This window comes from Myodes glareolus, chromosome 21, assembly GCF_982192425.1.
Source record: "Myodes glareolus chromosome 21, mMyoGla1.1, whole genome shotgun sequence".
NCBI lineage: Eukaryota > Metazoa > Chordata > Mammalia > Rodentia > Cricetidae > Myodes > Myodes glareolus.
In genome coordinates, this window is record NC_142046.1 from 15,175,971 (window position 1) to 15,736,737 (window position 560,767).

At 48.0% G+C, this 560,767-nt stretch overlaps 22 protein-coding genes, 3 long non-coding RNA genes, 1 other non-coding gene and 3 pseudogenes across 75 annotated transcripts in view; 14 read left to right on the plus strand and 15 right to left on the minus strand.

The window, feature by feature from the left end:
• Window positions 1–2,088: 2,088 nt before the first annotated feature.
• On the minus strand, window positions 2,089–31,865 carry Ptpa (protein phosphatase 2 phosphatase activator). 3 transcript variants are annotated; one of them, XM_048431990.3, is made up of 10 exons: window positions 31,589–31,862; window positions 27,078–27,175; window positions 24,898–24,984; window positions 19,247–19,372; window positions 15,861–15,978; window positions 13,751–13,850; window positions 12,627–12,751; window positions 11,021–11,121; window positions 7,044–7,151; window positions 2,089–3,445 (listed from the first exon to the last, which is right to left on the minus strand). In XM_048431990.3, the coding sequence occupies exons 1-10, from the start codon at window positions 31,617–31,619 to the stop codon at window positions 3,368–3,370; spliced, it is 972 nt and encodes a 323-aa protein (XP_048287947.1). In that variant the 5' UTR covers window positions 31,620–31,862; the 3' UTR covers window positions 2,089–3,367. The 3 variants fall into 3 exon arrangements, with proteins under 3 accessions (XP_048287947.1, XP_048287945.1, XP_085537532.1); XM_048431988.3 differs by lacking the exon at window positions 2,089–3,445 and adding an exon at window positions 3,463–3,885 and having other exon boundaries at window positions 31,589–31,865; XM_085681406.2 differs by lacking the exon at window positions 2,089–3,445 and adding an exon at window positions 5,184–5,954 and having other exon boundaries at window positions 31,589–31,865.
• Window positions 31,866–32,340: 475 nt separating this feature from the next.
• On the plus strand, window positions 32,341–47,066 carry Crat (carnitine O-acetyltransferase). 4 transcript variants are annotated; one of them, XM_087899784.1, is made up of 15 exons: window positions 32,341–32,576; window positions 34,063–34,200; window positions 34,840–35,103; window positions 38,605–38,723; window positions 39,854–39,907; window positions 40,394–40,559; window positions 40,705–40,879; window positions 41,398–41,576; window positions 42,006–42,106; window positions 43,351–43,470; window positions 43,563–43,685; window positions 43,782–43,917; window positions 44,288–44,350; window positions 45,448–45,585; window positions 46,292–47,066. In XM_087899784.1, exons 2-15 carry the CDS (start codon window positions 34,174–34,176, stop codon window positions 46,505–46,507), a joined length of 1,881 nt encoding a protein of 626 aa, XP_087755910.1. In that variant the 5' UTR covers window positions 32,341–32,576; window positions 34,063–34,173; the 3' UTR covers window positions 46,508–47,066. The 4 variants fall into 4 exon arrangements, with proteins under 4 accessions (XP_087755910.1, XP_087755909.1, XP_087755912.1 ...); XM_087899783.1 differs by lacking the exon at window positions 34,063–34,200 and having other exon boundaries at window positions 32,342–32,576; XM_087899786.1 differs by lacking the exon at window positions 34,063–34,200 and having other exon boundaries at window positions 32,342–32,576; window positions 34,900–35,103.
• Window positions 47,067–48,383: 1,317 nt separating this feature from the next.
• On the minus strand, window positions 48,384–56,236 carry Dolpp1 (dolichyldiphosphatase 1). The gene is made up of 8 exons (XM_048431992.3): window positions 56,033–56,236; window positions 52,863–52,963; window positions 52,580–52,664; window positions 52,384–52,483; window positions 52,190–52,288; window positions 51,651–51,779; window positions 51,208–51,297; window positions 48,384–49,778 (listed from the first exon to the last, which is right to left on the minus strand). Exons 1-8 carry the CDS (start codon window positions 56,106–56,108, stop codon window positions 49,742–49,744), a joined length of 717 nt encoding a protein of 238 aa, XP_048287949.1. The 5' UTR covers window positions 56,109–56,236; the 3' UTR covers window positions 48,384–49,741.
• Window positions 56,237–64,729: 8,493 nt separating this feature from the next.
• On the minus strand, window positions 64,730–90,688 carry Miga2 (mitoguardin 2). Of its 2 annotated transcripts, none has more exons than XM_048431981.3 (16): window positions 90,552–90,688; window positions 86,716–86,951; window positions 85,412–85,622; window positions 82,251–82,363; window positions 81,470–81,587; window positions 81,134–81,270; window positions 76,531–76,648; window positions 75,361–75,461; window positions 74,673–74,788; window positions 72,766–72,838; window positions 72,569–72,655; window positions 69,052–69,150; window positions 68,702–68,836; window positions 67,181–67,234; window positions 66,528–66,644; window positions 64,730–66,306 (listed from the first exon to the last, which is right to left on the minus strand). In XM_048431981.3, the coding sequence occupies exons 2-16, from the start codon at window positions 86,809–86,811 to the stop codon at window positions 66,103–66,105; spliced, it is 1,779 nt and encodes a 592-aa protein (XP_048287938.1). In that variant the 5' UTR covers window positions 86,812–86,951; window positions 90,552–90,688; the 3' UTR covers window positions 64,730–66,102. The 2 variants fall into 2 exon arrangements, with proteins under 2 accessions (XP_048287938.1, XP_048287937.3); XM_048431980.3 differs by having other exon boundaries at window positions 66,137–66,356.
• A 6,397-nt stretch (window positions 90,689–97,085) lies between these two features.
• On the plus strand, window positions 97,086–111,691 carry Sh3glb2 (SH3 domain containing GRB2 like, endophilin B2). Of its 10 annotated transcripts, XM_085681409.2 has the most exons (13): window positions 97,086–97,243; window positions 100,696–100,837; window positions 101,397–101,525; window positions 105,702–105,835; window positions 105,944–106,036; window positions 107,783–107,845; window positions 108,754–108,903; window positions 109,255–109,278; window positions 109,812–109,901; window positions 110,081–110,181; window positions 110,497–110,511; window positions 110,622–110,862; window positions 111,148–111,691. In XM_085681409.2, the coding sequence occupies exons 1-13, from the start codon at window positions 97,181–97,183 to the stop codon at window positions 111,253–111,255; spliced, it is 1,353 nt and encodes a 450-aa protein (XP_085537535.2). In that variant the 5' UTR covers window positions 97,086–97,180; the 3' UTR covers window positions 111,256–111,691. The 10 variants fall into 10 exon arrangements, with proteins under 10 accessions (XP_085537535.2, XP_085537536.2, XP_085537537.2 ...); XM_085681410.2 differs by lacking the exon at window positions 110,497–110,511; XM_085681411.2 differs by lacking the exon at window positions 110,497–110,511 and having other exon boundaries at window positions 110,081–110,227; window positions 111,148–111,286.
• Window positions 111,692–112,332: 641 nt separating this feature from the next.
• Nup188 (nucleoporin 188) lies at window positions 112,333–169,993 on the minus strand. Of its 2 annotated transcripts, none has more exons than XM_048431963.3 (44): window positions 169,925–169,993; window positions 158,118–158,172; window positions 156,327–156,400; window positions 154,422–154,506; window positions 154,215–154,295; window positions 153,325–153,369; window positions 151,375–151,467; window positions 151,125–151,244; window positions 144,769–144,980; window positions 143,279–143,393; window positions 142,354–142,554; window positions 140,079–140,168; window positions 138,366–138,431; window positions 136,562–136,681; window positions 135,805–135,931; window positions 132,764–132,916; window positions 132,436–132,562; window positions 132,149–132,236; window positions 131,975–132,051; window positions 131,021–131,135; window positions 130,103–130,223; window positions 129,930–129,996; window positions 128,697–128,825; window positions 127,590–127,729; window positions 126,124–126,230; window positions 124,068–124,274; window positions 123,815–123,984; window positions 122,571–122,640; window positions 122,147–122,214; window positions 121,477–121,672; window positions 119,583–119,660; window positions 119,229–119,314; window positions 118,934–119,079; window positions 118,526–118,707; window positions 116,135–116,335; window positions 115,906–115,998; window positions 115,053–115,211; window positions 114,708–114,845; window positions 114,197–114,271; window positions 113,833–114,078; window positions 113,571–113,702; window positions 113,258–113,331; window positions 113,027–113,156; window positions 112,333–112,924 (listed from the first exon to the last, which is right to left on the minus strand). In XM_048431963.3, exons 1-44 carry the CDS (start codon window positions 169,954–169,956, stop codon window positions 112,748–112,750), a joined length of 5,268 nt encoding a protein of 1,755 aa, XP_048287920.3. In that variant the 5' UTR covers window positions 169,957–169,993; the 3' UTR covers window positions 112,333–112,747. The 2 variants fall into 2 exon arrangements, with proteins under 2 accessions (XP_048287920.3, XP_085537534.2); XM_085681408.2 differs by having other exon boundaries at window positions 116,135–116,338.
• A 45-nt stretch (window positions 169,994–170,038) lies between these two features.
• Window positions 170,039–172,135, plus strand: Dolk (dolichol kinase). Its single transcript, XM_048431965.3, has one exon. The coding sequence runs from the start codon at window positions 170,360–170,362 to the stop codon at window positions 171,968–171,970; it is 1,611 nt and encodes a 536-aa protein (XP_048287922.2). The 5' UTR covers window positions 170,039–170,359; the 3' UTR covers window positions 171,971–172,135.
• A 3,497-nt stretch (window positions 172,136–175,632) lies between these two features.
• Phyhd1 (phytanoyl-CoA dioxygenase domain containing 1) lies at window positions 175,633–194,823 on the minus strand. Of its 4 annotated transcripts, XM_048431960.3 has the most exons (11): window positions 194,665–194,823; window positions 191,601–191,759; window positions 182,988–183,063; window positions 182,795–182,842; window positions 181,552–181,607; window positions 181,014–181,076; window positions 180,446–180,467; window positions 177,195–177,323; window positions 177,010–177,114; window positions 176,100–176,229; window positions 175,633–175,999 (listed from the first exon to the last, which is right to left on the minus strand). In XM_048431960.3, exons 1-11 carry the CDS (start codon window positions 194,695–194,697, stop codon window positions 175,954–175,956), a joined length of 867 nt encoding a protein of 288 aa, XP_048287917.1. In that variant the 5' UTR covers window positions 194,698–194,823; the 3' UTR covers window positions 175,633–175,953. The 4 variants fall into 4 exon arrangements, with proteins under 4 accessions (XP_048287917.1, XP_048287918.1, XP_085537538.1 ...); XM_048431961.3 differs by lacking the exon at window positions 177,195–177,323; XM_085681412.2 differs by lacking the exon at window positions 176,100–176,229.
• Window positions 194,824–197,839: 3,016 nt separating this feature from the next.
• Lrrc8a (leucine rich repeat containing 8 VRAC subunit A) lies at window positions 197,840–225,306 on the minus strand. 2 transcript variants are annotated; one of them, XM_085681414.2, is made up of 5 exons: window positions 224,561–224,697; window positions 222,828–222,919; window positions 222,184–222,292; window positions 204,880–207,044; window positions 197,840–199,749 (listed from the first exon to the last, which is right to left on the minus strand). In XM_085681414.2, exons 4-5 carry the CDS (start codon window positions 207,034–207,036, stop codon window positions 199,474–199,476), a joined length of 2,433 nt encoding a protein of 810 aa, XP_085537540.1. In that variant the 5' UTR covers window positions 207,037–207,044; window positions 222,184–222,292; window positions 222,828–222,919; window positions 224,561–224,697; the 3' UTR covers window positions 197,840–199,473. The 2 variants fall into 2 exon arrangements, with proteins under 2 accessions (XP_085537540.1, XP_048287908.1); XM_048431951.3 differs by lacking the exons at window positions 222,828–222,919; window positions 224,561–224,697 and adding an exon at window positions 225,171–225,306.
• On the minus strand, window positions 218,606–222,167 carry LOC125398897 (small nuclear ribonucleoprotein E pseudogene; annotated as a pseudogene).
• On the plus strand, window positions 224,798–237,685 carry LOC125398898 (uncharacterized). Its single transcript, XR_007231548.3, has 3 exons — window positions 224,798–224,920; window positions 225,201–225,529; window positions 236,264–237,685. It is a non-coding gene; the product is annotated as an uncharacterized LOC125398898 (long non-coding RNA).
• A 2,314-nt stretch (window positions 237,686–239,999) lies between these two features.
• Kyat1 (kynurenine aminotransferase 1) lies at window positions 240,000–267,973 on the plus strand. 2 transcript variants are annotated; one of them, XM_048431958.3, is made up of 14 exons: window positions 240,000–240,225; window positions 252,693–252,905; window positions 256,127–256,185; window positions 258,888–259,035; window positions 264,748–264,897; window positions 264,980–265,066; window positions 265,356–265,484; window positions 265,834–265,954; window positions 266,255–266,331; window positions 266,421–266,510; window positions 266,594–266,780; window positions 266,866–266,945; window positions 267,386–267,472; window positions 267,554–267,973. In XM_048431958.3, the coding sequence occupies exons 2-14, from the start codon at window positions 252,804–252,806 to the stop codon at window positions 267,617–267,619; spliced, it is 1,383 nt and encodes a 460-aa protein (XP_048287915.3). In that variant the 5' UTR covers window positions 240,000–240,225; window positions 252,693–252,803; the 3' UTR covers window positions 267,620–267,973. The 2 variants fall into 2 exon arrangements, with proteins under 2 accessions (XP_048287915.3, XP_048287916.3); XM_048431959.3 differs by lacking the exon at window positions 252,693–252,905 and having other exon boundaries at window positions 240,007–240,225.
• A 4,682-nt stretch (window positions 267,974–272,655) lies between these two features.
• Spout1 (SPOUT domain containing methyltransferase 1) lies at window positions 272,656–280,303 on the plus strand. 2 transcript variants are annotated; one of them, XM_087899787.1, is made up of 12 exons: window positions 272,656–272,758; window positions 273,182–273,227; window positions 273,397–273,522; window positions 275,654–275,813; window positions 276,444–276,533; window positions 276,621–276,670; window positions 276,800–276,930; window positions 277,865–277,937; window positions 278,035–278,133; window positions 278,566–278,668; window positions 278,771–278,918; window positions 279,624–280,303. In XM_087899787.1, the coding sequence occupies exons 1-12, from the start codon at window positions 272,723–272,725 to the stop codon at window positions 279,690–279,692; spliced, it is 1,131 nt and encodes a 376-aa protein (XP_087755913.1). In that variant the 5' UTR covers window positions 272,656–272,722; the 3' UTR covers window positions 279,693–280,303. The 2 variants fall into 2 exon arrangements, with proteins under 2 accessions (XP_087755913.1, XP_087755914.1); XM_087899788.1 differs by having other exon boundaries at window positions 272,756–272,864.
• On the minus strand, window positions 279,763–282,277 carry Endog (endonuclease G). The gene is made up of 3 exons (XM_085681415.1): window positions 281,690–282,277; window positions 280,936–281,045; window positions 279,763–280,092 (listed from the first exon to the last, which is right to left on the minus strand). Exons 1-3 carry the CDS (start codon window positions 282,179–282,181, stop codon window positions 279,810–279,812), a joined length of 885 nt encoding a protein of 294 aa, XP_085537541.1. The 5' UTR covers window positions 282,182–282,277; the 3' UTR covers window positions 279,763–279,809.
• Window positions 282,278–288,592: 6,315 nt separating this feature from the next.
• On the minus strand, window positions 288,593–305,860 carry Tbc1d13 (TBC1 domain family member 13). Its single transcript, XM_087899789.1, has 12 exons — window positions 305,704–305,860; window positions 304,764–304,837; window positions 302,953–302,993; window positions 302,352–302,413; window positions 302,163–302,262; window positions 300,601–300,683; window positions 298,546–298,705; window positions 294,683–294,893; window positions 294,048–294,211; window positions 292,021–292,181; window positions 291,765–291,822; window positions 288,593–291,031 (listed from the first exon to the last, which is right to left on the minus strand). The coding sequence occupies exons 1-12, from the start codon at window positions 305,724–305,726 to the stop codon at window positions 290,966–290,968; spliced, it is 1,203 nt and encodes a 400-aa protein (XP_087755915.1). The 5' UTR covers window positions 305,727–305,860; the 3' UTR covers window positions 288,593–290,965.
• Window positions 295,782–296,410, plus strand: LOC125398892 (reactive oxygen species modulator 1 pseudogene; annotated as a pseudogene).
• Window positions 305,861–305,922: 62 nt separating the features above from the next.
• Zer1 (zyg-11 related cell cycle regulator) lies at window positions 305,923–344,349 on the plus strand. Of its 5 annotated transcripts, none has more exons than XM_048431942.3 (16): window positions 305,923–306,128; window positions 329,178–329,426; window positions 331,219–331,369; window positions 331,477–331,913; window positions 332,172–332,348; window positions 333,944–334,058; window positions 334,188–334,334; window positions 334,635–334,808; window positions 335,775–335,990; window positions 337,708–337,749; window positions 337,860–337,979; window positions 338,508–338,623; window positions 339,275–339,478; window positions 340,389–340,486; window positions 341,184–341,286; window positions 342,799–344,349. In XM_048431942.3, the coding sequence occupies exons 2-16, from the start codon at window positions 329,269–329,271 to the stop codon at window positions 342,854–342,856; spliced, it is 2,316 nt and encodes a 771-aa protein (XP_048287899.2). In that variant the 5' UTR covers window positions 305,923–306,128; window positions 329,178–329,268; the 3' UTR covers window positions 342,857–344,349. The 5 variants fall into 5 exon arrangements, with proteins under 5 accessions (XP_048287899.2, XP_048287904.2, XP_048287902.2 ...); XM_048431947.3 differs by having other exon boundaries at window positions 339,275–339,463; XM_048431945.3 differs by having other exon boundaries at window positions 329,245–329,426.
• A 3,881-nt stretch (window positions 344,350–348,230) lies between these two features.
• Window positions 348,231–350,775, plus strand: Zdhhc12 (zDHHC palmitoyltransferase 12). The gene is made up of 5 exons (XM_048431941.3): window positions 348,231–348,391; window positions 349,181–349,311; window positions 349,672–349,749; window positions 349,905–350,071; window positions 350,178–350,775. Exons 1-5 carry the CDS (start codon window positions 348,292–348,294, stop codon window positions 350,497–350,499), a joined length of 798 nt encoding a protein of 265 aa, XP_048287898.3. The 5' UTR covers window positions 348,231–348,291; the 3' UTR covers window positions 350,500–350,775.
• Window positions 350,715–364,938, minus strand: Pkn3 (protein kinase N3). Of its 4 annotated transcripts, none has more exons than XM_048431939.3 (22): window positions 364,490–364,925; window positions 362,480–362,708; window positions 362,121–362,266; window positions 361,551–361,662; window positions 361,354–361,481; window positions 360,988–361,171; window positions 359,239–359,385; window positions 359,052–359,161; window positions 358,800–358,943; window positions 357,431–357,506; window positions 357,182–357,344; window positions 356,946–357,045; window positions 356,767–356,834; window positions 355,916–355,979; window positions 355,479–355,570; window positions 354,657–354,833; window positions 353,321–353,383; window positions 353,147–353,223; window positions 351,670–351,812; window positions 351,479–351,586; window positions 351,269–351,349; window positions 350,715–351,167 (listed from the first exon to the last, which is right to left on the minus strand). In XM_048431939.3, the coding sequence occupies exons 1-22, from the start codon at window positions 364,514–364,516 to the stop codon at window positions 350,955–350,957; spliced, it is 2,652 nt and encodes an 883-aa protein (XP_048287896.3). In that variant the 5' UTR covers window positions 364,517–364,925; the 3' UTR covers window positions 350,715–350,954. The 4 variants fall into 4 exon arrangements, with proteins under 4 accessions (XP_048287896.3, XP_085537543.2, XP_048287897.3 ...); XM_085681417.2 differs by lacking the exon at window positions 364,490–364,925 and adding an exon at window positions 364,307–364,469; XM_048431940.3 differs by lacking the exon at window positions 364,490–364,925 and adding an exon at window positions 363,482–364,102.
• A 6,626-nt stretch (window positions 364,939–371,564) lies between these two features.
• Window positions 371,565–382,332, minus strand: Set (SET nuclear proto-oncogene). 2 transcript variants are annotated; one of them, XM_087899792.1, is made up of 9 exons: window positions 382,318–382,332; window positions 381,762–381,989; window positions 375,681–375,738; window positions 374,941–375,083; window positions 374,644–374,747; window positions 374,437–374,550; window positions 373,914–374,084; window positions 373,677–373,823; window positions 371,565–373,258 (listed from the first exon to the last, which is right to left on the minus strand). In XM_087899792.1, exons 2-9 carry the CDS (start codon window positions 381,868–381,870, stop codon window positions 373,235–373,237), a joined length of 870 nt encoding a protein of 289 aa, XP_087755918.1. In that variant the 5' UTR covers window positions 381,871–381,989; window positions 382,318–382,332; the 3' UTR covers window positions 371,565–373,234. The 2 variants fall into 2 exon arrangements, with proteins under 2 accessions (XP_087755918.1, XP_087755917.1); XM_087899791.1 differs by lacking the exons at window positions 381,762–381,989; window positions 382,318–382,332 and adding an exon at window positions 377,048–377,425.
• A 13,574-nt stretch (window positions 382,333–395,906) lies between these two features.
• Dync2i2 (dynein 2 intermediate chain 2) lies at window positions 395,907–413,321 on the plus strand. 2 transcript variants are annotated; one of them, XM_085681429.2, is made up of 10 exons: window positions 395,907–396,068; window positions 397,411–397,477; window positions 406,489–406,737; window positions 410,559–410,668; window positions 411,227–411,384; window positions 411,660–411,769; window positions 411,953–412,120; window positions 412,223–412,455; window positions 412,680–412,837; window positions 412,997–413,321. In XM_085681429.2, exons 3-10 carry the CDS (start codon window positions 406,654–406,656, stop codon window positions 413,233–413,235), a joined length of 1,260 nt encoding a protein of 419 aa, XP_085537555.2. In that variant the 5' UTR covers window positions 395,907–396,068; window positions 397,411–397,477; window positions 406,489–406,653; the 3' UTR covers window positions 413,236–413,321. The 2 variants fall into 2 exon arrangements, with proteins under 2 accessions (XP_085537555.2, XP_048287894.3); XM_048431937.3 differs by lacking the exon at window positions 397,411–397,477.
• Window positions 408,781–409,075, minus strand: LOC148118667 (signal recognition particle RNA). The gene has a single exon (XR_015735898.1).
• Sptan1 (spectrin alpha, non-erythrocytic 1) lies at window positions 413,306–483,434 on the minus strand. 8 transcript variants are annotated; one of them, XM_048431935.3, is made up of 58 exons: window positions 483,298–483,434; window positions 468,507–468,746; window positions 466,064–466,189; window positions 462,786–462,926; window positions 462,312–462,458; window positions 459,963–460,096; window positions 459,719–459,863; window positions 459,333–459,487; window positions 458,186–458,321; window positions 457,166–457,267; window positions 456,239–456,376; window positions 455,489–455,599; window positions 454,712–454,789; window positions 454,217–454,372; window positions 453,793–453,997; window positions 453,122–453,303; window positions 452,539–452,782; window positions 452,248–452,370; window positions 451,904–452,121; window positions 450,453–450,545; window positions 449,702–449,836; window positions 448,254–448,402; window positions 447,169–447,228; window positions 445,897–446,095; window positions 444,366–444,470; window positions 443,599–443,622; window positions 442,674–442,709; window positions 440,646–440,693; window positions 439,440–439,531; window positions 439,046–439,190; window positions 438,779–438,960; window positions 435,180–435,279; window positions 434,882–435,079; window positions 434,654–434,800; window positions 431,988–432,091; window positions 431,704–431,866; window positions 431,339–431,353; window positions 429,704–429,835; window positions 429,343–429,480; window positions 427,680–427,784; window positions 425,033–425,241; window positions 424,316–424,436; window positions 423,802–423,923; window positions 423,269–423,401; window positions 422,170–422,268; window positions 420,323–420,482; window positions 419,671–419,747; window positions 418,904–419,113; window positions 418,298–418,594; window positions 417,969–418,081; window positions 417,343–417,360; window positions 416,282–416,344; window positions 415,236–415,290; window positions 414,587–414,783; window positions 414,406–414,459; window positions 414,179–414,325; window positions 413,959–414,106; window positions 413,306–413,786 (listed from the first exon to the last, which is right to left on the minus strand). In XM_048431935.3, the coding sequence occupies exons 2-58, from the start codon at window positions 468,741–468,743 to the stop codon at window positions 413,661–413,663; spliced, it is 7,497 nt and encodes a 2,498-aa protein (XP_048287892.1). In that variant the 5' UTR covers window positions 468,744–468,746; window positions 483,298–483,434; the 3' UTR covers window positions 413,306–413,660. The 8 variants fall into 8 exon arrangements, with proteins under 8 accessions (XP_048287892.1, XP_085537547.1, XP_085537546.1 ...); XM_085681421.2 differs by lacking the exons at window positions 447,169–447,228; window positions 483,298–483,434; XM_085681420.2 differs by lacking the exons at window positions 431,339–431,353; window positions 483,298–483,434.
• On the plus strand, window positions 448,816–449,944 carry LOC125398886 (uncharacterized). Its single transcript, XR_007231547.3, has 2 exons — window positions 448,816–448,973; window positions 449,637–449,944. It is a non-coding gene; the product is annotated as an uncharacterized LOC125398886 (long non-coding RNA).
• Window positions 483,354–499,762, plus strand: LOC146890493 (uncharacterized). 4 transcript variants are annotated; one of them, XM_087899794.1, is made up of 3 exons: window positions 483,354–483,572; window positions 486,277–486,372; window positions 499,367–499,762. In XM_087899794.1, exons 1-3 carry the CDS (start codon window positions 483,354–483,356, stop codon window positions 499,511–499,513), a joined length of 462 nt encoding a protein of 153 aa, XP_087755920.1. In that variant the 3' UTR covers window positions 499,514–499,762. The 4 variants fall into 4 exon arrangements, 2 of the variants coding, with proteins under 2 accessions (XP_087755920.1, XP_087755921.1); XM_087899795.1 differs by having other exon boundaries at window positions 486,277–486,353; XR_014998918.2 differs by lacking the exon at window positions 483,354–483,572 and adding an exon at window positions 484,833–484,887.
• Gle1 (GLE1 RNA export mediator) lies at window positions 491,452–521,799 on the minus strand. Its single transcript, XM_048431930.3, has 16 exons — window positions 521,590–521,799; window positions 519,509–519,736; window positions 514,123–514,233; window positions 512,458–512,606; window positions 512,215–512,275; window positions 511,434–511,688; window positions 509,295–509,526; window positions 508,169–508,281; window positions 507,524–507,593; window positions 501,324–501,466; window positions 501,029–501,219; window positions 499,975–500,104; window positions 499,586–499,690; window positions 496,591–496,673; window positions 493,396–493,459; window positions 491,452–492,503 (listed from the first exon to the last, which is right to left on the minus strand). The coding sequence occupies exons 1-16, from the start codon at window positions 521,686–521,688 to the stop codon at window positions 492,435–492,437; spliced, it is 2,103 nt and encodes a 700-aa protein (XP_048287887.2). The 5' UTR covers window positions 521,689–521,799; the 3' UTR covers window positions 491,452–492,434.
• A 72-nt stretch (window positions 521,800–521,871) lies between these two features.
• On the plus strand, window positions 521,872–531,734 carry LOC125398883 (uncharacterized). The gene is made up of 3 exons (XR_007231546.3): window positions 521,872–522,137; window positions 525,727–527,174; window positions 530,550–531,734. It is a non-coding gene; the product is annotated as an uncharacterized LOC125398883 (long non-coding RNA).
• Window positions 525,893–560,767, minus strand: part of Odf2 (outer dense fiber of sperm tails 2) — a 39,869-nt gene continuing 4,994 nt past the window's right edge. For 8 of the 9 annotated variants that reach the window (XM_048431922.3, XM_048431921.2, XM_048431920.2 and 5 more), the window contains 17 exons: window positions 555,798–555,968; window positions 554,711–554,871; window positions 553,769–553,898; window positions 553,126–553,257; window positions 545,523–545,594; window positions 543,839–543,910; window positions 543,635–543,751; window positions 543,153–543,338; window positions 542,730–542,839; window positions 540,672–540,807; window positions 537,903–538,013; window positions 537,681–537,785; window positions 536,526–536,684; window positions 535,030–535,130; window positions 532,728–532,890; window positions 532,227–532,352; window positions 525,893–527,138 (listed from right to left, as the gene is read on the minus strand). In XM_048431922.3, the coding sequence (XP_048287879.1) occupies window positions 526,947–527,138; window positions 532,227–532,352; window positions 532,728–532,890; window positions 535,030–535,130; window positions 536,526–536,684; window positions 537,681–537,785; window positions 537,903–538,013; window positions 540,672–540,807; window positions 542,730–542,839; window positions 543,153–543,338; window positions 543,635–543,751; window positions 543,839–543,910; window positions 545,523–545,594; window positions 553,126–553,257; window positions 553,769–553,898; window positions 554,711–554,871; window positions 555,798–555,968 (2,244 nt within the window). In that variant the 3' untranslated portion in view covers window positions 525,893–526,946. Of the gene's footprint in view, window positions 527,139–532,226; window positions 532,353–532,727; window positions 532,891–535,029; window positions 535,131–536,367; window positions 536,685–537,680; window positions 537,786–537,902; window positions 538,014–540,671; window positions 540,808–542,729; window positions 542,840–543,152; window positions 543,339–543,634; window positions 543,752–543,838; window positions 543,911–545,522; window positions 545,595–553,125; window positions 553,258–553,768; window positions 553,899–554,710; window positions 554,872–555,797; window positions 555,969–560,767 lie in introns of those variants that run through there. The other variant, XM_048431929.2, reaches the window with a different exon arrangement.
• LOC125399075 (U6 spliceosomal RNA) lies at window positions 526,134–526,199 on the plus strand (annotated as a pseudogene).

Below are 560,767 nucleotides of genomic sequence, written 5' to 3' on the forward strand. Positions count from 1 at the left end.
GGCACTGGATCCTCTGGAACTTAAGCTATAGGAAGTTGAGAGCCACCATGTGGGTGCCAAGGACTGAATATGGGTCCTCTGCAAGATCAGCATGATCTTAAACACTGAGCCATCTCTCTGGCCCCTTACTTTTATTTGAAAAGATTTATTCTATGTGTATGAGTACTTTGCCTGCATGTATGTTTGTGTGCCATGTGTATGTAATGCACATAAGAGGCCAAAGAGGGCATCAGAGCCCCTGGAATTGGAGTTACAGATGGTTGTGAGCCCCAAGTGGGTGCTGGGAGCCAAACCTGGAGCTTCTGGTCCTTAACCTGAGCCTTCTCCAGGCCTAGCCCTTATATTTATTTATTTTTTTAATGTACATTAACATTTTGCCTGCATGTATGTTTGTATGACAGTGTTGAATCCCCTGGACCTGCAGTTACAGACAGTTGTGAGCAGCCATGTGGGTACTGGGAATTGAACCTGGCTCCTCTAGAAGAGCAGTCAGTGTTCTCAACCATGGATCCACCTCTCCAGCTCCCAGCCCTTATTTTTAATTACATGTATATGTGTGCATCCGTGTGGCTATGTGCCCAAGTACAGGTGCCCACAGATTGAGAGAAGATTGCTCCAGCCCAAGACATGTTTTTTAAATGTGACTGCACAGCTTTCCAGTAGATAACATATGTCACAATGTGGCCGTTTGCATGAAAATGGCTCCCATAGGCCCATAGGCAGTGGCACTATTAGGAGGTGTAGCCTTGTTGAAGCAATATGGCCTTCTTGCAGAAAGTGTGTCACTGTGGATGGACTCTGAGATTTCAGAAGCTAGTCAGGCCCAGTGTCTCTTCTCTTCCTGTTGTCTGCCAATCCAGCTGTAGAACTCTCGGCTCCTTCTCCAGCACCATGTCTGCCTGACACCATCATGCTTCCGGCCACAATGATAATAAACTAAACCCCTGAACTGTTAGCCAGCCCCAATAAATGTTTTCCTTTCTAAGAGCTGTCGTGGTCATGGTGCCTTCTCACAATAGAAACCCCAACCCAATGCACAGCTGGACATGCTTGTGTGTAACAAAAAGCATCATCATCCCCTATTAATTTCTTAATTACAATCTACTAACTAATGCTGTTCTTTTCTGGTATGCTGTGGTCACAAATACACAGCCATTGCCTGGGAAACAAATAAGCTATTAGACCAGTGGTTCTTAACCTGTGGGTCGCAACACCTTTGGGGCTGAATGACCCTTTCACAGGGGTCACTTAAGACCATCAGAAAACACAGGTATTATAATTCATAACAGTAGCAAAATTAGTTGTAATTTTATGGATAGGGTCACCACAACATGAACTCTATTAAAGGCCGACATCATTAGGAAGGCTGAGCACCACTGCTCTAGACCACAATGCATTATTATACCTGTTTTTTGGACCAAGAAACTGAAGTTCCGAGAGGCGAAGTCAAGCATCATGGATTTCCTCCATTGTAAACAGTTGGCCTTCAGTTTGAACTCCAGTGTGCTGGGCTCCACAACAAGGCTTTGGGCAACCAAGGGTGTCCAGAGGAAGAGCAAAGGCACTGGGCTGAGGCTCCTCTTCCTGCCTCTGTGCAAAGCCTCCAGGGCCAGCAGAAAGGCTTATTCTCAGGACAGGCAATTTCAGGAGAGCATGGTGGCTAAGGAGTCCACTGTACAGCCATACTCAGCCTTAGCACCAATGGATCAGAAGGGTGAGCTCAGGAGAAAGAGGGCTAACTAAGAACTACGGGTAGGGCTGACAGGAGTCCAGAGCAGCTGCAGGAGGCGCGCACGCTGCTACAATGACAGCACAGCATGTGTTATGTGCCAGGTCGCATCTCGGGCTCACCAGAGCCACGTGTGACTGCACCCATCTTCTAGATGAAGGGGTTGGGGCTTAGAGCAGCTCAGAAACCTACCTACAACCTGTCATTGGGAGCGAGCAGAGGGATAGCTGGGATTTGAACCCTCCTGTCTGCTTGAATCTCTGTCACACATTCCATTCTCAGAAAGTCAGCCGATGGGGAGGAGACCTGCTAGGGAAAAGTCACTCAGACATGTCAGGAAAAGATGTCTCACACGGGGGACAGGTGTAAAACAGAGGCTTTAATCCAAACAGCAAGGGAGGCGCAGGACTAGGGGAGAGAGCCAGGAAGGCGGTGGCCTGGCCCTGGAAGGGAGGCTGGCCCTGGAACTTTCCTGGGACACTGCCTGTGACACTGATGACTTGAGTCCCAGCTCTGTTCAGATCACCACTAAACCCTGGCCAAGCCCCTGGGTTGCGCTCCTCAGTATCCACTCCCCAAGGGGTCTATGGACACAGACACAGGATGGGCAGTGCAGAACAGGGTGAGTATGGCAGGGAAGCCTACAGGTACCAGTTCAGTCACAGCGCTTCTGCAGTCCATTTCCAGGGCACTGCTCGCCTCTTCTCATAAGGGGAAAGGGAGAAAGAGAGGGCTGCTGCCTCCCCTGCCATCTCACGCCAGCCACAGACCTACCCAAGCAAGCAGAGCAGCAAGCAAGGGCCTCAGGTGAAGCTCAAGATCACTCAAAGCAGGAAGGAGGTAGCAGAACTGGTCAGGTCTAAGAGTGACTAGAGGAGGCCAGATTCTCACAAACACAGCAGCCCTAGTCTCCCTGAGTCTCTACCATTCTCTCCCTGACAGAGACAGTTCTGGAAAGAGGCCTCACCCAATCAACAGGCTTTCCCAGGAGCCTGGAGCAGCTTCCACAACTAAGCTACCCCCAGGAAGGGGGACGTTACTAATAGTCATGACACCTGGCAAATCCAAGGGCCAGGGAACAAAAGCCAGAATGAGGATGGGCACAGGTAAACTCAGGGCCTAGAAGGTTACCTTGAGAAAGCCATCCTCATCATTCATAGCCCCTCTACCCACCATCTCCCCCACCCCAAGCCTCCCCACAGTTGCTGACAGCCTCACCCTTCAGCCCCACAGCAGATACCCAACGGAACACAGCTCAGGAAGCTGACCAGCCAGCCCCTGAAGGCGCAGTGTCCCCTCTCTCAATGAGGAGTCTCATCATGGGAAGGGAAAGCAATGGGAAGAGCAGGGTGCCCTTGTCTCCACACTGGACTGGGCAGAGAGAAAGGAAGCAGGAAGGACAGGGGTGGGCAGGGGCCCTGGGACCAGGTCCCAGCCCCTCTCTTCTTGCTTGCCCACCAGATAAACAGTCAAAGACTGGCCACACTTTGGTCAATTCCTCCAACTCAGGCCCTGTTCAGCACCCATCTCAGTAAACAGCCTCTCATCAAACAGAATGAACAGAAGGTGGGTGGGAGGGGTGCCGGGTCAGAGGGCACAGGAGAACTGGCCAGGGTGGCTCTGGTGACTCAGCCTCTCCTAGCCTGATGTGACAGGATGGATGGGCAGCAGGCTCCCGAACTTGAAGTGTTGGATCACAGGGAACTTCTCCAGGCACTGAGAAAGGAGGGGGAGACCAGGAGGTGAGGCCTGGCTGGTCTCTTGCATCCCCAGGGACCCAGACAAACTAAAGCCACTTCTATGGGGTATCCACTAACGCTCAAGAAGCCACCCCGTCAGAGCAGCCCTGGCCTATACACAGAAGGATGACACTTCTTCATCCTGTCCTTATTCTTCCCCTCCAAAGATACACACAGTAGAAGTCAAGACAGGCATCTGAGAAACATTACTTGACCCAGAGGGGAAGCTGGCCATAAGAAATAGAAAAGAGCCTCCCACAAACCCCATTCCAGTCCTGGGCCTTAGAGGTGTGGGGTCATCTGAGCACAGCTGAGGAGATTAGAGTCTTTTCTGTAGTCTTTGGGCGTCTGGCTTGAAAAGACATCTTCACTCTTAGAATGAGATCTGATACCTCTGCTCCACCTTGGCAGCAGCCCCTGTGGAGGTCAGGGCAAAGGCACTGATGGTAGGCAAAGGGATGGGGACTGCCTGAGCCCAGTTCAGACTCGTGGTAAGAAGTGAAGACCCACAGGTAGCCTGACCCCAGGCTCATACCTCTATATCCCTAGTCTGCCACAGGCTGTCACAGTTAGCCCCAGCTATATTTACCAGACTGGCAGATCTACACTTTGGCCTCAGAAACAACCCACAGTGCACTAGGGACCTCTAGGTTGTTGGAGAATAAGACTTAAAGACTCAAAGGAGGTAAGGGCCTCTGTCTGGGGTCAAAGGAGTAACCTGCCTGATTGGCTCACCTTCCCTTACCCCAGAAAGCAGCCTCAGAACTGAAAGGAGTGCATATAGGACAAGTAGGACAGAAACTGAACTCCAATATGGAGTCAGGCCTGAGCCAAGACAGTGGGGAGAAGGGAAGTGCAGCCTGTCCCTGGGGGAGGAGCAACATGTCCAGGCCTGAGGCAAGGCAGCTGCCATGGTGCTTAAGTCATCAGGAAGTGGTGGGAGTTTAGAAGTCACCCTCCCCTTCGGGGCCTGGAATTCCAGAAAGGGTCAAAGGTCAACCTGCCTCAAGCTCTCAAAGAAGAGAAGCCAGAAAGGCAAGTGGGGGAAGGGCAGAAATAGTCCCATTCTGTCCAGAGGACTGCAGAACCTGAGCTACAAAGAAGCTGCAAGGCTAGAGGAAGTACAAGAACCCAGAGCAGGAGAAGCATCTAAAGAAGGCCTTTCTTCCAGCAATACTGGCCAACTACTGTGCCTGGGCTGCTGAAGTCTACCACCTCCTGACCCCAGGAGTCCAGGCTGGGTGGTCTATGATTCAAGATGAGATAGGACTCCAGGTACAGTGGCAGCCTTCAGGACAGAAAGACCACCACCACACAAGGCCCAGAAAGCCCAATATCTCTCTTAAAAGAAAAAAAAAAAGAAAATAACCACTTCAGGCAACCAACTGTCTAATGCCAGGTCTGAGAAGACCTCTGTTGGCAGCTCAGGGCGCCACAGCCTTGTACTTCAAGTCTAGTGAGCCTCTGAAAAGTAGGTCCTTTCCTGGGCCTTCTGGGCAGGGGCTTACAGCCCCCATTCTCAGGGACCAGAGATAAAAGCACCAATAAGAACTGGTGGTGCACACCTTTAACCTAGCACTGGGGAGGCAGAGGCAGGAGAATCTCAGTGAGTTCTAGGACAATCAGAACTGTTACACAGAGAAACCCTGTCTCAGAAAACCAAAACACACACACACACACACACACACACACACAAAGAACTGGGTACTCTGGGGCAGTGGTGGCGTACACCTTTAATCCCAGAACTGGGAGGCAGAAGTAGGAGAATCTGAGTTTGAGGACAGCCTGGTCTAAAGAGCGTGCCCCAGGACATCCAGGGCTACACAGAGAAACCCTGTCTTGATCCCTGCTTCCCCCTCCCCCCAAAAAAACAAATGACCAAAAAGAAGTGGGTCCTACAAAGCCTTGAGGTCCTCATTGCTGTCAGCAAGCTGTGAATTGCACTACAAATCCAGTCTTGGCATAGGGGCCTGAGCCAGGGCAGGAGCCAGCTCCCACTTGCCACATACACCAGGTGAAACGTCCAGTCTTCAGTCCCACTGACCTTTCTTTAACAACTACAGACACCTAGCAGTCCCTTAGGACTTGAAGCTCGGGTCAAGGTCACCAAGGCCTGTGGTCCTGCCATTTTTCTATCTGCTCCTCCCTCAGCTTGCAGATCTGCCTGGTTGCTGGCCCTCCCCTTGGGAGCTGAATATACATAGGTCTGAAGACACACAAAGCCAGCATTTGGGATTCTAAGCTAGGAGGCAGCTGGAGTTCTGTCTTTGATATGAGAGAAGCTATACACACCCACCATGCTGACATTTCCCCAGCAGTGGAGTGGCCAGGGCGGTCTTTTCTGTATTTCCTACTGGGAATCAGAGAAGTAAGGTTGTGGAGACAGGACAAAAGGTAGTGCCCAGTGCTGGAGCTGGCATGCTGAGCGGGAAGAAGTCTGGGCATCCAGGAATGATCTCCCAGATGAGAGGCACGTTGGCTGAAGCCTAAACACAGAATGTGACATCTAAAGAAAGAGGGCCAAGAAGGGAGGAAGAGAAGAAAGCTGCCCAGGCCAAGACTTGGTCAGACCATGTTCTAACCAGGTTCTAACACTCTGTTGTTGTTGTTTGTTTTTTAGAGACAGGGTTTCTCTGTAGCTTTCAGGAGCCTGTCCTGGAACTAGCTCTTGTAGACCAGGCTGGCCTCAAACTCACAGAGATCTGCCTGCCTCTGCCTCTGCCTCCCCAGTGCTGGGATTAAAGGTGTGCACTACCACTGCCCAACTCAGACCATGTTCTATTAACCCCTTCGGGACCAATTCAAGGGTGTCAGGCCAGTGGGAAACATTTACACTACCAAATCTGGCTAGCCTCTAGACCCTTTCCCATTGTCCTGTCTCTGATGGATGGGGTGAGCTCTGAGTTCAATTAGCTGAATTTATAGAAGAGAAGGGATGATGTCAAGAATCAGAGATGGGCAGCTGCAGGACAATACCCGAGGCTGTTAGAGAGTGGGAGGGGGAGAAGGGGTTGCACAAGACAAGTATTTCCAATGATTAGAATGCTTGAGCTATAGGAGGAGCCAGTAGAGACAGGTAGAAGGTGTCCTCTCTGCCTTTCTGTGAAGGAGAGTGTGGGAGGCACTAGGAAGGGCAGGTACCTTTCAGCAGGGAAAGTGTCCCAGCAGCAGATTTGTTGAGTGGAGAGTAGGGGTTAACACCTATATCCTTCCCACTAAAGAATGCCAATGACTACCCAATCCTACCTCTTCCTAGTCACCTCCTACAGGACAGTTTGCTTTGGGTGGCTCTAGGATCACACCCATCCTAAGTCACTTTGGGAGAGATACTCAGGTTACCAGAGCTTTGAGGGGCTTCAGGCCATATGACAGGTAGAAAGAGAGTCCAACTTCCCTAGCAGCAAGGGTCATTTCAATCCCTACGCTATGCAAGGCTGAGGCAGGTCTCTGCTCAGTGCCTTGTGACCGGTCATCAGGTTCTGAGGTCCCCAAGTTTCAGAGAGAACTAGCAGTCCTGAACTCACCCAGGACTAAGGGACAGCAGGGGGCAGGCATGCTGGCCAGACCCCACTCACCTCCGCTTTATACATGCGGATGAGGCCCTGGTTCACTTTGGACCATGAGGGGACAGCACTGATGTTCCACAGCTGGTTGGAGTGTTCTGCAAAGGGGCCGGTCTTCATCTGGAAAAGAAAGTCCAGGACTAGAGAAGCAGAAAGCAGAGGCCGCCTGGGGGTCTGCCCCTGCTCTCCTGCAGCAAGGTCACACATGAGATGGGGGGGAGGGAGACAGGTATACTGATAAGGGAAGGGGGCTTGGCCTGTAACTGTTAAAAAAAAATGGAACCTCTCTCGCCCACATCCTCCACTTACCTTTCTTTCCCTCAGACTGTAAAACTGAGGCTCCATTCCCAATACCTATCAAGTTTAGCAACCCTAGGAAGACAAAATCTCCACCCTGGGAGAGTAAGATGTGCGGCCAGGCTCCCTTCCCCACACTGTACAATGCCTGATCTGTACCTGCCAGGCGGATCTCAGAGGGTGGGAAAGGGGCTGTGGGAGGGCCCTGTTAAGAGGCTCTACATAGCAGACAGGGAGGAGGCTAGAGCTCCATAGCAGGGCAGACAGAAGCAGAACGACAAGGTCAGCAGGAACATGGAGTCCATCACTGTGGTCCTTCTTGTTCAAGAACCTGACCTCAGGAAGGCAGAGAAGCACTGCAGCCAATCCAGAGCAGTTCCTGTGACATCAGATCCGCAGCACCAGGAAAGGGAAGCCTGGGTCCTGAGTGGAGTCTGCCACTGAGAGTGCAAGTCCAGTACACTTGTGTTTATTAACCATCTAGCCCAGCACACCCTCCTCACTGCCTTCCCCCCATTTATAGGCAGCATTTATGTTGCGAACAGGGCTCAGCATCCAGCCCCAGGCAACAGAGAAAGACTCTAAAAAGTGAAGAGACTAAGTTTGGCAAGAAGCAGAGACCTGGACTTATAGTGAGTGGAAGGTTCCAGAAGAGGCTCAACATGGAAAGGGGGTGAGGTATAGGGTAGTCCAAGCAGAAAGGATAAACCCAAACATTCTTTGTAATGGGACATTACCGGCTACTTTAATGCCGGTCCACTCCCACAGGTCTCTACCTCAGTAAGGGCAACTTCTAGATTTAAATTAGAAACACTGCCATTTTCCCCATTTCTCCCTCCCCTGGCAAAAGTCCCCAGTGAGAGCCTGTCTCAATGGCCCTTCCCCAGTGGTGAGGTCACCAGCCAGCCCTGCTCTCTGCCAGGCATTTGTGGAGTCTCCTTGACCAGGAACAAGAAGCACCAATGTTTACAGGACCCTGAGCTTCCTGAGATTTACCCCAACTCTCCAGCAAAGACTCCCACTTCGGTCTCTCCAGTCCTCCACCCTCATCTTGCACACCTGCAAGTCAGAGACATCAGACTGGGGGAGCTGTGGACCAGGGAGCCAAGGGCCAAGTCTCACAGCAGGTGCTCAAGGGCCTGCTCGGCCAGGGTTCTGGGGCAAGACAGACAGAGGGATACTGAGACCTGCCTGGGGGACCAGCCTCGCTCACCAGCAAGGGACATTCAGAAAAGGATATCTACCAGGCTGCAAGAGTTGTGAGGCCTAGCACATCTCTAGAGAGGCACCCCACCCCCAGACATTCAGTGAGTGCCTCAGGTCTCACAAGTCCTTCAGAAGGAGGCTCTGCAACTCAGAGAAAGAAAAAAACGGACGAGGGGAAAAAAGGAGTCGGGGGTGAGAAAAAAAAAATTAGCTCATTCTAGCCACAAAGGGAGAAGAGAAAGAGCGAGAACAAGCAAGCAACTGCAGTCCCGCAGTGACCCCCGGGGAATCGTGTGAGTCAGAGCAGCCATATTGAGCAGGAAATTACTCACAGACGCTGCGTTCCTGCCTCTCCACTCCCCAGAGAATCGGCCTTTTGTAAATGGTTCCTCTGTCAGTAACTGAGGGGGATGGGCGGGGTGGGGGAGGCTCAGCACAGCGCCTTCCTGTCAGCTCCTTCCCTTCCAGCTGAAATCTGATCCCTCCCTTCCCAAAACTCCAAATTTAGAAGCCAGATTGAAACTGAAATTCTTTTCCTGCCTGCCCTGGACTCTTAAAGGCGCCAGGGCTTCATTTCCTGAAGCAGTATGAGCCCTGCAAGGTGGGCTTCCTCCGCTGCCATGCCCAGAGCTATCAAAGCAGTCCTGCTACAAGACCCAGCAAAGAGAAATGGTTTACTTCCCAACTTCCTTATGTTTATTTGACCAGTAGAGATTTCAGATCTCCAGAGGCAACAGAGCCCTGGACACCTAGACTTCCAGGATGCTGTAGTCCAGGGTCTGGTGGTCCCAACTAAGCCACTCACTCCCTCACTGATCATGCTGTGCACTCCTCTCAAGTGCATGGGGCAGGTGGGGGAATATCTGTGAAGAGCAGGGTGCTGCAACAGCAATCGGACAACCTAGCAAAGGCAAAAGGGCCCTCGACTACCACGGTGCCTAGCAACCAACCAGAGCCTGACCCAAGAGCCTCGAACCAAGAGAAAACCAAGCCTTGCAGAGAAGGTGCACAACAGCCAAAGAGCTTCCCCTCCCGCTTTCTACCTCTGTTCCTGAAGCCACCCAAGTTCAATGCACTTTTAGCGCCACCTCGTGGTTACTTTGGGCTACCTTCTACAGCGTCCTCTGTCCCAAACTTTGGGAAAGCTTTTAAGGTTTTATACCAGCAGAAACAAACAAACACACTAAGTCTTAGCATGGGATCGATTCCCAGTCCCCAAAGCCCATCCTGGCTAGTCTCCTTGTTAGAATTATTGACAAGGACGCAAGGGGCTTGGCAGGCCGCCAAGGGAAGCAGAACAGTTTAGGCTTTTGGACACACGCAGCAAGCTCTGCAGAATGTGTGGTTTTTCCCCATCTAGTTCTTCTACCTCATCCTAGAGCTCCTCAGCCCTACACTCCACTCTTAAGGAGTCCTGCAAAGCTGGTTTTCAAGGCAGTGAGCTAGGCTGCCCCCAAGTCCTCCTGACCTTGAGCCTGCCACTCTGCTGAAGGCAGCACATCTCCAAGAACCAAGTAATGGCCATTCAGCCATCACTCCTGGCTCCATTTGCTGACTTGGGAAAAATGTGTCATTCCCCTCTGGCCCCTGGAGCTTGGCAGAAGTCTGAGGCGAATGCTGACCAGAAGAAACTTGAAGAGTCGAGACTGCTAATCAGGCTCTTCCCTACTCAGAAGCTAGGACCAGGAAGCCAAGAGTAGCATCCATGGGCAGGAGTTGTGTGTACTTCCACAGAGCAGACAACAGGTGGCCACAGGAAGAGAAGGAAGACAGGACTTTGTAAATTTAGGATGAGAGTTTACAGGTATAGGTGGAAGAATGAACAGTTCCAACAACTCCAAGAAGCAAGGCCCTGACACTGTGGGTCCCTTGATGAGCCAGAAAGCTGGCATGGACCCAAGGCCGTGAACGTTCAAAGTCCCGGTGCCACCTTGGGGAATGTTCCAGCACCACACCATAGGGAATTCTGCCTTAGTGAGATAAGGGCTTCCTTCCAGTCACGGAATCTGCCAGGTGGTATGGGGCCCAGGGACTGCCACCACAGGCTGCCTGCTGTCACCCCCAGCACACTGCTGAAGCACAGACAAACACAGCTAACTACTCCCATCACTCCAGCTCCTCTAGGGATTCCAGCGTGAGTCCACAGCACATGGTTCTACAGACTCGTTGGTGGACTGATGGACGATGCCTGCCATCTTTTCAGGCCTGCTGCAGGTCACCAAGTCTAGCTAATACCTACAACTTTAATCCATTAGCTCAAGAGCCCTGTGGGAACTGAGTGTGCTATTTATTTTGTAATCCTCAGCAGTCAGTAGGTTGAGGCAGGAAGATTGTTGTGAATTTTAAAACCAGCTTTGGCAGCAGAGTGCAGCTCTAACTCAAACCAAACAATGAAAGAGTCCTCCCGGATCTGGGAGAAGGCTGGCAGCTGGGCAAGCAGGCCCTGGTAACCGAAGCAGGCTAATAGAGGCTGCTGTGGCTCTCACCTCAGTGATGAACAGGATGCACTGGAGGAACATGTAGTCCTTGTGGTTCTCACTCACCGCCTTCTCATCCACAAAATGTCTGGGCTCCAGGTGGGGGTGGTCTGGGGAGAGCAGAGGCCTCTGATTGAGCCTGAGCACTAGGTGCCCACCACAGATCTCCAGCCACTGTGATGGTGTGCTGGGGCAGAGCTGTGCTGGAGTGCTTGTCTAGTACATAAAGATCTTAATGTGAGCCCAGTGGTGGCACGGGGCTTTTAATCCCCGTACTCTGGAGGCAGAGGCAGGTGGATCTCTGTGAATTCAAGGCCATCCCGGTCCACAAGAACTAGTTCAAGGACAGGTCCAAAGCTACAGAGAAACCCTGTCTCAAAAAACAAACAAAAGATCTTAATGGTCTTAATGGGACTCAGAAATCCCTGACACCTAGTGAGGTGCCCACTGCACACAGCCAGGCACCATGCACGTACCTGTGGTGACACTGGTGCACACAAACCTACTGTGCTACCAATCAGCAGAGGTGATAGACACAGTTGAGTTGAGTGCTGTGTACCCACTTAACCAACAACAATTCTGTTCCTAGTTTGTCAGTACCGGCCTCTGCTTTTTAAGCATCATTAGCGTGCACATCTCCCTTAAAAGTTACCTCAGCTGGATATGGTATTGTATACCTTTAGTCCCAGCACTCAGAGACAGGTGAGTTCTTGGTTAGTCAGAAAAAAAAAAAAGTGTCCACAGTGGAGTTAACAGTACACACTCACTGTGTCAAGAAGACACCATGGTGTAAGAAGCACACACTACAGTACTCATGCTATACCAGGTGATGCAGGAATGTGTCCTAGCAATCAAACTCAACTCAGCACATGGCAGCGAGACCCTAGATGGATGACTCCAGCCTTCTAGGCCCTGCATCTATATAACAAGACTAGAATAGCATGCCCCTCTACCCTGCCAGGTGCTGAGGCCACACTACGTATGGAGCCTGTCCTTAAATCTTCCAGGCATCCCTGAGAAGACCATGATAGAGGTATCTAAAATGGCAAGTTCTCAGGTATTAGGCATTTGTGAGTATTGGTTAGTGGCAACTCATTCTCCATAAAACTAAAGATGATCACTAAGTCCACCCAATGGTGAATCCCAAGATGCTGACATGCCTGGATAATCATTTCAAAGTGAGGAGCATGGCAGAGCAGACCTGGGAAGCACACAGGAAACAGCATTTGGAAGCAACTTCCCATATGCCCACTGCATAGAGTTCCATAACAACAGTGGATGAGATGGATGATTGCTAAATCAAAAGAGGCCCTAATTTTCAACTTAAACCCCACAGCTGTTGCAGGGGATGCATGCATTCACAACAGTCCATTATGCACCAGGCACATGCCCTGCTTCAGTCCATGTCACTATCCATTACTTTGGTGGCACTCCACCTTCATATCCTCCAGTTAATCACACTGGTTAAGAGCACTAAGTCAACAGCAATCAGCCTCCATCAATAGCAGGTCTAATGTCCTGCTCTACAAGCTGTCATTGTGTGTCCTGGGCAGAAGGAAGGAAAAAGGAAGGAGTTGGGGGTTCAAGGTAGAAAGACATGACCATCCACTAGTACCTATGAGCTGTGAGCTGCCCCAGATGAAGGGCAGGAACTGGAAGTCATCCAGACCCCACACACCCTGGCTGCCTGCAGGTTCCATTCTGTACGTCTTCTGCAACTTCCGCATAACCTCAAGGTACCTGTGCCAGGGTGGGGGGAACAGGGAGAAAAAGAGAGACAGGTAAGACATGGTACACTTCAGCACAGGAAGGGTAGGGACAATGGTGAGGCTTTTTCTTTCCCCTCATACATCTTCTGTCAGGGAAAGACAAAAGACCCACAAACCAGGCTTAGTGTCATCAACCCTGGAAACTTGCAAGACCATAAGCAGAAGTCCTTTTCTATAACCTCAGGCACCACTGGAAAGTAAGTGAAATCCAAGAAGTCAGACATCAGAAGCTGTGTTTCTGGGTAACTTGCACAGCTATACTTCACCTCAACACCCGCACATCAGCCCCGGGACCGTGCAGCTCAGAGCAGGTCTCCACACTGTTGGGGAATATTTGTTTAACTATGAAAAGATGTACTGCATTGTTTGTGCTGTGCAGTATTTGTTTAACAATGTAAAGAAGTGTTGCTGTTTTACTTTGCCTGTCTAAGGTACCTGGTTGGTCTAATAAAAAGCTGAATGGCCAACAGTGAGGAAGGAGATAAAGATGGGACTTTGGGGCAGGGAGAGTTAAGTGGGAGGAGAAATTTAGGTTCAAGAAGAAAGAAAAGAAGATGCCAGAGGCCAGCAAGACATGGAAGAAGCAGAAAGTAGGACATACAGAATGAAAGACAAAAAGCCCCAAAGTAAAACACAGACGACTAGAAATAGGTTAAATTAAGTTAAAAGAGCTAGTGGGAAAAGTCTAGGTTAAGGACGAGCACTCATAGTAAGCTAAACCTCTGCGTCTGTATTTGGGAGCTGGCTGGTGGCCTAGAGAAAATTCCAACTACACTGCACACTTGTGCTGCCCAGAAGAATCTGCCTCCTACCTTTGCTGGACTGTGACCTCAGCAGAGACCTGTCTGATTCCTCTTCTATGAGAGGGAGGCAGCTGCTACATCACAGGGAGCTGCCTCAGAACTGTGCTTCCGCATGGTGAGCACCAGGTATGGGGAACACTATCTCTTCCTGCAAAGTCGACTCTCACCTATCAAACACCTTGAAGACAATAGCCACTTGGTCGTCCACCCGGAGCACCCCGATCTTGCAGAGACAACAGAGGAAAGCAGCAAAGGCAGCCTCATGCCCTGGGGAAGAAACACAGCTCAAGCTGACATCTTGCAGTGGAAGTCCCCATCATCCAGCTCAGTTGAGGAGGAAGGCCTATACTGAGGTGGAGGCCGCCTCCCTGTCCCGAAGCCCTGGGCCTTTTAACAGCCACAAGCACTGGCACGTGTCCTGATGGGCCTCAGTGTCAATCCTGCACAGGCACTTGCATCTTACTTTATAGGTTTGACACCTTAGCAACCCACGCTTATTGAGCACCTACTATATGGACAGTCACTGTCCATGCTGGGTGACAGTGACAAAGGAGTCCTTGCCTCAAAGAGATCATGGTCTGTCAGAAACCACAGACATTAAATATACAGTTACTATTGTGAGTCTAGCTATGCAGGAATCAGGTGGGTACCTGAGGCACATCCCAGGGGAACCCTGATTTCAGAGTTCAAGGTTTTCCCCTAAGGAAATGTTTGAAATAAAAGAGGAATGGGTAATAAATAGCCGGGGAAAAAGCACCATAGGAAACAGGCAGGAGCAACAGCACATGCAAAGGCCCAAGGCAAGTAAGCAGTGTGTCTTCAGCAGAGGACAGGGAAAGCCTCTCACCAGAATAGCCATGGTAAGAAGCTTGGGCGGGGTCCCACAAGCACCTGGGAACATGTGGACAGATTACAAGGCTAAGGTACCCTCTTTTCTCTCCCTGTCACACCCACCAGCAACTGTCAGTTCTGTAAAAGGCACTGACTAGGGCTGGAGAGATGGCTCAGAGGTTAAGAGCACTGACTATTCTTCCAGAGGTCCTGAGTTCAATTCCCAGCAACCACATGGTGGCTCACAACCATCTGTAATGAGATCTGGTGCCCTCTTCTGGTCTGTAGACACACAAGCAGAAAGAACACTGTATACATAATAAATAAATAAATCTTTAAAAAAAAAAAAGGCACTGGCACTCGTTAGATCTTGGCCCCATTCCTTATGTGGTAAGAATCTGGAAAGAGGGGAAGCCAGCTGTTTCAGGCTATTTCTATAGAGTCTGCCAGAATCTAGGAGCACATATGCTCAGTTACTTTCACCAAAAATTTCCAAATGAACCCACTGCCCTAGAAATCTTTTCCTTGCCAAGCACTGGTGGCACATGCCTTTAGTCCCAGTACTTGGGAGGCGGAGTCAGGTGGATCTTTGAATTTGAGCCTAGCCTGGTCTATAGAGTGAGGTGCAGGACAGCCAAGGCTATACAGAGAAACCCTGTAACAGGGGAATTTTTTCCCCCTAGTTGGGTTTGTTTGGGGCGGGGGGAGGTTGAGACAGGGATTATCTGTGTAGCCCTGGCTGTCCTGGAACTCACTGTGTAGACCAAGCTGGCCTCGAACTCACAGAGATCCACCTGCCTCCGCCTCCTCCTATGTGGGTCTTAACTAAAACTGTCCACATCCAGGGTCTCGGAACTGTTCCCAGCAACAGGGTGAATCAAGGATGAAGTTCTCCTGGGTTCTGGCTCCAGAGAAATGTTCTCCAGGGCCTGCTCTGGAATCAGGCTCCCTCTGGTACTCCCTTCCCAACCAAGTGGGAGGCAATATAGCTCTCACATGCTGGCTTTAGGGGAAAGAACAAAGGGAGCCTTTACCACAGCAGGGGTCATCCCTGACCTAGAGAACACTTCTCTAAGGTACCCACAACAGTCTGGCTGAAATGGATAACAGAACCAAAAAACAGCAGCACAAAGAAAAGGGCTAAGAGATAAGAGATGGCAGGGAGAGTGGACAGGCAGCTACCTTGAGTAAGTGCTCAATAAACTGCTACCAGAATGAAGAAGAGCTTAATCAGAAGCCAGCTCCACAAAGAAATACCAAAACCAAGTCTCAGCAGGAGCCATGCCTGTGGCAGCAGCGCCATCTGGTGGAATAAAATTGAGCACAGCGCCCGCCCACCCCCACCTCCTGGACAGACAAGGACACATGGACACAAAGAAAGCAGCCCAGGCAACATACAGAAAGCAGCAAGGCCCCCAGTCACTCAAAGCCCTCAGCAGCAGATACCTGTGCCATAGTCAATGCGTGTGGAGTTCCCCACAGCCTCCTTCAAGTAAACTGCCACTTCAGGTACAGCAGCCGCCAGGTGGGTGGGGACCACTGAGGCCACCAAGTTCTCTGCTTCCTGATAATATAAGAGACATACAGTGGTGGCAGTAGATTAGGCAGTATCTGAGGAGCAGGCACCCAGAGGCAGCATCTGCCTGCGGTCCAGGCTGCTAGCCTGGCCTGCTTCCCAGTTCTGACCAGCCAGAGAAATGAGGAGGGGACATAACAGGGAGACACCTGGAGTGACACTGGGAGCAAGACAAAAGATCAAGTCTCCCATGTGGTAGTTCACCGAAGGCCCACAGAGATTATGGACATCAAGTCTTTGTGCCCCTAGTTGTTGGTTCCATTCCCAGCACAGTAAAACTGCCATGACAGACACATGAAATGTTCCTAACAGTATTGTTTATGGTAGCCAAAACATAAAAATGCCACTAGCAGTCAGGCGGTGGTGGTGCACACCTTTAATCCCAGCACTCAGGAGGTAAAGGTAAGTGGATCACTGAGTTTGTGGCCAGCCTGGTCTACAGAGCCAGTTTCAGGACAGCCAGGGCTACACAGAAAAACCCTGTCTCAGAAAACAAACAAAAGAAAACAAAAAATCAACTAGAATGTACCCAAATATCAGAATGAATAAACCTGTGCACACTTCTGCAGACTACTGCACAACAAAGAAAAAGATAAGCCACAAGTGACAACATGAGAGATCTGACCTACGAATAACATCGTCAAGGGAAGGAGGCTACAAAAACATGAAATTGAAGAACATGCAAATAAAATCCATGTATGGTATAGCAGTCCAGAGAGTCGGTGAACATCAACTCTCTCCAGTCTGAGGGACCCTCCTGAAAAGCTGAAATGTTCTACAGCTTGACTGGGTGGTGGGCGCATTACAAAGATTTGCTGGGCAGTGGTGGCATACACTTCTAATTCCAGCACTTGGGAGGCAGAGGCAGGCAGATCTCTGTGAATTCAAGAACAGCTTGGTCTACAAATCGAGTTCCAGGACAGCCACAGCTACACAGTGAAACCCTGTCTCGAAAAACACTAACAACAGAAAAAGCAAAGATTCACCAGGCTGTAAACCTATTTCTTCTAAGTTAGAACTTTGCACAGATCTTTTGAGAAACCAAGACCACCAGAGTCCAGAGGTGGCACAGTAGCCTCAGTTCACCCCATTCTCCACTGTCTTCAAAAGCACAGGGTGGCACAGTACGGAGTGCTTTATGACCTTCCTGGACTCTTATTAGTGTTTCTTCTGCATACATGAGCAGAGAAAAATTCATTTCTAACCCCTCCCAACTCAGCAGATACAAGGTCTGCACATCAGCACACTAGACTCGAGTTCTACTTGTTTGCTTCTCTGAGTTTGTAGCCCAGACTAGCTGAGAACACAACTCCTTAAACTGGGGGTAGGCGTAGCTAAATGTGAGGGTGGCAACAGTATAAACAATAATCAGAAATTAATTAAAAATCAGCAGCATTTGTGAGTCCAGGGTGTTTTTGGCAACGCTCTCCTCTGCTCCAACACATGTCACTGCAGCCTTGGTTCGGAGCATACAACATGCACCTGTGCACTGTGAGTGCGGTCATGTATGGTATCATACCACACAATACCAAGGAGCCCTGACTGACACACCCAGGCTCAGATGTTAGGAACTGCAGGTCTTTTGCTCCACAGTGTTCTCTAATAGAAATATAATGGCTTACCAGGCGATGGTGGTGCACACCTTTAATACCAGCACTTGAGAGGCAGAGGCAGGCGAATCTCTATGAGTTCCAGGCCAGCCTGGTCTACAAGAGCTAGTTCCAGGACAAGCTCCAAGGCTACAGCGAAACCCTGTCTCAAAAAGCAAAAATAAACAAAAAAAGTGAATGACTTCTGGCTTTGGATTCAAACAATTTCTGATTATTTCAATTTGCTTCTCTGTTACTGCCAATATACACCATGAACAAAGTAACAGAATAAAAACTGGTACCAGGAGTGAGCTGTTGCATCAGTAGATCTGACCATGTTTTGTTGGAAAGTTGTGGTTTGGCACACTCAGCTGGAAAAAACATCAAGTCCTCAGAGCTTAATGGGCTGTTCTGTGGGAGCTTGGAAGAGTATTGAGAAAAATACAGACAATGGAGGCCTGGCTTGTCAAGTTTCACAAAGAAGCAGATTCTACAGAGGCTGCTCATGTGATGGTTTCTGGTCAGCTGGTGCTGAGAAATCGGCTGTGATTAATACGAGATCAGCATCATTAAGGAGAAGTCTTCTGGGAAATATTTCACCAGATAACCTGTGTAGACAAGCTGCTCTGGGCAAGGCTACATCTCCAGCTGGAAGCTAAACTGGGCAACATGTAAGAGTCTTTTGATTTTGAAGGCATGAAGAGTCATGGAGGAGAGAAGCTGGGGCTTGACATCAAGTGGCAAGGTCAGAGTCCCTGAAGAGAGGCTGGGGTGTGGAGGACATTAGTGATGGTGTAGCCTCCATTGCAATGGAAACTACAGGACACTGATAGCACAAGGATCATGGAAAGAGTAGAATAGAGCTGAGCCTACAAGACAAGCTATGTGTGCTGCAGATGACAGAGCAGGAGACAAAGGCTGGCCCAAGCCCTTTGGAGCCTAGAAGATCATGTGTGAATTCTAGATGTGAGAAGCTGAAATTTTATTTTAATACCATTGAATTTTGGTTCTACTTTGATTTGATCATAACTATACTTTGATCATCCCTTATTTTCTATTTTATAAGAGCCTAGTTAAGACTCAGATTTTAAAGAGAACTGGGACCTTTTAGGTGTAAAGAGTTTTTTAAAGACTGGAGCTTTTTAAAAGTCATATCACTTGTTTTGGTTTTTAAGATAGGGTCTCATTATGTAGTCCTGGCTGGCTTGAAATTTGTTATAGAGATCAGGCTGGCCTCAAACTCATAGGAATCCACTGGTTTCTGCTACCCAAAAACTGGGATCCAAGGTATGAGCTCATGCCCGGCTTTTCCTTATCCTTTTTGGGGGGAATTTTTTCTGCCTGCCTCTGTCTCCCACGAGCAGGGATTAAAGGCGTGCGCCACCACCGCCCGGCTTCCTTATTCCTTTTCACAGCTGTATAGTACTTCACAGTACTATAGTTAACATGTCATGTCCAATCTGATGCTAACAAAATGATTTAATAAGCAGCCTTATACAGGGGATAGGATAGCCACACCTGCAGTTCCCAAAAGACTGGCTGGGACAGAGAATGATTTTGTAATTTAGGTAAATAAAACTGCCATTCTGACAAATTACCTTGCCCCATCTGGAGCCATAATAGTCCTTCCACTGGCCCGGCCCACCCTGTGCTCTGACAAGTCTCACCTGATCAAGTTTGGCATACCACGTCCTGTAGGCCTTGTTTCCAAACCGGGAGGGCTGGTCCACCGGTGGGGTTTCATCAATCCACCTATCCAGCGTATCAAGAAGAGCCACCAGCTTCTCAATGGCCTGTGAAGGTGAGATAGAGGAACCACACCAGTGACTGGCAGCCCTGCTAGAGCCACAGAAGGAAATCTCAATTGCTGTAGGAGGTGGCCCCTAGGCTGGCCTAGCTGTTACTCTCATTCTTAACTGTCCTGAATATGAAGGAGGGTCAGGGAGTGAACTTCCCTTCAGAGAGGAAATTACACTGGCTGACAGACCAGTGTCATGGGTAGCTCCAACTGTTTCTTCAGCCGGGCTACCCAGGAGAGGCTGCTAGATAGGTACAAACCCCAGTCCCCACCTTTGTTAAAGCAGATGTGACTGAAGTCTTTCACTGAACAGCACGGATGTATGACAGAAGAGAAGAGATATGCAGTGTGGTACGTGTCATCTCTGTGCTGGTTAGACAAAGCTAGCACCATTTGGGAAGAGGGAACCTTAGCTGGGAAAATGTCCCACTAGACTGGCCTATTGGGACAGCTTGTGGTATTTTCTTGACTGATGACTGATAAATGAGGGCCCAGCTTACTGTGGGCAGTGCTAATCCTGGACAGGTGGCCTGGGTTCTGTAAGAAACAGGCTGAAGCCAGGCAGTGGTGGTGCAATCCTTTAATCCTAGCATTCGGGACGAGACAGAGGCAGTCGGATCTCTGAGTTCGAGGCCAGCCTGGCTGAGCAAGCCATGAAGAACAAACCAGTAAGCGGTACTCCTTTAGGCCTCCGCTCAAGCTCCTCCTGACTCCCCTCAGCGCTACACTGTGACGTGAGAGTTGCAAGCGGAAATAAAACCTTTCCTCTCCAAAGCTGCTTTTGGTTATAGTGTCTTTTTTTTTTTAAGGATTTTTCCAAGATAGGGTTTCTTTGTGTAACAACCCTAGCTGTCTCTGTAGACCAGGCTAGTCTCAAACTCACAGAGATCTGCCTGCCTCGGCCTCCTGAGTACTGTGATTAAAGGTGTGCACCACCACACCATGCTGGTTATGGTGCTTTATCACAGTCATAGAAAAACTAAGACAATTTTCATTGTCATCATGATCCATTCAGAACCCCTGTAGAAGCATCCTGTGTGTGTCCCTAGGGCATTTTCTAAATGCTTTAAATGAAGAGGAAGACCCACCCTGAATGGTGGGATCCCAGACTGAATAATAAGGATAAAAGGAGAAATCCAGCTGAGCCTTCATCTCTATTTCCTGACTGTGGATGCCATGCGAACAGTCACCCCACATCCCTTCAGCTGGTTCTACCTTCCCTGCCATGATGAACTGTACCTCAACTGCAAGCCAGAATAACCCTCTCCCTTAAGCTGCTTCTTGTCAGGTACTGATCACAGCAATAATAATACAGCCAGTAACTCTGACCTCCCAAAACCAACACCACCAGCATCTGAACATCCTGGTTTGTTTTCTCTAGTGCTCCTCTGCTCAGCACTTCAAGAACTAACTCCACAGGCAGATAGCCTGCCTCCAACACTACTAAAACAGCACTGAGCTACTTAGAGACCCGAGCTTGTCTTTTTCTTCCAAACGTGAGGGAAAGAGCCTGCCACAAAGCAATGGGATATACATAATGCCTGCAGACCCTGAGACTGGACAATGGACAAATGCCTTAGCTTGCTCCTTTCCCCCGAACCTCATTTTACACCAGTGTATACACAGAATGCTGTGACCCCCTTAATGGTCCTCATTGTTAAATGTCTAGGCTTTCTTCATGTTTCACTACCAGACACAATACTGGTTCACAATTCTGAAGTGCTGTCTTAGTGTCAATCTGGGATTACCTGTACAAAGCTTTGAGAGCTGGCAGCCTAAGAACCCATCTCTCCATGACCGCCCCCCAGCACCAGGAAGCAGAGTCACAGGCGTGGGAGGCACCAGTATATCAAATGCTGTTTACAGAGGAATCAGGTCAGGCGTCCATCCACATGTTCCTTCAGGCACAGGTGTGGCTTGGAGAAACAAGTCAGGATTAAGGGCTGTAAGACTGTATGGCAACTCAAGGCCAGGAAGCCTTGGGAAGAGGGTCCCTGCCAGAAGGTAGATTCTGTCTGTGACGATGGGAATGCTCAGCATAAACGAAATCTCCAGGAGATCCTGGAACTGGGTAGGGCCGAGTACCTGCTGAGGACTAGGGTTCCAGTGACCCCAGTTGCAAAGGACTCTAGCTGCACAGCATTACACTGGCCCAGAAGGCTGCTGAAGAGGTGGGAAGCCACCTCCTCACCTATTCTTGGGGCATGGAGGAAGAAATTGCCTGTCGGCTTAGGCGGTGGCTAGAGTGGCATAACTGTAGGTGCAAGTGCTGCCAGAGTCAGGCTCTGGGAGGAAGCAGGTCACCAGGAACTCATGCTGAGTATAAGCCAAAGCTCATTTCACAGGGCAACTGGGTCTTGCAGGAGGTTGGGACATCTTAGCCCCAGGAAGCACCAGGCTCCCTGGAGATCTCTGCTTGCAGCCCTGACAAGGCACTAAAGGGGATAAAGAACGTGGCTCCAAAGGTCAGCAGGAGCCTGGACCCAGAAGCTAGCTCAGCTGGGCTGGTAAATAATTAACACACTCATAGCTCCTCCTTCTGCATCCATTGTCTGGCCTGCTGGAGAGAGAAGTAATCCTGGGCTGGAACCACCCCACCCCACCCCACCCCAAGGCACAAAGAATAACTTGTGCCCCTCTCATCCCTATAGCAGTGTCTCTTGAACTAAGATTATACTTGCCAACTTCTCATTCTGCCCTGGTGGTAGAGGCATTCTGAGTTCAAAGTCACCTTGGTCTACAAAGTGAGCTCCAGGACACTCAGGGCTACAGAGAAGCCTGTCTCCCTGTCTCAAAACTCCCTGCCCCCCCCCCCCCCCCGCCGCCAAGAAGAAACCCACAAAGGCAAAAGAAACAACAAAATAAGGTGTGGTATCAAATGTCTTTCTTTCCAGAACTCAGGAAGCAAAGGTATGAGGATCTCTGTGAGTTCAAGTTCAGTCTGGTCTACACAGTAAGATCCAGGCCAGGTAAGGCTATATAGAGTGACCCTGTCTCAAAAACAAACAAAAGCTTTCCAGACCCATCACCCTTTCTTTAAAAAAAACAAACAAACAAAAAAAAACAAGCAAACAGCAAACAAAACAAAATAGAAACCCTCTCCAGTACTAGCATAGGTATAATCTAAAGAACAACTTGTCATCACGGGTCTAAACAAACTCTCTACCTTGCTGTGGTTTGTCTTGTGCTTCGGGTTGTATGGAAATCACTAGCCTAGGTCCCTCCACTCTTGCTTGAGAGCTATCTGTGCTGTACTTAAGAGGACACAGGAGCTCTGGCTGCTGTGCTGAGTGCGACAAGGAAAGCATTATACACAGCCATGGCTACATGCTATGACTGGCACCTTCTGCTGCCCCTGCCAACACAGGAGACTTCTGAGGACCAAATTGGCTGTACACCACTGAGGTAGGCATAGGAATGGATCCAGCTTAGGCAGTGCCCCAGCTAAAACAAGAACATCTGGTGGAAAGTTAGAGTTGAGGGAGTTGGAGAGACAGACGGCTCAGAGGTTAAGAACACTGCCTGCTATTCCAGAGATCCTGAATTCAATTCCCAGCAACCACATGGTGGCTCACAACCATCTGTAATGAGATCTGGCCTGCAGGCATACATGCAGACAGAATACTGTATACATAGTGAATAAAGAAAATCTTTAAAAAAAAAAAAAAAGAAGAGAAAAGAAAAGCAAAGAAAGTTAGAGCTGAGAGAGCCTAAGTGAGCCTGCTGACACGGAGCTAAGAACAGCAGAGGCTTTCAGCACACGATAACCTCTGCACATGGGATTCTAGTGGCTCCCCACCTCATGTCCTACATCCTGAGGGCCCAGCCACTCTACAGAGGGCAAGAAAGGACAAGAAGGAAGGATTATAGGTGATGAAAACATAATCCTGGTACTTGGAAGGCAGAGGCAGGAAGAACACAAGTTTGAAGGCAGCCTAGATTATCCAGTAAATTGGAGATAAAGATGAATTGGAGATAGAGATACGATTTAGTGTAGAGCTCTTGCCTAGCGTATGCAGAGTGTTAGGTTCTATCCCCAGCACTAAAAAAATCTGGGGTGGAGGGGAGCAAAGCCACTCAGCTGGGAGGTGGTGTGCGGCAAACTCTGAAAGACAATAAGATACTGCCAAAAGAGCAGTCCTTCAGTCAAGGCAACGACTGATCAGTGAGGCCTGCTCCCATAGACACTCTGGAGCAATTGAGGACCCAAGGGGATTGGTAGCTCAGTCCTGGCTGGGGTAATTATGAATTCTCCTTTAATTAGCTCCCCTTGATGTTTCCAGCATACTGGGCACTGCTGAGCTCATCCTCCCTGTCAGTCTATACCCAAAGTCACAGCCCCAAAAGAGACAATCCAAGGAGTCACTTATGGGCTAGCTCTCAAGGGCCAGCTGTCTCTCAGTGCAGTCCTAGCTCCTATCTAGTACAAAGAGCAAGACTATAACACCCAGCAGTTGACCTGGTATGAGGGCTAAAACGGGGCAATGTTAGGCTAGGACAGATGAAGAAACTAGGCCAGGACAAGGCCAGACCTTACTCAATAGGCCCCAGCAGTAACTAGAGGGCAGAAAGCCAAAGTGCTAAGAGGCTACTCAGCCACTGGTGTCTGAGATAAGAGGCTCAGGGTGGCCCTGGGCCAACTGGGACATGAACCTAAGAGGCCACTGGAAACCTGGGACCCAGTTCTGGAAGACGGCATTGCAACAGCATGTAGCAAGGAAGACTACACCCTCCAGTGGTAGAGGTGGCTGGTCATCTGTTCCCAGTCCATGCCTTTCCTAAAATCAAGTCTGTCTCTAAAACAACCAGAGTACCTGTTAAACAGGGGGATCCCCAAAGCAAGAGCCTGCCCGTGCTCTCTGCTCAGCATTTCTGCTAGGAATGAAGGTGAGGAAATGGCCCACAGATCTCCTTGTCAAATGCTCAGAACAACAGTGCCCAGGGATACAGCTGCAAAGTCAGGACTGTTAGAACAAACGAGGGGATGTCTCAGCAGTTATACCAACAGACAGGAGGTGTGCCTGTGCACTATCACCAGGGCTGTCCTGGGAAGGTATGGTGCTGCAGTTTGAACTCAGGGCCTAATGCATGCCAAGTATGTGTTGGATCTACTACAGAACTAGAACTAACCCTATTTTGGTCTCCATTGATGCCATGCATGCTTCCGCTAGAGATCTCTCCAGAGAACTCATCTACTACCTTAATTTTTTTTTTCCAGCTCTAGGTATGGAACCCAGGGCTGTGCGTATGCTAGGCAAGCACTTGGCCACATTTCCAGCCCCTTCTGTCATCTTTAATTTCAAGCTTAATAAAAAAATACCAATTAGAAAAAATACAGACTTTAAAATTGTATATTTACCTTGATTTTAGTTATAAATGTGATTTTATTCATAGATTTAAAACATTAGGAGTATGGGCCACAAATCTTCTGGCACTGTGCTAGGCAAATCATAGTCTGCATCTGCCTGCCATGGATATCACCCTGTGTGGGCTGGAGCAGGACTCCTTGCCTGTGCCTACCTCAGAGACTTTGTAGTCAAAAGTCAGTTTCTTCCCTTTCACACCTTCATTGAGAGTGAGGATAAAGCCGATGTAGTCAGCATAAGCCTGCCAAATGAGAAGAGGAGGGAAGGAAGATGGTGTCAGAAGACGGTAGCTCCACCCCAGTTACCCCAGCTGCCCCAGCTCCCACTCCCAACTCAGTACCAGAAGTAAACAGATAGCACCAAATACACAGGCTGCTCCATCAATAAAGCCAGCCATTCAGTGATCACAACCACAGCCAATTCCTAGCCAAGGTCTACCAAGTGCTCACAATTGCTGTAGGTAGTTTCTTTAGACAGTCCCACAGGAAGACACTGTTGTCACCACCTTACTAACAAAGAAACAAAGACTTTAACAAGTAATTCGCCCGGGCTGGGCTCAGAGGTTAAGAACACTGACTGCTCTTCCAAAGGTCCTGAGTTCAATTCCCAGCAACCACATGGTGGCTCACAAGCATCTGTAATAAGATCTGATGCCCTCTTCTGGCCTGCAGGTGTATGTGCAGGCAGAATACTGTATACATAATAAATAATAAATAAAACATTAAAAAATAGAGTTTAAAAAAAAAAAAAAGTAATTCGCCCATGGTTTTCCAGGACCAAGATTTCATTAGACACAGAGCTAGGACCCTGCCAGCCTAACTCTACAGCTGAGTCTGTACCAGCAGACATTTAAGGAATGTCCCAACACTCCCTTCCCCAGATCATCTCCCCAGGTCAGGGTGGCAGCTACAATGCAGAATCTCTGCCGCCAGCTGTTTCCTGCCCATAATCATGACAGCTGGCATACTAGCCCCACCATCAGCTGGACTTTCTTCCTACTTTGTTGCAGGTTAGGCTAGCACAGGGAGAAAAAACAAGAGATGCAGGCCCCTGGGAAAGTGGCTTCTGAGAGCAAGTGTCTCCATTCCATCTTGTTTCTTCTTTACTTCTTACTTTCTTCCCCTGGGACACCCATGATAAAACATTAGAACAAACATTTGGCATCTAGATTGGGTGAGTCTATACTAGAGCCCCCCATAAGCCTGCAAAATGGCCTCCAGCAGACCAGGGGGATCATACACAGAAACTTTTCCCACACAGGACAAGACCAATCCCTTGTTCTAACCAGAACCGGTGTTTGCCACGGACTGCAAAAGGTGGTGTCACAGACGTTCAGATAGCTAGTTCCAGATAAGAACAGTCTCTCAACTGGGAGGGTATGGACAGCATCTGGTGACATTAAGCAGGTAGAGTCAGGTCAGAGCCTGCCATTCAAGGACTGCCCCCACAAGACTCAACAGTGACAGAGCAACTAGGATGATGATGGGCTCCATTCATGGCCTCTGAGCAGCCGAAGGGACTACGGTGCTTATCCTGGTGAAAACTCAGAAAAGAACGTGATATCCATCTGCAACTGTCAGAGGGCAGGCTTGTGAAAGAAGGGAAGGACAGGTTCCTGTGACCCTTCCTACCCAATGGAGCAAGGCATACGGCTGCTCAGTGTAAATCTGGCAGACTTGGCATGGACAATCTGTCACACAAGCAAGGGCCCGTGTACCTGTCGTCTATGTAAATGACACTCTCCATGGCAGCTACAGACCTGGCATTAGTGCTGGCTGGAGCTGGGCCCAAGGCCCTCTCTAAGAATTCCAAGTGGTCTTTCTTTCCTCAGCTCTGGACTGGAAGACTAGCAGGCACAATTAGCTTTCTTCTGCCCACCACCTGGGCTATGCAGCAGAGAAGGCCAGCCTCCTGCCAGGGAACTGGATCTCAATTCCCAGCTATTTTTAGGGTAGTCATGTTCCTGGCTGAGGTATCCACAAGCTAGTCTCTTTTCCTCCTTAGAATTGGCTCCTATGTGTAGGTTCTTGTAAACAAGAATTCAAAGATTCAGCTCATTCAGTATAACATTAAAGAAGCGATGAATGATTTAACCAGAGTGGGATGCTCCAGACTTACCAGGGCCCCAGCCAGGCCTTCCTGACAAAGCAATTCTGTGCACTGAGTGGGAGGGAGGGAGACAGCTACCTTCTCATCTCCCTCCTTAGTACTGACAGCTCGGGTGCCGAGAACAGGAAAGTCGAGGGTTATACCCTGGGCTGTCTGGAAAGCTACCGATTAAAGAGCCTCAGATTCTCCCCCAGCTCCAACCTCAAGTGCAGGCGTCATTCGTACCTGAGACCGCTTCCATTTGCCCATATCTGGAACGGTGTGGATCTCCTTTTTTGGAATGATAAAATTCTGAGTAGTTGGAGGGGTCTCCTCTGAAGAATCTGGACAAAGAAAATGGAAGGGCAAACAGGTCAATAGTTCATCCTCCCTCCAACCCTCCTCTCTTTTTGGAGGCAAGGTCTCTCTGTATAGTCCAGGCTAGCCTAGACCTCACTCTATAGATCAGCCTGGCCATAAACTCAGAGAGCTCTGTCTTGTATTTCAGTCCATGGATCAAGGAGTAGAACAGCACACCCAGACCTCCCCCTCTTTTTTCTTTCTTTTTTATTTTGTTGGGTTTTGCTTTGGTTTTTTGTTTTAGATACAGGGTTTCTCTGTGTAGCCCCGGCTGTCCTGGAACTCGACTTGTAGACCAGGTTAGCCTTAAGCTCACAGGGATCTGCCAGCCTCTGCCTTCCAAGAGTAAAGACATGTGTCACCACCATCAATGGGCCTTCTCCTTTTACTGTTTTGTTTTTCCTTCTTCCTCCAAACCATTCTTCCAAACTAACTAATGTGAAGTTGTTGGGTTTTTTTGTTCTGTTTTGTTTTTAATTTTTTCAAGACAGGGTTTCTCTGTGAATCCCTGGCTATCCTGGAACTCACTCTGTAGACCAGGCTGGCCTCAAACTCAGAGATCTGCCTGTCTCTGCCTCCTGACTGCTGTGTATAAAGGCGTGAGCCACCACTGCACACTTCTCTCTCATTTTTAAAACAAGATACCAGCCTTTGAGGCCAAGTCAAACCCACCAGCTTCCAGTCTTTCATTTTACAAGGAGTGAAAACAGAGCAAGCCAGTCCTGGGGAGGCATTCAGGGGGATCCATGGAACCCACTGGCCAGAGCCTAGCTTAATCCATAGTTCCTGGTTCAGTGAGATAATCTGTCTCAAGAAAACATGAGGACAACAACCCAAAAACAATCTCTAACTGGACAAGACACTTAAAACAATAAAATCAAGCCAGGCGGTGGTGTACGCACTTGTAATCACTGCACTTGCCTGTAGTCTCAAGATATGGGAGGCTGAAGCAGGAGGATAACCATATACAGTAAATTCTCGGGCAGCCTGGGTCTGAAAAAGGAAGGAAGGAAGGAAGGAAGGAAGGAAGGAAGGAAGGAAGGAAGGAAGAAAAAATAAAATCAAGTTGACTTTGACAGAATCTTGTTTGGATTTTTTTGCTTTTGGCTTTTTTTTTTTTTTCTTTTTTTTTTTTTTTTGAGACAGGGTTTTTCTGTAGTTTTGGAGCCTGTCCTGGAACTAGCTTTTGTAGACCAGGCTGGCCTCGAACTCACAGAGATCCACCTGCCTCTGCCTCTCCTGTGCTGGGATTAATGGCATGTGCCATCATTGTGTGGTCCCAAAATAAGTTCATAAACTAATATGAAGACATTCGTAGGCTTTGTATTTCCTGCTTAGTGAAGGCATTTATATAATGCTGAAATAGTTTTGCTTGGAGTTTAAAGAGGAGTGTACCTCTTTAAGCACAAGAAATTGAATTCCAACACACCTGCCACGGGTTTCAGAGCACGAGCTCAAGCCTGAGTCTGCAACTGGGGACATGGTGGGTCAGCCGCATTTAAAAATGCAGCTCTCAGGAAGGTGAACAAGGCTCCACAGAACATAAACCTGCCCTGCTGCCTTCCTCTAAAACCTGCAGGCAGTAAAAGTAGCTGTGGCAAGGACAGAGCCTTCCAAGAGACATAGTGAGGAAACTAAAAGTACCAGAGGACTTGTAAGCCTAAGGGGAAAGTTAGAAAGTGAGATAAGAGCAAGATAAACTTTCCAGACTCAGGACTCAAAAGTAAAGTAGAAGGTGAAGGAAGGGAAAAGGTCACACACAGGAAGTCCACAAGCTCCCTCAGCCTCCTATTCCTCCCACCCCACACATATACTGTTCCCAGAGCCCCACCCCAGCCCTTTCTAATAGTAAATTGCTACTCCAAGTAAGATGCTAAATAAAAAGCTTTAAAGCCAATCTGCTGAGGAGCCAACCACAGTTTATGGGGACACATTTTATGAGGAATGTCTTCCCCATTGCAAATAAACAGCCTGCATATGATCTTTGGGACCCAGGCCTCTTGTAAGAGACCTATCTATTCCCTGCAACAAACTGCCCTCCAGACACTATTTCACAGAGGAGAGGCCTACAGGCCTGGCTACAATCCCAAGAGCAGAAGCCACGTTATATGAAGCAGAACAATAAGTCCCTGAAGAAACACAGTCAACAGAATACACATTTCCAAATCAAAACCAAACAAAAGCAAAAGCAAACAAAAACTAATAGAGACAAGAGTACAAGAGAGAGCATACCCACAGCTTCTCCAGCCACAGGCTGCCTCTGACACAGGATTCAGAGCCAATGGACAGTTTAAGATCAAAACATGAAGAGTTTTACGGTGTTCCTTAAAAACCCCAAAGTAGCCCAGGTGCAGTAATACATCACTGCAGTTCCAGCATTCAGTGGATAGAGGCAGGAAGATCCCCAATTCTAGCCAGCCTTGGCCACATAGTAAAACCTTGCCTCAAAAGCCTAAGAGCTGAGCACTGTGGCCCACACCTCTAACCCCAACTCTCAGGAGAGGGAGAAAAGAGATCGGGTACTCAAAGTCATTCTTGGCTGTAGGATGATTTCCGGGGCAGCCAGGGCCAGTGGCCTTGTATCAAAAGCACATGCTGGGTGAGCTCTGTTCCAGTCTGGTCTACACTGTGAGTTCTAGTCCTGGAAAAGTTCTGTGTGGCATGTGCAGAGAACACAATCTTCCTAGAGAAATTTGGAGATACACAGTGATACCCTGTATCAAAACAAACAAAAATACCCACAATGCCCCCCAAGAGTGTGCCTGAACTATCACTTCCCATTTGGATGTGATATGTTTACCTCCACTGTGTACCCGCCACACCCCACGCTGGTCACATCTGATGCCCACATATTCCATGAGGAAAGTTGGATAACCTCATTTAAAATTACATTTCTAGAGTATGCGTGCGCACGTGTGTGTGCATGCACATGTGTGGATGTCAGAGGAGAACAAGCAAGAGTTAGTTCTATCCTTCTACCTTGTGGGTTCCAGGAATCAAACTCAGGTCACCAGGCTTGGCAGCAAACACCTTTACTTGCTGAGCAAGAATATCCTTATTTTCAGTCTACTAAAGGACACAGAGGTTGTGACTTGCCATATTAGTCTGTGTAACTCCAAACTTTCCACAACTTTACAGAATTTCTCACCAGTTAATAATCTAAAAACTCCTGTTTGGGCCGCGGGCGCTACTCTCGTTACCTGCCATAAAGCTGCCCTTCATAGGTGCTCAAATCTATTTCATTTCTAAAACATAAGTTAAAACTGATAAAATTGATTTTAAAAAATAACTCCTCTGGGCATGATGGCACACACCTTTAATCCCAGCACTCAGAGGCAGAAGCAACAGATCCCTGTAAATTTGAGGCCAATCTGGTCTACAGTCAAGGCTACACATATATAGTGAGACCCTGCTTTCAAATACATAAATATTATTTCAGACTTCAAAAAGGGGCTGCTTCCAGAGACTGTGTCTTTCCAGAAGTCACAGATCTCCCCAAGGTTTTTGTTTTGTTTGTTTCAGTGCACAGGTTCTGGTCCCCACAGCGCTTCCCTGTCTTGAGGGACCCTCATTCCAACATGAGTCTGCCTGCCTATAGCTCCCAGCTCCTGCTGTCATCCCCTCAACTCATTAGGACACATCCACAGAGGTTTGAGCATAATTTAAAATAAACGCCTGCTTTTGAGTTCCACTATGCTCATCGCTTTCTCTCTACTGAGACTTTCTTTGGGACCACAAAATATGAAGCGTGGCCGAAGGATCATGAAACGCTTTCAAAACATGAGCTGTGTTTGGCCAAACTATTCATTCTCTGTAAGAATTTTCCGGGCCTTCTTAACTGCACAGAGTCTGCATACTGCTTTCTTCTCCAGGAAGCGCCGGCCTGTGCCTCTGCCCTAGTTCCTTGCGATAAACTACAATGAGGCACAACGTAAATAAAAGTCATAGACGGTGATGCCACCCACCCGCTCATCTTGCACAAACAGCCTTTTTAAATTAGTGGTTTAGACACCAAGGGTAGTTTCTCTCGACTCCGCAGACACTGAAACCCCGGGGAGGGAGGGAGGGAGGGTGATGCAGGGTAGGCAGGGCATGGAGGAAACTGGCGTGCGAGCGAGGCCGAGGCCCACTCGAGCAAAGTCTCATAAAGAGGGCAGCCTCCTAGACCTCCCTCACTCCCGACCCCAGGCATCTTTCACCCCAGCACGCTCTGCCCTGCCCAGCCCTCGGACAGCCCCGGGCTCTCCAAGTCCGGTCGCCCTCCCCGCCACCCGCCTCGGCCCGGGAGGCCGGCAGCTTCGCCTCTAACGCCTCTGCATCTCCTCCCGCTCCTGAGAACCCCCCCCCCAGCCACACCCCTCTCCTATCCGCAGGCCGGGGCCCTCCAACCGCCCTACCTGGCGGCGGCTGCCGCTCGCCCTCAGCCATCTTCTCCGTTAGGAGCCGGCGCGGATGCTCGCAGTTCCCGCTCAGCGTTCACCCCGCACCTTTCCCCGGCTCCACTAAGCTTCCAGAAGGGAAATGAGCGCCGGCCGGCTACGACCGGAAGCCGAGAATTAGAGTCACTCTCGTGGAGGCGGCAGCCATGCCAGTGCGGGGCATTCAGGGAGCATGCCCAGCAACTGCCGTCTCGCGGCGGCCGCGCCGACAGACAGCAGCGGCCATTTTGGTGCGGGGCGCCGGGAGCATGCGCACTAACGGCTGCCGTCCGCGAGCCAACTGCAGGTGCTGCCGCCATATTTGTGCGGGGCGTCCGGCTTCGGGGGAGGGGGGAATATGTGGCAGCCATATTTTTGAGGGGCAAGGCCACCTGTCATCCTTGTGAATGGCACTGAGCCTAGCCCCAAAGAACCTGAGACAGTCCCCTGTCAACACAGTTATGTTTTCCTGCAACTCGAGGAGTGACGTTCAAGGACACCAATCGGACTTGCTGGACGCCCTCAACCGCCTCAACCGCCTCGACAGCCTAGGTGGCGTTCGGAGGCTGACAGCGCGAGCTGGACTCTGGCCACCGTTGGGACCCGAGACGGCGGCCCGGGGCCTGGCTGCTAACGGCTGACTCGGAGACCCCGGCGCCGCAGACCCCGCCCCCGCGATCACGTCCAGACTTGGCCCCGCCCCCGGCTCGCGGATAGCGGCCCGGGACCGCGACCCGCTTAGGCTCCGCCCCGTGAGTCCTGCTCCACCGGCCGCCCGCCCGGCCCGGTGGGCGCGGGGCCGCCTCTCCTGGCTGGCAGCGGTGACTCGGTGACCTTGAACCTAGAACCCGAGAGGGGAACCCACTGACCCCATAGAGGCGCAGACTTTGCCCAGCGCGAAGGGCGGAGCGGACCTTGTGTCCGCACACAGGCTGGGACGATGTTGGCCTTTGCTGCCAGGACCGTGGTGAGCATGCCCGGGAAGGTTCGGGACCGGGGAAGGCGGGCGGGCCGTGGGCTGTAGGGAAATGACAGTCCAGAATCCCCACACCGGCTGATAGGGTGCGGTCTGCAAGGTGGGCAGAGTAGAGCGACCAGGTGAGGGGCGGGATCGAACCCGAGACCTCTGGTGCTCATTGTCAACGACCCAAGAAAAGCCTAAGTTCCAATCTTTTGCATCTTCACACCCCATCCCGCTCCTCCTTCATGCTTTCGGGTATTCTGATTCAGACACCCTTCGGGACCTCCTGGCTAGGACTCAGCCTCAGGCCCGGTTGCTTTTGCCCCCACCAGAGCCACTTTTCCAAGCCTACCCAGTTGGTCATTCTCCTTGAGTTCATCGGGTGCTCACCCTCCCCCACTGTATGTGACTAAGAGAACTACGGTGGAGACTTGTACTGAAAGTCCCCGGAAAGGCAAGGAGGTGGCAGGCAGCCCTTTGCCATTCTTCCCCAATGCTACTATCCTGATGTGAGCTCCTTACTGAAAGTCCCCAGAACAGGCAAGGAGGTGGCAGGCATCCCTTCGCCATCCTTCCCCAATGCTGTTATCCTGATGTGAGCTCCTTTTCTCTCCGATTCAAGCTTTCTGTATGGCTGCAAGCTGTGTCTCCATCTCAGACACTGAATTGGCAGCTAAAGGTACCCATAACAGTTCAGACCAAGGCTCTTCTAGGGGTCCTAGTAGCACCTGAGAACCGCCTCGCCCTTTTCAAAAGCTGTACACCATCCCAACAGACTGCTTTTACATCATCCTCTGGGACCACCATACTGGTACAATCACTTTAATGCTAGCGAAACTGTAGCAAGAAGATGACAATCACATCCCACGACTCTGCTAATCAATTTAGCCCAATATCCAGACGAGAGTCCTTTGGTTTATTATTCATACCAAAAGTACTCCAGCCCCCAACACGCCCACACCCACTCTTGTGATTGCAACCTGAATGATCTAGAGCTCAGAAAAAACAAACAAACAAACAAACAAAAAACAGATTTTGGTAGGGGGTGGCCACCAAAAGCCCCTGAGCCTAGAAGGGAAACAGGTTTGTAGCAATCACTGTCCACTAGTGGCCCTTTCCTGCCATCTTCTGTCTTGCATAGTCCCAAACAGGACTGATTTCAGGGCCACGGGTTAGCAGCCAGGCTGTTTCCACCCTCCAGCCAAGTTTTCCCCACATCAAAAAGATCTATGGAGATTTTGACAGGTGAATTTTTAATACCTTTTGGCTTGCCTCCCTGGCACTGGGCCCATCCAAAGAAGAAAGGAGAAAGTCCAGGTTTCCTCCTACTCCAGTGCCTACTTCCAGCCCACTCACCAGCTAGAGAGACGTGAAGGAGCAGCTGCTGCGACCCTGTAGCCACCACGGCTGCAGCCTTAGATGCCACCACATCCCTGGCTGCTGCCTCGCTGCTCCTCAGCCCTGAAGTGTGGATCTTGTCTTCTCTTTCCAGCCCGGGCAGGTGGCTGCCTCTTGCTAATTTCTGCTCGTCCAGTTGGTAGTGCAGTTAGGCTTAGAGATCCAGCCAAGGCAGACAGACAGGGCTCACATCCTCAGTCCTGCCATGGAGGACGAGCAGCAGAGAGAGAAGGTATGGAATGGAGCTTCTGCCGCTTGCCTGCCACTGTGCCAGCAGCCTGGGACCTTCCTACCTCGCTTCCTGCCACCTCCGGAGGCTCCTGGACTCTCCCTTCTCTCTCTGCTACCTCTCACCCTCCATGCCAGGCTACTCAGCTCTCTCACTGCCTCACCACCCCATACCCCTGATCATCACCCCACAGTGAAGAGAAAGCCCAGAGCCTAAAGCTTCACCCAGAAGCGCTGTCACTGTCTGATTCTCCTGTTTCCGATTCCTTCCTATTTCTCAAACTGGAAAGGGGGGGGGCGGAGTTGGGGACCTCTGCTTAGAGAGCCAGTGGCCGCCTCTCTGCTGACTAACTTATCTGCCCAGGGTAGAAAGGATAATGGGTCTTGTGCATCCTGATAGGTGTGAGGCCCCCTTACCTCTGCCACCCCAACAATGTCATTCATCCCTGCCCCTGCCCTTTGCTAGCCTCCCTGCACCCCTAGGCTCCTGAGAGGTGGGACTCCTATACCTGGAGGGCTGGGCATCCAGAGAAGACACCACCCATTAAACTGTCTTTGCCCCAGGGATGGCATATAAGCGCCTAGTTTCGGGAGAGCTGCGCTTCACTCTGAGAGAATGAATAAGCTGTTCTGCTTCCCTCAGGTGAAGCCCCTGGGCCTCCTCAAGCCCTCCTCCCTGATGAAGGTTTCTGGTCGCTTCAAGGCCCACCAGGATGCACTGCCAAGACTGCCCGTGCCCCCACTGCAGCAGTCCCTGGACCATTACCTCAAGGCACTGCAGCCCATCGTGAGTGAGGAAGAGTGGGCCCACACCAAGCAACTGGTGGACGAATTTCAGACCTCAGGGGGTGTAGGGGAACGCCTGCAGAAGGGACTGGAGCGCAGGGCCAAGAAAATGGAGAACTGGGTAAGTGAGACGGCAGCATCCTGATGGTCTCCCGGGGCCCCGGGTCCTCCAGAGCACCCCTCAGCTTGTTTGTTGCTGGCTGCATGCCCACAGTCTCCCCATACCAGTTGTTCTGGCATTTTTATTTGTTCGTTTGGCAGAGTAATTACCATCAACAAGTGCAGGATGGGCAAGAAGGACCTGGCTGCAGCCTCTCATGGGGGAGGGGGAAAAGGGTAGAAACAGGATTGTAAATCAGTAAATCAGTAGGTGAAGTCATGGGTTTGGTTTTTTTTTGGGGGGGGGTTGGTTTTTGTTTTATTTGTTTGTATTTTTTTAAATAACTTACTTTTTTAATTTTATATACATTGGTGTTTTGCCTGCAAGTATGTCTGTATATGGGAATCAGATCCTTTTGGAACAAGAGTTACAGACAGCTATAAGCTGTCATGTGGGTGCTGGGACTTGAACCCGGGTCCTCTAGAAGTGCAGCCAGTGCTCTTAACTGCTGAGCCATCTCTCCAACCCCCTGTTTGTGGTGTTCAAGACAGGGTTTCTCTGTGTAGCTTTGGAACCTGTCCTAGAACTTGCTCTGTAGACCAGAATGGCCTGAAACTCACAGAGATCTGCCTGCCTTTGCCTCCCGAGTGCTGGGATTAAAGGCGTGCACCACCACCACCTGGCACATGGAGTTTTTTAAAGGTCATGCTGGCTGGGGTTGCGGCACTTGCCTGGCATGTATGAGACCCTGAGTTTCAGTCCCAGGACTGAAGAGAGAAGAGCTAGAGATACGGAGAGCAGTGTCTGTTGGGGGAGGACAAGGGGAGAGGGTGTTGGATTTGAGGGCATAGGTAGCAACAGTATGGCCTGCTTTGGGTCAGAGCCTGGGCCAGAGTGTTCAGAGCAGGATAGACAGTCAAGGGAAGGAATGTAGACTTGTGGGACAACCTGAGGCAGGGAATTTGTGTCACCCTGAGGTTGCTGTACAAGCTCCTGGTTCTGTATATAGTCAGTCAGATTAGTTCAATTTTCAAAACACAGCTACACTGGTATATGGTACATATTTTTATAATCACATTATACACAAAGGTTTTTTTATATATATATAAAAAAAAAAACGGGGGGCTGGAGAGATGGCTCAGTGGTTAAGAGCACTGCCTGCTCTTCCAAAGGTCCTTAGTTCAATTCCCGGCAACCACATGATGGCTCACAACCATCTGTAATGAGGTCTGGTGCCCTCTTCTGGCTTGCAGACATACACACAGACAGAATATTGTATACATAATAGATAATAAAAATAAATAAATAAATATTTAAAAAAAAAACAAAACGGTAGCTCCAGCTGCCAGGAAGAAAGCAAGAGCAGGAGCCAGAGGCAATGATGAAGCCAACGTCTTTCCCTCGAGGAAGATGTTGATGGCCTGGGCCTGGCACACGGAGGTAGGGCGTCATGAGGCCCAGGGCTCAACAGCATTTGCTGATGCAGTGGGACTTCTGGGTGGGAAGTTCCCTTTTAAAGCAACTGGGGGAAGAAGGTCCCAATATGAAGCCCAAGGAAGAAGCTGGCTAAAGGGGAGGGACAGCCTGAGCTGGGTGAAAAAGTCACCCTCAGTCTCCCTGGGGCATTGGTTCCATGGCCCTGCAGATACCAAGATCTACAGATGTTCAAGTCCCTTAGGTCATTCAGTGTTTTTGTGTCACTAAATAACTGCCCCCGTGGACCCTAAGTCATCTGATGTATATCTAACACGCCATAAATGCTGACAAGTATGTTGCATAGTTTAAAGGATAACTGTCAAAAAATAAAGGCCTATGTGTTCAGCAGAGATGCAGTTTTTTTTGTTTTTTCAAGTTCTTCACCTAGGCTGGATGGATCTGTAGATACAGAATATATGGAGGGAGAACCCCAGATCTGGGCTGACTGGGGTAGGAATTGGGAAGTACCTTGGATGGGTGGGCCTCGGCGGAGTCTGGAGCCCCGGGTAGGAAGCAGGTGAAAGTTGGCAGGGGCAAGCACTTGCTGAACCTGAACAAGCCAGGGTCTTGGACTATAGAAGTCAGGATGCTGGCCCCAAAAGGATCTTAGAGATTTGGGGTCTAGTGACTTTCTGAGTTTGTTGAGCCAGGGAATCTTTACAACCGAAGACTCTGACTAGAGCTAGGCTGCCCACTCTCCACTCACAGCGCCCTTGAAACATTGCTGCTTCTGCCAAAGGACACCTTCTCCCCAAGTTCTAAACTGTAGCTAGGGCCCTGAAACCCCTGTGGTGTGAAGGCCCCTGGCCAAGAGGTAGCCTTTGTCTGCCTCCTTCCTACAGATGAAGAAACTGTGACCTAGAGAGGTAGATCATAGGCAGGTCCTCATAGCTGCTCCCAGGAAGACCCTGAGATACACAGTGGCGTTACCCAGCCTGTGACAAGTCACCTTCCCTTCCCTCTTGTCAAGGGCCCAGGACGAGTGGCCTGATGCCACAGACTTCATAAAGATAGGCTTTGTACTGTGTAGACAGATCCTGCTGCTATTTAGGATGGCGTGGAGCACACTGAGAGGCCTGGGTCTCAAGAGGTTTAGGAACCTGCAAGAGATAGGTGTAGCATGGTGGTACATGCCTAGCACATGGGAGACAGGCCCAGATCAGCCTAATCTGCACAGCCCTAGGCCAGTCAGGGTACATGGTGTGATCCCTGTCTCGAAAAAATTAAAAAATGAAGGGAGGGTAGGTGGAAGTTGCTGGAGACAAAGGACAAACACCTACTCTAACTTACTGTGAGTTGTATCAGCACGGAAGGCTAAAAGGCACTGCTGATGCCATGCCTGAGGTCATCCCCTGAGAGACCCTGTCTATGGGGCAGAAAAGGACACATGAGTAACTTACCCTCTCCGTGAGTTCCCACTTAGAATTACCCTGACAACTACCAGTGTCCAGCTCCTAGTCTAAGGCCACTGTGAAGGACCAGTTCCTGTGGGTGACCCTGACACTGGGTGCTGGTTCCTCAGACAATTACCAACTAGAGATGGTTGAAAACCCACTTCCTGGGCATCATCATCATTATTACTATTGTATGTCATTCCTTCTGTTTTAGTCTGCATATCTAGGGATGCATTTTTATTTACAAGTGTATTATAGTCATTGGTGGGAAATTTGTAAGATAAAGGGAGGGTATAGTTCAGTGACCAAACGTGCTTGCCAGCATGTACGTGAGGTCCTGGGTTCAAGACTCACCAGCACACATACACACAGAAAGAAACAAGAGAAAAGCTTCTCACTCATTTATTCCCTTGCCAGGTTTGCTTCCAGTCTTTTTCTCCCAGGTCACTCTGTTTGCCAGTGCTGTTTGCTCAGGCTCAGGGGAAGATGATGGGTAGGAGCAGGGAAGGGCACTATGAACTTCAGCATTTGCTAGGAGACTGTCCTGCAGAGAGGCCAAAGGACAGCAGGGCCAGCTAGGTCCCTAGACCTGGGGAAGAAAGGGAACCAGGTACCTGTGCTCTACTCCTGATCAGCCCTGGTCCTTTTCCAGCTGTCTGAGTGGTGGCTCAAGACAGCCTACCTCCAGTACCGCCAGCCCGTGGTCATCTGCTCCAGCCCAGGAGTGATGCTGCCCAAGCAGGACTTCGTGGATCTGCAGGGGCAGCTCCGGTGAGTGTCTGAGACTGGCACAAGGCTGGCCAGTGCCCATGGTCAGGGCCCTGTGGGCTTCTAGAACCCTCAAGTCCACTCCCTAGGAAACTGGAAAAGCCTTGGCCCTGTGCTTTTACCCTGCCCACAGTCTCGTCTTACAGATGGGGAACTGAAGCTCAGAACAATGAGGGGACCCTCTCCCATGGGCACAACTCAGTTAAGAGACCAAACTTCTAGTGCCAAGGCTTTGGAGCCATTCACCCTCCAACCTTGCCCTGAGTCCCTCCCACTCTGCTCAGCTGACCACACGGCGACCTTTATACACAGTCCCCTTTCCACATTCAGCCACGTCACCTGCCCTGGCCCTTGTTCCAGTTCTCCCAAAGATAAAAATACTAGCAGCAGGGATCTCCAGGAGCCTGCCACTCATTACTGCCACCAGCTTCTCTTAAAGAGACCAGGGCAAGAATAGAGAAAAGCCAGGAAGGAGAGGAAGAAAGAAGTGTGGCTCAGTGGTTGGGTGATTGCATGCATCAGATCTTAGGTTCCATCCCTAGCAATGCACACGCACAAATGATAAAAGACCAGTGCCTCCTGGTTCTGGACGGATTCAGCCCGGGAACTCAACCAGCCCATACTGGAACCACAGATGACCTCAGGCATTGGGGAACAGTTGGTGTGAACTAGGAGAGCCCTCTTCCTAAACCCAGATAATCCAAGGAGGAAGAGGTTGGCAGCAGTGACCTGGGAATACAGACTCAGAAAGAGAAAAGAGCTTAGCAGCAAGAATACTTGGACCCTGGAGGGACCCTTCTCTATCTCACTACGGTAGCAAATCTCCACATAATGAATACTTGAGACCATGGTTCAGGTCCTTGGTGGATGTCAGTCACCACTGGCCTCTTACCTAGCCATAGTGTGTGCCGCTGTTGATCAGCACCCAGCAGATACAGCGCTACCACCTGAGATGATGAGAAGAAGCTCAGAAGGGCCTCCCACTGCTGTGGGTCCACCTTGAACTCGTCAGGCCTCCGTACACTGAGGGGGTGGAGGAGTGATTCCATAGGTCCGCCCTTGGCTCATCCTCCTCCTACTCAGGTTTTCCACTGGATGACCACACAGTTTCACATCTCCACTTCATCCCCTAGGTTCGCTGCCAAACTCATCGAGGGTGTGCTGGATTTCAAGTCCATGATTGACAAGTGAGCAGCCCCACCCCAACCCTGACTACCTTGCCCACACCTGCCTAATACCATAGTTGCCCCTGACTCGCTCTGGCTCTGGACTTCAGTGTGTCAACCCGGGCACTGAGCCGGCCCATGTCATTTTCATTTCCTATTGCCCAGCCTTGGAAAGAGTTGAAGACAGTGGTCAGTGTGAGAACATTTAAGTCTTCTGCTCTAGCTCCTGGGACTTCTGGTGACCTTGTCATCCCAGCCAAACTGATCACAGATGCCTGTGGCAAACTGAAGCTCATAAAGGGAGGGGGGAGTTTGTGAGTGACTCATAAACAGGGTCCCAATCCTTAGAAAGTATAGGCCTCAAAACACCCTTATGCCCTACTGGCTCCTCCTCATGCTAAAGAGAAGGCCCCTCACCCAGTTCCAAGTAGTACTAGCAGGTGTCTGTCTGCCCCAGCCTCTTCCCCATCCCCTTGGCCAGCGACCCCTTCCTGTGTCCTCCCACAGCGAGACCCTGCCAGCTGAGTTCCTGGGAGGAAAGCCGCTGTGCATGAACCAGTACTATCAGATCCTGTCCTCCTGCCGTGTGCCGGGCCCCAAGCAGGACTCTGTGGTGAATTTCTTAAAGACAAAGAAGCCACCCATGCACATAACTGTGGTGCACAACTACCAGGTGGGCACCACTGCCCTTCTGAGGGGCCACAGTCCCTCCCAGCCCAAGTCCAGCTCCTCTGCTGCAGCCAAGGCCAGGAGAGGCTGGTGGGTGTTCTCAACCTGAGATCACCCAGGCCCCTTCTCTTCCACGTCTGACTTCACAGTTCTTCGAGCTGGACGTGTACCACAGTGACGGGACGCCCCTCACCTCGGATCAGATCTTTGTGCAGCTGGAGAAAATTTGGAACTCGTCACTGCAAACCAACAAAGAGCCTGTTGGCATCCTCACCTCTAACCACCGCAACACCTGGGCCAAGGCCTACAACACCCTCATCAAAGGTGCCTCCAGGGCAGGGGCTTTCTTATGTGCCAAATAGATCCAACATGAGGCTGGGGCAGCCACTGTTTCATTGACCCTCTCAATTTGGAGCTGATGTTACTGGCCCATTTTATAAATGAGAAAACCAAGGTTCAGGTTGGTGAGGCCAGTTTCTTCCTGTGAAGTAGCAAGTTGGATTTAGACAAGTGTTGTGACTAAGGTGTCCTTCTCCATACTCCCTCTACTCCCAGAACTACCCTCATCAAATCCCATACTGGTCATGGGCATAGATTGCGGGTATTAGATCCCTGACTTCCACACCAGCTCTCCATGTGACCCTAGGCTTCTGAGTCTGTAGTATGCCAGGAGCTGGGCCCTGCCCTTTGGGGTATATGGGGATACTGGTAGGACCTTGTTGAGGGCAAAGCTCTGAGCATACATCCCAAACTCCAAACATGCCCTAGTTGCCCCAAAGGTGGGGAACTACTCAGGAGACAGCAGGCTCTGAGGCTCCCTACACTTACCCCAACTCCTACAGACAAAGTAAACCGGGAGTCGGTGAACTCCATTCAGAAGAGCATCTTCACTGTATGCCTGGACAAGCCAGTGCCCAGAGTCTCAGACGATGTCTACCGCAACCATGTAGCAGGCCAGATGCTGCATGGTGGTGGCAGCAAGCTCAACAGTGGCAACCGCTGGTTCGACAAGACACTGCAGGCAAGTGAGGACCTGGCGGGGCCACAACCCTAAAGCTTGGTTCACTGAGGCTCTCGACTTTCTGTCCCCTCCTTAGGCCCAGCGTCCCTAGCCTCCTGCTTGTAAAGGAGGCTGAGGACGCTGCTGTAATTACCGGGCAACCAGCCTGTTATTAGCTGGCCTGCACGCCACCGACACCCCCAGCGTAACCCTTCAGCATGTCAGAGACAGTCTGGGGTCAGTCAGAGTGGTGCACTCTGGGGATGCCTTCCTCATAGTGCAGGTGCAGCAGCGCTGCTGGGGTGGTGTGCTTCTGCTTTCAAGCATGCTGAGCAGTCAACACAGGGACAGGAGATGGCTTCCGGGGACCCTTCCTGTGAGACCCACCCAGAGAGCCGCCCTCCAGAGGGTCTGACAGGGTTGATAGCATGGGCCCTTTCTCATCCACAGTTCATTGTGGCAGAAGATGGATCCTGTGGGATGGTTTATGAGCATGCAGCTGCAGAAGGGCCCCCCATTGTCGCTCTTGTGGACCATGTCATTGAGTACACGTGAGTATGCTTCAGCGTCACTCCCCAGTTCCTGATGGCAGGAGGTGTGCAGACCTAGCCTGTGGAGATATCTCACTCTCATTTTCACCGAAGAGTCAGTCAGTCTCTCTCTCTCTCTTTTAGAAAATTTTGTTTTGTTTGTTTTTCGAGACAGGGTTTCTCTGTAGCTTTGGGGCTTGTCCTGGAACTTGCTCTGTAGGCCGGGCTAGCCTCAAACTCTCAGAGATTTGCCTGCCTCTGGAGTGCTGGGATTAAAGGTGTGCACCACTACCACCTAGTTTAGATGACTTTTTAAAAAAAAAAAATTTATGTATTCTATATATATGGGTACTTTGTCTGCATGTATGCCTGCACACAAGAAAAGGCATTGGATCTCACTATAGATGGTTGTGAGACACCAAGTAACTGCTGTGAATTTAACTCAGGACCTCTGGAAGAGCAGAGCAAGCCAGGACGTGGTGGTGCAAGCCCTTAGCTGCAGGTGGGTCTCTGAGTTCAAGGCCATCCTGGTCTACACAGAGTGAGTTCCCAGACGGACAGGACAGCCAGGGCTACACAGAGAAACCTCGTCTCACAAAACAACAAAGTAAAGAGGAGAGCAGCCAGCAGTCTTAATCGCTGCTGCAGAGGCTGTAGTTTCCAGTCACACCTGGCTTTGAATTTACCTCTGGCTCTGTATATCCCAGCTTTGTGGCCTTAGACAGGGTTCTTGTTTTCCCCAGACCCTCTTCATTTGGTCTCTGTTTTGTTTTGAAATAGAGTCTCAGCCAGACAATGGTGATGCACATGCCTTTAATTCCGGCACTCGGGAGGCAGAGGCAGGTGAATCTCTGTGAGTTTGAGGACAGCCTGGTATACAGAGTGAATTCCAGGACAGCCAGGACTTTACACAGAGAAAACCTGTCTCAAAAAACAAAAAACAACAAACAAAAAAACAGAAGAAGAAAGAAACCAGGTCTCACTATAGCCTGGTTGCCCTCTAACTCGTTAAGTAACCAGGCTAACCTCAAACTCACAGAGATCCACCCACCTCTGTCCCCGAAGCCTACACTACATATGCCAGCACACCTGGCTTCCATCTGGCATCTTGAAAGCTGGGGTGAAATCAGTCTTCACAAGAGCTGACCCATGACTTCTGAACCTCCTACCCCAGCTGCAGGAACTCGTCTTCCCCTCCTCAGTCCTAGGGACACTCGGGCTTCCGTGACACCAACGTGAGCCTGAAGCCCCCCTGTCCCATGCAGAAAAAAGCCTGAGCTTGTGCGGTCTCCTATGGTGCCCCTGCCCATGCCCAAGAAGCTGCGGTTCAACATAACCCCTGAGATCAAGAACGACATTGAGAAAGCCAAACAGAACATCAGCATGTGAGTGCATGGCTGTGTCCTGTCGGGGAGGGCCAGCCACAAGGCTGCCAGCTGCCTGCTTCTCACCCATGCCTCCTGCACCTCCACCCCAGCATGATCCAGGACCTGGACATCACGATACTGGTATTCCATCACTTTGGAAAGGACTTCCCCAAGTCAGAGAAGCTAAGCCCTGATGCCTTCATCCAGATAGCCCTGCAGCTGGCATACTACAGGTGCACCTGATCACCTGCCCCACGGAGGAGGAGGGGAGGGGAGTTGGAGGCAGCCGCTGTGGAGAGGGGCCATACTAAGATCCACCTCCCATCCAGGATCTATGGACAGGCATGTGCCACATATGAAAGTGCCTCTCTGCGTATGTTCCACCTGGGCCGCACTGACACCATCCGCTCAGCCTCCACAGACTCACTGGCCTTTGTCAAAAGCATGGATGACACCAATGTGCCGGTGAGTGGTCTGGGGCAGGATGGGTAGGCCATGCTGGGTCATCCTTCCTTTCCTGTTCACCTTTTCTGTGCAAATGGATTGCACCCCGATGGTATTCTAGCCCCACGGTGGGCAAAGGGAACTTAACGGAAGATGGAGCCATGAATTTAGTTCTGAGCTTCCTGGCACCCAAGGCGAAACCATCTCTCCATCTGTTCATAAGAGAAGCCGGCCAGCCCTCTGTCCACTCACATCAGCAGCGAGTGCTGGGCTCTGGAGAACGAGGCCACGGTGGTTCAGTACTTGCTGTGGTGTTGGGTGCAAAGCGAGCTGCTAACAAGGGGGAGGAGGGGCAGCACTTCAGCTTCCTCTTTTCCCACCCCACCCCCAGGAGCAGCAGAAGGTGGAGCTGCTTCGGAAGGCCGTGCAGGCCCATCGAGCCTACACTGACCGAGTGAGTGAGCCCTGCTGTCCTTCCTTACTGTCTATTACCACTCTGCTTGTCTGTCTGTTCCTGGGAAGAATTGCCTCTTCTTGGAGCTCTGGAGCCCCTGGGAATCTCACTATTTTGAATTAATATCTCCAGGCTGGAAAGGTGGCTTGGTGGTTAAGAGCACTGACTGCTCTTCCAGAGGACCTGGGTTCAATTCCCAGCACCCACATGGCAGCTCACAACTGTCAGTAACTCTGGGATCCAATACCGTCACACAGACATACATGCAGATAAAACACCAATGCACACAAAATAAAAATAAATTTAAAAAGTAATTAATATTACCATTTGAAGGTTGGTGATACCAGGGTCAACCTAGCCACTGCCCTGATCCCAGTTCCATGATGGCATTGAGCACATCGTGTTGTGCACGCTCCCCAATGGCCCAGCAGATGGCATCTCTCCTGCTCTCCAGCAGCTGAGGATGCAGCCAGCCAGGTGGTGGTCTGAGCATTAGTAGGTACAGTGTGTCCATGCTACAAGCAAGGCACACATAGACACTGCCTGTCATAGAAGGGCACAATGCCCCATGTTACCCAACATGCAGACACTGCCCTGTTAAACCCACGTGCAGACCCCACCTGACCTTGTTCCATGGCACACACGGACACTGCTCATCTTACACGCAGACACCGTCTAGCTTTCACTGAACCGCTCATTACCAGAGCTCATGTTTGGTTTGGTTTTTGATTTTCAAGACAGGGTTTCTCTGTGTAGCCCTGGCTGACCTGGAACTCGCTCTGTAGACCAGACTGATCTCAAACTCAGAGATCCACCTGCCTCTGTCTCCCAAGTGGTGGGATTAAAGACGTGCACGACCACCACTTGGTAAAAGCTTATGTTTTAAGCCCTGCACTGTTCTGCCTCCCTGGCCAGTTGTCTATTCCTCTATGGCCCTAGTTTCCCCATCTGGGAGGTGAGGGCTCTTCTACCTGGACACCTTGACCTCATGTTTCTGAGAGACCAGTGGCTAGAAGGGGCCGCACTGCCACAGACTCCCGAGGAGAGCAGGGATGTGACCCTGCAGCACCTGCCTCTTACAGTTCCCCCTCCCACAGGCAATCCGAGGGGAGGCCTTTGACCGGCACCTGCTGGGTCTGAAGCTGCAAGCCATTGAGGACCTCGTGAGCATGCCCGACATCTTCATGGATACCTCCTATGCCATTGCTATGCACTTCAACCTTTCTACCAGCCAGGTAGGCCACCGCCTTAGGTGCCCCCAGGATGGGGTGAGTAGAACCCACTGGCAGGGGCTGAAGTGATGGCTAAGAGCACTGGCTGTTCTTCCAGATGACCCAGATTCAGTTCCCAGCACCCTCATCAGGTTATTTACAACCACCTCTAACTTCAGTTCCGGGTTAGCTGATGTCTTCTGGCCTCTGTGGGCACACACATACATATGGCACACATACCTACACTCAGGCATACACATATATAAAATACGAATAACCTTTACAACCCACTGGCAGCTGGACCTTAGGAGTAATGTGGCCCACACAGGTCACCGTAGGCTCATTGCCAAAGCAGCTGAGTTCCCAAGCAGGAGCTCAGGGTGGGGGCACTGCTGTGACAAGGATGGGAAAGCTTAGGCCTCTAAGAGAATCGGTTCCATTTGTAAATGACTCCCTGATCAATACCAACTAACACGTGCTGGGTGCTGGGACACAGTTGGGGACGAGCCATAGTCCCAGGAAACTCCCCAGATCTGTGGAGCACAGGCGGGGAGGCAGTGCTGGGACCAGAGGAGCACCGCTGCTCTCTCTAGGAACATGAAGGAAAGCTCACCCCATGGAGAAAAGGAAGAGCCCGAGGGGAGTGGATACAAAGGCAAACTGGTACAACCAAGGGGTAGGAGGGCTCCCGCAGGCCTGGCTATGAAAATCTTGAACCTGCTATCCCCAGGTGCCTGCCAAGACAGACTGCGTCATGTTCTTCGGCCCTGTGGTCCCAGATGGATATGGCATCTGCTATAACCCCATGGAGGCCCATATAAACTTTTCCGTGTCGGCCTACAACAGTTGTGCTGAGACTAATGCTGCCCGCATGGCTCACTACTTGGAGAAAGCTCTGCTGGACATGCGTAGCCTACTACAGAACCACCCCAGGGCCAAGCTCTGAGCCCAGGCCAAGGCCTGCCAGTACCACAACCACGCCTTCTTTGGGATGGACACCTGCCATGGCTCAGTTCCTTGGTTCCTGTGCCCTCCAATTTGACTGAGCCAGGGAAAATTTCTAACAGGGCCCCAAGATCCAAGCCAAGTGCCTTCCAGGTCCTGTTCTCAGCATCTGCCATAGTCCAAGTGCCAGGGTTGAGTTCAGCTCACCACCATGAGCCCCAGGGAAGGGAACCAGGCTAGCCCTTCTCTTCTCAGAGCTGGGGCTGTAAGGAGCCCCTTTCCTCAGCCCTGGCCAGTCACTACCATCTCCACAGCCAAGTTGAAATCTGTCACCTATAAACACCCAAGGACCAGGACTCAGAGAACTATCCAGTGCTGAGGGCTCTCAGCCCCTGAGGCCTTGTCTCCATCACCCACCCCGAGGTGCCATCTCCCAGTTGCTGCGCTCTTTCTGGTGACTGTGCCCCAGCCTTCTTGTTTCCATTCAGCTTGTCCAGAACTACATTCATGGTTGCATATGTGAATATTCCAGGTGATCAATAAAGAGAAGCGCTGGTGAAGACGAGCTTCAGCTGGGGGGCAAGTAGAGGACAAAGACCTGGCCTTGCCACCCTAGCTATCTCTGGTCCTGAGAGCTGCTGTCCAGATAGCCAGTCGGCCAGTATGCTCCCAGGGAAACCAAGAGAAGTCCTCAGCTGGGCTCAACTTTGGTGCTGAGCCAGGGATGGTGCCAGACCCTAGAGGGTCTTTTTCTATAGCACCCTCCTAATGTCCTGGCTTCCCAAGTCCATGGCTAGTGGGGTGCTACAGACCTGAAAGCCAGTGCAGCTGCCCTGCTCTGAACTCATCAGGAGGGGTAGTGAGGCAGGGCCCCTGGCATTAGAGGCAAATGCTTATTGGAGGAAGCCTAGGGAATCAGCCACCAGATCAGAGCCATGTATTGTCCCCAACCCTGATATCCTGCCCAAGACCCTGGGTACACATGTGCTTGGAATGCAGGGCTGGGAAGCTGTCACATCTGTGAAGAAAGTGCTTCGTGGCCTGACTGACCTATGTGTCACCTGACCTGTGGCCTGTACCAGTTTTCCCATGAAACCTGTTCGGAGGAGTTAATGTCACTGTGCTACTAAATGGCACAACTAAAGGTCTCAACTCAGCCCAGTCTCACACCACACCCATGAGCTGTCCTAGGGCAGCAGGTGTGCAGAAAGGAGCTGTCAGGGTGTGGCCCCAGAGAAGAGCTAAAGCCCAGGCAGGGCTCACTGTAACTTAAAGACCGTGACAACAATTTCAAGTCCAAGATACATTCTTTCTCCTGGGGTTACTATTGTCACAAGTCCTAATTGTTAAGATTCTACCCTCCCCCACCATGTGAGGACCGTGGTGACCTCCCATACACCCTCACCCAGAGAGAGTGGCTGTGCACCTTGGCATAACCTGCCAGGAAAGGAAACCACCTGCTTCAGGCCAGCCTGTGTTCACTCGGTCCTGCAAGGCCTCTGGCCACCTGTACACACTGAAGCAGACAGCACAAGCGATGCTGACCATGGAACCGCTGTGAAGGGCAGATACTCCCCAGTCCTCAAGACTATTCTGTGGAGGAACACCTGGCCAGGGCTAGCCTATACTAGGCAGGGAGGGCGTCTGACGGGAGCACAGACATGATCATTCTGGGTGACAGACTGGTGGCATAGGCACCAGAGGCTGGCAAGCCCCTGTGGCAGATACTGAGGCCATTCAAACCCTCACTTTCGGGGCTAGAGTATCTTGGAAATGCTTATGACTTCAGGGTCTTACCACATCCCTGTCCCAGAGGGCCACCCGTGCCCCAGCTGTCCCAGCACCCCCACATGAGCTCAGTTAATGTATACGCAGTCTCCAGAGTTTCAGATTTTATTTTAAAACAATAGTAAACAATTTCATTTATTTTCTTAAACCACCTCACACTTGGCTTGTCTCAGGCAAAAAGTAAAAAATAAAAATCCTAGGGGAAGGAGAGGGAACGTGACTGACCTACCTCCCTAGAAACCAGCCCTGGCCCTGGCATCTCGAGGGGCTTGGACACAGCCTTTAACAAACACGAAAGGAAAGCACCAAAAACTTGTGCTTCAGCAGCAGGTTAGGAACCTCCACAAAGAAAAGGGGGGGGGGGTATCAAACAGTCCCCAGGGGCTGCTTCAGTTCTGGAAGCATCTCCACAACCATGGCAGGGCAACTCAGAGAGAGGCCCGAAGAGGGACCCCTTGCAGCTGGGCAGCGTGGCAGATCAGAAAGCCCACACCCAGGCAGCCTCCAGGGTCAACCCACACAGGTTTCTAGCCTCCAGGGCAGGCCAGAAGGACAGGGAGAAATCCAGAGCACACAGGGCAGCTGATGGGGGAGGGTGTCAGCACAGCCACACTGCCAGAATCCTAGCTCCTGGTTCCTGTTTTGTTCAAGTGGGAATGAAGACAGATGCTACTGGATGGCCAGACAAAAGGAGCTGTAAACGCTCGGGTGTGCTACCCATATGTGCAGGCTCTTTTGTCAGGAAGGGATAGAGGACCAGAGAAAGCCCTTGTGATGTTGGGTTGATATAGGGAAGAACACAATGACAGCAGCCGACAGACGGGTGCTCACTCTGGGCCCTGCCCCCAGACAAGGAAACACTGACAAGGTTCTGGAATGGCAATGGTGGCAGGGAGAGCAGGGGATGCCTCACTCATGGGCCCCAGGCCCCAGGGCCCCACTCAGGTCCAACAGGAGGCAGGCTGTCCAACCTGTGGCTCAGGACACGGCCTGGGAGCTGACCTGGGTCCCTTTGTACACAGGGCAGCCACCGCAGAGCAGCCTCTTCAGCCCAGACTCCATAATCCCAAAAAATAAATAGTGTGCACTCCGCCACCTGGAGTTCCTGGTCTCAAGACCAGAGGACCGAGCCCCCGTGCTCTATCCACCCCAGGGCCCATGCCAAGAGCACTTTCCACCCAGTCAGGAGCGGACAGCAGCAGAGCCAGGATCTCTGGCCATGTGACCCACAGAGAGCAGGCCCTCCCAGGGTCCTCACTGAGGGCCTGACTCAGCCCTTTGGTCCACCATGTCCATTAAAATTAAAGTAAGAAAGAAAAAGGCTCCACTTGGTGACTTGGGTCTGTAGAGGTCTCTGCTTCACCCCTCCGTCCATCATCATGTCCATCCGTCATGCAAGGCATGGTACAGGCCAGATTCGGAGGCTTGACCCAGCCACACCCACCAGTCACTGCAATTTTGTTCCCAGCTTGCGTTGTCTGTTCCTGCAAAATGGGGCTGGCTTAGATGTGGAGATGCCTGGTATTGAGTGGCAAGCCCCACAGTTATTCTCTCTTCCTGCTCAGTCTGAATGAGACAGCCAATGCCCAACCATACCCACCCTGGCCAGGGCCAGGCCAATCAGAGCTCCTGCCATAGGCTGGAACCTGAAGAGGGCCAGCACTAGGCTGGGCTGTATCATGATGACCCAGGTTTGGAATTCAGGAAGTGAGTTAGGGGATGACAAGATAGGGCTGGGTCAAGACAAGAAAGGTCAGTGATACTTGTCTGGGTCTGTCTATTTGTGGGGAGTTCTGCTGCTACCCCCAAAGCAGCTACAAAAAGGTGGTATACTCCTCTACGTGGGTATGCAAGCAGAGGAAGGTATACTCGAGGGGGCTGCCTGGGAGGAAGCATCTACTTGGAGGGACACAGGAAGAATCACCGCTGTGCTCTAGAGGGGCTAGCTGAGGCTCAGAAGTAACAGTGCTCATGTAAGGTACCTGCACAACTAGGAAGTTAACTGTGGCCCACAGGGCCCTGGTGTGATGTGGCCCCAGCCCTTCCATCCTCATGGATCCCTGCTGCCTTGACCACCAGGAGGGTGAGAACATGGCTGTCTCACTGTGCTCAGCCCCTGCACACATCCTGACACGGAGCAGGTGCCAGGGAGAGCAGGGGATGAAGGCGGGTGGCAGCTGCCTGAGCAGGGCCGGGCAGGGCTGGCTACTCTGGAGCCAGGTGGGGAGCTGAGCCTGAGGCATCTGGGGCCTTTCTGTCACTAATGGGATTGCCCTGCCCTAGCCCTCAAATCCCCTTTCCTCATGGATCCCAGGCTTTGCCCTCAAGCTCATTAGGATAATGCGGACCTTGATGTCCTAACACTTCTCCTAGCTGCCAGACACCCACACTGCCCGCACTGCCCAGTGGCATCCTTTGGAGCCTGACCTGCCTCAGCTCTGCTCAGAGTTTAGGGAGTGGCTGGCCTCCCCCACCCTTGAAGAACTCCACCCCAGATTGGGGAAGAGTTAAGTAGAAGAGTATGAGTCAGGAGACACCAAAGTCCAGCTTTGCCCTAACTTGTACTCAGTTTCAAGATGGCCCAGTGTACTGTACCTCAGCCTACCCAGTTAACAGAAAGCTAAAGAGTTCTAGGATGGCCATACTCGTGTGCCCTGAAAACCCCGAGGCCCAGCTCTCTGTATCTGTGCTGTGGAAGGTGAACGCTCACACTGGGCCAGCATAACCAGCTCTCCCACCCACTCACAGACAGAGCCCAGGCAAGTGGCTCCCTTCTTTCTGGGCCTTACTTTTTCCATTTGAAAAAAATGGAACATAGGAGAGTTCTGGGTCAGAATGGAAGCAAGTATCTAGCTTTGGAGGAACCTTCCAAATGGAGGACAGTGTGGAGGGACTGCTGTCCCCTGAACTCACCTGGCTTCTGCCCTGGTTACTGTGTACTCAAACCAGAGCACATTGGGAATGAGGCTCGTGTCCCGGATGAGTAAAAACTCGGAGATGGGCCTGGAGAGACAGATACCCAAAAGCCAGGGCCATGGTGAGGGCATGAGCCTACCACCAAGCCAGATATCCCAACAGTTCCTGGAGCCCTCCAGCCTCCTCCACTGCTCCATGAGACTCTTGCTGCCTCCGGAGTCTCTAAGTGCAGAAGCAAGGACAGATGATGGCACTCTGGCTGCTGAGCCTGAGAGGCCCAGAAGCCCCTGGGGGAGGCGACAGCAGGAGAGTGGGTGCTACAGCCTCATGCCACCAGAGGTCCAGGCCCTGGGCCATCCAGGACACCAGGCTCTCCAAAGATAGTCACACCTGCAGGAGGGGCAGGACAAAGTGCTGGGAAGGGATGGGAAATTGGTTACCAGGCTGCTATCCTGGGGAACAGTGGGGTGAGAACTTCTTGGGTGAAGATGAACCAAGCGATGGCCATGAGGCTTCCAGCAATACCCCCATAGAGTACCTGGCTCCAGGTGTGGTACAGCAGGTAGACCCTATGACAAGGCCAGAAGGGAAATTCATGAGAATCAACCAGGGATGGGTTTGCACAATACCCCTGCCCAAGGGCCAGTTCCTCAGCCCCTGGGTGTGCAGATGTGAAGACTCAAATGGAAGAGGTACTTCCAAAAGGCAGCAGGGATGCAGGAGCAGCCCATGCATCTCCAGACCTGCCTCCTTCCTGGCCAGTTCTTAAACTGGAGTCTGTCTGCAAGGGTGCACCCCTCCTACCCCCGAGGAAGCTGGGGACAAATGGCTAATACAAGAAGCTGCTGTTGCAATCGTGGGCTTAGACAGGGCAGCTAGAGCCTCTGGGTCTGGGGGCCACAGAGACTGTTCAAAAGAGACCAAGATCCTAGCAGGACCCCAGTGGGCAGACTGCAGGATGGGGTTCCTCCCTTCATACCTGCTATAGGAGACAAGAAAGGCTGCAGTGAGGAGCCCCAGGGAGAGCAGGTGCCTCCACAGCAAGTCCAAGAACCTGGCATTATTTGTCTGATGCATTCTAGAAAAAGAGGTACATCAGACAGCCTCAGCCCACAGCCTGAACAAGTCCCTAGCAGCCCCTGGGCAGGGGTGGGGGTGGGGCAAGAAGCTCACCTTAAATACAGGAACAGGAAGGAATAGACAGAGAAGAACCACATAAACTGGGAGTGGCTGGAGGGCATCCCGTACTTAGTGCCCACTGCCGTGTGTGGGCCTAGGGAAGAAGAAAAGAACAGGGCATCATGGGAGGACATGGGCTTTCTCATAATGTCCAACGTGAAGCCCTGGGTCCTCGAGTTCCCAGCCCTACCTCCACAGGGCCGAGGCTCCTGGATGACGTGTTTGATCAGCCAGTTGACGCCTTCATTGAGTCCCAGGCCCCCGAGGAATGAAATCTGCTGGGAAAAATGGGCACTCAGTTGGGCCTCTGCATACCTTCTGGCTGCTATCCAATCCCCATGATCATGGCCTCTGAATGGACAGCCCAAACCATGAGTAAACAATCTGGACCCAACTAGAAGACCCTATAGCCTTTGCAGACCAAAAGAGGGTTCTGGGCAAAAAGACCGAAAGAGGGTGGGGCCGGAACTCACCGTGTGTAGCTCCCGCTTGAATATGATGAGGGTCAAAAACCCAACAATAACAAAGACAGGACTGAGGCTCAGGTAGGCAAGGATTTGGCCAAAGAGATCACCTGTAGGGACAGAGGAATAGGATGAGACAGGGCATGGGTATCAGAAGAGGGGTCAGTTCTCTGAAAGTCAGCAGGGCCTAAACAAAAGAGGAGGTCCCAGAGTGCAGGGCCACAGCCATGGACACTTGGTTGATGGAAGGGGTGCATTACTAACCAGGAAAGCACACACGTCATGAAGGTGCCTCTTTGCCCCCATTTTACAGAAGGAGCTAAGTCTCAGCATGGCTATCTCAGCATGGCTATGTGCCTTGCTCAAGCAGCATGAACCCCAGTCTCTGGCCTGGTCTAGAGACCGGACATATCGCTCTGTCAGAGGGGGAGTCTGAACCCCAAGGTCTGACAGGCTGCACATGTCTGGGCTGCAGGTGGGGCTGGGTCTTCTGGAGAAGTCTGTGCTCTTCCAGACACCAGATACAGAGAGAGCCACTCAGGAGATTCCAGTGGGGCCAGCTCAAAGTGGCCACCCACAAAGTCAGCAGATTCTCAGAGCCTCTCCGCAGTAAGACACTGGTTTTTCCACTCCCGCTAAAGACTGGATGGACCAGGTGAGGACCACTGGCCTCTCTGAGAGACAAAGGCTGATGCTAAGATTACAGTCATGGTCCCTTGCTCACGGGCAAGGCTCCAAAGGCCACTCACCATGGAGACAAAGTGGCTGACTAAGGAACCATCGTTTATTTCCTGTAGCAGCCCAAGCCGCCCTAGACCACCACAGTCTCTCCTGTGTGTGTGGCGAGGGGGGGGGCATCTTTCCCACAGCCGTGAAGAACGATGTAACAATGCCTAGCATCGTCTGTGGCACACAAGGCACTCCCACAGTGGGGCTCACAGAGGCTGGGGGAACCCAGTACGGGAAATGATCCATAGCAGCAGCCTGGCCTTATACAAGCAGGCAAGTTCCCACAGAGGGCAGAGAGAAGATTCCAGGCCTTAAGAGATAGATGCACATATTCCTTACCTGACTTAGAGTTGGCCAGTGACCCAGGTTCAAAGGCTCATGTTGCCATGGTCCCACGAGGGAATACTGAGTGAGTGCCCACCCTTTTCTGAGCCCATGTCTCCCCAGGCCTGAGGTTCTGACACTCAAAACTCAAATGATTAATGGCTGGGCCATGAGAACAGGGCATGGTTAGGGCCCCTGAACCTCTGACCATATTCCTCAGGTTGCCTTACAGCAAGCAAGACCTTCGGGCTCCCCTGTACCCACTGCTAGGGACCCTGGCCACCCCTCCCCTGTCCTCGGGAAGCGTTTTCTTAGGCCCTGCCTACCGGGCTCTGCACAGTCCTGGCCCACTTCCCCCACCACCAGCCTCTGCTCCAGTTGCGGGGCCAGAACTCCAGGTCCCCGAGCACACTGCGCTGTCCTACTTCTGCACCCATGCACACGTGGGTTCCTCCACCTGGGCAGTGGAACTCAACAAACCAAGTGAAGACCCAGCACAGCCACAAATCCCACAAAGCCCTCAGCCTGAGGCAGGCCTGCGACTGGGCCAAGGCTCATGAGCCACTAGTTAGGATCAGTAACTGTGGGGTGGGTGCCTCTCTGCACGCTTACAATTCAGGTCTCATGAGGGTAGTGACCACATCTCTGCACCCCACTATCCTCTGAGTGGAGCAATGTATGACACCCCACGGGGATCAGACACCACGTTAAACAGGTAAAGGGTATGTAGAGCAGGGGTTCCTGAGGGTGTCCAAGGACTGGACTTCACCAGATGTGCCAGGCTCAACCAGGGGCATCACACACAGCCTGCACATCCACGGTGTTCTCAGTGGCAGCTGCCTTCTCACCTGTAAGGTCATGAGCCCTCCAAGAAGTTACTCTGAAGCCAGGGAGGGAAAGTTAGGAAGGTGTGGAGGCCTCAGTCAAGTGTCTCCCCTTCTCCAGGCCTGGTTTCCCTCCTCTGGAGCAGAGACTTTAAACAGAGCAAGAGTGAAAGGCCTTCGCCATTCCAAACCCAGAGCCGGCTCAGGGCCTAGCCCTTGGGAGATGCGAGGATGCAGAATGAATGAATGAGTGGATGAATGGATGGTGAACAGGCCCGACCCTGGGTGAAACTGCCACACCTTATATGTAGCCAGCACACCCAGAGCCAAAGTTCTCCCTGCCTGTGGCCCTGGGCTCTTCCTTCCCCCACAGTCGGAGGTCGGCAAGGGGCCCCCAGCTGCTCAGCAACCAACATCTATCCAGGGAAGGTGCTACCAAGCTAGATAGCAACTACAGGCACATTTACTGAGTGCTCGCCACCATGAACAGGCTAGGCCCTGTGTCCGGCACCTCTCAGGTCTGTGCTCATTTGAGTCACACGGCATTACAGAAAGGAGACACTGTTCTTGGAGCCACTTAGAAGATGAGATGACCGGAGTGGTGGTGCCTCCGCCCCCCGAGGGAAATGTCTCAGCCAAGGCCTAAGCTCCAACCACTCTCTACGGAGCCGGAACTTCAGAACCGTGGCTAATGGACCTTCCCACCAGAGAGGCGGGCACTCCCAGAGGCGTGTCGGATGGAAGCTCAGACAAGTCAAGCTCCCGGGGGCTCTGTGACCCCTGGGTGGCTAGCCTCTACCCCGCTGCTCAGGGCGTGGCGCCAAAAACCCTCCCAAACCTGGCCTAGTTTTGTAGGCTCCCTGAACCAGCGAGCTTTCTCCAGCAAGCAGCCCTCAGCACAGTGAAGGAAACTGGCAACTCCCTGCACGCCCGAGCAGGAGTGCGGCCTCTCTGGCTCAGGAGAGGGCGGGGCACAAGGAACAAGGTCCAGGACCAGATCCTTGCCCGCCCCACTCAGACCTCTGGCCCAGGACAGTCCACTAGCACCCCGGGACCCCGGAGAGCGACTTGGCCGCGCAGCCGCAGAGTGCACAAGCCAGGCGCTCACAATTTCGCCCAGCTCATCGCCGCTTCACTGCGCCTGCGCGGCGCGCGAGCCGGCCGAACCCCTCCATGGCTCGCTGTTTGACAGTTCTCATCGCGGTCTTCCTGCGCCCCTACGCCGGCCCACGCGGTCCAGAGCGCCCCGGGCTGAGGCGCCGGCTCCCGGAGATCGTCCTCGAGCCCGGGGCCGCTTCTTACCTGCAGGGTATTCGACGTGGGTGAGGGTCACCGGCAGCCATGAAGCGGGGAGCGAGCACTGTCCGTCCGCTGCCATCTTACCCGGAGACCGGGCTTGGCCGAGCGACCAATGGGGAGCAAGGGGGGCGGTGGTCCTGACCTATCACGCCGGGGAGGCGCCACGCACCCAATCCGAGGCCGATTGCAGGTAGTGGCGCAGCCATTCAGGGTGCAGGCCGTGAGGCTGGACCGCGCGGCGAATCAGAGAGCGGGGACCCTCGCAGCTTTGCCAGTGTCCAATCCCGGGCGAGCGCAGGCAGTTATTTAGCCAATCAGGAGAATGGAGGGGGTCCATCGCAGGACAGAGTGCAGAACAGCCAATCAAAAGGTAAGCCTGGATCGGAGTGTACACAGGGTTAGCCAATCAGGCGCTATCTCGGGGGGCGTGTTGTACTTTGGTGGGAGCTTTGGTTCTGAAGGCACCTGCTCCCAGGGTAAAGGCTTCGCGCAACCCTGATCTCGGTGGAAAGGGAGTCTCAGCACCACCGGGTCTGAATCGACCCATTTTGAAAACAAAATTGAGTGTGTCATTGTGAAGCCCAGGCTTATCTTAGCATTGTTTTGCCTCACCATTTCAGTCCATAAAGGTAAACTGAGGCCAAAGACCTAGAGCGAAATTTTTCTGCCTTTTACTGACATGCAGGAGGCACAGGTCTGCAAAGGAGCCTTTTTTTTTTTAAAAGATTGATTTATTTATTATGTGTACAACATTCCTTCCATGTGTGCCTGCAGGCCAGAAGTGGGTACCAGGTCTCATTACAGATGACTGTGAGCCACCATGTGGTTGCTGGGAATTGAACTCAGGACCTCTGGAAGAGCAGTCAGTGCTCTTAACCATTGAGCCATCTCTCCAGCCCAAGGAGCCTTTTTGTTAACTCCTGGGACGGAGCACATACTAAGCGTCTTAGATGGAATGCATCTGGTTCCATCAATTACGCTATGTAGTAAGTAAGGCCACTTGGAAATATTTTTAGTAAGTCCAGATGTTCCATGTACCCTTCTCTGTTTTCCCAAAACATTCTTGAGGAAGCAGCCACACCTCCCACCCACAGTCTAGGCCAGTTATTCTGTCTCCAGGCCTTTACCTATGCCGTTCCTCTGCTTGAGATGGGCACACACACTCCTGCCCCATTTCCTGGCTCAGTCTGGCTTGTCAGTTCATACTTACAGGTTCCCAAGGTTAAGAGAAGCCAGCGATCTCTGTGAATTCGAGACCACTGTGGGCTGCCTCCAAAAACAAACAAACAAAAAAAACAGAGGGGGTCTCCAGTGCTCTCCTACACTTGAACCCACTTTGCCTGCCTCATCTCTGGCTGCACTACACGGTAATTATTTCCTTGTCTGTCTCTGCTAGAAGACAATGGTTCCCTGACCTCACTGAGCACTGCAGCACGTACAATAAAAAGGTAGGTTCCTGGACCTGTCTGGGGCCTTGGCCTCCATGGTCTATGTTCTTGGGTTTCTGATACAAGTGGTTGTAACTCCACCTGAAAAAAAAAAAGGCAACTTACATCCAAAACCTGGCCCAATCCACAGACTTATTCTGTATTTGATAAATGATATAATACGAGTACCTGATAGGTGACCTAGAAAAAAATAGTCAATAAATAAGGTGGTACTTGGGAGGTGGAGTGGGAATCAAGCAAAGCGGTCATTAGCTAGAGTGGTGTAGTTTGGCAGACTGCAGAAGCCAGGCCCGAGGTTAGTCTGAGAAGGCTGGGGGCTTGCTGGGGACTCAGAATCCAGCCTGAGATCAAGAAGACCCCTGCCCCCAGCTGTTTCAGCTTCCCCTCCACCTTCACAGCCCAGCCTGAACTTGTGTGGATCAGCTGGCCTCACCTCTTTGTCACCTGCCCTTAGCCCTCTCAGGCGCTGCCATTTTTAGCCTCCGAGAGAAAGAGGTGTGAAGAATGGCCATGGGCATCCTAGAATAGTTCTCTGAGATGGAGCAGCTGTGGGTGTCAGGCTGCCTAGCCCCTCCTCCACAGGCCCACAGAGGCAAAGTCCCTGACACACAGGGAGAGTGGTCCTGAGGAAGTGACGAGCGAGGAACTGAAGAAGTGTGGGAGTTATGGGGTGAGTTTCTGGCGGAAGAGAGCACATATTACTGTCTTGTGGCCCAGCCTGGCTGTGCAGAGGAACCAGGATGCTGGGGGAGGTAAGCTGGGCCACTGAGGCACTGAGGGCTGGCATGGTGCTGAAGATAGGGAACTTTAGGTAGGTTGCTTTGCTTTTTTTTTCTTCCTTCCTTCCTTCCTTCCTTCCTTCCTTCCTTCCTTCCTTCCTTCCTTCCTTCCTTCCTTCCTTTTTAAAGGCAGGGTCTTACTACATAATCTTGACTGACCTGGAACTCGAACTCATTATGTAGATAATATGTAGGCTGATCTTGAACTCGGAGACCTGTCTGCCTCTGCCTCCCAAGTGTTGAAGCTAAAGGTGTGTGCCACCACACCCAGCTTGCTTTTGCTAATTTTTTTAAAGGATTTATTTATATATTATGTATACAGTGTATTCCTGCACACCAGAAGAGGGCACCAGATCCCACTAGAGATATTTGTGAGCCACCATGTGGTTATTGGGAACTCGGGACCTCTAGAAGACCCCTCTGAGCCATCTCTCCAGACCCCACTTTTGCTATTTTTTTTATTAAAGTATTTAACTGGTTGGCATGTCCTAAAACTATAGCGCCTGAGAGGCAGAGGAAGGAGGATGGAATTCCAGCCCATGCTTTATAGAAAGGTCCAAGTAGACTAGATCTACAGAGTGAGACTTTGTCTCAAAAAAGAAAGGTTGGTTCAGATGGAGCATCCTATAATCCCAGGAGGCAGGAGGAATGGAAGTTCAAGGTCTTTCTCAGGCCACATAGTGAGGTTTTTGGGATACAGGAGAATCTGCCTCAAAAATAGAAGGAAAAAAACACAAACTGAAAACCAACTTGTGTGTGAATGTGACCTTGATGCTAGTCCTGGAGGTATACACTCATAACCCCTTCACTTGGGGAGCTAAGGCAGGAGGAGCTGGAGTGCAAAATCAGCCATATATATGAGCACATATGTCATTCTTACAGAAAGTTCCAGAAATCAGATGGATATAGGTCATTGTGTTTCAGAAGCAAAACATAATTGTGTAAGAATCTCCCAGATAGCTTGGCAGTGGTGGTACACACCTTTAATCCTAGCACTTGCAGGGCAGAGATTGGTGGATCTCTGGGATCTCTGTGAGTTCGAGTCTAGTCTGGTCTGCAAAGCAAATTCTGGGACAGCCAAGGCTACATAGAGAAACCATGTCTCACCTCTCCCCACTGAGAAGGGTGGCCTGTGCAGTCACCCTGGGTAACATTTAATGCTACATATGTGGCATGCTTGGGTTTGCACCTGCTGTAAGTAAAACCGTGCTTTGCACGTTCAGCTTCTCCCACTGGGCACTGCCTGGGAGTTGTTCATGCTATCAGTTGGCCTTGCTGTGTGCTGCCTCCGGTGTGAACTACTAGTTTACTTCCCATTTGACTCCTGGAAGACGTGTGGGACCAGGGCAGCCATCTCAAGCGTGGGCTGAGCTAAAGTTTCCATATGGGTCTAGAGAGGTCAGTAAACCCACTGGTACCTTTGCTGAGCCTGAATGTGTTGCTGAAGGAAGTGTGCCCAGGAGACACTGCAGGGTCCCCTGACATGGCATAGGAGATAATGTTAGACCCGCTATAAATGAGGGGCTCTGTCTCCCACTTCTCCCTCTGAGAGAAGAGTTAGACCAATGGCATCTGAAATCCTTCTGATCAATCCATAAGATGTTTCTCCTGGACTGGAGAGATGGCTCAGAGGATAAGAGCACTGGCTGCTCTTCCAGAGGTCCTGAGTTCAGTTCCCAACAACCACATGGTGACTTGCAGCCATCTATAATGAGATCTCTAGTGCCCTCTTCTGGTGTGCAGACATACATGCACTCAGAACACTGTATACATGATAAGTAAATTTAGAAAGAAAAAAAAAAGATGCTCCTTCTTAGTCCCTGTGCCAGTCACAGCAGCCCTGAGAGACAGCGCTTGTTTTGCTCATTCTTATTTTATAAAATATGTATGGTGTGTGTCTATATACTGTGTGCATGCAATGCCTGTGGAGACCAGAAGAGGGCATTAGATTTTTCCCTGGAACTGTAGTTACAGATCCTTGTGAATTGCCAGTGGATACTGAGAATCAAACCCAGGTCCTCTGGGAAAGCAGCTCTCAACTACTGAACCATCCCTCCAGTTGTTTCTGTTTGTTTGTTGATCAGGTCTCATGTAGTCCGGGCTGGTCTTGAACTCCCTTGAACTCACCAGGGTGGCTTTGAAGTACTGCGCCTCCTCCACAGTGCTGGGATTATAGGCATGCTCTACTATGCTTGGCTTGCAAGGCAGATCTTCACGTGTCCAGTTTAGGGATGGAAGCAGAAAAATTCAGTGCATCCTCCAGCTGTCTGCCACAGGCACGGAGCCACTATGGTGTTGTTTTTATACAAAATCTCAAACCTTCAATTTTACCAATAAGGACTTGGGAGCTAGTGGCTAGGGTAAAAACCTGCTGGCTCAGAGAGACAGAGAAAGCACCCAGCTGACCTTCTTCCTCCATGGACATCCCAGAAAAAGGGCCTCTCTCCTATACCATCTGAAGCAAAATTCTTCAAACTGAATGTCTCTAGCCGTCCTCCTGACTTCCTCTACTCCCTCTACTTTTTTCCTGTCAAGATTGCTTGCTCCACCTCTAGACCTGTGGTTGACTTTATTCAATCCTGTTTACAATATTCAAACACAGAGCTCTTGGATTAAAGGTGTGTCCTAGGGCTGAGCCACAACACAACTAGAACCAGATTTTCCCAGTAAACAACACAATTTGGGGGTTCATAGTGTGATCAAACATCCAGCAACAGCAGAGTGGGGACTGGTGCCCAGGGCTACCTGATAGGTTCAAGACCACCCTGCCTTTTAAGAACCAAAATGCTGCCTGCCTGCCCCAAGAGTGAGTAACCCTCTGGAGGCAGTAGCAGGGGCGGGGTGGGGGGTTGGGGGGGTGTGACACTGAAATTAGAATGAACAAAGCCACTGTGGAGAAAGCACAGAAAGCCGCCTTCCCTGGCCTTGACTCCTGAGAGCTGGCTGCCCTCAGGGTTGGAGGTCATTTATTTTTAGGAAATTCTTGAGCCCCCAACAGTGACAGAACACAAGCCACTCCCCAGGATACAGAAAGACCTCAGTCAGTTTGGGTCTTCAAGGACCTCAAGGAACTGAATTCCATGGAGGCTGTGGAGCCCCAAGATTGAAGTTAAAGACACCAGCTGGGTGTGGTTGGTGCACAGGGTGCAAGGGGATGGAGTTCAAAGTCTGTTTGCAGCACAGAGCAAGACCCTGCCTCAGAAAACCAAACCAGGGCCTGGAGAGATGTTCCATGGTTAAGGGCGTGTACTGGTCTTCAGAGCGTGTACTGACATCAAACAGGTCACAACAGTCTATAACTCCAGCTCTAGGGGCATCTGCCTCCTCTTGCTTCTGGGGGCACCTGAACTCTCGTGTGTGAGTCAGCACATGTGTGCGTACGTGCACGCGCATACACACACACACTTTGCTGGATAGTTTTATGCCAACTTGACACAAACTAAAGTCATCTGAGAGGGAGGATTTCAACTAAGACAATGCCTCCAGGATGGATGGTGGTGGCACACACCTTTAATCCCAGCACTTGGGAGGCAGAGACAGGTGGATCTCTGTGAGTCTGAAGCTAGCCTGGTCTACAGAACAAGTTCCAAGACTGCCAGACCAGTTACAAAGAGAAACTGTCTCAGAAAACAAAACTAAACAACCCCCCGCTAAGGTCTCCATAAGATAGGGTGTAGGCAAGCCTGTTGGACATCTTTTTAATTAATGATCAATGTGGGAGGGCCCAGCTCATTGTGACTGATGCCATCCCTAGGCTGGTGAACTTGGGCTCTATAAGAAAGCAGGTTGAGCAAGTCATGAGGAGCAAGCCAGTAAGCAGCACCCTCCATGGCCTCTGCATCAGCTCCTGCCCTGACTTCCTTCACTGATGGACTATGATGTGGAAGTGTTAGCCAAATAAACCTTTTCCTCCCCAAGTTGCTTTGGTCATGGTGCTTCACCACAGCATTAGAATTGTGCACACGCACTTTAAAATAAATCTAGCAAACAACAAACCAGGGAAGTGGGCATAGCTCTACTGGCATAGTACCTGCTTAGCATACATGAGGTCTGGATCCCCCGTACACAATTAATTACCCTCAAGAACATTATTCTACCAGAAAAACCAACTGAAATTCCAATTCACAGGAACGGTCCAGAAAAAGCAAGGGGTGAAGAGCAGCCTGGAGCGCACAGGGCAGTGACAGGAATGTTCTGAACGTGCATCACAGGGGTGGGTAACCCCTAATGAAACCCTCAAGGAAATGCACTTATGGGGGACAAAGTACACCTCAGCAAGACTGCTTAAACCATTTGCCTTGTTTAAAGCCCCCTCATCTGCCAGCATTGGAGTGACAAGTCACAGCTTACCCTCTAGAGTGCCTGAACGGAGTGCAAGCATGGACCCCTCCATTTATTTGTTTGAGATGATTTCTCAGGCATCCCAGCTGGCCTTAAACTTGCTATGGTGCTGAGGACAATCTTGTCCTTATGGCCCTCCTGTGTCCACCTCCACAGCCGGCCCCACAGGTGTGTGCCACCATACCCAGCTTAGGTGGCTCTACCGAGACCGAACCAAGGCTTCCTGCATGCTCGATTCCACCGGCTGAGCCACATCCCCTGCCCTGTTCTGCTTCTCCCTTTTGAGAGAAGGTCTCATGTAGAGCCAGACTAGCTTAGAATTCTGTAACCCAGGGGTGGTGGCCTTGGACTCCCAATGGTCCTCATCTCTACCTGAGTGCTAGGATTCTAAGTGTGTGCACACTTCACCTGCCCCTTTTTGAGACAGGGTCTCTTGAAGCTCAGGCTGGCCTTGAACTCTGTAGCCAGAGATGGTTTTGTCCTTCTGATCTCCACAACTAGTCTCTCTCCTTTCCCCAGGATTGCAAACTGTGCGACCAGACCCACATCATTTTTAAATAAGGCTAGAGTCAAGCCATGCCAGGGCGCCAGTGCAGGCACAACAGAATTGCTGGGCTTTAGGGATAACTGTGACCCTAACACTCTTACTGCAACACTGCCGTAAAGACCTGCTGGCTGAAGTGCTTATGAAAGAAGTTCATGCCTGAAGCTTGCTCTATAAACCCCGGAGAGGAAACAGAAAGCAAATGTGGAGGAATGTTAATGCCAACTAAAGGTCTTGATTTACTTTGTTGGTTCTGAACAATACACTGGTGCAGTGCTGGGGATTGAATTCAGGGTTCTGTGAATGCTGGCCGGGTGCTCTTGAAAAGATCCATTAAGCTGAATTCAGTGACACAAGATGCAAAGCTAAGCAGATCTCCTTTAGTTCAAGATCAACCTGGTCTACATAGCAAGGACTAAAACATTCAGGGTTACATAGATCCTGTCTCAAAAAAAAAAAAAAAAAGAAAAAAGAAAAGAAAATATTCTGGCTACACAGAGAGACCCTTTCTAAAAAAAAAAAGTTCTCTGTGTATATATGTGTACATGTTGTACAGATGTGAGACCAAAGGTCAATATTGAATGCCTTCCTTTATTATCAGTCTCGACCTGTTCTAAGGCAAGATTGTTCACTGAACCCAGATTTGTGATTCAGCTAAACTGGCTAGTCTTCAAGGCCCTAAGGATCCTCCCGTCTCTACCCGTTACAATTAGGCTGCCACAGTGCCTGCCTTTCCCGGGGTGCTGGGGACTGAACGCCCACAGCTAGCACTTTTCCCACCTGAGCCATCTAGTTCATGCCCAGTACCCAGCCCTTACAGGGCCTCACTCTGTAGCCCTGGCGGGCCTGAACTCACTGTGTAGACCAGGATGGCCTCAAACCCATAGAGATCCTCCTGCATCTGCCTGAGTGCATTAGGATTAAAAGCATGAGCAATCATCATCTATTGGCGGGTTTTTGTCAACTTGACACAAGCTGGAGTCATCAGAGAGGAGGGAGCTCAACTGAGAAAATGCCTCCATAAGACGGGGCGGGGCTGTAGGTGAGCCGTTAGGGCATTTTCTTAGTGATTGATGGGCTTGAAGGGCCCAGCCCATTGTTGGTGGGGCCATCCCCGGGCTGGTAGTTCTTGGTTCCATACAAAGGCAGGCTGAGCAAGCCTGTGAGGAGCATCTAGAGTATCCACCGATGGCCCCTGCACCAGCTCCTGCCTCCAGGTTCCCGTCCTCACTGCTTTTGATGAACTGTTAAAGGAACTGAGTGAAATAAACCCTGTCCTCCCCAAGCTGCTTTTGGTCAGGTGCTTCCTCACGGCTGTCGTCACCTCAGACAGATGCCCATGAAGACACATGAGGACCTCATGGGCTGTGATCACCTGGGCCACCCTCTCAACCCCTGGCTGGGTGCAATGCAGAGGTGCAGGCCACCTACCTCACACTTGGACCTTGCTATCTCAGGGACTGAGACCTTGTCATGCTGTCACGTGGCTGCAAGAGTGTGCACAGCCCACATTACAACCACTGCACCAAAGGGCAGCTCTCCAGTCACCACTCCAGCCCGGCCCTCCACCCAGCAAGACGCAGGAGAGGCCATTTCCGTCATTTATCTGACGCACAGTCATTGCACAGTTGACAGATCGAGTGCTAGAGGGCAGTGCAGGACACATGAACAAGGACAAGATGAAAATGCCACTGCTGTGAGGGTCAGGGGCAAATAAGGGTGGGCCTGGGCCAGGGCTCACTCACAGCTCAGTAAGTGCAAATGAATGGAATGTCAGACTGAGTGCGGAGGGAGGGAGGGCTGCTCCTGAGCACGGCCCGGTCACCCTCCCACCCTCTCCTCACTGTGTCCTCCTGACCCTTCCAGAGGGACTGGGTCCCAGGAGCCTGTGCTCAACTCCAGACCAGAGCAGGAGTCTTATCTCCTGTAGGTCTCACAACCTGAAAGGAGCAGAACATTCAAATAAAGTGTTAAGGCAATAAATAAAAACTTCCCAGCTCAGGATAAAGGAGAGGAATCCCAAGACCCCTGCAGCTGCCATGACAATGCTTGCAGAGCTGTCTGCAGGGCCCTGGGTGGCAGCAGCCGAAGTGGGCACTATGCTGCTGGGTAGCCCCAAAGTATGTGTGCATGGAGTTAAAGGCAAAATGCTGAGTCCGCTTCTTGTTGGGGGGGGGCCTGACCCTGCTGTGCACCCTCCGCCACCCTCTGCCCTCCCTGCCAAGGTTCCTAGGCCCTCACTTCTATAGCACTGGATGGTAACACAAATGACAAGCCTTTGTGAGCTCTGCTTAGAGCTCAGCTGGACCTAGCACTGCCCAGGGAGTTCCAGGCTCACAGGGGAGTTGGAAGCGCCCAGTCCCACCTCCTCCATCTTTGGTGGTGGCAGAGGTGGGATAAAAAGTGAGTCTTTGGCAGGGCATGGGAATGTGGGAGAACAGGGTCCTGGGTTGGTGCCTGGGTTTCTGAAGGGAGCACAGGTGGGGTGAGCTCACCTCTGGATGGCCCAGATGGGGCTTTCCATACCGACCAGAAGCCTTGGTGCTGGCTCCTACTCCAGGACCCTGTGACTGCCAGCATATAGCCCTCATGTCATATCCCTCACTGACACCTCCTTGCCCTCTGTCTGCAGCCCAGAGGGGACTGGGGCTCTGTGGTCCACACCTCTACATCTTCCTCTCACGTCTTCCCGTCACATCTTGTCTCTGGCCTGCCCCTGCTGCCCAGGCAACCCCGAGGGCATCTGGATAGGCTCCTAGTGGTTCCTCTCCATGGAAATTTGCCCTCCAGGTGTTGGGAGTCCCAGATGAGGAGGTATAGCAGGCTCAGGGACAATGTCCCTTGGCCACCCTGACCCTCGGATGCCAACCCGAAGGAAGGGAAGGGCAGCCTTTTCTCTCCCATCACCCTTGTGAATGAGGCTCAAGCAGCCAGCTCTCCCCCCAGGCTGTGTCCCCATTACTACAGCTCTTCCAGGGGCCCATTCTCTCGAGGCACTGGCCCATTCAGCCCAGGGCTACTAGCCACTGGCGCCCCCAGGTAGCCCAACAGGATCTCGCTGCGTCGCCGGGACAACTGTAGGATGTCGTCTGCTAGGGCTGGCACCGATGTGTAGCGCACGTTGTCCAGGTCAAACATATCCCTCAGGTACTGCACAATCTGGTGCTGCGGTAGGAGACTGGTGTTGGGCCTGGTCCTGTGACATTTTCTACATCCTACAAAGTCCTTTTTCAGTGATGAAGCCCCAGCCCACTCTCCCAGTCTCAGACCCTGCCTTCCTGGGGCTCCTACATCCTCATCTCGAACAGCCCAGGACCCCACCCCTCTTCTGGCACCGAGAGCGTGCCTGTATCAGAAGCAGGGAAGCAGGGGTTGTTGTAATGTACCTTGAAGAAAGCACAGACTTCCGCGAGCTGGGGCTTGGGTCCGAGGAAGCCAAATGCCAGCACAGGACTGACATGCTCCGATACGGAGTAGAAATGGGAGATGAAGCCATCGGGCACCTGTGGTGAGTGGCAGGGTTGGGGATCGAGGATCATCTAAAGGCCCACTTATGTCCTGGCCTTGGGTAAGTGGGGCGGCTTGTACAGCCCTGGTTTTCAGATCTACAGAAAGGGCTAGCAGACATTTCTGAGAGCTGCCCCATGCAGGCCTTAATGGGCAAAGTCTACCGAAAGAAAACACTAGCCATGACGGTGCTGACTGGGTAGTAGAACCTAACCAGCTACTCCATCCAGGGTGCAGATGCCATCTGCCTGCTCCCTGGCTCCTGTGGTCACTGGCCACTCGTGTGCACCGCTCCCCCCCCCCCCCCCCGCCATGTCCTCCTCTGCTCAGTCCTGGAATATGATGCTGCTCCCAAGGGAAGAGACAAGGTGGAGCTACGTGCCCTCTGGGGCACCAGGCCACGCGGGGTACAGTGGCAGGATGGGTGGTTGGTGAGGAGTGGGGGCCTCTGCTGCACCCATCCCTTCTGGTCGGGGAGTCCTGGTCGCTTAGGACTCAGTAGAGCTCCCAAGGGGCCTCACCAATCACTCACCATCAGGAGCCTCCTCTTGGCTTTCAGGACAGACCAGCACGCAGTGGCCAGGGCCTGGAACAGGTAAGAGTTAGAGCACTTTAACCCACAGCCCTGGCCTAGGACGAGCCCTTCCCACAACTCACCCATACTCAACCATGCCCAGACCTTGCTCTTGCTTTACCCTAAAATTTGACAACAGATGACTTATCACTTTATATGTGCGTGTACCCAAAATTTGACAACATGCCTAGTTTTTTACTTTATGTGTGTGTGTGTGTGTATGTACTCTAAATTTCATTTTGTGTGTGTGTACCTGTGAGTTTGTGCACTGTGTGTGTCCAGGAGCTTACAGAGTCCCCAGGCCAAGGGACGTTGGATCCTCCAGAACTAGAGTTACAGGTGGCTGTGAGTTATCATGTAAGCATCACGAAACCTGGATCCTTTACAAGAGCAGAAAACACTCCTACCCACAGAGCTATCTCTTTAGCCCCATATACCTAATTTTTTTTTTTTTTTTAGACAGGATTTCTTTGTAGCTTTGGAGCCTGTCCTGGAACTAGCTCTTATAGACCAGGCTGACCTCGAACTCATAAAGATCCTCCTGGCCTCTGCCTCCTTCCCGAGTGCTGGGATTAAAGGCATGCACCACCACTGCCCGACCCATACACCTATTTTTGAATCTAGGCTCCAACACTTATTGCTTCAGAATTCCAGTTAGGTACTAAGGCTTCCCTGGTTGTTTCCTCCTCTGTGAAATGCTCATGATACACACCCTGCCCATCTCACCTGGTGGCTATGGGGAGCCACCATGGACATCTGTGAATGGCCTGCTTGGATCAGTCATGGGCAGCAGCATCACTGGTAGCCTTGGGTTTTTTCTTTGGTTTTGTTTTTTCTTTTCTTAAAAACCTTGTTTATATTTTATTATATTTTATGTATGAGTGTTCTGTCTGCATGTATGCCTACATGACTGAAGAGGGCACCAGATCCCATTACAGATGGTTGCGAACCACCACATGGTTGCTGGGAATTGAACTCAGGACTTCTGGAAGAACAGTCAGTGCTCTTAACCTCTGAGTCATCTCTCCTGAGACTTGAAAAATCTTTGATTTTTCACTACAGAGCCTGGCTGTCCTGAAACTAGCTCTATAGACCAGGTTTGCCTCGAACTCAGAGATATGCCTGCATCTACCTCCCAAGTGCTAGGATTAAAGGTGTACACCACCACTGCCCAGTTAGTTTGATTTTTGGTTATTTGTTTGTTTGAGGGGTAGAGGTGCATTAAAATGAATGTAATTAGTGTCAGCCCAGGGTAAGGATCTGCACCACATGAGGAACAATGCAGAGGGAAATGTACACTCTGCAGGAACCAGGGCATCAGGAAACTCTGGAATGCCTGGAGAGAGCCCCGAGTTTGTCACCCCAGACCTCAGTGAACAGGGTCTGGCCCCGAAGTCAAAGGATAATGAACTCCAGGGACAAGAGACTAGTGCCCGAGTTATGTGCCATGAACACATACGGAAAGGGACAGTGGCCCACCGTTTCCTTGAAACTGTCGGACAGCCAGCGGTTCCGCAGGACAGCGAGCACCGAAGATGGGGGGTTCTCCAAGTCCTCGAAGGCATCCATGAGGATGAAGTCCAGCACGATGTCGAAGAAGCTCATGCATGCCACCTGCAAGAGGGGATGCTGGATCTAGAGCTGCTGTACAGACAGCTGTGGCTGTGGGGGGCTGTGCACCACACGTGAGGAAATAGCTGGAACCCACGCTGTGTGTGCAGTGATGAGCCACCTCAGCTGCTTAGCATACATGTAGAGCTGGGCACAAGCTCGCACCAAAAGGATCTCAGTTCTGTAGGACCCAAGAAGCTCGACACGAGTCAACTCACCCCTCGGCCCTCCAGCTCCAGCCGGGTGGTGGCCCAGGTCTCAGGCCGCAGGGCGTAGCTCAGCATCTCCTCATAGCTCTCCAGGAAGCCTTTGGGACTCTGTGAGAAGTACAGCCGGTTCTGGTTGGGGGAGAGGCCCTGAGACCCAGCAGGGTAAGATTCACAGGCAGGCTGTGCTGTGGATAAGAATGTGCCAGCAGAGCTGGGCCTTACTCCAAGGAGGAGGCGTCTTTTGCCTGAACCTTCCGACAACCAGGGTGTGTCTGGGGCAGAATCCACACCAGAGCACCCAGCCATGTCTGTTTGGCTCATTACTAAACACCCGTGGCCTTCTGGGAGCCAGGCACAGCTCCATTACATGACCTGTCCGTGGAGGGCCCAGGAGAAGGTGTGGTTTTCAGGGGTGGAGAGGGAGGCCTGCCCATACACCTGGGGACCATCAGCCAGCCCTGGCACAGAAGCACTCCCTAAGCAGTGGAGCCGACTCTTGCAGGGTCAGGGCATGTGGCTCAGTAGTACAGGCTTGCCTAGCATGGAGGGTGGCTGACACAGGACACATACACTTATAAATGGAAAAAGTCCACTTAGAGAAAGATCCAAGTCTTGGCCAAAGGCGGCAAGGTTACAAAATGGCCCTGATGCTACAACTCCAGAGCCTGGGGAGCCCAGACAGGGCGATTTGAGTGCTCCTGTGACGGGGCGCAGGGGCGCAGGGGCAGCAGGGGCAGCAGGGGCAGCAGGGGCAGCAGGGGCCTGCTCAGAATGGCCTGGCCCTCGGCCACTTGTTTTCTGTTCCCTCTCCTACTCCTGGGAGGCCAAGGAGAGCCAACTAAGGGCATAGGCTGGACCCGGCATACGTGCCTGCAGAGCTTGGCTCTACACTTCACTTGCTCAGTGGCCTGGGACACCTCCTCTCCCTCTCTCCAGCCTCAGTTTCCTTATCTGTTACTCGAAGACGATGGCAGAGCTGACGGCTGCTGGAGAGACAGATGAAAGAGCAGCCTGGAGCTCACTTTGGGGCAGACTGCAGGCACTGGGGACAGTCGCCTGGCTAAGGCAAATGCAGCACCCGTCAGGGCCTCCAATGTCAGGGGTTCAACTGCACACACACCCGTGCCAGGCTTACAATCCTAGCCCTGGGGGCTTCACTGCATGGTGGGAAGGACAAGGGGCATCCTATGTAGGATGCAGGGTGAGAAGGCCAGAGTTGAGAACCCTCAGGGTTCATTTTCTTTGCCGTTAAATATTATACAAATTTCCCATACTCTCTTCTATATGGACTTCGTAACTCTCTAAACAAAAAATAATCAAGGAAGATGTGCTATGCACAGAGGAAGGTCCAAAGCAGGCAGAGGGCCTGGACTGCTCCCGAGGTCCAGTGCCCAAAGCTGCACAGGCCCAAGTATGCCCAGCATAGCACATGTCAGCCTCAGGTCATGACTAAGTGGAGGGAGACAAGTATGGTCGCAGGGTCTAGATCAGGAGAGCAAGAAGGACTAAGAGGACAGCCTATATAACAGCTTCGCTCCAGCAGAGCCCCAGGAAGCTGAGGCAGGAGCATTGGCATGAGTAAGAGAGAGCCAGCGTGATGCTGCAGTGGCAAAGGCACCTACCACATGCTGACAACTGGAGTTCAGTCCTGAACCCATATAGAAGAAGAGAGCCCATTCCTACAAGCTGTCCGCCATCCTCCACATGCAACAGCTGTAGTGTACAGACCCTCAGACTCATGCACACAAAACAAAAGTTTAAAAGAAGCTGGGCATAGTTGTGCATGTTTGTGATCCTACCACTTGGAGGCAGATGCAAGAGGGTCAGTTCAAGGTCATCCTCAGCCACATAGCGAGCCTGTTACAGAAGACCCTCTCTCAAGAGACTTGCTCCAATCCGTCAACAAAAGCACAAGTGGGAGATAAATATGGAGAGCCGTGCAATCTCTTCCATAAGCAAAGAGCCACGGAGCAGTGGATAGAGTGGCAAAGGTTAAGGTTACAGAAGCCCAGTACCGGCCAAGACTGAGGACACAAACTCTTCTGTTGCCAACAGGGACTTAAGGGAACCAGTGAGAGCCTCTGAGCGTCCTGCCAGGGCCTGAGAGAGACCTCACAGGTCCCTATGGAGTCTGTGTGGAGATGAAGGCAGCCATCAACACCGGAACAACAGCAGATGCCACCAAGAAGCCTGCCCACAAGCTGGAGGGCTTTGCAGGCAGTAATTCCCACACCAGCAAGTTAGAGTGGAAGGGGAAGAGTTACCCTGTGAGGTCACTAAGTAAAAACTGCAAGCTGCTGGCGGGGAGCAGCTGAGGAGGTGGGCAATGGCACCCATGGTAAGAACATCCATGGAGCAGATCTGGGACTTCAGCAAGGGTCGCCTTGGACAGATGCGGGGACCTTCTGCAGTATGTATTTCTTTGGTTGGTTTTTTATTTTTATTATTGTTTAATTTTTTGTTTTGTTTTTCAAGGCAGGGTTTCTTTGTAGCTTTGGAGTCTGTCCTGGAACTCACTCTGTAGACCAGGCTGGCCTCAAACTCACAAAGTTCTGCCTGCCTCTGCTTCCCGAGTGCTGGGATTAAAGGTGTGCGCCACCCCCACCCCTGTCTTGCGGTTTACATTTTATAACTGGTCAGTTTTAAAAGCTGTACTGTTCGGGCTGGAGCGATGGCTCAGTGGTTAAGAGCACTGATTGCTCTTCCAGAGGTCCTGAGTTCAATTCCCAGCAACCACATGGTGGCTCACAACCATCTGTAATGAGATCTGGCGCCCTCCTCTGGCGTGCGGGCATACACAGAGGTAGAATGTTGTATACATAATAAATAAATAAATCTAAAAAATAAAAATAAAAAAATAAAAGCTGTACTGTTCGAATTACAAGTAAGAAAGAGTTCAAATCTCTAGCCTTCCAAGTTGGAGCAGGGCGGGTTTCTGGGTTGGGAGGGACCAGCAACCCTTTCCCAGCACCCCATGGCCATATGACGATGCCAGGACTCCTCTACTTGGTTTTAACATGTTTGTATGCATGTGCGGGCCAGACAGGAGCGCAGTGTCATTCCTCAGACAGGGTCTCACTGGGGCAGGGGCTCAATGAGACTGACTGGCAGGAGCTCACAGCACTAGGATTACAACACACTCTACCACACGTGGCATTTAGCAGACGGGCTCTGAATTCAGGTCCTCATGCTTGCCCAGCCATCATTAACAACTGAGCCATTGGCTCAGCCCCAAGAACTGTTGCCTTAATTATTACTGTGTTCACGTGAGTGAGACACCCATACCACAGGCTGCACGAGGAGGTCAGAGGTCAGCTCCCTTTTCATCATGGGTTTTGGGTATCTTCCTCAGGTCACCAGTCATATGAGTGCAGTTTTACCAACTGAGCCATCTCATAGGTCCCAGTTTGTTGTTTTTAAAGAGCCAATCAACAGTCAGCAAAACAAAGCAAACACCAGCCAGAAACAAGGTCTCGGAGGGAGAGGTCGTGGGCAAGAAAATCTGAAACAGTCCCACCCCGGCTACCTTCTCAGCTCTGGTCATCAGGCCTGTCACCATCTGCCGGCCGACCTCCCCGAAGAAGACCTGGTTGTCCCTTTCTTCCAGAAGCCCCTGAAGAAAGAAGGGGGTGAGATGTTGGCCTCCCAGAGCCCATGGAGAGGGCAGAGAGACCGTGTGGAGCAGGCCCAGCACCCTCCCCAGTGAGCCGGCACCACACCCACCTCAAAGGCCTGCCGTACACAATGCAACTTGGCCAGGAAGTCCTGGTCACTGTAGCAGCCCAGCAGCTCCGTCCTGAGGAGAGGGACAGATGGTGTCACGCCACCTGGTCCTGCCTAGCAAAGGTCCAATGGAGGTAGGGTGTACTTTGGGTGAGGAGGAGAGGGCAAGGGTCCAACCTGGCCCGCCTCAGCCTGGCAGTGTGACCTCTGGCTAGTGTCAGCCTCCTCTACGTTCAGTCTCGCCCCAGTCAAAGGCAGAGGCTGACTGGATGTTCTCTGGGGCCTCACTGGCCCCGCTGGCCCTGGGCACAGGTAGTGGTTACGGCAGTGCCTAGACTGACCTTAGCCTCCTTTAGACCACAATCAGCCATCACCACTCCCTGGAAAAGCACCAAAGGCCAACTGGTTCCAAAAGCATCTCTCTCCAAGTCACTAGAGCTTTCTGCTATTTTCAGTTAGTGGGCTTTTAAACCATATGACAAGCCATGATGGGAAAACAAAGTGCGAGTCTACATAACAGCAGGTTCACTTCAGAGGGCAAAGAGAGCCACCCTCCCTGAAGATTACGATTTCTATGTAGCTAATGCCGATGGGAGAGAGAGACATTCTCTTGAGTAGTGCACCCACTGACAAGGTGTCCATGCTCCTGAAACAACCCTCACCCATGCTCCGTGCTGCTGGAGGCAGCCCTAAGGAAACGCACCAGCTCACTTGCTTCTGTTCATGCTCTCTCTCTTACACACACACACACACACACACACACACACACACACTCTGTTCGTGCTCTCTCTCTTACATACACACACTCGCTCTGTTCATGCTCTCTCTCTTACACACACACTCGCGCACACAATGACATGAAAACAGAAGGTGAAGATAGTTGAACAGAAGGATTAGTGGAAAGGGGAGGGGGACAGGGCGTGAATATGATCAAAACACATTATGTTCATGTATTAAAATGTCACAATGGAACTATTATATATAATTAATATATGCTAATAACATTTTCTTATTGGGTGGTGGTTGCACACACTTTTAATCCCAGCACTCAGGGAGGCAGAGGCAGGTGTCTCTGAGTCTGAGGCCAGCCTGGGCTACAGAGCGAGTTTCAGGACAGCCAGAGCTACACAGAGAAACCCTGTCTTGAAAAAAAACAAAACAAACTGGGTATCTCCCAGCACTCAGGAGGTAGTAGCAGGAGGATCAGGAGTTCAAGGCCATTCTCAGCTACACGGTAGTTTCAGTTCAAGGCCAGCTTGGGATGTACAAGATTGTCAAGTGCCCTACCAAAGAGAGGGTTAAGAGACCCAGTGTAAGCACAGGGCAGGAGGCCAGGAGACCAGAGGACTTCTGTCAAGGTCACAAACTACTCGTTTTATTTTCAAAGTTTTCAAGAGAGGGTGTTAGGCCGCCCGACCTTGAGCTGCAGTGTCACCTGCGACTTTGTCTGGGACTTGGCGGGCTCCATAGGCCTAGCTCTTTCTAAAAGTATGGCTGTCTTTCTCAGCCTCTGACTGTCTCAGGCACACAGCTCAGGTCCTGTGTGAGCCAAAGGTGAGCATTCTACCATGGAGATACTACCTTGGCTCTTGGTTTGTGGGTGGTTTTTTGTTTTGTTTTTCAAGACAGGATTCTCTGTATAACAGCCCTGGCTGTCCTGGAACTCACTCTGTAGATCAGGTTGGCCTCAAACTCAGATTCGCCTGCTTCCACCTCCCAAGAGAGGGGATTAAAGGTACATGCCAGCACACCTGGCCTGCTGGGTTTGTTCTGGACCTCTGCTGCTGGGATGGCCCAGGCATGTGCAGTGTGAGGCACTCGCTCAGCTGAGTCCTTGCCAGGCACCATGGGCCTCAGTGCCTCTTCCCCAGGGCTGGAGCCCACCCACAGCCCCTGCTTACTCTCACCTGAGTGTCCGACAGGGTACTTTGCCCTCCTTCACCAGCTGCAGAGCTTCCTCATAGGCAGCAGCAGGTCTGGAGAGAGGGAGCGGGTAATCTCCGACGTGCAGGGACTCAAAGAGCTGGAGAGGGGCCAAGGAGGCCAGTGAGCAGCACCCCACAGACGCCAGAGCTCTGGGCCACACCAATAGTGACCTCCCAAGGGGGCTGTCTATGGCCATCATGGAGATGCCAAAGATACACTAGCCGCGGGAGACAGGAGGCCTAGTTCGTGTCCAGCCCTAGATCTTAGCACTCCTGCATCTAGGCTTTCTGCCCAAAGGAACTGTCTACTGGACACACACTCCCATCTTCCTGTCCCAAGCACAGACACCATGTCCCCTGTCCCAGTCAAGAAGTAGACTAATGCCAACCAAAGGACTGAATGGATTAGAGACGCTAAAGCTGGGTGTGGTTTAGAGTACTGGGGCCAGGGGGCACCCCTGCTCTGACCATGCTGATCTATATAGAGACGCTAGAGCTGGGTGTGGTGTAGAGTCCTGGGGTCAGGAGGACACCCCTGCTCTGACCTGGCACTTCAGAGTCTCTAGGAAGCAGAGTCTGGTTCCCACTCAAGAAAATAACCTTACTTCCACACAACCTAGTGCTGGCCAGAAGGCCTGGCCCAACCCAACTCGGGTCCCCAGGAAATCACCTCAGTGGCTGAGAAAAAGGAGTCTTCCGAGGTCAGGCTGTCCTCATCATCGGCCCGCAGACGCAGTGAGCCCTCAGTCAGGGGCAGCATGAGGGTCCTCTCTGCAAGGGAGTAGGACTGGGCTGAGACCCACAGCTGCTGCAGGAATCCTGGCCCGCCCACAGCACTGACCCCCAGACCCAGACCTGTCTGGGGCAGATGGTGGCAGAGGTCACAAAGCTGCCCCGGGCTGTGTAATAACAACGGGGGTCATCTCAACACCCATTCTGTTGCTCTCTGTCCCTGCCTAGTGAGCATTTCCTATTTTTGGTTTTGGTTTTTCAAGACAGGGTTTTCCTGCATATCCCTGGCTATCCTAGAACTAACTCTGTAGTAGGCTGGTCTGAAACTCAGAGATCCTCCTGTCTCTGCCTTCCTGTGGAATTAGTAAACTGTGCACCACCACCACCCAATCTATTGTTTCCCTTTCTAAAAGGGGGTAACTGCCTTAAGGGCATCCCAGGGCAATTACCCAGCATTCCCTTGTCTGCTTGCTCTAGAGTAGAGTCTGGACCCCTTAGGAACGGAGTGACAAATAGAGGTTGCGGACTTGATGGTGGTCACCTTGAAGGCCCTATCAACTTTGGTTATATAGGAAGATCCATGGGAATAGGACTTTTCCAGTAGGCAAAGTCACACTGAGGTCAATACCAAGAAGCCAGGGAGGATGTGGCCTGCAGAACTGGCCAGCCCTTTCTGGACCCCAGTTGTTCCCACAGGGCTCTCTGGGCAAGGCCAGACACATAACAGGCAAGGGGATATCGGATGATGGGCTGAGCAAGTTGGTTCCCTCCCTGTGGTTCACACCCTTCACCTCCCCAAATGACAGAGCTCAGCCTGCTTGGGCTAACTACCACGAGAATGCAAAGGCCTGAAGACCTGCCCAGAGATGTCGACACACAGCCCAAGGGCACTCCCAAGAGGCCAGGGCACCAGCTATGGACTCCATGAGCCTCATCTTGCTTTACTGTCTATCTACCATCTTTAAGGGATACTTCATTTGTTCAATGAGGTCCAGGGAACTGTGATTTGTTTGCGGCACTGGGGAACCAAGTTCTGGTTCTTTTGCTTGGTCCCCAACCTCTGTTCCTGGCACCTCAGGCCTGCAGCAGCCTGCATGGTCCTGCTCACCGAGATCCAGCAGCATGCTGTCAGAGGGGAAAGTGGAACCAAATTCTTCCTGCAGGTGATAGGCCCGGTGCAACAGGGACTCCAGCTTCTCAGCAAACTCCCTCCGTTGCGACTCTGGCTATGACACAAACAATGACCTTTAACCTACAACTGCCAAGCTCCCCGTTCAGACAGGGCCCCAAGGAAATGAGCTGGCTCTGGGTCCAGAACAACTCCAGAATCGTGCCGCCTGCCACTCCAGGAGGCACCAGCCATCACGGTGTAAACATACACACTCGATCCAGAAAGACGGGCAAAGGATCTCAGCAGGAATGGCATCGTGGTGTACACCTGTAATCCTGGAACCCTAGTTTGAGACCAATGTGGGACATTAGTAAGTTCCAGGAAGCCAGGATTACACAGCAAGATCCTGTCTCAAAAAAGAAAAAAAAAAAGCTTATCAACCAGGGTTGAGAGATGGTTCAGTGGTTCAGTTAGATAGCATACTGGGCTTGCAGGCGACCCAAGTCTGCTCCCCAACATCTGGTTTTCCATGGTGCTGGGGACCAAGCTCAAGGCTTCCTACATGCTAGGTAAGCGCTCTCTCAGCTGAGCCATATCCTCAGCCCCTCTAGCTTTCTTGTTGGTTGGCTGGTGGAACATATTTCCTAGAACACAGTGTCTCTAGGTGACCCAAGACTGTCGCTGGACTGAAGCCCCCTTCCCTCTGCCACCACACTCAGAGTTCAGATCCTATGTACCTGGGCAAGTCCTTCAAGGTGGTTTCCTCCAGTACCTTCCCTACAGAAGGGACTGAAAAGGGGCTGGTTTGTGAAGAGGGTTCTGAGGACTCGGGGACAGGTGCACGGAGCAGTAGTTGTTCTTGGGGTGTCACTAAGCAAGGGACATGTGAACGTTATGGCCTGCAGGTGACAAGCTGAGCAGCAAAGGCCTGGCTGTCCAGGGAGGATGCAGGCGGCAGGAGAATGGAGGAGAAAGGAGGCGCAAGCAGGGCCTCGGCCTAAGGCGGAGGGTGGGAGCTGGTGTGGAGACAGAATCTGTGAGCTCTGTAGTGGGGTGCTGCTCCCTCTCACCCTGGGGCTTCTGGGCTTGGGTTCCAGGGTGAGGCAAGAGTTAGCCTAACTACTCTCTCCATGGAGGTGGAGGCAACCAGAGTAGAGCCTGTTGCTACAGTAACCAGAGCCTAGGGAGGAGACAGCTGAGGGCCAATCAGGCCTGAGCAAGAACCAGAAGAGCTGCAAAGGCAGCAGTCAGTGAGGGCTTAGCCTCAAAGCATCTCTCCAGAGCAGGGATACTACAGAGAGAAAATTGAAGGGGGTTAAGTGGCCCAGGGTGTTTACTAAAATACGGCAAGAGAGAGACCTGAACCAGACCTACAGGATTCAGGGCCACAGGCCACAGTCTGCTGGATTCCCAGCAAGTCCAGCACAGCCTGCCTGGCAGCTCCTGAAGATGTGTCAGCTCTCTGGTGATAACTGTGGGTGGGTTAAAGCTGCACACACGACACAGAAGCTCAACCAACTTAAGAAAAGCAGACACCGTGAACTGAAGAATTAAAAAAAGAAAAGCTTCTGTATTGAGACAGGGTCTCATGTAGCCCAGGCTGAGCTCAAACTCACTATATAACCTTAAACTTCTGATCCTCCTGCCTCCACTTCCAAAGTGCTGGAATTGCTGGCCTATTCCTGGCCTATGTGGTGCTGGGGGTGGAACCCAGGGCTTGTGTAGCAAGTCTTTCTCTGTCCCACCAGCCAGTTCCCAAATAATAACATGAAGACTTCTTATTAATTATGAAAGCTTAGCCTATAGCTTAGGCTTATTCCTAATTAGCCCTTATAACTTAACCCATTTATATTAGTCTGTGCTATCATGTGGCATTACCTCTTCCATCTTGCACCTCCTCTTTCCTCTCCGTGTCTCCTGGCATCTCTTGTGCACCTTGACTTCTCTTCCTTTCTCTTCCTGGAAATCCCACCTATACCTCCTGCCTAGCTACTGGCTATTCAGCTTTTTGTTACATCAATCACAGCAAATACATTTTCACACAGTGTACAAATATCCCTCAACGGGTTTGGTGCATGGTAAACAAGCACTCTAACAGCTAAGCCTTACCTCTAGCCCAAAAATTGAAAATTGTCTTGTGTGTTTCAATGGATCCCATCAACAATGTGAAAACTCTATGGGCAAGGTGACACCCAGCACTTAAAAGGCACAGGCAGGTCAATCTCTGTAAGTTCGAGGCCAGAGTGAATTTGGTCTACAGAGTAAGCTCCAGGACAGAAGTCAGGGATATGTGGAGAGACATGTCTCAAAGAAAACAAAGCAAACAGGTGTTCTCCCAGGACAGAAGCTCCTGTAAGTCACAGATCTGAAAACAGACCTGAGCCTAGAACATACAAGGGATGCTCAACAGCACCATCAAAAGATTAGAAACAACGGGTGTGCTTGTAGAATATACAAGGGACGCGCACACTCAACGGCAACATCATAAGATTGAAAACAACCAGTGTGTCGTAATCCCACACACAGGGACCAGAACAGACATTGCTCCAAAGGAACACACAGATGGGGGCAGCAGCATGGCTCAGTAGACAGAGGTGCTTGCCCGCGAGTCTGAGCTCACGCCCCAGGACCCACGTGACATAGGTGGAGAATCATCTTCTACAAGTTGTCTGCTGACCTCCACATGTGCACCATGGCTCCCCACAAAACAACCACAAAAGGAATAAAAGTTTTAGCACATATGCACAGATGGCAAACAGCACGGGAAAAGCCAGGCAGCATCAGCAAAGCAATGCCAGTCACGGACAGAGCGCACAGGGCTGCGGAGGAGGCGAGAAAATGTGGGGGTGAGTGCTGATGTATGTAGGGATTTATGAGAAGACTGAGACTGATAGCCACAACCCCAAAACACAGGAACACTGTCCAACACAGCTGTTAAATATGCCGGCACAGGAGCTGGGGGTGGCACACACCTTTAATCCTAGCACTCACCTAGTAGGCAGGGGCAGGCAGATCTCTGTGAGCTCAAGGCCAGCCTGGTCTACAAACCAAGTTCCAGGCCAGCTAGAAACCCAGTCTCAAAAAACAAAACAAACAAACAAAAATGTTAACACGGGTGGAATGACAGCTTAGGAGCTAAGACCTCTGACTGCTCTTGTAGAGGACCCAGGCTCTATTTGTCCCTGTAGATACTTCATTTGTATTTTAATAAATAAAGCCTGCCTGAAGATCAGAGAGTGAAACAGTCGCACTGGTCAGCCTTACAGACCAGGCAATGGTGACACACACCTTTTATGCCAGTAGCCACACTAGTTTGCCACAGAAATTGGGTGGTAGTGGTGCACACCCTTAATCCCAGCCCTAAAATGGGAGAAGACAGCTCTCAGACAGAGTCTCATTCTGAGATTCCTGAGAACAGGATCACCATTTTCAGACTGAAGTAGAAGAAAGAGCCAGTGGCCAGCTGCTTTGCTTTTCTGGTCTTCAGGTTCAACCCTATTATCTGTCACTGGGTTTTTATTAATCGTGCTGCAAGTCCACCTGACCTTGCTCAGGCAGAGAACAGGAGCCTGGGGCTCTGGGGCTGTGGAAAGAATAAAACAGTAATAGCCCACACAGTATTGACACCCACACAAGACAAGGCCAAGCACATATGCTCAAAATCATCAAACACAGGGCTGGGGTGTAGCCCTTCTGCAGTTGGCCCATGCAAGATTCTCAGTTTAATTCCAAATTTTTTGAGTTTTATCTTTTTAAACAAACAGGAGAGAAGGGCACTGACAATGCAGGCTGGCACCTGCACTGGACTCTGACCTCCACATATGCACCTGGGCGTGCACATTCACATATGCAAACATGAATGAAGGAATGAATGAATGGAAGGATGCTGGAAGTAGTGCCGCACGTCTTTAATCCCAGGACTGGGGAGGCAGAGGCAGGTGAAATCTCCGTGCATTCAAGGCCAGCCTGGTCTACAGTGTGAGTTCCAGGACAGCCAGAGCAACATAGAAAGACCGTATCTCAAAAATACCAGAAAAAAAAGGGGGGTGGAGGCTGGAGAGATGCTTCAGCAGCTAACAGCACTTGCTGCTCTTCTAGAGGACCTGGGTTTGGTTCCCAGCAACATTTGGGTGGCTCACAACCGTAACTCCAGTTCCAGGGAATCCAACACCCTCTTCTGGACTCCAGGCACCAACATGGTACAAAGATATACATGCAGGGAAACATGTATTAAAAAAAAAAATAAATAAAGTCTTAACAAATAAATAAATGAATGAATGGTGTTCCCAAAAGCCATAAACAAAACCCAAAGGCCCCAGAATCCAGTCAACTATTAACAGAGACCCGTTTCCTATCGCCTTGCACCAGCATATCCACCCTCTCCCAAACAGCTGAGAAGCATCTCATCATCAACGTGTGACTTGTCCACCGAGCTACCACCAGGCCGACAGAGCACTTAGCATGTTATTCTAGGTGGAGCTTTCATGGATTGGAGACTCAACAAAGGGTAAAGGCCTGGGGGAGAGGTCACACCGGAGTCAGGAGTCAGTCTGTCCACCCCGCCAACTTCCCCGCACAGTGGCTGTGGAAGACCACCTACCTCTGACGGTGCCTCTGACGAGGTGTCTGGGTTCTGGAAGCTGTCCCCTGGTGTGGGGGTGCTGCCTCCATCCCCTCTCTGCCCCACACTCAGGGCCTGCTCCCACTTCTGCAGGGCCTCCTCAAAGAGCTCCATGCCTGAGAACAGGTGAGAGGAGAGAGGGTCAGCTTCCGATCTCAGCCTACAGGGGCGCATCATGGCAGGGAGGCCAAGGCCAATGTGGGGGTAGGGGAGCAGTAACCGAAGAAGTGACTTGCTTTGTTCAGATTCTTAGGCCATTCCCCCTGCCACACTGTTACCCTACCCGAGACCCTGGGCTCTCCCCTCAAGTCAAACCTTGTACATAGAGGCTCTCAGCACTGCCATCAGTGGTGGGCACAGACTCCTCCATCCCTCTGGTTTCCCATGAACCTGAGCACACAGCTGTGGGGCTGGATGAATTGACCACTACCATCTGGGGACCAAGTATACAGATAAGAAGTGAGTCCACCCACTGGCTGACCACAGGCTATATGCCCTTCTAGATATCTCACGTGGGCTCGGCCAGCACCCACATCCTCAGAACAGTTTGACAGTGCCCACAGAAACTGCCAGTGTAAAGAAACACAGGCTGATACCAACAGCCATGTATGAAACCAGCCTGGGCCCCAGTCCCGGCTATACCAGTCAGACAAGGAGGATGGACAGCTGCCACCTTGTTTCAGAGCCTCCCAACCACAAGAGTGGCCTCTACCTTACCACAGAAGACTTGAGGGCAAGGGCAGAGCCAGAGCCGGAGCTGGGCTTAGAGCTAAAGCCGGGTTCTTGCTGAATGGACTCACTCCAGCTCAACAGCGCTCATCTTTGTATCCTTATCTCTAGACCCTCAGTGCCCGGCCCCACCCTGGACAGCTCCCAGGCACTTGCTCAGTGTCTGCGGCCCAAGCCTCACACTTATCTTAAATTGGTGCCTCCAACCACCATCCCCAGGCTCTGAAGGCCAACTTCACGAACGAGGATGTGAAGGAATGAAAGGGGCCTCTCTCTCGCATCTAACAGTTCAGAAGCTTGCTCAGGGCGGAATCCAGAAGTGTCCTGGTGGTACCTATCCCACACAGATCCCGCCCTGGCTCCTCACCGAGGCCAGGCTGTGAGAGGAGCCTGAGTGTTTGCTGGGCTCGATGGAGGAGATGCCGCTGAGAGTGTCGTTGCTCTTGCTGCTGGGGCTCTGAACCCTCCGGCTGGAGTAGCCTGTGGGGAGAAGGGTGGACCCTGCACACATCCTCCACCTGGACCATCCACCCCATCCTTATCTTTCTAATGGCCTGACCTCCTAAGCCAAAACACCAGCAGATCCCCCTGAGAGTGTACTGTTGTAGGGAGAGGCAGAGGAATGGGGCCCTTCCTATGACCTGCTGATTTAACACAGGCCCAGGCCCACTGGGGGGCTCCAAATGCTGGGACAAGCTGAGAGCAAGGCGGGTCACTTCCCTACCTCTTGCTCGGTTTGCCTGTGTGCTTGATTGAGTGACTGATAAAGAATTCTCTTTTCCAGGTGGCTCAGCAGGTAAGGACACTTGCTGCCAGGCCGAACAACCTGGTTCAATCCTCGATGGAAGGAAGACCCAACTCCTGAAAGTTGTCCTCTGATCTGCACGCACGCACACGCACACACACACACACACACACCCCGGCACACACACACACACACACACACACACACACACACACACACACCCTACCCCGCAAGAATAGACAACATAAAAACATGAAAGGACCGGGCTATAACTCAGCTATAGGAGCGGGTACTTGGCATGCAGGAAGCCCTGAGTTTGACCTCCAGCACTACGTAAACTGGGCATGGTGGGCACAGGCACTGTGATCCCCTGACTCGGGAGGTACAAGTGAGAGAATAAGAGCCTGGGAGACGGCTCAATGGGTAAAACATTTGCCACACAAGCATGAGGAACTGAGTTCAAATCCCCAGACCCCGTGTAAAGTCAGATGCAGTGGCCCATGTCTGTTATCCTAGCATTCCTAGGGAGAGGTGGGAGACAAAGACCAGAGACTCCCAGAAGCTTATGGGCAGCTAGACTGTGTATTTGGCTATGGAAAACAAAGGACTACATCTCAGACAAGGTGTAAGGTGAAGGCAACGCCCAGGACTGACTTCTGGGTGCCACACTGGCCTTGAGATGAGAGCTCACACTCACCCACAAACACACTTGCACACACACACAAACAGAGAGAGAGAGAGAAAGACCACATGCTCACACAAATTAAACAAAGAGGCAGAGTAAAAAAATCAAGCTCAAGGTTATTCTTAGCTACACAGTAAGTTTGAAGCCAGCCAAGGTTACATGAACCTGTCTCAAGGGGGCAGGGGCTGGAGAGATGGCTCAGTGGTTAAAAACACTGCCTGCTCTTCCAGAGGACCTGAGTTCAGTTCCCTGCACCCTCGTGGTGGTTTTTAAGTGGCTGTAACCCCAGTTCCAAAGGACTCCGTGAGCACCAGGCATATACCCATCTCTGACTGTCACACTTGCCTTGGAATGAGAGAACCCACATTAACCCATAAACACACTTGCACACACACACAGAACACATGTACACATAAATTTAAAAAACACATAGGTACCTGGAGACAAAACACTCACACACAAAAAAGTAATAGATTAAAGAAAGACAGAAAAAGAAAAAGAATTCTCTTTCCAAAACGGGAGACGAGACAACTTTTTTGTTTTGGTTTGGTTTTTGTTTTTCGAAACAGGGTTTCTCTGTGTAACAGTCCTGGCTGTCTTGGAACTTACTTTGTAGACCAGGCTGATCTGGAACTCAGAGATCCATCTGCCTCTGTCTCCCAAGTACTGGAATTAAAGGCATGAGCCACCACTGCCAGGCAAGACTTTTTATTTTATTTTTTATTTTTTTAAAGATTTATTTATTTATTAAGCATACAATGTACTGCTGGCAAGGAAGGCACCAGGTCTCATTACAGATGGTTGTGAGCCACCATGTGTTTCCTGGGAATTGAACTCGGGACCTCTGGAAGAGCAGCCAGTGCTCTTATCCTCTGAGCCATCTCTCCAGCCCCAAGACAACTTTTTAAGATACACACACATAAAACCTTCAAGAGAGAGACACAAGAGCTGGGAATACAGCTCATGACAAGACTACACTAAACACACACACACACACTGAAGGGAGGGAAAGGAAGAAAAAGGATGGAATCAAAATGGACGTGGTGGTGTCAGGCACACAAGGTAGACGGACGCTGTGTGGTGTCATGGCTCTGGCTTCCCAAAGACCAATGTAAGTCAGTCAGGAGGACATCATCGCTTCTCAACATCCAGTTCTGCAGCAGTCTAAAGCCTTTGTCTCCAGCTGCCGAGATACACCTGGCATTTGCAAGGGCAATTAGCTATTAAAACTCACTGTCACTGGGCTAAAGTCAGGCTGCACTTCAAAAACAAACAGGCTGGAGCGATGTCTTGCTGGTTGAGGGCATTTCTTGCTCTTGCAAGAGGACCCAGGTTTTGTTTCCAGGCCTCACATGGTGGCTCACACCATCCCTAACTCCAGTCACAGGTGGCCCAGTGCCCTCTTCCACCCTCCACAGGCACACAGTGGACATACATACAGGCAAGCAAAGCACTCATACACACAAAATAAACACATAGATCTTAAACAACAGGATTGGGAAGATGGCTCAGCAGGGAAGGGGCTTGCCACCTCCACAAGGACCCCACGGTCACACCTACATATGTGTACACACAAACACCAAAAAAAAAATTTTTGTTTTGTTTTTCAAGACAGGGTTTCTCTGTGTATCCCTGGCTGTCCTGGAACTTGCTTTATAGAGCAGGCTGGCCTCGAACTCACAGAGATCCACTTGCCTCTGCCTCCCAAGTGCTGGGATTAAAGGTGTGTACCACCACTGTCTGGCCAAAACAAATTAAAAAAAAAAAAAAAAAAAGTTTTCTCATAGTGACTTATTTCTCTGACGGCCCCGTCTCCAGCTCAGAAGGATACACTACAAGGGGAATACAAGAAATACGATTGGGCTCCTGAAGCCCATGGCTCCTCCTAGTCCTGAGAACGAAGAAGCTGGCACCCCGGGCCCTGACCTGGGGTCCCCTGAGGAGATGAAGACAACCAGGACCGACACCACCCACCAAGACTGAACCTAGGGTCTTAAAGAACGATTCTAGCCCTCCTACTTCAGGGAGCACTAGCCCAAGATCCCACAGAGGAGAGCGCTGAACAGTGTGACGTCAGGGCTCCCTACCACACACCTACCTTTCTTCACTGAAGGGACCTTGCGGGCCATGAGGATGGGCAGGGGTACTGTACCCAGCTGCTCACCTCCCAGCTCAGGGCCCACCTGCTTCTTCTTCCGCCGGCGCCTCTTCAGCTGGTGGGCAGCCAGGGCCAAGGCCACAGTCCCAAGGGCTGTGGCAAAAAGAACCTTCCTCAGGCCTGGTGTCAACCGCAGCTGGGAGAATGCAGACTGGAGGAAAGAGACAAGTGGCCTGGTTATGTCACCGAGGTGTGGGCACTGTGTTCCTCTGCTGATCACAGTGACAAGGGACACTAAAAAGTAAATCAGGCCAGTTTTTCTAAAATGTGAACCAGAAATATAAAGACAGCATAGTACATTGTTGAGGAGATGAATCTAGGACCTGGGACCCAGTGTGCCCTGCACACTGCTGGTCACCATTCCATGCCTGCAGGGGTACAGTACCAGGCACTGCACCAGGGCCTGACCTGTGCCATCTGTCAAGAGTCTCTGCCACCTTCCAAATGATCAACACACAACTCAAGCCCAGACCTGACGGCTCCATTTCCCAAAGACATCTGGAGCTAATGACACACACTGTTCCAGACCACTCCATTCAAACAGGCTCATCCTGGCCACTCTCTGCTGCTGGCCCAGGTGGAACTGTCCCACAAAAGAAAGCTTTAGGGGACATCAAGGAATTCAGTCAGCATGCCCATAGACAAACTAACGTCAAGAGGTGACCTAGCCTTAGGGTGAAGGCTGAGCTGAAGGCCCTGACTCTGTCTTTGTTTTTTTAAATATTTATTATGTATACAATGCTCTGTCTGCATGTATGCCTACATGCTAGAAGAGGGCACCAGATCTCATTATAGATGACTGTGAGCCACCATGTGGTTGCTGGGAACTCAACTCAGGACCTCTGGAAGAGCAGCCAGTGCTCTTAACTTCTAAGCCATCTCTCCAGCACCAGGGACTATCCATCAGCACCAGGGACTATCCATCCTAACTGTGGAGGGGACCACTACTGGGCAGGGCAAGGACCCCTATGTAAAGTGGAGAAAGGGGGCTAAGCACTGGTAAGCATGCACCTGTCAGTCTGTTTCCTGAGTGCAGTGGCATCAGTCAGCTTCCTGCTTCTTCTGCCAAGCCTCCCACACAATGGACTATAGCCCACTGAACTGTGAGCCAAATGCTCTCTTCCTCCGCTAAGGTATTTCATCACAGCAACGAGAAATTAACTAAAGACACACAGTATAGCCATGGTACGGATTCAGCTCTCCCAGGTGCTGAGGACCCCTGGGCAGGACCACACCCATCTTACCTGACCAAATGTCGTGTACAGGAACACGGGTATCTCAGCCACAGTCATGGCTAGAGCCTGGATCATGGACATACCCTCAGTACGACGGAACGCCATGGCAGACCAAGCACCCGAGGCGGGAACTCTTGGGGTAAGAGCTTTTGAGAAGGTCTTCAACTGGTCTCTGGCCGGGTCCTGGGCACCACCCACACGCCAGCAGGGCAGGGGCACACATAACAGAAGGTCCTTCCACAGAGCTGAGGGACAGACGACCAGATGAGACACAGGAAGGGGCATACAGGGCTGGGGTTGAGTGGTGGAGGCTCCCCTCCCCCTCCCCATGTTCAATACCCAATCCTGCCAAAAAGCTTCAGGTCAATGAGATAGCTAAGCAGGTTAAAGAACTTGCTGATCCAGCCTGACAACCGAGTTCTCCCGAATCCACGGTCCAACGTGCTTCTAGCTTGACAAAAATCTAAAATTACTCAGGGGCAGATGGGGGGGATGGGGAGACGGGTTTCTGAGCATATCCAGGAGGGATTAACTATGCTAATTAAGGTGAAAGACCCATTCACAGCGTGGCACCATCCTCTGGGCTAGAGCAAGCAGGTGTCATGAGATCCTGTCACTGTGACTTCCTCCCAGTGATGGACTGTCACTTGGAACCAGCCAAACAAACCCTCTCTGCCTGAGTTGCTTCTGCTAAGGTATTTTATGAAAGCAACAGAAATGAGCCTAGACATAAAGGAGAGACTTGACCCCATAGCTGCTCTCCAGCTTCCACATGCATATGGCAGGTGCTCCACACTCAAATACACAATTTATTTTGTTTATGTGTGTGTAGATGCCACATGTGTTCAGAAGCTTGCAGAGGTCAGAAGATGGCACCGGATACCTGGAGCTGGAATTACAGGCAGTTGTGAACCACCTGATAAGTGCTGAGAACTGAACTCAGGTCTTCTGGAAAAGAAGCAAGCATGCTTAACCACTGAGCCATCTTTCCAGCCCCAATAAAAAAATGTTTTAAACTGGGCATGGTGATCCACGCCTTTAATCTCAGCACTTTGGAGGCAGAGGTAGGAGGATATCTGTGAGTTTGAGGCCAGCCTTGGTCTACATAGAGTAACCCTGTCTCAAAAAGCAAAAGCCCAACCCCCCCAAAAAACAAACAAACAAACAAACAAAAAAAAAAACCCTGGGGTCTAGAGGGTTGGCTCAGCAGTTGGAAGCACAGAAAGTTCATGTTCAATTGATTCCCAGCACTCACATGGTGACTCACAACTGTCTCTAACTCTTCTGCCCTCTGAAGGTACCAGGTACATGTATGGTACACACACATATACATGCATGCACAAAACACCTCCCCCCACATACACATTTAAATCTCTTTTTAAAAAAAGGCATACACATGAACAAAAATAAAGAGATGTAAACAAGCGTGTTCTCAGGGGTTGGACACCTCACTACAGGCTTCTGATTCCAGCTGCTCAGGACACTGAGGCAGGAATATCAAAGTTCCAAGAATGACTGGGCACTTTAGGCCAACCCTGTCTCAAAATTTTTTAAAGCACTTATCTAGCATGTAGCAGTTGGGGGGGGGGGGAAACTGCCTTCATTGAGTGGGATGAATGCCAAGGGCGCATCTAGAATCCCAGGCCCCCGCGCTGCCCCTGTAGGCAGGCAACAACCTTATACGGACACCTACCTGCCTAGGAGCAGAAGGCAGCGTGTGTGGCAGGCTGGTTGCAGAAAGAACCCAGAGACTGGGAGATAAATAGGTCACCCTCTAACTTCGGGCCCTCTGCACTTTCTCAGCCTTTTTAAACACAGACCATTTTCTAAATAAAGTTCTCTCCGGCTCCCGGCTGAGAAGCATGGCGTTCTCACAAAGCTAGGGTGCTTCACTTCCTGCGGCCTAACGGTCTGTGCCGATCTGGAGATGGTGATGGGCTTTTGTTTGTTTTTATTCATATTTATTTTTGAAACAGTCTCAAACTGCAGCACAGCCTGGCCTTGAATTCAAGATACTTCTCTCCCTTTGGCCTCGTGAGTTCTGAGTTTAATGTCAAGAGCCAACTATATGGACAGATGTTTTTCCCTGCCTCTCCCCACCTTCTGATGAAGAAACTGAGTCTCCAGAGCCTAAGCCAGGAGTCCAAAGCAACTTGCTTGTTAGGTGGGGAGAGAGGGTATTTCAAGGTCTAGATACTGCTAAACACAGCAGGGACAGGCAGTGCAGCCCGAGCAGAGCCACAGAGGGCAAAGACAGCTTCCTCTGGGTCCCCAAAACCCACCTCAGGGACTCCCCACCATCCTATCCCGAGGCCAGATCAGTGGTTTGATCACATATAACCGAGACCCCAAGACCTTACAGGGGGCGCCCACTGCTATGGTCAAGTTCAAGGATGGCTCCTGGAATCTCCAAAGGAAGGAACATACAGGCCAGGACAGACCCTGTCTTCCTGGGATGGTGGCCAAAAGTCACTAGGCCAGCATCAGAGATGAACAAGAACAGCTTATCCTTGGTGAGTGGGGAAGGCACACAGCCCGATCAGGCTGGCCCTGAGGCTGAGGGGTGGAGTAGAGCAGAGGGTGGGCTAGAGTAGAGTGAGTGTGGCTTAAGAAATTACCACACATCAAGGGCAGATGTGCTGCCTGGAGGTGGTGAGGTGAGCTACAATCTTCACAGTTCCTCCTCCGAACTCCAGCCTGGCTTGGCCTTGAGTGGGAGACAAGGACAAGACAGGAGATACTCTTGCCTGTGCTTTTCCACAGGCCAGTGATCTGTGACAACTCTGAGCGTGCAGCTGCTCTCAGGACCCTCAAGGTAGCCACCATTTATCACAAAGATACACAAACGGAGGCTTTGAGAGATGAGGTCCCAAGGCTGTAGGTGAGCAAACTAGCTCCTATCTGCTGCTTGCCCACAGCAAACCTGAAGGGTTTCGGGGCCTTGAACTTCTGAGAAGGCCACATGGAATTTGAGGAGAGCCTGTGCTAGGGCTGAGCCTGTGCAGGTGGAGGTGGGGATAGAGGCCTGTCAGGTTCGCAGGAAAGTCCAGCTAGTCTTGCCGTGCCCATCAAGAGAAAGGTCACTTCACAGAAAAGAAGGGTCCAAGCTCAACACCACCATATCCTGCCTGCCTCTCACTTCTAATGCTGGCCCTCCCTGGGCAGCCAGCCGCCTGGTCTGCTCGACATTCTTGAGCAGGCTCCTCCACCATGGCACACTAGGCCTGATATCCCGGGTTTCCACCCCAGGCCCTTCTCTCTTGTGCAAGACACCCCTACTAATGACTCTGGCCTGAACATTCTCTCTCGCTCCACCTTGACCTAGCTATGGTCCCAGACCAGACAGCCCTAAGCCACCCTCTGCCTCATATCCTGTTTTTTCCATTCCGGGACATCTCTGTGGAGTCTCTGTGGAGGCTAGGCATCCCCAGAGTAGACATCGGCAATATCCCGAGCTTCAGCATCTGCTCCTTGCGGAGCCAGAGCAGGGACCTTTCTCTCTGGCCTCGACCTCGCTAGAACATCCTTGAGGTTCATTCACATACAGCGCTGCCTACAGCCGGCACACCTGCTCCTTCCAGGCCCGCAAGTACACGCGACCCTACTTGGATGCCCACGGTGTTCCAGGCCCAGGAGTCTCCTCTCTGACCCAGCTCCCTCCTCGTTCCACCCCCAGAGCCAGGCATCCTCTCGCGCGCCTGGTCCAGGGGGCCCACTCATCCCACCCTGGACACTTCAGAGGACAAGCTGGGCCGCGGACCCTTGAGTGAGCCGGGCTCCAAGCTCTGCAAGCCTCACCCCTGACCCCTGCTGCGCTGCTCGCCCGCATAGTGGCCGCCACTCACCCAGGATCCCATCGCTGCGGAAGGGCAGCGTCTCCTTTCCCGGCGGCAACACAACCAAACCAGGCCCTGTGGGGGAGCGGGGGCGTGGCCTCGATGCGGCCCGACACTGCTAGGACCAACGAACGACTCCAGATCGCTCCGCGCTGCCGTGGCCTTTGGCCAATGGGGCAGGCTACGTGCCCACGTCGACTCCGCCTCCCCCCGTTTTCCGCCACGCCCCCTAAGTGTGGTTGCGGTGTGGAATGGCCTATTCTCTCTTCCGATTGGCTACCAGGATTAGAGGGACGCTGGAAAATGGGGCGGAGCTACTCAGAAGGGGGTGTGGCTAGTGGCTGCCTGGGGGCTTTCTGGAAGACTGCTGGTGTACCTGCTACTTTCAGCGACTAGTCCCTTATGCACTTGAGAGCGAGCTTTCAAATGCCAGCGTTTCAGTCTTTCCTGACATTCCCCTTCATCCCTTGCCAGTCTCTGCCTTGTTCTGTACACCGCATCGCTAGCGTCGTTGTCTCGGGAATGGTCTTTGTTTACCAACCTCTCCGGAAAGGGTTTCTAAAGGATCCGTGCTTTGGAGACTGACAGATAACGCTCCCCCCCCACTTTTTTTTTTTTTTTTTCTATTTTTGTTTTTCAAGACAAGGTTTCTGTGTATAGCCCTGGTTGTTCAGGAACTCACTCTGTAGACCAGACTGACCTCAAAAACTCAAGAGATCTGACTGTTTCTGCCTCCTAAGTGTTGGAATCAAGGGTGTGTGCCACTACCAACAGCCCCTATTTATTTGCTTTAAGATCATGGTCTCATACAGTTCAGGCTGGCCTTGAACTCATTTTGTAGCTGAGGACACCCTTGAATCTCCTGATCCTCCTGCCTATGTCTCCCAAATAAGTACTAGGGTTGTTGGGTCCGGGATCACGCAATGATGGGGGACAGACCACCAAAGTCTTTTAAACCAGAAACAAACTTTATTCCAGAAAAAGCGGGAAAAAAAAAAGATCACCACAGGACGCACAAAGCTTATCAGCTATAGCTGTGGCCACAGCCAGAGATCGGGCTTCTGTAGCTAAGGCAATGGGGGCTGGTTTGGGTCTCTTCTTATATTAAAATCAAGCACTAGGTGTTGGTCAAAGTGTTTACAATCTTGAGGTCAGATGTAAAGTCACATTACATTTGAAGTTTTACAGCTTTTGGTTATAGAAAGTTAGGATGTTAACTCAGGATGTTTGTAAAAGCCTGTGGCTGACATAACCGCTTTTCACTGTCCCTGAAAGAATGCAAGATAGAAAGTAGAGTCTCATAGGGGGACAGTTAAAAATTAAGGGAAACAAGAAGAGGGTCCCATAGAGGCAACAGTTAGGAGCTAACCTTTGTCTGCGGGACCTGCCTGGCTGGGAAGCTGGGAGGCGGGAGACAGTTGTTAAAAGTCCCCTGGGCTGCAGAGATGGCTCAGAGGTTAAGAGCACTAGCTATTCTTCCAGAGGTCCTGAGTTCAATTCCCAGCAATCACAAGGCACCTCCCAGGTACCTATAATGAGATCTGGTGCCCTCTTCTGGAATACAGGCATACAAGCAGGCAGAACACTGTATACATAATAAATAAATCTTTTACAGAAAAGTTTCCTGTACACAGTGGCTGCCAGGATGTCTGCTGTTAAGGCAGAAAGTGTTTGTTAAAGGTTAACAGTAGCTGGGGGCTGGAGAGATGGCTCAGAGGTTAAGAACACTTGACTGCTTTTCCAGAGGTCCTGAGTTCAATTCCCAGCAACCATATGGTGGCTCACAGCCATCTATAGAGATCTGACACCCTCTTCTGGCATGCAAGCATACATGGAAGGAATGTTGTATACATAATAAATAAATAAATAAATCTTTAAAAAAAAAGGTTAACAGTAGCTGCCAGATTTATTTTTTTCTCCCAAAATGTGTTTGGGCTTACTACTTTATATTTCTATATTCCTGGGCTGGGCCCTTTGTAAGCATTACTGTTAAGATTTCCATCCTGGCATTCGGGAGCCAAGGAATACTGCGTGTTACAGCTCATCTCGGGTGGAAGAGTGTTCTGACAGTGGGGGCCAGGGAATACTGCGTGTTACAGCTCATCTCGGGTGGAAGAGTGTTCTGACAGTCAGGGGCCAGGGAACACCACAGGTTACAGTAAGCTTAGCTTACAGCCCTTCTTTAGGATAAGGTTTCCCCAATGTAACAGCTCTGCCCCAGCAGGAGAGAACTTCCCCAGCGAAATTGTTGTAGTTTGGTTCAGGTGCCCTGGAGTGTAAACAACTCTTCTCAACTAGGGGAAGGTTTTCCAACTGAAAGTGTTACAGATCTTTTCCACTCTAGCTAAGAGTTATTACTTCTTTCCTCTGCTGCATTCCAGCTAAAGAAGGTCTCACCCAAACCTCATTCAAGAGATTTATTGGGAGGGAAGAGTCCAGGAGAGCGGCTGCCTCTGCCAGGGTGGAGAAAGTGCAGCAGCAAACTAAACAGGTGCAGGGCTTATATAGGGCTTCTTAGGGGTGGAGTTTTTCCAGGAAGATTTTCAGGGTGAAAATTGGTCAGATTTCAGTCCTTTGAGCTCATATTGCCTAGATCTCTGCTCAGGGATTGGTTTGTTTCCCTGCATAGGAATTGGCTGGTTTTCTGCTTAGTTGATCAGGGGCAGGTTTGGCTCTGGTTTCAGGGCCAAAACTGTGTTTATGTCACTGGCCTAAAGCTTTTTGGCTCTAGTTTTGGGGCCAGGGCATATTTCTTTCACTGGCTCTTATTTTCGGGCAAAGTGTGTTTCTTTGGTTCTTGTTTCAGGGCTAAAGCATTTGTTTCACTGGCTTGGGTCTCAAAGCCAGGATGGGTTTCTTTCCCAGGCTCTGGTTTCAGAGCCACGGTGGGTTTCTTTGGCTGGTCCTTTTATCCTACACCCTTTATTTCAATATTCTGTTCCTGGACAATTCAGGGTTACAGGTGTATGTTTTATAGGTGCTAGGAATGGAACCCTGAACTTTGTGAATGGAAGGGAAGCACTCTACCGAATTGAGCTACAGTTTAGGACTTTGTTTTGTTTCTGTATTTGTTTTGAGACAGTTTTGTGTAGACCAGTCTGACCTCTTAACTCACTGTGTAGCCAGTAATGACCTTGAATTTTTGTTTGTTTGTTTTTTGAGTGGGGGGGGTCCCTGTGTAGCTCTAGTTACCTTTGAACTTGCTCTGTAAACCAGGCTGGCCTTGAACTCACAAAGATCTGCCTGTCTCTGCCTCCCAAGTGCTGGAATTAAAGCTACCACAGCCCCACTTGTCCTTGAATTCTTGATCCTCCTGCCGCCAATCTCCCAAAGTGCTGGGATTACGAGCACGTGAAACCTTGCCCAGCTACATCCAAGTTCTCTGTTGTTTTAATATCAAGATGGAAAAGACTGAGTGTAAAAGGTGCAGGCAGTGCCTGCACAGGTCAGAAGAGGCGGCCCCCATCCTCCCGATTCCCCCATCTGCTGGTGCTGCTGTTTGTGAGGCATTATGTTGGTGCTGGGGATTGATCTCAGCTCTCTGCGAGAGTAATATACTGGGCTTAACAACTGAGCCGCCTCTCCAGCCTCCAGTTACTAAATGAAGGAATGAATATGTAATTATAAATTACAGGGCTGGATTCGGTCTAAATGATCACTGTTGCCAGCTGCAGATAGATCCTGGTAAGTGAATAATCAAGATGAACGAGTTTTTATGCAAGACAGTGAACACAGACACCTGTGGCCGGTGGGTGACAGCTGCGTGTGGACAGCAACAATAGAAGGTGCCACATATGGAGCAAGCCACTGAGCTGCCGGTCTCCCAGAGTTTTTTCCAAACTCCACATGCCTGGGCCCACCTGCTTTTAGAACAACACCCAGATGCCTGAATCAATGCCCAGGTGACTCAGGTTCACCCATGCATAGACAGATGGACAAAGCCAGAAGGTACCAGCTGAGGAACAGTTCTGGGTGAAAGATCAGCTTTGCTGGACCTGGTGCACACACCTTTAATCCCAGCACTGGGAAGTCAGAGGCAGGAGAATCTCTGAATTCAAGTCCCACTTGGTCCACATAGCAAGTTCCAGGCCAGTTAGAGATGCATAGTGAGACCCTCCAAAAAATAACAAAAAAGAAAAGAAGAAGGAAGGACAGAAGGAGGGGTTGGAGGGATGGCTCAGTAGCAAAAAGCACTTGGCACTTTTTTAAACAACGTGGATAGGTTTGGTTCTCAACACCTTCATCATGCAGCTCACAATGATCTGGACTCCAGTCCCAAAGAATCAGACACCCAATTCTGGCCACCTCAGGCATTGCACATATGATACACAGACATACATGCAGGCAAAACACCTATAAACATAAAAGAATAATAAAAACTAGTAAAAATAAACCCTTTTTAAAAAGATGAAGCTTTGAATTAAGAACAAGAACAACCAGAAACAGATACCAAGCCCTATTTCCCAAGCCACGGGTCTCACGGAACTAGAGACAGAGTTCAAATACAGAGAGAGAGTGATGAAATCGGAGCAGTGGAACAAGGGGGCGTGGGAACCAGCAGGGACAAGTGCTTTTATCAGGGGTCTATCGCAAGGGGCAGGGTGACAGCAACCAATCAATAAGGTGTTGATGGCACTGCCGCCACCCTGCAACTAACCAGACTTTGCATATTTTAAAGACACCCCCCCCCAAAAAAAGACCCCCACCTCCTGCCAGGCCTCTGTGAATTCGAGGCCAGCCTGGTCTACAGAGTGAATCCCAGGATAGCCAGGACTACACAGGGGAAAAAAAAGGAAACAAATAGATCAGTCCCCTAAAGAGGTGGATCCGGAATATTCTCACTGTAGGTGGAAACTCAGCCATGAGTGAGGTGGTGACAAATGAGGCCAATTTCATCATCCCACTGAGTAAACATCCATCCTCCCTCCCATCCCTCTGTGCCCACAGCACACACTGTCTGCAGCCGGGAGTGGCAACCCCTAGAGCCACAGCCATCTCCGACTGTATAGTAAATCTGAGACCAGCCTGGGCTGCATGAGATCTTGAATCAAAAAACCAAACAAAAACAAAAACAAATAAATAGAAGCAAAACATAAACCAATCAAAAACAACAGCAAAAACCTAGGCAGGAGGAGTGTCTCAGTGGGTAAGAGCAGTCACTGCTCTTCCATAGGACCAGAGTTCGGGTCCCAGCTTCCATACAAGGCTGCTCAACTGCCTCTCATTCCAGCTTCAGGAGACCTGACACCCTCTTTTGGTCTCCGTGGGTGCTCATACACATGTGACATATGTTTCCACATACACAAACAACAACAACAAAGAAACAAACAAGGCGAGTAGGACTGGAAAGATGGCTCAGCAGTTAAGAGCCCTGGCTGCTCTTCAGAGGTCCTGACTTCCCAGGACCACTCATCTCCAGCACCCACTCGGTGGCTCTCCAGGGATCCATCACCTTCTTCTGGCCTCTCTGGGCGCTGCACACAGGGTACATAGCCACATGCAGACAAAATAACCACACACATAAAGAAATTGTTTAAATTAACAAACAAAATAACCAGAGTGGGAGAGGTAGCTCAGCAGGTGGTGGAGCTTTGTCAGAGTGTGGCCTTGAAGACCACAGAACCTTTGTAAAAGTAAAGAGAGCTGGCTCCAGAAGTTGTTCTCTGACCTCCACACATGGCTACAGCTTTCTTGTGTCCCCCTATCACACACACACAGACACACAATACAAAAAATTTAAAAGCAAAAAACAGGTTAGGGAAAATGAATCCATGGGTAAAGAACTTACTGCACAGCCTTGAGAACCCAAGTAAAGGAAGCCCATGTCAAATCCAGGATTGCGGTTCCTGGGCTCCTATGGCCAGTGAGAAATGAGGCAGAGGACAGAAAATCCTTGGCATGCCATGGGCCAGACCAACGCCTGAGGCTATCCTCTGCTGTATGTACATGCCCCATATGTTTGTGAGTGCTCATGTGTACACACAGACACAGATACAAACATACAACCATACAGAGAGAAAAAAATTAAACAGGAAACAAAAGCAAATTGGACCGAAGTGGTGGTGCATGCCTTTAATCAATGGATCTTTGTTGTTTTGTTTTGTTTTTCCAGGCAGGTTTTCTCGGTGTGGCCCTGGCTGTCCTTGAACTCACTCTGTGGACTAGGCTGGCCTCGAACTCAGAGATCTGCCTGCCTCTGCCTTCTGAGGGCTATGCCACCACTGCCATGTAGGCAGGTGGATCTTGGTCCGTTTCTGTGAGCCGGAGGCAGCCTGATCTACATAAAAAGTTGTAGGCCGGTCGGGGCCTAGAGGGACCCTGTTTCAAACAAATAAATCTCCAGAATTTCAAAAACAGAAGTTTGCACCAAGTATTACCAATGGTGAGCTTCTGCTTTAGTAAAATGTCCATTAGAGTGAGCGGCCGGCAGGAGACAGCAGCACTACCAACAAAGCCCCGCCCCTGGCCCCGCCCCGATCTGCCCGGCTCCGCCCCGCGCTCGATTGCCCGCTTCCGCGCGCGCGCAGAGGGCGGGCGCTGGCAGCAGGTGGGCGGGGTGCGGGCAGGGTGCGCGAGGCGGGGCGGGGGGCTGCCGGCTGCGCTGGGGCCGGCGCGGCGGCCCTGCGTACGGGCGCGCCATGGACTTCAACATGAAGAAGCTGGCGTCGGACGCGGGCATCTTCTTCACCCGGGCGGTGCAGGTGAGGCCTGGCGCGATGCTGCTCGCAGGTCCCGGATGTGGAGCGCGTCCGAGCACCCTGCTGCAGGATCCCCTTCCCTGCTGCTGCGGCGGTGCGTTCTGGGGACAGCTCGGGCCCCTGCTCCCCTGTGCCCGAGCTACCCAGGGGAGCTCCCAGCGGGGTCAGCTGCAGCTCCCTGATGGCCCGGGATTGGGGCCTGGGCTCCTGGGCTCCTGGGCGCCTGGGCGCCCAGCAGTGCCGGTTCACATTGACAGGTTTGCCCACTGCGCTGGCTCCTGCACAGCTCGGGAGATGAATGACCACTGGGTGGTTCCTATTTCCCTGTCCTAGCCCAGCAATTCCTGGCTGGGAGGCCCTGGGCTACACAAAAATGTCCCAGGCCCTTCTGCCGACCTCAGTCTCCATACCCGTACAATGGGCAGGTTGGTGCTACTCAGTCCCTTTGACACGCTTGGATAATCAGGCCGGAAGCCAGGAGTAATTTCCTTTCTGTTCTGCAGGAGGCCTGTTTCCTTTTACTTCCCAGGCCTAAAGGATGGCGAGAAGGCTAGGGTCTGGCTGGGTGCCCTCTTTGGGTTCTGTTCAGGCCGGTAATGCTGATATTGGAACAAGTCCGAAACATATGGGATTAGAAAAGAGAGACTTAGGCAAATTGATGTCATAGCGAAGGGCTGGAGTCAGATGTGAATGTGAATCCTTCTCTTTTGACCTTGGGAGCGGGGACTTTACCTCACTGGGCCTCTGTTTCTCAGTCTGAGAACTGGGGTGGCTGTAACTGCAGTTGCCACGGTTACGCTGCACCTGTGGAGCGTGCGACCTTGCACGATCACCTCAGCCTTACCGTGCCTTTCTGCAAAGCAGGTGTAAGGCTCGTGTTGGAGGCCCTGTCTGCTTCAAGGGTGGCTGTGGGTATCCTGGGACTCCTGTGCCCCAGGGCTGGCCCCTCTCTGTACACCAGGAACAGGTTCTGTATGCTGCCCTTGTGGTACTTGTTGACTCTTCTGGGTACAGCCCCTCCTCTCCCTCAGAGGCCCATGTGGCCATGTTTACTAGAAAGTGCAGGGTTCCCGTGAGACTCAGTGGCCCAGTGAGGTTTGCCATTCCCGTTCCCGGTTCCAAGCTTGGTGGGCAACCCCAGCACCTAAGAGGATGCTAGACCCTCAGAGCCCCAGCCCCTACAGAAGGGGGAAAATCCTGTCCCAGCGTTGTCATGGCAACCGCACTATCTCACACATCTGGGAAGAACCTGATCTGCTGGTGCTGCCACTTGACCTGGCCAGGCCCACAGAAAAGGCTGGGGGTAGTGGTGGCTTGGCTTCCTGGCCTCACTGATGGGGGCAGGCCCACAGGGTCACTCACTCACTCTTGGGCTGGAGCCAGTGCCCAGGCCCAGGCTGGGGTGGAGGAGGGAGCTGAGCGTGTTATAAATAGAGGCTTTCTGTGCTCCACACACCCACCCTCCTGCTGATGCCTTCTTGCTGGGAACTGCCTTGGACTGGTTCAGGCGTGATCCCCTTTCCCCTCCATTGGAAAGGGACTGGGTAGCAAGGAGGAAGGCCTGCAGTGTGACCTAGAGAGGCCGAGAGGCGTCTGCCATGGGAGTTGGCAGGAAAGAAGGAGCCATTCTTAATCACCAGTATGTACACAGCTCCTATGGGTCAGTGTTACTGTGCAAGGCACCAGGACGTGCTGAGTCAGCACACGTGCCCTGTGTGGCCCAAGGACAGTTTTGAGGGACTCACCCCACCCCTATCCCAAAGGGAGCAAGGCCTCCCCAGCTTGAAACCTGAGGGCAGGATTTCTTCTACAAGAGTGAATTTTGGGGTGGTGTCCCTCACCAAGGGCCCCAGACATCAGCCAGAGTCTCTGCAGCAGGAGCAGGTGGCCCCATCGGGGCAGTGGGGTGAGGAAAGCCTGCCTCGCGCAGCACATTAGAATAATGTGATAATGTGCCTGTGGGTGGGTGTGGGCAGCCGCCCCGCCGAGACTCTTCCCAGTAATCATAGTCCAGGCTCCTCCAGTAGCTTTGCCCTCGTCCAAGCAGGCGGGTAGCAATGGCCAAGGGAGGATGCCCCGGGGGAGGGGGCTCGGGAAAGCCCAATAAGCATGGGAACCCATATATTTGGCAGCATCCCCACTCCCCCAGTGACACCACGGGGGGGGGGCGGCTTTCCAAGTGACAACCCAGTTAATACTGCCCTGGCGCTGGTAGGGTATTTGAGGTCCCAGGTTCCATACCCAGTGTTTTTAAAAAGAAAACTGTGAGATGGGTTTTTGCCCCTTTCCAGGGATAAACTGAGGCCCGGGGAGATGCTGAACTGGACAGGGCAGCTGAGGAGGAGGCTTTAAGGGAGAAGCCCAAGGCCTGCTGCATAATTGATGGCCACAGTGAGACCTGGTGGCTCCTTGGCTCAGCCTGATGATTCATCACAGGCCGCGGCTCTGCGGGGCTCCAGCCCTCTAGACCCTGGCTCCTGCACGGCCCTTTGCTTGGCTTCAGTGACTCTAACCGTGCAATGGGGAGCCTGAGAGCCTCAGGACGCACAACCGTGTTCCTTATTCCTTATCTTATACCTGGAGCAGATTTCACCTTTTGCTATTGGTGATGTCCTTGGGCAAACCTGGTCACCTGTCTGGAAAAGGCTTGTGTTCGGGGACATCTGTTCCTGGGCTTTTCTAGATTACCTGGTGAGGGCTTGGACCAGTTTCTGAGTATTCCTGGGTAGCCCACATGACTCCAGCCAACTCTGACTGGGGACCCATGTGACCTCCCGGGTTCTGGGTACACCCAGCAGCTGGCTCCGATGGGCTGGCAATGTTCTCTGTTTACCACACCCAGAAGCCAAACATTTGGCCAGCCTCCCTCCCTCCCACACTCGGTCCATAGACATATTGCCCATCAGCTCCAGCAGCAGTAGTGTGGGCACTTCACGCTGGGCACAGGCTCGGTTGCCAGCCCTCTCGTGTCTAACCCACATCTTCCCATTTTACCCTGTGTAGTCTGTGAGAAATATTCTTACTATCTGTTTCCAGGGGACTCTGAGGCCCAAAGAGGCAAAGCCCTTTCCCCAATGTCGCATAGCTCATCAGGAGTAGAACAGATATGGATAGGGTCCCTTTCGTTCGGGAACCAGAATTCTTGCTGGAGTCCCATGGAGGTCCCTGGTAACTCAGAGTCTTCCTCTGGGCCTCATCTGTTCCCTAAAGACTTGCTACCAAGTTCTCTCCCTCAGCCCTGGTGGCCACCTCCTCAGGGCTCATACTCACTAGGAGCATACCTGTTTCTGTAGAGAGAGGGACTGGGGAACTATGGGGCTTCTAGGAGCCATGGTTCTGATTCACCCAACCCCCTCATCCTAGAAAGAAGCAACCAAACTCCAGGGTGGGGTGTGGTGTAATAGGCCACCCTCCAAAGCTTGACCCCGGGGCCTCCCCTGTCGCTTCCTTCCCAGTTCACAGAGGAGAAATTCGGCCAGGCAGAGAAGACCGAGCTTGATGCTCACTTTGAAAACCTCCTGGCTCGGGCAGACAGCACCAAGAACTGGACAGAGCGGATCCTGAGGCAGACTGAGGTGCTGCTGCAACCCAACCCCAGTGAGTGGGTGAGGGGCAGGTGGGCACCCGGGCCGGCGCGGGGCTGTGGGTGCGGGGTTCCAAAGCGCACTCTGAGTGAAAGGAAAGCCAAGCTTGTGCACAGGAGCTGAAGCCTGAACTGAAATACACGTGGGAAACTACACATGTCAGCTTGGGCTCGCAGCCAGCGATGGGAAAGGGCTTGACCAAAGTCATACAGGGTACTGACTGCAGGAGCAGAAGGCTGGCATGGAGGCCGCCTGCACGTCACCTGTAAACCTGCAGTGTCTCTCAAGTGTCCACAGAGGCCCAGGACCCAGGCCAGAGCACGGTGCAAGCGTGTCACACACTGTAAACGCTATTTAAGTCGGGGAGACATGGGAGGTGCTGACTCAGTGCTGTGGGACAGTGGTGTCACGTCTCCGAGCCTCGTTCTCTCGGGTCTCACAGGGTGGGCGTGGATATAAGATGTGTCTGCAAGCCTTCAGGGTGGATGCTGGCTGTGGGGTGGCCAGGGTTTGCTGTCTCGCTGTGGCTTAGCCCGGAGAGCCCTGTGGTTTTGGCTGCTGTCTCCCTGTAGGTGCCCGAGTGGAGGAGTTCCTGTATGAGAAGCTGGACAGAAAGGTGCCCTCAAGGGTCACCAATGGGGAGCTGCTGGCTCAGTACATGGCAGAAGCAGCCAGCGAGTTGGGGCCCGGCACCCCCTATGGTAAGGAGACCACAGAGCTAGGGGCCAGAGTGAGGGGCATGTCTCTAGCTCCCTAAGTTCTTCCTCCCTGCCTCCCTTCTCCCTCTTTTTAAAAAATTTTATTTTGGACTAATTTCGCTATTTAAGGTAGGCCTTAAAATCACAGAGCTCCACCTGGCTTTGTCCCCTGGATGCTGGGATTGAAGGTGTAGGCCGTCAGGTCAGCTCCCTCCTGTTTAAAAATTATAGAGATAACCTGAGTTCAGTCTGAACTCAGGATCTTCCAGGAGTGCAGATGAGAGTAAAGGAACAGACCCTCCCTTAGCCAGTTTAGGGGTGTGTGTTTTTGTGCATGCACACATGTGTGGTATGTATGTGGTATAGTATGTGGAGTGTGTGTGTGGTGTGGTGTGTCTGTAGAGTGTGTATAGTATGAGTATATATGTGTGTATGTGGTGTGTGTGGGTTGGGTGTGTGTGGTGTGGTATGTGTATAGTATGTGGAGTGTGTGTGGTGTGGTGTGTCTGTAGAATGTGTATGTGTGTATGTGGTGTGTGTGTTTGTGTGATGAATGTGTATATGCGGTGTGGTATGTGTATCGTGTGTGAGTGGTGTATCTGTGAAGTGTGTATGTGGTGTGTATGTTTGTGTGATGAATGTCTATATGTGGTGTGGTATGTGTATCGTGTGTGAGTGGTGTGTCTGTGAAGTGTGTGTGTATGGGTGTAAGTGTGTATATGGTGTGTATGTGTGTGTGTTGTTTCTATGGTGCTGGAGTTGGAACCTGGAGTCCTGTGAATGCTTGGCAAGCACTCTTCCACTGAGCCACCCCCAGCCCTAGGTTATGTGTGTGCAGTGCACATACGTGGGGGGGGGGGCAAAGGTCCAACCTTAGGCATTTTTCACCCTCTTTTATGAGACAAGGTGCACTAGGACCTGGTGCTTGCTCACTGATTAGGCTAGGCCAGTGGCCGGCAAGCCTCTGAATCCACCTTGTCTCTACTTCCTGAACACTGAGATTCCAGTCATGTGTCACCACACCTGCTGTTCACGTGTGTTCTGGGGACCGAGCTCAGGTCATGTTTGTGCACAGTGCACTTGACTGACTGAGTAGACCTAACTTTTACAAAAGATTTATTTTCCAGGCAGTGGTGACGCACACCTTTAATCTCAGCACTCAGGCAGAGGCTGGCGGATCTCTGTGAGTTCAGGGTCAGCCTGGTCTGTGGAGCTACAGGACAGGCTCCAAAGCTACAGAGAAACCCGGTCTTGAGAAACTAAAGAAAACAAACAAGAAAAGATTTATTCCTTGTAATGTGTGTGGGTGTTTTGCATATGTGCATTGTGCTGCCTGTGTACCAGAAGAGGGCACCAGATCCCTGGAGCTGGAGTTACAGGCCATGTGAACTTCCTGACATGGTGCTGGGAACTGCACACTGGTCCTTCAGAAGAGCATCCAGTGATCTTAACTGCTGAACCATTTCTCCAGCTCATACTTAGCCATTGTCTTGCACACCTCCTTATTCTTTCTTCCTTCACTTCTGAATTTTATTCAAATATACCTTATGTGCCATAAAATATACCTGGTTTCTATTATATACTCCATTGAATTCCATTGAATTTAGAGTTGAAAAAGTATCTTCACAGATCAATTTAAACAACAACAAAAAAAATCCCTCTACCTCAGATCCAAAAGTCTCTCCTTTGTATAGCTAGCCCTGGTTCCCAGCTCAGGCTACCAATAACGTGTTTTGTGGTCTGTCTTGCCCCATATTTAAGCTGATGGGAAACTGCCGGGCTGGGGATCTAGCTCAGTTAGTTGATGAGGTCTGCGGCTTGATCTCCAGTACCACATAAACCTGGTATGGTGGCAAAGAGAAAGAAATTGCCAAAGTGTTTTCCCCAAGTGGCTTTTTGTATCCCGCTAGCAATGAGCTTGAGCTGTCTGGATGTTAAAGTTTCTGGCTTTCTCATGGCCTGGAGCAGTGGTTCCCAGCCTTCCTCGCTCCTCATGCTGTGGTGACCCCAACCATAACATTATATTTGTCGCTACTTCATAACTGTAATTTTGCTAGTGTTGTGAATCAGAGCGCAATCTGTGTTTTCCTGTGGTCTTAGGCGGCCTCTGCGAAAGGGTCATTCGGGGCAGCCCACAGGTGGAGAACAGGATCTTAGGTCATGTGTTGCTCTGCCCAGCACTGTTCAGGAAGGCTGGCTGTTGATGGTGTCATTGTGTGTTCTTGCTGCCCGTCTCACCCTGCTTATTGAGAAAGAGCATGGAATTTTCCAGCTGTTTTTTCACTGTCTGTTTCTCTCTATTCTCTATGGTTTGCCAGTGTTTGGTGTGTGTATTTTAGAGCCATGTTAGGTGCATATGTTTATCTTTCTGATGGATTGGTGTGTGTGTGTGTGTGTGTGTGTGTGTGTGTGTGTGTGTGTGTGTGTGAGTGAGTCCGTGCGCATGTGTAAGCCAGAAGTCAGCTTTGGATGTTGTCCTCCCCTGCCGTCTCGCTGAACCTGTAGCTCATTTATTAGCTATTGTGGTAGCCGGTGCTAATGCACCTGCCCCGCTGCTGTCTGGAGCAAAAGTTATAGACGCAGTGCAGCTGCACGACTTTTGTGTGCTGAGATCTGAATTCAGGACCCATGCTTGTTCAGCAGTCCCCGAGTGATGCCTCAGCCCTGGGCTGACTCTGTTGTCTCTGCTCGATGCCACTGCAGTCATCAGGATCTGAGTTCAGAAGCCTGAGATCAGCCTGGCCAACAGAGTACCACTCCCTCCCAGAAGCTAAAATTAAGACGCTATTCATTGTCTCTAGTGAGACTTCTTGCCTGAAAGCCCTTGTCTGGTGACTGTATGGCTCCTTAGCGCCGACACCAGCATTTGCATAGTAGCTGCTTCTGCCCTTTTCTTCTCAACCTGTTTTTATATCATAAAATCTCAAGCATAGGTCAATATTTAGACAATATTTAGATAGTTTAAAAATATGATAGTCATTGCCTTTTCATTAGAATGCTTAATCTGTATACATTTAATGTAATTATTGATGTGTTAGATTATCTTTCATTTAGGTTTTGGGTAATTTTTGTCTTATATGGCTCCTTTTATATTATAGGTATTTTCTATTTTACATAAATATATTTGGTCAGTACTAAGGATAATACTGAGCCTGTGTGTCTCACAAGTAATTTACCATTGAACTACATCCCAGATCCCTATCTCCCATTTTTTTTTTTTTAAGCCATGTCTTACTAATTTGCTCAGAATGGCCTCTGCCTCTGGACCTTTCATTCCCAGCATCCCAGCAGACGAGAGTGTCCACCGTTCCCAGCTTACTCTTTCAAACTAGCTCCCAAGGAGCTATCGTGGGGTCAGTACATGTCAGCCAACATTGGTCAGTGGTTGTTTTTAAATGTCTCCAGCCACTGAGACTTTATTAGTGTGTATGTGAGTTGGGAAACTCGTCTCAAAGTTGAGCAGCCTACAAATCTAGCTAGCTTTTGCCTTGTAGGTGCACTGCTTCCTGTTCAGCCCAGGGTGGGACATGCTGGTGTGCTCTTCAGCCCAGGGTGGGACATGCTGGTGTGCTCTTCAGCCTGTCTCAGACATGCCACAGGTGTGCTTGCTGGGAGCCGTGCAGGATGTACTGGGGCTTCTCTAGCTCACGTTAGATTCTTCCCACCAGGCCTCCGGCTGCAGGCTGGCTGCTCTTGGCTTTGGCCAGTGAGTGCTGTTGCCGGTATGTCCCCTAGGATCCTGTTTCTTCTTCAGTCAGTCAGCCGCACCAGCAGCTGCAGTGGGGGGTGGCCCTGTCACCCGGGTAGACAGCTGCCAGCCAGGAGGAGATGGCACGTCTCCAGGATAATACCCTCCATTGTTCGTACCAGGGTCCAGTGGCTGTTTTCCAGACAGTGTTTCTCCATTGGTTTTTGTGTCTTTGATCAATTTCCAGACTTTGGAAGTTGACATCCTTGACTTCTGGAGGAGATTTGTCAAACTCCTTTTTCTGGAACTCCCCAATCTTGTTTGTTCTTGAGACACTAGGCCTCATCCCCTGCCTGCTGGGCCCCAGGAGCCCCTGTCCATCTTTTTAGGGCCGCAGTGCCTACCTGCACTTGCCTGGCAGACCTCCCGCGGGGCAGAGGACAGAGGACTTGAGGCCTGCCCTCCCTCCCTCTCCCACTCTGTCTTCCTAGGGAAGACGCTAATCAAGGTGTCAGAAGCTGAAAAGCGCCTGGGAGCAGCAGAACGGGATTTCATTCACACTGCCTCCCTCAGCTTCCTCACACCCTTGCGCAACTTCCTGGAAGGGGACTGGAAAACAATTTCGGTGAGGAGACTGGGACCCCTCCTCTGAGCTCTGTGCCCAGGCTGTCATCCCAGGAAGGGGTCTTTGGCCAGGTCTGGGCTGCTCACTCTCCTGTCACTCACCCTGCAGAAGGAGCGGCGACTTCTGCAGAACCGGCGCCTTGACCTGGACGCCTGCAAAGCGCGGCTAAAGAAGGCCAAGGCGGCAGAAGCCAAGGCCACGGTAAGTGCCATGCCTCTCCCGTGCCCCCAGAGACGGGGGTCTAGAGACGGGGCACGCAAGGAACCTGGTTTTGGCATGCTCTTCTTCCCTGGCTGGGGCTAGACTGCTCATTATTGGTCAGGTCATGGTTTCTGTCCCCACCCCAGGGAATCCTGGTGGCTCCGGGGCAGACATTTATGAGATAGGCAGGCTCACAGTGTCGTTCACTGGGCAGGGCATCCTGCAAGTCTCTTAGGTGTTGGATGGAATTCTTGCATGCCTTTCCTGCCTCTGTGGATGCTCAGCCTGGCCCTGTCTGGGCATGACTCCCCTATTAACTCTGCACCTGCTGCCTGAACGTGAGCACGTGTCCTGTGCATAGGCTGCTCTAGGCTGTGGACAGCACTAGAGCCGGCCAGCCCCAAACCCCATGCAGGGACTGTCCGAGGAGCTCCTCCCTCACCCCACAGCCCACCCGGGCCTGCTCAGCCAGGACAGGACAGGCTGAGCTGATTCAACAGGGCTAGGCCAAGAGGGCTGAGCATTGGCTCAGCATGCAGGCTGCTCAGGGGTGTAAGGGTGTTAACAGCCACCTCGGGTTCTGAAAAACTCGGGTTCAGGGCATGTTAGGAATCTCCCTTGTGCTTCTCCCATGCTCAGCTGGTGGCTCTCCACTTCCCATAATTCTCCTTCATCATGTTCTCCCTACAGCACAATGTACAGTGTGACCGCTGGGGCCTACACTGCCTCCAGCAGGAGCCATAGCAAGGTCCCAAGTCAACCAAGTGTGCAGGGAATGGCCTGTGGCCATCGGGATTACTTTGTCAATCACCTGGGCAGAACAGCCCCACTTCCTGTTACTTCTGTCTTTTCCTAGTCCATCACAGAGTGACTGCATCTCCCCTTGGGGCCCAGAGAGCCTTGGGCCTGTGAGTCAAGTGAGGCAGGAGCAGTGTTCCTAGGGGCTCAAGCTCAGCAGCTCACTCTTGGGCACATATGTGCTGCCCAGGACTCCTGAGGGTGGCTTGTGAGTGGCCTTCTAGTCCTTCTCTGCTCACCTTGCGCCGGGCTGGCTATGCCTGCTTTCGCTTGCTGTGGACTTAACTAACTCTCTGTTTTTGTTCCTTTCCGTTCTGCTTTGGGTAACTTGGCTCAGTGTGAGGGAGATGTGAGTATACCTGTCCCATGTGCTGTGCTGCTTCTGGTCCACCCATCCTGTCTGAAGGCCGGGGTGTTGTGGCCAGCCCAGGCCATCCCTTAGGCTTTTGCAATTGGCTGGCCTCCATGCAATCTCTGCTTTGTGGGGATGCAGGCATCAAGGCCTATGAGGCAGCTTCTTGCAAATGTCAAATCCTGTCACTCTGTCCATCCATGCGTCCATCCATCTACTCTTGTGGGGAGGGATCTGACTTCAAGGGAAGAGGCAGAGACAGTGTGGTGGAATTCCGAGTTGCAGAAAGCTGTGTTGGGGAGGGCTGTGGATCCGGGGGCCTCCTTGTGAGCCTGAGACCCAAAAGAAGGGCAGGCCCAGCCTGTGGTCCACTGGGTCTTCGTGTTGGACCCATTGAGCCCCTAAGCCCATCTCCTTTCCAGATGGTGGGAGTGGACACAGAGGCTCTGTGTTGTTATCTGTGTCCTCCTGTCTGTCCCTGGGGCCAGGGTTTCTTGTGTCTCCTTATATAGGAGACTCCGGGGCCACCTCCTGGCCTCAACACTGGTCCTAGCCCAGGGTGACCCCCCTCCCCCGTGAACTCTGTTCCCCGCCAGACGGTGCCTGACTTTCAGGAGACTAGACCTCGTAATTACATTCTCTCGGCCAGCGCCTCCGCGGTAAGCACCCTTCCCACCATGCCCTGCCCCACCCTGGCCTCCTCTGCCCACAGCTCCACCAGAAGCCAGCAGGTGAGGCAAAGGCTCATGTGGCAGGTTGCCCTGAGAGGCTAAGGACAACTCAGAACAGGGAAGTTACAACTCCAGATCTGCCCGGGTCTCTGGCCCAGCAGGCAGGCTGAGCTGGTTTCTCCCTATGCAAGGTGGGAGATGTTTTGTCCAGATGCAAGGTGGGAGATGTTTTGTCCAGCTGCAGGGAACCACCCCATGTCCTTGGGACAGCACACTATACCACCTCTAGGGAACCCAAGGGACTTTCCATTCTATGCTCTCTTCTACAAGGGAACACTGCCCCAACCTCCTCATTGCTCCAGGTGGACACTGGGGTTAGGGAGGAGGCTGCCTGGGCTGACTTCCTGTCTCAGACTACTAGACAACTGTTTGCCTTAGTTCCATTGTAGCTCACAAGCTAGATGGCCTAGAAAGCAGATGGGAGGCCAGCTGGAGGAGCTGGAGGGAGGCAAGATAGAGGGAGGGAGGCAGGTGAGGCTGCTACGGTAGCCTGGTTCGTTAGCTGGTATACAGTGACTTGTATGGGCTAGGCCAGCCACATTCCTCCACTCCTGTAGCAAGCTCTCTCCCTGTCCCCTGGGTGAAAGCGTCCTGTCCCAGCCGTCTGGTCCTCTGCGTGTTCTGAGCATGCTACTGTGTGATCTGTGCTCTTCATCATTCCATGGCTGGCAACTGTCTTTGAAATGTCAACTCTTGTTCATGCTCAGGTCTGTTAGATGGCCCTCCAACGTGGCATATCCATGTGTCAGGGTGTTATCCTAGGCCAGATTTCCTCAGTGGCCATAAATTGGGTCGCCTAAGTCACGATGGGGGGAGGGGGTGTCTTTCTTCCCTAGACTCTGGATGACACATCCTGCTCCCCTCCCTGGGCCGAGTTGAAGGAGAAACATCCCGGAGGGTGGAGGCTGCCCTGTTTTTTTCTTTTGCCACTGGCCCCCAGTGTGACTCTGGCCCGAGGCTGCCTTTCTCTGCCGGAGGACAGAAAGGTTTAGTGACTGGCCCAGGGTCACTTGTCCTGTCCTGCCTCCGCGCAGGAGTCAGGGTGGGGTGGGGACATTTGGTCTCTAAGACCCACTTAGAGTTGGGGGCGGCTGTAGGAAAAGTACAAGCAAGACTTCCCAGCTGGCTGGCCCTGCATGCAGCATGCTAGATGGGATGTGGTGCCATTTCCCTGCCCTTAGAGCAAACCTTGTTCCAGCCTCAGCTCCTGGTTGGGTTGTGCAGGGTCCTTGGGAGCTGGGGTAGGCACAGACTCTGGTATCTGGCTATCCCTCCCCCTCCACTGATGATGCCCACCTTCCCTTCCCTGCCTACTGGTGCTGTTGTGGTCTCCACAGCTTTGGAACGATGAAGTAGACAAGGTGAGTTGGGTCTGGGGGACTTTGGTTTTAAAGCTTGTTTTTCGAGATAGGGTTTCTCTGTAGCTTTTGGAGCCTGTCCTAGAACTAGCCCTTGAAGACCAGGCTGGACTTGAACTCATAGAGATCGCCTGCATGCTGGGATTAAAGGCGTGTGCAGCACTGTCTGGCAGGGCCTGGGGGACTTCGGGAGGCAAAGTCTAGATAGAGGTTCAGACACAGCTACTGCTGTAGAGAGGGTGTCTGAAGCTCAGGACTCTGCCTTACACTCACTGGGGTACTGATTGGCAATACTAAATCCTAATCTACAGCACATGAGGTCCTAGAGAGACATCTCCTGATACATCCTCCTGTCGGGTGGCGGAGGCCTGTCACTAAAGCTACCCACAGATCCCAAGTTGGCTCTGGCTTCTCTGGAAGTCAGCTCTAGGTGCAATGCCAGGTCATCTATGTTCTCAGGAGGCCTCAGGGCACAAGGAAGGCTGGTGGAAGGGATGCAGAATGGGGCTGCTCTCATTACTGCTTGCCCCACCTAGGCTGAGCAAGAACTTCGAGTGGCCCAGACAGAGTTTGACCGGCAGGCAGAAGTGACTCGTCTCTTACTGGAGGGGATAAACAGCACCCACGTGAGTCCTGCATTCATGTCCTCCTGAGTCTTAGCACAAGCACGAACCACAGAGCCAGCCTATAGACTGGGTGTCCCACCCTCACTCTGATGCCTGGAGTATGGTCAGGCAGCAGACGGGATGGGGATGGCCTATGCTGTAGCCAGACGCTAGAGGAAGCCCTGACCTCTTTCTTCCAGGTGAACCACCTTCGCTGCCTCCATGAATTCGTCAAGTCTCAGACAACCTACTATGCACAATGCTACCGCCACATGCTGGATCTGCAGAAACAACTAGGCAGGTGTGGCTGGACCCAGGTCTCTGAGGCCCCCTATCTCCTAGACCCAGTGAGTGGCCCAACACTTCTGGCCAAGGGCCTTCTCTTCAGAGCTCAGAAAACCCATGACACATGAGATTGGACTGTTGGCTCTGCCTAGAATCCTACCTGGGTACCTCGTATGGTGAGCCTCAGGGGGCTACCATCAGTAGCCAGAGTTCCTGGGGCAGGGGCTCTCAGCAGTTTCTAGTGTTTGAGCTGTGGAGGTGAGCAGGGGACAAGCAGGTGGGATGGTCTCAGCTTTGTTGTTTTGTTTTTTTTTTTCCTTTGTGCTGCCAGCTCCCAGGGCACCATGTAAGTTACTGGGGGTAGGGCTTCCTTGTGTATAAATGGCCTGATGTCTCCTGTGGAGTATGTGGAACTCTAAGGCTAGCAGTGCCTGCTGAGAGACCCTCATCTTCTAGATTTCCAGGCACCTTTGTGGGCACTACAGAACCTGCCTCCCCACCCCTGAGCAGCACCTCACCTACCACTACTGCAGCTACCATGCCTGTGGTACCCACGGGGACTGGCTTGGCCCCTCCAGAAGAGACAGCACTCTGTCTAGAGGAGGTGGCTCCCCCCGCCAGTGGGACACGCAAGGCCCGGGTGCTCTACGACTACGAGGCAGCTGACAGCAGCGAGCTGGCCCTGCTGGCTGATGAGGTGGGTCTGGGGTCCTGAGGGGGCAGGCAAGAGCTGGACAGGAACTACTAGACTGGAGACCAGGAACATTGGGTCTGCACAACCCTGGCCATTCTCCTGGAACCTCTGGACCTTGGGGAGGAGCTGTGGGAGTCAGTGAATACGGTCTTAAGCAGCCCCTAACTGCCATGGCCCAGTACAGCACTGTAGGGACACCCCCTCAGGGATGTAGCAGCTTTACATATGCTTAGTCCTAGGACATCCCACCCATTTCCAGGGCACAAGTTCCCTCTCTGCTCCCCACAGCTCATCACTGTCTACAGCCTGCCTGGCATGGACCCTGACTGGCTCATTGGTGAGAGAGGCAACAAGAAGGGCAAGGTCCCTGTCACCTACTTGGAACTTCTCAGCTAAGCAGCCCCCTTCCAGGTCCTATCTGCTGGTGACATAGCTATTTAGGATAGGGGACCTAACCCTATTCTGGCTGTGGCCCTGTCATCGAGCTAGGAAGGACCCCACATGACAGAATGGCTCCAGGTCCCTCTGCTAGCCCTGCTTCTGACCTGCATCCCTGCATACTCAAGGCTTCCCAGCTCTTGGCATGAAAAGAACATCTGCCTTCTCGCTGTGGAAGGCTGAGGGGACAGCAGCCAACAGGCAGGGCTAACAGTCTGGCAGGAGCCCAGCAGGGTCGGCCAGAGCAGCAGCGCGGAGAGCTGCCCTCCCTCCTTCACTCACAGCTCTGGCTGAGTACAGTGGCTGCAGCCATCACACTCACTCAGTTTCTAATCGGCATTCTTACTTCTGCCTGTCTGCTTGTTCTCTGGCAAATAAATCCTTTGTGTGCAAACTGCCTGGACTCTTGTCAGGGTCTCAGTGTGCATGAGCCGTCCTGAGAGCATAATGGTTAGACTTTGTTGGTCTCCCCTTCTCTGGGTAGGGATTGTGTGGAGCCATGGCACAAGCTTCTTCCCAGAGTGCAGGTCAGAGGAAAGGCCATATAGCGCAACGATTCCCAGGGCCACATATCTGAAGCTGCACAATACTTTGTGCTTAAGGAAAACTTGCCTAAATTTGGACCCACTGAACTGCAATGGCTTTCCTGTCAGGAGGAAATAGCTGTGGGCTCGGCCTGGAGCTATGAGGGATAAGAGATGAGTAGTCACCTACCTCTTCAAGGAACTATAGCTTGCAAGTGGGCAAGTGGCAGGCAGGCACTTACGCCTCCATCTGTCTGATTCTGGGAACTTCCAATGTGGCCATATTTTGTTTTACATGGTCCCAGTGGGCATGCTGGGGCTTCGTATGGGGAAGAGCTATAAACTGAGGTCCCTAAGTGCTAAGGAAACCCAGACCCTAGCAATCTACCCAGGACTAAATCAATAGGTACAAGTAAGTCAGCCATCAGCAGGAGTCTTGCCATCTCCAGGCTACCCACTCATGTCTGTGGCCTTTGAGAGCTGCCGCATGACTCAGGCTCTGAAGGCCCAGTCTATAAACAGTACTTTAATATTTGTATAAATAGACCACAGTATTACCAAAAACAAAAACAAAACAACAAAAAAATAAACCCTGCAAGAATAGATCATGGAAAATTCTCACCACACACAGGCCTCTCCTGTGCTGCCAGCACCCAGGGCCTCCCTGGCTGGTGACATGCCATGGGAATGCTCGAAGGAAAAGGGCCATCTTGTGGATATTGTAAAGAGTCTGAGCACCCAGACCCTTGGCTCCCTGCCCATGCTGTTGACCTCTTGATCTATTACAAAAATAATGTCAGCGGGTGGGCGGGAAGAGGAGGAATGGGGGGCTGCTTGCTCAGTGGCCGGCTCTGTGGTGGCAGCACCCTCTGCCCAGGCTGCAGTGCAGGTTGGCAAGGAGTAGCAAGTAGATGGCACTCCACTCCCTATCTCTGCACATGCCGGACAAAGGCTTGTACAAGCTGGATCAGAGGCTCCTGAGACTCTGGGCTGGCTTTGGAGAGAGAGGTGGCCTTGCCCTGCGGGGAGGGCAGGACTCCAGCAGCAGGGGAGCTGGGGGTTCCCCTTCTGAAGTATCTTGAGAGGCTGGAAAGCAGTGTGCTCTACAAGAAAAGCAGCAGCTTAATGAGATCCAGGACCACTGTTCCTGACCCCAAAGTCAGCTCCCAAACAGCTTTCCCTGCTGACCAGCCCAACAACCATACCAGCTCTGAGCTCAGCTCCTGTTTCATCCGCTGCTTGTCCCGCGGGTGCACAGCCGGATCCCTGAGGTAGCGTACTGCTTGGGAGATGAGCAGATAGAAGCAGTTCTCCATGGTGAACATCAGGAGGGACCTGGGAAGGCAGGTGTGAGCATACCTCACAAACACAGCTGAACCACAGCCCAGAGAATAGCAGCCCATAATTGTCCCAGGCCCTTAAGACTCAGGTCTCACTTTAATGTTCGGGTTCCTTCTGCTTGTGTGCTGAGTCCCACAGCCTGAGTAAGGGATTCTTTTTTCTTGTCCAGCTAAAAGAACAGAAGCAAGTAATTAAAAAAAAAAAAAAAAAAAAACGAAACCAACCATAACAGTGGTCAGTTAAGGTCTTGCATATCAGTTTCCCTGGTACCTCGCAGGGTATTCATGGGAACTCCTAGCATGCCACCACTGTAGGAGAGGCCTAGGCTCCAGGGGCTGGATATGTCCCGTATTACTCAGAAGTGATAGACCAACTGGAAAGTTATGCGGGGAGGGGGAAGGGCCTTACCTCTCCAAGCATGTTGAGGGCCACGTTCACTGTGGCCAAGAGGGTTCCAAAGGAGGGGGCCACTTCAGAGTCAAAAGTGGGAGTGGTGAAACTTAGGGCAAATAGGAAGTTGTATTCGGCGAGATCTAGGGACTGAAAGACAGAAAACAGCACTCTGGCATTTGCAGGAAGCTCTCCAGAGTACAACACAGTGTACTACAGAGTCCAGATTCAAGGCTAGTTGTTGAGAACCTGGTGTCATGTGTGAGGTGGTAGTTAGTACCTGGTCCAGCAGAATCTGGCAGACATCTGGAGTGAAGTGGCGCAGGGCTGCCAGGGTCCTGCTGAGAATCTTGAGAAGGCCATACTGGACTGTGTGTAAGGCTCGCTGCTCTGAGGCCTCAGTGTCAGCAACAGGCTGCTTGGAGGAGCAGCCAGATGGAGCAGCAACTGTGGTGGTGGCCGTGGTAGTGGCTGGCCTCTGAACTCGAGGAGTGACAGCTGAGGGGAGGCCATCCCCATTTTTGTTCTGAGGAAGAGTCAAGAAATGGAGCCTAAGTTATGGAAGATCAGAGGTGGTCCTGCCATCAGTGATGGGGCAGGTAAGAGTGGCACTGCCTGTGGTGACGAGCTAGGGGCTTGGTTACCTGTAGGTAGTGCTGCAGCATCTTGCGGCTGTGTAGGAGGGAGGTACAGGCCTGGCACAAATAACCCAGGTTCACCTGAGACACAGGAGGGAGGGACAGGAAAAACTCATGGAGCAACCCCAAATAGATTACTTTCCAGGACACCAGCAGGGCTCAGGCCTGGTATGTTTCAGCTGCATTTCTGGCACATTACATGGTTCTCAATACATCAAAGAGATGGGGATTAGTGTTTCCACACTACAGAATAACAGAGGTGATGTGACCTAGTTAAGGTCATATAGACAGAAGCCCATGGACTCCTCCAGCTTCCAGGCCTTCTGAGGGTTTTGAACCTTAGTCTCCCTCACAGTGCCCGAGTTCTCAACCTATCCAGTTTCACTTCACTGTGAAGGGAAGAACTGGCCTATGGAAACAGACTACGCCAATCCTGTGTCCCCAAGCAAGAAAACAACACTCAGAAATATCCCAACATTTCCCCAGACCTTTCCAAGAAGTAGTGTTCTAGGCCCACCTGGACATCACGCATAAGCTGAGGCAGGTGGAAGTGCCACTCCTTCCTGAAATGGGACAGCTGTAGGATGAAGCCCACAGTGTGATCTGCTTCCTCCAGGCAGGCTAGACTCTGTACCGTCCTCACTGCATTGAGACACTATGAGGGGAGGACAGCAGAGAATGCTCAGGGACCCGGCACACCATGTCTGCCCACATATGCCAAGGTGGCTGGCATTACAATGAAGGCTTCCTCTTAGATGACTCAGAATTCTTCTAGTATCTCAAAGATGAGGGCATTGATACTCCAAGTCATAGGTCCCAAGTGGCTCTAGGCATCCCCTTCTGTGAGGTAGACAGCCTTTACCTGCAATGTCCGCTCCTGATGGACACCCACAAAGTCTAGAGCCTCAGTCAGGAAATTGTAGCGTAGAGTCTTAAGCAACCGTTCCATCAAGGATATGGACAGGCGGTAGACCCCTGGCCAGGATGGGGCATCCAGGGACTTTCGAGAGGTGCTGGGTGTCTGTAACAAATGGCACACATACTCAGGATTGAAGCCACAGGAACCCACAGCACAGTCTATGTGGTCCAGCTACTGGAAAGAAAAAATCTCTTGGAGTGGACAGTTACCACCAGCATAAGGGGCAATGCTACCAGATTCAGCAAGAGCAGAGTGTTCCAAACCTTTATCTGCCACTAATCAGCTATATCAGCTTGGCCATGTCCCCTGCCCCACTCTGGCCCTCAACATGATCCCTCTAAATTTAGGGAGGCTGGGCTAGAGGAAGAAGATTTAGCAGACTGAACAATTCAGACAAGAGGTGCTGTGAAGATGACTCTAGACCAGGTCACGACTGCTGCCAGCCAGAGTTAACTGAAGTCCCTAAAGGGGGCGGGGAGCACGGGATGGGATGGATGGATGACACGGGCAATCACATACATGACTGCAGTCACGCTGACTTCTGAAGTGATGACAACTGTCCTACTCTCCTGGCACTGGTGACACCTTTTTTTTTGGTGTTTGGGACTAGACTGGTGCCAGGTTCATGCTAAGAACACAGTTCGGTACTTCTGGTGGCTGCATTCCTGTCATTAGCCATGGTGCCAGGGGCAGGAGGCTTTATTCTACCAGAGAGCTGGGACAATATACGGAACAAGCAGCAAGATGGGGGCACCTGTAACCTGAGAGCTACAAGAGGCAAGATCCTAGCACTCACCTGTCCTGTGCCATTGCTGCTAAGCTGGTACACACTCAAGAGGGGCAAACAGATGCTCTGGGTGATGCCAGCTCCAGCCACTGCAGTGGCTCCCTGAAGGAGAAACCCATAATTAAGATGGAGCCTTAAAAGACTTGCCAATGGGGCAAAAGATCTGATTCTGGTTTCAGGAAGCATGGGAATCATTCAGCACAAGCAGGATGTCTTTTCCACCCTACCCAGAACCTACCTGCTGGGTTCGAGCCAGGGTGAGGAGCAGGTGCAACGCAGCCTCGGTAAAATGCAGGTTCTGCTTCATGCGGAGGCTCACCTCCAGGGTGGTGAGGAGTGTGGGCAGAATGGGGAGCCTTCGGGTCACCTGTAGCCATGAGTCCCCATCCTCATCCACCTCACAAAGCTCCTTAGCCAGATGCAGTCCCAGGACACATACCTGCTGGTAGCCAAGGACAGAGAAGGAGAGGTGGAAAAGAGCAGTTGAGGGAAGAAGAGGAAGAACGCCAGTCCTGGGCCTCACCACCCATGCTCCTCTCAGGTGTGTGGCTCATGTCACTCGTGCTTTTTGCCCTGCTAGTCTCCTGTGCTTGCTTCTCCAGGAAGGGCAAGTCCGCCAGCTCTGCCATTGGCAGTCTGAGTAGCCTAACCTCTTGCTGACTACAGCATTCACCTTCATCTCCAATCTTAGGTTTTATCCAAACACCAGTGTTTTACACACTTAGTTTTAATATCGTTATTACTTGAGAGTTTCCTATAGTGTAGTGTATACTGATCATATTTACCCCTTAACTTCTTAGATCTACCTACAGCTCTCTACCACCCACCCACCATCTTTCTTCTTCTTCCTCCTCCTTCTCTCTCTCTCTTTGTTTTTGCTTTCTTTTAAAAAATCTTATTTATTTATTTATTTATTATGTATGCAATATTCTGTCTGTGTATGTGCCTGCTGGCCAGAAGAGGGCACCAGACCCCATTACAGATGGTTGTGAGCCACCATGTGGTTGTTGGGAATTGAACTCAGTACCTTTGGAAGAGCAGGCAATGCTCTTAACCTCTGAGCCATCTCTCCAGCCCTATTGTTGTTGTTTTTGAGACAAGGATTTGCTGTAGCTTTAGAGCCTGTCCTGGAACTACCTCTTATAGACCAAGCTAGCCATGAACTCACAGAGCTCCGCCTGCCTCTGCCTCCCAAGTGTTGGGATTAAAGGCGTGTGCCACCACTGCCTGGCCCATCTTTCTTTCTTAATCACCAGGCATGATGGTACATGCCTTGGGGAGATAGAGGCAGTCGGAGCTCTGTTTGAGGCCCATCTGGTCTACATAAGTGAGTCTCTGGCCAGCCAGGGCTACATAGTGAGACCCTGTCTAAAACAAAATGAAAACCACCAATAAGAAACACATTGAGTCCAATTACACTGTTCAGATATATATCTCAGAAGCCATCAGCTGCCCATAGTACCAAAGCTATGGGTGGAACTTTGAACACTAAATAGACCAGACCAGAAAAGGACATTTCTGTGACACATGTCAAAACACTAAGTTACAGAACACGAAAGGAATGTCTTTTTGTACCATACAGTTTGATCCACATAACCATGAAATACCTTTCCTTACTTTAAAAAGATATCAACATTCTGAGATCCAGAAGTGCTATGATCTACACTCAGAACATTTTATTCTAAAAAGGAGTAGGGCAGGGCTGGGGAGACAGTTGAGAGATAAGGGGACTTGTTGCTCTTGCAGAGGACCCAGCTTTGGTTTCCAGCAACCATGTTGTATTAAAACCATCTGTACCTCCAGTGCAGGGGATCCACTAGCCCCTTCTGACTGCTGGGGACATCAGGGATGCATGCAGGCAGTACACAAACATACATGCAGACAAAACACTCGTGTTTATAAAATAAATAATTTTAAAATTTTTAATGAAAAAAGAAAAACAATGGGGCTGGATAGATGGCTCAGTATTGAGGAGCATTTGCTGCCCAGGAATGTGGGTGCTGTAGACAGGTGGATCAGTAGGGCTTACTGGATTCTAGCTGAGGTGAGAAAACATGAGCCCCAGGTTCAGGAAGAGAACCCTGCTTCAAAGGAGTAAATAGTAAGTTTGAGTAGTCTGGGCATAGCAGGACACTACTTAAAAAAAAAAATGCTGGTAGTAACCAAATAACCTAATAGGTTGTGAGCTTACAGTTTAAAAATCACTGTTCTAGCTGGGCGGTGGTGGCGCACGCCTTTAGTCCCAGCACTTGGGAGGCAGAGGCAGGTGGATCTCTGTGAGTTTAAAGCCAGCCTGGTCTACAAATCCAGTTCCAGAACAGTCAGAGCTGTTACACAGAGAAACCCGGTCTTGAAACACACTACCTCAAGAAAGGAAACATTGTATATATGTATATGTGTGTTGTGTATACACAATCTATAGACAGACAGACAGAAGATGCTGCCCTGAGGCTGATCACACACACTTCTTGTGGTCTAATCTTCCTGGCTGCTGCCTGTGACTAGTTGTGGCTGAAATGGTAGGGAGGATGGAGCTTCTCCGGCTTCACCTTCCCATTTCTCCTAGGGAAGTGACAGCTGCCAGTATGGTCCGTCTGCTGACAGAACACCTGCTATAATCCGCCCTTACCCCATCACGCTGGTCCTTATGCCGAGGCCGAGGGCAGTCATCCGTTTCCATGCTGTCCTTGTCCTCTGCAGCACTGCCCGATGCCAGGCTGTGGCGGGTCTGATCAAAGAGTGCAATCACCTCTTCTTGGAGAGTCTCACAGACATTCAGCACCAGCTGGGAGTACTGCGGGATTTCACTTACTGCAGAACAGATGGGAAGGGGTGCTGTCACAAGGCAGGCCACTCTCACTGCACACCAAGGCTGTCTTCCCAGGCCGGGGCTGGAAAGGCAGTTAAGTACTAAGAGGGAGAGTGTCACACTACTGGGAGGGGAAGGGATTGGGGAAGTTCTAAGACTGACACCCTGAGACTCATAGGAAGCATGTGCGGCCCTATGTTAGAACTATTAGCTAGGCTGCCTGCTCACCTCGCATCTCCTTCATCTGTAATACCGTAATGAAGGCAGAGAACACCTTGGCCTTGGTCTTCTCCATGAGCTGCTGGTCTGCCTGCAGCACCCCTTCCAGGACCTCTGTCAAGGGCCCAAGGATTTTATCCACAGCACCCAGCTCTCTGAAAGGACACAAGTGGACACACTGCACCAGAAGCCACAGGCAGTCTGCTAGTCTCCGCTCCAAGAAAGGAAGGGCAGGCAGGAAGGGTGTGCAGGCCCTGCTGAGGCAGACGGAAGCCCAGGCCACATCTCTCATCACAGCACTCACCGCTTCCACTGCCGCAGGAGGACGAGCAGCAGTGTACACATCATGGAGCCGAGCCGGAGGCAGTTAACCGACGTTGCAACGAGGAGCTGACAGGAGGAAAAGCAGCGGTCAGGAGTCTGGCTTCTATGAGCAGTTACATCCCTTGGCTTCCACTCAGTGTTTCCCTGGCCTTGTGCCCTCCTCACCTAGCACCGACCGTTCACAGATGCAACCAGGCGCAAGGAACTGGGGTACCTCTTTACCACTGCAGCCTCACCTCCTAGGCCCTGAGCACTGACCTAGGCTCTATGCAACGACCAGATCATGAGGTCCCTGTGTGGCCTCAGGGAAAGGAGACCTCCCAGACATACTTACTAATGCCTTGGTCCCATCAAGCACATCAAGAAAAAGCTGGCGCCGAACTGCCACATCAGTCAAGTGCATGATGTCGGCCTGCAAGTGCACAGGAAAAGGATTATGTCCAAGACATTTCTCAGACTTTAGGAGTCAAGAAACACAGGGCCCTATGAGGTAATGACCAATTATAAAGTCACTGTGTCACTGATTAAAATGAAGCTTCAATCCCTAGTTTTTTGGTCCATTTTTGGATCTGGTCAGAATCAAGCCCAGATTTGCCTTTTCCTCAGAACCACATCCTTTCTCTGCTAATCAGTTTTCAAAGGCTTCCCAGGGTTCAGGAAATTCAAGCCACACCAGCCGCATGACCTTCAACCCCACCTATGCTCACTCTAGCCCAGCCCTCCCCATAACCTCCCTTTCTAGTTTTTTGAGACTGGTTTCACCATGTTGTTATGCAGGCTGCTCCTAACTCATGATGCTGACTTAGCCTGCCCACCAGCATGTGCCAACCATACCAGGCTCTTCCATCCTTCCTGACCATAGCAAGTGCTTTCTACTTCTGGACGTGGCACCTGCGATTCCATCTGCCTAGAAGTCTTGCTCCACAGGCTCGCCACCTGAGGCTTCTTTACATACTTAAGGTGGCTGGGGCATCACCTCAGAGAGACCACTCTGACTATGCTTACCTCATGTGTTAAGCACCACAGCACCTCAACCATTACAGCCAAGTAACAATCTCAAGTTACATTTTTTTCAGCTGTGAATTTTGTAAATTTTATAACTTATCTCTCTTAAGGTCACTCTCCATGAGAGCAGACTTTCCTGCCTATACATTGCAGTAGCCCTGGTGCCTACAGGTGTAGGATAAATATTCTAACAGCCGTGGATGGGTAGATGAGTGGATGTGTGGATGGGAGGGAGAAAGGAATGAGAGAGACAGGGCAGGAAAAAAGGGAAGGAGGGAAGGACCAGGCCCACCAGGTCCGTTTCCCAGAAAGCAGAGGACAGCAGAGGCACAACTTAAGACTGCTGTCTGGCTGGATTTTAAAAGGCAGCAACACGGAAGCAGAGATGTAGGCAGCCAAGTCCTGCAGCAGGCCTGAAGACTTGGAGTCTATGGTTATCACATCATAGCAAGAGTATGCACAGACCTATTCTCTGCTTAAAACTCCAGCCACACAGGTAGTCTGTACTGGAAAACAAGGCAGAGAGATGTGCAAGGTTTGGGAACAAGGAGCAGCAGCCAAGGTCAGGCTGTAAATCAGTAAAGATATTGCCCAGATGCCCTGGGAAGAGCAGTTCAACACCATGTGCTATGACACAGTGTGACAGTATCAAACTATGAAAATGCCAAGAATGGTGCAAACCCTGCCCAAACACCAGCACTCTCTCTGTAGCAATGGTGAGACGATCAGTGAGTAAGGACACCTGCTGCACAAGCCTGAGGCCCTGAGTTCAGACCCCAGAACTCACATAAAGGTGGATCTGACTCCACAGATTTGTGCACGCACTAATGACAAACAAAGTTTAAAACTCACTATACAGTGAAGAGACAGTGGCCTCCATCCTTCCCTAGAACCACTGAAAGCACACTGCTGTCGTGTCCAGAAGGCACAGCACCAGAGGCAACTGTACATCCCATGAGAGGCGCACCCCAGACCTACCCAGGCCCAACACAGCTGAGAAGCCTTCAGGATGTCTGGTGGATTTGAAACTTCTCTGTCCAGTCCCCAAGATGTCCTATTAAAACTCAGCCCCAACCACCTGCCCACCCTCATCTCTTGGCATAAAATCTGTTGCATTTTAGTTCTCAGGGACAAACTTGGCTTTCTTTTATCCCAAGGAGCTGCATGTACTTGGCTATCACTGCCTCCTTAAAACAAAAGCCAGATGTCCAAGAGGTGCTTACATGACTGGTGGCAATGATGAGAAGCATCCTCCAGGCAGAGACCAGCATCTGATACTCCAGCAAGGACGTGCAGCTGCTGCCCTCTGTTTCAGCCATGTAAACTGCCAAAGACTTGACATACCCTGACCAGTAGGCAAAGCGTTTCTCGCTGGAAAACTTCTTGAGTGTATCTTTTAATGACTGGTCTAATGAACCCCTATGGTGTCAAGAAAACACAAACCCTAGTCAGAATTCGAACGTAGATGGGAATGACATGAAAATAGGCCCTTGTTAAGGCAGAGGAAGCCAGCTCATACAGTAACCAGTTCTAGAATCAGCTCCAACGCAATGAGTAGGGCTGAGGTTCTTTCAGGAAAGCCTCCCCCTCCATCAAATTCCAGGTACACGAATGTCTTAACACTAACTCTGACAACCACAAATGCCATCAATGGACTGGCCAGGGAAAGTTCGCTGGCCCTCCATAAAAATGGGTCAAACCATCTCTTTTATCTGTCCTGCTTAGCAATCTAACTCAATGATAGGCCTCCGCCATCTCCCACTGCATCTCTGACTAAAAGTCCATGGGAGAGTGCTGGAGACATTGCTCATTGGTAGGACACTTGCTTAGCACCTAGCACTACACAAACAACACGAACAACAACAAAACCACCTCACAGGGGAAGGGACTCACTTAACTACGTAGTATATCTCCAAACATATTATCTTCATGATTAGGGCACAGGTCTCCAGAATGCTGGGCTGTGGAGGGGAGAGAGCAAAACACACTAATTACATGGAAAAACACATCTCCATCCCACCCCTGCTGAGAGAAAAGACCTCACACTTAGAAAACAAGTAAACACCTTTATGAAATACAAACTGACACCCACCACTGGGCAGGGCACTGTGTGCACAATGTGGAGACATCAGAGCCTTCCACCCGAGCAGGCAAGCCACTTTGCTTCCCAGAGGACAGGAAGCAGACACTGCTCTGCAGAAGGAGTGTCTTGTGAAACATTCTGTATGTTCAAGGCACGATCTTCTTCTCCGCATTACAGACCAACCCTTCCCCCCAGGAACTCCCAGGCACTGTCCTACCCTCGACCATGGCTCACCTCAGATGTCTCTGAGGGAGGAGAAAGAGTTCCAAACAGTGGGCTGGTTAAATTCTCCCAAAACTTGGGTCTAGAACAAAAACACTTGTTAAAATGACACTTTTTCTTCCCCATAGTCCCCTTGGTAATATTTTTTTCAAGTTTTAATGTCCCAACCCTAAAATGTTTTTCATAAATTAACTGTTCTTATATAAATATAAAAAGTCCTTTAATAAGCTGGACAGCACTCAGGAGGCAGAGGAAGGCGGATCTCTGTGAGTTCGAGGCCTGCCTAGTCCACAGAGTGAGTTCCAAGACAGCCAAAGATACACAGAGAATCCCTGTCTCGAACAGTCCATAAATACAATGACACCTTCCACTTAATGTGCACCTGGGGCCTTTGAGCTGACTCAGTAGGTCAAGGAACCAATCACCCAGACTGAGGATCTGATCAGTCCCTGGGCCCCGCACCACAGAAGCCGTCCTTGACCTCTACAAAGCTCTGAGACGCACCTGCAACTCACACAGAATTCAAACAAAAAACCCGGGGCTGGAGAGATGGCTCAGTGGTTAAGAGAACTGGCTGCAGCTGGTGGTAGCAGCACACACCTTTAATCCCAGCACTCGGGACAGAGGCAGGAGGATCTCAGCTTTAGGTCAGCTTGGTCTACAAAGTGAGTTCCAGAACAGGCAGAACTGTTACACAGAGAAACCGTGTCTCGAAAAACCAAAATAAATAAATAAAATAAAATTAAAAAAAGCAGTACTGGCTGCTTTTCTAGAGGACCCAGGTTCAATTCCCAGCACCCACATGGCAGCTCACGACTCTGTAACTCCAGTTCTGGGGGATCCAACACCCTTACTCACATAGAGTATATACAGGCAAAACCAGTGCACATTAAATAATAATAATAAAAAAACCTCAAACAAACAAAACAAAAACCCCAGCGAGATGAGGTGCTAGAAGTCTTTAATCTCTGCATTTGGGAAGCAGAGGGTTACAGGACTGCTATGAGTTTGAGGTCAGCCAGGTATATAAAGCAAGCTTCTGGTAAGTCAGAGCTAAACAATAGGACGCTGTCCCAAAAAAGCAAACAAGAAAATAAGATAGAAAGAAAGGAAAAAAAAAAAAGGAACATGTTAGAGTCCCGGGGTCCCAGGTGCTTAACTGTATGCTAACTGGTGAACTCATAACAAACCTACTTCCATTTTACAGATATGAAGAAGTACACTCATGAATCAGCTAACACTCAGAGGAGACTTACTTGGTTCTGAGGACAAGCATAGCACTGTCCCTACGATCTTGCCACAGGGCATGAAGGAAGGCAATGGCTGCACGATGCAAGAGGGGTGGGCACCAGTATCGATCTTGTTGCTGGGAGTCAATCAGCTCCAGCACCACATGGAGACAGCTCCACACACCAAGGCTGAATTCCTGCAAGAGGAACAGGCAGGCATTCAAGTTCCCTAATTGAACTTCCAAGAATACGCTCAGCTCCACCCAAGATACAGGCTCACCTTGGAGCCATTGCTGCCATCCTTCACTTCCAGATTCAGAAAGAGCTCGATGAGACCTGGCTGAGTCTCCACAGCGACCGTAAGGAACTCCAGAATCATGACTTTGATGCGCATGTCCTCAATCTTGCTCTGAAGGCGGGTCAGGAAGGCATCACGAATGGCAGCTGCATCACTGCCCAGGCAGGCATACACTGACATTGGGGCCACCTGGAGACCAGAACACACAGGTTTAGGGCTCTGTGTCCTGAAAATTTCCAGTGGAGTTCTGTAGAAAGGCAATGAGAATTTCCAGGAAATTGAAAATAAGAAAACAACCCAAACTTAAATTTCTGGAGTGAAACGAACATACAGAAGAAACAAAGAAGTAAGGGCTGGGGAGAGGGGTCAGTTAATGCTGCACAAGCATGAGAACATGAGTTCAGATCCCTAGCCGCCACGAAAGACTGAGGCCGAGGAGCCTTCTACCCCTAGTACTGGGGAGCAGAAAGCAGAGGACCTCTGGGTTTGCTGATGAGCAAGTGTAACCGACAAACAAGCTCCAGATCCAGTAAGACACTCTCAAAATGTAAGACACCCAATGTTGACCTCTGGACCATACAAACATGCACACCTATGTGTGTATGCACACACGCATGTGCACACATGGCTGTTAAACATTTCTCACAGCTGAATTAAGTAAAACATGAAGTATCTATCTACCTATTAGACTGATATAAAAGAATTGATGATGCTATCATGGTAAGGATATAAAATTTGGTGTTAAGACTACAAAGTGGGCAGGGCAGCGTGGCGCACACCTTTAATCCTAGCACTCAAGAAGCAGAGGCAGGAGGATTTCTCTGAGTTCCAGAACAGCCAAGGCACACAGAAAAACCCTGTCTCAAAAAACTTAAAAGAGTACAAAGTGCAGGGGCTGGAGAGACAGTTCAGTGGGTATAAACACTTGCTCTTAGTTGGGCATGGTGCCGCACACCTCTAATCCCAGACTCAAGAGGCAGAGGCAGGCAGAGCTCTGTGAGTTTCAGATCAGCCTGGACTACATGATTAGGACTCAGTTTTCAAAACCAACCAACCAAACAAACAAGAACACCTTTTCTTGCAGAGAACTCAGGTTCAGTTCTCAGAACCCACAGAGTAGCTTATATTCATCTGTAACTCTAGTTCCATGGATCCCATGCCCTCTCCTAAACTCTTTGGGCACCAAGCACAAATGTGGTGTGCACATATACACATACACATGCAGACAAAACACTCACACATAAAAATAAATAAAAAGAAAAACTGGGGCTGGAGAGGTGACTCAGTGGTGAGAACAAGCACAGCTCTAACAGAGAACCGAGTTTGATTCCTGGCACCAACATCAGGCAGCTCACAACCACCGCTAACTCCGGTTCTGGGGATCCATTATTTCTAGCCTCAGTGGGCACCTGCACTCAAGTGCACATACCCAAACACATACATACACACACATAATTGAAATAATAAAATTAAATTACATTTAAAAAGGAAAAAAGGAGACTATTACAAGCTTTTTAGTCAAGAGTATGTAAAGAACAAAGAGCACATCAGAGTATAACAAATACCTAAATCTTTCACTTTTTTAATATTTCTATTTTTTTTTCCCCTCCAGACAGCTCTGTGGGGCTTTGGAGTCTGTCCTGGAATTCACTCTGCAGACCAGGCTGGCCTCGAACTCAGAGACCTGTCTATCTCTGTTCCCTAGTGCTAGGATTAAAGGCATGTACCACCACTGTCTGGTAATATCTTTATTTTTTATGTGTATGGGTATATTGGCTGCATTTTATGTCTGTGCACCACCATATGTGTGCCTGGTGCCCACATAAGCTAGAAGAGGGTGTCAGGCGCTGCACGGTCCTCAACAAGAGCAGTCAGTGCACTTAACTGTTTCCAATGAGAATAGAGACATGTAACTAAGTGGTAGAGTGCTTGCCTAACATGTATAAAGTCTTGGGTTCCATATCAAGCACTTTAAGGAGAGCCAGAGAGCAACAAGGAGTATCCACGTCCCCATACTCGGCTGGCTCCTGGATCCTACCGTGGCCAGACGTTTCAGCAGCTGGATGGCCAGGCGAGGCAAAGCTGGGTCGTGTCTGTGGTAGATGTACTTGGCTAGGACAGCAATGAGGTTGTTCCCGTGGGCACCTGAAGCAAAGGAAACAGACAGCAGGGTGCCTATTAGAAGTCCAGGTGGTCAATGCATTAATGACAAAGATAAATTTCTAAAGAAATACTCTTTAATAATTTACAGAATCCACTATACTGAAATTTAAAAAAAGAAAGAAAAAATCTTTAAGCCTCAAATCTTAAGCAGGAAGGTCAGTAAGATGGCTCAGTGGGTAAATGGTCTTTGCCAAGCCTGTAAACCTGATTCAATTCCCAAAACACATAAGGTGGAGGGAGAAAACCAAGTACCACACAAATATGTGTTCATATGCACATGCATGCGCGCACACACACACAGAAAACATCTCTGGTTGGACAAGGCAGCACATGTGTGTGATCTCAGCACTAGGGAGATAAACAAAGTAGGACCAAGAATTGAAGGGTGGTGCCAGGGTCAGCGAGATGGCGTAGAGAATTAAGGTCCTTGCTGCAGATCCAGTGACCAGAGTTCAACCCCAGGACCCATATAATAAATAGAAAGAGTGACATCAGACATAATGCACACAAACATAATAAAAATAAAGCAAATAAGAGTTCAGGAATCCCTTTAGCTACATAGACAGTTTAAGGCCAGCCTATGTCTCAAAAGAAAATAAAATTGGGCCAGAGCAGTAACTCAAGTGGAGTACCTGCTAATGTGCATAAGGACCTGAGTTCAATCCCCAGCCCAGGAAGTGGAAAAAAAGGGAAAGTTATAAACGGTCTCAGCCATGATATAAAACATTACTAAAAATGACACTGACCCACACATGCTCTTGTTTCTTCTGAGAAGTCTTGCTATACAAACCAGGTGGTCAGGAACTGATGACAGAGAATACCAGCCTCACTGCCTTGACCAGCAGTTGGCTCTGGAGTGCTGGGAGCACAGGCATGAGCGCTGTCAATGATGCTGTTCAGTTATCTACTCACCTCCATCCTCTCCTGCCAGGGATGTGCCAGGGAAGAAATCGTTTCTTTAGATAGTCTCACACTCTAGTTATCAGGGTGACCCAGAACTCAACTTGTTAGGTAGCCTTAGCTGGCCTTATATTCCTGCCTTCATCTCCCAAGGACACTGAAATTGCAGGAATTTACCACTATGCCATGCTGAATGAGAAGTCTGAGGCAGAACATACATGTGCCTGAGGTTTTCATGCTGGCTGAAACCTAAATTTGAGCCAAGGACCTCTGACTTCAGTGTCCATTCTTCATCCGTGAGCATCACCATGCCATCAGCAGGAAGGAAGAACAAAGGATGGTACAGTCCCCTTGTTTCCAAGTCTAAGGAAATGAGCTGAGAACAACTTCTGATGTCCAAAACTAAGGTATACAATGTAGCTGAGGAAGACAAATACATACCATGCTGTGTCAGAGCCTGTTCCAGGGGGGACACCACATTAGAAGGAGGTTTCAGTCGAATAATATTGTTGGTGACAGAGAATGCCAGCTTCACTGTCTTGATCAGCAGTTGACCCTGGCCCTGACCTTCTGGCCCATCACTAGGGTGCAAATGGAAATCACAGATAACTGAGACATGATTTCACTCACAGCACGTGTATTTCAACGAATCAGACAGGACATCAGCTTCTAGGGGCCCCAGTCCAGAATAGGAAAGAGAAGAGGCTATGCAGCAGCCACTAGCTACAGCCTAAGAAATACAAAGTGCTTTAAAAAAAAAAAAAAAGATTTTATTTATTTATTATGTATGTAGTATGCTGCCTGCACATCTGCCTGCAGGCCAGAAGAGGGTACCAGATCTCATTACAGATGGCTGTGAGCCACCATGTGGTTGCTGGGAATTGAACTCAGGGTCTCTGGAAGAGCAGCCAGTGTTCTTAACGATAAGCCATCTCTCCAGCCCAAAAAGTTATTGTGAAAAAGAAACTGCAAGGACCAGGAAAGCTGTTAAGAGAGTGTATCTTCAAGAAATGAAATGACGCCTCACTCCTGATATCCCAACAATATGGCTGCCTAAACAAGACCTGAAGGGATACAACACCAACAGACAGGGTAAGGACGGGAAGGAGGAAATCTCATAGGGCCCCAGGCTTAAACAAAGAACTACAGGTAAGTAAGGAATGCTAAGAACAGGAGACATGGTCTTTCCCAGAGATTAGCCCCTTAACTGATTATCCAACACCAACTGGTCAGCCTTGAAATCATATAAACAACACCAAACATACTGAGCGAGTTGTATTATCTATTTATGCACATGCTTTGTGTGTACGCATGTAACAATTAACAAGAAAAACAAGCCATCAGTTTAAAGGAGTGCAAGGAGAGGGCATGGAAGGAATTGGAGGGAACAAAAAGAAAGAGGAAAATGATGTAATTATACTTTAATCTAAAAAAAAAAAAACAAAAACGAGGAAAACAAAGAGTAACTATAAGTTAAGCTAAGACGGGGCTCTTAGAAAACACAGGGTACCTTGAAGACCAACAGGAGAGGCACAGAGCAGGCCCTACCTGCGGGGCTGAGCAGCCATCACCATATCTATGGTGTCCACACCAATCCCCATGATACTGATGACTGTCTGTCCAGCTTCTGTATATGCCAGGCTGCAGATGCAGAGGGACGGCAGGCTGGGTGTGTGGCTGGAAGACAGAGGGTTCTCAGTTACTAGGAGTTTCGGCGCTCTTAATCAGAAGGGAGCAGCACTGCCATGATGCGCCTAGCCAACTGGACACAGCTGAGGCAGATTACGGATTGGCGAAAGGAAATATTCTGAACACTTTCCTCAGACTTGATCCTGAAAAGTGAACTAAACACCCATCAATTAATGGATGTAATTACCGAAATAATTCAGGAATAATTCACTCATGGCACTTAAGTACAAGAGACAAGGGAAGACACAGAAACAAATTATAGAGCAGCAAATGCATGGAACAGAAAAGCCTAGAATCTGTATAACTTAGTAATAGTCATCTCAGAGGTGGCACATTGTACCACATAAGACTTTCAATTCTCTCTCTCTCTCTCTCTCCCCCCAAGACAGGGTCTCTCAGTGTAACGCCTCTGACTGTCCTGGAACTAGCTTCATAGACCAGGCTGCTCCCAAGGGCTGGATTAAAGGTGTGTATCACCACTGTCAGGCTTATGAATCATTTTTATAATGATCACAGCCAATGATTATGTGTTTACATAAATACACCTTCATCTGTCCTTTTCTGTCCATAGGGAGGAATTGACAACTGAGTCAATGGACAGTAAATAAATCATAAGAGAAAACAAATGAGCTTTGGATTGGTGTTAGTAAATTTTTATGTCAACTTGATAAAGGCTAGTCATTTGAGAAGAGGGAACTTCAACTGAGAAAATGTCCCCACCAGATTGGCCCGTGGGGCATTTTCTTAATTAGTGGTTACTGTGGGAGGGCCTAGCCCATTATGGATGGGACCATCTCTGGGCAGGTGGTACTGGGGTGTATAAGAAAGAAGGATGAACAAGCCAGTAAGCAGTGTTCCTTCATAGGCTTTCCACCAGCTCCTGCCTCCACATTCTAGCCCTGACTTTCCTCAGTAATGAACTAGAATGTGGAGCCTTTCCTCTCCAAGGTGCTTCTGGACATGGTGTTTTATCACAGCAGTAGAAATCCTAGCTAAGACAGGGTTCAACTAAGGTGAGATGTTGGGAAGAAATGAGAGGGCTTGAAACAACAGCACAGTGTTTTCCCAACTGAGTCCCACAATCACCATTACCTGCTATGCAGGTCTGTCTCTTGGCACAGGTTCAGAATTGCATGAATCAGCTCCAGAATTAGGCAACCTAGACTCCAAAAAAGACATGCAATGATGCAGCATTGAGGATCATTGTGTTAATGATCCTCATCAAAGGGAGGGAAAGATCTTCAGAACACCCACACTGTCCTTACCGATCAGTTCCCGCACACCGTGAGAGTTGTAGCGCCATTTGTGATAGCTGGGAAGCATCTCTTTCAGCACAAACATCACACACGGCACCAGGCCTTGGCTCTGGGTACTACCAAGCTGTCCCTATGGAAAAGCATTCTGTGAGGGTCTTGGCCATGTAAGAAAGGATCCTTTATTATTCAAGATTTAATGTCAAAAACACAGACAGGTCCAAAAGAGAACTAGGAACACACTAATCAACAACAGCAGGAGACATCAGAAATACCTCCTTCAACTGAACCTATACCGTAAACAGAGAAAACAACTATTTTAGGCAAGGTGACAATATTACCAAAGGGCTGACCCAAAGGAGCAGGAAGAGAGTTTAGTCTGAAAAGACAGAAGTACTCTAATCCCCAAAGATGCAGAACAGTCAACAACAAAGAAAGTCACTGATTGCCAATGATTTGTCACCAAATCTCAACATCCAAAGCTCAACTATTATGAAACACTAGAGTGGAGCACTGATGCCCCCAATTCTCTCTTCTAATAGTGCTGATTAATTCCAGTTTCTGGAATTAATCATTTTTTCTTAAAGATTTATTTATTTATTATGTATACAATGTTCTGCCATAAATCTAGACTTATGAAGTGTGCATACAGGCATACAATAGGACAAGATATAAGTGCACATAGATGACAGTTAAAATAGCTTAATATGCACTGCCGTGGCCACAGAGTTCTCAACTTTCACTACAAGCTTCTGATTACTAAACAAACCCACACCATCAAGCAAGTACCAAGGAACACAGGGGCACAGACTTTCAACCCACAGAAGCTGAGGCTCCATAATTTCAAAACAGCTATCCTATATACAGATCAGAAGGCTACAGCATTAGGTAACAGGGGAGCTGTTCCATAATTATCTGGTCAGATAGTACCTTGACAAGAGTGGTGACCAAGCGCAGAAAGGCAACTGTGACTCCATACTCGCCCTGGGGCTGTTCACTATTCATCAGAAGGTTGCCATACCCTCCAGCATTCATCCCCTCCGCACTAGGAACAGACAGAGGCAGAGGCAGATAAAATAATGAGCAATGGTCAAGGTTAAGAAATTGATTATAAAAATAAAATAAATTATAAAAAAAGAAACTGATTATACAGCATTCTTGTTATTGTCTAGACGGCACCAGCATAAAATATAAAAGCTCTCAAAGGGAAATAATCAAATGTAGGCAATTTTATACCCAGGAAATAATTTAAGATCACGTTTTATTGATGTCCAACTCCAAGAAGTTTAGAATGAAAAATCAAATGAGTCATTAGGGAAACAGCAGTCATCTAGGCAGAGAGTGAGGTGAGCATGCTCAGGTAGTAAGATGGTGCCTGTGTCTCAGTGACCGGCCGTGCTCACATACCCTCAGGTTGGAGGAAAAGCACACTGAGAATAGGACACCAAGTCTCTGGATCCAAAGACCCCTGGAATGTCTCAGCTGAAAAGTAGATGCCCACATAGCTAAAGCAGCTGCAGCTGAATGAGGAAAGCCTCATTCTATTTCTCAAAGGTTAAAACTGAACCATCCAGTACTCGGGAGGCAGAGGCAGGCAGATCTCTGTGAATTCGAGGATAGCCTGGTCTGCACAGCAAGATCCAGGTCAGTCAGGGGTACACAGTGAAACCCTACCTCAGAAACAAAACAAAACAAAAACTGTGAGTCACCAGTGTGCCCTGTGAGAAGAGCAGTTCTGTAACCCAGGCTCTGCTTTGCCTTATGTTCACTCACCCTCAAGGCCAAGAGGATAGAAGCTTCTTTAAAATGAATAAAGCCAGGCTAGGCCTGACTAGGAATGACTCACAGAGGGAATTAAGTCTACCCACTCAGTGCCTGGCTCACCTAATCATCTGAGTCATGTTGGAGACAGGGTGGGCCACAAATGGCAAAAAGCCTGTGTGACGAAGATCAGTCCAGACCTGAGAAGGCACAAGAAGAAATTAGGTGTCCACATGTCTCAAGATGTGTACTCCAAATGTGATACTCCTTAGCTGTTAGAAAGACTTGGCATCGCACCTTTGCTGGATTCCGAGCAGCCAAGACAGTTAAGCAATTGACGCAAGAAGCAATGACATTCACAGGAGGGGAGATTACTGTTGTCAACCTAGTTGGAGAACAAAGCACTGCATTCAGTAAAACAATTAACAAGCAGTTTCCAGTTCTCTCCACATGCCTCTTGAAGGACCAGGAAAGCCCGCAGCTGGAGAGATACCCCTAAAGGCCTCTCGCAGAAGAGCTCACAGCCAGGTTCCTAGAAAGCAAGAGAATCACTGCTGCAAGTTCTGCCAACCACAGGGACTCACCGCTGCAGTAGCATGTAGATACGAGATGTGATGGGCAGCAGACAGTCCGCTATGGACAAGTCTGTGCTAATGACCTTGTGAACCAAGTCAATGATAGGTTTCACCCGCTGGCAATGCTGGATCACATCTGTGGGAAAAGATGGCCTGTGACTTCTTGGCACAGAACTCTATAAAAAGATCACTGAGTGCAGTTTAAGACCCAGATAAACAAATCCCACAGACCCCAAGCCAGATAGCTTTAAATTTTATCGTGAAGTTGGGATTGGTCTTCAAATCTAGCAAGCAAACACATTCTTCCCCTCACTCGCTCACAGAAAGCTGAACTTACCTGCCGTGGAGACAACGTGGAGTAGCATTTCAATCTCACAGGTGAAGAGGGTCCAGCTACTGTAGGAATATTCCCAGCGTACAAGGTAAGCCCTATCATCCAGCATGACTTGGCCCACGGTGCCCTGAGGAATTCGAAGGTTGGTCTGCCCCCCTATGGAAGAGAAATTACTGTACTCCAAATACAGATGTGAGAGGTTACTCTCCTACTAGACAACACTACTCAGCACACGCAGACAGAAACTCTCCTACAAGTTTTACATTCAAATGATAAAAGATGGGAGTGCTAGCCACACGCCTGAATCTCAGACTTTTGAGGCTGAAGCAGAAGGAATGCAATTCGTTTAAGACCATCCTGGGAACTGACATCTCACCCCAAAATTTTTACTCATTTTTTCTTTCCTTTTTCGAGACAGGGTGTCACTATATAGACCAGGCTGGCCTCAAACTCACAAAGATCCACTCGCCTCTGCCTCTTGAGTGCTGGGATTAAAAGAAACTCTGTGTCCCCACCCATGGCTTGTCCCAAATCTTAAAAAACCAGGGCAACAGATAAACATACTGGCTGCCAAGTATAATGACCCAAATTTGACATCTGGGAACCCACGTGGTGGAAAAAGAGATCTAATTCCCAAAGCTGTCCTCTGACATCCACAAACATGCTTATGTGTATGCACACAAACTAAATAATTATTAATTTTTGGGGGGACAAGCTCTCACAGTCCTTCTTAGGCTGGTATTGAACTCAATTTACTTTAGCCTCAAATCTTTCAAGTAGCTGGGTCTGCAACTGTGCCAAAAAATTTTAAGTTGTGGTAAAATACACTTACCATCAAATTTCTCATCGTATGCATCAAGTGTCCACCAAGCAGTAGTGAGCACACTCACACTGTGTTATGGCTTCCCCTTCTGCTCTCACTCACCAGTAATTCGCTATTCTCTCTAGCTCTCAGTTCTGCAATCAGAGCTGTATTTTCTGTCTTGATTTGTCTATCCTGAAGTACCTCAAAACAGAAGAATGACACAAAACGGATGTGGTAGGGTGCTACTTTAATCCCAGTACTCGCTCAGGAGGCCAAGGCAGGTAGAGCACCTCAAGGTGGAATCTAGTTTGAGCTACAAAATAAGACCTAGTCTCAAAACAAAAAACTATATATGTACATATTTATAAAACCACCAACAATTTGTGCTTTTGTGACTGGCTTATTTCTCTTAAGAAGCCGCCTTTAGGGTTTACATATTTTGCAGCCTATATCAGACGATGTGTCAGTACATGTGCTACTGCTGAGTCACGCTCTATGACAAAATTCCACCTTATGCATATAGCACATGTTTACCTTTCAAGCATCTATTTAAAAACTTTTATTTTATATACATCCTTTCACCTAACCATCTCATGTTGAGGATTCTGTTACTGTTTACTGAAAATGAAACACCAACATCTATGTTTCCATATATCCAATGCAATATTATTTGTAATGGCAAAACAATGAACAGAACCATAGATGAGGACAAAGATGATGCCTGAGACAGCGGCTGGTCCTTAAAGATCATAGCAGAGGGCATACAACCAAGACAAGTCACACAGAAACCATTTTATCATCCCCTCTACATGTACTGAGGCATCCTCTGCAAGAGCACCATACGTGTTTAATCAATGAATCACTTCTCCAGTATCAGTAAGGTTTACAGAACAAGTGATCTCTAAATATTTTAAGGCCAAACCCAAAGACCACCATTTTGACTAACTTCCATAGAATGCTCTAAAAGCAAGAACTAAACTGCCAGGGCTGGGGAGATGGCTCAATGATTAAGAGCTCTGGCTGTTCTTCCAGAGGTCCTGAATTCAATTTCCAGCAAGCACATTTTGGCTCACAATCATCCATAAAGAGATCTGGTGACCTCTGCAGGCAGAACACTACATAAAAAAATAAATTAAATTCTAAAAAAAAGAAAAAAAAAGAACTAAATTGCCAAAATAATGTTTTGAGTCTTAACAAGTACTAGCCTTGTACATTGCTGTACAAGCTGTTCTCACCCTACCTGCATACTGGGCCTCACGGCAGGGAGATGGGAGGCTCACTGGCTTTTATTAAGGCAGTGGAGACTGTAATTACTATAGCTGTAGGGTATGTCCAAGTACAGGACAGACATAATACTATTTCAGCGACTGCGTAAACATAGAGAGGCAGGAATCCCTGTAGAACAATAACTACCTCAGTGTCTAGTAGTAAAGAAAAGCAAGTGATAACGCCTGAGACTGAGTGCAAGAACTTAATACATATTATGCTGCTGGGTCAGCAAAGAACTCACACTATCTCCCAAAATTCCCCACTCAACTGGAGGCAGAAATTCTAGGATGTCAATCTCTTCCATGCAGTTTGCTAATCCAGTCTTTCTTTTTCCTGTGGAGGCCCCGGCTGTCCTATAACTAGCTCTGTAGAATGCCACAAACTGGTCTCAAATTCACTCTACCTCCACCACAATCAGCCCAATTTAAAATCTTAACACCAGTCATTAAAAGTCTCCCAACCAAAAAAAGCCCAGGACCAGATGGTTTCAGCTCAGAATTCTACAAGACTTTCAAAGAAGAACTAATACCAATACTCCTCAAAGTATTCCACACAATGGGAACAGAGGAAACATTGCCAAACTCTTTCAATAAAGCTACAATTACCCTGATACCCAAACCACAGAAAGACAATACTAAGAAAGAGAATTACAGACCAGTCTCACTCATGAACATTGATGCAAAAATACTAAATAAAATACTGGTAAATCAAATCCAAGAACACATCAGAACCATCATCCACCATGACAAAGTCGGCTTCATCCCACAGATGCAGGGATAGTTCAACATACGAAAATCTGTCAACATTATCCACCATATAAACAAGCTCAGCACTGCAAGCCGAACTTTTTTGTCAACAAATGACAGGAGTGGGAAGAAAAGGAATGGCACCTCACATGAAAGGATCCAGCCAACATTAGGTCTGACTGGATGCCCTGAAGCAGGGCTACTGCAGAGCATCTTTGTCTTACCTAGAGGGTACAAGAGTTTAGGTGTTTGCCTCCGCCAGAGAGTTCCATCTTCATGAGAGAGCACATCGTGGGGCTTGTGCTTATGAAGTTCATTGTAGAAGGACATTTTATCCAGGAAACTGTATACCTGTCAACAGCCAGGAAGAAACGCAGTCATACACTCATTCATGAGACAAAAGGGTTCCATGTCAGTTTTTTAAGCCAGACTATATGTGCTTGTGCCCTAAACTACTTCTCCCAGACTCTACTCAAGGCTCTTCTTGGAACTACTGCCTCCTGCTCTTCTCAGTTGAGCCTTGCCTTTAACTAATTCAAGTTCCCCTTACTACCTATCTACACACACACACACACACACACACACACGGTTGTCTCTCTCTGCTTACATCTCTTTTCTCTTTCATCTACCACCCACTCCAATGCTGGGAATCAAACTCAGGGCTTACAGAAGATCCGGGGAGGCACTAAGCACAAAGCACTTCCTCACATTCATTACTCATTTCCTAATTCTTCTGTCCTCTCCCAAGCAGGTATCAGGCAACTGCACACTTATTCTCATGGCACTTTCAATAGGACTTAGTGAAAAGATTTTTATGTAAACACGGAGCTGAAGTGGCACCATAAATTGGCATCTTTCATTCCGTTTCAGACGACGTTTTTCCTGGCAGTGGAGTCCAATGTAGAGCGCACCCTGGAGTCACAGTGGACCCCTCAGGCAGCCCCTTCAGCTCCTCTTCGAAGATCTGACTAAAGCACTCACCTTTTTGGCGGTGGACTTTCCTGACACCAGGGCTCGCAGCAATTGTAAAAGTGGGGAAAGGAGATGGGGAAACATCCCGCACACACTGTCCAGAATGATGCCAAGACCAGAGGTTGGTTCCTGAGGTGAAAATGAAGAAGTCATCCTTCTTCACAAGTGCCCAGCAACCCTAACAAAATCTCGAAAGAGACTGCAGGGATGGCTTAGCAGTTAGAAATTGACTGATCTTCCAGCAAACCCAGCTCCTACATGGCAGTTCAGTGGTCTCTAACTCCCATCCCAGTACCCAACATCCTCTTCTGGCCTCTACAGGCTGCATGATGTGTACAGACATAACATCAACACAAATGAAACAAAAATTTTAAAAATTCTTTTTTCTTTTTCTTTTGGTTTTTGAGACAGGGTTTCTCTCTGTAGCCTTGACTGTCCTAGAACTTGCTCTATAGAACTGGTTGGCTTCAAACAGAGACCTGCTTGCCTCTGCCTCCCCAATACTGAGAATAAAGGTGTGCACCACCACCACCTGGCAAAAAAAAATTTTTTAAAGTTCACATCTTTAAAAAAAAAAATCTAGCAATAACCTTTCCTTTACATAGATATACAACACTTTCTTAATAACATAAGACCTTCATATTCCACTGAAAAAAAGATATGAAAGTATTCATGACCTGAAGAGATTGCTTGTCTATCCAGTTCCTTCCTCCTGACCACCCCTTCTCTAGGCAGACAATGTAATTCTTTCCGCTACACTTCTATTAAAGTTAGAACTACCTCAAGTCATGTCAACGCTTAGCTAGCACACACAAGCAACACAAATGCCCAATTTATCAGCGTCTCAAGGAGTTAGCAGTGTCTCTGGAAGGAGGACATAAGCCATATAAATAGATCAACCTGGCTGGGATACAAATGAAAACAAACTTAGCAGCTGGACCCTAAACTTTTAAATGTTAACTCTAAAACTTGTCACAAATGTTTTGACTATTCTGTTTGCTCTAGAGCAGCAGTTCTCAACTTGTGGATCACAAACCTTTGGGGGGGTCAAATGACTGTTTCACAGGGGTCACTTAAAACCATCAGAAACAGACATTTCACATTACAATTTATAACAGTAACAAAATTATCTGTAAAGTAACAATGAAAATAATTTTATGATTGGCTATTGCAGGGTATTTGATCTTACTGTGTGAAGATGTGTTGCTGTTTTACCTTGTCTAAGACATCTGACTGGTTTGTTTAATTTTATTTTTATGTGCATTGGTGTTTTGTCTGTGTGTATGCCTGTGTAAGGGTGTCAGTTCTCTTGAAACTGTAGTTACAGACAGTTGTGAGCCAACAGGTAGGTGCTGGGAATTGAACCCAGGTCCTCTGGAAGAGCAGTCAGTGCTCCTAATGGCTGAGTCATCACTCCCTGATTGATTTAATAAAAAGCTGAACAGTCAATAGCTAGGCAGGAGAGAAAAGGTAGGACCCCCGGACAGAGAGGAACTGGGGAAAGAAGAGGGGTGATTTCATCAGGGAGACAGGGAGGGAGTCAGAGGTACAGAACTGAGGAGCAATAGAGAGCCATGTGGCAAATGTAGAATAATAGAAATGGGTTAATTTAAGTTAGAAGAGCTAGTTAAAAACAAGCCTAAGCTAAGGTCAAGCTTTCATAATTAAAAAGTCTCTCTTTCATGATTTGGGGACTGGTAATTCAAAGAAAGTCCAACGAGAACGACCTAATCCAGCTGTAGGCCAGAACAACAGGAGGAGCTGAGAAACACTGCTCTAGACACTGCCACAGCACAAGTCCCTACATACTTACTGTTCCCCAGAACAGCTCCGGAAGAGAAGGGTCTGCCAGGACTTCACACGCTGTGTCAATCACATCCTGGAAAGAGGAGGAAATGTTGCATGAACCAGTTTCTTTTTAGGTGACCTACAGTTAGTTATGGCATGGTGCTGCATGCCTATGAGCTACATACTACTTGAGAGGCTGAGGCATGCACATCTTATCTGCAAACAGATTCACAAATTCACCTTCTTTTTTTTTTTTTTTTCCTGAGACAGGGTTTCTCTGTGTAGCCTTGACAGTCCTGGAATCCAGAGGACTCCAGTGCAATTCCCAGCACCCACATGGAAGTTCACAAGTGTCTACAACTCCAGTTCCAGGGAATCTGACAGCCTCACACAGACAAAATAACAATGCACATTTAAAAACAAAAATAAAAAAAAGCTTTAGGAGCTGGGCGGTGGTGGCGCACGCCTTTAATCCCAGCACTCGGGAGGCAGAGGCAGGCGAATCCCTGTGAGTTCGAGGCCAGCCTGGTCTACAAGAGCTAGTTCCAGGACAGGCACCAAAAACTACAGAGAAACCCTGTCTCAAAAAATCAAAAAAAAAAAAAAAAAAAAGCTTTAGGGAGCCACGGATGCAGTTGAGAGGGAAACACTGCTCCACAAACCTGACAACCCAGAGCTAATCACCAGAATCCATGTAATGGTAGGAGGGAGAACTGACTGAAAAGTTGCCCTCTGACCGCCACACTCAAACAATTGCTCATGCACATGCATGCACACATATACCATGTATCTACATACGATAAAATTATTTTAAAATCACTTTTTATTATTCAATTTAAAAATTTTCCAAGAGTGAAGCTAGAAATGGTATGTACACCTATATTCTCAGTAGTCAGTACTGACCTCTGAACCCCTCGAGCCATGTCAGACACAGTGGACAGGGGAGGTAGTGCCTATTTTGAATCCCAACACTCAGGAGGCAGAGGCAAGCAAATCTCTGAGTGCAGAGTCAGCCTGGTCTACAAACCAAGTTCCAGACCATCCAGCGATATGAGAACCAATTCCAAAACAAAGAAAACAAAAACACCAAAACACATACACAAGCAGACAGTGTCAGCTCGCCTGTCAGTGGTTTCTTAAATTGTCAGGCTGTACATCCAGTCTCAGCCAACCATGAACCAAAACCATTGAGGAAAGTGTCTGCAACATGTGGGAGGTTGAGAGCAGTCTGGGCTACCCAGTATTGGTCCCACCTGACTATAAAATGAGACTACATCTCAAAATACAAGGAGATAGGATAAAGAATCATGTCTGTGTATCAAACACGCACACCTTCCTCTATAGTTATTCTTTGTACATGATAGCATAACTACTATTTACATATTGGGTATAATCAGTAACCCAGAGCTAATTTCATATATACATACCATGATTCCAATACAGAATTATATTAGAATTTAGAGTATCTGCATGTAAAATGGAAAGGACAAATCCAACTGCTAACAGAACATGTGTGTGTATTATACACATAATATATAAATATATGTAATAATATAATTTCATCCTGTGTGACAGGATTTTATCTTTTCTTGCTTCAATTTACATCTCATTCATACAATAATAAAAGAAAACAAATAGTAAGGAACGAAACAAGATATATGAGATCTGAGGGGGCAGTGTCATGACTGGACTGTAAATGTGGGGCAGTCAGGAAGCCTAAGGAAAGCCCATTACTGACCTGTTGATTGCCCAGCGTGTGGAGCTCCAGTGAGGTGAGCGCGAAGGAGAGGAGGCCGTAGACACACATGCAGGCGGTGCTGGTGGTGCACTGGAATGACAAAGGAGTGAGTGACTAATCTGAGGAACACTCTTTCCAAGACTCAGCCACCACAGCAACAGAGTCCTTGAAAACAAATGCAAAAGGAATCATAAACATTAATAATTTTTCTAATTTAGTTACGAGATTAGGGTGGACACACAAACATTAGGATACAGGAATAAAACCAAACTCAAAATGACCAAAGTTTTTGTGGATAAAAAGAAAACCACATCTAGCCAGGAGACTAGCTACCTACTAGAGGCTCTATGAGCTAATCCAAATGAGACATCACTATCTACCAACCTGCAGTACTGAGAGCTGGCTGGTTTCTGTTTTACAACTAATTTCTTTTTTTTGTCTTGTTTGTGTTTTGGGACAGGATTTCCAGGCTGTCCTGGAAATCACTCTATAGACCAGGCTGGCCTTAAACTCAGAGATTTGCCTCGCCCTGCCTTTCACGTGCTGGGATCAAGAGTGTGTACCACCACCATCTGGCACACAAATTTCTTTTTTAAAATTCTTGTGGTCCAGGGTTTGAACTTAAGGTCTCATGAAACAATGACTGGGCTCATATTCTACCACTAAGCTCAATCCCTAGCCCCAAAGAGTAGCTTTCAGAGAACTATAGGCTTACATCAGACAGAGCTGTCACACTGTCCTAAAAACTCCATTTGGCTTATTCACCTCTTCTTCCCAACTCATCCTTGGCAGCAGTTGCTCATTTGATAGTTCCCAGCATGTCACACTGCTAGAGACACACACTATGTGGCTTCCTCAAATTTACTTCTTTTTTTTTTTAATATTTATTTATTTATTATGTATACAATATTCTGTCTTTGTGTATGCCTGCAGGCCAGAAGAGGGCACCAGACCCCATTACAGATGGTTGTGAGCCACCATGTGGTTGCTGGGAATTGAACTCAGGACCTTTGGAAGAGCAGGCAATGCTCTTAACTTCTGAGCCATCTCTCCAGCCCTCAAATTTACTTCTTTTACTTAGGAATATATACGCATCAGAATTCTGTCCTTTTTTCATTGGGGCATGGGCCAGGATGACTGGGACTCAAACCCAGGCCTTCACGTATGCTAGATGAGTGTTGTATAACTGAGCGGTATCTACAGACCTATTCCATGTTTTCTCATGGCTTCTTCTTAACAGTGAAGAGCTGTCCACTGTCCTACTGTCAGAGTTTACTTATAACTACTAAAGGGCATTTCCCTAGGTCTATATTCTGGCCACTATGCAGGTAACTGTAACACTGATGCTGCAAACATCTGTGAAGAAGCTCTTCCATGAACAGTCTTCTACTCAGTAGGGGAAAAGCCAATAATTACAATCTCTAAAACTCCATTTTCATTTTGCTTTCTTAAATTTTCATTTATTTATTTATTGATTGATTGATTCAATGGGCAGTGCAGGTTAACTCCAGGCCAGATGCATGCTAGGTAAGCACATAACCACTAAGCCTGCTCCTGTCTCAATTTAGCACATCCGTATGAGCTGACTCAATAAGCCAGGCGAACTCTCTCTGAACCCCAATCAAGCCTCAGAAGTTTCTCACTCATTGTCAGAGTCCCCAGTCATCCTCTAGAACAGTGGTTCTCTCAGCTTCCTAATGCTGCAGCCCTTTAATATAGTTCCTGAGGTTGTGATGACACCCAACCATAAAATTATTTTATTGCTATTTTCATAACTGTAATTATGCTACTGTAATGAATCATAGTGAAAATATCTGTGCTTTCTGGTGGTCAATGGTGACCCCTGTGAAAGGGTTGTTGAACACCTAAAGGGTTCAGGACCCACAGGTTACAACAAGAGTCAAATTCATCATCAATTCAAACTGTTTACCACTTGCTCAGTATTGCTGCTTGGGACAAATTACACCTTCCTGGGTTTTCTAATGTGTAAGTCAGATGGTACTCCAAGCAGACCTGTGCTATAAAGACTAAGATGCCACTGGGGAGTGCCGAGTATGCTGTCGACCACCTACAAATGCCAGTGAAAACTTTGTTACAAAGCTGGTACAGTGGCACATGCCTGCAATTCCAGCCCGTGAGAGGCAGGAGGCACGTGAGTTCAAGGTCAGCCAGGGCAATATACTGAGATTCTATCTCAATAAAGAATAAAAATCACAACAAGCCAAGTCACAGTTGCCATTGATCTCCAGGCCTTCCGTCCTCATATACAACTCACGTCATTTCCCCCACTGGCCAGTGAGCGAAGCAGTCGAGTCAAGTACTGAAACACATTCAGCTGAATGGCCGTGCCGCCTATCTTCCTGATCACACTGCTGCTTTCCTCAGGGTTCAGTGTGTGACGGAGGAGAGCCCAGGCCAAAAGTACAGGGGCATGATGTGGAATGTCTCCCAAGGTCAACATCACACGATCCATATCCTAATGAGGGTAGAAAACATGTGTGTCTATGAAAAAGAGAGGTCCAGATCAAGTCAGGCATGCTGTCAATCTCAGCAAGCCTCTCCTGCACCAACACTGCACACATCTTCACCCCAACCACCTTGCTGATGCACCCAATCACTTCTACTTCAACCCACAATTCTTTCTACTGATTTTGTTATAATCTAAGTTTAAAACTTTAAAATCCATGTTCAAATAGAGAATTAGAGAAGTTATCAGCCCGATACTTCTTAAACTTTCCATGACTCTCACTTTCTGTCTTTCTACTCATTCTAAGTCAGTATTCATCTTTTTCTTTTGCACAAAACCCACAAATGCCATAATGTCAACGGTTTTGTCCTGGGGCTACCTGCTACGACTCTACTCCCTATTGCAGAATTAATTATCATCTCTGCACAATAACTCTGGTCTCTCCCAGACCTGATTACAAATACAGAACTAAAAATGCTGTATATCAGGATAGTTCAGTGGCTAAAGATTAACTAAAAACTGCTGGGCAGTGGCAACGCACATCTTTAATCCCAGCACTCAGAAGGCAGAGGTAGGCAGATTTCTGTGAGTTCGATGCCAGCCTGGTCTATAGAGCAAATTCCAGGACAGTTAGGGCTGTTACACAGAGAAACCCTGTCTATAACTCCCCCCCCCAAACAAAACAAAACAAAAAACTATAAACCACCCGAAAAAAATGTTATTCCAAGTTCACCTGACAAATGAGCCCATCTTGAGCAAACTGGTGCAGCTCTCTCCTGTCATCCAAGGCGTACTTGTGCAAGGACTCGATATCCATGCCTTCCACCAGGATAAGGGCACTGAAGTACCTGGAAAGGACAGACCACACCACAGTCTCACTCATGGTTTTCTGAAACTGCTGAACTGAAGATCTAATTTAATTCATTTAATATCAATAGTTATGAATGAGTCTTTTCACATTCTTTGTTATCACTAGCTTTTAAAGACAGAGGAAAAAACCCAGGGCCTGTGTGTGCCAAACATGCACTCCACGACTCAAGCTGCATCTCAGACACTTGAAATGTACTTTATGCTCCTGTTTCCAGTTTCATATCTCAGTTTCAAGGACTTGACACTGACCTGTGGCTGTGTCTATTATTCAGGGAAGCTCAGAACTAGCACTGAAGGTTTCCAGAGCTACAACCTACACCTGACCCAGCTCTCACTCACTGAGAAAATAGGTCTCAAGTATGGATATATCCAAGGTAGTACAGAAAAAATAAATTCAAAGACTATAGACAGTGACTTCACAGAAGACAAGGAGTACACATCTTGCTTATCAGTGTCATCAAGGCACTTGCACTGTGCCTCTAGGAGCTGCTCAGAAAGTACTCCTGTTGAATGGATGAATGAACCTCTTAGATTAAAACACAATGGGGGCTGGAGAGATGGCTCAGTGGTTAAGAGCACTGCCTGCTCTTCCAGAGGTCCTGAGTTGAAGTCCCAGCAACCACATGGTGGCTCACACCCATCTATAATAAGATCTGGTGCCCTCTTCTGGCCTGCAGGTGTACATGCAGGCAGAACACTGAATACATAATAAATAAAATCTTTAAAAAAAAAAAGATTAAAACAGAATAATGTCTTTGCTGGGCATGGAGGTGCACACTTAATCCTAGCACTTGGAAGGCAGAGACAGGTGGATTCCTGTGTTAAAGGCCAGCCTGTTCTACAGAGCATGTTCTAGAACAGCGTGGACTACATTGAGAAATCCTGTCTTGAAGAACAAACCAACAAAAAGGATGTTTTTGGGGTAACAAGATGGCTCAGCAGCTAAGAGCACTTGCTGCTCTTCCAGAGGATCCTGTTCAGTTCCCAGCACTCATATGGTGATTCACAACCAGTTGAATACCAATTTCAGGGAATTCAATGCCTTCTTGTTGCTTCCATAGGCACCAGCCACACAAATAGTACACATACATACATGAAAAACACTCACACACAAAACACACATTCTTTTTACAAAAGCAAAATTAAATGTTAAAATAAATAAAGAATAGAAGGGTTTTGAGAGACCAAGTCCCTTAATGACAGACTATGAACAGGAACATGTTAGCACATGCACCCACATCCCTACCCACTCAATGAAAGGGACAACCTTAACTCTCCATCTTGACAGAGCCACTCCAATACCAATGGTCTAAACACTGCAAGTTTCATAAACCACAACTCAAGCAGACTCACCCAATCCGATCTACAAAAGGATCCATGGTTTCATCCACCAGGTGTCTATTGGTCTGCCTACTACCAAATCCTTGCTCCTTGAACATCTTGGTTAGTACCAGTAGGTCACTAGGTGACATCTCGAAGTATGCGTAATAGAGGAAAATAATTTCTAGCAGCATGGACTGCTCCCGGAGGCACTGAACAAACCATCGAGACACCTGGCGCTCAGTCTGCACCAATATAGAGAACATGGGAGACAAAGTTAAGACTAGAAAACAAATTACCTTTTTCTTTCTTTCCTTTTTTTTTTAAATATAGAAAAGGTCTGACTAAGTATCTCTGGCTAGCCTGGAACTGGCTATGTAGACTAGGCTGACCAACTCACACTCCAAGTGCTGGGATTAAAGAGGAATGTACCACAACATCAATCTCTAAAAATGCTATTCTTTTTTATTATTATTATTATTTTTTGGATTTTTTTTTTCAAGACAAGGTTTCTCTATAGCTTTGGTGCATGTCCTGGAACTAGCTCTTGTAGACCAGGCTGGCCTCGAACTCACAGAGATCCACCTGCCTCTGCCTCCTGATTGCTGGGATTAAAGGCATGCACCACCACCACCCAGCCTAAAAAATGCTATTCTTTTATTAGATAATATATGCATAATAGAAGATTTTAAAATACAAGAATAAAGTATAGGGACTGGAGAGATGGCTCAGTGGTTAAGAGCATTGCCTGCTCTTCCAAAGGTCCTGAGTTCAATTCCCAGCAACCACATGGTGACTCACAACCATCTGTAATAAGGTCTGGTACCCTCTTCTGGCCTGCAGGCATACATGCAGACAGAATAATGTATACATAATAAATAAATAAATATTAAAAAAAAGAATAAAGTATAAAAATGATGTCCCTGTGCTGGACAGGGGTGGTACACACCTTTAATTCCAGTACTCAGGAGGCAGAGGCAGGTAAATCTCTGTGAGTTCAAGGCCAGTCTGGTCTACAGGGAGTCCCAGGACAGTCAGGACTGTTAAAAATCCTGTCTCAAGGAAAAAAAAAAAAAAAAGGAGGGGAGGGGTATGGATGTCCCTGTAATTTCTATTGCCCAGTCATCTACACTTCTGTACAAGCAGCCAGTCATTCTAGTCTCCTTTAAGCAGTGTATCAAATGTAATGGGGGATTTAGCCTATATTCTCTCTCTAAACCAAGTAACACGTTACACAACTCACAACTTACCTTTTTTGTTTAACAATGTCTCAAGGAAAACTTCCTATGACAGTATACTTTCCACTCCTTTTCACAGATGTATTTAGATTTGCTACATAGTATTTAACCAGTCCCGTCTTTTTAATGTTACATAGAATGCCCTGCATATAAATGCTGTAATTTCAGAGTCTACCTGGAAGAACACCTTGGGGTATGTTTAACAGCTCCATGTTGTTCGGGGTGTGAGAGGGACACATCATGTTGTCCAGGCTAGCCTTGAACTTACTATATAGCTGAGGCTGGTCCCGAACCCCCAATTCTTGTGCTCTGCTTCCCAAGTGCTAAGATTACGAGTGCGCCACATCTAGTTTCTCACCAATCTTTGCTAACATAATCATGCTACAAAACCTACAGAACAATGTGGCAAGAACAGTCAGCAAACAAACGATCTGGACAACTTCAAGCAGCTGATATTTATAGATCACCACACACTACAACTGTCAAGCCAACATTCTTTTCAACATAGTATACTCGCCAATAAAGAGCCTATGGTGGACAATAAACCATGGAACAATAATTAGAGATTACCTTAGCTGCTCAAGCTGTGTGACTGGAACATGCCATTAACAGCTGGAGGGATAGTACCTTATAAAACATTACAAGGAGCTGCTGGGTGTGGCTCATACCTGCAATCCCAGGACTCAGAGACTAAAACAGTAGGATTAATTTGAGTTCAAGGACAATCAGAGCTACTTCATGAATTTTACACTAGCCTAGGCTACAGAGTGAGATCCATCTTTTTTTTTTTTAATTTTTATTTATTTTGTTTTACAGTATTCTGTCTACATATATGCCTGCAGGCCAGAAGAAGGTACCAGATTTCATTAAAGATGGTTGTGAGCCACCATGTGGTTGCTGAGAATTGAACTCTGGACCTCTGGAAGAACAACCAGTGCTCTTAACCTGTGACCCATCTCTCCAGCCCCCCATCTTTAAAAAAAAAAAAAAAAAAAAAGTCAGGCATCAAAGGCACACCCTCATTATCCCAGAGGGATAATATCTCAAGAGGCAGGAGGAACAAGAGTCCAAGTATATCCTCAACTACATATTCAGCTCCAGGCCAACTAGTTATAGGAAATCCTGTCTCAAATAACCAACAAATATATAAATAAATATATGCTGATCATAACGTAATTAAATTTAACATAATCAGCTAGGCATGATGGTGTATGTTTCTAATCCTAACACACAGGAAGCTAAGGCAGAGGATCACTATGAGTTTCAGGTCAGTCCAAACAATAGAATGAGACTCTATCTCAAAAACTGACAAGATGGCTCAGTGAACAAGGGTACTTGCTATTAAGCTTAATGACCTGAATTCAATCCCCAGAACTTCAGGAGAGAACAACTCCAACATTTCCCGACCTATATATGCATGACCTATATATATCAACATACAGAGACACACTTTCTCAATTTAAGAAAATATCTAATGCCTAAAAATTAAACACTAGGATTTTTATTTTTGTATTTTTGGTAGTAGAATGGGCAGTGAAGCAAGGGCCTCATGCATGTGAGACAAGCACTCTACCACTGAGCTAACAACACCCTAGCTAGATGTCTCTTCTAAATATTAGGTACTGATTTTCTTTTTTAACAGTTTTCAGGAAAAAGTCTAGAGTAGAGGTGGTGCTTGGTTGGTTACACATTGGCTCTAGTACTATTTAACTGCACGATCTTAGTTCCCACTACTGAAATGTCACTTTCTTTTTCTTACATATACTATTTTATGTATACGGATCTGCCACTGGTGGTGGCACAGGCCTTTAATCCCAGTACTCAGGAGGCAGAGGCAGGACGATCTCTGTGAGTTCAAAGTCAGCCTGGTCTACAGAGCAAGTTCCAGGACAGGCTCCAAAGCTACAGAGAAACTCTGTCTCAACAAACAAACAAACAAATTATGTATATTAAAGTTTTGCTTCCTTATATGTCTGTGTACTGCATTTGTGCAGAATCTACAGAGGCCAGGAGGGTTTTGGAACCCAGAAACTGAAGTTAAAGATGACTGTGAGCCTCCATGTGGGTACTGCGAATTGAACCCAGAGTCCTCTGGAAAAACAACAACAAAGCCATCTCTCCGGCCCCCAAATGTCAGCTGTTTCACACTAATTTCCCATTGGTTTTGTGTCTATTCCCATGCCAACTTCTAGCTTTACATTACTATTCTTTCCTTGCTGCATTGTACTGTTAGGGGCTGGGGCACACTGCAATGTTAAATCATTGTACTGTTAGGGACTGGGGCACACTGCAATGAAACATATTATCTACCCTATTTCAATTCTCCAGTAGCACAAAAGAAATTATAGATTTATTATCTGATAAGACTAATTCTCCATTTTCCTGGCTTCCTTTTATAAGGTATTTTAGAGTCATTAATTTCAAAACAATAGACAAATAAAACAAAAACAGAAGTATTTTTTTCTGAGACTACATGAGATTTCCAAGCTAATATCGGACAAATCAAACCACCCCTTAATGGTGCTAAATCTCTACACTCAAGAACGTGATATGGAGCCAGTTGGTGGTGGCACACTCCCTTAAACCCAGCACCAAGGAGGCAGGGGCAGGAGGATCTCAGGTCTCCAGAGCCAGTTCCACGAGAGCCAGGTCTACACGAGAGACTCTGTGTGAGTTCCCCCATCCCCAAAAAAACGATAGAGAATAGAAAAGAATGTAGTGGTATGTTCCTATTCATTTATGGTCCCCAGCAGCACATTCAAGTTCTCTGTACTAAGACTTTGGGTTTCTTTAAGTTTCCTTTTAGGAATTTTCTGTTCTTTTTACTACAAGTTTTGTTGGGGAATATTATTTTCAGGTTTGGGACTTTTGTTTACACTACATTTGTTATGTATACGCATTATATATACAATATTCTGCCTTCATGTATGCCTGCAGGCCAGAAGAGGGCGCCAGATCTCATTACAGACGGTCATGAGCCATCATGTGGTTGCTGGGAATTGAACTCAGGACCTCTGGAAGAGCAGCCAGTGCTCTTAACCACTGAGCCATCTCTCCAGCTCCTACACTGCATTTGTTTAACTCTGTGAAGCTGTGTTACTGTGCCTGTCTAAAACACCTGATGGTCTAGTAAAGAATAGCCAATAGCAAGGCAGGAGCAAAGACAGGTGGGGCTGGCAGGCAGAGAGTAGAAATAGGAGAAACGACGGAAAGAAGGAGTAAATGAGAGAACAAGGAGAGGAGGATACCAGGGCCAGCTCACCCAGATACACAGCAAACTATAGAGAAAAAGTAATGCCAGACTCCCCCAAAAGCCAAAAGAGCAAAAACATATCAAAACAAGTTTCCTAAGGGCACAGAAAAATTCTCTAATTTTGTTCTAAATGGGCCTGTTTTTAGATTTTTAGTTATGCATATATGCCTGTGTTTATATTCTACGTATGTGTAACTGTGCTTGGAGGATAAAAAAGATGTTGGATTCCTTATAGCTGGAATTAGAGATGGTTGTGAGCCATACAACATGGTGCTGGGAACTGAACTCAGGTCCCCTAGAAGAGCAACAAGTGTTGCTGACTGCAGAGCCACTCTCCAACTTGACACAGACCTGGATTAAATCTTCTTTTTGGGGGGAACTGTTCGGCATCAAATCAGGTACTCATGTACCTGCTCGCCAAGTGCTATACCACTGAAACAGGGTCTTGTTTAGTTATTTAAGTAACTCAGTCTGCAGCCCAGACCAGTCCTTGAAAGAACAATACTCTGCTTCTGCCTTCTAAACAGCTTGTATTTCAAACCTGTACTACCAAGTCAGGCCTGAGTACTTTTCTTCTATCAGATATTTTTAATAATTAGTGTTATTCTTTTTGCAGATATTGGGATGGAGGGGAAGGCCAGTGCCAAGAGGGGCCACAAGCGTATCACCTGAGGACTCAGTGGGGCCGTGGCAGGTGAGAGACAGATACACCATGCAGAAGGAGTTTGGTTATAGAATTTATTTACTGGATTATGGAGGGGTCAGGGAAAGAGGGAAGGAGAGAGAAGTCGGGGGAGGAGACAGAGAGGGGAAGAGAGAGACAGGTAGTAGCCACCTCTTCAGAAGGACAATAAGAGAGTACTGGAAGGATGAGACGGGAGATCAGCTTGTCTTGGTGGAAGGAAAGTGAGTTGGGAATGCAGGGCTTGTCTCTCAAAAGGACAGGGTACCCAGGTGACAGGTCAGCACATCATAACAACTAGCATCTGTTTTTGCTGATGTTTTTCTTTGTTTTGCTGTGCTAGATATTGAAACTAGGACCTCAACCATGTTGGAAAGTTTTCTACCACTGAATAGCATCCTCAGCGAGACATGTTTTAAATGTTAATGTATTGTTTTCCAAACAACTAAAAAAAATAGTATATTGGTGTGGTAGGTGCTGCCTGTACTCCCAGCACTTAGGTGGTGGAAACTGAAAGATTAGGAGTTCAAGACAAGTCCTGGCTGGAAATTTAGGATAAAATGATCAAACTAATATTATACATAGTAGAAGAAAATGATCATAAAGAAATTAAAGCTAGTCAGGCAATGGTGGCACACCCCTTTAATCCCAGCACTTGGGAGGCAAAGGCAGGCTGTGAGGTTTGAGGTCAGCATGGTCTATAGAGCAAGTTTCAGGACATCCAGGGCAAAACTGAAAAACCCTGTCTTGAAAAAACAAAACAAAACAAAAAAAAATTTTATCGACCTGGAAGGCCAAGGCAGGGAGATTCTATGAGGTCCAGATTGGCCTGGATTGGGCTACAGAGTAAGACCTTGTCTCAATCCTGTCCTCTCTCCAACCCCCAAAAAAGAGAAGATGAAATCTTGGGTTTAGAATTCTATTAACTACTAAGAGACTATTTTAGGTAACAATAAAAAACAAAGGGGGTGGAGTGGGTTTTAACACTTTGATTTTCCTAATATGAATTAGGAAAGAAAAAGAAACGGAAAAAAAAAAGAGAAAATGGACCAAGGAAAAGGTTCAGAATTAGGGAGCATTAATCAATGTTTTGTTCTGACACATTCCCTCTGGTCTGACGAACCCACACTTGTACTCAGCTCTGTAACCCTGCTATGGCACCCTGAACACGGCATGATATTCTCCTGAGCTAGAGATGAGCATAAGAACTACGTACCATTAGATTGCCATGCGTCTCCCAGGTTGGTGCTTCCATTCGGTACAGCTCTTCAAATTGCTGTCTGTATTTTACAACTAGTTCCTTCTCCAGTTTGTCAACACAGTCTGCATATTCAGCCTTAAACCCCAGAATGCGTAACACAACATGTAGAATAAAAGGTAAACATTCAGGTGAATACAAGTGATATGAAATTATTTAAACCTGAAAAACAAGGGTAGAGAGAACAAAGCAAACCGAGCAAGCTTACCCTATAAGGATGCCGTTCATCCTGGAAATAGGTCAGAAGATGTAAGACACAACGAAGAATGCAGGTTCTTTCTTCATAATAATAATCTGCAATCTAGGGGGAAAACCCACAAAGTTTCAAAATCACTATCTCACTCTTGCAAAGAGACTCAAGTTTACAACTCCTGACAACCAGATCCTTCAAAAATGTGCAAGGAGGGCAAGAAAAATGGCTCAGTGGGTAAAGGTACTGACCACCAAACCCGACAGGACCCACATGCTGGAAGAGGAGAAACAAGTCTCACTAGTGGTCCTCTGACCTCTGCATGCTAGCTATGAAGGCATACACAATAAATATTTTAAAATTCCTTTCATTCTATTTGTACTGTGTGCACATATGTATATATTGTATATGTACAGGTGCCTACCAAGGTCAGAGGAAAGAGGAGGGCAATGAATGCTCTAGAGCTGGAACTATGGTGGGCGTTTGTGAGTTGCCCTATGAGTTCAAGGAACCCATCTTGGGCCCTCTGGAAAAGCAGCAAGTGTTCTCAACCACTGAGCCACCTTCAAGTCCTAAAAAACATTTTAAAACCTCAACAGAAAAATCTAATAAATATCATCAATCACAAAGACACAAACAATTGAACTAAGCAATACCCCTCCATGACACGATTTCTCATACTGCCAGACCCGCATATCATGACACAGAGACATAATAGTTATGAACGTTCAGCCTTATCTTATGCTTGTCCCATTAGCTCTTATAACTTAATTTAACCTTTTTCTCTTCATCTACATTTTGCCTTGAAGCTTTTTATCTTTTTCTTTCTCTATGTCCTACTTTCTTGCTTCTTCTAAGGCTGACTAACCCCAGGCAACTCCCTCTCCTCCCTCATTCTATTTTCTCTCTACAGCCTTGATTCTTCCTCCTACTTATTCTCTCTGCCCACCAGCCCTGCCTGTCCCTCTACTGCTTGGCCACTGGCTATTCAGTTTTATATTAGACCAATCAGGTGCCTTAGGCAGGCAAGGCAAAGAGCAGCACGTCTTTATATAATTAAACAAATGCAGCATAAAAAAATGCAACACAGCTTTTCATAGTTAAAGTAATATTCTGCAACATAAATATAATATATCATTACATAGTTAAAGTACTATTCTACAATACCCCTCTACTGGGGGAAAAAAGTCGTAAGTCAAGAAATAAATCATGGAAGATAAAAGGAATTATTATGACTTAATAATCTAAACATTATTTCCAAAACAATTTTCGATCATGAGTTCTCAGAGACCCAAATAACATCAAAGTTACAAACTGCCAGGTAAATACAAGAAGCAAATGTGCCAGGGCTCCATGCTCTAACCACATGCAACTAAAGGACTTAAGTTGCACTGAGTATCAACATGAAACCACCTCAGAAGTCAAATCCACAGGACAGACCCGCAGTGAGCAGGCTGTAGGACAGGCAAGGAGTACAGGAATGCAAACTAACCTTGCTCAATTTCATCTGAAAGGACTGAGAGTGGGGTTCAGTGATGGAATACTTGCCTAGCATCCTTGAAGCTGAGTTAATCATAATCACATTCCTCCCCCCAAAATACCAAGTTAGCTGAGTCTCAGAGAATAGCCACTATGAACAAGTTGTCAACAGCAGAGGCAACTCTGGGAATAACTCCTCAGCTGGGTCCTGTGGCTAAGAAGCTTCAGCTAAGATCTAAAAACAGCCAAGAAGGTGGATGTGTTGGCACATGCCTTTACTATCCAGTACTGAGGAGACAGAAGTAGGTGGATCTAATTAAGTTCTATGCCAGCCTGGTCTACATAGTGAATTCCAGGCAAACCAGGAATACACAGTAAGATTAAGACCCTGCCTGGGGAAAAAAGAAAAAGAAAAAGAAAAGAAAAGAACGGGTCTAGGATCTGTCACACAACTGTCTACCAAAGAATGAAACAGCAATTACTGCTTACCTTCAGGGTTAAGGCCTGGCTCTGCCTCTCATCTTGCAGAACAGTCTGAAAGAAAACAGAACAGTCAAGAGGCTGTCTTACAGGCAGAATTTAACTGGCAAAGAAAAAGATGCAGCACACCCTTCATGACGACCCACCTATTTCATTTCTGTAAACATTTCTACCTTATGTTTAAGTCAAGTCTAACCTAACAGATGCTCAAATCCTTTCCCTCTTCTCTGGTCTGTCTCTTTCTACATAAAACTAAAGCTTAGCAGCCTGGGTGCTCTCTTAGAGCTCTCATTTATATGCAATTTTTTGCCATTTCAAGCACTGCAAGAATGAAGATAGGTGCCGGTTTAAACACAGATTGGGCTCTTTTTCCAGCCTTCAATAAAAGCCTTGCCTTGGGACTGGAGAGACGGCTCAGTGGTTAAGAGCACTGGCTGCTCTTCCAGAGGACCTGGTTCAATTTCCAGCATGCACATGGCGGCTCACAATTGTCTGTAGTTCAGTTCCAGAGGATCAAACACCCTCACACTGACATGAAGGCAGGCAAAACACCATACACATAAAATAAAAATGAATCATTAAAAGACTTGCCTCAGCTGGGTGGTGGTGGCGCACACCTTTAATCCCAGCACTCAGGAGGCAGAGACAGGCGGATCTCTGTGAGTTCCAGGCCAGTCTGGAATAAAGAGGGAGTTCTAGGACAGCCAGGACTGTTTCACAGAGAAACTCTTTCTTGAAAAAACGATAGATAGATAGATAGATAGATAGATAGATAGATAGATAGATAGATAGATAAAGTCTGGCCTACCACCTGTGTATCTCATAATCTCTTCTGGAAAGGGCCAGGGCCCAAACTCACCAAAAAGACAGATGGATGGGAGTTGGGCAGAACCACAAACCTTTAGTGAGTCCCGAGTCCCCCTGTAGTCCTCCTGAAGGTAACACTGCAGTAACTGCACACTCTGTTCTTCATCAAGACCCTAAATCACAGACGTCTTAAGTCAGCAATGGCTACTGAAGCTTAGAATTTTTACTAACTTCATTAATAATGAAGCCACAGGCACCCACACATAGCATACACCGACCCCGTACTAATGTACACTCACCAAGAACTTGCTGACTCGTAGGCCCAGTTCCTTCAGAGGTGACGCTACATCTTTATTAGCTTTTACTCTTTCAGCTGAACTTGAACTATGAGAAAAGCAGTGAGTTAGGTCCTCATTCACAATGACCCCCAAGGGTATAAAATAAAAACACTTTGAAGCCTTCTTTTTCCTTTAGTGTCTATAAAATACACACACACATTCACATTTAGACTGTATAACAGAGCTAGCTTTGCCTATGTAACAAAATCATGTATGCCCATTATAAACTGGTCACAATGTTATTTGTAGCTCTATTAAGCTACATTAATTTTTTTTAATTAAATATGTTGGAGGTAGGATATGTGGAGGACAGAAGTTGATACCAGATATTCTCTGCTTCTTCAAACTCTTCAGTAAAGTGACCAAGGTAACATCACGTGCTCTATGGGTTTAGCACTCTGAAATGATGTAATAAGAATGGTATTTCGGGCTGGAGAGATGGCTCAGTGCTGTCTTCTGCAGCATACATGCAGAACACTGTATACATAATAAATAAATAAATCTAAAAAGAACAAAGAATGGCATTTCTTTGTTTTAATATTTATTTACTTATTATGTATACATTATTCTGTCTGTGTGTATGCCTGTAGGCCAGAAGACGCCATCAGACCTCATTACAGATGGTTGTGAGCCACCATGTGGTTGCTGGGAATTGAACTCAGGACCTTTGGAAGAACAGGCAATGCTCTTAACCACTGAGCCATCTCTCCAATCACCCAAAGAAAGGTATTTCACCTCTGAAAAACCCTCAAGTTCATAACGAGAAGAACATCACACAGGTGCAAGTGGAGGACATTGTATAAAATATTCCTAGTCTTCTCAAAATTGCTCAAAGTCCTGAAACCCAGGAAAAACTGAGACACAGTTACAGTTGAGCCCAAAGGAGACAAGTAAATGCTACACATTGCTCTGGACTGGATTACAGAACAAGGAGTAGACATCTGGGTGTAAGATGTAGGCCACTGGCAGAGTACACGGGAAAGGCTCTTCAGTTCAATCCCAGAACACAAACAAAAATATTTCAGTAAAGTCTAGAGTTTAATTTTAGTTTACTTTTTTAAAAAAAATAAAAGGTTTAGCTGGTTGTGGTGGCGCATGCACCACATGCAGAGGCAAGCAGATAAATAATATTTAAGTTTAAGGCCAGTCTTATCTATATAGTGAGTCCAGGACAGCCATAATAGGCTACATAGTGAGTCCAGGACAGCCTGTATCCAAAAAAAAACAAAAAAAACAAAAAATTTTTTTAACTAGATTTCAAATCCCATGTTATTATATAAAGTCATTTCTGTCCTTTCTTTCAAAATTTTTCTTTTATTTTTGCTTTATTTATTATATGTCTGGGTGTTTTGCCTGCATGTGTGTCTGTTGCCACCTAAGGCCAGAAGAGGGCATCAGATCCCCTGAAACTGGGAGCTTGCTCATACTGGGGCATAGTGCTCTATGGGAGAATATATCATTTTCTCCAGAGGACAGTGGATAAGACAAGCAGTAAAAAGGGTCACGTTGAAGAGAGTAATGGTGGTGTACGCCTTTAGTCCAGCACTCAGGAGCCAGAGACAGGCAAACCTCTTGAGTTTGAGGCCAGCCTAGTCGACATACAGATTGAGTGCCAGGACAGCCAGGACTACACAGAGAAATGCTGTCTTGAAAGAAAAAGAAGAAAAGGACAACATGATTACTGTGAAGGAAATTATCCTTTCCTTCAACAGACAGGAAAAAATGTACTGACTCATCTACTCATATCCAAACAGCATTCTCACTCATTTACTACTAGCCTAGCAATTTAAAAAGCACACAGGGCAGTTTCATTTATGCTGCAGTCCTTGGGGAAATGGCATCGCCAGAAACACAAAATAGCCATACCTGGGAGGTTTGTAGTAAGAAAGCCCTTCTAATAACCGCTGCCAATATTTATTCAGTTCTGCCTCAATCTGATTCTGCAAAAGAACAAGGCAATTACACAAATGCAACCTAAATCAGATTTAGGGTCACACTACACTTTGCATTTTCCTTTGTGTCTCTTTGAAATGTTTCCACCACAGCTTAAGGCACCAGTTCTCAAACTATAGATCACAACCCCTTTGGGGTTCAAATGACCCTTTCACAGGGGCTGTCTAAGACCACTGGAAAACATAGCTATTTACAATATGATTCATAACAGTAGCAAAATTAGTTATAATGTAGCAACAAAAATAATTTTATGGTTGGGGATCACCATAACATGAAGAACTGTGTTAAAGGGTAGCAGCATTAGAAAGGTTAGGAACCATTGGTTTAAAGTATTGTAAATACAGAATTCTGTAATTTTTTTTTAACTAATACTGTAGCATCATTTATGGAAATCTTTATAAAGGGGCTTTCCAATGATTGTATATTTTACTAAATAACAGATCATGTTTGTCATTCTTTTAAAAAGATATTCAGGAAGTCTTTTTTCCTCCTCTTTAATAAAATCACTTCTTGGAGTTGGAGAGATGGCTCAGCAGTTAGGAACATTGGCTGCTCTTCCAAAGAATCTGGGTTCAATTCCCAGCACCCACGGGGCAGCTCACAATTGTTTGTAACTCCATTTCAGGGAATCTGATACCCTCATACAGACATACATGAAAGCAAAACACTAATGCACATAAAATAAAGCATTCTACAAATCAAGTTCCAGGACAGCTAGGGCTGTTACACAAAGAAACCCTGCATCAAAATAAACGAACAAACAATAAATAAGTAAAATCACTTTCTTGTAATGAACTTACAAATAAAAACACCATTCAACTGATTAAAGTAGCCACTCAAGGGGCAGGAGAGATAGCTACAAGAACTCACTATTGTTGCAGAAGACTAAGGTCAGATGCCAATACCCACATGGCAACCAACAACTGTCTGTAACGCCAGTTCCAAGGTATCAAACACCATCTTCTGGCCTCCTTGGACACTAGACATGCATGTTACATAAATACATACATGCAAGCAAAACACTCACACACATAAAATAAAAATAAGTAATCCTTTTTAAAAAGGTAGCCACTTAAACATTTGCCCAATTCTAATTATTTGGTTTTTGTTTTTTTGAGACAGTCTTACTATGAAGTCTAAGCTTGTCCTAATTTGAGACCATCCCCTCAGTCTCTGGTGGGCTGGAGTTAGCAGAGTATGCACCCTGCCCTGGTATGTAGTAGAATGCTGTCTATCCCAGAGTACTCGGAGCACAGAACATTTTCTAAGATGTCCTTCTCTAAGGATTCATCTAGAAGCAGAATTACCAGATGAAGGCATAATGTAAGATCCTAAGATCAAAATATTCCTCAAAGGGTAAGAAGCTGAAGGACCACCTGTCACTGATCATACACTTGAAAATATTTTAGAATTCACAGTCTCTATGACTTGGAAGCTAACGGCAAACAGAGAACAGAAAGCAAGAGACTAGAGGCCTGACAGCCCTTCCTCAGCCTGGGCAGTAGACTCTGCAGCTCTCTGGAGGCACCCTCACCGAAAGCATGGGCATCTTTACAGAAGACCAATCGATGTGGTACAAACAGAGGCAGACTTAGAAAATTTCAGTAGCTACAGAAGAAGACAACTCTCCATTTTGGGTTTTTCTGGTTTTGTCTTTTGTAATAAACGCTGTTGGCCTAAAAACCCCTCAACACAGTCACTCACCAGTTCTCTAAGAGCCGACCTTCCAAGTATAATTGTCCAGAGTTCTCTGCTGCTCCTGAAAAATGAGAAAGCAGAGATAATTTTGTTCTTTTTTTTTTAAAGATTTATTTATTATCTTTACAGTGTTCTGACTGCATGTATCCCTGTAGGCCAGAAGAGGGCACCAGATCTCATTACAAATGGTTGTAAGCCACTATGTGGTTGCTGGGAATCGAACTCAGGACCTCTGGCAGAGCAGCCAGTGCTCTTAACCACTGAGTCGTCTCTCCAGCCCCATAATTTTGTTCTTTTAAGGAAAAAAAAGCTAAAGGAATCTGATATTCAGTCAAACAGTGGTGGCACTAAGGAGGCAGAGTTCCAAGACAGCCAAGGCTATATAAAGAAACCCTGTCCCGAAAAAAAAACAAAAAAAAAAAAACAAAAAAAGAAATCTGATATTCAAAGTAAACATAAAATGTAAGAACAAAGAATTTTAAAATTAATATTATTTGAAATTATTACTAGGCTTTTTGAGACAAGGTCTCATATTTCAAATTTCAAATCACAGACAGTATATAAAAAACAGACATCCAGGAGTTGGAGAGATGGCTCAGCAGTTAAGAGCACTATCTCCTCTTTCAGAGAACCTGGGTTCAATTCCCAGGACCCACAACTGTAACTCCAGTTCCAGATCTGACATCCTCACACCAATGTACATTAAAAACAAACCAAAACGCCAGGTGGTGGTGATGCATATGCTTTTAGTTCCAGCACTTGGTAGGCAGAGGCAGGCGAATCTGTGTGTTTGAAATTGTCATGGTCTACAGAGTGAATTCCAGGATAGCTAGGGCTTCACAGAGAAACCCTGTCTCAAACAACCAAAACAAACAAAAAAGACATCCAATCCCATAGAGTTCAAGGCTAATCTGAGCTATAAGAGACCCCATCATCAGAAACAAACAAACAAACAACAAAAACCAATGGGCTGGTGAGATGGCTCAGTGAGTGACGGTGCTTGCTGTCACACCTTGTCAATAGCAGAGATCCAGAAGGTGTCCTCTGGTCTTCATATTCATATATATATATATAAGCACAAAATAAATAAACAAATAATTGCAGTTTTTAGAAGTTTTGTAAAGAGACGGAGATGTAGCTCAATTGGTGAGTGCTTACCTGGCATGTATAAGGCCCCGGGTTGATCCCAGTACTACATATACAGATGTGGTAGTCCACAACAGTAATCCCAGCATTTGAGAGTTAGAGAAGTTAAAGCCATATAAAAAGTAGCAAATTTAAAGCTAGTCACCTTGGGAAACAGGAGATTTTAGCTCAAAAACAAAATCTAAGGGCTAGAGAAATCATTCATTAATACACACACACACACACACAAATGCAAAAAAATAAAAATGAAAATGGAAAACTTGGGCTGGGAAGATGGCTCAGTGGATAAAACATCTGCTACCAAGCACAACGTTGGGAGTTCAGACCCCAGAGTCTATGTAAGTGTGCGCCGAGTGTGCGTGTGCCCGTGTGCATGCAGCAGATACCTCTAATTCCAGCACTTAGATGGCAGAGAAAAAGGATGCCCAGAGCAAGCTGGTTAGCAAAACATGCCACACTGATGTGTCTGGATTCAACTCAACTTCTACATCAATGATTAAAGTGGAACATAGATAATCAAGGAAGCTGCAATCAGTCCACACACACCCACCTGTCTACACAGGCATGAACATGTATTCATGCACAGATACACACCACAGACTCAAGGAAAAAAAACCCTGAAAACTATTTTTCTTATTAAGACTAAAACACACCAAGCGGTGATGACACACACCTTTAGCCTTTAATCCCAGCACTCCAGAGGCAGAGGTGTGCAGATCTCTGTAAGTTCAAGGTCAGCCTGGTCTATACTAGATACCATACAAAGTGAGTTCCAGGATGGGCTCCAAAGTTAGGGAAACCCTGTCTCAAAAAAAAAAAAGAAAAAAAGAAAAAGAAAAAAAAATTCCCAAGATAAAACAAAACACAAAGTATTAGAGCCATGTATGTCAAAGCTATCATTCAGGATTTTCCCATCAAAGAGGCTTAAACACGTCCAAAAAATTATAAATCTTTCCTAGCAGTTAATGTGCCTAAGAAATCCATAGCTGCCAAGTCCCACACCAGCACACTGCAATCACTATAATCTTTCTCTGATAACAGGGTAACATTCACAACTCAAAAGTAATCAGATTAGATCTAGTTATTGGAACAAATGTTTCTCTTTATGCTGATAACAAACCAGCCTCAAATAATAACACAAAGACAAGATCACTGAAGAAATTTAGTGATGTTTTGAAAGTTTTCATGCCTTTCGTCACGGCATAGTTATCTTTGGCTCACTTATTTGACAAGCCTGACTTAGCAATGTGAAAAGTCAGGGCTTTCTTTAAAACTGGCAATTGCTCTATGTCTAACATGCATGAGTGTTGTAGAGTATTTGTTCTCTATGTGAAGATCTATTTTCTGTGATTGGTGTAATAAAAAGTTGAATGGCCAATAGCTAGGTAAGAGTTATAAGCAGGACTTATGGGCAAAGAGAACTCTGGGAAGAAGAGAAGTCAGGAGCCACAGAGAGGGAACAGTAGGTACAAGATAGAAGAGCGGTCCATATGATAGAATGTAGATTAATATAAATAGGTTAAGTTCTAAGAACTAGTTGAGATAAGTCTAAGCTAAAGGCCGAGCTTTCCTAACTAATATAAGTTTCTGTGTCATTATTTGGAAGCTGGCTAGCAGGAAAAAGACATGCTTCATATGAAGCTGTGGGTCAGTGTTTCTCTGAAAAGTCTAAATCTCGGTGGCAGGAATTGTAGCTCAATGAACGGAGTACTTGTCCAGCAATCACAAACCCTTCTCTCTATCCATCCCCAGGACCACATAACCAGACCAGAGGGCATCATGCCTGTGATCCTAGCACTGGAGGCAGAGATCGAGGAGTTCTAGGACATTCTCAGCCACACAAATTCAAGGACAGCCTGGTATAATAACCCTGTAATAGATAAAAAGAGGAGCTGGAGAGATGGTTAAGAGTATTTGCGGCTCTTCCAGAGGGCCTGAGATGTTTTACCCCCATGTCAAGCAGCCCACAACTGCCTGGAACTCTAAATTCAGGAGATTCGAATGTCTTCTGGCTTCCATGGATACCCGTCACATGATGACATACATAGGCATACACATATACATGTCAATTTTTTTTTTGGTGGGGGCGAGTCAAGTAAGAGTTCTCTGCGTATCCTTGGCTATCCTGGAACTTGCTCTGCAAACCAGGCTGACTTCGAACTCAGAGACCCACTTGCCTCTGCCTCTGGAATTAAAGACATGCAACACCACTGCCAGACTTAAGATTTTTTTTAAAATAAATAAATAAATAAAAATTCTCAGGCTAAGCACAATAGCAAATGTGTATAATTCCAACACTCAGCAAGCTGAGACAAGTTCAAGTTTGGCCTAGGCTACAAACAAACGAGACAGAAGAGGGAAGGGAACAGAAATAAAAATTCTCACTGAGATATATTGTTCTGCTTGACACTAAAGAGATATAAAAATATATTGTATGTTCTAAGTATATGTAATTTCTGTTAATTATTCCTTAAGTAAAGCTAAATAAAAAATAAGTTAAAAAAACAGGAAAAGAAAAACAGAGCAAAACTTCTCAATCATAAAAACCATATTAAAGGCTGGAGAGATGGCTCAGTGGTTAAGAGCATTGTCTGTTCTTCCAAAGGTCCTGAGTTCAATTTCCGACAACCACATGGTGGCTCACAACCATTTGTAATGAGTCTTCTGGCCTTCAGACATACACACAGACAGAATAGTGCATGCACAATAAATAAATAAATAAAATTTAAAAAATAAAAACCATATTATAGCCAGGCGTTGGTGGTGGTGGTGCACACCTTAATCCCAAGCACTTAAGAGACAGAGGCCAGTCTGGTCTAGAGAGCGAGTTTCAGGACAGGCTCCAAAGCTACACAGAGAAACCCTGTTCCAAAACACCTAGATAGAGATAGAGATAAAGAGATAGATAGAGAGAGAGAGAGAAAGAGAGAGAGAGAGAAGAGACAAATATATTGTATTATAATCATTTTGGTAGGTGTCAAACATGATGTTTTGGCTGGACATGTACACCTGTGATTCCAGCACTTGGGAGGAAGAGTTAGGAGAGTGAGAGCTGGTCTCAAAAATAAGAATGTTTAATAAACTTTCTTCTTTACTTATTCAAACAAATGAAACAATGTTGCATTCTATCATTTTTTCTTGTATGTATGTGATTTTTATTTTTATTGACATGTATGGGTGTTTAGTCTGCATGTTTATCTACGCACCATATATATCTATGCACCATTGCATGTAATACCCAAGGAGGCCAGAAACAGGTGTTGGATCCCATGGACCCGGAGTTACGAACAATTGTGAGCATCAGTGTAGACACTGGCCATCAAACCCTGGTCTCTGCAGGAGTAGCCAGTACTCTTAACCACTGAGCCATCTCTGCTGTGGGATATTTATACTCTGTGTGAAGATGTATTGCTGTGATTGATAAAATAAAAAAAGTTGACTGGCCAATAGCTAGGCAGGAGAGTATAGATGAGACTTCCAGGCAGCTAGAGAACTCTGGGAAGAAAAATGTGAGGTAATCAGATGCAGAAGAAGGATGGATGGGCAGTATGGAGGTAAGGTAACAAGCCTTGTGGAAGAATACAGATTTAAAATATGAGTTTTATTAAAAATGGGTTAATTTAAGTTATAAGAACTACTTAGGGACAAGCCTAAGCTAAAACTGAGCTTTTATAATTAATTATAAGTCTCCATGTCATTACTTTAGAGTTGGCAGCCCCGGTGAGAAAGTACTACAATACTTGGCATCCAATGTGTGGTATGTCCACACAGACTGAGAAGTCATGCCAGTTGGAGCTGCCACATTTTCTGCCTGGGCTTGCAGCCTCTTCAATGACTCCTATGGCTGCTGCTTGCAAAGATTCTAAAAAGTGGGCTCAGCAACGTCCCAGAGCTGGGATGGTAAACACGGCTCCCACCAGTACCCACCAACATGAGGCTAGGTGCTCAGCGATCCCAGGGCCAGCCACCAGAACTGCACACAGGAGAGCCTAACTACCGCCAACAATGTAAGATTGGTCTCACACAGGCACTTAGTAAAGCCAGTTCCAGACCAGAAAACCTCTAGAAAGGTACATAGTATGCTTTAAAAGGTCCTTAGGTGCCGAAGAAAGCAAAGAAAATGAGTATTAACAGTCATAGAAAAAAATAGTTTAAAAACAATAAAATTTCAGGCTGAGGAGATGGCTCGGTGGTTGGAAGCACTGGTTGCTCTTCCAGAGGACCCAGGTTCAAACTCCAGCACCCACATTGCAGCTGATAGCTGTCTGTTACTCAGGTTTCATCTGGCATCCTCACACAGACATACTACATACAGGCAAAACACCAACGTGCATAAAATAAAAAAATAATTAAAAAATAAAGTCTTTAATATAAAAAATTTTAAAAGGCACATAAAGATGGGAAATACTTAGGGTGCCTGGATCCAGTATGGTGCTTCATTGATTTTTATTTTTTAAATGATAATGGAAAAAAAAAACTGCTGAGAGACACTGAATTGTGGAAGGGATTGCTGAATTAAATCAGCCTATATACTTTAGGGATGTCTTAACTTTAAAATGGAAGTAAAAAAAATGTGTTGTTGGGGCTGGAGAGATGGCTCAGTGACTAAGAGCACTGGCTGCTCTTCCAAAGGTCCTGAGTTCAATTCCCAGCAACCACATGATGGCTCATAACCATCTGTAATGAGGTCTGGTGCCCTCCTCTGGCCTTCAGGCATACACGCAGACAGAATATTGTATACATAATATTTTTTAAAAAAAATATGTGTTGCTTTAGGAGAGATTATGCCTTTGTTTCCATAGGATTCTTCAAAATTAATAAAGATCACATTTGACTGGGGGAGACCTCCTGAGGATCTTGGCTACAGACATGAGGGAGGAAGACAGTAAAGACAGGTGATGTGCATACTGACCCTTCCACATGGCTCTGAGACTGGATGAGACATGATAAATCTTGTTGGTCAGAGTCCTCATGACTTACTACATTACAGTTTGGAGATGCAGTCCAAACAGACTTAAAACACTGACAGATGCCTTTTACCTACTCAAACATAAAACAGAACATCATCTTTAGCTGATTTGTGCACACCACACATTCTATATTGTGTTAATATATGTCACCTTTAAAAGTTTGTGTGTTTTCAGAAAATAAGAACCAGAGACACTAAAAGTCAAGTAGCCCAGGTGATCCGGCCTCTAAAAATGCCTCTGCTACAATTTCTTCAAAATTCTGCATCCCGGAAAACTTCAAGGCTACTGGCTGGGACAGTCCAGTCTCACAGCAGGTGAGTTCTCCACTGCCCCATCACAGAGACTAAATGAAAAATAACACAACTAGCTCTCCCAGGACATGACCATTATTTCAATTTTCTCAAGGTCCCCTAAAGATGCTGTCATCCTCAGACAACAGGAAGCAGTCTAGAGAACACAACACCTGCATTCTCAAGAGAGGGAATGGGTGGTTTTTGGTCATTTGTTGGGTTATGGATGCTTGTCATTGTTTAGGGGACTTAGTTACAAGTTGTTATTGGTAATGGTCAGGAAAAAAGCTAAACAAAGCTGCTTTAATTTTTTGTGTGTTTTTGGTTTGATACAAGGTTTCTCTGTATAGCCCTGGCTGTCCTGGAATTCCCTCTGTAGACCAGGCTGGCCTTGAACTCAGATATCTGCCTTCTCTGCCTCCCAAGTGCTTGGATTAAAGATATGTGCCACCACCATCTGGTTTTTCAGATGATTTTGCATTATCCCTATTCCTTGTAAGTAATCCCTCACTCGCACTCCTGCTAAGTAATGTCAATAAAAACTCATTTATTCATCAAACTGGACTTTGGTGCAATCATCATTTTGGTGTGCTGTCGTTCCCTTCCCAGGGTGAGTAGAGATGTATGTGGAGCCTCTTCCCAGGAAGTCTGTCACAGAACATCACATTACATAATCAGTAAGTACTATAGGGAAGATAGCTAACAATGACAGACTCTAGGGGAGAACGCACACACATAATTAGAGAAGGCACAGAAACTGGCTCAGGAAGGAAGACTATCTCCCACTGGCAAGTGAAGGAATGTGCAGCCACACCAGAGGAGGCTGGTACTGGCACATCCAACCTGAGGGATCAGGAAAGGAACAGCTTCTACCTATATCCTACAGGGGAGAAACTAAGTCACTGAAATCAAGTATCTAGCTTCAAAGATAAAATTTTTAAAAAACAGCCAGGCTGTGGTGCTCACCTTTAATCCCAGCAGTAGGGAGACAAAGACAGGAGGATCTCTAAATTCAAGGCCAGCCTGGTTTACAGATCCAGTTCCAGGACAGCCTCCAAATCCAAAGCTAGAGAAAAACCCTGTCTAGGGGCGGGGGAGATTTAAAAATGTACTGACTGGGCTGGCAATGTACAGTTCTTACTGCAAAAGCCTTGTAACCTGTGCTCAACCCCTAGACCCCACAGTGGAAGAGAACTGACTCACAAAAGTGTCCTCTGGCCACCTGCCATGGTGCCACACTCATACTCTCTCCTACATCTACACACACACACACACACACACACACGAGAAGTTTGTTGTTTTTTTTTAATACATTGATGAGCCAACAAGATGGCTCAGTAGGTAAATGTGCCTATCACTAAACCTGATGAATTGAATCCCCAAGACCCTCCCACATAGTGAAGGGAGGACAACCAAGTTGTCCCCACTTGCACTCCTCAGCAAACAGACACCCACATAGATACAATAAATAAGTAAATGTAAAAATAAGCAAACATATAGGTCATTAATCTAAAGTTCGAGGAAACAACACAGAATTTTATTTCTAAGAGGCAGAGGACCAGCAGATGTCTCAGTGGGCACAAACACTTGCCACACAAGCCTGGAAACCTGACTTTGTCAACCCTGGAATCCACATTAAGATGAAAGGAGAGAACCAACTTTCCAGAGTTGTCCTTTGACCGGCACACACACACTATAATAAAATAGTAAATAAGAGCAGGAGAAATGGCTCAGTTGAGAGCAATTACTGCTCTTGCAGAGGACCTGGGTTTAGTTTTCAACACCACATAAAGCAACTCACAACTTGTTGAGATAATCTGATAATCTTCCTGTGCATTGTACAAAGATGTGTCTTTGTCCTTCCTCATCTGCCTAAGGCACATTATGATCAGTTTAATAAAAAGCTAAATAGCTAGGCAGGAGAGAATAGGTGGGACTTCTGGAGAGAAATAGGAAGAACTGGAGGTGCAGGTGAATTGCCAGTCAGATGTGGAGGAAGTCGGACATGGCAGAACGTAGATTAATATAAATTGGTTAAGTTTTAAGAGCTAGTTGGGAACAAGCCTAAGATAAGGCCAAGCTTTCATGATTAATAAAAAGCCTCCAGCGCACGCCTTTAATCCCAGCACTTGGGAGGCAGAGGCAGGCGGATCTCTGTGAGTTCGAGACCAGCCTGGTCTACAAGAGCTAGTTCCAGTACAGGCTCCAAAGCTACAGAGAAACCCTGTCTCAAAAAACCAAAATAAATAAATTAATTAATTAAAATCAAAAAAAGCCTCCATTCTATTCAGGAGCTGGTAGTCCAAAAACAGTCCAGTTATGTTTGGCACAACAACAACTGCCAGTTCTAGATGAATCAATGCCTTCTTCAGCCTCTGTGGGCGCTATCACACCTGGTGCACAAAAACTTAGGCTGCATTTGGCTGCTCTTAGAGAACCCAGGTTAAATTCCCAGCACCACAAAGTGTAATTCTAATTCCAAGGCACTACACAGAGTGATGCACAAACATGCAAGCAAAATGCTCATAGAAACAATAAATAAAATGCTCAAGAAAAAAAATGTTTAAAGGAAACTTTTAGATGAAATATAAAGAATAGCCGGGCGGTGGTGGCGCACGCCTTTAATCCCAGCACTTGGGAGGCAAAGGCAGGCGGATCTCTGTGAGTTTGAGGCCAGCCTGGTCTACAAGAGCTAGTTCCAGGACAGGCACCAAAAACTACAGAGAAACCCTGTCTCAAAAATCAAAAAAAAAAAGAAAGAAATATAAAGAATAATCAGAGTCCAAATGGAGAGAACGCTGAGCGAGCCACGTTACTCTAATGGAAACAGTCCCTTTGAGAAAGTTACACTGTACATAGAAATAAATGTAGCTGTTGTCTACCTGACTCCAGAGGAGCTGCACAGTTCTCTTGTAAACTAGGAATAAGTTTAGCAGCAATAGCTTTTAACTTTTAAAAAATGTATTTATAGTGTTCCGCCTGCATGCATGCCTGTATGCCAGAGGAGGGCTCCAGATCTCATTACAGATGGCTGTGAGCCACCCTGTGGGTACTGGGAATTGAACTCAGGACCTCTGGTAGAGCAGTCAGCACTCTTAACCTCTGCACCACGGTTTTCTCTCACGCCCCAGCTTTTAACTTTTTTGCGAGAGTTTTACTGTTTAGCTCTAGCCTGCCTTTGCTGGGATTAAATGTGTGCATCACCACACTGGGCCCAGCAATAGCAATAGCAATAGCGATGGCTTTTCAAACAGTGGCTTTACTTTTTTCACACACTTGCACCACTCAGACTTCCACAAACACAAGAGACTCAAAATGCCAATATTCAAACCAACTTTCAGCCGAATTCTGAGCGACTGTCATAAGCTCCTGAGTGGTTGCCCCAGGGCCACGTCCTACGCACACGCCTACAGCTGCAGCAGCAGAAAGGCTGAGGCAGGCGGGTTATACTGCCAGACCAAGCCTAGGTCACACACAGAACACAGGCTGCACTCACTTCAGTAAGCCTCTAAAAGAACAACACAGCACTGAGATAGCTCCATAAGGCACCCCCAGGGAAAACGACTCAGATCCCTGGCGCCACATGAAAACCAGACAGGAATGAGAGCCCAGTAATCCTAATGCTCACAAGGAGACTGGGGAAGCCGAGTCTAAGATGGCTTGCTAGACAAGCTGAAGCAGCAAGCTCCAGCCCCGGCTCGGTAAAACAGAGACCTAAGAAAGACACCCAACAGCCTCCACAGGCACACACCTGAACCCACAAAAGATTCAAGGATTCCCATTTGGAAAAGACGGAGCTTGAAATGGAAAAGTGACTTCTAAGGTCAGCTACAAACCGATATGCAGAAGGAACACAAGGGACGTTTTCCTGGCCACATTTCAGGTTTTCAAATAGAGACCACTATTCCCCACGGCTAGGGAGCATGCTTGCCAATGCTAAAAGTCACTCTCGTATAACACGCCAAGGCAAGTGCCTAGAATTCTACCGCTAGCACCCCCAGGCTGTGGCTCAGTAGCAGAGTGCTTGCCTAGCATTCCTGAGGCCCTGGGTGTGACCTCCTAGGACCCCAAAATAAAAATAAGATAAATACGATCAGTCAAAGTCCATCCTCAAGGATGGGTTTGGTATGATCCTCAACATGATGAAAGTCTGTCCGCAAGCCAAAATTTTCCTTTCCTTTGGAAAAAAAATCATTTTTTTCAAAGTTTCATACAAATATGTACCCAGAGCGGAGGCTACAAGGGCTAGGACGAAACAGCAGAGGGAAGGGAGGAAACTGGCCCTCCCAAGGATCGCATCTTCTCCACAGGACTCTGCAAAGGAAATCTTACCACTGGAAGGCCATGAGGCTGATGGAGAGAAAGACAGGCAATGTGGGAGATGTTTACATGGATGTCTGCGTGTTTAAGAATTCATCGGGAAACAAGACCAAATAAAGCTAGCAGAGTCAGTTCCAGGTGAGAGCTTTGTTTAAGTTTTAGGAGTGGGTTGTCTCGTCTTCCACAATGTGGAAGATGTACTGAGCACAGAGGCCTGGTTATGGTTTTAGTCTGATAGCCTTCCATCCGAATCCTCCTGAGGATTATCACGAGAGGCAGACGAGGGGAACTACCGCGTGAATCGGACTTCTGTGTCGTGTGTAACAGGAGGCGCCTCTCTCCTACTTGTGAGGAATGAATGAGATAAGGCATGCAAGGCACTTTCCCAGGATCTGGCGCTAGTAAGCGCTCTTTAAAGAAAGGCAAGCAAGGCTCGTAATTCATGTCCGTAATTTCCGCACTAAGAAGGCAAAGGCAAGAGGACAGGAGTTCAAGGCCTGCCCGTGGTACAAGAGACCTAGCCTCAAAACAAAACAAGCACTCCTAAGTGAGAACCGTGAGTTTGTTTAGTAACAATTCACCTTGCCCGAAGACTGGCACAGCATCCGGAATCGCTTGGAAGATAAAGGCATGTCTGCTGATTTAATCAATACAGGCATTAGCCAAAAATAAAAGGCGGGAACTAAGGATGCCCGCGGAAAGAACCCACGGCGTGGGCAAGGCACACACGAGGCGGGGCAGGGCGCGGGGACACTACGGCGGGGCTCGGGAGTGGGGGTGTCTTCCAGGCGACCCCGAGATGTCCAGCAGTGCTTACGGGGAGCGTGGTGGAGGAAGCGCGGGAGCGTGGGGAGACATGAGGCATAGAGATCGCGGAAAGGGAAGGGAGAGCAATCGGCCCGCTCCAGAAGTGTCTTCAGCCCCGCGAGCGGGGACGGTTTGGATCTAACTGCCGCCCCGGGGGGAGTCCGTCCACCCAGCCTGGGCTCGTTTCCTCCACTGCCGCAGAATCCTGTTTCCAACTCCCGCCCTGCGCCCACCCGGCACCGCACGGCCACCCCCGCCGCCGCCGCGCCCCACTCCGCACCTCACACACGGCCCACCGGCGGCAGCCGCCATCTTCGCGCGCGCGTCCCAGCCCCGCCCCCATACGCCGGGGCCACGTGACCGCGCACCGTCCGACTAGGGGCGGTGCTTTCCGTCACGTGACGGTGGGACGGGCCCAGGATGGGGCTGTCAAGATGGCGCTGCCCAGGGCTGAGTGGTGTCCGCGGTGGAGGCGGTGGAACCTGTGAGAGGTGAAGAGTGCAAACGTCTGCTACACCGTAGGTTGGAAGCGGTGAAGGGTGACTGGGCGCCGGCTCCCAGGCCTCACAGTGGCCCATAGTGGAACACCCTTTTGGAAGCTGGAGAAGGTTGCTGGCTGGGTGAAGTTGCTGCCCTCTGCTTGGCTGCTTGAGGGCCTCAGAGGCCAAGGCGTCCCTAGTCACCAAGCTTCCCCAAGAGCCCCAGACCTAGAGACATGACCCGAAAGTGCCCTCCCCCAGTCCCAGAGTCTGGGTTTCCGCTGAGCGGGTCGGTCCTGGCGGAGGCTGCAGTGGTGTTCGCAGTGGTGCTGAGCATCCACGCTGTGGTGTGGGACCGATACTCGTGGTGCGCCGTGGCCCTCGCAGTCCAGGCCTTCTACGTCCAGTACAAGTGGGACCGGCTGCTCCAGCAGGGGAATGCCGTTTTCCAGTTCCGAATGTCCGCGAACAGTGGCTTACTGCCGGCCTCCATGGTCATGCCCTTGTTTGGGCTGGTCATGAAGGAGCGCTGCCAAACTGCGGGGAACCCGTACTTCGAGCGTTTCGGCGTTGTGGTTGCAGCCACTGGCATGGCAGTGGCTCTCTTCTCCTCTGTGTTGGCCCTGGGCATCACTCGCCCTGTGCCCACCAATACTTGTGCCATCTCGGGTTTGGCCGGAGGCATTATCATTTATATTATGAAGCACTCCCTCAGTGTGGGCGAGGTGATCGAGGTCCTGGAAGTCCTGCTGATATTTGTTTATCTCAACATGATCCTGCTGTACCTGCTGCCCCGATGCTTCACTCCTGGAGAGGCACTGCTGGTACTGGGTGGCATTAGCTTCGTCCTCAACCAACTCATCAAGCGCTCTCTGACCGAAAGCCAAGGGGACCCAGTGGACTTCTTCCTGTTGGTGGTGGTGGTAGGGATGGTGCTCATGGGTGTCTTCTTCAGCACCCTCTTTGTCTTCATGGACTCAGGCACTTGGGCCTCTTCCATCTTCTTCCACCTCATGACCTGTGTGCTAGGCCTTGGTGTAGTTCTGCCCTGGCTGCACTGGCTCATTCGTAGGAACCCTCTGCTCTGGCTTATTCAGTTCCTCTTCTACACAGAAACTCGCATCTACCTCCTAGCTTATTGGTCTTTGCTGGCCACCATGGCCTGCCTGGTGGTGCTGTACCAGAATGCCAAGCGATCATCTTCTGAGTCCAAGAAGCACAGGGCTCCTACTATTACAAGAAAGTATTTTCACTTCATTGTGGTAGCCACTTACATCCCAGGGATCGTCCTTGACCGGCCGCTGCTGTATGTGGCTGCCACTGTATGTCTGGCAGTCTTCATCTTCCTGGAGTATGTGCGCTATTTCCGAATCAGGCCCTTGGGTCACACTCTGCGGAGCCTTCTGTCCCTCTTCCTGGATGAACGAGACAGTGGACCCCTTATCCTAACACACATCTATCTGCTTCTGGGCATGTCTCTTCCCATTTGGCTGATTCCCAGACCCTGTGCACAGAAGGACAGCCTGGGAGGAGCAAGATCCCTGGTCCCCTATGCTGGAGTCCTGGCTGTGGGTGTGGGTGATACCGTGGCCTCCATATTTGGCAGCACCATGGGAGAGATCCGCTGGCCTGGAACTAAGAAAACATTTGAGGGGACTATGACATCTATATTTGCACAGATCATCTCTGTAGCTCTGATCTTAATCTTTGACACTGGAGTAGACCTGAACTACAGTTATGCTTGGATTTTGGGATCCATCAGTACCGTGTCCCTCCTGGAAGCGTACACTACTCAGATAGACAATCTCCTTTTGCCTCTCTACCTACTGATATTACTGATGGCCTAGTAGTAGTAGCAGCTTGGATGGTGGAAACAGGGAGAAAGAATGAATGGTCCTCACAGCAGCTAGCCAGTTGGATGCCAAGAACCCAGGGGTGAAAAGCAGATTTGGTTGTTTTGTTTTTGTTTTTTTTTTCAATTGATTCAGACTTAAAATAAACAAGCAAAGCTCTCTTGGTTTTATTTGCTGATATTAGAATACAAAAAGGCTTAAAGGCATACACCTATTCAGGGAATTTGAATTTGCTGCAAAGCCCCCATCTTGTAGTCTGGGGAGGGCATTGTTAGAGTGGATCCTGAAGACAGCAGAACAGAAAGCTTAATGCTTAGGTGTCAAGCGTCCAACACATCTGGTCAGAATCCTTGGCCATTCAGCCCTAGGTGAGTCTGAGCCTCAATTCTACCTGTAAGATGGGAATAATGACAGCCTGACCCTCACTGGATATTAATCTCTACTAAGAGGAGGTGTATGAGGTATCCAAAGTATTCAGTCTGGGGGCCAGCAAGATGGCTCCGTGGGTAAAGGTACTTGCAACACAAGGCTGAGGACCTGAGATCAGTCTCTAAAACCCACATAAAGATGAAAGGGGAGCACTGCCCCCCCGGAGTTGCCCTCTGACCTCCACGTGTGTGCTGACTCATGCATGCCTCCACAGATGTCACATACTTTTAAAGTATTCAGCCTATGACCCACCTATGAGCAGAAATCAGTAAGGGAAGTGTCACTATTGCCCAAGAGTAAACTTGCCTCAGAAAAAAAAAAAAAAAACAGGCAAAATACAAGGAAGATAGGTTGTACTTGGAAGCAGGAGTGACCTTTCATCTCCTGGCTTCACTCAGAGGAAAACCCAAGAGCAAAGAGCTGAATACATGCAGTGTCTCCTGCTTGGACTAGGAAGAACTTAAGAGAGCCATAGCCAGCTTGTGTGCATAGAAAGGCTGACGAAAGCCGGTCCCACCCTGACTCTGCTGCCGAGAGGAGAGGAACTGATAGCTAGAAGGATGAACCCAACAATCCTTACACTCCAGACCTGTCCAAACCTGGATCCATCTCTTCTGGTGCAGAGTCCAGATCCACAAAAGCTGGGAAGTTTCTGCAGAATTCCTAATAATTCCTCTGTAGGTGTGGGTGCAGGCTGTCTAGTTCCATACCTGAGTCTTCATGTTTCCCAGGGTTTGCACAGAGCCTGACCCTGTGGCAAGAACTTGGTAGACACTAACTAAACAAATGGACGGTTGCCATCAGAAGATAACAGCAGGATTCCCAAGGCCTTCCCTCAGCGTGGCAAGAGGAGGGAGACAAGGCCAGAACCTAGGAATGGGGCTCTAGCAAGCTGAAGTCTCTTCCTAGAATCACAGCCAAGCTCTTTCCTTTAGAGCACTGGGCCATTCCTCTGAAGCCAGTGGGAAGTACTAGCCCTGCCTTCATTCTCTCCTCTCTGTGTCAAAGGAGGTGGCCCAAAGTTGAAGAAAGAGCACCAGCTTGCTCACCAACTCCCTGGTTGGCCTTGCAAGCATTCCGCTGGGCTTTCCAGTTGGTAGAGGACTAGATCCAGCTACAGACGGGGCTGCCAAGACCAGGCTGGTGAATTGATAAATGAGAACATAGGACTGTGCTGAGCCTCTCAAATAGCGAGAGAGGGAGGGAGACAAGTTTATAATCCTGGTGTTCAGGAGTAGAAGCTAGAGAATCACAAGTTTAAGGTTATCTTGAGCTACAAAATAAGTTCAGGGTCGGCTTGGACTACATGAAAAGCTGTCTCAATATAGATAGAGGACAGAGTCTTACATAGCTTTTGCTGGCCTGGAATTTGCTAATAGGCTTGCCTCCAACTCCTGCCTGCTCTGCCTCCTCTCTAGGATAAAAGGCATGCACTATGATACCCTGCTCTGCTCAAAATACTCCTCTTAAAAGGTGTTAAGATAGCTCAGTGGATAAAAGTACTGGTCCCATGTTAGAGCTGGGGAGATGGCTTAGCTAAGACAGTTGCCAGCACCCAGCTGGCAGCAAACAACACCCTGGAACTCCAGTTCCAGGGGATTGACACCCTCTTCTAGACACTAAGCACACATGTGATGCACCGGCATACATGCAGGCAAAAAAATAAGTCTTTAAGAAAGAAAATTATCTGAAAGAAAATAAGTCTTTAAGCCAGATGATGGTGTTGCATGCCTTTAAATCTAGAACTCAGGAGGTAGAGGCCGGTAGATCTCTGAGCTTGAGGTCTACAGAATGTGTTCCAGGACAACCAAGAATACACAAACCATAACAAACAAACAAACAAAAAAAGTATGTGTGACACTGGGGACGGAGTGCGGGGGGCCATCCTGTCCCGCAGGAATGAACGCCACCAAAAACGAGAATTCCTTCTCTGGTCACATCTTTATTTGGAGCATTCCCTTGAGGAAAATTGGGGGAAGGGAAGATAGAGCAGGGACGAGAGAAAGCTTAGAGAGAGAGCGTTGGGCCCCAAGGCAGCTGCTTTTAAACGGTGGAGCGGTTTGAACGCTGTCCTGATTGGTTAATGCCATTCTGCTGGTCTGAGCATGTGCAAGCAAGGGTGCAGGCAGGGGTGCTCAGCCCCACGTGGCTACCTCCAAACTGCAGGACCACCTGTGCCTTCAGGTGGCTCCCAACAACGGAGTATGTGTATGCACAAGGGCCTTGTGCAAATATCCTACAGCTGAGCTCAAAAGAAAGTTGGGGGTTTTTTAGTTGGGTTTTTGTTTTTGTTTTTTGTTTGTTTGGTTGGTTGGTTTGGTTTGGTTTGGTTTGGTTTGGTTTGGTTTGGTTTTTTGAGACGGTTTCTCTGTAGCTTTAGAGCCTGTCCTGGAACTAGCTCTTGTAGACCAGGCTGGCCTCGATCTCACAGAGATCCGCCTACCTCTGCCTCCTGAGTGCTGGGATTAAAGGCATGCCACCATGGCCAAGCCTCAAAAGGAAGTTTTTACTTTAAGAAAAGGAGGCAGGGATTAGTGGTTGCAGCAGCTAACTCCTCTCTGCCCTCTCCATCTCCAGTATCTGGCCAGTCTTCAGCTAAGCAGGACTGGGATCTAGTAGTTGTTCTAGAAGGTGCTGCTAAGCATGCGCACAAGAATGGCCCTGGGAGGCCCTCACTGACCTCTATTACACAGGAATGAAAAGGCCCTGAGAGAGGAGGGACTTGGCCCAAGACTGGAGAGCAAGCTGACCTCAGACACACAATCATCAAGACTGGGCTCTTAGCCCCAGGGTACTTTCTCCTCTCCAGCAGAGGACAAAGGGTTGGAGGTTAGCTCTCAGGCCTGGAGGGGATGGGAGAGCTAAGCCTTTGTGTGACTTGGGCAGGTCACTTGCCCTTTTCTGGTCAAGTCCTGGGTCCCTAAACACAGATAACACTTGTCTGTCCTTGTAAGGACTTGAGAAGAAGCCTGTGCGCAGTGAGTTGTGTGTGGCCACTCCAGGCAGGGTGGAGCGCCTGGATGGCTTTCTGCAGGGCTGCTGGTCAGAGGACAGACGGAGAAGCTGTGTTCAAAAGGCATTTGTTGAGGCTGAAAAGATGGCTGCTCTTGCAGATCATGACAGAGTCAACCATCTGCAACTTCAGTTCTAGGGGATCCAACACCTCTTCTGGCTCTCACAGGTGCTACAGACGATTATACACACAGAACACTCATACACATGAAACATATGTGAAGACATTTTACTCAGTGCTTTACCAAAGAGAATACTGAACTCAGTCAGAATCATTCTATTGCCGAGAGGCCACTTCAGATGGCTGCGTAAGGACAGAAAGGGGACAAAGACAAAATTTTTTGGAGGAAGTCCTTCATCGAGCCTGGGTTGCTGCCCTTTTGCTTCTGCTTCTTGGCTCCCTGTCTGCTGGACCAAAGGTCATAGACACCATCGGAAAGAAAGCCCACACAGGAAGTTGTGCCCTTGGGTTGCAGCCCCAGAGGCCCTGGTGTTGACAGCTTCACTCTGTAGAGAACCAGGTCCTGCCGGGGCCTTTAGATGTAGAGTGGTGGGAAGGGCAGCTCAGTCGTGGGCTGGAGCCTGCAGAGAGTGCAAGAGGTGCTCTTAAGGGACCACTGTGTCTAGCCTTGAGGGTCTTCTCAGAAGGCTCTCTGAGGCACTTACCAACTCTGCCACCTACCAGTTCTCTGGGCTCCAGACAGTGCCGGCCGCGGCCTCCATGAGATGGAAAGTATAGGCTTGGCGCGAGTGGTTGGAGAGGTTCTGCTCACTCTTATGCACCACTTCTCCGTGGATCAGGACCAGACCCCCTTGGGGGTACCATCCAGTTACCAACAAGTCACCACCAGCCCCACAGCACAGTCCCCCTCCATCAAAGGGTGAAGTGTCCCCCACCCTTTCTGTTTGTATCCACAGAAGTTCAGGCTCTCCGCCTGCTACAAGATGAGGTTCCCCTGGGATTGAGTCTTCTCTGCTGTGACCTGCCTCCCCAGGCCGGCATGATAGCTGACACCTTTAAACCCAGTACTTGGGAGGCAGAAGCAGGAGGGTCTCAATGAATTGAGGCCAGCCTGGGCTACAAAGCCTTGCTTTTTCAGGACAGCCAAAGACAGACAGACAGACAAAGAAAGCCTGTCTCGAAAAGACAATAATAATGAAGGCCCTCCCTTCCCTGGGCGGGGAATCAGTCAGCAGGGACCTGGTGACACTGACTTGGAACCCAGTGTCCCCTTTCCATCAGGAAAAGCAGGCAGTCCCTGGCAACACACACTGAGCGTTTGTGTGCCTCAGATTCCCTGTACACATCCTGCATGCATTGCCTTCCACCTGGGAGAACGGAGGCTCAAAGATTCAATCGTCTATCCCAAGAAAAGGCCCCTGAATGGTCTGGGTTTTAGCCTGACCTCAAAGGCCTGCTGGAAGCACACTGCTTGCTGACATCCAAACCAGGTACCAGCACCCCACCTCCCATTCTGCAATTTCATGGCCCTCAGGTGGCAGGCACCAAGGAGTCTTTTGGATGCCAAGGGTGGGACAAACACAGATCTCTAGGCATGGCCACCTGGCTCTCTGCTCGGCAACCCACCTACCTCTCCGTACTGGTAAAGGCACAAAGAGGTTGCTATCCCAGGCTGGCTCTGACCCAAGGAAGCTGGTGCCCGCAGGGGCTCTGATCATTCTTCTTGACACCCCTCCTGTGAACCAACATGGAGCCTTTAGTCTATGTTCATATGTCCCTCTCCTGGGGGTAGGCTGGGCAGGGATAGATCCTCACTGGTATGGGAGCCAGGGATGAACCAGAGGCAGCCGTTCTCCAGCAAGGCGTCTTCCATGGCAATCCACACACCCAGCACACGACCCAGGGGCTCCGTGTACAGAAAGGTAGCATCTTGGTGAGGGGACACTGTAATAGACCCACCTGGGAGTGAGGTACAAGGCCCTTGGCCAGGGCCCGCCTCACCTTGGCCAGGTTCTCATTCCATAATCTTCCCAGGGCCAACCTATCTATCACCGGTGAAGAGTCTCACTACTGCCTGGCCTACAAGCTCTGGGAAAAAGGTTACACCCCTGAAAGTTTCTATCTCTTCAACTCTAGAGTGGTTCCAACCACAACCTGCTTCAAAGGACTGCTAAAGGCTTCTGTAAGACCAGCTATTAAAATTGTCTAGTACGGGAGAGACAGCTAGAGAGATGGCTCTGTGGTTAAGAGCATTGACTTCTTCCAGGGGTCCTGTAGTTCAATTCCCAGCAACCACATGGTGGCTCACAACCATCTAAAATGGGATCCAATACCCTCTTCTGGCATGCAGACATACATGCAGACAGAGCACCATATACATAAAACATATAAATCTTTTAAAGCATTGCTTTTCAAGGCCCAACCTTGTTTAATCCCAGCCACATCACTGAAGCCATCCTTCTTAACCAGGGGCAAGCAGATTCAAACCAAGTGGCCTACCAGTAGCATAAGCTAGACATATAAACTGAGCAAGGCACTGACTATGCATGACCAAGCCACTCCATTTCTTTGTTGTGTTCATAGGGCCTAGCTATGTAGCCTGGTACTCTCAATCCTCCTGTCTCCAGTACAGGATAGCATCCATATTTGCATACTAGGCAAGTGTTCTCCCACTGACCTATAGTCCCAGCCCCTTTTTTTGTTTGTTTGCTTTTGCTTTTGAGACAGGGTTTCTCTGTGCAACGGCCCTAGCTGTTCTAGAACTAGCTCTGCAGACCAGGTCTGGCCTCGAACTCACACTGCCTGTCCCTCCTGGGATTAAAGGCATGCACCACCACCGTCCGGCTCCCAGCCCTCTTTTCCTTTCTGTTTCTGAGACAGTATCTCAGTAAATTGCTGAGACTCAGTCCGCCCAAGCAGCTGGGATTACAGGGCTGTGTCCTAGCACTAGCTTCTTGTTTTACTAGTCAGGAGACACAACCCCAGCCTATTTGCATCCCCATGTTGATGTCAGGCACGTCCAGGATGGAGAAACCACTAGACAGAGGAGCTTAGTATCCAGTGTCAAGTAACGGGGTACCAGTCTCACCTTCATTCTTGGATCACTGTGCATTCTAAGCACCCAACTTTGAGAGGGCCTTTAAAAACCCCAATGTGACCCAGAGGAGTGTGTCCAGTCATGGGGGCTTCAAAGTCTTTGAGGGTAAAAAATGGCCAATGTAACTGGATGTGCAGGACTTGGGCAGGGCAGGTACAGGGAGAGGGGAGGGGCTATGTGAAGGAGGAGGCTGTCCACAAGGATTCAGCCCGGGGCTCAGGCAAGAAGGAAAGTTGCTTGTGAGCAGGTCTGGCGGCAGTCTACCTGGGTAGCCAGCAGAGGTGAAAAGAACGCCACCGACCCACCATGGAGTCCCTGAACTGAATGAGTCCGGAGCAGGGTTATGAAAAACAGAGATCTGTGAGCTGGAGAGCTAGTTCAGTGGTTAAGACTCTTCCAGAGGACCCGGGTTCAATTCCCAGCACCCACATGGCAGCTTATAACTGTCCAGTGAGGACATCATCACACAGACATACAAACAAAAATCAATAATAAAAAAGAAAGAAAGCCAGCTTCTTAAGCCAGGCATAGTGGTACATGCCTTTAATCCCAGCACTCCAGAGGCAGACCAGGGGGATCTCTGTGAGTCTACAGAGTTAGCTCCAGGACAGCCAGGGCTACTCGAACAAAAGCAAACAGAAACGCGTGGACTGCATGGCAAGCTCTGCTGCTTGACAATGTTCCGACATTTTGACACTGCAGACCACCCTGCCCCAGCACCTTTTAACTTTCATTTTTAGTGGTTCTCACTGTTATGCCTTTCCCTCTGGGAAATTCTGTGCAGGCTTTGGTAAAGGATGAAAATGTATAAAACAGCAGCTTCTTTGAATAAAATAATTTGGGGCTGGAGAGACGGCTTAGAGGCTGGGAGCACTTCCAGAGGTCCTGAGTTCAATTTCCAGCAACCATATGGTGGCTCACAACCATCTGTAATGGAGTCTGATGCCCTCTTCCAGCCTGCAGGCAGAACACTGTATATATAATAAATAAACCTTTAAAAATCATTTAAGAAATGAATAAAATAAAATAAAATAATTCATTGGAAAAAAATCCCTGCCACCTCCGAACCAGGAATCCCATTGTGCCCTCCTAATCACACCGAGAACAGGAAAGTTGGAGATTTACTAGACAGGCCTGATTCCAAGATGAAATGCCTACAATTCAGATCCAGAGCCTGAGGTCATTAAGGGCAAGAGTTCAGTTAATGAGCATATAATAGGAAAAGAGCAAGACGTCAGGACCTTCCCTTTAGGGAATGGTATGTGGGAACAGGCCACAGAGTAAGACTAAGACAGTTAGAAAACAGCCCAGTGCTTGGCCCCTTGAGGAATGAGAATTGCTCTTAAAGTATAGTCTCTGGTCCCCAGAAGTCCTTTTCCCGAGGTCAGGCACTTGGATAAGGGCCTCCATTCCCTTGGGGCCTTGAGGAGAGTTCCCACTCACTAAAGCAGTCTTTCTCCTTATCTCCGGCAAGAGGAACTGGTGGTCTTCAGTTAACTGGTGCAGGTGCCTATGTCAAGGTCAATGCTGGATTCCTCAAACCCTGATCTCAAACCACAGCCCGGCTCACAGGCCCCTTTCTCCCATTTAATCCTATGTGCAACTAGAATATGAAAGGTGTACTCTTGAAATAAACACTGCTGGATCTACTTCTCCTCCTCTCCCACCATCAACTTCACACCTCCTCTTTGGGACCTGAACCCCTGACAAAGCTAGTCTTTGGCAAATAAAATAAAATAAAATCTCGGGGAGAATGACCAAGGGTTCTCTTCTCAAGGGCTCTAGAGACCCCTTCCAGTCTACTGTTCTAGGCAGGGATGGGAGATGGCTGCCCTGGCCCAAATTCTTGCCCATTCCACAGACACTGCAGAAAGAGCTTTTCCTCCCTTCATACACCCAATGGCCACTGATGTCCCTTCTCCACCCTGAGGCCTTTGCCGGCCCCCACAGCAGCCCAGTCTCTGCTCACCTTCGCCGCCAAAGTGAGGTTGCTGCAAGAGAGGGCAAGGAGCTGGTAAGGGCAGGAGACAGCAGAGTGGGGCTTGACCTAAGTCTTGTAGGTCCTGCAGCCCCACATTAGCCCCATCTACTGAGCAACTGCTATGCTTAGTCTAGGAGGGCTGCAAAGGGAAACCACCCCACCCAGCAAGGGTTTGAGGTCTACTGGGAGGCAGCATGCATCCACCATGCAAGACCACAAAACAGAACCCAGTGATGGGATGGCTAGAACACGCTTCAACAGGCTTGAGGTTGAAGCCTTTGTGGATGGGCGGCTCTCTCCCCAGGGGATTTAGACAGCTTCTTCGGAAAGGTAGTACTGAGCTAGACCGTGAGAGCTGAGAGCAGAGCATTCAATAGAACAAGGAAAACTGGTTTTAACTGAGCATCTATGTGGGGCCAAGCTCCCAGCAACCTAACGACAGTTCCAGCAGTTCCTGGCCTAGTGTAACAGTCTGTTACAGTCTGTAACAGGCTGAGTGTGTGGTCTGTCATCTTACAGAGGGTACACTGAGGTGTGGAGAGACTGCGGAGCTCACCTTAAAGATATACATGCTCTGCACCACCACTGGCATCTGGAGGCCCACACTTCTGACCAGAGCCTGGAAGATGAAAGCCACGATGCCAGCTTGTTCACACACACCACCGGGGCCTGTTCACACACACACAGCCTGTTCACACTCACCATCAGGGCCTATTCACACACACTGCCAGGGCCTGTTCATACACCATACACATACATTGCTGACTTGTTTGCACATGAGCACGCGTACACACACACAGAGATGGCCTGTTTACACATATACACTGCTAGCCTGTTCACACACACACGGCCTATTTACATATGCACACACACAGCCTGTTCATACACGCACACTGCTGACCTGTTCACACACACAGCCTGTTTACACACACATACACGGCCTGTTCATGCACACGCGCATGTGCACACACACACACACAGCCTGTTCACACACACACTGCTGGCCTGTTTACACACACACGCACACTGCCGGCCTGTTCACACACATTTGTCCTTCACATTTTCCCATCCTCATCTCCAGCCCCCCCACTCACCTGCACCTTGGGAGAGTGTGTCACGCCTCTGAAGACAGGGTCATGGGCATGCAGAGCTATGGGTCAAAGAGGGACTGGTGGGCTAGGCTCAGTCAGGCCCTGTGTATCCCTCCCACACCCTGGACACCAGACACAGGCCTTGCTCTGAAATTCTCACCTATTTTAAACTTTATGCTTGTTTATAAATGCTTGTTAGTAAAATGGCCACAGACACCTTGACCCTATTCTGTCCAGGGCTTTGTTCCTTTCTGTTTTGTTTTACTTCCCTTGGTAGTAGTCTCACTACCGCCACTCCTGTATGAGCTCGGATGACAGGCCTCTCCTGGAAGGCTCCTCCTCCACAACACAGTGGTGAGAAGAACGGCTGTGTCCCCCAGGGATGCACACAGCAGCCCAGATCCTAGCCTAAGACAATCACTCTTTGTAAGCATCAGCAACTGTTTTACAAAAAGGGCTGACCATTCTTAACGACCCTGAATGTACACTTTAACATGGTAACAACGAACAAGGAGGCAGTGTGGGGCCTGTAACCCAGCACTGGAGGCTGAGGCAGGTGGTTCAGGAGCTCCAGGGCAGCCTGGAGTATACAAGGAAAACTTGTCGAAAAGATGGAAAGAAGAAAGAAAGCGAGGGAGGGAGGGAAGGAAGGAAGGAAGGAAGGAAGGAAGGAAGGAAGGAAGGAAGGAAGGACAGAAGAAAGAAAGAAAAAAAGAAAGAAAGAAAGAAAGAAAGGAAAAACAAAACAAATCGAAAGAGAGCAACCGGCAAGGTGGCTCTGTGGGTAAATGTACCTATTACCAAGTCTGAAAACCCAAGTTCATGTTTTTTTCTCTGTAGCCTTGGCTGTCCTGGATCTCACTGTGTAGACCAGGCTGGCCTCAAACTCTGCCTCTGCCTCCCTTCTGAGTTCTGATTAACAGTAAGCACCACCACTGCCCTGTAGTCAACTACCATCTATAGTGGAGTTTGGTCTTGTCTTAAACTCTTTTTTTTTTAATAAAGATTTATTTATTATGTATACAGTGTTCTGTCTGTCTGTCTGTATGCCTACAAGCCAGAAGAGGGCACCAGATCTCATTATAGATAGTTGTGTGCCACCATGTGGTTACCGGGAATTGAACTCAGGTCCTCTGGAGTGCAGTGGCTGCTCTTAACCCCTACACCATTTCTCCAGCCCTTGTCTCAAACTCTTTAGACCTCAGATGGCCTATTTTCTGTTCTGTACTCCCAGATTCCTGCTCACCATGGCCAATTTTGTTGATCGATTTCTCTGGAGGGACCAAGAAATTTCCTGTCATACAAAAAAACAGATAAAGGTGAAGACCAGGAGTCCAGCTTCCCTGGTAGCTGGTCTTGACTTCCTCCCAGACCCAAGAGGTAGCCCCTCCCCCTCATCCAGCCCACCAGCCCTCACGTGTCTAGAGCCCACTCCAAACCTTTCTTGTCAAAAACTCCTTTCTCAAAGAAGAATCGAATCTTGTCACCGCTGCTCAAGAAGTAATCTGTGCTGCCCTGTGGAGGGGACATGGGGAGGACTCTGTGTTCCCCTGTGGAGGGGACACGGGGAGGACTCTGTGTTCCCCTGTGGAGGGGACACGGGGAGGACTCTGTGTTCCCCTGTGGAGGGGACACGGGGAGGACTCTGTGTTCCCCTGTAGAGGGGACACGGGGAGGACTCTGTGTTCCCCTGTGGAGGGGACATGGGGAGGACTCTGTGTTCCCCTGTGGAGGGGACATGGGGAGGACTCTGTGCTGCCCTGTGGAGGGGACACGGGGAGGACTCTGTGCTGCCCTGTGGGGGGGACACGAGGACTAGATAATGCCTGGGGACAGAGATGGGCGTGACAAAGAGAGGAGTGGATTCAGGTGCTGCCCACCCCCACGGGACTACAGATGCCACCCGGGATGGGGAGCTTCTCAAACATGACCACTGAGGTACAGACAATGGATTCTAGACTCTTAATGACTTTCAGAGATTGCTAGGAGACATTTCCTACCTCAGCCCACTACTGGGGTAAAAACTGATGAAATGAGTAGTTTATTCGAAGCCTCAGATGGACTTAAATAGTTCAAAAGAATTATGAGCTGAAGCTGAGTGAGAACTGGCTTTGGTGGGAAAAAACAAACTTACAAAATGCCCATGAGGGTTATGTGGGTCCAGAGCTTGGTTGCATTTTAGTTGGACTGCATTTACCCTCTAAGCATCTCCTATAGGAATACTAATGCAGAGCAAAGACATTCTCTTAGAATGGATCGTTTTACCACATAAGCAGAGTAAAAGAATTAAAACTTATGTGGAAAAGGTCTCTGAGTTGATTCCAAAAGAAAAATTGAGACTTTATCAATTAGCAGAAATAGACCAAGCAGAAATTGTAGTACCCTTTACTAATGATGAAATTGACAAATTGTGGGCAGAAAATGAACCTTAGCAAAGAGTATGCAGTAATTTTTTGGGAGAGATTAACAACAAATATCTCAAAAGCAAAAGAAGTCAATTTATGAGAGAACTAACTGGATCCTTCCTCACATTGTATGGGGAACCCCAATATCTCAGGAGTCCCTACATTCTAAACTGATGCAAATAAATCAGGAAAAGCAGGTTACAAATCAGAATTTTTTTTTTATTTTTGAGACAAGGTTTCTCTGTAGTTTTTGGTGCCTATCCTGGAACTAACTCTTGTAGACCAGGCTGGCCTTGAACTCATGGAGCTCCACCTGCCTCTGCCTCCCGAGTGCTGGAATTAAAGGTGTGCGCCACCACTGCCTGGCACAAATCAGAAAATTTAAGTAGAGTGGCTCAAAGCCCTTATGACTCTATTTAAAAATCAGAATTATATGCTATTCTCATGATATTAATGGATTTTACAGAACCTCTCAACATTATTACTGATTTGCAATATGCAGAAAGACCTATTGTACATATTGAAACTGCTGAATTTATACCAGATGATACAGAATTGGCTTTTATTATTTATTTAGTTACAAGAAATAATCAGGAATAGGAATCATTCGATATACATAACACACATCCAATCCCATACAGATTTGGCAGGCAAATGAAGAAATTGATCAACTATTGATAGAAAATGTGTTGGAGGCCTCAGAATTTCATAAAAAATCATGTCAATAGCAAAGGTTTTAAAAAAGATTTTTCTATCACTTGGCAACAAGCCAGGGAAATTATAAGGAAATGTCCTATGTGGTCTTTACACAACCAAACACTACTATCTGAGGGAAGTAACCCAAAGGGTACTTAAAGAAATGAAATATGGTAGATAGGTGTTCCGTTTTGTAGAATTTGGGAAGCTAAAGTATGTACACCACACCATTGATACCTATTCAGGATTTAAATGGGTGACTGCTGTGGTTCTCTAAAGGCTGATTCAGTAATCACATATTTGCTAGAAGTTATAGACATCATGGGTATACCTGTACATTTAATAAAGACAGACAATGCTCCAGCATATGTCTTTAGTAAAATGAGACAGTTTTTTGCTTATTATAATATAAAGCATATTACAGGTATACCACACATTCCTATAGGACAGGAAGTTATAGAAAGATCAAATCAAGCTCTAAAGAATATGTTAAATAAACAGAAAGGGATGACAAATACCCCAGGAACAGATTGTATAATGCTTTACTAACTTTGAATTTTCTAAATGCTAATGAGAAAGGAACAACAGCTGTGGAGAGATCTTGGATAGTAGAAAAAAGGCTACAGAATTAAATCAGTCAATATAAAGATGTGCTGACCTCAGAAACTAGGGCATGTGTTACACTGGGGAAGACATTTGCTTTTGTTTACACAGGAGAAGAAAAGTAATGGATGCCATCAAAATTGATAAAGATTAGATTTGGACAAGAGAGACATCTTAATTAGAAGAGTTGATAGTTCATCAAACAACATGGCTGTTTAATCTAAATCAACTGAAAAATGAATGAAAGGTATGTACTTAACTGTTGAGCCATCTCTCTAGCTCCCAGCCAGCAACTCTTTTTTTTTTCAAAAAAAGATTTATTTATTTATGTATATGAGTGCTCTATCTGCATGTATGCCTTTATGCCAGAAGAGGGCATCAGACCCCACCATAGATGGCTGTGAGCCACCGTGTGGTAGCTGGGAATTGAACTCAGGACCTCTGGAAGAGCGGCCAATGCTCTTAGCCATTGAGCCATCTTTCCAGTTCCTTATTTTGACTATTTAAAACTTTTCTAAAGTTATAAATATTATCTCAAAACTTATAATATATTTTTTAAAACTTTTTGTCATGATATTAATGGTCATTAGTTAGTATTCTAACTAATTCTAGAATAAGACCTTATTAGGTTCCTGTACATGATTGTAGATCTGAGTCTCTATCAGGTAACTAGGAATTAAATTTTTTTTAAAGATTTATTTATTTATTTATTTAGTATCCTGCCTGTAGGCCAGAAGAAGGCACCAGATTTTATTAAAGATGGTTGTGAGCCACCATGTGGTTGCTGGGAATTGAACTCAGGACCTCTGGAAGAGCAGTCAGTGCTCTTAACCACTGAGCCATCTCTCCAGCCCTAGGAATTAAATTTTTGAACCCTGGATATACATAACAAATATTGATCCTTTAAACTTTTTTTTTTTTTGATCCTTTAAACTCTTTGAGATCTGCTGCACATGACATTTAAAATGTTTATTTTTGGCAGTGAATCAAGACCATGCCTAACAGTGAAGTCTTGAATAGGATTATGGGACCCTACAATGATGATTCCACCAGGACTATGATAACACCACTAAGCTGGAAAACATCACCTAAAGATTGACTTTGGACTACAAACTGCTCAAGACAATTTCAAGGTGGCTGGCAGAGATGACCATCCTCACAGACTACTCCAGCTTGAGGCAGAGACTGGACGACAAATGATAGGGCAACCTCTCCCAGACACTTGACAATTAACCCAAGTTTTTCTTTTCAGAATCCCCTAAAGATGCTATCATCCCTAGACAGGGGAGAGTAATTTTTTTTAAAGATTTATTTATTGGTTATATACAAAATGTTTTCCTGCACACCAGAAGAGGGCATCAGATCTCATTACAGATGTGTGTGAGCCACCATGTGGTTGCCAGGAATTGAACTCAGGACCTCTGGAAAAGCAGTCAGTGTTCTTAACCTCTGAGCCATCTCTCCAGCCCTGGGGAGAGTAATTTTAAGAACATGATGCCTACATTCCCAAGAGGTGGGGTGGGAGGGCTTTGGTTGTTCAATGGGTTATGGATATTTGTCATTGCTTAAAGGTGTTGGTAACAAGTTATTATTGGTCATGGTCAGGGAAAAAGCTAAGCAAAGTAGATTAGATTCAGGGTACTGGTTTTGAAAAGAAAAAAAGGCAATATAGATATGATAGGATATAAAGGTAGATTATTGAGTCTACTGTGAAAAGAAAAAGGGGGAATACAGAAATAGGATAAAAAGATATATCATTGAATCTACTTTTAAATCAAAAAAGCAACTACTAGTTTTAAACATTTTACAATGATATGGATTTTGGCAAATTGACACAAATTTAAGATTATTTTTGTTAGAACATACTGTACACACATTTCTAATCTTATTCAAGGTATTGTACCTATACAACTCATTTAGCAATGTAATGCAAATTTCTAGTCTTTGAAAGTATCATTACCAACTAATTCAGATATAAAGAAATGCAAGTTAGTAGTTAATTATTACAGTCAAACTTGTAGTCATATTAGGTATGTTTACAAGATCAAACAGAGATATATTTTAGATAGACAGGTAATCTTCAAACACTTCAGAGATCTGCAGAATATGGCATTTAGGATGTTTTAATAACATACGGATTTTTTTTTTATGACAATAAGACATGTCTGCTCCTGGCATCAAAAAAAAAACTTCACATGGAGTTTACTTTCTTTGTGGCAAAGGTAAACCACTGGGCAAGAAAGTGCCTTGCTTCGACTGCTGACTATATGCTGCCCAAATACAAGCAGGACAGGACACAAAAGAAAGTGACTGCCAAACTGCCAAGACAAGATAGGACAGCCCTTTAGAATGTCCCACTTCACAGAAAAGTAAGTCAGATATGCTAGGCCTGAGGCTGAAGATGGATGCCCCAACGTTGCAGAGGAACTTTGGGTCACTGTCCAGACAGCCAGCTGTTTCTGTCATTTCTCACATTTTTTTTGGAAATCGCTTGCTTGCACTTCCTGCTTACTCAGGTAATATTATTTCCTTCTCTGGTCTCTGATGGAGTTGAAGACTTTATAGTTATAGTTTTCCTTACCAAATTCAGAAAAGACGTTCACTATAAAGTATATAAAGTTGAAAGACATTAAAAGATAGTTTTGATAATCCAAGTTAGAATAGAAAGTGAATTAAGTACAACCTTTTAGGCTCACTAAGATAAGAGATATACAGAGTGGTTTTTCTCAATTTGTCAATTGCTAATGGAGCAGACATTGTTGATGTATTTATTGTCTGAATATATTGTATATATAAAAAGGGGAAATGTGGCAATGTCTTGTTTGTACTCTAACAAAGCTTGCCTGAAGATCAGAAGATGGAGCCAGCCGCTAGTTAACCATAGAGGTCTGGAGGTCTGTACAGGCAGACAGGAGGTGATAGGGCTGGGTGGAGAGAGGGCTACAAGGCGGGAGGAGATAGGAGCTCAAGCTCTTCTAGTCTGACATAGCGGTAAGAGGTGGCTGTGCTTGCTCCTTTGTCTCTCTGATCTTCCAGAATTTACCCCAACATCTGCCTCCAGGTTTTATTTTTATGACCAATTAGGATTTACGTAACAGCTGCAAATTGAGATTTCCTGGTCACCTCTTATTACAAATGCTCCTCGATTTACCGCAGAGTTTTGGCAGCTAAATCTGTATAAGTTGACAATCTTATACATTGAAAAAGCCAGCTGGGTGGTGGTGTCGGCGCATGCATTTAATCCCAGCACTCGGGAGGCAGAGGCAGGCGGATCTCTGTGAGTTCGAGGCCAGCCTGGTCTACAAGAGCTAGTTCCAGGACAGGCTCCAAAGCTACAGAGAAACCCTGTAACCCTGTCTCAAAAAAAACAAAAAAAGAAAAAAAAAACCACTTGGGGTAAATAAGGTAAAAAACCATGAGTTTTGTGGTAGAACTTAGATAAGAAATATGGATTAATTTAAAATGTAAGAGTTACCTAGTAACCAGCAACTGGCCTGAGCTATCGATTGAACATTTATAATGAATAATAACTATCTGTGTGGTTATTTGGAAGTGACTGCTGAGACACAGAAAACTCCGTCTACAGGCCAGCAAGCCCTAAGAATCCACCTGTCTCCAGGTCCCCAGCACTGGGACTAGTGTGCACCCCAACTTTTCTATGTAGGTCTTAGGGACTGAACACAAGTCCTCACTCTTTTTTTGCAAGCAACTTACCAACTGAGCCATCTCACCCAGCTCTCAAAAAAAACAAAACAAAACAAAACAAAAAAACCCTGCCTCTAATACATCTAAGCAGTGTTTCTATATGTGTAGTTCTGGTTGTCCTGGAACTCCCACCGTAGACCAGGTTGGCTTCAAACTCAGAGATCTGCCTGCCTCTGCCTCCCGAGTGCTGGGATTAAAGGTGTGCGCCACCACCATTGGCATCAGTTCTTACAGTGTATATGACAAAATTGTCCTCCCAAATGGGCTCATGTGTTGGAGGCTTGGTTCCCAGCTGTGGCATCAGTGGACGGGAAGGGTACTAACTGTACTAGTCCATTGGGGAGCTCATGGCTGGGTGGGCTCTAAGGAGTTTGGACCTTGATGGAGGAAGTAGGTCACAGGGGTGAGGATTTGAAGGAAGGGTACATCTTGACACAAACCCTTCTTTGCTGTTCTCTGCTTCCCAGCTGCCCTGAGGTGAGCAGCTCTGCTCCATCATGACTTCCCTGCCACAAAGCCAAGTGACCATGAATTGAACCATCTGAAACAGCAAGCTCAATAAATCCATCCTCCTTCTGCTTGCCAGGTTTGGTCACAACAAGAAGTCACTGTCACACCGCACAGTTGAACAGCTTTACCTAGCTTTAATGTCACACTAGCCGGGGTTCAGTCTATTTTATCTGTTTAATATCTTATATGACCTGTGGAGCCCTGAGCTCAAAGTGACAGATGGTTGTGGCAGGCAGATCTCTGTGAGTTCAAGGCCAGCCTGGTCTACAGAGTGAGTCCCAGGGCAGGTTCCAAAGCTACAGAGAAACCCTGTCTTGGAAAAAAATGCACAATTTTGCAGAAACTGTAAGGCTTCTTGGGGAAAGAAAGGTGGCTCAGTGATGAAGAGCACTGGCTGCTCTTCCCAAGAGCCCTGGATCGATTCTGGATCAGCTGTAACAGCTCACTTCCTGCAATTCCATTCTCAAGGGATTCCTCTCACACTGCACGCATAGTGTACATGCATGCATGCAAGCAAAACCCATATGCATGAAAAAAAAAAAGGATCTAGGGATCACAGTAACCTCCCCCTTTTTTTGTTTTGTTTTTTCTAGACCAGGTTTCTCTGTGTTCTTTGTGTAACAGCACTAGCTGTCCTGGAACTCGCTCTGTAGACCAGGCTGGCCTCGAACACATAGAGACCAGTCTGCCTCTGCCTCCCCAGTGCTGGGATTAAAGGCATGTGCCACCACTGCCCAGCCACAGTACCCTTCTTTTTATTCCTTTTTTTGTTTGTTTGTTTTGTTGTTTTTCGAGCTTGGGTTTCTCTACGTAGCTCTGACTGTCCTGGAACTCACTTTGTAGAGTAGGCTAGCCTCGAACTCAGAGATCCACCTACTTCTGCCTCCTGATTACTGGAACTAAAGGCCACCCTGGCCAGCGCTCTCTCCCCCTGCCCCACCCCACTCCCGCTTCTAACATTAAAAAAAAAATCCTAAGATTAAAAACATGTGCATTGGTGTTTTGCCCACATATAGGTCTGCAGAGGATACTGGGTCCCCTAGAAGTGGAGGTACAGTTGTTGTGAGCTGCCATGCAGGAGGAGCTGGAATTGAACCCAGGTAGAACCCAGGAAGACCAGTCAGTGCTCTCAACCACCAAGCTATCTCTCCAACCCACCCTTTCTTCTTCCATTCTTCCTACCTCTGCTCTCTACTGATTGTTGGAGTCTTCTCAGAAGATAGTTGGGAGAGGGGACAAGATTCAGCCCCCTCACTCCTTAGAGTGTATGCCCTCTTCTATTTGGGAAAAAACAAAAACACTTGTGATGTGTTTTCTGAAGAGTCCACCCTCCCCTCTTCTGCGGAAGGCAGCTTCTGGCTTCTGTAATTCTGTTTATAAGCACCAGATGGCAGAAGCTCACTGGCGTCAGTATCAGTGAACCCTGTTGCCTGGACCACTCAGAAATCCATACTAAGAAGGGTTAAAGGAACTGGCTGGAAGAACCACCTATCCGGTCAGAGGGTGTTGAGTCTGAGAAAGCAACTGACCTTCCTAGTGCGGGATGACTCACGCCAGAGTGGCCCATCAGAATCTCAGGGTTCACTCTGGTCACAGAAGGTTCTTTGTGACCAGGGAACTTGAGAAACCACAGCAGGTCAATGCCCAACACCACTTGCTATCAGAGAACTGGATTCAAGTTCTGGCTCTATCAGTTACAAACCATGTGGGTGGAGCAACACAGTATTGCCCCTGGAAAAGCCCTGCTTTTCCCATTTGCCAAGTGAACAGTGACGCAGCATAGCTCCTTAGCCTGGTGCCTGGGATGCAGACGGCTGACGCCTGATCCCTTTTCAGAAGAAGCCTGTGGCCTCGGGTCCTCCCATGCAGACCCCTGCCTCAGAAGGGTACAGAGCTCCCATCAAACACCAGATGCCCATCTGGGTGGCAGTGGCGCATGCCTTTAATCCCAGCACTCGGGAGGCAGAGGCAGGCAGATCTCTATGAGTTTGAGGTCAACCTGGTCTACAAGAGCTAGTTCCAGGACAGGCTCCAAAGTTACAGAGAAACCCTGTCTTGAAAAAACAAAAAGAAACAAACAAACAAAAATAAAACAAAAGCCAGATTCCCATCCTCTCGGACCCAGGTACCTACCTGATTCCGAAGCTGCTCATCTTCCTGGGTGGAAAACTCTGTCCGGCAGTGCAGAGGGACGTCCATCTCAGCCACAATCTCACCAATCCTCTGTTGCATGGCCATACACTCATCTGCAGTCAGGAATCCTTCCAAGAGCAGAAACCCATCCTCCTGGAACTGCAGGCAGAAACAAGAAACAAGAGGCAGGATTCCCTCTGCCCTCTCCCATGCCTCATGACCCCTGTCTGGCCTCAAACCTGAAGCAAGCTCGGTGTCCTGCTGCTGCTCGGTCCCTGTCCTGGACATGGTGTCTGTCTGGCATTCAGTGAAGGGACAGTCAATATTGTTTGATCGAAAATAAGACCCCAGCCCTCTGACACCCGTATATCCAAGAAGTCTGTCTGGGATGATTGGAAGCATCACCCCAGCATCTACCATCCATCCTAAGTCCTCTCCCCCTGGGAGTTGCTTTGGTCCAGACTCCACCTCTGGAAAAACCCACCAAGTGCTGACTCCTCCCCAGGGAGGGTCAGGACCATTCCCATAGGCTATTTAGGCTGCACCTAGAAAGGGAACACGTGGTGGTCTCCTGGGTTTGTGTGGGCTCCTCTCCCCTCCTCTCTCCCCTCCGTGCTGTCCCGGCCACCCGGGAGAGCGCTGCATGCATTAAATGTGGGCATCTTTTGATTGGGTCTAACCTGGTCTGATTGGAATTATTTGTGCGGCTCCTCTTAGGATTATTCCTAACCAATGTTGGCTGCTTGGATCTTAGCGATGAAAGGAAAGGGCATGTTGTCTCTGCTCTTGGCCTCCAATGGGTTAGGGACATATGGAAATAGAACATTTTTTTTTGCTTATTTATGTGTAAACATGTCAGTGTGAGTATAATGCGTGTGTGTGTGTTTTTTTTTTAAAGAACAAGCAACTTTTTTTATATTTATTTATTTATTTAGTATACAATATTCTGTCTGTGTGTATGTCTGCAGACCAGAAGAGGGCACCAGACCTGATTACAGATGGTTGTGAGCCACCATGTGGTTGCTGGGAATTGAACTCAGGACCTTTGGAAGAACAGGCAATGCTCTTAACCACTGAGCCATCTCTCCAGCCCGTGTGTGTGTGTGTGTGTGTGTGTGTGTGTGTGTTCTTGAAGGTGAGCACACTTGTGCATGCGCAGGGACACCAGAAGAGGACATTGGGTATCCTTCCCTACTACTTTCTCTATTCCTGAGGCAGGTGCTTTCCTTGAGCCTGGGCTTATGTTTTCTTCACTGCTAGCCTGTAAGCCCTAGCAACCCTGTCTCCACCCAGAGGCGGGCTAAGTGGGTGCTGAGAGTCAAACACTGGTCCCTATGATTGCACACATTCTCTTAGCCACCCAGTTACCTCTCTGGCCCCCTTCTTTTGTTTGCTTATTTAATGCTTGTTTGTTTGAAGACAGGGTCTTTCTGTGAAGTCCAGCGAGGCCTCAAACTCAAGATCCTCCTGCCTCAACTTCCTGAAAGCTGGCATTAGAGGTGTGCACCATGTCTTAACTAAACATGTATGCGTATGAGACAGGTTTAGGAGAGACATGTGATTACGAACAAGCCACCCTCACACAGTTTACAGTCCATTGACAGAGACAACACATCACTAATGTCAGGCAAACACATTATGTTAAGTACAGGGGGAGAGGGACAGGGTGTGAGAATTAAAGGGGGAGCCTAAAGAGGTGAAGGGTCAAAGAGCAGCTCTGCCGAACTGCATTTAAAGAAAAGTACAGGATACTGGGAAGTAAAGGGATAGAAAAGATCATTGTGGAGAGAAAATAGGATTGCAAAGTCTCTGGGCACTGGAAGAACCCAGGGTAAGAGGTGGACTGGAGGGCAGGCGGGAAGGAGCTGGCCTTTCTCCTGAGTGCGGTGGAGCCGGTGCGGGTGAGCACTGAACATGGAGGGCTTAAGGAGGGCTTAATCCCATGTAGCCCAGGTATTGTTTGGAGTCTGTTGAGAGAGGCAGGGTGAGGATGAGCATCTGCAGGGCTGGGGTGCTGGCTCAAAGTCAACTGCTTGCCCATCATGTACAAGGAAGGCCCTGGCCTCCACCCTCAGCATTGAAAAACAAAACAAAACTTGGGGTCAGAAAACAAAGATGACCTGGCTATGGTGACACACGCCTTTAATCCCAGCAGAGGCAGGTGTATCTCTGAGTTCAAGGCCAGCCTGGTCCACAGAATGAGTTACAGGACAGCCAGAGCTACACAGAAAAACCCTATCTCTAAACAAAAAAACAAAACCAACCAAACAAAACAACAGAAAGCCGAGTCGTAAGTAGGGCCTGGCATGATGACCCGTCGCACCGTCAATTCCAGCACTCAGGAAGTAGGGGCAGATTGAGGCTAGCCTGACCAGCTAGACATGGAGCTGGTTCCCGGGCAGCCAAGGAGACACAGAGAAACTCTGGGGAGGGGCTGTGTCCCTGGATACTCTGTGAAACAGGAGGGAAGGATGACTTCCAGTGCGTATTTAGGCACACAAGTTTGAGAACTGGGGCAACAGTGGCAGCTGTCATGAGACTAGTGGTGTGTGTGTGTGCGCGCGCGTGTGTGTGTGCGCGCGCGTGTGTGTCTGTCTGTCTGTGTGTTGGAATCTATCAGGGCTATCGGCACGGACTCAGCTACTAAGCTCCAACCACAGCTCCAGGCAGGACTTGATGGAAAACAGTTGACAGTCTTGGCATATGAATGCATGGGTGGATAGTCTCAAGTGTGTGTACTCCAACTCCTAACCCCTACATGGTAGGCTTTCACAATGGGTCTGACCTATCTACCGGCCTGTCCCCATCCAGTTTCTCTGCCGTAATTAACAGGCCCCTGGGGCTGGCTGGATTGGGTAATCTCAATTCTGGTTTCTCTACCCCCAACTCCCACTGTATCCCACCTGGGGGGTGGGGTCTATGGTCTGTCTACTTCAGGCTGTGTACACAGAGTTAGGGTTTATGCATGGGGAACCTTCTCTCCTTTGTGAGGTGTAAGGGGTGGGTTAAATCCAGGGGTCTGCACCCCCTCCCTTGTCTGACTCTCCCAGCCCCAGGCCCCTACCTTTTTGAGCTGTGAGGGACTCAGGCAGGCCATGGGGACTATTGCAGGACACCGCTGGCCCAGGGTGCTGACTCCAGGGCTGGATAGGGAAAAGTTCAGGGAGAGAGCCTGGTGAGGAAGCTCAGAAGGGCTGAATTCTCACCTACCGGGAAAACAGTCCACCCCACAGCTCCGCCCTCCCGAACACAGTCCAATCTGTGCCTTTCACTCGAGGTCCAGTCCTTCCCCTTACCCCTCCCCCACCATTTCTGACCAGGGAAGTAGGCCTGGTCTTTGCCTCAGACCAGCCTCCACTGGCCTTCACCTATTTCCCCTCATAGTGCACGCTCCCTTGGTCCCTCAGGTTTCTGTCTAAGAATTCTGTCCTGGGTGGCACAAGGAATTGCTCTTTAGTGTGGGGTAGGCAGAAGACCCCCAGGACATTGAAATCACTGCTAGTGGGCTAAGACAAAGGCTGGAAAGTCCCTAGTCACAGGCTCTAAATTTACCCTGAGGCAGGATCTGTGGGACTGAGAGGCTTTGCATTGTGAAGGCCTAAGAGATCCTAGGACAATAACTCTGGGGGCTCCAGCTTTGATTTGAAGCCCTCTAGATGCTGGACGACCTGAGTGATGCTGAGGGAAGGCAGATGAGGGGGTACTGGGGCCTCAGAATGAAGGACAACCAGTCTACAGAGGGGCTGGCAGGAAAGTCAGAACCACCTGCTGGCTCTGCAGCTGACAGGGACATTGGGCTCTGAAAAGCGGTCCACTGGCCTTCCCAGAAATGGTGCTTTGAACAGCCAAGGGACAGAGTGTCTCAGGAGCAAGGAGGGGGGACACTGCTCAGCTGAGAGCGCTTTGGCTCCAGATCAAGTGTTTTCTGGACCATAACACTGGGAGCTACAGTTGTCTAGGCTGTACAGGCCTCAAGAAAGCCAGAGAGGGCTGTGCCCAGTGGACCCTAGGGCTGATGGGAATTCTCTCGGGTCAGGCTGGGGAAGGCCCTGGAGACAGAACTGGGAGTCACAGGGCAAGGCACACAGTCCTTTCTGATGCAATCGCTGAGCAAAAACAGAGACCCAGTTCCAGGAACTCAGCAGAAAGGGCCCCTACTGCTGAGCCAGCAGTGGCCTGGGGGCCTCACGAAAGGCTGGGGGCAGGGGCTGGCCAGGCAGACAGTGAGGGTCCAGCCTTCACTTTCTGAGGTTGGTGATAACAGGACCCAGTGAATAGCAAGTAGTAATCAGGACTGATAAGGAGCCTGGCTGGCCTGGGGCTAACACCTAGGAAGTACCTCCCAACTGTTTGTCCCTCTGCTGGCAGAGTGGGGATGAGGAGCTGATCTTGTTTTTAAAACTATTTCTCAGTTCTCCAAGTTTTCTAAGTTGATTTTGTAAGTAGGGGTTAGGCCACCACTGTGGTTTTAGGTAGAGTGTGGGGACTGAGGGGGTGGAGGGGGTGAGGAAGCTGCACTCTTTTCATTCTGCCGGCCTTGAGGGGAGGGTGGGCGGTATTTCCACATCATTTTTCCCCAGAAACTAACCAGTTCCAGACTGAATTCAGTTCCAGACTGAACTCTCTGGGTCTGGGGCACTGGCCTGAAAGTCTCTCAACCCCCATCCCTACCCCAGAGTGGAAACAGGGTGGGGCAGGGACCAGATTAGATCAGACCAGACTGGACGGGAGGGAGTTCCCTACCTGAAGGTATGGAAGAGGGTCTTTCAGTGAGTGGAGCCCACTGTCTGCCAACAGTCCACAAGGGTAGAGGTAGAGGGGGTTCTGGCTCAGGTCTGAGGGGGTCAATCCCCTGTGTAGCAAGGGAGACAGGCTCTAGTCGGTTCCAGAAGAACCGCCCAAGCAACTCAGGCCTCCTAAGATCACACTTTGGTCTCTCTTCCTCACCTAGACTCCTGGCGCCATTTCCCGACGTGCACACGGTTCAGAAGGTAGGAGACTGCTCACCGGGCAATGCTACGGCTTGAGCCTGTAACCCCTAAATTCATCTATTAGAAACTTAACTCCACTTACTTTGAGTTTTGGTAAAGCGTCAAATGGCCCTCTCTGCTTGTTCCATAGGTCTGGCTGACCACTCTACAGCCTGCGCTGGCTTCGTCCTCTGCAATCTTTCTGATTCAGCTTCCAAACCTCTGAGATTGCAGCTGTGGCTGCGGTCATGGCTGTACCCAACAACCACAGGGAGGAAGTGTCTGGGTCCAGCCTCATGAATGGGTTAATGCCTCTCCTGGGAACAGGCTAGGCCTGCAGCTCCCAACTCCAGCGATGTTAGGAAGCAGCGTGCACCTCTCACTGGGTACAGCCATCAGATCCTGGACTTCTACTCTCTGCAACTGTGAACCCAGGTAAGCATTCCTCTACAGGAGAGAGGAATATAGCTCAGTGGATGAAAAGAACACTTGCTCAGCATGTTCAAGGCCTTGGGTTCCATTCCCAGCAACGCCTCCCCCTGTCCTCCCCCAATCCATATACCACTGTTAGGTACCACAGCCATGGAGAATAGAAGTGGACTTTATATAACCATGGATCCTTTAAACAAACCTGCCATGCCAATATTACTCCAATTTCACAAATGAGAGGAAAAAAAGAAATGGCGGGTGGGAAGAGAAACAAGCAAAAAATTAAGGGAAGTAGGGTCTCAGTAGAATTGAGATGTGAAGGCAGTTCTACTTCTCAGAGCCTCTGTCCTTGACCCCATAGGGGCTGGAATCCAGGCAGGCCTCCCCTTGGTCACTGCCAGCCTTACTTTGCAGAACCATGGAGACTTGGGTATTGAAAGATGGACACGCCCTCAGTACAGACGGGGATATGGAGGCCACAGAGCGGGGAGACCGGCTTAGCTTCATGCACAGCACAACTGGGCTGGATGGAACAAGGATTTCTGGCTCCCATTCCAGGTGACTTCCAGTCCCAACCAATCAAAGCCCATGAGGGCCCAAACAGGTGCCTGGGACAACAGAAAATGCACTGGTCACAAGGCCTCTGGACAGGAACCATGCCTGGAGCATCCAGCAACTGCCTCAAAGGTACTCTAAGTGTCTCAGGGCAGAGGGTGAGCAGAGAGCACCACTGTATGTAGGTGCCCAATACACGGTTCCTCAGCAGACTGGTCACCAGGACCAAGACATCTCAGAAGTGAAGGGACAAATCGCATCCTATGCACAGAGACCTGCAAAGGCAACTTTGTTATAGATTTATTTGATATTTGAACCGAGTCCACAAGTCAGACCCACGTGTAACGGATTGCTTCATGGTTGTCAGAGGCTAGTGTGCAGTATTTCCAAGGGTTACATCCAATGACACGACGCAGAAAACACAAAGGGGCAGAGACAGACATAATTGTTAAGACAAGAGACGCTAAAACGTGCCTTAGTGTCCACGTGATTGATCTAAGACAAGGACCCTTCTAAAGTGGGGACCTTAGTGATTGATCTAAAGCTGAGTGGCTTACGGCCACTAGGTGCTAACTGTACTGTGTGCAAACCAGGTGCCCAGTATGGAAACTGGCCTGCAACCCAAAACTGGGGAAGCTGCCCTCCCAGAGGTAACCTCTCTGCACCCAATCTGCCTCTAAATGTCTGTTTGTCATGAAGGACCAGATGGTGACAGCCAATGTAAGCAGCAGCACAGGTGAGCGGTGGCACTGAGCAAACCCACGACACACGAGGTGGGGACAGGGTCTGGGGGAAGCAGCTGCTCCTTAACACTGTGCATGAGTGGCATCATGGGGGTGGGGAGGAAGGGATGGAGCACCGGTCCCCTGGGGATCAGCCAGCCCAAGTCTCCTCCCTTCTTGGCAGTTCCAGAGCCTTCCTTTTGGCTGACAGTAATGAAAACGGTGTCTGCCAAGACCCATGGAGGAGTAGAAAAATAACAAGACACACACACAGAAAAAAAAAAAAACCCTAAAAGCAAACAAAAATAAAAGCCCTGCCTGCCCAGGAGAAGAGAACAAACAGCTCCGCTGGACCAAGGTCAGGACAGACAGGAAAACATCCTGGCCCACACCACAGGGACAGGAAGTTTCCTTCAATGTCTTGCTGCTTTGCTCAAGGGGAAATACCACCCATCCTGAGACTTCAACTCACTGGCCTTTAGTGTCTTTTTTTTATTTTTAGTTTTTTTTTTTTAATACCCAAACCATCATTTTCAAAGCTTAAAAAAAAAACCAAAACAGCAACAACAAAAACCCTAAAATTGCTTCAAAAACTGATGGGGCAAGCCCCAGGCCTGACCCTTCCACCTGGTCTCCCACAAGCTGTGCTGCCAGATCCTAGCCCAGTGCCAATAAGGTGACCGTCCTGCGGTTGGCTCTACCCAAGTCTGGGTGGGCATTGTTTCTGTCAGCATCACCTGAAAAGAAAGGCAAACACTGCCAGGTCTCTTAAAAACTTCCCGGAGCCAGACCTTCTTGGGAATGTATAAGTTATCTGGAGGGCAGAGAGGGGAAGTGGCAAAAATAAATACCCAAATCTAAGTTACTGTCCCTGGGCCTCTGGTGCCAGCTCAGCCCCTAAGGCAGAGATGGCCTCCAGGGTGAAGACCCTGATTGTCCAATACTGTACTCGGAGACTAGTCTCAGAGTTTCCGGTCTCCAGTAAGTGTCTGCCCTGGGTGTATGAGTCCCAGAGAGAGAAAAGGGGCCAGCCCCTCAGTTCCTGTCTTCTGCCCTGGCCCAGCTTATGCCTGGCCCAGGTTCTGCCTGGCTGAACCTGGATGGACCCGACTGGCTGTCCAGCAGTCCTGGGAGAACTGAACTGCCCACTTGGCCTGAGGGCACGCTGAGGGTCCTTGCTGCTCCTCCAGGCTCTGCTCAGGCCTGTTCCTTATCAGCTCTCCAGAGCCGGTCCTTCACCTCTGGCGGCAGCGTGCTGAACAAGTCCTCCTCCACCACCAGGCCACTGCGTTTGAGCAGTGGGCACTCGCCCAGCTCCACGGGTAGGCACTCCAGCCGGTTGCCCCGAAGCTCAATCTGCGTCAGGTTGGTCAGCTCACCCACTCTCGAGGGCAGCGACTGCAGTACATTGTTGCCCAGGTGTAGAGCCCGCAACTTCCGGCACTGGAAGAGTTCTGGGGGGAGCGCCTCGATCTGCAGGAGGGAGCAAAGGGCCAAGGGTGAGGTGTATGGCTGGACAGTGCCTGTGGGCTTTCCACACACAAACCTGGTCAACAGCTAGCTACCCATACATAGGCATTATCTTTGCAGTGACTTCCTCCAAGAAGCTATCCTGACTTCCTGGGTCCTACCACATTTATAATGTTAATCCTTTTGCCTGTCATCTCCTGAACTGCGGGCTCTAAGTGTGCAGGGTAGGTCTAGCCAGGCATATCAAGCAGGCAGCTACTGCCTACCCCACTCACCTTCACATCTCAGGGCCATTAGAGTCCCAGCTAGACCACTGCTTCTCCCAAGACATCACCTGAATCATCCTTACCTGCCAGGTCCCAGGGTAATGGGAGTGCAGGGGCCCACTAGTGAGCATTTGGCACTTCCTGTTTGCAGCTTACCACAATATGGGCTCACTCAGCACAGACACTGTTTTGTTTTTTTAAAGATTTCCTTCTTTTTGTTTGGGGTGTGTGTGTGTGTGTGTAGACACTTGTGGGAGTTAGTTCTCTTTCCCACTGTGTGGATCCCTGGGATCAAGTTCAGGGTATCAGGTTTAATAGAAGATGCTGTTCTCACTAAGCTATCTTTTTAAAATTTGTTTTCATGTGTGTGGCTGCTTTCCCAGCATGTATGTCTGTATACCACATGAGTGCAGTAACCACAGGAGCCAGAAGAGGGCATCAGGTCTCCTGGATTTGGAGTTAAAAACAGTTATTAGCCATCATGTGGGTGCTGAGAATTGAATTTGTGTCCTCTGAAGAGCATCAAGTGCTCTTAACATCAGAGCCATCTTTCTATTCTAAGATATACTTATTTTTATGTGTTTGAGTCCTTGCCTGCATGTATGCATATATGTATACCCATGTGCATACTTAGTGCCTGTGCAGGCCAGAAGAGGGCACCAGATCTCAGTATAGATGGTTGTGAGCCACCGTGATATGGGTGCTGGGAACTGAACTCATGACCTCAGGAAGGGCAGTCAGTGCTCTTAACCTCTGAGCTATCTCTCCAGTCACCACCCCACCCTTAAAAAAAAAATTATTTACACTGGACGGTGCCTGAGAAGATCAGAATAGGGTGCTGGGTTCCCTAGAACTGTAGTTACGGGGGGGGGGGGGGTTGAGTTGTCTGATGCGGACGCTGGGAACTGAACTCATGTTCTCTCAAACACTCCTAACCTCTGAGCATCTCTAGCTCTCAGCACAGGCACTGCTTTCCCACTCAGTATCCAAACCACCAGTAAATGCTCTGTGAATGTCTCTATTTTATACACAGACAACAGAAGACTGATGAGAAGAACTTGTCCTGAAGTTTAGCAGGTAAGAGGTGGTGCCATGATTTGAACCTGGTACAATAGCGATGCTGGGACTGGAGAGATGGCTCTGCGGTAAAGAACACAGGCTGTTCTTCCAGAGGTCCTGAGTTCAATTCCCAGCAACCACATGGTGGCTCACAACCATCTGTAATGAGATCTGATGCTCTCCTCTGGCCTGTAGGCTATGCAGGCAGAACACTGTATACATAATGATTTATTTATTTATTATGTATACAACATTCTGCCTCCATGTATACCTGCACGCCAGAAGAGGGCACCAGATCTCATTGTAAATGGCTGTGAGCCACCATGTGGTTGTTGGAAATTGAACTCAGGACCTCTGGAAGAGCAGCCAGTGCTCTTAACCACTGAGTCATCTCTCCAGTCCCTTAAATAAATAAATCTTAAAAAAAAAAATAGCAAAGCTATTGACTATACACAGCAATGGCTGAGCAAGGGGCAAACCACAGAGCAACATTAGAGCCATCCCAGGTGTCCTGGGCATGCAGGAAGAGCCTAAGGAATGCCAGTCTCTCCCCTGCCCTTCTGTGGCAATCAGCTAGAGACAAGGGTCCTTACCACACCTGACTGAATGGGCAGGTGGGGAGGTAGGCCTTACTCCCAAGCAGGGACTCCCCGCTCTCAGGGACTTCACCACTGTGACACATATCCTACCCTGTCAGAGGTTGCATGGCCATTTTTGTGAGAGGACACAAGCTTTGCTTTTTGCCACCACTCACACAGGAACCACATTCTCATTTTGTCAAATACAACGCTCTGTTATGCTATAGCAGCAGGGAAACCTCTTGCTCTCTTGAGCCTCAGTTTCCCCATTCTTTTTGTTGTTGTTTGGTTGGCTGATTTTTAGTTTTTCGAGGCAGGGTTTCTCTGTGTAGCCCAGCTGTCCTGGAACTCACTCTGTAGACCAACCTGACTTCAAACTCACAAAGATTTATCTGCCTACCTCTACTGGTAGGTAGTGTTGGTATTAAAGGCGTGTGCCACCGCTACCTGGCCCAGTTTCCCCATTTTTGAACATAAAGCTTGAACTAGAAATACTTCACACCTCCAGCATTCCTAACTCAGGACAGTTTCTCAGTTTTGGAGCTAAACCTCTGAGGTTTGGGTTCCTAATAAACAATTCAGTTTTCTCGGCAGGAAAATGAGTGTGGCCACAGCCTCAGAGTCACCATAATGGGGGGGTTACAGTGACTTATTCAATGAAATGTCTGACCTGGGTATCCAGACCTTCCTCTTCTATGGCCAGGGTCAGGGATGGGGTAAGGATCTGAAGTGCAGGGATACGAAAGTCAAGGGTAGATGGGAAGTGGGCCCTGCAGGACCCAGGGACCAAAGCCTTCCCAGAATAGCCACAGTGCCTTCCTGCCCCCATCACCACCACCACCACACACATCCTGTGACCTCCTCTAATGATACAGTCAAGGGCAGTAGAAATGGTTCTGGCCGGTGAGTGGTACAGACAGGACCATCAGAGTTAGTCGGTGCTTCCAGAGATCCCTTCTTCAAAGTCCCCTCCCCAGAACCCCACCACTACCACTCTGCCATCAAGCACTCTTCAGGCCTCAGAGAAAAGTGCAGGTACTTTTGGTAGCTTGGCCAAGGCCACACCTAACCTTCAGAGCTGTCCCTAGTTCACTGAAGGCTTAAAGTTCTTTCCAATCACGCTGAATCCCATCTATCCTGCCTTTTCAGAGACCTCAGTGGCTCCTTGGTTAGCGTAGAAATGACCTCAGGTCCACTTGGTCTGCGCCCTCCTGCACGGCTCCTCAACCCTCCTGACTACGCTTGTGGAAAGGCACTACTCTGAGCTCACATAAGCCAGCCCCTGCCCTGCTGCCCAGTCACAAGCCAGATTCACATCTGTCCTTTCACTGACTCCCCATGGACATGGAGCCATGTGCCCAACCTGACCTTACTTTTCACCTCACAGGAGCACAGCAAGGATGGCTCCAAAAGTCTCAGGACAATTCACTCAGGGTCCAACACAGGACGCATATTCAGTCGTTCCTCTCGGGTCCTGAGACCCTCCTCACACCCCCACCCCAACAGAGGACTCACTCTTCCTCCTGTCCCTAGCAGCCTTGTCCAATCCGAGCCTTCCACCTCACTGCCGACCCGACTGTAGTCTCAAGTCCAGGAGGACCCTGCCTGCCTGTAATTGGTCCAAGCACATTTTTTCCTATAAAAGGCCTCCCTCTGGGTACTCCCGGGGGTGAGGACAGATTAAGCAATGTGCTAAGCAGGGTGTCAGAGGGTCTCCTTCCTCTAGTACAGGACAACATGCCTCCGCCAGCTCCTTTCCTAAGGGGTGACTTCAGCTAATAGGCACGACACTAACAGGCAAGCCTAGCGTGAGAATCTGGGGGCAGGGGTCGAGACAAGACAAGGCTGAAAGCTGGCCCACACCTTCCTGTAGGAGTCTGGCCCAGCAGGCACTTCAGAGTGAGGGATAGAGAGTCCACCCCAAAGTCCTGGAATAACCAGACTCCAACATTATGCCACAGGGAGCCACTTGGTACCCTGCTCCCCCCCACATTAAAGAAGGGATTGGCCTGTTTGGTTTTTGTTTTGTTTCTGTTTTTGCCCTCCCCCCCTTCATGAATCTCTAATTCCTCTTTTCAATGGGTCTTACTATAGTGAAAACAACCAGAGGTGGGCTATCATCCTTGACTCTCCAATATATATAAGCCATAGCTGGGGTAGGGAAATAAAGATGGTCCAATACCTCTGACATGGAGGATGAGGAGGACCTAATCTATCAGCAGTCTGTGCCGTGCAGGGGTGAGTCCTGACTAGATCTACTGTCCTCTACGTCTGCGGCTGCGGCTGCGGCTGGTAGACAGAGCTCCTGGGAGCAGAAGGCTGCACTGTCACACCTGCTCAAGGTCACAACCCCACACTAGAGCCAGCAGAACTCACTTAAAGGACCAGTTGTAATGGAGGCACTGAGGTGGTAGCTGAATCAGTTCTCAGTCTCCTGATCCCTAGCCTTAGGCTCCCCATCTTTTACAGGAAGACATCCTGAAGGCCCTGAGTACAAGGAATCTCTCACCCAACATCCAGTGGCTACAGCTTGGTTTCCCCTAAGAGGTCAGACCACAAGTTACAGAAGTGCCCTGCCTTTAACCCCAATCTAACTGGTCCATTACCTTTTGGTGGGGCTTTCCAGTCATACAAAGAGTTGGTACACAGGGGCCACCTACAGTTTCAAGAGCATTTGCTTCCCACAATGCTAGGCCCCAATGATTTGCACAATTTCTTCTCTAGAAAAGCAGGTAGGGGACAAGCTGCTCCATCTAAGCCCAACTTTTACCTCCACCACCCCAATGCAGAAAGGAGAAGGATGTGAGTAATGTTGGAGCTAAAGACAGCTGGCTTCACCTCAGCCAGCAAAGCCACCCACGGAGGGAACCCAGGCTGACCCCTAGCCACAAAATCTTGTTGGAGTCAAGCTGAGGGAGACAGATACCACAAACTGCACGTTAAGACCTACCTCCCACCATCCCACTCCAAGAAAACCTTGGTCTTGGGATTCCTATGTGACACACTCTCCTGAAACACAGGCCCTACCTGACCACACCACAATCGGGGCAGAACTCTAAGCTTATATGACTCTGATTTAGCAGATCTACAATGAGGCCTGGCAGTCTGGCTCCTGAACAAGCACCCATGTTTCTAGAAACAAGTGAGGACCTCAACCCCAGAAGCATCGACTGTCCTGAGACACTAGTTCTCTGAGCACCTAGCCGGTCACCCTGTGGCAGGCCACTCACCCTATTGGCCGTGACAGCCAGGTTCTGAAGGTTCTGCAGGAGGCCGATGTCAGCAGGAAGGAAGGTCAGGTTGTTGTGGCTGAGGTCCAGGTAGCGCAGCTTGCGGCAGTAGAAGAGCTGGGTAGGAATCTTCTCGATCTTGTTGCGGTTCAGGTAGAGGCGCTCGAGGTTGGTGAGGTTGCCGATCTGGATGGGGATGTAGGCGATGTGGTTGTACCACAGCTTAAGGCAGGTGAGGCGATGCAGATGCTGGAAGCTAATGATCTCCTCAATGGTCTTGAGGTTGTTGTCCTTTAGGTCAATCTCCTGCAGGTTGTGGAGGCTGAAGATGGAGTGAGGAATGCGCTCCAGGTCACAGCGAATCAGTTCCAGCTCCGTCAGGTTCACCATCTTCTTGAGGCTGTTGAGGACAATGAGCTTGGTGCCCTCGTTGTTGATGGAAAGCTTCTGCAGGTGCACGCCCACATCCGTGACCACCTGTGGTAGCTTGCTCAGGTTGCTTTTGAGCCGCAGCACCTTGAGGCGCTTGAGCTCCCGAAGCCCATCGATGACAATGTAGCGGTTGTTCTCTGCACTCAGGTTGCCCGTCAAGTGCAGCTCCTCCAGAGTTTTCAGGCTGTAGATCCACAGTGGGATCTCCTTGATGTCGGTGAACTTGATGTGCAGTGCGCGTAGGTTCTCACGCAGGAAGGCCAGAGCAGGAGCCTCGATCTTGGCTGCTGTGTGGTACAGCCACAGTTCCTTAAGACCTGTGAGCTGGGCAATGCTGGGTGGGATGGTCACATCAGGGATCAGTTCCAGCTTCAGGACCTCTAGCTCAACCAGGTCAAACACAGTGTCGGGGATGCCACTGAGCATGAACAGGTGTAGCTCCAGCTTGTCCTGGGCGTTTTTGGTGAGCCGCTGGCGCAGCTTCTCCAGCGTCCATTCGTTGTTGAGGTTAAGCTGTCGCAGCTTGTTCTCGCTCACTTCAGACAGGAAGACAGCAAAGCGCTTTGAGTAGAGCGGGTCATATTGGTCAATGAGGTGCAGCATGAAGGCGAAGTCGTTCTTGACATCTGGGATGTCGCTGTAGCTGCTCTCCTCTCGAATGGACTCAAACGAGTACTTCTTGAGGGAGCGCCGCAACATCCACCACAGTGTGTACATGCAGATGAGACCGTAGAAGATGACCAAGCTGATGTAGAAGGATGCCAAGATCTTAAAGAGTGTGGCCAGAGGGTGGGCACACCGGTAGGTACGGTAACCGGTCAGGCTCTCGATGTCCACGGTGCAGTCCACATCGAACTTGATATTGTGCACATAGTAGACAGTGTAGCAGATGATGAGGATGAACTTGATCACCTTGATGATGGTCTGCCGCATATAGAGGCGGTACACGATGTCCCCCTCCTCCACGTGGGTCCGAAACTTCTTCACCTTCTCAAACAGTGCCTTTGCCTGCTCCCCTTCCTTCTTGTCCAGCACTCCTGTCTCTGATCGGTCCACAATGCCCTGCTCAATCCGTGACTTGGTCCGCTGCAGCATGGGCACAGTGGCCTCCACATCCTCACTGACTGTGGATGACTTCTTGTCCATGGAACCATTCATCTTGCTGAATGTGGGCTTGGGGTCACTCTCCTCCACCACCGTCTCTGACAGGGCCCTTGTGGTCCATGGCGAATCAAAGCACTTTAGCAGGATAGACACAAAGTGCTCCAACTTTGAACTGGTGCGTGGAAACTTGAACCAGAAGTTGCTACAGGCCAGGAAGATGAGGGTGTGCAGGAGCACGAGGTAGGGGAAGTACTTGGCAAACCAGTGTAGGCGGTTCTCATAGCACACAGCATCCACGTAGTTGTACTGGTGGCGGTCTAAGTCGTACCTGATCCCTGTGGGGCCTGTGTCGGGAGTCGGCGCGACTGTGGAGTTGGGATAAGTGGGCTCCGAGCTGGAGGCCACCCAGCCTCGAAAGGAGTCATTGCAGGAGTCTTTGGTGACCCACTTACAAGGCAGGCAGATCATTTTATCCTGGGTGACTTGCAGCGTCCCCCCAAAGACAGCAATCATCAGCATGACGATGGAGATGTAGTCAGTGAACACATCCCACCATGGCTTCAGGATCCGGTAAGCTGGCTGCGTGTCCGCAAAGTAGCGGAGCTCCGTCACCGGGATCATGGTTTAACCTGAAAGGGACCCATATGGAGTTATCACAAGGCAGAGTCACGATTCTGAACCCCAGGGACGAAGGAGGAATATAAATAGTCCACCACTGGAACTCAGCGGTGGTAGCACACACCTTTAATCCTAGCATTTGAGAAACAGAGGCAGGAGGATCTCGGTGAGTTCAAGGCCAGCCTGGTCTACAAAGCTAGTTCTAGAACAGCCAGGGCTATACAGAGAAATCCTGTCAAAACAGAACAAACCCCCAAACCCTCTAAGTCTGGAAACCAGCCCCATGAAGCTGCAGCAGTGATCTGGAGAGATTTCTGCAGTGAGGATGGCAGAGGAAGCTTACCAAAAAGAACTCATTCATTTGTGTATGTGGGGCGGGCGGTGGAGGAGGCTGTTTTCTTGTTTTTCGAGACAGGGTTTCTCTGTGTAATGTCTTGGCTGTTCTGTAGACCACTCGGATCAGTGCTGTGATGTAAGGCATGTGCCATGGCCACCACCTACCCAACTGCAGCCAGCATTCTTAACTACTGATCCATCTCTCCAACCCACAAGAACTCAGTCTTATAAAATAAACCTTGAAGCTTAAAAAATGTAGTCAGGTGTGGTGATATATATCCTTAATTCCAAAGCAGGCAGATCTCTGTGAGTTTGAGGCCAGCCTGGTCTACATAGTGAGTCCTAGGCCAGCCAGGGCTACACAGTGAGACTGTCTTGAAACAAAGGAACCAAGACACATCTGCAAGTTTGTACCCAGCAGGTGTAGAAAGGACTGTGCAGACAGACAGTAGGTCTATGAGGGACTCTGGAGGGGGCATGCACATGGGAGGTGGTGTGTAACTTCCTGTGGATAATCTGTGGTGTGGGGAAGGGAGCTGTAAACAGCAGGTGAAGGGAGGTCTCCCTGAGAGCTCCATCTGGTTGGATTCAGGCAGCCTGGGACTCTAACAATGGTTTCTCTGACTCAAGCGGTTAGTCTGTCGGGAAATGCTGGACCAGAAGCTGCTTTAGGGAGACCCAGCCTGTGCCACAAACATGGCTGGAAGGGAAGTCCTTGGCAAGGAGTCTGAGCTTACTCTGGTCTACAGAACTGCAATGAGTGGGGCAAAAGAAGTATCTACCCCTGGAAGTTCACCAGGGGGCATCTGAAAAAATATAAAAAGCATGAGATGGGAAGAAAAGGCCCTGCTCGCTCGGTCGCCGGACTGTACTCTGTGCACACACACTGACTGATAACCCCCCTGACTTCTGGTTTGGATTTATGTGAGACATGGTCTTATATAGCCTTATGCTGGCCTCAGACTCACCCAGTACATAGCCAATGATGACCTTGAATTTCTGATCCTGTCTACTCCCTAAGCCACCACACCCAGGGTAGGAGTTGTAAAGGACCAAACCCACAACTTCCTGCATGCTATTCAAGAGCTATACCACCACCCACATTCTAAAAATGTAAAATTGTGCTTTTACAATCAGCAGCCCTCCTGGACACAAATGATACAGAAGCAGAGAGGCAAATCAGAGAAACATCACCTTCACCATAGCCACAAACAACATGAAATATCTCGGAGTAACACTAACCAAACAAGTGAAAGACCTATTTGACAAGAACTTTAAGTCTTTGAAGAAAGAAACTGAAGAAGATACCAGAAAATGGAAAGATCTCCCATGCTCTTGGATAGGCAGGATCAATATAGTAATAATGGCAATCTTACCAAAAACAATATATAGATTCAATGTATTCCCATCAAAATCCCAACACAATTCTTCACAGACCTCAAAAGAACAATAATTAACTTCATATGGAAAAACAAAAAACCCAGGATAGCCAAAACAATCCTGCACAATAAAGGAACTTCCGGAGGCATTACCATCCCTGACATAAAGCTCTATTATACAGCTACAGTAATGAAAACAGCTTGGTATTGGTATAAAAACAGAGACGTTGACCAATGGAATTGAATTAAAGACCCGGATATTAATCCACACACCTATGAACACCTGATTTTTGACAAAGAAGCTAAAATTATACGATGGAAAAAAGTATCTTCAACAAATGGTGCTGGCATAACTGGATGTCAACATGTAGAATGAAAATAGATTCATATCTATCCCCATGCACAAAATTCAAGTCCAAATGAATTAAAGACCTCAATATAAATCTGACTACACTGAACCTGACAGAAGAGAAAGTGGGAAGTAGCCTGCAATGCATGGGCACAGGAGACCACTTCCTAAATATAACCCCAGTAGCACAGACACTGAGAACAATAATATATTAATGGGACCTCCTGAAACTGAGAAGCTTCTGCAAAGCAAAGGACACACAGTCAATAAGACAAAAAGGCAGCCTACTGAATGGGAAAAGATCTTCACCAATCCCACATCAGACAAAATATATAAAGAACTTTAAAAGTTAGACATTAAAATTCTAAATAACCCAATTAAAAAATGGGGTATAGAACTAAATAGAGAACTCTCAACAGAAGAATCTCAAATGACCAAAAGATACTTAAGGAAATGTTCAACAACCATAACCATCAGGGAAATGCAAATCAAAACAACTCTGAGATACCATCTTACACCTGTCAGAATGGCTAAGATAAAAACACCAATGATAGCCTATGCTGGAGAGGATGTGGAGGAAGGGAAACACTCATCCATTGCTGGTTCGATGCAAACTTGTACAACCACTTTGGAAATCAGTATCGCGGTTTCTCAGAAAATTGGGAATCAACCTACCTCAGGATCCAGCAATACAATTCTTGGGCATATACCCAAAATTGCTCAATCATACTACAAAAGCATTTGTTCAACGATGTTCATAGCATAGATGCCCCTCAACTGAAGAATGGATAAAGAAAATGTGGCACATTTACACATTAGAGTGCTACTCAGCGGTAAAAAACAATGACATCTTGAATTTTGCATGCAAATGGATAGAATTAGAAAACACTATCCTGAGTGAAGTAACCCAAACCCAAAAAGATGAATAAATATGGCATGCACTCACTCTTATAAACAAAGGACATTGAGCCTATATATAGTTCATGATCCTAGAGAAGCTAATTAGGTGAACCCAAAGAAAAACATACATAGATCTACCTGGGAATTGGAAACAGTCAAGATCGCCTGACAAAATTGGGAGTATGAGGGTGGGGGGAGAAGGGAGGATGAAAGGAGAAGAGGAGGGGAGAAGGGAAGGGTTGAGGAGAACTTGAGAGAATGGGATAGTTGAGATGGAGGAAAGACAGAGATGAGAGCAAGGAAAGAGATATCTTGACTGAGGGAGCCATTATAGGGTTAGCAGAAACCTGGCTCTAGAGAAAGTCCCAGGAATCCACAAGGATGACCCCACCTAAGACCCTAAGCAATAGAGGAGAGGGTGCCCTAACTGTCCTTGCCCTGTAGTCAGACTGATGAATATCTTGAATGTCACCATTGAACCTTCATCCAGCAACTGATGGAAACAGAGGCAGAAACTCACGTCAGAGACTGAACTGAGCTCCCAAAGTCCAGCTGAAGAGTGGGAGGAGTGAGACTATGAGCAAAGAGGTCAAGACCATGATGAGTACATCCAATGAAACAGTTTACCTGAGCTAATGGGAGCTCACCAACTCTAGCTAGACTGGGAAGGAACAAGCATAGGACCAAACTAGTCCCTCTGAGTGTGGGTTGCATGTCTGGGGCAGACTGAGGGGCCACTGGCAATGGCACCAGGATTTATCCCTACAGCTTGTACTAGCTTTTTGGGAACCTGTTCTCTTAGGATGGATACCTTGTTCAGCCTAGATATAGTAGGAAGAGCCTTGCACCTTCCACAAAGCAGTGTGCCTTAGCCTGAGGATTGGATGGGGGTGGGGTGGGAGGGTATGTGGAGGGAATGGGAAGAGGGAAGGAGTGGGAACTTGGATTGATATTTTTAAAAAATCTAATAAAAAATTACTTTTTAAAAATTGTGCTTTTACTTAACACCATATTTTCTTGATCAGAATCTACATCTTAGAATCTTAGACCTCACACCAATTTTAAAAACTGTTAGGTCCGTTTCATTCTCTCGGAAGAGGAGACACCCTGGGGAGGAATCCAAGCTACTGTATTTTCATACTGACGCTGATCATGACAGCTGTAACAAATCCTTCAATCTTCTGAATCCTCTCCACAAATGCCAAGTGCTCCCCGCCAATCTTTTGAGGGCACCTGAGGATGAAGGCATTGGGGCCCTTAGTAGAGGTAGCAATAGCTACAGTACAAAGAAGGTTCCTCCTACATGGGCTCTGGCTGAATCTCTGTGCCCTGTCCTCTTTAGCCCATTCCACTGATGGGGAAAGTAGAGTTTCAAGGAGGTAAACATCAGCCCAGTGGAGTTTTTTTTACCAAGCATAACATAGGGCATTTCTCCTGGCTGAGCTTAGGCTTCATGGTTCTATGGAACTTGCTCTCCTCTTGCCTAGGGCCCCACATACAGAAAGTGCGTGACACACATGGTGTTGAAGAAACCTTCAAAGGTGTCTGGTCATGTCCCCCCCACCGGGTTCCCATTGTTTAGGTCACCTCAGGGCCAGCAGACAATACCAGCAGCCACTCAGAGACAGTTCTCCTGGTGAGGCCTAGACTCTTGGGCCAGGATGAGTGCCTAACCCACAGGAAGGCCCTAGCCCTCTAATGACCAGCTGGCTTTTTACACCACCCACACTCCTGGGAGAGAAGGGCACGGGGTAGGCTGGGGAGGGCGGCTGAATCACACTGCTGACCTCCAGCTGGGAACCACACAGGGTACCTTTTCTGGCTCCAAGGCCTCATCCAGGGCAGCAAAAGATTGGAGAATGGGAGGGGTAAAGACTGAGGGCTTGAGGGAGTGATGCACCCTGTGCCACTCATCCAGGAGACCGGTAGGGACAGAGAGCCAGCGATTTGTGGTAGGAGCAGCTTCTGGCTGTGGTTTCCATTCCATAATACTTCCTTTGATTTCTGATAAAAAGTTGGGCCTGTCAGTTCATAGGGAATATCCAGGCTTCTTATGAAAGACAAGCTCACCTGTGTTGCCCAGCAAGGTAGTAGTAAGGCTCCAGATGTAGGTGAGGCAGCCTAGGCTCTGAGAGGTCAGACCAGCAAGCTGCCTGAGGAAGGAGACACCCCAATCCAATTCATGCTCATCCACCTGCCCCTCCCCCCACCTCAAGGCACATCCTGGATCCAATTCAGCCCTTGGCCAGGCTCTGTGGGGGTAAGAACACATCCAAAGTGCCCCCCACCTTAGGCTAGAGTGTAGGCTAGCCTACACAGAACTAGAGCCTGTGTAGAGGGTTACCTCCTACAGGCAGTCGTTTTCCTTCTGCAGTTTGAGCTGGCATGATCAGCTACCGCCCTATACCCCTGGGCCAGGCCAGATGTATGCACAGCAGTCCATACCCACAGCACTCTTAAAAAGAGACAGGGTGGGAGTGGGCCAGGATGGGCGTGGACCTGGGTGTGGTAGGCAAGCAGTTTCAGGTGGATGTGGCTTGGGTAGGGCCAGCAAGGGGTGGCCCCTCCTACTTCCTGCCTCAGGGAGGGACTGGAGCTATAGGGAGTGGTGAGGTGCAGTACCCTCCAACAGCCCAGGGAGCCAGATGAGTAAGCACCCACACTGGAAGCAGCTCTCCACGCAGAGGCTGGTGATGGAGCCCAGCCCAGAACCCACTGTGGTGCCCATGGCTTCTCTCAGCTGGCTTTGGGAGGTGAAAAGATACAACTACCACAAATGTAGCCACTGTCCCATGCCTGTGTCTGGCCAGTGGTGCCATGCAGTAGAGCAGTGGCTCAGCTGTCCCCACCGTCTGCTGGCACAGCCTCTTCATCTTGCAAAACAGAAACTCTGATCATGAGTCACTAACCCCTCCAGTCCCCCAGACACTGGCAGCTACTGTGTCTATCCATCTCCATGAACCTGATGTTCATGGTGTTCCGAGTCTCTCTGGAGGTCACGCAGCACTGCCCTGCTAGCATTATGCTATTGCTTCCTTAACTGGAACTCCTCAGGGTTCACCATGTTGTAACCTTTCTGTTTTTTGTTTTTCGAGACCCGACTGTCTTGGAACTCACTCTGTAGACCAGACTGGCACTGAACTCAGAACTGAGATCCGTATGCTTCTGCCTCCCAGGTGCTGGGATTAAGGCATGCACCATCACCACCAGGCCTATGGGGGCTACTCTTATTCCACTGCAGAGATAGAGGAGGAAGGCAGAAGAGGAGACTGGAGTTACTGGCAGCTGTAAGCCACCTGACCTGGGAAGTAATCAACAAAACAGAGGCTGTGTCTCTGGTACTGGGAGCTGGACCCAGAGCTCACACGGGCTAGGTGAGCAGCCTGCTGCTAAGCTGCCTCCCTCAGCACTTCCAAGCTTTGCTTCAGGTTTTCTTTTTCTTCCTTCCTTTCTTTCTTTCTTTCTTTCTTTCTTTCTTTCTTTCTTTCTTTCTTTCTTTCAAGATTTACTTATTCACGTATTTTATGTAGATGAGTGGTCTGTCTTCATGCACACCAGATGAGAGAATCAGAACCCGTTACAGCTGACTGTGCGCCACCATGTGATTACAGGAGACTGAACTCGGGTCTTCTGGAAGAGTAAGCAGCCTGTGCTCTTAACCTCTGAGCCATCTCTCCAGCTCCTTGCTTCAGGTCTTTAACTCACTGGAATTTATTGCTGTTGTTAGAAGGAATAGGCTCTAATCATGGGAAACTTGAAGCTGACATAATTTCTGGCCTCATTCTTCTCTTGAACTGCAGCAGTAACGCTGTCATGGCTGACGCTCCCATATCTGACTGTCTGCACTTTACTGTGCTCTGTCCATCTGTCCTTCTGTCAGTCTCTAGGACCCACATGGCAAAGAAGACTGACTTTTGCCACTTTCCTATGTGCCTAAGCTATTCATTCTATAAAAGGTGCTTCCCCAAGGGCTGGTCCTTTCCCCATCCACACACTGTGAAGGTCCAGCAGGCTGCAGCAGTCGCTGTGCAGGTTACCACAGAGATGAACACAGCCCCTGCTTCCAGCCTGGACTCTCTCTGCCCAAGGACACTGTCCTGAGCTTAACTCAGGGCAGCCCCATCCATGCCAGATCCTGCCCCACCCTCAGACTCACAGAATGTATTCTAAACAAGCTACACGTGGGAGCAGAAGGGTCAAAATAAGTCACCCAGACAGCCACTGCTCTCTCCTAGGTGGCAGGCAGATGGAGACAAATGAGTTCAAATTTACCTCTAGCACGAAACAATCTTGTGGCCCAACGCACATAATTTAGCCCAAATATACGTGTTGTAACTCTGAAACAGGAATGCTCCCTCTTCACAAGCCTGTGTGCAATGTCCCAGAGATACTAGCCTAAAAAAGAACTTGCTGACAAGGACATGAGAGGTGTGATCCCCAAAAGCATCCAGTTAGGAGGACAGGGTTATTGCTGTCGGGTGATGCCAACAACAGTACCAAGAGGTCAAATTAAAAAAGAAACGAGTCTCCCAGGGAGTGGGGGTGTCTACTGGGGACAGTTTCCAGTTTGCAAGATGAATTTTTCTGAGATAGAGGTGTGAGTACGGTACAGAAAGGAATGCAGCCACCACCACCCACCCCGCCTGTCCAACACCCAACACGAGCCACCAGTCCACACCACTGCCTGTCCAACACTCAGCCTGAGTCACTACCACCTCAACCTCGCCAGTCCAACACCCTGATGTGAGCCACCACCACCCACCCCGCCTGTCCAACACCCAACATGAGTCACCAGTCCACACCACTGCCTGTCCAATACCCAACCTGAGTTACTACCACCTCAACCCTGCCTGTCCAACACCCTGACCTGAGCCACCAGCCTATACCCGAGTGAAAATAAGGATTTTGTTACATGCATCATATAATAAAAACAAAAAAAGTTCACCGGTCCTGGCACATGCCTCTAACCCTAGCACTCAGGAGGCAAGAGGTAGGTAGATCTCTAAGTTTGAGGCCAGCTTGGTCTACAGAGCGAGTTCCAAGACAGCCAGGACTGTTACACAGAGAAACCTTGTCTCAAAAAACTAGATAAATAAATAAATAAATAAGCAAGCGAGCAAATTTTGTTTTTTATTTATTTATTTTGAGAAAGGCAAGAGGCAAGTGTAGTGGCACACACCTTTAGAAGGCAGAAGCAGGCAGATTTCTGAGTTCAAGGCCATCCTGGTCTACAGAGTGAGTTTCAGGACAGCCTAGGCTACATAAAGAAACCCTGTCTTGGAAAAAAAGAGAGAGAAGATTGAATTTAGCAGGATGGTGGTAGAACACATCTTTAATCCCAGCATTAGGGAGGCAGAGGCAAGTGGATCTCTGTGAGTTCAAAGCCAGCCTGGTCTACAGAGTGAGTTCCAGGATAGTCAGGGCTACACAGAGAAACCCTATCTTAGAGTCTTAAAGAGAGAGAGAAGGGGAAGGGAGAAGGGAGGAAAGGGGGAGGGGGGAGAGAGAGAGCACAGAGTTTATTTTAAAAAAAGCTCTGCAGCTAGAAGATGACTCAAAAATGAGTTGTCCAAACTTTCTTGTTGTAATTAACTAATTACATTTATTGAATGTGTGTGTGCAGCCGCGCATATGCAAGAGCACATACCCAGTGCAGTGGAGATCAGAGAACAACTCGAGGGAGTCAGCCTTCATCCACCATGCAGCAACCAAGGAATGAGTTCAAGTGTCAGGCTTAGAGGCACCCTTGCTCAAAATATCCACTAAAGCAGGGGTTCTCAGGCTATGAGTCACAACCCCTTTGGAGGGCAAATAACCCTATGCCAGGGGTCACAAATCAGATATCCTGCATATCGTATTTATATTACAGTTCATAACAGTAGTAAAACTACAGTTATGAAGTAGAAATGGAATAATTTTATGGTTGGGTCACCACAAGAAAAACTGTATTAAAGGGTCACAGCATTAGAAAGATTGAGAACCACTCAAGAGCATAGGGATGCCTGCATGTGTGGCAACCTACCACATACCTGTTCTTATTTGAAAACTGTTCATCAGTTTAAAAAAACAAACAAAAAACCTTCATGATGGCATGTATGAGTTTAAGTCAGAGGGTGGGGAAGGTTGTCTCTTTCACATTTTACTATTTAAATATGTTGTATTTGTAAGTAGGAAACACACTTAGGAACAAGTTGCCTTTAGCCTTGGGTGCCTGCTGGAGACTATAACTGAACTAACAAGGATAGGATACTACCGAGTGAGGAAAAGTCAGTCCTGTGCCCCACCACCCTGTGACACACCACAGCCACCGCAGCCCTCACTCTAAGGGGCAACACACAGGGCAGGAAGAACTCGGAGAGGGGAGAGCCATTTAGCCATGTCCCCTCTGCTGTCTCAACTGTAAGGTGGGACCACATTCGGAGCACCACTGTGGGAACTGAGGAGGACCACGGCTGTCCAGAGCACCACTGTGGGAACTGAGGAGGACCACGGCTGTCCAGAGCACCACAGTGGTAACTAAAGACAAGATAGTACGCTGCACCTGTTTAAAACCTGGCACAGGTGAGAGAACATGGGCCCACAACCCAACCTGCCATCCCTACAGAACTTCACATAGTTCTGCTAGTTCAGTCTAGGTGAGAATGGAGTGCCTTGTTGGTTCTAGGACCCAGGAAAGGCCCAGAGAGCTGGCCCTCAGGCATCGGGCCCATTTCCCATCCTTCTTCCCCTGTTCCTCACTTCTCACCCTCACACCTCTTCCTTTTCCTCAAGGAGTCTATGCTGCCTAGACTGGCCCCAAAGCCCTTGTATGGACGATCCTCCTGCCTCAGCTACCTGAGCGGCTGAACTACAACAGTGCACTATGATGTACCTAATTTCCTGTTGATGCTTCTCACACACACACACACACACACACACACACACGAGATACTATATGCTGCCCCTTCCATTTGGAAAGAGACCCCAAATATGCCCAGACCTTGCAGAGATTCAGGCAGCTCCTACACCTGGGCAGCAGGCCCTCAGGAGCTGGCAAGCCTGCAGAGCACAAAGAGCCTTTTGTTGAACACAAACAGAGCCGAAGAGAAAACTTCCCTGTAGGCAGAGGGAGGCTGGCACCCCTCCCTGCAGCACAGATGGGCCACTGTCCCTCCAAAATGCTCCCAGGGAGGGGGAAGGGCTGGTCCTCAGAGGGCCTGTCAGACACTGAGTGGCTGGCTGTACCCATGGACTCAGGCCTGTGAATCTGCCCCAGGGTTTATGCTTCCTCATGTCGCATGCTAGGCGATGAGGTCTCCCGCTCCTGTGCTACACAGCCCCCCATCCTGGCCAGACCCCACATCCAACTGGAATGAGTCAAAGACTGTGGGACTTACCCTGCACAGGAGGGCACTCCCCCACTTCTTGAGAAACAGCCTAGGAAAGACAGCAGGCTAGAACAATAGGGTTAGAAGTATCTGAACTGCTCTCACTTTAAGGCAGGGCTTCCCAAACAGGTCTGTCCTCTGCAAACCTCTAGGGGTGTGGCTTGCATTCTGATAAAGGGTGACAGGAGAGGGCCACCTCCTGAACTACCCCTACTGGCCACCAGAATTCAGTATACAGTGCAGCAGGTGAGGATTAGAGCAACCGCCTGCCCTCCTCTGTGCCCAGCACTTCTTGCACCTTAGCTTTCAACAACAGCCAGGCAAATGACTCGGTGGCTTCCAGTCCCACCAGTGAGTGACTTGGAAAAAGAATTCCACCTCATCCGTAAAATGGGCTATAATGTCTATTTCCTTGGAAGGTTGTAGTGAGAAGTGAATAAAGTGGTCCCCAAAAAGCTTCTGGGTCATGCCTATGCAGTAAAAATGTTTACTAGAGTTACTATGGGGGTTCTTTGGGATGCTGCCCAGGCTACCTTTGAACTGGTGAACTCATGAACTCCTCCTGGACTACAGGTGCATGTCACTATTGCTGTTGCTCTCAGAACAGAAGGCCTGAAAAATCCCTTTATAACATGGAGGGAGGTCCAGAGAGCTGATGTGACTTGATGTTATAGGACCTGGAGGGAAGATAGACCCAGATATGACTTGCCTCTATGCCAAGCACTCCCTAAGACAACAGGTCTCCTGGGCCTCACTGCATCCACAGGCCTCTGCAAGTACCCCTGGCAGGTCATACTCAGAAGCCTCTACTATTTCAGGTGCTAAGGAAATACTGGAGCCCAGTTTTGGGTATGAGTACCTGGGGCCAAAACAGCCTTGAAGACTGGCCATGACCTGCCATGAACACCCGCTGTGTTAAGAAATGGAGGTGTAAGCCCCAGTTGCAGACAATCTGCTGTAGATCCAGGGGAACGGGGGGGGGGGGGGGCTGGCCTTGCCCAGGCGGCGAAGGGGACCCAACGAAGGCAAGCTGTCTTGCCCCAAATCAGAAGTCAGGAAGGCAGCCAGTTGATGCCAGGATTCTGCCACACCACCTGGGCTGCTGGGCAGCACAACTGTCATGCTGACTGTCACAGAGGGCACAGGTTTGACAGCTGCACCTCTGCATTGGGGTAGCTTGTGAAACCATGGAGTTTTACAGTCACTTTTACACTGGAGGAATGTCACACCATGCATGTGGCTAGAATGCAACAAATAATTTAATTTTGAGATTTCAAGCCCTCAAGAGACAAAAGAGAACTTCCTGCAAAGCAGAGGTGTAGCTGAAACACACCTGGAGAGCCCAGAACATCTGCGGTGGGGTCACAGCCCTTCCAGAAACATCCATCCCATGACTCTTTCACAAGAGAAGGAAGGTGAAGTCCATCACTCACACACACACACACACACACACACACACACACAAGACAGATCCGACAGACTGACAGACGGAAACACTAAAACATAAATATCCACCTTGGTTTTGGAGGGAGCTCTACTCCACTCCCCTGGCTTCATTTACCAAAGATGGAGACTGAGCTGGAGCTACGGGTGCCTTTCTGGTCAGTGTCCCCAGCATAGTCTTCAGGCTTCACCAAGCCTGAGCACCCAGGGAGCTTCTGCCGTGTGTATGCTCAGGTTGGGGTCAGGGCCAGACACGGAAAGAGCCCTCGGAGTAAAGAGGCAGAGACGCAGTGGCAAGGTGGAGTAGACGGAGCATGGGTCAGCATGCCACTGACTTCAGTTTCAGTCCTGGTGCTGTGCTGCCACTTACACAACTTCAGGCACACGTGACCACGTCCCTTTGAGCCTGGTCTGGTTAGCACGCAGGCTGGGGTGGGAGCGAATGCAGAGACCTGGTAGACTTCCTAGCACTAAGGATGTTCATGGAGGATCAGGGATTGGGAAGGTGGGGGAAGCTGAGCCACCAGCTCCTCAGGGCCCAGCTCATGTCTCTCTGAGAAGCAGGGCAATTACAAGGGGAGCGTAGTGGAGGAAATGGAGTGCAAGGCTGGGGAGGACCTAGGAAAACCCTCAGGTCAAATGGGCACCAGGAGCTTGACAAGGAACTCAGAACCTGCCAAACAGCACCCCACATACTCCAGCTGCCAGGCTTGACGTGCCCCACTATAAAATCCCTGCTGATGCTGGGTATGGAGGTACACACCTGTAATCGTAGCACTTGGGTGGTAGAGGCAGGAAGAGCAGGAGTTCAAGGCCAGCCTGGGCTACGCTACATGAGATCCCATTTCAAAAACAGAGGATCTCCAGACCTAGACACTGGGAACCCTTACCCCTTCCCTTCCAACTCTTGGGATTTATGTCTGGAAGGAAGGCTCTGCAACCAGGACAAAAGTGGTTTGAGTACTGTAAGGATAGAGTCATGGCTAACTCATGACTCAAGCGTCTGTATGGGGAGACAGGCACATCTAGCAACCCAATTCCACTCAAATGTTACACTTCTCCCCAACCTGCACATGGGCCCCAGCTCAAGCAGGTAGCAGAAGCAGAAACTGGCAGGGCAAACCTCAGGCCAGCATGTGTCGGCTCATCTGCACACTGTTTCCAAGCAGAGAAGGAATTCCCATCTCACACAGGCACTTCCCACTGCCCAGCACAGCCTCCCCTCTCCTGGGAAAGAGTTCCTCAACAACCAACAGGAAGCTCCCACAGGGCAGGGAGTCACTGCTGACCTTGTTCCCATAAACAAAAGAGTACAACAGCACCACACAGCAGGCCTTTTCCACCTTCCTCTCTCAAGTCAAGAAGCCACACAGCCAGCAGGGCCAGAGCAGGGCCCCAGGGGTGCTGCAGCAGGAATGTGCTTTCTGTCTGCCAGGCTCAGCAGCCTGTCTGCATCTGTCCTGTGAAAGGGCTCTAGACGCCGGCTTCTCTTCCAAGAAACAAGAGAGCTAAAGCAGGCAGCTCCAAAGTGACCTGACTTTGATGAAGTAGGCACCAGAGAGGAGATGTAGTGGGGGTCTCTCCCATTTATCCCAGTTTCTGAAGATGGGGCGAGGATTTCACCTTCTATGACATTAAAATCTAAACAATATGATGGAGCACATCTACAAATCCAGCCCTCTAGAGTCTGAGGTAAAAGAATGGAATTGGGGCCAAAGAGATGGCTCAGGAGTTAGGATCACTTGTTTCTCTCTCTCTCTCTTTCTCTCTCTCTCTCTCTGTAATAAAAACAATCTCACAGAATTTACTGTCACCTGATAATAACATAAGGGCCACTAAAACAACATGAATAAATGTTTTGGACTATGCTCCTAACAGAAGACACCTTTAAAAACACTGCACTTCCTCTTCAACTTCTCAAGCGCCTGAAGGTCTCTAGTTGGAAACACTTTGGAGCAGCGTAATATTATCTCCTTTCAGCATGATCTGACCCAATTGTTTCCTTGACTTTGTTTTAGAATGAATCTCTTCTGCATCATCTAATACGAGGTTCATGTACTCATCAAAGCCAATAATACAACCTTTATCCGCATATTCACTTGCTCATACAGCCAGACCTGAATCCCAGACCTGTTCTGCAAGTATCTGAAGATGAGGTTGATGGGCTGCACCATCACTTTCTGCACCTCTGGCCCTGGCCGCAATATGCCATGGTGCACTTGTTTCTCTTGCAGAAGACCCAGGTTTGATCCCTAATACACACACTGACACAGAATACTTTCTGAGACACACTCTGCTAAGTTCTCGAAAAGGTTCTAAAGGGAGGGACATGTTACTGTCATCACCACCTGTTTGGGAGGACTGCTAGGAATCTGATCTTTATGCTAACAACATCAATGAACTCCCTGCACCCTATTTTCAGTTGCTTTTTGCTTTTGTTGCTATTTTTGAGACCACGTCTCTCTATGTAGCCCTGGCTGTCCTGGAACTTGCAACCTTCAGGTTGAACAATTTATGTCTCTGGGTTTTTATTAATTGTGCAAAACAGGTCTGTAATCCTGGCACTCAGGAGGCAGGAGACCATCCTCAGCTACCTACCAAGTCTGAGCTATACAAACACCTTGCCTCAAAAAGCAGAAAAAAAAAAAGAAAAGAAAAGAAAAACTGTCTACAAAGAAGACCTAGCAGGGACCTCCACCTCCAACAGACAGGTATGTGACCACATCAGCACGAGGACTGGTCAGCCCATCATGCTCAAGGTTCTCAAAGTCCTGCAGCAGCTGTAGAATTATCTAACTTCTGGGACCAAAAGGGTCATGTCCAAAGAAACACATCTTGGGAAATGTGTTCTATCCACACTAATAAGATCTGTGGGGAGAAAGACAATCAGAGGCTCAGTGCAATAGCACTGGGTTCAAAGAATACACCAGCTGGGCCTGCTCACAGGTCTGACCTGGCAAGTTAGCAAGACCCTACCTGAACATAAAAGTGAAACAAGGACTGGGGATAAAGTTTGGGGGCGAGGGCTAGCAGTGCTTGCCTTGCACACAAAGAGCTGGGGTCCTATCCCAGCACTGCATTACCCCAGACTGGTGGTGTGTGCTTATAATCCCAGTACTGGGAGATGCAGGCAGGAAGATCAGTAGTTCAAGGTCAACCTCAGAAGTCCAGGAAGTCACTTAAAGATAGAGCACTTCTCTAACAAGTACGAGGCCCTGGATTCAATTCCCACTACCAAAACAAAAACACCAAGGCAGAGCAAGCAGGGAACACTCAGATGCCTGGATCCTATAGGACTAAGGACTATGAAAATGGAGGCACGGGCCATGCTCTCTGCCTGGGAGAGGCAGTATAGAAAGTTTGAAGAGGGCCTTACCCTGAGGTGGCTCTGCTATCTTTGCGTTGGCTGCTGGTGCTGAGGCTGGTCCCTGTCTGGATGCACAGGGTCCTGGCATTCCTTTTGCTCCATGGACGCTGCTGCTGCCCTAGGAAGTTAAGAGCTACAGTCAATAGATATATCTGTAGGTTTCAGAAATACTTTCACCGGGCCACTGTTTTTAGAGAGCCTGGGGATACTGCCAGGGCCTATAAGGGGCTCCAGGGCAATGGGAGCACCTGCTGCACAGACCCTGGTCTCCAAAGAGCCCCCAAGGCAGCAATTTCAATCTGGAGGCCTGGCCCTTGCTGGAGATCAGGCCCAACCCAGCCCAGCCCAGCCCAGCCCTGAGGGGTTGGTTGGTACAGACTCCTAGAAGAGCAGGTTTCTGGTGACCCCTGGGCATGAGGAGTAGAAGAATGACCCATGCTGGAGACAGAGCATGTATTCACTGGCAGGAGAGAAGAGGTGGGCAAGACGCTACAAGCTAGTTTTTGGTCACAACTAACCCTGGAGGTGGGAAGTAGAGAGAGAGGAGTGGCAAGGGGTGAGCCAGGCCAGACAAGAATTGCCACTCAAACGTAACTCTCCACAGTGAGCAAGCACTCAACTACCCACGGGGCACTGTGCTCTGCACAGCTTACCAGAGACAAGGTGGCAGTGTGAGAGAGGAGTGTGGGTGCCACTCCAGACTTAGAAGACAGTAAAAGCAGCCCAGGACGGGAGTGTGGCCCAGCTGTGAAGGAATTAAATTATTAGTAGGAGTTATCCAGGAAGGAACCAGCAGACAGCAGGACCTAAATAGGTCTAAGAGGGGTTGGGGAGCACCTGTCAACTTGTGGGCATGAGGTCAAACACAGTCTTCCAAGCCACAGGAAGACAAGACAGGCAAGCACCCAGCAACCTACATGTGACCATGCAGTAAAGCACCCAGAGCCAGGAAGGAGCAGAGGCCACCCAGGCCACCTGTGCCGCACCCTCTGTCTCAGACAGGGCTGGGATACTGCTGATGCTGGACAGTAGCTTGCCCACTTCACGGTCATGACTAAGGTAGGACTCTGGACTCACTGACATTTCTAATCCCTTCTTGAAGGACATGTACCCTGGGCAGCCTGCTCACTAACTGCAGGCTCCCTCCTCGTTCCTCTGAACTGTATTAGGACCACTACTGTCTATATTCAATGTCTGCATTTATTCCTCCTGAGTTATCAGTTATGCTGGTCAACCTGTGCCTCGGTGTCTCAACGGAAAAACATGGAATCATTTACAGTCTCAGGTGAGTGTGCTGGGAACTCTTCCAGGCAGCACGCTGGGGTTCTGCCCCGTTAGGATGATTCTCAGGAGCCCACACCATCCACAAAGGTCACTCAAATTTGCAAGGAAACTTCATCCTAGCAAGTATGCCTTCGGCACAGAGAACAAATATGTGAGGCTGACTTGGGGTGGGTGGTGGAGGGGATGTCAAATGCTTCTCCGGTCTCTGCTCTTGTATACCATCCTCAAAACAAAGCGGAGCATTGGACCCCATCACACACGCTCCAGGAAGTCGTCCTCCAGCCTCCGGCACTACTCCTCTGTCCTTGCCTGCTCCAGACAGCCACAGAGAGCATGACCTTCATCAAGGAAACAGCGTGAATGGCCTAGCCCACTGGCACCATCCCTGGGCTTCTGAATACACTCCCACTCTCCTACCCCCAACAGCCAACCTATTCTTTCTGCAGTGTCTGTCTGTCTGTCTGTCTGCTGGTGTGCCTGCTCCAGAGGGCAGAACACAAACGGCAGGGTTAAAGGTACCACTGACACACTTGCAAAGTAGAAAAGAACCTTGGAGCCTCTGGCTACTCATTTCTGTCTCCAAGATTCAGCGCCCAAGGTCCCCTGTCCTCAGAACACCCTCTCCCCCTTCCACACCTCATTCTTAAAGGTATCCTAGTGGACAGGGGAAGAGGAGGCAGTGTAAGAGCGGCTGCCCTACAACTACCACTGTCAGCCGGTTTCCATCAGGAAAAGGCTAACACTCATCCCTCATTCAATCCGCGTGTCCTTCCCAGAAAAGACAGTGATTGCATCAGAAGAGAATCAGCCCAGCTTGGTTCACTCCAGTCCTAAGGAAGGGGAGGAATCCTCACCAAAGCAGGTTCAAGAACCCAGGGCTCAAGCAGAGCTGGGTGGCCCAGCACCCAGGAGGCAGAGGCAGACTAATCTGTGAGTTCGAGGCTAGCCTGGTCTACATAGAGTTAAAGAACAGCCAAGGCTACATAGTGAGACCCTGTTTCAAAATACAAACAATAACAACAACAACAAAACCCAAAAAACAGCTCTCTGAGCTGTTCCTTCAGCCTGGGAGCATCTTTGCTGACCACCGGCTCACCCACACCTTCATGGATCTGATACTCCTTCCCGCCAGTGGATGCACAAGACAGGGGCAGAACCAACTGAGTTTCACATCAAGAACCGGTCGTTCGGGGAACCCCAGTCCAAAGACCGAGGTCCCTAAAGCCGGTGATCCTGTCCCCATGGCTGAGAACTGTCTCGCAGATCAGGAAGAGGGAGGGGTCCAAGGAAAGAGACTGGCGCCGGGAAGCCCAAGGCTGAGAACCGGGAGAGCTGCTGTTGGGGGTGCTGTCCAGAGAACGCCCAGCGGGATCCACAGGGAAGCGGACGGGCGCGCGGAGGGGCGCGGGTCTGCGGGGACCAGCGCAGCAAGTGGGATGTGGGAAGCGCGGCGGAAACTCGGGTGAGAGGCGCGCGTGGAGCACAGGGTGCCCGGGAGGGGGCTCGCGCGCCGCGGCATGGCCAGGAGGGTGGGGTCGGGAGCTGCGCCCGCGGGAGGCCGGGCGAAGCGAGGGGCAGCGGCGGCGCAAGGCCTGGCTGGCCGGCGCCCGCGGGCAGCGAGTGCCGCCCAGGACTTGCGGAGGCGGGGCCCACGTCGGGGTGGGTTCCGTGAGGTGACAGCGCGTGTCTCATCCCCCACCCGACCCACTCACCTGAGCTCGCCGCTCGCACCCGCCCGGCAGGCAGCCCCGGCCCTCCGCCACACAGTCCCGCCGCCGGACGCCGCGCTCCTCCGGCGCCCTCCTTTTGTTTGTCCCTCACTGCACCACTCGCTCTCCTCCGCCCCGGAAGTGACGTCACGGCCTGGCGAGCCCGCGGCTCTCAGGGCGTTACCACGTCTGTAAAGGGGAAAGCGTCGCCGGCTTCGCCCTACTCCCGCCAACGCGACTGCGCCAAGCCACTTCGGGGCGGAAGTAACGGAGCAAAGTTCAGCCCCCTTAAAGTGACAGCGATCCCTACAACCTGAGGGGTGTGCTGCTTCTGCAAGAGCGGCGAAATGGCCTAAAAGGACGTAAGTATCTGCTTACTACTGTTGTTTGGGTTCCAATGGACATTGAGTCAGAGTCTTCATCCCTTTAGTCCTGTTCGTTTGCTGAATAACTGCCCCAAAAGATGCAGGTGCCCGTGAATGTAACTTGCGGGCTGCTGCTAACCGACGCGCGCTCACTCCTTTTCCACACTCATCCCACCTGCGACGGTCGTCCCGTAAAAGCAGTGGAAACGGAGCTGACAGTGAATTCTGAGCTGAGCTGCGGGTGGATCCACGTCTCCAGGTCATCTGCTCCAGCTCTTCATCTGTGTGGGTCCTCTTGGGTCCTCATAGTTCCCAGGCTAACTGTAGAGCCATACGTTGGTAAATTGTTTAATCATTAAAGCGAAGTGTTCCATGATCCCGAATACATCCTTACTCGAAAGAAGAAAGTCAGTGAGGACAGCAATGAACACCGGGCGTTTTTATGGCTGTAGATGTGGACGTGGGTATCAGTGATTTGTGCGCCAGCTGACTGATAAGATACACAAGCTATACAGATTATTCTTCCCTCCCTGAATAATCTCCGACCCCTTTTGCTGTGACAATTGACCATCACTATGAGAGTTTCTGAGCTGTCAATTGTTCTCAGAATCTACGCACCTACCTTTCAGCTAGTCACATCGATATTTTAATCAACTTTAAAACTATTAAAACTACGTAGTGAAGCTTTCAACCTTTTCTTCCTTTCCAGACATAGACTCTTTTTGCTTTGAGAAGGAAATAAAACAAAACAAAACAAAAAGGCCGGGCGGTGGTGGTGCATGCGGATCTCTGAGAGTTCGAGGCCAGCCTGGGCTACAAGAGCTAGTTCCAGGGCAGGCTTCAAAGCTACAGAGAAACCCTGTCTCGAAAAACTAAAAAAAAAAAAAAAAAAAAAAAAAAAGAGAGAGAGAGAGAGAGAGAGACTTGGGATGGGGTAAACTAGGGAAACTGCATGGAGAAGATGACACCTCAAGCCCTGGCAGATGGGCTGCAGGCTGCATTAGATGCTGAACCAAGTTGTTTGGTAAGGAACACACAGTAGAGAGTTGCCAGTGTAGATTAGAAGCTTGCTGAGCAGAAGCATGGCCTAGAGGGAATTTGCCAACATTCATTGCAACATATATATCATTATCCCTCCTAAACAGATTATGCAGTCCATAATGTGTGACTTACTTTGCGAAGCAGTGTATCCTGGATACTGTTTTCAGTGCTAAGGATTCAGCCCAGCGCCTTGGGCATGCCAAGCACAACCTGCTGTGGAATAATCCTTGTGTACACTGTGAAGATGTTTTAATCTCATTGGTTTAATAAGGAGGCAACTGGCCAACAGCTAGGCAGAAAGAAGTTAAGCAAGAGAGCCGAATAGAGAGAACATTGGGAAGGAGAAAGCAGGAGATGAACACACCCTGCTCTGCCACATGGTAGAGCGTAGTAAGACATACCGGTTAGTAAGTTGAAAGAGTTAGTTAAGGGGGCTGGAGAGATGGCTCAGTGGTTAAGAGCACTGGCTGCTCTTCCAGAGGTCCTGAGTTCAATTCCCAGCAACCACATGGCTCACAACCATCTGTAATGAGATCTGGTGTCTTCTTCTGGCGTGCGGACATTCATGGAAGGAATGTTGTATACATAAGAAATAAATAAATATTCTTAAAAAAGAAAGAGCTAGTTAATAATAAGCCTAAGCCATTGACCGAGTAGTTATGATTAATAATAAGTCTCTTTGTGGTTATTTGGGATCTGGTGGGTGAGACAGAAAAGTCTGCCTACACATCCACAGGGAGCCACACTGCAGCCCCTCACAGGTTTTAATGTTTTGATTGTGGGTTTTTTTGTTGTTGTTGTGGGGTTTTTTTGTTTTGTTTTGTGTTTTTTTTTTGGTTTTTCAAGACAGGGTTTCTTTGTAGCTGTGAAGCCTATCTGTAGACCAGGCTGGCCTCGTACTCACAGAGATCTGCCTGCCAAGTGCTGAGATTAAAGGCATGTGCCACCACCGCCTGACATAATGATTGTTTATATTCCATATATGCCATGGTTTACTGATGCAGTCCTAACTACTGGACCACTTCCCATGTCTCCTATCACAAATGATGTCATCTTTGTACACATGTGTGTTTCTATACCATTAAGTTCCTACAAATGAAGCTAGTGCATGACTATACACACTTCAATATATGGCAGGTTACTCCTGCCATTTGAAAGGCAGAGGCAGGTGGATTCTGTGGGTTCAAGGCCTGGTCCACATAGAGTTCCAGGCCATCCAGGACTACATAGAGAAACCTTGTCTCAAATAAATAAATAAATAGACAAATAAAGTTATAGTAGATATACTGGTAAATTATCTTCCAGTTAGTTTTTACTATTTTTCTTGTCTGTTTGTTTTTTGTGGCTTTTCAAGACAGGGTTTCTTCTTGTAACAGCTCTGACTGTCCTGTAGATCAGGTTGACCTCCAACTCTCAGAGATCCTCCTGCTGCTGCCTCCCAAGTGCTGGGATTAAAGTCATGTGCCACCACAGCCCAGCTTAGCTTCGGTGTTTTATTTTTTTGTGTATGGACATTTTGTCTGAATTTATTATGTCTATGTACCTGATTGCCTATGGAGACCAGCAGAGGGTGTTGGATCCCCTGGAACTGGAGCTACAGATGGCTATGAGCCACTATATGGGTGCTGAGAATTGAACCATGGTCCTTGAGAAAAGCAGCCAGTGCTTTTAACTGGTCAGCTGCCACCTCTCCAGCTTTTAGCATTACTGTTACATTTTATTTCCTTTTTGAGACAGCCAGGCTTTGGGTGGGAGGAGCCCATTTCTAATTTGCTAACAGATGCCAGGACGGCTGATCCTTGCTGGCAGGAATTCTAGCCTCTCTAGGTCTGGCCTTTTTATGTTGTGGGATACTTGTACACTGTGTGAAGATATATTGCTATAATTGGTTTCATAAAGAGCTGAATAACACATCTAGGCAGGAGGTAAGGCGGGACTTCCAGGCAGAGAGGGAGGAAGTAGGAGAGGAATCAGAGACTCCAGGAGACACAGAAGAAACAAGAATGTACATTAATAAAAGTGGGTTAATTTAAACTATAAGTTAGGGTAGCTTTAAAAAGCCTATGTTAAGGCCAATCTTTCATAATTAATAAAGTTTCCTCGTGTCCTTATTTGGGAGCTGTCTGGTGGATCAGAAAGACTTAATACATTTCTGCCCATACAACGAAGAGCTGGCCCATTAGCTCTAAAGTCATCCCATGTAGATCCTGGATTCTGTGGTTTAGTTCCCTCTGGCTCTGCCCCGGCTTGCTGTACAGACTGCCCTCTCATTTCCTCCTATCTGTCTCTGTGCACACTGGCAGGGCTGGGCACGATAGCCAGCATTCCCGCTGCCTGTCACTCTGAGTCTGAAGTCCCTTCACAGACTCATGCTTGTCATGCTGGTATCGCAGTTGCTGGGGTCATTTGGGAGGTTCTAGAAGGTATTTGTTAGCTTTGTGAGATAGGGTCTCACTATGTAGGCTTCCTGCAACTCACAGAGATCCTCCTGCCTCTGCCTCTGGAGTGCTAGGATTAAAGTGGTGTGCCATCACGGCTATACAGGAAAGGTTGTTTTGTTCTGTTTTTTTGTTTTGTTTTTTGTCTTTTGAGATAGGGTTTCTCTAGCTTTGCCATGTGTCCCATGCACCCGCATCTACACTCCCCCAACCCCGCGCATGTGTGCACACACACACCTGCTTCCTCATCTGTCACAGTGGGAAATGTCTTTGCATCAGGGCTCCTGCTGCTCCACTGTGCTTTTCTGCTATGAAACCTTGAACCACAATAACCATCCCCCCATTGTTTCTGTGTGCTATTTTAGTCCCAACAACACAAACAACCAACACAGAGGACGGGTACTGTCTGCAGACCTGTCTGTGGCCATGATAAACTGACCTTTGGGACTGGTCTGAGGGAGCCAGCAGTGTGGGCTCCACTCTGGGATGGCATGAGTGCCACCTAGTGTACAGTCTGGTGGGAATGCTTCTAGAAACACTAACAGTCACTTCACTGGGAAGCACACAAGAGGCTACCTTGGTTATGCTCTGGCAAAGAATTTGTCTCCATTCTGCCCATGTTCTGAAAATTGGGTTGAGGTTAGACTGAAAAGATAGACTAATTTGTTTGGCAGAGGAAGGTTCAAGACAGCAGAGCTTCAGGCTGGGGATGGTTCTGGCTTTAGCCAGGTTTATAAGAATTGTAAGGTGAAGTGAAATGGGATTTGAAGAGGGTACAGTCTGAGCAGAAAAGGAGTGCTGGCATAAAGGTATGTACCACCATGCCCAGCCCAAAGATTGAATTATTTATTTACTTATTATTCGTTTGTTTGTTTTTAAATTTTTTTCAAGACAGGGTTTCTCTGTGTAGCTTTTGCTGACCTGGAACTCACTCCGGTAGACCAGGCTGGCCTTGAACTCAGAGATCCATCTGCCTCTGCCTCCTGACGGCTGGGATTAGAGGTGTGCACCACCTCCACCCAACTTCAAAGATCTATTTTTTCTTTGTGTGTATGAATGTTTTGCTTGCTTGCATGCATGTATGTGTAGCTATGTATGTAGTGACACCAGAGGTGGACATCAGATCCCCTAGAACTAAAGGTGCAGATGTTATGAGAAGCTACTTGGGTGTTGGGAACCAAACCTGTGTCCTCTGCAACAGTAGCAAAGACATTTAACTGCTGAGCCCTCTCTCTCCAGCCTAGCTTGATGCTTTTTATGTTTGTTTGGTTTTGCTTTTCTTTATGAAACAGACAGGGTCTCTCTACATAGACCTGGCTGTCCTAGAACTCACTAGTAGACCAGGTTGACCTAAATTCATAGAGCCAGCTCACTGCTTCTTTATTGGCCATCGCGTGGACAGCTTCCTCTCCATGCTGCCCTCACCACAGCCAGCAGCTCCATGGTTGACAGAACCTTCCCCACTTGCCAGATCACCACTCCTGATCCCGAGAGTCGGACTCTTCTCCTAGTTGCTGTTCCTGGGGCGATTTGGTCACATGATGCACTGACACACTACACTTGCACCCTGTGGGAAGCTGAGGCCACGGGCCTCATGAACTTCAGAAATGAACTTCTGCCTCCCCAAGGCCTAGTGGCCATTCCAGACTCCGCCTTCTTCAGCTATACCATCTGAAGAATGGCATCTGTTTTATGAAGGAGAGGCTGGGCTGAGAGGTGCAGATGGGAGAACTGGTGTGTTTGGTGCGGGATGAATCCACACCTAGGCCAGAGATGAGACACTCCAGGTGAAGGCAGAGCTCAGGCCCCAAGGCTGGCTTTGCCCACGCTGCACCCTCTCTATCCTGGTCACAGCCAGTCCCCTTGTCCCTCTCCCAGATGGCTTTATGCTACTGTAATACATATATATGTGTGTGTGTTTTTCCATATTTCAGAGTCCTGGTCAGGTGAATTAAAGACCTCATACTACAGTACTCAGGTCTCCATATGTATCTGAGGGCCTTTGTTTTCCTTTAGCCCGAGGCCTTGGGCTTGCCAAGCAGGCATTCTGCCAGGAAGCTCTACTCCCAACTCTTCTTTTAGTTTCTGCGACAGAGGCTCATTCAGTAAGTCACCTAGGCTGGACTTGAACTTGCGATCCTCCTGAGGAACTAGGATTAGAGGTCGGTCCCATTATGAGTAGCTCCTATGTAACCTCTGTTTTGTTTGTTTGTTTGTTTTGTTTTGTTTTTCGAGACAGGGTTTCTTAGTAGCTATGGAGTCAGTCCTGGAACTAGCTCTGTAGACCAGGCTGGTCTCGAACTCACAGAGATCCACCTGCCTCTGCCTCCCGAGTGCTGGGATTAAAGGCATGCACCACCACCGCCCAGTGAGGCATTGTATGTAACCTCTTAATCTCTTAAATTAATTACTCTCTGATCAGAGGAGACTTTTGTCCCCAGACTCTGGTTTCCCCCTTTTTTTCTCCAACAATTTTACAATCCCAAGCACCTCTCTGTGTTGGAATGATGTGTCCGCTTATGGCCACACTGTTTCCTATCTATAATGTATTTCAGAAGTTAGGCTTTTTTTTAAAAAGATCTATTTATTTATTTATTAGATATACAGTGTTCTGGCTGCGGGTATACCTGCAGTCTAGAAGAGGCACCAGATCTCATTATAGATGGTTGAGAGTCACCATATGTATGGATTTGAACTCATGATCTCTAGAAGATCAGCCAGTGCTCTTAACCACTGAGCCATCTCTCTAGCCCTTCTTTTTAATGCTAATCAATAATCAGTGTACCCAGTTCATAAAAAAACGCACACACATACCCACCTTGAGGCTCCAAGAGAAGCTTCTGCCCATCTCTACTAGTCAGAGGCAGCTTCTGGACCTGAGTGCATGGTGCATGTCTGGCCATTGTTCTAAGCAGCCCACCTACCTGCAGAGACAGGTACAGGGGAGAGAGCCTTTCTCTGGACTGCTGACAGCCATACCATTGTAGAGCCTGTAGTCACCTACGCAGCAAGATCAGCTGTGCACCCAGGTCGCAGGGGTGAGGAGGATAGGGGAGGGGACGGACCCAAGGACATTCCCCCTTCTTGCCTGTTCAGCTTCAAAACTAAAAGCATAAATATTCCAAAAGAATAAGGACCAGGAGGGGCTGGAGAGATGCTCAGAGGTTAAGAGTACTGACTGCTCTTCTAGAGGTCCTGAGTTCAATTCCCAGCAACCACATGGTGGCTCACAACCACCTGTAATGAGATCTGGTGCCCTCTTCTGGCCTGCAGGCATACATGGAGGCTAAACACTGTGTACATAATAAATAAATAAATCTTTAAAAAAAAAAAGAATAAGGACCAGGTGGTTAAGAGTACTGGCAGTTCTTCCAGAGGACCAGGGTTCAATTCCCAGCACACACATGGCAGCTCACAACTGTTTATAGCTCCGGTTTCAGTGGATCTGACAGCTTCACAGAGATATACAGGCAGGCAAAACACCACTGCACATAAAATAAAAATAAAGAAGAGAGAGAGGGCTGGGCAGTGGTGGCACACACCTTTAATCCCAGCCCTCAGAAGCAGGTTGAACTCAGTGAGTTTGAGGCCAATCTGGTCTACAGAGCAAGCTCCAGGACAGCTAACACTACACAGAGAAACCCAGTCTGGAAAAATCAAAATGAAACAAAAATAGGACCCAAACCTTCCTTCAGGCACTGCCAAGAGTACACTGAGTCAGGCAACGTGTTACTGAAGGTCCAGGGAGGATCACACTTGGGCACATGCAGTGATCCACAGGCCACCCGACTGGTTTCTGTCCCTGTAGCCACCACCAGCCGCACCGCAGGACAGCACTTGGTGGCTCTGTATACTGTGTCCTGTCACACACAGGCTTCAGCTGCTTGCTCTTTACTGGCACCAGCAGAGCAGACTCAGGCTTCCTCTTCCCAGGAACAGCTCCTCGAGATCAACAGGAAATTCCCACAGGCTAGGCCGGCCACTGCTGACCCTGTTCTCATAAACAAGAGCAGGACAGAGCCACAGCCAGGCCTTTCCCACTTCCTCCACACAGCTGAGTGGGTGGGGCCCACTCTGGGGGTAAGGTGGGGACTGCAGCCAGCATGTGCCTTCTATCTGCCCCCTGGCTTGGGAAAGGGCTCCAGATGCTACTGGATGCAGTTGGCAGCTCCCAGGTCACCTGACTTTTGTGAGGCAGGTAGAGAGGGAATAGATGGGGACAGGGATGTGGAACTCTTCTGGGGAGACTTTTTTTGTTTTGTTTTCTGAAACAAGGTTTCTCTGTGTATCCCTGGCTGTGCTGGAACTGGCTCTGTAGACCAGGCTGGCCTAAAACACAAGGGTACACCTATCTCTGACTTCCGAGTACTGGGATTCATGCCCAGGTTGGGAGACTTTAAGATTTATACTTGTGAATGTATATGTATGTGTTAGTATGCATGAGTGATGTGTATAGTTGCCTGTAGAGACCAAAAGAGGATGTCAGATGCCCTGGAGCTAAAGTTACAGACCACATGACATGGGAGCTGGGAACTGAACTCATGTACCAGGAGAGCAGTGTAAGATCTTTACCGCTGAACAGTCTTTCCTGTTGTGGAATCCTACTTTAACTATGTAAAGATGTGTTGCATTTGTTTATGCTGCATTGGTTAACTTTGTAAAGATGTGTTACTTTTGTTTCACCTTGCCTGCCTAAGGCACCTGACTGGTCTAATAAAGACTGAATGGCCAATAGCTGAGCAATAGAGGGATAGGTGGAACTGGCAGACAGAGAGTAAGTAGGAGGAGGAATCTAGGCTGGAGGGAGAAGAGAGAAAGAGGGAGAAAGAGAGATACACTGGGGTCCAGCCAGCTGCCTGCCAGGCAGACAAGGAGGAAGCAGGAAAGTAGGACATACAGAATGAAAGAAAACGTAAAAAGTCCCAAGGCAAAACATAGATGAAGAGAAACAGATTAATATAAGTTATAAGAGCAAGTGGAGGCCAAGCGGTGGTACATGCCTTTTTTAATCCCAGCACTTGGAAGGCAGAGGCAGGCGGATCTCTGTGAGTTCGAGGCCAGCTACAAGAACTAGTTCCAGGACAGGCTCCAAGCCTGCTTCAAAAAACAAAAAAGAAACAAACAAACAAAAAAAACAAAACAAAACAAAAAATGGGGGAGCTAGTGGGACAAGCATAAGATATAAGATAAAGCTGAGCGTAACTAATAAGTCTCCATGTTATGATTTGGCGCTGGTGGTTCAAGAAAGCCTGATACTCTCTCCAGCTCCACTTAGGGAAAGTTTCTACTCAGGCCACATAGAAAAGGGCAACAACAGACCAAAGAAAGTTCCACTGAGTCCAGCATGGCCAATTGGTGAGTTTACTGAGACTGCTTACGGGCTCATGAGCGAGCTCTTGCACCGCAGGATGGCTGCTGGCTTGAAAGCTGTGGAGTGTCCCCTTACACATCCTGTCAAATGCAGCACCTCTTGAGATCACAGGTTGCCACATGTGGAATTTTCCTTTACACTGTGTGAATATATGTTGCTGTGATTGGTTTACTAAAGAAGTTGACTGGCCAATAGCTGGACAGGATAAGGTTAGGTGGGAGAACCAGACTAAGGACACTGGTAAGAAGGGTGGAGTCAGAGGAGTCACCAGAGAGACACAGAAAGGAAACAGGAGGTGCGAGATGAAAGGGAGGTAATGCCATGTGGCAGAATGCAGATTAATATAAATGGGTTGATTTATGTTGTAAGAGCTAGTTAGTAATATGCCTAAGCAATCAGGTGAGTCTTCATAATTAATATTAAGTCTGCATGTCAGTTATTTGGGAACTAGTGGGTGGGAAAGAAAAGTGGGTGGGAAAGAAAAGTAGCCTACAGCCACAGCAGGGTTACACGGTGTGGATGGAAGGGAGTGAGTGACTGAACTATCAGATTAAGGTCTGATCGTCCCTCACTTCTACCAGAGAATGTAGAGTCAGTCTTGTGGGGACACCTCTGGATACCCACAGCTGCCCTGATTTCAAGATGGTTACCCCAGATCATGCCTGGAGGATACCACAACAGAAGATTGATCCCCTATTCCACATGTGACGAGTAAGCCAGGGAAGTCTTTACCTTTGATATCCGGAATCCAAATAGTATGAAACCAGTAGCAAACATGCATCACCTTGTGTATTAAACAAAAAAAGTCACCAGGTGGCAGTGAGTTATAGGCCAGCCTACAGAGTGAGTTCTATGACAGTCAGGGCTATACAGAGAAACCCTGTCTCAAAAAAAGGAAGGAAGGAAGGAAGGAAGGAAGGAAGGAAGGAAGGAAGAAAGAAAGAAAGAAAGAAAGAAAGAAAGGAAGGAAGGAAGGAAGGAAGGAAGGAAGGAAGAACCCCATGATAAAAGTTTGTTCAAAGGTTGGGGTTGGAGTCTCCTGTCTGCTGTTGGGGAGAACTGAGGAGCAGGTGGAGGCAGGGAAGGCTCAGGGAAAGCAAAGCATCTAGCCCCAGGACTGCAGTGTGCATGTTCAAGTTCACAACCTCACTTTCTTTCCTGAGGTGCTGGTTGCAACATGCTGCTCATGTTGAGCCTTGTCAACAGGGGACAGAGGCCATTGCCAAGGTTCAGGTCATGAGATCAACATCATGGGTTTATTTTGCAGATTACATGATGGTTTCTAAATAGGCCACTTTTGGGTTTGGAGCCTGTGGCAAGCACTCTTAAGTGCCTTCCCCACACCAATATATTCTCAAAACATCCTACAGGGAGCTGGGTACTAAACTGAACCTCAAAGGTGAGGAATGCTGGCTTGGTGGCACATGCCTTTGATCTCAGCTCTTGGGAGCCTAAAGCAAGTGGATCTCTGTGAGCCCAAGGTCAGCCAGGGCTATGTGGTGGGATCCTCTCAATAAATAAACAAATATAAAAACCTAAAAAATTCTTTTTGGAAAAAAAAAAGTTAAGTAACCTGAAGTTCAGAGAAATTCACTGTTGGTAAGTGAGCATGTGGCAGCTATGATTCTAGCCATATCTGAATAGAGACTCAAGTCTTTATTTATTCATTTGTTTATTTTTATTATTATTTTTGCTTGTTTGGTTTTGTTTTTCAAGCCAGAGTTTCACTATTTAGCCCTGGCTCTTCTGGAACTTGCTCTGTAGACCAGGCTGACCTTGAACTCACAGAGATCTGCCTGCCTCTGCCTGAGTGTTACCACCACCCGGCTGAGACTCAGATCTTCAATTGTGCACTTACTGACTAATGTCTCCTTTTCCAAGTGCAGGCAAAGAACCTCGGCCTACACGTGTGCACATGGTCAGTGCTTGGGAAGCATTCTGCCTTGCCAGCTTCTCACACTCACCACACCCAGGTCAGCGCACCCAAAGTTCTGAGAAGGCCTGCAGCATAAGAAGACACTGTGGTAGCATATGCGTACAATCCCAGCACATAGAGCTCTGAGTGGGAAACAAGGTCCAGGCCTGCCTGGGCTTTATAGGGAGACCCTGTCTCAAAAACTGAAAAGGACAAAGAAAAACAACACCAAAACAAAGATACCATTCAACCAGAATTTTTTGACCAACACGACCAGAGACTGCTAAGCAGCATGTCAGCAGCAGGCACTGAGAAGACCTGAGAGAAAAATAAACAGTCTCCAAATAAAAGTCTTGGTTGAAAAAGCACAGCCAGCAGGTGTCACTCAACTGTCCGACACATTGCAGAATATACTGTCCCTGCGTTAAGGACCCAAAGGATATGGTTCTGGCCTTTGCTCCTCTTGGGGAAGGCTGCTAAGTAAGGCTGAGACTGCTCTGCTAGCTGCATGTTGGCTGTCCTGCTAAAGCTGACCCTGACCATCTGTGCAGAGTTGACATCTCCCTTGACTTCATGGATGCTGCAATACTAGACGGCAACTTTTGCAGTCTTGAAGCCAGACCTTGCTGGGGATCCATGAACCAACCTTAGACCCAGACCAGTTAATGGACTTAGTGGAGTTAGTGGAGGCTTCCGGAGAGTAAATGCCCCAAAAGTAAGTATCCCTGGGGCACAAACAGTGGTAAGAGTGATCTCAGCATGAGGCAGAGGAGCCATCCAAAGAATGCTGCTCTGGAGGTGGGAAGTGACAAGGGAGGAGTAACAGTGGTGGGACAGGCCATACAAGGACTTCCACTTAAAACCAAGGACACACTCTCCACAGTGAGTAAGTGCACAGGGAGCACTCTGAGTAAGTGCACAGGAAGCACTCTGTTACGCACTTTGCCCAGAGACAAGGTGGCAGTGTGTGTAGGGTAAAAGGGCCAGTCAAAGAAACACACCCTAGTTCTGAGACCCGAGCCAGTGAAAGAAATGCTTTAGCCCCGAACCCAGACCCAAAGAAATGCACCTTGTCTCTGAAACCAGTGCCAAAGAAACATACTTTGTCCCTAGACTCAGAGTCTGTGAAAGAAATATGCCCTAGCCCCAAAACTAGAGCCAAAAACCTTAAAAGGTCAGTGAAAGAAGCACAGCTTGGCCCTGAAATCACTCATTTCTGCCTCTGATAAACTAACTAACCAATCCCTCCTCTCCCTGGAAAAACTCCACCCCTAAGAAGGCCTATATAAGTCCCTCTGCCTGTTCAGGTTCTGGCTGCTCTTCTTCCACCCCGGTAGAGGCAGCCACTCTCATGGATTCTTCCCTCCCAATAAATCTCTTGAACAAGGTTTGGGTGAAGACCTTCCTTTGCTGGAGCATAGCAAAGCGGGACTGTAACATTTTCTCTGGAGAAGCCTTCACCTGGCAAGCCAAGTGAAGTCAGAAGCAGAGGTGAACGGAGCAGGGCTGTAACAGGGAAAACTTCCCCTAGCAGAGCAGAGTTGCTACATTCCCCAGAACCAGAGCCACGTTGTAGCAACTTAGCTGGGAAGCCCTCTTCTGCAGGAGCAGAGCTGTTACTTTGGGGAAACCTTCCCTAGAGCAGGGTTGTAAACTGCTACGCTTACTGTGGCCTCTGCTATTCCCTGGTCAGAATACTCTTCTACCCGAACTGTAACACTCAGTATTCCCCAGCCCCTGACTGCCAGGATCCCTTTCCTTCTGAGCTGTGCCACCTCTGATGTAAAGTATAGTATAGATGCTTCTGTAGACCTGGGGAGGACAGCAGAAACAGCCCGAGTTGGGAGGCCAAAGTACTGACAGGAGTTAGCCATAAAGGGGGTGACACATTCTGGGACCTGGATGGGTCTAAGAGGGATTACAGAACATACCATAACTGGGGGATCCAGTTTGTGGCTGGAGGGCAGTGCAAGCACCCAGAAGTTGACATGGGTGGCCAGTGGCAAAGCACCTAGAGTCAGAAAGATACAGAAGCTGTCCAGGCCACCTCTGCACTGCCTCCTCCTCAGTCAGGACTGGGACACCTGCTGAGGCTGTGCAATCACTTGCTCATGGTAGAGGAACCAGAACTGAGGCTCCAGACTCACATGCTCCTCCAGTGCCCTTCTTCCTGGAAGTGTCCCTTCCGCAACCCTGTCCATGTATCCATGGGTACCTCTCCTCTGGACTACCATGGGGCTCTTTCTGTCATAACAGTGCTCAATCCTCAGCTTCTATGGCCTGATATCTGTTTCCCCTCAGGCTGCAGTGCTGAGGAGGGCAGGGACACATTTCGTAGCATGTGTCCACAGCAGACTATTATGGCAGGGCAGGAGAGTGAGCCCAGGAATGGAGAGATGGCAAGCAAGACTCCAGGTACCCATGAGGATCCCATCTGGGTCCTTCTGGGGTCTTTGCCTATTAGGCTGTGCCTCGATGTCCCCACATGAAAACCTGGAATCTCATTTGGTTCCTCCCTTGAAGCTCCTTCAAGCAGCAAATAAACCTGTCCAGACTCCTGACTCACAGGGCAATCCCTCGAAGCCCCCACTCTCTACAACCCGCCTTCTAGCAGGTGTCCTCAGCAGACAAAAGAAACACTGGGAGGAAGGCCATCACAATGTTTCTTGATCTCCTATCCTATGCCCTACAGACCCTAGGAGGCAAGAAGGTCCTGAGTATCAACACCCCTCAACCCCAACAAGCTATAGGACTGGGAAGACAGGGAGTCAAGCCACCATCACCCCAGTATCTCCTCCACAGTCCTTGCTTCCTTCCCCTGGACTGCCACAGGAGAACTTAACCTTCACTGACAGTGTGTCCCGATCATTTTCACTGTCCCAAACCTATGAACACACTTAAATTCTGCTTCCCTTCCTCCCCTTCCTTCAGTGCTGTCTGCTACTCTGTGTACTCCAGAGAGCAGAACACAGTCAACTGGGGTTAAAGGAATCATCGCCCCCTTTCCAAGGTGGAAGGTCTTTTAGAACTTTCAGGTATACATTCCCCTTTTCACAATTTAGCTTCCAATTTCATTGTGTTCCTTCAGCCTGGGAGCATCTTTGCTGACCTCCGGCTCACCCACACCTTCACAGATCTGATACTCCTTCCCGCCGGTGGAAGCACAAGACAGCGGCAGAACCAACTGGGTTTCACATCAAGAACCGGTCGTCCGGGGAACCCCAGTCCAAAGACCGAGGTCCCTAAAGCCGGTGATCCTGCCCCCATGGCAGATAACTGTCCCGCAGATCAGGAAGAGGGAGGGGTCCAAGGAAAGAGACTGGCGCCGGGAAGCCCAAGGCTGAGAACCGGGAGAGCTGCTGATTGGGGGTGCTGTCCAGAGAACGCCCAGCGGGACCCACAGGGAAGCGGACGGGCGCGCGGAGGGGCGCGGGTCTGCGGGGACCAGCGCAGCAAGTGGGATGTGGGAAGCGCGGCGGAAACTCGGGTGAGAGGCGCGCGCGGAGGCCGAGCGCAAGTGAGTGGGTTCCGTGAGGTGACAGCGAGCGTCGCTTTCCCCACCCGACCCACTCGCCTGGGCCCGCCGCTCCCAGCCGCACGTCCCGATTCTGGCTTCTAATAGCGGCTCACGCCGTGGATCTTTGGCGCCTTGTTTTGTTTGCTGGTCACTGTACCACTTTCTAGGTATCCGCCCCGGAAGTGATGTCACCTGGCGCAAACGGGGCCGCCAGGGGGTCACCATATTTTTAAAGGGAACGTAGAGTTTCCCGCAGCTTCTGATGGTGCTCTTGGCGCCATGTTGCTTCTGGGCAGAAGTAGCGCATTTAGGGCTCCGCCTCTTTAAAGGAACAGAGAGGTTTGCAACCTTGGGACTACATTTGGGGTCGCTGGAGATTTGACGAAACAGCGCAGTTCTTCGCTGAAGCAGGTCAGTACCTGGTCGCGGTGCGAGGTTTTACCGAGATCGTGTGTTGAAGCCGGCAAGTTCTCCAGAGGCTTCTGAGTACTGTGAGCCTTGATGCATGTGCTGCTGTTGTGTGTGATGTGTAACCTCGCTGAAAGAAGGGTTGGTCCCCCGGGAAACACTTACGCGCGCGGTTGGCAGCTCCGCACTGCCTTGGGACCAGTCTGGCTAGCTCTCTCTGCACCCGCATCCACTCGCCCAAGGTAGTCCTGGCCAAGAAGATGAAGACTGCGGTTACGGAGAATTCCCGGCAGTGCCGGCGCCGTGGTTTCTTCTGACGATTCCCAGGCTGACAGTAGTCGTGGCAATTGGGTTAAAGTACTAATGTGGGACAACTTCCAAGATAGGTAAAGAAACTCATGGGACAGAAAGTGTAGCCTTCAGTCCTGCTGCCGTTCGAGTGTTCGCGTGCACGCCAGCTTCCTACTAATATGCACGCGTTGTTAATTTAACAAGGGGAGGAATTTAACTACTGTGTGCACGGTTTGATTCTTCGAAAGAAAGAGGTGAAATTATGTGCTGAGCCAATGCCTAGGTTCGGGGCTCCTCTTAACGGTCTTATTTCCTTCTAATAAAGGAGGCGGCAGGCTAGGGGAAGTTAAAGGATTTAGCTAGGGTATTAGGGAAGAAGAAACTGGAATTTGAATACAGGGGCTTTTAGCCTGCTTTGATCAGATGTGCACAACCCACATCCCGCCAGGCATAGCACAGACATTCAGCGTGAATTGTTGGACAAAGGGGTCTGACAGGAAGACCCATTTGACTAGCCAAGGCAGAGGGTGAACAGAACAGTGGCAGAGCCCATGATAAAGTCCAAGTCATCTTCCACCCTGGAGTTGGTAGACCCGGGCCATCGTCCATTAACAGATATGACCACCACAGTAGACACCAAGTCGCCCCACTCTTTCACGTTTTCATACACATCAGCCCTATTTACCGATGGGCGAAGCACCGAGTTTGGAAAACAGATCTACACAGGCTCTCACTCCCTTTCCACCCACCCACAGGAGGCATTGAGACCACCACAACCCTCTGTCTGCGTCCTGGGAGCATCAAAGTCTACACACTAGTGTAGGGCTGAGCAGACATGTACTGTTCCCATCCCACGATTCTATGAGAGCAGAGAAGGACAGACAACCAGCAGTCAGCTCCTGTGTCGAGAACCTATGCACAGAACAAAGAATCAGGCTGGGTGGAGTCAGAGGGGACTTCTCCTAGTGACCTTTCATCTGTGATAGAGAAGTGTATAGAATGACTGCCCAGCATTCCCTGAGGGTCCCACGTGACTGGTAAAGTGCCCATCATCAGAGCAAGTGCAGGTTGGAGACCTGCAGTCTGGCCTCAATGCACATCTTCCTTTATGGCCAAGCCTCAAGCCCACCCACTACCCCACTTGACCTCCCTAACCTCAGGACCTGGCTCCTGATTGCCAGTCCGGATGGGGGCGACAGAAGACCACAGGAGGCTTCACAGCAATGACATGTTCTTTACCTTGCCCACCTGCAGGGTCTTTGCAGTCTGTCCCCAGAACAGCAGTCCTGGTGCTGCAAATAAAGGTGTCACATCACAGGAGGAGGAGCTCTTGGCTTCCTGGTTGTTTTTACTGGCTGAGTTCTCAAGTTGCCAAGGAACAGGAGGAACACCTAAACTTCCCCCCAAAAAAAGGCCTGCTCCTGCCTGTGTGACCAACAGGCCAAGTCACCTCAGCTTAGCAGGAGAGGGGTCCATTAGACCTATCCCAGCAGACACTGGTCCTGAAGGACTCCTGGGGGACCCAAGGGGCCTCTGAAAGTTTCCTACCTCCTTATTCACAGCTGGGTTTGTCACTGATCACTGTGGGCTGGGAACCTCTAGTCAGAGCTGCAGAAGCCATTGCTTTCTCCTCAGCCCAGTCCAGGATCAAAGGGCCTGGGTCTCCATCCTTATGTTGCTTAGTTCTTAGGCCAGCATTTCCCTTGGGAGTGTTTATATCATAGGAGCTCTTTTTACTGTTTAAAGGGGTGGGGGGCTGAGCCAGGCATTGGTGGTGCACACCTTTAATCCCAGCACTTGGAGGCAGAGGCAGGCGAATCTCTGTGAGTTCAAGGCCAGCCTGGTCTACAGAGCAAGTTTCAGGACAGCCAAGGCTACACGAGATACCTTGTCTTGGGGGTATATACATACATACATATATATGGTGGGGGGAGAGCTTGTGTTATAAAATAGAGTTTTAAAAAGACTTATTTTTATTTTTAATAGTTTGTGATTAATAGTTTGTGTTTAATAGTTTGTGAATGTCTCACATTGTGTTTTTGTGCATGTGTGTCTGTGTGTGTGTGTGTGTGCGTGTGTGTACATGAGTATAGATGCTTGTGGAGGCCAGAGGCATCAGATCTCCCTGAAAACTGTAGTTACAGGCAGTTGTGAGCCACCTAGTGTGGGTGCTGGGATCAAATTTAGGTCCACTGCAAAGCAGTATGGCTCTTAACCACTGAGCCGTCTCTCTAATCCTGTGGAATAGGTTTCTGAGGAAAGTTTGTAGGTTTCAGGGGTAATTGGTTTCTTGCTAGCTGACTGCAGGTTACTGCATGCATACCAGAAGCATGACATGTCATGGGTTAGACTGTCTGTGGTACTGGGGATCAAGTCCAGGCCTTTGTCCTTGCTGTGCTCCAGATGGGTAAACTGAGCCCATAGGCTGTGCCCTGGGGACCCATGTTCCGTAGTTAATTTAATGGTGGAGCTGGGTCATTTAGTCTTTGGAGCCTGCCCTGGAACTCGCTCTGTAGGCCAGGCTGACCTCAAACTCACAGAGATCCGCCTGCCTCTGCCTCCTGAGTACTGGGATTAAGGCGTGCACCACCACAGCCACTCAGCAAAAGGCAGAGTTTTAGTTTGTTTGTTTGTTTGTTTGTTTTAGTTTTTGAAGAGACTTTGTTTTTTCAAAGCCAGCCTTATAAGCTGGGCATGGAAACATATGCCCACAATCATGTTTGGGAAACTGAAGGATTCGGTGAGTTCCAGACCGGCCTGGGCTACAGGCTGAATGAGACTGTCTCAGAATAGCCAAATAAATAAATAAATAAATAAATAAATAAAACCCCACAGAGGATGGGAGGGGGCCTCTTGTCCAAAGTCTGTGTTGCCAGGGAGCAGACTTATATATTGGCTCATATAGGTGAGAGCTGTCTTTTCAGGCTGGTGACCATTTCCCACAGCGAGGGGTAGTGCCAGAGGCACATATATGACCCTAAGAAACACTTAGTAACAAGGGACTCTTTAGTGCTGCAAATCTCATTAGTCCATTGGGCTGCTGTTGTACTGATTGCCCATGTGCAGTTTCTGGCATGTTACACAATGGATATGTTAGGTGGGTGGCTGTTCCAGCCCATGATACTGATTGCCAGAGCCCTTCACAGTCACCTTCCATGCACACAAGGGCACAAGTGCACACCTGTGCCAATGCATATCTAGTCCCATGTGAGTTCAGAGGGGGGCCTGGGCAGTGGCTTTAAGTAGAAACAGAGGTGGGAAGAGCCCAATGGAGTGAATAGCAGCATGGGATGCATGAAAGGCATCGGGCAGAGCTGGCTCCCCTGTGGGTCAGGTCATGCCTAAAACAAAGAATCTGTGTGTCCTAACGAAAGGAGAACATGGAGGCTGCAGAGCCAGGGCTCAGCCAACCCGAGGCCGGCTGAGGTGGCTCTGTACCAGTGTCAACACACTCTACTATCCAAGCATTTCCTGTGGGGTCAGCAGTCAGGACACAGCTGACATCAGCACCAAGTTATTGGAGCATGCCCGGTGCCCAAGGGTTATTCATACATTTTCTGGTAAGGCTGCTGGCCATTAGCTGTCCAGGCTCAGGGAGGTGTGGAGGGGAGAGGGCACCTGCTGCCAGCACCTGGCCTGACATTGACGTCTCATATTGTAGATGCTTAGGAGACACAGTTTGTAGGACGGTGTTGTAAAGGTCACATGGTGCCCCTCTGATTCCTGCCCTGGTGGAATTGTCTACTTAGGGTCCCCAAGCACCTGAGCTGCCCCCATGGCAACACTTCTCTGCGAATTGTTTGTTTGAGACAGAGTATCTCTGTGTAGCCCCGACTAGCCTGGAACTTGCTGTGTAGACCAGGTTGACTTCAAGATCACAGAGATCCACTTGCTTAGCATCCCAAATGCTGGGATTAAAAGTGTGTACCATGTGCCGGGCGGTGATGGTGCACGCCCTTAATCCCAGAATTTGGGAGACAGGGGCAGGCCTCTGAGTTTGAGGTCAGGCTCAACTCTACAAGAGCTAGTTCCAGGACAGCTAGGGCTGTTACACAGAGAAACTCTGTCTTGAAAAAACAAAACAAGGGGCTGGAGAGATGGCTCAGTGGTTAAGAGCATTGCCTGCTCTTCCAAAGGTCCTGAGTTCAATTCCCAGCAACCACATGGTGGCTCACAACCATCTGTAGTGAGGTCTGGTGCCCTCTTCTGGCCTGCAGACAGACAGACTATTGTATACATAATAAATAAATAAATTAATTAATTAATTAAAAGAAAAAAGAAAAAACAAAACAAAAAAAAGCTGTGCACCCCCGTGCCTGGCTCTATTTTATTTACTTACTTACTTACATATTTTTAGTTTATGTATTTAAGTGTTTTTGTCCGCATGGATATCTGTAGACAGAGAGTGCTCTTTATTTCCCCCCAGCCACTCAGACCCAAATAACCACACAGAAACTATGTTAATTAAAACACTGTTTGACCAATAGCTTAAGTGTATTTCTAGCTAACTCTTACATATTAAATTAACCCATTTCTGTTAATCTGTGAAGCATCACGAGGCTGTGGCCTGCCAGTAAAGTTCTGACTAGGTACTGGTGCCCTTCTCCTTCAGCAGCTACATGGCATCTCTCTGACTCTGCCTACTTTCTGTGTCTCTGTTTGGATTTCCCACATGGCTTTGCTCTGCTAAGCCATTGGCCAATGATAATAAAACATATTCACAAAATACAGAGGGGAATTCACATCAGATATCTTTCTTAGGGTTTCTATGTCTGTGATGAAACACCATTGGGGAAAAGAAAAAACAAGTTGGGGAGGAAAGGGTTTATTGGGATTTCATTTCCATATTGCTGTTCATTATTGAAGGAAGTCAGGACAGAAACCTGGAGGCAGGAGCTGTTGCAGAAGCCTTTGAGGGGTGCTGCTTACTGACCTGCTCCTCACACCTTGCTCAGATCACTTATTTATAGAACCCAGAATAACCTTCCAAGGGGTGGCATTACCCACCATGGGCTGGGCCCTCCCCCATCAATCACTGATTAAGCAAACACCCTCTCAGGAGTCAGGCAGGTGGATTTCTGTAGGCAGAGTTTTCTGTCCCGCCAGTCTGCTCCCAGACAACTACACAGACTTATTAATTATAAATGTTAGCCAATAACTTAGACTTGCCTCCAGTCAGCTCTTACAACTTAAATTAACCCATTAACCTATATTTCTTATCTAGCCTCTTCTCTCTCTTTAAGCCTGGCATGTTCATCTTTCTTCTCTCCGCATCTCCTGGCATCCTTTCCTTTTTGTTTGTTTGTTTGTTTTTTGAGACAGGGTTTCTGTGTTGCTTTGGAGCCTGTCCTGGAACTAGCTCTTGTGGACCAGGCTGGCCTCGAACTTGCAGAGATGCGCCTGCCTCTGCCTCCTGAGTGCTGGGATTAAAGGCATGTGCCACCACCACTCGGCCTGTCATCCTTTTCCAATCCACCCTCCTTCTTCCAAGAGTTCTCCCTGTCCTGAAAATCCTACCCAGCTATCAACTAGTAAGCTCTTCATTAACCAACGAGAGTGATGCATATTTTCAGTGTACAGAAAGATGATTCCATGGCAGACCTCTGTGAGTTAGAGGCCAACCTGGTCTACAAAGGGAGTTCCAGGACAGCCCTGGAGAAACCTTGTCTAGAAATAAAGAAAAAAGCCCCCTATAGGCCTGCCTGCAGACTGGTCAAATTGAGGTATTTTCTCAGTTGAGGCTCCCTCCTCGCCAGTGACTCCAGTTTGTGTCAAGTTAACATAAAATTAGCCAGAGAAATGTCTGTGCACCATGTGCATGCAGTGTCCACAGACAACAGAGGAGGACTCCAGTCCAGGAACTAGAGAACTAGAGTTATAGAAGATTGTGAGCCACCGTGTGGGTGCTAGGAACCAACCCCAGTGCGCTTAACTTCCAAGACATCTCTCCAGCCCTTATTTTATTTTCTATTTCTTTGGGGGTTTTGTTATTTTTTTTTTTCAGACAGGTGCTCACTTTGTAGACCAGACTGGTCTCAAATTCATAGAGTTCTGTCTGTTTCTGTCCCAAACTGGTATTAAAGGTACAAGCCACCACCACCTGGCCACTTAAAATTTTTAATTCTCTCTCTTTCTCTCCCTCCCTCTCTCTCTCTCTCTCCCTCTCTCTCTCTCTCTCTCTGTGTGTGTGTATGTGTGTTCAGAGGTCAGATGAAGGTGTCAGATCCCCAGGATCTGGAGTTACAAGTATCTGTGAATCATCTGGCTTGGGTGCTAGAAACCAAACTTAGGTCCTCTGAAAGAGCATCATGTACTCTTGACCTCTGAGCTGTCTCTCCAGGCTCCGCACCCCATTTCACCCCCACCCTTTCCTCCCCACGCCTACCCTGTGGATTTTACATCCCATCAGATTCTTCATGATTTTGAGGAAATGGTCACACTTTTGCCATTGTCACCACAATCCAGTTGTGACCAAAACTCACTCAGGCCTGTGGCCATCATTCTTCATTCACACCTCACTATCCTACCCTCCTCCGACCTCAGGCCCCCATTCATCTTCTTCAAGTGTCTGGAAGCTTTACTGTGGGCAGAGCCCAGATCCGCTCGTGCCAACAAACCCTATCTCCAGCACTATGGTCTATTTTTTTTAAATATTTATTTATTATGTATACATAATTCTGTCTGTGTGTATGCCTGAAGACCAGAAGAGGGCACCAGACCTCATTACAGATGGTTGTGAGCCACCATGTGGTTGTGGGAATTGAACTCAGGACCTTTGGAAGAGCAGGCAATGCTCTTAACCACTGAGCCATCTCTCCAGCCCCATCTATTTTTTTTTTTTTTTGGAAAAATCAGGAGACTTAGGAGATAGCTCAGTTGGTATAGCGCTTGCTGCATAAGCATGAGGACCTGAGTTTGATTCCCAGTGCTAGTGAAAGAATAAACCTGGCACACCTGTGGTGCCTCCTGGAGACAAGGTAGAGGGCCCCTGAGGAATGACACCCAAAGGTATCCTTTGGCCTACACACACAGCCACACGCTGCTCCTGGGCCCACATGAACATACACACTGAACACACACTCACAGGTCAAACTATATGCAAGTCTAGGAGTCCCCGAAGCCAGGGTCTCTTGAGACGTTCTTCAGCACAGCCATTCCTTTGTAATAAGAAGCCCTCACCGCCCCACTCTGACTAGTGCAGGTTGCTGGTGTCCAGACGCAGTTAAACAGCACTGTTCTCAACGACACAGTTCAGATGACCCTAGCCAAGCGTTAATCACTGGCAGTTGTGTAACATGAACTTTGTAGTTCCTCCCCCTTGGATCTCAGTAGGCATGACAGGTTGTGGAATAACAGGTTCCGTGTAAGCGGCAGCCAGTCCTGTCATGCCCTTGCCTCCTGTGCCGGGTTCCGATTAGTCGCTGTAGTCACCAAGTGATGAAACCAGCTAACCCACATAGTGTCTCACACTCTTCCGCTCTTCGGAAGAGCGGAAGACACAAGTGCGGGCGAGCGAGGAATCAGGACGTGGCAGTCACATTTGCGTGGGACTAAGTGGATGAAGGAAGGAAGAAGAGCTGACCCTCTAGGAGCCTTGTAGCTGTCCCTATTGTAAACTTCTGACTGCAGTGCGGGAAACTTCCCAAATGATCACGGCTAACAGCAGAGAGAAAGCTGTTCTCAGGATGGAGAGGTCCCAGAGAAGGGCCTGCACCGTGCCAGTCAAGGGCCCTACACTGAACCATGAAATCACTTCCAGTCCCCTGTCCACATCTGGTGAGCAGCCTCCCCTACATTGGTTGGGTTCTAGATTCATCATATAAAAGGGATCACGCAGTGTGTGGCCTTGTGTGACTGGTATATTTCACTCCGTGTAATCTGATTTTTCTCTGAGATGTCAGTTTACAGATAATGACATGGAGCTCAGCCTTAGCTTAGGCTTGTCCCACTAACCCTTATAACTTAAATTAACATACTTTTATTAATCTAAATTTTACCATATGGCTTTTTACCTTTCTTTCCATACTACCCATGTTGGTTCCTCTGCCTTTCTTCTTCCCAAAGTCCTCTCTGTCCCCAGAAGTCCTGCCTAACCTCTTCCTGCCTAGCTATTGGACATTCAGCTCTTTATTAGACCAATCAGAAGGCGCCTTGGTAAAGACATCTTCCCAGTGTAAACAAATCTCCACAATAACTCAGCACAGCATAGGTTCATGCAATTAGGGCAGAAGCAGTAGATCTCACTGTGTGACTGTACTGTAGTTTACTCAGCCATTGATGAACATTTGAGATTTATTTTCTACATGTTGGTGTAGGAGGTCCTTCTATATTTGTGTTGATTTCATTGATTGAATAAAGAAGCTGCCTTGGCCTTTTGATAGAGCAGCCCTTAGGTGGGTGGAGTAGACAGAACAGGAGGCTGAAAAGAAGGGAAGTGTGGCAGACGCCATGATTCTCCTGCTCGAGACAGACGCTGATTAGACTCATGCTGATAAGCCACAGTCAAGTGGCAATACACATTAATAGAAATGGGTTAATCAAGATGTGAGAGTTATCCAGTAAGAGGCTAGAACTAATGGGCCAGTCAGCAATTTAAGTAATACAATTTCCATGTGGTTATTTTGGGTGTAAGCCAGTCGGATGATGCGGGATGCCGACCCACCGCTCCATGCTCCATACAACAACATGTCTCTAAAAAGATGTATTTGCCAGGCAGTGGTGGTGCACGCCTTTAATCCCAGAATTCAGGAGGTAGAGGCAGGTGAATCTCTTAAGTTCAAAGTTAACCTGGTTTATAGATTGAGTTCCAGGACAGCCAGGGCTACACAGAAACCCTGACTCAAAAAACAAAACAACAAAAAAGATGTATTTTATGTGTTTATCTGCATACAGTACCTGTGAAGGCCAGAAGAGGGCTTGTATCTCTGGTACTGGAGTTACAGATGGTTGTGAGTCACCATAGGACTGCTGGGAACTAAACCGGAGCCCTCTGCAAGAGCAGCAAGTGCTCTTAACCACTAAGCCATCTCTCCAGCCGCCTCTTCTACCTTTTAACTGTAATGAATAATGCCACCTTAGGGCAGAGGTGTGTAGCTCAGTGGCAGAGCTCATGCTTCTGTGACATAAAATCTTTTCTTCAGTCCCTAGTACTGCATAGAAATAACGCTGTTAAGAAAGGCTCTTGATAAATCTTTGCTTGGCCGTCAGTTTTCAGTTCTTTAGAGTTTATATGTAGGAGTGGAATTGCCAGGTCAGAAGTAAATCTATGCCTGGAAGTCATAAACGTGAAATACTTAGCTGGGTGTGGTGGTCCATGCCTGTGATCCCAGCATTCAGAGATCACGAGTATGAGGCCAGCCTTGGCTACAGTAGTAAGACCCTGTTCAATTAAAAAAAAAAAAAAGGTGAAGGTAGCAGAAAAGAGAAAGGGAAGAGGAAAAGAAGAAAAGAAAAAAAAACATATGTATATTTTGAAATCTTCATCATGAACCTTTAGGTGTCTGGTGTCGCTAGAGAAGAACAAATCTCACCCGGGAGGAGCTAGCAGATGCACGTGAGGATGTGTGTGCCTGGACAGGTGGTCTCACAGAGACTCTAAAGAAGTGTGTGGTCGCCGTGGGCTTTGGTCTGGGTGAGCGTTTAGGAAGAGATGTCCTTGCCTGACACTCAGTCAGTTGTGTTCATCCTGTTGTACCCAAACAGTGGCCAAAAACGTCAGCATTAGGCAGGGACACACCACAGGCCTAGTAAATACAGACACGGTGTCTTATTGTGTAGCCAAGGCTGGCATAGAAGTTAGTGTGTACGCCATTCTGGCCTCTTGTCTCTGCACCCTGAATACGGGTATTCCAGCTGTATTCTGCAGGATCTCACTATATAGCCCAGACCAACTTCAAATTTGCAATCGGGGAAGGGGAGATGGCTCAGTGGTTAGGAGAACTGTCTAAACTTGCATTGGGGTTATGTTCCCAGCACTCAACTGGGAGCTAACAACCATCTAGAATTCCAGTTACAGAAGATGAGGATCTGACACCCTCTTCTGGCCTCCTTGGGCACTGCGTGCATGTGGTACACAGGCTTCTATGCAGACAAAATACTCATCCACATAAAACATAAATACATTTGCGGTCTTCCTGGTTCAGATCTTTGCTGCTATAGCTCATACACTTGCTCCTATGAGGTGCTGAGTTCATTTTGATATATGATGTGAAGTATGGTTTGGTTTGTTTGTTTTTTAACTTTGAGGCTGGCTCTCACCTCGTAGTCCAAGCTGAAATCGAGGCCGGCGTCACGCTTTCAATCTTCTTATCTTAGTCTCCCAGGTGGTGGGATTGTAGGCACGCAACACCACAGCCACTCCAAATTCATTCTTTTCTGTGTAGCTATTCTAAAGGGAGGTCTCAGAAGTGGTTGTTCTTTGGTTCAGCCCCCCCACATGGACCCTGGGAGCTTTTGAGGGGAAAAAAAAAGCCCTGTACGGTCTCCATTAAATATTCACCACCTGGGCCAAAACACAGAGACTACAGATTCTCAGGTCTCACCATGCAAATGCAACAGCCTCAGTCCACAGCAGATCCAGGGCTACAGCCTCAGTTCTCCAGTCAGAACTATGTGTGTGACGGTATGTGCACCAGCGTGTGCGTGTGTGTGTGTGTGTGTGTGTGTGTGTGTGTGTGTGTGCGCGTGTGGGCAACAGGATCTTACTACACTGACCTGAAACTTGTTATGTAGACAAGGTGGACTCACATTTGTAGCCATCCCTCTGCCTTTACTTACCCATGTGCTGGGGCTATGTCTATATGCCAGCCCACCTGGTTCCGTTTTGTTTTGTTTTTGTGTTTTGAGACAGGTTTCTTTGTGTTCCTGGCTGTCCTGGAACTCACAGATATCTGCCTGCCTCTGCCTTTGAGTTCCGGGATTAAAGGCATGCGCCACCACCATCTGGCTTTGGGGTTTTTTGTTTTGTTTTGTTTTGGTTTTTTGTCTTTTAAAATCCTGCCCTTTTCTCCGGTGCTCAGAACACAATCCAGTTCCTGGGCCCTCCTCTGCTGCTGTTGCAATTCATCAACAGACTGCGTAAACACCTTTTGCCTGAGGGTGAGCTTGGGTGTCATTTCAGGCCAGTGTTTATGTCCAGCTGATCTAGCTGAAGATTGTCTTTGCCCGTTGGAATGGTCTTGGCCTCTCTAGGAACCATCACCCATAAACACGAGAATTGATTTGGGAATTGTTCTGATGCAATGCCCTGCATGCCTATTCTTCAGCAGTCCCTCTCGCTTTGTTATTACTGTAGAATTTGGTCCCTTCAGCTCTGCTCTGTAGTGAGTTTTGAAATGGTGTGGAGTGATGCATCCAGCCTTTCCAGAGTTGTCTGTTAGGCTTTATGTTTGCTGATGGATTTTTGGTTTTAGGTTTTTTGTTTTTGTTTTTTACATTTATTTGTTTGTTTGTTTGGTTTGGTTTTTTGAGGCAGCGTTTCTCTGTGTATCTCTTGCTGTCCTGGAAATTACTCTGTAGACCAGGCTGGCCTCAAACTCGCAGAGATCCACCTGCCTCTGCTTCCCACATGCTGGGATTAAAGGCGTGCCCCACCGCCGCCCACCACTGCCCGGTGACAGATTTTATTCTATGGCTCAAGCTGGCCTAGAACTTGGTGGTGGTCATCCTCCTGCCTCTCCTCTCAAGTGCTGGGAGTATGCACCACCACATAGCTACCCCCTAGCCTTTCTTTTTCTTTACATTTTGTTTGTGGAAGAAATGGAGTTGCTGGCTGTGTAGCTCCTGTCAGTTTTGGTTTGTGAGCTGTAACTCTGTGGTGTCATTTACCAGGTTCTTCAGTCCCATGCGTGGCAATCCAAGGGGGGGGTGAGGTTCCAGGCTAGGCTTGTTGTGGTATCAGGAATGCTCTGTGTGTGTGTGTCTGTGTGTCTGTGTGTGTGTCTGTGTGTGCACGCGCACACACATATGTGTGTTTCTTGAATTGGAACGAATGGGAGTCTGGGTTGCTGGTCTCTGTGTTGTCCTCTGTTGGTGACCTTCACTTGGGTCATTTTGCCCTTGGAGGTGATGGGAATTTTAAAGGGCCACTGTGCGGGATAGAGGTGACTAAGGGGAAGAGCCACGCAGTAAAGCACCTGGCAGCAGCCTGGTGCACAGTGACACTTTATTGTTGTTGTTAGACCTGTGTGGGACACAAGTCCCTGGCTTGGAGCCATTTTCAGGCCTAGGCTGTCTGCCCTTCTCCTCTACCCCTGGAGGGGAAGTCTGCAGCGCCTGTGGACCTGGGAGGCATGCTCAGGAGCATAGCAGCCATCTCAACACCCCTGGTGTGGCCGCTCTGGGAAAGGAAGGCTGGAGCCTCGCTCACCCTCGCCCGGTGTTCGCACCAGACTGTAAGTGCCCTGCATAGCTCCCCACCACGTCCATGGCTGGGGATCCCGGGGTCAGGCTTGGCCCTGCCTGTAGGGCTGTGCATGCGTCTACTCCTGCTTCTCTCATCTGGAGCTCAGCTTTGTGTGGACACTCGGTCTGTCAGCTGCTGCCTGCACCCCATTACCCCAGTGCCCAGCCTAGCTGATAGCACACAGTAGGCACACAGTACATCTTGGTTGGCTGGCTGTGTTGTGCATGGCTTGAGGACAGCACTGCTCTCCCATCTCAGTACTGACGGCCATTCGCAAAGGCACCCTCTTGAATACCCCAAGTTTCTCTTCTTCTCAAATCCATTCAACTCCACTCATTTCTGTTCATCTGTAAGCTTGTGCCCTTGTCCCCCGCATCTTCCACACCTCCCCACCCCAACCTAACCCCCCTCAGGCCGGCCTCTGTCCCTCAACACACATGTTCTCTCGCTCTCTGCTACATCCCAGTCCAATACCTGTCCATGCCTTTGGCTTTATGCCATTGTCAACAGGGAGAGGTTCCGCTCCTGTATATGGCTTAGAAAAACGCCAATAAATCAGAACTATAAGTTATAGACAGGCTCAAATTGAGAAGAGAGGCAATCTGAAGGATGCACTTGTTAGAATCAATCAAAAACAAACAAGCAAAAGAGCCAGAAATAAAGACAGTCAAGGCCTGAGAGATGGCACATCAGCTGAAGGTACCTGCCACCAATCCTGAAGACTGGACTTTGATGCTTGGGGCTCACATTGTAGGAACTAAGAATTTGACCCTCACAGATTGTCCTCTGACCTCCACACACATGCTGTAACATATGTGCCCCACACACAAAATAAATAAACGATAATTTAAAAAAAGACTAAGCCAGGCATGGTGGCACACACCTTTAGTCCCAGCACTCAGGAGGCAGAGGCAGGCGGATCTCCGGATCTCTGCAAGTTCAAGGCCAGCCTGGTCTATAAGAGCTAGTTCCAGGACAGCTAGAGCTGTTACATAGAGAAATCCTGTCTCAAACAAAAAAAAAACAGAACAATAACAACAAAAACAAAATCTAGACCCCAGTAAATCAAATAATGTGATCTCTGTATGAAATAGAACACCAGATATAAACTGGGAAGTAGAAAAGCAAAAAGAGCGAGCTGGGGGCAGAGCCAGAGTCCCCATGAGAAAGGCTCTGTGAGCCCCTTGGTGACTCCCTTCCTGCACCTTCATCCCTACCTACGTGTGATCACGGAACTGAACATGCATCCACAAATGCATGCGTATTAGGGGATTCTTAGTTATTTATTATTTTTTTAAAGACATGGTGTCTTGTAGCACGGGCTGGCCTCAAACTCAGCCCCCACTTCCCCCTCTGACGTACGGGGGTGACAGGTCCCAGCCACCATGCTTGATTATGCAGTGTTGGAGAACACACCCAGGGCTTCTTGTGTGGGAGGCAAACACCCTACCCACTGAGCTACAGCCCCGGGTTTTTGATATTGGTATATTGTATCACTAACATTCTTCAAAATTATGGCTGTCTCCTACATTTTTCAATCATAAAAGTAAAATATTTAGCTGGACATAGTGGTTCGCATCTGTAATTCCAGCTCTTGGGAGGCTGAGGCTAGAGAATTGCTGTGAGTTCAAGGCCAGCATGAACTTCTTTACAAATTCCAGGCCAGCCAGAATTACAAAGTGAGACCCTGTCTCAAAACACAATAGCAACAAGAATAATAAAATATGTAGCCAAACATGATGGTCCATACCTATAATCCCAATACTTGGGAGAATGAGGCTCACAAGTCTGAGTCAGCCTGGACTATAGAGTAAGAATCCTGTCCACTCCCCCAAAAAAGTCAAAGAAAATTTGTTTAATAAAATTTGAAAAAATATGCCAGACTGTGGTGGTGCATGCCTTCAATCCCAGCAGAAGCAGGCAGATCTCTGTGAGTTCAAGGCCAGCCTGGTCCATCCACAGAGTGACTTCCAGGAGAGGCAGGACTACACAGAGAAACCCTGTCTCGAAAAACAAACAAAAAATTGAAAAATATGGGAGGCAGAGGCAGGTGGGCCTCTGAGTTCAAGGCTAGCCCTGTCTACAGAGTTCTAGACTAGCCTGGGCCACGTAGTGAGAACTTGTCTCAAAAAATACATAAATGAATAGAAAAATAATAATTGCAAAGAAGAAATTTCAAATGTCTGCTAACCAACATACTAAAGAAAATCAGCCCTGACATTTGATTACGCTAAGGTAGTCTCCTCAGGACCACGCTCTTGTCATCTCGGTGCTCGACAGTGAGCATTAGCCCCAGTGACACCGTCCAGGAGTCAGTGGAGGGTAGGGCACAGGGCTGCCGAGATGCTGTGTGCCAGGCCCCAACTCGTTCCCGTCCCCACGAGGCTCAGGCTGCTGGGAAACCTTCCACACCACACATGGCCTAAGGCTTCTCCAGGGCAGGGCCTGGTGCCACGATTATTGCCGCAACCGCTGTGTCAGGATCTGCGTTAGCTTCTCCTCTGAGCCCCTGTGTGCCTCATGTCTTCATATTCTGTGCACAGATGAGCAGGTCGTCTCTGGTGGGTGCTGTGGGAACTTAGCAGATCCTAACCCACAGTCATGATTTTCTACTGGTCACAGTGGGTGGCCTCCAAGTGTGGGAGTGACCTAGCATCACTCCCTCCTGGTCCTGAGTGAGCAACCTCCTCCCCAGAGTTGGAAGTCTTGGTCAGTTTGTTGTGTGACCTTGAATACACTACCCCCGATGCCCACTGCAAGCTCTTGTCTGCTCAGGGAACCCAGCCCAATCATCCTAAGTGTATGTATAAGCCTAGGGTGTCCTTTGCTGATGTGAGGAACCATTGTTGCTGGCACCACCATTCTCCCCTCCTTCCCTTCCTCTTCCTCAGCCCTTTGGGAGTCACCTGTAACCTAGCCATCACGGCTGTATCTCAGGACACACAGAGTCAGCACTGGTGCACCCCACCCTCACAGCCCCCCACCCACACCCCCAGTGTGTGGGAGAGGATGAAGTGTGAAGGAGCCCTGCAGGAAGCCAGCAAGAGTAGGCTGGGAGAGCAGGTTCCAGTCAGCCTGGCTTCCTGAGCCTTGGGGGCTCCACCCAGTCCAGAAAAGCAGAGGGTGGGGCTGGAACCTTAAAGCCACTAGCTGGGGTTGCTCCCACTCCATAGGAGATCCCCACAGTGGACTTCCCTTCTCTCTCTCCAGCTCATCATGGCCAAACAACTGCAGGCTCGAAGGCTGAATGGAATCGATCACAACCCCTGGTGAGCTGGCAGGATGGGACGGGGTCTGGGTGTCCCGGATTTGTAGTAACTCAGTGTGTCCAGGATAGGTAGTGACAGCCACAGCATGGGAGAGGCAAGACCCAAGGTAGCAGGCTAACCTTACATCTCAGCCTTCCCCTGCGTGGCTCAGTGCTGAGCAAGAGACTCACTGGTTCAAAATGGAGATGATTTTACCTCCTTGAAGGGCCTTGTGAACTAGCAACAGTGCTCCAAGTCGGGCACCAGGCCATGGCTCCCACGGGTTGTAACTGATCCCCTGCTCCATACCCATGGCTTCTGCACCCTGGGGATTCAACCAATTGGAGACCAAAAGCATTTTTTTAAAAAATGCATCTTGTGACTGGAGAGATGGTTCACAGCAGGTATGAGTGCCTGCGGCATATGCTAGAGTACCTGGATTCAGATCCTAGAACTCATAGTTTTAAAAAGCTGGGCATGGCCTTGCCTATTTGTAAGCCTAGTGCTGTGGGGTTGTTGGGGCTTGCTGTTGAGTGCCCTAACTCCAGGTTCAGTAAGAGATCTTATCTCAGAGGAATAAGGAGAGAGTCATAGACCAAGACACTTGGCCACCTCCTCTGGGCTCTGCATGCATCTTCATGAGTACATTCAACAAAAATACACACATACACACATGTACACACATACATACACATACACAGAAAAGGAAAAACGCCCCTACAGAGCGTATAAAGATGGTTCCTCTTGCCCTCAGTCACCGAGCAATGCGGTGTAACAGCTGTTTACACGACACGTACAGTGACTGGAAGCTAGTCATCTAGAGATGAGGTGTATGGGAAGGGCTGGAAGAGACCTCACTACTCCAGGGCCTGTGTAGTGTGTTCAAGGCTCTGGATTTCATGCCCAGCATGGGGGAAGAAAGAAAAGGATGTGGGAAGAAGGCTCAGATCCTATGTAAATGCTATGGTAAGATACTTGAAGCCGGGCAATGGTAGCGCATACCTCTAATCCCAGCACTTGGGAGGCAGAGGCAGTCAAATCTCTGTGAGTACGAGGCCAGCCTGGTCTACAGAGTGAGTTCCTGGACAGGCTATAAAGAGAAACATTGTCTTGAAAAGAGAGAGAGACAGATACAGAGAGAAAGACTTGATATTGGGCCAGTTTGGATATCCTGGATGGAGGCGGTCTGAAACCCATTTCTCCACAAATATTAAGGGCCAGCCTTCATTTTATTTCATAGGTGATTTGAAATGAGATAAGTTAAGAAAGTATGGTACAGAGGCTGGGGAGATGATGGCTCTGTGGTTAGGTGTTTGCCATGCAAGCATGAGGACTAGGTTCAGATCCCTGGAACCCATATAATTTGCCTGGTAAACAAGGCTCCTTGTCTGTAATTCCAGCCTTGGAAGACAGAGATAAGGGAATCCCAGAGCAAACTGGCTAGCAAGACTAGCCCTATTGGCAAGCTCCGGTTTCCCCGAGAGAGCCCGTCTCATTGAATCAGGAGGAAGAACAGAGCCTGATGCTCAACTTCAGTCTTATTCCTCCACCTGCACACACACGTGTGTTCACACATGTACACCCACACATGCAGACGTGCATATACACACATGCATATCACACACATACACATGACAATGGGAAAAGAGAAGAAAGGGGGATGCAAGCCAATATTTCCCCCTTGGTGCTAGGGATGGGACCCAGGGCTCCTTGCTAGTGTTCTAATACACTTAGATATGGAAGGATTGTGTGATTGTGTGTTGTTATTACTGTTACAGTGAATGCAGTGGGAAGTTATTCAAAAGAGCTTTTTCTCTTCTCCTGTGCACATTAAGCCAGGTGCATGGACAGAGCTGTAGACTTGGAAAGTTACAGAGGTGGATGAGAGAGCTCTCTAGAGAAACAGAACTGTAGAATGAATACACACACACACACACACACACACACACACTTTATTAGAAGAGCTTACAGGCTGTGGTCCAGCTAACCAACAATGGCCACCTACCAACTGAAAGTCCATGAATCCAGTAGTTTTTTAGTCCTTGAGGCTGGATGTCTTCAGTATACACCAGAATCCCAAAGAAGTACACTGTAGTGAGGGAATGGGTTTGCCAATGCGAGTGAGAGCCAACAGGCAAAGAGCAAAAGCTTGCTTTTATCACTTAGTTCTGTGTCCTCGGAGTGGCCCAGAGCACAGTGAGTCATACAGGCCACCAGGAGATGATGTGAGCCAAGTGTTTCACACTGTGCTGGGGACAGGTGCATTACAGGCTAGGAAAGCCCTCTGGGGCCTCTGAGTCATACATCACCACATCCCATTCAGCAGGTACCTCTAAAGTGTAAGGGCGGCTAGGGTGTGGCTCAGGGGTGGAGCTTTGCCTGGCTTGCTCTCCAGCACAGAGGGGAAGGAATGGCAATGAGAGTTAGGGTCAGATAGGGGAGGCTGGAGCATGTGACACCCTAGAGTCTCCTACTTGTCATTCACATGGTTTTGAATATAAATGTTTCTTACCGTGGGTCATAGTCAAAGTTTGAAGTCTCCTGGGCTAAGTCCTATAATTGGTACAGGGCCTGACTGCCTTAAAATATGGGACTCGCACAGGTGGGGGTAGGGTGTGTTGTCTGTCTTTCTAGAGTCATCCCATGCATGTTCACCCTGCTCTGCAAACAGGCAGAAGTAATCCTGGGAGGTGACCTGGGACTGACTCTCTGTTTGTTGCCAGGGTGGAGTTTGTCAGACTGGCCAAAGAATATGATGTCGTAAACTTGGGCCAGGGCTTCCCCGACTTCTCACCTCCGGACTTTGCTGTGCAAGCTTTCCAACAGGCCACCAGTGGGGACTTCATGCTCAATCAGTACACCATGGCATTTGTGAGTCTCCTGCGTCTCCCGAAGGTCCTGGAGAACAGGCACTAACACCACATAGGTGTCAAGGCTCATATGGGGCACAACCCAGTGGGTTGACTTCGGCATCCTTCAGTTACTGAGAGTCTCCTATGCACTGTACCTCCGATCCCAGTGCGGAAGGCAGATTGGGAACCCTTCATGACCACAGCATCTGATCCAGGGAGGGGAAGCTTCTAGGAGGAGGCGATGCTCCAGTCAACCCCAGAAAGATGGGTTGCTGGTTGCATTAGACTAACTCCCATCTGCTCTGTAAGGGCCGCACAATATAGAGAGTTGCCAACATTGGAGTGGAAGAGTGCCTTTGGTGGGGGCTGGGGTTTCGAGACAGGGTTTCTCTGTGGGGCTGTTCTGGGTGGAACTCACTCTGTAGACCAGGCTGGTGTATTTGGATTTTCTTTGGGCCACAGACCAGCTCCCAAGTAAAGACAGACTTATTATTAATTTTGAATGCTGGGTCTTAGCTTAGGCTTTTTTGTTTGTTTGTTTTTTGCTTTGTTTTTTTTTTTGTTTTTAGAGACAGGATTTCTCTGTAGCTTTGGGGCCTGTCCTGGAACTAGCTCTTGTAGACCAGGCTGGCCTCGAACTCACAGAGATCCGCCTGTCTCTGTCTCCTGAGTGCTGGGATTAAAGGCGTGCGCCAACACTGCCCAGCTTCCATTAGCTCTTTTAACTTATTTTTTTAAAGGTTTATTTATTATATATACAATGCTCTGTCCGTATGTATGCCTGCAGGCCAGAAGAGGGCACCAGATCTCATTACAGATGACTGTGAGCCACCACGTGGTTGCTGGGAATTGAACTCAGGACCTCTGGAAGAGCAGCCAGTGCTTAACCTCTGAGCTATCACTCTAGCCCCCCTCACACCTTTTAATGGCTATTTAGTTCTCTTCCATTGCCCAGATATGCCATGTTTTACTTAGTCCACATTAGTGGACTGCTTTCCACATCTGTTATACGTGTTGCCGTTTTGTCTTTAAAAGCGTGTGTTTCTCTAAGATATATTCTTTTTAATATCTATTTTTGTTATTTTTAATTATGCGTGTGTGTGTGTGTGTGTGTGTGTGTATGGGTATGTGCATGTGAGTGCCAATGCCCAGAAAGGCCAGAGGTGGCAGATTGCCCTGGAGCTGGAGTTACAAGTGGTTGTGATCTGCCTTGTGTGGGTGCTGGGAATTGAACCCAGGTCCTCTGAAAGAGCAAGGACCTCTTAACCACTGAGCCATCTCTCCAGCCCCTTAAGATAAACTTTCAGGTAAAATTAATGACTTGAAAGTTAGATGTGGTGGTGCATGCCTTTGATCCCAGCACCCAAGAATCAGAGGCAGAGTCTGTGAGTTTGAGACCACTCTGATCTAGATAGAATTTCAGGCCAGCCAGCGCCACCTAGTGAGACTCTGTCTGAAAACATTAATGAAGGCTGTATACAGTTAAAGGTATGACTGTATACAGTTAAACATTAATGAAGGCTGTATACAGTTGACATGTCTTGGTAAACTGCCTAGAAGTTAGGGTTGCTCATTGGCATCCTACCAAGAGGCTCTCAAAGAAATCCAGAAGGTTCTTTGCGTAAACCAAAAGAAAGCCACTAATAATGAAGAAGATGGCTCCACTGGTGGCTGAGCATTTGTGTGTGATGCACAAGGCCCTGGATCTGATCGCCAAGAGGCGGCGACTCATGAGCCCCGTGTATCAGCGGGTGTTAGTACCGTGCTCCAATGATGTCCCTCCAGTGTCTCTAGGCTGTTTTGTTCTGGTTAATTCTTTACAGACACGGTGCTCTTTACATATGCAGCACCACGCTCAGCTTTACCACCTGCCTGTTTATTCTTACATCAGGAGGCACATCTATGTCTCGCTGCTTTGGAAGGGCACGTGAAACAGTAGGCATCTTGGCCTCCTTCTCATGGATTGTGCTGTTTACGACTCTGTGTGTGAGACCTTTGCTTATGGCATCTGTCACTGGGACAGGTTTCATTTTTTGTGGTCCGTCTGGCATGATAAGTTACTGACTCAAGTTCTAGTCTCTATGTTAGCCACTCGGCTGAGCCTTGGATGTCTTGTGCATGTCTTCACCCTCTCTCAATGGTTCCTGCCTGCCAACACAGTGTGCCCCACCTGCCTGCCAACACCGTGTGCCCACCTGCCTGCCAACACCGTGTGCCCACCTGACTGCTCGCACCATGTGCCCACCTGACTATTCTGACTGACTGCCTGCCTGCCCCATGCTTCCACCTCCAAGTCTAACCACCATGATTATTCCTAACTGTGTACCGTAAGCACCAAGTCAGTTGGCCTGTATCAGAGTTCAGAAGGAGAAATAGTGTAGACAGACTTTTCTTTGAGTTTCACAAATATCGACATGGAGATTTATCATTAATTATAAAAGCTTTGCCTTAGCTTAGGCTAGGCTTGTTCCTAACTAGTTCTTATAACTTAAATTAGCCTATATTTTTTAAAGATTTATTTAGTATACAGTATTTTGTCTGCATGCATGCCTGCAGGCCAGAGGAGGGCTCCAGATCTCATTACAGATGGCTGTGAGCCACCATGTGGTTGCTGGGAATTGAACTCAGGACCTCTGGAAGAGCAGCCAGTGCTCTCAACTGCTGAGCCATCTCTCCAGCCCCTAACCTATATTTTTTAATCTACGTTCTTCCATGTGCTCATTACCTCATGTCCATTTTGCCCATCCTACTTCTTCCACATCTGACTGGCAACTCCTTTCTCCCAGAGGTTTCTGTTCCCAGAAATCCTGCCTAACCTCTTCCTGTGTAGCTAATGGCCATTCAGCTCTTTATTAAACCAATCACAGTGACACAACTTCACACAATGTAAAAGAATAGTCCACAACATTTCCCCATTTCCATCTAAATAAAAAGAAAAGTTTTAAGTTAATATGTTTATAATATTAACATATTAAGTTAACTTAATATGTTTAAGTCTAACATATGAAAACTATAAATAATAAGAATAATAATCAGGGCCGGGCGGTAGTGGCGCACGCCTTTAATCCCAGCACTTGGGAGGCAGAGGCAGGTGGATCGCTGTGAGTTCGAGGCCAGCCTGGTCTACAAGAGCTAGTTCCAGGACAGGTTCCAAAGCCACAGAGAAACCCTGTCTCAAAAAAAATAAAAACAAAAACAAAAAAAGAATAATAATCAGGTAATAATTATATTTATAATGTCCATTTCATTTGTATTTGGCAAATTGAGAGAAAATATTCCATTATGAATCCTATCTTGGTGAATCCAAAGTTTTGTACCTAATTTACCCTCTATCACAACTAAAAAAAAACTATAACTGTTTAGTCTTCAACTCCATCAAAGACCCAAGAAGGATATAATATTACCTAAATAACAGGAAGTGCAGAGCAAACAACTTCCAAATCTAAGAAATGACAGAAACATCTGATTGCTTGGATAATCAGGCAAAGTTCCTCTGCAATGCTTCCATGTCCATCTTTGGCCTACAGGCCTAGAATACCTGACAGGCTTTTCTGTGAAGCAGGAATTTTTGAAGGACTGTCCTACCTGTCTTGGCAAAGTTCAGCAGTCACCTTCTTTTGTATCCTATTTGTCCAGGTTGGACTGCATACTATCAGCAGTTGAGGCAAGGACAGTTTCTTGCCCAAATGACTAGCTTTTGCCACAAAGAAAGCAAACTTCATACGGAGGGTGTTCGTTATCCTTTTTTTGAAGTAGAATAGTGCGACCAGAAGCAGACGTGTCTCACTGTCACAAAAAGCCTTATATTATTATAACATTTTAAATGTTATATTCTGCAGGTCTTTAAAATGTTTGAAGATCACTTATCTAAAAGATATCTCTGTATGACCTTGAAAACATACCTAACATGACTATTAGTTTGATGGTTTTAGATGACTAACATTTAACCTATATCTTTTTATTATCCCAAATAGTTTTCAAGGATAAAATCTTTACATTAAATTTTTTAATGATCTGGATAGGTATAATACCTTAAACACAAATAGAAACATATGCAGTATAACTAAATAATCTTAAATTTGTATCAATGTACAAAAATCTATACCAATGTAAAGTATTTGAGACTAGTAGTTGATTTTGAGTTTGAAAGTAGATTCAATAATCTACCCTGCTATCTTATATCATGCTCCCCTTTTTTCCCTTCAGAAAGAGATCCATGAATCTAATTTCCTTTCTAATTTCAGCTTTTTGTTTGTTTTTGTTTCTGGGTTGGTTATTTCTTTTTTCAAGACAGGGTTTCTCTATGTAGCCTTGGCTGTCCTGGAACTAGCTCTTGTAGACCAGGTTGGCTTCGAACTAACAGAGATCCACCTGCCTCTGTTGCAGATTCCTCAGAGTTCTGTATTCAGAGCAGATTCAAGGCTACTGACTGAGATGGTCCAGGATTTTCAGGGGATCTCCCCTATCAAAGCTGATCTCTTATCAACCTTAAATGAATCCACAACCTTTCATTTTCTGTGGGAACAAAAGTATAACCTCTTCTCCAATGCAACATATTATTTGACTTTCATTTTGAAGTTAAGACATTTTGAAAATATATAGGTTGATTTAATGTAGCAATTTCCATAATCCAATGTTTTTCATCAGCAATTGTGCATTCATCAGTAATCAAAAAATTGAGTCAATAAGACACTTTATAAGAGATCCAGGCTCTCTGTGTATTTCTCATTTTTACATGGCTTATCCTTTTTATATCATTTTATTCTCTATTTAAAGACTTCATCTTATTATTTATAAACTATTTTTGATGACTGTATATACCCATTTTCTCTTCTTTTTTGAGCCTATGCACATTTTTAAACACGCTGTAACCTGTGTGGAGGTTTTTCCATCTGGATCTGTCTTTACTGTGCATCTGCAGTGTCCTCTGACTGCATGAGGCAAATCCTTGTTTGTTTGTTTGTTTGTTGGTTTTTTTTTTTTTTGAGACAGGGTTTCTCTATAGCTTTGGTGTCTGTCCTTGAACTAACTCTATAGACCAAGCTGGCCTTGAACTCACAGAGATCCATCTGCCTCTGTCTCCTGAGTGCTGGAATTAAAGGCATGCACCGCCACCGCCCGGCCCTGATTATTATTCTTATTATTTATAGTTTTCATATGTTAGACTTAAAACTTTTTTTTTTGCACCACCTGGCAAATTTTGTTTTGTTTTGTTTTGTTTGAGACAGGTTTTCTCCTGTTTACTGCCTTGACTGTCCTGGAACTTGCTTTGTAAACCAGGCTGACCTTGAACTCACAGAGATCAGACTGCCTCTGTGTTCCAAGTCTTGGGATTAAAGGTGTGCACCACCACTGCCAGGCAATTTTTTTAAGGAAAAGAAAAAGGCTATTCCTGCATACCATTTTCTAATACCTTGGGCAAGAGACAGCTCGTTTCTTGGGGGTTCTTTTTTGTAATGCACCCAAATAAATAATCTGTGGGCTCCAGGGCTGCTAGAGGGGGTCAGGTAGGCACAAATGTACCTTATAGTCACACAGGAAAGTGTGAGGTTCCCGCTGCCTTGTTGTTCTCCTGTCCCTACATCCCAGCTCCGGGTCAGACTCCATAGCCGAGGCTGTTGGAGGAGATGAGACATTCAGTCCAAGAAGGCGGATTTTGCTAGAAGGTTCTAGATGGCCTGGGTGCAGCTGAACTGGGAGTCTAGGCTGATCCTGGGTGCTGTCCTGGCAGGGTTACCCACCGCTGACAAAGATCCTGGCAAGTTTCTTTGGCAAGCTGCTAGGACAGGAGCTGGACCCACTCAAGAACGTGCTGGTGACAGTGGGTGCCTATGGGGCTTTGTTCACAGCCTTCCAGGCCCTGGTGGACGAAGGAGATGAGGTGAGAGGTGAAACCCAATCAGGGAGGGCTGAGCGCTAGCCCAGGGCAGTGCTGACCCCAGCTAATCTGATCGTTGAACCAGGTCATCATCATCGAGCCTGCCTTTGATTGTTACGAACCCATGACTCTGATGGCTGGAGGTCGGCCTGTGTTTGTGTCCCTGAAGCCGGTAAGGGATTCTGAGTGGTTAGGGGCCAGCCAAGGCCATTAAGGGATTCTTAGTGGTTACAGGTTGGTCAAGGCTGGTAAGCAATGCTGGGTGGTTATGGGTGGGTTGAGGGATGAAGATATGAGATGGGCTAGGTCCTGGGACATGGTACAAGGGAAGGGAGTCTTCAGAGCTGAGAGGGTGTGGGGGTAGAGTCCAGAACAGAAAGGAGAGAGATGGAGGCAGATACGTCGGGGCATGAGCTGCTGTCAGGAGACAGCTCCTGCTGCCTCTCCCCCTCCTCTTGCAGAGCCCTGTTGCTAAGGGACAATTGGAATCCAGCAATGACTGGCAACTGGACCCTGCAGAACTGGCCAGCAAGTTCACACCTCGTACCAAGGCCCTGGTCCTCAACACACCCAACAACCCTCTGGGAAAGGTACCAGGGGTCCATTCAGAGACCTCCACAAACTGAGTTTCCCTCCTTGTGTGAAGTGGGAGGGCTGTATGCCTTGAACTCTGAGGACCCAACCCTCCCAGAGGTGTGAAGGCCTAGGTGGGTGGGCTGAGCGCTTCACCACTTCCTAGTGGCTTTGGAACAGTGTCTTTACCTCCCTGTACAGTGGGATCCAGAGATAACCAATCCCACAGGGCCAGTATTTCCGAGCTGGTCAAAGGGATGATCCAGAGAAGCCTTAGGACCAAGTATGGTCTCACACTCTACCTCTGGGCAGGCTCTGCACCTGGGGACAGTCCCAGTTGCGTACCTGTGACCTTGGATCCCACAGGTGTTCTCTAAGAAGGAGCTGGAGCTGGTGGCTGACCTGTGCCAGCAGCATGACGTCCTGTGCATCTCTGACGAGGTCTACCAGTGGCTGGTCTATGATGGGCACCAGCACGTCAGCATCGGTGAGCCGGGCCTGCCACAGCTTCCCCTGGACACTTGAGCAGGGCTTGAGCCCACTGGGAACAGCCTAGGCGTGGTGATCAGGACCCAGGGCTGTGGACCTGTGCACTGGTGTGACTGTGGGCAGGGACATCTCCTCCCTGAGGTCTGGGGAATGTCTGAGGCTCTCAGAGCAGGCGATGGAATGGTTCCATCAGCAGCTTCGAGGATACCAGTCCTCAGTTAAGAGGCTGTGCTTGTCCCTGGGCCCCCCGCCCCATACCTTCCCCGTTTCAACATTTGTTCTTCTTGGCCTCGGGCAGCCAGCCTCCCTGGCATGTGGGAGCGGACCCTGACCATTGGCAGTGCAGGCAAAAGCTTCAGTGCCACCGGCTGGAAGGTAAGTGTGGTCCCTAGGCAGGTGACAGCAGCTGGAGGATTAAGAAAGGCTCCTTTGGCTGAGGCCCTCACTGACTGTGTCCTGTCCAGGTGGGCTGGGTCATGGGTCCAGATCGGATCCTGAAGCACCTGCGGACTGTGCATCAGAACTCTATCTTCCACTGTCCCACCCAGGCCCAGGTGAGAAGGGCATGAAAACCCACGGTGGGGAAGGTGACAGGGACCAAGCACAGCTGACCTGGCCTTCCATCTGCCCTGTCCAGGCCGCAGTAGCCCAGTGCTTTGAACGGGAGCAGCAGCACTTTGGACAACCCGGCAGTTACTTCTTGCAGCTCCCACAGGCCATGAAGCTAAACAGAGACCACATGATCCGCAGCCTGCAGTCAGTGGGCCTCCAGCCCTTGATCCCCCTGGGCAGCTACTTCCTCATTGCAGACATCTCGGACTTCAGTGAGTGGTACTGGCCATGTCACCCAGGATCTGGGGAGATAGCAAAGTTGGCCGGGACTCAGCAGGACCTCTTCTGTTGCCCCAGAGAGCAAGATGCCCGACCTGCCCGGTGCTGAGGATGAGCCCTACGACAGACGCTTTGCCAAGTGGATGATCAAAAACAAGGTAGGCTGGAGCTCTTGTGGGGCCAGCAGGTGCCCGACCTTCGCATGACTCCTGCTCCAGGGCTCACTGCACAGCCTCCTTTTCACCTGCACAAGGCAGCCAAGCTGGTTCCAGGAACTCCTGCCTTCTCTGAGCCTGGCTGTCTCTCCTATACCTGAGAATCCAGCCCATTTGCTCTTACCACCCTGCTCAGAGCACTGCAGTTCAAACTTAGTTCTTCCCCCCAGCTCTGCCTTGGTGTGCTGCAGGCTGCAGTCTCTCTATTCTCTCTCCCCATTCCCTGCACCCTGGGAGGAACCTAGTTTAATGCCCTGGGGTCTCTCTCCTGGCCATTACATCAGGTGGAGGGGACACACTGAGCCCTTACTCCTTGTCCCCCCCACCCAAGCTGAGGTCTTGGGTCTCGAGGCTATATGCAGACATGGCTTCCTCCTCCCCAGGGCCTGGTGGCCATCCCTGTCTCCATCTTCTTCAGTCAACCTCACCAGAAGGACTTTGACCACTACATCCGCTTCTGTTTTGTGAAGGTGAGAAAAGGCTGGGAGACCCTCGATGGGCCCGGCTAGCCACCGGGTAGGGCGAGAGAAGGCTCAGTGTGTGTCTTGCAGGATGAGGCCACGCTCCAGGCCATGGACGAGAGGCTGCAGAAGTGGAAAAAGGAGCTCCAGCCCTGAGGCTCCTCAGCTGGGCTCCGTCACAGGGAAGCCCTAGAGGGCCCAGCTCTGTGACTGGACATACTTCCTGGAAAGGGGACATCGACTTGGGGGTTTCAGCAATCTTTTCTCACAGTATCTGGACTGCTTTCTTGGGTTGGGCCATATTCTACTCCTCTGTAGGTTATTTTAGGGTCGTGGTTATTTCTGGCCTCCCTGCCTGGGATAGTAAAGGATGGAGTATCAGGTTGGAGCCCCAGCCTTAACTTAGCCCTGCCCAGGGGCTCTCCAGCTCTTCTCATGTGACTTCAAGATATTGTTTCTGACTTGATTGTTTTTGTTCCTAATAAAGTTGTAAGTTATTAGAGCCCTCAAGGCAGCCTCTTCCTCTGGACTGCCTGCTAAACAGCTTGGAAGGGACCCCAGGGAACCTCAGACCCCACACCTTCCCTATGAAGAGAGAGACAGAGATAGAGAGGAGAGAGTGTGTCTGTGTATGAACACTGGGAGCCACGAACTCATCTGAAGTCACAGGGCTTGTACGTGGCAACACAGACTTCCCAGACCCAGGCTGTCTGCTGTGCTCCTCACTCCAGAGGGTGCACGTTGAAGGCTGGCTTAAGGTGTTTGTGTGGATGGATGGGGATAGGGTCTTGGAGACATCTTCACAGGGATTAAAGAATTGCCTGGTGTGTGCATTGAGGTCAGAGGGGCATCTGAGAACAGCCCCACTGGCCCAGGCTTCCCTGCAACTCCAATAGCCTGCTGAGGAGGCAGAGTGGGGGAGACATCATGACCAGTGAGTGCTTGGCCAAAAGTGGACGTGAGGTTTGATTTGGGCAGGGGTTTTAGACAGGCCTGAAACTCAATATGTAGACCAAGCTGCCTCAAGCTTGTCAACCTCCTGCCTCTACTTCCAGAGTACTGAGATTACGGCACGTTCCACACCTGGCATAGAAGTGGGATTTGATCCCCAGTAGGATGTCTCACTAAAGCTGCTGTAGTCTTAAAGCCCCACAGAAGGCCATGCTAGGAGCCAGGTCATAGGTAGAGCAACCTCAGAAGTTTCACTCACAGCCTTTCTTGAACCTAGAGAAATGATGGGGACATAAGGTTTAAGACCTTCAAAAAATGTTTTCTCCTAAAACAGAATTCCTAAAACATGAAGTTTTGTGATAGATAGGAATGGTTCTGGCTAATCATAAAACGCTCCTTTGGACCTAGGGTCGGCGTAAGAGCTTTGAGGTCACCCCCTCCCCTCTTCTGTCCTCAGGGAATGCAGTAGGACTGGATTTTCAGTTCAATTACAAGGCCAATGATGCTTTTCTTTTTGGAAGCTGCCAAGAGAGGTCAGTGTCACACTGTAGCCAAGGTTGGCTCCAAACTCATGACAATCCTCCTGTTTCTGCCTCCTGAGTATTAGGATTATAAACCTAAGCCATCAGTCCTGGCTTGATTTGTGTTTTGTTTTGTTGACAGTGCTAAGGACTTGAACTCATGGCTTTGCCCACGCTGTTCCACTGAGTTACATCCCCAGCCATAGCTAGTGATTGAATCAGATGTGCATAGGTAATAAACCTGTCAAAAGACGCATTTAGTTAAAAGATTTAATTGGCTTTTATCGCAGTTCCAGAATCAGATATAAGGGGGGAGGAGTTTGATGGGCCAGAGACATCTTAGTGGCTAAGAGCACTTGCTGCTCTAACAGAGGGCATGGCGTCAGTTCCCAGCACCCACGTATAGCAGAGCACAACCACCTGCAATTCCAGCTCCGAGGGACCCAGCACTGTCTTCTGGGCTCTGTGAGCATTGTATATACATGATTCGGGGGCTCACACCAGGGTCTCACGCATGCTAGGCAAGCATTATTAACTGTGAGCTGCATTCCAGCCAAGACTCGCCATTTGGAACATACTTGGTGTCAGAGAAAGCATACGGTGTCTCCCTTTCTTTCCTTTCAAACCACACAGTACTGCTGCTGATGCAGAGGGAGGATTGTGAACCAAATTCAACCTCAAGGGTTCAGGCTTGGAGCAGCTCTGCCGCACCACATGGCAGGATGATAAATTCTTGCATAGGGTAAACTCAGAATCCTTCATTTCAAACACCGCAACAAAGGCCAGGCAGGATGGCATACCCCATTATTTTACTCCAGAGGTGGGATAGGGAGGATCAGGAATTCAAGGTCTGGCTCTGCTGCGTTGTGAGTTCAAGGCCAACTCTGACACACGATACACGAGACTGTCTCAAAAACAAAAATCCAGGCCTGAAGAGGTGGCTCAGCAGTTAAGAGCACTGGCTGCTCTTCCAGAGGTCCTGAGTTCAGTTCCTAGCAACTACAAACATCTATAATGCGATCTGGTGCCCTCTTCTGGCGTGCAGGCAGAACACTGTATACATAATGAATAAATAAACCTTTAAAAAAATATGGGGGGGGGGCAATGGTGGCGACGTCTTCAATCTCAGCACTTCAGGAAGGCAGAGGCAGGAGGATCTCTGTGAGTTCAGGGCCAGCCTGGTCTACAAAGTGAGTTTCAGAACAACCAGGACTGTAGGACTGCTAGGACTGTTACACAGAGGATACACTATTTCGAAAAACAAAAAACAAAAAAAACAAAAAAAAGGAAAGAAAAAGCTCTAGGTTCGAGAGATGAGATGGCTGTCCAATCGATCAGATCCCAGCACTGATCTTACAAATTATGTGTCCACACATGCCTTTAACCCCAGCTAAAGGGGTGGTGGAGACGAGAGACTCTTGGTGGCTTCTAATCTGGGCAGAACCGTGAGCCCTAGGCTCAGGGAACACTCCTGCCTCAGCTGAAAAGCATACAAACAGACACAGACATATATGTGCTCGCTTCTCACGCATCATCCAGAATCTGCCCATAACTCACAGCTAAGCCCTGCCTCGAAGTCTATCAATGTGATTCTGACGTTGGCTGCATGGTTCACACTTGGCCTGTTTGTTTTTGTTGTTGTTTTGTTTTGTTTGAGACAGAGTCTCACTCTGTAGCTCTGGCTGTCCTGGAACTCACAGAGATCCGCCTGTCTCTGCCTCTGTCTCCCAAGTGCTGGGATTAAAGGTGTGTGCCACTACCCCCAGTTTTTGGTACACATTTATAATCCCAGCACTCAGGAGGCTGAGGCAGGAGGATCTTGAGTCAAGTGGCCTGTGTAAGATACACAGCCTCTGAGCTACCCCCCCTCCCCACTTCAAAGAAGTGATCTGGGAGCTGGAGAGATGCCTCAGCGGTTAGGAGAACTGGCTCCCCTTCTAGAGGACCTGGGTTCAGTTCCCAGTAGACACAAGGTTACGCACAACCTCCTGTAACTTCAGTCCCAAGGGATCCAGGGATCTCTCCTGGCCCCTCAGACACCAGGTAAGCTTGTGGTGCACAGTCATACATCCTGACAAAACACTCATAAAAACAAAATAAGTTAAGTCAAATCTCAGAGAGCATGGTGCTGCACACCTTCAATTTCAGTACTTGGGAGGATGAGGCAGGAGGATGGACACTGTCTCACCAAACAAAACCAAAGCAAGCAAAACAGATGAAAAGGAAATAAAAGTCAAAAGAGAGAATGTTGTTTGGTTGATCGTGTGTCAGTATCTTCTGAGTGTAACTGTGACTAAGTACCAGATCATGTGACAAGCTGTGCATGGTGGCACAAGCTTTTACTCTCTCAGTCCTTGGGAGGTAGAGACAGATGGATCTCTGATTAGAAGCCAGCCTGGTCTACAGAGTGAGTTCCAGGACAACCGGGAGTACACAGAGAAACCCTGTCTTGAAAAACAAAACAAAAAGTTAATGCAAAACTACCAGGCAGAAAAGCTTTTTGGGAACCACTTTCATTATTATCATCTTCCAATTTTTTCCCCCCTTAAACTTAAAATACTGCTTTAAAGGGGACCCGGGATGTTGCTCAGTGATAGAGTGCTTGTATGCTGGAGACCTTGGATTTGATCCCCAAGACTGCCAAAAATTAAGCAGTCATAGCACTCAGGAGGTTGATGGAAGGTGATCTTGACTTTGAGGTCAGTCCAAGCTATATAGTAAAACCCAATTTTTTTTTTCAATTTGAAGACCCCCACACAAACTAAAAAATCAAAGTGATAAAGAATAAGTCTGGGTAGGGTTGAGAATGTAGGTCACAGGTTGATTTAGCAGGAGTCAGGCCCTCAGTTGGAGTCCCAGTGAAAGACTCCCCGCTGGGCGTCTTCCCTCGGGAGAGACCCCCATGTCCAAAGATCAGTCGAAAGCACGCAGCCGGATGCAAAATGCAAGAGGTTTATTTGGGGTACACAGGCACCTGTGGGCGACAAGGTCTCTCGGAGAACTTGCGCGCCTGCAGGTTGGGGGTGAGGGGTTTTTGTAGGAGAGCAAAAAGCAGCAAGAAGCAGGGTGGTGAATTTTTAACCTAGATAACAATGAGAGGAATATTCAGTCCTTTTATCCTGCCTTCCCCTTCCCGGCTGGCGACCAGGTGTCTGACCGCACAGCCCCGAGCCCTGCTTTCTACGTGACTCAGGCCTCGCAATCTTCTCTTTCTTTGTTTCTATGGCCAGTTCATAAATTCCCTGTTTTGCAGCCAGATAAGGCTGTCCTTGCTCTAACCTCAGGTAGGTATCTTTGCTCAGCGGAGGCCTTTTATGGAGCTTGTTATTTGTTCAGCATTCCAGGAGGTCCTGAGCTAAGTTTGTTATTTGCTCATCCTTTGCAAGAACGGTATGACTGTGGTTAAAGCGAATTGGGGTCCTTCACCAGGAAAATGAATGAATGGATGTAAATACAAAGAAAGTGCAAATGAACTAATTGAAGAACTGGATTAAACTACTCTTAAAGTAATTTCCAGTAGGGTCTCCTTACATATAAAATGAAAGCCGAATGTCGTTCTGTTACCGATTGGAAGGGCCCTAAGTGACCACACTGCTGCCCACTCATTTGTCCTGGAGAGGCACCAGCACTTCGACCCGCGTCCCTGCACCAGGAGCATCTGCGCTCCACCTTCCATTGATTCCCAGGTCGCGCGCCCACGCGCCTCGGGACCTTCAATTAGCCAGTTCTGCGGAGGTGTGGCCGGAAGAGGCGGGGCTGATTGGCAAGCGCGTGGTGTTCCGGAAACATGGCGGAGCGCCCGAGGAAGCGTCCGTGTGGCCCAGTAAGTGGCAGCAGGTGGGGTTCCGGGCAAGGCCGGGGTGTCGTTGCGCCCGGTTTCGGTCCGGGAGCTCCCTCCTCACCGCTCGCCCGGGACCTGAGCTTGAGAGGTTAGCTGGCCCGGGCTACATTCCCGCAGGGCGGCGGTGCTCACGCTGCCGAGCCCTTTCCTGACTTGTTTCTGATCCCTAGGGCAACGCTGTGCCCCGTGCTCTCCTCCCTTGCCTCAGTTTCCTCTTTTGTCCTATGGGAATTTATTCCTGAACTTCGCGGTTGCTTACTGTGCCGAGGCTAATCCCAGGCTCTGAGCACAGCGAATCCCTGTGCTCCTGCCTGGTCTGGGGAATTCAGATGGCTAGAGCCAGCAACGATGCTCCCCGCCGATGTGTGGCCGTTTAGGCTCTCATTCTTCCTCCTGCCCTTCCAGGGTGAACACGGCCAAAGGGTTGAATGGCGAAAATGGAAGCAGCAGAGTAAGTAAGGGCTGAGCCCCCCCTTTCCCCAGACCACCTAATGCCCTGCAGGCCAAGCCCTCTCTGGGTGTCTACCCAAGCGGAGCTGCCCGGGCTGAGCCCAGGCTGCTTCAGTGAGAGGGAAATCTCACTATGCCACAGCCCTCTTCCCCCACCAATTCTTCTCCAGAGAAGGAGGAGAAAAAGAAGTGGAAGGACCTCAAAATGATGAAAAAACTGGAGCGGCAGCGGGCCCAGGAGGAACAGGCTAAGCGCCAGGAGGAGGAGGAGGCTGCTGCCCAAAGTAGCGACCAGGGTAAGCGCTGAAAAGGACACAGGAGGTGGCCTGCGGCCTACCCTCACACCTAATCTGCTGCCCTCTCGCTCCTCTGTCGCTCTCTCCTTTGTTTTCTCCTCCTGTTTCTCTCTTTCCCTTAATTTCTCTCCCTCCCTCTCTTTTTTTTCCCTTTCAAGTGAGAGGCTAAAATTAAAGCCAGGGCGATGATTCATAGTAGGCAAGCATTCACTCACCTGCCTACCCTTGGCTCAGACCTCTTGAGCACGTTCTGAGTGCTTTGGTTACATTTTTAATTTAATTTCATAATGGAAATATTTATCTTCCCATTGTATCTAATACATGCTGAAAATGGTACAGAAAACTATGAAAAAGAAAAACTGGGGGCTGGAGAGCTGTCTCAGTGGTTAAAAGCACTGGCTGCTCTTCCCAGTGCCCACTTGGCAGCTCACAACTGTCTGTAAGTCCAGTTCCAGGGGATCTGATGGCAATGCACATAAAATAAACTTAAATAAATTTTAAAAAAAGAAAGAAAGACAAACTGAGCAGGCTGTGACTTGTTCTGACATTATGACTAGTGGTGTGGCTGGAACAGAGTGTACAGTGTGACAGCCGGGAGTCTTGCTTATATGCTTCTGGACCTGGTTTTCTTTTTTCCTCTCCCGTTACTGCCCTGAGCGTCATGAGTTAGTACATTTCCCCAACCGACTATCTTTTTCTGGTTGTTGTGATATACACAGCTATAATCTCAATACCTGGGACTCTGAGGCAGGAGGATAGAGAGTTAAGGGCCAATCCAAGGCAAGTACTGGCCAGGTCTAAAACAAACACCACCAAAAGTATCCCTTTTCACTGGTGGGTGGGTGAGAGTAGTAACATTGTACCCTTGTAGAGCTCAACAGGCTTCGGTGGTGTTGGTAAGTCCTCTGTTCAAGGACCCTGGAAATGATGTCTCTGTGTCACCTCGTTCAGATAAAGAAACCCAGGAGGGACAGAATGTGGTGTCTACAGCAAGGCGACCTAGCTCATATATCTCAGCTTCCTACCACTTAGTGCCTGCAGGCAGAACACTTAACAGACTTTCCTGGGTGACAGACCGCACTCAGGTAATTGGAAAGGACAGTGATTTCAGCTTTCCGCTGGTCTCCATGCCATGGTCTGTAGATGCTCCTGCCGTTCAGTGGGTGAAGTTCAACCCCTGAGCCATCTCTCAACCCTGAGATTTCTTATTAATTATGAAAGCTCAGCCTTAGCTTAAGACTTGTCCCTAACTAGCTATTATAACTTAAATTAACCCGCTTCTATTACTCTACATTATTCCATGTGGGGTTTTTTTGTTTTGTTTTTTTTTAATCTTTTTTATTCCTCCTCCATTCTGGATATCCGACTTGGTCTGTGGCTCACAGGCATCTCCTGAGAGTCCAGACTCATTGCCTCTTAACCCCCACCCTCAATCCCACCTACCTTCTCCTGCCCAGCTATTGGCCAGTCAGCTCTCTTTAAACCAGTCAGAAGGCGCCTTGGCAAAGACACATCTTCACAGTGTACAAAAAAATTAGCATACAGCAGGTCGGTGATTTACAATGTTGTGTATGCGTGTGCACAAATATGTGTGTATATTTGTTTCCAGTCTGGGTTGATTGAATCCATAGGTGTGGAATCTACAGGTAGAGGACAGACTTGATGCTTCCTGGAGCTTATATCAGATGCTTATTTTTTGCTGTCTTTTAAAGATTTATTCATTTTACTTATATGGGTGTTTTGTCTGCATGTACTTCTAAAAACAAGAGGGCATCGGATCCATGGGACTGTAGTTACAGACAGTTGTGTTGGGAATCGAAATCGATCTTAGGGCCTGTGTGAGAACAGCCAGATATTAATGGTTTTATCTACATCTGATAGCTGGTAAACTGAGGTATCTCAGAGCTGAGCCAGGATCTGGACGTAGGCCAGTGCTGCTGACCACTGCTTGACCTTGCCCTCCGGCCTGCCTTACTCTGGGAAGCCTTGGAGACTTTGGTCCAGTTCTTCCTGAAGAGACTGAAACTCTTCTCATTTAGACAATTCTCTTACTCTGAGCCATGGGGACAGAGCAAGGAAGCGAGGTCCACAGCCTGTCAGGCTGACCAGGTGCACCCCTTGCCCCTACTAGGACGGCCTTACACTCTGAGTGTGGCCCTGCCAGGCTCCATCCTGGACAATGCCCAGTCACCTGAGCTTCGCACCTACCTGGCTGGCCAGATTGCCAGAGCCTGCACCATCTTCTGTGTGGACGAGATTGTGGTGTTCGATGAAGAGGGCCAAGATACCAAGTGAGAGACTTCACGGGGAGGGGGGGGGCATCAGGCTTGGCTGTGACTTTGTCCTGTCCCTTGTCACCTACCTGATTCTTTCAAAATACTCTGTCTAAAATTTCCACATTATAAACTTTATTTTTGTAGAGGCAAGGATGCTCACACTGGTGGGAGGAGCTCTCAGAGGCAGCTACAGTTGCATCTCTTTTCTCCCTCGGTGCTGGAGACTGAGCTCTGGGATTTACGCATGTTCTGTCACCGAATCTGCATCCCATTCAGCTCTAAGACCTGATTTTGTGCCTGTTTAATATTTATTTATTATGCTTGTATACACACACTAGTGTGGATGTGGAGATCAAATGACAATTTAGGCCAGGCTGTGGTGGTGCACGCCTTTAATCCCAGCACTGGGGAGGCAGAGGCGGATCTCTGAGTTGGACGACAGCCAGGACTACACAGAGAAACCATGTCTCAAAAAAACAAACAAATAAGGTAGACAACTTGTGGAATCAGGTCATCAGTTCTTTCCTCACAGGGGTTCTGGACATGGAACTTATGTTTTCAGGATTGGGAGCAAGAGCCCTTGGCTGGATACGCCGCCTCTCCAGCCCAGTGCTTGCATCCTAAGCCCCGTCTTTATCTTTCCAGGACTGTGGAAGGGGAATTCAGGGGAGTTGGCAAGAAGGGGCAGGCATGTGTACAGCTGGCCCGCATCCTGCAGTACCTGGAGTGTCCACAGTAAGTGTGAGGTGAGGGTGGTGTCCCCTTGTATGTAGCGGGGAAGCAGCTCCCCAGGAAGGTCCTGACAAGTGCGTTCTTCCCCAGGTACCTGAGAAAGGCGTTCTTCCCCAAACACCAGGATCTGCAATTTGCAGGTATGGCTGGTGTGCTTGGCTCACCCTTAGGCACGGAGACATTCTCTAGCCCCACTTATCCAAGTGGGAGAACGGGCCTGAGAGTGGGGCCTGGACCTGACATTACCCCTACTCCCATTCCATGCTCAGGGATCCTCAACCCCTTGGACAGCCCTCATCACATGCGACAGGACGAGGAATCGGCGTTCCGAGAAGGCGTTGTGGTGGACCGGCCCACCAAGGCGGGCCACGGCTCTCTGGTCAACTGTGGGATGAAGAAGGTAGGAATGGAGGTGGGCTGTGTGCACCTTGAGGACACCCGCTAGCTGTGGAGGACAGGCAGGGACATATGTAGAGGGAGACCTGGGCTCTAGCCTGCTGTGAAACACCAGTTATTGCTAACTGGACAAGAGAAGTACCCAAAGTAGGGCTCAAGATGAACTCAGAGAAGTTGGAGAGCTGGCTCACCAGTTAAAAGCACTGACTGCTCCTGCAGAGGACCCTGGTTCAGGTCCCAGCACCGCCATGGTGTCTCACAAACCAACTGTTCCAGGGGCTCTGATGCACAGACAAACATGCTGGCACAATACCCATGAAATGAAAATAACAGAGAAGCCAGGCCCAAACTCAGTGCTGTCGGGGCGGTTTGTTTGTTATTTACTTTTGTTGTGGAGATCTAATTGTGCTCTATAATTGAAGTACATACATTCTTGGCTTTGCTGGTTTTGGGGTTAGGTGAGTTTTTTAATTTTTCCTTTTTAGTGTATGTGGGTGTGAATGTGTGGGTAAGCGGGCATGTGCCGAGGAGTAATTGGAGTAACCTCCAGTCATTGGGCTTGGGATGGAGTGTGAGCTGTCTTGCAGATCATTTATAGCCTGCTAGTCCACAGATGAGGAAACTGAGGCCCATAGGAGTTAACTGACCTCAGACTCCTACAGCTTGTAAGTGGCAAAGCCACCACGTGGAGGACACCTATGACTTCATCTCTTTGTAGACACTGATTCCATGTCCTAGCCCCAGGCTTCTATTTCTTACCAGTGCCCTGTGATAATTGTATAAATTAATAAATAATTTTAATAAATTTAAATAAATTTAATAAATTGTATTAAATTATAATTGCATAAACGGTCCCTCTTAGCAGGCCCCACTCAGTGCCAGAAGCAGGGCGGCAGGTTGGCCCCTTTGGGCACTCATTTTCTCGAGCTTCTCTGCAGGAGGTGAAGATTGACAAGAAACTGGAGCCGGGACTTCGGGTGACCGTGCGACTGAACCAAAAGCAGCTCCCGGGTATCTGGAAGCTTCCTCGGCCCTTACAGTTGCCTGGCTCAGAGCCTTCTCCTGTCTCCCTGTCTCCTTGGTGTTCATAGCCTGTTCTGTTCCTCAGAGTGCAAGACATACAAGGGAACAGTCGTGTCCTCACAGGACCCCCGCACCAAAGCCGGTCTCTACTGGGGCTACACCGTCCGCCTGGCCTCCTGTCTCAGTAAGGACATAAGCTCCCTCCCTGAATGTCCCTCTGTCCTAGGTGGTATGTTTAGGTGGTACCATCTCTGGTCTCCCGAACATCTGTTTGGAATGCTAAGAACATCTGAGAGCAGGATGTGATTGGTTCCCAGCCCCCCTCCCAGCACCAGGAGGCCAACACAGGAATCTCAGTGTAAACCTGAGGCCAGCTCAGGAGACAGCAAGACCTTGTCTCAAACACCAGACCAAGAAAGCCCTCTGAAGCAAGTGTCAGGCCACTGAACATTGTTTGGGAGCTCTTCCTGCCCACCCTGTGCTTCCCAGCCAGACTTCAACTCCACCATTCCCTGCCCTCAGCTTCCCAAGAGCAGTAGATGACCTCCTTTATTGAGCTCTCTCCACCTGACCTTGTGATGTGCTAGACACACAGCCATGAGCTGCCCCCCCCCAGGTGCTGTGTTTGCTGAGGCTCCCTTCCAGGATGGGTACGATTTGACCATTGGGACATCAGAACGTGGCTCCAACGTGGCCTCTGCCCAGCTGCCCAGCTTCAGGTGGGTGCTGCTTAGGGCAGGGACTGGGCCCTACTGTACATGGGGTTGGGGACTGTATCCTGTGGAGCCTTAAAGTCAGTGGCTCCCTTTCTCTGGAACCAGGCATGCTCTTGTGGTATTTGGGGGCCTCCAGGGGCTGGAAGCTGGAGTGGATGCTGACCCCAACCTGGAAGTGTCTGAACCCAGTGTCCTCTTCGACTTTTATGTCAACACATGCCCCAGCCAGGGCAGCCGTACCATCCGCACTGAGGTGAGCCACAGCCACGGTACCCAGTTCTCCTGGTAACCCACCCTAGGTATCTTTTCTGAAGATTTATTTATGTGTTTTATATATGGATGTTTTGTCTGCGTGTACTTCTGCACATCAGAAGAGGGCATCAGATCCCATGAGACTACAGGTATAGACAGTTGTGAGCCACCATATGGTTGCTGGGAATTGAATCTCCGGAAAAGTGGCCAGTGCTCTTAACCACTGAGCCATCTCCCCAGCCTCAGCCTAAATACCTTTTTTGAAGATGAAGCCACAGCAAACTATTAGCAGGGATAAGATACAAGAGCCATAAGGTTGCAAGTTCTGGGCCTGTAATAGTCTTATGTTCCCAGTTTGAGGGACCCAGGTAACCTGCCTGTGCCCATTCAGGGTCTCTGCTTTCTTAGCGGTTTCCCAGGTCCCTCCAGATGTCAACATTTCTGTGCTGGGGGAAAACGTCCCACAAGGCCAGAGCATCCATGGGATTTGTGCAACCGTCCCTGAGGCCAGCATGCTGTCCCTATGGGTTACTATGGGGGGGGGGGCAGCGGCCACTTCTCCATCAGTCTGGGGTGGTGACTGCAGGTTGACAACCCCCCCTCTGCCTGTTCCCAAGGCCCCGCCCATCCTCTTATCCTTCCTGGGTCTTGGGCAGCTGGCCGTGAAGACAAGGAAGAGCTGGACAGCCAACTTCTTTTCTTCCAGGAAGCCATACTCATCTCCCTGGCTGCCCTGCAACCTGGTCTCACCCAGGCAGGTTCCCAGACCACCTGACAACTTTCTGGATCCAGGATGTAGAAGCAGCAGGAAATGGAGGATCACTAGGAACAGACATGGTTAAGACTTGTTTACAAAAATAACCACCTTTAATATGAGCCAGCCCAGTCTCCCTCACTTGCTGCCAGCAGTGATGGCCTTGAGGTTTCCAGCTCGAGCCAGGATATTGGGCACGAAGAGCAGCCCTGAAGCCCGCTCAATGCTCTCGATGGGCACCAGGAAACGCTCCAAAGGGATGGTCTCGTCCACAGGGGCATTGGGCATTACATAGGAACGTAGCTCAATCTGCCCACCAGTGGCCTCCAGGATGAGCACCTTGAAGAAGTGTGTGGGCACTGCCACGTGGTTCTTCCCAATAACCTGGTACTTTACATAGGACTTCCCATCAGCCTCTGTCCTGTGGAAAGATCCAGGCACACGTGGCTAGGAGGCATGGTTGGACACAAGGCCACCCCTTCCAGGAAGCCCTCCCTGACTTCCAACAAATTTATGTGACATGCCTGGTTGTCTCTTTGGGTCTAGGAACTCTGTAAGGTGGGGACCAATGCTTTTCTGCCCATTACTGCTTCAGACAGAAGGGGAGGTAATAAATGCTGCTAGAGGAATGAGCTCTCTAGATCTTGAATTCACCCATGCGGACATGTGACTACTACCGGTCCCCATGGGCAGGACACCAACCTAGCGAGGTGTGAGGGCCGTGACAGTGGGATAGTCCCAGCGCAGGGCCTGGTACTCAGCAGGTGCCTTGCGCAGCCTGTGCCGATTACAAGGTTTTCTGATGTCTGGAGGAGCTTAGCTCGTCCGTCTGGCAGGACTGGCCATGGGAAGGAATGCGTTCAAGCACAGGAAAGTCAAAGGTGAGAGACTGGAGCTGGAGAGATGACTCAGTGGTTAAGAGCTTTGCCTGCCCTTCCAAAGGTCCTGAGTTCAATTCTCGGCAACTACATGTGCTCACAACCATCTGTAATGAGATTTGGTGCCCTCTCTGGCCTGCAGGGATACATGCAGACAACACTGAATACATAATAAATTAAAAAAAAATAAAAAGGTGAGAGCCTAGTACAGCAACGTCTGTTAGAGAGGTGCAGCGGTGTGTCAAAAGACCTGGCAAAGGCAGACTTGGGGCCTAGCAACTGTGGACATAGGACCATTCTAAGCCACCCAAAGGTCTCTGGCTACCATGAAACAGAAAGCCCAGGGTCGGAGAGTAAGTGGGAGGCCCTGTCAGCCACAGGCTTACCTGGGCAGGAAAAGAGGCCCCGTGCAGACATAGACGTTCTGGTAAGAGCGAGTCAAGCTGCGGCTGTACTTCTCCAGGTTGTTCCAGGCATTCTGGTTGAGGTGTGGCACCTGGTGGAAGCAGCAAGGCTCAAGACCATACCTGGGACCTTCTTCCTTTAGAAATGCCCTGGGTCCTAAGGAGGTGGCCAAGCAAGTGAAGGACAAAGGCTCAAAGGGGTCGCTCCTTGACACTGACTTCAGAGGTTGAGTGTCATAGAGCTGGCCACTACTAGCCACACCATCCTTTCCCATGCTCAAAGAACCGAGGACGGAGGATTGGTCATTTAGAGATCCCCTGGGCCCCTTGAGCCTGCCAGGCCTCAGAACAAGCGCTGGGGGGTGGGGGTTCAGACCTATGCCCCATGCCCATCCATCCTGGTTCACATATCAAGATCCTACTGGGAGCAGGTACAGTGTTAACAATGTGATGTGACTGATGCCAACAGCTCAACTTCGTGCCAGCTGTTTTCTGGCAGCTGCTGCAGGCCAGATGGTACGGAGTAGGCAACCTCCTGGGTTCCCTCGGGAAGTACACTGACTGGCATGCTGCAGCCAGTTTCCTACAAGAGGCTGGAGAGAGGGATGCTCCCAGTAAGTACTTGGTATAAATTCAAACCTCATCTGACTCTAGGGCTCTTCCCTCCCGCAACGGTGCACGCATAAAGTCAGAACTAGGCGTTGAAGTCAGGCAGGTGACCAGGGACCACGTCTACCTGCGGGGCCACGTTACTCAGGTAGAAGGTGTCGTTCATCGCCCGCTGGCTCCAGCGATGGTTGGCGGCTGCGGCCAAGTGGCCGCGGTCAAAGCCGCTGCCGCGGTAGTCCGCGTTGGTAGCACGGTGGTACGCATGCACAGAGTCGTCCTCTCGGAAGTCGCAGGCGCTGCGGTCGCCGTCGCCGCGGAGCCGCTCGGGCCGCAGTTGCTCTAACACCCAAAGCGCACCGCGCGTGCGCGGGTCGTAGCTCAGCACATAGGACTCGCGGCTCCGGAGCTGCGCCACGCCGGGCAGCCCGTACTTGGCTAGCTCCCCGGTGCCGCCCGCCGGTCCTCCCGGCAGCGCGGGCAGATCGGCCGCGACCACGGGCAACACTGGCACCCGGCCCAGCAGCCCCGGCGCTCCCCCCGCCTGACGCCGCCAGTGCTCTGCCGCGGCGCCCAGTCCCGCGCCTAGCGCCAGGGTCAGGCCAACCCGCAACGCACGCATGGCCTCCAAGAGGGCGAGCGCGGTCCAGGTGCCGGGCGCAGGAGCTTTGGACCAGCCGGTGCGAATGTCCTCCAAGTCTTTCCTCTGCCCTTTTGAGACACGGCCTGGGCGGGACACTGCCATACCCGCTTACCATTGGTCGCTGCCAAGTCTGGCTCCGCCTCGCCTCGTGAGCCTCCGGAAACTTGGCCTCCTGCAAGGCGTGTAGCGCCGCCCTGGGGGCCGCGAATTTAACCTTTACACAGGCCTGGGAAATCTAGTTGCTTGAACAGGACAGATGCCCAGGTCTGTCAGACCCCTCCTGTCCACCCATAATTGAGCCGCCAAATGAGCCAAAGATTCCTCTAGCTTGACTGGCAAAAGGACGCAAGTGCAGGCTGTAGCTGCTGACAGCAGCCCCGGGGCTGAAGCTTGCTAGTAAGGCTATAGAAAGCGGCTTGAAAAGACTACGCTAGAGTCATGGGTCATTGGTTTCAATCTTTCTTTCTTTCTTTCTTTCTTTCTTTCTTTCTTTCTTTCTTTCTTTCTTCTTTCTTTCTTTCTTTCTTTCTTTCTTTCTTTCTTTCTCTTTCTTTCTTTCCTTCCTTCCTTCCTTCCTTCTTTCCTTCCTTCTTTCCTTCCTATTTTTTTTTTTTTTTTTAAAAGACAGGGTTTCTCTGTGTAACCCTGGATGTACTGGAACTCACTCTGTAGACCAGGCTGGCCTCGAACTCACCGATACCCACCTGCCTCTGCTTCCCAAGTGCTGGGATTAAGGGCTTGCACCACCACTGCCTGCTCGCTTTTAAAGGGATGAGCCTGGGAAGTATGTTTTGTAAGACAGTGTTTCCTGTCCATAAAAGCTGGAATACACAAAGTCCTCAAAACTGGGGGGTGGATAAGGATATTTCCTGCACATGGAACAGTATTTAACCTATGACTATTTTAAGACAGCAGCCTGCCTACCACACTGACATGTGAATTTTTATTAAAAAGGAAAAAAATATATAAAAGAAGAAAGACAATGTTGTGGACTGGAGACAGGGTTCAGCAATGAACACGTCCTAGAGGGCTGGCTCAGTAGTTGAGAGCATTTGTTGCTCTTGTTAATGGACCCAGGTTCAATTCCTACAATTACAGGCAGTTCACAACCTCCTATAACTTCAGTTCTAGGGGATCCAATGCTTTCTAGACTGTGCAGCCATCTGCACTCATACATGGGTGTTCCCACACACAGAAATGTAGTCGGTTTGTTTTTTTCTGGTGTTGTTGTTGCTGTTTTATTCTGGCTCTTTGGTGGGCTTACCATCCAGCTCCCAAATAAACACATGGAGTCTTATTCTTACTTGTGAATACCTGGCCTTAGTCTGGCTTATTTCTAACCAGCTTTTCCTTTTTTTTTTTTTGTTTTGTTTTGTTTTGTTTCTCCAGGTGGTCTCTCTGTGTAGCTTTGGAGTCTGTCCTGACACTAGCTCTGTCGGCCAGGCTGACTTTAACTCACAGAGATCTGCCTGCCTCTGGCTCCCAAGAGTTCCACCACCCAGCGAAGCAGCTTTTCTTAACTAATTATCCCATTTACCTTTTGCCTCTAGACCAAGGCAGTTTTTTTATTCATTATCCTATGAAAGTCACACACAAACAAAAGGAACTCCTACATCTGGGCTTTTCCCTTTCTCTATTCTATATACCTTTATTTTTTTACCCCATGTCTTCCTGTGTGACTGGATGGCTGGCCCCTGGTATCTTCTCCTTCCTTTCCTCCCGGATCTCTCTCTCTCTCCTTCTATTCTCTTTGCCTGCCAGCCCCTCCTATCTTTTCTCCTACCTTGCTATTAGTCATTCATCTCTTTATTAGATCAATCAGGTGTTTTAGACAAAGTAACACAACTTCACAGAGTTAAACAAATGCAACATATCTTTGCATCATTAACCAAATGTTCACAGCATAAACAAATGTAACACTGTTTTTTTAAAGATTATTTATTTAGTATACAATGGGGCTTTGGCTGTATATATGTCTGTTGAAGCTCAGATCCTCTGAAACTGGAGTTATAGGCAGTTATGAGCTGTGGCATATGCATGCTGGAAATTGAACCTGGGTCCTTTCGAAGGAGCAGTCAGTGCTCTTAACCACTAAGCCATCTCTCCAGCCCCCAAATGTAACACTCTTGAAATAATATTCCAGAATACACACACACACACACACATTAAGTAAAAATGATAAAGCTAAATTCATGGTGAGGGATTCCACTCAGCTGACCAAGTGCATGCCTAGTATATGCAAAACCCTGGATCTGATCTGCAACATTAGGCAAAACAGATGTGATGGTGCATGCAGCCCTGAGGCTGTGGAGGAAGACTGGGATTTCAGGTCATCCTCAGCTACATAGCAAGTTCAAAGCTAACCTGGGATACATGAAAGTCTGTCTAAAAAAAAAAAAGCACCAGAGAAAAGAATCTGACTTCGGTATTTTTTCTCTAGATTGTAGGTATAGGAGACCTGTTTACCATACCACTGTTAACACTGTGCCTGATGAATCTCCTTCATTTGAAAAGCAGAATATGAGCCGGGTGGTGGTGGCACACATCTTTAATCCCAGAACTCGGGAGGCAGAGGCAGGCAAATCTCTGTGAGTTCAAGGCCAGCCTGGTATACAGAGCGAGTTCCAGGACTGCTCGGGCTACACACAGAAGCCCTGTCTCCCAAAACAAGAAAGAAAGAAAGAAAGAAAGAAAGAAAGAAAGAAAGAAAGAAAGAAAGAAAGAAAGAAAGAAAGAAAGAAAGAGCAAGGGAGGGAGGGGATAGAAAGGAAGGAAGAGAGAGAGAGAGAGAGAGAAGAAGAAGAAGAAGAAGAAGAAGAAGAGTGCTGGTAACTCCCTAGCTCTGGAGGGGTAGGAGATGTAGGGAGATGGAGGGTCAGGAGTTCAAGGTGATGACATAGTGAGTTCCAGCCTGGACTATGTGGAATCCTGCCCCCAAAATAAAAAACACAAATAAAAAAACAAGGGGACAGAAAGATGGTCTGAGTTCAGTCTCTTGTACAGTTTGGTTTATGGTTGTCCACTGACCACCACACAGGTACCATGGCACACATAAAACTAAATCAATGTTATATTTTTGGTCGTGAGTCTAGCCTTTAACGACTGAGCCATCTCTCCAGCCCACAAATCACTGTTAAAAAGGAGGGAAAAACATTTTTGGTGACAGGGAGCCAGTTCAGTGGGTAAAAGCAATGCTTGATGACATGATTTCCGTCCCTGGAACTCACATAGAAGCCAGAGACAACAGCTCACATCTGTAATCCTGGCATCCTCAAACTGAGGTTTGGGACACTGAGGCAGGAGCCTACACTGCACTGCACAGTGGACGAAATAAGAGACCTTGCCTTGAAACAGAGTGGAAGGAGGGAGCTGCCTCATGAGCCCGTACCGCAACATGTATGTACCTGTGCATGGGATGGCACGAGTTTATGCATGTGCGCGCACGCACACACACCATCAAATAAAGGCTAGTGGATGATATTGGAGCATGGTGACTCTGGTCTGTCATCTCGGCACTAGGGAGCCTGAGGCCAGCTGCGGTGACTGCCTTACACACACACACACACACACACACACACACACACACACACCTCGCATTCCATGTATATTTATTCCTTTTCCTCTGTCCCTTCATCCATTAATGGACATTAGACTTTTTGGCTCCTGTGAATGTGACTGTCGTAACTGTGAGAGTGCTTTGGGTGCCATGCCCAAAAGGCACCCCTGTCTCCTGATAGCTACAGTTCCAGACTTTAGGACTAAGCCTGCAATCAATCCATTTGGCAGTTGATTTCTCTATGTGGTGTGGTGTGGAAGTCTCATTCGACTTTTCTGTGTGTGGAATCAGTTCTCTCAGCACCATCTACTGAAGACTTCTTTCTCCAGTGTGTTCTTGCCTCCTTGTCAAAGGCGATTACAGGGGCTGGAGAGATGGCTCAGCGGTCAGGAGCACTGGCTGCTCCTGCAGAAGACTTAGGTTCAGTTCCCGGCATCCACAAGGTGGGTCACAAGCATCAGTAACTCCAGTCCCAGGGGATCTGATGCCTTCCTCTGGCCTCCACTGGCACCAGGCACTCATAAAGCAGGCAAGCACTCACACATAAAGTAAGTTAAGAAAAATGTTTTGGTTTTTCCTTTTTCTGGTTTTTTTTTTTTTTTTTTTTTTGCCAGGTGGTGGCGACATAGGCCTTTAATTCCAGTACTCTAGAGGCAGAGGTAGGTGATCTCCGTAAGTTTGAGGCCAGCCTGGTCTACAAAGCAAATTCCAGAACAGCCAACGTTACATACAAGCTTTTGAGAATTCCTGTCTAAAAACCAACAATGACAACCACAAAAATCTTTTTTTAATAAATAAATAAATAATTGGCTGCAAGATTTCTGCCTGTTGGGGCTGGAGAGATGGCTCAGCGGTTAAGAGCACTGATGGCCCTTTCAGAGGACCCAGGTTCAATTCCCAGCACCCACATGGCAGCTCACAGCTGTCTGTGACTCCAGTTCCAGGGGATCTGATATTCTCACACAGACATACATGCAGGAAAATACTAGTGTAAATAAAATACAAATAAATTATTTTTTTAAAAAAGATTTCTGCCTGTTTCTGGGTTTTTGACTCTGACTCGATTGATGTCATATATTTCTTTTTCTTTTATCCCTTTCAAGACAGGGTTTCTCTGTGTAGAAGCTCAGGCTGTCCTGGAACTCACTGTGTAGACCAGTCTGGCCTCGAAATCACAGAGATCTGCCTGTTTCTGCCTCCTGAGAGCTGGGCATAAATGCAGATGTCATGTATTTCTGCCAGCACCATGCTGCTGTGATCACCATGCTGTTGTGATCACCATGCTGCTGTGATCACCATTAGCTGGTGTCTTAAAGTAAAGCCTCCAGCGTTGTCCTTTTTACTCACAGTTATGTCAGGCATCTTTTATGGTTCCCTAACACAATTTCAGATTCTTTATATATATGTGGTGTGTGTGTGTTTTAGTGTGTTAGGACCCAGTCTCAGGCAGAGAAAATACACTGCCACTGAGCTACACACCTCCATGTCATAGCAATTTTGTTTCAGGCAGGGCCTCAGTACGTAGGCCCAGGGAGACTGAACCCACTACACAGATCAGGCTGGTCTCGAATTTGCCAAGATCCTTTGTGGAGTGCTGAGATCACAGGCATGTACCACCACACTTGGCCATCCTGGAATTTTGATAGGGACTACATTTATTCATGGACACATACCCCCCCCCGCCCCAGTTCATTTACTATTAAATTGCAGTGAGCTGGAACCCTTCCCCCACCATCTGATAATCCCCGAGGAGGAAGCCTATGCCACCTTCCTACTCCACTCCTGGTGCTGGACTTGTTTAACTGTGAGCTGCTTAAGCTGGAGAGGAATTTTGATTTTCTCACCAGCTGGCGAAAGTTCATCCACTCAGCTATACACACCTAGAACCTATGGTGTGTTCTAGATACTGGGAATGGAGATAAATTCTTCCAACCCGGAACTGCAGAGCCTTCTTGTTTCTTTGCACCTCCTTCAACTCTCCCAAGGCTTCACAATGTTCAGTATTCTTGGGGCTGTGGTTCTGGCTCAGGAGTTCAGTGCTTGCTTGATGTGTGTGAGGGCCTGGGCTCAATGACCAGCACAAAATTCCTAAGTACTTTAATTTCGCCTAGGTATTGCAAGCAGCATTTTATTATTTTCAGAATTTACAGTTAGCATATAGAAACACCCCTGAAACCGGGTGCGGTGGTGCACACCTTTAATCCCAGCACTTGGGAAGCAGAGGCAGGGGGATCTCTGTTGAGTTTGAGGTCAGTGTGGTCTACAGAGTGAGTTCCAGGACTCACTCTGAGACAGAGAAACCCTGTCTTGAGAAAGGAAGGAAGGAAGGAAGGAAGGAAGGAAGGAAGGAAGGAAGGAAGGAAGGAAGGAAGGAAGGAAGGAAAAAAAAAGACAGACTCACTCCCGGCTTTTAGTCAGGTGTGCTGGCACACCTTTAATCCCAACACTCAGGAGACAGAGGCTCCTGCCTCAGAGGCTAAGAGAGGATGAACAGAGATTGAGGCTAGCCTTGAACTAAGTACTAACTAAAGTAGCTGCAGGTGAGGCAGCTCAGTGGGTGGAGGTGCTCGCCATCTGACACCATAGGAGAGACCTGACTCCGGCAAGACTTCTCAGCCCGCAGGATGCACACAGACAAATACAACTTAAAATGAGTAACAAAGCGGTGGGCACTGGGTTAGCCTACCTGTCTCCTCCTGGGCGTGGCAGTTGAACTGGAGGAGTCAGGCTTTCCTGGCAAGCAGTTCCTGGTCTTCCTTAGACCGGGATAAGGGACTTTGACTTTGTCCTTGCTCCAAGTCTCACATCCAGCTACGGAAGCACCAATACACATATATGGTAAAGAGCACACGATTTATTGAAGACAACTCATTAACAGCACTGACTCAGAGAACAGATGAGAACACAAAAGCCACTGCTGTCCGGTCCCCCGGGGGTGACCTGCCGAGCTCCTGGGGCCACTCCCACATGGAAGCTGCTGTATTCAGACTCTGGTTCTCCCTTAAGAATCACCACAGGGAAGTTCTTTCCTCAGGCAGCACCCAACTGGGAACCAGTCTACTCCAGACAGTCTCCATGTCCTTGGCCTTCATCTCAAGGATCAAGGAGTGGGCACAGGATGCAGGTCTCCCACAGAAACAAATCGGATGCAGTGATTCCAGTAGCATGGTCCCAGGAAGACAGGGAGGGAGAGGGCAAGGGAGGGAGGACTGGCAAGAGGGAATGAATGCAGTAGGTGTCCCCAGGCAGTGTCTGCTGGCTTCCAGGCAATGGAGAGGTCAATGCTGGGGCTGAACTACCCGCTGACAAGTCCTACATTAAGGGGAGGCCAGGATGGTGGGAGTGTATGTTCTGTATCTCTGGGAACAGCAAATGCACCAACTCTGACCTCTCTTGTACTCAGTTCTAGTGTAGAGCTGGCAGCCTTCCCAGCCAGGAACCGGAGAGGATGCCAGGGTTAACCTTGGGAAATTAAGACAATCCATGCCTCCAATTCTATCACCCCAGTCACTACCACCTGTCCACAGCCCAGCTCACTTGCCAATCTGCAATAAATAGCCCATGTCTAAATAAATAGTTTAAAAAAAACATCCAAATATTGTATGTTGGGGGAGAAGGTAGCAAAAAAGCAAACAGAGTCCCAGCAGCACCCAAGGAAGTTTACTAAAGCAGCAGCTTGGGAATGCAGGGAGCCCTGCCCACTGGTCTCAGGAAGGCTTTGGGTGGCGGCTGCTGGAGCCTAGTTCCTGCTAGCCAGTCGGAGAGGGTGAGGAGCCCCCACCCCCTCTGTCGACCTGCCTTCAGGACTCAAACCACCTGGCCTCCACAGAAAAGGAGGGAAGGGGCAAGGGCAGGAAAAGTCTACTTGCTGACCAGGGTGCAGCTCAGGCACTGTGTCCCCAAAGCCAGGAGACAGCCCGAGCCCCTCTGCAGCCCCCGCAGGAGCACAGCTACAGATGGAGCTCTCCTGGCACTGAGAAGCTCCAGGCCTTCGACTTTAGCCAATGCTGGCCACAGAGAGGCATCCTGTGCTCCCTTGCCCTTGATGAGACTTACACACCCTGGGCAGGAACATGGAAGCCAAGGGATGCCAGCTCTGCTGAAAGGCTCAGACTCCAGCTCCCAGGCACAGGCCAGCAGGACGTCCTTGGTCTCTGAGATGTGAGTCTTCAGGGAGGCCCTTACAAGACTCCTCCTCTCTCCTTTCTCCACAGCTGGGCAAACAACGGGCAAGAGACCCCAAATGTCGCAGGCCACCATGTCAGTCAGCAGCACTCTGCCTCAAGCAGAGCAGGCCCTCTGATGAGCCACTGAGGATTCCCTCTCTGGTGAGGGGACTTGGAACCTTGGGCTGGGGATGGGAACAGTTACTAAGCCACACTCCTCATACCGACTGCTGGCTTCAGGAAGCAGAGAGGAGAGAGGAAGAGGTTTGGGGTAAGGTGCTCCAGGCGAAGGGTAGAGAGAAATGGAGAGGAAGGAACGGCAGGAGTCACACACACCTCTGGCAAAGGAAGAGGGAGACAGCAGAGGTAGAGACACAGAAGAGAGGAAGCAGGACCTCAGAGGGATTCCAACATACCCACTCCACTTCCAGGGCATGTGTGAACACACATGTACATACACACACAGAAGCAGAGACATCTGGGGGACACCCCTACCATGAGCAAATACACCAGACAGGGGAGACAAAGGTGAACCTAGAACTGGCAGTCTCTCAGCTCTTCTGGGGTCGCTCCCCCAAGTAGCTTGAGCACCAATGCTCAGGAAATTGGCCCATTAGCCAATTACCTCCCCTGACCAGGACCCAGGGGAAGATGAAAGCACAAAGGGTAAGGAGCTACTGGGCAGAGGCATGGCAGGACCCTTGCCAGCCTCCTGTGCCTCAAATGGCCCCAGTCCCGGGAACCCAGTTCAGGAGCTCCAGCGCTGCTCAGCAGTCTGGGTGGAGGCCTCAGGACTGAAGTGCAGGGAGGGCGGCAGGGCCAAGCACTGGGAAGGAGCACAGCACGGTGTGCTCCAGGAGTAGCCTGGACCGCGGGAGCCAGGTTGAGAAGCCTGGACCGCGGGAGCCAGGTTGAGAAGCCTGGAGCTGGCCAGGTCTGTGGCTTGTCCTCACTGCTTTCCCACCGACTCCTCTGTGTCCCACAAACCAGATGTAGAGTGCAGGTGACTGCTCTTCCAACCCTGGGCCTCTTGTGACCAGGTTACTTCGAGTCTTGGAGCTCCTTGGCTTTCTGTAGGATCTGGCAGACGTCTGTGATGGGGTAATCCTGGACACCAAGGAAACCACAATGTGCTCTTGGAACAACCCCCACTGCCTTTCCACACAGATCTGTCACCATGGCAGGGCATCAGCGACAGGGACCTGGTATACCAGACACTCCAAGTATCCCGCCCCAAACACTGTGTGTTACTAAGGTCCAAAGGGTCTCACAGCCTGTCTTAGGACCATAGTGCCCTAGGCCTCAGCCCTCCCAGCTCCAGCCGTGGAACCTGGAGGCACACCCATGAAGAACCTGGAACTAGCTCTGCCGGTATAGTCTTCCAGTCCCCCGAGGAACCCCAAGAAGGGGTGATGTGATTACATCCATATCACAGACCTGGCTAGTGAAGTTAATGAAAACAAACCCTAAGCCAGTTGTTGGTAGACACTGAGGCCGAGAGAATGTCACTTGGCTCAAGTCACATGAGAAAAAGAACAGAACATACATGAACCTCAGGCCAGCTGACAGACCCACCTGACACACAACTCCCCACCAGAGCAAAATCAGCAACATTCACTGCCTTGATCTTGTGGCCCAGAGTCCTGGAGGGCCAAGGATGTATACCACTCAAGGTCTGTGAAGACCAGGATTCAACTCAGATTCAAACCAGGAGTCTGCACCCTGAACCCACAACATGTGCTCCTATTTCTGGAGCCAGCCTGCAATAGTGGCTGGTGCAGGGTGGAAAGTGTCTGCCCTGATGCTGAGACCAACCAGCCTTCCCTCCAGTGCCCATTACCTGCAGAAGCCGCATGTTGACAGTGAAATCCCCCTCTAGCAACTGCTCCCGGATCAGTCTGCAGGGAGACAAGCAGCCTCAGCACTGGACCCTAGGTGCCCCAGGAGCAGGCTCAGCGCTGAACCCTGATGTTCCAGGAGCAGGCCTGCAGGCAGGCTCTGCTGATTCCTCCACCCTCAGCAAGGCCCGCCTTCCAGGACTGCCCCCTCCTACCCCAGCTTTCCTGACCATCAGGGCAAATCATGGTCCCACTTACATGAGCATGGCACAGCAGACCAGGAGGAGGAAGTCAAAGCGGTTGTCATCGGCAAAGAGTGAGTCCCAGATCCGGATGACATCAGGCAGCAAGAACTCCTGTGACAGCAGGAGTGTCAGCCAGCGGAAGGCAAAGAACTGGGGCTTGATATTCTGCTCTTGCTGGGGAGACAGCAGGGGTTGGGTGTCAGCTGCAGAAAGAAAATGTAGCCCAGGAGCAGGCCCTGCTCGGGCCTTCAAGGGGCCACGAAGCGGGCAGCGGCTGCTGCAGTCCAGTCAATGCCTTTGATTTCTTTAAGGCACACTAGCAGCCCTGGAGACTTGGAGACGCGGCTCAGCATATGAACGTCCCCACCTGGAGACTACACAAGGACCAGCCCCGGGCACAGCACCTGTGCTCAGCTTATGAATCCATGAACAACCCCACAGGGCAGGAATTCCCAGGAAAGGACCACTTTCGGGAGCCACAGAGGGTATTAACAGAAAGAACATGCATCACTAAATAAAAACAGCATTCCGTATTCATTTAAAATCGGATGCTTTAAGCCAGGAATGGTGGCACACACCACCCGGGGGAGGCAGAGGCAGGGGGATCTCTTGAGTTCAAGGCCAGCCTGGTCTACAGAGTGACTTCCAGGATAGTCAGAACTAAATAGGTCTAAACAAACAAACAAAACAAAAAAACAAAAAAAAAAAATAAGAAAATAAGAATATACGTGTCCGTAAAAATAAGAATATATGTATCCGTATATTTTTTTTCCCACAAAACATTTTAGAAACTTGTTTCTGAGACAGGGTCTCACCACATAACCCTAGCTGGTCTTGAACTGTTAAATCAGGCTGGCTTCAAACTCACAGAAATTTGCCTGCCTCTGCTTCCTGAGTGCTGGCTTTTTATTGTTGTTGTTGTTCCTATTCATTTTTTGTTTTATTTTGTTTTTTTTTGAGACAGAACTTCTCTGTGTAATAGCCATGACTATCTTGGAACTCAAGACCAGGGTAGCCTACAACTCACAAAGATCTGCCTGCCTCTGCCTCCTGAGTGCTGATAGAGGCATGTGCCACCACCACACAGTTTCTTTTTTTTTTTTTTAACAGCCCAGGTTGGAGTCAAAGCCACCATGAAGACAAGTATAACTTTAAACCCTCATTCCCTGGCCTTTACCTCCTCAGAGTCGAGGTTGCAGGCGGGTACCACTGCGGCCGGCTACGACACAGAGAATGGAGCCCAGGCCTTCATGTGTGCTAGGCAAGCGTTCTATCAACCGAGCCATGTCCCCATCCCACAGCACTTGCAATTTATATAGAAAAATGTATCTTCTCTCACCTATCTATCTAGATTTTTGAGGCTGGGTTTCTCTGTGTAACAGCTCTAGCTGTGTTGGAACTTGCTTTGTAGACCAGGCTGGACTTGAACTCATAGAGATTCATCTGCCTCTGCTTCTCAAGTGCTGGGATTAAAGGTATGTGCCACCACTATCGCCCAGCCCCTTCATTTATTCTTAAAATAGGCTTTCATGTAAACTGACCTCAAACTCACTACGCAGGCCAGGCTGGCTTGAATATCCTCCTAGGATGCACTTTCTAGTCTAGCGTAAACTGAACTATTTTATGAAATACACAAGTGATGGTTTTACAATAACTTGAAATTGCATTTTTAATGTATCCACTGGAGGGAAGTATGAAGAGTTAAAGAACAGCTTGTAAGAGTCAGTTCTCTTCTCTACCGTGTGGGTCAGGGCTGAACTAGGTAAGGTGGCTGGGCTTGGTGTTAAACACTTTCACCTGCATCTACTGGCAACATTATTCTCTTTCTCTCTGTATTTTGAGACAGACCAGGCTACCAGGCTAGCTTCAAACTCAGAGAGCCTTCTGCCTTTGCTTCCCAAGTGCTGGTGGGTCAGCACCCTGAGTTGCTCAACTGCAGCCACTTTCAGCCCCCAGACTCGGGCAGAAGCTGTGTGCCTGGCCTGCACACCGTACCCGTGTGCTCTGTCAATGTGTCCTGCCTGTGTGTCTGGTCCTCACCAGTTTCAGGTAGAGTTCGACATCCTTATCCTTCAAGGTGGAGTACACCTTTTCCATCTTGTAGGTGATACCGCACTGGGAGTCATCCAGGCTCTTGATGAAGTTGTCCCGGATCTCAGCCATGAGGTTGGTGAAGCAGAAAAAGGTGTCAGCTTCAGCGTGCTCTGGGACAGACAGTGAGGTGTGGGTGGACACAGGGAGTGAGGTGTTCTTGAGTCCCACCTCACCCACAAGACATATGCCCCACTTCAATGTGTCACCCAATACTCCTGCAGAGGCTGGATGGGTTCCTCACCTCGGCCCCACCTACCCCTAAGGACATCACCACTTGTATCTACGCAGCCCGCTCAGCAGCTCTCATGCACTATGCTAATGGTCTCGTCTTTCAGCTGGTCATGACCATCTATCCCACAGAAAGTTCCAAGGGTCAACAGATCAATGAACAGCAGTATTTACAAGGCAGAGCTAGACAGGGTCTTAGACACATGCAGGCCAGCACTTGCTCTGACATGGCCACAGTCGTCTAAAATAGATGAGGCCCCGGAGCCCCACGTGGCCCATCAGCCTGGCTAGCCCCATTCTCTTTCTCTCAGGAGCCAGCAATGGGAGGCTCGGGCAGCAAAGAGCCTGCCTACCTTTCCACTCGCTGTTCGGGTCAGTAGCAAAAGTGTAGTACAGGGGACCCACGATCTCATTCATGCCCTGCACGTAAGCGATGCCAGGGTTGAGCTTGGCATAGATGAACAGGATCCGCTCCACCACCTCCCAGTGGGCTTCACAGCCATTGGGCAGAACCTCATACTCATTCAGGGCTGGCGGTGCGTTGTTCTTGTGCGGGGAGCTCATCTGGGGAGAAGAGGAGAACCTGTTAGCAGGTCAAATGTTCCCATGAAGCTCAACGTGCCTTAACATCCTAGGCAGGAGGATCAATTCAGATTATAGGCTTTGAGCCACAGTCCCACCTTTGAACAGTTCAAGATGAGGAAATAGGCTCACGTAGACTTGAGCCTGGACTGACTAGCCCAGAGGCTGTGCGCCAAGTGGCCGCAGCAGGCTTTCTCCCATTAAAGCCCAGTGCCGCTAGCTTTCCAGGAACCTGCCTTCCATGACCTCATTTCCTTCTGGCTGTTCTACAGTCAAGCAAGAGTGATCATGCCCAGACTATGGAGGAGGAAAAGTCCAGAAACAGCAGCTCAGTATCCCTTGCCCAGAGTCACACAGAAGACAGAGGCTGACTTGACTGAGCCACCCTACCACAGGTCCAGAATCCTGAGATGAAGCTTCAGTTGGGTCCTGGGCTGTCAGGACCAGACCCAAAGGTAAAATGGGTAGAGCTTGACCCTCACATGCAATACTACAGTTAAAGGATTAGCGCTGTGGGCCTTCATCAAGGCTATCAGCAGCCATGCCAAGATGGGTGCACAAAACCAAGCTAGGGTTCCCTCACCAAGCCTGGGCTATGCACAACTCTGGTGAACCCTACCCTCATGGCAGGTACATGGGACCAGGAGTGACTGCATCTGCCTGACTGCCCATCAACAACTCAGGGAGAAGAGTTGTGTGATCCTCTACTCCCTACTGGGGAGGCTGCAGAGGAGGGCTCCCTGCTGGTGAAAGTCCACGACAAGTGGGAACAAGTCACCACTATAGGTCCCAAAACAGTGGTTCTAAATGGAGAAATAAGGTCATACACCTTTTGGGGGCATAGCAGCTGCCACAGTGGCAAGGTCTGCTACTTTCTGGAGCTTGAAAGCCCTTGGAGCTTACCCTCTTCTGTATGTTCCAGATCTAAACAAACAGCAAATTCTGACCTTGGCAAATACAGCCATCTGTTTTGATAGCCCTTCTATGCCCAAGGACACCTGAACCAAAAGTTGCTGCCTGCTCAGAATCCTCCAAGAGCCCACTAGCAGTCTGCACAAGGACCCTGTCGGACCTCCCCCCACCAGCTCTTACAGTACCCTCCGGCACCTCCCCTCTGCTGTCTTGCTGCTCCTAGCCATAGGGGCCCTCATTTTTTTCCCATGATACAAATGGCAAATCGAGCTTTCAGTGTGAGACCTAGAGCTGAGCGACCGCAGATGAGATGTCAGTAGCCGTGGGTCCCTCACAGGCAGCCCTAGCCAGCCGCTTCGACCAGCTGAAGATGGGCTTTGATGCACATGGGCATGGTGGCTGGGGCGTTGTTTGGCACCTTCTCCTGTCTCAGGATTGGAATGCTGGGTCAGGAGCTGATGGGTGGCATTGGGAAAACCATGATGCAGAGTGGCAGCACCTTTGGCACATTCATGGCCATTGGAATGGGCACAAGATGCTAATGAGGGCAGTGTTTGCCTGCTACATCTATACTTCCCCATCCATTTCAACCCCTGTGCAATAATAAAGCTTTTTTCTTTAAAAAGAGAGAGAGAGAGCGATAAATTGCATTTATATGGCAAATAAGTACCAACAGTCAACACAAATCCAAAACTGACCACCAGTCCTGGGACTGAGACTGAGACTGAGACTGGGACTGAGAAACAGCTGGGTGATTTCCTTCAGTGTTCAGGAAGGGTATAGCGGCACATACGCAGCACACATGTGTAGGGCTGTATTATTCAGGACCATATTTCTACATTGTATGGTGGCCAGAATTTCAGGGTGCAACTGGCACCTGCGACACAGAAGGTGGTCACCTAGCCTTTCACAACAAACTGATGTCATCCTAAACAAAGGATATGCTAATGTCGCTCTGCTCCTTTGTAATCTGGGAGATTGCTGAGGTGTTAATTCAGTATGCATGACAGAGCAGCCATAGTTGCAGAGTTGACCTAAGTCCCCACTACTCCAGAAACAGAATGTTAATGAACTCCCCCCTCAGTTTACCTTTTGATATAAAAAAAGCTGTTTGGATAATAATCACAGGCAATCTTCAGGATTTGAATGAACCCTGAGATTCCCTCCTAACATTGCTGTATGAACTGTGCCTTGATTATTCCCATGCCCCCACGCTGGTCCGAGTAATAATTTATGTTGGGGCTGGACCTCGACATAGTGGCGCCCAACATGGGGCACGAACCCAGAGTCTCATGCTCTACTGACGGCTTCGATGATCCACGCAGTAGAAAACAGGGACATACATTAGATGGCCTGTGGGGGAGGGCACACAGTGGCCACTAGGGTGGGGCCTCATTCAGAAAGGTTCTTCTCTTGTGCAGCAGAAATACTGGCCTGTCCCCATTTCTTGAATACTGGCATTATCTCACTTATGAGGACTTTGGCACATGTTCCCCACAGCACTTGGAACGCTATTTCCCCTCCATCCTTCCCCTCCTGCCTTACAGCAGTGAGGCTGACATCTGACCTGGACATCTGGACTTGGGTGGGCTGCTAGCCGCCCCAGGACTGCTCTCTCAGAACCATCTCCACTTCCCCCTAGCAGAGCCTGAGCAGGAGGACAGCACTGGCCTCCCTCACCCTGCAGCTGGTAAACCCTGCAGGAGCAACAAAAAGGCAGGTGCTCTGACACCAATCTTCAGAAAGCACTTAGTGCGCTGTGGCCAGTGGACTAAAGGAGACAGGGACAGGCTGGTTAAAGAACAGAGGCTCAAAAGATGACTCAGAGGTTAAGAGAACTGGTTGCTCTTCCAGAGAGCCTGACTTTAATTCCCAGCAACCACATAATGGCTTACAACCATCTATAATGGGATCTGATGCCCTCTTCTGTCATGCAGGCATACATGCAAACACACACACACACACACACACACACACACACACACACACAAATAAATAAATAAATAAATATTTAAAAAAGGAAAGACCCCAGGGTGCTGGATTAAAGGCTCAGCAGTTGAACAGCAGTTAAGAGCATTTGGTCCTACAGAGGACAGGAATTCCCAGCACTCACAACTATTCCTGACTCCAGTTCCAGAGGATCCAGTGCCTTTTTCTGACTTCCACAGGCACCAAACACGTACGTGGAACACATACACAAGGCAGGCAAACACTCAAATAAAATAAATAAATCTTAAAAAGAAAAAGATCGGGCTGGAGAGATGGCTCAGTGGTTAAGAGCATTGGCTGATCTTCCAGAGGTCCTGAGTTTGATTCTCAGCAACCACATGGTGGCTCACAACCATCTATAATGAGATCTAGCGCTCTCTTCTCAGCCTCAAACTCAGAGAGCCTTCTGCCTTTGCTTCCCAAGTGCTGGTGGGTCAGCACCCTGAGTTGCTCAACTGTAGCCACTTTCAGCCCCCAGACTCGGGCAGAAGCTGTGTGCCTGGCCTGTACACCGTACCCGTGTGCTCTGTCAATGTGTCCTGCCTGTGTGTCTGGTCCTCACCAGTTTCAGGTAGAGTTCTACATCCTTATCCTTCAAGGGCATACATAGAGGCAGAATGTTGTATACATAATAAGTAAATAAATTTTTGAAAAAGAAAGAAAGAAAGGAAGGAAGAAAGAAAGAAAGAAAGAAGGAAAGAAAAAAAGAAAAAGACCCCAGGTTGGCTCTTACATTTGTGACCCCACTCCGGTTCCGGGCCACTGTCTGAGATTTCAGTGTTGTCTGCTCCACACGTTTACGAAGGGTCTCAAACTCATTCTGCGGGTCCAGGATGAGGAGGCAGGGGTATTCAGTGGCTCTCTGGAAGAAGGATATATCTGGGCACAGCCTCCTATTGGAATGGAAAGAACACTGTAACTCAGGGTGGCCGTCCCAGGTATCCTCAGAAGTGGTTATTTATCTTACAGTGCTGGGGTCTAACCACGGTCCACGTCAGACAAGTGCTCTACACCTGGGCTACTCTTCAACTGTTTGCTTGTTTGTAATCATAACATTTCAGCAGGGGTTGGTGGCTCAACCTGTAATCAGCCACTTGGAAGGCCTGAGGCAGGACCAGGAGTACCTGGAGTTCAAGGCCAAGGCCAGCTTCAGCTACAAAGTGAGCACCTGAGCAGCCTTGACTAGTGTAAAACTTTGTATCAAAAAATAAAATGTTTAACCCCCAAAATACTGTTTTAAAAAGACAGTAGAAATTACAAATACATGCTCATTTCATAAGTGTTTATGAAGAGGTACATGTGTACTTTTTGTTTGTTTGTTTTGTTTTTCAAGAAAGGGTTTCTCCGTAGCTCTGGAGCCCGTTCTTGAACTAGCTCTTGTAGACCAGGCCTGCCTCTGCCTCCCTAGTGCTAGGATTAAAGGCATGCGCCACCACCAGCCACCACCAGCCACCACCGCACTACCGCCCAGCTCCTGTGTCTTTATGGTCACACTTTAATCTTTAATCCCAGCAGAGACAGGTGGAGCTCTTTGAGTTCAAGGCCAGCCTGGTCTACAGAGTGAAATCCAGGTCAGCCAGAATGGTTTCACGGAGAAAACCTGTCTCAAAAAACCAAACAAACAAAAAACAAAAACACTAATTTTCGTAAACCACAAACATGTTTTCATGACAAAAGCACTTGTCTACTTGTCTAGATGCATGGATGTACACAAGGATTAACCAAGGTCATTTACCACAGGAAAGAATACCCTTTGCTGACATGAAGGGATGTGCAAGGAACGGTGAGGCGGGGGTATCTGGAGCATGACAGGGCATCGCAATCATGTATACGTCTCAGACCGCCTAGACACAGCACACTGCGTACTGGCCCTCTGCAAACACTGACACCCTACTGCCAACACCAGCAGGAGAGCCTGAGCCCCTAATCCCTCCCAGAACCACTACAGGACAACACTCTTGACCTAAACCTGGTCAGGACAACATCTCATGGGTAGTGCTGTTCCGATGCCAGTCCGAGAAGCAAGGCACAAAGAGCCTGGTGTACCACCCCATTCAAGCATCCAGAGGATGTCTGGAGAGGGATCTGGGCAGAGCCACAGCACTTGGGGAGGAAGAGGATCTTCCTACAGACTTTAGCCCAAGCCTCCTGCCTCCCATCCTCCTCTCGCCTGGCAGCTCACGCTGAGTCACCTCCCCTAAGGCCCCTCTTCCCTCAGTACCAGCTTTTCCTCCCTCACAGCGCTTACAACTTGTGCAATCGCATACATTTTGACAGGTTGAGCATCTGTATCTGTCTGCTCAGGTAAACCTCCAGCGCTCCTCACATGGATGCAACTGGCCTGTGCTGTTGCAGGCAGAATTGGCCCCAGGATTCCTTGGGAATGTCACTGAGTCGGTCTGAATGAGTTTCCTGTCTAAACGAGGAGTGGGTTCCAGAGAGGACGCAGTCAAGCTGCTCCAAGTGAAGGGGTTCAGCTCCCAGGGTCCTTCTCCAAAGGCAACTGATCATTTCAAAGGCCTCTGTAGTAGGCTGAAGCCAGCACAATGATCCGGATTCCATGTGAAGACCCATGCTGCACACGCCCTCACCCTGAGCCATCTCACTTCTACTTCCACAGAAGTCGTGTTCAGAGAGCCTGAGTCACCTGCCCATGGTCAAACAGCCAAGTGGTGAAGCTGTGACTGAAGCCAGTCAGTCAGACAGGCTCCAGTGCCCTGTGGTACCCGACTGTAGGTATAAACCCCGTGAGGGCCCCCAGTGGCAAAAAGCCCTGTGAGCCTCTTACCGGACATCTTTGTCAATCTGCAGTAGCACCTCGTTGTCCTTAAAATATGTGTTCCACCTGCTATCAGGGTTCGGGTTGAGGGGCTGTGAAGAGAAGCAGATGCTATGTGCAAGGACCATCCAGGGCTGCAGCCCAGTGGCCTCACATCCAATGCCCACAGACCTAGCTCTGGTCCAGAGACACGCTCAGTCCACCCAGCAAGCACAGGCTTCCCCAGGCTTCCCAGGCTCTGCAGAGGCACTCCACACCACACAGCTGGTAGCGAGCCCTACAGTCTGCTCTGAGCACATCCTGTATGGCAGCCAGTGTTCTCAGCGGTGTCCCAGATAGAGAGTGCGCACAGCAGACACTCACTGAGTGCCATGGAAAGGGCGGACGAACGGATGTCATTTCATTATCTACCAGGGCTTTCTCTGAGCAGTCAACTCCTGTTTGGGAGGATGGGTCTGAGGCTAGCCCAGCTACACTTCCTGCCCTGTCAAGTATACAGAAGATGCTCAGGATAGGAAGAGAAAAATAGGATTTTTCTCCAGGTCTCAGACAGGCACTTATTTCAACCTATCTTCTGCCCAGCTTTCCTAACTATACAATCCTGGTACCTTCCTCAAGGACCCAGGGTGAGGAGAGGCGTGTAGTTCAGTGGCAGAGTGATTGCTTACCACAGCTGAGACCCTCTGCTCAACCTCCAAGCCATAAGAAGGCAAACAAATGAACACTTAGCCAGGGATAAGTCCCAGATCTTAGGAGAGCTGAAGCAGAGGACTCCAAGTCTGAGGCAAACTTCAGCTACATATCAAGATCCTGCCTCAAAAAAATCAATAAATACATTAAAAAATCTATTCCGGGTCTGCAAACTGGCTTAGTGTGTGCAGTGCTTGCCAAATAAGCATGAAGATCTAAGTTAAGTCCCCAAATACACGGGAATGGCAGAAACTGACTCTAAACTATCCTCTTCCCTCTGTCTGCGCCATGACATAACCCTTGCTGCATCCATACACATACCAATAAGACATAAGAATGAATTTTTAAAATGTTAACTTCAGGGTCACTCTTGGCTATAAATTGAGTTCTAGGCCAGCATGAAATACACAGGGCTGTCTTTTTTTCAAGACAGGGTTTCTCTGTGTCATCCAGGCTGTCCTAGAACTCACTTTGTAGACCAGGCTAGCCTAGAACTCAAGAGATTTTCCTGCCTCTGTTGGGATTAAAGATGTGTGCCACTAGCACCCAGATTAATCTTTTATTAAAAAGATACTAATAATAAAGTACTGGGGTGAGGGTTCCAGAGACCATGACCAAAGAGCTCCTGGTGCAGGGTGACTCCCACAGCACCCTCAGAACAATGGCCATCACTTATGTTCCCAACTAGGCCTAGGGCCGCTGTGGTTAACTTGTGCCTAGAATAAGTGGGGAGACACCACTGTGTCCAAGGAGTGGGCAACCTGATGAAGCGGGAAGAACTGACAGGAATGCAGGCCAGGCCCACCTGTCCTCCAGCAAGGGGTCCTTGCCTGGGCCCAAGTCTCTGCCCTCTCTCAGCCCCTGATGCCAACCTTACTTACATGATCCTCAAAGGTCACGTCCTCCCTGGATACACCCATGTTGGCCTTGGCAATGCCAGGTTGGATGATCATTTCCCTCAGGAACTGAGAATAGAGCCCTCTGCCGGAAAGGAGAGCAGAGAGGAGAATGATGAGCCCAGAGAAGCACCCCCAGGAAGCAGACAGCCTGTGGGAGCTCACAGGTCTCACCTCTGCTTGGCCAGGATGGAAGTCCATGAGGCTCTCTCCAAAGGCAGGTAGTTCAGGAGGATCTGCACAGAGAACAGCACAGCTCTGGCGACATCCCTGTGCCCATCCCGGACAGCAGTGGAGGCATGCAGGCCTCAAAAGAAAGGCTTCATGAAACCCTGAACAGGCGAGGTGGCTGCGACCCAGGAGCTTGGGTCTGAAGAGCGGCCCCCTCCTCCCACCCCTAGCTGGTCCCTCCCTCTGTTTTCCACTCTTCTAAATGAGAAGAGAAAGGGGTGGCATTGAAGGGCTGGTAACCAGGAACAGAGGCTGCCACCACCTCAGGCAGTGGCTTCGGGGAAACCAGCCTCTGCCTTGTCCCAGTCAGCACCCCTTCCAATGCACATGTGCACCAGGAAGTGGAAACCTTTACTGGCATATTATGAATTGTTCCATCTCCAAATGCATCCTGGAGAGGATGCCAAGAGAACACAACACCCCTCAACTTCCAGAAACCCTTCCTCAGACAAGCAAGAAAGGAGCAGAGAAGAGGGGTGGGAGGAGGACCATGCAAGACCCAGGAGACCCCAAAACCAAGAAGCCCCATCCCAGGCACACCCACCTTCCAGCAGAGGCACCGCAGTCCGCCCTCACAGGGGATGCCTGTGGACACAGCAGGCAAAGGTCACCCCAAGCCAGAGTTCCAGAACCCCCCGGCCCTACACCTTGAGCCAGTTGGCAGGAAGTGGAGTGAGCAAGAAGCACTTTGGGGACCACTCTTCACCAAGAAAACGTCTAAGCAGGATGCTAACTAATTTCCGTCTACAGTTCTGTCCCCCAATCCAGAACCTCATCTGCCTGAATGTTCTTTGAACCTTCTTATCTTTGATTTTTCCTCTTCAAGGAGGCCATCATCAACCACCAACTCTTAGACAAAGCCCAGCTCTTACTCAGGGAGAGGGAGCAGAGTTTCATGTAGCCCAGACTGGCCTCCAATTTACTATGGAGCCGTGGAGGAGCTTCCATTCCTCTTGTCTCCATCCTCTGAGTAGCAGAATTACAGGTGTGTTTGGCCACCATGTCTAGTTTATGGGTTCTGAGAATCAAAAGCGGGGCTCTGTTCATGCTAGGCAGATGCTCTATGAACCAAACAACATGCCCAGCCTCAGACAGGGTCTCACTACACAGCTCTGGCTGTGTGGGAACTCACTATGTAGAAGGCTGGTTTTTTTGGGTTTTTTGTTTTCTTTTGGTTTTTCAAGACAGGGTTTCTCTGTGTAGTTTTGGAGCTTTGGAGCCTGTCCTGGAACTCGCTCTGTAGACTAGGCTGGCCTAGAACTCACAGAGATCTGCCTGCCTCTGCCTCCTGTTCTGGCATTAAAATTGTGAACCACTATGCTGGGCATCAGTGTCTCTGCTTAAGAACAATGGCTCTATGGCTCTCTATGACACCCATCACAACTGGAAACATACGAAACCTTGATTATGAATGCAATGTGTGTAGCGAATGGAGAGGCCACAGACAGACAAGAAGCACGTTTGTCTGTTAACACACCTATGCCTAGCACAGGACACGGGTCACAAACAGCATCCACCTTTATGAAATGCAAACCAAGCTGTCAGGTTACGAGCCCTGTGCCAGAGAGCCATGACTTCACTTAATTCCCATTTTAGTTCAAGTCAGTAGGAAGATTAGCTCCCGCAGCCTCGCTCACAGACGGAGAAGCTCATCTGCAGACAGAGCGGCCAAGGTGCACTGAGCAGCCCCAGCTCGGCACGAGCACCACAGACTGCTCCAGAAAAGGCAACTTCTGCGGTGCTGCCCCAAGTCTCCTGGGGACGGGTCTGATGAGGGCTTCCCTGGCACCGTGACCTCAGAATCTACGTGACCCAGGCAACTTCAACTCCTTCCTGGCAAAGTTATCGGCAGAGCAGTGCCACAAAGAGCTATACAAACACCTTGGGGGTGTTTTTACAGACAGGGTAAAAACCCAGTTATCTCTGTGCTGGAACACTGACCATGTGAGGAAGGGCAAAGTCAAACAGGGCTGATGTTCAGCTCCTTAGAGTTGGTGTTCTAAGGCTTGAGTTGTAGCCTTAGCCAAAGGTCACTCTCAGCTCTGCCTCAAAGCCAGGTAGAGGAACCAGGAACCACCCTGCAACTTCTGAAACTCAGGAAACTAGTTGAGAAATGACAAACGCTTCGTCTAGGCTCAAAAGGTCACCCCTATTTCAACCTGCAGGTTACTTCAGGAAATCTGGGGAATCAGATGCGCCCTATCTAAGGCCAAAGGGTGGTTACCACTCACTCCTACGACATCCAGGCAGCTCTATGAAATCAGTCTGCTCTCCCTGGGTATCGTCTTGATGCTCTCCCCTTCATCTTAGCCATAATGCTATTCCAAGGAAACCCCAAGGAAAAGTGTGCCTTACCACTAAAGCTGAGTTCTCGAAGCTTCTCCAGCACAATGGAAGGCTCCTTCAGGACATCCTGGAAATCTGCAATCCTTCAAGGGCAAAAAAGGAAACCTCAAGGTAATAGGCTTAATGACCAATCTTGCAGCCCACAGATGTCCCCAACCCCAAGCTCAGGGAGGTGGACAATACTCTAACATCCGCAAAGTCAACAAACAGCAAGAGGTGTTCTAGTCAAAAGGTATGAAACCTTACCATTAAGCACTTTCTACTGTTGGTGACCTGGCATTTCCTAGGCATTTGCTGTGGCCAAGCCCAGCCCACACCACACCACTACCTGAATTCACACAACCAAGCTTCCCAACCAGGAGTAATTTGATCTACAGACAAGGGCCCTGAACAGTTTCCCCACCATTCCCACAGCTCTCTTGGCTGGGGAAGGAGGGAAGGAGGGAGGGGGAGGGGACACAGACTTCTTGGGCCTGTCCTCAGGCAAGGACAAAAGACTAAAAATTAGTCCTGGAGTGAGCAAAATTTAGCCGACGCTGCAAGATGTTGCCTTGCGGCGGGGGAGGGGGGGGCACGATTAAGAGGCCAGACTACGGACCCCGGGTTCTCTCTAGTGTTTCCCATAAGCAAGGAGCACAGGGACAGGAGTATTTGGGTAAGAGGATCCTGGAGCCAGAAAGTGGGGAGGGTAATATAGGTCTGAACGAGGAAGACACTAGGGAATGGGGTCCAGAGTGAGTGAGAAAAAAAGGTGACACCAACGTTAGAGAAGCATCCCTGCTTCTCCTCACTGTCACACAGGCAATGACGGTGAGAAGTGGGCACAGAGGACCCTCCGCCGGGGGTGGGGGCTATTCTTGGCCGCACATGCGCTGAGCAGCTCCGTCGGGGAGAAGGCGCGGCCCTGCCGGAGCGGTCTAGACACAGTCCTGCCCTCGGGTCTCCTTACCGGCTCTGGTGCAGACTCGACATGATGTTGACTTCCGGACCCCCGGGCTGCTTCTGCAGCCCCAGCTGCCGCCACTGGCCCCCTCCCCCTCCGGGGACCCGGGGAGCTCCGCAAAAGCCTCCGGCGGGAAGCAAAACCAAGAACGTGCACGTTCCGCAGGAGCCGGGCCGCGCTGGTTCCGCCCCGGGATCACGTGACGCGGGACTTCTTTAAGGCCAGGCAAACCCCTGCGCCGCGCGCCAGGGCAGCCCGTGAGCTCTTGGCTGCCAGTCCCTCGGCCTCAGTTCCTCAGCTACCCGATACTCTTGTCAATCTCGCTCGCTCGCCGCCATTAACCGCGGCCCAGATGTTTGGCGAACTGGATCCAGTCCCCGGGTGTGGTCTTGTTCAATACTGAGTCCTTATGGAAATGACCGTGTGGCTCAGTAAGTACCGCTTGGAGTACAGCTCGGTGTTTCCTTGCCTTTGGGAGTTCATAAACAGTAGAATTTCTGTAATTTCACAATTTCAAAGCAATAGAAAAGGAAAAGCAGGAGCTGAGGGTGTAGTTCAGTTGGTAGAGCGCTTGCTTAGGGTGCTCTTCGCCTGGGTTTCTGATCCAGCAGCACTTGTAGGTGGATATGGGGGCGGGGGATGCATGCTTTGGCCCAGCTTTTGAGAGGCAGAGACAGGAAGATCAGACGTTCAAGGTCATCCTCTGCTAAAGTGAGTTCGCTGTTGATATTTCAGGGGATAACGCGCTTGTATGTGATGTACGCGAGCATGAGCACTGGAGTTTGGATTCACAGAACTCACCTAGGAGTTGACAGGAAGGGCGGGGATGGTGACAGGAAAACTGACTCCTAGATTACCCTCAAAGAATAAAATGTACAGTGATCAAGGAAGACACGTGACCTTTAGATCAGGGCTCCCCAACACACACACACACACACACACACATGCACACAGTACACATACATGCTCCCACAGATATTTGCACACACCTGCACACAATTTTTTTTAAGCATGTGGATGGGTGCTTTGCCTGCATTTATGTCTATGTATCTCTACCTACCTGGAGGGCAGAAGTGGGTGTTGGATCCCCTGGCCCCAGAGCTGTAGACAGTTGTGAACCATCATGTGGGTGCTGGGAATTGAACTAGGCCCTGTGTAAGGTCAGCCAGTGCTCTTAACTGCTGAGCTATCTCTCCAGTCCACATACAATATTTTTAGTAAAGAGAGCAAGGCGTGGTGGTGGTGGTGCACACCTTTAATCCCAGCACTCTAGAGGCAGAGGCACGTGGATCTCTGTGAGTTCAAAGTCAGCCTAGTCTACAAAGCCAAGTTCTAGGACCCCCAGGGCTGTTACACAGAGAAACCCTGCCTTGAAAAGCCAGAGAAAGAAGAGAGAGAGAGAGAGAGAGAGAGAGAGAGAGAGAGAGAAAACAAGCAAGCAAATAAATTTTTAAAAATTTAAAAATAAATTGAAAAGTAAAGAGGGGGAGGAAAAATCAAAATGTCAGAAATCCTTCTCAGGTTTTCCTAAACATACACACATATACATTTATAATTATACTTCCTAATTTTTTTCCAACAGCCAATGAATCCTTCCATGTTGGACAGCATCACTTCTCAGGTCCTCTTACTTACATGGCCCTGGCCACTAGGACTTCACTGGCCCATAGAGCAGGCTCACGGTTTTCTAGTTCAAAGTTCTGAAGTTTCCCATATGCCTCCGAAAAACAATATGGTCAGGTTTGTCACAGCAACACCCCAATCCTTGTACCAACTTCTGTCTTAGTTACTGTTCTCTTGCTGTGACAAAACACCATGACCAAGACAAGTTATGGAGAAAAAAGGGGGGGCTATTTGGGATCACGGTTTCAAAGGAATAAGAGTCCATCAGCATCATGGCAGGGAGGAGGAGCTGCAGATAGTCACTGACAGAAGGAGCAGCAAGCTGGAAGCTCATATCTTAAACCACAAGCAAGAAGAGATTAGGGCTGGAGAGTTGGCTCGGCAGTTAAGAGTGCTTGTTGCTAGCACTCGGGAGGCAGAGGCAGGAGGACCTCTGTGAGTTCCAGGTCAGCCTGGTCTATAAAGCGAGTTCCAGGATGACCAGAGCTGTTACACAGAGAAACCCTGTCTCGAAAAACCATTAATGATAATAATAATCATAGTACTTGCTCTTGCAGGGGACCTGAGTTCAGTTCTCAGCTCTCAGCACCCACATAGCAGCTTCAACCATCTGTAACTCCAGTTCCAGGGGATCTGAAATCCTCTTCTGGTGCTATATTCAAGGGCACCGGTGCACACAATGCACATACAGGCATTCATACATATAAAACACTAAAATAATTCTACAAAAAACAAAAAAGGAACTGGGTGGTTTTGGTGACACATATCTTTAATCCCAGCATTCAGGAGGCAGAGGCAGGCAGCTCTTTGAGTTGAGGCCAGCCTGGTCAACAGAGCTAGTTTTAGGACAGCCAGGACTACTCAAAGAAACCCTGCCTCAAAAAACAAAGAAAGAAAGAGAAAATTAAGGGATAGAAAGAGTACAAACTAAAGGGGGCAGAAATCTTTAAATTCTCAGAGCCTGCCCCTCGTGACTTACTTCCACCAGCAATGCCACACCTCCTAAGCCTCCTCAAATAGCACCATGGACTGAAACCAAACCAAGTTTTCAAATATACAGCCTTTGGGAGGCATTCTCTTTTAAACCACCACAATCACTATGTGTCTGATTGCCTTGAGACGGTGTCTCCCTTAACAAGAACCCTGCTGTTTTGCCCGGGCTGACAATGAGCACTCAGGGTCCACCTGTCTCCGCAATGCTGGAGTTGCAGGCCCATGCAGCCTTGCATGCTTTGTAGATGGGTGTTGGGTGTTTGAACACCGGTTGTCGTGCCCATAGAGAGCAAGTGTCCTTCCTGACTGAGCCACGTCTCCAGTCCTGCATTCATTTCTTTTTGTCACTGAGATCAAATACCTGACACAGACAACCTTTGTTTATTTCAGCTCAAAGAGTCAGAGGGTTCAGTCAAGCATGGCAAGGAGCTCAGAGCAGGAAGTTAGTTCATGGCCTGCTAGGAAGCAGATGGAATGACGGGGCTCAGGTAGCTTCCTCCCTTTCCCTTTTCTTCTGAGACTCCAGTTCCTGGGATGCTGCTGCCCAAAGTCAGGGTGGCTATTCTTCTTGTCATTTAGCCAACTCTGGAAGCATCTTCACAGACACACCTAGAAATATGCCTTAGAAATGCCTATGAGCTGCTTTTTTAGTATTTATTTTTTATTTTTATTTAGGAGTGTGTGTGCGTGTGTGTGTGTGCACGCCTCTGTAAATGTATGTCACATGTTTGCAGGCTCATGCAGAGGCCAGAAGATGATGTGGGATTCCCTGGAACTGGAGTTTCAGATGTTGTGAGCTGCCCAACATAGGGTTCTGAGAATCAAAATGGGAACCTCTGCTACAGCAAGTGCTTTTAACCACTGAACCATCTCTCTACACCCCCTTGGAGTTTCTTAATCTAATGAATTAGATCATCAAAATTAACCACCACAAGACCACCCTTTGTTAATTTGACACCCAAACATATCACCTTTATTGTTTATTTAATTTTATTATTTTACTTTATTATTGCCTTCATGTATATCTGTATATCATGTGCATAGCTAGTGCTTGCAGAAGCCAGTAGCAGATACTGGGCCCCTGCAACCGGAGTTACAGGTGGTTGGGAGCCGCTGTAGGAGCTGAGAACTAGACCCTAGCTCTCACTAAGAGTAGCCAGTGATCTTAACTACTGAGCCATCCCTCCAGCCCCCAAACAGAACACTTCAAATCATTTCTGTAACATGCAGAAACAAATATTTAAAGGATGCAAACTTTTTCTTAAGGCTTTTAAATTTTATAAATTTGAGTGTTTTGCCTGTGTATGTGCACCGCATGCAGTACCCACAGAGGCCAGAAGAGGGCATCAGATTCCTGGAACTGGAATTACAGATGGTCTGAGTCGTCATGTGGGTGCTGGGAACTGAATGCCCATCCTCTGTAAGAGCAACCAGAGCTTTTATCCTCTGAGCTGTCTCCCCACTCCCACCCCCATAAAGATTTATTTTCTGAGAATGAATGGCTAGTAAAGTTGACTCTTAGAGGGATTTAACTGATAGTTAATTTTGCCAATCTTTGACTATATTTAAAGAGTTTCATTGAAATAAATTCGTATACTATAAGAATTTCCTCCTTTAAACTGTATGACTCCAGTTGGACAATGTTAGCATAGCCTTTAATCCCAGCACTCTGGAGGCAGAGGCAGGCAGATCTCTGTGAGTTCAAAGCCAGCCTGGTCTACAGAGTGAGTTTCAGAACAGCCAGGGCTTTGCAGAGAAATCCTGTGTCGAAAAATCAAAAAGGCAGAGGCAGAGGCAGGCGAATCTCTGTGAGTTCAAGGCCAGCCTGGTCTACAAGAGCTAGTTCCAGGACAGGCTCCAAAGCCACAGAGAAACCCTGTCTCGAAAAACAAACAAACAAACAAGCAAAAAAAAAAATCAAACAGAAAGAAAATCAAACAGCCCTATGAATCTAGGGCTGCAGAAATGGCTCAGGAGTTAAGAATACTTTCTGTTCTTCTAGAGGACCTGCGTGTGCATGGCTCCCAGCATCCAGCTGGGCAGTTCACAATTGCTGGTAATTAGGGGATCTGGTGCCCTGTTCTGGTACTGGAAGACAAGGGCACACAGATACACACACACACACACACACACAAATAAAAAAAGAAAAAGAAAATTTTCAATTGTACTAAAAATAATTTGGCTAGTATAGGAGGCATAGAGGTCCTGTACTATCGGGTAAGTACAGGAACCAGGAATATTAAACACACAGGGTTGTCTCTTCAAAGGGAAGAGAGATGTATAAGTTATTTTTCACTCAGAAAACTTGGAGGGTGGTGGTGGCACACGCCTTTAATCCCAGCACTGGGGAGGTAGAGGCAGGCAGATCTCTCTGAATTTGAGGCTAACCTGGTCTCTAAGAGCTAGTTCCAGAACAGGCTCCAAAGCTACAGAGAAACACTATCTTGAAAAACTGGGGAGGGGAAGAGATAATTAATTAATTAGTTAATTAAAAAAAACAAAACAAAAACAGAAAGCTGGGAGCAGACATACTCTAACAGTCTGGTGACCTTTGTACTGTCTGTGTGGCTGAAACCACACTGGCTCCTACCCCAGACCCTTACTCTGAGCTTGTTTTCTCAGTCAATCTACAGAACTTAACTTTATGGAAGATGTGCCTTGTACTTTACCAAGAGTTTGGGTGTAGTCGTGTCTTAAGCTTGTACACACGGAATTGAGTTAATTATTACCAGGAAACATTTTACCAAATTGTGCTGTGACTAAGTATGACTAAGATAAACTACTCCAGGTCAGACGCTTGAAGTCTGAACAAGCACTGGCTACTTAGTCCTGTTGAACCAAACTGCCTTCTTGTCTCCCTTGGATGGTTACTTGGCTGGCCATGGTGTCAGAGACTTCTGCAGGATAGATTGTATTCAAACTGTAGCCAAATTCGCATAACCTAAACTTTCCATCTGAATAATTTCAGGTTGTTTCAGCAGCGTTGGTTACTTTCTAACACCACATAGCCATCAGCACTGTTTCCCAACCTCCTCCTCACCTTAGACAGAAGCTCATAGTCCATTATACAAGACTCTACTAACATGTATGCTATTTCTTTTTTTTTTTTAAAGATTTATTTATTATTTATACAACATTCTGCCTGCATATATGCCCGCACGCCAGAAGAGGGTGCCGGATCTCATTACAGATGGTTGTGAGCCACCATATGGTTGCTGGGAATTGAACTCAGGACCTCTGGAAGAGCAGTCAGTGCTCTTAACTGCTGAGCCATCTCTCCAGCCCCCATGTATGCTATTTTCATGTTCTATTAGCCTGAGTTAAATGGGTAAAATGTTTCCTGGTAATAATTAACTCAATCTTCTTTTTAAGTTTTTATTATTTTAATTATGTGGAGGGGGTGTGCACATGACTGCAGGGACCATTGGAGAACAGAGGCACTGAACCCCTGGCGCTTGAGCTATAGGTAAGATTGTGAGCCAATTAGTGTGGGTTCTGGGAATGGAACTTGAGTGTTCTGGAAGTAGTAATACGTGGTCTTAACCACTGAGCCACCTCTCCCCCTCCTGAAGCTGGGCTATTCTTACATCATTGTTCAAGTGGAATCAAGCTGTGAGCTTCTGCTTGTGTTACTGTCTCATGTTGCACAGTATAATGGCTTGGAAGTTCACACTTGTTAGAGCATGTAAAAGAATGTCATTATTTTGTGGCCGAGGGATGTCTGCTATTTGTTCATCAGTGGACTGAGGTAGGTGTTAGATCCTGGCTGCTGACACTGCGAGAGTCATTAGGGACATCCAGCATGTTTAGCAAAGACAACCACACCAGGAAGGACAACCGTTTCTGCCTTCTGGCTGTTGTAATAGACAGCAACATACAGTTATTTGTCCCAACTTTCAGAAGTTGAATGGCTGACTCATGTGTTTAAAAAAAAATCATATCATTCTTACAAAAGATACAAAAATGGTATCTCATTATGAGTTTGTTTATGTGTATGGGTGTTTTGCCTACGTTTATGTTTGTGCACCTCATGTGTGCAGGTCTGAAAAAGACCAGAAGGGTCCTTTTGCAACTGAAGTTACAGACTGTTGGGAGCTGCCATGTGGGTGCTTGGAACTGAACCCAGGTCCTTTGCAAGAGCAACCAGTGCTCTAAAGTGCTGAGCCGTCTCTCCTCATTTTCCTGCTCTCATTATGATTTTATTTGCATGTGTATCCACCAGCTTGGTTCTTCTTTTCAAGTATGGTTTTTTTTTTCTATGAATGTTACAGAGTTTCTCTGTGTAGCCCTGGCTGCTCTGGAACTCATTCTGTAGACCAGGCTGGCCTCAAACTCAGAGATTTGCCTGCCTCTGCCTCCCGAGTCCTGGGATTAAAAGTGTGAGCCACCACCTTAAGGTGAATCTTTCTTTTGCTCCGTCCCTCCTTTCCTTCCTTCTTTTCTTGGTTATTTTGAGACAGAATCTCTTGTAGCTCAGGAGACTTCAAACTCACTATACAGCCAAGGATAGCTTGCATTCCAGATACTGTGTTTCTGCCTCCCATGTTCTGGTATTACAAGCACACCCCACAATGCCTGATGAGTTTTGCAATTTTTTAAAACTGCTAATAGGAGTTTGAAAGAGTTTATACTTACTTTGTGGATTAATCTAGGTAATATTGCAATCCTTCCTGCCTATGAACGTGGGGTACATTTCCATTTATTTCTCTTTAACTAGCACTCTTTTGTAGTTTTGGGGTGGATTTTTTGGCTTTTTTGTTTTGTTTTGTTTTTCAAGAGAGAGTTTCTCTAACAGTCCTAGCTGTCCTGGAACTTGCTTGCTTTGTAGACCAGGCTGGTCTCAAACTCACAGAGATCCACCTGTTCTCTGCCTCCCAAGTGCTGGGATTAAAAGCGTGTGCCACCACTGCCTGGCTGTAGTTTTCAATGTATGATTTTTTTTTCCCACTTCTTTGGCTAGTTTTTATTTATTTGATTTGTATGAGTGTTTTGCCTTCGTGTGTGTATGTGCATTACATACATGTCTGGTACCCAAGGAAGTCAGAAGAGGGCACTGGATCCCTTGGAACTGGAGTTCTATATGGTTGTGAGCTGCCGTGTGGGTGCTGGGAACTGAGCTAACTCTGGCTCTCAGTAAGAACAACAGGCACTTTTAACTGTTGAACCATCTCTCCAAGATAAATATCCTAACTTTATTCTTAAATGTTTTGCTCTTTCCAATGCTACTGTGTGTGAATTTTTTCTCCTTAGGAAGCTGGTGAGGTGGCTAGGTATGTAAAACCAGTTGACACCCAAGCCTGATAACCTGGGTTCCGTCTATGAATCCCACAGTGGAAGGAGAGAACTCACCCCTGAAAGTTGTCCTCTGATCTCCCAAGTGAATTATGGCACCCCCCAGCCTCCCCCCCCCAAAGTAAAATTTTAAACTGTTTTTTTTTTCCCTTTCCGGACTGTTGTGGAATGCTGTAGAAGCCCTGAGTGACTGCGTGTTGTTGACATGCGCACAAGTCATATCAAGGACTTAATGCTTCAGACCATGGGGGATGGAAAGCCTTCCCAGACGTCAGACTCAGAAATGCCCTTCCTCCTGTCTGTGTGGGAATGTTGGCAGTGTGTGCAAAAACTGGACTGCTATGGAACAAACTCTGTACACTGGAAATAGATAGTACTCTCATTGGTTAATAAAAAAGCTGACTGACCAATCGCCAGACAGGTAGAGGTTAGGCAGGGGAGTAAAACTGAGAGGATGCTGGGAAGAAAGAGGGTGGAGTCTCACAAGTCTCAGCAGCTGCAGAGAAAAGCAAGATAAATGTGTTGTGCCGCCAGTTGGGAGAGGGTAGATACTAAATAAGGGCCGGGCAGTGGTGGCGCACGCCTTTAATCCCAGCACTCAGGAGGCAGAAGCAGGCAGATCTCTGTGAGTTCGAGGCCAGCCTGGTCCACAAGAGGTAGTTCCAAGACAACTAGGGCTGCTACACAGAGAAATCCTATCTTAAAAAGGAAGAAAAAGAATAAAATATGGGTTAATTTAAAATGTAAGAGTTAGCTAGTAACCAGCCTGAGCTATCAGCTGAGCATGTATAATTAATAAATCTCTGAGTGGTTATTATTTAGGAGTAGCTACCGGGACATAGAGAAACTCAGCCTCCTGACGACTAAAACTTGAGTTGGACTACAGAGACCTCCTACCAGACTAGCTAGCAGCTGCTGTGTGCCATACATAACAAAAGAGCTGAGGTTCTGGGTTTTTCCCAGCTGCTGCTCCATCAGACTAAGGACAGCCAAAACAATCCTAGCTTTTCTGAATGTGTTTCTGCCCTTTCTTCATTCCCTTGCCGCCCCGGTTTGCTGTCCTGGTTAGGTTTCCAGGACCATGCTTGGTGTGGCCGGCTAGAGAGGTAGCTCAGTGAGAGAAGTGCCTGCCGCACAAACTGAAGACTGCGGTTAAGATCCCTAGCACCTATGGAGAAGTCTGGAGTTGTGGCAAACTGATGAACTTCCAGGGTCAGTGAGAGATATGTCTCCAAAAATAGATTGATGAAGATACTCAGCATCAGCCTCTGGCATCTGAGCAGACACTTAGCGCGCTTTCTCTCTCTCTCTCTCTCTCTCTCTTTCTCTCTCTCGACAGTCCTAGAACTTGTTATGTAGAGCAGGCTGGCCTTGCACCTACAGAGATCTGTCTGCTTCTGCTTTAGGAGTGCAGGGACCAAAGGCATGTGGCACTATGCCTGGCCTATAACAATTCATTTTATAAAATGTATTTGTTTATTTAGACAGAATCTCACTATATAGCCCTATGTAGCCCTGGCTGGATTGGAACTGGTTATATGTATGCCACACAAACTCACAAAGATAGGGAACTCCTGCCAAACCAAAGTGCAGACACCACCATGGTCCAACCTTATGAACTGTTGAGTTTTATTGGGGTTAAAGGAATATGGGTGAGGGGTTACTCACAGGAACAGAAATGACTCAGAGACAGCTGCATCACCAAGGCCCACCCCTGCATGGGTGACAGCTGACAAAGCTGGGCACCTGGAGCACACTGCGTAGTCTGCAAGCCCTCAACAGGCGAGTGTCCAAGTGTTTCAGTTCCAAACCTCTTCCAGGCAGCTAGCTGGTCTGGTCTGAGTCTTGTTTTCTTCTCCGAGAACCTTTGCAGCTCAGAGAGGACCTCTCAGCTTTTTATTGTTTACTCTGACAAGGAGGGGCTTAGTGAATCTGGTTAGTTTCAGGGGCTTCCTGAAACTATTTAGAGTTGTTTACCGTCCTGCTTAAGGTATCTAGACAGGGTTTCTCTGTGTAGCCCCAGCTGTCCTGGAACTCAGTCTGCAGACCAGGCTGGCCTCGAACTCACAGAGTTCTGCCTGTCTCTGCCTCCCAAGTTCTAGGATCAAAGGTGTGCTCCACCACTGCCAGGCATACGCATCCTTTTTATATTTTTGACAAGAAAGCTTATAGCTTAGTGGTAGAATGCTTGCATTCCTCAGGGCCTGGATTTGAAACCTAGTATCACCTTCCTCCCTCATCCCCACCTCCATCCCCCAGAGTTCCTCAAGAAAAAAGTATTGTACATAAGATACGGATAGCAGTGAGAAAAATATTTAAGTTCAGCCAGGTGGTGGTGGCCCACGCTTTTAATCCCAGCACTAGGAAGGCAGAAGCAAGTGGATCTCTGAGTTCAAGGCCAGCCTGGTCTAAGGAGTGAGTTCCAGGACAGCCGGGACTACACACAGGGAAATCCTGTCTCAAAAAAAAAAAAAAAAGGTTAATTTCACCAACTTATTGTTTGAGCCTAGAAAGAGAGAGAGAGAGAGAGAGAGAGAGGAAAAAGCCAAAACTTGTTGTAGAATATTATTTTAAGAGGTGTTACATTTGTTTATGCTGTGGAATATTTAATGATGTAAAGATGTGTTGCATTTTTTTAAAAATTTTTTTCAACTTTATTTCATGCACATTGGTATAATGATGTCAGATTCTCTTGAACTGGATTTACAGACAGCTACGAGCTGCCATGTGGGTGCTGGGAATTGAACCCTGGTCCTCCGGAGGAGCAGTCAGTGTTCCCAACCACTGAGCCATCTCACCAGCCCTGCATTTTTTTTATGTTGCATTTTTTGTTTGCTTTTTCGAGACAGGGTTTCTCCATAGCTTTGGAACTTGTCCTGGAACTAGCTCTTGTAGATCAGGCTGGCCTCGAACTCAGAGTTCTGCTTGCCTCTGCCTCCCGAGAGCTGGAATTAAAGGTGTGTGCCACCACCACCTGGCTATGTTGCATTTCTTCAATTCCGTGAAGCTGTGTCTAAAATACCTGATGGCCTAATAAAGAGCTAAACAGCCAATAACGAGGCAGGAGAAAGGATAGGTGGGGCTGGCAGGGAGAGAGAATAAATATGAGGAGAAATCTGGGAGGAGAGAAGGAGAAAGAAAAGGAGGAGAGGAGGCGGCTAGGGGCCAGCGGCCAGGCACCCAACCAGCCACAGAGTGAGAGTGGAAGTAAGATACACAGAAGTTAAGAAAAAGAAAAGACCCAGAGGCAAAAGTAGTAGGGGTAAGATGAGAAAAGCTGGCTAGAAACACACCAAGCTAAGGCTGGGCGTTCATAACGAAGAATAAGCCTCTGTGTGTGATTTACTTGGGAGCTGGGTGGCAGGCCCCCCAAGAGCCAAAGGGTAAAGAACAAACAACAAAAACTGATTTAAGCTGTGAACTATCTGAACGGGAGAGCTGAAGGAAGCAATTGACTGAGACTGGGTAAGGAGAGAGGGTAGGTCAAGAAAGTCTGGATGCCCTGATGAGATTCATGTTTTTGGGAAACCCATTCTTAGATTGTGGGACTGCAGAGGGAATGAGGGGATTTGTGGTAGGAGGTCATGGTAGGAGGTCATGGCAGAAGTTAGGAGAACTGATGATGGGAGCCGGTGAGATGACTCAGCAGATAAGGGTGCTTGGCACCAAGCTAGACGACCAGGGTTCGATTCCTGGAACCCACATGGTGAACTTAGAGAACCATCTCTAGTAAACAGTTCTCTGACCCTCTACATATGCACACACGCGTGCACAAATGTAAATAAATTTAAAAAAACCATTATCTTAGAAAGAATGAAAAGGATAAGCAGGAGAGATAGTTCGGTTCCCAGCACGCTGGAGAACTTAAGGCCACCTGTAACTTCAGCTCCACAGATCCCAGGCTTCTGGCCCTTCCAGAGGCACCTGCAGTCCCGTGCATACACCCCGACTAACACATATGCACATTATTAAAAATAATAATCATTTTTGAAAAATAAAATGATGTACAGAAGTTGGGCACTATTGAAGGAAGAGAAGTAACTGTTAAGAGATTCTTGGTGACTAGAAGGAAATGCAGGGGCCAGGGACGCCTCAAGCTTGCTGTCTGACAGCTCCTGGGTGAGTGGCCCTTGTCATGAAGGAGAGGGAGGAGCAGACTTGAGGGGCAGTGTGGTGGCTGCACGGAGACAGCCCAAAAGGCGTCGGATTGGACGCCGCTTGAGTCAGTGCTGACGAGGGAAGGTGGAGTCAGTGTCGTCCTGAACCCTGCTCCTTCGAGACAGCCCTTCTCTGGAAGGGACCGTGAGGGCTAACTTGGGGGACGCAGGCCTCGGCACGGGCAGAAGCAGCCCGCAGGGCCCGGAACCTTCGGCCGCCGCCGCCCACATTCGCGGCGGGACACGACCGGGGAACCCCTCCTCTGTTGCTAAGGGGCGGCCCGGAAGTGACGCTTTGTTGACAGCACACCCGCAGCCACAGGCTCTCGAAGCGGTCGAAGCAGGACCGGGGGGAGGGGCTGGGCCCAGAGCCAGCAGCCGGCGGCCCTCAGCGGCCCGAGGGCAAGGGAACGGCCTCCGTCCGGGACTCCGGCCGCTGCATTCCCGCCCTGCCCCGCCCCGCCCCGCCGACCGGACCCGGACCAGATCCGACCTCCTGCGGCGCTCTGGCAGCGGATTCCCCAGGGCCGCGGCCTCTGCTTGTAAGCCTGCGAAGCATCCCGTCTCCCCGCTGAGGGCCGCCCCCTCCCAGGGTTTGTCCGAGCTGCCGAGCCAACAGTCGTACCCGCATCCTCCTCCCCCGCCTCAGGATCTTAGCAGGGCCTCGGCGACCCCCTGCAGGACCACCTCGGCCAGGGGTGGGAGGGCTCTCGTCGCCTCCCGCCCAGGTCTGAGAAACCTGCCTTGAAAATCGAGCTCTCTCCACAAGGAGAACGACGCTCGTTTGTTTAAGATGGGGGAATCTATGTAGGGTTTACAAGGCCGGCCTCTGCCCCTCCTACCTGTTGGATGAACTTAGGTCTCCTTCCAAAACGCAAGCCGTGCTACTTAAAAGCTTAGGGATGGCTTGGCTTCTGGACCAGCTCTCAAAATGGGATGGCAAGATGCGAGAGGGTACAACAGGGGAGAAAAAGGGCGGGTGGGCTCTCTGACTGAAGACCAAGGGCTCCCTTAAGGTGAGGTGAAAGTGAAGCTGACTGGTCTGGCCAGCCCAGCTCTGGGTAGAACTTGATTTGGCTGCTCTTTAACCAGAGTCAGATTTCCCGTGTTTGTTTGTGCCCTGTGAGAGAATATTGGGGGGGGGGGCACCTAATGCCTGGGGAAAGCTGAGTCAATGATGTTTCTGAAAGAATGCTTCTCTTTTAGGTTTCGAGTTAGAGTGACCATGGGAGCTAGCATTGAAAAGGGTCACAGAAAGCTATGCGTAGACCCAGAGGGGGCTGTCAGATGCAAGGGTCGATGCACTTGGTCTTATTCAGCAAATGAACTCGCAACATGTAAAACAGTAATAGCTGTTATGGAGAAAGGGAAAGCTGGGAGGATCATGGAGGACAGAGACTGGGAATGGTCAGAGAAGGTATCTAATAGGGTTACAGTCTGAGCAGAGATGAGGGAGGTAGGAAACCATTACAGCTATCTAGGGCACAGAATTCAGGAGCAGGTACAAAGGTCCTAAGGAGAACCTCCATGGGCTAGAGTGGAGGAGGCAGAGTGGGCGTCAAGGGAGTCAACTGGGAACAGAAAACATAGGGAGCGTGTTACGGGCTGCCTTGTGATGCAGGGTTGACTTGTAATCGTTAAAATGTTGGAGAAAATGCAGACTTTTCTGAGGTGACAAATGACCGTTGTAATTTGGCCTTGTGTTCTGAGTGCTCTTTTGCCATCTGTACTGACCATCAGTGACAGAAATCTTTCGAAGGACAGCTCTGCAGGAAAGTCATGTCACACTACTGTTTCCTGCTTTAGAATGTGAACAGGTGGCCTTGTGCCTCAGTCTTTCCATCTGTGGAATAGGACTGCTAAGGTAGCATGCATGTGTGGCAGTGTGGTGGGGTATATGACAGTAAGGTCCATCCACCCCACAGCCCAGCTTTCTACCACCAACTGGTGTATTGCCCTCTCTGCCTGGCTCCCTAGCTCGTAGAATTTGTAGGAATACTGGAGGAGGCTATATAGAATCTTAGGACACCCCTCACTGGTAAAGGTAATGGTGTGTCCTCCGGGGTGTCTGAGAGCTTGGCCTTTTCTTTTTTTAAACAAGGTCTCATTCTGTAGCTAGGCTGACTCACTGTGTAGCCCAGGCTGATCTTGAACTCACAGCAGGTCCTCCTCAGCCTCCCAAATCCTGGGACTGCAGACGTGGTGGCCCTTACCTTTCTATTTGTTTGTTTATTTTGAGGCAGTTGCATGTAGATAAGACTGGCCTCAAACTCACTATGTAGACCAGGCTGGTCTTGAACTCACAAAGATCCACTTGCCACTGCCTCCAGAGTGCTGGGATTAAAGGTGTGTGCCATCGAGCATGTAGTCAGGTTTCAGGCGAGCCTAACTCCATCATCAGGCTTGGGTCATGGGCTGAGCAGGGCAGAGGATTTGAAAAGGCAAGGGCAAGGGGCAGGGAGTGTGACTCAGTGATAGGATCCTTGCCTGCCATCAAGTCCATCCTGTGCTCTACAAAATAAAATGTAAATGTGTAAAGTTGGAACACTCAGAAGACCAGAGCCTAGATGACAGAAAGCATCTATGACCAGAGCCCCAAACCAGCAAGCTGGTACACCAGGGTCTAGCACAGTCCTGCTAGCTGCTCACTGTGTATACTTTCATGAATCCTTTGTTTCCCGTGGACCTTGATTTTCCCATCTCTCCACTGAGAATGGTGTCCTCTTGCCCTGTGGATTCTGGAGAGTGTGGGAGGATGAACTGAGACAAAGGTTGGAGACTAGAGGTCCTTTGCTAAGACTCACAGTGAAGAGCACTTCCTGTCAGAGTCCAGGGGCAGCTAGGGCCCACTAGGCACAGGGTCGCTCTTCACCACCAGGTGTGTGCTTCTTTTTAACATTTACTTATTGAAGTACCACAGCACACGTATGGAGGTCAGAAGACAACATAGGAGAGCCATCTCTCTCTTTCCATCATGAAGAACCTGGGGTTCAAACTCAGATTTTCAGCCTTGGTAGCTGACACCACTTAACCACTGAGCCATCTCGATGGTCTCTGCTTTCACTGTTTTTTTTTTTGTTGTTGTTGTTGTTTAGCCTAGCTGTTTTAGCTGTTCTTGACCCCAGAAATGAAGTTTGGAGACCCCTGTAGAGTCAGCTATTCGGGATTAACATCAAACCACTCACTGTAACTGTATTCTGGCTTCAGAAGTGAACAAAAAGCTGGGGATATGACTCAAACAGTAAAAATGCTTACCTTGCAAGCATGAGGACCTGAGTTCTATCCCCAACAACCACATAAAAAACAATATGGTAGCCTAATACTGGTGGGGCATGCCTTTAATCCCAGCACTCAGGAGGCAGAGGCTGGTGAATCTCTGTGAGTTTGAGGCCAGCCTGGTCTACAGAGTGAGTTCCAGAACAGCCAGGGCTGTTATACAGAAATCCTGTCTTGAAAAACCAAAGGTAAATAAAGAAAAGAAAAGAAAAAAAGCAGTATTGTGACATGCACTTGTAAACCCAGAGATGGAGAGACAGAGACAGGAGGTCCAACTAGCCTGCGGTTCACTTGCAGAGACAGAGGCAGAAGGTCCAGCTAGCCTACGGTTCACTTGTTTGATGAAGGTCCTGAGATGCATACAGGGTTCCTACTTGAAGCTTCTAGCTCTGGTCCACGGTGCCAGTGGAAGCAATGCCACACAACCAGATCATCTGTGGTCAGTGTGCAAGGATGCATGGAGTTGTAGGAGGTAGGGATAGCACAGAAGGGAAGGTGAGGTTTGCATAAGACATCGTGGGCGGCACCACTGAGAACATAGCCGGGAAGCTTGAAACGTTGGGTCTTGACCTAATGAGTGGAGAGCTATCCTATCTACAGAACGGCCGTGTGGACGGCCTGGCACCCAGCCTCAGCTGCCACACCTGCAGGCTGTAGATAGGATCCCCACCTCCTGTGAGGATGAAGAGAGCTGATGCATATCTAGTGCTGAGCAGTGCGGGCATTAGTAAGTTTGATTGCACAAACACAACCCAAGCAGTGTGGTTCTCATCTTGCCCCAATGCCCCTGCACCCCTGCCTCCACCTCAGGATTTGTTCATTGTTTCTTTATCAAGAGAGATACCAGCAGCCCAGTGGGGATGTGCATTCCTCCCTCGTCCTGTGTTCCCAGCATAATGACCCGCAGACTTGGTCTCTGTAGACTCCTATCCCCAGTCCTCACCTGTACCTCTGCCCGCTGGAGTCTCCGGCTCATGTCTGGACTATCTTCACAGCAGCCTCCTGTCCCTAATCTCCAGCCGAGAAACCATCCCTTCCTGGAAAGGGCATTCGTTTGGGGAGCTCATGGGTTGACATTTCACAGGGTTGGCACTGCTCCCCAGACTCTCTGTCCTCTAGGTGTCAGGATGTTGCAGGGTCCCTTGCTTCTTTCTGGGGACATGGATCACTCTGTGTCCAGCTGATTGACTGGATGAACGGAAGAGTGTGATTGGTGAGCTTAGATCTAAAGTCAGTAGCTATCTCAGGCTGCTTTTGTCTTAGTTGTGGTGTCTTCATCCGCAGATGATTAGCAGTCTCTACCTCAGAGTGCCATCGTGAGGTAATCCTGGCAACAGCAAACCTTTGTTCCGCCTAAATGCCAGGCACTAGTAGGCACCAAGGATGTGGGCGTGGGTGCAAGCCGCCAGTCGGTCCTCCAGAGCTGGCAGCTGGGGGGAGGGTCATAGACAAATTGTTATGCAAATGAATAGCTCTCTATTGGTGCAGGGTACTGTGCTGTGCTGTTTGGCTGGTTAAATAAGAAACTGTGGGAAATAAATTCTGGAAGGAGCTGGGTGTCCGTCTGGAAGCACCCAGCATGGAGCTGGTGCAGTGGGGGCGGCTGCCTGGGCTGCTGTTGTTTTTCTCCCACCGCCCTTCCCCCTGCACCTCCTAAAGAGCCTGTGAGAAAAGAGACACAGGGTTCTCCTCTGGTAGTATATCAGCATCATAGTCCCCAGTTGCCAGAATTCCAGACGGCTGGAACCTGTCACGAGAGTGGAGATCCTTAAGGTTCCAAGGAGTGGAGTGGTAGGGTGTTCTGAGCCCTCCAGGCTTTGTGCCAGGTGAGGGCAGCTCCTCCTTCCCCAGTTCACCCAGGGCACCCCCTTCCCCACACTGCTGGGTCAGCTCCTCAAAGAGGTGAACCCAGGTGGCAGCATTCACCGTTTGTCCTCTGGAGGTCTTTGGTGACCTGGACAGCAGATATTGTGGTGTCCTTTCCATGTATACAGCCCAGCTAGAACAGGGTAGCTCTGGGGTTTGCTCAGCCCTGCAGAAAAGGTGGCTCTCTCAGCCAGCAACAAGGGTCTGCTGTGGCCCACAGAGATTCAGCAGACTCACACTCAGCCTCATGAGACACACACCCTGCAAGTCCTTTGTGGCTCCTGCCATGGCATTTGTTGAAACTTCCCTTTCCCTCAGGCCCTGCACTTGGTACCCACCTCAGCTCATTAACCGTAGCCATGGGCTCTTGGTGCCTACACGCCCTTCACCCCATCCCTTCAGCCACTTTACATCCTTCCCTTCTGCCCACCTCCAGGGCTAGCTAGGGCTCCTCTCTGGGGTCTTAGCTACATGTCAGACCTGCCCTGACACTGCAGCTCAGAGTGGGCACAGGCCCTTCCCTGTCCTTCAGAGTACTGTCCCAGCGATGTGACTGTATCTGTGTTCTTCTTAGGTGGCCATCTCCAGCATGTTTCATACAGGCAGAACTTGGATATGTTCTGAGAGTTCTGTTGCATGTCTGGCTTGTCCTCAGGAGTCCAGGGCTAGGTTCATAGTTGCAGGGCAGCACTGCAGAAACAGCCTGCAGGTGGTGGGGGCATGCTCTTTAGTCCCAGCAGCAGAGGCAGGCAGATCTCTGAAGTTTGAGGCCTGTCTGGTCTGCAAGTTCCAGGACAGCCAGGGCTACACAGAGAAATTCTTGTCTCGAAAAACAAAAATTTTTAAAAAGAGAGAGAAAAAGAAAAAGAAAGAAAGAGAGAAAAGAAAAGAAAAGAACTGGGCAGTAGTGGTGCACACCTTTAATCCCAGCACTTGGGAGGCAGAGGCAGGTGGATCTCCATGAGTTTGAGGTCAGCCTGGTCTACAAGAGCTAGTTCCAGAACAACTAGGACTGTTACACAGAGAAACCCTGTCTTGAAAAAACAAAAAAACAAAAAACAGGGGCTGGAGAGATGGCTCAGCGGTTAAGAACACTGCCTGCTCTTCCAAAGGTCCTGAGTCCAATTCCCAGCAACCACATGGTTGCTCACAACCATCTGTAATGAGGTCTGGTGCCCTCTTCTGGCCTTCAGGCACACACAGAATATTGTATACATAATAAATAAATAAATATTTAAAAAAAGGAAGAAGAAGGAAACAAACAGCCAGCCTGGCATCTGCCCTCTGTCTTCCATGGAAGCAGGAGGGATTAAACTGGAATCTGGGTTGTACCATGGGACCCTCAGCAGGAATATCCTAAGGGGCCTGGATGCCTCCTAGATGCTGGGATGGTAGAGTGCGTTGAGTGGCCAGGAGCTGCCTTGTGGAGGCAGGACACAAATGTGGCTGGGTAGTTCAGGGGAATACTCTTCAGGTAAAGACATCATTGGCTGAAATCGGACAGTTCTAGTAGACAGAGAAGGGCTGCAGGTAACTAGGCCTAGGGCTTCTTGCCGTCCAGTGGATGAGGTAGGCTAGAGGGGGTCAGACAGAACTGAGGAGACCAGAAAACTGGTCCCCAGCAAGCCTGGCCTCCCCATGATTCTTCCTGTAGCAGGGAGAAGGCCAGGTTCCTGAGTCTGTAAGTGAAGAAGATCGTGCTGAGGTCCAGGCAGCCCCACTGTTTGTGCCATTGTCACTAGGACTTCTAAAACATGGGCCTTGTGGGGAGCCTGGGTCTAGGGACCACAGGCCTTGGTTGACAGAGAAGTGAGGGCAACTTGGCAGAAGGTAGCCATGAGAATCATGGCAGCTGAAATCAAAGTACAGCCGCAGAGGTGGCTCTGCAGTTAGGAGCCCTTGTTTGAGTCCCAGCACCTACATGGTAGCTCACAAACATCCCTAACTCCAGTTCCAGGAGATCCAGTGCCCTCTTCTGACCTTCAAGGGCACCGGGTATGCATGTGGCGCATGGATATACATGCAGGCAAACCACTTATATGTCTAAAATAATATAAGTAAATCTAAGAAAAAAAGGTTTAACTGATTTAAAAGAAAGTGGACACTTTTTTAAAAATTTATTTATTATGTATACAGTATTCTATGTGCAGGCCAGAAGAGGGAAGCTGATCAAATTACAAATGGTTGTGAGCTGCCATGTGATTGCTGGGAGTTGAACTCAGGACCTCTGGAAGAGCAGCCAGTGCTCTTAACCTCTGAGCCATCTCTCCAGCACGTGCATGCTATTCTTAGAGACCTGAATTCAATTCCTAATGCCTGTATTAAGCAGTTCGCAGGGGCTCCATGTGTACCTGGACTCATGCATATGCCCTCCCTCCACGCACATATACATAAGTTAATATTAGGGGTGGGCATAGTGGCACATGCCTTTAATTCCAGCAGAGAACAGAAGATCTCTGTGAGCTCAAGGCTATCTTGGTTTACCTAGAGAGTTCCAGGCCAGTCAGGTCTATGTAGTGAGATTCTGTCTGTAAAATAAAAGGAAGCCAGGCTGTGGTAGTGCACACCTTTAAACCCAGCACTCAGGAGGCAGAGGCAGGCAGATCTCTATGAGTTCGAGGCCAGCCTGGTCTACAAGAGCTAGTTCCAGGACAGGCTCTGAAGTTACAGAGAAACCCTGTCCTCCTCCCCCAAAAAAAGAAAGAAATCTTTGAAATCTAAAAACAAAGCAAACAAACAAACCAAAAAAAAAAAAAAACCCAAAAAACAAAAACCCACTTCAACAGCAAAAGAATAGCTGATTTTTAATTTTTTCCTCCCGAAGATAGAACCTAGTATCTCACACTAGGCAAGTGCTCTAACACTGAGCTACCCCCACGTTTTTATTTTATTAACACAGGATTTTGCTAAGTTGCTCAGGCTGGTCCTGAACCTGTGATCTTCCTACCTCAGCCTTCCTAGTGCAGGCAGTGTTGCCTCTTGCTCCATGTCCTGAATAACTTAGAAGGTTTAGGAGTGATCACAGGGTACCCAAAAACTGGGCAGTGCTGAGCCCACACTCATTTGGAACCTTCCTTATGGTTCTTAATCTTCCTAATGCTGTGGCCCTTTAATATAGCTACTCATGTTACAGTGACCCCCAACCAGAAAATTATTTTCGTTTCTACTTCGTAACTATAATTTTACTACTGTTAATGTAAATATCTGTGTTTACAGATGATCTTAAGTGACCCCTGTGAAAGTGTTGTTTGACCCCCAAAAGGGCCGTGACCTATAGGTTAAGATCCACTGCTCTTACAGATGATGTGACAGCCAAAGAGACCAGTTTGTACAGGGCAGCCTTGAGTCTTTGAGCTTGAGTTTCCTTGTCTGTCAGACATAACCCAAGCCTTGTTTGTTGTGTGCCCTGGGAAGCATTTCCCAGCACTATCTCCCCCAGGCCTGGCAGGAGAATTGTCATCCTCATCTTTTCAAATGAGGACCCTGTGGTCTGGAGTGGTGACATTGTTTCCCAGTGACTTACAGAATGAAGTCAAAGCAGAGATCTATCTGTCTGACCACTGTAGAAAGAATGGTGGGCCGCTTCCCGCCACTCACCTGGCTAGCTTTACCCGAAATAATTACACGGAAACTGTATTCTTTTAAACACTGCCTGGCCTGTTACCTCCACCCTCTTATTGGCTAACTCTCACATATTGATTCAACCCATTTCTAATAATCTGTATCTCACCACGAGGTAGTGGCTTACCGGAAAAGATTCATCATGTCTGACCTGGCAGCTTCATGGCGGGCAGCTCCCTGACTCTGCCTGACTCTGCTTCTTTCTCCCAGCGTCCTGTTCTGTCTACTCCACCTATCTAAGCTGCTGTCCTATCAAAAGCCAAGGCAGTTTCTTTATTAACCAATGAAAGTAACACATAGACAGATGATCCTCCTCCATCAGACCACAGCACCTGTGCTTTTGGAGGGATGTCAGGGATTGAGCCCAAAGTCTCATCCATAGTAAGCATAGGCTCTACCACCTCACTACATCTCCAGAACACTGAGACTTTTCTGAAGTTCAGTATCCACAGGGGATTGATTCCTGGGTACCAAAATCCACGAAAGCTCAGTTTGTCTGTATGCCCAGTGTAGTAGTACTTGTATAGAGCCCACACACCTATAAGGGAAGCAAACGCAGGTTCTCTACAAAGGCACTCTAAACCAGGAACTGTTTTTTGTTCACCTAAGTATAATATGAAGGTTCAGTTTGCAGTTGTTGCAGCCAATGTTGAGTCTCTATGAACTGGCTTGTCACCAGGATGTATCTAGATTTCTTGCAAATGTGGGCCTCTTTCATTGGTGCCAATTGTGGGTTTTTGTTTGCTTGTTTTTGTTTTTTTGGGGGGTTTTGTTTTTTTTTTTAATCGAGACAGAGTTTCTCTGTAGCTTTGGAACCAGTCCTGGAACTCACTTGGTAGACCAGGCTGGCCTCAACCAGGCTGCCCTCGAACTCACAAAGATCTACCCACCACTGCCTCCTGAGTGCGGGGTTCTGGGATTAAAGGTGTGTGCCACCACTGCCCAGCTGCCAATCATGTTTTTGTTTGCTGACCTGGAACTTGCTATATAGACCAGGCTGGCCTTGAACTCACAGAGGCCCTCCTAACTCTGCCTTCTAAGTGCTGAAACTAAAGGCTTGCACCACCATATCTGACTGGTGCCAATCATTTTTAATCTCTACTGAATTACAGCATACATGTGAATGTTCACAGTGAAGACACCTGTGGGTCCACTCAGAGGAAGGACCAGATATGCATTGTAGTCTGTGTTCTCCTTCTCTTCCTCCTCCTTCCTCCCCACCTGAATCTCCTTTAGTTGTCTAAACTTGAATGGAGCTTTGTCATCCTCTCCCTTAGTGTTCTTTCACCCTTTGCTTTTCTTTAGACCTGGAGTGGAATTAACTTCTGTCTATGTGTGAACAGAAATTTCCTCACTCCACTGCATATCAATTTAACCTTTTTTTCTTATGATTAGCATTTTTGCTTTGTTTGGGATTTTTTGGATTTTCGAGTCAGGATTTCTTTTTTTTAATATTTATTTATTATGTATACAATATTCTGTCTGCATGTATGCCTACAGGCCAGAAGAGGGCACCAGACCTCATTACAGATGGTTGTGAGCAACCATGTGGTTGCCGGGAATTGAACTCAGGACCTTTGGAAGAACAGGAAATGCCCTTAACCGCTGAGCCATCTCTCCAGCCCTCAAGGCAGGATTTCTCTGTGTAACAGCCCTGGCTGTCCTAGAACTTAGTTTGTAGACCAGGCTAGCCTCAAACTCACAGAGATCCTCCTGTATCTGCCTCCGGAGTGCTCAGGTTAACGGTGTGCACCACCACGCCCTGCATTATGGTTAACATTTTTTAAGGCTTGTTAAGAAATCTTAGGAGAGTGGCTAAAGAACCGGCTCAGTGGTTAGGAGCACTTACTTGCTCTTGTAGAGGACCTGAGTTTGGTTCCCAGCACCCACATGGCAGCTCACAACCATCTGTAATCTGATCTCTTTCCTGAGCTCTGTGGGCACTACATGCCCCTGGAGCTGGAATTCTGGTTAGTTATGAACTACCATGTAGGTTCTGGGAACTGAATCCACGGCCTTTGCAAGAAAAGTAAATGTTCCTAACCGCTAAGCCATCTCTCCAACCCTTTGTAAAGTAACAATTTGAGTGTAGTTCACAGGCCGTGTGTTCCAACCCCTTAAAGTACTCAGGTTTGTGGTTTGTAATGTGACCACAGTGTGCACCCATCATTGTCATCCCTCAAAGGAAACCCCAGCTCCAGAAACAATTGCTCCCATTCCCGTCTGTCTGTCTAGAATCACCTTTTGTGGCTGCACCTTCCACAGACTGTGCTGTAACCTTCATAATTGGTTTCTTCGGTTAGCATGGCCCCGTGTTATATAAGAACTTCTCTGACTGGATAACATGCAGCTTTTGTGTGAGTCACGGACTCGCTGTAGTTCAGACTGGATCCTTTGCTTCTGCCTCCTGGGTGCTGGGATTACAGGTTTGCACTGGAACTCACTCTGTAGACCAGGCTGGCCTTGAACTCACAGAGATCTGCCTGCCTCTCTTCTGAGTGCTGGGGTTAAAGGCATGCACCACCACCCCTGGCTTCATGCTACTTTTTAAGGTGGTCATTTGAGTGCTATGGATGGGGCTTCCCTTTCCCCACACAGAGAGTATACTCTTCTCTGCAGCTCATTTGGCTTCTTTTCTCCTCTTCTTCCCAGGCTGTGGCTCTGCCAATGATCTTGTGAGTGTTGAGAATTTATAGTTTCCCTTGTGGGTCCACCCTAGAGTGGCCACCTGTCTTCTCCCAGCATGGCGTCCGACACACCTGAGTCCCTGATGGCCCTCTGTACCGACTTCTGTCTCCGGAATCTCGATGGCACCCTGGGCTACCTGCTGGACAAGGAGACCCTGCGACTGCATCCAGACATCTTCCTGCCCAGCGAAATCTGTGACCAGCTGGTCAATGAGTGAGTAAGGGGCCCAGGACTGGGGCAGGGTTGGAGTCAAGAATGGGGGATGAAGTCTGAGCTGACGATCCAGACTATATGTTCAGACCCACAAGGGAAAACGCCTATGAGTGTGACAGTGAGGGACAATAGTGATGCATGTATGTTACCATAGAGTTATGGTTGTAGACGCTGGTGTGTGTGCACAGGTGGGACGCTTGAAAGAATAGGATTATGCAGCACAGAACATGTGTGTGAAGCAGCATGTGTGTTTAGGGATGAGTTAGTATAAAATCCCACATCTGAGTCAGGACATTGTGTGCTGCCCTGTGTATGTGCTCACAACTGTGCCTGCACTTCTGAACTAAGTACACATGGACATGTGTGTTTACATGTGTGCTAAGACCAGAACAACAGACCTGATCAGAGACTGAATCACCCAGATAATCTTTATGCAGCCTTCTGGTGCCCCCCTCCACCACTGCTTTGGGTGCCTACAGCACAATGTATACACACACCCTGAACACTGAGGTATATTCCAGTTATCCCAAAGGGAAACTGTTAGATCAGAGAGTTTCGTAACCACATGGGAACCAAGGACTGAGCTCGGAATGGTGCTCTCAGCATTTGACATGGGTCAGGCAGGATGCTGAACACTGTCAGCTCAGCACCAGAGCTAAGTGCATTTCCCAGGTGAAGACACTGACATCTAGGGAGAGTCAGTTACATGTGAGCTTCCCAGCTGTGAGCAGTTGAGCCAAACACAATTTCTCTGTGTCGCCTCTTCTGACCTGGAACTCTGTGGACTGAGCTGGCCTCAAACTCAAACAGCCGCCTGCCTCTGCCTCCCAAGTGCTGGGAATAAAGGCGTGCCGTACCGTGTCTGGCTCTTTTTCTTTTTTAAAGGGGCCACCATGTAGGTGCTGGGAACTTAATACCTGTCCTCTGCAAGAATAAGTATCTTTTTTTTAAAGATTTATTTATTTATTATGTATACAACATTCCTTCCATTGCATGCCAGAAGAGGGAGGGCACCAGACCTCATTACAGATGGTTGTGAGCCACCATGTGGTTGCTGGGAATTAAACTCAGGACCTCTGGAAGAGCAGTCAGTGCTCTTAACCTCTGAGCCATCTCTCCAGCCCTAGCCCAGGATTCATGCACAAACTGGTGTCCTAGCTAGGTAGGGTTACACTGAAGGCTCAACCTCTGCCTAGCACCCAGCTGTAAGCTCAAAACCATTTTACCTAATTTGCCTGCCCTGGAAAGGGCTGATAAGATGCCAGAAGGCTACTAAGAAAAGACGCCTCTGAGCCAGGCGGTGGTGGCACATACCTTTAATCCCAGCAATCGGGAGGCAGAGGCAGGTGGATCTCTGTGAATCTGAGGCCAACCTGGTTACAATAGCTAGTTCCAGGACAGGCTCCAAAGCTTCAGAGAAACCCTGTCTCCAAAAACAAAAAAAGAAAGAAAGAAGGAAGGGAGGAAGGAAGAAAAGATGTGACTGGCCCATGGTGGTGCTGTGACTGAGGTAGTGTGGATCTGCAGATGGGCTGTGTCTGTGAAGAGAGGTGTCGCTGCTGTGTTTAGGCTGCTGAGGGGATGTTCTTGGGACGTGCGATTGATGATGGGAGGCCCCTTTTATCACCCTGAGGACCACCTTTTGATTCCTGTCTCCTGAAGCATGCGATGTGGTCAGAATCTAAGCAGGTGCTGCCTGTTGGGTGATATCAGCCCTCAGGCACCTGATGTGGGCACAGAAGGCAGCTCAGGCTCCTAGGCACTCCCTGAGCTACGCTCGCTTCTCTCCCAGGTACGTGGAGCTGGTCAGTGCTGCCTGCACCTTTGAGCCCCACGAGACTTTCTTCAGCCTCTTCTCAGACCCCCGCAGCACCCGCCTCACTCGGATCCACCTCCGTGAGGACCTGGTACAGGACCAGGACCTGGAGGCCATTCGCAAGCAGGTGAGGTCGCTCTCCCTACTGTGCAGCCCCCGCCCATTCGTTCCCAGAAGCCGGGCCTGGGGTGGCACAGGGCAGGCAGAGGAGCTGAGACTTCTGTGCTACTCCAGGACCTGGTGGAGCTGTACCTGACCAACTGCGAGAAGCTGTCTGCCAAGAGCCTGCAGACACTGCGGAGCTTCAGCCACAGCCTGGTGTCTCTGAGCCTCTTCGGCTGCTCCAACATCTTCTATGAGGAGGACAACCCAGGGGGCTGCGAGGACGAGTGTCTCGTCAACCCCACCTGCCAGGTGCTGGTCAAGGACTTCACCTTTGAAGGCTTCAGCCGCCTGCGTTTCCTCAACCTGGGCCGCATGATTGATGGTGTCCCCGTGGAGTCACTGCTTCGGCCACTCAACTCACTGGCTGCGTTGGACCTCTCAGGCATCCAGACAAGTGATGCCACCTTCCTAACACAGTGGAAGGACAGTCTGATGTCCCTTGTGCTCTACAACATGGACCTTTCAGATGAGCACATCCGTGTGATCGTCCAGCTGCACAAGCTGCGGTGAGCTGCTCACTCTGCCCTCGGCAGGAGGGGAGGACAGAGGGTGGGAGAGAGGTGTGGGAGAGTGAGGGAACAGAGGGAGAGACCCCACTCCCTAGACCACATTTCTAGATGGATGAGAGCAATTTAAGGCACCTAAGTCCCAGCAGGGCTTTTCGCCGCCAGAATTCCCCGGAGAAGTTGTGGCAGGCTTGGGTCCTCCCGTGCTGTGACCTGAAGGAATCAGATCCTGACCTGTGGCCCCTGTCTGATCCCCAGCCACCTGGACATCTCCCGAGACCGCCTCTCCAGCTACTACAAGTTCAAACTGACGCGGAAGGTTCTCAGCCTCTTGGTGCAGAAGCTGGGGAATCTGATGTCCCTAGACATCTCTGGCCACATGATCCTAGAGAACTGCAGCATCTCCAAGATGGAGGAGGAGGCAGGGCAGACCAGGTGAGTGCCTGGCTATGACCGCTGGCAGGCTGTTATTCACTAAGCCCCGGCTAAGCACCCTGTGCCAAGGACCATGCTGGTGCTGGAGATAAGAAGCAGGTTCGTGAGGCCAGCATGCTAATGTATGCCTTTATTCCCAGCACACAGAGACAGGGCAGGTTCATCTCTGTGAGTTTAAGGCCAGTCTAGGCTACATAGCTTCAGAAAGGGGTTGGAGTGACTATAGAGATGGTTGAGCAGTTTAAAGTATTTGTTGCTTTTCTAAAGGACCTGGGTGTGAGTCCCAGCACCCACATTATGGCTCACAGCCTGTTTGTAAGTCTGCTTCTAAGGGCCTAACATCTTCCTCTGGCCTCTGCATGCACCAGGCACACATAGAGTACAACAGATGTGCAAGCAAAACACCCATACCCATAAAATTAAAATAAATAATCAATTTTTTTAAAAAAGTCAAGGGCCAGCAAGATGGTAAAGGTGCTTGACACCAAACCTGACAATCTGAGTTCAGACCCTGGAACCTAGTCCTACAAACTGTCTGCTGATTTCCACATGAGTGCTCACGTGTAAGCATGCACAAGCACACACACACACACACACACACACACACACACACACACTGAATAAATTAAAGAAAGAAGCAAGTCAGGCCCTGCCCACTGTGGCCCATGTGAGCTGCTAGGCACTGGCTGGGGAAATGTACACTTGGGACTGCCCTAAAGCCATTCTGGGTCTGTTGAGTAGATCATATTGCAGCATGGGATCAGCATGCCCAAGGCTTGGGGCCCACAGGTAGTGTGTCTGGGAAACAGACAGCACAGGCACGATGGTATGGCGGGAAGCCCAGATCATTGGACTGCTGTTCCTCAGGTGTGCACATGCCGATGTGTACCTATGAGCTTGTGGTGAGATCTAATTCCAGTCCAGTCACTATAATTGGCCTCATGCCCTCCTTCAGCCATATTTAGTGGCATGTGATAGGAGCTTATTTTTGCTAGCTAGTGAAACGTGTCCCTGTTAGAAGGATACCTCACAAAGGTGGCAGTGGTAGCAGCTCCCATCCCATGTTCTTCCACATTGTGCCCTTCCTACCCTTCCATCAAGAAGTGGGGGCTGGGGGGGCTGGAGAGATGGCTCAGTGGTTAAGAGCATTGCCCGCTCTTCCAAAGGTCCTGAGTTCAATTCCCGGCAACCACATGGTGGCTCACAACCATCTGTAATGAGGTCTGGTGCCCTCTTCTGGCCTGCAGACATACACACAGACAGAATATTGTATACATAATAAATAAATAAATATTAAAAAAAAAAAGAAGTGGGGGCTGGGAATGTAGCTCAGTGCTGGAGTGCTTGCCTACCATGTACAAAGCCTTGGGCTGCATCCCCAGCACAACATAGAACAAGTATGTGCCTGTAATCCCAGCACTTGGGAGGTGAAGATAGGAGGATCAGGAGTTCAAGGCCCGTCTTAGCTGCTTAGTGAGTTGGGTAGGGCAGGATGAGGCTAGAAGCCCTTGTTTCTTCATCAACGAAATACCTAGTCTGTGGGGGAGCCCTGGCTAGGTCTGCCCAGGTTGCCAACTCTGGCATGCTCTCCCCAGCACCGAGCCTTCCAAGAGCAGCATCATGCCTTTCCGGGCTCTGAAGAGGCCATTGCAGTTCCTCGGGCTCTTTGAGACCTCCTTGTGTCGCCTCACACACATTCCAGCCTACAAAGTAAGAGGCGGGGGGTTGTGGGGAGAGGGGTGTAGAAGAAAGGAAGTGGCCGGGTACTGGAGCACCGCTGAGCCTGTGGATCCCATTACCTGGCCTCTTCTGGCTTGTCCTGAACATGTTCCATCTTAGGTAAGCGGTGACAAAAATGAAGAGCAAGTGCTGAACGCCATCGAGGCCTACACAGAACACCGGCCTGAGATCACTTCCAGGGCCATCAACCTGCTGTTCGACATTGCACGCATTGAGCGCTGCAACCAGCTTCTGCGGGCCCTGAAGGTCAGCTCAGATCCCGAGCCCTCAGGCTCCCAGACAGCCCTGCCCTCCTTCTCTGTCCCTCTGCACCTGCTCCTGATCCCAGGGCATGGCCTTGCATGCTTCCTCCCCTTTGGCAGTGCCTGGCTTCCCTGCCAACTTGTTCAGGCCCTGCTTTAGTTCCTGCTCTCCCCACGTCTACCCAGGAGTACAGGGCTAGGATCGGCCTTTCCCCAGAGGAGCCATGGTTACTAAGAACCCAGGCTGTCCCTGCCTGCCTCAGGCAGGACTTTGAGCCCCAGCCCCCACCCTGTCTTCACACAGCTGGTCATCACAGCTCTCAAGTGCCACAAGTACGACAAGAACATTCAAGTGACCGGCAGTGCTGCCCTCTTCTACCTGACCAATTCCGAGTACCGCTCAGAGCAGAGTGTCAAACTGCGCCGACAGGTCATCCAGGTGGTGCTGAATGGCATGGAGTCCTACCAGGAGGTGACGGTGAGTCCCTGCCTACTGTGGCCTGCACGCTTTGGCCCAGTAACCCTTCCTGCTTCCCAGGATACCAGACATACATGTCACCCAGGCTTACCTGAACTTAGGTGACCTTTTCCATTTCACTCGGCACATTTACTGTCCCAGAATCCTGTCCCTGGCATATAAGGGCCCCAGAAACTAGCCTCAGCTGGAGCCCACTGCTGTGGCCACCCCACCTCTGCCCCTCTGCCCTCTGATTTCCAGATGGGCCACCTCCTCTTCCCTGTCCCTGTCACTAATGAGGAGGTTGTTTTTAATACTTTTTTTTTTTTTTTTGAGACCAGGTTTCTTTGTAGCTTTGGAGCCTGCCCTGGAACTAGCTCTTGTAGCCCAGGTTGGTCTCGAACTCACAGATATCCGCCTACCTCTGCCTCCCACATGTTGGGATTAAAGGTGTGTGCCACCACCACCTGGCTATTTTTTTTTTTATAATTATATGCTATACTAAAATTTCATGTTTTTTAAAAGCTGTTTTAGAATAACTTTAATAAAAATGAAGAAAGGCAGGTGGATCTATGTGAGTTCAAGGCCAGCCTAGTCTTCAGTGTGAGTTCTAGGACAGCTCGGACTGTTTCACAGAGAAACCTTGTCTCAAAAAACCTAAATAAATAAATAAGCAAATAAATAAATAAATAATAAAAATGAAAAGCAAGACAACAAGCCTTAGCTGAGCCTAGTGGTATGTACTTGTAATCCTAGGTCTTGAGAGACTGAGGCAGGGAGGGTAGGAGTCAAAGATAGCCCTGGCTACACAGTGAATTTGAATTCAGCCTGGGTTGTGTGAGACCCCCATCTCCACCTCAAAAAACTCCAAACAAGAAAGCCTGGTAGCCTGCTCCCTGGAGGGCCTCCCCAGCTCTGGGTGGCCTTAGCCCGGAGCCTTGTTCTAAATCTGCCTGAACGCGCTTCGCTTCTCCCAACCCGGCCCAGGTGCAGCGGAACTGCTGTCTGACCCTTTGCAACTTCAGCATCCCCGAGGAACTGGAGTTCCAGTACCGCCGAGTGAACGAGCTCCTGCTTAGCATCCTCAGCCCCACCCGGCAGGACGAGTCCATCCAGCGCATTGCTGTGCACCTGTGTAATGCCCTGGTCTGTCAGGTGGACAATGACCACAAGGAAGCTGTGGGCAAGATGGGCTTCGTCGTGGTACGTGTGCTTGTCTGCCCTTGTCAGACTGTCCTCTGTGAGCGAGGCCTCAGGAGACCTGGACTGGGGTAGGAGGGGTAGGGGAGACCTTGGGTGGGGTGGAGGACTGAGCGCAGGGTCTGGCATGCGCTAGGCAAGTGCCCAGCCCTTTGAAGACTTTCTTCCCCTTTGCTTATTTTTAGTCATGTGTGTCAGTGGGTGCTAATAGAGGCCAGAATTGTTTGACCTATCTGGAGCTAGAGTTACAGGTTATAGATGGAAGTTTCTGTCCTGCCCAGTCCCACAGCCATTCAGTCCTAAATAAACACACTGAGGCTTATATTAATTATAAACTGTTTGGTCTGTTAGCTCAGGCTTGTTATTAACTAGATCTTACAACTTAACCTGTAATTCTTGTCTCTGTCTAGCCACATAGCTTGGTACCTTTTCTCAGTAGCAAGGCATTCTCATCTTACTTGCTCTGCATCTGGCTGGTGACTGAATCTCTGCCTTTCCTCTTTCCAGAATTCTCCTAGTCTGGTTGCCCCACCTATACTTCCTGCCTGACTACTGGCCCATAGCATTTTGTTAAACCAATATGAGTGACAGATCTTTCTAGTGTACAGAAGCATTATTCCACAGCAGTAGGTGGACATAGTAGTCTCATGGGGCCTCTGCATAGTAGTGTGCTCTCCTAACCACAGAGCCATCTCTGAAGTCCACTTAGAAGAGTTGTTTGTTTGTTTCTTTTATTTTGAGACAAGGTCTTTCTGTGTAATCCTGGCTGGCCTGGAACTTGATACATAGACCAAGCTGGTTTCAAACTCAGAAAGATCCACCTACCTCCCCCTGAGTGCTGGTACTAAAGGCATGTACCACCATGACCACCTCAGACAAAATTTGTTTTGTTTTATTTTTCAAGACAGGGTCTCTCTGTGTAGTCCTGTGTCCTAGAACTTGCTCTGTAGACCAGGCTGGCTTCGAACTCACAGAGCTTTTCCTGCCTCTGCCTTCCAAATGCTGGGACTGGGATTAAAGGCGTGTACCACCATGCCCGGCAATCAGAAGAATTTCTTTTCTTTTCTTTTCTTTTTTTGTAAATTTTTTTTATTCTAAATAGTTTTTTTAAAACTTTATTTGATGTGTATTGGTGTTTTGCCTGAGTGTGTCTATGTGAGGATGTCAGATCCCCTGGAACTGGAGTTACAGTTGTGAACTGCCATATGGGCACTGGGAATTGAACCTGGGTCCTCTGGAAGAACAAATAGTGCTTTTAGCTGCTGAGCCATCTCTCCAGCCCCCCAGAAGAATTTCTTAATGTGACTGTTGTTATGATTGTGTGGCCTCTGTCTTTAAACGCTTCCTCTAGTTCCCTGCAGTCATCCCTGTGGAAAAGACCGGGGTTGGCCCTTCCATCACTGTGCCTTCCTGGCCTCGTCTGAAGACATTTTTAGCCTAACACATAGAACAGGATAAATATGGAAGGACAGGAAGAGACAGAAACTAGATGGATCCATTGCCACTTTCACTTATCCCTGGGGACGTGCAGACCATAGCAGGGAAGGGCTGGGCCAAGTCCCAAGGGTATATACTTGACTACCTTCAAACAGCCTCCATAAAAGCCTGTAGCATTGGGCACTGTCAGGCTGTGTCACCTGGAGCAGCCAGTGACTCCCTCTGCTGAGCTCCCGGGCTGTGGGAACCCTGGCCTCAAACAACCGATCTCCTCCGCCCACAGACCATGTTGAAGCTGATCCAGAAGAAGCTGCTGGACAAGACGGTAAGGAGAGCCTCACATACTTTGCCTCATCCCAGAGGCGTCTGTGCCAGGGCTGGCCATGTGTCCTCAGGAGGACACAGCTGAGCTGCCTCCCACCCCCACCCACACAGTGTGACCAGGTCATGGAGTTCTCCTGGAGTGCCCTGTGGAACATCACAGACGAGACACCCGACAACTGCGAGATGTTCCTCAGCTTCAATGGCATGAAGCTCTTTCTCGACTGCCTCAAGGTAGGAGCCAGGCTACCCCCCCACAGGCGGCCCCTCCACAGGCTCCATCCCATGCAAACTTCCCATGGACACACATGGCATGAGAATCTCAGGGCCACACATACACACAGTGTTTGCCGCTATGAGAAGTGTCAGGGGACCCCCGCCCCACCCGGCCATGCCACCAAGCTGGGCCTCCTGAGATCCCTCCTGCCAGGGAACCCAGCCTGTGTTCTCAACAGTCTGCTCTGACTGCCCACAGACCATTCCCTTCCCACTGGATACAGTTCTGCCCAGAGGCTAGTAGGTCTCTGTTTCCTGCTTTAGCATCCAAGGGGCTCCCCAAAGGACTCTTCCGAGCTGTGGCAATGGAGCCCCACTTGTCCCACAGGTCATGGGAGCACTAGGAAGTTGGGGTCAGCCTACTCCTACTGTACCTCTCCTGTGTTTAGAAGGGCTGTTCAGACAGGTGCCCACAAAGCCTTCAGGGTAACAGCAGCAGACGTTAAATGATTGAGTAGGAAGTCCTTGCTGGCTCTCGTTGCCCAGGAGTTCCCAGAGAAGCAGGAGCTGCACCGGAACATGCTGGGACTCTTGGGGAATGTGGCGGAGGTAAAGGAGCTGCGGCCTCAGCTGATGACCTCTCAGTTCATCAGCGTCTTCAGGTGGGTGCTGCCTCAGCTGCCAGGATACTCAGAGTACATTAGTGAGTGTTCCAGGTTTGTGTTGTTGGTACTGCTTTCTATCTAGTATGTGGTTTTTGTTTCCAATTGATTTTGTTTTAATTATGTGTGTGAAGGGATGGGTATGTGCCCTTGAGGCCAGAGGCTTTGGGTTTTCCTGGAGTTGCAGGGTACAGCAGTTGCAAGCCTCCATGTGTGCTGGGAACCTAACTCCAGTCTCTGAATAAACAGTTTGTGCTTTGAGCCACTGAGCCATTTCTCAAGCCCCTATGTGCTTTCTTACCCTTTCAACCTGCCACAGATGGCAGTAATCCAGTCATATCCAGTTTGGAAGGACTCTGTGAATACCAAGTGGCTAGATGTGGTTTCACAAGCTTATAGTCCCAGCACATGGTGTCAAAGCAGGAATCTTGAAGACATAGCAAGTTCCAGGCCAGCCTGAACTGCATGAGATCCTGACTCAGAAACACTCAGAAGACTCGTCATTTATAGCTGAGCCCCAGTAGTACACTCCTGCACTCCTAGGGCTCAGGAGGCTCCACCAGCACTCATAGTAATCACGCCTCGGGCATCGTGTGTCTCGGTTATCATCCTTGATTTGCATGATGGATTGTTCCTTTTTCCTCCTGGTAGCAACCTGCTGGAAAGCAAGGCTGATGGCATTGAGGTTTCTTACAATGCCTGTGGTGTCCTGTCCCACATCATGTTCGATGGGCCCGAGGCCTGGGGTGTCTGTGAGCCCCAGAGGGCCGAGGTGGAGGAGCGTATGTGGGCAGCCATCCAGAGCTGGGACATCAACTCCCGGAGGAATATCAACTACAGGTTTGAGATGGGAAGGTACACACCATGAAGAGTCAGATGCTGCTTGTCCCAGCATGCTGTGATCAGAACTTTCCGCCCTGCTCCTGTCCTCCAAAAGCATCCAGTGTGTGATGGGCACATTTCCCACTTACTAACACCTGTGTGTGTCCAAGGCCTGTGTTCTATGCATGCTTGATACAGAACTAAACCCACACAAAACACAAGTCACCTGTCATCCTGTCCCCATCAGGCTGACCCAGTTCTTACTGTACTGGGAGTGGATTGCTGTCACCAGTCAATCCCCTTCTTCCTGCTGTGCAGTGTGTGCAGCTGGTCATTCATTAACTACCCCTTTGAAAGGATATGTGAAGCTGTAGAGCTTTACTCACGCCTCCAGTCCCTGGAGACAGGATGCTAGCCCTCCCTGTCCTTGTGTGTCGTCCCCTCTCCCCCGCCCAACTTCCCGTTGACCCCAGGCCATGGGCCTGCTCCCATGTTGCGCCCTCTCCCCTGCACACAAAGAGTGGGTGTCGGCAGGCCATCGCTCTGCTGGAAGGTGGAAAGGTCCTCCAGGTAAGTGAGTCTCGGGGCCCCCTGAGGTTTTGCTGATCTGATTTTTTGGTTTGGGGGCTGGAACTCCAGCCTGGCCTAGAGTCACTGTAGGTGATTCCCCTTGCCTCTCTCTCGGGGGTTGCTGAGACCCCCAGCATTCTGCCCTTCTCCTCTACTCTGACCTTCTCCAGAGTGAGCTCCTGGGTGGAGCCCAAGCAGGGCCCCTGGCATCCCACAGGCTTGCCCACGTGGGACCCTGCAGGGAGAAGAACTCGGGGAGGAGAAAAGGCTCACATCCTCCCTGTCTCGGTTCACATCCTTCTTGTCTTGTTGGTCTTGGTCTTGGTCCAGGTCTGCGGGTGGGGGGGTAACAGCAATCTCTCTTTCTCTCCAGGTCCTTTGAGCCCATTCTCCGCCTCCTTCCTCAGGGCATCTCCCCAGTCAGCCAGCACTGGGCCACCTGGGCCCTATACAATCTTGTGTCTGTCTACCGTGAGTGCCTCCCCTCCCTTAGTTCAGACACTCAACAGAGCACAGCATGTCCACAGGGAGCTGGCATGCAGGAGGGGACACATAGAGTTACTGTTGGCCTTGTGTCTCAGAGCAGTCCTGGGCACTTAGGCATTAGTTGGCATGCTGGTATGATGACTAATCCCACTGTACAATCAGAAACGTCCCAGCCTATACCAGTGTGCCTTTCCTCACACTTCCTACCCCAGCTGTGAGTGAACTTTTTGTCACCTGCAGGGCAGAAGGACACCTATGTTTCCAGCCTGGATTGTTACCACAGTACCTGGGGGTATCTTACTAACAATATCATAAATACAAGCTGCTGCCCAGGGGATTCCAGTCCAGAACTCCCTGGGAACCTGTGTCATCCTGCAGACCTCTCAGCGGGGGTGCCATCCTTGTGAACCCCTCTGAGGCCTGTGCTTGGGATGATATTTTCTTAATTTATTTGTTAGGACAAACTCTAGGGAAACTAACAATTTTGGACCACAATAGGGAAGTGCCTTTCCCAAGGGCTTGCCCTGTTCCCCCGTCCAGGTGGGCCCAGGAGGCTGGGCAGACATGGTTTGTCCCTGCCCAACGGTGTCCTTTGGAGAGCAGTTCTGAAAGCAGGGTGGGTATGTGGGGCACAGACCAGTAGAAGGCCACCCATCCTCAGCTACCTGCTCCTGCTTTGTAGCTGACAAATACTGCCCCCTGCTGATCAAAGAAGGTGGGATGCCCCTGCTGAGGGACTTGATCAAGATGGCCACTGCCCGACAGGAAACCAAGGAGATGGCCCGGTAAGAAACAAATTTTGCATTCCTGGCTGGGTACTTGATTTGAATGGCAAGGGGCACAGTAGGAATGGCCAGAGTTCTCAGGAGCTACTCAGGGTTGAATGTGCAGCGGACAAGAGCCTGATCGTCAGCAGAGCTCATCGGCTCTCAGCTGCTCGGTTGGCTTCCTGTGACTCCCACCAGGAGCCCTCCTTGTTGCTCAGCACCAGCAAGAGCTCTACATTATTTTTGACCACAGTTATTCCAACGAAAAAGGACTTTGTGTGGTGAGGCATATTCTAGAGGCCCCGCGTGCACAGTGCTAGTTTCTCTGAACGCAAGTGTGAAGGTGAAGGTCCCCAAGGGGAAAGGGGAAAGTGCCCTTCGATGGACTAGAATGAAGCTCAGTGGCACAGCACGTGCCTTGCGTCCATAGCACATATACATGTGTGCACATGCACGCACATCCATACATACATACATACATACACACATATATATTACCAGTGTGAGGGTTGGGGTGTGCCTCACTGAACTTCTGTGGCCATGGGATTCTTTGTTGAGTGCCAAGCGTAAGCTCTGATGTGGACACAAGAACGCACACATAACATGTTAGTATCGGTTGGATTGGCTTCCTCTTCCCTATCCTTCTAGCTGGGAGGGTCCTTTATCATAATTCTGAGCACATTGTAGCCTGAGGCTAGACGGCCCCAACCCCCACCCTCAGATATGCCCTTCTGAATGGGGGCTCCAGCTGGCTCTGCCGTTCATTATTTTTGGTGACAGCACTGTTTCAGTATTAACTGGCAGACTAGTCCTCCAGCTCAGTCTTCCTCGGGAGTCCCCTGGAAAGTGTTAGAATGGAATGGGCCTCACCTACAGATTTCTTACCACTAGGCTAGGCCTGGGGCTGTCCATGTTAAGCAAGGATCTAGGACTTGCCAGTCACTAGGTGGGGCTTATCGGCCCTCTAGGCACCCTGGGACCTGAGATGTGTCTGAGCCAGCGGGTCCTTCTGGCATCAAGGAAAAAATGGCCTTAGGCATTTCCATCTCAAAAGACCTTGATGCACCCTCTTAGCAAATTTAGGCTGCAGTGAACCCCCAAACCTGCAGACAAGCAGTGCAGGGTCAAAGGCAACAACACCAGCAATGGGTGGCAGTTTTCTCAGGGAGCAGGGTGACTGGGACACTAAGGCCTGGAGCCAGTGTGGCTGCCTGTGCAGATCTCCAGTCCGGTGCTTGTTTGGGACCCCCTAGTGGACTTCTGCCGAGAGAGTGGGCTGGGGTGCAGGGAAAATGGCGGAGAGAGCAGGTTTGGAAGCTCAGGCCTGGCTGCTTATAGGACTCGCTTCCTGAGCTGAGGACAGTGGCGGTGTGCATGAGCACAGGCGCTATTTCCCAGCTGCTCTGCCAGCTGCTGACACACCATTTGAGCTGGGTCAGGGTCACTCTTAACACTTGTTAGGCAGCCTTGGGGCCCCAGGAGGAGCAGCTCTCTTAGTCACCATCTAATGCTTTCCCCTGTTGTGTCCAGCAAGGTGATTGAGCACTGCAGTAACTTTAGAGAGGAGAACATGGACACGTCCAGATAGAGGCCTCCACCCATGGCCACACAGCCTGGACCACAGGACCGGAGGAAGCGCTGGAGTCCAGTGGGCAGGTCCCTTGCAGAGCCTCCCGCTGGATGAAGAGACAGTGAGGACTTTTGCACAGCTGACGCTTTTCCTTAATGCTAGTGAGATATATATTACATATATATTATTTTTTTTTTTTGGTTAGGAAGTGTGAAGTTTTGTGTGTATGACTTCTCCTAAGTCTCCGCAGCTCCTTGCCTCTCTCAGCCCACCTCCAAGCTTTCGTTGCTGCCGTGTTCACTCCCGCCCCAGCCAGGCTTGCCTCAAATGCTGTGAGTGTCCAGTCCCTTCCCAGTGAGCTCAGATCCTGGCCTGGCTTCTGTCTGTTGTGGGAGGAGCTGGCCCTTGCCAGGCTGCTCAGCATCCCAGGTGTCTGCCTGAGTGCCCTGTCTGGCTCCAGGTGAAGTTGGTGGGGTTTGGGGGTTGAGACCAGCTCTGCGGAGTCTGCAGAAGCCTTGGTGCTCCGGGCTGTGAGCCAACCGGGGTCGGAGAGGAAGCTGTTCCCAGGCCTCAGGCTAAGCAACTCCTGGCCAGAGAACCCTGGAGAAGCAGGGCTGTGTTGGCCCACTGCTCTCTGGCCAGGCCTGCCTGTGGCCATGCTGCTATGGAGACCATCTCATGTCTCCCTCAGGCCCCAGGCTTTTGAAGGCTCCAGCCCCAAGATGGTCAGAATTCAGGGGCAATTCCACTGCCCCTTCTGCCAAACATGCCCCAACCTACCCCAGCTCTGGCAGCTGGCACTTTCCAGGACCAGGGTCTTGCTTCTTTTTCTGTAGCCCTCATCTGCCCACAGCACCCCAGTGCCCAGATACTCCCACCAGCAGAGCTGAGCCCACCCCCTGCCCAGAAGGTAGAAGGCAGGAGGTCCCCACTCCAGCCTCTCACAGTGGCAGCGGACAGCCATCTACAGACCAGCACTGGGCCAGTTCTCTGTCCCTCCAGTCCACTCAGGCTGTCCCTGAGAAGCTGCTGTGTTGTGTGACAGGCTGCTCTCTAGGTGTCTCCTGCACCCTCTCACTGTATCTCAGCATTGCTTCTCGTTGGCACAGGACTGCTGAGGAGGCCTGTGCTCACAGGGAGAAAAGCTCACCCGGGAGGCAGCTTTTGGTATGACTTTTTCTGCCCTCTTGCTTCTCTGGGCCTGTTCTTTGATTCTTCTGGCCTGGCATATCTGCCTCCAGGCAGAAGTGGCCCGGCTGTTCCAAAAACTCAGGGAGAGGTAACTGACCTCTCCTGAGGAGACTGTCTCCCCGGCCAGGCTAGAGGGCTTAGCCGTGTACTTCTCCCACGCAGCACTTGGGCAACCCCAGCCCCTCCTTTCCATCCCGAGCCCTTCTGGCAGCAGCCAGACCATGAGCAGAGTTCATATCCCATCGCTTACCACCTGGGGTCTGGGTAAATGTCTGTACTTTGGGGTATCACAGAAATACATTTTTGTGCAAAGTGCAGAAGAGTGAGTGGTCTTTTTTTTTTTTCAGAGAAGATTGGGGGATACTGGTCTGGGGGTGGGTGATCGGGAAAGGTGGTAGGGGTCTCCCAGGAAGACCCTGAAGGGCAAGTAGGTTTATATGCCTGCAGGCTGCAGATAGGTGCCACACCGAGGTGAGTATCTGTGGCATTCTCTCCACAACTGTGCCTAGACACTAAGGTCATGGCTGGTCACTAGTCTAGTAGGATCTCTTCTGGGATCATAGCCTGCTGGGAGGGACGCACGGTAGATACAACCTCATCACTCTGCAGTAAAGATAGGAAAGGAGCCTCCTGCCACTGCTAGGAATGGTGGAAGTAGCTTGGAAAGTCTGGTGGATGCTAGGCAGCATTACATGACTGCCCAAGGAGTGAAGAGAAGAAGGAGTCAGCAAAGGGTCCTCCACATAAGGCTAAGCTGAACCCAGTGGGAAAGTGGAGCCGGCTAGGGATAGCATCTCTGACAACAGGCCTTGCCATGACAGACTGGGAGAATTCCATGGGGAGCAGTCCTGTAAAGGAACATGAAGGCGGGGGTGGGAGGACAGAGCTAAACAGCTGGAACAGACCTGAAATGACCAGACTGTGGCTTTGCCGGGACAGCTATGCTGTATCTCTGGGTCCTGGTGTCACGGAGTAGTTGATGCTCTCCAGACCATGCTGAGGGTGTAGGCAGGAGTACCAGGATCACATCAGACAGTCTGGGAGCCAGCCTGCTGTCTGCACCCTTCTAAGTGGAGCAGAGCCCATACCAGACTCTTCCCTGGGTGAGTGCCCTCTATCACACAGCCCACAGAAAGAGCATCACACGTGGTGGTTTGCCCTTGAACTCAAAGAGGGTCAGCCAAGTGTGTCAGCCAAGTCCTAGAGGAATTAGGCGTGGCTGTCTGGGCCTGCTGAAGCCTCTCTCTCTGCACACCCTGCACACCCTGCATTGGGTTTGCCTGTGTGCATTCCGCGTTCTCATAGTCCTTGGAACAATCCACAGTACCTGCACTCAAAAGGTGAGGTGCCTTCTTACTTACACCCCAAGTTACCACAATAAAGGAGGGGCGCAGGCTCCCTAGTACACTACACGCTCCTAGCCTGGGTGCCTGCTATTCCCTGTGTCTGCAGCACTGCCTCCTGCTCATTCCGTCACGGTGCCTGGCTCCATTCCCGTGGGAGCGTGAACACATCAGGGCTGTGCCGAGGCTCTGCACATAGCACTCAACGTCCAGGGCTCTTTTTAGATTCATTTTACTTACTTCATGTGAGTGTACGCTACTTGTGTGTGGTGCCCATGGTGGCCAGAAGATGGCAACAGCTCATACCTGTGTGGCATGGGTGCTGAGAACCAAACTTGAAGAATAGTGAGCATTGGCCCCTCAGCCATCTCTCCAGCCTGCCTATCCAGGGCTCTTACTAAAAACTTACTGGCTGAGTCAGACATGTGGCTTAGCAGGAAGGGAGCTTGCCTTCCAGGCTGACTATCAGAGTTCCTTTCTCCGCACCCACACAGTGAAAAATGAGATCAGAGGCCTGCAACCCAACCTCCCCCACCGCCAAAACAAATAAATACCCTTAATTTTTGTTGTTGTTTTTCGAGATAGGGTTTCTTTGTGTAGCCCTTGCTGTCCTGGAACTCTCTCTGTAGACCAGGCTGGTCTCCCTCCTCCTGTCTCTGCCTCAGGAGTGCTGGGATTAAAGGCGTGGCCACCACCACTGGGCTACTTTCCCCCCCCCCCCAAGATGGGGTCTCCCTGTGTAGTTTTTGATCTGCCTGAAATTGTGTAGACTAGGTTAATGCTGGGACTAAAGCCATGGTCACCACGCCCAGTTGCAGTGTGGTTCTTGCAGAAGGCTACAGTTTGGTTTTCAGCACGCAAATGGTGCTTATAGCCATCTGTAACTTCAGTTCCAGAGGATCTGATACCCTCCTATGACCTCTGCAGACAGCAGGCACACACATGGTGCACAGACATACATCCAGGCAAAAGATTCACACACACAAAAAATAGTCACCAGGCTCTAAGCCTGATGACCTGATTTCAGTCCCTGTAACCCACATTGCAGAACTAACAGGTAGGATTATCCTCTTTTTTTTCATGGATACACCATGGACATCATGTCTGCACACGAGTGTGTGCATGAACACACAGACTCACAAATGGAGTGTGTGTATGTTGTTTGTTTTTCGTCTTTTTTTCTCCCTGAGACAGCCTCACTATGCAGGTGCAGCCCTGTAGACCAGGCTAGCCATCAGCCTGTCTGTGTTCTGTGTGTCCCAAACACTAGAATTAAAGGTGTGCTCTGTCCCAGTGCTGGCGTTAAAGATGCGGGCAATCCAACCACCACCACCTTTTTTTTTTTCAAAGATAGGGGTTTCTGTGTAGCCTTAACTGTCCTGGAACTCTTAGAGTCTGCCTGCCTCTGCCTCCTAAGTGCTGAGATTAAAGGAGTGAGCCACCACTGCCTGGCTTCTAAACCCTTTTTGGGTTTTTTTGTTTTGTTTTTGAGACAAATATATATCACACAAGTTGGCTTTGAATCTTCTTCTCATATATATAGCGGCGGAGGATGGCCTTGAACTTCCTGATTTTCCTGCCTGTACCTCCTGTATGTTGAGACTGCAGGCATGTACCACCATATTACTATTACACCATGCTGGGAACTGAATCCAGGACTTAGTGCGTACTAGGCAAGCACTCTGCCAATCGTGTTCATCCCCAGGCCCTATTTAGTAATACCATGAAATGGTTCTGATTAGCGCGCGCACACACACACATACACATACAAACCATGCTGGCCTTGGAAAGTCAGTTCTACAGAAAAAAGAAAATATCTAGGGGCTGGAGAGATGGCTCAGCGGTTAAGAGCACTGACTGCTCTTCCAAAGGTCCTGAGTTCAATTCCCAGCAACCACATGGTGGCTCACAACCATCTGTAATGAGGTCTGGCGCCCTCTTCGGGCCTTCAGGCATACACACAGACAGAATATTGTATACATAAGGAAGGAAGGAAGGAGGGAGGGAGGGAGGGAGGGAGGGAGGGGAGGGAGGGAGAGAGGGAGGGAGGGAGGAGGGAGGGAAGAAAGAAAGAAAGAAAGAAAGAAAGAAAGAAAGAAAGAAAGAAAGAAAGAAAGAAAGAAAGAAAGAAAATATCTAGTTGACCAAAACAACAACAGCATGGAGTTGGAAAGGGGGCAATCAGAGGAAGGTCAGCTGAATGGGGAGGGTCCTAGGACACAAGGAAAGAAAGTCTAGCTGGGCAATGGTGGTAGCCCGAGTGACAGGCACCTGTATTAGAGACGGGTACTGTCGCCAACCCCACTGAAAGGCAGAGAGTAGATCAGAGTTCAGCGACTTCGAGGCATGGGATATCTCTGACTCCAAGTCGTGCCAAGCGCGTCCAGAATCCGCACCAGAACCCTCCTTTTTCCCATCATTCGTTTGCAATATCGGAAAACGAATAGGAGGCCAGTGTGTCATCAAGGCGCACCCTCGAGCAAGCCCTGCCAATCATCCCTTGGCAGCAAGCACTGCGTGGCCTCCGGGCATCACAGACCACATCTCTGTGGGGGGGGGGGGCAAAAAAACAGGCACACGTACGCGCATGCGGAAAGGGGGGGGGAGAAAGGGGGTGGTTCCGAGGTTTCCGCCTCCCCGCCTTTGCAAAGTTACCTGGCCCACGGGGGGGGGGGGGGGGGGGGGGAGGGCGGAGTTAGGGAGTTACGGTCTGTGTGTGCGCCGGCCCCGCCCCTGGCCTCCTCTGGCACCTGTTGGCCTGAGGGGCCGCGCCTGCCACCCAATAGACAGCCTCCCTGAACCGCCTGGGCCCCGCCCCCAATGCGGAGCCACCAATCCCCGCGTTGCCGCAGCCCCTCTGCTCCACGGCCCCTCCTTCCGCGCGCTTCTTCCGGGTGGGCTGGAACAGGGGCCAAGGCCATGGCTCTCTGGGCGCTGCTCAGCCCTGGGGTCCTGGTGCGGACTGGGCACACCGTGCTGACCTGGGGAATCACGCTGGTGCTCTTCCTACACGACACCGGTGAGCCGGACACCGCGCGACCCCGAGCCCACCCGATCCCTTATGATTCCCTTTGAGTGGGTCTCACCCGGTCCCCCTAATCCTCAGTTACATTGAGATTCACCCTGATCTCCGCCAGTTCCCCAAGCGTCCTTCTCATCTGCTGGTCCTGGAGCCATCTACTCTCTGATACCCAAGTTGGTCCCTAATTAATCCCGGGATTTTTCGGTCGCCGACAGGAAATTATCCAAATCCGAGGACCGATTAAAGGCCCCAAGTCCCCTGATCCTGGGCTCCACCCCATCCTTCCAGAAATTGCCTTCCAGCCTCTCCCTGAATTAGATTAAGAAATCGACTAGATTGAAAAACTGGTTTTCTGCTCAGCTCCCCAAACCCTAGGAGACAACTCAGCGACCCCCTTCCCAGGTTTCCCCTCCCAAAGACAGTCCCCACCGAGGATCGCCTCTGCCTCCTCCACCGTCTTTATCTTCAGGGCTCCCCACCAGCAATCAGCAGCTCCCTCCCAAACCTTCACGGCTCTTTCAACCAAGGGTACTAGAGCTGTCTGCACTCAGCTTGGCCTGTGTCTCCACGTTCTCTCACTTCTCAGCTCCCCCACCTCTCCAAATCTTCACCACCATGGGCTTCAACATGTTGGGCCCTTCCTGGTCTTGGCTCCCTAGGCCTCCTGGGCCTCCCTCTTTGAGGGCTGACTCTTCCATGGGGAACCTATCCTTGTTCGCATTCAGCAGGTTAGCCTCTTCACCCCATCCTCTTGCCATGGGCCTCACTGTCCTCTGGCCTCTCCAGAACTACGCCAGTGGGAAGAGCAAGGGGAGCTGTTCCTGCCCCTCACCTTCCTGCTCCTGGTTCTGGGCTCCCTGCTGCTCTACCTGGCTGTGTCACTCATGGACCCGGGCTATGTGGCTACTCAACCTCAGGTAACCGGGGACCCTGGGATCCAAACCCCTCCTTGCGCCAACAGGGAAATGAGCCCTCAGAACTGTCTGTGTGGAGCTGTGAGCCGCTTACATAGTGGGCATCTTGGTGAGGTCTCTTTCCTACCCTATGTTTTTGTTCCTACATTGAGGAAATCACCAAGGCCCAAGAGCGAACAAGGGCCTTGCAAAGGCACGGTATCCAGTGCTCTATTGTGTGCTTACCTCCCCTGCACATGGGAGGGGCCCCAAATCCTGCAAAACCAGAACCAGGTGGCTCCTAAGAGAGGTGCCCCCAGTGTCATCTGCCTCCCAAGGGGACCCCTCCCCCCATCTTATACCCCTTCCTTGTTTCATTTTCAGGAGGAGCCCAAGGAGGAACAGACAGCCATGGTCCCTCAGGCTGACCCACTCCGGCGGTGTAGATACTGCCTAGTGCTGGTAAGTGACACATACATCCTCTTATCGGGACCAAACAGACTCCTTGCCTCTCCTCCAGGAAGGTCTCCCAAATTCAGGACCGGACTGTGGCCTTCAGCCCTCTCCACCCACTGAAGGAGCCTGCACTGAGCCTGGACTCCCTTCTGTGCCCACAGCAACCCCTGCGAGCCCGCCACTGTCGGGACTGCCGCCGTTGTGTTCGCCGCTATGACCACCACTGTCCCTGGATGGAGAACTGCGTGGGTGAACGCAACCACCCCCTCTTTGTGGCCTACCTGGCACTGCAGCTGGTGGTTCTCCTATGGGGCCTGTGCCTGGCATGGTAGGTGCATGGGGGGTATGGACAGCATGCACACCACATAGATGCTTACAAAGAGGACTCTGGGACTCCCGGTATCCCTCCAGCTCCTCCATCCCTGTTCCTCTAGGTCCGGCCTCCGATTCTTCCGGCCCTGGGGACTGTGGCTACGGTCTACTGGGCTCCTGTTTTCCACCTTCCTGCTGCTTTCTTTCTTCTCGTTGGTGGTCAGCCTGCTGCTGGCCTCACACCTCTACCTGGTGGCCAGCAATACTACTACCTGGGAGTTCATATCCTCACACCGAATCGCCTACCTCCGTCAGCGCACCAGCAACCCCTTTGATCGAGGTCTGACTCGAAACCTGGCCCACTTTTTCTGTGGGTGGCCCTCTGGACCCTGGGAGACCCTCTGGGCTGAAGAAGAGGAAGAAGGCAGCAGCCAGGCTGTCTAGGGCTGCTGGAGAGAAGGCTGCCATTGGTGCCTAAAAACCGGAGGCTGTGCCGCTAGGGGTCAGCCCAGTTAGCCGGAGCTCTTTACTCCGTCCGGGGGCTCCCACCCTCAGCAGACAGAACCCCCACACAAGTAGACACAGAAGAAAAGGACACAAGTGAGAGGAGAGGGTGCTGGACAGCAAGAGAACCCAGACTCCACGACCCCTGGCCTGGCTACCTCAAATGTACAGTTTTATTAATTTAATACCTATAAAGGCAAGTATTAAAAAGACAAACCATCCTGCCGTGGGGTCTTTCCTGATCTGGGCACTGCCAGGAAGCAGAAGGGTTAGAGACACAGCTCATCCAGTAACCCTGAGGAAAGCCTCCAGCACAGCCCCATGGCCACTCCCTGGGCACATGCACAAGGACAATTCTCAGTCTGGCAGAGGGAGGCAGAGGGGCCGGGAGACCCTCAGGACTCCAAGAACTGCTGAGACACAAAGTCAAAGTCCCGGAAGGCAGCCTGTTGGCGAGCGGTGAGGGAACTTTGGGGTGCCGGTGGGGTCAGAGTTGGAGGCAGGCTGGTGAACTCCCCCTCGAAGTAGCGAAGGTCTGCAGGGCCACAGAGAGTGGGCACAAAGGGAGGCCGGACAGTGCGAGCAAGCAAGGCCTGCCAGTTGGTGGTCTGAAGACAAGGATGGAGAGTCTGAGAAGGTGGGACAGCAGACCCCAGGGGACACTCAGCCCTCCCACCTCACAGGCAATGGGGACTGCTGGGTCCCTTACCCTGAAAAATGGCTGGACCTTGATCTCCTCTGCGTCCTGCTCTCCTGCCCCTAGACGCTTCTCTGGGCATTTCTGGAGGAGCTGGCAGAAAGCAGGGCAGGTGGGAACTTAGGGCGGCCGCTCCAGGTGCTGGCTGCCCCACAGGTACCCTACAAGGGGGTGTCAGGGAGCACACAAGCAGCTTCGGCCAAGCCCGGACCTTGGACTCACCTTCTGAATGAGCTCAAGACCTTGAGCCGACAGAAAGCGAGGACACGGGGCGTCCGCATTAACGATGCAATCAAACACCTCCTCTTCTGTGTCCCCCGGGAATGGGCACTGTGAAGATGGGGGCTCAGCGGCTGTGTGTGCCATCCCACCATCTTCACCCCGAAGACCCTAGAGGCCCCCCTCGTACATACCTCGCCCACTAGCATCTCATAAAGCAGCACACCAAGCCCCCACCAGTCCACAGCCCGAGTGTAAGCCTCCTGAGTCAAAACTTCAGGGGCCAGGAACTCTGGGGTTCCACAGAACGTGCTTGTCCGGTCCCCAAAGCCAATCCCTGCAAACAAACATTCACACCAATGCCTGCTTGGCCTCTGTGTTTATAACAGTCAGTGGGGGAAGGGGCCTGGAGAGATGGCTCAGTGGCTAAGAAAGGACCCAGCTTTGATTCCCAACACCTACATGGTGGCTTGCAGCTGTCTGTAAGTCCAGCTTCAGGGACCTGAAGCCCTCTTTTGGCCTCCACAGGCACAAGGCACACATGCATGCAAAACACCCATGTCACAAATTTTTTTTGAATTTTTCTTTTTTTTTTTAATTAGCTAATTAATATTTTTCTAGCCCGATCACAGTTTCCCCTCCTATCCCTGGCTGGCTGATATCGGGGAAGGCCTGCACTGTTCTGAAAGGAGGGGAGAGGGAGTGGACAGGAGGAGTATAGGGGGAGGAACACACAAAAATTTTAAATATAAAAAAAAATTTAAAAAATCGAGCCGGGTAGTGGTGGCGCACACCTTTAATCCCAGCTCTTGGGAGGCAGAGGCAGGCAGATCTTTGTGAGTTCGAGGCCAGCCTGGTCTAAAAGAGCTAGTTCCAGAACAGGCACCAAAGCTAGAGAAACCCTGTCTCGAAAAACAATAAATAAATAAACAAACAAACAAATAAATAAATAAATCGCTAGGTGATGGTGGCACGCGTCTTTAATCCTGAGCTGGGGGACACTCAGGAGGCAGAGGCAGGCAGATCTCTGTGAGTTCAAGGCCAGCCAGAGCTCTTAGGCCAGTGATAGAGATGTGATGAACTGTGAGACCATGGGTCAAACCCCAGCAATGCAAATACATGCATGCATACATACACACATACATATCATATGTATGCAAATTCATATTTATTCATCTGTGCCAGCCTTTATTTTTTATTTTATTTTTTTTGTTTTTTGAGACAGATTCTCTGTGTTGCTTTGGAGCCTGTCCTGAAACTAGCTCTTGTGGACCAGGCTGGCCTCGAACTCACAGAGTTCCTCTGCCTCCCGAGTGCTGTGATTTAAGGCATATGCCACCACCGCCTGACTGTACCAGCCTTTATGGTACCCATTAGCAAGGTCTGCTGTGTCGTGTAGAGCCTTGGCCAAGGCCATCATGCAGCAGTGTCTGTATAAGAAAGCTTAACACGCTGAACTGTGCAGAACAAATGTCCTCTTTAGTTCTCACTGTAGATTCTCCGACCAACTACAAATTAAGAAGAGCCAGTGTTCTCAGCTGTCCTCTTAAACAAGGGTCCTGTTCAGGAATTAAGGCCAGTAGGTTGGGGAGCCTGGGTACCCATGAGTGGGTTGATTTCTTACTGGCCTGGGCAAGGCAAGAGGATGCAATACCAGGAGAGGGGCCCCACCTTCCTTGCATAGTCCAAAGTCCGCAATCTTCAGGAAACCCTGGGCATCCAGCAGGAGATTATCCAGCTTCAGATCCCTTATGGCAGAGGGTGCAGATCAAAGAGCCTGAAAGGGGCTCAGGCCCAGGGCACAGCCTACCAAGGCCCACCCCCGCTTCTCTCAGGCAGCCTTACCTATAAATGATCCTCTTCTCATGCAGAAACTGCAGCCCCAGGACCACACATGCCAGGTAAAAGCTGAGGGGTGGTACAGGGAGAAGTCAGGCCAGACACTAGGAGGCGCCAGAAGGTCCTGGCTGGAGTCAGGCATGGACGATACCGGACAAATGAATATGGTGTTGGGCTGGAAGCCATTCCAGTGTCGTCTATGAATGACCTATCCTTCCTGCACTCAACTATGGTAGGACCACTGGGTCTAGTGGTATAGACCTGTAAGCCCAGCTACTTGGGAGGCTGAGGCCAGCCTGGTCTATATAGTAGAACCTTCTTTCAGAAAACAAAACAAAACAGCCGGGTGGTAGTGGTGCACACCTTTAATTCCAGCACTCAGGATGGGCTGGAGAGTTGGCTCAGAGGTTAAGATCATTGACTGCTCTTCCAAAGGACTTGAGTTCAATTCGCAGCAACCCCATGGTGGCTCACAACCATCCATAATGAGATCTGGTGCCCTCTTCTGGCCTGCAGGTGTACATGCAGGCAGAACACTGTACACATAATAAATAATAAGAAAACATTAAAAAAAAATCCCAGCACTCAGAAGGCAGAGGCAGGTGGATCCCTGTGAGTTTGAGGCCAGCTCTGGTCTATAAGAGCTAGTTCCATGAAAGGCACCAAAAAAACTACAGAAAAACCCTGTCTCGAAAAACAAAAAACAAAAAAAAAAAAAAGAAGAAGAAGAAAAAAGAAAAAAGAAAAAAAAAAGAAAAAGAAAGAAAGAAAAACAGAGGGCTGGTGATGCAGCTATGGCAGAGCCCTTGCCTGGCCCACACTAGGGCCAGTGTTCTGTATAGTTATCTATCTCCCCAGCAGCCTGTGGGACTTTTACTCAAATCAGCAGAGAGATGGCCCAGCATTTAAGAGAGAGCCTTACTCTTGAAGATGACCTGAATTTGGTTCCTAGAATCAGGTTCACAGCTGCCTGTCCCTCCCGCTCCAGGAGCTCCAGCGCCCTCTTCTGGCCTCCGAGGGCTCCTGCACTCATGTGTACATGGCCAAGCACAGCCACACATACATATTCAATTCGCAGCAACCCCATGGTGGCTCACAACCATCCATAATGAGATCTTGACTCATACATGACATAGGCAACTCCAGCTGCCACCGGGCACTGGGCTCTCATCCTTGAGACATCTTACAAAACTGTGATGGCGAATCCCACCCACCCGCAGCTATGCAGACGGAATCCCCATGGGCTAGAAGAGCTGCACCAAGGCTCCTGAACCCTTTGCTATTTGTCTGCTGGGTACCCCCTACCCGAAGGGAGCAAGCGCCAAGTAACCACGGAACCCACCAGGCCTGGGGCTCGGGAAAGACATCCTCGTGGATCTGCATCATGAGGTCTCCTCCAGGCACAAACTCAGTAACAAAGCAGGCGTGGCTAGTGGTCTGGAAGCAGGCAAGGAGGGATAGCAGGAAGGGGTGCCCTGTGCGACCCACAGCCTCCAGGATCCGCTTCTCACAATACAGGCTGCAAGGGAGGATGGGATGGACAGGATGGAACCTCCATGGGCTGTGCCCTGACACCCACCACACAGCACCTCTGGCTGGCTGGGTGCTCAGAGAGGTAAGGAGTCAAGCTGGTGGCTTGCATACAAGGAAGGGTTAAACCTGCAAACCAGATGTGTGGTGGCGCATGCCTTTAATCCTACCCCTCAGGAGGTAGAGGCAGGCAGATCTCTGAGTTCTAAGCCACTTGTCTACAGAGCTAGTTCCAGACATCCAGAGCTGCACAGAGAAACCCTGTCTTCAAGAAACAAAACAAAGCCAGGTGGTGGTGGTGCATGTCTTTAATACCAGCATTTGGGAGGGAGAGGCAAGGGGGTCTCTGAGTTCGAGGGCAGCCAGGTTTACAGAGCAAGTTCCAGGACAGCTAGAACTGTTACACAAGAAAACCCTGTCTCACAAAAACAAAACAAAACTAACAACAAAACCTGCAAAACTACCATGGTCCTATTTATAGGAGAGCAACCTGAGGTTCTAAAAGACAAGAGATCCTTCCCGGTGCCAAAAAGAGAACCTGAATCTGGCTTCTGGGCTCTTGAGTTGCCTTCTAGAGTCCAGGTTAGCCACCCAGAGGTTCCTCCAGGGTCAGATAATTCTCAATCATACATACCTGTCAATCTCGTCCCGGCCCAGCACTTCCTGCTTCTTCAGTGCCTTGATAGCATAGTATTTTCCTGTTCCTTTGTACTGAACCAGAAGAACCTGGGGACCAGATGGGCAAGACAGGACTTCTTCACCTCCCCACCCAGCATCTCCTGCATCCCAGCATCTCCCACACCCCAGGATCTCCCATATCCCCCGCATCCCAGACTCTCCCACCCACATTCCAGCATCTCCCGCATCCCAGCATCTCCCACATCCCAGCATCTCCCATACCCCAGCATCTCCTGCAACCCAGCATCTCCCATATCCCAGCATCTCCCGCATCCCAGCATCTCCCCACCCAGCATCTCCCACACCCCAGCATCTCCCAACCCAGCATCTCCCAGCTAATGTGCCGAGGCTCACCCACCCACTAACTCCACTGCACCGTCCTCAACCCACTACCTTCCCGAAGTGTCCCCTGCCCAGCACAGCCAAGCATCGGAAGTCCTGCAGTCGGAGGGATTTCCTGCAAGACAGAAAGGGCACAAGGGGCTGAAGAGAACAAAGGTCAGGCCTTCTGTTGCAGCCTAGGCTGTCCCCAAGGCTGAAATTTAAAAACTGCATTCAGCACATAAGGAAGGCACTGAGCAAGCCAGTTTGTGTCCTCAAGGAGCAGGGAATGAGGTAGCAATCAGTATGTACAGTGAGGGAGTGGCGGTGCACACTTGTAATCCCAGCACTCAGACCAGAGGCAGGAGAACCACAAGTTCAAGGCCAGCCTGGGCTATACCGTAAAGCCTTATTTTAAAAAGAGTAAGTCTCAGGCAGGTTAAGTTCCATGCCCAGAACCCACTTTAGAAAAGCCAGATGCAGTGGCTGGCTCACGTCTAAAGCTCCAGCCCCAGCACTCTTAAGGTGAGATGGGAGGTGGGGAGAAGCTCAAGTATATGAGCAAAGGAAACAATGAGACACTTCCTCAAGAAGAAGTGGGAGCCGGAAAGTGGTGGCGCACACCTTTAATCCCAGCTCTTGGGAGAGGTGGCTCTCTGTGAGTTCGAGGGCAGCCTGGTCTACACAGTGAGCTCCAGGACAGCCTGGGCTACACAGAGAAATCCTGTCTCAAAAAACCAAAACTAAAACAAACAACAACAACAACAACAACAAAAGAATGAAGTGAACTGGGAGAACTGCCTCTCAAAAGGTTGTACTCCGCCTTCTGCCTGGGTCCCTCTGCACGTGCAGGCACACACAGGCACAAATCTTTAAAATGCAAATAAAAGTTTCTAAATCAATGCAAGCCAGTGAGTAAGTACCTGGTGGGTGAGGCCACCAGGGTGGGCGCCACTCCAGTTCTAGGGTCCATGTGGGGGCGTTTGGTACACTGTGAGGACAGAGGGGTTCAGGGCAGAGCCAACATGCTAGCCCACTTTCCCGCCTGCCCCCACCCCTGAATCCCTCACAGGACTGTCGGGGGCTGCTTCTCGGGGCTCACAGGAGTGTCGGGGGCTGCTTCTTGGGGCAGATAGAGACGAGGGGGCTTGGGTGGAGGCGTCATGTCTTCTCCCGAGAGGGTCTTCGTGAGCAGGAAATTACTGTAAGAAGAAGGAGACGTCTGAGCCCGGACAGATGGCGGTAGGAGGGGCACAGAGGGTGAGCCAGGGAAGAACACAACACACACACGGAGACTGGACAGAGACAGCAGAGTACAGCCCGGGCTGGGTGGCTCACCTGGGGGAAACAGACCTGGAGGTCCCACAGGCTGCAGTTGGGGGGCACCCTTTAGGGGGACTGACTGTGCTTGGGGTGCTGCAGGGGGGCAGCAGGCTCATGACCAGGCGTCCCCAGGCTGCCATGCTGAGGTTCATCTGGGAAGCCCTCAGGAAGTCCTGGCCTAGAGGAGGCAGATGGGACTCAGTGCCAGCATCCCAATGGTCAGCCCAGCCCAGCCCCCTCCTCACACAGTCCCTTCCCCCATACCTCTACGCTTAGAGAAAATGCATCTCTGTCTCTGGAGCCGAGGCCTCCTTTCAATGACAGGGTCACAGAAGGTTACCTGAAGGAACATGAACAGGGCTAAAGACCTGGACTGGCCACCTTCTGTCCTACCGGCTAGGCCCCAAGTGCCAGCTCTCAATCTCAACTGGTGCAGGCATCCTAATGAGCTTCGACGGTCAACAGGACACAGCCAGAATCATCTGAGAGCTACCTAGAAAACACGGCTGGTGGGCTGTCTGGGAGTTTGTCTTGATTGTTAATTAAGATAGGAGGGTTGCCACCGACAGTGGTACACGCCTTTAATCCCAGCACTCGGGAGGCAGAGGCAGGCAGATCTCTGTGAGTTCGAGGTCAACCTGGTCTACAAGAGCTAGTTCCAGGACAGGCTCCAGAGCTACAGTGAAACCCTGTCTTGAAAAACCAAAAAAAAAAAAAGGATAGGAGGATCTAGCCCACTGTGGGTGGCACCATCCCTAGGCAATTGGTACTGGGCTCTCTAAAAAAGCGAGCCAACCCTGAGCTTGGGAGGAAGGCAGAGAGCAAGCCAGCAAGCAGGGCTCCTCCATGGTTTCTGCATAAGTTACTGCCCTGACTTCCTTCAAGACCGGCTGTAAATTTAAATAAATCTGTTCCTCGCATAGGTGACTTTTGGCCCATGTTTTATTACAGAATGACACTAGTGTGAGAGGCAAAACTCAAAGGACCTGCCGGAAGGTGGTGGCACACGCCTTTAGTCCCAGCACTTGGGAAGCAGAGGCAGGTGGATCTCTGTGGTTCGAGGCCAGCCTGGTCTACAAGAGCTAGTTCCAGGACAGGGCTGTTACACAGAGCAATCCTGATTCCAAAAACCAAACCAAACCAAACAAAACAAAAACAACAAACAAACAAACAAACAAACAAACAAACAAAAAAGAAACCTAAAAGAACCCAGAGATGCTTACACATCCTCACCGGCACCAGTGGGGAAACTGAGGCCCAGAGAAGAGGCACTTATTCAAAGTGACATGAGATGAGGCAGGGCAAAATCAAGGTAGAGATGTAAGCCTCTCTCTGGCCCTATTTGTGGAACTATCTCGCACTCAGCTCCCACACTTAGGTGGGGTGCCGGTCTTTAGTATGCACATATATATGCAGGCGGAGGTTGACACCTTAGTTTTTGGGACAGGATCTCTGTTTCAGCTAGAAACAGTGTCCATCATGTCTCGGGGATCCGACTGTCTCTGTACACCAGCAGTGAAGTTACGACAAGTGCCTCCACACCTAGTTTTTACATGGATTTTACACAGGGGTTGTGCAGAACAAGCACACTTTATCCACTAAGGCAGCTCCCCGGCGGAGCGTCAGTGGGAACCTGGGCAAAGAGCTTTCCTTGCGGCACCAGGCTGAGAGAAAGCTGGTGACAGGCGTTGTCCAGGAAATCTTCGAGCTTCAGGAAAGCCACGCCGCACAACTGCCGCCAGTCCCGCCAGTGAACCCCAATCTCCAGCTCACGGGCCTGTATGGGGAAGACCAGGCTGACGAATGGGGTTCGGCATCAGCCTCCACCCGAGTGGCCTCCCCGGCAGCCTGCAGCTAACCCTGACCATACAAAAGTCGGGCTTACTCGATCCAAGGAGATGGTAAAAGCCTGGTCCCAGGATTTCTCAGCCACCTGTCCCCATGCTGTCTGGCCCACAACACGGTTGTCAACTTTCAGTACAGCCAGCACCTCACCTGTAGTGCCAAGGTTGGGACTCAGAGCATGTCCAGAGCAGGGACTCCACCCCCTCCCACAGCTCCTTCTTACTCACTGGCCAGCTCTCCGCCACCACGCTGCTGCCTGGACCTGGTTCGCAGCCAGCCCTCAGAGGGGCTACCTGCCAGGACAGCCATGGGAGAGCGTCCAGGCACGGCCATCAGTAGCTGTTCACAGCCCAGGAGGTGAACCTGGAGTGTCCCTGGTCGGGAGTTGGGAGGACACTTAGTCAGAAGCCACGGCCAAATGGTCGTGGGACCCCTGAGGGATGCCACTTGCTCTAGGAGGGTCAGCGTTAGGATCAGTTGACCAGACCCTGCCCATGCTAGGCCTTGGAAGCCACCCTTCATCCCCAGCAGCCCTGCCAGCTCTCCCTTCTGGGTGCCTGGGCAGTGGCAGACACAGCAGTGCCAAGGAGCAGGTTCTTCCCCGGAGCTGCATGGAACCAGAGGATAGGGTGGGCTGCTGCCCTGAACACCATGGCCTCAAGGGCACATGGCAGGCGCAGGAGCCTGGGCCACAAGCAGCCCCACGGTTGCCTGCCCCATTTGTTTCTTGTTCCTATCTGAACAGAGAAGGTGAGTCTTGGAAGACTTTCTTGCTAGACTGGGTCTGCAGGTAATACGTGGAGATCTTACAGAGATCCCAAGCGTGGCATCCAGCAGGGTACTGGATATGGTGTTTTTGGTTTTGTTTTTAGATAAGATCTCATTAGCCCAAGTTGTCCTCAAACTCAGCACATAGCTAAAGATGCCCTTGAACTCCTGATCTTCCTGCTCACTTCCCTTGGGCTTGGATTATAGGTGTGTCTTACCAAACCTAGTTTATAAGGAGCTGGGGATTGAACCCAGGGCCTTGTGCATGCTCTACCAGCTGCCTTCCACAGCTACATCCTTAATCTCAAATTCTTTGCCTTTAAGCAAGAAGTTCCCTCTGCCTTCCCTGACCTGCCACTCAGTCATCATCAGCACTCTCAGGAGACCTCTGGGCTCAGACTCCGCCTCCTCCTGGGAACCCTGATGATATACTAGAAGGTGGAGGGACCCTGAAGCAGGGCCCTATCCAGCCCCATCCACTGCTCTGCAGCAGGCACCAGTTGGGCTCTGGATATGAAAGACTTTTCTGGCCAGGTAGTGATGGTGCACATCTTTAATCCCAGCACTCAGGAGGCAGAGGCAAACAGATCTCTGAGTTTGCGGCCAGCCTGGTCTACAGACTGAGTTCCAGGAGAGCCAAAGCTACATGGAGAAACCCTGTCTGGAAAACAAACAAACAAAAAACAGAAAGAAAGAAAACTTCATGGCAGCCCATGCTGCCCAGGGCTGGCTCCAAGGCTGGCAGGGCAGAATGCTGCCTACCGCAATACTCCCTACTTCTGGTTACTTGTTTAAACTACATCACATTGGCCAAACCCTGGCTGTGCTCAGTGCTGAAGGAGCACGAGTTACTGGATTTACAAAGCAATCCCTGAGTCAGTGCTACTAGTGTTTCTATCCTTCATTTGTTTATTTACTTCGAGACAGGGTCTCACTAGGTAGCTCTGGCTGGCCTGGAACTCACTCTGTAGATCAGGCTAGCCTAGAACGTACAGACATCCTCCTGCCCCAGCCTCCTGAGTTCTGGAGTTAAAGTCATGACATCATGACCGGCTACTATCATTCCTATGTTACAGATAGATAAACTGAGAATCAGAATGGGAATGTCAGCTATCCAAGATCAGGACCGAACGCTTTCCCAGAGTTCTTCAGGATCTCTCCGAAGGGTAAGGGGCCCTCTGAAGCAAGAGGGAATCATTTCTACATACCTGTCAGGGCAATGGGTTTCACAAGTGTCGCCGGAGGCTGGGGATTCCCGAGCATGGCCATCCGCAGCTCTTGGGTCACCCTGCTGCGCAGGGCATGGGTGGGTGGCAGCCTCTCCAGCAGCGATTCCAGGGCCAGTCGGAGGAGGTCCAGCTTCTGGGAGGATTCTTGAAGCTGGGCCTGGGCCTACAGAGGAGATGCAGGCAGAGACAGCCATGAGGTACGGGTGAGAAGCACAGGTTATGCCGTACACTTCCTCGCTGCAACCCCACACAGGCAGCAAGCCCTTAGTGCTGGGCACCACTGCAGGGTGTACAGAGACAAGCAGAGGTATAAGGAGAGCAATGGGCCAGCGGACACAGTCTGACCTCGGCCAGCGCCTTGCGGTCCTGTATTCTCTGGCCACCAAGCAGCTTCACCACATTCTTGGCCCCTGAAGCCACAGCGGCCTCAATTCGCAGTCGGTGCTGCAGCTCCTCTGCCAGCAAGTCAGGGCCTGCAGGGAGGGGGTGAAGCCTTAGCCCTGGTCACTGGGTGCCACCCTCCCTGCCTGGAGATGACTCACCTGGCTCTGGAGATCCACTGGCCTCCAGGCTGCTTATCTTCATCCGGAGCAGGGCTACCTTCAGCTGACTGTCCTTCAGCATCTGCTGGGCAGCTGCTAGGAGCTTCCTCTCCTGTCGGGATGTGACACTTCCCCATCAGACACCGGACCCGGGAATTGAGCTCCCCCTGCGATACCAAGGCTCAACCTCCCACCAGGAAGCCACTGTTGAACTAGGTAACAGGGTGGGAGCTGGGGGTGAACAGTGCCTGACTCTCCTCAGGTTGACAAGCTAAGTGTGAAGACAGAGGGTAGACCGCTGAGCCTTGAGGTGGCAGCTGGGTGGTCATTCTGCTAGACTGCTGCTGGGCCTATACGACAGAGTGGACTGGAACCTTGCTTCACACACCCAACTCGGATTCCGGACTCTACTTTCATCATTAGACGAAAGGCTGGGGTGGGGCTGGGTAGCATCCCCTCCTTGGTGCGGGGCCTGGCGCTGCACTCCAGACACCAGAGAACTCGAGAACTCGATCTCTCCCACCACAACAGACACCAGGCCTATGCCTCCAGTCAGGCACCAACACTCACCTTGGGGGTGCCACTGGCACACGTGTGGATCATGTTCTCAGCTCCCTGTTTTACCTTCAGCTCGACCTGCAGCTGCCTCTGTAAAACCTCCAAGTGCCGAGCCCTTGACTGCTCTGCCCGCGGCATGGGTCCTGAGGCCACTGGTTCTGCGGAAAGAAGGCAGGGGATGCATGAGCCTGCCACCAGAGCCCAGGCCTCTGTAAAGGGGCTCTCTCTTCCCTTCCTTCCTGGCCATAGCAGCAACATGGCAGATACAGGGAGGGCAGGTGGTCTTGCCCAGTGGTCAGAGCCAAGGCCAGGATCAGGGTATCCATGAATCTCCTGTCGCCTGGGGATCTTCTCTCAGACTCCTCACTCACCAGCCAAGGTTGGCAGCAGGACTCGGGCATGCAGCTCCCGAAGCTCGCCATGCAGCTGCTCCAGGCGGCGGTTGGAGGCCCTCAGCAGCTGCTGCACATGGCCCAGGTGGCGGCGGTCTGTGGCTGCACGCCGCATGTTCTCCACACCCTCCTTGATCTTCAGTTCCTTCTGGATAGCTCGACGGATCATCTCTTTCTCATCCTCAGGGGGCCTCTGGCCGGTCCCAGGCTGCAAAAGACAGAGAAGTCATAGCCCATCCCCCTCCAACAGGGAACAGACACAACAGGCAGAGCTGGGGTGTCTCAGGACTCTGCAGTGGCTAGCTCTGGTCTTCCTTGCTGAGAAGGAAGAGAGGTAACAGATCAGGTTCCCATGATGGTTGCTGGGTACTGAGTTCTAACAACACACTGAATTCCCTTCGCCTGTGATGCAATTGCTTTTTTGCGGTACTGGGGAAAGAACCCACAGCCCAGAACATGCTAAGCTAGAGGTGTGCCACGGAGCTGCACAGAGCCTCACACTTACTTCTCATTCCCATGTTATATAGTAGCAAAGAACAAAGAGAGGTTGGGTGGCTTGCTCACAGAGGCAACACAGAGGAGTGACCACCATGTACTGAGGGACAGCGACCCCATTGTCTCCCAGGCGGCTACATTGCTTTCTCTAGGTGTGAGAACCAAGTGCAATCTGGGAGGTAAAACAAGCAAAGAATTTACTCAAGGTCACATGCAGGAGGCAGTCAGTGGCCCAAGCCATTAAAACTTGTTTCTTCTGCCTTACACGGTGTGGCAGACAGGTGAGAAGTAGAGGCAACCAAGGAGCTGAGGAGGTCTAGACAGTTCAGTTCTGACAGGAAGGAAGAGACCCCCTCAACTGCTTACCAGTTTAGAGGCAGGGAGAGGAAACTTTCCTCTCAGAGGCTGACCTCAGCCCAGGGTAACCCCTGCTGACATGACTCCTGTCCAAGGATCGTGGCAACCACCCTATCGCATCCCTCTTACCTCTCTGTGTTCCATCTCCTGAGCCCCATAAAAGAATGGCTACTCAGTTTAGGGGGCCCCAACCCCCCAACTCCAGGCCTCAGCTAGGCTGGCTGGCTCTGCCTTAGTTGTCAGAGGGTGAGGGTGAGGGCGAGGTTCAGGAAATCCTTTGACCGCCCCAGGCAAGAAGGCCAGAGCCAAAGGCCTGAGAAAACAAAGCTCTCCCAGAGCTGGGGGCCTGCTGGCCACCAGGGTCCTGAGTCACCCCGCTGCTGCCACAGGGCGGAGGCTCACAGGAAATCGGAAAATGTGTACAAGTCACTGCTAGACTGGCCAAGAGGGATCTCTGGAGGAAGGGTACTGGGAGGAGTGAGATCCAGCCTTGCAGGCTGCCTGAGCCATTGAATGCCCTCATCTACTGTGTTTCACCCACACCTCATGTCTTGACTTGGCGCTGGATGCTATCTTATACATAAATGTCCTGCCCCACCTCTAACTGCCCTGAGGTAGAGCACTACTTCTCTCCGCTCTGAAGTGATACATATAACCCAAATCCCTCAACATTGCGGTCCTCTAGGTGGACCGGAGGATTCCCTGCGCATTTCTGGGCCAGGTGCCTCTAGTGGCCAAAGTGTTCTTGCCCGTGGGTGTGGTGTGGTGTGGACAACGCCCACCAAGAGCTCAGTCCCTCCCTCCCAACTCTCCGCACAGCCCCCCCCCCACCTCGTCACCCCCAGACTCCTCTTAGCCGGCACTCCAACCTCTGCGCTCCCGGCAAATTCCCACCCGCCTGAAAGTCTCTAGAAGACTGATTTTTAAGGAACTCGAGACCCAGCCTGAAGGTACATTCCACGGTTTCAGGCATGCTGCCTGGCTGGATCTCCGTCACTCCGGGGACCAGACGTCTTAACCCAAGGCTCAGGTCCCGCCCCGCGCAGGGGTCACCAGCAGAGAGGCCGGAGTAGGGTGGAGACCCGAGCGTGGGGTGCCCTGAGCTGCAAACGCGGTCGCTGCGCGCGCTCCGTTCACCTGGAGCGCCGCCCCATTCAGCTTCATGGCGCCGCGCCGGCCAGTTCTCCTTCCCTACGGTTCCGGAAGCCCGGGCCTCTGCGCAGGACTTTCAAACTTGAAACTTCCCGGGAAGCGACGCGGGACACGCGGGATCGGGCGCCCCCTCCCGAGACCCGCGCTCCCGGCAAGTGCTGGGAAGCAGCGCCCTCTCCCGGCTGCGCGGAGTAGCGCCCCGGACCGACTTCGAGTTCAGCTCGGCGGATCCTGGGTCCCCTTCCTGCCTTTGCGGCTCTCGCTCTGAACCACAGCTGATCTTCCTCGAGATAGGAAGGCCGGGTCCCTTTTTGCTCCAACTTTGCCCGCAGCTCACGCCGCGGGCCTAGGCCGGGTGCGGAGTAAATAAATCTTGATCCAAATGATGACGGTCAGATACAAATAAAGTCTGAACCAACTCAGGCTCATTATGAAATGACTTTGCTGACTCAACCGGAGCAGCCAAGGTTCTGACTTTACCATGAGGAAGTCCGGAGGGGCTGGGGATGGAGTTCAATAAAATGCTGCTAGGCTAGCTCAAGTATTCAATCGGTCCCCATAATTTTCCTTTTTATTTTATTTTATTTTTAAAGGGGCCAGGAGACGTTGAATTCTCAGGAGGATGGGTTTTGCCCGGAACATAGTGATTGCGGTGCTTGCCCAAGAAATGAGGGGGAGGTGGGCAGTGAACACCTGGTGGAAAAGGCCAGACTGAACTGGTTGGCATTGTCAGAGCTTACCATACCCACGCCTTCAATTCCGGCTCTCAGAAGGCAGGGGCAGGCAGATCTCTGAGTACGAGGCCAGCCTAGGACAGCCAGGGCTACACAGGGAAATCCTGTCCTGAAAAAACAAAAACAAATCCAACAAAAAAGTGTGTGGCACAACACACCCAAGTAGGGGGCTACTTTTATTTTTTTAATTAGGATTTTGTTGTCATTTGGTTTTTTTTGTTTTTTTGTTTGTTTGTTTTTGAGATGGCGTTTCTCTGTGTAACCCTTGCTGTTCTAGAACTCACTATGTAGACCAGGCTGGCCACAAACTCAGAGACACGTCTACCTCTGCCTCCTGAGTGCTGGGATTAAAGATGTGCGACACCACCCGACTAGGATTTCATTTTTTCTGGTTGGTTTTTTAAGACAAGGTTTCTCTGTGTAACAGCCATGGCTGTTCTGGAAGAGGCTGTTCTGTAGAGCAGCCTGGCTCCCGGCTAGGATTTCTTTATGTGCACCATTGTGCATCCCTGGTATCCTTAGAGATCAGAAAACATCAGATCTCCTGGAACTTCAGTCATGAACCATTACGGGGGTGCTGAGAATCAAACCCTTAAAACTTTTTTTTTGAAGATTTATTTACTGGGCTGGAGAGATGGCTCAGAGGTTAAGAGCACTGATTGTTCTTCCAGACGTCCTGAGTTCAATTCCCAGCAACCACATGGTGGCTCACAACCATCTGTAATGAAATCTGGTGCCCTCTTCTGGCCTGCAGGTATACATGCAGATAGAACACTGTATACAAAATAAATTAATCTTAAAAAAAAAAAAAGATTTATTTACTTATGTATACAATACTCCTTCCATGTATGCCTGCACACCAGAAGAGGGAACCAGATCTCATAGATGGTCGTGAGCCACCATGTGGTTGCTGGGAATTGAACTCAGGACCATCTGGAAGAGCAGTCAGGGCTCCTAACCGCTAAGCTATCTCTCCAGCCCCCACTTAGTCCTTTTCAGGAGCATCAAGTGCTCAAAACCTCTGACCCAACCCCCACTTCATTAGTTTTCAGATAGGATCACCTGAAGCCCAGGATGGCCTCAGGATGATGAGGCCCTGACCACTCCATCATCCTGTGCTGGATTACAGGTGCTTGTCATTGTTTAGCCGAGCTTTTGTTTTGAGGGTTCATCCCAACTCAGCCAAGGTTTTATTTTTTTTCAGATTTACTTATTTATTATGTATACAACATTCTGCCTCCGTGTATGCCCACGCCAGAGGAGGGCACCAGATCTCATTACAGATGGGTGTGAGCCACCATGTGGTTGCTGGGGATTGAACTCGGGACCTCTGGAAGAACAGCCAGTGCTCTTAACCTCTGAGCCATTTCTCCAGCCCCCCCACAAGGTTTTTTTGTTGTTTCGAGACAGGTTTTCTCTGTTATAGTCCTGGCTGTCCCAGAACTCACTTTGTAGACCAGGCTGGCCTCAAACACACTGAGATCCACCTACCTCTGCCTCCCAAGTGCTGGAATTGAAGGTGTGTGCCAACACTGCCAGGCTCAGCCAAGGCCTTAATACACAGTCCTGGGATTAAATACATGGCTTCATCTTCCATTTCAACCTCAGGTTACATGAACCAGACTAGTAAATTTTTCCCTTCAAGTTGTCCAGTGTTACAGTTCACCGGTTAAGAGGGTGTAGTGGCACATGCCTGTAATTCCAGCAGTCAGGTAGCTCTTGGGCTTCCATCTCAAAAAAAAAGGAAAAACATCCTAACTACTACTGCTGCCCCTAGAATGTAACAGAATCTGATTCGCCGTCCTTTGGACCAATGGCTCCATGTGTAAAGGGTGTAAAGCAGTTTTGCTGTCTCCAAAACAAAAAAACACAAAAACAAAGCAGCATTTGGTTCCCAGCCCTGCAGAGGAAAGCAAAGAGCACCTAGGTACTGAAGCGCGTAGCCACCTGTAACACTTCAGGGGATCCAGTCAATGCCCTGGAGTGGGAATGGGGAGACTGCAGTCACATGTACAAACACTTTGTTGGTTATTTACGAGACAGGGTTTTTCTGTGGCCTTGACTACCCTACAACTCTGTAGACTAGGCTCTAAACATTAAGCTTGGGGACCCACCTGTTTCTCCCCCCCACGTGCCAGGATTAAGGGCATGTGCTGCCATGCCTGGCTTTTCTTGAGATGGTGTTTTACAACGCCTTTCTGATTAGCATAGGACTCCATTAGATCAGCCAGTGCAGGATGTCCCGCCATCTCCAGACCACACTTCTTTGTCCTCTGATTTTCTCAGTTTTGAGATAGGGAGGGTCTCCTATCCCTGGCTATCTTGGGACGCTGTGACCAGACTGGCCACAAGCTCAGAGATCTGCCTCCTCTGCCTCCTCAGTACTGGGGCTAAAGGCTTGTGTGTTACAATTTTCAAGAATGTGGAAGAAAGCCAGGCAGTGATAGCATGCACCTGTGAGCCAGCCCTCAGGAGGCAGAGGCAGGTCTACACTCTTATGTGTGAAAGCTAAAGAGGGGATCTGGATGTAGTACAGTGGTTATGAAGATTGGGAAGGATGTGAAGGAAGGGTGTATGAAAGGACAATTGGGTTTGGTTATTACATGTTGTGTGTATGTTTTGAACTATCACAATGAACTCCGTTACTATGAAGCCAGCCTGGATTACAGAGCGAGCTCCGGGACAGCCAGCACTACGGAGGAAAGCAAACACAAAGTGAATAAAAAAAGTTTGTGCAGGCATGAGGGTCTCAAACTCAGAGATCTGCCTGCCTCTGCGTCCCGAGTGCTGGGATTAAAGACAGGCATGTACTACCACCTTGTGGCCAAATGCTGGGCTTTGCATGTGGTCAGCAAGCCCTCCACCAATGACGCATGTAATACTGCTTCAGAACCATTGGTCTACTTCCTGCACCAGGACGCTGAATGTGCCAGTCAGTACCTCAAAAAGGAGCCGAGGCTACAATATCCACTAAGGCATCTGGAAGGGTAGAGTCCAGCTGCACCTACTGATGAAACTGCTCAAACCCTTAGGCACTTACCCTTAAGAAAACCTGAAGATACCCCAGCCTCCTCACAGGACATCTCCCCACTACCTGGTGAACATCCTGCAATCACTAGTTCTCACTTGAACTAAGCACCATCCATCAGACCAGATTTTAAATTGGAGTTGGGGATGGTGGAACACACCAGACTGGTCTACGTACCAAATTCTAGGAACAGTCAGCCAGGTCTATTAGACCCTGACTAAAAATAAAACTAATGTGTTGGTCATAAGCATTTATGTAGCAGAGGTTCAGACTTGAGTCCACCACGTCAGGTGGCTAACATCCAGTAAATCCGGGTCCAGAGTACGCAGTGTCCTTTTTTCTGGCTTCCGAAGGCTTGCATACACCTATAGCAGACACTCACACAGACATATCATATACATGAAGTATATTTAGAAATGCAACATGTATACAAAGATTGGCCTGCCTCTGCCTCCCAAGTGCTGGGATTAAACATGTGCCACCACTGCCCGGCCAGAATTTTTTTTAAATTTATTGTGTATACAGTATTCTGCCTATATCCATGCCTGCAGGCCAGAAGAGGGCACCAGATGTCATTACAGATGGTTGTGAGCCGCCATATGGTTGCTGGGAACTAAACTCAGGACCTTTAGACAAGCAGGCAGTGCTCTTAACCATTGAGCCAAGGACCCAGAATTTTTTTTTTTGGGGGGGGGGTTCAAGACAGGGTTTCTCTGTGTAACAGGCCTAGCTGTGCTGGAACTAGCTCTGTATATCGGGCCTGCCTTAGTCTCCTGAGTGCTGGGATTAAAGGCATGTGCCACCCACCACTGCCCAGCCAGAATAACTTTTTATAAAGTTATTTTGTTATGGATGTTTTGCTTCCATAGCAGTGTGTCACATGCGGCAAAAGGTCAGAACATTTGAGGCTCCAGTACTGGAGTTGCTGATGGCCACTGGTGGTTCTGTGGGTGGAGAACTAGAGTAGCAAGTGCTCTCAGCCTTTCACACCCACAGGCTGTATTCTGGCGGACCTGGGACAAGGTTTGCATACATAGGCCAGTCTGCCTGTCTCTCAGGATGCTCGGCACAGACAATGGTCTGAAGGGAGTGCCCCTGCTGAGTAACTGTCAGGGATGGGAAGCAGCTTTCTGGCTACTGAGGTCAGCAGCCCAGTATTTTATTTTAGGTAATTAAACCCTAAACTGCAGGATTATCTATTGACGTTCCTAAAGGTTTCCCAGACCAGTCTAGGCCTCAGTAGTTTAGTGACTCCTTGTGAAACAGTATGGTAAGGTCAACTTGTGCCTCATAACCCCCATCAGGCCAGCCCAGATACCCTCTAACTAGATGTGGAAGCACAGCTAAGCAAGCCCAGGAAGCTGCTGGGCTTTCTCATCCCAGTCCAAGAGTCCAATGCTCAAAGTATACAGTGACAGAAATAACTTGAGCAGCCCATGGTTAAAGAACTAACTAGACATTGTAACTGATACCTGTAGTCCCACTTAGAAGGCAGAATCACTATGGCCAAGTTCAATACACCTTCCAAGAAATAAAAAAGGGCTGGAAAGGTAAAAATCTGGCTGTCTTTCCGGAGGACCAAGGAACTCCAGGACCAGGGAACCTCAACACCCTCTGCTGCCCTTCCAGAGAACTACCGACATAAAGGCAAGGAAAATATTCATACAAGCAAAACGTGTTACAAGGACTCGGGTAGCACCCCGCCTTTCCCAAATGCTGGAGTCACAGGTGTGGTATCTTGCCATAACTAACTCTTTCCTCTATATATGACTATCTATCACCTCACAAAGTCCAGTAATCCTATAGATACTGGGGAAACTCAGACTGAGAGCATCCAAAAGTTCAAGGACTAGAGTTCCACGGCAACTCAGAGACAATAGGCAATAAAAAGGAGAGCCCAGAGCTATTGAAAGGTGACTTTACAAAAAAACAGAAGGTACAAATGTAAAACTAAGGTATAGCATACTAATGTTAAAAAGTAGGTGGGACATCAGAGGTCTTATCTCCAAAATATACAAAGAACTCAAAAAATTGGTCACCCAAAGATCACATAATCCAATAACAAAATGGAGTACATGTAAGGAAATGTCCAACATCCTTAGTCATCAGAGAAATGCAAGTCAAAACTCAGAGATTCCATCTTACACCTGTAGGAATGGACAAGATCAAAAACACTGATGACAACTTATGCTGGAGAGGTTGTGGGAAAAGGGAACACTTCTGCATTGCTGGTGGGAATGCAAGCTGGTACAACCCCTTTGGATGTCAGTGTGGCGATTTCTCAGAAAATTAGGAAACAATCTTCCTCAAGACCCAGTAGTACCACCTTTGGGTATATATCCAAAGGATGCTCAATTGTCCCACAAGGACATGTGCTCAACTGTGTTCATAGCAGCTTTGTTTGTCATAGCCAGAACCTGAAAACAACCTAAATGCCCCTCGATCAAAGAATGGAAAAAGAAAATGTGGTACATTTACACAATGGAGTACCTACACAGCAAAAAAAAAAAAAAAAAAAAGACAGCTTCAATTTTGCAGGAAAATGATTGGAGCTAGAAAACATTGAGTGAGGTAACCCATACACAGAAAGACAATTTTTATCACATGTACTCACTCATAGGTGGTTTTTAAACATTAAGCAAAGAAAGCCAGCCTACAAACCACAATCCCAGAGAACTTAGACAACAATGCGGACACTAAGAGAGACTTACATAGTTCTAACCTACATGGGAAGTAGAAAGTAGAAAAAGACAAGATCTCCTGAGTAAATTGGGAGCATGGGGACCTTAGGGGTAGATTGAAGGGGGGGGGGGCAGGGAGGGGAGGAGAAAAAAATGTAGAGCTCAATAAATATCAATAAAAAAAAAGTAGGCGGGAGGGCAGTGGTGGTTCACATCTTTAGTTCCAGCACCTGGGAAGTAGAAGCAGTAAGAATTCGAGGCCAGCCCGGTTCAGAGCAAATTCCAGGGCAGGCTCCAATGCTCAGAGAAACCCTGTCTCAAAAAGTGAAAAACAAAATTAAAAGGGGGTAAGAGACATAGACTTAGTACTACTATCCTAATTTAAATCAGCACACACGCCCCAGCACTTTAATTGCTGAAGTCAGATTCACTAAATTCTAGGCCAGCACCCTCCCTCAATCACCAGACTGCCCAGTGTCACAATGAAGTGTATATGGATCCGGTAGACACCTCAACTTTTTAATTGTACCTGGGCCATAATCACCAATGAATAGCCCCAGTACCCAAACCATTAGTACATCTTCTAAATCTCTACAAAACAAGGAGAATGACCCCAGTCCAAAAAAAATCTTTATGTTCCTTTATTGGAGCAAGATTCCTGACGTATACAGTGATGTATTTACTAAACAGAGTCCTGTGCAGAAATTACACACTATCCATCTAGACAGATTTGGTTACACTTTGCCTATTGATGGAGTAGTTCCATTTATAAAGTTTTATACATCAAAAAGCTTTGAATTTGACCAGGCTGTCCATTAATCATCTCTGAAAAAGTGGCATTTAATTTTAGCTCTATTTTACAGCATTAAAAAGCTTATGTATCAGGTAGCTTTCCAAGACATTCTCTGCACAATGGCGTTGAGCAGACAAAAGTCCTTTATCCACTCAGATTCACAGAGTCTGAGAAGCTCTGCTACATACCTGGGACAGTGCACTCCCAACCACCCCAAAGACTGCTGACTCTGAAAGCCCATTTCCTTGGTCAGTTCAAATTGCCAATGAAGACACGCCAGCAGCTGTCCTTCGTACAGATGCCATTAGAGCAACAGGTCTGTGACATGGTGGGAGCAGGTGCTGTCATAATATCCAGGTAACTAAAGGCCCGTTTAAAAAATGCCAAATTGAGATAAAAATCATGGGTACAAGTCCATTGCAGCAAACTGTACCCACATCCACCCAGTTACGGAGACATTAAGACATGATTCACATCCCTTTAACTCAATCTGCATAGCCCTGAGGTCATCCTGCAAAGTGCGTATCAAAAAATATGAAGTTAGGGAGACAAAGTTTGACATGACGCCATTATGCAGGTCAAACTTGGAAGGTCATGTTGAGCATCTGTTCTGATAGAAAAGCATCCGGTCCTTTGTGTACACATTGGTTTTATTGTAACAAAGCAACTTGTACACTTCAACATTTAAAATGAGCATCTTTTCCTTCCAGTGAAAACCAAAAAACTAAAATAAAAAAAATAAAAATAAAGTTACAACAGAGAATGTGAACTCCAAATAAACCCCTACAGGTTCTGCTGATTCTCCCATTGAGTGGTAGGGCTCGAGTCATCGTTAGGAGAGAATTTTATTTTAAAAGTGTCATCTTAAACTGCAAGGATGTCTGTTAAACATCACAATTAAACATGCCAAAGGAGAAGCCATGTTGTCACAATGCCCACTTACCCCCCCAGACACCTCAAACCCACCCTTGCTGACCTTCTATACCCCCCCTTTTTTTCTTTTTTTTTCTTTTTATTAAACAAGAGAAAGTAGACAGATACATGTTGGTAAATGCTAACTGTCTGTATTCACATAGACACAGTGTAATCTCTGAGCCCAATATACAGAGAAAGGAAAAAAGCTAGAATTCTATGCACTACTACACAGGGGCCTAGCACCCCCCAGCCTCCAGCAGAGCCAAAGGGGCTGGAGGGCTTTTCTTTTTTCCCACAGAGCACGGTGGTGGTGGTGTTGAATCCACAGTTCGAGACAAGAAAAGATAAAAATGAATGTAGAACAGAGTAGTGGAGATTCTTTTCATTGTATTTTGCTCAAGACATTCCCAAAATAAGTTGAGAACCATGGTGTTGAGAAGTGAGACCTCAAAAACAGGGCGAGTGAGCACAGGAGGAATTGGGGAGGGGAGGGAAATGACTGCAACTTGCTCCCAGGGACTGGAGAAATTTAAAAAAGAAAAAGAAAATAAAAAGAGGTTGGGATCCATCAGTCTTCTGCTAGTCGTCCTCGCCGTCGTCCTCCTGAAAGAGAGGGGCCGTCAGCCAGGGCGGGTTCTAAGACTCCTCACTGCCTTTACCAGCACAGGGCAGTCCCTGGAGAACCCAGTTCTCCTAGGTGAAATATGACTCTTGATTAAGCAAACACTGGCAGGAAGAGTATGTATGTTCATGGATTAAGAGCACTTTAGGACCCCGACACCCACATAGCAGTTCACAATCACCCATAACTTAAGTACTGGGGGATCCTATGCCCTCTTTTGATCTTTGCAGATAAATCACACAGACATGTAGGCAAAATTTTAAAGAAAAAGTCCCAGATGTTAATACCTCATTCTCCCCTAATCTCCCACATTCTAATTATATTATACAGTTTTATTATTCATTATTATATTCTATACATAATTTCAAAAGTCATTAGGGGGTTAACAAGTTTCCTTACCTCTCCTTCTTCCCCTTCATCATCATCTTCATCTTCATCTTCTTCACCTTCATCTCCTTCTTCATCAATATCTTCCAAGCCTTCTTCTTCTTCATCATCATCGTCATCATCTTCTGCCTCTCCTTCTTCATCGTCCATATCAGGAACCTTAAAAAACAGGCAACGTTCCTTTATGAACTGAACTCACTTTGTAGGACACATTAACACCCCCAAGTGAACGAACATCAACCAACTCACCAAATAGTACTGCAAGGGGTTTGGCCAGATGTCATCTTTGATGACCTCTCCTAACTCATCTGCACCTGCATCAGAGTGGTCAGTAAACCAGGTAAAGAAGCTCTCTGGCTCTTCGTGTTGTCTCTTCCTGCTGGCCTTATTCTGTGTTTGACTCGAGCGTTTTGTCAAATCCTAAATAAAAACGCAGTATGTCCTATTATTAGCCTATAACACCCAAATCCCCCAAAGCACTAAAGATCACTATAGAGCAATTACTAAGAACAATTATAAAATGTGCTTGTCAAGTGCTTTCACAGAAGTATGTGCCTATCATTTCATAAAAATCACTTCCACTGTAGACCTAGACATCAGACCTGTGTCTCCAAAAAAGAAAATTGAAAAACAAAACTCTGTTAGGAAGATACAGTGTAGTATAAAAACTTTTGTACAACTAGAATTGTATCTGATCTCTACACACCAGAATTTCTGCACTTTACACCCAGTGATCTAAGGCACCAAGCACTAGCAGATTCAGCTAATCTACCTTTCCAGATTTCCATTTGATTTCAGTGGACTTTGAGGATGGGTCACCACTCTCATTCAGATGAAATTCTTTGGAGAGAACTTTATTTTCGAAGTAGGGGTTTTCATCAAAATACTGTAATAAATCAAAAGATTAGCAATCAATAAACAACTCTCATAACCAAAGCATACATTCATTCTCAATGACAAACAGATATTTGATACTTACAAAATCTATTCTGTAACCTGATTTAATGTCTTCAAATTCTGTTACTTCAACTCTGGTTAAATAATGCAGAGCCTCTTCGTCTTCCTCCCCAAGCAGTGCAGACACTAGAGAAGCAACTCACTTAATGACCACTTTATAGTGTTTACAAGTTCAGTAACAGCTTTGTTCTCTGACAAATCCACTGACTCCAGGACTTTGTCCTGACTGTAGCCCTGTGAGATTAAGTGCCCCCAGAACGCCCCAATTCCAGGACAAATGCCCCCCAATAACCTTCATTACTGCTAACCCCCCACATACCTTGTGGATGGTTGACAAATGTGGTTACCCAAAAATTTGGGATTTTAGCGATCAATTCTGACCTCTTCTGAAAAAACGGTTGGCGGAGTTTGTTATATTTTTGTTCTACTTTTAGTATTTCCTCACTGGCTTGTTCATTAAGTCTGAAACAACGAAGGCATATTGACTGTGATGGCTGACAGATAACTGTTTACAACCACAGAATTTCTTACTGGGTTCAGGACTGCAAGAAGCAGTCCCCCAGTTTATCCCTGAAGACTGAATAAAAAACTAAGACAGTAAAGTTAAATATCCAAACTGACACATCTTAGCAACATTATTCTCCCTTAGGGACCTAGTATGTGGCATAACAGCCTCCAGGCCTCTAGAAGAACCAAATCCACAGAACTGGCTGGCATCTCCAGTCCTGGAAACATTGTATTTCAGCATAGTCCATTTCCAGGCTATTGTGACTGGGTTTCCCATAACAGAAAGTATTAAGAGAAGGTGTTGATCAAGAAACAAGCAACATTGGGGCCATACAATCTATGAAAATCCAGGTAGCCTGGCAATTTTGTAGCCTCCAAAAGCAAACCCAACCTACAGTCTCCCTGCATCTGGGAGGTTGAGGTATGCTTATTTTAGTCAGGAATTATCACTAGACCAAGAAACTGGACACATTCACCATAACCTTCCTTGACTGAATGCAGGCCAATCAGATCCTCAAGAAAACTTCCATAAAGTGAATTAAATAAATTTACCTGTCTATTTCATTTTGTACTTCGTCAATGTGTTCAATTGCTTCTTGCTGTTCTTTTTCTGCAAAACAAAAGAACACGAGACTCAATCCAAATTACAAGCTACACTTCCTGATATGTGCTAAAAATGTGCTTACTGCAAAGCATGCTCCCCACGTGTTCAAGCATGCAGTTGACAAATTACTTTCTCATTCCTTGACCCTAAAGTATCTGCTAGCCTACTCAGGAAAATGCCTCATTACTGGATCACTTTTTAAGAGTTTAAGGCTCCAATCATCGGCCTTCGTTATGAAAGGTGAAGGAGAGGCTAAGCCTCATTCAGAAATTCTTCGTGTTTATTACTAATCACATTATACACTTGCAGTAGAATGTGCCAGCTGCTAACTGAATGTGGAAACTAATCCATGACAAATTCGAATACTACCAACTGGTACAACGGCTTTAAAACAGAATAGCACGGCCTATTCCGGTTATCAACATATACCAACAAAAAAGACTAGCCAGCTACCAGTCCAGAGCCGCCTCTGCGGCGGTAGATCGGGGACCCGATTCCAACTCCTTCAACCCAATCCCGAGCAGACTGGTCATCATACACGGCCGTGCGCGATTTCTGAACGCACTTACTGGGAAAAGGCCGTCCCCCAAACTAGGAAGCACCGGGAGGAAAGGGGGTGTGCTCCAGATTCGTGCCCTTTTGTCCGGTGAGGACTGCGAGGGCCTTTACAAAGCCAAGTGGGCGTGAGGGGGCCCCGCTCGCGCGGTCCATTTCCGGTAACCAGCCCCGGGCTCTGCCGCTGCCCTTTGCTAAGAACGAGCCTCCCGGCGAGGGCCCGGCACCCTGAGGGCCCGTGGAAGGCCCTGCGTGCCTCGGCCGCAGGGCCAGATCCCTCGCGCGCCAGGCTCGGCCGAGTGTGGCTGCCCCACGTGGGGCGTGCGAGCCGCGCTGCCCGGAGCATCTTCGCGCCGGCTCCGCGTCGCTACCCCGCCCCAGACCCAGGCTCCCGGTCCCGCCGCGGCGCCGGGCGGGAAGCAGGACGGCGGGAGAGGCCGGGCCGCAGGGCTGCGTCCGGCCGCACCATGTGGCGGCGGCGGCGGCTGATGGGAGCGAGGCATCATGGCGGAGCACAATAAAGAGAGGCTTCTCGGGAGGGAGGGAGGGGGAGGAGAGCGCGGGCGGGGGGGAAGGGGGGTCTCCGCCCGCCGCGCAGGCCGCAGCGCCCCCGCCTCGCCCGCCGCCACCCCGGCCCCCCGGTCCCGCGCCGCACACAAAAAGGGCGCCGGCTCCGCGGGTCCCCGCGCGCCCCCCGCAGCCCGCGGCCCGGGCCGAAAGATGGCGGCGCGGCCGGGCCCCCGCCGCGCCCGGTCCTCACCTGAGGTCTCGTCGGCCCCGTCGTGGTTGGAGTTGAGCTCCTTTTTACTGGCTTTGGCCGTCGGCGCCGACATGGTGCCCTCCGCGGTCGGGGCAGGGAGCGGGGAGGGGGAGCGAAGGGACGGCCAAGGGGGCGGCCAGCGGCTTCCCCTCACGCCACACGCGCGGCGCCCGCTCGCTCCGGCCGCCTCCTCCCGGCGCTCACTTGCTCGCCCTCCCCTTGGCTGCCTGGCGCTGCCCGCGGGGCCTGACGCCGAGGCAGGCCCGGGCGCGTTGTGGCGGGCCCCCGGCCGGGGCTCTCGCTGAAGGCGGGGAGGCGGCGGCGGCTCGGCTAGACTCCGACTCGCGCTCCGCGCTCCGGCTCGCTTCTCGATTGCCCCGAGCCGCCTCCTCCTCCTCCTCCACCACCTCCTCCTCCTCCTCCTCCTCCTCCCCTTCGCGGCGAGGGGCAGTCGGCAGAGCGCAGGCGCGCCAGACCTGCGCAAGTCCCGCCCCCAGCCGGAGACGCTCGCGCCGCGCAGCCATTGGCTGGGGCCGCGGGCCAGGGGGCGGGGCCGAGGCGGGTGGTGGTGGCGGTGGTGGGGACACTGGGGCCTGGACGAGAGGCGGGAGGAAGCGGCTCCGCGACGCATGGTCCGTCCCCCGCGCGGCGCTCCCCTCCCCCGCTTTCCCCTTCTCCTGCCGACCCGGGACGTTTGCGCGCGACGGCGGGCGCGCGGTGACTTGAGGGGCGGGGCCTTCTCTCCCCAATATTCGCGCATCACGTGGTGGCTGAGCGGCTTCCCTATGCCGGGCGGCCGGGGGGCGCCGGAGAGGGGGCGCGCGCAGCCCCTCGGAAGTGCAGGCCTAGGGAATTCACAAACTACACACACCGGCCTGAGTCCTGCACACCCCGTGCACGGTCCGACCTTCCTCTTAGTGGGAGAAAGAGACACCTCCATCCTTTTTTCTAGATGGAGAAGCTGCGGACCTAACTCAAACTCTCATCTATCCAGTCTACTCCCAGTGCCCCGATGTACCCTTGAACCAAGTCAAGGGTCTCTGCACTCGGCTTTCAAATTTTAAAAGCTGTCACAGGTCGTACTCTAAAAGGTTCACACTGGAGTTTGAGTCCTCTGAATGTAGGAAGCGGCATTCTGCCACAGGTCCTTTGGCTCCTTAGCACCCAGTGCCCATCTCAGCGGAGTTTGAGGCGACAAATGGAGAAATGTTCATAGGTTCTTAAAGGGTAAAACAGCAAAAAATAGCTTTAGATTAAAAAGCCCTTAAGTACTATGTCAGGAGGAGGCTTTTCTGCTTAAACCATTTTCCAGATCTTGAAAAGACAGCAGCTCTCTTCTGTCTACCTGTACTTCAACACGTGGTTTTGGAAAAGCCCTCTTTCTACCGGGGTGCTCTTCAACTCGGGTTATTCACCCACCTTCTAGCATTCCAATCTTATTAGCGGCTCTTAAAGATAAAGCAATGTGGCTCAAATAGTCAAGACATTCATGGCGAGTGATCAATAAATGTAAAAAAAAAATACACAATATACAGTCTTCACAAACTCGAGGAGACTCTTCTAAGCCTTCTGGCTCACCTTATGCTCAATGAATTCCATTCATCTATTGTAAACTTAAGCCTGTCAACAGCCACTAAGGAAGCTTGGCGGTGGTGGTGCATGCCTTTAATCCAAGCACTGGAAAGACAGAGGCTGGTGGACCTCTGTGAGTTCGAGGCCAGCCTGGTCTACAGCGCTGGTTCCAGGACAGCCAGGGTTACACAGAGAAACCGTGTCTCAAAAAAAAACAAACCAACCAAAAACCTGTCAACATCCACTAAGGAACTCCACTAAAGACTCCCACAGCTCCCAAGCAAAGGGACCTCAGCAGGCGGATTTTTGAGTTCGGGGCCAGCCTTATCTACATACAGAGCAAGTCCCAGAACAGCCAGGGTTTGTTGCAGAAAAGCCCTGACTAGGGGAAAAATTCCACAAACAAAACCAGGCAAGTAGGACTTAAGAGACCAAGGCAGAAGGACCTAGGGTCAGCCTGGGATAGTGTGCAACAGCGTCTCAAAAGGAAAAACTGTTGACGGCCACCTCACTAGGGCATTTCTATGGGTCATGGCTGGGATTAGTTAGCTATATTTTCATGCAACCCTCACTCAACATAATGTAGGTTTTATAGATATTGAGTGCTGGGAGTTAAACCCAGGGCCTGGTGCCTACTAGGCCAGCCGCTCTATCACCCAACCCCGCCCCAGCCTCAAACTGAACTCAGATAGAACAGATACAAAGTACATTTTACAGACAAAAATAAACTGAGGTAATGGGACTGGAACCCCAGGCCCGGTGCCTGCTGAGCTTTCGCCTGTCTCCCATCCACAAAGCCTCACCCCTAACTGAAGTTTACAAGAAACGGGATCAAAATTTTTCTTTGATGGGGACTGGAACTAGCTATGTAGGCCAGCACAGTCTTGCCTCTGAGTTCTTCCCACCCCAAACCTTCAATGTTTTAAATGTGGCCTAAGAGACACAACTGACATCAAAACTTGGCGCACACACACACACACACAAAATACAAGCCTACTAAGAACGATGGGTAAGTTTCTTTCCCTTTGTATCATAAAAACATTGAAAACTTTTTATTTTACATGCAAGAGTGTTTTTTGTGTGTGTATATATAAGTGTAGGTTGCTCCAGGTGCAAGGAAGGGCTGGCTCCTCCCCGAGCTGCCATATGAGTGCTGGGAAACTAAATCCAAGTCCTTCAGCCAGGCGAAAGTGCTCCTAAGTACTGAGCCATCTCTCCAATCGGTTCTTTTTGTTGTTGTTGTTGTTGAGACGGGGTTTCTCTGTAGCTTTGGAGCCTGTTCTGGAACTAGCTCTTGTAGACCAGTTTGGCCTCGAACTCACGGAGATCTGCCTGCCTCTGCCTCCCGAATGCTGGGATTAAAGGCATGCCCAATAGTTCTTTTTAACTACAAGCTATACTTCATTACACAGACTTAATGAGCCACTCGTAGGAAGAACTTGGGATTGAAAAACTGTTTAACCACAAAGCCTAGCCTGCGGGTTGGTACCATTCCCCACACAGCAGGTATCAATGAAGTACCCAATCTACAGAAGGGGCTCTAGGGGCCTTTTCAGGCACTGGACTTCAAGATGAATGCAAGTTCAATAGGAAATGGAAAACAACGCAGAACGGCGAGAGATAAATATGGGAGAGGCCTGGCACAGACGTTATCAGGAAGTCACCAAGCACTCAAGGGCTGTTGTGATCTGACGCTGGGTACAGTGCCTGGCAGGCCACTACTGTCCACTGAGCACACTCAAGAAGACTGGGGCTGCACCCTCCCAACTCTTGCGGGTTAGCTATTTCTTGCCAGTAAACTAAATGGAAGACCATGCAGCAGGTTTGGGGTTCCATAACCCACCAGGACCTGGGCATTAAGGTGCTTGCCTGTAAGCAATCCCTCTGCATCAGAAAGTTCAAGGTCACTCTCACTGACAAATGAGGCCAACTTGAAATTTAACAAAAGGGAAAACGCCAGGTATGGTGCTGCTTTTAATCTCTGCATGGCAGAGGCAGAGGTAGGCTAAGTGCCAGGCCAAGCAGGGCTGCTCATGGAGACCCCCGTGTCTTTAATCACTCCTGGGACATAGGGCAGTTCTCTGCCTGCCATTTGAAAGGGGAGGGACTGAACCACAGCAAAGGGAAACAGAACCACAGAAGTATTGAGATGTCTGCTTCACTCGGTGCCTAGTGTTCCTTTCACCCGTGGCACGAAACTTCAACCAAACACTTTCCCTCGGCTTCCCCGCCCTATACCAGACCCAAACCGCGCGGGAAAACTCCACCACACCACGACTCGGAGTAGCGTCTAAGAAACGCAGCCCTCACGGTCAACAGAGGAAGACGAACACAAAAAGATCTGAATGAAAAAATGAGGGGTGACTCTGGACGCGGCCAAGAGTAGCTTCTGATAGTAGCTTAGGCAAAGGGGAAGAAGCTGGAGAGCGCTCTACTCCCCCACCCCAGGGTGGGGAGACACGGGTTTCCCGGAAGAGGACAAGTCGGTATCCAGGGCCGGGGATGAGAGAACACACACCCAAGCGTTTCGGTCGTTAGCATTCTAAGTGCTAGAGGAAGCCCACCACCACGTGGGGAATCTGGAGAAGTGGGTGGGGACCAAGTGGGCAGGGTCCTCGGTACCGGAAGTCTTAGTTTGTACCTGGAGGACAACCGAGAGGCTGTCTTACAAGTCTGGGAGCCAGTCACGTGACAAGCTTTGCTCGGGCAGGATGGGAGAAGGAAGCTGGGAGCCACACGAGGTGGCAGTTATTCAGGCCAGAGTTGTGGGCTGACGGCTGCAGCAACAGGGAGACTAACCTAAGAGGGCTTGAACCTCAAAGCCTCGGAGTTAGAGGGGTGGAGAAGCCTCAGAATGGTTGGTGGTGCATCTACCCGCACAGAAACTCCACAAGAGAGAGTTTGGGGGTTGGGAAGAGCAAGCTGGGTCCCACGTGGTGTCGCGGGCCAGAGGAAGTCCTCTGTGCACGGGTTCCCCAGTCCCGCGCTTTCCGCTCCTTCTCTCACACCGGCCTTATTTCCCGCCACCCCGAGCTGAGAGCCTTTTGGGAGAGTTTGTGGGGGTCCCATCGCCAGAAGGATCGGGAGAGAGAAAAGCCAATCACAGAGTCGATCAGCAAGGAAACGCGATGGAGGAACTTACCTCCCTTCGGCAGGCCGGGAGAGGCCGACTTGTCCTCCAGTTTCGGGGAAGGAGCCGATTTGGGTTTCTTGGACTGAGGCAGAAGCGCAGATTGCCGTTTCGGGGCCATGGCACGAGGGAAGTGGCTAGAAGCCAGAGGCCAGAGGCCAGATGCACACAGCAGGAAGAAACTCGCAGGAACTGAGGCGGTTTCAGGTGCGGGAGATTTAAGTCGGCCTCGCAGCCGCCCTGCCCGCGGGGGATATTTACATGACAGTGGGACACACACCCCCACGCCCCTTCTCCCAGCCTCCTCGCCCTCCCTCCAATCAGCAGAAACTTCTTTGAGTTGCTCTCGGCGGGGGCTTCCCGGCGTTGGAGGAGGGGGCGGCTTCAGCGAGAGCAGCGCCCCGCCGCCTTTGAACCCCGGGTTGCACTGGGAAGCCCGCAGCCAGTGGCCCTGCCCGCCCCCCAGAGCCCCTGCGCTACACGCCCGGCCCCCATCCAGAGTTCTTCCTCTTTCCCTTCACCCCCCAGTTTGGTCTCCGGCAGACTTAGATGCGTTCTGTAGCCTCACCTCGGCCTGGAACATTCTTCACGCTTCCCCACCCCCCTACTCGTGCGTCTGGCTAGACTCCTTCGGAGCCTGCAGATCGCCGCTTGGAGGGACAGATGAATGTTGGAAGAAAAGGGATTCCCGGGCGAGAATTATAAAAAATTGCGGCGGGGGAGGGGAGAAAAGATTTGGCGCACCCATTCCATCCACCCAAAAGGGATTGAATCAGAGAAGTAAAATGCGCTGGCTCAGCCTGTCGTCTTTTTGTTTTTGTTTTGATTTTTGATTTTTCAGGACAGAGTTTCTCTATGTAGCCCTGGCTGTCCTTGAACTCATTTTTTTAGACCAGTCTGTCCTCAAACTAGAAACCCGCCTGCCTTTGCCTCCGGCGTGCTGAGATTAAAGGTGTGCGCTACCACAGCCTTTTAGGCTGTAATATTGGCACTCAGAAGTTGAGGAAGTTCACAGATTTCAGACCAGCCTGAACTAGAGTGCAAAACCCTATCCCCAAAAAACTACAAGAAAAAAATTTGTGTGTGTGTGTGTGTGTGTGTGTGTGGTGATAGGTCCAAGGCCTCCAGCAAGCTCACACACTACCACACAGCTACACTTTGCTCCTGCAGGGATGATTCCAGAGCATCTACCTTGGGTGCCACATACCCAGGTAATAAAAAACAAACATGGCCAGGCGTGGTGGCACATGCCTTTTATCCCAACACTCAGTACACAGAGGCAGGAAGGTTTCTGAGTTGGATGCCAATCTGGTCTACAGAGTGAGTTCCAGGACAGCCAGGGCTGTTACAGAAAAATCCTATCCTAAAAAAGCAAAAAGTAAATAAAAAAAGAAACAAGCAAACAAATGTGGAGCGTTGCTCAGCAGTAACGCGCCGACCAACTGAAAAGCACACTAAGACAAGAAGCAAGGAAGCTGGACAGCGGTGGTTCCAGGTGCTTTCTGTCAAGCCTGAGGAACTGAATTCTATTCCCACAGTAGTCCTATTACTCCCCCATCACACATCGATTGTGCACACACCACACACACACACACACAATCACACAGTTTGTGTTTTCTTTTTTCTGAGACACAGTTTCACGATATAGGCTGACCTAGAGTTTACTCTGAAGACCAGGCTGGCCTTGAACTCAAGATATCTACCTGCCTCTGGAGTACTGAGATTAAATTCCTGTGCCACCAAACCCCGGCTCAAAATAAATCTTTAAAATATAGTTCAAGCTAGGCATGATGGCACAGACCTTTAACCCAAGCCCTCAAAGGCACAGGCAGGTGGATCTCTGAGTTCCAGGCTAGCCAAGGGAACACAGTGAGCTCCAGTCTCAAAAGAAGAGGAGGAAGGGAAGGGGCTGAAGGTGGCTCAGAGATTAAAAGCATTCCTTGCTTTTGCAGGGTTGGCAGATTTCTTTCCCAGAACCCACAACTGTCCTTAACTCCACTTTTAGGGAACCTGACTGCCTTTTCTGGCCTCCTAGGGCAGTAGACACACAAGTGGTACACAGACATTCATACAAGCAGGACACCCATACATATAAAATAAAAATAAATACTTTCAAAAAAGGTAGTAGCCAAGGTCAGTAATCTCAGCACTGGGGACTGAGGCAAGAGGAACAAGAGTTCAAGGTCATCCTTGAGTACCTGCTTCGCAAATTTGAGGCAGCCTGGGCTACAGAAAGCTTTCTTATACACACACACACACACACAGGAAAAAAAAACAGCAATAATTCTGAAGGTTCTCAGCTGGAGGGCAGGCAAGGAGTTCTAAGCCAATGGAAGGTTGGTGGAAACACTCTGGGAAACTGTGCTGGCTGGGTCACAAAGGCTGGAGATGAACATAGAACACAGTCCTAACAGCTGCTCCCGCCTTGCCTCCAACAGAGATGCTCAAATGCTTGCAAAGGCTTGCGCGCTAGGATTCAGAATTGCGCACCCAACCTGCAAGGAAAGCTTTTGCCAAAAGACAGGAATGAAGCTTAGAAACAATGTTGGAGGGGGCTGATGAGATGACTCAGTGGTTAAGAGGACCCAGGTTCAATCCCCAGCACCCACATGGCAGTTTGCAACTGTCTGTAACTCCAGTTCCAGAGAATCGGACATCATTATATCAATGCCCATGAAATAAAGTTAAATAAAGTTAAAAAAAAAAAAAAGAAACAATGTTGGATGGAAGACAAGAGACACAAAGAGTAAACAGTGGGGTCTCGTTTGCATAAATTCCAGAATCAGGCCAGCCCTGGGAGACCGCATTTGTAATCCACCTGCCCAGGAGGCTGAAACAGAATTGATGCAGCACAGAGGACGTTTATAGAGTGAGACCTTGTCTCAGAAAAGGGGGTGGGGGACGGCAGGATGGCTTGGCAGAGAAAGGCTGACTGCCGGGGTTTGATCCACAGGACCTACGGTGGTGTAGGAAACCACACTAAAGATGCAAGATCTGGCTCTTGTGCACATTCATATAGACATGATAAATAAATAAATATAAAACAAAATGCAATACATGTAATTTAAAACTTTTAGAACTGGCCCGGTGGCTAAGAGCGCTGCTTGCTCCTCCAGGCTCACTCTCTACCTCACACACGTTGATGCACAAACTCCAGGCACAGGGCATCCTCTTGTGCCCTCCATGGGCACCAGGCACATGGTTGGCGCACAAACATACATGAAGTCAAAGCACACATACACATATAAAATAAAAATAATTGAAAATATTTTAAAATTAATTTTATTTATTTATGTATGTATTTATTTACTTTTAGTACTCTGTGTACTTTGTGTGCCCAGAAGAGGGCATCAGATCTCATTACAGATGGTTGTGAGCCTCCATGTGGTTTCTGGGAATTGAACTCAGGATCTCTGGAAGAGCAGAAAAAATAAATGTGTGTGTGTGTTTATACATTGATTTTTCGAGACAGGTTTTCTCTGTGTTTCTCTGTGTAACAGCCCTAGCTGTCTTGGAACTCGACTATAGACCAGGCTGTCTTGCACTCACAGAAATCCACCTGTCTCTACCTCCCAAGTGCTGAGATTAAAGGCATGAGCCACCAACGACCGGCCTGAAAATATTTTTTAGCATTTATCTTATGTGCATTTGTGCACCTAAGTGTTTGTATGTGTACCACATATATGCTGAAGCCCTCAGAGGCCAGAAGAACCATCAGATCTCTTACAAGTGGCATTATGGATGTTTGTGAGCCACCGTGTGGGTGCAGGGAACTGAACCCCACCCTCTTCTAGAGCAATAAGTGCTTTAAATACTCAGTCTTGGGCTGGAGAGATGATTCAGCGGTTAAGAGCATTGCCTGTTCTTCCAAAGGTCCTGAGTTCAATTCCTGGCAACCACATGGTGGCTCACAACCATCTGTAATGAGGTCTGGTGCCCTCTTCTGGTCTGCAGACAGAATATTGTATACATAATAAGTAAATAAATAAAGTTAAAAAAGACTTTTAAAAAAATGCTCAGTCTTCTCTCTAGCCACTTTATTAAATTTGTATCAGGTAAATAAAACACATAGCATCCTTTAGACTGACCGAGGATGTGGCTTTTAGGATATCTTAAGTTGTTTTGTTTCTGTTTGTTTGTATAGGCACATACATGCTACAGCAATGCACACAGAGATAAATAGTTGCCAGGCTCAGTGGTACCTCCCTAGGATGAGTTAGGCTCCAGGTTCCAGCTCCAGTACTGCCCAGGTGGGGGTGAGCTGAGGTTGAATGCATAGTGAAAGAAAAAAGGAGAAATAAGAGAAGAATAGGAAAACAGATCAAAAATACATAAATAGTCTGGTGTGGCAGGCAGTGATTGCCTGAATCCCAACACTCCAAGGCAGAGTTTGGGGCCATTCTGGTCTATATAGTGAGTTCTAGGACAGCTAGGGCTACATAGCGAGATCCTGTCTCAAAACACAAAAGCAGCATGTGATGGCACATGCATTTAATCTCAGCACTCAGGATGCAGAGGCGGCAGATCTCTGTGAGTTCAAGGTCAACCTGGTCTAAAAGAGCTAGTTCCAGGACAGGTTCCAAAACTACCATGTCTCCAAAAACCACACACACACACACACACACACACACACAAAACAAACAAAAACCACAAAAGCAAAAATAAAAACAAAACAAAACCACCCCCATAAAATGAGTGACTAGAGGGCTGGAGAGATGGCTCAGTGGTTAAGAGCACTGACTTCTCTTCCAGAAGACCTGAGTTCAATTCCCAGCAACCACATGGTGGCTCACAACCACCTGTAATGAGATCTGGTGCCCTCTTCTGGCCTGCAGGGATATATGCAGGAAGAACCTTGTATACATAATTAATAAATAAATCTTTAAAAAAAATGAGTGGTTAGATAGACGACTCAATGCTTAAGAGAACCTGTGCTTTTTGTACGTGAAAAATGAATAAATAAATAAATAAACAGGCGGTAGTAGCACAAGTCTTGAATTCCAGCACTTGGGAGGCAGAGGCAGGCGGATCTCTATGAGTTCAAGGCCAGTCTAATCTACAAGAGCTAGTTCCAGGACAAGCTCTAAAGCTACAGAGAAATCCTGTCTCAAAAAAAAAAAAATAATTAAAAAAAAAACAGAAAGAATAAAACAGGGACTGAGAAAGCTTAGTTGGTACAAATGCTTGCGGCCAGCAAGCCTGAGCTGGATCATGGGAACCCACATGGTATAAGGGAGTACTGACTCCCAGAAGTTGTCCTTTGCCCTCTACATTCATACCATGGCACACACACATGCAGAGACATGCACACAGAGTAAATAAATGTTTTTTTGTTTTTTTTTTAAATATTTATTTATTATGTATACATAATTCTGTCTGAGTGTATGCCTGCAAGCCAGCAGAGGGCACCAGACCTCATTACAGATGGTTGTGAGCCACCATGTGGTTGCTGAGAATTGAACTCGGGACCTTTGGAAGAGCAGGCAATGCTCTTAACCACTGAGCCATCTCTTCAGCCCCCGAGTAAATAAATGTTTAAAATAATCATAAGGGGCTGGAGAGATGGCTCAGTGATTAAGAGCATTGCCTGCTCTTCCAAAGGTCCCAAGTTCAATTCCCAGCAACCACATGGTGGCTCACAACCATCTGTAATGAGGTCTGGTGCCCTCTTCTGGCCTTCAGGCATACACACAGAAAGAATATTGTATACACAATAAATAAATAAATAAATAAATATTTTAAAAAAATTAAAATAATCATAAGAAGATATTTTTTAAAAATGCAATTTTAAAAAGAGGGGCCTGCTAGCTGGCGCAGCTGGGGAAGAAGCCACACAATAACCTGAATTAGGTCCTTGGAATTCTGTGAGCTCTAACTCCCAACATTGTCTTCTGTCTTTCACAGGGGTGCCCATACCCCCAATAATAATAGCAACAACAACAAAGATAGTAATAAAGCCGGGAACCAGAAATGCATGAAGTGGAAAAAGGAAATGGCCAAAGTCATGCATTCTGTTGTTACCATTTCTTTCCTCTACAGCTCCCAAATCTTCCCTTCCTGGATTTCCAGAGGTTGTTACTAGGCAACAGAGACAACTGGACTCCATTCCACAGCAGAAGGCAGGAGTTGGTCGGGTACAGAGTAAATGGCCTCTCCTAACACATCTAACAGAGGAATGGCTCAGAGAGGGCCAGATGTCCGTGTTCCTGAGCTTGGGTCTCCAGGCAGGTGACTTGAATTCAGTCCCCTTACATGGTAGGAGGAGAGGAACAGTTTCCACAGCTGTGTCATCTGGCCACCACAGACACTCTGGCACACATGGGCATGAACATACAGTAATAAAAAGTAAAAATTTACGAAATAAAATAGGGCCTGGAGGTGGTGGCACACAGCTTTAATCCCAGCACTCAGGAGGCAGAGGCAGGTGAATCTCTTTGAGTTCGAGGCCAGGCTGGTCTACAGAGTGAGTTCCAGGACAGCCAGGGCTGCACAGAGAAACCCTTTCTGGGAGGAAAAAAAAAAAATAGAAACAAAGCAACTAGATATCTAAAGGTTTAGCACGTTGTTCAGCTGTCCTGTTGCCTCTTGAAGTACCTAAGTGTATCTCCCCGAACCTGGCCTCATTCCCTGAGGAAAAGCCTAACTCAGCTTGCTGCTGTAGCTTCTGCAGGGATTCTCAGAGGCAAGGGTGAGGCAAGGCAGAAGAGTCTCAAGTTCAAGGACAGCCTAGACTGTATGAGAATCTGTCTCAAAAAATAAAAACAATGCTCAGTGGTTAAGAGCAGAGCATACACACTGCTCTTCCGTGGGAACCAAGTGCAATTGCCAACAACCACGTCAGTTGTCTCACAAGTAACTGTAACTGCGGCCCCAGGGGACCTGGTGTTTCTGGGCTCCTTGGGCACCTATACTCATGAGCACATATCCTTCCACAGACACATAATTCCAAATATAAGTAAAAATGTTATTTTTAAATTGAAGTACTTATTAAGAAATACATTTGCTGGTACAGACTTAACTCACTGTGTAGACCAGGCTGGTCTCTAAGTCACAAAGATGGACATATCCAGTCCTTTTTTTTTTTAAGATTTATTTATTATGTATACAACATTCTGCCTCCATGTATGTCAGCACGCCAGAAGAGGGTGCCAGATCTCTTTACAAGTGGTTGTGAGCCACCATGTGGTTGCTGGGAATTGAACTCAGGACCTCTGGAAGAGCAGTCAGTGCTCTTAACCACTGAGCCATCTCTCCAGCCCCGACATATCCAGTCTTAAAAATCAATCTTTAAAAACAAAACGAGAGGGGCTGGAGAGATGGCTCAGTGGTTAAGAGCACTGACTGCTCTTCCAGCGGACCCGGGTTCAATTCCCAGCACCCACATGGCAGCTCACAACTGTCTGTAATTCTAGTTCCAGGAGACCCAACACTCATTGCAAAACACCAATGTACATAAAATATAAATAAATAAATGAATAAATAAATAAATATTTAAAAAAAAAAAAACAAAACGAGATAGGCTGGGCATGCTGGAACACACCTTTAGTCATAGAGGCAAGTGGACCTTTGAGTTCTAGGCCCAGTGAAGCCTTGTCTCAAAGAACAGAGACGGGCACCAGGTAGGAATGGCACGAGCCTTTAATCCCAGCACTCGGGAGACAGAGGCAGGCAGATCTCTGTGAGTTCGAGACCAGCCTGGCTTACAAGACCTAGTTCCAGGACAGAGTCCAAAAGCTACAGAGAAACACTGTCTCGAAAAACCAAAACCAAAACCAAACAAAAAACAAAAAAGAAAACAGGCAATCTTACCAAAAGCAATCTACAGACTCAACGCAATGTCCATCAAAATCTCAGCAAAATTCTTCAAAGACATCGAAAGAATGGTACTCAACTTCATTTGGAAAAGCAAAAAACCCAGGATGGCCAAAACAATCCTGTACAACAAAAGAACTTCTGAAGGCATCACAATCCCTGACTTCAAACTCTACTACAGAGCTACAGTACGAAAAACAGCCTGGTATTGGCATAAGAACAGACAGAAGGACCAATGGAACTGAATAGAAGACCCAGATATTAATCCACACATCTTCGAACACCTGATCTTTGATAAAGAAGCAAAAATGGAAATGTCTTTTTTCAAATGGAAAAAAGACAGCATATTTAACAAGTGGTGCTGGCATAACTGGATATCAACATGTAGAAAAATGAAAATAGACCCATATCTATCACCATACACAAAACTCAAGTCCAAATGGATCAAAGACTTCAACATAAAGCCAGCCACACTGAACCTCATAGAAGAGAAAGTGGGAAGTACACTTGAACACAGTGGCACAGGAGACCACTTCCTAAATATAACCCCAGCAGCACAGACACTGAGAGAAACAATTAATAAATGGGACCTCCTGAAACTGAAAAGCTTCTGTAAAGCAAAGGACATGGTCAACAAGACAAAACGACAGCCTACATAATGAGAAAAGATCTTCACTAACCCCACATCAGACAGAGGTATGATCTCCAAAATATACAAAAAACTCAAGAAATTACACACCAAAAGATCACATAATCCAATAACAAAATGGAGTACAGACCTAAACAGAGAACTCTCAACAGAGGAATCTAAAATGGCTGAAAGACACTTAAGGAAATGTTCAACATCCTTAGTCATCAGAGAAATGCAAATCAAAATAACTCTGAGATTCTATCTTATACCTGTAAGAATGGCCAAGATCAAAAACACTGATGATAACTTATGCTGGAGAGGTTGTGGGGAAAAGGGAACACTTCTGCATTGCTGGTGGGAATGCAAGCTGGTACAACTCCTTTGGATGTCAGTGTGGCGATTTCTCAGAAAATTAGGAAACAACCTTCCTCAAGACCCAGTAAGACCACTTTTGAGTATATATCCAAAGAATGCTCAATCATGCCACAAGAACATGTGCTCAACTGTGTTCATAGCAGCTTTGTTTGTCATAACCAGAACCTGGAAACAATCTAAATGTTCCTCGACTGAAGAATGGAAAAAGAAAATGTGGTACATTTACACAATGGAGTACTACACAGCAGAAAAAAATAACGACAGCTTCAATTTTGCAGGAAAATGATTGGAGCTAGAAAACATTGTGTGAGGTAACCCAGACACAGAAGGACAATTATCACATGTACTCACTCATAGGTGGTTTTTAAACATTAAGCAAAGAAAGCCAGCCTACAAACCACAATCCCAGAGAACCTAGACAACAATGTGGACACTAAGATTACTTAGATCTAATCTACATGGGAAGTAGAAAGTAGAAAAGACAAGATTTCCTGAGTAAATTGGAAGCATGGGGACCTTGGGGGAGGGTTGAAGAGGGGAGAGGGGAGAAGAGAAAAATGTAGAACTCAATAAATATCAATAAAAAAATGTAAAAAAAAAGAAAGACCAAAAAAGAAAAGAAAACAACAACAACTTAAAAAAGAACAGACCTGGGTGGAGGTGGCGCACGTCTTTAATCCCAGCACTCGGGAGGCAGAGGCAGGCGGAGCTCTGTGAGTTTGAGTACAGCGTGATCTACAGAGTGAGTTCTTAGACAGCCAGGCTAAAACAGAGAAACCCTTTCTCAAAAAGAAAAACAAAACAGGACAAAGCAAAATGCATAAGTACATTTTACATACTAAGTGGATAAACATTTTCTCATATATGGTAAAAATATTTTACCTAGGTTTCTATTTAATGCTTTTCCTTTTTTTTTTTTTTTCCAAAACAGGATTTCCCTGTGTAACAAACAGCCCTGGATGTCCTGGATGGCTCCCTTTGTAGACTAGGCTGGCCTCAAACTCACAGATATCTGCCTGCCTCTGCCTCCTGAACACTAGGTTAACGGCATGTGCCACCACCGCCCGGCCTCTTAACGATTTTTAATTGAGAAAGGCCTAGGAAAATGTTTATTTATACATGGTGAATTTGCTCTGGCAATTTTGATTCTTTTGATATGTAAATACAACTTCCAGCTAGGCATTGGTAGAGCACACCTTTAATGCCAGCACCCAGGAGGCAGAAACAGGCAGATCTACAGATCAAGTTCCAGAAAACAGTCAGGGCTACACAGAGAAACTCGGTCTCGGACAGCCTAAATCAATAAATAAACACAACTTGTTCCGTTCTTTCAGGTATATGAAAGGACTTGCATGCTTATGGTTTCAGGACTGACCACTTGGTGTTGGAGAACCAATTAGGGAATTTGTCCCTGGGGAAGACAGCGTCTCCTGCCCTCTGCATTCCTTAGCTCCTTGTAGTTCTCTGTCTGCAAGTGGGGCACCTGGGAGAGAGTTATGCGCCTTCCATCTTAGCCTATCTGTTGATGTTGTATTTCTCCAGGTTTTGTCTAGGCCATCATACTGTTGCGTTATCATGGATAAAGCTTCCCTGTAGTTTTTGCTGGCATTACACGTGTGCGCCATGCCCAGCAGATATTTTTCTTCTCAAATGATTTTTACTTTTCCTCTTCCAAGAGTGATATTCTACAAAAATTCAGCCGCTTTTCTTATGCTACATACTTTTGTTTGTCGAGACAGGGTTTCTCTGTGTAGCCCCGGTTGAAAGGAAACTAGTTCTTGTAGACCAGGTTGGCCTTGAGCTCACAGAGATCCGCTTGCCTCTGCCTCCTGAGTGCTGGGATTAAAAGTGTGCACCACAACTGCCCAGCTACTTTTTTTTTTTCTGAAACAGGGTTTCTCTGTATAGCTTTGGGGCCTGTCCTGGAGCTGACTCTGTAGACCAGATATCCAGTTATTGCTAGGATTAAAGGCATGCCTCTTCTTTGGTTTTCTAATGTAAATAAATAAATAAATAAATATAAAAAATAAAGGCATGTATCACTACCACCCGGCATTCTTTTTGTTTGTTTTTATTTATAGGCAGGTTCTCAGGTGACTCTGGGAACAAAGTGCAGAAGGTTTAATTTAATCCACACAACTGTTGATGTGGCAGATTTTCAACAGACCTAATGATGGCAAATGAAATACCAGAAAGCAATGCATCTCCAGAACACTTGCATGTTCACTATCCATTGCTATGTACCAAGTGTCCAGTTCAAACCCGGCTACAGGCATCATGTTCAATGCCGTGAGCACAAGACACACAACAGAATCTGTCTGGGATGTGGACAGAGACCTCAGGGAAGGAGATAGGAAGCATTACTTTGGCAGGGACACAGAAAGGGCTGAGCCTTGAAGGAAGAGTAGATCCCGAAAACGGACAGGCGCTCAGGGCTTTGCAGGAGTTGGTGATGGAAGAAGGACTCAGAAGCTCAGAGGCTGTAGAACTCGTGAACTGTGGCAGTATTGTTAGGCTTTTGTCCCCTTTAAAAAAATTGTGAGTGGGGCTGGAGAGATGGCTCAAAGGTTAAGAGCACTGCCTGCTGTTCCAGAGGTCCTGAGTTCAATTCCCAGCAACCGCATGGTGGCTCACAACCATCTGTAATGAGGTCTGGTGCCCTCTTCTTGCGGGCAGGGATACATGCAGAAAGGACACTATACATCACTAATAGATAAATCTTTTTTTTTAAAAAGTGTGAGTGTGTGTGTGTCTGTTTGTGCACGCGTGTGTGGGCACAACATGGGTGTGTTATTCAGAGGACAGCTCGGAGGAATTGGTTCTCTCCTCCCATGTATGTCCCAGGGATCCAACTCAAGGGGTCAGGTTTTAGCCACTAAGCCATCTGTATCTATGTTTTTTTTTATTTTAAAAAACCACTTTATTATATTTTATAATTAGACTTATTTATTTTTATATGTGAATGTTTTACTTGAATGTCTGTGACCATATATAGCTAGGTCCAAGGAGGTCAGAAGAGGGTATTGGATCCCCTGGAACTAGATTTACAGACTGTTGTGAACCACCATGTGGGGAATCAAATCTAGATCCTCTGCAAGAGCAACGGGTGCTCAAAGCATGGAGACCTCTTTCCAACCCCTTTCAGGCATTCGTTAGCAGCCCAATACAGTGGTGCGTGCTTTGAATCCTAGCTCTTTGTAGCAAAACCAGGTGTTTCAAAAAACCAAAATAAATAAATACCTCTCCCTGGGCTTCTTTGGAGTGTGACTCCCCCTAACTTTGAGACAGGGTTTCTTTGTGTAGCCCTGGCTGTTCTGGAACTCACTTTGTAGAGCAGTCTGGCCCTGAACTCAGAGATCCACCTGCCTCTGCCTCCTGAGTGCTGAGATTAAAGGCATGGGTCACCACTGCCTGGCCTAATTTTTTTTTTATTTAAGTTTTATTATTTTTACTTTATATGTCGGAATGTTTTGCCTGCATGCATGTGCACCAGGTACATGCCTAGTACCTTCAGAGGTCAGCGGATTGTTAGGTATTTTCTCTTAGACAAGCCTCTCCACTGACACAAATAATCTCAATCAAACTGAATCAGACCGAATTAAAGATGCTCATGCTTAGTGGAACACTCCTGGGTGGCCCCAGGAAAATGTGGAGAGGGGAAGACCACACAAAACCCAGAGACCACATGTTCATTCTCTAGGGGACAGTTTAAACCACCTGTGAGAGCAGTACCGACCTTCCCTGGGGAGGGGTTACTGTTTGGTGGATTTTCTTGGAGGTGGTGTTTGGACTGATGAAACTCCCAGGGGAGGGCCAGGAGCTGGGTGAAGCCCCAAGCCAAATATTCCAGACTTTTTGTAAAAAAAAAGGTGTTAGCGAGTTGAGGTGATGCTTTCCAAACACAGATGGTGTCAGAGATGGTGTCAGATCTCCTTGGAACCAGAATTACAGACAATTGTTAGCTGCCCTGTAGGTGCTGGGAATTAAACCTGGGTTTTCTGTAGGAGCAAGCAGCCAGTGACTCTTAGCCTTTGATCCCCGAGTGTGACTTTTTGTAATGCTCGATGTTTGAAAATTTTTCTAGAGTTCAGCTGGCCTCACAAAGAGGCTCTTCTTAGGAAGGGACATTTGAGGGAGACTTTCTCTACTGTGTTTTCCTCCCTTCTCCGTGCTGCCGCGCTAATCTAATCGGCCCTCCTGGCCTTGGCTTGGGAGGAGGATCCTGTCTCAGGGTAGTGCACTGAGAACAAGCCCAGGGCAGGCTTCCCAGCCTGAGAAAAGAGGAAATGGGCCCAGTGGACTAAACAAAGATTACAGCCTAGAGACTCAGGGCTTGGTTTTGGCTAACAGGCAAGCCACCTCTAGGATGGGAGGTTTGGGACAGTTAGAGATCTGTTAGCGCAATCAAGAGGCACAAGGATAATAACAACTGAGCTACAGATGTAGTTCATTGGTAGAGCTTAAGGGTTGGTATGCAGGAAGCCCAGGGTTCAAGGCCCAAGACTTCAAAAACCGAACCAACCAACAAGCAAGCCAGCAAGCAGTTGCTTCTGTAGGTTGAGGATTTAGTAAGATTTAATAACATTCATATGACTTTGGGCATTTTGCTTGACACGTTGTAGGTACTCATTATCTGGTAATTGCGCCCTTTTGTGTGTGTGTGTGTGTGTGTGTGTGAGGACTGATGGGGCAATCTATCAATCTATCATTGAGCTCAACTTCATCCCCAGTGGTTGCGTCTCTAATTTCAGTTTAACAAGAATTTTATTTATTTATTTATTTGTTTGTTTGTTTAAACTTTCTCATTTGGGCCTTCCACCCATTGGGCCCCACTTTCGTTCTGTGTATGAATATTTTCCATTAAGGGAGAAACCGAAAATGCTCCCGACTCAAGCAGCGCAATGTGTGCTTTCGGAGTATTCGGTGGTTATCCGTCCAGCCTGGTGTCCGTACGAGCTCGGCCCAGTAGGCCGCAGCAAGTCCCTCTCACCTCTACGCGGGCCGCTCAGCGCCATCTTTGAATATGGAGCCCACGCCTCACTTCCTCACTTCCTCCCTTCTTTTTATACTTTGAAAAGTTGTTTCCGACGCAAACATGGCTTCTGTGAATAGGACAATCCAAAAACACTGACTTTTTTCTGTATTGACTGACAAGAGTCTTCATATTTTTCTTTGGGTCCTTAAGGAAGGCGCTGTAACCAGCTCAAAAATGGCGCCGCCAGCCTCACTTCCTCTTGTCTGACTTCCGCTAATGGAGGCGAAGCTGGTGGCGGTCAGGTCTCAGGGCGCCGGCGCGAGTGGGCGGGGCCGTCGCCATGGCAATGCGCGCGTAGCCCGGACCTTTTCAGCATACTGGAAGCGCCCGAGCCGCAACACTGGCTGCTGGCGGGGCAGGCAACTCGGAGCGGCCCGGGAGGCCCGCGCCGTTGCAGGACGAGACCCTGGGCGTGGCGTCCGTGCCCTCGCAGTGGAGGGGCGTCCAGGGCATCCGCGGGGAGACGGTGAGGGCGCGGGCCCCGTGCTGGGCGGCGCGGACGGGAGGGCCGGGGCGCAGCGTAGGGTTTTCATAGTTTAGTGGAGAAACTCCCTCGGGGATGCTTTCACGTTAGACTTTCCCCAGTGTCTGAAGAGGAAAAAAGCAAAACAAAAACAAGGAGAACACCAATCAGCTTTATAACTTAAAAAAAAAAAAAAAAACAAGGAGAACAAAACTCTTAGGATTCTATGTTGTTGTTAAATGACATCTTTAATTTACGTGAGTGCGTGGGAGCATGTATGGGCCATGGCACCGGTGGGGCTCAGTTACACAAGTTAGTTGTTTCCTTCCACGCGTGGGTCCTGGAAATCCAGTTCACGTTGTCATGCTTGGCAAAGTGCTGTTACCAGCTGAGCCTTCTCGTCAGCCAGCACCGCGTTTTGAAGGATTTTTCGTGAATGTTAATTTTTAGACATGTCAAACTGACATTGGTTTTTCGAAAAGTCAGACTGCACCTTAAGGGTTGGCTAAAGTGGTTTTCTAGTTTTTTTGTTTTTTGAAACAGGGTTTCTCTGTGTAACAGTCCTGACTGTCCTGGAACTCACTGTGTAGACCAGGCTGGCCTCGAACTCCTGAGTGCTGGGATTAAATGTGTGCACCAGTGCTGCCTGGACTGATCTTTAGGGTTCTAAGAAACGATTCTGATTTATGGAGTATAAAAGCCTGCCTCCTGGAGGGTACATCTCCAGACTCCTGAAGGAGATTGCTTGAACTTTTTATTTACTGATTCATTGACTGAGGGTGTGTGCTTGTGGAAAGTCAGAAGACAGTAGTAGTGCCATGGGGGTCCTGTGGATGACACTCAGGTGTCTAGGCGTGACTGCAAGCACCCCCACCTGCTTAGTAACTGTGAGAGCGTTGGAGGAGACAGGAGAAAGTGGCAGTTTCTTCCTCTAGGTATTGGTGGTTTATATGGTTTATGCCGAAGATTTAGAAACATTTGAATTGGCAGACAAGTGTAAAGTGTGCAGAGCGTGGCACACACCTGTAAATCTTGCACTTGGAGAGTGGAAGCAGGAGAATCAGAAGCTTGAGGCCAACCTGGGCTGCCTGAGACTTTGACTCGAAACGAACAGACAGGCTGGGGACATGGCCCAGCAGTTAAGAGCACTGTTCTCCCAGAGAACCTGGATTTGTTTCCCAGAACCCACAATCATCTAACGCCAGTTCCAGGGATCTGATACCATCTTCTGGTGTCTGGAGGCGCTAGGCACACATGTGATGCGCAAACATACATGCCAGAAAAAACATCCACATACAGAAAAATAAACAGCAACAACAAAAAGAGATAATTTCTTCTCTTCCAGAAGACTCAACTTTGGTTTTCTGCACCCGGGCTGAGCCTCTCAAAACAGCCTGGAATACAACTTCAAGGTGGAGCAGACTTTCTTTGGGGCCATCAACCTGTAGAAGGAGACTGCTCGTTTGTTTCCTGGCTGAGTAGACCTGAATAATCACACAGAAACTATATTAATTACAACACTGTTTGGCTAATGACTCTAGCATATTCCTAGCTAGCTCTAACATCTTCAATTAACCCATTTCTTATTAATCTCTATATCTCCATGAGGCTGTAGCCTACCGGTAAGGTTTCAGTGTTGCAGCGTTTTGATCCTTCGGCAGCTATGTGGGGTCTCTCTGACTCCCTACTCTCTCTATATCTCTTCCAGCCTGGCTATATTCTCCCCTGCTATAGGCCAAAGCTGTTCTTTACTAATCAATGATAATAAAACATATTCATAGAGTACAGAGGGGAATCCCACATCACAAACCATTTTCCAATAAAGATACAGATAATTAATATTAGTGATGAATGCTCAACCTTATGCTTGCCACATTAGCTCCTCCCCTCTGCTCCCCCTCCCTAAGACACTGATACAGGGTTTCTATTTATTTATTTATTTATTTATTTATTTATTTACTATGTATACAACATTCTGTCTGCAGACCAGAAGAGGACCCCAGACCTCATTACAGATGGTTGTGAGCCCTCATGTGGTTTCTGGGAATTGAACTCAGGACCTTTGGAAGAGCAGGCAGTGCTCTTAACCACTGAACCATCTCTCCAGCCCCCTGATACAGGGTTTTTCTGTGTAGCTCTGACTGTCTAAAACTTTCTCTGTAGACCAGGTTGGCCTCAGACTCAGAGATCTGCTTGCTTCTATCCCCCTGAGTGCTGGGATTAAAGGTGTGTGCCAGCACCAGCAGGTGACTGGCCCCAGGTGTCTACTCTCTCATTCTCTCTTTTCTTCTCCTACTTATTCTCTCGGTCCACCAGTGCTTCCTGTTGCTCTCCTGCCTAACTACTGGCTGTTCAGCTTTTTATTAAACCAATCAGGAGCCTTAGGCAGGCAAAGCAGCGCATCTTTGCATAATTAAACTAATGCAGCATAATCAATGTTTACATCTTTATATAGTTAAAGTAGTATTTCATTGGGGATGGAGAGATGGCTCAGTGCTTAAGAGCCCTGGCTATTCTTTCAGAGGACCAGGGTTCAATCTCCAGTACCCACAAAGCAGCTAACAACTGTCTGTGATTCCAGTTCTAGGGGATCTGACACCTTCACATCAATGCACATAAAACAAAGTTAAATAAGTTATTTTAAAAAATATTTCATAACACCAGAGGATCAAATACCATCTCTGAAGATACCAACACACACCTAGGAGACACCCAGATGCATACATACACACATAAATACAAATGAAATCTTTAAAAACAGCTGCACATCCACAAAATAATAATTGAAGTGCTGGTGGGGTGTTGCTCCTCGCTCCTTGGTACAGTGTTTGCTCAGCATGCCGAAGCACTGTAGCATAATAATGATGAGGTTCTGGGGGTCAAACCCACTGTCTTTCAGGTTGGGCAAACGCTCCAGCCCTAGCTTTGTCCTCAGCCTAGAAAAATTAACTTGGAGCTGGCAGGTGGCTCTGTGCTTAAGAGCATTTGCTGCTTTTCAAGAAGACCCACCCAAGTTGGGTTCCCAACACCCATGTCAGGTAGTTCACAACCACCTGTAACTCCATCTCTAATACCCTTTTTTGAACTCTGTGGGGACTTGTAACATACATGTGCATGTGTCCACTGACACCGTGTGCCCTGTCTCTCTTGTGCGCACGTGTGCATATAATTTAGAAACTTACTTTTGTGGACTGGAGAAATGACTCAGCAGTCAGGAGCATCCGCTGCTCTAGCAGAGGACCCAGGTACAGTTTCCATCCTCCGCATGGCTGTCCCAACCATCAAACTCCAGTGCTGTCTGGAGAACTAAGATTAAAGAACCTTTGAAAACTTAATTTATTTCAGCATTTTCCTATTGTGTGTGTGTGAGCGTGTGCGTGTGGTTTTTCGAGACAGGGTTTCTCCGTAGCTTTGGAGCCTGTCCTGGAACTAGTTCTTGTAGACCAGGCTGGCCTCGAACTCACAGAGATCCACCCAGTATTTCTTTTTAATCAGCTGTTCAGATGTTGATTAAACCTAGTCACCTGGGTGATGGTGGCACAAGCCTTTACCAGGTGGCTCTCTGAGTTGAAGCCAGCCTGGTCTACAGAGTGAGTCTTAGGACAGCCAGGGCTACACAGAGACCCCATCTCAAAACAAACCCCAAGCTGTTTCTTTCCCTGCTGTCAGGAAGCCCGTGTCAGTGCTATAAGTAGTTTTTCAGTCTCCGGCAGTTCCTCTGGAGAAGTTGAACGCCAGCATATGCCAACATGTGCTGTGTCTTAGCAGTGGACCATAAAGAAAGCATTAGTGTTGTTTCTCCATTTTTTTGTTCTTTAAAATTTCTTTTAATTAAATTAATTTATTTAAATAATAAATTAAATATAAATATTTAATATATAATATATAAATAAGTATAATAACGATTATAATATTATTTATTTAATTTAATCTTTTTTTTGTTTGTTTTTATTTTTCAAGAAAGGGTTTCTCTATGTTGCCTTGGCTGTCCTGGCACTCGCTGTGTAGGTCAGGCTGGCCTTGAATTCACAGAGATCCACCTGCTTCTGCCTCCCACGTGCTGGGATTTAAAGGTGTGTGCCACCACTGCCCAGCTTAATTTAATTTTTAATTTCACATGTATGAGTGTTTTGTCTGTATACTACATGAGACTGTAGTACTCCTCGGAGCCAGAAGAGGGCGTCAGATACCTGGGGCCTAGATTTGCAAAGCCTTCATGTTAGTTCTGAGAAATGAACCTGGGCCCTCTAGAAGAACAATCAGTGTTGTGAGCCCCCCTCTTTCTTTCTTTCTTTCTTTTTTTTTTTTTTGAGACAGGATTTCTCATATACCATATACTCCTGCCTGACCTGGAACTCACTTTTTTTTTTCTCTCAAGACAGGGTTTCTCTATGTAACAGTCCTGGCTGTCCTGGAACTAGCTCTTGTAGACCAGACTGGCCTTGAATTCATAGAGAATCTCCAGCCTGTACCTCCCTCGTGTTAGGATTGAAGGCCTGCACCACGGCCCGGCTCCGGAACTCACTTTTTAGCCCTGACTGGCTTTGCCATCACAGGGAGGCACCTGCTGCGGTGATGGCTTTTTTCTCAGTCTCAGCTCGCCTGTCCTGGAAGGAAGGGTTCTGGACATTGGCTTGAGGTTGGGTTTGGGAGTGCAGCTTTTTTTAGGGGCTGGGCCTTGCCATTGTTCCCCAGTGGGTCTTGCGGAAGGTGCCATTGCTAACATCAAGCACAACGTTATCCCCTGGGCGCTACTCCCCTGGGCGGCCTTCAGAGTTCGGGTCCCTGTGCACTTGGAGCCACTGGGACACCCTGGCCCTGGAGAGTTTAACACGTTGCTGTGATCCTGGACAGCAGGTATGCGGTGTGACCTGGGAATCTAGTTAACGTAGTAGTTAACTACTGTTAGCACAGCCTGCTGTCAAGGCACCAGAGGTCTGTTTTTATCAGAGTGCGGGTTGGTAGCCAGGCATGATAACTGGTGTCGGATTCCATTGGGGGGAGTAGAATCAGGAATTCAGGGTCAGCCTTGGCTACCTAATAAGTTTTAGGTTAGCCTGGACTACATGAGCCCTGTCTCAAAAAATTGTGAAAAAAAGACTAGTGGTAAAATATGCATGTGAGTCAGGTGGTGGGGGCACATGCTTTTAATCCCAGCACTCGGAACTCTGAGTTCAGGCCAGTCTGGTCTATAGAGTGAATGCCAGCAGAGCCAGGGCTACACAGAAAGACCCTGTCTTGAAAAATCAAATGAAACCAAACAAAAGCAAAGAGCAACAACAACAGGAAAGCACACGTATAACAAGTAGAGAGGAGAGGCTGGCCCAGCGGTTAGGAGCGCTGCCTCTCCTGACAGGACTCAGCATCCACCTGGCACTTCACAGCAGACCCCGTCTAGTTCCTCTGTCTCCTGGATACCACATACATACATGCGTGCAAGCAAAACACATATACATAAATCATTTTTTTTTTCGAGATAGAGTTTCTCTGTAGCTTTGGAGCCTGGAACTTGCTATATAGACCAGGCTGGCCATGTACTCACAGAGATCTGTCTGTCTCTGCCTTTCCAGTGCTGGGATTAAAGGTGTGTGCCACCAGTGCATAAATAAATCTTTACAAAACACACTTAACTTTTTTTTTTTTGATGTCTTCTAGTTCCTTTTGCAGACCTAACCATGAGCAGCCCTGTGAGTCAAGCAACCACAAGTTATTATATGAGGCATTTCCAACGAGTGTGACTACTGGGGTTAGCACATGTTTTTAAGATTTATTTATTATGTGTATAGTGTTCTGTCTACATGTATGCCTGCAGGCCAGAAAAGGGCACAAGACTTCATTATAGATGGTTGTGAGCCACCATGTGGTTGCTGGGAATTGAATTCCTTACATCTGAAAGAGCAGCCAGGGGCTCTTAACTTCTGAGCCATCTCTCTAGCCCCCCCGCTAACGTGTTTTTGAGACTGAATCTTGTCAGTTGCCTAGGCTGTCCCAACATCCCGGGTTCCAGTGGTCCTCCTGCTTCAGCCTCCAGCACAGCTGCCTACTCCGTTATCATCTTTAATTTTTATTTATTTATTTTATTTTTTTATTTTTCGAGACGGTTTCTCTGTGGCTTTGGTGCTTGTCTGGAACTCCCTCTCTAGACCAGGCTGGCCTTGAACTCACAGAGATCCAGCTGCTTCTACCTCCTGAGTGCTGGAATTAAAGGCGTGCGCCACCACCACCTGGCATGATCTTTGATTTTGTAGGGTTTTTTTTTTTTTAAGGTAAACATTTATTACTTAAAGAAGAGGGAGAGAAAGAAAGGCAGAAATAGAAAAAGAGAGAGAGAGGGGAAAACATGTGTGCACACGCCAAGAGAGGGAACAGAAGGAAGCTGGTTTTGTTTTTATTTTCACATTGTTACATTGTGTGTGTGTGTGTGTGTGTGTGTGTGTGTGTGTGTGTGTGAGAGAGAGAGAGAGAGAGAGAGAGAGAGAGAGCCCAGTGCACATGTGGAGGTGAGCGGACTGTGGGAGTCAGTTCTCTGCCTCCATTATGTAGGTCCAGGTGATCAGGCTCGGTGGCCAGCACCTTAACCTGTTGAGCCATTTTGCTGGCACCTGCTGCCTTTCAAGTGCTGGAGTCAGAGGTGCTCGCCGCCGCCCGCCCTGCCCCACTTTGCTCTCCTAATGTGTGCAAATGAATGGCATTCAGTTGCAGGCTAGCTGTCCCAGGACCGGTTCCTCAGTGAACACTGAACTAGCTCTTTGGGGGAGGGAGGAGCCCCGTGTGCTTTTCTACCTCCTGCAGAAACCCAGGAAGTTTGGACAGTCTTCTTCCCGTCCCACGGACTGTGGGGTGGACTTCTGCTGCACCTGAGAGCTTCTGAGTACTCCTCCACTGGCAGGCTGGGGCTTTGCTTGTGTTTCATGGCACATGGCGCCCTCTGCTGGAGCCTGTGCCCTTAAATAAATCTGTGGCCCATCTTTCTATCATACCTAGAGCCCTGTCCCTGCTTTATTTTTTATTTTTTTTATTTATTATATCTACAATATTCTGTCTGTGTGTATGCCTGCAGTCCAGAAGAGGGCACCAGACCCCATTACAGATGGTTGTGAGCCACCATGTGGTTGCTGGAAATTGAACTCAGGACCTTCGGAAGAGCAGGCAATGCTCTTAACCTCTGAGCCATCTCTCCAGCCCCCCTGTCCCTGCTTTGAGACATTGTTTCTCAAGCCGATATCAAACTTATCACAATCATCCTGTCTCCACTTCCTGGGGGCGGGGAATAGGGGTATTACTGGGATGACAGGTATGAGACACTTTTGTTTCTAGGCCCTCTTTACGGCAGTGTGAAGTGACACAGACTAACCAAAAGTATCAGCAGTACAGAGATTTGCTCCCAGCCTGGTCAAGGAGGGGAGCTTCCTTGGGTCAAGTTTTTTGAGTAGTCATTTGCTGCAGAAGCACTCCCTGGTGAGTTTCAGCCTGGGTGTGGCCAGCTGGTAGAGTGCTTGTCTTGTATGCAGGGAGCTGGGGGTTTAATTCCCAGCACTGAGGAAGCTGGATGTGGAAGCATACCTGTAACCCCAGGAAAAACAGGAGGCTTACTAGTTCAAGGTCATCTTCAGTTACAGGGTGAGTTTGAAATCATTCTGGGGTATTTGAGCCCCTGGAAGGCAGGGAGGCTGCGCGTACACATTCAACACACACCAGGTTCATGCACAGGAGGGAGGCTGGATCTGGCTGCTGGTTTAGCTACTTAGTGCCCTTAGGGGTTCTGTGTGTCTTTAACACTGGATCAAATAGGTGGGTGCTTGCTCTACTGCTGTCATGTAGAGTGTCTCCCAAGTATTCCCACAGGCCTTGGAAGAGAACAGTCATGAATGGGGTGTGTTGAGACCATGGAGAAACCAAGGGGCTCTTTGGTGGACTCCAGACCAAGTGAGTAGCTGTGATCAGAAAGGAAGGTGAAGGGGCTGGGTGTATGGTCCTAGCTAGCTCCATCCTATCCGAGGACCACAGAAATAAGTAGGCACACACATGTGTATTACTACTGTTTTAGTTAAAATAGTCTTTTTCATACACTGCATTCTGATTGTGGTTTCTCTTCCCCCAACCCATCTACTCAGCCCATCCAAATCCACACACTTTCATTTTCTCTGAACACAAACAGGCAATTGAAAAATAAATAAACCAGAATATAACAAAACAAACAAACAGGAAAGAAAAGCTAAGCAAATTTTGTTTTATTTATTTATTTATTTATTTATTTGAGAAAAGTTTCTCTGTGTAGCCTTGCTATCCTGGAGCTGGCTCTCTAGACCAGACTGGCCTTGAATTTACAGAGATTCCCCCTGTCTCTGCCTCCTGAGTGCTGGGATTAAAGATGTATGCCAGGACTGAAGAGATGGCTCAGTGGTTAAAGAGCATTACCTGCTCATCCAAGGGTCCTGAGTTCAATTCCCAGCAACCACACGGTGGCTCACAACCATCTGTAATGAGGTCTGGTGCCCTCTGCTGGCCTGCAGGCATATGTGCAGACAGAATACTGAGCCATAATAAATCTTTTTGTTGTTGTTGTTGTTGTTGTTTTGTTTTGTTTTGTTTTTTCGAGGCAGGGTTTCTCTGTAGCTTTGGAGCCTGTCCTGGAACTAGCTCTTGTAGACCAGGTTGGCCTCGAACTCACAGAGATCTGCCTAATTCTGCCTCCCGAGTGCTGGGATTAAAGGTGTGCGCCACCACCGTCCAGCATAAACAAAAAAATAATTTTTTTCAAGATAGGGGTTCTCGGTGTAACAGTCCGAAGTGTCATGGAACTAACCCTTGTAGATCAGACTGGCCTCAAACTCACAGGCAAAAAATGTTTAAAGTCTCATGCTTCACAGGGTGGGTTTATTTTTGCTTATTTGTCTGTTTTTCAAGACAGGGTTTCTCTGTAACTTTAGAGCCTGTCCTGGAACTTGCTCTGTAGACCAGGCTGGCCTTGAACTCACAGAGATCTGCCTTGCTCTACCTCCTGAGTGCTGGGATTAAAGATGTACGCCACCGCTGCCCTGGCCAGGCTGGTTTTATACTTGCCACTGTAGCCAAGGATGGACTTGTGATCCCCCTGCCTCCACATTCCACGTGGTAGGATTGCAGGTGTGAGTCATTGTCTTAGGTTTCTATTGCTGTGAAGAGACACCATGACCATGGTAACTGTTATGAAAACATTTAAATTAGGTAGCGACTTACAGTTTCAGAGGTTTAGTCCCTTATCATCGTAGTAGGGAGCATGGTGGTTGGAGTGGGGCGCCATGCAGCCAGGCATGGTGCTACAGAATTCTGCATCTGATAAAGGCAGCAGTAAGTGAGCTGTCTCACAGGTGTGGAGTGAGTGTATATAAGACCTCAAAGCCTGCCCCACAGTGACCCACTTCCTCAAACAAGGCTACCCCCCCATGGGTGCCATTGTTTCAGATCATCACCCATCACCATCACTGTCTCCAGTTTAGATTGTGCCTTTCCTTGTCTTTTTTTTTTTTCTTCTTCTTCTTTTTTAGACAGGGTAGCCTTGGGTGGCTTGGAACTTGCTATCCAGACTAGGCTGGCCTCGAACTCGGAGATCCTTTTGCCTCTGCTTCTGTCTCCCGAGTCCTGGAATTAAAGGCTTGCATCACCATGCCAAACTGACCACACGTTTTCTACTAGAGGTTTTGGCTTTGTTCCCTGTGTTGATGTCATTGCCTTCCCTGCCTTGCTGTAGGGCTAACATTGCTTGCCTTGCCTGTGGGCGGGCTGACAGAGGCTGCCTTTCTCCCCACTGACTTGTCATGGACGCCTGTCTGAAAGAAAGGCACCTATCCTGCTTAGTTTCTATCATTGTTTTGTTAACCTGACACAAACTACTGTCGTCTGCAAAGAGGGAAGGCCAGTTGCTGAAGCTCCTCTGTCACATCGCTCTGCAGGCATGTCTACAGGGCTTTTCTTTTCTTTTTGTTTTTTGTTTTTGTATTTATTTATTATGTATATAGTATTCTGTCTACATGTATGCCTGCACAGAAGAGGAGACCAAATCTCATTACAGATGGCTGTGAGCCACCATGTGGGCGCTGGGAATTGAACTCAGGACCTCTGGAAGAGCAGTCAGTGTTCTTGACCTCTGAGCCATCTCTCTAGCCCTCTTTTTGGTTTTTTGAGACAGGGTTTTTCTGTGTAAAACTAAGTTTTCTCTGTATAATCTAGGTTTGTGGACCAGGCTGGTCTTGAACTCCTGGAGATCCGCCTGCCTCTGCCTCTAGAGTGCTGGGATTAAAGGCGTGCGCCACTACCACCTGGTGTCTGTTCTCTCTACCATGTGGGTTCTGGGAATTGAACCCAAGTCATAGACTTGGCTGCAAGCACCTTTACCATTGTGTCTTTTCACTGGTCCATGACCCTGGTTTTAATCTCCTTCCAGAAGAGTTGCCAGACAGCCGGCATTGCCACAGCAGAGGCCTGTGCTCAGGCCCGGACACATGCAGATGCACAGGTTCAGACGGAGGCTCTTGAGCCAGTGGCTGTGCCGCCCGTTTCCCAGCAGGACTCCCTCAAACTTGCTGCCTTTCTCCGGAGGGTGGAGGCCATGGTCATCCGGGAGCTGAACAACAACTGGCAGAGCCATGCCTTCGATGGCTACGAGGTGAACTGGACGGAGCCACAGCAGACGGTAGGACCCCGACGGCTGGGGCTGGCCTGGGCTGTTGCCCCTCCCTGCGGCCCCAAGGCCTGTTTAGAGCTTGCTTTGCTTTGCTCCACTGCAGTGCCCGTAGTGCCAGCAGCAGCCAGTGTATTAGGTACAGAGGGGTGGGACTGGCTCCCCCTGGGAGAGGTGACCCTTCAGGGGAAGCCTGTGACCGTAAAGCTGAAGAGGTGTGGGCTTCTAGGGCAGCCTGCCCCTAGCCTGGTACCACCCTAGGGAGTGACCTGCTGTGGTCTCTTTCCTCAGGCCAACTCTATTCCTTTTATCTTCCCTTCAGAGAGGGGGCCTGGCCGGGTTGAGTGCTTTGCCTAGGGCTGCACAGCTCTGAGCTGTCTGAGCTAGAACCTGAATCCTGGCCTGTGTTCTAAAGGCGCCAGCATGTCTTGGCATTTCTGCTTTGGAGGCACAGTTCCGCGCAGTCCCCTGTGGACCTGTGTGCACAGCTGGATTGACAGCTAAAGTGTCTCTATGGGGTTGGTCTTCTTGTTTTATAGTGGGCCTCAGGTCACCTCCACCTCTCCCAGGTGTGTTGTCAGACAATTTAGTGATTTTGGTTTTTCAAGACAGGGTTTTTTTGTGTAATAGTCCTGGCTGTCCTGGAACTTGCTTTGCAGACCAGGCTGGCCTTGAACTCAGAGATCTGCCTGCCTTTGCCTCCTGAGTGCTGGGATTAAAGATGTGTGCCACTATCTCCTGGCTTTTTATTTTTTTAAGATTTATTTATTTAAAATTTATTTAAATATTATTGTGGTTTTTCAAGACAGGGTTTCTTTGTAGCTTTGGAGCCTGTCCTGGAACTAGCTCTTGTAGACCAGGCTGGCCTCAAACTCACAGAGATCCACCTGCTTCTGCCTCCCGAGTGCTGGGATTAAAGGCATGTGTCACCACCACCCGGCTTAATTATATTGTTTTATGTGTGTGCTGTATTGCAGGATGGTTGTCAGCCACCATGTGGTTGCTAGGAATTGAACTCAGGACTCTTAACCGCTGAGCCATCTCTCCAGCTTGATTTATTTATTTATTATTTATTATGTATTCAGTGTTCTGCCTGCAGGCCAGAAGAGGGCACCAGATCTCACTACAGATGGTTGTGAGCCACCATGTGGTTGCTGGGAGTTCAATAACTCATCACCTCTGGAAGAGCAGCCAGTGCTCTTTCTCACTGAACCATCTCTCCAGCCCAGAATTATTTCTTTTAATTGTATGTGTGTGTATCTGTCTTTGTCTCTGCCTGTGGGTATGTGCTTGTAAGTTTGGTGCCCATGGAGGTCAGAAAGGGTGTCACCTCTTGTAATTGAAGTTTCAGACTGCTGTAGGTTGTCACCATGTGGGTGCTGGGAATTGAACTCAGGATCTCTGGATGAGTGGAAGATCAATACATGAGTTAACCTCTAGCCATGGTCATGGTTTACTTTTTTTTCTCTTCTCTTCTCTCTCTCCCTTCTTTCCTTTCTTTCCTTTTTTTTTTTTTTTTTTTTGAGATAGGGTCGCACCATGTAGCTTGGAACTCATATGGACCATGTTGGTCTTGAACTTGCAGAGACCCCTGAAATGTGCATCACCATGACCAGTTACAGTTTGCTTTAGTGTGAACGTTATAACTGACATACCCAGGTGACAATGCATGCAGGATCTCGATTTTCCACAGTTCAGGAGTTTGGGGAAGCAGATCCCAGGCCAAGGAGCTGCATGTGACAGACCCATGCCTTCCTCAGGAGCTTCCTTCCTTGGCCTTGTCCCTAACCCTTTTTTTCTGTAACTGAGGACTGAACCCAGGGCCTTGCACCTGCTAGGCAAGCACTCTACCTCTGAGCTAAATCCCAAGCCCTCCTGACCATTTTCTTGACAGCATCTATGCAGTGGTTTACTCTGGTAGTGTGGACTTCGGCCAGCTCTCCAAGGAGGGCTGCCTGACTGGAGAGTCCGCCCAGGCTTTGCCTCACTGTCATTTGGTTTGCTTACTTATTTTTTTTTATTTTTTTATTTTTTTCTTTTCTTTTTTTTTTTTTTTAGAGACGGGGTCTCGCTATGTTGCCCAGGCTGGAGTGCAGTGGCTATTCACAGGCGCGATCCCACTACTGATCAGCACGGGAGTTTTGACCTGCTCCGTTTCCGACCTGGGCCGGTTCACCCCTCCTTAGGCAACCTGGTGGTCCCCCGCTCCCGGGAGGTCACCATATTGATGCCGAACTTAGTGCGGACACCGGCATAGCGCACTACAGCCCAGAACTCCTGGACTCAAGCGACCCTCCTGTCTCAGCCTCCCGAGTAGCTGGGACTACAGGCATGCGCCACCGCGCCCGGCTTACTTACTTATTTTTGACAGTTTAAGCAGAAGTTTATTTAGCAAAGCAAATGTTCCAAAGACAGATTGGAGTAGGCCCCAAGGCAGAGTGTCTTTTTTTTTTTTTTTTTTTTTTTTTTCAGAAAAAGAACAACAGGATCTCACTATGTTGCTCTGGTAGCTCTGGCTAGTCTGGAACTCACTATGCAGACCAGACTGGCCTTGAACTCAGAGACTGACCTACTTCTGTAGCCCAGGCTGATTTCAAAGTCTTAGCACTCCACCTGCCTCAGCCTCCTGAATATTGGGATAGCAGGCATGCACTGGTAGGCCTCTGCTCCTGGGGTCTCTGTCTGTATGACTGGGACCTGCTGCTACGTGGCCTTTGGGGGCCTTCAGGATTTTCCACACCCCTGCACGTCCGTGGCAGTGGGCGTGTGTTCCTGAAGGCTTTTTTCAGGGCTAGGCTTTTGCTTTGGTCCAGTCATGGGATCAGGAGGTGTGGAGTTTTACACCAGAGTTTTGATACCCTGCTGCTAGGCAACCGACCTCCTCCCCAACCCCCCATCCTTTGGGACTGGACCATCTCCTTTGCTGCTCCCACCTGCTGGGAAAGACTCCCAAATCAAGATTCCAAAAAAGCCTTGATTTGGGGAGGTAGGGAGTGAAGCCAGCCATGTTGGCCCACATCTGCAATCCCAGCACGAGGCTGAAGCAGAATTGCCATGAGTTTGAGGCTAGACTTGGGTATATATTGAAACACTGTCTGAAAAGCTCTTTACCCCACTTGGTGTCTAACAGTCCACAATAAAATTGGCATGTTAGCCTTCTTTAGGTGTGCAGGTTAGTGGGGTTTAATGCATCTCTCTGTGTGCAGCAGTTACCATTTTTTTGCTTGTGGTTTTTATGCTCCATGTGCTGAGCTCTGAGATTCTGGCTTGTGGCTGCATCAACTGTGTTTCTCAGGCGCCTTCCAAAGCTCTAAAAGCGCGAGCGGCAGGTGAAAGCTGTCTATTCTGTCTTTGGGGGAGGATGTGTGTGTGTTGAGACAGTATTGTTAAGAATCCGACCTGGTCGGCACTGTATGGCTCAAGCTTGGCTAGATCTCATGCGATCCTCCTGCCTCAGCCTCCCAAATGCTGGGATTATAGTGATGAACCCCATGCCCAGATTTTAGTCTGCATTTTCCTCTGGCTGTTGGCAGCTTGTAGGCCTTGGGCCACCTGGGCGTAGCTGTGATTTTCCTCTGCTGCCTGGAGGTCTCACCCTTCCTGATATGTGGCTCTTCATGTTGTGCTGACCCCAACCATATATTAGTTTTATTGCTACTTCATAACTGTAATTTTGCTAGATATGAATCGTAATGTAAATATCTGTGTTTTCCTGTGGTCTTAGGCAACCCCTGTGAGTCATTTGACTCCTTTGGGGGTCGTGACCCACAGGTTGAGAACCACTTAACTAGATGGATTTAGTATTTAGGGCTAAGAATGGTCTGTCTCTGCAGGTGTCCTGTCTACATACCCTGGTCTACCCCCCAGCCCAAGGGCAAGGTCTGCACGTGACCAGCATTTCCTGGAATGCCACAGGCTCTGTGCTGGCCTGTGCCTATGGCCGGTGAGTGACAGCTGGGGTGGGTGGGAAATAATGAAGATCCCAAGACTTGTTTGGGTCTGTTTCATTAGCTTCAGGGTAAAGGGTTCAATAAAGAGCAGAAGGAGGGGCTGAGAGCCCATGCCTCAAGTCTACCTACCTGGGCTTATGTTGGCTACCGGCCTTTACTCTGGTGTCTGTTGCTGGATGCTCTGTGGTCCCCATCCACTAATGCATAGTTACACACTTGGGGTCTGAGGACCCTTCTCCTTACTGTAGGGTCTCACTATATAGTTCAGGATGGCATTGGTCTCTTTATCTTGTCTCAGCTTTCCAAGTGCTGGAATTACAAGTGTCCTCTGCTCACAGTGGGCTATTGCCCAGCTTCAGGGACACAGACAGGGACCTGAAGTGACTTCACACCTGCGCCCTTTTCAGTGCCACAGAGGAACTTGTGAATATACCCATAGTACAGAGTCTGGGCGTGAAGGGGACACAGGCTCATTTTTATGGGGGTTAGCAGAGCAGAGGTGGAGGTGGTGATGGGAGCCCCAGAGGACACTCAGGCATGTCCTCGTGCAGGCTAGATGATGGGGACTGGAGCACGCTCAAGTCCTATGTGTGTACCTGGAACCTGGACCGCCAAGGCCTGAACCCCCAGCAGCCATCAGTAGTGGTGGAGGTGCCCAGTGCCATCATGTGCCTGGCCTTTCATCCCACACAGCCCTCACACATTGCAGGTAAGTGCTGAGCTCTCCCCAGCCTCTCTTCCTACCCAGCTATAGGCAGCCAGGATGCTTTTGGCTGGCCTTTCAACTTCTGGTCAGGGCAGGACACCTGGGAGTCGGCGACGTCCTGGCCCTCTGGCTTGTCTGTGGCTGGGGGATAATCTGTCTGCTTGGATGAAGGAGTCATTTGGAAGGGGCTGAGTCTGGCTGTGCAAGAGGCAGGATGAGAAAAGGAGGATAAAGAGGTGGGCTCCCCTCAGTGCTGACGGCTGGACCCTGCCCCACAGGGGGGCTGTACAGCGGGGAAGTGCTGGTGTGGGACACGGGCCGCCCCGAGGACCCACTGCTGTGGCGCACAGGTCTGACTGAGGACACCCACACAGACCCTGTCTATCAGGTCAGGAGGCCACGCCCACACCCTGTGGGGGGGACAGCACCAGCTGCTTTGAGGAGCTGGTTAGACAGCTGCCTGGGCATTCTTGGAGCACAGGCGCCTAGAGGAAGGAAGGGATACAGCTACAGGTGAGGCTGACACTGGGGATGCGCCCTCTATTCTGCCTGTGCTCTGTCGTCACCTCAGGTGCTGTGGCTGCCTGAACCCCGGCACAACCACCGCTTCCAGGTGCTGAGTGCAGCTACTGACGGGCGGGTGCTGCTCTGGAGGGGCAGCGGCACTGGCCAGTTGCGGCTCTCCAAAGGCTTTGCTCTGGCTGTGCAGCAGCTGCCTCGGAGCACCAAACTGAAGAAGGTAAGCACACGGGCTCAAGGAGGCTGGGCTCTGGGAACCCATCTGTGTCCTTCCCTTTGCCTGCTGGCTGTCAGGACTTACTGTACTGCCACTTTTCCACAGCCGCCCCGTGGAGAGACTGAGGTGGGGGTGACATCAGTGGCCTTCTCCAGCTTCGACTCCAGCCTTTTTGTTCTGGGCACAGAAGGTGGCTTTCCCCTCAAGTGTTCCCTGGCAGCAGAGACAGCTGCCCTCACTCGGATACCCAGCTCTGTGCCCCTGAGGGCCCCGGTGCAGTTCACCTTCTCTCCCCATGGTGGCCCTGTGTACTCTGTGAGCTGCTCTCCCTTCCACAGGTAGGGGCTTCAGCCTGGCCTTGCCACTCAGGCACAGGGAAAGCCGCCCTGCTGCAAGCTTTTCAACACTTCTTTTCAACCTTCTGACTCTCTGCACTTTGGTAGTTGGTCCCAGGACCAGCCCCCTTTTTTAACAGCTGTGGAGGCCAAGGGAATTTCCCATAGGTAGATGGCCGAGGTGATGGTGGCAGCGCCATGTAGACGCCCTTTTCTGTACTGTCTAGGAATCTCTTCCTGAGTGCTGGGACCGATGGCCATGTCCACCTGTACTCCATGTTGCAGGCCCAGCCCCTGACCTCACTGCAGCTCTCTCACAAGTACCTGTTTGCCGTGCGCTGGTCCCCTGTGCGCCCTTTGGTTTTTGCTGCTGCTTCTGGGGAAGGTACGCAAGAGCTACAAGGCCTGTTTTAAGTGGAGGGGTCACGTGGTGAGGATGGTTTTTATCCCGGCCACTGGCACCCACCACAAAGCACACAGGAAAAGTACATGCCATAGCCTCTCCCAGCTGTGGTTTCTATTTTCTGAACCTTTATCCCTGCAGGTGATGTACAACTGTTTGACCTCCAGAAAAGTTCACAGAAACCCACAGTTTCCATAACACAAACCCAAGATGGAAGTCCTGTCTACTGTCTTGAGTTTAACAGCCAGCAGACTCAGCTCTTAGCTGCTGGTGATGCCAAGGGCATGGTAAAGGTGTGGCGGCTGAGCACAGCCTTCACGGAACAAGGGCCCAGAGAGACGGAGGACTTGGATCAACTAGAAGCAGAAGTAGCTACCTGAGGGCCACAGGGAGCAGCAGGGTGTGGTGTTCCTTCAGGAAGAATGTGCGCTAAGTTGAATAAAGAGGAACTTTTTTAGGGGGAGAACTGAGTCCTTTATTTGTCTTTTACATGAAAACAGAATTTGGGGAGGGAGGAGAGAGAATAAGGAAGATGAACCAGCTGCTTTGATTTTAAGTGGGAATGAGGGCAGCTGGCTGTGCAGGGGTTTGGGTCCCACAGCAACATGGCAATTGTGATTGGACTGTAAGCGGTTTACTGAAGCACCATTTTCTACCAAGTCTTACCCCAAGCTAAGCAGGCCTACGGTTACACTGGAAAGTAACATTGTCTGGAATATTTTCCTTGAAAGCACAGAGGAAGTGACATGCAGCAAGGTGACAACAGGGCAAGCAATGTGGGTCGGGCTCACCTACGAGCCAAGGGTCAATTCACAAAGAGTGAGCGGGTGAACTCGACGTAGTCGAAGGCAGTGGGGAGTTCACGGCCTTTGCCATCCACATAGGGCTTCATGTGGGAGACGCAGTAGTCGGCTTGTTCCCGGGTCAGGTTCTGGAGGAGAGGTGGTATGGTCAGCTCAACTATGACAACACGTGCCCATATGTAAGGAGTTGTTGGGCCAGACCAGTTCGGCCAGCAGACACAGGCTTCCTGACTGTATGTGTGGGGTGCACCCTTCAGTTTCAGTGGTGCCCAGGAACTCTGGCCCTTCCCAAGGTCCTACCTGGTAGAGCTCCTCCTTAGTCACGTATGGCTTGCCCTCAGAGCTGAGGGCCCGGAAAGCGCTCTCAATCTCTTCACTGGACTTGACATTCTCCGTTTCGCGGCTGATCATGAAAGCCATGTATTCTTGCAGGGAGACATGACCATCCCTACAGAAGGCAGGTACAATGAGCAGGGTGCTCAGGGGGAGTCAAAGACTGTCCCTTTTCCCTTCAGCTTACCTGTTGGGGTCAACAGTGTCCAGGATTGCTTCAAACTCAGGGTCAGGCTCTCCTTCCTCTACCATTGGCAGGTCATAGCCCAGGGAACGAAGACAGGATTTGAATTCCTGATGGTTCAACCGGCCAGACTTGTCCTTGTCAAAGTGTCTGTAGTACAGAGCCCAGAGCTCAGCATATGGTCCCTGCCTCCCATCCACCCTGGGCCAAGGTGCGTGGGCCATACTCACTTGAACATCATGCTGAATTCCTTGAGGGCCTCCTCGGTCACACCTGTTGTGTTCCTAGAAGAAGAACAGAAGTAGGGAGCAGGCCTTCCGTGTAGAAGTGACGTCTTCTTTCCTCCTGTGCCAGTCCCTTGTTGACAGCTGCACTCAGGGTGGTCCCCCACCCTGGCCCAGACCCTGGTACCTGGCCTGGATCTGCTGCTCCAGGTTGTGCTGCATGCGCATGCCCAGCTGGTCCAGCTGGTCCCACTGCTGGGCCAGGCCCACAGTGCTGTGCTCAGTGTACTTGTTGTCCAGGATGAGGGCTTCCTCCATGGCAGCCCCCAGGTCCTCAATTTTCTTCAGCTGACTTCTCATGGCTCGAATCTCCTGGTGCTTGCGCTGCCGGGTGGGACAAACCAGTGTGAGACACGGATGCCTCAAGCCCCAAAACCCAGCTGAGATCTCCCAGGGCCGGAAAGAGCCAAGGAAACGAGAGTGGGAGGGGGTAGGATGTGGAGGGGAAAATCTTCATAAAGCAACTGGCAGAGGTGCCAATAAGAACGCGATGTGCATCCAACGACCTCTTGCCCTCTTCAAATAGGGTTTTGTTACAGCAGCTAGCAGAGACTTTCTCAAAAAGAAGCCCCAAGCTGTTTTGTTTTGTTTTGTTTTAGAGATAGACTTTCTCTGTAGCTTTAGAGCCTGTCCTGGAACTAGCTCTTGTAGACCAGGCTGGTCTCGAACTCACTAGCTGTTTTTTAAGTCAAGGGAAAAACGGCCTTGGCAGCTTCAGGTTGAGTGGCTGCCTGGCTGGGGGCCTCTGGGGTGGTCAGAGCACTTTGGGCACTCACTTTGGTAGCTTCGAGCTGAGACTCTAGAGTTCCTGACTCTTCCACCATGCAGGACCTAAACACAGAAGCACAGTGAGCAGAGTTCCATGCAGCGGATCAGTGTCCACATTTAACTCTTCCTCCTGGTACAAAGTGCCAAAGCCTGCAATGCTGTTCACAGAGGAACAACCCATGTGGTGCTGACCTCCCTTCTAACAGGCCTGAGAAAGGGCAGGTACCATTTCCTTTTCAGAGACACATAGGCCAGGGGCCTCTCAGCTCTTGAAAGGTCACTGGGGAATTAAATCTGTTCCCCATAGGAACAGAGCATTTCAGGACTGATAGATAGCATGATAGCCCCCTTTCTGCACCAACAGGAGGCCAAGAACCCAACAGACAGGAGTCCTTGGGGGTAAGGACAGTCAAGAGACTGACAGTCTCCTTAGCCCAACTTTAATCCCCCTTAGGCTACTGAGGGGAAAAGCCACATTCTAAGAGACAGCATGGCCAGTGAGATAGCTAAGTGGGTGTGCTGGCTGAGGACAGCTGTGACAGAACTCTGGATCTGGGTTCCAGCTTCTAGACACAGCCAGGCTAGGTCTCCTTTTGAAGGCCATTTTCTGAGAAGCCTGCTTCTCTCCAAGATGTGTGAGTACAAAGAAGGTTCCCAGTGAACAAAGACATCAAACAAGCAGGGTCACGTGCAGGGACAAGTTCACACAGTGCACACAGCCCATCTCCTCTGTACCCATGTCTACCCCAATCTACCCTTGTGACTTCAGTGAGCCAGGAAGAACTCTACAATCTCCCCAAAGCTCAAAATGCTTTAGCAAGGCAAGGCACCAGGCTTCCTCCTATCCCAGCAGTTGAGACTCACAGGCACGCCCCATCCCCCGGGAAAAGGGAGCCCCAGGGATCGGGGCAGGACACAGGGCCAGTGCATCGGAGGGGGATGGAATCTCCTCCCAAGTGGCTAGGGTGTGGGTTAGAAAGCAGAGCCGCCTGGGAGTCCAGAGTGCATTGGTAAAACCACAGTGAGGGAAGAAGAGAAATAAGAGGAGAAGAACCTTCCAGACAGATCATCCCCAACTTCATACTGATAGACACGAATGACCCGACGATATGCTATGCTATTCAAAGAAAAGAAACCAAATGAATATACCAAAGGAAGGCGAGGCAAGAGCATATCGAGACAGACATGTGCCACAAGCTGGCAGCCTGGCATCAGGTGGGAACCATGGGTAGGTAGCTCAAGGGGCATTGGGCCAGGTGGGACAAAGCTTGGGAGGAGCCACAGGTGAGGAAGCATGGCACTGCACAGAAACAAGACCAAGAGCAGCAGACAGCATAGGGTGGGGAAGCCTGTGGTGCTCAGGCCGGATGCTGCAATCCTTCCCGCCTTGCAAAGCCTCTTAAAACCTGACTGATTAGGGCAGGTTTCTGTGGGCATTACCCTTACATGCCTGACTTGACCCTCTGCAGAACCTCTCGGGCACTAGTTAATCCTTAGTCTGGCATGGCCTGGCAAGAATGGCCAGGGGGATGGCCTGGGTATAGGCTCCTGGTGGGACTGGGACTAGCCCTGCTCCTCCCGGGGACTCCTCCAAGCCCTATCTCCACACCACATTATAACATAGGACATTCTGCCTTTAGCTAGGGTGAACAATTCCGGTTACCCTCCCCAGGGGGAAGATAGGGCCACCTCAGTCCTAAGGGGGCTGCAGAGCTTCCCTCAACTGGATACTGTACTCAGCCCAAGCTCCTAGCACAACCATCCAGCTTCGTATGTCCACTGACCACTGAGGCTTAATGCAAATCCTTATGGTCACAATGGGCAAACAGGCCAAAAGGAAGTTGCTAATCCAATCCTGGTGAACAGGCATGGACAGGTGTTCTAGGTGTTAAGATTCTGGCTTCCTCTCATGGTGACATTCTCCTTGCCTTGAAAGAGGGGAAGTGACTCCTGCAAAGACCATGCGTTCTAGCAGGGACAAAGGGCACGGGCAAGATGGGCAGGAGGCCCATCCTTGGAACCTTTGTAAGCCAGGCCACTGGGGACAAGGGACACAGGGACAAGCACACAAGACACCACCACACCATGAGCCCGGAGAAAGAAGGCAATATTAACCCGTCGAGGAGATATGTTCTGTGGAGATCCAAGCAGCCAGGAGCCATGGAAGTGTCCACATACAGCAGCAATCAGGACGGGATGGAGGAGAGAAAAAAATGAGCAGAACATCAGTGCCCTCAGTCACCAGGGACAGCAGTTCCTTACTGTCCTTACTGGGGACAGCTGCCAACATCATCTCTGCTGAAATGAGTCACGCAAAGTGACCCAATCAGATCACGCCAATCTTCTTAGTTCAAGCAGTCCTCCCCACCACCTCCATCTTTTGGGGGTAAGACAGGGTCTTGCGATAGCCTCAAATGGCACAGAATATGTAACCACACTGACTCAAGCTCATGGCCATCCTCCTGTGCACTGGGATAACAGATGCCAATTGTACTTGGCTTAGGCACCAGGTTGTCCCTCACCCCCAAGGTTTCTCTGTGTAGCCCTGGCTGTTTTGGAACTCACTCTGTAGACCAGGCTGGCCTTGAACTCAGAGATTGAACTGCTCTGCTTCCTGAGTATTAGGATTAAAGGTGTGCACTAATGCCACTTGGCTTAGGCACCAGGTTTTAAACAAGCTCCCTGTGTCCCAGAGCTGCAGGGAGCAGCACATCCTTGCGCTGGTCCCACAGGGCAGGCACCTGGTCTCCTGGATCCACTGGTGGAAGGCATTGGCGTGCTGAGCAAACTCCTGGCGCAGTTTGTCATTCTCCTCCTGCCGCCGTTGCTCCTTCTGCAGCTCCAGTTCTCGCTCCTGAGACAAAAGGAAGGCAGATGCTGCTACCTTCAGTTATTTCTTGACAACTGGCCTCACACAGGTGGGTTCAGCATAAACACGGTTCTACCCTGGGGAAATGTCAGTGGGACTTAAAAGTGGAGAGGGGCACAAGTTCTACTGAGGCTGATCTAAACAACAAACAGCCCAGGGCAGGGAACACGCCTGTTAAGTGGCTTGCCCATTCAGGTGCACCTTAATGATCTTCTGAAGGTTCCTCCAGGTCTCCTCCAGGGCCTCCATGGTGAACCAGGTGTAGGGGTTGGAGGCCACCCGGAAACTCTTGATCTGGCGGTCCAGCTCAGCTAGTTGGTTGAAGTCGGCCTGCGCGGAGCTGAGGGATGAGCGGAAGGCATCATGAGCCTCTCGAAGGGCTTTGATTTCTTCCAGAGAGTTGCAGCGCACTGGATCTGTCAGGTCCTCTTCTGCATTCTCAAACCAGCTGTTGAAAGCCGATGCCTTTTTGGCAAAGGTCAGGAAGAGGTCCTCTACCTAGAAGTAGAGGGGCAGGGTGTCAGTGTGGGCAGTATGTGGGTAAGGCAGTTTCTGGGACTCTGGCTCTCTGCCCCATCTCAGAATCTTCCCCACTTCTCTGCCTGGTGCCCTTCAGTACAAGCTGTGCTCATCTGGGAGGGTCAACAAGTTCAAGGCTCCACATGCTGCAGTTTCCACAAACTCCAGGCTCATGTTCAGCTCCTCAGGGCTGAGGGCACTCCTTCTTCACAGGACGGCATAGCATTGAAGAGGAAAATGGGCTCTATCGTCCCTTCCACTGGTCCAGTTGAATATAACTACCCTTACCTTTCGGAAATGACTCTGGGCCTCCAGCAATTTCTTTTTCCGGGTAGCTGAGTTGGCCAACAGCTGGGTCCATCTCTTCATGAGGGAGGCATGTCGGACCTCGATGGCCTTAGACTGAATGTGTTTGGCAGCCAGCAGCTGGTCTTTGAGTGCAGTGATATTGGCAATGCCCTCCTGCTGGAAGGCCTGCAGGCCAGCATCAAAGGTCTCCTGCAAAGAGGAGTCACAAGTCAGTTGTATGTACTGCAAGGAGTCTAATGTGCCTCAGCTCAGATGGTAGAAGCAGATGGTAGCGGGCCCCGAGCTCCATCCACCTTCTGTTGACATGCAGCCAGACTGCCTATGTTTCTACTTGCCTTAGACCACAGATCATGGCAGTGTTCTCCTCTTAAGTTCCTGGCCATATAAACCCTTCCGTTCTAGCGCTCAAGTTCTGGGCATGGCTTTGTATGGCCTTGGCTCCTCACACAGAGCAGACCATTCACTTGTGACCACTTTCAGTTGACTTTGTGTTAACTGAGTCCAGGAAGACCTGTCCCACAGACCCTGAAGACGGACAGGCACTTTGTGCTGCTGCGCCTGTGTCTGGTTCCACATCTGTGCTACCCCTCTGGAAACTCTTGAGGCCCTTGACTGGAAGTGTTTACTACTGACTGTCCTTGGCCATACATACAGGAGGCCATCGAAGACCTAAAGGCAGAACACCGACTGGCCATCTCCTAGAAGTGCTGAGTAAATCCAGCCCACCATTCAGGCAGTTAACTGACCTGCTTGGTGAGCAGGGTTTGGACAGAAGACAGATCTCGGCCATAGTCATCAGTTTTCAAGCTGTTCTCCTTCTCACCTGTAAAACAAAGCATGGGGCTGTCCTAGCCCTCCCAGAACACAGATGGGCTAAGAAAAGCCGGCCACAGGACAGAGGAAGGTCACACTCCAGTTCCAAAGTCACCTGCACTCTTCCTGAGCTCACAGTGGCTGCCTGCTCCCTGTAACCACCACCCTGTCTCAACTGAGTGTGGAAATCTTTTTGGGTTACATGGACTGACACCAGAAACCAGTTCCATTTATCCAGGGGCTAGATGGCACCTTGGCCAGGCAGCTAGTGGGAAATTCTGATATGGCCTGACCCTTTGGTGAGCCGACTAGTACTGGGTCTCTGCATTGCTTGTGTTGAGGTTTGCAGGCCACTGTTCGGTGAACCCTCATGCCAGCCTGGTGTAGGCACTGCTGTGGCAACTCTGACTTCAGGATGTTGCTTCCTACTGGGCAACCAGGTCTGTCCTGCAGCAGACTCTGAGCACATGTCCTAAAAGTTTCTTCTCTGCAGCAGAAATCCCACTGTGCGGCAACACACCCTGTGGCTCTGCCATCTTCTTGGCCTAGGAGTTAGAAGCTTCAGGTCTTGCTGCACCTACTCACCAATCCAGGACTCCACCACATCAGCCTTCCAGTTGAACTGCAGGAAGGCTGAGTTCTCATCCAGCTTTGCTTTTCTCTGGGCTGCGGCTTTCTCCAGATCAGACACCTTCCCGTTGAGACCCTTCATCTTTGAAGAGATGTTCTCCTCGTGGTGATTGTTCTGGCCAGGGACAGAAGCACACATCAGTTTTGCTCAGCAGTCGCAGCCGCCCATCTGTGGCAGGTTCCCAGCACCAACTTCTGCCACATGGGTTTTCTGCTCCCTTACCAGAGCTAGAGAAGCTTCCAAAGGGTGGTACTGAGTAAAAGTCTTAAGAGTGAAGACCTGGGACTAGGCTGGGTTCAGCACTCTGGAGGCAGAGGCAGGAGGATCTCTGTGAGTTCAAGGCCTGCCGGCTCTACAGAGTTAGTTCCAGGACAGCTAGGGCTACCCAGAGAAATTCTGTCTCAAAAAACCAAAAGTAAAACCACAAGGCCCGTGACTAGCAATTTCAGTAATCAGTGCCACAGGAGCATGAGAAGGGGTGGACGGTGTGAGTGCAGTGTACACTCGGTCAAGAGCTGCAGCTGGGGAGGCCTGGACGCTCCACTGCTTTCAAAGTACTGAGATATTTTTTTCTCCCTCTAGAAGAGTCACCAGGAAACGTAAACTGTCCCTACTGCAACAGGCTTGCACAACCCACGGAGTCACACAATCCTGCTAAGTGGACAGTTCATGCTTAGCTCTACACAGTTCACAGGGAAAGTCTGGACAGCCAAACATTAAAATCCCAATGAGCCAGGTGTGGTGGTACATAGCTGCAATTCAAGCACCTGTGAGGTAGAGGATGAGAGGGTCATCCTTGGCTACAGAACAAGTTGGAAGCCAGCCTGGACTACGTGAAACCCTGTCTCAAGATAAAATAAAGTCTAGAATCGCCATTTTTGAGTGATGGCTTTCTGGGTGATTTCTGGTGATGTTTTTGAGACAGGGTTACCACGCAGCCCAAGTGAGGCTGGAATTCCCTGTAGGAATACACTGCTGTGTCATGTGCTTTCTACTTACTAATACTTTCTAATATCGCTATAGCGACCTTTATCACCAAGAAACAAAGGAACAGGGGACTGGGGGTTCCCAGAACTCACAGTAGCTCACAACTGCTTGTAATACCACTTCCAGGGGGAATCTAATGCCCTCTTGTGGCCTCTGTGGGCACTGCACACATATAGTGCAGACACACACATTAAAAAAATAAAAATCTGCCAGGTGGTGGTGGCACATGCCTTTAATCCCAGCAATCAGGAGGCAGAGGCAGACAGATCTCTGTGAGTTCGAGGCCAGCCTGGTCTACAAGAGCTAGTTCCAAAACAGGCTCCAAAGTAACACAAGAAAATGAGTCTCAAAAAAAAAAAAACACCCAAAAAATAAATAAATAAAATAAAAAATTCTTAAAAAAAAGGGCTAGAGAGATGGTTTTGTGGTTTAAGAACATTGACTGTTCTTCTACAGGCCCAAGGTTCAATTCCCAGCATTTACACGGTGACTCACAACCATCAATAACTCCAGTTGCAAGAGATCCAATACACAATTCTGATATCTTTGGGAAATGCATAAGTGTGGTGAAGGCAAAACCATGCACATAAAACAATAAAGAAAGAATTGAGAGAATAGCATTTTAGAAGTTCTACTGTCAGAAAAGTAACTTCCCCATGTAAAGGCCAAAAGCTGGTGCCCAAGGAGTATGCCAATTCAAAAGCAACTCTTTCCTGCTGTGTGAAATATGGCACAGGCCTGCTGAGTCTCTGTCAGACCTGAGCTTGATGTACTTTGGGTTGAGAACAAGGGTCTTCCTGGAATCCAGGCTCACCTTCTTAATGAGGTCTTGTCCATTAGTACAGACGTCATTCACCCGATCCTTGTGGACAGTGAAGTCTGTCTCAAAAGCTTCATGCTTCTTCAGCAAGCCCTAGAGAGAAGCAGTGAGGTCCACCACTGAGCCTGCGATGTGAGTAGCGAGGTCTCGGGATAGAGGGTGGCACAGCTATGAGCCTGGTCCTCCTACTCTCTACTCCACGGGGAGGACCAGGGAGTCAGGAGTGAGACCAGGCTGCAGGAGACGCTGAACCACCAAGTTTAGGTTGTAAAAAATAGACAAAAAGCTGGAAGTAAGCACCCAACAAATCAGAGACCCTTCTACACATACCCCATGAGGACTCAGGTCTAGCTCCCTAATGACCGAAGGATAATCTCTCTCCCCTTCCTGTTTCTAGTGACCTCAATACACATGGACTGTGAGGAGAGTGGATCAAGGCAATGCAAACTGTTTCCACATTGTCTGGCTGGAACTAAGGAAGGTGTGACCATGGTGATGTGTGACCTCTCCTATTCCATGACTGGGCTCTCTTGGGGTCAGCTCTGAGAACAGTACAATGCCTTTAATACTCTGTGGTTTCTGCCTTTGCCTCTCTGAACAAAGTGGAGAAAGCTAATCTAGCCTATAATAGAATGAGGGGCTGTGTAGGGCTCGACAAGACAGTCTGTGACTACAGCCATCTGAGATCGTCCAGCTCAGCTAGCTTTACCCTGGAAACAGTGGAGGAATTACACACCCACCCACACAGGTCAGTTTAAAGAGGCCCTTATACAGCAATTGTCAACCAACTAGAAGTGGCTATGGGGCCATGAACATGGGGAAAAAGGGATATTTTCAGTTTCTCTTACCATAAGATTGTATCCTTACAAAAAAGAGGTCAATTTGGACAGATAGGCACACGGAACAGAATGCCAGAGAAAAGAGTGAACAGAAGGAGATGCTATGTGGAAACAAAGCTTGGAATGAAGTGTGGTCCAGAAGCTATCAGGACTCCTCTATGAGGTGTGGTAGACCTGGCCCACCTGCCTGCAGTACCCTCAGACTGTGAGGTGGGGGACCTTCACTGTTTATGCACATGCTTAGCCTTCCTGACCTGGATGGCAGCAAGAGTGTCTCCGTAATCTTCACTGGCCACCAGAGTCATTTTCTCGTTGATCCAAGCCTCTTCCTCTTCTACATTGGCTACAAACTGTTGATACTCCAAGGACTCCTCTAGCCGCTGGCCCCTTATTAAAGTATGGGAAAGGGAAAATCATTAGTATGTCCTTAAAATATCCATGAAGGGGGGCTGGAGTTATAGCTGGGTCGTATTGGTGCTTGACTACTGTGTCTAAGATCTTGGGTTCAGTTATCAATACCAACAAAAATAAACAAATAAATTTGGATAAAATATTCATGGAGGGGTGTGTCTATGTGTAAACATGGTTTAGTCTCCTGAGGGACACAAGGCAGACAGTGCTCTTCAGACAGGACACTCTGGAGTTAACTGCTGGGTGCAGACTCACTGGATAGGAACAGCTCAGAATGCCTCTGGAGCAAGATAATACTTGACACCCAGGTCCTGGGAGCTGGTAGGAAGGGCCAGGCCTTCTGTCTGTCTTAAGAGCTCCCTGCCTATGTGCTCACCGTGCAGCTGCTAGCTGCTTCAGCTCCTTCCAGTGCTCCACGAACTGTGCAAGACGCTGCTGGATCTCCTCCTGCCCAATGGTGTTGTCATCAGACAGCTTTTTCCCAGTGTCCAGGACGCCCTGACAAGTGAGAGCAAGAGTCAACACCAGCAGATGCAAAGTGCCCAGTTCCAGGTGTCTGTGGCCCAAGCTCAGGACACCTCAACATCACATTCACAATTAGCTCTTCAGGATACATGTGCTGGGCACAGCTTTAATCCCAGCACTCGGGAGGTGAGGCAGAAGTGGGTGATCTCTGAGTTTGGGGTTAGTCTGATCTACATGAGGAGTTCCACACCAGCCAAGGTTACACAGAGAAAGCTTGACTCAAAAGAACAAACATGCTGTTGCTTCTTCATGGCTGGGGCTGAGGCATCACAACCACAAGAACACAGAGTTAAGATCAGAGGACTTTGCCTGTAACCGGCCCCTTCCTCATGGCCCTGTTCTCGTAGCAGAAGGCAACCACTCACTTGAATGGCTGGTTCGTGGGCAGCCAGCTCGGCTTCTAGCCGTTTGTGTTTCTTCCTCAGGTTCTGAACACCTGTGAGGTCTCGGCCATAGTCTTCAGAGCTCACCAGTAGCTTCTTCTCTCTGAAAAGCAGAGGCAGCATGGTTAGCCTGCACCTGCTCAGTCCATGGTGTGTTAGTTCAGCTACTAACTACAGCGTCCTCCAGCCTCTACCAATTTCTTCATAAAAATCCCTTTCCGTTTTTAAGGAACAGAAGTCACTGTCTCTGACCACGCACATGTCAGTGGAGCATACAGAGGACTGAGCTGTCCCGAGGAGAGGACACCACTGGTATGCACTATTAATTCATTTACTCATGCATCATATATAAGGAAACAGAGACCGTTTCAAAAAACAAAAACAAGAGAACAAAAAACAAAACCAACCAAACGAAAAACAAACTAAAACCAAAACTGATCAGGAAAAAACAAAAAACCAAAAACCACAACTTCCTTAGGACCCAAAAAGCAGGGTCTACTGTGACATCATGGTTACCATCACCACAGGGTAACGGGTCTCACTCACTACTGTGCAGCAGAAGAGGCAGGGAGTTTGGCAAGGTCCCTAAACTATGCCCTCATATCACACTTCCCTGCTGCCCCAACAGACCAAAGAAGCCTGAAACTCCTGTTCCCTAGGAAGCCCCTGACACTGAGCACACAACTGCTGGGCACACACTTGATCCAGGACTCCTCATCATCCATGTCTCGGAAGAACTGGTGCAGGCGGTGTGACTCGCTCAGTTTTGCTCTTCGGGAGGCTGCCATGTTCTTGATCTTCTGGAAGCGTCCATTGATGGTGTCCCGCTTCTCTTTCACTTGGGAGGTGTCGAAGGCACTGCTGGTCATTAGACTGTCGGCCTGGCTGTTCAGGTCCTTCAGACGATCCTGGGGCAGGGACACAAGAAAGGGCTCAGAAACCTGGTCCCAAAGACAATTCCCTGAAAACAGCACTCATTAATACCGTACTGGGTTGTGCAGCCTCATAAATGAACGCTGTGTGAACCCTTGCAGTTCTGTAAAATCAGCTATCTTGATAAAGACTTGGTTCTCTATCACCATGTGGACACGTACACTGATGGTGGGAAGGTTGCTGGATACAGAATGCAGTGCCATGGCTGCAGCAAAAACCCACTTTTTACTGCCACCTATTTTGCTTAGTAGTGGCCTTCATTTCTTTATCTTTTCATATTTTGATGCTAGAGATTGACCTGACTCTTGTGTGGGTTAAGCACACTTTACCACTAAGTTGCATCACTAGTCTTACTGTATACTTTGAAAAGCAGCAAAAATTAGTTTTTGTTTTGTTTCAGATAGCGTCTCATCATGTAGGCTGGCCTGGAACTCAAGAGACATATTTGCCTCTATCTCCTGAGTGCTAGGATTAAAGGCGTGTACTCATAGAAAACTTAGTTTAATTAAACATCTTAGGCCTACAAAATGGCTCAGCCGGCTGAGCGGTAGTGGCACACACCTTTAATCCCAGCACTTGGGAGGCAGAGGCCAGCCTGGTCTACAGAGCCAGTTCTAGGACAGTCAGAGTTGTTACAAAGAGAAACCCTGTGTCAAGAAACCAAAATTAAAAGCTGGCTCAGAGGATGACTTAAGTTCACCCACGGTAGGAGAGAACTGATTCCTACAAGTTATCCTCTGACTGTATTACCTCCCTTCAACAAATAATACACATAATTTTTTAAAAAAAGTCTACGTTTTATATTAAAGAAGAACTCAAAGGAAAGCTATGGTCATTCAGTCTTGAGTCTTCAATAGAAAACTCTGCCTACCCTGCTCCTCAAAAAGATAGAAGTGAGTTTACCTCTTGACAGGAACAGAATTCAATTTTTAATGGTAAAATTCAAACTTTATTTTATTATTTTTAAATGTGTATAGGTGTTTTGTCAAGGGTGTCAGGTCCCTTGGAATTGTAATTACAGTTGTGAACTGCCATGTGGGTGCTGGGAATTGAACCAGGTTCTCTGGAAGAATAGTCAGTGCTCTTAACCACTGAGCCATCTCTCCAGCCCCAAATTCAAACTTTTTGAAGTAAATTGGAATTTTGGACAATTCTTATCTGGCACCCCATGGTTTTTCTGATGAGACTAACAAGGCATGAGGTTTTGGTATTACACAGGAAATGTGTCAAACTGTTTAGAACTAACATGTGTAACTCAGAGGACCAACATTTCCTAACTGAGCCAGACATGTGACAGAATCACAAGTGGATACAATCCATTCTAAGCCCAGGATGGACCAATGATATAGGATAAAAGCAATGCTTTTGGCACAATTCATTTTGAAAAACTAATTCCACTCTGCAATGAACAGTTACAAAACTGTGACCAGTTTGCTAGTGCAGAAGCAGAGAAAAACCAACCTCCATAATCTGAATCAAATTCCTCTTCCTCCAGCCTTGCTCTATACTGTGCGCCCATCATACATACCACACACACAGCAAATCAACTCGGAACCTTAAGTTCCAGACGTCCTCTGTGAGATGGACCAATAGAGAACTGCAAAACTGTCACCAATGCTATCCTTTTCACTCATCCCCTTTTATAAAAAATACCACCATACTCATAGTATACAACTACTATTTGAATTATCTAAAGCCACAGGTGTGGTGTAAATGCCATAACCACAAATGCTGGGAGGCAGAGGCAGAAAAATTACTGCAAGTTTGAGGCCAGATAGGACAAAATATTGAAAGTCCCATTGAAAAATAATGAAGGGCCGATGTGGATTCACACACCTTTAATCCCAGTACTCCAAGGTAGAGCAGGCGGATTTTGTTTGAGACTGGCCAAGGCTACACAGTAAAACCTTATCTCAAAAACAAAAAAACAACCAACTGCTGGGCGCTGGTGGCATATGTCTTAAGAGGCAGGTGGATCTCTGTGAGTTCAAGGCCAGCCTGGTCTATATAACACCCAGCGCTACACAGAGAAACCCTGCCTCAGAAAAATTAACAGAACAACCAAAAAAAGCAAACAACAAAGGTGAAAATATGCCAACGAACAAAGAAAACTAAACCCCTTTAATTTTATAGCAGCATGGATGGAAGACAGACTCTTGGGCATGACAGGCAACTGCTGGACCACTGAGCTCCATTTCCAGCAAAGAAGACATCTGATTTTTCAAAATAATTAGTACTTACAGATAAGATCTGCATATCCTAGGCTGAGAAAAAAAAAATCAAGAAACCAGTCCATAAACTGCTGCCTTGGGTATCAGGCATTCCTTGACCAATGCCAGCTCCTTTCAACATACTGGGACACTCTTGAGGTTCACACTAATCACCCCACCTCCCCAGCTGTTACCCTGCTGACCTCGTGGGCCGATATGTCTGCCTCCAGCAGCTGATGCTTTTTCAGCAAGTTGTTCACAGAGGCCAGGTCTTTGCCATAATCTTCAGATGCCAGGAGAGCTTCTACCTGCAGTTGGCAACACAAAAAGGGAATGGTTGTTATAGGGCACATTCACAGCGTCACAGGGTCCTGGAAACCCACGGAGGCCAGGGGCTGCTCCAGGTCCTTTTCAATCTTGAGTTGTTGTCTGTTCTTGTAATTGTTTTTGTTTGTTTGTTTTTGAGACAAGATCTCTCTATGTATACCTGGCTTACTCTGAACTTACATAGATCCTTCTACTGCCTCTGTCTCCTGAGTGCTGGGATTAAATATGTGCACCAAGGAATCACAATTCTGCCCACTAGGCTGGGTCCAGTATGAGTAAGGAGCCTGCTCAGAGTAGGGATAGAGGCTCAGTCCCATGTCTTCTCTGGATACAAGAGCAAAGAGCAGAGACCGAAGCAGTGTGATCACTGTGTGATAAGTGTTATCAGTGTGAACACTGTGCTTAGACGCTCCTTGCAGTCTCTACTCTAGGGACCCCTGAATGGCAGCCTGACAGAATTTTTTTAAAACACTTTTTTTTTTCCTTTTTACACACCAATCCCAGTTCTCTCTCCCTCCTCTCCTCCTGCTCCCCCCACCCCATTTCCCATCCATTCCTCAGAAAGGGTGAGATCTCCCATGGGGAGTCAACATCAACAAACTCTTTGTCATATCACTAGAGGAAGGACCAAGGCCCTCTTCCCTGTATCACGCTGAGCAAGTATCTTTCTACTGGATGAAGGCTCTATGATGACAAGGTTGTTACCAATCAGGGGAAGACCAGTTTAGGCACCCTTACCACTGCTGCTTAGACTCTTAGCTCGGGTCATCCTTGTGGATTCCTGGGAATTTCCTTGGTGCCAGGTTTCTTGCTAACCCCATAATAGCTCCCTCTATCAAGATATCTTTCCTTGCTCTCCCTCTCTGCCCTTCCCCCAATTTGACCTTCCCAATCCCTCATGTTCTCCCCACTCTCCTCCTACCCTCCCCTCAACCCCCCAATGTGTGGCTTGGGCAGTCTGTGGGGCCTGGCTATGAAACCAGTATTTATCAGTGCATGAACTGTCTTTTTGGAGCCCATTCCCAAAGGAAATTCTTAAATCACAGTAAGAATCTTTGGACTCTCCCATATGCAAATATTTAGGGAGAATTTAGTGATATGGGATAATACTCTGCCACAGACACTAAGGAAATACAGGTAATAAGGAAACACAGATACACTATGAACTCAGATAAAATACACCTCTGCAACGATTCACGCAAATACAACAGACTGGTAAGGGACTCTGCAATGTTCACAGTGGTGATCTCTAAAATGCTCTTTAGAGCCTCTGCTGTCCGGGTTTCCTATGTGTGCCTAGGCTCCAACTCCCTTCCTCTTGGTGCAGACTTGTGGAAACCACTACGAGCCACCCATCTCCCTCCTCTATACCACTTCCTTAGGGGAGAGGTCTGACAGCTAGGGTCTTCTGAAATCACTTTTCTGTTCTAAGCCTCTACTCACTCTGTAATAACAATCTGAACCTATGTCTACAATCTGGGGCTGGTTGACGGACCCATTCATTACCCAAATGCTAGAAATCCCCTGATCTCACATTACCTCAGAGAGCCAGAAGTCAAAGTCTTTGATTCCAGTGTTGAAATTCTGCTGCTTATTGGCCTCTTTTAGCTTCTGGCTCTTCTCAGCTGATTTCTGCACCAGGAACTGCCACTGGTCTGCAAGGGCAGCCAGGCGGGCCTTGGGAAGAGATGGGGGGAGTCACTTGGGATGGGGAAATCTCTGAAGGATCCACCCCTAAGACTCAAATTAGAAACCATCAAAGAAGAAGTGGAAACAATCACAGGAACTGAGTTCCCAGATTTTACAGACTGTAGGTCTTACACTGTATTTCAGCTGTAGTGGGGAGGATAGTAGCATGTTACCACTCTTTCTGGAGACAGTATGGGTCCTTGGACCATACCTTCACAGCGTCCTCACTGCCAGCACAGGCTCCACGCTCGATGAGTGAGTTTCCCATGTCAATGACGCCACGGATTCGGTCAGCATTGGCGTGCAGTTCTGCCTCAAAGGCTTGATGCTTCTGGTGCTTGCTCTGAAAATATCAAACCACCAGTCAGAAGCAGTTCTTGTCAGCCTTGTCATTAAGGCAAAAGAGATGCTCAGGAAGAAGTGAGTGCTAGGAAGGTAAGGAACAAGGCAAGCATTAGTGTTGACAGAAAGCCACCACAGGTTGTGTGGTGCTATGGTTTGGGGTCTATGGGAGCTCAGCAGAGGTAGGTTTAGGCCAGAAAGGAGACAACACTAGTTCAAGGGCAGTGGGGTTAATGCCAGTTCTGAACAGTTCACCAGCAGGCTGGGAGCAAAGTATCAAAATCTTTTGTAGGAGACTGAGGTTACAGTTTTAGTTCTGAATCTAACCACACGTCCATTGTCAACCCATGTCTTTATGCTTCCTGGACAGAAGTTCTGACTGGTAACATGGATGGGCTATTCCCACCCTACAGCAGGAACATCTGATGGCTGCAGTAGTTCTGTTGATGAAGATTTGACTTTGCAGGCTTATATTTGCTATCTGTCATTAATCAAAACACGAGGCTGTTAAACCCAGTCTAAAGGCAGGCTGAATCTTATGTTTGCAAGGAACAAGAGAGTTGGGGGCCTGGTTTGGTTTCTAAGAATTTGTTAGGAAACTAAAGATGCTGAAACACTTAACATCTATGATTGTGAGGATAACAGTAGCTGTAACACAGTTCTGGGAAAAAAACAGCGTGAGAAATAGTCTCAGGGGAGAATGTTACTGAGAAAGAAAATTAGGAGAGAACAAACATAAAGACCAACAAGAAAAAAACCCACAAAAAAAAGCAACAAGATAGTTTATTTGGCTAAGATTCTGCACTCAATGTTTCATTTCAGAGGCAGTAACCATTTCAGGGAGGGGACCCTGGCTGTTAAAGCAGCACCGAGACCAACAGGTCTCACACAGACATCAGTCATTCTGTGCTTTGCTCTCGTCACTGTTGATACAAACCTATCTACTCTCTTCTACAGCTTTACTTCCTCTTCCTATTTCTGGGACTTGGAGCCATGTGATGACAGATACCTTTCCGTGACCTCCTGAGCAATGTCTACTTAGATCTGGAAGCATGTATTGCTATTCCAGTTCTCTAGGCCAGCACCAATGGATACCAGCCTAGGTGTATATTGGACTCACCCCAAGCTAGCCTGCCCTGCCCAGGCCACTAGATACCTTAAGCCCAGAAAAACAAACTCACAGTCTCTTAAATATAGAAGCTGATATTTTGTTTTCAAAAGCACCCCTTGAAAAAAAGTGGTCAACTACTGCCCCCAAACCAAACACTGTACAGAACTTGCATGGATGATGGAATGGGGAAGAAGAGAGAAGGACTGCCGGCTAATTACAACAGATAAAGCCACGTCTCACAGGACACTTGGATGGAGGGCGACTGGGGATTAGAATGGCGATGGATGAACAGACACCAGTGGACATTATGTGACCACAGTCACGGTACTCCAGAGTAGAACACAGACCCCAGAGCTCACAAATCTACAACTCTTAAGAGCATAAAGAACTTACCAGCAGCTTGGAAAGCTACAAAAACAGATTGAAAGAAGAGTTCAGTACACTGATTTGAACATGTCTCAGCTATTAAAGACTCAATTGCCATCATACTTCCCCAGCAAATTCCGCACTTGGGAATAGCACAGGAGTAGGACCCTTAGACACATTATAGCAGTTAAATTTCTACAAAGACTAGCAAGGGAGCAGCTTTCAAATGGCTCCACCAACTCAGCAGTGTTTGCCCACTGGCCAAGGGACTCTTTCTAAGTAAGCTCCATAGTGGTGCAAATGGTTTTGTAGGCAAACTCCTTTAAGTCTCATTTAACAGCTCAAGTCCGTAACATAGGCACTTCAGAGCCAGCACCACTGAGTCCACTCACCTGGATGTTGGTGGGGTCCTTATAGGACTCATCACTCGCTGTCTGTAACTTCTCACTGATCCAGGCCTCAATTTCATCCACATCCCGGCTGAACTGCTGAAGTGTTTGAGATTCTCCAAGTTTGGACCTTTTCTCAATCATCTGGGCTTTTAGGCGGCGCCACCTATGAATGAAGATCAAATGTGAGTGTTCCTTACCAGAAAAGAAGAAGCTTGAGTAGGTGTGGCTTCTCACATGTGGGCTCTCATCTCAACTGGTAGAGTTTATCACCACAGGACACCTACCTGTCAAGGACCTCATTGCGACGGTTTGCAATGTCTCCTTTGGCATAGTGGTCAACAGCAATGAGCTGGTCAGCAAAGGCTTGCAGGGCAGCTATCTTTTCCTCCTGAGGACAAACGGGTAAAGAGATCGAGGTGGGCTGGATAAGGCCTGTCAGCCTGCTACCTTTCAGAGGAGATGGTTACACTTTGGAACTAACTGGTGGCAGGATCGGAACACACCGATACTTTAGAAGCCAGCTTGATTATCATCATTACTAGAGGAGGGTTTAGTTCAAGAGGACTTCAGGTCATACTGAGCTGTGCAGGTGCTGGGACACCAGCAGATGCCATAGCAACAAACTAGGCTCATAAAATGACCACTGTTCTGTTTTCAACAAAATGGTTTTCAAGTCACAGTTGTGTAACTATTTTATTTGTTTTAATGTGTTACCTTACCAAACATAAATTTTCACCCTTAAAAAGGTAAAATTTTTTTTTTTGGGGGGGGGCTGAGTATGGTAGCATACACCTTTAATCTCAGCAGAGCAGGCTGGTATCTGTGAGTTCAGCCTGCACCACACATACCCACTTCCAGGGGGACTAAACAGAAAGACCCTGTCTCAGAATACAAAACAGAACAAATCTGGGGGCTCGGAGATGGCTTAGTCATTAAGAGCACGTGCTGTTCTTGCACATGACGTGAGTTTTGTTCCCAGGAACCATGTGGCTATTAACAACTAGCTTGCTATACTCTACTTGCAGAGGATCTCACACCTTCTGGCTTCTAAGGGCACTGCACATACATGCTACACTTGAGAGACAAGCATATGAATACACATAAATTTAGAAAACTTAATTTTTTCCAATACCATCATTGTTTTTTGCAGTGCTATGGTCTGAACCGAAGTTTCATATATGTCAGGAAGCATTCTTCTAGGGAGTTACAGCTGTCATCATACAATAATACAGAACTCATTTGAGTACTTTTTCTATATGTATATGTATGTGCAATAAATGTGTATGCATATTTATAAGCACACCTGACAGCGAGCTTGGTTGCCATTGCTCAGGAACCTCCATTGTGTCTTCTGACAGAGTCTCTCACCGATTAGGCTGACTGGCCAGCTGCCAGAAAGCCCCGCACTGTGATTATAAACACACCATACATGGCTTTTGGGTTCTAGGGATCAAACCCAGGTCCTCATGCACTTGATCTGATGGGCTTCATTTGAGTCACCTGAGGTTTTAAACGCTGTCTTGGTGCTGTGTGCTGAGCCCTGAGGGCCTGGTGCACACTAAGCAGTACTCTAGCCCTGGGTAGCAACCCTTCCTTTTTAATTTTAATCATTTATTTATTTTTTATTTAAGATAAATAAATGGGTGTTTTGCCTGCTTACATGTCTGTGTGAGGGTGTTGGATCTCCTGGAACTGGAATAACAGACAGTTGTGAGCTGCAATGTGGGTGCTGGAAACTGAACCCAGGTCCTCTGAAGAACAGTCAGTGCTCTTAACCACTGAGCCCCCACAAACTGTCTTCTTTTTTTGAGGTAAGTTTTTTTTTTTTTTCCAGTTTTTTTTTTCCCTTTAGTTTTTCTGGTTTTTCAAGACAGAGTTTCTCAGTAGCTATGGAGTCAATTCTGGAACTCACTCTGTAGACCAGGCTGGCCTCCAACTCACAGATATCCACCTCTGCCTCTGCCTCCGGAGTGCTGAGATTAAAAGTGTGCACCATTGCCCGGCAGCTGGAGACAATTTTGTTATGTAGCCCAGCCTGCCTTTGAACTTTATCTTTCTGCCTCAGTTTCCCACACACTGCGATTACAGGAGTACCCACCAAGCTGGTATCTCAAGGTTTCTTGCCGCTATTTTGAGACAGGGTCTCACTATGTAGCCTTGGTTACCCTGGAGCTGGCCATGTAAGCCAGGCTAGCCTTAAATTTAGACATCTATTTGCATCTGCTTCTCAGTGTTGGTAGTAATAAAGGTAAGTTTTCATATCTGGCCCAGTTTAAATTCATATTTTGTCAACTAAAGACGTACTTGTTGGATATGTGATGGACTATTCTTTTGTTTTTAATTATGGGGATGTGTTCATGCCTATGTGAGTAGGTACATGTAAACAATGAGTGTGGGTGTCTTCAGAGAGAGGTATTTGATCCCTGGAGCTGGAATTGCACACACTTGGGAAACACCTATGAGGGTGCTGGGAGCCAAAATCAAGTGCTCTCCAAGAGCACTACCTAAGTGTTCTTAACCACGTAGCTATGCTCATAGACCAACAGAATGTGTATTTTTTGAAGTTAGTATGAAAATTATAGCTGTATTAATAGTTCTTTGCAGTACTGGGGACTGAACCCTATAGCACACTAGGCAGTACTCCAACACATAGCTATCCCTGTCATCTGAATAGCATTTTTTGTTTTATTCTGGAGACAGTGTCTCACTATATAGTCCTGGCTAACCTGGAATGTTCTATATAGCCCAAGCTGGGAGCTCTTGAACTTTAGAGCTCCACCTGCATCTGACTCCTGAATAACAAGAATTATGAAGGTCATTAATAATAGCTCCAACTAATACAACCTAGTCAGTAACATCCTTTTTAACCTAGTCATTAAGATAGAACTGCCATCAAATTACGATGTGACGTAGGCAAACCTAGACAAGGATCTCATGGTCCAGGACCCACCTGGACATTGATAGCTTTATCAAAATCTTCATGTTTTTTGATCAGAGCCTCCACACTGTCCAGCGAGTCTCCTTTGTCTTCTGTGTTTAGGAAGGCCTCCCGAGCAGCCATCCAGTTCTCTGCTTGCTCACAGTCCCGATGGAATAGCTAGAGAGTGGACAGGTAGGTGTGAAGAAAGATAGAGCCACTGGCAAGAAATAACTAATGAAAACTCAAACACACACACACCTGCAACTCCAAGCAGTGGTCCAGCATCATTCTGCGCTGAACCCAGGCCTTCTCCAGGTCTGTGCGCTCCTGGTCAAGAATATCAAGTTTCTCCTTGATCTCTGGGCTGGCATAGTGCCCATGAGCTAACAGCTGCTGCCCAAACTGCTCAAATGCCTGAAAAGTGCCAGCCCTGGCATCAATTTCTGTCCGGTGTTCCTGCCAAGAGGAGAGAAGTGATTAGGTAACATGCAGAAGATGCCCACACTGGTTCCCAAGACAGGGAGGGGTAAGGCCCCTAAGGCCTCTAAGGACCTACCTGATGTCGTTCCAGTAAAGCCTCAGCTCCAGTGACATCCTTGGCTAGCTCATCTGAAGACACCAACCCTCGTATTCCATTGATCCAAGACATGAGGTCACTAGAAATCAGATGAACGGAGGAACATCCATCACACTACCTGACAACAAGCATGCCTGCCCAGGAAATGGCCGCATCACTTCTGCCTCAGGTGATTATTTTATAATTATTACTTTAAACTGTCAAAGCTACTTTACGTTTTTCTATTTTATGTGCATTGGTGTTTTGGCATGGGTGTCAGGTCCCCTGGTACTAGAGTCACAGACAGTTGTGAGCTGCCACGTTGGTGCTGGGAATTGCACCTGGGCCCTCTGGAAGTTATTTTAGGTTAAACCTAGCCATATCAAACAGGACTGACCGTATAGCCTCTTGTTTGTGTTACCAAAAAAGGGGATTCTTCTCCTGGATCTAGCTGGGTATGTGTAGTTCTCTCCCATCACTGAGCAAACTTCTCTTTGCAATAGATAGAGATCATTACAGAAAACCACAACCAATCAAAATGCAGAGTCTTGAAGCCCAGTCCCAACTAATACAACACAACTCCTGCACCTAAGGCTCAGGAATCGTTGTGTGTGTATGTCAGAAGTTACACCAATAAAGTCTCAGCAAAGTGGCCACCTACATACCCAGAAGAAAGTCAATACCAACAGACATGCTAATGTGGAAAGGGAAAGGCTTTTAGAGCTTCAACACTAAATAAAGAACCACGAGCAGCACAGTGGTGGTGCCTGCCTTTAACCCCAGCACTCAGGAGGCAGAGGGAGGCAAATCTCTGAGTTTGAGGCCAGCCTGGTCTACAATGTGAGTTCCAGCAACAACATAAAAATAGAAAGGTGAGGGCTGGAGAGATGGCTCAGAGGTTAAGAGCACTGGCTGTTCTTCCAGAGGTTCTGAGTTCAATTCCCAGCAACCACATGATGGCTCACAACCATCTGTAATGATATCTGGTGCCCTCTCCTGGCCTGCAGACATATATACAGACAGACCACTGCATACATAATAAATAAATGAATCTTAAAAAAAATAGAAAGGTGAAAATGATGTAATTTGTATTATGATGTTAAAAGTAAAAAAAATTATTTTTCTTTTATTAAAGAAGGAGAGCTGGGTATGGTGGTGCACATCTTTCATCCCAGCACTCAGAGGCAGCAGTAAGTGGTCTCTGAGTTCTAGGCTTACCTAACCTACAGAGCAAGTTCCAAGACCAGGACTAGAAAAACTTAATACATAAATGATAAAAGAGAAGGGTCTGAGAGTGGGGGTAGTGAGATGGCTCAGCGAGTAGCTTTCTGAACATACACGATGGAGAGAGCCGACTTCTCCAAGCTGTCCTCTAGCATTCACACACTAGGGCTGTGGGACACAAGCATGCACATGCACACATAACTGCAATGAAAATGTAATAATAGAAGATTTTAGGCTGGGCGGTGGTGGCGCACGCCTTTAATCTCAGCACTTGGGAGGCAGAGGCAGGTGGATCTCTGTGAGTTCGAGGCCAGCCTGGTCTAGTTCCAGAACAGGCACAAAAAGCTACAGAGAAATCCTGTCTTTAACGCCCCCCCCCCTCAAAAAAATAAGATTTTGGAAGAAAAAAAAAGTCAAAAACCAAAGACCCACGCTGGGATACTTAATGGCAGAGAGGACATACAGGTTTAGTTCTCAGCACCCTCACGGTCTCTAACTGTCTCTAACTCCAATTCCAGGGGATTTGGCATCCTCTTCTGAGCCCTCAAACACCAGGCACACAAGTGGCACAGACATACACACAAAAAGAGTGCTTATTGTTCTTATTTTTTATTTCTTTCCTTTTTTTTAAATAAAGAAGATTTACTTATTTTCATTTTGAGTGTATGAATTGTTTTGCCTGCTTGTACCAGGCACAAGCCAGAAGAGAGTGTGGGATCCTTCGGATCCGGAATTACAGATGTTTGTGAGGCACCATGGAGGTGATGGAAACGGAACCTGGGTCTAAGGTGCTCTTAACTGCTGAGCCATCTCTAGCCCTGAATAATGTTCATCTAATGGACCCAAGTTTCTTTTCTAGTATTCATACTAGGTAGCTCACAACCACCCACAATTTCACCTTCAGAGAGTTCAACTTCCTCTTCTGACCTCCTCAGGTACCTGCAATCATGAGCATATATCCCCGGTGCCCACATGCCATCAAAAAAAATAAAAGTATTTTATAAAAAGCCAAAAACAAACAAATAAATAACCCAAACAAAATCCAGAATTCTTCATTAGATAAATCAACAGCTGTGGCCTGGAGAGAGGCCTCAATGGTTAAGTGTACTTCCTGCTTTTCTAGAGGACCCAAGTCTGGAAAGTAGAGTGGTAGCATCTGGGGCTCCCATCCAAGAAGAGGGAGTATCTGAGACCATCAAATGCTAGGCATCAGAAACCATCACAAACTCAGTGAAGTATCACACAGACATGAAAAGACAAAGGCATAATTATGGGAAATCTGCTAAGACACCTAGCTTATACCCTTACAAAATGACAGCATGGAGATCCTGCTCCAGATTGAGAGACCCTAGCTATGAAATATATTTATCAAAAAAAATTATTGATTATGTATACTGTGTTCTGTCTGCATGTGTGTCTGCCAGTCAGAAGAGGGCACCAGATCTCATTACAGATGGTTATGAGTCACCATGTGGTTGCTGGACATTGAACTCGGGACCTCTGGAAGAGCAGCCAGTGCTCTTAACCATTGAGCCATCTCTCAGCTCTGTAGACCAGGCTGGCCTCAAACTCTTGAGATCCACCTGCCTCTGCTTTCTTGGGATTAAAGGCATGCACTACCACAGCCCAGTGGGCTTAGATATTATTAATGAATTCATAATAGGTGTGATAAGGAGAATGCTGGGCCTGACAATCTATTGTTGCTCAGAAAACAAAAGAACCTGTAATTAATGAGGGTCACAAAATTAACAGGCAACAATACCACAGTTAATTTTGTCACTCTTCCAACTTCTCTGTGACATTATTTTAAAATTAAAACAGTTGATGGAAAAGATCACTTGTATCTATAAAGTCAAATATAAAGAAGAAAACATAATTGGCAATGTTTTGTGATATAGACCCAAGTGCAGAGACCAGTGACTTTTAGCATTTGGTAGTTTGAATATTTTATATTAAGTGGTAATTTTTATATTACAATTTACTATTAAAAGAAGGTCCTATGAATCAAAAATCTATGAAATGACACTTGGTATGCATATGCATGAGACTGGCTCATAGATCAGAATGTTTATTTTCTGGTTGGTGAACTGTTTGGGAAAGATTAGGGAGTGTGGGCTTCCTGGAGATGTAACCAACCCTGGGGCTGGCTTCCCAAGCCCCCTCCATCCAAGTTAGGTCTCTCAGGATGTAAGTTCTCAGCTACTGCTTCAATGCCATACCTGCTGTCATGCTTCCCCCACCATGATGGTCATGGACTCTTCAGTCTCTTAAATTGTGAGCCCCAAATAAACATTTTTTTCTTTTTAATATAAGTTGGCTTGGTCATTCTGATCCATCACAGAAACAGAAACATAACTAAGATACTTGATTCTTACCGGAAATCGCTAAGGAAGCGCTGCAGGTCATGAGAGTCACCCAATTTAGCCTTGCGCTGATCTGCACGCTTCCCTAGGCTGGTCCAGGCCTGGTTTAACTCTGTGCACTTTTCCTTCAAATCCTCTGCAGATTCAGGGTGGGACTGGATCAAGCGCTGGGCTGTCTCCCCAAGAGAATTCACCTACAGGGAAAGAGTGGTAAGAACACCCAGAGAAACAGCTGTGCTCAGCAGACTTTAGGCCTTAGCTTCCCTAATCATCTCTCACCTTGTCGCCCAGAGCTGCAAGGTCCCTCTCAAAGCCTTCATGTTTGCGCTGCAGGGCCTGGACACTGGCTAGATCATGGCCATAATTGTCTGTGTTCAGGGCCTGATTCTTCTCTTCAATCCATTCTTTGGTTTCATCAGCATCTCTGCAGGTAAGCTACATGGTGAGTGCCAAGCACCACTGCCTTTGTCCCATGGCAATCAGAGAAAACCTCTTGGGCTGGCAGTTGTGTGTCTGGTACACACATTCACTCTCAGCAGTATTAACTGAGCATCCACTGTGTTAAGAGCCCAAACATCAACAAGACATAGCTACTTATGCTGATATTCCACTCAGCAAGCCCCATCTATGAGGGGCAAAATCCTCATTTCTTCCTATCCCAGCCAACCCTCACCTGTGGAACCTCTGTACTTCATGTGCACTGCCCAAGAGCTGGCTACGTTCCTCAGCCAGCTGTTGCAAGGACCGCCAACGCTCATTCAGCTCCTGCAGGAGAATAGTAACATCAGCCTGTTCTGGTATACCCACAACCAGGTCTTAGGAAAATGATTCAACTGGAAGTGATAGGACACCTGTAATTTTCCATTTCAACCTTCCTTGCAAATACACCAGTAGTGTACTCCAACAGTAATCTTGCAGAGATCAAAACCAGTCATATCTAATAGCCTGGAAATCCCTCAAATGCCTAATCTAGGAACACTCTTTGCAACACTGGGAGAAACTAACTTTGTGCTTCTTTCCAATACACTGGTGATTGGCACATGACACCTATGCTACAAGCGAAACTTCTAGGATCTTCTCAGCATTACAACCAATCAAGTCTTGGGCCAGAGCAGATGTGACAAACGCTGATGCAGACAGCAAAAAGCTGAATCCTAAAGGTTCCTGCTTCACTGGAAATCCCAGTGAAGGTTTTCAGTACTGCTCTGTGCTGGTCTGGAAAAGAACGGTCCCCATAGGCTAACGTTTGAATTACTTGGTCCCCATTGACTGAACTGTTTGGGAAGGAATTGTCTTGCTTTGTTGGGGGAGGTGTGTCATTAGGATTTGGGGCAGGCTTTGAGGTTTCAAAGGATTAGCCATTCCAAGTCTATTCTCTCTGCCTCCTGTTTGCAGAATAAGATCAGCGTCTCAGTTGTTCCTGCTGCCATCCCATCATGGACTCTAACCTGAAACCAAAAGCCTAGTTAGACACTGTCGTTTGTAAACTGCCTTGGTCATGGTGTTTTGTCACAGCAATAGAACAGTAACCAAGATGCTCGTACTAAAGTCTGAGTCAAGAAATCTGAATAAACTGGATGGTTGTGGCCTTTAATCCCAGCACTCAGGAGGCAGAGGCAGCAGATCTCTGTGAGGCCAACCTAGTCTACAGAGTGAGTTCTAGGACAGACAAGTCTGTACAGAGAAATCCTATCTTGAAAACCAAAACCACAACAAGGAAAGAATCCCAATCAAGCTATTTCGTGACTCGACATTTGATGAGTATGCTTAAGCATGTTTCTGAGACCTATGGAAGTGGGTCAGATCACAGCACGTCCTCTATTGTAGTCAAGAGAAAGAAAATTTGAAAAAAAAAGCAAGTGTAAGCATCATTTCTTACCTTGATGGAGTTGAAGGTGGCCACTGTGTGGACCATCATGCGAGCGGACTGTGAGAAGAGCACAGGGAAACCAGTCAAGAGACTTTCCACAGACAGATCTGCTGGGGCCACTGAGCAGGTCCCAAAACTCAAACCGTGTTATACTACACTGGCAACATTTGAAGCAGGGGCATTGATAAAAACTCCATCTACTAGAAAGGTGCAAGAAAACACCAAGTACATAAGTGGAGTTGGCTGCAGGATGAAGCACACCCACATGGAGAGGAAAGCCTTGAGGATAGCTGCTGAAGGAAGGGCAGCTCAAGAGTCATGAATGGTGCACTTTACTGTCCGTACCAAAGAACCCTCCAGAAAACAGTTCCACATACACTGACTGCTGTGATTGTTTCATTATTAGTGAGGCCCAAAAATCACTCATTCCACGGCTGATGCGGTTACTAGGCTGTGGTTTCTAACTGTGCTGAAGAAAAGGGGACAGCATTGCTGAAGGACAACCAAAGCAAGCCAGTGAATTAGCTTTCTTCTTCACAATGCAGACACTTATAAACACCTGAGGAGCATCAAAATGTCCTATCCCGCCTGGCTTACAAACAAAACAAAACTCCTCTTGGCTCAAATCTTTTCAAGTATGAAAAAAGGAGGCAGGGCTCAGCTTTGATGCAGGGGCGGGAAGCCATCAAATGTTCTCATGAACCACAGATGACAATGTGGGTGCTATATAGGTCCAGAAGGCAAGACCATCATCTCCCAATCCTTCTTAGAAATAAGAAACAATTCACAATGATCTCTTAATCTGTGCCAGTGAGATGGTTCAGCAAGGAAGGGCTGTTGTTGCCAACTTAATGACCTTTCAACTTATACAAAATGGAGTCCCAACCCCTGCAAGCTGTCCTTTAACCTTCCTAAGCACACGGTGATATGTGCTCCTACACAAATACACACACCACAAACAACTGTAATTAATTCTAAAATCTGTTCTTTTCAGCTAGGCATGGTGGTGCATGCCTTTAATTTCAACACCGGAGGTAAAGGTAGGTGGGTCTCCATGAGTTCAAGGCTAGCCTAGTCTACAGTGACTTCCAGATCAGCTTGGTCTATGTAGTGAATTCTAGACTAGCCAGAACTACAAAATGAGACCCAACCCCTTTTAAATTTATTTTCAAAAGAATATATATTGCAAGAAAAGCTTATCAGAACATTCAGAGAGGAAGTTCATTAAATTTTGCTGTTAGAAAAAGTAACAGCGGGACATGGAGAATTGAATCAAATGAGAAAAAAAAAGTCTCATATCTTTTCTTTTTTAAAACCAAGTTAATAACAACTATGAGGGACACTGAGGCTGGGTTGAGACAGGTTAGACTAGATGACTGACAGCACAAGGGTGAGCATGGGAGGCTGGTGAAGGAAGGCCTTTTCTGCTAGATTTCTGAGCTATCATCTATGTCCCAAGAACATACTTTTCTGGTACGCAGAAGTCTACCTGTAACTAGTTTGTAGCTTAAGCGAAGTATTACAAGAATTGCTGGTGGTGCAATCTTAGCTGGAAGCACAGTACATCCAGCCTCCTTCCACATTCCCTGGCAAATCTTTGCTGTTCTGGTGTCAGTGATGTCAGCTGTGGGGGTAACTTGCTCCTCCCCTCCTGCTTTGGAGATGGGACCTTCTATACACAGGCTTCCTTGAGCTACAGATCTGGTCACTCAGGTAACAGACAGAAGGAGGACTGTCACTCTCATTCTCAGTCCTACTATCCTCTGCCATCCTGTGGAGTAATATCTGAAAATGGATGAGTTCCCAGGTGAGGTGTACTCTAGGATGAAGGCTGCCCAATCTAACTTGGTATTCTGCTTCTTTGTATTAGGCTTTCCAGTTCCATAAACAACAGAATATAGCCACTAAGGTTAGGAGGAGAACACACCAACCAAGTGAAAGTTTATAACAAGCTGGAAACGAAGAAAAAGGCACACAAGAAAGAACGTAAGATATTGCAAAAAACTTAGAACTAGTAATGTGCAAAGGAGTTCTTACTTTCCATGGGGAGGCTGTCTTGGAATCTGCTTCATCCTAGACAAAGAAAAAAAGAGTTAGTCAGCATGTCATAAGCACAGAACCTTCTCGGCCAGCAACTGTGATCCCAGAGGAATCCCAATAGTTTATATTCACTACTATGGAACTCAGAGCTGACTATCCAGCAACCAACCTAAGGCTGGCTGGAAGGAATCACCAAACACATAAATAAAATCCTCCTCCCCTTTTAAGATCTATTTTGTGTGTATGAGTGTTTTTTCTGCATGTATGTACATGCACCACCTGCACACCTGGTGCCCATGGTGTTCAGAAGAGGGCATCAGATTCCTTGGAATAAAAAGTTAAGGACAGTTTGAGCCACCCATGATGTCGGTGCTGGAACTGAATTCAGATTCTTTGCAAGAGCAACAAGCGTTTGTGACTGCTGGGCCAACTCTATAGCTCCCTACTGTGCCCCCGACCCCCTAAATCCAATAAAAAAGTGGAAGGAAGGAATTCAATATAATGGCCATCTTTTCTTTATGCCATACTCATAGAATTCTTTGAAAAAGAAAATAAAACAAACATAAACAATAAGGAAATGATATTAGGGAAAACATTTTAGAAAGATAAAGAGAGATCAAACATGTTTTGGTCAGGTAGGTAGTTAGCTCCTATAACAGCAGCATTAGGGATGCTAAGGCAGGAGGATTGTGATTTTGTAGCCAGTCTGTGCTGTACAGTGAGTTCCATACCAGCCTGGACCACGCAATACTCTAATAACAAACCCCCACTTTTGTGTGGAGAATGGCAGGCAATATAGATGCCTTCCTTTTCATTCTTACACAACAAAAGGTCTCTATCATTCATCAGCTCTTGACTTTACTTCTTCCCAAGATTTAAATCCTTGCCCAGTTTGAGTTCTACATGGAACCCTGTGACTTACCCTGGGCATCATGCCATACACCTCCTACAAGGTAAGAAGGAAATCAGTGTTAGTACAGAGGAAACATGCTTCGGGATGTCATACAGTAAGTGTAGGTGAAAAGAAGAGCCACAAAACACAGAACTCCAAATCAAATGCTTACATGCAAAAAAATTTATCTAGTTAAGGAATTTAAGAACTTGAAGCTAAGTGGGTAGTAGTGGTGCACACCTTTAATCCTAGCACTTGGGAGGCAGAGGCAGGCAGATCTCTGTGAGTTCAAGGCCAGCCTGGTCTACAAAACTAGTTCCAGGACAGCTAGGGCTATACAGACAAAACTTGTCTCAAATAAATAAATAAATAAATAAATAACCAACAAAAATGGGGCGGGAACAAAGGTTCAGTGGTTAAGGGCACTAGCTGCTCTTCCAGAGGCCCTGAGTTCAATTCCCAGCACCCATATGGTGGCTCACAACCGTCTGTAATGAGATCTGGTGCCCTCTGCAGGAGGCAGAACACAACACATAAATAAATAAATCTTAAATCAAAAACCAAAAACCAACAAAAAGAATGTGGAGTCAATGGCACCAAAGACATTTAACTTCCACAGTTCTTCATGGGCTTGGGAGTATAGGATGAAGTGTGAACTACACTGGCCTCAAATCTGTGTTATATAACATGGCGTGGCCTCTGCCAGGCAGTGGTAGTGTGCACCTTTAATCCCAACAACAAGGGGGAAGAAAAAGAAAAAAGAAAGTGACCTCTGGGGCTAAGGTTAAAACACCCACCTGCTGTTGTACAGCTTGTACCTCCTCCGCCATCAGACCTTCAGACTCCAGGTCTTCAGCTACTTTGTTAATGTCCTTCAGTCGAGACTCATTGGCTTTCAGATCCTTTAAGGTAAAATCACAATCATTAAATACACAACAGCAAGTCAGGGGAAGGGGGATGACACTTTTAAGTCTCCAGCACTGGAGAAACACGGAAGCTACAGAGAGTAAACTCTAAGTCACACAGACTGCACAATTCATGTTATCTTCACTTCAGTAATCTGTGGTCAGACCCAAGAGAACCAACTATTTAAAACTATTTTTGTTTTGTTTTTGGTTTTTTTTCTGTGTGTAGTGAGGGTAAGTGTGCAACAGTATATGTATGAGATTAAGGACAAGTTGGTTCTCTCCAGTCACCAAGTGGTCCTAGAGATTGACAGAATAAACCCAGGCTTGGTGGAAAATGCCTTAGCCCAATGAGCCCTCTCACGCCCTAAGAACTAATCTGCCCTCCCAATCCATCCCGTTTTTGGGGATAGGGTCTCTCTATGTAACAGCCCTGGCTGTCCTGGGCTTAGACCAAGACAGCCTGAACTCACAGAGATTCACCTGTCTCTGTCTCCCAGTGATGGGATTAAATGCGTGCACCACCACTGCCCCGGAGAGAACCACTTTTATACACACACACACACACACACACACACACACACACACACACACACACACGGCTGGAGAGGTATTTAAGGCTAAGCATATTGACTGCTCTTCTAGATGTCCTGAGTTCAATTTCCAGCAACCACATGACAGTTCACAACACCCACTGATATCCTCTTCTAGTGTACAGGCATGCGTGGAAACAGCACTGTACATATAAATACATAATAAATAAATGTATTTAAATATATACATACACAATGAATAAATATACTAAATATATATACTTAAAAGTCACGCAACTGTGGCTCACACCTTTAATCTGAGCACTCAGGAGGCAGAAACAGGCGAATCTCTGTGAGTTTGAGGTCAGCGCAATCTAAAAATTGAGTTTGAGGTCAGCCCAATCTTATAAATTGAGTTCCAGGACACCTAAGAGCCACACAGAGGACCAATGTCTCAAAAAACAAAACAAAACAAAAAATTTAAATGCTAAGCTGGTTTTTAACTTGACTCACTTAGTTATATGTCTGTGTACTGTATGAGTTATAGATAGTTGTAAGCGAACATGTGGGTGTGGGGAATCAAACCTGAGTCCTCTGCAAGAGTAGTTGGTGCTCTTAACCTGTAAGCCATTACTACAGCTCCTTAAAAAGATTTCAAATTATTAATTTCATGTGTATATTGTTTTGCCTTCATGTGTGTTAATGTACCAAGTTTGTGCCTGGTATCTGTGGAGGAAGCAAACTGGAGGTATAGATGGTTGTAAGCCACTAGGTGGATGCTGGGAATGGAACTTGGCTCCTCTGGGTGCTCTTAACTGTTGAGCCATGCCTCCAGACCCAAGAACTACATATTTACACAACTTTGCAGCCATGCTGCAAGCTTCTCATACCTTCTGGAAGTCATCAAACTTCTTCTGCAGCACCTCAACCTGCTCCAGGTCTGCGCCAACCTCTTCACTCGTTAGAGCGGCTTCTTTCTCATTGATCCACTGCTGCAGCTCATTTGCTTCCCGGAACAACATGAACTTCTTACAACTCTTCTCCAACATGCCTTTCCGCTTCTCACCCAGTTCCAGCAGAGACTGATATCTGACAGAAGTCAAGAGGGTGACAAAATGGGCAAGAAACCAAAGATGCCAACACAGGACAACCACGAGTCATCTAAGGTGTGATCCAAGGCATGAGTTTGTAATGACAATGCCTAGCAACAAAGGCCCAACAAAGGATCAGAGCACACAAAGATGAGGATACTAACTAACCACAGCTTCATGGATAAGCGCACAGTACACTGGTCATACCTGGCTGGGCACACTTATCTCCGGGCCAATTTTCCAATTATTATGACCACAGAAGCCTGAAACCAAGCACTTAGCACAGAAACAAAAGGTTCATGCGACTACATTGGAGAGATGAGATGAAGCTACATAAAGATGAAACTACATAATGTATAAAAGGGATTTTTTTTGATTTTTATAATTCTCTGAGCAGCCCCTAAGTGGGGAAAGATAATGAGTTTTTTTTAACACAGTCTAATACAGGATGCTCCATCTCTGCCAGCAGGACATTTCCATAGTGAGCTGTGTATTTCTGAGCAAGTGACTGAAAGAATTCAGGTGCGTAGCACCAGCTGCAAGACCTAAGAAGAATCAAAGAATTTTCTAGCCCGTGAGAACTAAGATCAAAAAATGCTGAGCTGCCACTATCTTTACAGACATAAAAACAACAGATCTGAGTAAGAAATGAAATTCAAAGTTAAGGAAAAATCTGAAAATCATCACGAAATCTAAGCTTCCCAAATAAATAAAAAAGTACTATGTCACCAGAAGTCAGAGCCCTCAACCTCTAAGCAGCACTTCACTTCCTCCCTACTGAAGAAAATGACAAAACCGGTTGCAGGTTCACAGAGGACAGAGATGGCTCAGGCTCTATCACAAAACTAGAGTAAGCCAACAGCATTCCAAACACAAGCAGGCGGAAGCAACCAAGGAGAGCAATTCCACTGGCAGCTCTCTAACAGTCAGCAGAGCCGTGCTACAGATGTGGCAGGTCCCCTGCACCACCTTCTTCTGAACAGACAGTGCTCTGTAGGAAAGCGGCAGAGGGAGAATGGACAGGTGCAGCAGTGGACATGGGGAGCTCAGCGAGGCTCTCAGCCTACTCACAGTTCTTCCACCTGTTTCATACGCAGAGATACACTGCCGGCCTCCTTAGTTATGCGTGTCCTGCACAGAGGGGGTACAGCAAAAGCATGCACACATTAGTGGGATTAATCCACAGGAATGAAAAGCAGCAGCTCCGACTGGTGCCACGATGGCGGATGCTTGAAGTGGGAAAAACTTAGGAATCATTCAAAAGCACTTAGAAGCAGCCCAAGCCATGAATAAAATCAGTGGAGAAACAGTAGGAAAATTAAATGAGAGGGTTAGTTTACCTTCATGTTCCTCACAAGTCTGCTACACTTAAGGCAACGTTCCCTGTACTGCAAACACTTAGCTGCAGAGAGCAAGGCCAGGGGACAAAACAGACTTGAAGGACAGTGCTGATTCTAATAGCCAGTTCAGAACACTATCTCCACCAACATTTGTGCTCTTTTTTGACCCAGGTCTGTGACTGTGAGAAAAACACAAGCCCAAGGGTCTCCTTGTCTGTGCAGTAACAGTGAAAGAATTTGTAAGTGTACAAATGGTTCCTGTCATTTCAAGATCATTAAGTCAGAAAAGCTCTTACTCTAAGCCCTACTGGACTTAGAAATATACTTCCTGGGTACTTCCCAGGTGCCCAAAGCTGTTGACTTCATTAGTAGAGTAAGGTATGCACTACAGGACAGACATGTAGTACAATATGGGGCTCATCTATATCATGAGGAGAAAACAAGCTTAAAAAATAAATTGCAATCTCTGAACACAAAGCTATGGAAAAGAGAGCAGCTCTCTAGGCAGCTGTCCAAAGGGAGGCAGAGCCAAGGTGGGTAAGATATCCGAAAATCCAACCCAAAAAGAATCTTGACTACAAGACAAAGGCGAACATTATATAAAGTAGTAAAATGTGGTTTAGAAAAAGCACCTCAGAAGCACAGGAAAAAAATAAGTGAGATTGTATTAGTCAAGAATTTGGGCCTAACAGGGAAGTTTATGGGTTAGGAGACTCAAGGGAAAAAGAGAGAGTACAGAGGGCTCCAGAGACCCCAAGCCCTGGCTGTAACTGACTTGAGTGCTGTCTAGCCTGTATTGTGTGCGCAAGCCCTTACTGGTTGTCGATCTGCCCCTGCCGCAGCGCAATGCTGCCCTGTTCTTCCAGGAGGTTCTCCCTCGAGGCTGACTGGGCGGGGTCCAGCTTCTTCACATATGCAGCTGGCACAAAACCCTGACGATCGTTCACTTCCACTTTCCACCAGTCCTAAGAGAAAAAAAGAGGAATGAAAGCACATCCTTTTCCCAAAGACAGGTCACACTGGCCTGTTTTTTCATTTTTTAATTTTGTGCCTCTGTGTGTGCTCGCATGTATGCTCAAGGAGGCCAGGAGAGCACGTCAGATTTCCATCCCTAATATACTGGCCTATTTGTATACGTGTGCAGCAGTTGTCCAAAGGAGCTTTATTATTTCAAGCCTATGACAAATTAAAGTCTCTGTACTGCCACACACGGAAGGGTACAGGTTAAAGATGCAGTTAACTATGGAGGTCAGTCTTCCCTTGTGCAGTTAGTTCAACACTACAGCCACTAGCAACACAGACCTATTTAACTTTTGTACGTTGGAACCAAACTCATCAAGAACTTCAGTTACACTAACTGTAATTCAAGTATCTGCCATATGTGCAGACACATTTTCAACCTCACCTTAAAATGCATGGCAATGTGACATAGCTCTTGTACAAACTAGGTGGACTAGAGAGTTAGATTTCAGTTAAACAACAGTAACAGCCGTTTGTGGTGGCGCATGCTGGTAGGATTTACTGAAGAAGGCAGAGGTAGGAGGATCATGAGTTTAAGGTCAACTTGGGCTACATATTTTAAAAAAGAGAGTAACAATAACAGATAAGACTCATGAGTTTTCTTATTCATTCAGGATGGGGTTACAGTTTCCTAGTAATGGGCAGAACAGTTCTTTGACCGTAACTAAGATTGGAGGCAGGATTCCTTATGACCAGTCAAGTATTATGCAGGTGAACATATCCCTCCTTATACGGACAGTGTCATACCTACATGTGCTAAGGAAGGAAGGCTGATGTACTGAGCAGCATTTAACTTGAAGAAGATGAAGTGCATACAGCTGCCTTCAATTATTTGCTACAACCGTATGCAATCTAGATGAGTAACCAACAGACAAAGGCTCAGTGGTACACAGTGCCTGTTCAGTCTCCATGAGGCCCTATCTTCCACAGCTAGCACCATAAACAACCACCACAAACAGTGCAAGTTATGAAGTAAACACACCACGGCTCAGAAGGGAGAGTGTTCACCCAGGGACACTTGATTGTGAAGATCCTGTAGGTGACTCTTGCACTATCTGCATATGACAGACTCAAGAGAATTGATCTAGTACTTCCCTAGTCATATATGGCTCTGGATAAATGAAGAGTGACTGTGAGTTTAATAAAATAACCCTCTTCTCTCTTTCCATTCTACCCAAGGACATACGGCAGAGAGCATACTCCACGGTGCTGATGTACCCAACCTTGGCCACCCTGTGCCTTGCCTTGTTGGTGCTGTTGAGCAAAGTGAGAATGTCCCCTTTCTTCATGGTAACCTCACGAGGGCTCTTCTCCTGATAGTCGTAGAGAGCCAAGACCAGTTCCTTCCCAGTCTCATCATCCATGGGGGCCACTTGTTGCTAACAAGTCAAAGGAAAGACAAAATGATTAAATGCCACTCATAACGAATCACCAAGCACACAGGAGTCCAATTTCAACAGGGACATTAAATACACACTTGAGAGTTCTCTTTTTGTCTTTTTTTTGACTGTGTGTGGCCCTGAAACTTAACAAGAACGTTGTAAAGAGCCAATCTGCTTTAGTACTTGGAACTACATAAGCCAAACTGGCCCTGAACTCATCTTGGAGATCTGTCTCTGCCCCCAGTGCTGGGATTAATGGTTTGTGCCAAGACACCCAAGCTCCTTGATAGTTCTTTACTGAAGCTACCAAAAAAGATTTGTTCAAGCTGTTGAGCATTAAAACAAATTAATCAAACAAAAACTCTCCTCAATTAAATGTGCCTGACTGTAGGCCTTTGTGTGAGAAGGATGCTTCCCTTAGGTATGGTGGTATAGCCTTAAAAAATGGCACTCCAGCAATTAAAGTAGAAGCATGTGATTTACTCAAGTTTGGAGCCAGTCTACATACTGAGACCCTGCCACAAACAAACAAACCCAAACCAAAGAATATTGACCACAGTCTAAAATGTCTGTCAATTTTCCTTCCCCATCCTGGTTCCTCAGCACTACTTACCCGGCATGACTGGGCCTGTTCGCGTAAAGCCTGGATGCTGCTGCCATAGGCGCTGAGATCAGACATCAAAGCTTCATGCTTCTTGAGCAGAGCCTGAAACCATATACATGGAACCTTATTCAAAGGCCTGGTGCCAAAAGAAAATATGACTGCTAGTTGTTCTTAACACTCCTAATTTTTTTTACATTTTGTATATTTATTTTTTAAATTTTGTATATTTACTTTTTAATTTTAAATTTTGAGATCATATACAAGTATTTCATCTATATCTCTCCTCCCCCTCTCCGCTTCAACTACTTCCAGACTTTCCTCTGATTTCATGACCTCCTTTTCTACAATTACTATTGTGTGTGTCTCTCTCACACATACACCCTACTGAGAACATTCATTGTTGCACACACGTGTTTGTGTCCAGGGCTGACCACTTGAGACTAGACAACAGACCTGGAAGCTTCTCTCAGGAGGAAACTGATTTTCCTCTCAGCCACTGCATGTTGGATAGAACCTTGTGGAGTTTTACCCATTCGTGTTGGCTTATACTTATTTTGTGTGTGTGTGCATACACTATGACACATGCATGGAGGTCAGAGAACAACTTGCAGAAGTCAGTTTTCTGATTCTACTGTATGAAGATGAGTACTGAACACACACAGGTCAACAGGCTTGGCACAAGTTCCTTTTCCCACTGAGCCATCTTGCCAGTCTATCTCTTTTTCCTCTTAATTTCAGAGAAGAGATACTGCTGAGTTACAATCTCTTTCTTTCCCATTTTAGTACCTAGTTACAAAGTAACTGAAATATACAGACACACAAACAACAGTTATCTCACACATTTGAGAATTCCTCTTTACAAGGCTACTTTGTAGCTTCCCACTAACACCACTTCCAACAATTTCGGTTCTATTCTTAAGGAAAATACTGTCTACGTGCCGACTTACCTAGGAAGGTTTTGGTACTAGAAATGGAATCTAGAACTGCATGCACGCCACAGTAGTATTTACCACTGAGCAGCAGCCCCAGCTCTCACTCCGTTTGTGACAAGACTGTCAAGGGGGAGGTCTGGAGACAACTGTCTCAGACCTTCGCGAATCAAACATGAGAGTTACAGTAAAACAACAGATGATTAGCAAAAAGAGTACATGTGTGTTGGTGTATGTATTAAGTGTTTCATATACATGCACTGCTAAGTTCACATGGGTGTCAGTCCTGGCGTGCTTGTATAAGCTGGTCTGCTACATGTCTGCAAGCACATGATAGAGAATAAATGAGACTTAACAGTTGAAGCTGGGTGACAGGCAATTTTTTCTTTGATTCTGAACTTCCAAAATAAAAAACATTCCTAAACACCTTAAAAAGCAGCTGCAGGATACTTTCCCTTTTCCGCTATCTTGCTTTCTACTCTAAGGCTGGGCCCATTTCCCATGTACATGTGATGCCCAGGTTTGAGCTACCTCGGCAGAGTCCTCATCCTTCCCGTAGTCGGTACTGCCCACAATAGGCTCCTTCTCCCGCATCCAAGATTCAGCCTCGTTGGCATCGGCAAAGTACTGCTGCGCCTGCAGTGAGTCCTCCAGATCTTGCCTCCGCTGGGAGGCTTTGGCTTTCAGTGCCTCCCATTTCTGGTTGAGCTCACTCAGTTTTGCCTTCACATCCTCTGCAGCAAAATGGCCTGGAGGAATGATGGTGAGAAGTACCCCTGATATGATGGCAAAACTCACATAACAGAATGAGAAGGGAACTCAGCCTTGGCCTCGCTGGCTGGGCCCAGGTCCAGGCACTGAGTACACTCACTCACCTTCTTCTACCATAGCGTTTCCCTTCTGTGTCACTGCTTTGATGCGGGGCTCGTGCCCAGCAATTTCTGCTTGTAAGGCTTGATGTTTCTTTAGCAGATTCTGGACTCCAATTAGATCTTTGCCTAAAAGCAAAACACATTCTCTTATCAACTGGCATTGAATTGACAGTATGGACTCCCACCAGTGTGGCAGTACAGGGATTTAAACTTCATCTCACTCCCTCTGATATATCTCCTGTATGCTATGGGATGCTGCAGTGGCATGGTTCTGCCTGGGGCAGATAGACTAACCTCTATTAGTGGATGCAGCAATAGGCTCCTTTTCTCGAATCCAGGTTTCCTCATCCTCCACATCTCGGAAGAGCTGCTGCAGACGAAGAGAATCTGCCAGCTTCTGCTTCCGGGCCACCATGGGTTCTTTGAGAGCCTCATAGCGAGCCACAAGGGCCTCTTGCTTCTTCTTAATGTTTTCAGCATCAAAATGGCCAGCATCTTGGAACTGGCGGGCCTGAATTGTGATGCCATCAATTCGATCCTGGGAACAGGAGGCTAAGGTTTGAAAACTGGAAACAATTCCCAGAGACTCTGTTCTGCACACCTCCAGCCTATTACTTGGGATGAGGATTCATCAGACACCAAGGAAAGTTAACATGGTGCCTGTCCTACTCTGAGAATATTTGTTCTGCCATGACCTTCCTAGAGTGCTCCTAGAGAGCACTGAGGGAAAACACTTGGAGTAGTAGCATGTGGAGTTCTGTAAGAGTAATACATTTCATTTCTCCCCTAAGAGTCTCATCTTGAAACGTTCAACATTTATCACTCTCCCATTCAGCACTGCCTTGCCCTACACCACAGGTCCCATTCCCCATCCCACCTGGTGAGCAGCCACATCTGCCTCTAGCAGGGCATGCTTCTTCTGGAGGTTCTGGACATTGGTGAGGTCTTTGCCATAGTCATCTGAAGCCAAGTGACCTTCGACTTCATACAGCCACAATTCAATGTCCTCAACATTGCGATTAAATTGCTGCTGCTGGTTGGCTTCACGGAGCTTTATTCCTGTTCAAGGAAGTGGGCTTAATTTTCTTAATAATGTGATCCATTAATACTGATCACAAGTTACGGTATCCTGGTGGAGGATTATGGTGAGATTCTTATTCATTATCCAGCTTTACTGAGTAGGGGAATGAAAAATCTCTAGTATGATCTCTGCTCTACATTCTACAGGCTCAACTAGAGGTTGTCTGGAAAGCGTTTTTAATTCCACGAGATACCACTTCTAGTACACAGCTAATCTGTGATTTTAGGTGAGAAGGCTCAGTTCATTCTTTTTATTCTCTCCAACAAACCATCCATCACACTTACAAACTGGTCAGATTATTGAGAACTCAAGTCAAGTAACCCCTATTTAGCAAACAACCCTTAACAACAAACTGTCACTCCACCTTTCCTGGCTGGTGTCTGGTTCTAGAATGCTGAGACAGAGAGTAGTGTTTAGTTTCCCAAACGCTCCTATCACCAAACACTTTTCTATCTATTTTTTCATACCTTTCAGTTCTGTGGCCTCTAGAAGTTTCTTCCACAAACTGATGACCTCATTCATACGAGCTGCTACTTCTTCCTTGGCATAGTGGTCGACATCTATTAGCTTTTGCCCAGCTTTCTCTAGAGCATCAATACGGCTCTGGTTAGCTGAAAGTTCAGCCTCAAAAGCCTGATGTTTTTGGACTTTGCCTTGTAGGTTGGATGGATCCTGTCAATAAAAAAAAAAAAAAAAAAGAGGGTCATGTCTAGACCTTGAGTATGGAGAATAATTTCATGCCCAAAATAACAGTCAGCATACGTTAACAAGTGTGGATTGTAGGACCCATTTTGTTTAATTCTTTTTGTTTTGTTTTGTAGTTACAAATAGCTTTTGGAAAGGTTATTTAGCTTCTACAAATATCATGTGACAACATTGATTGTACATTACTTTATAAGCTTCATCAGTGGCAGTTTTCATCTTCTCGTTGACCCAGCTTTTGAGCTCATCAGAATCACGGAAGAACTGCTGTAGATGGAAGGAATCGGCCAGCTGTGCCCGGCGGTGCATCGCTCGCTCATGGAGGGCATTTCGGCGGCTCAGGAGCTGAAAGACAGGGACGATATGATTTTCTTTCTTTTTTTTTATTTATTTATTATGTATACAATATTCTGTCTGCAAATGTATGCCTGCAGGCCACAAGAGGGCACCAGACCTCATTACAGATGGTTGTGAGCCACCGTGTGGTTGCTGGGAATTGAACTCAGGACCTTTGGAAGAGCAGGCAATGCTCTTAACCACTGAGCCATCTCTCCAGCCCAGATGATATGATTTTACAGTTCATATTCCTCAAAATGTGGTCAGGTCAACTGAACTGCAACAAGTATCTCAGAAAGAGAATGTGTACACTACAGGAAAGGAGTATGCTAAGCCCAGGGAACTCACAGCATCTCGGCGAGTGGCCACATCTTCCATCGCGTAATGGTTATTTTGGATTAGTTTGGTTGCAAACTCATCCAGTGCCTAGAAAGGTAGGAAAGAGTTGTCACTGAGCACTGTACCCTAACTGTGCTATAGAGAAAGCATTCTAATCTTTACAATCAAGGTTTGCACTCAGACATGCGCCCACCACTGTACCCAGCTGAATGATTATGCTTACCTGCAGGCATGTCCAACCTGTGGCTCACAAGCTGCATGTACATGTACCCTAGAATAGCTATAAATTCAGTCTAACACAAAATCCTAAATGTAAAATGTTATGAGATACTTTTTTTTGGGTAAGTATCTGGTTCTCCAGAGTGAGCTCTACAAATGCAGACATGACAGTGTTTGCAAGTGGACAAGCCTGAAGGATTCTACTGATGCTATGATAGTTTCAGACTGCTTATTCCCCTCAAGTGTGCAGACAGCAACTGCTGCATGAGCACCCAGTATGTGTCAGATGTAGGACAACAGACTTCTGATCCTTTCTAATAAGCTGTTTTCTTTATGGGAAGAACACATGTGCCTTACTCTGATGCAGTGTCAGTCAGGTACATCTCAATTGGGAGGTTTCCATCAAGCAAGTGATTCTGCTCCATAAAGCTATGTTACATATTCAAGAAGCTCGAATGATGTCATCATGGGGTCTTACATGTTCCTGGGAGTACTCTGCAGACACCTCCCAACCATCTCACAAAAGGACTGTTTACTCTGTGGACCACATGACAAGAAGGGTCTTACTGTGATTTTTTCTTCCTGGGCACTGAGGGATTTCTCAAAGTCCTCATGCTTCTTCAGAAGAGCTTCCACACTGTCTAAGGAGTCACCCAAATCTTCATTTAGCAGAAATGCCTGGAGAAAGAACAGAAGTTTGCAACATCATGGACTGCTCATTCATCTACAGCCCAAAAGCAAAAGCAGATTATGGCAAAACACAGACAGGAAATATCCTATGGCAATTAAGCTTCTGAGATCACCATGAGAAAGTCTAGTCTTTTTATATCCTCTTAAAAAAAAAAAAAATCAACCAGAACACTGGAAAACAACCCTTATCATATATTCTCCCAAACATTTTTCTAATTATTTCTTTTAAGGGAGGGAGGATATTGATACAAAGTCTCACTATGTATTCTAGATGCTCTTTACCTTTCTAAGTAGTTCGGCTGGCCTCAAACTTGTGACCCTCCTGCCTTAGCTTTCTGAGTATGAATACAAACAGGCATGAACCCCAGCTCTCACATAGCTCTTGTAGCTTCTCTTAAATTCAGATTACACATAGGCTAAATTCTAATTTTTAGAAACCCTTTTTGTATTTCTAAGTGCCTTCCTGTTTCAGCAATACCAGAGGCAGACAGGGCCAAAATAAGCCTGCTTAGTTTGGTTCTATCCAAAACTGAAATGGCTCTGATGTCCTGAAACAAAATCAGCACTCGCTGGAGAGGTAAGGCATGACTCTTGTCTTCCCGGATAGGGGCTCCTGACGAACATTACCTCCTGCTTGCTCATCCAGTTGTCCACCTGCTCGGTGTCACGGTAGAAGAGCTGCAAGTCCATGCACTGCTCATACTGTTGCCTTCGAAGCTCCCACAGCTCCAGCAGGGTGGTTCTCTCCTCTGAGAGGATGCTCAGCTTGGGAAACAGGAAGCAAAGTTAACTTTCACCTTCTGGGAGACAGACAGCTCATGCTAGGTTTTAGATATTTCTTCGTGCAATAGCACTTAATGTATATAAATGCATCATAAGAAATATACTAAGACCACAGAACTGGCATGAGTGTGCTATCCATAGGAATCCCATGCTGACTACCCTAGAATTTACTGTTATCATAAACATTCTGGGTAAAAATGCCAAGGTGGCGGGTAGATAGATGAAAGACTCTAAAAGTGATGTAAACAGAGGATGGACTATCAAATGGGAGCTGTTAACTGAATGGGCATCCCAACCTGATAAGTAAGTTCATGATTGACTGAGAGCCTTACAATTTGTTTCCTATTCGGTCCAAATACTAAAACAGGACTGGCTCTCTAAAAACTCCTTTTCAAATAAGTCATATGTCACACAAATTTCAAAGAAAAAAAAAGTCTCTCGGTCCACTTACATATTATCCCCCTCCAAGGCAGGGTCTATACAAGACCTACAAGGTCTCACACTTGCTATGTAGACCATGCTGACCTCAAACTCACAGAAATCTGCCTGCTTGCCTCTTCCTCCCCAGTGCTGGGATTTAAAGATGAGTACTACCACAACCAGCCATATACATCTTTTTAAAATCTTTATAGGAAAAAGCTGCTACTTTGTGGCAGAATCTTGGACTATATGTGTTCTCAATTGATGGTGGGCCCCAAACTGGCCATAGGGACAGAGAAGCACTCTCTGGGTCCTGGCTTTCTCTTTAAAAGGCCCTTTTCATTACTTTACCTTCTCCCTCACTTCATCTGAGGCATAGTGACCAGCTGCGAGCAGAGCCTGCCCAGACTCATCTGCAGACTTAAAACTATCTTCATGAGCATCGATCTCACCCTGTAGAGGAAAAGAGACAGCGTATTTCCAACATCTTTTGGGTGGTGGCAGGGGTGGGGAGGCACGGGGATGATGACAGTGACACCAACACTCATTACTGACACTGCTACGAAAAGAAACAGAGTGGCAGGTTTAAAGTGCTTCCGAACCAGTGTCAGCTTCAGGAACCAACTGAGAAGCACATGCTGCCAGCTCTGCAGGCCATGGGCCATTAATCAAGCCATATGTTTGCACAGATCCAAGCCCTATTTACTGTCCATTTTTCTTTTTTATGCCAAAAGGACTTGCTCACTACAGTTTTATAGTACCTGGTAAAATGAATCCCTTCCTCCTCTACCATGTTTCTCAAAATGGCCTTAGCTTTTTTGTGAACTTAGCTTACTCTTTGCAAATGACAGTTGAGGTTTTGACACATACTACATTGAATGTCTACATTTATAAAGACCATCCATTCAGCTACGAATTAGGTTAAGTCATTTTACTTGGTCAATCTATTTTGCAATGTTTTCTATGAGTAAGTTTTGTGATTTTTGTTTTGTTTTGTTTGTTGCTTTTTCAGACAGGGGTTCTCTGTAGCTTTGGAGCCTGTACTGAAACTCATTCTAGCCTGAACTCAGAGATCAGCCTGTCTCTGTCTCCTGAGTGCTAGGATTCAAGGTGTGTGCCACCACAGCCCAGCTTGTGCAAATTTTTTTTGAGGCAGATTCTCACCGTGTATCCCCGACTGGCCTGAAACCCAAAGATCTATCTGCCTCTACTTTTCCAGTGTTGGGATTAAAATTATGCACCACCTCACCTAGTAAATTCTTTAAAACAGTCTTGAAATGGGGTGGTAGAGGTGCACGGCTTTGAACCCAGCACTTGGGAGGCAGAGGCAGGAGAATCTCTGTGAGTTCTGGAAGACCCTAGAAATACTACCTTGTGTTCTTGATGCCTATCCAGCAGAGCTTCAGCACCAGCCACATCATTGGCCAGTTCATCTGCATTGATGAGGGCTTTCATTTCAGTCACCCAGCTTGTGAGGTCACGGAAGTCAGCAAGAAAGCGCTGAAGCCTTGGGAAAAATAAAAGTATGTCACTTCCAGTAGTGGTCCCACGACAGAAGATGGCTTTCCATCTGAAGCTCTGAATTCTGTTCTCAAAAGTCAACCATACAAACCCTAGTCCTGGGAAAGGAAACTTCACTGAACCTAAAGTGAAGACAGCAGAAAAATAGATTCTCTCGTCCACAGTAATGCCCCCACCTTGTCTCACATTTTTTGCTGTTTGAGATGGGTCTCCTTATACCGTCCTGGCTCATCACTGCCACTAACTTACCGCTGTTAACTTCCTTGTTATTCCCAGGGCCAACTCAGGGTGAGTAAGAAGTGTTCTTTACCTTTCCAGTTCTTTTTTTTTTTTTTTGATTTATTTATTTATTATATATACAGTGTTCTGTATGCATATACACGTACAGACCAGAAGATGGTGCACAAGATTACATTATAGATGGCTGTGAGCCACCCTGTGGGTACTGGGAATTGAACTCAGGACCTCTGGAAGAACAGTCAGTGCTCTCAACCACTGAGCCATCTCTCCAGCCCCCAGTTCTTCATTTACTGTTTTTTGTTTTGTTTTGTGTCTTTCGAGGCAGGGTTTGTCTGCAGTTTGGAGCCTGTCCTGGAACTAGCTCTCGTAGATCAGTATGTCCTTGAACTCACAGAGATCTGCCTGCCTCTGTCTCCCAAGTGCTGGAATTAAAAGTGTGCACCACCACCACTTGGTTCAATTACTGAGTTTTAATAGGTTATTCTAAATGATGTTGCTAACTATGGGTTATTTCCATTCTGTCAGTCAAAGTGAAATAAGAGTTGACAGAAGAATTTATGAAGTTATAAATACTACATACAGACTACACTCTAAAAAGTTACCAGTCTCCAAAAGAATTTTACTGTAGGTTAGGGAAAGTACCCTGCATTTTCTTACTGGTGATTCTTGGCAGGCTACAGAAATAAAAGCTTTTTGGTTATCTAAAATTGACCCTTTGCCTCTCCTGACTGCTAAATACCAAAAGATCATTTGCTACCTGTATGAGTCATCGAGTCGCGCATGTCTCTCTGCTGCCAGAGTGCGGATCTGTTCCCAGTTGGTAATCAGCTCCTCACGCTTTACCTGGATCTGGTTGGCACTCAGAGGGTGTGACTGTTGCAGCCGGTCAGCTTCAGCACACAGGGCCTTCACCTAGAAATAGACTCTTATCAGCACTTCTCTCCTGCCCTTGCTAACTGACTTTCAAACTCACCTTGTGGCTGGGCAGTGGTGGCATACACTTTAAATCCCAGCACTGGGAGACAGAGGCAGGGGGATCTCTGTGAGTTTGAGGCCAGCCTGGTCTAAATATTGAGTTCCAGGACAGCCAAGACTTCACAGAGAAACCCTGTCTCAGAAAAACAAGAAAGCAAACAAACTCACTTTGTCCTCTAGAGCAGCAAGATCTCTCTCCAGACCCTCATGCTTCCGAAGCAGAGCTTGAACACTTGCTAGGTCTCTGCCAAAGTCATCAGAGGCCATTAACTGCTCCTTTTCCTTAATCCAACCAATGGTCTCATCCACATCCCTACAGAAAAGGAATCAGTCAACACAGCTATGCAGTTGTCCAAGTGCACTGGGAACACCACAGAGAAAGAGCTCTCCTCAGCTCTCACAGCCCCAGTACCTGTTAAAGCGCTGAACCTCAGCAGCACCAAACAGCTTGCCCTGCCGTTGAAGAGCCAAGCCTTTCAGACGCTGCCAAGCTGCATTCACCTCATCCTGCTTGGTCTTGATCAGCTCCTCTTCTGGGTGCTGTTCCTACACAAGAAAGAGAATGGACCAATTTACCTGCCACCTCTGACCCTTGCAAGTTATCCTGGGCCTGAAGTCTTCCCAACTGTAAAGAAGCCTGGGTCTGTGTGTAAAGAAGGGAGTTACAGCTCAAGAGAGCATCCATTTCTTTGGATAAATTGTTTTCTATCCCTTGGGGGGGTCTAAATTTTTTTTTATTGTTGTTGTCTTCTCTTTTGAGACAGAGTCTCATTATACATCCCTGGCTGACCTGGATTTGCTATGTAGACCAGGATGGTCATGAACTCAGTGATTCACCTGCCTCTGCCTCCCAAGTGTTGAGATTAAAGGTGTGAGCCACTAAATCTGTCCTGCACCAGATAATAATCTCATTGTGGACGAAGGAAAGATTGCTGATTGGCGAATAGCCTTTGTCAGTCTTGCAAATGATCAGCACCAACATAGTGGGGTTCATAACTATCTCTAACTCCAATTCCATAGGATCCAACATCTTCCTTTAACCTTCATGGGAATCAGGAATACATGTGGCATACACACATACATGCAGGCAAAATTCTTACACAAAATAATTCTAGAAAATTAAAAAAAAAACAAACCAGCATTTCAGGTGTCTGTGAACCAGTTAAGTACTTTTTCCCAGATACATGGTTCTTAGTGGTCAAAATTTAACTTATTCCTCAAAGTAGACAGGCGACATCTTGTTAGCATGACTCTTTCCCACCAATCACACTGTAATGCTTTGTTTTCTCTAAGCTAAAAAGAACACGTGAACACCGGGCGGTGGTGGCTCACACCTTTAATCCCAGCACCTGGGAGGCAGAGGCAGGCGGATCTCCATGAGTTTGAGGCCAGCTTGGTCTACAAGAGCTAGTTTCAGGACAGGCTCCAAAGCTACAGAGAAACCCTGTCTTGAGAAAAAAACAAAACAAAAAACATGTGAAGAGGTCAGATCGAGTATGTGGGAGCTTGGCTTGACTGCTCTTACCCAGCATACCTTTGAAAAATGGGTTGTGACTTGAAGAGGACACTGGCTTTCTAGAAGGACAGGTATTACTGAGCAGTTCTGGCTGTCCTCTCAAACACTGACTTAAAAAAAAAAAACAATGAAAAAAATGTCCTGGCCCCTAAATAACTGGAAATTTAAAACCTGGACCCCTCCAACAGACACCCTCCAGACCCCCAAAGCAAAAGGTTTTGCTTCCTATTACTAGGTATCTTCAGAACATACTGAACCCTAGTGTAGTAGAAGATGGGGTATGAAAACAGCTCTCATGTAGACAATAAGATAGGTGGTTTTGCCCATTCCACCCACCTTGTCTTCCTTTTGAGTTCTGAGACAGGGTGGCTATCCTTGAACCTGCAATCTTCCAGCCTCAGCATCCCAGTGCTGGGAAACAGATGTCACCACACATAGCTGTCTTTGTCCCCTCTAATGAGCTCCAGAGCTACCAGTGGAGAGTCCTTCAGGGGCCTCCCATACCCAAAAAAACTTCAGTGGGAAAGAAGTAAGAGCCATCAATATTGCCAGAATTAGTAGGCATTTACTACCACACTCTGGTCCAAAGTCTGAGAAACCCCAGAAACAAGTTTTAGAAGCCCAATGAAAGTTCATACAACCTGGCCCAAAAGTAGATGGAATAAAGAAATCAAATGAACTTTGTCTTTCCTGCCCAGAGCCACAAGGTAAAACCATGCTCTCATTTAGAAGCAATCAGAATGAGGTTTTATGTACATTAGACAAAACTTTTAAGATACTTACAAAATCTGCTCATTAGAAATTAGGGATCTCAGTTGGGTGTGGTAGTACATTCAGGAGGAGGCAGGAAGATCTCTGTGAGTTAGAGGTAAGCCTGGTCTACACACAGAGCTCCAGGATAGCCAGGACTAAAAACAAAGAGACCTATCTCAAAAAAAAAAAAAAAAAAAAAAAAGAGGAAGAGGAGGAGGGGAAGAAATAGTAATAATTAGGTAATTAGGAATCAGGCAGGGTCAGCCAGCCCAGAGGTTGCAGAAGAGCCACATGGCAGCTCACAACCATCTCTAACTGTAATCCCATGGGCTCTGACACCCACTTTTAGTCTCTCTAGGCACCAGGCACACGCATCGCGCACATACATATATACAAGCAAAATATTCACATATAAAATTAAACTAAGGCTGACAAAGACATCCCAGAAGGCCCCAGGATGCTGTGAGTAGCACACATCAATCTGCTTCTCACCTGGATGAGTTTGGCAGCAAACTGATTTACTTCATTAACCCTTTCTTCATGAGCAGCCAGATCAGTCTGAAACTCTTCAAATTTCTTCTGCAGAACTTCCACATGTTCCAGGTCCTGGCCCAGCTCCTCAGAAGTTACAATTGCTTCCTATTCAGGGAGAGAACCAGCTTGAGACACTGGCACACAGTCAATTAACGAAGGTTGACATGAAGAAGATACATTAGGGACAAGGCCACATCACTTTACTGGACAATTCTCTATGCAGTTTTTTACTTCTATCCTCTAACAGTATTCTTCCCAGAAACCCTAGGCTTCAGGGTTACAAAATCAAAGGTTCCTAGAGAGCAGCTGAGACACACTCTCCCATTCCTGCCCTCCATCTAAGCTAACTGCATTAACACTGCCTCTCAAGGCAGCTCACAGGGAGGCTCCTTCCTCTTAGGGGAGCCTAGCACACCTGCCCTCAAAGCATACCTTGTCATTGATCCAGTCCATTACATCCTCACATTCCCGCAAATATTGCACCAGCTTCTGTGCTTGCAGCAGTTTGATTCCCTTCTCCCGCATCTTCTCCAAAAGCAACTCCCACTGGCGGTGGAGCTCCATCAAACGTGTCTGGAGGTTAAAAGTCAGACGTTTAAACCAGGGATGGTGGTACACACCTTTAATCCCAGTACCCCGGAGGAAGAGGCAGGCAGATTTCTGTATTTGAGGCCAGCCTGTTCTGCATAGTGAGTTCCAGGACAGCCAGGGCTACACAGAGAAACCCTGTCTCAAAAACAGAAATAAAAAAGCCAGTGAGGTGGTTCAGTTGGTAAAGGTTCTTGCCACTCAAGTCTGAGGAGCTAACTAAATTCCCAGAAGCCACAGCTGAAGGAGAATAGATTCCTAAAAATTGTCCTAAGACCTCTGCATGTGTGCTATGGTACACACTCCTCTCTTGCAACTCTCTCAAACAACTATAAAATGTCATTTAAAGATAATTACAATGTGAAATCTTTGGACTACAGTAACAGAACACCATCGGCTCTCAAATAGCTCTTCAGAGAAAAGGCTCTGGAGGGCCTTACAGTGACAGTTGTTGAACATGACATCTCAAGCTAAGTTCAAACCTCATCTACACAGCAGCCAGAGTGCATGAAGTATTCACTTCCCAGCATCATTGGGTGTTCACAGCACAGACCCAGAAAGGACCTGAGAAGAAGGGAAGTCAAGAAAACTATTTCAGCCTATGTGCTGTCTCTGGTACTTGACTCTACCTTAGGGCCTTGATTATGCTCACCCCCAAGATACTGGGAGTTTCTGGGTAACAATGACAGGCAAAGGTATACCACACAGGTTCAAACACAAACGAAAATGAAATCTGGGATCCACCCATGTTGAGATGTTATTACTCTCAACAAGAGAAAAAACAAAACAAAACTTTGAAAGCAAGGGGGAACAGTCAGCATGGGTGGAGTCCTTTACAAGCAGGCATGAAGGTTTCATCAGCAGAGAGAAAGTTGTGAGGAAAGGAGAGCTCACACAGTTCACTACACAGTGCCATGACTAAAAGGAATGGCACAACAAGTCAATACTCCACCTACTCGGATGTGAGACCCAATGTGGGTGGCCGTTACTATGGGGCGCCAAGCTGTCCGGTATGGTGTGAAAGTCTAAACCGGTGACAAGACAGGTTACACAGGACACAGACACAGTCTTCCACTCCACCCATTTTCCTTTGTGCTAACACTGCCTGTCAAACTAAACTGCTAACTTTTGGAGCAAATAAACTACCAAGGCAGGTCAGGGTCACTATGGGAAATGTGAGCCCAAATACAAGATGACAGAACTCTTTGCTTAAGGGTGGGGCTACAGAGACTGGCCAGACCTCACCCTCAAGTCCACTGTCAGTCACACAAATTTCCTTTTCACACAGTCAGGTCATGACTCAGGTATTGGCACAATTTTCCCAGGCCTGCAAGTCAGCGAGGGCCCAGCTACTCAGGCTGCCTGCAGTTCAGGAAGAAGAGTAGATAGAGAAGCTGCAGAACTCAGGGTGGGAAAGAAGGTCTGGCTCTGACTCAGGCCATGGGGCAGCAGTGGGAGCTTTCAGAGATGCAGATACAGGAAACATTAGGAAAAGACAGGCCTGGGATACAGATTGGAAACAACACAGTGAAATTCTACTTCTCACCTGTGGGGCTTTGGGAAGGTTACTCCAAATGCTAGTTGGCAGTATATATAAGGCTGCCCCCAAATGGGGCACAAATGAACTCAACTTTGGGTCCTCTCCCAAGATGAATCCCCAAAGTCAAACACTTGGTCTGTTTCTCTCAGGTCTATCTGTGGCTGGGTTATACTATATACTCCCGTATATCTCAGGGAAACTTCTATGAGGGAATAAAAAGACAACTGACTGTATTTACTACAGGACTACATTAAAAACAATGTATTCGAGAGATGTATTACATTAGTCAAAGGAATTCAAAATTAAACAGCTAGTTATAGGACAACTGGCACTTATTTTTCTTACAAACACTACTAACAACAATTTTAACAGTTCCTATCAAAAGCCTAGATTCAGCCCATGCCTTTCACTCCAGCACTCAGGAGGCAGGGAGAGACAGGTAGATCTCTGTGAATTCTAGAATGAGTTCCAGGACAGTCAGGGCTACACAAAGAAACCTTGTCTTGGAAAAAACAAAAACAAAAATAAACCAAAAACCAAACCTAACCCACCAAACAAAAGCCTAGATTAAGTAAGTAGGCAGACAGGCTGGTCCACTTTAGAATATCACGGCAGACAGACACCAGCAGAGCAAATAACCAGCCTGGCTCCTAGCTCCTTCAAAACAGATACTGAAGCGGGGGTGGTGGGGAGAGGGAGGTGGTGGTGGTGGTGTTACCCCTGGCTGAGGCTGATTTTTTTGCCTACATCTTCAAGAATGCTTGACAAGTAAAGTCCTAGGAAAGGCTGTGCCCTCAACGCAAGGTGACTTTGGAGACAACCAAATAAAAGGTTTGATGAGGTAACACACACTACAACATTTGGGCAGCTGAGACAAGAGGATCCAGTTCAAGTACAGCTTGTTTTATATACCCAGAGCCTAACACAAAGAAAAAAAAAAAAAAGAAACAAAACATGTAGACAAACAAGAAGTATATCAAAGAAATGATGAGATGACTTCAGTAGTTAAGTGTACATCCTCTCTTAGAGAGACCTGAGTTCAGTACCCACATAAGGCAGCTTACAACCACCACTAACTCCTGCTTCAAGGGATCCAGCACCCTCTTTTGGCCTCTGAATGTCCATGTATACATACATACATGCACAAACACTTGTAATTACACACAGAAATTAAAATTTAAATAAGTATATCAAAAATAGACTAGATAAAAGTATCTGTTTATGAAACTCAGTAAGAATAGGGTGTTGTTCCTCAGTACTACAGTACTGTTAACAAAGCACAGTAAGCCATCTTGTCAGCTCCAAAACAAGTGGGCCCAAAGTTTGAAGATGCCAGTCTCAAAGTTACTAATTATCCTCTGAAATACTATAGTTAGTTGACATGAGAGCAATCTTCCTTAAAGTATGAACAAATGCTAACTCACTCTACTCCAAGAATACTGTTCCTCACTACATACACTGTTTTTCAGTAGTGCTCTCAATCATAGTAATACCTGGTCTGTAGATTTCTTGGACAAGCTGAGCTTCCTCCGACCCTGCTCCTGCACATGAGGCTTTCTGACCAAGAAGAGTTCCTACTCACCCGGATGGTTTCAGACGCAAAATGTCCTTCTGAGATCATTAGGTTTCCTGTCTCATCCAGCTTGACGATGGCTCCTGAGTTGGCCTGCACTTCAGCTTCAAAGGCTTGGTGCTTCTGAAGCTTTCCCTGGTAGGAGAACACAAGCGAGCCCCAAGTGTTACCACAAGGCACTCACCTTGTTCCTATTCCAAAGATCCCGTCCTCAGTCCCATTTCCTCTAGTGAGGGAGGCAACTACTCAAATACAAAGACTACATTTCTACCACACTGGCCTGTGAGCACATTCAAATATTTTGCAGGTAGAAGACAATTCAGAATATTTCAAATTTTATTATATTACTATATTTCAAATCTAATCCTTTCTAGAAAAACAGGACCATGATCACAGTATCATTCACATTCCACTTGCTTTAGAAGCCACAACCAAACCTTGCCTACATTCTATTTAATGTTTTTTCTTTCTTCTTTCCCTCAAGACAGGGTTTTTCTGTATAGCCCTGACTGTTTTGGAACTCGCACTATAGACCAGTCTGGCCTCAAACTCACAGAAATCCACTTGCCTCTGCCTCCCAAGTGCTGGAATTAAAGGCATGCACCACCATCACCTGGCTCTCTTTCTTTAAATTTTAAGTTACATTTATTTTCCAGGTTTGTGTATGTGTGGGTTTTAGGATGGAACTCAAGTCACCAGGCTTAACAGTACGTGACTTTACGCACTGAACCATCTTGCAAAACCCATTCCATTTTTTTCTTTCTTTTCCAAAAACATTTATTGCCAGGAGGTGGTGGCTCACACCTTTAATCCCAGTACTTTGGACGTAGAGGCAGGCAAACCTCTGAGTTCCAGGTCTCCAGGACAGGCTCCAAAGCTACAGAGAAACTCCGTCTTGAAAAACCAAAACAAACAAACAACAACCAAAAAAAACCCAAAACAAAACAAAAAGAACATTTATTCATATATCTGTGTCTGTGTGGATGTATGCCACATATATGTAGGTGCTCAGAGGCCAAAAGAGGCATGACAGCCCCTGAAACTGGAGTTACAGAAGGCTGTGAGACACCTGATGTGGATGCTGGGAACCAAATCCATAACCACCACAATAGCAGTGCATGTTAACCATTTAGCCATTTCTCTAGCCCATAACTACTTATTTTTGGTAGCAACAATACTGTTAGATTGCCTTCTCAAAACAGTCCAGCCGGGCATGGTGGTGCATTAGTTTCAGCACACAGGAGGCAGGAAGGCAGATCTCTGTGAGTCTGAAGCTAGCCCAGTCTACATGTTAAGTCAGCTAGGGCTGCAGAGCACAGGACAGTCAAACTCTGTGAGTTTGAGGCTAGCCTAGTCCTAGTCCTAGAGTAAAGACCCTGTCTCAAAAACAAAACACAATCCAAAATAACCACCAAGAATTCCAGTGGCAGGGGCTTGAGAGATTGTTCAGCAGTTAAGAGCACTGCCTGCTCTCCCAAAGGTTCTGAGTTGAATTCCCAGAACCACATGGTGGCTCACAACCACCTGTAATGAGATCTGGTGCCCTCTTCTGGCCTGCAGGCGTACACGCAGGCAGAACACTGTATACATACTAAATAAATAAATCTTTAATAAAATAAAATGTGTGTCAGTATCTGGCTGGGTTTTAAAAAAAAAAAATTCCAGGGGCTGGTGAGATGGCTCAGTGGTTAAGAGCACTGACTGCTCCTCCAGAGGACCTGGGTTCAATTCCCAGCACCCACATGGCAGCTCGCAACTGTTTGAAGCTCCAGTTCAAGAGAATCTGACATCATTATACCAATGCACATGAAATAAAGTTAAATAAAGTTTAAAAAAAAATTCCAGTGGTTTTGAGATAGTTTAAGAGCTGTCAGCTTAAAGCAGCAGTTCTCAACCTGTGGGGTTCAACCGACCCTTTCATAGGGGTCGCCTAACATCAGAAAACACAGATATTTACATTACAAATCATTGGGGGTTGTTTGTTTGTTTGTTTTTGTATTTCAAGACAAGATATCTCTGTACAATAGTGCTGGCTGTCTTGGAACACACTTTGTAGACCAGACTGGCCTTGAACTCATTGAGATCTGTCTGCCTCTGCCTCTCAAGGGCTAGGATTAAAGGAGTACACCCCCACCACCTGGTTTACATTACAATTCATAATAGTAGCAAAGTTATAGTTAAGAAATAGCAACAAAATAATTTAATGGTTGGGAGTCACCCCAACATAAGGAACTATATTAAAGGGTAGCAGCAGTAGGAAGGTTGATAACTACTGGTTCTCACGTATGCAGAAAAGAAAACGTCATGCCTGTAAGCTATGCCCCCACCAAATACGCTAGGGTCTTCTCAGAGCAGAGTTGGTCTTTGTGTCTGACCTACATTCTTCCAGCTATTCTATCTTTTTTGTCCCCTGACTTCTGAAATGCAAGAATCTCTAGGAACTCAGACATACCTGCAAGTTGGTTGGGTCTTTGTAGTTCTCATCAGATGCAACTTGAAGCTTCTCCTGAATCCACTTCTCCAGTTCCTCTGCATCTCTTTGAAAAAACTGGAACCGATAGGAATCCTCCAGCTTCTGCCGCCGCAAGGTAGAGAGCTCCTTGAAGCGGTGGTACCGATCCAGGACCTGCTGCCGTCTCTCCTGGATGTCCTCTGCTGTTTCCAGCACTTTGACCCCACTTGGATCCATTTTCTGAAAAGACAGAATGCCCTTAAATAAGCTCCACGAGACAAGAAATGGATTAGGCTCTCTGACGGAAAGAATCAGAAAATCCCAACAAATGAATTGTGAAGTAGCTTTTTTTTAGGGATGAAGCCTTAATGAACAGCTATTTCAGTGGTTCTCAACCTTCCCAATGCTGCGACCCTCTAACAGAGTCCTTTATGTTGTGGTAACCCCCAACCATAAAGTTATTTTCACTGCTACTTCACAACTGTAACTTTGTTACTATTATGAATTGTAATGCAAATATCTGTTTTTTTCCGATGGTCTTGGGTGACCCTTGAAAGGATCATTCAACCCCCAAAGGGGTTGTGACCTACAGGTTGAGAACTGTCAAGTTATTTACTCCCCACAACACCTACCTACCTACTCTGGCCCCTCAGAGGATGGCAGTGTTTGTTGTCGTTTTCAAAATCTATTTACATATGATGCTCTATCTGCATGTGTGCCTGCACAGCAGAAGGTGCTAAGAGATAACATTATGGATGGTTGTTCCCATGGGTTCTGGGAACTGAACTCTGAACCTCTGGAAGAACAGCCAGTACTCTTAACTGAGCCATTTCTCCAGCCCAAGGATGGTGGTTTTGATGGCAATGAAAGGTGAAAGTGATAAATGGAAGAAGTACATTTATAATACTTCCATAGGGGCTTCAAGATTCAAAGCAAACACTGGTATTTGAAGGATTATTGATAAATTCACTCAAAAACAATTCTTTCATCTCACTTTTGCATTTATGATGTAGAGATATGAGGTATGAATGACTTTTTTTTTTGGACAAGGTCTCGTTTATCATAGACTGGCCACTTGCTATGTAGTTACAGATAACCTTGAACTACTGACCCTTCTCTCCTAGGTGCTAGAATTACAACTATGTTCCATGAACCCCAGGTTTTATGCTATGCTGAGTCAAACCCAGGGTCTTGTGCATGCAAAGCAAGCACTTAAACAAGGCAGATGCATTTCCCACCCCCAATTTACTCTTATTTAAACCAGCTTTCCTCTTTATCTTCCAAGCTCTGCTGTTGGTTAATGAAAGGATGACTCTACCTAGACAAAGCAGCTGAATTCTGTTACTCTGAAATGTCAGCTAAGCAAGTCTCAGGGTGGACAGTGACAGGTCTTGTCATCTGAGTGAAAATCATCATGGTGTATTGGGAGAGGGAGCTGTATGAATATTTGCTTATGCACGTGCAGAAGTGGGGGGGTACACATGAGTGTGCACACCACGTTCCAAGAGCTACATCTCCAGTTCTTTTTCATTTTACTGGGACCACATCTTACTAGGTTTCCCAGACTGGGAACCTGAAATCTTCCTACTTCAGTGACCCATAGCTGAGAATCACAAACCTGGGTCAACAGGCCTGGCTCAACCTCCCCTACTTCTATCAGTGGCTTTGGAAAGTAGGGAGGCTGTGTAGGATCAGCAGTTTTACATAAACCACAAAGGTTGATGAAAAGATAGTGGGGTTTTCCTTGTAGCATTAAACCCTAATGTTAAATATGTAGTTTTCTAAGCAGTTTTGGCAAATTTTATGTCAAGAAGAGAACTTGACTTATTATGTGAGAAACAAAGATTATGCTACTTAGACCTTATCAAGAAGTAGTCAGGGTGGAATACAGAACAGCACAGCAGCTAGCATGCACAAGGCCATCAGTTTCCTCCCCAGCATCAGAGAAGAAGAAACCATTCTGTCCTCTAGTCAGTTTAAGAACCGCAGAAAAACAGATGTAAATGGATGGCAAAAAGCTTCTAAAATTCTAAATTCAGCAATACATGACCCTGTTACAAGCTACCTTTCCTACTATGCTTAGAGTGGATAAGGAATGGCAGGTAACCTTTCCCACTCTAAAATTACATACCCATCAATCAACTGATTCCTAACACCACCAACAGAATCTCTCTCAGTAGGCTGAGGCAAGAGAATGGAGACTTCAAGGGCAGCCTGAGTTATATAGAAAGATGTTTCAAAACGCAAGCAAGAATTCTTGATTTGGAGAGACGGCTCAGCGGTTAAGAGTATTGCTCTTCCAGGAGATAAAAGTTCAGTTCCTAGCACCCTTATGGCAGCTCACAATTGCCTGTCACTCCAGTTCCAGGAGATACAATAACTTCCTCTGACTTCATGGGCATCAGGTACAAGCATGTGGTACACATATTTAAAAAAAAAAAACCAACAACAACCAAAAATAAAAAAACAAGGGCTCACGAGATGGTTCAATGTATCCACTGGCAATCTAAGTGATGACTAGAATTCAAGTAGATATAGAAGAGAAGCAAGGTCGGGTAGTGGTGGCACATGCCTTTAATCCAGCACTCGGGAGGCAGAGTCAGGTGAATCCTGTCAATTCGAGGCTGGCCTGGTCTACAAGAGCTAGTTCCAAGACAGGTAGGACTGTTACACAGGGAAACCCTGTCTCAAAAAAAAAAAAAAAAATCAATTCCACAAAGTTGTCTTCTGACCTCTACACACCCCAATACACACGAATGCAATAAAAAATAAAAATAAAATCACAGTTTGTGATCAGAATAGAGGCTTATGCTTGAAATTCAAGTACTCAGTAGACAGATGCAGAAGGATTGACATAAACTCAAAGTTAGTCTGGTCTACTTATCAGATACTAGGCTAGAGTAAGACTTTCAAAACAAACACCCAACAAAGTTCAGTGTAGAGGGGATTATTCCGAGTCTAGTAAGCAGGATAAAAGAGTACTAAAGTCCCTTCCAGTTACTGTTCCATGAACCATGTAGAAGGCATAAAAACTACGGGGCTGGAAGAGATGGCTCAGCGGTTAAGAGCATTAGCTGCTCTTTCAGAGGACCCGAGTTCAGTTCCCAGCACTCACATGGAGGCTCAAACCTTTATTTGTAGCCCCATGGGATCCAATGCCCTCTTCTGGTGTGCAAATGTACATACACACAAAACACCCATATACATAAAGTACTTAAATAAATAAATCCTTACCAAAAAAACCCAAAATTTTACTAGAAATATATGGGAGCTTCGCCCCTTATCTTGTTGCCTCCCGCAGCTAGTAGACAGAGGAATGTCCAGTAGGCTGAGAACTGGGATGAAAACCTGTGAGGGTACTGCCCACAACCCACAGAGAGTTCGGCAAGCACTGGATACAGATGATCAGCATCGAGGGCAACATTCTAATTAAAACAGTATCTTCCCAGGGAAGGTAATTTTTGCTGTTATTGGTTTTTTTGTTGATTTTTTTTTTTTAAGACAGGGTTTCTCTGTGTAACAGCTCTGGCTGTCCTGAAACTCACTTTGTAGACCAGGCTGTACTGTGAGACATGGATTAATCCAACATATATGTTTTCAAAATGCCTTGACTTCAAAATTTAAGTCAAATAATATGTTACTTTGGAGAAGAGGTTTTGCTTGTTTCCACAGGAAATGAATGGCTATGAATTCATTCTGGGCTAAGAAAAATCATGTTTGATCAAAAAAGATCCCCTCCCCCCTAAAAGTCTCTGATCAGGGCAGATGGCCCAGAAGAGCCAACGTTTTCAGATAATCAAGCCTCACAGAATATTCCAGTCAAGAACTGACCATAATTCAAAATTTTCTTTAGGTCCCCATAAGATTATCTGTGCCCTCAATCAGCAGAAAGTAGCCTAAAAACTATGCCCACATTCCCCCCAAAATATTATGGGTTTTTGTCTTTGCTTAAAATGTTGGTTACAAGTTGTTAAGAATATCAGGAGAAAAGCTAAACAAAGGAGATTCGATTCAGAGTTCTTGTTTGTTTTTTTTTTAAAGGGGGGGGTACTGTGGAACAATATCTGTACCCTGTCAATTGTATTTTAATAAAATGTTGACTGGCTGGTAGCCAGGCAGGAAGTATGGTAGGGGCAAGAACAGGAGAATTCTGGGAAGAGGAAAGGTTCAGTCTGTAGTCATCACCCAGACACAGAGCAAGCAAGATGTGACTGCCTCACCAAAAAAAGATACCAAGCCACAAGGCTAACAAAAACAAAAATCATGGGCTAATAGAAGTTATATTTAAAAAAAAATTATTTGTTATGTGTACAGCATTCCTTCCATGCCAGGTCTTATTATAGATGGCTGTGAGCTGTGGTTGCTGGGAATTGAACTCAGGACCTCTGGAAGAGCAGTCAGTGCTCTTAACCACTGAGCCATCTCTCCAGCTCCTAATACAAGTTATAAGAGTTAACAAAAAGCCTAAGCTAATAGGCCAATCAGTTTGTAATTAATGTAGACTTCTGTGTGATTTCTTTGGGACTTAAAAACCAGGCAGGACAGAAACCTCAGTCAACAGGGCTGGCCTAGAACTCAGAGACTGGCCTGCCTCTGCCTCCTAAGTGCTGGGATTGAAAACACATGCTACTGCTGTCCTGCGACCTGGGGTATTTTAACTCAAGCACCTTGTCTTTCAAATTATAGTCTATGGAAGTACTTGCTTTGATTGTCTGATTTCCCAAGCTTTTCCCCTTTTTATTTTCAGTGGTGCTGGGCATCTAACTCAGGACTTCTTGAATGCTAAGAAAGCACCCCACCACTGAGTCACTTCTCCAGCTCTGTGTGTGTTACATGTGCCTGCACGTACACATGAGTCTGTCAGACACCATCCTCTCTCTTTTTAAGAGAGCCAGCATGTGAGATGGCTCAGTTGGTAAAGGCACTTGCAGTCAAGCCTCATAATCAGAGCTGGTGCTCAGGATTCATGTTAGAAGGAGAAAACCCACTTTCACAAGTTGTCTGCTGACTTTCACATACACGGTGGCACATGAGCACCCCTAGACACACAAATATATACATGTAATAATAATTTTTAAATATGTATTATTATTGTGAGATGGTGGTGGAAAGAGGGAGGGATGGAGGGAGGCAAAGTGCTATACCACAACTCTTAACAGCATCGCTCCGAGAGTCCCCTCTTACCTTATTTTCTGCAACAGAGTCTTCCTCACTGAACTTGGAGCTTACTGATTTGGCTCCCCCTCTTCCCCATCTGAGTCAGAGAAGCGCACTGCTATGCCTGGATTTCATTACAAGAACTTCACCTTCTGAGCCACCTCCCCAATCATAAAGTAAGTCCTTTTCTAAAACATGATTCTCTATGAAACGTTAAGCCTTGTACACTTTTTTCTTTGAACTCCCTATGTGGCTGAAAATGATGTTTAACATTTAATCCTCTTCCCTGGAATCAGATACACCTGGCCTGTACATAATTCTTCTGCCTACAGTGTTCCATCCCTTCTTTCCCTGGCATGTCCTACACATATCCCAAGACACACCGAAATGAGTAAACTCTAAGTCCTGCTGCTCCCTGTCCTCTGTTGCAGCCACACCTGCAGATACACAAAAGATTTCTACCTACCTCCTCCTGATTAGCCAGAGAGAGACACATAATGCCTGAAAGCCTTACTCTGATGTAAAGGGTATTAAGAACATTTGTTCAGCCTGTGTCCTGCTTTCCTCTGGTCTGTGAAGTGCAGCAGCTAAGAACTGTCAATGCTGAGAAAGTTCATGTTTTTGTGTGTGGAATCCTGGTCTGGATGATTTGTCTATACATTGCTCTGTATCAAAAGTAGAAAAACACCTTAGGTAGATGAGCTGCAGGCCAAGCTGTGAGATGCATTTAGGGACAGGCTGCTCTGTCAGCACAGTTCTACCTGATTTCCTTTAGCCTGACTGCTTGTGACAGGAAATATTTACGTACATAGAGCATTCTTGCTGGGTCCCAACATCGTGCTCTGCTAAAAGAAAGATTAGACTCCTCTTGGCAAAAAGATGGTAGAAATGATAGCAATTCACGGCAGACAGAAACCCAGAGACCACTGGGAAGGAAAAGTTCATCTTCAGTGGACAATTTGGGGATCCAACCTGAAATGTCAGTTGGGAATGGTTTCCCTTTGCTGGACTAACTTTTCTTTTCAATTCCTAAATTGAGGAAGCAAGCTATAAATGTGGGTGGTAAGCTACCATATAACTCCCTAAGTTTGACACCACCTCTTAGAAGTTGGACAAATGCCCGTGGACATTATCCTTACCTTTTTTATGTTCTTCGTAAAATCAATATGCTCTTCTGTACATGTTTAGTGACTCTCTTGGTATGGTAACACGGGGCTTTCCAAAACATTTAAAATGGTAAGAAAGGCATTTTTTGGTTTTTTGAAACAGGGTTTCTCTGCAGCTTTGGAGCCTGTCCTAGAACTTGCTCTTGTAGGCCAGGCTGGCTTCAAACTCACAAAGATCTTCCTGCCTCTGCCTCCCTAGTGCTGGAATTAAAGGTGTGTGCCACCATCCCCCAGCAAGAAAGGTAATTTTAAAAAAGAAAATTTGGGGGCTTGAGAGATGACTCAGCAGTTAAGAGTACTGACTGTTCTTTCAAAGGTCCTGAATTCAATTCCAGCAACCACATGGCGGCTCACAACCATCTGTAATGAGATCTGGTGTCCTCTTCTGGCCTGTAGGCAACACTGTATATATAATAAATATTTAAAAAAAAAACTTTTAAGCCAGGTGTAGTGTAATATGACTTTGATCCCAACACTGCAGAAGGATCTTGAAATTTAAGGTCAGAATGGTCAATATACAGCAAGTTCTAGGCCAGCCATGACTACACAGTGAGACCAGGTCTCAAAACAAATAGATATACATAGAAATAAATATGAATGTTGACTAAATGACCAAGAAAATACACAAATTCATTTGCAAGGAGTGGGGAAGGTAGGATAATGGTTCTTTCTCTATATTCTTTTTTTTTTTTTTTTTTTTTTTTGGTTTTTCGAGACAGGGTTTTCTGTGTAATAGTTCTGGCTGTCCTAGAACTTTTTCTGTAGACCAGGCTGGCCTTGAACTCAGAGGACTCATTCCACCTGCCTCTGCCTCCCAGGTGCTGGGATCAAAGGTTTGCACCACCACCACCCAGCTTCTTTCTCTATATTCTGAGTCTGGGAGTCTCCTGTAGTAAATGCTAGACTGGTGACAAGAATGACAAATAGTACACTGACTAAAGACGTCCAACTAGGTATCACCCTAGGAGATCCAGATCACAGTCTCAGATGGGCGGCAACAAACGATCCCTGAGGAGGCAGCTGCTCTCTTCACCAGCACAGGCTGACGTCAGTAAACAACTCAGCAAGGCACAGCTCTGTATCCTTGGTAGGCAGTGGGACTGAAAACAACTATCATCAATTCTTAAAATGAACTTCAAAAATCCTTAAAATTAATAGCTAGCTGAACTGTTGGTACATGCCTATGATCTAACACTAGGGAGACTGAGATAGGATGTTTCCAGCTGGAGGCCAGCCTGGGCTACCCAGTGAGACCCCATCAAATAAACAAACAAAAACAAAAGGATGATTTATTTATGCATTGTACTTGTTCTCATCCACAGGAAACTGTAAAAGAAAAAAAGAAAAAGAAAAAGCCAGATAGGAACGGTACACACTTTTAATCCCTGCCTGCAGGAGGCAGAATCAGGCAGTCCAAGGCCAGCTTGGTCTACAGACTGAGTTTCAGGACACAGAGCTGTATCAAAAACAACAACAAAAAGAAGGAAAACCATCAGAAATGCTGTACTTAATTTGCTTGCTTACAAAATTTTCTTATAACCATGCTCCCCCCCAGGGGAGGAAGGTAGAGCTATAACCTGAAACGGTAACCACACTACAGAGTTCAGGACTGAAGTGTAAGGTGCCTGTCCTGTCTATTACAGGACCCACCATGTTTTAAAACTCCCTTAGCTGCAGGAAAATCTCTAAGCAACCACAATGGGAGCTGAGTCTCGTAGCTCAGAACTACAGATCCAGCTACTCGGCCAAAGTATCTCAGAGTAAGTTCAAGGCTAGCTGAAACAACTCATTGAGATCCTGTCTCAAAACTTACGGTGGTGGGTCTTCTAGAAGAGGCAGCTCTTACTGTCATGTGCAAGGCCCTATTTTCAAGCTCTAGTAAGAGGTGGAGTGGGAACACATCAGGAAGCAACCCTGTCTGATGGACAATTTCCATCACAATACTCAAGATTCCACTCCAGTCTCTCTGTATGGGCTCAGCCTATTAGCAAACTGCCCCTACCAAAGCAGGGAGACCATCCAGAGAGGACCCACTGAAGTTACCCAACCTAAAAGGCTCTCTTTGTGGACTCAGTGAAGTAGAAAGAGTCAATTCTATACCAAGTACTTTGGTCAGGCAATAATAGACTTTTCTTTCCTGCAGTACATCAGCTGACGTCAGAAGGTGGGACCTCTGCCAAGCACAACCGACTCTCTCTGCAGAGTTGGACACCACCTCGCTCCCACTGCAGATTTGTATGATTACAGGAGATTATTATTCTCTTAACCTATTAGATGTTATTTAGCTGCAAGAACTCCATTTTCTTTTCACTCCTAAAAGGAACATTTTCAGACAACATGAAGAAAATAAATCTTCATAAATACAACCAAAAACTTTATTCAAAGATATGTAACCTCTCACCCAATATTACGTCAAAGTTACTGGAGTTTCTGGGACCCTGCCTGTGTGTACTACATTCCGTCCATGACTGAAGGTGCATTCTGAAAGAACCCCACCCCTGCCCTGGCAATCTGCAGCAGCCTGATAAGGCATACTCCAGAGAATGTTCCAGGGGGCACTTAACCTAATGAGATTAACACCTTTAAATCACTGGGCAAGAAGAATCTGGGAAATATGCCATTAAAAAACAATCTCCAAACCTACCAGCCTATCTATGCGCCACACTAACCGCCTAAAACCACAAAGCGGGACTGCCTCAGAGTCAACAACCCACAGCTTATCTCCATGCTGCCGATCAACTCTGATTTTTGTTAATCAGGTCCATGTATACAAAGAATAAACAAGGGGAAATCAAGGTTAAATGTATTCCCTGTGGGTTTAAGGATAGTGTTATATTTAGCTAGGGACGATGACATCTTTAATTCCAGAATTAAATTCCAAAATTTAATTCAGAGGCAGAGGCAGGTAGATTTCTTTAGTTCAAGGTCAGCCTGGTCTACAGAGTGAGTTCCAGAACAGTCAGTGCTACACAGTGAAATCCTGTCTCAAAAACAAACAAACAAAAAAAACCTGTTTGTTACATTTAAAGTAACTTTTAAGAAAAGTTTGTTTTGTTTTTCAAGACAGGATTTCTCTGTGTAAAAGTTTATATTTTTACAAATGTTAGGAGAAGATGGATATGTGGGCTCTTCATAAAGGCAGCAGTCAAAACAATAGCTGCATCCTTCAGCAAGCTGACTCAGGGGATCAAACAAGAATTACAGTCATGCCCTCCACTGTAATAAACAAAAGCACTCGTCAGCATTCTTGCAATACTGCCAGATCTAGTTGATTCTTTCCTTTTACAAATTTTATTTTTATTCTATGTTCATTGGGGTGTGCCTGCATGTTTGTCCGTGTGAGGCTGTAGAAACCCTGGAACTGGAGTTACAGACAAATGTGAGCTGTTTGGATGCTCTGAACAACAGCCAATGCTCTTAACTGCTGAGCTTTATATCCAGCTCCAGATCTAAAGGCATGAAGTCTAACTAGAAATTTCTAACTAAAATCTTCTCAATGAATTTCCAAAGATACAGGAAGTCAAAGAATGTTTCCTCATGCATAATATAAACTTGTACACATTCTATACTGAACTGGATTCCTAAACAAACTTACACGAGTATTTTGTTTGTCAGGACAGCCAAATGCCATGAAACAGCTGTTTGAGACCCTTCTTGGTACTTGGGGAATTTTAAAATGCCTTCACTCAATTTATAAGCAGTTACATGCCACTATGTATCTATACTGGGAGCATGGAGAGACAGTGGGTTAAGTAACAAGACTATGGATGAAAACATTTTCAAATCAAAGGTCAAATGTTTTAGATTCTGCAAATCTGGCACCTGTAAGTGAGTGGTTTAGGACAGCCGTAACTACATTTCATAGGGTCGAACAATTCAATTACTTGTCTTTCTATGGTACTTGAAAAGAAAAGAAAAAGTAAAGTAATATGAAAGGAATCTTTTTTGCTTGCGTTTAAATCCACTGCAGCACACTGAATGTCCTGAAGGCCAGAGGACTTGGAACACTATAAAATGAAGGTTGATTTTCAGGCCGGACACCAGCTGTTCTCTTTTGCAAGAAAGGCATTTTAGGGACTCACAGAAAAAAACGATCAGTTGGCTCTATGGAAAAATTCGTAAACATCACCCAGGGCAAAGGTCACAGAACAATTTATCAGTTTGGGTTTTGTTGCTCAGTCAGAGCTCAAATGTTCAGAACTGACAAAACCTTCTCTCTGTGGCTAATGAGGCCAGCACATAGCGAATCTCAGATTTGCAAAGCAAGAGGAATACATCCACAGATGTGAAATAGCTTGCCTGAGAACAAACTACCAAAGAATTGGTTAGCACCCACAAAACTGTGTACTAGTTGATTCTCAGATCAAACAAACCAACTCACAACCAGCTTAGCTACAGGTTTTAGTAGCGGACAGGATGTTAAGCAGAGCAGTAAATAGTACACAAACAAGATTTCCGGCAATCTGCTTGTTTCAACCACATTCCAGTCAAGATTGTGGCTCTGCATGTCAGCCTTCAAATTGATTAATTCAGCTTGTTAGCACAAATCTGCAGAAGTGAGCAGGTCTTAGCTTCAAGAAAGCAAGAGATTCATACTGCATTGCATCAAAACCCAGAAATGCAGAGCAGTGCTGGGCAACTTACTTCTGATGCTCCCCACATACTATCTTGCTGCTACTTACCTTTCAACCTGCAAAATTCAGATGAAAAGGGTTTAAGTGCAATATATTAAGATTCAAGACAGGAAAAGGCTGTAAGCCTTAGATAATTTAACAGTTTCATTTATAAAAGTGCCTGCCTTAGATTTAATAGCTATAATCACTAGCAAAGTCTGTAATTTTTAACTCTCATTTTAGGATCTCAAGATCATTTTAAGAAATTTATTTTTTCTTTTTTGAAAAGGGCTCAATTTTAGCAAACACTGAAACACTACACATAAAACATAATAGAGTGTTGTTTTGTGTCTTCTGGTTTTAAAAGACAGGGTTCTTCTGAAGCCCTGGCTGTCCTCTAACTCAGACGCCTGCCTCTGCCTCCCAAGTGCTGGGATTAAAGATGTGCGCCACCACACCTGGCCAGAATGTTGGTTTTAAAGAAAGAAACTGTTATTTCTATTTGATCACAGGGATTATGATAGAGCTAAGTCAATGGAAAAGGAGACAAACTCAGGTTACAGCACTTGTCACACTAAAAACAGTATTTATGTTTTCAGGTAATTTTTTAAATATGTAAATTATTCCCTTGGTTCTTAGGAACCAAGCAGCCATCAATTAAAGATCAGCAAACATCACATGCAAACACAAGGATGGCAATAAGAAACGAATACATTCATGCCTTAAAAGATATCAGAAAGGTAGAGAACAGCAGGCTTTGGAAATTCTAGAGTAAACATACTGACACTTCCAATCATGAAATCAGAAATCCCAACCAGACTGTCACTAACCTTTCTACCTAACAGAAAGGTCATGCGGGCAAGGGCTTCTCCTTTTTGGATCATTCAACCTTAGACATCAGTATGTCTTCACTGCAAGCCAGGCAAAAAACCCGAAAGGCAACACATTATGTGCATGCTAGTCAAATACCTGAACTCTGCGTTTACGAAACGATGACAACATGATGGAGGAATGTGGAGTCTACAGAGGGAGGGGAAAAGCAAGATAATACTTCTAAGGGCAAGTGGGGCAGAGTCACTTCAAAGTAAAGGGAACAGGTCTGTGAAAACACATGAAAACAGGTCAACATTAAATAGCAAACATTTCCCCAGTATCCAAATCCAACCAGGAATCTGAAATGTAGCAAGAGAATCAAGGCTCCGATGTCTGGACAATTACCATCACCTAAATTTGCTGCCTTGGCCAAGTCACAAGCTCTTTCAGGCCTCAGTTTGCCCAAGTATTGACATTTTAAATTTTATTTTATATTTTGGTTTTTCAAAACAAGGTTTCCTTGTGAAACTCTGGCTGTCCTGGAACTCACATTTAGTCCAAGCTGACTTCGAACTCAGAGATTCACCTGTCTCTGCCTCCCGAGTGCTGGGAATAAAGGTGTGTGCTACCACTCCCAAGCACCTGATTTTTAATACTGAGTGCTCTTTTAAAAAATAAATATGGTCTCTTTCCATCCACATTCTGATGAAATAGGAATCTTGCAGATTTTAGGAATTTGTATAGTAAAAGTAATTAAGTAAAAGCATTAAGTCATTTGTTGGTGCAGGTCCTTTACAAAACACTATTATTTCCTCCTCAAAACAAGAATAAGCAGTATGTGCAAGAGAGATGGGCAAGGTGCTGGCTCACTGCACAGCTGTTCCACTCAGCTGGCTCTGAGATCAGCCATGCGGACCTCCGCATTCCTGGAGTCAGCCTTTGCCATCGGACATGGCATTCCTCTGTGAGGCCACAGCTGATGAGCTGCAGCAGACCTAGATGCAGAGTGGAGGCTTCCCTCAGACCCTCTGTCCTTTCCATGTTCCAGGGAGAATGGGGGGAGCTATCCTAAGAGCCATTTCTCAATATCCACAGAGGCCCCACCCTTTGAGGTGAAAGGAGACAAGGAAAATACAAAATTCTAATCCATGGAATTAAAACCTACACTTAATATGGCTCTCCCCACTTAAACTTGTTCAGTAGATTACTTGACATCAGATTTTTCCAATTATTGGATTATTACAAAACATACAGCCAAGGCCAAATGCACTATCAGAAAATAGCTGGCTGCTGCCTGCCACAGGCCCTGCTACTTAGGAAGCTGAGGGTGAAGCTTTAAGCCTGAGCCCAGGAGTTTGAGACAACAGAGTAAAGGCCTCCTCTTTAAGAGGACTATAAAAGCCAAGGCTGGTGGCAGCCAAGCTTGTTGGCAGAAGTATAATAAGTTCAAGACCAGCTACAACCAATTACACAGTTCCAGAAAGAGCTACATATCAAGACCTTGTCTCAAAAAGTAGGGAGTGGGAATGCATATTTAAAATAAGTCCCTAAGCCCTGGGTTAACCCTAAGAACGGGTCCACACTTGTTTGGTATAGGACAAGCCTTGCATTCCATCCTTTTTATCTAGGTCCCTGGATAACAGTCAACACACTTTGAGGGTCCCTTTGAGAAATTAATGACCCAGTTACTAAAAAAGGCTTATTGTTAATTTCCTGCAGAGAACCTTAGTGGAGCACATTTTTTTTTTTTTTTGGTCAACTTTGACTTCAATTTGACCTTTAAAATCTAAGCCATTTAGTATGAGTGGGATCCTTGGCGCAACAGCTCATGCAACTCACTGCTGCTGCTGCTATTCTTAAACCCTTGTTTCCTGGCTGCAAGACACCCCCACCCTGCCATCTTTGATACATTCTGTTTCACTGAGGTCCAATTGCTATGACAACGCAATTTCTTAACATATTATGAAAATGCTTCGTATTTCTTGACAGCCATGATAATTAGCTTTTTCAAAATACCAAAGGAAAGAACAAACGAATTAAAATATTTGGGGTCTATATATAAAAATCTGATTATTTGGGAAGTTGAGGCAGGAAAAACCTGACTTTGAGACCAGCCTGGGCTAGTCAGGAAACTCCAGGCCAGCCTGGGCTACATTGTAAGAGCTTGGAGAGATTTTTTTGGGGGGGAGGTCAAAAGGACTCTAAACTGTAATAGCTAAAAATTTGGTCACCCCAGCTGTAAAGGCTATTCATTTAAAACACAGCGAACCTGACTTACACCGAGGTCCACTTGTTTTATATACATATGTAATTCCAGTACCTAAGAGACTTTTAAAATAAAATTTTTCACTGAGAAGCATTTCATCAAATTTACAAGGACAGCTTCAGACAAAAGACTATCACTCCACACTGGCACGGTGGTAAAATCTGACAAAAAAAAATATTAACTTAGACTTAAAAACAAAACAAAATACAGTTTCACAATAAAAATAAATAAAATAAAAAAGCTGTGAGCTATGAAGTTATTTATTGGATTTGGATCTCCTACCAAGCGGTGCCGCATCTAACAACTGTACAGGAGCAGGTCAGCACTGGAGAGAAAAGACATTTATTACCAGGAAAGAAAAAGGAGAGATTCCTGCGGCTGGAGGGCCCGGGACCGCCGCACAGGATGAAATTAAGGTCAGAGAGCCCTTCACTGCAGACGCTTGCTCGTCCTCCTCCAAGAGGTGCGGGCATTGATGGTGCGGGTGCAGGGTGGCGCGGGGGGCGCTCGCGGGTGGGTGCCGCGGAGGACCACCCCCCACCACCTGCCGCGACGGGTGGGGCTGCGGGCACAGGGAGGGGCCCTCGCGCGCCTGCCCCAGCCCTTGACATTCCAGATCGCCGCCCGGCGCCGCCGCGCCCCGCAACCCACGCGCCACAAAGGCGGCGGCGGCGGCCCACGGAGCCGCCCGTCAGGCCACACGGCTCACCTGTCCGCACCGCCCCAGTGCTCGGCTGACCTCGGCCCTTCCCCTCCCTCCCGCCGCCCTTTCTCACCGGCTCCCGGGGGTGAGGGGCGTGGGTCGCCGCGCTGAGGGCTGCTGAGGAAAAAGATGCACGGCCGCGGCCTCTGCCTCACGCCGTTCGCTCTGCAGCGGATAGTGGCGGTGACGCGCGCGCGCTGGGACTTTTATAGGCGACCGCGCGCGCCCCCGCGGCGACCGAGCGCGAGCTCGAGGGACGCTCCCGAGTTGGCGACGCGAGGGGCGGGACTCGTCGTTCGGCTGCTGTGCGGAAAGGGCCGAGCTCGTCCGGAAGAAGCTGTGGCAGCGGTGCGGAGCAGTGGGGGTGGGGATAAACAACCAGAGGGCGGCGGAGCTAGGGGAGATCGGGAGCGCGCGCGCGAGGGGTGCGGGGCGCGGCGCAGAGGAGTCGCCGCCTCCGCCCGCCGCGGCGTGGGTCCTGCAATCCTGCCCCGCCCAGTCCGCCCTGCAGAGAATCTGCACCGCGCCCCTCCGCCCCTGGGAGCCCTTCCGGGACTGCGGCGAAGGGCGGGGCGGGACCCATCGCTGCAGTCAGGATTGGGATGCTGCTGCCCTGGCCGGAAAAAACGCCCTGTCCGTTTCGGGTGATCTCTCCGGAATGTTGGCTCTGCCTTTCCAGTTTCTCGGGAGGAGGCTTGGCGCTGGGAGACCAGAGTCTGCCTGTTTTGTTGGGGGCTGGGACCAAGAAAATCAGATGATTTGGGGCTTTTTTTTGAGGAGGTGGTAGGAAAAAGAAAATCCTGATTAGGAAAAATAAAAAGACTGGTTTGTGGCACAAGGCTTTTACTTCAGGATTTGGAGAATTCGTCAGCAGTTTTTCTTCCTGTTGTCAGTAGAATAGGGTGCATTAGTTCTAGCTGAAAAAAAAAAGATATTAGGGTTTCTTTTCCCTCTATTAAACTTTGCTGTGTAGGTGACACTGTGTGCGCTACCTCTTTGGGCTTTTAATCTTTGCACTAGTATCACAAGGTAGATACAGCCTTCCCCATGTTACAAATGAGCACCCTGGTGACACAGAGGCTGGCCCTTTCCCCAGGTCAGGCACTAAGCAATCAGAACACAAGGAGTTATGCAGGGGGGTTGCTGGACTTTTGAGAAGAGGAAAAACAAGATTTCTGCAATTTCTGTTTTGTACAGCCCCTTTTCAGGGCCTGGCCCTAAACTGTAGGCAGGCTCCCCTCCTGCAAAAGCCTTTTCCCTTCCTCCATTTGGGTGGTGGCTGTGTGGCAACCATTGGAGTAGCACCCAGCTCATTCCTATGTAGTCAGGCCGACAGGGAGTTCTGCAGCTTCCCCAGGCACAAGCCTCCTGATTACCAAGCCGCCCTACTCGTTAAATAATTACAAAGACACTGGGCATTGCTCCAGAACTTGGGTGAGGCCCAGTCCTGAGCTTCCTGTTCCTCTGCAGTTTGGCTTCTCCTGAGCCTAGGATCTGCATGGTGACGTCTAAGCTACCCTGGCTGTAGGCATGATAGTGAAGAAAGATTTCTAGTCCTCTTCCTTGGAGTGGAAAGACAGAAAAGGAGCGGCCACACCCCAGAAGTAGCTTCACAAATCTTGAGGAAACGAGGCATTTCCTGAAATCTTTACAGAGAAAACAGGTTGGGGAGCTGCTTCCTGAACTTTTTTTCCTTCCAGACTGAGTTTCCCTTTGTAGCTCTGGCCGTCCTGGAACTCACTCTATAGACCAGGCTGGCCTCAAACTCAGATATCCCCCTGCCTCTTTCTCCTAAATGCTGAGATTGAAGGTGTGTCCCACCACAGCAGGCTCTGGACTGCGCATTTCTGAAAACAGCTGATGGCGTCCATAGTAAGCCACCATTTCAGCTAGTAGTAGCAGATTTTAAAATCAGATATTTAGCTTTGGGTACAAAATGACTAATGCTGATGTAAATTCCCCAAATTCCCAAGACCTTATACTTCAGTGTTAAAGGATGGGATCAGGGCTGAGGGTCACCCTGGCCTCCAACTGAAATAGGTGCTCTACTGCTTCTACCAAATGCCAAACAGATTGGAAACCTATAGAGAGCTCTCTTCTGATTTGAAACGTAAAATCGTGTTTGTTGATCCTTTTTCTGAGCAGAAGAATGACCAGGATAACAGTGCCTCGGGCTTCTACTCGCCCACTCACCTTTTCTCATTTGAAACTAGAAATGAGCCATCGAAAAGCCGTTCTTCATGGCTGCTATTGTTGCTTCCCTCCCTCTTGCCAATCTCAGCACATGCCTCACATTTTATTAGGCGTGGGGAGAGGGGGAGGATATTTCAGATAATAACCTTGTTTTATAAGAGAACTTCAGAGGGAGAAATAAAGCGGGCACAGCACAGCGACAGCCTGGGTTAGCACCATGTTCTCAATCACACCTCTCTGCCTTCTTACAAGCAGTGAATCCAAGCGAATTTTAAGCTTTCCACAGCTCCTGGATTTAAACTCTGTAGTCCTGATCCCTTGTTCAAAAGGTCAGTTGCTGGTTGGGGAAAACACTAATTGTCAGGTCTTTATCCATCACAGCCATGGAAAGTCAACTGTCCACTTTCTCTACCGCCATTCTGCATTCTCTGCAAAGTTCAAAAGCAAGTGCTTGTGTTATTTTTCCCCCTGTAAAGAAGCTGATTGGGAAGAGTCATGCTGACAAAATGGATGTAATGGCGTTCTGCAGGAGTGGAGCTGGCAAGCCAGTCACAAATCTTCTAAACGCAGAGACTGTGTGAATCCTAAGTGAAATAAGCCAGACACAGGACCAATATTATATGGTCCTTATCTCACAACCCAGCAACTGTCAGGTCTGAGAACAGAGTATTGGTGGCCAAGGACTGTGGGGAGACAGGAATGGGGGAAAAGACCATTGTTTCATGGCACCAGTTTCCACCTAGGATGAGAAAGTTCTGGCAATCTGGGCTAGGCACTTGTGAACATGTTCTACTAACTGAACTATATACTTAAATTTTTTATTGCATTTATTCATGTGTGCTTACTTGTGTACCCACAGGGCATGTATGGAGGTCAGAGAACAACTTCTGGAGTTGGTTCTTCTTCTACCATGTGGATCCTGGCGATCAAACACAGGTCATCAGCTTGGTGGCAGGTACCTTTACCTGCTGAGCCATACTGGAGTACTAAGATTAGTGACATAGCTGAGTTTTTGGTGTTTGAGATAGGGTCTCATGCTGTGGCTTAGTCTGTCCTGAGCTCATGGCAATCTTCCTGCTTCAGCTTCCTGAGTGTTGTGATTGCAGAGGCGGCACCATCATGCCCAGATCTCCTGATAATCTTAAACACATTTTTTAATAATCAGTTTCATAAACCATATCAAATCTCAAAAAACAATGTTAGCTTTCCATTGTCTAGAGAATAGCCTAATGACAACGTAAGTAGTCGTTCCAGAGCCTTGAAAAGCTTGCATCAGTCTGCTGCCCCGTGGCAATATTTCCTACTGTTTTTCTCCATGCACCTATTTTTACCTGCTTGAAAAGCACAATACTAGCGGGAGTTTTGTCAGTTAGTAGAGTATGTGCCTCTAATAGGTGAAGCCCAGGATCAATCCCCAGCACTACAGATCAATAATCATCTGCCTCAGAGGAGTCCAAATGTATACTTACTTTTACAAACTTTTGCTTTAAAAAATATATTTTATGTGTGTGAGTGCTGGCCTGCAGTATGTAGATGCCTAATGTCCTTGGAGGCCAGAATAAGACTTTGGATCCTCTGACTGGAATTACAGACTGTTGTGAACTTCCTCGAAGGTGCTGGGAACCACACCTGGGTTCTTTGCAAGAACTGCAATTGCTCTTAACTCTGAGCCATCTCTCCAGCCCCTAACCGGGTATTGTCTAATAAATGAAGCCTGGCTTTTACTAGGGACTATCAGTAAGCCCTTTACAATGAGTATTTTTGTAAATGTATCACATTGCTGGAGGCTCACAGCTCTTGCATGCTTTTGTAGATCCATAGGAAATCAAGTGACTTCATTAAGTATGGTAGAGCAAAGAGAATTAGTCAGGAGTGAAAAGGACATGTGAGCAGCTCTGTGGCTTATATCATCCTGGCACCTAGGGATGTCTGGACATCATTGTTACTGCGGTCATCACAGGATTCCTGGTTGTGCATGTGTGTGTGTGTGTGTGTATGTGTGTGCGCGGGTGTGATCCCAAGGCCAACAAGAAGCCCCCAGAGTCATCCCTTTCTGTATGATGGATGTGCAGAGGTTGCAGCCTACCGGAATTCTCAGCACATCATCAAATCCACGCTAAGATGATATAGGACAAAGAATGACATGACAAAAATTTGGGCACTCAGCCCAAGAAATGAGGTCAAGCTGCAGTGAAAGCAGGCAGATGAGTGGAATTTAGGCTGAAAAGAGAATGTAGCTTGTAGCATTCTGTGGCAAAGAATCTGATGTGCATGTATGGAGCTACAGCTATCAGCTGGCAGTCATGGTTTCTGAGGCGACACTATCAGTGGGTATCAAAAACCCAGCCTTCAATGATCTTCTTTGTTCACAGTTGAGACTTCATTAGGATAATTAGCATCGAATGACAAATGCCAAGACTGCTAATCACATCCAAAGGAAGAATATTAAATTGCTAAAAAAAGGTATTCTCTCCAGGTGTGGAAACACGTCCTTTAATCCCAGCACTCGGGAGACAGAGGCAGGCAGAGTTCTCTGAGTTCAAGGCCAGCCTGGTCTACAGAGCGAGTTCTAGGACAGCCAGTGCTGTTACATAGAGTAACTCTGTTTTGAAAATCCTAAGGAGAAAAAAAGGCATTTAGCAATCTTTATTTATTTATTTATTTATTAAAAAAGGTACCTGGAGGGACAGCCGTGGGTGCTGGGAACCGAACTCTTATATTTTTGGTTGTGAGCCTAGCCTTTAACGGCTGAGCCATCCCTCCAGGTCTTAGCAATTTTTCTTGTTGGACTATCTTTTGATCACCAGCCACCAAATAACAACACAGAAACTTACCTTTAATAACGAACGCTTGGCCTTTTAGTTTAGGATTGTCCCCAACTAGCGCTTGTAACTCGAATTAGCCTGTTTCTACTAACCTATGCTCTGCCACATGGCTTGGTTACCTCTGCTCTGTACCGCATGTCCAACGTCTTCAGAGTCTCACTGGTCTCTCTGGTGTAAACTGCACACCTAGGTTCCTCCTCCACATCTCTCCCTTCCTGGAAATCCCACCTATCTCTCCTGCCTAGCTATTGGCCACTTAGATCTTTTTAAAACCAACCACAGAGACACATCTTCACACAAATATTCTCCAACCAAGGTTTTCTCAGGCTGGTGAGATGACTCTGCTGGTGAAAGAGTTTGTCACATAAGCCTCACACTTGAGTTCAATCCCCAAGCCATGAAGAAGAGAAAAAGAGAACCTGACTCCACAAAGTTGTTCGATGGCCTCCAGATGCATGCTGTGTTACACGAGAACACATGGCCAAGCTTTTATCTAAATGGTTCTATTATTAATTAAAAACCAGTAGTCAGATATTGGGATATAATAGTGATAGATTAAGAAAACTGTGGAGGAACAACCAGATGACCCTCTGTCCACACTTCCCAGATCAAAAGGGCCCACGAATCTTTCTAAGTCCCTCCCTACTCTATCCTGTGCATCTTTTTTTAAATTTTTTTTCTTTCTTTTTTTTAAATATTTATTTATTATATATACAATATTTTGTCTGTGTGTCTGTCTGCAGGCCAGAAGAGGGCATCAGATATCAGTTCAGATGGTTGTGAGTCACCATGTGGTTGCTGGGAATCGAACTCAGGACCTTTGGAAGAGCAGGCAATGCTCTTAACCACTGAGCCATCTCTCCAGCCCCTGTGCATCTTTTTTTTTTTAATGGAATTTATTTATTTATTTATTACATATACAACATTCCTTCCATGTATGCTTTGCAGGCCAGAAGAGGGCACCATATCTCATTACAGATGGTTGTGGGCCACCATGTGGTTGCTGGGAATTTCTCTGGAAGAGCAGTCAGTTCTCTTAATCTCAGAGCCATCTCTCCAGTCCCTCCTGTGCCTCTTTATCATATCCTGGGTCCTCCAAAATCTCTCTGGGTAATTCTGGTCAGCTAGTAATTGATTCTACCCTCTGATTCAAGGGTAATTTTATTAACAGTCTCAGAGTGTCACAGTGAGATAAAATAGCAGGCCCCTTCCCATTTATCTACATAAAAAGAAAAGGTTTTAGCTCTAACACAATAAAATTATATACAAGAACAATTATCAGGTGTTGTATAAAAAGGAAAGGTTTTAATTTGAACACAGTAAAACTATATACACTTAGAATAATTATCAGGTAAGAATTATATTTACAATGCCTAGTCCACTTATTTTTCTTTTTTTTTTAAAGATTTATTTATTATGTATACAACAATCTGCCTCCATGTATGCCTGCAGGTGAGAAGAGGGCACCAGATCTCATTACAGATGGCTGTGAGCCACCATGTGGTTGCTGGGAATTGAACTCAGGACCTCTGGAAGAGCAGCCAGTGCTCTTAACCTCTAAGCCATCTTTCCAGCCCCCCCACACTTATTTTTCTTTTGTTTTGTTTTTGTTTTTTCGACACAGGGTTTCTCCATAAAACAGTTCTGGCTAGGCTGGAACTCACTTTGTAGACCAGGTTAGCCTCGAACTCACAGAGATTTTCTAGCCTCTACCTCCTGAGTGCTGGGATTAAAGATGAGTGCCATCATCACCTGGCCTACTCCATTTGTATTTAACATATTCAGAGAAATTACTCTATTATGTATCGTATCTTGATGAGTCCAAAGTCTATACCTAACCCACTTTCTACCATAACTTGTATTACCAGCCTAAAAAAAATCATTTTAGACCTTAAAACATTTTCATATACAATTTAAGCTTTTATGTCTCTCAACTTTATAAACTTTACATCTCTTTTATAAGTTTCTTTTCTGAATTTGGTAACAAAGAAAACAGTATAACTGTCTATTCTTCAACCCCACCAGAGGCCTGAGAAGGATAAACTAATACCTGAGTAAACAGGAAGTACAGAGCAAACAACTCCAAAACTATAGAAAGGACAGAAACATCCTGGCTGCCTGAACAGCCATCCAAGGTTCCTCTGCAATGTTGGGGCATCCATCTTTGGCCTACAAGTCTATCTAGAATATCTGACATACTTTTCTGTGAAGCAGGAATTTTGAAGGACTATCTTACTTTGTCTTGACAAAGCTCGGCAGTTGCCTTGTGTCCTGCTTGTACAATTTGGACAGAATACTATCAGCAGTGGAGGCAAGGGCAGTCAGTTTCTTGTCCAAGGACTAACTTTGCAACAAATGAAAGCAAACTCTATATGGAGGTTCTTCGGTGCCTATCATCTTCTCTGAAGTAGATTGGTGCTGCTAGGAACAGACGTATATCACTGCCATGAAGAGCTTTATGTTATAAAACATCTTGAATGCCATAGTCTGTAGGTCTCTGAAGTGTTTGAAGAGCACATAAAATGCTATCTGTTTGGCCTTGAAAACATATCAAATATGACTACAAGTCTAGTCTGATTCTTAGAGATGACTAACTACTAAACCTGTATTTAATGATCCTAAATAGTTTATAATAATAGCTTTCAAGGATTAGTACTTTTTTTTTTTTTTTTTTTTTACTTTTTCAAGAAAGGATTTTACTGTTTAGCTCTGGCTGTCCTGAGACTCCTGCGCTATAGACTAAGCTGTCCTTGAACTCACTGAGATCCACCTGCTTCTGCCTCCCGTGTGCTGGGATTAAAGGCGTGTGCCACTGCCACATGACTTTATATTACATTTTTGATATAACAAAAATGAATGGAGTCCAATCTCCTGATTCAAGTGTACATTCTGTCTGTTACATTACTGGGCATAATATTCTTACTTCTCTTCCTGGGAAGGGGCACTGCAGCTGGAGCCCAAGGTCTCCGGCATGCTAGGTAAATGCTATAGTCTCAACCCCCCACATCTCTTGCTAGATCAAAGTAAGTTACTGAACATAATTTTTTAAAAAAAGGAATGATATAAAACCAGGTTTTCCAAGATGAAGATAAAGAGGAAGAAACACATATTCTATACCTAGACCTGCACACAGTCATGCCCATAGGATTTATATACACTGCTCATGTGCAAGACACAGATAATATTGAGGCAACCACATAATAGCAGAGGATTTTTAAAAATTCAAACTTTATTACTTTTTTGGGCACTGTAGTAAACAACTGAAATGCTTAGGCCATTCAAGAAAACCAACAAATATCCACCACACAAGGCCCTATGCCTGCTGGACTAGATTTGATCTGTGGCTCTGCCTCTGCATAACACAAAGAGAGTCAATCTATTCATAAACCAAATACCAGCTTCCACCTGAGCTAGTCAGCTCCTCCTAATGACCAATGCATTCACGGATGATGATCTTCAGCTTATACCTAATGTTATAAGCCATATCTCAGTCAATCTTAGTTTTTGTCAGAAAAACAACAAAAAGTTACCGAATCTAGTACAGCATCCCCAGCTATCCAGGGTCCAAATTCCAGATCAAGAAGACAGACAGTACTCTATAGTTCCATGTTCCTAGTCTGGATCCACATACCAACTACTTTGATGCACCCTGGAGTTCAGTCCATACCTACATCACACATGTCCTCTGAATATACAAGAAGTTTACAAGCCAGAAAGTATAAAGTGCTTCAACTCATACTCAGACTGAATAGAAGAGATTGGCCTCAAACATCAAATGATACTTTAAAGGGAATCTTAGGAGATTTACTCTTTTGAGTGTGTGTATGGAAAGGAATGGGGCCGAGGGTGAAAGTGAAAATGGTGGACTTGCTCCGGGTCAGAGGGAAACACAAAGCCTCACCAACTTTTGGAAAGATCCTGGAGACAAAAGATGCATCCCAGTGCTAAGTGCCTCTTCTGACTCTCCTCATAGCTTGTTGTTCTGTCCTGACACCTATAAAACTACCAAATCTCACAAGAGACTGGCAAAAGGCTGTAAACTATGAAAACCTTAGTCATACGGCACAAATATATACATAAGAACACACTGATGAAGTTCTAAATCTGACATGATTTCTTCCACATGCGCTGTCTCAGCTGCTTTATTGTTGCCCCTCCTGCAAACTGATGTGATGACTGATGACGGAGGACATCAGGAGCGCCAGAAGGAGGAAGTCAGAAAGCCTTTGGGGACAGGAATCTCCCTGCGTTGCAGACATTTCTGGATATGAAAGATGAAGAAAACAGGATGAGTTTCTGAAAAAAAACTGCCTCTAGTGTTAACAGTGAGAAGACACTGAGGGACAAGACCCAGACCAGAGAACAAAAGTCTAACGGATCTGTGGAAGCCTAAAACAAATGTAGTTGTCTTTATGCCTGCCTACCCATTTCCCCACAGCATGACCCCATCTGTCACCATCATTATTTTATAGGTTCCTAGGAGCCGGCGGTCAGTGGGCTACCTTGACAGAAGAACTACTACAGAGCTCTAGATGACCTGTTAAGATGAATGTCTTTTTTAAAAAAAAATATTTATTTATTTATTTATTATGTATACAATATTCTGTCTGTGTGTATACCTGCAGGCCAGAAGAGGGCACCAGACCCCATTACAGATGGTTGTGAGCCATCTCACATTGTGAGCCAATGTGGTTGCTGGGAATTGAACTCAGGACCTTTGAAAGAACAGGCAATGCTCTTAACGGCTGAGTCATCTCTCCAGCCCAAGATGAACGTCTTGGTACTTGGAAATAAAGGAAAAATCCAAGCGAAAGTGCAGTATGGTCTCAGAGGCGAAGTAGCCACACTCATAGTTCCCTTCACCTGAGACTGACAGAAGAACCTTGGATAACAAGCTAAACAGTTTATAAGAGATATGTTACACACACCTTACCATCTAATACCCTTTGAAGACAGCTACCTGATGGGCAGTGTGGAGAACGTATGTGGGGATGAAATGGCATACTGTGGTCTAAAATGCAAAGGGAATTATGAACAAAAAGCAGAGTGTGGGAAAACAGAAGAGACAGCTATCAGGTCTGGAGGCCCAAGACTGCAGGACCCAAATGTGTCTCAGGCTACAGTTTAGGGAATGTTGGAAGGGAGCATCTTACCTCCAAGAACTGCTTCAGACGTATGAAAGAACCCATCTGTCCTGAGCTTGTGATGGCTTCAATTCTGTAGGGAAAGGGAGGGAGAAAAAGAGAGAGAGATGTGAGTCAAGTGAGGACTAAATCCACTGACTCTTCTAAAGAATGCTGGCTGTGCTGGGCAATGGAGTTGCACATCTTTAATCTCAGCACTCGGGAGGCAGAGGCAGGCAGATCTCTGTGAGTTCAAGGCCAGCCTGGTCTACAGAGTGAGTTCCAGGACAACCAAAGATATGGAGAAACCCTGTCTCAAAAAAACAAACGAAACAACAAAAAAAGAATGCTGGCTGCTCTTTCAAGTGGCCCTTGCTGGTCTTCCAAACAGACAAAGGAGAGGGACACACTGCTCTTTTCTGAGGTCTTTGTGACCAGATAGGATGAGTGCCACCAAAGCATCTCCCCTGCTTGAAATCCCAATGAATTTGGAAGAGCACTTCAAAGTGAAAGGGTGAAAAGCACACCACAGTCAGAGAACCTGGGGGGCAGATCAGCTTCTCCAACTGACTTAATGATGGATTCAACTTCATGGCTCAATTCATGACTACTTGTAATCACAAGTATTAGAAACAACACATAAACACACCAGAGCCAGGCATGGTCATGTACACTAATCTTTAGAACACAGGAGGCAGAAGTAGTAGGAATTCAGTGTCACCTTTGGCTACATAGTACGATCCAAGTTCAGCCTGGGCTGGAGAGATGGCTCAGTTAGTAAAGTGCATGCTGCATAAGCATGAAGAGTTGAGTTCCAACCTCAGAACACACAGAAAAACCAGAGGTAGGGTATGCACTAATAAATCCTAGAGCTTGGGGACAGCAACAAAAGAATCCCTGAGGCCTGGTGCCCAGCATTTCCAGACAGTTCTAGCTTCATGAGAGATACTGGTTCAAAAAGTAGTGAAGAGTGATAGACAGCAACACCTCTGAGTTACACGTGCATGTGTACACACAACTCCCCCCACATACACCTGGGCACTGCAGCTCAAGCTTATAATCTCAGGACTTGTGAGACTGAGGCAGGAAACTGCTGAGGTCCAGGGCATCCTGGCCTACAGTGTGAGATCTTGTTCCAACTCCTCCTAAAAAAATCAGCCAGTATCATCTCAGTGGTGCAAGAGTGCATGCATCTCATGGTTTGAATAGAGCCTAGAATGTGCTAGATAAGTGCCCTACTACCCACAGCCATCATCTAATACTTTATTTCAACATCTTCCTAATTTATACTTTTCCTTAACAATATTTAAAAGGTGTTTTCATTGAAGTTCATAATCATTTACTCAAACATTAAAGAGAAGAAGTTAAGAGTATCTGCTGGTTTTGTAGAGGACATGAGTTCAATTCCCAGAACCCATGAAGGGCAGCTCACAACTCCAGCTCTGGGGGCTCCAACACCTCTGGCCTCTAAAGGCACCTCCATACATTATGTGTGTGTTTGGGAACATTCTCAGGTACAAATATATACAGTTAAAAAGAAATTTCTTAAAAAATCAGAAAGGATGAGTAGAAAGATTTCCCCTTTTTTTTTTCCAAGACAGGGTTTCTTTGTTTAGCCTTGACTATCCTAGAACTACCTTTGTAAGACCAGGATGGCCTGAACTCTATTGCCTTGAACTCTACCTGCCTCTGCCTCCTGAATGCTGGGATTAAAGGTATGAGTCATGACTGCGCAACAATATTATTTTTAAACAGATCTCTCTCCACATCATGAGGACCAAACCCAGGCCCTTGCTCATCCAATGATTCTCGTTCATTTTTTACTTAAGTCAAAAATACCACACACTTGGGAGACAAGATGGCTTGGGGTGTGTGTGTGTGTTAAAGTTCTTGATACCAAGCCTGACTTACCTGAGTTTGATCCCAGGAACCCAAAAGGTGAAAGGAAAAACCTAGTTCCCATACATTGTCCTAACTTCCAAGTGTACACTGTGGCATGCACAAAACCCACTCCAGCCCCACCAATAAACAAAACAAAAAACAAAACAAATACAACTTTAAAATAAACCATGCACAAGATCCACAGCCAACAGTAGACAGAAAGCCAGCCCAGGTTGGAGGTCTCCATTGGGTCCCTCCTCTCAGAGCTTGGTAAACTCCACAGGAGAGAGAGAGAAAGAGAGGTGGAACTGTGGGAGCCAGAGGTTGAAGACAGCAGGAGAGCACGGCCTGAGCAATCAACTAAGCAGGGCTCTCGGGGCTCACAGGGACTGAACTGACAACTGTGCAGCCTGCATGGGTCTACAATAGGTCCTCTACATAAATATGTTATGATTGTTGGCTTGGAGTTTTGGGAGGACTCCCGACAGTGGGACTGGGGGTGTCTGACTCTTTTTAAATATTTATTTATTTATTATGTACAGAATATTCTGTTTGTGTGTATGTCTGCAGGCCAGAAGAGGGCACCAGACCTCATTACAGATGGTTGTGAGCCACCATGTGGTTGCAGGAAATTGAACTCAGAACCTTTGGGAAGAGCAGGCAATGCTCTTAAACACTGAGCTATCTCTCCAGCCGCCAGGGTGTCTGATTCTTTTTGCCTGTTCTTGGGATCCCTTTTCACCTACTGGGTTGCCTCGAACAGCCTTGATGTGAGGGTTTGTGCCTGGTCTTATCATACCTTATTGTGATGTGTTTGGTTGATGTCCTAACAGGGAAGCCTGTTCTTTTCTGGGAGAAGCAGGGAGTAGGGGAGCGGGTTTGGGGGAGGGGAGTGGATAGAGGGGAAACTGCAGTCAGGATATATTGTATGAGAGAAGAAAAATAAAAGTTAAAAAAAAAAGGCTGAGGGCTGGAGAGATGGCTCAGAGGTTAGGAGCATTGCCTGTCCTTTCAAAGATCCTGAGTTCAATTCCCAGCAACCACATGGTAGCTCACAGCCATCTGCAATGAGGTCTGGTGCCCTCTTCTGGCCAGCAAGCATACAGACAGACAGAATATTGTGTACATAATAAATAAATGTTTAAAAAAAGAAAGGCTGAGACAGAGTTGGTAAGAGCTTGGAACAGTCTAGACTACAAAGACTCTCAAAACAAAACAAAAGAATAAGAGAGAACGAAAAATAAAAACTCAGCCAAGAAACACACACAAATACTGCACTAGCACTGAGGAATGGCTTCAGTGTTACCTAATAACTCCCCAGTGGTCTGCTTAACAAGCCTATACCTGGGAAAGTAGTCTTCTTTGATGAGAAGAATCATCTTCCAGAACTGGACTTGGTACTGTTTCATGAGGGCATTCCCACACACCTAGAGGAAAAGTAAGAACCGTTAGCGCAAAGAACAAAAATCAATTCACTCCTTTTCCTATCAGTCCTATCAAATATCTCAGCCACGGCATCACTTAGCTAACTAAGGAATAGGCGGAAACATCTCCGCCATGGGGTCACTTAGATAACTAGGGAATAAGTGGAAAAGATCCAACTTTTGGGCTGGAGAGATGGCTCAGCGGAAAGAACTGACTGTTCTTTCAGAGGTCCTGAATTCAATTCCCAGCAACCACATGATGACTTACAACCATAATGAGATCTGGTGCCCTCTTCTGGCCTGCAGGAATACATATGGGCAGAACACTGTATATATAATAAATAAATCTAAAAATAAAATAATTATTTAAAAAAAGTAAAAAAATACACTCTTTTCACTCGGGAGGCAGAGGCAGGTAGATCCCTGTGAGTTCAAGACCAGCCTGGTCTACAAGAGCTTGTTCCAGGACAGGCTCCAAGGCCACAGAGAAACCCTGTCTCGAAAAACAAAAACAAACAAACAAACAAAAAACAGCAACTTTCTATGCGGGACAGGAAATGTAGTTCATCTGTGGACATCACCTAGCAGGCACAAGACTCTAAGTCCCTTTGTAACACTTAGTCAACTGTAAAGGCTTAAAAAGTACTTCATGGGGTTCCTCTCAGTTCCTCCTGTCTCAAAGATGCAGGTTCAACATAGATATACCATGACTTCAGGAGTTATGCCATAACTAAGAACTATTAGAATTACAGGCCTGGGGGGGGGTCTCAGATTTATCAGGGATAAAACTCTCAGCATTCATTCATTCGAGGCAAGGCCTGCCTCACTGGGTAGCCCAGGCTGGACTCAAACTTGTGATCCTCCTCTTGAGCCTCCCTTGTACTGGGATTACAGCCATGGCAGTACCATGCCCACTTCCTTGAAGCTTATTTCAGAAGTGACTCCTTCAGCTGGGTGTGGTGGTAAATGCCTTTATTATATCACTTAGGAGGCAAAGACAAGTGGATCTCCAGTTCCAGGCCAGCCTGATCCACAGAGTAAATTCCAGGCCAGACAGTCATAGTGGTGGTTTCTTTCTTTCTTTCTTTCTTTCTTTCTTTCTTTCTTTCTTTCTTTCTCTCTCTCTCTCTCTCTCTCTCTCTCTCTTCTTTCTTTCTTTCTTTCTTTCTTTCTTTCTTTCTTTCTTTCTTTCTTTCTTTCTTTCTTTCTTTCTCTTTTTGAGACAGAGTTTCTCTGTAGCTTTGGAGCCTGTCCTGAAACTAGCTCTTGTAGACCAGGCTGGCCTCGAACTCACAAAGATCTGCCTGCCTCTGCTTCCTGAGTGCTGGGATTAAAGGCGTGCACCACCATTGCCCAGTTTCTTTTTTTTTCCCTAAAATTTATTTTTTTTATTATGTATAGTGTTCTGTCTGCATGCATGCCTGAAGGCCAGAAGAAGGCACCAGATCTCATTACAGATGGCTGTGAGTCACCATATGGTTGCTGGGAATTGAACTCAGGACTTCTGGAAGAAGAGCCAGTGCTCTTAACCTCTGAGTCATCTCTCCAGCTTTATAGTGGTGGTTTCTAAGGGCAGGAATGTATGAACTTTTAGAGAGGCTGCATTTTCTCCCCAGGAAGTAGGAATGAGAACAGTGGGATAATGATCACTCCACAATGGGTAACCAAACTGAGACTGGGTGGCAGCACAGGATAGCTAGCATCCTTACAGAGCACAGAGAAGCAAGGAGAAAGAACGTTTATGGAAGACTAGACCCAGGGAGATCCAGCTCCTGTTTCCATGTCTCAAGAGACTCACCTGCACAGCCTACCATAGGCTGCATAGTCACTACTCAATTCAATATCCCTAAGATGAAGTCTACTTTTTACTTAGGCTAGGACATATATTATTGCAGAGGACAGAAAGTACTTGTATACACAGATCAGTAAAAGAGAGGCCAGGACAGTTAAACTCACAGGCATCCTTCAAAGGAAAAAGGATTTTGTTTGTTTGTTTTTGTTTTTTATTTTTCAAGACAGGGTTTCTCTGTGTAAAAGTCCTAGCTGTCCTGGAACTAGCTCCTATAGACCAGGCTAGCCTCAAACTCAAGAGATCTGCCTGCCTCTGCACCACAACCACCCAGATGGGAAGAAATTTTAACCTGCCCGCCTCCTGGAATGCTGGGAATGGATGTAGTCTACAACCTGGTGATCCTTTGCTGTCTGATGAGCCAGGCTCAGCCTGTATCTTACTAAATTTGTTTTACTTATCCCAGGCCCTTTCCCCCGAAACCTTGAGCATTGCTTCTCAGTTCATAAAACCATCCTTGTTGAAGGTATAATTTGTACTTTACAACAGCCTACGTGACTTCCATTTTGTCTTTGGGCCAGGCCAATTCTGACTCCCACAGATGTTATGTTTACCTCAGTCATTCTCCCTAGACCTTTATCTTGAGCACTGTTTCTAAGCCAACAAGAACCCGTTTCAGAGATGAAGCCATATGTACTTTGTAAGGAGTTTCAATGTAAATGTGTCTTAAGTATGTTGAACTCACAGAGCTATGTTGTTATCTGAAAAGATTTTTCCAAACATGTGCTCTGCTTAAATATGGCAAAAAATATATGAGCTGATGTCACATTCCAAGAAATCATGGCCCAGTACCAGGCTGAAATGAATTTCATTATTCTCTCACCTGAAGTGTTTCCCTTGCCTGCAGGGACCGCCCCCAGACATTATAACGAGAAGAACATGGTCGACAGAGAAGTCAAGGATGGTGAGAGGGAAAGTGGAGGCAAAGCCTGTCTCGTGGCTCATGCTGGGTGACAGCAGCCTGACGATGTTCACTACTTGGCTCCACTTCTAGGCTGCTTCCCCACTCATTTTACCCCATGTTCGGAAACCACCTTAACCACTGACTATTTGATAACGGAATTACCTCTAAGAAGTCAAACAGGAGAGTGGCTGTCACATCTGATAGAGGTTCCATGTTTAAGATCTGTGCCAACCAGCGCCAGCCATGATTTAAGCCATGAGGATGAGCCTGGAAGGAAAGCAACTGTGTCATGACTTCATTTCATTTTATTCACAAGAATAAACTCAGTGTGATCACTCAGCCATTAGACATGAACCCATGCATGCATGACAGAACAGAAAGAACAAAAGCTAAGGAAATCATTTCTTCAAAATAGGCTCCCACAAAGCAAAGTAGATGTTTCCTCCCTGTAAGCTGGTTATCTCAGTAATAGAGAGCTGACTAACATAAAGGCTGCAGTTGCTGTGGATGCCGGGCTACCATTCCTATCAATAGCAGGCTGTTTTACCTACCTCTTGCCGGTTTCCATATGGCCATTGGAGCTGGATGATGGCCGCATACAGGCGGATCATCCCAGACATTCGTTTTAGAAAGTTGTCCTGTTGTTCCACCTTAGAATCCGTCACTTGGTAGCCAAGCATCCTATGTGTGAAGATAAGATTCAGAATGATGAGGCCAAAATGAGGGTGACAAAGAGGCTCCTTTTATGGCTAAGGGACTACTAGTTGCACTTTGCATTATTGTTACAATTTGACGATCAAAGGTCTATTTATAAAATTTAGCTCTGCAAAGCAAACTCACCAGTGAACTCAGAAATAAGGAAACTGCCTAGGTGACACAAGCAAGAGTCATCTGAGACAAGGAACCTCAATTGAGAAAACACCTCTATAAAACAGCTATAGGGAAGCCTGTCGGGCATTTTCTTATGGTCCTGGGAGCTGTGAGAAAGTAGGCTGAGAAACCATGAGGAGCAAGCCAGTAAACAGCAACCCTCCAAAGCCTCTGCATCAGCTTCTGCCTCCAGGTTTCAGTCCTGCTTGAGCTCCTGCTCTGCCTATTTTCCATGAAGAACTGTGATACAGAAGTGGGAGTGAAAGAAACACTTTCCTCCTAAGTTACTTTTGCTTATGGTGTTTCATCACAGCTAGTAACCCTAGCTAAGAGTGTTCTCAATGTGATCTAAATGACTTACCCTATTTTGCAAAGCCGTAAGATGAATAAATTCTAAGACTTAGGACTCTAGATCCAGTATTCTTTCCAGTGAGCAATAGTGTTTATCAATTATCACCATCCCAAATCTACAAATCCCAAAAGATGTCTAGTTTGTGTAAAAGACATTACTTTCCCCCCTTTTTGTGAGATAGGGTTCTTGCTATGTAGCCCATGCTAACCTCCCAAATCCTGGGATTACAGATATACAATACCAATCATGGTTCAAGACATTTTGTTTCTGGTAGGACATTTAAAGTACAGAAAAGGAGCTGTGAGAAAGACTGAAAATAAATTCAGATTCTTATATTCTCCTACTCTCCCTAGAGTGAATGAGAGAGGAGAAAATAACCTCACCGCTGATAGTCCTCCAAAGCCATCCCCTCCTTAAAAGCTGGGTAGAAAGGAACGGAGTAGGGACACTTCTTGTGGAGATGAGCAAGGATGAGTTCCCCCACTTTAGGGTGGAGCGCCCAGATACCAGATGCCACCACTGCAATGGGGAATGCTGCTTCATGGTGAGAGGCCACTTCCTCCTCACCTTGTTTCTAGGAACACAAATATGGACACAATTTCAGGTTAATATCCCAGCAAGGCTCAACACTGCCCACCAGCTTCTTCTGCCCATACCCCTGACAACAAGGTTTCTCACCACAAATTTCTCTGCCAGTTTGTACTGGACAAAGTCCAACCCTTGTGGGCTAAGAGTGACAGACACAGAACGCCCACCAGATTGGACGGGCTTTCCAGAGAGCAGACTATGGATCTTTTCAAAGACCTCCTTCAGTTTTGAACCTGGGTGGGAAAGAAAAAGCAATAAAAACATAAAACTGTGGGTGGACATGATTGTGCACACTTATACTAATGCCAGCATTTGGGAAGGAAGGTAGAAAGATCAGAACTCATGTTTGCATTGAGTAAGGCCATATTGTGAGTTTGAGACCAGCCTGGTCTACATGTGAACCTGTCTCAATAACATACAACTTCATGTCAATCTTCTTTTGCTGGTTTTCTGAGACAGGGATTTTCTTTTTCTTTTTTTTAACTTTATTTTATGCACATTGGTATAATGATGTCAGATTCTCTGGAACTGAAGTTATAGACAAATGCAAGCTTCCATGTGGGTGCTAGGAATTGAACCCGGGTCCTCTGGAAGAGCAGTCAGTGCTCTTAACCACTGAGCCATCTCACCAGCCCTTAGACAGGGTTTTTCTGTGTAACCTCCCTAACTGTCCTGGAACTCACTTTGTAGATCAAGTTGACCTTGAACTCACAGAGAGCTGCCTCCAAATTCTGGGATTAAAGGCATGCACCACCATGCTCGGCTAATGTCAAATCTTTTTTCAATGCAGTGACAAAGTAAACCATCTATCAAAATCCATCTGCACACAAGTGTAGAATCTAAGCCCAAACACAGTTGCATATGGGCATAGAATAGACGGCTGGGGAGAGGGCTCAGTGGATGAAGTGCTTGCTGCACAAGCATGAGCTGAGCACGAATCCCAAGCATCCACGTAAAATCTGAGCATGGCAGCATATGCTTGTAAACCCAACACTAGCAGGGTGGAGATAGGCAGATCCTAGGTACCCACTGACCAGCCAGTCTAGCTAAAATGTTAAGTTCTTGTCTCACTGAACAAAATGAAGGGACTAGAAAAATGGTTCAGCAATTACAAATACGTACTGCTTTTGTGGAGGACCCAAATTTGATTCTCAGCACTCACGGTGGGTAATCACCCATAACTGAAGCTTCAAGGAGATATGATGCCTCTAGCCTTGGAGGGTACTTTAATTTCATGTATATACCTACACATACACATAATTAAAAATAAATCTTTAAGGATAAGTAAAATGGGACTAGAGAGATGACTCAGTGGTTAAGAGGACTGGCTGCTCTTCCAGAGGATCTAGGTTCAATATCCAGAACCAACGTGGAAGCTCACAACCATGTATAACTCTATTTCCAGGGATTCAATACTCTCCTCTAGTCTCCAAGGGCACCAGACACACACACGGTACACGGACAAACACTCACACACATAAAATAAAAATAAATAAATCTATCTATAAAGATCTGAAAGAGATCATTCAGGAGTTAGAACATTTTCTGCTCTTCCAGAGGACCTGAGTTCCCTTCCCAGCACTGACATCAGGCTGTCTCCAAAGGCACCTGGAGACATGGGACAGATACATACACATAAATAAAATAAAACCTAAAAAAAAATCTAACTATAAATATTTAAATACATTAATAAAGCGGAGAACTATAGAGGAAGACACACAATCTTTGGCTTCTACACATGCACTCACAGGTGAGCATGCAAGGGCCCACATACACAAAGCAAACACAAAAAGTAGGACACATAACAGACAGGCTCATGCTTAGACGGTAGGGAATGCAAAGTACACAAGAGAAAGTACAACTCTGAAGGAGGCGTTTTGTTTGGGGATGAAACTGATGCGTGGGACAGAGGCAGAAAAAATAGCATTACAGATTTCAGGGCTGTCAGTTAGTAGCACCTCTAAAACCACCTTCCAAGGGCCTTCTCTGCTTTGGCTGATGTCCCTCTTTCTCTGGAGCTAGCATTCCTTCATCCTTCAAGACTTAGAAGTGAATTTCTGGCATGGTTTGGATTTTTAATTGTCCACCAAAGGTCCATGAGTCTTCAGATCAGTAGGAACAGACCCTTGAAGAGCCCTATAAAACCTATGTCCCATCTCTTTTTTAACCAGGTCCATGGTTCTTGTCCAGTGTTCCTCATCATGATATGCCAAAAGCAACATGCTAACTGAGCACAAACCAAAGCCTCTAATACTGTAGGCCAAACTAAACCGTCTTTTTACTAAATTTAATACCTCATAAGATTGCTACAGGAATGGAAAGCTGACACTCACATTTCCTAACATGCATACAGAAGAACCCATAGCTGAGCAGGGGTGACCCACGCTTTTAATTTCAGCACTTGGGAGGCAGAGGCTGCGAAGTCTCTGGGTTTGAGGCCAGCCTGGTCTACAGGGCAAGTTCCAGGACAGACAGAACTACACAGAGCCAATGAAGAGCCAATTCTTTGAAATAGCTGTTTCTGTATCACTGTCTACTGATGCTTGAACCAAAGATAGGTAATCTGTGAAATGGGGATAGAGATAAACAGGAAAGATGGTAACTACAATTTCTCCTTCCTCAAAGAGATCTAACTCCAGTCCCACCACTGGCTATGTGAAATATTACTGTGAAACATATTAGGATAAATACTGTTTTCCCCATGCATAAGCATTTTCATTACTCCAGTACCTACAATCAATGATTTACCAGAATCTCCAGTTGAAAAATACTTTATGAAATTCTTAATCACTTCAAAAGTCTAATGACTCAAAAATATTCCCTGAACTAGAGATGTAGGAGGAAACCAAAAATGAATTAAGACATCATAGAGTCCAGTGGTGGTGGTGGTACACACCTTTAACCCCAGCACTCGGGAGGCAGAGGCAGGAGGATCTCTGTGAGTTCAAGGCCAGCCTGATCTAAAGGTGAGTCTCAGGATGGTGAGGGTTACAACACAGTGAAACACTATCTCAAAAAAACCTAAAATTGGGCTGGAGAGATGGCTCAGGGGTTAAGAGCACTCGCTGCTCTTCCAGAGGTCCTGATTTCAATTCCCAGCAACAACATGGTGGCTCACAGCCATCTATAGTGAGATTAGGTGCCCTCTTCTGGTGTGCAGGCATACATGGAGGCAGAATGTTGTATACATAATAAATAAATCTTTAAAAAAAAAACCTAAAATAAGGCCAGGCGGTGGTGGTGCATGCCTTTAATCCTAGCATTCAGAAGGTAAAGACAGGTGGAGCTCTGTGAGTTCAAGGTCAGCATGATCTACAAGAGCTAGTTCTAGGATAGTTAGGGCTGTAACATGGAGAAACCCTGGAACACAGAAAAACAAACAAACAAAAACCTAAAATAAAAGACAGCACAGATCTACAGGATGAATAGTTCCAGAAAATAAGAATTATTGGTATGTTAAATGTGTCCACTTCTATACACGTTTCCTTAGTGCATTACTGCAAAGTCATATTCTACTACTATTACCAACAGCTTCCAAGGGACCCATGAGCTGAATTTCACAACCAGCCCCTCTCTACACTATACCTGAAGTGGTTACCATACTCCACTAGCTCATGTCCACTTATAAATCTTCCCTAATTCTAACTCTTCATAGTTATTGTCCACTTTTAGCAATAAGAACAAAGTTTTTTATCCCTTTTTCCTCTGCTTACTCAACCTTCCTGAGCACTGATTCCAGAGCATGCTGGGTCTCACTAGGCAAAATGAGAACAGACATGCAGATTGCTTCCCGTTTCCAGAAGGAGAAAAAAGGCACAGAGAAGATAAATTAGTTAGAAGGGAGCCAAGACACATCTAGCCAGAGAAGTGCCTTATGTGGTTGTTAGAGACTTTGAAGCTTGGAAGAAAGGAATGACCCAGGACAGAGTGAGAAGTCACTGGTATAAAAGTAATGTTTGACACCATGGGATTACAAAGGATAAACAAACTGTGGGTGATAACAGGCCCCTAGGAAGCAAAACAATCAAGGCAGGGGCAAGAGAGGAAAGGTGTAGTGGCACCGCAGAGTCAGGGGAACTGTTTCATAGAGAAGCTTGTAGTCCAAAGGCCGAACATAAATACTGGCTAGATTGATCAGAAGGCAGAAGAGCAAGGGAATCAATGAAGATATATGAGCAACTCGAGGAAGGGAGCTGCAAAATAAAGCAGTCTCAGGAAGCAGAGAGAAGCAATGAACAAAGTCTGGCAGATGACAGAAGGGATGGGAACAAAGACAGACTTTTAGAAGAGCTGACTAAGGCAAGAAGGCTACTTCAGTCTCTAAAAAATAGTAATAAATAATAAATAGTAATAAATAGTCTCTAAAAAAAATACAGCCTCTGAGGAGCTCAGGATGCTTGTTTCCATGCTGCAGCTGAGATAAGACTGCAGTGACTTAGGTAAGGAATGAAGACAAGCAGGAGAGCGCAGCCAACCCCGCTGCTGTCAGTGTGACTTGAAACTCCTCAATAGGTTAAGAGTTTATTTATACTCTGCTGGGTTCCACAAAGAATGTCGGGCAACAGAGGATTATAAGTAAGCTTGGTCAAATGACCTCGAGGGCACAATCTACAACATTTATGTGCTTTTTTGGCAACAAGTAAGAGTGTGATAGGGCACATAGCAAGCAGAAGAGCTCTTCAGTTGCCCTTCTACTTCTTGATGATACAGCCTGTAATGGCTTCCTCATCTACAGCTATGAAACTGAACCCAGGCTCTAAAGAAGGGTCTTTCAACATTTGGATTATTTGCTACATCTCTGGAGGGGAGAGTATTAAAATGTGAATATTGGAGTTTGGAAAAGCTAACACAGGACAAAGCAGGACAAAAGCAAAGAGCAGAAGTGACATCCTAGGTTGGTATTCTCCCATTTCCTCCCAAGTTCTCTTCATAATGTTTACAGTACTAACTTTCAATTTTAGACTTAAAAGTCATTCTAGGGCTGGGGGAGCCAGGGGTGTGCTCACTGGTAAAGAATTTGTCTAGCATGTCTATATAAAGCCCTGGGTTAAATTACCAGCACCACTTCAAAAATACAAATAAATAAAGCCAGGCATGATGGTACATGCCTTTAATCCCAGCACTTAGGTGGCAGAGGCAGGCAGAATAAGTCCTCTGTGAGTGAGTTCAGCCTGGTCCACAGTCAGGGCTACATAGCAAGACCCGGTCTTCAAACTACTCCCCCGCAAAGGTAAAAAAAAGTCATTCTAAATAATTTATAATTAATACATAGCTTATTAAAAATGAATCAGAGGGCTGAGAGATGGTTCAGTGATTAAGAGCAACTGCTAGTCAATTCTGAGGCCCAGAGTCCTTGTACCCACATGAGACAGTTCACAAATTCCAAAGGATCAATGCCCTCTTCTGGTTTCCATAGGCACCTGGACATACACTCATATAGTCATATAAATACAAGTACATGTATATACGCATAAATAAAATCCTTAAAAAAAATACTCGGACACCAAGTGTCGTGGCACATGTCTGAAATCAAGAACACCCATCAGGCTAAGATGAATTCAAGGTCAGCCTGGGCTACACAGTGGCCCACTAACTCAATAATGCAAACAAATTAGTATCAGTTGCTCAGTGGTAGAGGCCTTCAACCCCCAACTCTATAAAAAAAAATAAAAATAGCAAATCTCTGTAAGTTGGAAGCCAGCCTGGTCTGCAGAGCTAGTTCCAGGACAGTCAAGATTACACAAGAAACTCTGTCTCAAAAAAAAAGGCAAATAAATAGACAGACAGACAGACAGACAGACAGACAGATAGAGGTTAAGAATTGGTCAGTGGTTTTAGGCATGTGATCCCTCTTTTTCTAAAAAAAAAAAAAAAAAGTATACAGTATTTTGCCTGCAGGCCAGGAGAGGGCACCAAACCTCCTTACTGCTGAGTCAGCTCTCCAGTCATGTAGAGCTCTTTATCCCCTGCAGCACTTACTTCTTTAGCACCTTTCCCAGCTCTCCTATCTCACAGGTTCTCAATAAAATCATTTGAACCTCTCCAAAAAGAGTCAACAGATAATCCTTTCTTCTTTTCTGTGCTACTGAGGAGTGAGTTAGGCCTGGCATGCATCCACTAGCTGCACCCAGGTAGGGATGGAGCCCAGGCCTTGGCACACACTTGGTAAGTGCTCTGCCACTAAGCCACACCCCCAGTCCTGATAAAACACTTTTAAGAACCTCAAAGCAATTAGTTTGGAAAAATAAGACAATGAAGTGAAGGACAATATTCATGACCATCTGACCCACCTGCAATGGTGGAGATCTGGCTCACTGGGATAGTGGCTGCTTTCTGCAAGTCCATCTTTATCTTTTTGGCCTGCCAAAAGAGAATGGCGATATGTTAGATGGTGTTGTAAAAAGCTGAGCACACGGGCTGGAGAGATGGCTCAGAGGTTAAGAACATTGACTGTTCTTCCGGAGGTCTTGAGTTCAATTTCCAGCAACCACGTGGTGGCTCACAACCACCTGTAATGAGATCTGGTGTCCTCTTCTGGCCTGCAGGCATACATGGAGGCTGAACACTGCATACATAATAAATAAATAAATCTTTAAAAAAAAAAACAAAAGGGGGCTGGAGAGATGGCTCACTGGTTAAGAGCACTGGCTGTTCTTCCAAAGGTCCTGCGTTCAATTCCCAGCAACCACATGGTGGCTCACTACCATCTGTAATGGGATCTGGCACCCTCCTCTGGCATGCGCACACACATGGAAGCAGAATGTTGCATACATAATAAATAAATAAATCTTTAAAAAACAAAACAAAACAAAACAAAACAAAAGCTGAGCACAGGCCTTTAGGAATGAGGGAACATGACACACCAAGTACTTTCTTTTAGGAGGTCAGGCTGTGGGGCACAATGCCAGAATTTTTGCCGCCCAACTCTTCCCTACCTGACTGTCCTTGCTGTTGGTCAGGCCCTCAAAGGCCAACACACATTTGGCAGAAGCATCCTGAAGTTGCTGATACCACTGCATGGTACTGTCTTGTACCTTTACCTGCAGTTCTGAGAATAAAAGACAGGTCTCAATGGCAGTGAGCTTATTAAACATGGCATATGAGCTACAACTATTCTAAGCACTGCGCTATGGATTGACTACTTTAGTGGTCACAATCACACTGTGAAGTAGAAACTACTACTATCTAATGAGTAAAGAAATAGACATGGAAAGATTGTTTGCTAAGGTCACACTGCTATACAAGTAGAGATTCCACTGTCTGGCTAAACACATGGCAATGTGATCCTCACACATATTAAACAAGGTTATCTGTACATATTACTTAAAATACTTAGTAGGGAGACTGGAGAGATTGCAGTCCAGCAGTTACACAAATGAAATAATATCCTTGAAAAAAATCCTAAAAAGAACAGTTGCTAGTCTTGGAAAAGATTAGACCTCTCTGGTTCCCACATCCACACAGTGGATCACAACTCCTTGTAATTTCAATTTGAGGTACAACAATGTTCCTATTTGGTCTCTGTGGGCACCAAGTACACATGTAGTAAACATATATACACAAATGTAAAACATTCACACACACAAAACAAAATAAATAAATCTTAGCCAGGCAGTGGTGGCGCAAACCTTTAATCCCAGCACTTGGGAGGCAGAGGCAGGTGGATCTCTGTGAGTTCGAGGCCAGCCTGGTCTACAGAGCAAGTTCCAGGACAAGCTCTAAGCAATAGAGAAAACCTATCTCAAAAAGTCAGGGGGAAAAAAAACCACCAACAAAAACAAAAAACAAAAAAACCCCAAAATCCCAATTCTTATAAAATACTTAGTAGTAGCAATATTTGGAATAACACACCAATAGACATAACAGCCTTTTCAAGTCCCTGTGCAAAGTGCCAGAGTTTAAAATTGGTTCCAGATCAACTAAAACACATTTATGCAAAAGTTCTTATGAAGTGGGCCATTCTGTAGTGTGACACATTCTCATTTACTTTTTTAGGTTTGTTTTCTTTTAACTCTCCTGAAACTTAAACAGTTAAAGGACTGCATTCATACCAAAACCCACCTTCATTCTGTGTCCCTGCTGGGCCTGGGCTGGGCACAGTGGGCTGAGTGGGAGCCCCCGGCCCCTGCTGCACCTGTGATTCTTGCAGCTTGATACGGGCCTCCTCTTCATCCTGCTTCTTTTTGACTTCATAGGCTCTAGTGATCTCCTGCTCCAAATTTGAAAGGAGGTCCCGCATTTCCTGCAGAGTTCGCTCGGCCTCAGCTTGGTTCTCTGCTGTGGGATAGCCACTCTGTAAGAGTGAGATACAATACTTAACATTCATTTCCTAGGTGCCCTTGTAGTGACACTACACTCCATACATTTCTAAAGTGGAACTGTTGGACATGTGCACACACATGATCAAGTACTGATACCTACTCTCTTCCTGTTTTCTATCATAGAGCTGGGAGTGGTGGCTCACTCCTGCAATCTTAGCACCTGAGAGGCAGAGGAAGGAAGACTGCTGCAACTCTGAGGCCAGCCAGGGCTACACAGTCAGACCCTGTTTCCAAAAAAAAAAAAAAAACAAAAAAAAAACCCAGAAAAAACATTGAAATAGCTCAGGGGGTACTCTTAGCAACTCTGACTGACAAGCTGAATGTAATACCTGGATCTCCCATAAAGGTAGGAAAGAACTGACTCCACACAATTGTCCTTTTACTTTCACACATGTGCACACACAAACACACACACAATAACAACAAAAGATTTATCATCATCACATTCATAGCAACCAATAATGGAGTTGTTGATGCCTTCATCAACACCAGTCAGAGAAATCTATAAAAAGTTTGTGACTAAACCAAGTATATGGTGCATATGCAGTAATCCTCGCACTTGAGGGCTGATGGGGGTACAACGCTTTTAAGTTCCAAGCCATGTTGAGCTATACAACAAGACTCTGTCACACACACACACACACACACACACAAAAAAAAAAAACACAAAAACTGGGGCTAGATAAATGGCTCAGCAGTTAAAAGCAATTGATACTCTTGCAGAGCATCTGGGTTTGGGGTCTTGGTACCCATGTCAGGTGGCTCACAACCACCTGTAACTCCAGGTCGAGATGTGACATCGTCTTCTACCCTCCATGGAAACCCACACATATGTGTACATAAAGAAATGTATCTTTATGAAAGATATAAGATAGAAACTTATCTATACATACAAATAAAATCTAAAAGAACAAAAAAAGGTGGTAAGAGTTACAACAATATGCTAGTTAAACATGCTGGTTTAGCTAGGAACACTGGTGCAAGTCTGCAATCCAGCACTAACAAGCTAAGAGGAAGCATTGAGAATTTGAAGTCAATCATGGCTACATTGCCTCAGTAACAAAGAAACAGAGCTGTAATTTATAAAAGTCCTATTAGTGGTGATTCATTCATAAGTATTCAAAGTTCTTTTCCAGCTTTTGTTTTTGATAAAATATTAGACTATGAGTGTGTGTGTGTGTGTGTGTGTGTGCACGTGCACACGCATACAATTATGAAAGTCAGACAACTCCTGCAGGTCGGCCCTCTCCCGTCACTTGTGTGAGCCTGGAACCCAAGTTCATCAGTCTAAGCACAAGGCCTCTCCCTGCTGGGCATCTGGCAAACCCCATTTCAGCTTTTTAAAGTCACCTGCCATGTCCTTTGCTCATTTTCTCTTGTACGAGAAAAGCAGAAAGTGAAAGCAGTTCATCTTTTTGCATAAATTTCAAGAGCATTCTTGAATCAAGGACATTAAATTTTAGTGTATGTGACAAATATTTCTAAATATGTAATATCTTTAAATTTTCTGTTCTTAGATACATCAACATCTTTCTTTATAACTTCAGTTTTTCTTGTGCTGTCAGCTACTCACCTCTCTTTATTGTACTTAATGTTTGTCTCTGGCTTTCCACTAAATATAAAATATAGAATACAATGAAAATATGAAGATATATTTAATCTTAATTTTTATGTATTTATAGCTATTATTTGCTAGATTTTCATTTTACATTACCAGGACCTCATGGAAGCTAACAAATGCTTTACCAGAGAGCTGTCCCCAGTTCTTATCCCACTGATCAAGCAATCACTGGTATTTCCTCCAATATTTAGGCATTATTTTTAAATCAAAATACATTTTTACTTTAAGCAGATTTGCTGTCATTCTGTAATCCCTTACCTCCAAGGTGGTGCGAATGATTCCGGAGATGAGGCTACACAGCTGGTTGCCCCGGGTCTGGAAGGCAGCCAGGTCGACATTCAGCAGGTCCTTGTGCTGATTGGAGGCATCCAGCTGCTGGTTAAGCTGAAGGACCTCCTCTTGCAGGGTGTACAGGCTGCGTAGACGGACCTGGCCTTCCTCCTTCCGAAGTTGCTCCTGCTCTGCCTGCTTCACACGCTGCTGCTCTGCCTCTCGAAGCTTCAGGTTGAGAATCTACTGAAAGGGGCCACCAAGCCGCTGAGTAGGGAAGCCTTTCCCTTTCCACACTGCTGAAACCCTAGGTGAGCTACATCTTTTCACAAGTGGGCTCAAAGCAGAAAATAAACTCCCCAAGGTCAATACACAGGTTAATTGCAATTTTAAGCTTGATTGGCTTGAAAAATAACCTAGGAGATTAGTAAATCGTACCTCTACAGGTTTCTGAAGACATTGTCAGGGAGGATTAATAAAGGAGGAGAGCCTGCTCAAATGTGGGTGGTACCATTCCCACAGTTTGAGCCCCGAGGAGGAGAAGGAGAAGAGGGGGAAACCCAGAGTGTAGAGGCTTTCTAGGCTATCTGACAACAACAGTTGAAACAAGCCCTTTTCCTTTGTCATCACAGTGATGAAGAGCTACTACACAGCCACTATCCAGGAGCATGATCATGGACCAGTGGCTGTCTGTTGACAGTCTGATGAGCAATTCAGAGGACTAGAGAGAGTCACCAATACAATCATTCTGATTCTCCCAGGCACTGACCTTGGCTCTGTGGCGATGCTCAGCTTTTAGCTTCTCCTGGTGGCCCAGGGCTTCTCTGGTACTGATGAACAAGGCAGAGTCAGGAAGGTCTCCTGAAATGGTTTCCCTCCCATCACTGTCACATTAGGGCTTTTAACAAGGTCGGTCACTTTGATGTTTAAGGACTGACTTTCACCTGAGGATTTCCCTGGGAAGACAATCAAGCTGACCACACAGACATTTGCAGCAGTCAGGAAGACTGACCTCTTCTCCATCACTTCCTGTAAATCCTGGAATTCCTTGTGCAGCTTCAGTTCCTTCAGCTCATCAAACCTCTTCAGTTGTTCAGATGCCATTTCTGAGAGGGCCCGTACCTTCTTCTCCTGTTCCTCCTGCCACTGCCTCAGGCCCTCCTGAAAAGAACCAGCACCTGCTTTTGGAGTGCCGTAGCCATCTGGCTCATCTACTTCTTGACCACTGACTGCCCTCAGTCCTAGAACCTGGGAGACTCCAGAGCAGGGAACCACCAGCTTGCTTCTCAAGAGCTGTGCAGGAGCACTTGTCCTTGGAGGGAATTTTTTTTTCTTTTTTCTTGAGACAAGATTTCATGTAGTCCCTGCTGATCTCAAATTGTTCTGTAGCTAAGGATGACCTTTAAATTCTACTTGTCTCCACCTCCTGAGCATGGGCTCATTTTTATATGCTTCCAGCGATTGAGCCCATGGCTTTGTGATGCTCAGTAAGTGTTCGATCAGTTGAGCTTATTTCCAGTTGTGGTTGTGTGTGTATGTGTAGAGGGCTAGTGGTATTGTGGTCTGTATATTATGTTGTGTGTATACACTTACAGAGCAAGATGTCAAATGTCTTCCTCTATCATTCTGCCTTGACATGGGATCTCTCACTGAATCAGAAGCTCACCAATTTGGCTGAAAGTGGCTGGCCAGTCAGCTTTCAAGACATGCCTCTCTCCTAATGCTGTGGTTACAGGCACATACATATAGCCATGCCTAGTTTTCTGTATGGGTGTTAGGGATAGGAAGTGAGGTCCTCAACCTTACAAAGCAAGTGCTCTTTCACAAAGCCATTTCCCTAGGTTCTCACCAATTTTTGAGATCTTAATTTGCGCTGGGCAGTAGTGACACACGCCTTTAATCCCAGCATTCGGCATTCGGGAGGCAGAGGCAGGCAGAACTCTGTGAATTCGAGGCCAGCTTGGTCTACAAGTGCTAGTTCCAGGACAGGCTCTAAAACTACAGCGAAACCCAGTCTCAAAAAAAAAAAAAAAAAAAAACAACTTTATTTGCTGGGTTTTTTTTTTCTGTTTATTTGTTTGCTTTGTTTTTGGTGGTTTTAGAGACAGAGTTTCTCTGTAGCTTTGGAGCCTGTCCTGGAACTCTCTCTGTAGACCAGGCTGGTCTCGAACTCACAGAAATCTGCCTGCCTCTGCCTTCTGAGTATTGGGATTAAAGGCCTGCGCCATCACAGCCTAGCTAATTGGCTGTATTTTCAATTATAAACATAATTTTATAAGCTAGTAGTAGTCCCAGGGGAGAAGGCACAAATTTAAAAAAAAATAGAAATAGTCCCAAAGTCAAATTAATTAAAATAGAGCTGTTCTTTCAGAAGTTAAAATACAACTGTCATAATATAAATATATCTGACACATCTGGACCATCTCCAAATTTTGATGAACTGGAATATAGGAAATCCTAAGAAACATTCCTGAAGTTAAAATAGAATAGCCAGAAAATGGAACCAAATTTCACTTGAGAGTGCTCACTTTTGATCTTTACATCACACTACCTCCAAAATGAGCTTTCAGTGGGTGACAAATCATGATTAGCATAACTCAGTGTCCTCCCCCAGGGGGAACCTAGTGAAAAACGGCTCTCTAGTGTCAAGCCTTCCTTGCTTCATTGTCTCACTTACTGTTCCTCTCATTCTGTGCACCAATTCATACATTCGGATGCAGCCTTCCACTTTGATCGCTCGGGAGGACAGAAATGCAATAGGTTCAGTGCTCTGGGACTCACATGTGCTCTAAACAAAAGACGACAAACAAACAAACAAATAAGTAAATGAATTTTCAACATGGTAAACTTGTGTTGTCCTTATAGATAAAGATCATGTCTTTGCTAGCTTTCTGTCACTGTAGTTTTCTAGGTTTTTTCCTAGAAAATTATCCAAAAGGAAGATTTATTTTGGCACCCAATTCAGAAGTTTCTATACATAGTTACTTGATTCACTTGTTATGAAATATTACTTTAACTATATAAAGATATATTACATTTGTTTATGCTGCATTTATTGAATGATATAAAGATGTGTGGTTTTGCCTACTGAAGGCACCTGATTGGTCTAATAAAAAGCTGAAGAATGGCCAACAGCTAGGCAATAGAGGCACAGGTGCAGCTAGTGGGCTGAGAGAATAAATAGGAGGAGGAATCTAGGAGTCTGGGAGGGAGAGATGGGAAGATGAAAGGTAAGGATAAGAAAAGGAGAAAGAGAGGGAGATGCCCCTGGGCCAGCCAAGGAGGATGCAGGAAAAGTAGGACATACACAATGAAAGAAAGGCAAAAAACCCCGAGGCAAAGTATAGATAAAGGGAGCTAGGTTAATGTAAGTTATAATATCTAGTGGTATGAGCATAAGATAAGGCCGAGTATTCATGTGGTAAGTCTCTGTATCACGACTTAAAAGAAAGCCTGATACAACTGGTTGCTTGTTGCTTGTTTCAAGGCTGTACTAAGGCAGAACATGTAGAGAAAAGCAGCAGAAGTGGTATATCCTTCTGTATATGTGTTCCTTTTATTAGTTAATAAATAAAACTATCGCCTATGGCAGGGCAGAATATAGCCAGGCTGGAAGAGATATATAGAGAGAGAGTAGGCAGACATTAAGACTCCATGTAGCTGCCAAAGGAAACAGACACCGGATCCTTATCAGTAAGCCACAGTCTCATGTCAATACACAGATTAATAGAAATGCGATAATTGAAGACGTAAGAGTTAGTTAATAAGAATTCTGAGCTAATAGGCCAAGTAATGTTGTAATTAATATATTTTCTGTGTGATTATTTGGGTCTGGGCAGCTGGGAATGAACAAGCAGTCTCTGTCGACAAAATGGGGCTCCAACATGGGGCAACTACATTCACATAAAACCTGAGAGAGATTGGGAAAAAGTTCCAGACACAAAAGAACAGAGTTAAGTACAGCTTCTTGGTAGCAGCATTTTTCTCAGGTGGGTTCTGTTGCCAGAGGCAAGCAGAGACATAATTCTTGTAAGAGAAAAATCCCTACTCAGCATTAGCAGCAAAACCTGCATGGCTCCTTTAAGAGCTGGCTTCCTGGCTTGTGCTGGTACAGTTACAGAGCACTTAAATGGGGTCTGAAAGTAGCATGTTACAAACTGCTTAATGGTAACATAAACCCTCTGAATCCCTAGAGCTGGGGAGGTAAGTATGACCTGCAAAGGTTGTGAACATGCCTTCGCCATGTTGCACTGGGTGGGGCCAATAAACAGGGTCACAGAGTTGGCGCCTGTGCATTCCTACTTAACATAAAAAAAAAAAGCAACTGGGAGGTGGTGGTGCACAGCACTAGGAAGGCAGAGGCAGGTGGATCTCTGTGAGTTCGAGGCCAGCCTGGTCTACAAAGTGAGTTCTAGGACAGGTTCCAAAGCTATAGAGAAATCCTGTCTTGAAAAACAAAACAAAACAAACAAACAAACAAACAAAGCAGTCATAGATTAAAGAGGTGAAGAAAAGTAAGTCATGTAAAGATGGAATATACACAGAGAATCAGAATTATGTATATTATTGTGAATTTTTTGATTGAAGAGAGACATTTGATTCTGGGGGCTGCTAAGCTAAACCAACATATATATTTTAAAGGTATCTTGACTTCAAAATTTGAATCTAAGGATATGGTTCTTTTGAAAAGAGATTATGCTTTTGTTTCCACAGAAGATAAAAACTTGTGTATTCCTTCCAGGCTAATGTGGTTTGATGGAACAAATCCCCCACAAAAAATGTCTCTATGAACCCTAAAAACAATTTGCCCAACAAACAGTTGGAAGCAGTTCAGAGAAAGCAATGCCAAAATTCCAAAAATGATGGTTTATAAATGCTTATTTTCATTTTGAAAGGGTTGGTTATAAATGGTTAATGGAAATGAGAGAGATATGATATAGAGATGAATACTTTGTATTGGTATGGATCTTGGTCTACTGATACAAATTTAACATTGATTTGCTACACTATATGTATTTCTGCTCTTGTTTAAGGTATTTTATTTGTGCAGCTCATTTAAAAATGTAATGTATAGTTAAAAATACAGATTAATAGTCATCTGCAATAATCAAACTTTTAATTATACTAGTTTTCTAAATATACAGAGATGTATTTCAGTTAGATAATCTTCACCACTCCAAAGACCTATAGAATATGGCATTTAAAATGTTTTAAAAACATAGAAAGTGAGTCATGTCTGCTTCTGGCAGCACCAATTACTTCAAGAGGAAGATGGGCATCGAAGAGTCTCCTTATGGAGTTTGCTAGACATTTGGGCAAAAATCTGCTCTTGCCTGGACTGCTTTACGGCATGTTGTATGAACTGGACATGCAGAACCCATAGAAAAGTGACTGCTAGGGCTGGAGAGATGGCTCAGTGGTTAAGAGCATTGTCTGCTCTTCCAAAGGTCCTGAGTTCAATTCCCAGCAATCACATGGTGGCTCACAACCATCTCTAATGGAGTCTGGTGCCCTCTTCTGGCCTGCAGGCAGACACACAGACAGACTATTGTATACATAATAAATAAATATATTTAAAAAAAAAAAAGAAAAGTGACTGCTAAACTTTCCAAAAGAAGGGATGGTCTTTCAGGGTTCCTGCTTCATAGAACAAACTGTCAGACATTCTGCAGGATATAGAAGAAAGCAAATGATGAACTTTGCCATTAGAAGGCAGAACAGACCTTAAAATTTCCTGCTTCATTGGAAAAGTCTGCTGGATACTATGGGCTTGTAGGCTAACGATTGATACCCCAATGTTACAGAAGAACTTTCGGTGAAGTCCAGGCAGCAAGATGTCTCTATCAATTCTAGAGTTTTGGAATTTGTTTACAATGCACTTCCTGTTTATTTAGATAAAATTATATCTTCTGGAGTCTTTGAAGAGTTGAAGACAGTTAGTTATAGTTTTCCTTAGTTATGATAAAGTAGATATAAAGCTTTAGACTTACATAGAGTATTCTCAATTTGCCAGATGTAATTGGACTAAATATTGTACCATAATTCTTGCTTGATAACTGTGTTGTAAATGTAATTTTACTATGTTAATGTTAAAACAACCTTCCTTTTATTTAGACAGAAAAGGGAAGATGATGTGGGATGTCCTTCTGTATATGTGTTGCTTTTATTGGTTAATGAATAAAGCTGCTTTGGCCTATGGCAGGGCAGAATATAGCCAGATGGGAAGAGATACAGAGAGAGAGAGAGAGAGAGAGAGAGAGAGAGAGAGAGAGAGAGAGTGAGTAGGCAGAGTCAAGGAGACAGACGCTGGATCCTTACCAGTAAACCACAGCCTTGTGCCGATACACAGAATAATAGAAATGGATTAATCTAAGCTGTAAGAGTTAGTTAATAAGAAGCTTGAGCTAATAGGTCAAGCAGTATTGTAATTAATTTATTTTCTGTGTGATTATTTGAGTTTGGGCAGCCAAAAATGCACAAGCAGTCTCTGCCTATAAGTAGCCACCATAGGGTGGTTGGGAAGCAAAAGAAAGAGAAAGGAGGGGGCCTGGGATTAGATTTAGGTCACAAGGAAACATGTTTTTGCCACATGTGTGTGACTGAACACCTCACTCATGTGATTCTTCTTAACCCTCAGAGTATAAGTTGCCTAACACTCTGAATAAAGTTGCCTATTACAAGGCTTCCCTCTGCCTTATTTTTGGCCCCGCCCTCCCAGTTTCACACTGCCAACGAGAGTGGTAAACAGATTAAAATCACTGCGTTTTTCATGTCAACTTTGTTCATCCCTCTCCCCATTCCTGACCCTAAATGATTTACATTTGATCTTCTCCAAAAGGCCAAGAAGCACAATACTTTTCTGTAGTGATATTTTATTTATATTTTAATAAATAACATTGCCTGAAGATTAGAGTACAAAACTAAGCCACTAGAAGCCAGGGAGTAGAGGCACACACCTTTAATCCCAGGACTCAGGAGACAAAGGCAGACGGATCTCTGTGAATTTAAGGCTACCCTGGGCTACACAAGACTGATCTAGAAACAGATCCAGGTGGTGGTGGCTCACCCCGTTAATCCCAAAGTTTGGGAGGCACTCACCCTTAATCTCGGCACTAGGACAGTAGAGACAGGAGCAAAATGGCTGTGTGGAGAAAGGAATATAAAGGGGAAAAGACAAGCCTTCACTAGTGTGTGGATTCTGAGGTTTGGTAGAAACAAAGTGCAATCTAGGCAGTCTGAGGATCACCCATTTGATCTGAGGTAGGGTAAAAAGTCTCTCTAGTGGCTTACTGTTCTGTTTCTCTGACCTTTAGCTTTAACCCCTATGTCTATCTCTGGGTTTTTATTATTCATGCTACACTTTTCTTCTTTTTTTGAGACAGAGTCTCACTATGTAGCTGTGGCTGGCCTGGAATTTACTATGTAGACCAAGCTAGCCTTGAATACCTGCCTCTGCCTCTGCCTCTGCTTCCCAAGTGCTACAGATAAAGGTGTGCGCCACCTGGTGTCATACTGGTCTTTAATAAAATGATGTTTCTTCTTTGGCTGGGGAGACAACTTAGTGGGTAAAGTGTAAACAGGAAGGCCTAAGGTTGTTTGATCCCCTCCCCAAATCCATATACATCTGCATATGCTCATAATACCAACACTGGGAAGAGGAGACAGGAGGACTCCTTGAACTGCTGCTATACCAGTTAATCCTAATTGGTGAGCTCCAGGCCAATGAGAGACACTGTCTCAAAGAACAAGGTAAAGAGCCAAGCATGGTAGCACATACCTTTGATCCCAGCACTAGGTAGACAGTTGGATCTCTGTGAATTCAAGGCCAGCGTGGTCTACAGGATAGGTAGCCCTTGAGAATAAATACCCAAAGCAGATCTCTGGCCTCCACACACATGCATACATCCACACGTACACAAGAACACTGGGAGATATGATAAATACTGTTCCTACAAACAGCTGCAATAGGAAACAATCATTTCCCCAGGGTAATGTCACTGTCATGTGGGGGTATTATACACTTCAATTTTGCAGCCAACAGGTGTTCTGTCTTCATACCTTACCTTGGTTCCATTTGGTGTTGAAGGTGAGGGGGATTCTGGGGTGCTTCTGACAGGAGACTTAAGAAGTGAGGGTTGGTCCAGGCCTGAACCAGATCCAGAGGATGGCGAATTATCAGAGGAAGGAGAGTTCTCTTGCGTGTGGGGTGAGGTGTTGGGTAGGACATGATCTACCACCCATCCAGAGTAAGAAGACAGTTTGGGAAGAGATGTGCATTCTTCCAAAGCATCCTAAGGAGAAAACGGTTAAACTTATTTGTATACCCACTGACAGAAGACATTACAAGCCTTGTTCAACAACTGAGGGCCCAAGCAAACAAAAAAGTTAACACTTAAGATAAAGTTACTGCATTAACAATCAGAGATGAAAAGACAGTAGGCTGGCTTTCTTTCTTCATCTTTTTGTTTTTGAGACAGAGTGTCAAATTGAGATGACCTTGAAATGACCCTCCTGTTTCCACTTCTGATGTGTACCCAGCAATAGTGGTTTATTACTGCTGCTGTTATTAATATGTTTTAAAATGTATTAGTACTGTTAGTGTGTATATATAGGCTCATGTGCCACAGTGCACACGTGGAGGTCAAAGAGTAACTCTGTAGAGTCAATCCTTGTATCCAGTTTCACATAGCTTCTGGGAATTGAACTCAGTCATTAAGCTTATGCAGCAACCAACTATACCCATGGAGCTATCTCATCAGCTTAAGTGGATACTTCATAATGACCCAGACCATGTATCTAAAAAAAGTCAGATTAAAGTCAGATGTGTTGGCACATGCCTAGAATGTTAACACAAGGGAAGTGCTGGAAGGAGCGTCAGGAGTTCAAAGCAAGCCTCAGCAGTTCTCAACCCATGGATCACAACCTCTTTGGAGTCACATATCAGATATATTGCATATCAGATATTTACATTACAATTAATAACAGTAGCAAAATTTCTGTTATGAAGGAGCAACAAAATAACTTTATGGTTGGGGGTCACCACAACATGAGGACTGTATTAAAGAGTTGCAGCAGTAGGAAGGTTGAGAACCACAGCCTAAAAGGAACAATGTATAAGCACACATTAGAACAATTTTAAAACTTATGGTTTGTGTGTGCAAGGGATGGTGGAGGGTGGGGTGCCATAGTGTCTGGACGTTAGAGTTTGTAAGGTTAGTTTTCTCGGTCCAACTTGACATGGGTTCTAGGGGTTGAATTCAGGCCTTCCGGCTCCTGTAGCAAGTGCCCTTATCAGTTGAGCCATCTCACTGGCCCTCACTAAGGCAACTAAGAAAGGGATCAAAAACATCAGAGAGAATACAGCCCGTGAGAAATTATCAAGTAAACTAGCATGTGCACCATTAGTTTGGAGTCCAAAGGTATCCTCACACTGGGTACGGCTGTTCAAGCCTGTAAATACAGATAAACTCGGACACCCACAAGGCAGTAGGCGGGCAAATGTGATCACTGATTAGAGAAGCCACCAACAAGCTTTTAGCGACGGGCTTTGCAAATACTAGTTACAGGGATCACGTCCACATCCACAGGTCGGCCAGGAATATAAAACTGGGCTCATTTCACTGGCAGCACTAGAGTTAGGTCAAATCAAACTCTTCGAGAAACCTGGGGCTCCGTGCAGTGATTCTCAACCTCCACAGTACTGCGACCTTTAAATACAGTTTCTCATGTTGCGGTGACCATATACCATAACGTTTATTATCCTCGTTGTTACTTCCTAACTATAATTTGGCTATTATGAATCGTAATGCAAATAGTGTGTTTTCCCGATGGCCTTAGGTGACTCCCCAAAGGAGTCGCGACCCACAGACCGCGAACCGCTGTCCTAGCAAGTTGGTTATAAAGCAAATGAAGAGAATGAGAGGCCAGAGCTGCTGACAAGATGCGGCAGCGGCACTGGGGTTACGGTGACGTCTTCGGGCAGGAGGCTTCCTGTGAAGTGGAGCGACCATAGATCAACTAGAACGGGCGGGATAAAGCTGTGTGCACGGGAGTCCAAAACAGCAACGCGGCCCATCGCCACGCCTCGTCCTCCACGCCCGGCTCGAGGGAGCGTGGTAATCGCGTGACGACGGCCGCCGCTCACCTCGTAGTGCATCAGCCACTCGCGGTGGTAGCGCAGGCGGCCTTTGCTAGAATTCCGCAGCGCCCTTAGAGTTTCCCAGCAGCGACCCTCGGACGGCATGGCGGGCTACCAGCAGCGCCTCAGAAAACTCTACTGACAAAACAAACCCTCGAATCCGCCGCCCAGGAGGAGCTGGCCTCCGCTTCCGGGTTTCCCGCCCCACATCCGGCGCAGTCTGGTCCGTATCGGTCGCAGACACTGCTCGTCAGCGGTGCATCGCCCACTCGGCAATGCCTGCGTCTGCGCAGATGGTTGTGCGAGCGAGAAAGCGGAAATGAGGCGGTGCTCCTAGCTGTGTGAGGCCGCTACTGTGAGAGACTGACAGTTCTGGAGAAGCCAAACGGAGGTGTCATTTCTGATAGGGCTACGCTGGAAAAATAAAACGCTTCTGCACTGAAGGTTGGACATGAATATTCATACCGGTATTAATAGTAATGTGATACCCTCTCAATTCATCTGAATTGGTAAAATATTCTGTGAAGCTCAATGGAATTCTTCTCCTGTCCCGGGTAAATATAGTGCGTTCTGTAACATAAACCTTGAAAACATTTTGCTAAGAAAAAGCGACACGTTGCTGGGTGGTGCCTTTAATGCCAGCATCTGAGAGGCGGAGGCCGGTGGATCACTGAAACCCTGTCTCGGGGCGTGGGGGCGGGGGGACGACCCAAAACAAAAAAGCAAGTAAGGCGAGAATACAATATACAATTCCCTTCATGTGAAGTCTCTAGAATGAACAAACCCAGAGCCATTAGAGATTGTCAGAGAAGTGCGACATCGAGTGACTGGAAATGAGGGCGGGTTGTCTTGGGGTTCATGAGACGAACTAAAATTAGATCATGGTAATAATCACACTCTGGTAAATATACTAAAAAACTGAATTGATGCAGAAGGGTAGTGGCGCACGCATTTAATCCCAGAATTTGGGAGGCAGCGACAGGAGGATCTCTGTGAGTTCCAGGCCAGCCCGGTCTAGAGATCTAGTTCCAGAATAGGCCCCAAAGCTACAAAGAAACTGTCTCGAAAAAAACAAAAAAACTGAATTGATAATTTTGAGTTTTAATAGGTCTCACTTAGCCCTCCCTGAATCAATCACACATGGTTAAACCTTAATGCAATTTCATTCACAAATGCCCAGAGCTGGCTTTGATGGATGCTCTACACTTTTTGACCTTCTACTACCCATGACTCTGACATCTTTTGAGATGGGAAAGAGGATAAGCAGTATTTTTTTTCTGGAGAGATGGCCCAGGTGTTAAGACTGCTTACTAATCTTGCAGAGGACCTGAGTTCAATGTCCAGCTCCCACATGGCAGCTCACAATGGATACTTCAGCTGCAGCAGATCCATTGCTCTCTTTCTGGTCTCTTTGGAAATGAGGCATGCACACATGCATACATAATTTTTTCTTATTGTTTTTAAAATTACTTTACGTCGGGCGGTGGTGGCGCACACCTTTAATCCCAGCGCTTGAGATTCTCTCTTCTATTTCATGTATTCTGTTGTTCATACTTGCATTTGTGGTTCCTGCTCTTTTTCTTATGATTTCTGTTTGTAAATTCCTTCGGCTTGTGTTTCTTTATTTTTTCTATCTCAGTTTTCAAGTCCTGAATAGTTTCTTTTATATATTTGAGGGTTTTTTTTGTTTGTTTGTTTTAAAAGATTTATTTATTTATTGTGTATACAGCATTCTGTCTGTATGCTTGCCAGAAGAGGGCACCAAATCTCATTAGAGATGGCTCTGAGCCACCATGTGGTTGCTGGGAATTGAACTCAGGACCTCTGGAAGAGCAGTCAGTGCTCTTAACCTCTGAGCCATCTCTCCAGCCCCTGTTTGTTTGTTTTTTAAGCGATTTGCTGATATCTTCCAATTTTTTTGTTTGTTTTTTTCCTCCATTTCTCTAAGGTAATTTCTCATTTCATCTTTAAGGATTTCAAATATTCTCTTGAGGTTATATTTTAGATCATTCTCTTCTGGTTCATCCATATTTGGTTGTTCAGGTCTTACTTTTGTAGGGTCTTTAGGTTTTACTGATATTGTGTTCCTCTTTGTGGTGTAGCATGTGATCTTACTTCTCTTTTCCTCTAATAGGTGTAGTTGTGGCTGTCTGAGATTCTGTTGAATAATCTTCTAGGTGCCAGTGAATTCAAAGCTCAGATGGTTGTTCCTTGTGGTACAGTCAGTATCACAGTTCTAGTTACCCCGTTGGTTATTCCTGTTCCTGAAGGTAGCTCAGTGCTCCTGTGCTTTGCTCTGCTCCCTTGGAGTTTGTTGTCTCAGGCCTACTTTGGCCTAGGCTGCTGGCTTTGATATGTTTCTGTGAATCTTGGTCTGGATCTCCTCTTGCAGAAGTCTTTGGCTTGGAGTTGGACCTGTTCTGGTGGTGATCACTGGCTCTGAAGCTGGTCGCTGGGTCAATCTTGATCCGCCCATGTCCCTGGACTGTGTTTGCTCCTGGCTTCTGCTCCTGGTGGAGTTTGTTCTGTGTCTTAGGGAACTGAGTCATTCCCACTCCAGTTCCAGTGGAGGTCGCAGATTCTGAGTCAGGTCCTTGGCTCAATCCTGGTCTGCCAGTGTCCCAGGACTGGGTTGGCTCCCAGGGCTGGATTTGCTCCTGGCTTCGGCTCCCAGTGGAGCTTGTTTCCTCCTGCCCTCTCTGTCCTCCCAGAACAAAGGTTCTTAAGGGTTCTCTCCAGCCCCAATCTTGGGTTAGAATGGTTGAGATGCTGTAGTAATTTGAATAAAAATGACTTGTAGAATTAACTTGGTCCCCAGCTAGTGGAGCTGTTTGGGAAGAATCAGGTGTGGCTTTATTAGTGGAAGTGTGCCTGCCACTGGGGCAGATTTGGAGGTTTCAAAAGACTCTCCTGGTGTTCCCTATCTGCCTCCCTTGTGGTGTGGATCTACATGTAAGCTCTCTGCTATTTGGTCCATATTTCTGAACTCTAACCCTTTGAATCAATAAGTCAAATTAAACACTGTCTTTTAGAAGCTGCTTTGGTCATGGTGTTTTATTCTAGCAATAGAAAAACCAAAGAGAAAAAAAAATATGAAAAAGGCCGGGCGGTGGTGGTACACACCTTTAATCCCAGCACTTGGGAGACAGAGGCAGGCAGATCTTTGTGAGTTCAAGGCCAGCCTGGTCTACAAGAGCTAGTTCCAGGACAGGCTCCAAAGTTACAGAGAAACCTGTCTTGAAAATTTAAAAAAAAAAAAAAAAGTGATCTCGCTGAAGAACATGCTTTGTTTTATAGCATTTGTGGTTTCCAGTTGGTGATAGTGGTGATGGGGGAAGGGCCCTGAAGATTAGACCTAGGCCCTTGGGGCTAGAAAGATAGCTCAGCAGTTTAGAGCACTGGCTGCTCTTACAGGACCTGGGTTCAGTTCCCACACTCATGGTGGTTCTCAACCATCCCTAACTCCAGTATTAGGGACTCTGATGCTCTCTTCTGACTTTAGAGAGTTCCAAGAACATAGATGTTACACAGCACAAATATACATGCAGGCTATTCACCCATAAATACATAAATCCAATTTAAAAATTAATCAAAACAAAGCAACACCCTAGGCTCTTGTACATGTGCATATAAGTACTCCACACCACCCATTTTTTTTCAAAAACAGGAAAATACCCAATTGCCCAGAATCTTCTCATGTGGAAAGCAGGTGGTATTTCTGACACAAATACAGGCACATCCCACACCTATCTACCCTCTTAAAGCGGTCACCCCCAAACCCTGAATAGTAGGGCCTGCAGCTCAAAGTCTCTTGCCGTTAGCCATCACGTGCCTTATCTTACAAGAGCACCTATCTCTTCCATCATGAAATGAAAAGTTGGTAATTCAGGCATCAACTACTCTGCAAACTCATGTTTTCTCACATGAATTTTTTGTTGTTTTATTTGGTTTTTGGTTTTTTTAGTCAGGGTTTCTCTATAGACTTGTCCTGGAATTCACTCTGTAGACCAGGTTGTCCTCAAACTCATAAAGATCCTCCTGCCTCTGCCTCCAGAGTGCTGGGATTAAAAGCAAGCGCCACCACCACCCAGCTCTCACATGCATTTTATGAAATCATTTAAAAATACTTTTGTTTTTGTTCAGTTTCATGTACCCCAGCCTGACTTCACTCACTGTGTAGCTGTGGATAACAGTGAACTCCTGCTGCCAACTCCCAAGTCACTGGGCGACAAGTGTGCGCCACCACACTCAGCTTCATCTTTTTTAAAGTCAGGAGAGAAGGTTAAAGGAAATCAGAGAAGTCTCAAAGAACTGATTATAAAAACTTTATTTCTTGTAAAATCACACAAAAATTTCAGAAGTAGACAAATTCCAGAGCTATAAAGAGAAGTGAAAAGCAGTGAGACAGGAAGCATACTTGTTCCCTGGGTGGACATTAGCTTCTGTGAAGTGCTGGGGACGAGTGGCCCTTGACAACGCGGACATGGGAGGTGTCCATTGGCACTACAGAAACACCGATGCCTGCCCTATCCATCAAGAAGAAATAAGCAGTGCTCGCTTCAGCAGCACATATACTAAAACTGGAAGAATACAGACAAGATTAGCATGGCCCCTGCTATTCCATACTTTTCCTGTCATCAGGAGGTGGATAAAGTGTCAACAGCAAGAATCCACTGTCTTGACCAACTTGCCACTGTGGTAACAGTGACTGCTCCACTTCAGGACATTTGTAGCTAAAGATTCCAAAGCAGCAAAGGGAGCTGTGACCTTCTTTCCTCCATGAGTCAGGAATGAGTGTTACATCTTCCTGCCTCCATTTGATTTTTACGCTATAAAAGCGCAGACTTACTCAGTTACTAAGTTATCTCATTCTTGAAACAAAGTTTTATTTTAGTAAAAATAAAATAAAAATAAATTAAAAAAAAGGAAAAAGGCGATGTAGGTGGTTCACAGTCCAAGGAGGACTCCTGCTGCTTCACCTCAGAGAAACACAAGACATGGATACATTAAAAGATGAGGGCTACAAGAAGACAGCAGGGGAAAGTCCATCCAAACACTCCCTGAGGAAAGGAAGCAGACTCTGCCAAGACACAGCGCTTTAAAAATCTGGTACCTAATGTAGCAAATCTAAGGCCTGTGAAGATCACTTAAAATTCCAGGCTCACAGGTCAGGAAAGGGAACCATGTTCGTCCTGACTCATCCCCAGCTGCTTTAGGGACTTTCCTGGTATCAGGAGTTGAGGAACAGACCCTGAGCACATTCGATCACTTGAAGAGAAAGCCAGTGGGCTTGCCAGCTACAGGATGGCAACTCCTAAGTTCTCTGGCATCAGGCAAGGGCTTTAGATCCTGGGCAGGTGGCCTCAGGCAGGGGGAGACCGGGAGCGGATGGGTGAGCTTGTCAGGTAAGAGGATGTATAGGGGCCATCCCCAAATACATTGGCATAGGAGGACTTGAGGAACTGGACATAATTCTGCATGCTGCGGTTGGTGCTCTCAGACTGCTCCAGGCGGTCTTTCAGATCCTGCAGCCGGCTCTGGTATCGACGATCCGCCTGACAGAAGAAAGAGCAGGGACCAAGATTAAGAAGGTAACAACGGGCAATAAGAGACAAAGGCATTAACTTAGAGGGTGCCAACACTGGGAGAGGCACACAGGGCCTGCAATGAAAATGGGTATTTTCCCCTTGGGTGAGGGGAATTATAGTTGCTTGGTTTTTGGTTTAACTGTTTTGAGCCAAAGCTTCACCAAGTTGCCCAGATAACTCAGTACATGGCCTTGAATTTCCTGCCTTAACCTGAGTACTGGGATTAGGGCAACATACACTGAGCCAACATACCTCGCTGAGTTTCTTTTATTTTATTATTTGACAAAGGATCTCACTATTGAGGCGGTTCTAAGGAACCTAATACCTTCTTCTGGCCTCCACAGAGGACTTACACTCACACACACCTTTGAAAGTGAGTTTTAAAGAGTCTGGGAATAAAGCTAAGAGTATTGCTGGGTTACACTCTTCTCCCAAAGCTCCATCCTAATCTCCACGGTGTCGTACAGGTTCCCATTCCTATCAGTCATGGATGAGGACTAAAGGCTGCTGCCTGCCCCGCATCCTCTGCAACACATGCTGCTGCCATTTGTGTTCTTTTCTATTTTTAAGCAAGGGCTCATGTTGCCCAAGCTGGCCTCAGATCTGCTCAACAGCTAAGGCTGATGTTGAATTTCTGACCCCTCTGCCTCCCACAAGCTGAGGTTACAAGAATTACCACTCTGCCTGATTTGATTTCTGTTTGCTTTGTTTTTAAAAAAGCAAAAGAGCTGGTAGGGACTGAACCCAGGGCTTCAAACATGCAAGCACTCTAGTCAACTGAGATTTATCCCTAACTACTTCCCTTAAAAACATTTTTTTACACTTTTTTGTGTATGTTTAAATGGTTTTCTCAAACTTTCACCATGTGGGTTCTGAAAACCCACTGAACCATTTCTCCAGTTCTTCAGCATAAAAACTATATTGAGGGGCTGGAGAGATGGCTCAGAAGTTAAGAGCACTGACTGCTTTTCCAGAGGTCCTGAGTTCAATTCCCAGCAACCACATGGTGGCTCACAGCCATATGTAGTGAGATCTGGTGCCCTCTTCTGGCCAGCAAACATACAGACAGACAGAATACTGTATACATAATAAATAAATAAATCTTAAAAAAACAAAAAAACTATATTGAGCTGGGGGGGCATCAAGGAGGGCAGGTTGTTACACACACCAGTTCTGGCATTTAGGAGGCAAACCAATGCAGATATCTATGAGTTTGAGACCATTCCAGGCCAGCGAAGGCTACATAGTCAAACATTGTTTGAAAAACAAATTAAACTAGTAGTAGTGATGGCATGCCTTTAATCCCAGCACTCAGGAGGCAGAGGCAGGTGGATCTCTGTGAGTTCGAGGCCAGCCTGGTCTACAAAGCTAGTTCCAGGATAGGCTCTAAAGCTACACAGAGAAACCCTGTATCAAAAAACAACACACACACACACACCCAAGCAACCAAATAAAAATCTAAATTGAGGAAATAACTGGATTTCTTCCCATTTGGGACACTGCCAGCTACAGGTTTGTGAAAAACCACCTTTATCAATGTTGAGGTATGTTCCTTCTACTACAGGTTTCCACAGGGCTTTTATCGGAAGGGATGCTAAAGGTCTTTTCTGAATTGACATGATCATGTGACTTGTCCTTGTGTGTATATGTCTATGTATATGTTCTGTTACTGTTGCTGAACTAACCTTATATCCCTGCAATGAAACCAATTTGGCCGTAGTTTGTGATCTGTGTCTTTTTAACCTCTGCTTCTAAGTATCTGGAGGCCCTCTGTGTCTGTGGTCATCAGAGACTGCTTTCTAGTTGTCTTTTTTAATTGTATCTTTATGTGGTTTTGGCATCAAGATAATGCTGGCTTTGTAGAACCAGCTTGGTAGTGTATATATCCTTACTTTGTTACTGGAAAGATGGCTTACTGGTTATGAACACTGGCTGCTCTTACAGACGACCCAAGTTCAATTCCTAGCGCCCACATGACATCTTACAACTATCTGTAACTCCAGTTCCAGGGGACCCGACACCCTCACACAGACATACCCCAGTGCACATAAAATAAAAAAATCTTTTTTCTTTCAAGACAGGGTTTCTCTGTTTAACAGAGTCCTGGCTGTCCTGAACTTGCTTTGTAGAACAGGGTGGCCTCAAACTCGTAATCTGCCTGTCTCTGTCTCCCAAGTGTTTGGATTAAAGGTGTGTGCCACTGCGACCAGCTCCAAAAAAATAACATCTTTAAAAAAGGCTGGAGAGATGGCTCAGCAGTTAAGAGTACTGGCTGCTCTTCCAGAGGTCCTGAGTTCAATTCCCAGCAACAACGTGGTGAATCACAACCATGTATAATGAGATCTGATGCCCTCTTCTAGCATAACGCTGTACATTCAGATAGAACGTTCGTATATTAAAAAAAAAATCAGGGGGCTGGAGAGATGGCTCAGAGGTTAAGAGCATTGCCTGCTCTTCCAAAGGTCCCGAGTTCAATTCCCAGCAACCACATGGTGGCTCACAACCATCTGTAATGAGATCTGGTGCCCTCTTCTGGCCTGCAGGCATACATGCAGACAGAATACTGAGAATACTGTACACATAATAAATTAAAAAAAAAATCAGAAAGAAAGCAAGCCAGGTATAGTGGCACATATTTTGATCCTAGCTGGCGACAGAGCCAAGACAGATCTGTTAGTTCAAGGTCAGCCTGACTTACATAGAGTCTAGGACTCCTAGGGCTATATGGAGGGGCCCTGTTCCATCCATCTGTTCCTAGGCCTTTCTTTGTTGGGAGACTTTTTTTTTTTTTTTTGAGACAGGTTCTCACTGTGTAGCCCTGGCTGCCCTCAAACTCGCCATATAGACCAAGCTGGCCTTGAGTTAAAAGATTAACCTGCCTTTGCCTCCCACATGCTGGGATTGAAGGCCTGTGCCATCATGTCCCACTTCTTAGGAGAAATTTTCAAAGATGAACTTACATACTATAGGCTAGCCCAGAATGAAGTTGAACTTCTGGTTCTCCAGTTTTTTTTTTCTTTATTTATGTATTTTCATTTTATGTGTGTATTTTGTCTGCATGTATGTCTGAGGTGGGATTCCTCTCTGTATGCTGTGAATATCATTGGCTAATAAAGGAACTGCTTTGGGCCTATAGCAGAGCTGGGGTGGGGGGGGCACGACTAAATGGAATGCTAGGAGAAAGGACGCAGAGTCAGGGAGAAGCCATGTAACCCTGCCAGAGCCAGATGTAACTTTCCCAGTAAGCCACAGCCAGGTGGCAATACACAGATTAATGGAGATGGGTTAAATTAAGATGTAAGAGTTAGCCAATAAGAAGCTAGAGCTAATGGGTCAAGCAGTGTTTTAAATAATACAGTTTCTGTGTGATTATTTCAGGGCTGAGCAGCCGGGAACCAATTAGCAGCCTCTCCCCAACATATATCAGTGTACCACGTGCATGCCTGCTGCCCTCAGCCCTCTAAGAGGGCACTGAATCCCCTGGAACTGGAGGACACTTGTGAGCTGCCATATGGATGCTTGAAATGGAACTGTAAGAGCAGCCAGTGCTCTTACACAGCGAAGCCATCTTCTCTGGCTCCTTATCCTGTTTCCACTTCTCAAACGCTAGAATTTCAAGTGTGTGCCACCATGCCCAGTATATGCAGTGCTTGAGACTTGTCATTGTAGGAAAACACAATAACAACTGAGCTACAATATCCAGACTAGTGGGATGTTAAAAGCACCCACTGTTGTTCTATCAGAACCCACCTGACTTGTGCTAGCTAGATGATGTCCTTATGAAATCAGGAGCCCCAACATTTGGTATATATATAACTGGTACATCTTGTTTTTTTGAAGCAGTGTTTTTCTGTGTAGCCTTTGCTATTCTGAAAATTACTGACCTCAAACTCACAGATCTGTCTGCCTCTGCCTATCAAGTACTGAGATTAAAGATATGGTCCATCATGCCTGACTTGTTACATCTTGCTTAATTATTTCCTTTATTAATTTGGAATAACCTCTACAGTCTTCTCATTAGCTTAGCAGACTGGTTCCCATCCTTTGCATCTGTCTGTGTCTAACAGTGAGGTAGATACATACTGATTTCTTGGACACACATTGTTGTTAGTTTTTAAGCCCCATCTGTCTGTCTCATGGGTAAGCTGAAACCATCTATATTTAGAGCTATTGTTTTACCAAGTCTTGTAATTTTGTTGGTTGTTTTTTTTGGTTGGTTGGATTATGTTTTGGGTTCTACATTCTCCTCTATTAGTATTAGTGGTCTGCTTATTTACTGTGTGGGACATGCCAAACTCCTTCCTAGTCCTCTTGTGAAATTTATCCTGGCCCTATACTTTCCTGGTTGATGCAGTCTTCCCTCTGTATAGTCTTCATTCATCTATCTTCTTCAGTACATGGAAATCATGAACTTAAAGCAGTTTAAATGTATTTCAGTCCATTTTAAAAGATAGCTTTGATAAACATTGCAATCTTTTTTATATAAATTTTTATTTACTTATTTATTATGTACAGTGTTCTGTAATATGTGTCTGCAGGCCAGAAGAAGGCACCAGATCTCATTACAGATGGTTGTGAGCCATCATGCTAGGATTAAAGGCATGCACCACCACCGCCCGGCTCTGTTTGTTGTTTTTTTTTAAGACAGGGTTTCTCTGTATAGCTTTGTAGCCTATCCTGGCACTGGCTCTGTAGACCAGGCTGGTCTCGAACTCAGAGATTCTCCTGCCTCTGCCTCCCAAGTGCTGGGATAAAAGGCATGAGCCACCATTGCCCGGCTATTTATTTGGTTTTTCAAGACAGGGTTTCTCTGTGTAACAGCCCTGGTTGTTCTGGAACTTCCTCTGTAGACCTGTTTCGTCTCAAACTCAGAGATCCACCTGCCTCTGGCTCCCAAATGAGGGATTAAAAGTGTGCACCACTGCTATCCCGTCCAGAATATCCTTATAGGGTGGCAAGCTGGCAGAGATAATAACCTACATTGAGTCTCACAAAAATGCCAGTAGACAGTTTTACCTGCAGCCCAAAGAAGCCCTGCCCACTAGTGCAACTCACATCATCACGAGTTCGCCGCAGCTGGCCAAGTTCTGTCTTGGTCCTGCTTAGCTGGGTCTCAAGGTCCAGGATTTTGCTCTGGGCTGCACGTTCCTTGGAGAGTGCCTGCTCCTTGGTTTGTTCCACCTGCACACAAGGTAGAGGTAGGGCTGCCTGACCCTACAGAGAAGGCTAGCCACTCCCACTAGCCAGTCACAGCCCACTGGCACATGAGTAGGCAACATCTTCCCTGAGGCCTTGAAGCAGAAGCTATCTAGTTGGAAGCTCTTACTACCCACCTTTGCCTGCCCTTTTCTAGCATCCCGAAAATAGTGCCTTCCTGAGTCTCAAGAGGGCAGAGAGTGAATGACCAATTATAGAAAGGGCTGGTCCCCTACAACAGATACCCATTTCATCCTCACAACACACTCAGGGGGAAGATACTACTATGCCATTCTTCAGATGGGAAAGTAGGCTGAGGAAGTTTAGGACACAGACCTATCTAGGAGTATAATCACTGACCTGCCGTCTGGCATCTTCAATGGCATTCTCCAGCTGCCTAGCCAAGGACCCACACTCCCTTGTTTTCTCCTCCAGCCGCAGCTGAGCCTGGTGGATTGCCTCCTCCCTCTTGGCAATCACCTGTAGGAACTCGACATTCTGGGCGCTGGTGGCCTCCAACTTCCTAGGTGAGAGCATTCCATTAGACGATGCAAAGACCTGTCTGTCTTAATCCACTGCCAGGGGGCTGCTGCCTCCCATGAGCTGGGGATCTCTTCACTTGAAGAATCTCCGTGAATCTCCAAGGAGCCACAAGAAGAAACAAAGTATTTTCAGATCAGCAAGGTGGCTGCTGGGCTGTGCAACTGCCAAAAGGTGGTCCCAGAACAGCACAGAGAGGGAAGACGACGCCTCGTGCATGCTGTCACACAGAGAATAGCAACCTGCAGCTCACAGAAGGCCTACCATTGTCCGTCCATTCTAGGAAGAAGGGAGCAGAGCCCGAGGGAAGCACGGCCTGCAGGTCTGTTACCAAAACTCAGACCAGTAACAAGGCTGCAGCGGAGCCACACAGCACTTGATGTGACAGGCATAGGATAGCTGGAGCTTCTGCACTTTACACAGGGTCTTCCCTGCTCTTCCAGAACACCTTCCCCTTCAATGAACACTGCAAGTCCTGTTGAACCTAGCTACATTTTGTTGGCCAGCTTGGCAGAGCAGAGGTGGAACACAGGAGGCCACCTGTTCCAACCCCACTGCAGGCTGAACTGGCAATCAAGACCCTAAAACCTTAGTTCTTATTATATAACCCGGTATACCCTCTAGGTGGCAGCAATCTTCTTGCCTCAGCCTCCCAAGTACTGGGATTAGTGGTGTGCCACCATACCAGGCTCCCAGTCTTCTGTTTACAGGTACTAACTTTCAGGTAGTTCTGGAGGAAACTTCCCAGCATAAAGAGCAGCTTTCGTAGGCACCAGCTATGTGCATCTGGGCAAGTTACCACCTCTCCCTGAGCTTGGCTTCCTCACAGTTAATATTTGGGTAGTTCACACCAATGATCCCAGTACACAGTACAAGAGGAATGAGTTGCAAGGCACAGATTGAGACTCTGTCTCAAAGAGTCAAAATACAGGGATGGCAAAATACAATTCAGTGGGTAAAGGTGCTTATTGCCAAGCCCCATGACCTGAATTCAATCCCCAGGACCAACAACATGGTGGAAGAAAGAGAACCGGTGCCCACAAGTTGTCCTCTGACAGTCACACCCATGCAGTTGCCTATGCTGGGCACAAATAAATATTAATAAATAAAAGTAGGTTTTAAAAAGATAGGGGCTAGAGAGATGGCTCGGTGGTTAAGAGCATACACTGCACTTGCAGAACCAGATTCAGTCCCCTGCAGCCACACCAGGTAGCACACAGCTACCTATGACTCCAGCTGTGGGGGTCCTCATCCTCTGGCCTCCGTGGGCACCTACACTCACATAAACATACTCCCAGATAGCCACAAATACACAGAATTAAAAATTAAAATAGGAGTAGTACCACCTGACAAAAATCTACAACTAGCTTATCGTGAACATTTCTAAGCAAGTGACATGCTAGACCCCTTTATGAGGACCCTCTCACTGATAACTGGCGGGACCCTATCAGCTGGTAGATTACACCTACACTGATCCTTCCTCAGATAAGTAAAACAGGTTCAGAAGAATTAAATGATCCAACTGAGTTCACAAGGAAGGTAAGTGTCTGAGCTGGACCTAAGGATAGGGCTTCTGATGCCAAATGGTGTGAACCTCCCCATAACTTCAGAACAGAAGGGGGCACCAGTTCTTATTACCAATGGTTGTGAGCCACCATGTAGTTGCCCACAGGAACTCAGGACTTCTGGAAGAGCAGTCAGTGCTCCTAACCTCTGAGCCATCTCTCCAGCCCCTGAAAACTTCTTATAACAGTCTGTAAGAAGAGTCAGATCAGGGAGGTTGTAGGAATGCTCCTTAGCAGCACACTGGTGTTCTGGCTGCTCCATTCAAGGCAGGCCCTGCTGGTCTGTTTCGCCTAAGTGTGCCTTTGAGACAATGGTGCCTACCAGTAGACTGGCCTCCATCATACAGCCACACAGCACCCCTCCAGGCTGACACCCCTTCCTCACACCCACAAGGCTTACCACTGAAATGGAAGCAGTTCTTCCTTTGAGTTCTGCCTAGCACCTTCCAGGGCCTTGAGTCCCTCCAATACTTTGGCACACTAAGCACAAAGCAGCTAAGCGGCAGAAAGTCTCAAGTCCTAGGAAGAGGACAGACATGGGACCAAGTGCCTCTAACCTCTCCAGTTCATCCACCTTCAGACTCAGTTGTTTATTTTCCTTCTGGGAAGCCTGATGTTTCTCTCTTGCCATCTCCAGCTTGTCCCCCTGGTGTTCGATCTAAAATGACAGGAACGTAGACTGGTTTACGAGGGAATTTCCTATAAGAGCAAATAATGAAGGAATGCTCCCTTCTCCCTGTGATGTCATCCACACACAGGAAAGAGGAATGTTGCCCTCAGCAGGTGTCCCATATTCAACAACCGACCTGAAAGAAAAAAGAGCGGGGACAGGGCAGATCCACCCTACCTCCCACACCAGAACACGGGTTAGATGCTGAAGAGCCACAGCTGAACTGGCCCCAAGGCCAGGGTCCTGATGAGGAGCCAGGTAGAACTGTAGGACACATGTGGCTCTCACTGGACAGTCAACCACCGAGCCTTCCCAATTATGTTGTTGGCACCACTGACTTTATCTCCCTCAATGGGACAATGCAGCCAAGCAATAGGGCAGCTTAGATTCATTCAGGCCAGCAAGGTGAGAAGTTACCCCGAGTGCTGTTTAGTGCTCCTCAGGTACAGGAGCTCAAGGACATTCGGCAGTCTTGAGGCAATGGGTTCAATTTGTGGATGCTAAGTATCCCTGTGACACAGGGGACTCACTTGTCCCCTCTAGGTATCAGGGTGTCACTAGAGAAGTAACCAGTACACAGCATCAGGTTTCTGGATAAAATGACAGCCTGCTGGAGCGGGGCAGGTGCTTAGAATAACAGCAGCTTCCCTTTATGGCTGCCCAAGGAAACACGTCAGGGGGAAAGGGTACAGAAGTACGTGACTACAGTCCCAGTATTATCAGACATAGGGGCGAGACTAGGAGTTTAAGGTCACCCTTGCTACACAGTAAGTTCAGTCTGAGCAATGAGACCCTATCTCAAAAAACAAAACAAAACAAAACAAAACAAGGTTTTAAAAGGAGAGAGTAGAGACCCGCCCAAGTCAGACAAAAAACTGAGAGGTATACGATGTCTTGGACAAACGCAGTCGGGAGACATGGTTCCAGTAACTGAGAGACAGATTGCTTCTAAACAAAGGGGCTGCTTGCTTCTGTCTCTCAGAACAGAATCCCAGGTAGTACATCTGTGGAAAACAAGGAAAGGCAGTTAAAGCTTGAGAAAGATGGAAAAACGGACAAGCAATGGCCAGGTATCTGCTAGGTCTCCTTTCTGTGGCTGTGGGTTGGAGGACAGCGGCAGGATATGCAGGGCAGAGGTAGGTAGAGACGGAGCCCTTGGGTGGCCACAGCAAGAGGGCCCAAAGGCGAGTCCTATAGCTACAATCATTCTGTGCAACACGAAGCATTTGGCACACCAGACTTTTATTTCACAGCACTGATGATAGTTCACTACTTTCAGCCAAGAAAAAGGAAGTGGTCCTCCCTTGGGGGGCGTGCAGCTCATCTCGGTAAGCGGGACCCTGCTCGGGCCAGGTCGTGGGATCCCTTCTGCCAGTCCCTTACCCGGCTGCGCAGGTCTGAAATGATGGCTGTGAGGTCGATATTCTTCCTCTCGTAGCCTTGGAGTTGGTCTTGGCATTCAGCCAATTTGGCCTCTGTGATCTTGAGAATGTCAGGCAGCTGTTGCAAGTCAGCCAGCTGCGACTGGAACTGCCGGCGGGCCTAAAGCAGGAAAAGCAGCCCACAGTTGGCATGATCCTAACTGAGAATAGGATGGCCTTCCTCTAGAATGCAGCAGGGCTGCCCCAGTTCCCAAAGGTCTCGCAAAACCCACAGGTAGCAGCTGGCCTCCTCTCCCACAGGCCAAGCTGGTTGATCTTTGCAGGCCACACTTGGGCCTGCCTTGCCACTTGAGGTGGCCATTCATTTAGTCAGCAAGTGTCAGTGGCAACACCAGGGTTCATCACCATCCTGAGGGCTCTGCAGTCACTTTCTTTGAATAATAAAGAAGGCACAGCTGGAACCACAGAAGGACACTAAGGATAGTTCAAACTTAGCTAAAACCTGGAAAAGCAGGCTGGACTAATTCCAAATCCCCTAGGAAGGCAGCTGTGACGATACAAAGACCAGGGGGAACAGGACATATCTGGTCCTGCTCCGTCCTTGAGCTTTAACAAGGCTGAGGACCAGAGACAGGCAGAGAGCTGCTCAGGAAACTAGTGGCTGAGTCTGACTCAGACTGTCTCCAAGGTTATCTTTAAGGCAGTCACTGTGCACCAGTCAGCCAATAGCTCCAGAAGAAAGAGATCCTTCCAGAGGTGAGAGGCGCATTTACAGATCCTACAAAAACAAAGGTTCCAAACAGAATAAAACAGGTATCTCAATACCTGGCCACTGAGTGAATTTGAGTCCACCTAGATGCCCCAAGCAGGATGGGCTTTGTTTCCTTGAGAAAACAAAACAAAACAAAAAAACAAAACAACAACAACAACAAAAAAAAAACCACAAGGATAAAAAAGGAAACAGAAAGCATAGTATAGAAAAAGGCCAGAGGGGAAAATATATAGAGAAAGAGAGAATGCATACATAGTGTGGGTGGAAAAAAGCTAGGAAATCAGTTACTCTGTGACCGAGCTCAGGCAGGATCAAGGGCACAGAGGGTGCCACTGGATCAGACACTTGGACAGCAGTGAAGAGAGCAAGGAAGAGGGACAGTACCGCCTCAATTTCTTTGTTCATCTCATCTTTAAGGATCTTGTTCTCTTTGTCGCAGCGCTCTAGCTGGGCAGCCACTTCATCAGCCTCCAATCTTGTCTTCATCACCTAGGGAACAAAACCACAATTGGTGCTCTTGGGCAGAACCCTCCCCTCCCACCTTGCTCCTCAGAGGCCTAGCGGTGAGCTGTCAAGCAGGGAGACCAGGCTACCCAAGGGGTCTACCTGGCTCTTATAGTTGTCGATCATCCCCTCGTAGTTCTTCACCGATGCCTTCAGCTGTTGGACCTCCAGGTGAGCCTGGTTGAGCTTGTCCTCCATAGGGGCAAAGCTAGCCTAAAGAAGGAAGGACTTGTGAGCAACCAGAAGAAATGTTCAAGATCTGAGTCTCCTTATCTACTTCTAGAAACCAGCAAAGAACATGCCCCTGTACAGAAGCTCTCATCAGCTAGTGTCCGAGTAAGACTCCTACTGCGACCCCTCCATTGTAGAGATGACGATAAATGGTGGTTATCTAAAGGCAATATACAAACTCTAAAGAAAACGGGAGGTCCGGCCAAGTGATAATGTACTTGCCTGGCATGCTAGAAAGAAAATGAATATAAAACTCATGGATTGCATGCCCAAGGCTCAAGATTTGGCAAAATGGTTATTGTTCTATAACACTTTTCATGAATAAATAAATTATATGATGCTTTTAAAATTTGCAAGATACTTTTTTGCAATACAGATAAAGAGGAAGCAGGAGCGAGCATGAGAATGAATCAACATAAGCAGATGAGCGATGGCTCCTATTTAATCCCAGCTCACAGTGGGCTGAGGTGGGGCTGCTGCCAAATTTGAGGCCAGATAAGGTCTAACAATACACTATCAAAAAAAAAAAAAAAAAAGGAGGAACAGGGTGGAAGTGGGGAAAAAGAAAGGGGTAATACAATGACCTAAAGAGAAGAAAAAGTAGAGTACAGCCTGGTGTACTGACCTAGCATGTGCACAGCCCTGTGCTCTGTGCCCTGTCCTCAGCATCACAGATTGAAGAGGAAGAAAGGAAGAAGAAGGAGGAACTCCAGAGCATCATCTGGGTACCATCAGGACAAACGCACACACTGTGACAGAGACCTATCTGGTGCTGACAAGGAACCCTGAACCTTAACGCATGTCAACTGCTCGCTCTATCACTGAGCAACACCTCCACAGCTTCTGTGATGTTTGAAACATTTCCTATGCACATATCTGACTGTCTAAAGAGGATATACTTCCACAGACAATACTTTCAGTGGCTACAGTGCATATTCTACATAGATACACCATGCTGTAATTAATCCCCAAGTGTTGGATTTGGAGGTTACTAATTATTTGAAATGGGATTTCTGTGTATCCTAAGTTGGCCTGAAACTCACTCTACATAGTCTTCTGTGTCACCACTCCTGGCCCCTTGAAAGTTATTTTCAGGGTGTCTAACAATTTAGTAAAGCAAAGATATTGTACCACCAGAGCTGTAAAAATAAAAAGGACTGATAATACCAAGTGTTGCCAAGGGGACCCAGAGTAACTGTTGTCACTGACAAGTCACTGGTGGAAACAATGTATACAACAATTAGGCCAGTTGTTAACACCTGCTAAGCCCGAACACCAGCAGATGACCAACTACATGCATCCAAAAGATGTCCACTACCAGTAAAAGAGACAAACACTAGTAGTTCCACCTCCCAGCACCCACCCACAGCCACGAGGAGTGAATTATACACACTGCTGTGAAAGCAGCACATGAGCACACAGGCTGTCCACAGCAGGCACACACTGCTGTGAAAGCAGCACATGAGCACACAGGCTGTCCACAGCAGGCACACACTGCTGTGAAAGCAGCACATGAGCACACAGGCTGTCCACAGCAGGCAGATGGACTTGTGATGACACAGGCAGCAGCTGCCTTTACAAGGGTGTTACAGTATGCTCACAACTTCCAGAGTGATTAAAAAGTTATTCATGTTATGTAAGTTAAGGACCTGTATACTCTTCCAAGTCATCCTTGTCTTGCCTAACAAAAACTAAAATCAGAGGAAAATCTTCTCTGGGGTGTCAGCTCTGCTCAGGAGGCTGTGGTCTAAGTAAGGAGCCTACTTGAAGTTTGAGTTGGTGTGTCTGAGATAGGTCTCACTCTGTAGGCTAGGTTTCCTCAAATTAATAAACTTACAGTGAGCCTTCTGCCTCAGTTTCCTCAATGCTGAGATTACAAGTGTGTACCTCCACATCCAGTATTTAGAGACCTACAAAGAGCTGGATCTACAGAATTAGTCTCAATTTCAAATCCCAACTCCAAACTCTTCCTTGGGCAAAACCTTGTGTGACTCTCTTTAAACCTCTCTTTCTTTTTCTTTTTCTTTTCTTTCCTTTTTTTTTTTTTTTTCTGGTTATTTGAGACAGGGTTTCTCTGTGTAGCTCTGACTGTCCTGGAATTCACTTTGTAGACCAGGCTAGCCTCAAACTCAGAGATCTGCTTGCCTCTGCCTCCTGAGGGCTGGGATTAAAGGAGTGTGCCACACCACCGTTTGGCTAAGCCTTGCTTTCTTTTTTATCTTTGGCAGGTTAGAGATCAAACCTAGAATCCCAGGCTTGCTAGGCAAGAGCTCTACAAGTAAGCTACAATGTCCTTATTTCCAATTTCCTTATTGACCAGACCCCTAGAGAGCCATGGTTAGGGCCAAAGTCAATTCTGTAATGCAAATGTATCTAAATGCATCATATAAGCATTTCACATGAGTTAACACGTTCTCAGCAGGATTCATCTCCCCAACTCAGGAGCTGCAGCAATAAGTTAGATACTGCCAACTTCCACAATGCCCCCCTCCGCCCCATGCGCATGCCCGCAGCTAGTAAGAGGCAGCAGTGGGAATGAGGCACCAGAGCACTCCCTTGATCAGCACGCTGCCTTGAGCTCATCTGGCCCACTGAGGCCAGCCTGCTCTTGAACTCCTAGCTCCCAGTATGCATCCAGACCTTGAGCCTCTCGTTCTCTAGCTTGAATGCAGAATACTCAGCGGTCTGCCGGTGCAGTCTCTCCACCAGGCTGTCCCGGTCTTCCCGCATCTTCTCCTCCAAGCTTTGTTGTTGGTTTACAAGATCTGTCACCCGGCTGGAAGATCAGCAGATAGAATCAACTCCCAGACTTTTATGGGAAAGGAGCTCATCCCCACCAAAGACCATTTCCACCTCATGGCACGCTGCCTATCTGCTCCCCAGGCTCCACACCAAGAAGCAGCTTTCCCGTCCCAGTGTCCTACCTCTACATAATAGCCTTTCAAACGGTTCCCATAACACCTCCTCCGGAAGCTACTATTTAGCAGGAATGATTGTGTGTGTCCATTCTGATCACCTCGCATGACTGAGACACAGGCCCTCCTAGCTTTCAGCATCACCAGATCTCTACTCATCCTTTCTCCATGTTAGAACTGACTCCTTTGAGACCTTTCCCTTAATTTCCAGGTTGGTGACTGGTAAGGACTACCCAGGTAGTCCTCATCCCCAGGCACCTGGCACATGTGCTTTTGTCCCCACAGCACTGTTCCTATGTGTGCACACATGGCTATCACACGTAAGAACTGGACTGACTATGTGAGAGAGGCTTGAGGAGCCAACTGAAAGCTGGCTTCCTGCCCACTTTCCCTTTGTTGCTGCTCAGTAGGGCTGTCAGTGGAATCTACAGACTGTGACCTCAATGGTGAGTTCCAAGGTGCAGGCCTCACCCACCTTAACTTCGCACATCACACAATCTTTGTACAATCTGGGCTCTCAGGGTTTTGTTGTTGTTTTTCAAGACAGGGTTTCTCTGTGGTAACAGCCCTAGCTATCCCGGAACTCACTCTGTAGATCAGGATGGTCTTGCATTAAGAGATTCACCTGCCTCTGCCTCCTGAGTGCTGGGATTAAAGGTGTGTGCCCCTGCCCCACCACCTGCCCTGCGTTGCTCTCATTTGGGGTTTTTCAGCTCAGGGAATGCAAACCAGGGCTTCTCACATACTAGGCAAATGCTCCACTAAGCTCACCTCGCTGTGTTCTCAGTGCTGTTCAACCAGAGACTGCCATTGAGCAAACGCTGAGTGAGTACTGACTGGGCCCAAGCCAGTACACAGCATCTCACCTGGCAGCCTATTATTCATCCTTAAAAGCCCACTTCAGCCTCCCCTCCTCAGAACATACTTCTTTAATCCCTCATCTGTACCATGTTTCCTTCTTTATACCTTCATCTCTCTTCTCCCACCAGACTGTTCCCTGAGAACAGCACCTGATACATGGCCAGCTCTCAGCCTGTTTTTGCTGAAATGAGCCGAACACAACACAAACACTTTCCAAGGAAAGCTTTCCTCAGATGGCAGGCTGCTAACTCCCTGTGACCTCTATCTTCCTGGCCAAAGGAGCCTGTGCATCTTGTAGCCCCAGGACCTCCAGTGGAACTCAGGGCAGGTAATACATTTGTGTTACAGCAGGCACACAGGCCGGCACTCAGGCTGCCCCACACGTACTTTTACAATGGAGGAACTGGCGACTATGGCTGGGAACAACTGGGGGGGGGGGGTGTCACTCATCTTCCCCTAGTGGCAATGAGGTGGGTCAAAGTCAGTCACACACACCTGGAAGCTATGCTGCCTCTCTCTCCCTGTCACACCTCTGACGTGCTGGCAGGCGGCACTGGCAGACAATGGAGAGTGCACAGGGACTTAGCTGCGACATCCCTCAAGAAAAGCAAGACAACTGTGTGCCCATGGCCTGCTGCAGAGACTAGGGCCAGGCTGGGCCTCTGTGATGGGTATCTTATCCCCTTGAGGATGTTTACAGTTCAGGTGATGGAGACCGGGGCCTCTCACGTGCTAGACAAGTGGAGTAGTAGCCCGGGGCTAGAGCCAGAGCTTGGCACAGGGCTGCCCACATTTCAGCCCAGTTTACAAGTTCAAGTCGTAGAGACCACAGCAGTCTCATGACATTGAGACCTCAGTGCACCATGCTCCTTCCACCTGTTTAAGTCCCTCACATAGTTCCCCTCTTCACACAAAGACATACTCGTTCAAAACGATAATTTCCAACTCGAGGTCTCCTTTGTCTTTCACAACCTGGTTGTAGCGGCTCCTCCATGACTCCAGAGTAGATAAAGCTTCAGCAACATAAAGGTCCTGAGGACACAGGACAGCAGGAATGTCAGCCTCATCTCAACACCCAGGCAGAAGACAGGTAGGGTGGGCTAACCTAGATAGACCCAGCCTCCCTCTACAGCCTCTCTCAAGATGAGAGGATACTGGGAATGGTACAGAAAGCCAAACTGAGCTCCCAGGCTTCCAGCATCACATTGCATCCTGTGGGCAGACCCCAAGTCCTCCTTCCCTCGAAATGAATGTGCTGGACAGTTCTGGTCCTCCGATCATCTCCACTTCCCCAGCCACACCCGCTCACTCACGCCAACAACAGGTGCTGGGGGAGGACTGGCACCTTGTCAGCAAGCTGCACGTGTAACTGCTCAGCATACTCTTCGCTCTTCTCGGCTCGCTCCTTCTGGGCTCGGATGGCCTTCTTCAGGGTCTCTTTGTCTCGGTCTCCCTTTTGCTTCAGTTCCTTTAGCTGCTCCATGATGGCCTCCACTTCCGCCTTGTGCTGGTTCCCACTCCGCTCCAAGTTCTGGGAGGAGACAGGAAGGAAGAGGTGGAAAAGACAGCAAAGGGGGTATGGCAGCAGAGAAGAGAGAAGGGGAGATGTAAGAACTCAGACCTACTGGGACAGACACCAGAGTCGTGGCCTCTCTGGGTCCCTTTGACCATGGAGAACATTTAGAATCATCACATACCCAAGTGACTCAGCAGAGCAGCCACCCTGGGAGCCTGGAAAGCATTTGAGACTAATGACTTCCCTCATGTAGTCACGAGAAATCTAAGAGTGACAGCCTCTCCCTGCCCCATCTGGGAGCCAGCAAGCACCTTGATCTGCATGCACAGGCGACTGTTCTCGGCTTCTTTGCACCGGAGCTGTGCCTGTAGATGCCCACGCATGGACTCCATGGACTTGGAGAGCTCAGATGCTGTCTTTGCTTGAGCCTTGGGAGACAGAGAAAGTAATGAAGCCAGCTCTAGCATGGCACCATGCAGCGCAGCTCCTCACAGTGCCGGGGCTGGACACAGTACCTTCTCACATTGTATCTCCTGGAGGAGCTCTTCCACCTCCTTGTCCTTGTCTTGCAACAGTAACAGCAGGCGCTGGGAGAAAACACAGTCACATGCCTCTGAATTGGGCACACGGGACCCAGGCAGGAGCACCTAACCTATACTAATTTTTTTTTTTTTTTTTTTTTGGTGTTTTGGAGAGACAGGGTTTCTCTGTGTAGCTTTGGAGCCTGTCCTGGAACTAGCTCTTGTAGACCAGGCTGGCTTTGAACTCACAGCGATCTGCCTGCCTTTGCCTCCCGAGTGCTAGGATAAAAGGCATGTGCCACCACCACCGGGCCTAGTAATTTCTTTAAATGATTTTCAGTTTTAAAAATGGTGATGTCAACTAGGAAATATGGAAAAGCACAAAGCTCAAAGAATCCCTGACATTTCTGTTTATCAATAACCACTCAACATTCAAAATGAGTCTTAAATGCATTTTGTTCTGTACCCCCAAAATCTCACATTTATCACAATACGACTGAATCCTTCACATTTTTTTGGAACAGCTGCTGATGTTCCAGCATCTTGACCACCTTAGCTGAGCCTGATCAGCCCCCTAAGCTGAGTGTGTGGGAAAAGCAATGTTAGTATCCCTCAACTTCTACTCCTTCTCAAATCTGTATTTGTCTCTCCTCTTTCTCTTTCCTCACCTTGCAAGAGATGGTTCATGAAGAAACACACTCCAAGTATGTGAGGGCAGGTGAGCTGGGAGAGGCACACAGATTGGCATCCTCCACAGTGATCACTGGCCATGCAGCAAGGCCTTTCCCTCCCTGCCTTCCCTCTCATAGAGACATAGAAAGCCATTCAATACGAGAGGCTCCCACTGTCTTGGGAGAAGAAGCCTGGTGAACTTGAAGTTCCCAGATCATTTGCCCACAAGACTCCTATGCTTGTTTCTTGCACTCATGAACTAACATCTTGCACAGCTTCAAGTTTCATGGAACATGAAGCCTTGGGAGAGAATTCTAAAATAGGGGCTATGAAGTAGAAAGGTATGTACTTTTTTTTCTACTGGAATGCACTCTGTAGAGTAGGTGGCCTCAAACTCACACAAATCTGCCTACCTCTGCCTCCAGAGTACTGAGAATAAAGGCTTGTGCCACCACACCTGGCAGCATGTACCTTTTTTTTTAAATATTTATTTATTTAGTATTAAATAAATAATACTAAATATTGTATACAGAATATACAGTATTCTGTCTGTGTGTATGCCTACAGGCCAGAAGAGGGCACCAGACCTCATTACAGGTGGTTGTGAGCCACCATGTGGTTGCTGGGAATTGAACTCGGGACCTTTGGAAGAGCAGGCAATGCTCTTAACCTCTGAGCCATCTCTCCAGCCCCCAGCATGTACCTTTTGACTGCTGGGAATCCAAAGAATAAATCCAGGTTTAATAGGGCCAGAGGACTAGTGATCCCTCATGCTGTGGTCTCACTTTGTGCCTTAAGCCCTCCAGTGATCAGCTAGCTAGGTTAGGTAAGTCTAGTGGAGAAGGCAACAAAGCGGGTGTCAACCCATTTTATAGATCACAAAATACCACCAAGACAAATGGCAGACACGGGGTTCCAGCTCCACCCTCTGTTCAGCAGCTTCGTTCTGGGACGCCCAGCCCTCTAGTACCTAACCCACTGGAGTGACCAAGGGTGTGGTGGTTACCGCTTTCTCTGAGTCCGCCTCTGCCAGACGTTTCAATAATGCACCTTGTTGCTCCATTAGTCTCTCGGAATCCTTCAGCGTGGTTAAAAAGAAAACCCAAGATTTAAATAAGCACAGAGTCTACATCTCACTATTTTCCTTCCCCCAAACAATGTCTAGCCATATATATATACTAATATATACCAATACAGTGTCATTATAAAGTCATGAATATTAATAAAAGTTCAATACGCCAGGCAGTAGTGGTGCACATCTTTAATTCCAGTACTCAGGAGGCAGAGTCAAGAGGATCTCTGTGAATTCAAAGACCAGCCTAATCTACAGAGCTAGTTCCAAGAGAGCCAGGGCTATACAGAGAAACTTACCACTGTTTTGCTCATTTTACTTTAATGTTTTTAAAAAATATATATATTCTTTCTCATCTTATATATATGGGTGTTTTGCCTGTGTGTATCTGTGTACAATAAGTATATGGTGCCCACAAAGGTCAAAAGAGGGCATCAGATCCCTTGGAACTGGACTTACAGGTGTTTGTGAGCCACCATGTTGATGCTGAAAAAAATTCAATTCAGAAGTCCTGGGAGATCAGCTAAGGCTCTTAACTATTGAGCCATCTCTCCAGCCACAATGTAAGATTGTTAATCTGTATGTCTACCTGTGACACAGGTATATGTATGTCTACCTGTGTACCAAGTGCATGTCAGGTGCCCATGGAGATCAGAGCACAGCATCAGATCCCATGACACTGTTGTTACCAATGGTTGTGAGCCACCTGTGGATGCTGAGAATGAACTCAGGTCTCCACAGAGCAGCCAGCACTTTTTAACCACAGAGTCACCGCTACAGCCCCTTCCTTAATTTTATTTCATTTCACCACAAAGTCACCGCTACACCCTTCATTTTATTTCATTTTTTTTATGTACACACATTTTACCTGCATATGTGTCTATGCATTATATGCATATAGTGCCCACAGAGGCCAGAAGAGGGTATCAGATGGTTGTAAGGTTGGGTACTGGGAACTAAACACAGGTCCTCTGAAGACCCGCCATTGAACTTTAACCACTGAGCCATCTCTCTAGCTCCTCTGGGCATCTATAGTCATTTATCTTTCCTTAACAGAGTGGGCAGGGGCTATGTCATTTTTAAAGAATCATATCATGGGCTGGAGAGATGGCTCAGTAGTTAAGGTCTTGAGTTCAATTCCCAGCAACTACATGGTGGCTTGCAACCATCTATCCATCTATAATAGAATCTGATGCACTCTTCTGTTTTGCAGGTATACACGCAGAGAACCTATACATAAAATATAAATACATTTTAAAAAAAGAATGATACCATTTTATGTGTTACAACCTGAAATTTTGTGTTGTTTTGTTTTTTGAGACACTACCTCACTCTGTAGGTCAAGCTTGCCTAGGACTCACTAGCTCAGGCTGGCCTTGAACTCCCCGACTGCCTTAGTGCCAAGATTACAGGTTGTGTCACCATGTCCCCTTACAGCTTGATTTTTTTTTCAGCTTTTATTTTATGTATATGACTGTTCTGCCTGCATAAATATACTTGTGCCTAGTTCCCGAGAAGTAAGAAGGTAACATCAGATCCCCCGGAACTGGAGTTACAGATGATTGTGTGTCACCATGTGGGTGCTGAGAATCAAATTTCCTCACAAGAGCAACAAGTGCTCTCAACTGCTGAGCCATCTCTACAGCTCCACCTTTATTTTTTAAAAGGCTGTATGAGGACGTAAATGTGAATGCCATACAGTTAATATCTTGATGTGCTGTCCACAATGACTGAAACGTTATGGTACTGTTCTGCATATGCCATTCGCTCCAACAGAGCACATGTGCTCATCACACAAAGTTCATGACTTCACTGTGGTAACCATTTTCTAACACACATATCTGCCTAACCCCTGCAATATATACTGTTCTTATTGGTCAATTACACCTCTCCCACGCTGGCAAAAGTAATTAAAATGAAAAAATTAACGACTTTTGGGTACGCTGTTGTTTAACTGTGGTAAAATAGATAACAAACTTGCCACTTTAGCGTGGAAGGCATACAGCAGTAACATTTAGTGCATTGCAATCACTACCATTTCCATCACCCCAAAGAAATCCCATTCCCCACTGCACCTTCCCTCTAGTCCTTGGCAGCCACCAACCTATCTTCTGCCTCTAACCTGCCACCGCTTTAATGTTCTTTCCTGTTGCTAAGAATTGAACTGAGGGGCACTGGAGAGATGGCTCAGAGGTTAAGAGCATCGCCTGCTCTTCCAAAGGTCCTGAGTTCAATTCCCAGCAACCACATGGTGGCTCACACCATCTGTAACAAGGTCTGGTGCCCTCTTCTGGCCTGCAGACATACACACAGACAGAATATTGAATACATAATAAATAAATAAATAATTTTAAAAAATTGAACTGAGGACCTCATTCATGCTCGCCATGCACTAAAGAGCTGCGATGTATTTCCACCGCATTTGAACTCTCCTTGGTGATGACCTCCCAAGGTTTTTATTTATGTATCTGTGTGTACATCATGTGTGCAGGTGCCCAGAGGCCAGAAGAATACCGTCATGCCCTCAAGCTGGAATTGCAGGCTGTTAACCACCAGATCTGAATGCTGGGAATCAAATGCCAGTTGTCAGAAAAAGAACAACAAATGCTCTTAACTGCTGACCCATCTCTCCAGTCCCTAACTTTGTATTTTACTCTTAGTTGTTTTTCACACAGGATCTCTATGTAGCCCAGGCCCCCAGAGTGCTGGGGTTTACAAACCCCATGCTACCAGCTATCGTCTGCTGACTTTCAAAGCCTTTCCCTAACCCTCATCCTTTTGCATATGCATGGTTATATACATGTCATCTCCTACCTGGACTCAGGCTAGTTGGTCTTTAAGCTACCAAGATTTTCCTATCCCTACCTCTGTCTCCCCAGTGAATTATAGACACCAGTTCTACACAGTTCTGGGGATTTGAACTCATGCCCTCACAGTTAGACAGCAAGCATTTTTACCCTCTGAGCTGTCTCTCTGGCCCACTTTGTCTGTAATTGTCCATTACATTAGCTCCTCCTACAGTCTGGGCAACTGGGCTGCTCTGGGGTTTATATTTGCAAACAATGAGGCGATGGACACGAGGCATGGAGAGTGGTCTCTTGGAATGATACAGGAAGAGGGCCGCACTAACTCACGTGGTCACTACAGGAGCTGATGCTTGCTTCACCACTCTTACCAGTCCCAGACAGTCACAGTCTTAGCCATGATCTTAGTGCTATTTTAATTTACACTTTCCTAATTATCAGGAGACTCAGCATCTTTTTTGTTGTTTTGTTTTTCAAGACAGGGTTTCTCTGTGCAGCCCTGGCTGTCCTAGAACTCGTTGTGTAGACCAGACTGGCCTTGAACTCAGAGATTTACCTGCTTCTGCTTCATAAGTCCTCTGTCTCATAAAGGTTGGGATTAAAGGTAGTACCAGTACGGCCTCACTAAGATTCAGCATCTTAAACATCGACAGTCATTTGGAATTCCTCTGATGACTACCTTCTTCTCCTTGCCCATTTTCTCACTCACTGGATCTCTATGACTGCCCCTGTCTGCTTCTTGACAGTCAAAACATCCCATGAAGGAGGCTCACACTCTTGTTCCCTCTGATTTCCCAGGTACCCTGATGTCATTTTCTAAGGACCTAGGAACTGACAAGGGATAGCACTGAGCACTTGGGAGGCTCATAGGGGGAATGGAACATTCAAGGACAGACTGGGCCTCACAGCGAGACTGTGACTCAAAATGACAGGAAAGAAAGGCCTGTAGCTGTTGCACTCAGGCTCCTGTCACCATCTACACTCCCCAAAACATTCCACTCTAAGAACCTCACAAGTTCGACGTGGCATTCTCTCACTTTATAGCTTAGGGTGGGGTTGGGACAAGCAAAGGACCTGAGGCCACACAGCTACAAAGGGCAGAGCTCGGCCCTGGTGGACTCAGACTACAAAGCCAGAGTAGTGGTCCAAACACTGAGCACATTCCCCCAGGTAGGCAATGAGCCCACAGACAAGCTGCAAATGGGAAATTATTTAAGTGGCTGAGTCTTCTCATCCAAGAAGAGACAGACTCCAGGATGATAGAGGTTAAGTCATAAACAAAGAAAAGCCTGCTGTGCCGCCCTGGAATCCTAAAGGCAAGCACTGAATTGGAAGCCAGGGATGAGAGAGATGATTCAAAGGCTAAGAGTACTCTGTTCTCCCAGAGGACCTGAATCCAGCTCCCATGTGGCAGCTCACAACTGCCTGTCAATCCAATTCTAGGGGCTTCTGACTACTGACTTTCTATACATACACCCACATACACTCACTTGCACTCACATACATACCCAACACACATAGACATAGACACAAACACACACACAATTTAAAACAGTATATTTAAAAAAAATAAAAAGATTGACGGTAAGGGGCTGGAGAGATGGTCTAGCAATTAAGAACACTTGTTGCTCTTACTGAGGACCTGAGTTCGGGTCCCAGAACCCACGTGGTGGTTCTAAACTGTCCTTAGCTCCAGGTCTTGGCAATCTGATGCCCTTCTTCTGGCCTTTGCAGGTGCCTGGCATATACACATACACACAGACAAGACACAAATACACATAAAATATCTTTTATTTTTTTTTTTAAAGATTTTGTGAGACAGGGTTTCTCAGAAGTGTTGCCCTAACTGTCCTAGTCTACTTGCTCTGTAGACCAGGCTGGCCTCAAACTCACAGAGATCCACTTGCCTCTGCCTCCTAAGTGCTGGGATTAAATGAGTGCACCATCACTGCCTGGCAAAATAAATTTGTTTAAAAAAAGAAAACTGAAGGCTAGCCTAGGTTACACAGAGAGCTAAGATCTATCTCAAAGCAAAAGCAGAACCAAGGGCTTGGCTTGTCACCCCAGCATTTAAGACAGAAACACAAAATTCAAGAATTTAAGGTTATACTTCAGCTACCCATGAAACCCTGCCTCAAATCCAAAACCAAATCAAAGTTGAGGGTAATGGCACCCACTTGTAACCAGGAGTTCAAGGCTAGCCTAATTCTACACTGTGAATTTCAGGCCAGCAAGGGCTACTGCATCAACACCTGCATCAGAAAGCAAGAAAACCCAAACCAAACCAAAACAAAACAAAAATCAAACTTTCCCTGCTTCCCAAAAGAGAAAAAACAAAACGATCATAGCAAAGTTTTCTAAAAGTGCCACACTCCTCCAGGAAAAGCCACAGCAGCTACAATATACCAGGCCTTGTCACATGCCAGGAAGGATGCCTGGCCCCATCCATAAGTCCTCCCAGCTTTGCACAATCCCAAGAGGTGAATGCTCTATACACTTCTTAGAAGAAAAACTAAGTTATGAATTACCTGCCTGAGATCACCAAGTCAGAACTTAAGCAAGTATAACTAGGTTAGAGAAGAATTTGGCTATAACTAGAAGCATTTAGAAACATATTCTAGACTTTTCATTTATTTTTATTTACTTTTTTTGAGACAGATTCTCATTATGTAGCTGGGAAATCACTTGCAGCCCAGGTTGGACACAAACTTGGCAATCTTCTTGCCTCTACCTGTCAGTCCTGTGCTACCATGCCCATTCAGAATCTTTTGAGAACAACAGGATGATAGATATCAACAATTTGTCAGAAATAAAGTGACAATCCAAATAAAGTGTCCATCAGCAGAAGGGATTCATTACAATGAGAATATAGCAATGAAATCCGTATTAGGCTGAAGAAGAGTGAAGTCATGAAAGTGTTAGCTGGACATGGTGGCTGGCACCTCTCTGCCAGCACTTGAGAGGCTGAAGCACAATTCTTCCAGGTTTGAGGTCAAAGATGAGTTCTAGGCAAGCTTGGGCTATAAACAGGATGAGATCTTTGCTTCAACACGGTGAACAGGCACACATACAGGCAAAACACTCATATACATAAAAGAAAACAAAAGTAAAAACGATATTAAATGAAATAAGGCAGAGACAGACAAACAAAGGCAACATCACCTCATTCATATACAGACCCTGCAAGAGTCAAATACAGTCAAATATAGGGCAGAGAACGTAGTGATCAGATAGAGGAGCTGCAACTGTAAGCTATTGAGCAAGGGCAGTCCCAGGGCTGGAGAGACGGCTCAACACTTAAGAGTGCATACTGCTCTTCCATAGGTTCAGTTCCCACCACCTACACGGCAGCTCATTGTTATAACTGTAACTCCATCTCTAAGGGAGTTGATGCCCTCTTCTGGTCTTTGCAGGCACTGCACACACACATACACACACACACACACACACACACACACACACACAGAGGAAATCTTTAAAAACAATTTCAGCTACAAAATATTAAGTTCAAGAGACCTACCATGCAACATGATGATTCGGGTTAAAAACATATTATAAAAAATTGTTGAAAGAGCCAACAGTGGAGGTGCACACCTTTAATCCCAGCACTCAGGAAGCAGAGGCAACGGCAGAGGGGGGCGATCTCTATGAGTTCAAGGCCAGCCTGGTCTACAAGAGAGTTCCAGGAGCATCAGAGCCAGTTGTGGGGGCTCTCACATCTTTCCCACCACCAGGTGGGCACAGGAGAGGTGGACTGCAGCTAGAGATTACATGAGCTATGTAAGACCCTTCTAAGAATAAAATAAAGAAGGCTGAATAGTAGTTCCACAGGTGAAGGTGTTTACTATGATCATGGAAGCCTGATGACCCAAGTTTGGCTCCTAGAACCCACATAAAAGTAGAAGAACCAACTCCACAAAATTGTCCTCTTATCTTCATGTTGCTGTGGTATGTGTGTACATAGCCACGCACACACATGAAATATATGGATTAAACCTAGAGGCCTCCCGCTTCTTTTCCCTCCTATTTTGTTCTCAGCCACCACCATCATCCCCCTTCTTCTTTTCTTTCTTTCTTTCTTTCTTTTTTTTTTTTTTTAATTCGTGACAGGGTTTCTCTGTATAACAGTCCTGGCTGTACTAGAACTAGCTCTTGTAGACCAGGCTGGCCTCGAACACAGAGATCTGCCTATCTCTGCCTCCGAGTGCTGGGATTAATGGTATGTGTCACCACCACCCGACTTCTCTGCCCTTTTAAAATGTTTATTTGCAACACCGTCTCACGATGTAGCCCAAGTGACACCATGCAATTTTTGGAGTCTAGCCAGTCCTCATTTTTCCACAATACATGTAATGCAGTCTGAGGCAGGTGTAGGGCTCCACCTTTAACGTCAGCATTTTGAAAGCTGAGGCTGCAAGACTGTGAGCTTGTGATTCAAGGGAGAAAGAGGAGGGAGGCAAGAGGACAAAGAAAAGAGGAGAACAGGAAAATCAGGCCCAGGACTTACACCCATTCTCCCAGAACTGGCCTCTGACTGCTGAGGTCTTTCTGCTGCTGGGCTTGCCTTCAAGACAGCACTGAACACTTACATCAGTGACTTCACGACTCTCTCTCCCTGGTCTGCTCAGGCCTGATCTCACAGAAGTTGTTTAGAGACAGCCAAGCAGGATTCCAAGATGGGGCAGGGCGGAGAGAGAGAGGCGCACTACAGCTGTGCCAGGTCAGACACTCACCTCTTTGCAGTGCTGTTCCCTCAGCAGATCTCGGAGGGTGCGGTTGGTCTCCTCAAAGGTGCTCAGCTTCTGCAGGAGAAGTTCCTTCTGCCTCGTCAAGGTGTTGATGTCAGTGCAAGTCATCTGTTTCTCCTGGAGGAGAAGCTGTGTTATATGGCGCAGGGGGGACAGGCCCATGCACGTGTTACACAGCAGGGGGAACAGGTCCACGCAGTGTTAGGACGGGGAGGCACCAGGAAGCCCAACAAGAGGAGCTGGGCCAAGGGCAGGTAGGTCTCCTGAAGTGGGCCTGGGGAATGGGAGAAGTGGAGAAAGGGATGGGAGTGCTCAGTGTATGGTCAGGACAGGCTTCCTGCAGGAGGAAAGGCAGATGGTAACACATGGTGGCTGACACTTGCAGGAATCAACCACATGCCTTGACTCACTGTGATCCCAAGTGACCCATGATTTGGTCTCCTCAGATGCCCTGATCAACAGAGGTCATCTTCAAGGACCAAGGCCCAAGAAGTGAAAGTGCAGGGGGGTTGGGACTGAGCAGTTAGGTGTGCCCTCCCCCAGCCTGGAGATGTCATAAAGTCAGCCTGATGACTGCGTAAAGCTCCCCACCGGAGCCCCACCCACCCCATCCAAAGGCTCCACCTACGGTTTTCAGCTTCCCGATGGTATCCTTCAAGGCCATGACTTGCTTGGCAGCAGCTGCTCCATCCATTTCAGCCTCTACCAATTTAGACATGAGGCACTCCTTCTCCTGCTGGAGGTGTTTCTTCTGAAGCCTAGGGCCAAAAAAGCAGGATTCCTGAGCGATGGCAGGGCCCAGCCTGTCCAGAGCTCTGAAGGCCCACCTCACAATGGCCTGAGAAACTCCTCTTCTGCTAGGAAACAATGGAGAGGAGTTGCAGGGAGCCATTCCTACCCAGGTGACCTTCTAGAAGAGAGCACAGAGTTACACTTGCTTCAGCATTAAACCGGAGCCTCTGCCGGAGCTATCATGCCATAGCCGATGAATTTGATTGTCAAGACTGCCTCCATGTTCCTGAGTTCATCTCCCTTCCCATCACACACTGTCACTCTGGTCTCATGGAGCCGAGGCTGGCTTTGGGACTTGCTATGTCACAGGAACTGGCCTTCAATTCCCAATCCTGGATCTCCTTCCTGGTGCTGTGACTACAGACACGTGCCACCATGCCTGGTCACTGCTCAGCTTTTAAAAGCGGTCCCCACATCCTCAAAGTTTTACCCAATAGGTTACGGGGGTTGTGGATCAAGGGTAAAGCACTGAGCATGTTCAGGCCTTGGAGTCTATACCTACAACTGAAAAAGAAAAAAAAAGATGCTAACTCTACAGCCGCCGTCTCTGAGGCACTTTTGCCCTCTGCAGTCAGTCTTGACCTACTTTCTATTGCTTGAGGTAAACAATACCCAGTCCGTTGAAGGCTCCCAGCATTTCATGTTCAATGCCTTCCTGCAACAGTCCTGTCTCCCCCAAGGCCTCTCCACCACACTGAGCAGGCTTCCCACAGGCACTCCCAGGGCTGCTGCCTCCACTGCCTTCCTCTGGGTCCGCAGCCCAGCCAGGCTTCCTTACATGGTGAAGTCTTTCTCCTCCTTGATGCGCTCGATGTTGTGTCTGAGCACCGTGTTTTCATGCTCCGTCTCTGCCAGCTCATGAGCTACCTCCTCCAGCTCCTCCTTTCGCTCCTCCAGGAACCTTTTGGCCATTTGACGTTCGCCTTTCTGCATCTTAACCTTGGAAAGGGGACACAGGAAAGGACCACTGAAGGGACAGCTCTTCCCTGAAGCCATTTTGTTACATCTAAACCTTCTAAGAAGAGTGCTACGGCTTCGTGTCTGAGGCCTTCCAAGCATTGTCTCAGTGAACTGTCACACGAACACTGACTGTCCTCCAGACAGACACTCCATCCAGTCTGTACATGAAGAACCTGAGTACAAAGAAGCAGTGATGCGTGCTGACCAGGGTGGGGCAGCCAGCAACAGCAGTACAGCTGGCATCCCATAGGAGCGAAGATGTCACAAAAAAAGGACAGTGGGCTATGGAGATAGGAAGGCCCCTGCTTGTCAGGAAAGTTAGCTCTCAGTTCTCCAGGAAGGTAGGCCCTCCGATAAGTAGAGGATTAAAGACACATGCACCTCGGCACTAAGGACCTGGCTTTTAATGTCAGCCCCACTTGCATCCTGGTCAGGGGCTGCTTGGGAGACTCCTCTCTCTCCTCTGCTGCTCTTCAGCCATCTAAGCAGCAAAGGCTGGGCCCTGTTTTACAGGCCTTCCCTCTGTGTAGGAGCGCTAAGTCAGGGGAGTGGCACACTGTCGTACCTGTGGCCCTCAGAAGGCGGAAGAGGATGACGGCTCAAGGCAGGCCTACATTGAGAGATGGTCTCAAAACACAAACAAAATGGGGCTAACCCCACCAGCTTTACTGGCTGCAGTAATCACATCTGGCCATCTAATGAGAGCACTGAGACAGCTAAGTATTGTTAGAGAGTTCTAATATGGAGGAAACTCAAGCTGCCCAGTGGCCTCTCCAAATAAATGCCCTGGGAAGGCTTGCTGACAAGGGACAGGAGACCCCCAGAGAGGCAGCCTGAAGGAAGCATCCACAGGTTAATCTGCTTGTTCTCGGGGCACTAGTTGTCCAGCCCACTAGCTCTCTCACCTCAGATTTGAGACAACCAACCGCGTTCATTAGACTGTCAATCTTCTTATCGTAACGGTTCATTTTACAGTGACCTGAATCGTCGTCTTCTGTAGAAAGGTCACTTAATCGCATAACCGAGACCAGCTTTTCTGAAGATGGCGGTGTGATCTCCAGACAGTGAGGTGGATTCTGATGTGAAGTGGGGGAGAGACACATAAGTGGCTGAGATCAATCCTCTGACAGAATTCCACTATAATTATTTGTGCGTTGGAGTCTTGCTGACTGCCAAGGTGACAGGCAGAGCCAACACAAGCCTAATGGCCAACCCCAGAGATCCTGCCCAGGAACCAACCGCTCCAGACCCTCTGAGGGAACATTACCTACCCAAGTCTAAATGATGCGTTTGAGGAATTTCTAACATTGAAAGAAAAGGTGTGGGTTAGAATGTTAAGCTATAAAGAAGGCAGGTTTGAGTGCTGTATGCCTGAATAGTTCCAGCTACTTGGAAGGCTGAGACTTCTGGGAAGATCACCTGAGCCTAAGAGTTCAAGACAGGACCAGAAAACATAAAGAGAATCTCTACCTTTTAAGAAGAGAGAGAGAAAGAGAAAGAGAGAGAGAAAGAGAGAGAGAGAGGGAGAGAGAGAGAGAGAGAGAGAGAGAGAGAGAGATGTGGTGGCACATGGCTTTAATCCCAGGACTCAGGAGGCAGAGGCAGGTAGATTTCTGAGTTTTAGGCCAACCTGGTCTGCAGAGCAAGTTCCAGAACAGCCAGGGCTACACAGAGAAACCCTGTCTCCCAAATTCCATGGGATGTCATGCATCTTCTGGCTTCTAAAACATACATATGGTACGTTACATACATAGGCAAACATCCATAAAATAAAACTTAAGGAATAATGGGGCTAGAGAGCTGGCTCAGCAGTGAGTATGTCTGGTCCTTGCCGAGGACCAGAGTTCTACTCCTGTCACATCAGAGGTTTCCCCACTGCCTGTAACTCCAGTTCCAGGGAACCTCATGTACTCTTCTGATCTCCATGAATACACATACTCACATGTAAATACTCTGTAATCCTGGCACTTGGGAGGCAGAGACGGGGGGGTCTCTGAATTTCAGGCTAGTCATGAATACAGTGCCACATACATATATACCTAATTAAATAAAAATATTTTCCTAAAATATTTTCTAAAAAACAAGAATGAGAGCTGGGCAGTGGTGGTACCCTTCTGTAGTCCCAGCGCTCAGGAGGCAGAGGCAGGCACATCTCTGTGAGTTCAAGGCCAGCCTGGTTTACAGAGCAAGTTCAGGGATAATTGAGTCTAAACAGAGAAACCCTGTCTGGAAAAACAAAAACAAAAACAATAAAAAACCAACAAGAATGCAAAAGGGCTACAGCTCAATGGTAAAATACTTGCCTGGCATACAAAAAGCTGGGAGTGGTGGCACACACCTGTAACCTTAGCACTTGAGAGGTAAAGGCAGGAGGATCATAAATTCAAGATCATCCTCCATTACAAGTTTGAGGTCAGTCCTAACTTCATGAGACTCTGTCTCAGAAACAAAAAATAAAAAATAACACCACACCCTTAGTCTCAGTACTGCTAAATCTGAAGCAGGAGCATCACTTGAGCCCAGAGATTCAGGCTAGCCTGGGCCATTTAACAAGACCTCATCAAAGAAAAACAAACGCATAATGAAGATACGCTTCCAGAGCTCGGGGCAGAGCACCTGCAAGCATCACAAGCCCTGGCTTTAATCCCTAGTAATGCAAAAACAGAAAACTTACAGAAACACCGCATGCAGTCACAAGAAAAATGTGCCTCGTCTTACTAAGAGCAAAAGAACGAGGCTACTTCTGAGAGAAGAGAAGAGAATATTTAGAGTATTACTACAACTCTATTTTCAGAAACAGCAATAGCCTGTAGGTATAGCTCAGTGGTAGAGCTGACCTAGTATACAGAGACCCTTTATTTAATCCGACGCAGGATTAATAAATTAAGGGTCGGACCCATAACTCACCAGTTAAGAGTATCGGCTACTCCCAGCACCCATAGGGCAGCTTGCACCTCTTTTTAACTCCAGCTCCAGGGGAGCTGATACACTCTCCTGCTCCTGCTGGCACTGAATGTACATGGTATCCAGACATACACATTAAAAATTACAAAAAAAATCCAAGAGGCGGTGGTGGTGCACTCCTTTAATCCCAGCACCCGGGAGGCAGAGGCAGGAGGATCTCTGTGAGTTCAAGGCCAGCATGGTCTACAGAACTGGTTTCAGGACAGTCAGGGCTAAACAGAGAAACCCAGTCTTGAAAAATCCAAAAAGAAAAAAAAACACACAATGGGCAATGATCAGGGCAGAGGCCACTTTGGTAAGTGAAAACAGGGCCGTGCAAGTTGGAGGCTGGGCATAGTGGCACACATCAGCAATCCTGGCACTGGGAAGGCAGAGGGAGGTGAGTCTCTGTGAACTTAAGGTCAGCCTGATCTACATACTGAGTTCCAGGTGAGCTATATAATGAGACCCCTTTTCAAAAAAATTAAAAAAGAGGAAATAAAAACTTTTTTTCCCAAAGACAAATAATGGAGAGGATCAAACAAGGGGTAGAAACGTAGCTCAGTGGGGCTGGAGAGATGGCTCTGTGGTTAAAAGCACTGGGTGCACCCACAAGGTGGCTCCCAACCATCTATACTGGGATCTGATGTCCTCTTTTGGCATAAAGGTGTACATGCAGATAGAGCACGCACATACATAAAATCTTAAAAAAAAATTTCCAGGCTCAGAGGTACATGCCAATGACTAGAACTCTGGAGGGACAGAGACTAGAGGATCCCTAGGGCTCAATGGCCATCCAGCCTCACCTACTTGGCAGGTTTCAGGTTCAGTGAGACCCTATAACACACACACACACACACACACACACACACACACACACACACACACACACACACAAAAACCAATTGAAGATCTCCCAAAGAAAGACATTAGAGGCTATCCTCTCACCTTACGTGTACATACATCTGCACGTACACACACCACTTTTAATTTTTAAAAAGGGCAGGAGCTGGGGAGAGATGGCTCAGAGGTTAAGGGCACTGGCTGTTCTTCCAGAGGTCCTGAGTTCAATTCCCAACAACCCATGGTGGCTCACAACCATCTGTAATGAGATCTGGTGCCCTCTTCTGGCCTGCAGGCACACATGCAGACAGAACACAGTACACATAATAAATAAATCTTAAACTTAAAAAAAAGAAGAAAAGACAAGACAAGACTTCTATAGGCACTAGACACACAAGCGGCACAGACATACATGCAATCATGCATACACATAAAATAAGATGTTTTTTAAGCCTAAATCCTTTAAAAAAGAAATTCAGTCATCCGCAACTCCATATGGAGTTTGAAGCCAGCTTAAGCTTTGTGAGACCCTGTCTCAACCACAAAAATGTCTTAAAAAGTTGGGCTTGAAAGATGGCTCAGTGGTTAAGAGCATTGCCTCCTCTAAAGGTCCTGAGTTCAATTCCCAGCAACCACGTGGTGGCTCACAACCATCTGTAATGAGATCTGGTGCCCTCTTCTGGCCTGAAGGCATACACATAGACAGAATATTGTATACAGAGCAGTCAATGATCTTAACCAATGAGCTGTCTCTCCAGTACCTTAAACTCCCTACCCAACAATACAAATGATACCGTGCTATGTTTGTTCCAATTTATTTATTGATTGATTTTGAGACAAGGCCTCACTAAGTCCCAGCGGGCCTCTTAACTCTAATCAGTCCTCCTGTTTCAGCCTCCTAAGTTCTGGATTACAGACACTGACCACACCTGGCACTTCTCTGTGTTTCAAATTTACTTTTCAATGGTTACTACTGAGGTAGTAAAACAATATTAAGGGACCATTTTTTAATTATTATTATATATACACAGTATTCTCAGTATTCTGTCTGCATGTATGCCTGCAGGCCAGAAGAAGGCACCAGATCTCACTACAGATGGCTGTGAGCCACCATGTGGTTGCTGGGAATTGAACTCAGGACCTTTGGAAGAACAAGCAGTGCTCTTAATCACTGAGCCATCTCTCCAGCCCTAAGGGACCATTTTTTATTTCAACCTTCTTTTGGGTGACCACCGGTAACTTTTACAAGAGCCTCAAACATGTTAAGTATGCACTCTACCATTTAGCCACACCCTCAGCTAGAAATGCCCATCTGCCTTGTGTTGTTATACTATTCTTAACACTTCCCATGCATTGCTGAGGATACCCAGATTCCTCTCGTCTGCTAAGGATAAACTGACAAAGAATCAAATCCATGTGATGTGATCATGAATGTCAGAATTACATCCATTTTTGGATTTCTCATTTTCAGAGAAACAACCTATAAAAATAAGACTAACTCTAAAAGATCATGTTTTGTTATGTTTGAAACAAGGTCTTGCCATGTGGCTCTGGCTGGCCTGGAACTTACTATGTAGACAAGGCTGGCCTCAGAGATCAGCCTGGCTCTGCCTCCCAAGTGCTGAGTGTTGGGATTAAAGATGTGAGCACCACACCGAGCCCGCTGAGCATTGTTCTGATAATGAGAGTGTTGTTCAAAACATAGCCAAAAGCTTTTTAGCCTTTTCTTATCATAGACTTCTTCACCACAATGCACTTAAAATGAATAAAAAAGCATGTCTTGCCAGGCTTATAGCTAGAACCCCTGTGCTGGCAACGCCTGGTAGGAGCCTCAGAGAATGTACTGTGTATGAATTGTTGGCTAGATGACTGAGTAGGGGTGGTAGTGGACGGATGGCTGCGGTTGGGAGATAAGTGGATGGATGGATGAGTGGGTAGATGGATGGTTGGATGGTTGGAAGAGTGGGTAGGTAGTTGAGCAGGTACTTGGACAAACACTGTTAAGGTATAGGACACATATTCTCTTGGCTACTAATAATGAAGGCAATTCATTTTTCCCCCAGAGACTGTTCTACAAGCAGTGTGGATG

What these genes read in the sequence shown, in the direction of transcription:
- Kyat1 (XM_048431958.3), top strand. Translation starts at nt 252,804, where the DNA reads ATGCTCAGGAGCATAGCAGCCATCTCAACACCCCTGGTGTGGCCGCTC. An exon ending in CCCGGTGTTCGCACCAGACT is followed by an intron (nt 252,906 to 256,126) that starts GTAAGTGCCCTG and finishes CTCTCTCTCCAG; the next exon opens with CTCATCATGGCCAAACAACT. An exon ending in AGTGGATGATCAAAAACAAG is followed by an intron (nt 266,946 to 267,385) that starts GTAGGCTGGAGC and finishes CCTCCTCCCCAG; the next exon opens with GGCCTGGTGGCCATCCCTGT.
- Spout1 (XM_087899787.1), top strand. Translation starts at nt 272,723, where the DNA reads ATGGCGGAGCGCCCGAGGAAGCGTCCGTGTGGCCCA. An exon ending in CCAGGATCTGCAATTTGCAG is followed by an intron (nt 276,671 to 276,799) that starts GTATGGCTGGTG and finishes TTCCATGCTCAG; the next exon opens with GGATCCTCAACCCCTTGGAC. An exon ending in CCGCCTGGCCTCCTGTCTCA is followed by an intron (nt 278,134 to 278,565) that starts GTAAGGACATAA and finishes GCCCCCCCCCAG; the next exon opens with GTGCTGTGTTTGCTGAGGCT.
- Endog (XM_085681415.1), bottom strand. Translation starts at nt 282,181, where the DNA reads ATGCGTGCGTTGCGGGTTGGCCTGACCCTGGCGCTAGGCGCGGGACTG. An exon ending in TGAGTAACGTGGCCCCGCAG is followed by an intron (nt 281,046 to 281,689) that starts GTAGACGTGGTC and finishes TGCTTCCACCAG; the next exon opens with GTGCCACACCTCAACCAGAA. An exon ending in GGGCCTCTTTTCCTGCCCAG is followed by an intron (nt 280,093 to 280,935) that starts GTAAGCCTGTGG and finishes ATCTTTCCACAG; the next exon opens with GACAGAGGCTGATGGGAAGT.
- Zer1 (XM_048431942.3), top strand. Translation starts at nt 329,269, where the DNA reads ATGGCGTCCGACACACCTGAGTCCCTGATGGCCCTCTGTACCGACTTC. An exon ending in TGTGACCAGCTGGTCAATGA is followed by an intron (nt 329,427 to 331,218) that starts GTGAGTAAGGGG and finishes CTTCTCTCCCAG; the next exon opens with GTACGTGGAGCTGGTCAGTG. An exon ending in TCTTTCTCGACTGCCTCAAG is followed by an intron (nt 337,980 to 338,507) that starts GTAGGAGCCAGG and finishes CTCGTTGCCCAG; the next exon opens with GAGTTCCCAGAGAAGCAGGA.
- Ptpa (XM_048431988.3), bottom strand. Translation starts at nt 31,619, where the DNA reads ATGGCTGAGGGCGAGCGGCAGCCGCCGCCAG. An exon ending in GCAAATGGAAGCGGTCTCAG is followed by an intron (nt 24,985 to 27,077) that starts GTACGAATGACG and finishes CTCATTTGGCAG; the next exon opens with GCTTATGCTGACTACATCGG. An exon ending in ACGCATTGACTATGGCACAG is followed by an intron (nt 13,851 to 15,860) that starts GTATCTGCTGCT and finishes TTTCTTCCCCAG; the next exon opens with GGCATGAGGCTGCCTTTGCT.
- Miga2 (XM_048431981.3), bottom strand. Translation starts at nt 86,811, where the DNA reads ATGGCGTTCCGTCGTACTGAGGGTATGTCCATGATCCAGGCTCTAGCC. An exon ending in GGTCCCTTCAGTGAAGAAAG is followed by an intron (nt 82,364 to 85,411) that starts GTAGGTGTGTGG and finishes TTCTCCCCACAG; the next exon opens with GCTACTCCAGCCGGAGGGTT. An exon ending in GTGTACGGCAGGCCTTTGAG is followed by an intron (nt 72,656 to 72,765) that starts GTGGGTGTGGTG and finishes TTCTTTCTTCAG; the next exon opens with GGGCTTCTGGAAGAAAGGGA.
- Nup188 (XM_085681408.2), bottom strand. Translation starts at nt 169,956, where the DNA reads ATGGCGGCTGCCGCCGGTGGGCCGTGTGTGAG. An exon ending in ATGAACGGCATCCTTATAGG is followed by an intron (nt 151,245 to 151,374) that starts GTAAGCTTGCTC and finishes CTGGGGTTTAAG; the next exon opens with GCTGAATATGCAGACTGTGT. An exon ending in ATGCTTGTCCTCAGAACCAA is followed by an intron (nt 122,641 to 123,814) that starts GTAAGTCTCCTC and finishes TTTTTGTTCTAG; the next exon opens with ACCCAAGTTTTGGGAGAATT.
- Dolk (XM_048431965.3), top strand. Translation starts at nt 170,360, where the DNA reads ATGACCCGAAAGTGCCCTCCCCCAGTCCCAGAGTCTGGGTTTCCGCTG.
- Sptan1 (XM_048431935.3), bottom strand. Translation starts at nt 468,743, where the DNA reads ATGGATCCAAGTGGGGTCAAAGTGCTGGAAACAGCAGAGGACATCCAG. An exon ending in CCACCTTCAACTCCATCAAG is followed by an intron (nt 439,532 to 440,645) that starts GTAAGAAATGAT and finishes ATTCTCCTGCAG; the next exon opens with GAGCTGAATGAGCGTTGGCG. An exon ending in ACCACTGCTTGGAGTTGCAG is followed by an intron (nt 434,801 to 434,881) that starts GTGTGTGTGTGT and finishes TCCACTCTCTAG; the next exon opens with CTATTCCATCGGGACTGTGA.
- Gle1 (XM_048431930.3), bottom strand. Translation starts at nt 521,688, where the DNA reads ATGCCGTCCGAGGGTCGCTGCTGGGAAACTCTAAGGGCGCTGCGGAAT. An exon ending in TGCACAGAATGAGAGGAACA is followed by an intron (nt 512,607 to 514,122) that starts GTAAGTGAGACA and finishes GGTTCTTTTCAG; the next exon opens with GAGGGCCTGAGGCAGTGGCA. An exon ending in TCATTCGCACCACCTTGGAG is followed by an intron (nt 509,527 to 511,433) that starts GTAAGGGATTAC and finishes TCACTCTTACAG; the next exon opens with AGTGGCTATCCCACAGCAGA.
- Dync2i2 (XM_085681429.2), top strand. Translation starts at nt 406,654, where the DNA reads ATGGTCATCCGGGAGCTGAACAACAACTGGCAGAGCCATGCCTTCGAT. An exon ending in ACAGCCCTCACACATTGCAG is followed by an intron (nt 411,385 to 411,659) that starts GTAAGTGCTGAG and finishes CCTGCCCCACAG; the next exon opens with GGGGGCTGTACAGCGGGGAA. An exon ending in AGCTGCTCTCCCTTCCACAG is followed by an intron (nt 412,456 to 412,679) that starts GTAGGGGCTTCA and finishes TGTACTGTCTAG; the next exon opens with GAATCTCTTCCTGAGTGCTG.
- Tbc1d13 (XM_087899789.1), bottom strand. Translation starts at nt 305,726, where the DNA reads ATGTCGAGTCTGCACCAGAGCCG. An exon ending in ACGTGACCTTTGAGGATCAT is followed by an intron (nt 300,684 to 302,162) that starts GTAAGTAAGGTT and finishes TTCTCTTCACAG; the next exon opens with CCCCTCAACCCGAACCCTGA. An exon ending in CAGATTGACAAAGATGTCCG is followed by an intron (nt 298,706 to 300,600) that starts GTAAGAGGCTCA and finishes CCATTCCAATAG; the next exon opens with GAGGCTGTGCCCAGATATAT.
- Set (XM_087899792.1), bottom strand. Translation starts at nt 381,870, where the DNA reads ATGGCCCCGAAACGGCAATCTGCGCTTCTGCCTCAGTCCAAGAAACCC. An exon ending in ATTTGTCAACCATCCACAAG is followed by an intron (nt 374,748 to 374,940) that starts GTATGTGGGGGG and finishes TTGCTTCTCTAG; the next exon opens with TGTCTGCACTGCTTGGGGAG. An exon ending in ACCCCTTGCAGTACTATTTG is followed by an intron (nt 373,824 to 373,913) that starts GTGAGTTGGTTG and finishes CTGTTTTTTAAG; the next exon opens with GTTCCTGATATGGACGATGA.
- Pkn3 (XM_048431939.3), bottom strand. Translation starts at nt 364,516, where the DNA reads ATGAAGCTGAATGGGGCGGCGCTCCAG. An exon ending in AAGCAGCCCCCGACACTCCT is followed by an intron (nt 356,835 to 356,945) that starts GTGAGCCCCGAG and finishes CTGTCCTCACAG; the next exon opens with TGTACCAAACGCCCCCACAT. An exon ending in ATGAGATGCTAGTGGGCGAG is followed by an intron (nt 351,587 to 351,669) that starts GTATGTACGAGG and finishes CCATCTTCACAG; the next exon opens with TGCCCATTCCCGGGGGACAC.
- Phyhd1 (XM_048431960.3), bottom strand. Translation starts at nt 194,697, where the DNA reads ATGGCCTGCCTGAGTCCCTCACAGCTCAAAAAG. An exon ending in CACACTCTCCCAAGGTGCAG is followed by an intron (nt 181,077 to 181,551) that starts GTGAGTGGGGGG and finishes TTCATCTTCCAG; the next exon opens with GCTCTGGTCAGAAGTGTGGG. An exon ending in AGAGCATGTATATCTTTAAG is followed by an intron (nt 180,468 to 181,013) that starts GTGAGCTCCGCA and finishes CCTCTCTTGCAG; the next exon opens with CAACCTCACTTTGGCGGCGA.
- Sh3glb2 (XM_085681409.2), top strand. Translation starts at nt 97,181, where the DNA reads ATGGACTTCAACATGAAGAAGCTGGCGTCGGACGCGGGCATCTTCTTC. An exon ending in CGGCAGAAGCCAAGGCCACG is followed by an intron (nt 106,037 to 107,782) that starts GTAAGTGCCATG and finishes GTTCCCCGCCAG; the next exon opens with ACGGTGCCTGACTTTCAGGA. An exon ending in TGGCCCTGCTGGCTGATGAG is followed by an intron (nt 110,863 to 111,147) that starts GTGGGTCTGGGG and finishes TGCTCCCCACAG; the next exon opens with CTCATCACTGTCTACAGCCT.
- Dolpp1 (XM_048431992.3), bottom strand. Translation starts at nt 56,108, where the DNA reads ATGGCAGCGGACGGACAGTGCTCGCTCCCCGCTTCATGGCTGCCGGTG. An exon ending in TTCCCCAGGATAGCAGCCTG is followed by an intron (nt 51,298 to 51,650) that starts GTAACCAATTTC and finishes CTGTCTCTCCAG; the next exon opens with GCCCATCTCCGAGTTTTTAC. An exon ending in GTAACCAGGGCAGAAGCCAG is followed by an intron (nt 49,779 to 51,207) that starts GTGAGTTCAGGG and finishes CCCATTTTGCAG; the next exon opens with GAACAGACAACGCAAGCTGG.
- Crat (XM_087899784.1), top strand. Translation starts at nt 34,174, where the DNA reads ATGGAGGACGAGCAGCAGAGAGAGAAG. An exon ending in CCAAGAAAATGGAGAACTGG is followed by an intron (nt 35,104 to 38,604) that starts GTAAGTGAGACG and finishes GTCCTTTTCCAG; the next exon opens with CTGTCTGAGTGGTGGCTCAA. An exon ending in CTACAACACCCTCATCAAAG is followed by an intron (nt 40,880 to 41,397) that starts GTGCCTCCAGGG and finishes CAACTCCTACAG; the next exon opens with ACAAAGTAAACCGGGAGTCG.
- Zdhhc12 (XM_048431941.3), top strand. Translation starts at nt 348,292, where the DNA reads ATGGCTCTCTGGGCGCTGCTCAGCCCTGGGGTCCTGGTGCGGACTGGG. An exon ending in ATGTGGCTACTCAACCTCAG is followed by an intron (nt 349,312 to 349,671) that starts GTAACCGGGGAC and finishes TTTCATTTTCAG; the next exon opens with GAGGAGCCCAAGGAGGAACA. An exon ending in GTAGATACTGCCTAGTGCTG is followed by an intron (nt 349,750 to 349,904) that starts GTAAGTGACACA and finishes CTGTGCCCACAG; the next exon opens with CAACCCCTGCGAGCCCGCCA.
- LOC146890493 (XM_087899794.1), top strand. Translation starts at nt 483,354, where the DNA reads ATGCACGGCCGCGGCCTCTGCCTCACGCCGTTCGCTCTGCAGCGGATA. An exon ending in CGGAAGAAGCTGTGGCAGCG is followed by an intron (nt 483,573 to 486,276) that starts GTGCGGAGCAGT and finishes GTGTACCCACAG; the next exon opens with GGCATGTATGGAGGTCAGAG. An exon ending in GGTCATCAGCTTGGTGGCAG is followed by an intron (nt 486,373 to 499,366) that starts GTACCTTTACCT and finishes CCTTGCCTGCAG; the next exon opens with GGACCGCCCCCAGACATTAT.
- Lrrc8a (XM_048431951.3), bottom strand. Translation starts at nt 207,036, where the DNA reads ATGATCCCGGTGACGGAGCTCCGCTACTTTGCGGACACGCAGCCAGCT. An exon ending in TGGCTGTCACGGCCAATAGG is followed by an intron (nt 199,750 to 204,879) that starts GTGAGTGGCCTG and finishes TCCCTCCTGCAG; the next exon opens with ATCGAGGCGCTCCCCCCAGA.